Below are 569095 nucleotides of genomic sequence, written 5' to 3' on the forward strand. Positions count from 1 at the left end.
ATTGAGCCTAAATCTTCCTTTCCTTGTCTCCTGCAATAGGTGTTTCTACACCTTCTGGCTTCACACAGCTGATCCTGCTCAACAGCATGTTCCCATGTGTGACACCAGGAAGGTGTCATTACTATCCAATGGCTACAATTCAGAGGCTGTATAAGATGACTTTCCAGACATTTGCATTTTTATTGTCATTTTCTTGGTGTTATTTTGAGTAAAACAATCTCCCATCTTATCTAGGAACCACAGTTATTTTTCTTTCCTGTTTTCATAAATCAGAGCTGGGTGTTCTGTATAGTTCTTTACAGACTAAATAATTAACTTTAATAACCTACCTTAAAACTTAAAGAATAGAGTTGTCCATTTTAGGTTGGTTGTCTTACCCTTTGTTACTGAAGCTTATCACTAATCTACAATTAGTATATGATTTTGAGTGTATAATAATTAAAATGTACATTTGACAATATCCAGCAGAACAGATAATTGATGTAAAAGAATATCATGTCTTCAAATATTACTTTCCTGTTGAGCAGGAAACAAGAATGAAGCAGAAGTTATTAGTTCATTGCTTTGTTGGAGCATAATATTTTCTAACAGTCTCACAGGATAATAAAGTTTACGTAGCTCTCTGATACACAAGCCCTGAGAAATTTTATTACTTCTGGTGTTCAGTTAACTTCACTGTCATATTTCTTTTACCTCATCTTTATGGGTAGGAAAAAATCTGTTCAGAAATATTTTTTTTTTTATTGCAAACTATTTACATTTCTCTTATATGCTGAGCAACTAGGCTTGCACTTCGATTGTTGGCAAAAGTAGCTGTTGATCGTTACTGGAGTGAGAAGAGCACATTGTGGAGGAAGTCAGATTAAGATACTCTAGATTCCAAAGATTCTGGTATCTAGGAAAGAAAAGAAGGAAACCTTAACATTGTTAAAGGAGCAATTGCGTGTTATGCTGGGCAGTTCCACAAGCAAAGTGGAATTGCTCAGCATAACATGCAATCAAACCCAGCAGAACTTCACTTGATGATATTTTTTGTGTGTGATTCTGTGGGATGATGTGTTTTTTAAAGATGGCTCTCTCCCATTTTTGACTGACTGTCAGTAAGCTATGTGCAAGTTCATACCCAGACAACTCATGTGATGTTGAGGACAGACTTGCTCACTATGCTTGACCATAGACCAGAACAATGCAAGTACCAAAGGATGGAGAGGCAGCAAAAAGACCTAAAAGCTGGTGGGCAGCAGGCACCTCTTCATTCCTCTCACCATGGCCATGCTCCTGCCCAGCCTCACAGGAGGACATGCCTTACAGAGTCATGGCTCTGCAATGGTTAGTAGTGTAATGTAAAAATTGACTCTGTTGTCAAAATAGCACTGATCAAAGATAATCTATGTTTTATCTAAACATACTGAAACCACAAGAAACCAGAAAACTGGAGCTGGCCCATGCCTTGACTGGCATGCCCTCAAGTGACAGATACATTTTGGGAGCATTTTTCCTTCTCAGTCTTTTTGAAAATTGTGTCCAATGTTTTGATGGATGTGTAATGCTGAATAACACAAAGTGCAGTTCAGCACTCTGTTATTAATATATAGATAAAAATTATATTCCATTAGCAAATTGGCCGGATATATTCAATTCCTTTTGCTTGCTATGAAATTCATTAGCTTGGCAAAAAAAATGACCTTTTCCATTTCAAAAGGAGTAAGTCAGTTTTAGTGCTTCAGTCATAATAGCGGAAAACTCTCATTTGGAAGAATTAACAAGTGGCTAAGTGCCATTATACATTGAAGGATGCCACTCAAATTTACTTCAAGTGTGCTTAGACTCTTAGAATGATGCACATTAGGACCAGGAGCAACATGAAATGTAGGTCTGTGACCTACAGGACCTGACCATCATTCCTGTTTCGTCCACACAATCTATTTTAGCACCAGTTCTGCTTTTTGTCTACAATATCCCAATTATTTCAAAATTCAATCATATGATAAAGAATTTGTTTCTAATTGCCATTGCAGATCTACTCTATAGTATTGTACACTCATATGTCTTTTAATGAATATATTTTTAATAATTAATATTGTGTATTTCCACTTAATTAGTGCATTTCCATCTTAAATATGTCCTCTCCATAATCTTTGTATATAAAGATAATCTTATCACTCTTAGCTTCCAATACAAAGTGATTTTCTACCACCAGATATTTTGCAATAACATGGTTTTGCACTAAGTACAGCATTGAAATATCAGCACTGTTTTCCTGTGCTTTGAGTGTTTGAGGCAGAAATCTATTACCCACAAGAGTCTGCCTTTCCCAGTTTTTGTCAGATTTCAAATGTTTACACGATCATACAGTTTGAAGTAGGATTTCTTTCACTAAAAATACTAATGTGTGTTTTTCCACATTCATGTTAAATTCTTTAGGCCTGTATAACCTCAGAAAATGGTCTTTTCAAATCTTTTTCCATCTTGAGAGCCATTCTATCGTCATTCCTCTACTCTACATGAGAGGTTTCCACATCTTGCTTGCAGTTCTAGTTCTTCCATCTCATTACCCACATTTCCTGCATTTGTCCACAAACAACTTCATTGTTTCCTTTTGACCTCACAGTGTTTCCTAAGTCAATTGAATATAGCCAACCTGATCAATTCTTTCATTCACAGAAATAGTATTTTTTCCCCGTGCTCTCCACTACTTTGTTTTCTAGCATAGCCTTCTATCTGACTACATCCTCATTTACATTGACTTTACCTTTTATTTATTAACACCAGTTGTTCATATAGACTGTGTCTCTCTCAATCACAGCATGTCCCCTGCAACCTAGATGGATGTTTTTCTTTATCCGTTTTTCTAGTCTTGGCTGCTGAAGGTCAGTGCTCCAGACAGTCAAGTGCAAACTCACCTGTGGGAATTATGCTCTTTCTGGGAATGCTTCCTGAAGGTTAAAATCCCCACAGTCCCTAAGCAGAGTTTCCTAGGCAGGGTTTTGCTGTGTTTTTGGCCAGAGCTGGCCTGAACGTGGCATTTTATCATGTAGGGTGGCAAAACCATTCATTAATGTTTCCACTGCAACAATCAGCACAACAATACTTAAGGCTTTTTCTTCTTTTTTCGAATCTGCAGGATTATGGACTTGCTTTTTTTCTAAGTTGTAAGCTATCCTGTAAGGATATCAGGAGTCTTGTCTTAAAGCACACTTCAGTGTTTCAAAGATGTGGGTGGGAATTAAACTACTAATTGCAAAAGAGACCAGAGCGTTACAGCCTCAGGGAAATGCCTACACTGTTCAACACTCTGAAAATTTCAGACTGTGCTTGTTCCATAAAGGCACACCTCAGTGCCCTGGAAAACAAAGCAGTGTGCCTTATTTTCCCCATCCATGAGTGGCCAGTATTGTTTACGTATTTTTTCAAATCATTTGGGGGATAAATTCTCTGTATATTTGACATGTGGCATTATTTGGCAATGCCATTAACATTTGGAAAGCCACCCATTTTTATCTTTCCTGTGATGATCAAACTCTTAATAGGAGTATAAAAGTACAGATTTAGTTTTCAATCCACTAATTTTTGTATTTCTAAATAATTATATTTATAACATATTCAATGCCCAGGATGACTTCATGTCCCTCTACAAGGGGAAAAGCTATCAGACCCATTCTCCAGTGGGTTCACACAGAAGTGGATCACAGCTGCAGTCCCTAGGTGTGGGAGTTCCTGATTCATAGTGCATTTTGTGCTCCTTATCAAACTCACAGCCCCTGTCCCAGTGTGGCACCCCCAAGTAAAAGTCCTTGGCAAGGGGTCTGCAGGAGAGAATTCCACTGGATGTAGATTATCCTGGAGCTCAGAGGCTCCTCTTCTTCTTTGTGACTGTGAGAACAAGGGGCAGATTACTGAAATGAGAGCTCTATTTCCAACATTGAAGCCAGGCTTTGGGGTAGGGCTGTAGCCATTGTGACCACGCTGATTGCTGGAGTGAGGGCCAGATCCCTTTTTTCCAGGACCACATCATCTCTGTGGGGCTGTGCTTGTGAGACAGAACCTCAGGTGATGCTGAGTGATAATAAAATAAACGTCTTTATTTTTAATACATGGACAAAACAGACCCAAAACCAGACAGTGTTTTCCTGAAATGCATGGACATCATTGAATACAATACAAATGAAGTTAAAACATATATATCTATATTATGCTTCCTATCTGCTTTGTTAAGTATAGTCTTAATATAGCATTTCTGACACAGACAAAAATATACTTTTTTTTAAACTACATCCACAAATACTGCCCTGATTAATAGCAGACTTACAATAACTTACTAACTGCACATGTAACTTGACCAGTACACTTGCAGGGCAGAAGGAAAAATGAATAACAGTTTTTTCCTATGATACTTCTATTCGAAATCCTAAATTCTTGTACTATATGAAAATAAAAGACTAAATCTGACTTTATTTGATTCACTTAATGTTTACATTCAGTTCAGGTTCACAAAAGCATGGTTTGTTTATAATACGTATACCATCCCATTTGGACAAGTAGAGATGAACTTGTTTGACATGTCAGCTATGTTATCAACCTTGATTTTATGAACACATCTCATGCAAAGGAGGGGAAAAAAAAACCTGTCAAATAAATGTTATTCACAAATGTTCAGAATATGAAAGTAAAATGTATGATTGTGTCATGAATATTTTATCTTAAAATTGTAGGCTCAGAAACAATAACCTCAGTGTCTGAAAATGAGCTGTTTGCTTCACTGATTATAAATCCAATTTACTGCACTGTACTACTGTCCACAAATTGCAAAAGGGGAGAAAGACTGATAATTCCTCTGAAAATAAAATCTGCTTAAAGAATCACATCCTGTTGGCATTTTACTTGTGGAAGTAACAGAGTTTTTGTTTGCTTGTTTTGGTTTTTGTTCATTTTTGTTTTTGTTTTTGTTTTTGTTTTTGTTTTGTTTTTTTTTCTCCACAGCTATCAATCACAGATTTGGCCTTTGGTTATATAAACAGCTCTGTACAAATTTAATGGTAGGACAGCTGAGCCAGCTGAGCTAAGGCAATAAAACCTGTGAACAGACTTTGCATGGGGGTGTTTGGTTTGGCTTCTGTAGTCCATCTAAGCAGGAATACTGCATAAAATCACATCAATTAAAAAAAAAATTCTATAGGAGAGAAAGTGCAAAATATTCTGATAATGTTGAAAACATCTGGTTTGAAATTTTTGGACTAACACTAATTTTTTCACCTACCTTTTTTTTAAGCATTTTAAAACCATTTACATTTTTATGGCAACAATGGAATACAAAAGAAAAATATTTTTATTTTTCAATCAAAATATCTTAAATTATTCCAGATCAATCCTCTTCTCTTTTCTTTTTTTTTTTTTCCCATAGCTGGGCATTTTGAAATAAATAGTATCAAAATGTTGCTGTATTCAAAGCATCTGGTCACTATGCAGCATTTCATAGTGAAATTCTAGCAATTCCTGGACAAAACTGAGGTAAGAGAAAAGTTTTTAGGAAGGCCTACAGGTGACTGTAAAATGGAATCCTCTAACTTAATTTGGAACAGCAGCATAAGGCATTGGCTATCTAAGCAGGTAAAACTGTAACTTGATATTTTCCCATAAGAAGGGATTCAGACTAGTGGATTTGGGCTGAAAATGGAAAATAATTCAGCAGTGCCTCTGTTCTTCCCCTCTTTTTTCTATAAAGTCTAATTCCTTATCTCTCTTCTGTGGTTCATGGGGGAATTAAGACTGCTGGGCTCCTGTTTGTTTTGTGATACTCAGCACCCTGAATTTCATTGGTGGCCCATTAACTCATCTCGCAGGAATTTTTAATTTCTTTGCTATACTGGCTGAGTTTTTAGTGCAGATCCTGGTTTTGATTCCCTCCACCCAGAGCACACTCCATATTGGTAAGTACAGTAGTACTGCAGGTCACAGTGCATATTCAGAAATGAGTTGCAATGTTATTTTTAAATGCAGTGTAAGAAGAAAAAAACCCCAACATCTCTGAAATTAATTTTCTCTACATGTTAAACATATATGTTTGCTGTTAAGACTCCACAAAAGGAGCAAAACGTATCTAAGGATTCAACCTTGTGAAAGCTTATGTCAACAATGCATGCACAAGTTGATGGCTTCTTCCTTTAGCAGCAAAACCTATTCTTACATCTCCTATCCTCCAGCATAACTCCTCATGCTGTGTTAAAAAAAGAAATTTCACTGGTGACCAGCAACAGGAGGATATTTGGATTTCAACTGCACATTTTGCGTCATACACAGATTTTAAAAAGAATTATTGGAGCATAACTTTTAATTGTAGAGAAATGTAGCTACTAGAGCTTGCGCTGAGAAAGGCACATACCAATGGGGACAGACACAATCATCTTGGCCGTGGGCAAGTGGAAACAACATTGCGCATTCCTGCTGGCCCGGGCAAAGTCAGCAGAGGTCTCCTCTCCCCACTTTGCTGCTTCTGGCCAGCATTGCCATTTGTGAGCTATGTCTTGTCTGCACCTGGCCTCTGCTGCTGCTCTGCAGGCTCACTGTGACGGTCAAGAGGACAGGGATCAATGGAGGAGTTCAGCACTTAGTGGAAGACACCACTGTGCCTCTCACTATGTTTGTGGGTTCAGCATTCCTTTCAGTTCCTCTCCAAGCTGCTTTCAGAGGCAAACACTTAGAGATGTGGAAAGCTGTACAGCAAGCCTGGCTTTTTGAGAAATTTTTGAGGAAATGTGATTTTCTGTGGAAAATCTGGGTTTTTCAGAGTAATTCCAGCATGACCAAGCCAAAAGACTTTTCAGCATCTTTAAGAATAGCTTTTTTTAGTAAGTGAAAATTGGGAATTTTCTGCAAGGAAAACCCTCTCATCTCTCTTTTCAAGCCTTCTTGATTCTCTTTACTTTTCAATACTTATTCCATTGGTGAAGTTGCTTGGTGTCAGACTGCTTTGCTTGTGTTCATTTTGATGATAAGTCAAGATAGATCTTCACCCAACACCAAAAAATTATATTTAGTTTCAGTTTTTCTATAAAAGCCATTTTTCACAAGCTGAATTTCAATTCCAGTTATTGCTCTAAGAATTTTGGTGACATTCACTAACCACAGAAAGAGAACTCCCATATTAACATATTTTGCTTAAGGTTGCCTTATATCAGCTATAACATAATTTTAAATTGGTGATTTAATTTTAACTTTTAAAAATTAATATATCACCATTAGCACTCCTATAAGGAATTTATTACTATTTGTACATTTTGCTATCTCATATAAATAATAAAGTACTAGATTGTATCAATTAAATTTCTTTATGAGGAAAAAAATTACCAGACCAAAACCCCAGGGAATTTCTCTATCTGTCTTTGCTCAAGCAACTAGCTCTTTAGTAATAAATCACTTATAGCTGTGGCAATATATTTTCACTTAATGCCAATAAAATGCTGAGTGATAATACTTCAGACTTACTGTATTATAATCTCTTCATATGATATCCTAGCTAAGAATTGTTGCACATTTTCTTCTACATATATTTTGAATTTTAAATATTTTTTTAATGGTATAGTATATAGCTCTGGATGGAAGGAATGGGCTTGAGCATATACTTTAGTAAACGCTCTGTGGTCTAATCCAACATATTAGGTAATAGCAGAAAAGAGTTCCTCCCATGGGATGCTCCTGCTCCTAGAAACAACTTAAAGAATGTGCAGCGGCATTTTATTGCCAATTCTTGCTTTTCTTCTGATAAAATGCTTCTTACTATTCTTTGTAGAATATCCTGCTTCTCGTTGTTTTGCCTGTGGCTACAAGATTTTTTAATTATCTTCAGTGTTGGATAGTTCTGGACTTGAATCAACATAGTTGAAGGCTTCCTTGTTTGTGAAAGTTGAGCTCAAAGTTAGACTGTGTCGTGGATTCACAGGTGCAAGTTCATTCAATACAATATTGTCACTTTTTACAAGAGTCGCTTTGTCCATGTGTTCTCTACTGTATCTGGCAACAACAGCATCAAGGAAGTCCAGCTTTGGTGGCAAAGTCCCACTTTCAAATAAATATTTGGCTAAGTAGGAGACTATGACATTAGTAAAGAAGGAGGTGAGCATAGCAAGTGTTTTAAATGGGAATCTCTGGATATAGAGGTTGTTATCATCTTGATACCAGCCAGGGTAGAAGATCAAGGGCTGAAGGTAGAGGTACGGTTCTCCTCCAGTTATTCTGAGGACAAGGCCAAACAGGTATCCTGCAATGGCACCGTAGGTGTTGGTTCCTTTAATAAATAACACACAGAGAAGCTGGGGAAATATGATGATATAAATGAGGTCAGAGCTGAGGTACCAGAGGCCGTACACTGATGAAGCCAGCAGTGCCATTGCTGTTGCTGATGCTCCAAACAGAAGAATAGTGATTCTTATGACCCACACAATTTCCCTGTCTGAAGCCTGCAAAAAAAGGGCAGTGTTAGGTGTTTTTTTATGTCTCTACATGTATGCCTACACTTACATACAGTCAATATAATAGAAATACCGAATTGTAAAAGAAAGCTTTGCATGATTCATTCAATAACAATTACAAACTAATAACTCTATCTAAATCTCAAGCTCAGAGAAAAAAACCCTAGGGGTTATGGTTGCCATTCCCAAAGCCATTACTCTTTGAACACAGCAAAAAGCTTGATGATGAGTCAAAGAGAAAAAAACCTGTCAGCATCAGAATTTCTTCTTCTCTGTTTCCTAAGAAAAACTCCAAGTCATTAGACCATTCTGTTGCCAAATGATTTCACAATAAATGAAAGATTAGAAAAATGTCTCATTTTGTGAAGAATTTAAGTGGAACTTGTAGCAACACTAATTAGCTGTTTGGATAAATTGCAGTTCCATGAGAACTCTTGACAGCTGCCCTCGCCAAGCCAGCTTTTTCAATTTTGTCATCAGTCACAACCATAATTATTTTTATAATTTTCAGTTTGTTCAACATACTGTTAGCAATTAAATTCTTTTTCTAGTTATAGGCAGGAACATGAAAGAGGTGTTTCATTATGAAATTATAGTCTATGTATCACCTAGTGAAGGTCTCAGCTAAAATTTTCTCTAAAAGTAAAAACGAAAACATTGTCTCACATTTTGGCGGAAGGCAAGCTGGTAAATGTTCCGAGCAAACATAGAGCTTGCTGATAAAATTGAGGAGTCAGCTGAGGACATCACAGCAGCAGATACGGCACCGAGGCCAAAGAATGAGATGTAGACTGGGCAAAGGTACTGCAGCACGATAGGTAAAATCATATCTGCTTCTTTTTTGCTCTTGGGGTCAGGGACACCGTATTCAGTCTGGTTCCAAGCTGCAATATGGACACCAGTATGTTATCAGTAACATTAGCAGTCACAGCACCTCTTGACTTCATGTGTAGCAAGTATTCATATTACCACATTTTCATGCACATTCAATGAAAAAACTGTTACTAGGGCCAGACTGATGGCATTTCAGAGCGGCAGTGTCACACTAGTTTCTGTTAGGCAGATTTGGTTCTGTTCAGCATTTTTCCTTGTCTCTAAAATAAACTTTAAAATGCTCATAAATGTAGTTTTATTCAATAAAATAAGTCTGGGATCCAAGTTTTTTTGTGACGTTTACTCTTTTGGATTACAAATGGGGCTAAAAGCAATGTAAACATTTCTAATAGAATATTTTTAGCAGTTTTACTACACAATCACTGTGATGGGGATCACTTTCACTATGACCAAAAAAGCCTTGGCAAGGATATATTGGTCAAGATAAGAAATTTCTGATAAATCCAAGAATCATTTAGGTTGGAAAACACCTTTACAATCTTTGTGTTGAACCATTAGCCCAGCACTGCCAAGCCCATCAATAAACCCAAAAGCCACATCTACACATATTTTAAACAGCTCCAAGGATGGAGAATCCACAACTTCCCTGGGTAGCCTGTTCCAGTTCTTTACAAACCTTTTGGTGAACACATTTTTCCTAATATCCATTCTAAACCTCCCCTGCTGCAGCTTGAGTCCATTTCTTCTTGTCCTGTTGCTTGTTATGTGGGAGATGCACCTTGCTACAGCCTCCTTTCAGGTAGTTGTAGAGAGCAAAATGTCTTCCCTCAGTCTATTTTTCTCCAGGCTAAATAACCACAGCTCCCTCAGCCATTCCCCATTATTATTATTGTAACAACCAAATAAAAGTACCAGAATCTAACACAAACATTGAATAGAAGTGTTGTGTCTGTAAGTACCTAGAATGTACAAAATTATTTCATTTCATCCACTGTGGTAGGAGCAATTTCCTTTGGGAGAAATATTCTGTAACATTATTTTTCTGTGTAGTCTTCTGTTGAAGGAGTCATGAGTTGAAAAATGATGCCACCTGGTTATTTAACCTATATGTCACCTATATCTAACACAAGATTTATTTTCACACACTTGTTCCACTATTCATTTTACATTTATTGTACTACTTATTTTTAATCATGTACCTGTAGATGCTCCAATTGCACCAATTAGTACTGCAGGAATAGCCATCACAAGACAGCCAAAAGCAGCCAGGAATGACAGAACTTGAGCGTATGTGGCAGAAGACGAGGAAAGAACTCTCTGGAAATATGCTTGCCATGGAATTCCTCCTAATGTCTGCAAACACAACAGCATGCTGTGACTGGGGGGTAGCTGAATCATTTTACTATCACCATACAGAGAACATGTACAAGGATCTCTTGAATGCTGAAAGCCATATTGCTGCTTTTTAATTTATTTATTGAATATCATCCAGCCAGTAATAACTGCAACATTCATTCCCATAAGCAATGTTAAATCTGTGTAAGTTGCTTAAATCCCATTCTTTTAGACAGGTTATTTTCTCATAAAATTAGCATTAACACTTTTCACTTTAATAGTCTCTGTAATCCCCAAGTCTTTTGACTTGATAAAACTTTATGGAAAGTAATATTTTCATATTTCATATTTGAAGAATTTGCCCTCCAATACTCCTCTTCTACTAAAATTAGATTAGACTCTGACATGATATCAGAGTAAGATTTTATCTTCCTTTGTGAATGCGTGTAGTCATTTACAGAAGGTGAGACATACTGTATACATTTAACTCAGGAATCTGAAAAATTATTCTCCCACTGCCTTAAGCAAATACAATACCAATAGAAATTGGTAGAAGACACAGGCAAAAAAAGGAAAAGTTTTGATTTATGGTGAAAACCCTTCTCTTTTATTTGGATATGTAACTGAGGATCCTGATTGGACTTAAAATTATTTCTTCAAAATATGACAAAATAGTCATACAGAAGAGTATTACCAAAGGTTGAAAACTCGAGTGCTAACAATTCTGTCTTGAGAGCAGGATTTGAATAGTTTCCACTAAGTAACCAAATGTCTGTTTCTAAACAGCATGGAAAAAAGCCAAGCAAATTTCATAAGCTAGTTCTATAGACTAAATGAGGCATGAGGCATTTGGACCAGAAAGTGTGTATGCAGGTGTTTCATATAGCTTCATGCACACATAGGGACTAAATTAATGTTTCACAGACAAGTCTGGTTTCGACTTGCTATTTATGACTGTTTTTCTTTGCCGCCTTGATAATAATGTTCCTTTATCAAAGCTTTCCAAGAATGTGTAAATTTCTTGAGCTATAATGAAATAGACAAGATGAAAAGAAAGTGTGTCATAATTTGGCAATGTCAGAACTTTCCTTTGGTCAACAGCAGAAGTGAAACCTTTGGGCTTACAGGAGAGAATACAGCCACTTGAGCTAATGTCATAATTTAGGTCTCTGAGAGAATGCTGAATAAAATAACATCTTTTAATAGACCAATTATAAAAAAACCCTGAAGATTTTTGGCTGAGAGGATTTTAAAAAAAGCCAGAAAATGTAATCCCAAAGTAAAACATGATAGTAAAACCAGTGTAAATTTGCATAGGGACACTGAGAATGGAAAACGTTAGCATGTGTTTCTAGATCCTCTAATGGAAAATACTTAATAACCACTGATCCCATGTGTAATATAGGTATTAAATAATGAAAGACCTTGGTTCATTCTGGCATGTGTGCATGTATGAATTTATCCATCCTGCCATCCATCTCTGCGCAGTTTTTCTTCCACTATACCTAAGGCATATTTAATCATTTGTATAATGTCTTTATTGCCTTCTGCAATATATGAATTCCTCTGCCAACAATGACATCAGTTGAGCATTAGCTGCACACTTTTATTTAATTTTAACATGTCAGCTCTTTCAGCCTGATAATATTTAAATTGCATTCCTGGCAAAGCTGGCTGATATGTCACTGAAATCATTCAAATGTGCAGAAATATCAAGCAGGAGTCAAGAGGGTAAAAGTTTTCAGTTTGTTAGAAGCTCTTAACTAGACTCTATCATTTTCAGCTGTCACAGTAACATGGTGTAAGTGCTTAAATGCTTCACTCCTTCATACAAATCACCACTTACCAGTAAAAAGAAATTGTCCAACCATGTGTAAATGTCAAGTGAGTTGATAGTTCCAAGCCAAGGTGCTTGGTACACCTGGTGCACAGCTGTGAGCCCAATGTCTGTTACTGCAGGATGGGACATGGCAAAAGGGACACTGATTCCCTGTAACCAAAGAGAAACAATGTGCTCAGGTCTAAAGAAGATATTCTAAATCTGTGAAACTTAAATATTAACACTTATCTAGTTTTCTTATTCTTGCTTGGTTGAATAAGATTGAATACAAAATTATCAAGATGATTTGCAAAAAATCAGGTTATGTGCAGGTGGAACATCTCTGAAATCCAGAGGGCTTGGTAGTGGATAGATCACATGTATCCTGGAGAGTGTGAGCAAAGAATTAATAAATGCAAACTGCAAAAGCAGAAGCAAAGACACATTTATACAACTTTGTCCTAGTTTACCTAACCTCCTCATATATTGTTTACACTCTTTCCTGGACCACCAGACATTAGAGGAAGGAGCAGCAAAGCTCTGTGACACTGGGAGTAAAAACTGCTCCAGAGTCTGGAGGAGGAGCTGGGATAATTGAATCTGTGCTCTCCTCTGCTGTGACATCTACTGTGAGAGTGTCCCATCTGATCCAAACCTGCCTCCCTAGAACATGACCATTTAGATACTGACTCTTCAGCCTCACTGATGACACTGTTGAGTTCATGAATATGAGTTCTTCAGCCTTTTGCTGTTTATTTCAGATGGGAAATTACATAAAGAGCCCACTCTGAATTAAACAAAACACTATAAAGCTATAGATCTAATAATTTAGAAAACTTCTGTACAACCTTCATTTGCTTCCAAGCCCCCCATCAGGTTCATGCTAATTTTTATGTTATTCCTGTGGGATCAGGCTCTCTAGTGGTTCATGAGTGGATCACTCTGGAAGACAATTTCTGTACTTTGATTTATCTCCAGTTTTGGGAATTTCTGTTATGCATGCCATCTGTAGAAACTTAATGTTTCACAAATATTAACATTTATGTTAGGGAAAGAGACAGTATTTTCCCCACTGTTCAGATGAAGAACAAAGATATGAGGGAAGAAAGTCTGGAATAACTTTTCATTTGAGGTGGCCAGTTGGAACTTGGATTTGCTTTTTCAGGCTATTCAGCACCATTTCCATTAAATCACTTAAAGGCCATAGTCCTCACAGTAAGAAGCCACAGAGTAAGCACACACAGAGAGATGGTTAATGGCCACCTGTGTAAGCACTGGCTTTTCCCTAGAGCTGCACAAGAACTCCGTTGAAAGCAGAGAAAGAGCACCAGGCCCCCAAGATGCCCTTTGATTCCTTCATCTTGAGCCACTCCATTTATTTTAGCATATCACACTTCTCTGCACACCTGTGACAGTCTATTACTGCCATTGGCAAACAAAGCCAGCATCTTCTTTGATTGCGCCCTTGTGATCTGGACCCTGTCACATTGATGTTTTTCAATATGGGGCTTAAAGAACAACAGAAAATAAAAGGCTAGCCACTAGCATATCATTGATAGCTGATGAGGGATATTCACACTTCCACACTGAAACAGCCAAGACATCTGGCGAGACTTCCTGTATTATGGTCTCCAGAGGTGGTGGAGGGAAATGACAGAAAAACCAAGGAGGTTAACTAAGTTAACAGGAGGTTAACTAAGCTGTGTAGGTGACAACCACAGAAAAGAGAAGCAGTAAAGTATCAACTCTGCAGGTCCAATGACAGAATTTATTTACCAGCAGCTTCCTATGTCTGATGCCTCCTTCCAGTGCCTGAGTCACAGTCCTACAGACAGGGAAGGAATCAGCACCAGTCCTATTCTGAGACAGAAGTATACCCAAGAGGAAAATTGTAAGAGTGGTTGGACTGCCAGACTGGCTGGAAAAAAGCCAAAGAATTAGACTTCTTGGACAGCACTATTTCCAAAGTACAGGCTGTACATTGATGCAAATGCAGACTCTTTTAAAGTCAGCACTCTGTGAGTCTGACTGGTTAGCAATGCTGGGCCTGGTACACCCCAGGACATGCTTGGCCCTTCTAGCTGTTCAGGACAAAATCCTTTACAAAATAGGGTGAAAAAAGCCAAACTTACCAGTCCCAGGAAGATGCAGAAGAGCTGAACTACGTCAGTGTAGGCCACAGAATAAACTCCACCCACAAGTGTGTACATAGTGGCAATCAGGGCAGAAATAATGACTGAAATATTCATATTAATGTCAATGATCACACTTATAGTCGCACCTAAGGGGAAAACAAAAGCACTGTGTGTTAGTGTGTATATCACAGCATGTCTGATGAGAACCCCACCTCTGTTAAGTCGCATATATTGGTTTTGGTCTGACACTATAGTGCTGTTACCTCTATATTCTGCACACCCTTTCTGCACCTTTGAAGGGCATGGGAAAAGAATTGCTCCTGTTGGTCTAAGTGTAGCATGTGTCATTTGCAAGGTTCTTAGGAAACGGAGGAGAGAGGTGTCTCAACAGCATTTCCTTATGTTTCTCAAGGTCTGTAAAGACTACACTCTTTTGTTCTGTCTGTGAAAACCAGCTATGCCCATCCCTGACTGCCACAGTCTTCAGAAGCATACTGAGAATGCCCCTGCAATGCTACCAGCCAGCTGCCCCAGCACCTGCAGCATGCAACCCCTGAGGACCCATGAAACTGTGTCTGTCCAGTGTATTTTAAAGTTTCCTCATTTTCTTGTCTTCCAGCTAGTCTTCCTTGCACTAGACATTCCCAGGCTTCTCAGGGTCCTGAGATTCCTAAAAACTGATCTTACCAGCAAAGAATTAAGCAGAAAAGGCACTGAATACCTCAGCTTTTTCCACATCTTTTACCACTAGGTGCCCCATCCCGTTCAACAGCAGTCCACATTTTCCCTTTTGTTAGGATGAACTGTTCTTGAACATGGAGAAGGTGAGCTCTGAATATCAACCAGCCCTTCTGGACACCGGGACTCCAGTCTCCCATGGGATTCTTCCAAGCAGAATGTTGGAAGAGGCCCAGCTCTACTCTTCTAAGTCTATGGTTGCAGTAGTGATACTTTCCTTGCTAGCCCTTCTCAGGACCATGAGCTCCACCATCTCATGCATATTGCAGCCAAATATGCCTTTGACCTTTATAACCTGACTTGTTCTTCCTTGTGTGTAAGTAATGGGTTCAACCTCCCTACAACAGCTCCCTGATCATTTTTGTCAAGAAGTTCTTGCCAGTCCACTCAAGAAACCTCTTGAATAGCTTGTGTCCTCCTGCACTGCCCCTCCAGCAGCCATCAGGATGGTTATACACTTCCCTTGGATGTATTAGCTATTTCAAACGATTGCAATGTTTTAAGAACGTGTTTAAAAAAATGCCTCTCCTTCTAATTAGGATGATTTCAATGAAACATCTTGCAACTACTTTTAGTGCTTGCTAAGATGGATATTCTGGAGCTCATATTTGGAAGAGTTTTCGCCCTACAAGACAATATGATATGTGATATATAAGAGCTTCTGGGAGCTGACAGATGTGGCTTTTGCTGGTGGCTTTTGCTTGCAATGAGGCTTCAAAATTCATATGTTTAAGAATTACAAGCTCAGACCTCTTCCACAGCTTAAAGACCATTGTTTCTCATCTACAACCCTGCCAAGCAAGGAGTATTGATGAAGAGCAAGTAGTGAAGAATACTGAGATTAAACATTCATCAGTGAGAATAGGTGTGAAAAAGGAACTAGATTACTCACAGAATAGTTAAAATCAAAATCTTCAATGACCTTTATAATCATTGATAGTCTTTAACTGTTGGCTGTTCTATAAATCTAGAAGGGTATTCACACCACTTGTGTTGAAATAAAAGAGAATGGCTTGTCCTTAATAAAAATATTGCAAATACTCTGAGTGTTCTTCAAGTTATTCAACTCCTATCACCTCAGCATGAAGTTTTTTCTTAGTCTTTTAAGGATTTTGTGATGAAATTGTGGTAAACAAGTTCCCCATTGCTTTGCAGTTCATCAGAGCACAGTTGGAGAGTACCTTCAAAGTTTATTTTTGTTTAAAATAGCTTATGCTAGAAGGCATTACCACATGCGTGTGCATTATTAGTATGATTAGTTGGTAAAAGTCAATTACTGGTGCTTCAACTCAAGGGCTTTCTCTATTCTTAAAGGGCTTGCTAAATTCAGGCCTGAAATATAATTAAAAACCCTGGAAGCTGTTTTTTTTCAGGACTGGATGAGTAGTTGAGTGATTTTCTATTGAGTCATAGTTTCGCTAATTCTCCAAATCCTTTCTTGAGTATTTTCTTCTTTTTGTCAAGAAGAAAGCCATTTAGAATTGAAGAATTCTTCAATTTATTGATCAGTGTCTGGTTTACTTCTATTGTTTGTGTTATGGAATGGTCTGTATATGTAAATCTCCTAGATGCAAAGGATTATTTTGTTTAGGTGCATTGGAAATGCTGTTACATATCATTAAGGGAAATTTTGACTGGCTTCTCTTATCCCAGAATCTAAAAGAAAAGCTGGTTCAGATTTGACACAAAAGGGGTACTTGCAATCACTTATGTTACCTTCACTATTAACAGAAATTTGTTCCTAAATCCTTTCATACTCTTTGAAGAGGGATAACTTAAATGTATGTGAAAATGAATAGGTAGTTTGCATGTCTTTCCTTTATCAAAATAATAAAGGGTTAGCATTACCAGACTTATTTGCTAGTTAGCATGGGTTTTAGTAATGTCACAGTCCGAAACACTCGGCTTAAACAGCCACCATTTGCAGCTAGAATTTTAATGCATTTATGATATTCTTAATAATTTCTACCTGTAATACATTAATATTCATACTGCTTATTCATTACCTAAGGCAGAGAAGATGGCAGCAGCCCAAAACATTTCTCCCATTAAAGCTGGAATAAACAGTAGTCCTCCCATCCTTTTTCCATAGATCTGCTGAAAGGGGTCCAGCATTGTCACATAGCCTTTGGATCGCATGGGTTTTGCAAAAAAAAGGCCACCTGAAAAGAAAAAGCTGTGTAAGACACCAGCTGCAGTTTAGAAATGCATTACCATTAAGGGATAAAACATTCATTGGCAGTAAAGGGTACAAAAATGTCACCAGTACTGTTTGTTTGTTTGTAAGTAAAATACCCTCTGGAAACTCTTACATATGTCTACAGAATTACTTAAACACACACACTCCATTAGTATCTATAGTCTGATGATTTAAAATAAGGCTTTTTCTTATTTTTTTTCTGGCTCAGTTTATGTAATCTCCCATTATGAATACTGTCAGAGTTATGTCTAATTTTGGATTAGCCTAAGAGAATGGCTTTTCTACCTAATCCTGTTGATTCTTAGACCACAATCCAGCATGAATTTTTACATAGTCCTACTCTAAAAGGAAAACCATCTGACATTCCTGAATCAGAAATAGAATTTCACATGTGGTTTAGTGCACATACAGCAAATCTGATTATTTCAGAACAATTCAGATTTATTATGTATGTTTGAAACAACTTTAGTACACCTGCAGGATAGGTCAGAGGGGGTCCTAGGGGTCATTCTGAGTTCTGCCAGTATCAGATTCCATGAATATTTGTCATATGGTTATTTCACTTATGTATGTTCAGGATTTTTGATATATCACTATTCCGCTCTGCCTGGCTGGTATATGAGCTGGATATGTACATAAATGTGCAAAGGCCTCCCCTCCTCAAATTCTTTCTGTCTTGGGGAAAAAAAAGGACCTATCTGAAAGAGCCCTTGTATGGAAACCTGTGTAGTTGAGATCTGCACATTACTATAACCAAGTCACCACAGTAAAACTGCTGTATAAGGCATAATAACGGACTGAAAACATGGTCAGTTCCCAATAAGATATACTGTATGGCATTTGGCAACCTTTAATTAGGTTGCCCATGACAAGATAGGTCATTTATTCATTGTATTGTGCAGAAGATTTTCCAGACTTCTATGTATTGCCTTTTATAACTCATATTTCTTCATTTCATCAAGTTCCCTGAAATAAAGGTACTGGGTAACACACTGTCATCCCAATTTATAGTGGTTATATGAATGCTGTGTTTAGGCTTAGGCTGGTAGATGCAGAAACCCTTCAGTTTGGGGGTTTTTTTTGGTTTTTTTTTTTTTTTTTTTGTGATTTTTGGTTTGGTACTGGATCCTTTTCCTATTCTACTTGTTATGCCATCATTGCAAAAGACAATTGAAGAAAAAAAAACATAATCTATTAGGATGCTCAAACACCTGTCAAAGGAAATAGGAGGTATTGAAACTTTTACAACTAAATTGCTTGAAAAAATAAGGAAAATAAAATTGTATGGAGAACAAACAGGAAGATTACATCAATCTTAAATACTTCCTGTCTGAAGCAGTAATATTTCTCACAGCCTTGTATTTATAATTTTAATTCTGTGTTTTTTGAGAAGGATAAAAAAATTCCTTCCCTCAAGCCTTCATTTACAGATCACGCCTAGAGAAATTCCTCTCTCCATATATCTCTCCATGATCCACAGAGAGATATATGGTTACATATATGGACTGCTTTTCTCTGCAGTGGTCATCATAATTTTCAGGAAAACAAGTCTGGGTATCTATAAACAGCTGAAAACAAGCAGAGAGGCTAACTCTTCTGGACTATTGTTAATTTGTGTCAATTCTGCAGAGGCTGAGAGCCAGGAGGATGCTTGTGACTCCAATCCTAACAGCCCATTAATGACACCGATGGATCGTGACACCAACTCATCTCCAGGCACACTTCCACAGTCACTGTTTTCCTTACAGCAGATAGAGCTGTTCTCAGGGATGGCAACCACTGTCAGAACTGGACCTGGCCTGCATCTACAGTGTGGGAAGCTTCTGCCTGGGAAGTGAGGATAACTAGGACAAGACATTGGAAAGCATTTTCAAGGAGAAAAAAGAAAGAGGAAGGAAAACATTTTGTATAGGAAGAAATAAAATGTGAAAGAGGATCTGGATAAGCAACCAAAGGAAACAAAGGGACAGATTAGGTAGGAGGACCCTCAGAATAGACTGAGAGGTCAAGTAATATTGGAAAGGTGAGTATATCAGTCCCTTTAAGGAAATATGAAAAACACAGTATCTTTTTTTTTTCTGTTACAACATGCTTTTTAAACAATTGCATCATTATTGCAGCATTAAAGCTTGTAATGCTGTCTGTATTTTACACTCTGACCCTGCATATATCAGGATTCTGCATTTGCATTCTGACATGTGATTTAGAGTTTTGTACAATATTTAAGAGGTTGCATGTTTCAGTTTGAAGGAAATAATTTCCAGTCTGAGGAAATATGTGCTATGTACTTCCTACACAAAATCAGAAGTCACCTAGATTCTTGGTGGAGACCTATAAAGTATAAGCACTTTCCTAACCCAAAAGGATATTTGTCTAATTCTAAGATTTATAGGTGTACTGATACCTGGGCACCTGGGTCATGTTCCAGATCATATAGGTAATTAAAGAGAACTTGAATATATAAAACTTGGTATTGACAATTTAAACACATCGCCCCCCCCCACCTCTGCCCCCCCCCCAAAAAAAAAAAAAGAATATGGTTGTAATAATCAAATAGGTCTTGGCAAGAAATTTAGAAGACCTGAGATATCAAACTATTTATAGAGATTTTTTTTTGTTTTGTTTTGTTTTTCCAATAGCCAAATGTACCAGAAGAAGGGATCCAGTTTACCTCAGCAACATTTTATCAGCCCCTAGTTCTTTCTTTCAAAGAATGAACCTGATATCAGAACTCTTTAAAATGAGGGATTATTAGTTTTAGCATTTGCTTACCTAAAACCAGGCTAAGGGAATATCCAATAGGAGCCTGGGCCCAAGCTAGACCATAGTCTGGGACATACACAGCTTCTGCTGTCCCATTGATGTAACCTCCTCCAACCCATGTGGCTGAAAGGAAGAGATGGAAAAGTCTTTACTATCCACAAAGAAAGAAAAGCTCACACACTGTGTAATAAAATAGTCATTATGCATGATATGGTTATTTTTTATTTTATGAACAGTACAAGTGCCAGGCATGGCATCCTTTTATTAAAGGCAGACCTAATTTGAATTTACAGCCTAAGCATATGAAAAAAGAAGTCAAATGGCCTGAGGTAATCATCAAAGTGTCTAAGTCTCTTTATAGTCAGTGAAGATGTAAAGGTTCAGTCCCCCACTACTTATTTACGATTACTATTTTTTTTGTGTTAGTACAAATGAAGGAGAGGTACAAGGGAGAGTCTGAAGAAGAACAATTAAATCAGGCAAAAGTTTAATGAACACATTAAGCCTTTTAAACCTTGTTAAATTTTAAATTGTTGCTACATGAAGCATACTAATAAACTCTGAGTTCGCAAAATATTTCCATATAGAGTTGTGACGCTTTTGTTGCCATATTAGTTCTAAACTTTAATTCATTTATTTTATGCTTCCTTGAGCCATATTCAATAAAGGATATGTGCTATCTCCAATATTTTTGATTTTATCTCTCTCTCCAAAATTCAGTATTTTTAATATACCAACCTCTGACACTTAATGAGTTGATTCTCTGCCTTTAAGAGAAATTTCTACATTTGAGAATTTGGATCAACAGTATATATGAGAGAAAAACTCCAACAGAGAAATGTGTTGTGATTACATCTGCAAAAATATTTCATAACAAATCAAGTAAAAAAGTTCATCCCTTCCTCTTTCCAGATTCCATGCAAAATTTTTTTTATTATCTCTAATGTATAATGAAAAAGTTTTAGAAATCCAAGTTTGCAGTTTGAACAAGGGTAGACAGATCATTGCAAGTCCTAGATTTTTGTAATGATGTTTTGGTTTGTGTCAGAAGCCTTTACTTTTTTATGTAAGAGTAGTTAGGGTTTCTGTGTAAAAAGTCACAATAGTTCGAAATGTATTTTCCTTAAACATTCCTCAGAATTTTCTCATCATCCACCGTCATACAAGCAAACTCGATTTTGTGTTTAAGACAAACAATTGGAGAGAAAAACAAATTAAGGAAATTTAATAAAATTCCTTAAGAAATTTCATTAAGAGCTGAATAACTACTATTTTCTGCTTGACTGTGATATCTCTCAAGTACTACTAGAGGGTGTTTGGCTGAATTACCTTATGGCTTTAGAATCAAAGATCTCTAGCAACCAGAGAATTGCAATTGTTCCCCTTTCAGCAATTTGAAGCACAGGAATGAACTATTTTGTTGTTGGAAATGGTATGATGGACTTTTATGAGGTGTGCCCATGCAGAGAAAGACTGCAACAAAAGAAGTGACCCAAGGAGACCTGTTACAAATAGACTTTTGGTTATCAAGAGCTATTGTGTACTACAGAGATAAGGGGTGAGTGATTCCTATATGGGGCCACATGGGGAAGATGGATTAAGGCTGATTCTTAATGAGAAGAGAAAGGATACATAATCTACATAAAAACTTGTCAAACATTTGGGATTTTGTGACTCTTTACAGTGTGAATTAAGATAGAGGGGAGTGTGATACTTGTTTACCAGAGTTCTAGAATTATGGAATCCTTTAGACTGAAAGGGACCTTAAAAATCTTTATAACCCCTCTGTGATGGGCAGGGATGCCACCCACTAGACCAGGTTGCTCAAAGCCCTGTCAAACCTGTCTTCAAACACTTCCAGGGATGGGGCAACCACAACATCTCTGGGCAACCTGTTCCAGTGCATCACCATCCTCACAGTAAAGAATTTCTTCCTAATATATAATCTAAACCTACCCTTCAATTCCCTACCTCTACGTCTCATCCTATCACTACCCTGATCCCCATCTTTTCTATAAATCCCCTTTAGGTACCATAAGGCTGCTATCAGGTCTGCACAGATCTTTCTCCTCTCCAGGCTCAACAACCCCAACTCTCTCAGCCTGTACCAGAGATCAGTGTTGGGCCCATTCCTGTTTGATACCTTTACTGTTTATCTGGATGAGGGTAATCATTGGCACATTAGCAAATTTGCAGGTAACACGAAGTTGGGTCAGAGTGTTGATCTGCAGGAGTGTAAGGTATGGATAGGCTGGAGAGATGGGCTGAGGCCAGCTGCATGGGGTTCAATAAGACCAAGTGTTGAGTCTTAGGCTTTGGTCACAACAACCCGAGGCAGTGCTGCAGGCTGGGGTCAGAGTGTCTGGAAAACAGTCCAGCACAAAAGGACCTGGGGGTGCTGGTCAACAGCAGATGAACATGAGCAAATATGTGCCCAGGTGGCCAAGAGGGCCAATGGTAGCCTGGTTTGCATCTGCAATAGTGCAGCCAGCAGTACCAAGAAAGACATCATCCCCTTGTACTCGGCACCTCTAGTACTGTATCCAGTTCTGGGCCCCTCACATTAAAAAGGACACTGATGCTGAAGTGTGTCCAGCAAAGGGTGACAAGGGTCGTGAAAGATCTAGAAAAGATGTCTGATGAGGAACAACTGAGGCAGCTGGGTATGCTTAGTCTTGAGAAGTGTAGGACCTCATCGCTCTCTACAGCCGCCTGATAGGAGGATGTAGTGATGTGGGGTCAGTCTCTTCTACCATGCCTGCAGTAAAAGGACAAGAGGAAATGGTCTTAAGCTGAGACAGGCGAGATTCAGATTATATGTTAGAAAAACAGTTTTGACTGTTAGGGTGGTCAGGCATTGGAATATCTTTCCCAAGGAGGTGGTGGAGTTACCATCCCTGGATGCGATTAGGAGGTGTCTGCGTCTGGCACTGAGTGATGTGGTTTAGGGGTTACAGTGGTAGTGCTGGCTTGACAGTTGAACTCGATGATCTTGAAGGTCCCTTCCATTCCTGATGATTCTACAATTCTGTCATTCTAAGTTTTTCTCAACAGGGCTGCTCTTAATCCACTCATCACCCACCCTGTATCCATGTTTGGGTTTGCCCAGATCCAGGTGGAGGATCTTACACTTGGCCTCTTTCACTGGACCAGGTACCTTTGAATGGGATCCCTTCCCTCTAGAGTATCAACCACAGCACTCATCATGGTGTCATCTGCAACCTCGATTGAGGGTGCCGTCAATCCCATTGTCCACGGCCCTGACAAAGATGTTGAATAATACTGGTACTGACGTGGACCCCTGAGGGACACCACTCTCTAGGGAAAAATCCGTGACTACCCGGGATGTGTGTTGCCTATCGTGCCTCAAGCAGCATAATCTCATGGAATAAGCACCTGTATACAATATCAAAAAGTAAATATTTAGAAAGGGAAGCTTATTTGTCTCTTTTCCCAGAAAATGCATAAGCATGAATTCTACATTAATTATACACTTGGTTACAGGTGGGAAGAATATCCCATAGTCAAGGGCAAATGTCCAACATTGCTGCAGCTGTGGTGAAGGGGGCTTCCAGCTCTAGCACTGATTTGCCAAGGGTTGCTACAGAGGTGTCTGGTGTTTCCCAAGGGGCACTTGGATGCCATGCCTAGCTCCCTTATTTTCTTCTGGGGGAGATCAAGTGAATTCCCTTCTGGGTGATGTTATAGGGGTCATTACCTTCTACTCTCTGCCCTGCAGACAGATATTGCTGTGTAAGGTGGCATGAAGGATTTAGCCCTTACTTTTAATTTTATTTCTTGATTTCTGGATTGGTGTTTGAAAAATTGTTGCAAATCAATTTTTCTGTGTACATGACTGTTCTGGAACACCTGTGAAGGACCACAGAGCTCTAGGAAGGTGTTTTATGTCTTTTTCTGAGGGGGTGAATGGATAGTCAGCACGTACACTGACACAAGTAAATACATTAGAAATGAAATAAAGGGATAAGATAGGATGAGATTTCAACCTTAGATATTAATTTTCTGATCCTCATTTGCTAAGCCACAATTTAAAGTTAGTTTAATACCATTATTTTTGGTGAAATTCTTTTTGTTTTTACCTAAATCAGCCAAAAGGAATACAATATTTAATAATCTATGGAAGCATTAATGTGGTAATCTATTTTAATCTTCTCTTTGCCTGCTGTCTGAAGAACGAAAAACTTCAGCAAATACCAATATCCATTTAAAACATGCACTGTAAAAAATGATCAGACAAATACTGAGGGCAAGGAGTGCAATTTTTCTTCTAGTTCCTGTGAGACACACAGAAGTTGATCTCTGAGTTCTTGATATATAGTGATATATACCAGGAAACCAAATTTTTTGGTACTTCTTCAGGAAGAATTCCTTGTCTGAGCACTCAAATTATTTAATAAACTCATCAAGTTCTGCAAAATGAAAATTCTGATCCAAGGATTAGAATAAAATAGAATTGTGTAATTTTTTTTTTCATGTGGAAGGGTTATGTAGCTCTAGCCAACTAAAATGCAAAAATTACATCAATAGATTATTAATTTTTGGGTCATGTTTGTGAGCATTTAGTTATGTAATCTCAATTATTTCGTTTGAGGTTTAAACTCAATCACTAAAATCAAATTCAATTCAATTTTGTTGCAGATATCACTTAAAAATCATTCACAAATAAAAGGAATGCTAGTATTTAATGCAACGTTTTATCTATAATTATATAAAAATTACACACAGATTGAATGTGTCTACTATGGTACAGTGTTATTTCATTTTAATATAAGCTGCTGTGATCCATCCACAATTCAACCTTTTCACTCTTTCTGTTTTCTTATTTGCAGACACACTCAACCTTCAACAGGCTTTGTGTTCAGCATTTCAGTAGCTGGTTGATACAGCTTTTTCTTCTTCAGGATCATAGCATATATCCAAAAATATCCACAGCTGTTATTCATAGGTAGTTCTTTAAGATTTTTCAATGTTTAGAAAATCAGCTATAATTACTGTGGAATTTTGACTTTCATGCTTATGTTCTGAATTTTATTTCAAATTTATAGGCTAAGTGCTGTCATTCTCTCAACTAAGTAATCCTAGAAACTTCTACCACTTTTATGGGCAATACCCGTGGAACATTGTAGTGTTTGACTCAGGCAAAAAAGAGAGAATTAGGCCTTATTTTATTACCCAAAGTGCTTCATGTACATAAAAACAATATCCTTTCTGAAGATCTTTAAAACAATTCTTGTTTTCCTGTTGCGGGGTAGGCTTTGCTTTCTAATTTATATTTAGACAATTAAACCTGAAAAACATAAAGATGATGTTGGAATAGTCATGTATTGCGAATAGTCATGGTTGTGAGGTGCAAAATCAGCATCGACCATTTTTTAAAAAGCGAGTATGCCCTTGAATAATGTGTCCATTTTGTAACAATTACCAACCTGTAAAAATTATTGTGGATTTTCATCAGCTTACTTTCATAATTGTTTTGTTATGACTTTAGAAATCAAGTGCCCCAAACACCCTCACCAAGACAAAACTCGGACTAACCCCTGGCTCAGCAGATTTGTGCCCAGATCTTGCTTTATGCACCAAGCGTGGTTCACAACAACTGAAAGGTAGGTTAGTTGCCATATCAAGCTTTAATTGCCAGATTTAAGGAAGGCATAGGGGAGAAAGAGTGTCAGCATTGACAGTATAAAATCTGTGACAGTTTTAGCTACACTAAGGCTTTGGGATCAGTCTGATATTCTGCTGCAAAGATGAGATACTGTGCCATCTCTAGAGCTTGCACAATACACGATGAACATGTGCGGGTGTGCATTGTGGTGGCTACAGAACATGCCTGAGATATAGGAAATTGCAGTTCATGTCTCATCTGCGCTTCAGCTGCTACACAAAATATTCCTGAAAAATAGGATTAAGGAGACCAGAATTTGTACCTTCTATATGCAAAGCTGTTATTCATAGCCACTTCTGTGGGAAATGCCTTTTTTATCTCGATTCCCCTGATTTAATGGCTTTTGTTTTGTAGCAACCAACATTTCTGCAAAATATTCTGGTTTCGGTGCCCTTAAAAACATTTCATTCAGCAGAATGCAGTTTAACCAGCTCTCACTATGAGCAGACTCTCATCATATCTTATACACCAGTAGCTGATGGATGTGTGATACAGTAAATTACAGCATAGTGCAAAAAGTAGAACATCTGACTGCATTCAAATTTATTGACTTTTACAAACATTCTTTACTCAATATCTAAACATTCAGTCTTTGAATGAGCAAAATGCCCCTGCAAAAGAATGTGAATTTATCTCAAATAAAGAACGCAGAGTTTTGGCTCAAGTTTTACCTGGCTCTTCCTTATTAGATCATTGTGAAAGCAGAACAGGGCAAAACACCAAAACAGAAATATAGTCAGATAAATTCAATTTGACAATTGAAAGGGCTTTGCCTGAATAGGATTTAGATTAAATTAAGAAAAAAAAAAAAAAAAACCAAAAACCCATGCCTAAACATTAATTTGCCTTAATATAATGGTGGGCAAATTCACTCTTCCTATTTTCGTTCCAATACCATAATAGAACTTTTGAGATTTTGGACAGTATTGTGAATATCTTATTTACCCAGGTAAGACGGCTGGTTTGACTGGCTCTGGGAGTCAGAGAGCACCGTTTACAAAATCAGTGAAGAACTCTTCCTTCACCCAGCCTTTTTCCTACTGATAGTACTATTGAGAGTAAAGCATTATTTTGTCCAACTGTTGAAAAAGAAGCTAAAAGAATCCACAAAATAAGTTTGCTGAAATCTGTACAGTTACAAGTCTGGAGTTATGCCAATTTTCTTTTAGAAAGTTAATTTATTTTGTACACCCTCCCCTTCCCACCAATCTTTTTCCCTACACTCAGATTAAAGAAACCCAAGAATAACACACAAATTTGGATGGGTTTAAAAACTATAATAGTTATTTTAAAACTTTCTAATTAATCTATATTAATTCCATACTTTTGTCCCAAAAATATCTGATCTATAGATGAATATGGAATGAAAATATATGAAAACTAGTTAAAATACATTGTTCTTGTAAGATTTACAAATATATGTTGTTTTTATACAGATGTTACATTTAGCTGTTCATTAAAAAACTGGATAAAAAGTATATATATTTTCCCCACTTTGCATTACTCAACATGCAGATTGCAATACATTCAGATGGAAAACTGACGAGTTATACACTGACTAGGAAACAATAAGGTGCTCTTTTACATACCTGTCATTGTAAATCCACCAACTAGCAAACCAATGTCTCTTCCACCGACTATAATAGCTTCGCTGCGATCTCCGTTGCTGGTGTTCTTGGTTTTCCAAGCAGCCCATATCCCTACTGCCAGGATTGCCAGGTAGAAGACAACTATGGCCACCAGTCCCTCCACATGGAAAGCCATGTTGAAGTCCCAACTGTTTCTTTTATCGCTATTTCATTAAGACCTCTGGAGAGAATGCAATAATAGGTCTGCTTTTAGCATGCCTGCTTTTTAGAATTAGTGTACAAAAGCCCTCAGATGGTTTTTCAAGAGACTATTCCGGTGAATTTATGAAATGAGAGTTTCAGATGTAATTGAGATTAATGTCACATGCCAATTTAAATGCCTGTGGAGCAACAACCAGTGGTTACAGTCTCTGAACACAAAGGGGAATGAATGACGTGAGTGAAAGCTAAAATATCCTTAGAGAAGTCAGTTATTGAACACTGAATTATTTTGGAATAACCAAGAGCTCAATGTCTGGGAACTTTTCAGTCACAGACTAGTTTGGTACAAGAGATAGAAGATCTTGGCCATGTGGACTATTACAAAAATCTCTATTTTGAAGACAAAACTGCCTTAAGTAATACTAGAACTACATATAAGTAATAGCTACAACAACAAAGCACATCTTTAAAGTGTTTGTATGGGAATGCCAAGTCTTGTCCTCCTTGTAGCATATACCATATTTTAAAATCTGCGATTTCTTTTTTGCAACATTTAACTGTCCAGCATGAAACGTGTTCTCTCACAATGGGAAGCATGAAGCATGTTCTCTCACAATATGGGAAGCTAACGGAAAGCTTAAAAGCTGTCGGAAGGCAGAAATATTGAAGTATACGAACTACAGCGGGGAAAAACTCCCGAGCGACGCAGACAGCGGCAGCCCCGTACCCAGCTTCTCCCGGAGCCCCCTCCCCACCCTGGCCCCGCCGCTCCGCGTTCGCTCTCGCACAGCCGCGCCGGGCAGACCCGTCCGCGCTCCCGACGGCTCCGCGGCTCCGCCGGCGGGGCCAGCCGCCCGAGCCAGCCCTACCTCCCGGGGGCTCCGCGCTCCGCCGAGCCGCCTTGCGCGGCCGCGCCCCGCCAGCACCGCCCGCCCGCCCGCCGCGCCGTCGGGCAGGAAGAGGAGCTCGCCGCCCGCCGCCCACCTGCGCTCCGCCGCCGCGCTGCCCCGCAGCCCGCGGGGCACGGCCGCCCATCCCGCGGGGCGGTGTCGGGGCCGAGTCGCCGGGGGCTTTGTCCCCGCCCGGGGGAGGGAAGGAGCGAAGGAAGCGTCGTGTCGCCCGGCGGTGCCGACGGTGCGCCTAGTGCTGAGGCTGCGACGGGGGTCTCGTGGATTAAAAAGAGGAAAATCTCTTTATAAAGGAGGAGGGTTCAGTGGGGTGAGAGGACCGCGTCCGTCAGAGCTGGGGGGAGGAAGGGGGAAAGACGTCAGAGTGATAGGGGACGTTGGGGGGAAGTAAGGATGACTCAAGGGAGACTGATTGTCGTGTCATGGTAGGGAAGCAGGGTTAGGAAGTGAAATTGAGGTGAGAAGACAAAAGGGGATGAGGGGAAACAGGAAGGAACGGGATCAGATTGAACCAACGGGAAACAGGAAGAAAAGAAAGAGCTGATGTAAAAAACCATCTTGCACGATGGAGAAAGGGAAGAGAGCAGGGGTAGGGTTAGGGAAGGTGAGCTCTGTGGTCCCTTTAACCCTCCCTGGCAGCCTTTCCTTGCCACCCCTGGGCCTAGCACTGGGCAAGCACCAAGCCGAGGTATGTCTGTGAGAGGCTGGTCAGGACCATCTTTTGCCACACCTCCCTTCCAAACCTTGTTGAACATGCATTGGCCTTTCTCAGATGTGGGACAGCTAGTTCTTTGAGAGACTCCATTTTCATCGTGCCTCTTATAAACCTCATCTGCAGAGCTACAGTCATACCAGCTTTCCTGTGCTTGCACTTTTGCTCTCTCCAAATGATGCTGGACAGTGAGTTTCTAAGAGCTGAGAATAAGGGTACACATGCAAAGAGAACCCACATATGCCCTTGCCCCAGTTTTAAGAAAGGGAAGATCATGCTGAACTGTGACATTCTCTGTCAGCTCTTGAGAGGCAGTCAACATGGGCCATTGGCTCATGTAAGTTGAAAAGTAGAAATAAAAAGCTCACAGGAGTACAGAACTGCTACTGGCAAAAGAACTAACTTGAAGCAGAAAATCTGAAATCATCCTAGATTCAAGAGGAAAACTGCAATATGGGAAGATGTAAAGTCAGAGAGGAGAAAGGTGGCAATTCATAAAAGCTCAGTCTACTGCAAAAAAAGACCCAAGGGCTGGCACTTTCCTGCATTTTTGCCAACTGCCTGACCAGCTTGGCTAGCAGAGCAGCTTTGTCTGCCTGCTCACGAACTGCTGAGCACATCACACCACGTTAGCCCCAGCCATTTATGTGCCTCATGGGCAATAAATTATGATTGTGCACTCATAAATTGATTGTGTGCATAAGACTGCTTTCAGGTCTGGCCTCACTTGAGAAACCCACATGAAGGTGGCTGAAGAATTAAAGGTTAGAAATGTTTCTATTTTTGTCAGCCAGACTCTTGGGCTATTCAGTGATTCTACTGGTGCAATCCTTGCCTTGGGAGTGCATAGCCTCCTCCCAGTAGTAAGCAGCTGTGACAAATCTCAGACACAGGTGATCATCAAGGCAGCACCTAAACAGAAATACTGCCATGGAGGAAACACAAATAGGTATTTAAAGATATTTTATATATAAATATATATATATATATGTATATACACATATGGTTTATATATAAATAGTAGGTAGAAGTCATACACCTCCTTAGAAATAATGAGGGTGTCTCAGTTAAGAAGAAAAAAAAACAAGTTCTCGCAAGTAAAATATGATAGAAAACATTTGAATGCTAAAACGAATGTTAAACTAAATTCACATAGAGTTTTAATTACATTTTAGTCTGGTTTTTTTCAGCTTAATACAAAAAAAACCAGTCATGACCATACAATGCATGGCTCAAGCCTGTCTTAGGCAAATTTAAAAATTATTAGACAATGAAAAAAAAAATCCTTTCTGAAATTAAATCCCAACTCTGATCTTCAATGAAGACTGTAACAAATTTCTTTTGTACTTAGGGGGTTATATTAAGACTTTTTTATGGAACTGGAATGGGAAAACCACTTCCCATTATAATTATTTCTAGAAAATAATTACTTTAAAATAAATTCTATTTTAATGAAATTCACTAACACCTATTATTTGAAATTTATGTAGGCTCTTGTGACAAGTTTTGTCTATTGGATGCTCTAAAATGATTAGCAAATGTTAACCCCATGAATCAACTCTGTCCAAGTTTTGCCTTACCTTTTACTCCTGTAGTTACTTCACTATAAATAAGTTAAATTACACATCCTCTCGTGAGATTTCCATTTAAGCTTTAGGTTCCTTTAGTTGATATGGCTTTGGGCTTTGAAATTGCCTTCACATGGATGTAGCTGAGAAGGACTGAGACAATTATTTTAGGGAACATTAGTTGATTTACTATGACTTCTTTTCTCATCTACTACTACTGCTATATCAGGTAGATTTCTAGTGCTTTCTTTTGGGAAAGGACTGTGCTACGCTGGATCCCTGTGTGCATTCTGCCAGCTGCACTCAACAGCATCCATCAGCCACACCCCACAGAGCTCAGCTCTCATGATATCTGAGGGTGTGCACAAATGAGTACAGAAAATGTTATGTCCCTTGGGAAAAGATGTGCTTTGGTGATAGAGGTATTTTATGCAACTACAAGACTGATACCATGTGAGACCTGACCATGTTTCCAAAGAGAATAACTTCTGCTGTTGAAACACTTACAACTGAGGTCACCTCTTCCAGGAAAAGAGACAATACATTGGTAGTTTTTTGTCTTCTAAAGCAATTGCACTGCATCTAAACAATTTTCTTTTAAAAAAGAACATAGCTTGAAAATATGCTGTTTGAAAAGAAATTCTGAAGCTTAGTTTTATTTATATTTATGAAAGGACATACTTTCCAGTGAAAGGTGTCCCTGCTCATGGCAGGGGGATTAGAATGATTTTTAAGGTCCATTCCTTAAATGATCTTTAAGGTCCATTCCAACACAAACCATTCTATGATTTTATGAAAGTTGACATGGACTCCTGCTTTTAATCACATTTTTGATACAGCTATTAAGGAATGATTTGTGGAAACAATGGAAGTTAGCTTTCATATACAATACCCGTCTTTTAAGCAAAGATGTTAAAATATTTACAAAGAATTATTGAGTCCACTTATGGTTATTTGGACTCCCTCTTGGTAATAGTACAGATTTTTGCTTTTTTAAATGATGTCCATCACCAAGTCTTTTCTTGGGAAAATGTCACCCTGGATACAACTAACTGAACTGATAAAAATAAAAAATCATCTTTTCAGGGGAAATTAGGCTAAACAGTCACCCAGTTTTGTTTTGTTTTTTAATCCTTCCTTCTAGTTGGTCTCTTAGAGGAGTTTGAACAATAAAAAAGTGAGGGACAGAAACTGAAGTCTACTGCCAGTACACATTTTTGTGGAGGGCTGTAATTCCCAATATTAAAGAAGTCACAGGTTTAAGTCATGATGTAGGACATCTAAACAATAAATATCTATATGGCTATGTGAACTTTTGAGGCAAAATTTTAATTTTTCATAGATTTCTATGTTTAAAATTTTCATGGTGTAATTATGCATTTTATGATTTTGAATTGCAGAGTTACTAAAAAACATTATAATTCTTAAGAAAAAACAACCAACCAACAACAACAACAACAACAACTAACCAACCCCAGGGTTTTGAGGTGCGTTCCCTTAATAAAAAAAACTTTTACTACAGCTTAGTTTAAGGCCTATATTTAGATTTTTCCTGACACTTACAGAAAGGTTTATGTAGAATTATTCTGAAAAAAAGGCCTCCATCTTGTGCTTTTTGGAGTTGTATCCATCTTAGATTCCTTCTGCAGTTTCTTGATTAACCATGGAGTTCCCAAAGAAATTATCCATCCATTTGCTCAACAGCTCACAAAAACCCCACCTGGATGAGAACTCTTTTGGAAGATATATTTGATGGTTATTTGCAGTCTCTGATTGCATTGCTGGGAAGATATAGCTGCAGTTCTGAGCTTTTAGGATTCCAGATAGTGTAGATCACTGATGTGACTCTTTTGATAGTAAACTGGATAAAGTGTCAAAGAAACAGATTTTTTTTGTACTGTGACAAATGCTATGTGATGTATTTTTTAATTCTGTGCTATAGTTCTAGACAGTTTTTAGTATAAAACAAGCGAGGAAAACAAAACAAAGAATTGTAAGAATCTAGAGTTTAGTACTTAAAAATATAAGAGAAGCAGAGTTAGGACTGTGTGTGAAATCTTAATGTCCTCTTGTCCATGTACTTTTTGAGTCTTTAACTGCATAATCACATACTAATTTTTCTTTGAGATGCCTGTCTCTTCCAATAAGAGTTGATCACTTCTATTTCTTTTTATATTTCTCTTTAACCATGTGGCCTTACAAGTACACATCATTCAAACTTTGCAATTAAAATAAAACTGGTGATTTTCTCCAGGTTTCTGAGGTGCAAAGAATTAGTACTTCAGAAATACAGATAATTTTATCTACAGAGCACACTAAGGGAATATGTGACACCTTTGTATAGATTTATATATTTAAGAGATAGGTCCAGTCAGTTTCTGTAGCTGCTTTATGCAAATCTCAGAAGCAACTCATGTTTTGTTTTGCTTTGTTTTTTTTTCTGAAGTTCTGAAGAAAAGAAAATCAATATCCAATCTAAGTCAGACATCTGACATGAAAAATTTCAGCTTGTAGCCTGGTGCCTGGCAAAGTTGTATGCAATTAAAATAAGCCTTTTATTGTGAAAATTTTGGGCAACTAGAACTGAATTAGATTTTGAATACCTGTAGTAAGAAAGCTGTCATTAAAAATTTGAAATTAAGGGATTGAAAGATAAAACAGAGCCTGTTTATTTTTTCTTTCTCTGACACTATCTGTATTGTATTTTTTCTGTTTTACTTTGTAAATAAGAGCAAATCAGATCAAAGATAAACTGGTTAATGGTGAACTCCTGTATCTGAATAATACTGATTGGAATGAGGAAAGTAAGGAAGTTTTGCAGTATTATAATTATTGAATACTGATACTCCCAGTTACTTCCAGAAGCCAGTGACATCAAAGCTCCATTGCAATAAGTGCTAAACAAATGTAGTGTAAAGTGAAGACCACGATGCAGAAACTGCATATTTTCCCTTATTCTTTCCTGCATTGCTGATCACCATCACTGAGCAACATGAGAAATAAGCAAAATAACTGTAACAAAATAAAACTAGAATGCAAACTGTGGTTCTTAGTAGAAGACATAATGCTAAATATCTGCTTGGCAAGCTATTCAAAAGTAAGGCATGTCATTATTTTGATTTTTAACAAAAAATACAGTGAGTTCGGATCAATAAAGGGGAATAGATAAATCAGAGATCCACCTTTCTTTGAATACCATGAACTGAATGAGATCAAGTTGGTTGAAATGCTTATTGGATTTCTGGGAAAATCTGTCCCTGAGCAACAAATCTGTCTGAATGGAGACCCACCATTTATCAAGCTCACAGCAAAGTGCCTTTGGACTGGTGGACAGTTGGCATAGGAACACCCTCAGCTACAGGCTAGCATTTCTACCATTTATAATTCACCTTGTATGACAACTCAGAGTGTGTCAGTGACCAATCACAAACCCAAGAAAGAAGAAACATGCCTACATGAGGATTATGATCTTGAAACCACAGTAATAATTTTCATCCCCACAGGAAACAGAAAACCAAGTAAACCCCAAAGCAGAAAGAGAAGTGTGGTGAGTGGAAGCTGCCCCTGCTTCACCCCAGCAAATAAAGTCACACAGTCATGACCAAACTGATGCACAAGTGGGACACAGGGCTGTTTGCAGATCTTGGAGACAATCAAGTCTCATATCCCAAGAGATCCCAGAGCAAAAGGAGAAACCAAAGGAGGGAGAGAAGTTTCTGAATCACTTTTGGAGCCATTACTGACTATATGAACATTCTGAAACCATGGTGAAAATAGCTGGTAGTGAGTTTGGGTTTGAACTGAAAAGGATGCAAGAAAAAACTAGGATTAATTTAATCCATGCTCAGCTGTTTTTCACATTTTGATACTTGGCCCTGCAGTGCCAGTCACAAGGGCTTGATGTTAACATGTCTGGATTCAGATGGTACATTATTTAGTAGAAAATTTTCTGTTGTGGTATTGGAAAACAAAAATAGAAATTGAGAAAGCATTACAGGAACTTTAGGTTTTCAAACTTAGTTTAGGAAGAATTTTTTTTTTGGTGACAGCATGGAAGAGACCTTTACAACAGCAGTTTGAGAAGAGTTTAGGAAAATGTGCTTCTGTACCTTCACCAGAAAACCTGAACCACCCAGCATTATGCTGCTTTGAACTTTGTTCTGATAGGACTTCTGTCTTTAGAGGAAACCTCTAAAGAATTTTGGTAAAGCCTCTGATGACTGGTTCTTTCTCATGATGAATTTCAGATGAGTAATATAATATTTATAGATCCATGGATACCACCATCTACTAAGAAATTAGAAAGAAAATTGACATGAAACCAAACAAAAAGAAAAACAAATAGTAAAAATCCTAAGCACTAAACTAAACCATACAGAAACTATATTTTGTTAACTATGATCCTAAGATACTATATAATTTTTACTTTAGATGTTACTATTATTAGTAAGTATGGTGCTCATGTTCTTATGACAAACATGATTTTCAGTGCATAATTTTTACCAAGTATGAACGGACAAAAATAATTGAAGAAAATCTCATGGTGATTAAACCATGGCAATTTCCTTGGAAATATCTAGTGAGAACAATGTGAAAAACTGGCAGTCCAGGTATCACTATTAGTAACTGATCCCAAGCATTAAAAATTCATTTTCTCTGTGGTACTGGGTAAATTGCTTTATCAAAAACCGGTACTCTTTGGACTCAGCTTCTCTTCACTCATGTCCATATGTTTTGGCTAAAGAATAAATGATTTCTCGAGGGAAAAATCTTGAAAAATTGATTGGATTTTGTGAGTATTTTAAAATTAGAGAACTCAAACCTTTTAATTTTTTTTTTAACAACCAGGTTTTATGTAGTATAGCTGAAATATCCACACAAGTCACATGACCTCATTTGGGCACTGAATTAGTCTGTTGCTATGTGCATGGTCTGTAATAACAGAAAAGTTAAAACTAGTGTCAGTCAATTGCAAATCTCAAGAAAGAAGAGAAATGTATCAGTTTTAAACATGTTTTTAGCAAAACACTTGTCAGAACAATTCCTAGCTCTCCAGTATAATATTTACAGAAACATAATTACAGTCTACATCTGCTTAGCTTAATGTGAAAGCCACATAAAATGTAATTTAAACTAACTTTTTTTTCCCACAATGAAGTTAAGCATATACAGATGGTCATTCATTGACAGGGAGAAACCCATTAATACATGATATTACCATGCTTGTTCGTGCTTCTGAAGTTTTTATGGTAAACATGATACCTGCCTTCTACAGAGCTTTTAAATTCTGTCTTTAAAATTGGCCAGTGTCTCTTTAACCATTTATCTCAGTTCTCTTACACCACTACTCTATTTCTTCAAGAAAATTCAAGTCAATACCTACATACAGATGTCTTAAATAACACAAACAAACCACACACAGAGGTAAACAGAGGAAAAACAAAAATGGAAATCCTTCCTGTAAAAGTCAGTAATGTTTAAAAAAGTGTCAGCTTTTTAGCAGCCAGTAAGCTGCATACAACCATCAGGGTACATTTCAGAGCTGCTTCTTAGTTCTGTGATCTAATTTATAAGTGATCTACAAGAAATGAAATTTGTTTTTTTCAAATTAAATAATCTGTCTAAATAAAAATAGAAAATGTATTATTTCTCTACTGTTAAGTCAGAGAGCTTGAAATAGCATCTGCAGCCAAATTGAAGGCAAATGGTAAAATTATTCTGATTTTATCACCTTTGAAGTAATTCCTCTCATCAATGTCAGCTGATAGAAGGTGATTTGAGAAGCACATGTACTGCTACCAAGAATTTGAAAACAGTGCCTGTAATTAGTGTGGGAAAATGGTGTCATAGTAGATACATCCTTGGAGGAATGTGAAGGAAGTGTGGGTAAGTTTTCTGGTTTAGTCATAATCTTCGACAGAGTATTCAGGAGTTTATAAAGATAATGTGTAAGTGCAAATTGTGTGGTTGTAAAATCTCATAAAACTGTTATTGAATTTATGTAAAATTGTCAAATTGGAAAACCTACACATTTGATGGTGAGGTTCACAAAGTCAATATTTCTGGGCTGAAATAATGTCCAGTTTCACCAGGACATTAGTGACGCTAGTTGTTTCTAGTCACAAGTTATTATTTTATGAGTGGTTTCAAACTTCATGGGAGAAGTAGATTGTCTTTTTTTTTTTGGTGTGTTTTGTTTTATTTTATTTTACTAATGCACATTCAGAAAAATTATTGAACATAATACTGTAATACTTAGTTGAAGGTGGCTGGAATGCTTTTTCTTGTTTTAAAACAAGTTTGAATCAATGGAATTAAAAACGTACCTCCAATTTCAAGAAAAACTCTTCTTTTGAAGCAGTTTCAAATTATTTGGAACAGAAAGGGAAGACAACTGGATTAGCAGGATAATCTGGACCTTTTAAAAGACATAATATAAACATATTTATCTCAGTGCAAGGGATTCAAGTATTTGGGCATTTTGTAGCCCTTGTACACAGATGTATCTGATGCAATGCATTGTTCTTCTGTGTTTATCACTTTGTCATTTGTTTCAGTTAGTGCTGCTTAGATACAAATATCTTGCTTACAGTATCTGTAATTACATCTATTAAAAACAGAGTTATCTGTTTATATGTCCATTGCTATCACTATTGAGTGATTGCATCACTATGTAGCAGTTTGGCTCTACTTCCAGTAATTCAAGTTCTCCTACAGATAACTAATTGCTCATCATGATAATCCTGTGGATTTCAGTGGTTCCACTAATAGATTTAGAAACTTCTTTAACTCTGAATCTCAGTACCTGCAGATATATTGAAACAGATCAGCCAAAGCTGAAAAATGCTTTCACTGAAAAGTTCTTGACTGTGGACAAAAATCTCCTCTTTCATTTAAGAATGCTTTCATCCAAACTCCACCTTTTTGTTTCTGTGTTTCTCTGATCTGAGTATGTATTTAAAATGCAGTAAGAAAGCTTCTGGCACACAAATATATTTTGATAAAATTACAAATAATATCTTGTATCTTCTGTGTATCAGTAAGTAGATCATCCCAATTCAAAGACCCTGCTTCAGGGCTTGATGGAATTACTGTAACTGACTTCAGTTAAAAAAAAAATGGTGAATCATAGAAACTAAATGGAGTCCCCAAATGCCATAGATTTGTTACAGGACTCTTGGTCTGCAAAACAGAGTGTAAATGACCAAAATATTCCATATTATATACTTGAATACTTGATACAAGAGAATCTGATCACAGAAAGAAAGATTTTGAAAGTAGAGTTTAGGTTTAGAATAGCCAATGTTGACCAGAAAACCTTGTACCTACCACTAATTCTTGGGCTCTTGGTGATGTTGGCAAGGCATTCAAAGTTCTCTGTGTGTCAAAACTCCAGACTTCATCATTGTAATTGTAGCCAGTTGCTAATCTTGATGTGCTCAAGAAATGGAGAACGTGACCTTTAAAGATCTGTGGTTCCTGCAGACCTGGGTCAGATAAGGTCAAGAAAAAAGGAAACTTGCATAGCTAAACCAGTCCGTTAATCTGTAAAAGGCTTAAGTATCTGGTTTAAAATACATGAATGTTACTAAAGCTCTGATGAAACTGACACTTTCAGTACAACATTCTTCAGCAGTTTTGATTAATTCCATTTTTAATAAGAATAATTACTTCTGTTGTTTTATTTATGAAGAAAAAAAGAGAAAGAAATAACAGAGCTCACTAACTGATCCTTAAGGTATTAGTGTTTTGACACATGTGGGAAGCAAATGTAAATAGAATGAAAGCTGGTATTTTTCTATTATTGAACTGAAACTGGGAAAAACTGATATTAAAATTTGGAGGAACTTGTGAAAATTCCATAGATGCATTTCACATGGGGAATTTGCTAAAAAATGTGCCTTAGAGTACAATTTTTGAAAGGGCCCATAAATTAGCTGAGGTGAAAAATTAAAAAATAAAAGGAAAGAAGCTAGGCTCCATTACCCAGTACTCTAGGAGATTTATTGGGAAGTCTCCCTTTCAGCTAGTGTTTTTATAGCTTAAATGAATTACAAGTAAACATCATATTTGTATGTGACTTTTCATGAAAGCAATGTTTCAAAGTGAGTCCTTATTTATTACACACTCTGTGCTATACAGGCCATCCATCCAGCTGTTAAAAGTAATGAGAACAAGAAAAAGACCTTGTGGGCTTTAGCAGGAGTAACTTTCAAACAATATAAAAGGAAGAGATTTACCTACAAAATTGAAACTTATGTCAATGAATGAGAGGCTCTTCTGAAACTCAGCAACCCCTCCTGCTTGCCTCCTGACTCTAACTTAGTGCTTCAATAGAGTGGTTTGTGTTTATGTACTGGCTTAACCAGTATTTATGGTTATGTACTGGTTTAAGTGGTCTCTACCTCTCTTCTTAGAGTAATAAAAACTATCAACACATGGGAGGAAAAAAAAGCCAAATGTACATACTTTTCTTTAAAACTATTTTCCTTTTCCTTTTCATTTTCCTGCTTTGCTTTTTGTAATTTACAGACTGGCTTTGTGCTTTTATCCCAAGAAATATAAACTAGCACGAAGAATTATGTTAGTATTTATAATAACTGAATATTTACTAAATGGTTGGTTATTTTAAATTCTTATGTGCATAAGAATTATTGTAGATCAATTAAATTAATTTAAAATAAAATTCTCTCACTAAAATTTACACCAAAATTTCACTGGCTTTCCAGTGAAACTATTATTTTTACTTTTGTTTTGCTATTCGCCACCACTCGCTCTTGCAGTTTAGGGAAGTCGGACCCAGGCAGGCTCCCGGGGGCATCAGCACCATGGACAGAAGCCGCGGTGACGGGCGGCGCTCAGCCGGCACCCGAGCCCCGAGCACACAGGAATGTCCAAAGCTCCCAGAGATCTGAGTCTGATTGCCTGAAACACCTCTTAGCCTGCAGCAGAGCCTGGCAGAGGTGTCATAGATCAGTTTCAATCACCCAAATAACCCGTGTGTTGGGAGCAAGGAGGGAAAGATTATGTTGTGTGAAGGTCTCATAAGTTCCAAGACCTTAGAAAACACTGCAATGAAAAATGGAATAAATCATGCTTTGCCAGCTAAACAAAGTACTTTGACACTGTTAACTCTTTGATGTAAGGACTGTATTTTTTTTTTTTTTTTGTTTCTTTGTTTTGGGTGTTTTGTGGGTTTTGTTTTTGTTTTTAGTAGTGTCAAGCATATTGCAGATACTCTTAAAACATAAAGGATCCATCTTTGAAAATAATGGTCTAAGCGATATTAATTATGATGCCCCTGCTTGTTAAGTAACAATCATTAAATTATTATGGACTAGATAGCTTCTAGAGAAATATACAGACTATTTTGTTCTCCTCCTCCCTTCCAGTGGAGAAAATGGAGAGTGGGCATTCTCACTGGGCAGTGGGACTTCCACACAACAGATATGTGAAAGCATATGGGGTATATGACACTGCATTAATTAAAAAAAGCCTCCGAAAACCCACCAAAATCCTGTCAAAGATTTTATTTTCTCTCTATTCTGATCTAAATCAAGAATGACTTAGAGAATAATTAAATTATCCATTGAGTTGAAAGCCTGTATCAAACTCAGGTAGTGATGGCAGTAGTTAGTGTCTGTGGTTCAACCATACCAATCTTAACAAAAATATGAAACCTTCTTACCTAATTTCAGAGACATCTTCATGTGACTTAGTCATTCCAAATTCCCTTCATGGTCAGTGAAGTGTGTGCTCACTTGAAATGAAAGATGCAGGTCACCTAAATCTTTGAAGACATTTGCTAAAGACAAGGTGATCCTATTGCTGTGGTCTTATTATTTTCTAGTGGCCAAAGGGGATCACTGAGGCAACTGCTTCAGAAGTAGACTTATCCACTGCAGGTGACTGTTTTTATCCAGACAAAGCCCTCATATGCTGACACTGAGCAGGCAACTGGGCAAGCATCAGGAATGTCTTTTGGAGGATTAAATATTGAGGGGTGGGGAGGCTGCTGGGAACTCCACACCACTCGTCATTTGCCTGGAGGATGTGCCATCAGATGATGGATAGTACCTGACTTGTTCAAATACTTCCAGTCTTACTGAAATACAACCAAATGACAAAAGTCTGCAGATTAAACTTCCTCTGCATGCATTTGTATCTCAAATATAAGCCTCTGCCAAGAGTATTACAAATGAGACCATAACTGATTTAGCTTTGCATTCTCCTGTCTTGTATGCTGGTTATATTTCTTTAGTTTATTCAATTTTTCAGCATCCCTTCCATTAAACATTTCAACCAAAAAAAAAAAAAAAAAGTGAAATTACTCAAAGAGATGCTGAAAGCTGAAATATGTTTTAATTCAAATGCCTTTTTTTCCCCCTAGGTATATAATACTGATAAAGAGTGAATATAATATTGAAATAGAGTGAAAGGTGGAGATAAAGTTTACATTACAGGATCAGGTGATTAAAAGAAAAGTATATAAAACCCCCTCTTTTGTACTTGGGGTCTGCTTTGAAAGAAACCTCTTCTTCCTATCAGTCCAATGAAAATCAGATGAAGAAGAAATTAATGCTGTATTGTCCTCTTGAGTCTGCAGATAGCTGAAGCAACAGTTCTGCTTCAGGAAATAGGAAGGATGCTCTAAACTCATCCAAAGGGGTGGATGACTGATAAAGACTGGTGGTAAAAGCTGAAATTGTGTTACCCAGTTTTAGGCATCTGATAGATCTACTTGAGCCAAAAGCTGAGTTTTCCCTTGACTACACAGCCAAGGAAGAGGGATGTTTTCTTCTGGACATGGATGTGAATATGTACTGAGATTCCTCTGTCTCCCTCGCTCTGCTGGGAAATTTTGTATAATTAAGATCTTTCTATAGGCACTTTCACTTACTGCCAGAGTTATATGGTATGGTCTCCTTTTCAGCCTCTCTCTGCACCTCTCCATCCACATTAGTGAATGAAAAATTATCACAATAGATTACAATGAGACGTTTATCCAAGAATTCAAAGCCATTCTCTGAACACCTTGTATGCCAGAAGAGAAGCCATACAATTGCTACAGCTTTCAGCTTTTCTTCTCATTTATAGTGCCCGAAGGGTAGATAATTTAGTTATATCTATGGTATGCATGAAACTGGAAAACTGTGGAAAATAACAGAGCACAAGAAACATTGATTTTTAACTTTTATTTCCCTCTTTTTTATCAGAATGAAGAAGCCAACTGTTCCAATTATTTATTCACAAATCTCACATTTCATACTAAAAAGTATTGCTTCTTCATCATAAGGAATTCGTTGTGGCATTTCCAGTCTCCCAGAGCACCTCCACAATCCTTGCAACAGAATTTAGACCCACCTGTGGGCATAATGGATCAGGTCCTCTCCTCTCCTCTCCTCTCCTCTCCTCTCCTCTCCTCTCCTCTCCTCTCCTCTCCTCTCCTCTCCTCTCCTCTCCTCTCCTCTCCTCTCCTCTCCTCTCCTCTCCTCTCCAACATTATTTCCTCTCATTTCAGAGTATGACAGAGCTATAATAATAGCAAATAAGAAAAATCAATGGACATATTTTGGTTCTCTGCTTCTATACTGCTTCAGGGGAAATAGTTTGTGACAATCACATTTTGTGTCTAGATTGCACTCTTCAATAGCCAGCCTATGCTGAGGGGACATTCCCACTACTGCCTTGTTCCTCACTCTGTTTATTGCTAGTTCACTTGCACAGGGGGAAGAGTCAAAGATCACAGAAATATTATTTTGTGTGTCATGGCTTGTACCACTAGAAGCTGATTATATGCAGTCAAATGGTATTGTACTGTCCTATACCAGTCTTCTAGATCAGTGACAGATACATTAAGAAAAATAAAATTCAATTGTTTATGGTTTTCCTAACTACTACCCACAGCATAGTGTACTGTTATCCTTTTCAATTTAGTGCCAGAGATAATTTGCAGACTAACATGTTACCACTCAGGCAACTGGATATTTATATTTGCTTAATCCTGTGGGACTCAAATGTTGTGAGCCAGTTTCCTTGTGTCAGGGCAGATGCACATTGCCATGGTGGGGCACAGAGAAAGGAAGGAATCCCTCCTCACACAGGCATGCTTTCACTTTGGTTCTGGCTTTGCTCCCATGTGCTGTTAGGCTAGAGAAAAAGCAGACATAACATGCCTGGATCATTAGTGTCAGATATGTGCCTATCCCTTACCCATTTTCTTGGTCAGTAGTGAGCAGCAACCACTGCCCCCAGCATCCCAACCTGTGATGTATGGAGGTGACACCAAACCATGAGTGCTGCCTGAGCAGGCACGTGGTCTGGGCTCACACCTCAAGAGGATACTCAGTAAAGTCTATTGCAAATAAATTTGGGTTTTCAGGAATAAAGTGGCAATACAATTGTAAATAATATTTTTAAAGTGTCAAAGGAGTGGGAGTTGAATGATTTTTTATACCTTTTATTACTTTCTGTGCATTTAATGGTAACTACAATAAAAGTACGGTTTTGCTTTATCTTTATTTACTTTTTATTTTTTTTATACCAAAGACAAACACAATCTTAGCATTTTCAGATTAAAATAAAGCTAGACTGTGGTACTGAACCACTGAAGTATGACCCCATGGGAAAAGAAAAGAAATGGATCTAACCATGAACACAACAATTTTTGGAAAAGACTTTTGGAAAGCAAAATCACAGTCAGCAAGTAAATTACTTCGTATGGATCAGACACTGACTTCAGTTCTCTGCCCCTCTCCCCACAGTTTTCCCCCTTTTTCATCACAAAGGACTACATGGAAAGCGTGTCTCGTTAAATGATCTGAGAAAGGCAGAAAAGGGGAAAGGACAAGATCATTTCACTTGTATAGATGAGCAGACAGAAAAACAATAACAAGGCAATCAATTGAGCAAACAGAGGCTGTGGCAGTTACACAAATGATTGTCATTCTCAAAATCTGAGGCACAAATAAATTTGTAGGGGAGATATTAATCACAACGTAATTCTTAACAAATAGGTTTGCTTATAGAAGGACTTTAATTCATGCTTATAAATTCCAAAATACTAAACAAAATCAATAATCTTTTTAGTCTGTGTCAGATTTGTAAATCTGATCAGACCTCTTTTTTTCTCATTCAATTACAGTTTAAGACTAGATCTCCCACTGCTCTAAATTTCCATGCTTCCAGGACATTTGTGCTATTTTGTTGATGTGCATTACCTGACGTTTGGGTTCCTTGTAGTGGTGGGGAAGATATGAAAATAAAGTATGGAGTTGAAAATCTATTTCTGTTCAAGCTATGAACACAGCCTGGGAAAGGCAAATTGTCCTGCAGCACGTGAAGATATCAGGATCAAGTACCCAGCACATAAGAAAGCATATAAAAATTATAGTGTATTCTTATTCGTAAAGGGGTATTTACAAGAAGGCACTCCAAGATGTCATTTGGACTGGATTCCATTCTGGTTTAGCCTTTAGCTTCTGAATTGGAAGGAATTTCTCTTAACAACAACAAAAACAACAACAAACCCTTCACATGTACCTCTTAGATTTGTTTTTTTCAGTGTATATTTAATACACAGATCTGGTGAAATTAAAATCAGCTGATCACCTAATTCCTTGACTGCAATCTGGAAACTGTACTGAGTAAGGAATCTTCAAAAGTGCCTTTTGAGATTGAGTTTCTGGCATCCATAGGTTTAAAAATTCATGGAATCATAAAACAGTTTAGGTTGGAAGGGACCATATAGATCCTCTAGTTCCAGCCCTCCTGCCCTGGGCAGGGACACCTTCCACTAGACCAGATTGCTCAGTGCCCCATCCAGCTTCACTTTGAACACTTCCAGGGATGGCCCATCCACAGCTTCTCTGGAAAGTACCTGGTTCCAGTACCTCACCACCCTCTGAGTAAAGAATTTCCTCCTAACATCTAATATACACCTCTCTTCTACTATGATCCATCTCCTTTGGGTAATGACATGTTTAAGAAGAAGGAGCTAATGAGAAATATTGTAGTGTAGATTTTGGAACAGTTTTGACAAGAAAGGACAGCAAGTGCAGTTGAAAGCTTGTTTTACATTTAAAAAATCACATTGAACTCAAGCTTTTTAGCATCTTCTCCTTTCTAAATGCATTTTATTCTGAAAAGCTGAACACACTCCCATTAGCAATATGTTCAGTCAAGAGCATCTGGGGAAATATATTTGTTGTATTAAAAAACCTACATAAATATTCCCACATTTGCTGTGTGGGATAACACATAGCAGCTGTATTGTAAAACCTCATGCTTTGCAGAACACAGTCCATCAGAAGAGATGTGTTTTGGTTCAGCTGAGAGAGAGATGCCTATAAATCACCAGGTGGTAATAGGAATTGTCAAGAAAAGCTCTGCTCAGCAGCACAGGAATGAAGGCACAGAGAAGAGTTTGGTGGGAGGGAATCTTCCCTGCCCACCTGTCACTCCTTCCCTGTGTCCCCATAGCCATATGCTCCCAATTTTAATTTCCTGTCCCAGGCAGGACAACTTCCCTCTATCTTCATGTAATCTGCCTTAAATGCCTTTGCTTCATTTAACCCACCTTTGCCTCAAACAGAAGAGGTCCCCATCTCTTTCCTACCACCCATTTCCCTGAGCAGACTGCCAAGATGCTTTATTTACTGGCACCCCATTTGAGGGCTGCCTGTCTATTAATAGGTGTGATCTCATATCCCCAAAAATCATTGCTGTTTTTATGTCAGGGACATACAGTGCTCATCATGGGTGAAAATTAATGCCTCAGTATTGTAAAATGAATCCCTAATGAAGGTTCAGACCTTGGAGATTGTGAGAAGCACAAGTGAATAATGTGTGACACTGGATCTGATTGTATATCTGTTGTATATTAATGGAGGTGGGAAGCTGCTAGGAGACTTGTGATTATTTCCCAGCTCAGCAAATGCAGGTACCTTCCAAAATCCACTAGGATAATTCAGCTACTTTTACAATTTCCAAAATCACTGGAAAATTAAGTTTTCTTGTAGATATCTGGTGATTTCTTCAGCTTTTATTTGGCATAAAAAGGCAAAGTTTTTTTTTTTTTTTTCCTCCAGGTAGAAGCTTAGAATCACAGAATTATTTGGGTTGGAAGGGACTGTAAAGATTATCTATCTAAAGATTAGCCCTCTGCCATTGGCAGTGATACCTTTTACTAAAACAGGTTGCTCTAAGCTCCATCAAACCTGGCCTTGTTTATCTAATCAGTTCAATGGCATTTTGCCTTGCAGAATGTTTCATTTGCTAGTTTCTTAGAACAGTTTTTGAAAAAAAAAATACTCTGATGTCCAGCCTGTCTGGTATTCTGTCCATGACAAAGACCCAGATTTTGGCCCAAGAATCCTGATGTTGTGTTTTTAGGAGAGAGCATTGAGGTTTGGTGTTCTAAAAGTACCAGTCTCCTGCGGTAACAGTACTAAGATACATTTGATATATGCTTTGAGGTACTGCAGTTTAATTAAAACAGAGAAGCAGTGAAAGGATTGTACTATCATTATTACTGTTATTTCTGTCCATTTTATTTAAGAATATTTTTGTGTTTCAGCCATACTTTTGGAAGTTACACTGTGGTTGTGAAATACTGTATTTCCATGCAATCTCTGAGATTATTCCTTTGGATTTGCCACAAACACTTGCAGGTAAGGCCCTGCATGGTACAGCAATGAGGTGCTAGAGACACTGTAAGTAAATGCAACAGGATATGGTATCATGGATCCTTTCATACTGCTTCTTGCTTGCATTCTGGGCTCAAAGAAGAGTTGTGTGAATCTGATGAGTTGCAGGGGGTTTTGTGTGTTCTATTATTTGAAAGTGTCATCTGTGCATCAACAGTGTTGAGCCTGGGGTCAAGGTGAATCCCTTGCTGAGGAACACAAAGCAAGGCTGAATCCACCTGCATCTCAAACTCCTCTATGAGTAGAAAATGAAAGAAGTTTAAAGGTACTGTGATTCCAGAGCTTTCATGTGAGAAGAGCCACTTGAAACTGGTAAAGATTACAGCCAAGAGTATGATATCTGCTGGAGTGTGGAAAGCCTGGAATTAGAGAAGATAATTACTCAGCAAGCAGCACCCACAGCTAAGGGAAGGTTCCTGCAGTGCCACGCAGTGATGATCCCCAACAGAGCCAGTGGGGGAACAAAACTCTTGCCTCCTCTCCTCAATATCTGGTGGAAACAAGGCTTCCTTTCCCCAAGTGGGTGAAAGGACAAGGGTGGGAAGTTCACTCTTTAGCTCTCTTACCAGACATCAGAGATACATTGACATGGCTTCTACCCCTTGGATCATTCAAGAAAAGCAAAGAGAAGAGAAATATTATTTTCACTTCTTCCTCAGGCCTTTTATTTAGAGGTAGACTGTGATAAATAGAACCAGGTTTTTAAGGTCTTTATCCCATCTGGTCTTGGGATAACAAGATTTTATATGCTGTTTTGTATCTTTCTTGAGGGGAAAAAACAGAGAAAACTCTTGGAAAGATCAAGATTGCCATATATAAAGATTGTATTTTTTTTCTTATAGGCAACTCTTGTTGGACTTTTACTGTAGTCATTTTTAAATAGAAAGTGTGCAAAAATTTGGTTGTCTTCCGTACAGTGTTACAGAGCTTAGAACATGGTTAGCATTCTGGGTAGTGCATGCAACCAAGTTAGTGAAGGGAAGCTAATCTACACTAGATTACAATCATCCTTCTATTAATCTGCATTGAAAATAACAGAAATGTCTGGTGAGTCTGATGACTTCAACAGGTCAATCCCCCAAGGTCATCACCACAATTCTTTTGTTTCCTCAGTGTTAGGCACTGGGCAGGGGTCAGGGCAGCAAGATCCAGTAAGAGCACAACCAGATTGTCCACACTTCAAAGTTTAGAAACTGAAGAGGTTACCACCTCCCTCAGACCCATATTTCCTTTAGTCCTCATTGTATTAAACAAGCTTCCAAGCTTGAAAGCACCGGTATCTTATGGAGCTGCAGCCCAGGTATTCTCAAGAATCCTGTAAGCTGCTGCAGTCTGGGTCTGCTCAGGTGTCCACTTCAGGGAATGGGTGTTCTCTAGAATGGCCACAATAGGAATGAAGTCTTTTTCTGAGGAATTTTTCTCTAGCACATGGAGCAAAATCTTCATTTGGTAATTAATATGTCTGCAAACACAGCACAGAAAATTGATCAGTTTCCTTCCAGGTCTGAGCAGAAATCATCAGCACTGTTAGTTCACAGCAACTGCAGTTGTTGTGGAGACCTCAGATCTCTTGGTTGTTGTGCACAAGTGCCTCTAGATTTACTCATTACAAACCTAGCTTTTCGCTGCCTCCATGAATAATGGTTTTGGATGTCACCAAATATATTCTATATTCACAAGTGGAAAAGGAAAAAGGACAGAACAACACTATTTATTTTGTCCCCTACCTCCAAACTTATCTGAGAAAACAACTATTTACAGCAAAATAAGCTTCTAAAAAAACAAGGGACAATATGGAAAAACAAGTTCTTTTTCTTCCAATTCACAATTCAGTCCTAGTATAGGCAGAAAGTACAAATATATTGTAAGCATTGTGTGGCTGCTATGGATAAGCTGAGGCTCTTAATTTAAATCTTCACTGACCTCAGAGCAAAACTGTATCCAGACTGGCTATTAACGATGGGCACTTGCTTCTGGTTCAGGTGAGACATTCATGCATTCTAATCATCAAGGACTTTGTGTATACCTCAGGAGATCTCTACAGGCATGGACACCACATTCAGGAGGAGTGAATTTGCTATTAGCTCTTCTTCTGCTATTACTCATTGATACATGCTGCTTCATTTGTAGATGACCAACAACTTAATCTCAGTTTCACTTAGGGATAAGCTGCCTCTCAATTATCTTGTGGTAAACACAAAGAGTTACCACAACTCACCTGGCTTTACAAATGAATGTATTACTTTATGCAGTACTATCTTATTCTTGTGCTTCTAACCAAAATTATGTTCCTGCCATGTGTCATGTGTGGCTTCCCTTTTCCCTGACAAGGGACTTCACCTTCAGCAAAGACACCATTATTTAATGACATATTCTAAGGATATATTTTTTTTTTGTAATAATGAGCTTTGCTTTTTGTGTGTTTACATGGTGCATCTCTCTCTGGAGTTTAGATGATTTATATATTGCCATAAAAAGGGGGGACTCTGGATCTGTTCTTTCTGTAGCAGAGCAGCACTGATGCTGCTACTTGTGCTAGGCTTATTAAGTGAACAAATACAGATGTTCCATTCCTGATGTTGCCAGTTAGAGACATTCTAAAAGTTGATAACTCACAGAACTGCCAAAAGAAAAAAGTGGGAATTTATCTGCAGCCATTGGTCAGTCAGAAGACATTAGACATTGGAAGAAAAGACGCCACCCCTTCATTACCAAATGATGAATGAAATTCTTTCAGTTTTCAAAGTAAAAAAAAAATAAAATTGGGAAATAAAAACAAGGAAGATTTTTCAGAGCATTAGGAAATTAGCTGTGCTTCCTATCCTGTTTGTTTCAGGAGAAAATATAAATACCTTATAGTAAGTTATAAACAGTAACCTACTACAATAAAACATGAAAAAAATTGCAGCAACAAAGTAGAAGAAAAAATGTAGTGAACTAATCATTTGAGGGGAAAATGAGAATTTTCATATAAGACTATGTAAAGAATATTTCTGTATGATGTGTGTTTAATGTAGTTGTGGAGCCAGTATCTCTTTTAATATCTGAGAATAAGCTGTTCACAAAGAACAGTGAATAATGAAGCAAAAAATTCCAAAAGAACTTAAAACTTATGTCTCTCATTCTTTGCATTATGTACTCTATTGAGGCAGGCCAGGATATAAGAGGTCTGTCTCAAAGAAGAAACTTAAACATAAAAAGAGGAGTAAGAGCGTTAAACAGTGAAACCCTTAGGAGAGATAGATCTTCACACAAAGGAGACTGGGTAGTAGTTGCAAGTATTTTTGAGGAGTGAGTGATGCTGAACTTGGAAACATGAAGCTGATCCATCTGGAGATAAAATAATACACATTTATGAAATGGGAAGGAAAAATCTCTGGACCAGTAGTGCTAAAAGCAAAGAGGATGGGGATGCATTTGCAATGCAATATCACTTAGAAGGAAAAGGCTGGTAGAGCACGCAGCTGGGCGGAGGGGAGAGGGGGATGTGAGGACCTAGATCAGCTGCTAAGAAGCAGCAGCATTCTTTGCACATGACCCAACTGCTCCAGGCCTTGCTGGTTACACATGATTAGAATGACTCCATAGGTAAGTGGGACTGATTTGTTGTAAATGTTTTAAAATATGAAAAATAATTCACTTTTACTAAAGACAGAACTCAACAGAAGTATCAACTAGCAATTACTTGACAGGTGAAATCAGCAAAGGAAAGAGCTGATTATTATTTTGTATTAACCAATCAAATATTTTTCTAGTGATGAGTAGAATAAATATTCTAGTAATGTGATGTTTTTGAAGAGAGAAAAGTAAGTAAATCCCTGTTTAGGACATGGATAAAGGGAAAACAAAGCAATAAGAAATAAACTATTGCTAAAGCAGTTGTTTAAAGCTCTGCTTAAATAAGAATCTCTGTGTGAAAGGCATTGAATGCTCAGGCTTTAAAAGCTAAAGAACCAGTCTTTAAGGTGCAAAACTTATTTTTGAGTTAAACACATGAATGGGGATATAAGCATCATAAAGTCACACCAGCACATTGTCCTAGAACTCTTTGACCAGATACTGCTTTGAATCTCTTCCTTATAGGTAATTTAAACCTATCCACTTAAGTTTAAAGCCAATACCCCTTTCCCTGTAAAAAGTACCTCTCCAGATTTCTTGTAAACCCCTTTAGGGGGGAAAACTAACACATATTTGTCAGAAAAGCTTAATGGCATATTCTATTTTCGTAGTATTTCAGAGTTGCATTTGTGGTCAGACAATTACCTACAGACCCCAGGAAACGGCTTTATCTCCCCCATTTTGGAAAGGTCGTGTGCACCTCCTGGGGACGGTGGCAGTGGAATCCGAGATGAGAGCCAGCAGGGCTGCTCCACCCGCAAAGCCGAGCCGGCAAAAGGACCGGGGCGGCCTTTCTCTTCATTTCGACTCATGGTCTTAAGAGGAAAAGAAGTAGGAGGGTTCCACCTGCCGGCCAGACGATTAAGCCAATTGCTTCTGGAAAAGGGAATGTTTCCATCTGCGATTCTGTCTGCGTTAGTCCGTGCGAGGCAGAGGGACACCAGCAGCACAGGTCTGACTGTTCTGCTGCCCATACCCGTCAGCAAGCAGAGCTGCATGCAAAGGGGATTTCATTACTGTAATGTTTTCTCTTGCAATGATTTTCTCTACTGTAATGTTTTCTCTTGCAATGATTTTCTCTACTGTAATGTTTTCTCTTGCAATGATTTTCTCTTGAGGTTGAATAGATTAGTATCAGAGGTTCCCAAATTTCCTAATTAGCTACAAACCTAAAAGCAATAAGCTCAGGTCTATTTACATGCAAGCCCCACTGTCCTGTCTATTCTACTGGGGGTTGCTGAAATAAATAATATAGCTCTTAAGAAGTCATCTTCCTTGTGACTAATAGGGGCTGAGAGCTGCAGGTCATGATGTTCATTACCTAATAGGAGGATTTTTCCTTGTGAGTCAGAGCTAACCTGATGCCCTAAAATGGAGAAATGAGACAGTGTTTATTAGTCAAGTGTCACAAACCGTGGAAACTCGTCACTTTTGCTGTGGCCTACAGCTGGCCTGTAGGCCTCAAAGTATAAATAATTACAAATTTATAACAGCATTATCAATTGTGTAATTACCTTACCTAGATAATGCAATTGCTAAGAGCGGGCCCAGGCCGTTGGGGACTCAGGCTCCTATTGGCTGGCTGACCAGGAAGTAACTGGCTCAGCCAATGAGGACTAACCTCACAGGTATATAAGGAGGTAAGCTCCCCCTACGGACAGTGCTGCTGCGTGAGCTCAGTGCGTCCGGTCGCTGGTCTGTCTCTGAACCTGTGGCAACTTTTAGAAGCTGAAATTTGAAACGCAGGTTTCTGTGTTTCAGTTACTGGTTTTCTGTTACCTTTCAAGCACTATCCAAAGAACCAATACAGCAGGTTGAATTTTTTGCAGATCCCCCCTGACTTGATTCATGACCTTGTCAATTGACACATTTTGGAAATCCAAGCAGCAACAATTTGCATCTTTTTTTGATTTTTATTTCAAGTTGTCTTTAGACAGCCTGGAGCAGGTGCTGTTTTGAGTTCCTTGGAGCCTTACTGCAACAGTGGCAAACCACCTGCAGGAATTTGCCACCATGCTGGGCTTCTGAAAGAAAGAGGAGCTGAGGACTTACCTATCAAAAACTTAATATACATTTTAAGTGAACATAATATATGTAACATGTAGGATAGCAGTTAGTAACATTATTTCCACTGATTTTGCACCCCTTTCTTTTTGTCTCCTGTGGGATATTGAATAGGATGTAAGGTAGAATACATCTGAAAACTGTACAGCCTGCTAGAAAGCAATTGATTTCCTTTTTCTCTCTAAAATGTACATTCTGACAGTACACCCTGCAGCAGAGAAAACAAGTAACACAAATTATTGTGCATGTTTTTTAAAAAAATCTAGTGCATTTCAGGAACATATAAAGCAGAGACAGGCAGTAAAAGAAAAAAAGAAAAACTTCACTAATGTAGACAGTTGAGTCTTCTGCTTCTATAATTCCATAACAGTACCAGAAGAAAAAAACAACAGAGATGTGTGGAATGCAAATCTCCCCAAGTCAAGGATGTTTGCAGTTAGAGTGTGTAAACAGTATCTAATTTTGTGGGGGAACTGATTAGAAGCACCACTCGTCCTTGAAAGAACCAGCTAACATATTTAAAAATCAATCTGTAGCTGAATAAATGTACAGTTGAAAACGCTCAACAAATCCCCAGGATTAAATGGATTCTTATTACAGGTTAACCATGATGTAAAGGTAGCATTAGTCTTCTCTCATTACCCTCTTGGGACTCACTTTCTCTCCTGCTATATGTTAATCACATATTTGATGGGAGAGAGAGATACCACCTTGTGGAACTGGTTAAGCATTCCCTCTTGATTTCAAATTATTGTCTTAGAAAAATACTGCCCTTCTGTAGGATGTAAAGATAGAGACAGATTTCCTCTGTGTAGGCCTGTTGAAATGTGACTGACAAGTTTGCTCCTTAGAGTGACCAAATGGCAACTCAGTGTGTGAAGGAAGGAACAGTTCAAAATGGAGATCTGGACCTCGTAGCAACTGGGGAGTTTGCAAGTTGTCTTCTTACTTTCCTACTTCTGCAGGAACAATTCACCAAATGCGAGATGTTTCAGATTCTGCTTTTGTCTTTGCAGTCACAAAAAATATGAACCTCAAGATTATAATGAGTGCAGAATGAAAAACTTCTCATGTGTTTTATTTACTGGTCTGATATGAAGCTTTAAATTAATTTTAAGGTAATCTTGGCTTTAAACCAGTAGGACCACACTAATATGTTTTAGGATGTTGCATGGCCACGTCTGCATGCCAAAGAGAAGGCATATGACACATAAGGTGAATCACTATTTTTGACATGCTGTTGCACTATAAGATCATGACAGGAGGATGTAACTAATTACATTGGCTGCTGGTCTCCATACTGATACTTTCTATAGCACAAAATTAATTGTAGTGCAGCTGACAGATAGACCAGATCCAAACATCCTCCAATATTCTCTTTAAAGTGGAGCATCATTCACTCCTCAAAAATACTTGCAACTACTCCCCAATAATCATATCCCATTTACTAGTCAGATACATAGGAATAACAGTGGCTGCCTGGATGCTGTCATCAAAATGTATTAATTAATTCATCTTGCTTACATATTGTTAGTAGAAATAAACATGCAGTGATTTTTCTTTTTCAAACACCTGGAGTTTTGCAATCATCAGGAAAGGTTTAGTCACCACTCCTGTGAGCTGAAAGAAAAGAATATGAGAAGAGCAGCAAAGCAAAATCTATATATAAAATATTGTGTGCTGTGCAGATCTTGTGCTTGGTTTTAGTTTGGATTTTTTTTTTTTTAGTTTGTTTGTTTTTGGAGGAAGGGTATGGCAGTGTGTGCAATAAGGCTAAAGAAGAAAAGAAAACCAGCTGCGGTTGGTGGATGAATGCCTGAAGATGCAGCTAAATGAGACATGAGGCAGCAGCAGCTGCCCTTCCCAGGTGCTGCTGCTTCGCTAGAGGGAGATAGAGCAGCAGCTTAGAGTTTTGTTTCATCTGTTTTTAGTCTCTGGAAAGTTATTTTCTGTGAGAAGGCTTCTTGTTAATTTGCCTTCTAAATCCTTCCCTTCTCTTTCCTGAGCACTCGTGGCTGATAAAAGAGACCCAGCAGAAGTTCTTGCAGAAATGTTTGAGATTCAAAATATACAAAGTGCAGTGCCACTACATATAGTATATGGATCTTTGTAATATGCTGGCATCAGGCCATATTCTAGGATAATTTCTCCCTTATTCCTGCTAGGGAATAGATGACTGGGCATTTGTACTGTGGTTGTGAAAGGAGAAAGTTTCTCTTCAGGCCAGGCAGGGAGCTGGCATCTGCAGTTTGCCTTTCTTTGTGTTGTTTTGCCAATGCCATCAATCTACACCACCCTTGAAAAGAGTGAAAGGCAATCTGAGAATAGTGGAGTAGCTACCTTAAATCAAAATAAATCCACAATGACAGATCAAGCTTGCAGTACAGACACCACTTGTTCCAGCCCCAGGGTAGCAATAACCTCTTTAGACTGCCCTGTCCAAAGTGGGCCAGGCAAAGAAGGGCACATGGATTTGTGGAGGGGGGTCCTGGTTTCTGAATAAAACCCCTGTTCAGGGCATGAACTCATGGAGGTGTCCAGCACAGATGGCCAAGACAGGCATAGAATTTGCTGACCAAAGAATATACTGAACAGGAAGAAACCCACAAGGATCATCGAATACAACTCCTGGCCCAATCCAAGAGTCTCATCATGCACTAGAAAGCATTGTCCAAATCTTGAACTCTGTCAGGCTTGGTGCTGTGACCACTTCCCTAGGAAGGCTGTTCCAGTGCCCAAACATGCTCTGCATGAAGAACCTTTTCCTAATATCCAACCTCTCCTGACACAATTTCCTGTCAGTCCCTTGGCTCTTGTCATTGGTCACTACAGAGGAGAGATCAGTGCCTGGCCCTCTCTTCCCCTTGTGAGGAAACTGTAACTGCAATGAGGTCTCTCCTCAGTCTCCTCATCTCCAGGCTAAACAAGCCAAGTGACCTCAGGGGCTACACATATGGCTTCCCCTCAAGGGCTTTCATTGTCTTTGTGTGCTTCCTTTGGGTGCTCTCTAATGGCTTTATATCTTTCTTGAATTGTGGCACCTAAAACTGCACACAGGACTCGAGGTGAGACCACCCCAGTGTAGGGCAGAGAGGGACAGTCACTTCCCTCAACCTGCTGGTGAAGCTGTGCCTGATGCACCTTGGCACCTTTAGATGCTGAGATGGAAAATCTATCCCACTGTGCATGGACATGGAGGCAACATCCCTCTGGAGAGTACTGTGGGCAAGTCTGGGCATTTCAAGGGAAGGAGCAATAGTCCTAGGGGTCAGGAGAGGGGGAAATAAGGGAGGAGAAGGGAAAAACAAGAGGGTGCAGAGTTCTCTTTGAGGGAGCAGGGAAATTAGGTGTTAGAACAGACTTACAAGGAAAATAAGCAATCAGGTGGGTTACTGCAACCAGGAACAGCAAGAGATTTCTTTTTTCTTTTTTTTTTTATTCTTTTTAAATTACAGAACAATCAGTACTTCATTTCATTTCAAAATGGAAACCGTTCCTTTTTCATTAAAAATGTACGTTCCATAAAATATAGATCAGCAGCTGGCCCCTCTGGTGAACAGTGAGTTACAGTCCTCCCAATCTGAACTAAATTATTTGTGTTGGTTTTATGATCTGAAATGCAGAGTCCTGTGCTCCAGTGCTTCTTTCCAATGGCTTTAAGAAATTTTTTAATAATATTTGCAGCTTTTTAATGTCTGAACAAAGCAATACATTCAGGAATTATGAGAGGAAAAAGGGAAAAGAAACCAGAAAAGCACTACTTACAATGGAAAATAATAATAAAAAGTTGCAAAGCACTCCTGTGTAGGGGAATGTGGAAAGGGAAGCAGGACTGGGTAATGGAACCTCAACATATAATCTCTTCAAAATTGAAGTACTTCATATTAAATCATTTGACTTGAATCTGGACCTACAGTTATAATTAAAAGTCAGCTCTAGAACATGAAGGGCCTTGCTCCTGCAAAATGCAGAAAATTTTGCCTAAGGATTGCCTTCTCAAACCCAGTTCAGCACAGTCTTGTGTTGAAACTCAAGTAATCATACGTGACATCCATCATTAGTTGCAGCTATGAAGGAACATCAGAAGAACATGAAGAAATGTATGTTTTATCACTAAACAACAGCATCAAGCCCAGCCTTGGCTTAATTTCAGATTTGAAATTAAGACACTTTTCCATATATTTGCTCAAAATCAAAACTAATAAAGCTGTTGGCCTGTCCTGAGTTGAAAAAAATAAAGTTGGAGAGAGACTTTTTACAAGGATGTCTAATGATAGGATAAAGAGAAATGGTTATGAACTGAAAGAGGGCAGGTTTAAATTAGATATTAAGAAGAAATTCTTTACTGTGAGGGTGGTGCGACACTGGAAGAGGTTACCCAGAGAAGCTGTGGATGCTCCATCCCTGGAAGAGCTCAAGCCAGGCTGGATGGAGCTCTGAGCAATGTGGTGTAGCAAAAACTGTCCCTGCCCATGGCAGGGAAGTTTGAGCTAAATTACCTTCAAGGTCCTTTACAACCCAAACCATTCTATGATTCTATGACTCCTTAGAAGTTATGCATCATATTTGCCATATTGAAAGAGTAATTTGTACAGATTTTTCTGCCCCAAAACCTCCCTGAACATCTATTAACTTATTTTATTTGAGATGTCTTGAAAACTACCTCATTCTTCAGGGTACTGCATTGCTACATGCTGTATAGGATCCTTCCACACATATTCATAAATATTGTAGTGCAAATATAAATATATATTATATAGACTTATTCAGATGTAAATGTATTTACTCCAAAGGCCTGAGATGTGTTCTGCTGAACACCCCTCCTTTCACTGAAACTTGTTGAAATTACTTTGAATTTTAGAGCTGGTCACCAGTGCCTGATGCAGCTCCCTCTGAAGTCCGGGTGGGTGACTGTTGATTTCAGGGAGAGATAGTTTTGCTCTTTAAAGTAAATTTTGCTGGCAGATCCCTGAAGATATTAAGCACAGCAAAACTTCTTTGAGGCTCTTCATACTGAATGTCACAGGTATCTAAGAACAAACCGGTTTAATAATTTTGTTGTAAATTGTAATTGTCAAATAATTATTATGTGGCCTCTAACACAGTTAAACTTTTTTTCCAAAATTTGAGCCATTGACTCTGTGAACATTAGAGTTTGTAAACATAATACTCTTATTCCAGTTTTGTAAACAGTAAACTTTCAATAGGCAAAATTGCTAGTCTGCCATCAAGACTAATTATGGTTTAAATTTTGTCCCATTCACAGAGACACATAAATTCTCTCTTTCAATATAACACCTTTTACATAGTATCCCTAATTGTTGCTGTGCAGACTTCTGTTGCTGTCTCTTTGAGATGCCTCTCATTTATACATTTATTCTCTTTTTCAAGGTTTTAACACCTGGCTATGTATACATTCGCAGCCTTGAAAAATTTCACCTCTAAGTCTCAGAGCCTTTTTTCCCAGCAATGTTTCACAGAAGTCTATGTGGTTGTCCTTAATTTGAAGGAGTGTAGAAGAACCAACTTATGGAATCCAGATATTTACCCATATTCCTGAAATCCACAGCAGGCACCTTGGTGATTTCAGCTGGGAGGTATTCCAGGAGAAGACACAGAGACACAAACTCCAAGTGGTTGCTCCGTGTCAGCACATTGCAATTTACTAGGAAAGAACAGGTTTGGTACTTCTGAAGATGGGGAAGGGAAACTTTTACCATTTTTCCTTCCTTCCAACTGTGAAAAAAAAAAAGCTGCTGCACACCAGCAGCATGTGCAGTAATGAGACACAGGACAAAGAGTTTGTAGTCTATGAATTCTCTTCCTGTGATGGCTGAGAAGATACGTTATTGGTACATCACTATGACATATAATCCTCCTTACTCTCCTTAAGCATTTATAAGTGGTAGCAAGCCCAGTAAGAGCAGCTACATGCCTTTTGCTAACTCTGCTGTACCCTGCCAAGCCCCTGCCCTATCCTGCCAGGCTTGTCAGCATCTGGCTGCGAGAGTCTGCTGTGCGAAACAGAGCCTGACACCAGGAGTCCTTGTGCCTGACATGGGGTTTGAGTGTGGAATAACAGCTAAGGACTTAAAAGTCAGGGCACCCGCTGTATATGGAGGGTGCATGGCTATGGACAGCTCCGTGACAGTTACTGGCTGTTGGAGAGGAGCGCCTTGAGGGCTGAGAAGAAATTGCTGTATATCAAAATATGTATATCAAAATATGCTTCTCTGAGAAGAGAAGCAGTGGTAAACCAGGGAAACACCCAGGCTGATCAGCCAGGTGCCATCTCTGCCACAGCCTGGCAAAATAACACCCTATGGAGTCACCCTGTGTTTTGCCTGGAGTGGAGGCCTAACCATCCAGAAATAGAAATGTCTTGCAAGAGCCCCAGATCCTGGATTTAGGGAGAAGAGTGGGATCACCATCTGCTCTTCCTGTACGTCACTGAACTTGGCAGGAACCACATGTTACAGAGCAAGTGGGTGGGGAGGTTTGAGGATCTGCCCAAATTATATATCTATGTATAAATATATCATTATATATATATATAATTATATGTATAAAGGTTTAACATAAAATAATTACAGATCTAGAGGTACGTTCAGGACTTTGTTACTTGCCACCGCTGCTTAAGCACTTATATGAGACTAAGTGGTAGGTGCATAACAATCTATTAAAACAAAATTCCCTATTTATAATACTTATAAAAATTGTCCTGTCAGGATTTTAGTGGTAGAAAATTGAGACTCAAAATATGAGCAAATTTGAAAAAAGTGAAATTAATGACTGAAAAGCAATTGGGTAAAGAAAAAATGAAGAAGAGAACAACTGTGATCAAAAGATCTAAACAGATTTCTAGACAGAAAACTGAGTCCAGTACATGCAATTATTCTATGTATGTTAACTTGTATTCTTAAGTATATATATGTATGCTTCAAATCCCTTCACATTATTAACACTCTCTAGAATGGATGTGAGTATTCTGTGGAAAAATTAAATGTAGGTTGGGAATCTGGGGTATGAAAAAAAGATCCAGGCTAAATAGTCTGAAATCCAGATGTTGAAGGGTCAGGTCCCAACACATGCCTCCCACAGTGTTGGCTCAAGATTTCACACCTTTCATTGTTTGCTTCTTGGGAAGGAAATCAAGCTGGAATGTTATGGGGAGAGGAATCTAGTGATCTACTTAATACCAGAACAGAAATAGCTGTACCCTTTGGTTAAGAGCCTGCTCAGCCTAAATCCTTAGGAAGAGCTATACTCAGCTATATTTATATATTTATACCCTCAGTTTATTTGGGCTCAGTTTTAAGATGCTTGCTGAAGAGATGGAGCCAGGTCCTTACAATGGTTCAGAATTAAGCCACACTCTACACCCATCTCCTGCACATCCTTTATCTGCTTCCTGTTTTTTTGAATAATTTTACCAAAATTTTGGCCTGTCTCAATGCCAACACTTACACAGCACTGACATCCTCCAGTAATTGAACCATGCCCCACTTGGTGATGTTAAGCATCAGGTCTGTTGGGATAAGAAAGATAAAAATAAATTGCCCCTGCTGTGAAACCTGGAAGAGGCATTTGCAATAGCAGATATCCTGACAGTGAAGATGTTTAGAAAATCAAAGGTGCATGAGCCAAGATGCACAGCAGCATCTTTAGGAAATAAGTGTGTGCCAAAGTCAATGGGAGCAGCAGGCGAGCAGCATCTCTAGGAAAAAGAGAAAAAAAAGGAATTTTCCATATGTTTTGAATTGGAGGCCAGTACATAAAAGAGTGGAATGTGAATCTTCCTAGCTTAAAGAATACAGAAAGAAGGGTGCTTACTAATTATCTTTTAAATTGGCTAATATGTCACCTGATGAGTATGCGCCTCTGCTGGGCCATCTGGGAGTTTACTAGCTGCATGAGGCATTAGGTTACATTACAGAACATGCAGGAATTCATTATCTGGGGCAATTCTCTTTCAGCCATCAAGCTATTCTCCCTACTTGAAGCCAATGAGTTTACTTTCCCATGAAATCTACTCTATATTCACTCCCTAAAATAAGTACTAATTAGCTAAAGATAACAGTCAAATAAACCACTTTAATTGGGAAACAGAAATTGGCAGTTAAACATAAAAGTGTGTATGTAAATATGCTGATTGTCTTCAGAGTTTGATAAAACATCTGTTTTCTCTGTAGAGTGCAGGTATTTCTTCCCAAACCATGAGAACACTGCTATTATCTCAATGTCTTAATTATACAAATTAAAAAGAAGTCCCAAACAATAAACCTGACACCATTTTTTTTCTATCTAAGAGATGCTGGACTGCATTTTGCCTTAATACACTCCTTTAAGTACCGGTAGTTAAAAAGTGAAAAACACTGTATCCTTTCATTCCTTCTTCATGTTGAGAATGAGAAATAAAGATTTTCAAAGAGCAAATTAAAAAGGGTGAGAAACATTGACATGACTTTATTGAAAGTCTTCATATTTAGTTTCTTGATTTGAACTTTATATTGTACCTTATGCCTTTCAAATACTGATGCACTAGTTCAAACAGAGATTTGAGATCGCATGAAGTTGCAAATTATTCAAACAAACAAGGTAAATAATTTTGTGTCAAATTCTTCAAGACAATATATATGTCCTTCTGCAATGTCCCAGTTTTGGGATCATTCTCTATTCTCTAATAGAAAAACATTGTATCAGAACATTTTCAGTCACCTTCACTCTCCAATCTTACAAGGTCATTCACTGGAAAGCAGCAAGGTCATGGAGCAATTATCCTCTCTAGGCATCTTGGTTTTATTAGCTTTACTGTAGTTATTACTGAAATGCTCATCTGCATTCTCATTAACATATTACTGTAGATTACATCTACTTGGACTGATCTTACTCTCGTGGAGACTGATTTTTGAGGTTCTTGAGCATGCATTAAATTTTAATTTGCCCAGAATTGTCACAGCTAAACAATTTTGCAGGACTGAAGTAATTCACAAAGCTAGTGGTCTTGAATTTTTACAAAAGCTACATGGAATCAGCACAGAGCTTCTAGGTTTCCTGATGGGGAGGGAAAAAAAGCTTATTGTATTGTTCAAAATATGAATTTTGTTTCATTGGTTGTTTTGAGTGGGGCAATCCAAAGCAAATAGTGAGGCAAATGATGCAAAGTAATCACAGAAGTGTTATCTTAAAATGATGCCAAAAATTTGTTTCAAAAAGTACCATGCGATATGGCCCTGTTGAGAAGAGAGATCCAGGAGAGATGATTGCTTTTCAAGAATCACTTCCTCAATTTCCAAGCATTTTCCATCCTGACAGAAAAGAGGTCAAGTAATGGTGGCAAGAGGTCTGCTAGATGAACAAGGAGACCCTGATAGAACTTGGACATAAACCCAAAATGTACAGAAAGTAGAAGCAGGGGTGAAAAAACCCAGGAGAGATGTAGAACCACTGTCTGAATGTGATGAGGGCTTTCCCTGGTTATATCATCTCTGAGCTGGCCATAAGCCCAAACACTGAGGAAGTAGAATATCCCAAGTGTCCTTGGGTTGAGGTTTGGAAAGCCAAAGCCAATCTGAGGCTGAACATGGCTGTGAAAGGCAACAAAAAGGGCTCCTACAAGCATATAATGCATCAGGTTACAGTCAGAGATTTTTATTTTTGCATATTACTAATACAACGAAATGGTCAGTCATCATTAATGAAAGAAGAAACACTTACCTGACCTTCTTTTTCTCTCCCTTTATTTCTTCTCTTTAGCTTCTTTCTTTTTTATGCTTAACAGCCAAGGCACATACCTAATTTGGGGGATCATACATTTATACCAACTTTCTCCTGGGCAAGGAGGGCAGCAGATTTTAACCCAGTCTTCCTCCATTCTGCAGTGTCACCTGCCAGCAGAGGACATTGCATAGCAGAGCCAGGGGAAAAAGGGCCTTTCCATCAATTCTGTGTGCAAATATGAGCAGGTGGCAAGGCATATTGAACACTTAAAATTGATTGCATGGTTCTTAAAGACTTCTGCATGTAGGTCAGTATAAACTTGAACCTTAGGTCAGAGGGCCAAATATGTGTGCTCTAATTTGTAATTAAAAATCTGGAGATTAACAGCAAAGTTTCTTCTTCCCTAGCAGTGTGCTTACTGCAGTCCTGTGGTGTCCTTATTGAATTCATGTATGAGGTTTTATTTCCAAGTTCCTTTAAATTATCTTTATTTGCCTTACTCTGAAAAATAGCAATTCCCCTGCTAGTTTAAACACAGGACAAGTATGGCAGCAGTGAGACAGCATAGAAACAACAGCTGGTGCAGGAAATTATGCACTTGTTAATAATAACCATAATAGTAAAAGACACTGTGTCTGCACCAGCTTTCACAGGAGCTGTGGTCCTTGGTCTGCTTATTCACACTTGTCCCTTGAAAAATATCCATTAGAAAATGCAAAGCACTGAATATGAAATGCCTTGAGACATTTGTGCTAGAATACCAGTTTTCTAAGAGGTTAAAAATACTTGGAAAGCCTCATGCCCTGCAGTGTGTGTTCTGTATTAAGGAACCACTGCTGGAATGAATGCAGCTGTATTTTCAACTGGGTAAACAGTGTTCCATAGACTTGCACCATTATCTGGGGTCTACACACCTGTTTCCAATTATGGGTCTTTATTTTTCTCATTCCAGTGGTGAGGGAAATGTCTTCCCAATGTCAATGTCACAACAAAAGTTGACTGAAAAGTTCCAAAAGGAAAAAAGGAAAAAAAAGGAATAGATTAAAAATTAATCTCCTGTTTTTGAGTCAGCTGGAGAACTGATGAAAACAATAGTGAGATAATACTTTAACAATCTTTACATCAATGACTAGGCAAGATAAAACAGATATAAATTTTTCACAGCCATTAACAGACTTACTGTTCCTTTTTGGTTTCTGGAGAAGGTATGAAGAAATATTTGATCGCAGCAGCAGGGCTCCTGCAGTCTGTAGCCTTAATCAAGAGAGGCTAGCAATATGTTATTGCTAGAATTAATGTGAGTGCAAAATTCTTACTGGCAGAATTAATCAGACTACCAACAGATTTATCAACTCCATTTGCTACTTATTCCTATTTCAAATCATAGCACCTCTGCACCAAAACATTTCCACCTTTCTGCAGGCAAAGACAAATGCAACAAGAAGAAACTCTCTGTAATGATGTAGGGCTTGATGAGAGCAAAAATGCTCTGAGTATCCTTGCCCAAAGGTCAGCTCACACATCTGAAAGTTCCCCCAGACATAAAAGCCAAGCAGAAGAGTGACTCTGAAATCTAATTGCTATTGCTAGCAAAAGCTCCTCATGCAGCTGTGCCAAAATACATCATCAGCACAATGTGGCAGACGCACATTGTGAAGGGGTGCCTATGATTTTCATCATTTTTGGCAAATGGCAAAAATGCTTACTGAAGACAAGGACTTTAAGTCCTGCCAAACATCAGCCTGCTGATGTTTGAACCCTCCTCCCTCGTGGGCATCCACAGACTTCGGAGCAGGTTGGAAGAGGACAGAGAGAAGCAGCCCTTCTGCCAAGGTTGACCAGCTGGGCAGCAGTGAACGTCCCCCTTTCTTGAGTGGAAAACCTCATGAAGAGCTGTCTTTAATAGGTCTCAGCTTTTTCTTGTGCCCAGGACCCCTTAGCATCAGGCTTCATGTATGGACATAGCATGGGGCCTATTAGTGATCTCCTCAGGGCCATGGGCGCAGCGTGAGCATTCACACTTACATTTTAGAGCAGGCAGCCAGAGGAGATCACCAAGTAAAGAGCTGGCAGGGTAGACCTGTGTGCACCAAGCTGGCAATAAGACAGTTTGATTCTTTTTGTATTGTGGGGTGTTTACATGTGTTGAAAGTTTGCTTTCCCCCCTGCCTTCCTGTTAAATGCATTTTCCTTCATGTCTGAATTGATTTTTGGTCCCAGAAAGGTGAAGGGGTCTATTAAGCAGAAGAGTGCTGGCTGCAGGGCAGTGTGTTCTGGGGAACTGCAGGCACAGCATGGCAATTCATTTCTTTGCTACTCTGTTGTTTTGTCATGAAAGGAAAGCCTAATTGAAGATAGTCTGTCTTTAATGAATAAAGCTCTCTGTAATTTCCAGCTGTGGCCATGTAATCAGCGTTCATCTGCATGAAAAGGACTTTCTGTGCCCATATTTCATTTTGATGTGCATCTGTGCCTGTGTTTTGCCCTTCTGATTGGGTTGACAGTTTTCATCTTTATTAGTTCTGCCTTTCACTTCTGTCCTCCTATTTGTGTTAGGAAACAGAAACAAAATCCCAGAAACCCCCCAACAGATTATATTACCTAGTGGTTTATTAGAGTGTTTCTCTGAACTTGATCATTCAAATTACTTAAATTCTGTTTGGTTTTGCTTACTGTTTTCCAAATAATTTTTGTAGTAGTACTTGAGAATTTTTCTATCATGTTATTTTTGGTCATTCTCTCACTCCACAGCACCGCTGTGCCACTGCAACACACTTTTTAATTAGTTTCACCACAGTCATCAGCTTTGTGATTATCTCTGCATCTTGAACACCTGGTCTGACTTTAGAAATGACTTGCCATCTGGTCAAATACTAGGCAATTATAACAATTTAATGGCAGGATAAAATAGTGTTGGTTAAGAGACTTGATTGTTCCCTCCATTCCTTCCTCTTATGCAGTTTGGTTGCATTACTTCAAATTAAATTAAAATCCCATCATCAAGTTATCGCTCTTGGGTGGGTTTTTTATCCCTCATTCACAATACTCATAAACATCTCCTGGAGTTAGTTTAGTTTTAGACTCTCCAGACATTATGTCTCTAAGAACACTGCAAATTACTGCTTTAGATTCACTGATATGATACTTATTTTATAACTTGCATTGCATATCAATAAATGAAGCAATAAATGAGTCTTGTCTGGAAACTTAATGCTTAGACAACTGCAGGGGAGCCATTTGTCAGGAACACACAAATGGAATCTCACTAATGTTATACAAATGGTGGGGGTTTTTTTTGTAAAAGTAGTTTAATATTACTGTATGCTACTCTTGGCAGCTGATATGCATCACCAGATTATAAATAAGCTGATTGTTGTGAAAAAGTCAGTGGATCAGGTAACGAACTTGATGCAGACTTGTCATTTTATGATTTGCTCATTTTATGACACTTGGGTGAATAAGGGTTTATTTCCCCATTAGATATTGGCTGAGAAATTTACTTGGGAAGCAACTTATCCAGTGTTTTTAGTATACTAATAGAAGCTTGTTTGGAAAAGTAAATAGATGTGGTTCATATAACTTTCACATTATGCAAAGAAAAAAGCACTCTAGGTTTTTTTATGTTTCATTCCTTTCAGAATTTTCAGTTTGCTGAAGTATATTATTATAATTATCCAGATTTCATGATGATAATGATGCTAACAAAAGCAATAATGAAGTATCTTTCTGCTGAAAAATGAATGAGAAGAAGAACCCTTTTATAACATTTTTTCAGGTATTTCTGGCAAGAAAAAAAAAGCCTATTTAATTTTCTAGGGATTCTTTCTTGTATAAGTAACAAAGAATGTTGCATTGATTTTTCAACCAGGTCCCTGGGAAATTAAATACTTTTGTCATATAATACTACCTCCTAGCATACACCAAGTTTAGTCTGTAACAGCACCACATCTATGAAAAAAAGAAAACATTATTGAAGATGGAGAATGGAAGGGGACATGGAAGCAAATCTGGAAAGCCAATGATAATCAACAATATTGTCCATGTATCAAATAAAAATCCCCTTATTATATCCAACACACGTAGGATGTAACAGGGCAGCCTGAAACTTCATCCTTATCTGGTGGAGAGGAGATTATCCTGCCCCCATCTCCCTTTAGGCTACCCACTCTACTCTTTAGCCACACAGCACAAGGACTTCTGATCCCAGGCACATTTGCTCCAGGTCCTGGATGTGCCCTTCTCTTTGTCAAAGATATATTTTTATTCAAATTCTTAAAAACTAATAGCAGTTAGGCCAAAGTACCCACCAGACAGGAGACACCCATATAAGACCTGGTGCATGCATGAGCCGGTGAGAGAACATCAGTCTCTCTATGAGTCTAATGTGCATTTCCCTGCTCATCTGCAGGTGACAAACTAGCACTCTCCAGAGCTTTAGGGATTCTTTTGTGAAAATAAAAGCCCTTGAAAGCATGAAAGAACCAACTGGTAACAAAACCAAAAAACCCAAAACAGCAAAAAAAAAAAAAAAAAAAAAAAGAAAAAAAAAGAAAAAAAAAACCAAAAGAACCAAGTATACATGTACATCATGAATACAACCTTGACTTTTCATGAGAGGGAAATTATTTTTGAGATCAATTGTATAATCAATCAAACTAGAAATCATTCTTTAGTCAGAAAATTCAGGGAAACAGAGGTTTTCGCTGAAGTATTTTCATCAGGACCTCACCACTGCTAACATTTCTCCTAGGTAAATTTAGGTCTTTAGTCTGCAATCAGTTCCCCTTGGGTAAAGGTCTTGCATGGTACCACACTGGTGTGTGATTGCAGAACTGGGGTCATGGCTATGTAGCTACACTGTAGTCCCATGTTCCCCATGGTACAATCCTGAATGACAAATGTCTAAATCTTCACCTGATAATTAACTTACATTATGTAGGAAGTCTGAGGAACAAAACGTCCAGTTTGATACAAACTAATAGTTATTGCCTTGCATGAACTTGTAGCAAGATTTTTTTTTAGTTTTATAATTATACATTTCCTTAATTAGTAAAACACTCTCTGCTGTAAAATAATAAAATATGGGAATTAGTTTGTCTCATTTGTGTGTGTGTCATTTTAGGGAATGAAGCAGCAGGGAGCTCTTCCCACTGCCATTGCATGTTTTCAGGTGGCACGAGGGGTGTGGTGCAAAAAGGAGCAATACTCCCTTCCACACACATTTGTCTTGCTCCACAGTCTTCCAGGTCCATATGAAAATGCTTCTCCTCACTTGTGTCCACAGCTGGTGTGGTTGTGCTGGCTAAAAAGCACATCTGAGCAGACAGCCAGCTCTGGATTAAAATTCACTGGACTCAGAGCAGGTCCTTAGTCTGGTGCTCTGTCCTTGTTCTTGCTGAAGGGTGACAGAGGGTGAGGGCAGAGAGCAGGGAGATGGGAAGGGGCTCCCTTTGGTTGCTGAGCTGGCTGCTATTGGCTGAAGGAGCTCCTGGACATAGCATGGTTGGTCTCAGCACACCCAGGCACCAGGGAGCATTCAGAAGTCACTTGTTTCTCCATCTTGGCTGAGCATGCCTCAGCTCTGTGACTATGCAGGGACCTTTACTGTAGTTTCGCAGAAGTGCCTCTTTCAAGGAAATTGTTTCCCTGCTCACATCAACTCATCAGGACACCTTTGGTATACAAAGGGAATGAAAATTGAGGCTTCTAGAAATAAAAGCAAAAGTCCCACTTACTGCAAGAGGAGCCAGATGTCACTTGGGAATGGAATAAAAATACTAAAGAGAGGGTGATTTGTCTCAAAATGAAATCAATTCAGGGTATGAACCAGGTGAACAGAGGTGGTCTTAATGCTAAAGAAAGTAACTGCTGTGATGAAACTTAGAGAAATACAGGGAAAAACTTCTATTCATAACCCCACTGAAACTCCACTGAAATCTAATTTCAGCTAAAAAAAAGTGATATAGGTTGTGAGTTTCATAGTGTTGATCACATTGTTTCTCTTGAAACATGAGGCATTCCTAGCAGAGGACAGTTTTAGACTATTTGGTTGATCTACAGATACATCAACCAAAAGAACTAAGGAAATTTGCAAAACCACAGGCAGTCCGAAAATAAGTAAAATAATGGCTTAGTAAAATAATGGCTTAGTAAAATAAGCTATATTTAAAACATCAGCTTGTAATTTCAACTTTGTGCCTTGACATCATTAAAGGTGTTTTGCCTGATCTTGACTGAAACTAACAGGAGACACAGAAAACATAAACTCCAGACTTTATTCTGTATTTCCTTCCCCACAGGTGTTGCGACAAATGTCAAAAGAGACGACTAACCTTACAGCATACTCTTTTAATTTCCTGTAATGAAAGGATGATGGAAAAGAGAGAAATAAAAATGTGGGGGAGGGAGCTGAGTCGTGTGGTTTAGGCTCTGGATGTGATACTGAGATAGCAGCAGCCAAAAGGCAAAATACTCATTCTGCCCTTGGCTGCAGCAAGTCAATCCCTAGGGGAACTTGCACATGAAGTGCTGAAGAGGGCACCATGTTCATGCAATCCCTTGCATAAGTTACTTCTCTTAAAGCGTCATCATTTTAGAGAGTGGATCAAATTAATTTTATCCTGTCTCCTTTGCTCCTCTCCTCATATACATTTTTTCTCATGCTGCCAATATGATGGCAGGTTGGTGCAGGCTGCAAACAGGGCACTCAGGACCTCAAGGTGAGAGGATGAGCCAAGTGAACTCAAATAATAAATTAATTACTTCAAAGACAGTAGCAGATTCAAAGTTCCAAAGTTCTATCTAACCACTCCTGGAAGAAAGACAGAGGGACAGTGTCAGTGTGCTTTATTCCACGTGTCACCAGAAAACAAAGAAATAATCAATCAAAGAAATAAAACCTCCCAACTATCATTCTTACAGACTAGTGTTGTATATAGCCCTATCCAAGCTCCAGGGAAATGCTCTTAATCTTGATGTTCTCCTGGTGCAGACTCAATAACTATACAAGTGAATACAAAGGAAGACTTTCTTGGAAATCAAATGTTATCCTCAAACAAAGTGCCTTTTTTTTTCTTTTTTCTTTTTTTTTTTTTTTTTTTTTTTTGTGCAGGTACATGACTGTTATCAGCACAGATTCTATTAGCAATCCATCTAGCCTGATATAATTTCTCAGAAAATGGGGAATATTCCCAAAAAATGGGCAAGAAGTCCTTGTTAGCATTTTGCAATAACCTATTAAGTCCCCCTCACTAGTATTAGTCCTATGCCTCAAAATGGGAGGATTTATAATTTTCTAGTAAAATTTCTAACTGATAGCAGTGCCACCAAATAATATTGTTTCATAGTTTCTTGACACTTTAGTGAAAATTTAATCATTCAGAAAATGCTGCATGATTACAAATTTCATGGTGGAATGAGGACATTTTTTGTCTGTCCTGCTGTCCATGACTGTATAAAATTCTTGAATCTGAACAGCTTCTCAAGGACCAGGATTTGCCAGCTAGATTGAGAGTCCTGTCACTGGAGAGCAGGACGGGAACGAGAATGACTCCAAATCAAAGGCTAGAGAATGGACTCCCATTTATTTCAAATGCACCCCTCTATTTATAGAGAACATCGTGCGGACTAATTTCACTGGTCTTAGAGTAAAAACATCTCACACCATTGGTGTGCAGTGAATGACGCACGGTGGCAGAACCTATCTATAAACAATGTGAACAACAAGATAGATTAGAGAATTATTTACATTCTTTCCCAACTGTCTCCCAGGCTCTCGCCTGTTTAGAAAACCTTCTCTTTTTCTCTCTGACTGAACTGAGAATATCCACAGAGTCCTACAACAAGTTCTTTTTCCTGTGGCTTGTTTTGTGAAATTCATGTATGAATAAAAACAGACCAAGCTGAACTGTGCCTTGTACCCTCTGCCACTGACTTTTCTTCTTGCTAAATCAATGTATTGTCCCCAAATTTTCCATTTTTTGACCAGGTGAAGAACATGTCAGAAGCATCTGAGAAAATAGTGTCTGAATGAGGGTCTGAGTGTGTGAGTATCAGTACTCTTGTAGGGGCACCTAAGCCCAGTTGCTAAAAAATGTGATTCATTGCCTTGAGCCAATAATTAGTGTAATAGCATGCCTACTAAAGTGATGCTGGTGAAGGCTCAGAGCCCACACCAGTCACATACCTTAGCTGGAATCATTGCGAGCCTTCCTTTGCCGCCTGTGAGTGCAAGTGCCTGCCCACACCACACGCTGTGTCTGAGCGAGGTGTGTCTTGCCCTGCTGCTCACACCCATGGCCAGACACGGTCTGTTGTCGCTGTCAGAAGCCACCAGGCGTTGCTGGCTGCACTGCTGAGTGACAGCCTCTTGCTGTTGCAGTCGTCCCACCTACAGCTGGACAGAGCCCCACCAACTCTGCAAGCGTGTTTCCACAGAACAATGCTGTCTTTGTTGGATATTGAGAGCATTGGAACAGCTGCACTTCCATAGGAATATAGCCCACAAATAAAGCTTTGCCTGTATTTAGGCCCAAACAGAATCCCTCCTTCACACCCAATTTCAAGGGCTAAAGACTGAACACAGTATTTACATTTCATATACAGGCAAGATGTCTGGAACCCTTATAAAAACATCATTATTTTTATATTCTGTAGATGCAGAACCAGGGGCTCATTATGCCAAAGCAATGCCAAATCAGAGGCTAACACCTACACCTGATTATGAAGCAATAATATTTTTTTGCTAAAAAATATTTGTGTTATATATGGTATTTCCATCATGTCTACAATAGCACCAGTGATCAATTATAAATCTCGCAAAGCTCACTTGCCTCACTTGTCAAGTGGTTTATTATGAAAAGGTCCCTAAAGGCCATCAAGTGACATAAGTTATTCCACATTAAATGGAAAATTGATCTAGTGGCTAAAGAAGCTAATGCTGAGATGTTTTCTGCACCAGGAATCCTGAATTTCCATCTTGCTACAGTTTGGAAAGAAATCTAGTGCACTTTATAACGTAACTAAAGTAATCTCTAATAAAATATTGCAAAGAGGTAGTTTCTCCAAGCAAACAGAAGCTAAAGTAGTTTCTGGATGGACAACAGCACACAGGGTGTTTTGCTGAAGCAGCAGAGAGCAGCAGAGAGGACAGTCTGTGAGCTTTCCCTGCACCTCAGCAGAAGGGTGTATATGAGACAGCAGAGCTGAGGAAGCAGCCAAGCCTGCAGAGATTCTGAGAAGTGCAGTGTCCTGAATGAGCACCTGGAGCCCAGGTTTGGCTCAGACACTGCACCTCCCAGAGACTGGCTGCCCATAGAGCTTGTAAAAGAGCTCAGAAGAGATGTCATCTGATACCTAACTGCACAAAATAATTTCTGGTGTAGCAATCATCTCAGCCTTCTGTGGTATTTTAGATAAACTTGTTCTCCTGGATGAACAGGGATATTTGAACAAACAATTGATGAACATGTGTGAAAGCTTTGCTGCTTTGGGTGGCTCAGCATTAATCAGGTGGAACCAAAGCAGCAAAGGGTAGTCAGATGGTAGATGGACCTGAACCTGAATGCATCACAACTGGTCTGGTATGTGCTGCTTTTTGACTTCAGTCTTTCACCTAATAAATGCAAATAGGCTTTATTCTTGTCAGCATATTGACAGCACAAGGTGTTAAAGTCTTTGCAGAGAGCAGAGAAGACTCAATAACATCAATTCTGTCATTGGTCATATGGGAAATTTAACACCTTCTCTATCACAGTGTATCAAACTGAAATAAACTTAAGAACATTTGCATGACTAATTGGAAACCCAGGAAACTCCAACTTTTGCCAAAAATCCAACAGTCACCTATGCATATTCAGGAGTCCAGCAGTTAGTCATTCAGCTCTAAAGGATATGACAAAAATGGGTGGGATATTACAGGCAAAGCTTCTCAGATTTTTTTTTATTTATTACTATACACATATGCATGGACTGAAATAGGAATTCAAGAGGAGTAAGGTATGTTCCCATTGTTTTCTTCCTTTAGCAAAAAAATGCTTGTATATCCACATTTGATTGGACAGCATGACATATCAGTGTACAGGTCCCCTTCAAGGAGTGGCAGGGGTGACACAGGGAGGCTCTTGGCACAATTCACAAACATGGACTGTGTCTGGTCTTACTGCATATTTGCTGTTCCTTCCTTTGTGTCCCACACCTGTCAGCTGTGACCTCACATAGCAATCCTGTTGCAGCCAAAGATCTCAGTGTTGTTTTGGAATAAGGGTAGCCCAAGACCTCAGTCCTGGTGGATCACCTCTTGGGATGCCCCTGAACATGTTACTGGTATCTCCCATTTGCTGTTGTCCTGGAAGAAGTCCTATTTTCCTGCTTACTTATCTGAGTAAGGAGTTGGCCATCAGCAGCTTCCAGATGATTGTTTAACATCTCCCTGAACAGCAGTGCTTCTTTCTCATTCAGGGAGGAGCACCGATGTCCCCAATAACTACCATCCAGAGAGTGCAGTGTACATGCAGAAACTCAGAGTGGAAAATGTGCCTGACAGTTAATCAAGTGCCATATAATGCTTATGGGGCTTATTCTTAGTGCTTCAAAGCAAAACTCAGAGAAGCCATCAAGTCCATCCCACATGGCCTTTGAAAGAGTTATGCCCCTTTCAACAGTGAGAAAAATGCAAAACCTCTGAAGTAATGTGAAGTGAACAGGGACAGTCAAACACCTTCACTGAGAGCCTCCTTTTCTGGAGGGGGCAACAGAACAAGGTCCAGCAGGCAAATATAGAAACTCAGGAAAGTCCCAGACAGCTCAGAAATCACCACTGACATGTTGGTATGAAGTATCTCCTGTGCAGTGAATTCTGCATTTGTAAAGGAGATGTAGAAACAGCAAGTAGGGAAAATGAATAGGGAAATTTAATGTAGTAGTATTTCACTCCCACTTATGAGGGTTGCAGATTACTACACTGAGCTTGTGAAAAACAGGGTGAGGAATCAAGGAACATGAGAGTTGGACTTCAGTGTCAAGTGGAGCTGCGTGTTTATTTCTCTCCATATCACTCTGCCTCCTAAGATATTACATGAGAAAGTTAAAGGCTTAGATTGTGAAAAAAAAAGGATTCACATGATGCAAATATGGCACCTTTTTCCTCTAAATGTCATTTTTGCTGATGAGATTGCCAAAGGCTGTAGATGGCCTGGGCAGGTTTCTGCAAAAGAAAAGAATATTCACACTAGGGGATGGGAGGCCACACTCTATCTAAACCCTGCAAACCAGATGCTGTGAAAAAGCAAGTGAGAGGATTTCTCCCTTCTTTTCCATGTTAAGAGGTCCAGTGCAGATTATTTGATATTAGCTATTTTGATATGATAAATGCTTTCTGCCCGAAAAAGTGACACTTCTCCAAAGTGTGTACAGCTGTGCATTGTCATGGTAAGTTACTCTTTCAAGTAATTGCTCTTTTTATAAGAGGTCATTCTATGTGTTTTTAATAGATTAACTTGAAACTATATTAAAAAAGCAACTGTGTTAATTTTAAATAAAGCAACTTTCTGTGGTTTATGAAGTTTTATTACTTTCTTTGTTATGCAGATTTGTATTAGCTGAGCATGAAATAAAAGACCATGGTGGCTGTGCATGAGAGATAAGTAGGAGCATTCACATATTCATACTTCAGCTCTCTTTTTTGGGGTAGTTTTTGTATTTACATTACTATGGACACTGTCTGAGGGGTGAGATTGTCACCTGCATTTTTAGGCATGGCAAGAGAAGAATGTTAAAGGATTACTTTACTTCTGCTAATTTCTCTCTTAGCTTTGCTTTTTAGGAAAACAGGCTAGGAAGAACCTCTTTTCAAAGTGGATAGTTTTAAGAGAGAAAAAGCGAGGCTTTGCAGGACACTGCCTTACTTACAACAGTTTTATCTTTCAATTTTGGAAATACCTATACCTGGGTTCTTGTTACCTCCTCAGCTCAGTCCATTTCTTGAAAGTATTTCACACAAGATGCCATAGTAATATTTTATTTAATAAACATCAAATAAACATACATATATATGTTAATAGGGCCTGAGCATAAAACATCCTTTGTTCCTTGCAACTACCCCAAATTAATTTACATTTTGTGTACCTAATCAGAATACACAATGGCAGCAGTGACATTTTACACCCGCTTGATTTAAGAGTAACTAAACATGCAATACTCAGGACAATGAAGAGTGAAAGCCCTAATTTTAACTTCATTCAACTAGTGCTTTAGATCCAAGCAATCAATTTCCCAGCCTATGCAATTAACTTTGCTCTCATACATTAGCAGAACAGAGTAGCATAGGAATGCGTAAGTAAAAAAAAATCTATTTTTCCTTGAATTTTAAATAAAGACACCTCAAGTCTTGAACTTCAAAACTCATAGCTTATAATTACTGAGAAGAACTTAAAATTGAAGAGGCTGATTCTTAAATGTTCTTACATCCAAGAGTCATGCTATCAAATGCCCTCTTCCTCTTCCAATTTTTCCTTGAGAAAAATCCCAGAAAAATGAGAAACTTAAATGAAGCATTTGAAAATTTTACTGACCCAATATAGGAACTTATTCTAATAACCACATTAGCATTCTCCCAAATGACATTGGATCTAAGTGGGAACTGTAAACCTTATGCATTCCATTCAGCTGTTCTCTCTTTTTCTTCCATTAAACTGCATTTATAGAGGGATCAAGAAATACCATAGAAAACCTTTTAAGTAAGTTCCAACATAATATGCTCATGAAAGCAGGCATGGCCCTAATTTTTAGAAATGCCCCAGAAATATATCTTATAGCAACAACATATTTTTGTAACCTATATATTGAAGGAACCCAAACTATATCCAGTTACTGCTCTAAACACAAAGTCTTATTTCATGTCCTGGAGAAGAGAGGCAGCCTATAAAAAAGAGTATCTAAATGACAACTGAAACAACCCAAATTAATGTTGCTCTTGGGCTTACAGCTCTCCATAGCAGAAGCAGGCAAAGCTCCAGCTTTCTCTAAACTCCCTCCCCATGTCTACCTAATGACTTCCCATGACAAAACACTGATTGGGCCATAAGATCTTCATTTGGTCATGTAGTTCTGTGACAGCTGCACTGACACTGAATGACAATTTCCCATCTGCAGAAGATGTCAGAGACCTAGAAGAAACGCTTTTGGGAAAGTCTTATTCCAGTAAAACCTCTAATGTAAGAGCTTAGTTCTCTTCAGAACTATAATTTTTAGCTATTATTTTTTTATGCTTTACCATAGCTTTAAAGTAAACAAAAGGATATTTTAAACAACATAAAAACCCCCAAAATCAAACCAGCAAACACACACAACCACTCTGCAGCTTTTATAACCAAAAAATGAGCAAGCTAAGCTGCAAGTTTGCTGCCATTTCTTAGCTACAACTCAGCTACAATTGTAACTTGTGTAAATACTGAGGCAGACTTACACACCATGAAAGTGCAGCTCTTTTTTCATGAAATCATCTGACACCATGACTGAACCCCAGTGAATCCAAATGTGCTTTCCAAATTGTTTGGGAACAGGGACTAAGAAATTTGGCTACTCACACAAAAAGCCTTTATGGAAAGAAAGATGTGAAGCAATGTGAGGCAGACTTGCTATGAGGAGGAGGAAAGTTCATTAAATGTTTGAGGGCTGATAAAAGAGACAGCCAAAAGGATGTGTAAATATCCTCCTCTAAAGAATAAGAATTTGGGAGAGGAGAAAGCTGGAGCATCAGATATCTTTTAAAAATATAATTTCAAGACCTTTAAAAAAAGCCCTAAGTCTTTTTTTTTTGTCACTAAACTCTGAGGAGCAGATTAGATGTGTCATATCTGAACACTTATTCCAGATAGCAGAAACAGTAAAATTTAATGAAAATGTCTTATTAAAAATGTTTCACATGGAAAACTATAAAATTAAGAATGTATTATATTTATCTTATGCATAGCATACTTAGATTAAGCTATTTAACAGCAGCTTCTTGTGAGATAAGCATATTTTAGGAGCCTGAAGTTTTTTTGTAATTACTTGCATGCACACTTGTTCCTCTCTAATGAAAACAGGAAATACAATGAGTATGGATGAATACATTACTACCAGTATGGGAATAAAAAGCCAATTTACTTTTGTTGGAATGCACGCCTAATAGGTTAAAATAATTACTGTGTTATTTTTCCAGTGTTGCATGTGCTTCTTTAAGTATTCCCCCCTGCTTGATTCACCATTTATGTGGAGTGCTGACAGTATCCTTCCATCTCATGTCTGTGAAACAAATCTTCCTTGCCCAGGCTGACTTCTTGTTACTCTTATCCTGAAGCTTTAGCTGACAGCTCACTGCTATTCAATATCTGAATATTCTGAAAGACTAATATTCTGCCAGTTCCAGAAATGCAATGGCATCAACATCATCTCAAATGCCTGATGTTTCATGTGCTGCTTCACTAAAGCCACGGCCGCAGAAATGTCTATCTGTGTGTGGCTATGAACAGCCAGTGGCTCATTACATTGATTAAGAAAATGATCACCTTATTTCTTGTGGGGAAGTTGCATTTGGCCAAATCCTTGTCTTGGGCACAGCTTTGTTCCCTGAGGAAAAGGTTACATAACCTTGGTGTGCCTATTGCCATGTTCCCTTCTCAGTGATTCTGGATAACTCAGGGAGTCAAGTACAGTGTATTTGGCCCACATGCATCTCAAAACACCAAAAACCAGAACCATATCAAATCACATGGCAAAATATGTGCTAGAAATGCCCAAGACTAGAAAAGCAGTGAGGCTTGTATTTTGAAATTCAAGTTCAGTACCAGACATACTAAACTGAAGTAACACAATATTATTAAATTCATCACAAATTTGTATGCATATGAAAAGGCAAGAGCTTTTTGTCATGTTGCTGTGAGAGAGTATGATAGAATTATTTGAAACAAATACTTGAGGTCCCAGTAAAGAAGCTTTGTAGTGACCTCGGTAATAGCTTATGTCACTATAGATTGTTAAGTATAATAATTATAAATATTATAAAGGGGCAAATTCACTGCATACTCTCTCACTGTAACTTGTGGGAATAATGACTCTCCTCATTACAATAATACAAAATACCATTGCCTTTGTGCTTCACATAGGGACATATTAGTCAGGAAAAATAGGATGGATCTGTTCATTGCCAGAGTTTGCTCTGTTAATTGGTAGAGAGTGACACGACTGTATATTGTTACTCTGGGGCAAATGCAAAGAAGGTGTTCCAAAGCAGGCAGAAGGCAGGGAGGAGGGAGGGCAGGCAGGGAGCAGGAGAGGATAACCCCTTTAGAGATCAAAAAGTTCCACCAGATTCCATGCTGGCTTCTCCTGAAGGTTGAAATTCACAGCAGAGCACTGGATTTTGCTGTAGTGCTGGGCCCCAGGTCCTGCTGCAACTGACCTCACTGGAGGCAGCAGAGGAGCATTGCTTGCTTTCAAAAATAAATATGTTTCAGGTGTCATTCCAGCTGAAGGAAAGAGTAATAGATTATAAGAAAGCCATTCCAATCCTTTTCAAGGCACAAGTGTGCATCGCCCACTTCATCCTGCAACATCTTCAAGCAGCCATCGGGAAGAAAATAAAGCTTGGAACTTGCTAAGACTGGTCAGTTGTTTTTAGCTAAACTTTGACATGATTGGAGCCTATGGAGGGCTTTTCAGTGAATTACTGCTAATGGCATTTATTACCAGCATTGATAGTAATTTAATCACTGTTAATCAGAGCACCCAGTTAAGAACTTCTCAATCATTCTGAGTTCTCACTTTGCCAGTTGACTAAAATATTTTATGATACCATTAGTCACAAAGACTCAGCAAACAGCTTGTAAATTTAGACAGAGCCTGGGATCTTGAGAAGTTACACCCTGCTTGTGTCTAATTTATTGTCACTGTTTATATTTGTGCCAAGACTTGGGCTTTCCAACTGATCAAGATTTAAAATATATAGTCATAAAATGTTCTCCTGGAATGGGCCATCAGATTACTAGCAGAAAATCACATTCTGCTTAGTGGAGATATTAGTGGTACTTTCATTATAGGAAAAAGTAGATCTTCCTATCTGCAAGGCTGGAAGGTTTTGCTTGGGTCATTTAACTTACTGCCTGTAGGGCTTACTGAAATTCTCACCCATATCTGTGTTCACTGAAGTGCAGGACATATTTGCAGGTATGGTGGTGTAGGAGCCTTGTTCAGGACACATAAATAGGCTGTCATGAAGAGAGGGGTCTGGTTCTCCACCACCCCTGTGGAAGATCCAATTGTCTCACTTGAACAGAAACAGTAAAAACATCCTTCTGTGTGTCAAGCTATAATATCAGTGATAAATTGTCTTCCCTAAAAAACAGGAAAGAAGGGAGGGTAACATTGAAAAGCAAAATAATCTCAAATTAAAACCTCTTTGTGTTTAAAAGGCAGAACAGACAGTCTAGCTAGTGATGCATTTGTATTAGGGATGCCCAAAGGGAGGGACAAAGAGGGTGGGGGTGCCTTTGTTAACATACCAACCAGTTCTTTATTAATTCATGCCAGAAGCAGAATCTGTGCTCCCTCCACAAGGTTCTTGTAACAAAAAGCATTTTAGAAGCTAAATGTTTTCTGGAAATCAATTTAAGATGGCCACTCTGCTTAATCAGCATGAAGTTCAGCTCTGCATCAGATTACTAAAGCATACCATTACCCCCAAGGGCTTAAAATTCCTGTAGTTTCATATCAGTCATTTTGCCATGAGCACTGCAATTCCCATAACATGATCCAGGTCTTGGAAATAAGGATAGGAACACTTAAAGTATCAACATTAACTTGTCTGACACAGGCTACACTGATAAAATATATATTTCCAGATGTTTGGCTTCAGAGCATTATTCAAACTGACATATTGCAAAGATTTATCTTTATCCAGTCTATACGATACAACCTGGTCAGACAAAACAAAAAATGAAATATTTTCTCTTTAAATAAAATTGAAGATTGTTGAAACCTACAAGTGTCTGTCCAATTTTGATAGTGATTTATCCACCCCCTGGTTTGTTAGCCAGAAGTGTGTCAGAGGGAAGGGGAGACATGGAGCAGCCCTAGATGCCAGTGCCCATGGAGACTGGACAGGGAGCAGCCCTAGATGCCAGTGCCCATGGCCTTGGAAGGACTCAGAGGAGGCCAGCCAAGTGAGCTGCTGTTTCCAAAGCTACATGGGATACAGTACTTTCCTCTCCCAGATTTTTTTTTTTAATCTTTAAAATGTAAAAATTTTTGTTTGAATTTGAATAAAACCAAAACATGCATTTCTTCCTAAAAATGAAGTTATTCTCGGCTCAAGTGTAAACATATAAATTCCTGCTCTGTCTGTCTGTAGGCAGGTAAGAATTACTGTGTTTGAACAGCTGAAATGTTCTCAGGATATGTGTAAGTGCAGGGCTATAGGGAGAAGTAATAACTTTGATTAGATCAGTGAACTATGCTGGGCAATACAAATACATTTTGGGCACAATCTTTTCCACAGATATGAAACACAAGTGTGTCTAAGACTCTGCCTAATAAACTACTTATATATTTTTTGTCTAAAAAAAAGCTACTTCCTTATAGTGCCTTGTCCTTCCATGAAATATTTGTGGGTGCCTTTGGTAAGAAGAAATGGTAAAATGGCCCTTGTGTATATCTGGGATCAGATCCTGGATAATTTCCCAAAAAGAAACAGATAGAGAGTGCTCTGTTCTGAATTTGCATGCTGTGGCATTGAAGTATTGCCTTTCAAGAGTTTAAATGTGAATTTAAGGAACTGCCAGTGACACTGGATGTTCTGCTGCAGGGTTGCAGTGGCTTACACTGGCCTGACTTTGTTTTGACATATTCTTTAATATGTTGATACATGCTGGAAAGGCCTTTTGGCCTGCCCCTGTTAGTGTCTCTCCTGACCCCATGAGAGCAGGTCATGTACTGATGTACAGTCTAGAGGGTTCTTGACCCACTGGGAAGGCTGAGAAATGGGCTGGGGATGCAGAGGTTGAGGTACCTAGTTAAGGAGTTCCACTACTCTGGTTTGTAAATTCCTGCAAATCCTTAGGGAAGGAATGCCTTGCTGTCAGCCAGAATTGCTCCTGATTTAAACCAAATTAAGGTAGAATGGTGGGGGAGAGTGTGGAAAGGGTGGATTTATTTAAGCAAAATTGACAACATGGCTGCCAATGTTTATAAAAGACATAGGTCAAAAAATAAAGAAAAGAACTTGCTTACTCTATTTAATTTAAACCAAGGGTTTTTTCTCACCTCTTTGCTCCTTGATTTGCTGTAGACATTCTACCTACTTAGAGATTTTGTCTCTGCATTTTTTCTGTCTCAGATTGCATGCACCACAGAGAAAAGTACTTCCTGATAGGACAATTTTGCTTTCCTAGCTAATCCAACTTTCAGATTCCACCAAATAAATCTTTTTCTTCAGAATACATCTCCCTTATTTTGAAAAAGATATAGTCTTGCTGCTCCCTTTTTAATTAAAATAAACAATGCTGTTTTATAGTCAGTCTGCTAAGCCAGCTGTTATCTTCTTTTCTTGATTTTAATTAACCCTTGTGTGACAGTGTTATCAATGCTATTAATGACTAAAGCAGAAGTTTCAGATGAAAGTCTGAGGGATCTATCAGTAGCTGGGATAGTGACAAACGGCAGTAAGTGGCAGTAGAAGGGAACTCATGTTGAAAGGAAATGGTAACACTTTTCATCCAGATTGTTTTTTTAATTTGCTGTCTAAATAGAGAGGAAAAAGTATGTTTTGAGAGATGAGGAAAACATTGGCCCCACGAGGAGAGGCAATATAAAAACAGATAATTAGAAGGTACTGCATGTATCAGGGCTTGAAAACAGTCTGTGAGTCAGTGCTGTCTCCACATTTTATATCTTATGTAGTTTTGGTCATTCCTGTCACTAAAAGGTAAAACTATAATCCAGATGGAGTAATGAAGTGATTACTGACACAAAAGGTTTCTATGTGATATTAGGAAGAAAGCTAAAACCCGATATTTCCAATACTTTTGTTCAAAAAAGGGAATATTTTAACAGATACTGCTTATGAATTTTTTTCTGGCTAGCTACTGTTATGACTAGTCTAGAGAGGAAATGTATAAGGTGATATTAAACTGTCATCTAAAATGAATGGAAAGATATGTGTTAGATGCTGGAGATAAAATTTAAAAAAAGTCAATTGGGAAAGGAAACATTTAAAAATTAACATTTAAAACAAGACCACATAATTCAGTTCTGTAACCCCAAGACAAATATCACTCAAGAGAAACACTTTGCAGAAGATTAAAAAGGATTACACACAGGTGATCAAGATAAATATCATTCAGTTACACTTGTCAAAATCAAATTTATAGGAAAAAAAGCCATTTGTAGGCAAACAGCTCCCTAAAGTGAAAAAGGAACTTCCCTTTAGCTGTATCACAATGCAATAGCTCATTACAGGTGGTTTTTAACTTTGCTTAAAGCCCTTGCCCTTAGCTGCTGGCAGGCACAGGATATTGATCAGTAATGACTGGTAGCTGAGGGCAGGATGGAGGTGATCTGTTCACAGAGATTTCTTGCCCTTTTTCCTTGCATGCACTTTTTTCACCTTTTACTCCTCACACAATTTTCGTGTCCCCACTTTTTCTACTTTCTATTTCTTCTACACTTCTGCCTTTTGTCCAGTTTGTCGCAGTCTCACTCCAGTAGTTGGACCTCTCTCTGCAGTTCTTGTCCCTACGACCTTCTCATGCTGTGTGTTTGTCCTAGTCACAGAATCATAAAACGGTTGTGTTGAAAGGTACCATCTAGTTCCAACCTCCCTGCTACAGGCAGGGACATCTGCCACTAGACCAAATTGCTCAAAGCCCCATCCAACCTGGTCTTGAACACTTCCAAGGAGTTAAACTGCATTACCTTGTAGGTGGATGTGGCCTTCAAACAGGGGCTGGGACTGACTTCTGATCAAAGCAGCCATGACATCTCCTCCAGGATTGTGGTCTCTGTGCTAAGATGTTCTGGTTTTGAGACACTGGACCCATCTGAAGATCACTCAGTCTATTCTAGACTGGTTCTCATGTGCATTGGTTTTGTATAGCCTGGTTTTTGGTAGTAGGGGGGCCACAAAGATGTTTCCTGAGGAGCTGCTGGAAGCTTCCACCATGTCCAGCAGAGCCAGTCTCTGATGGCTTTGAAGATGGATGTGCTGCTGGCCAAAACTGGGCCAATGAGAGAGGTTGGTAATGCCTCTGTGATGACATATTTAAGAAGAAAATCAAAACAAAGGACATGCGATCTTGCTTCTAGTCAGAGGAGAGGAGGAGGAAGTGAGGACATGTGAGGGAAAACAACATGGTGGCACCAAGGTCAGTGGAGAAGGGGGGGAGGAGGTGCTACAGGTGCTGGAGCTGAGATTCCTGAGACCATGGTGAAACCACAGTGAAGCAGCTGTGCCCCTGCAGCCCATGGGGATCCATGGAAGATGCAGAGATCCACCCACAGCCCATGGGGGAGGTGCCCACATAGGTGCAGGTGGGCAGGAGGATCCAGTGGGAGACCTAGTGGAAATAAGGGACCTTTGCTTCCAGGCTGGAGCAGCCTGTCCTTGAAGGACCGCACCCCATGGAAGAGAGACCCGTGCTGCAGCAGTTTTGGGAGGACTGTTTGCCTGTGGGGTGAGTTCACGCTGAAGCAGGTGTGGTTTGGCTGCTTGTGAGAGTGGACCCACACTCTCACGCTGGGGCAGTTCATGGAGAACTGTCTCCTGTAGGAGGGACCCGATGGTGTCACAGAGAAAGGAGTCCTATACCGGAGCAGCAAAGGAAAATCTCGGTGATGAACTGACCAAACCCTCATGCCCTGTCTCTGTGTGCTGTCAGTAGGAGGGAGGGAGGGGCTGAGGGGAAAAAGGTGTTTTTAAGGGCTTATTTTACATCTCATTATCCTCCTCTGATTCTGTTAGTAATAAATTCACTGTGAAACTAAAGTGGAGCCTGTTTTGCCCTTGAAATGTTTTCTCCTGGTCCTTATCTCAACATGTGAACCCTTCACTGATTTTTTTCTCTCCTCTGCCCAGGTGTGGCAGGAGAGTTTGAGTGAGCAACTCTCGTGGGTGCCTGGCATTGAGCCAGTGTCAAACCACCACACCATGCATCCAAGTCAGGGAGCCCATTCTGCATGGTGAAAGCCTCCTTCCTAATGATTTGGTAACACTGAGCAAGCTTGACTCAGAGCACTGAATAAAAGATAGTAAGATTGTTGCTGTAGTTGGATAAATAGATCAATAGATTGATTTTAGAAAAGTCCACCAATTTTTGACATAATTATTTTGCCATTTTGAGACATTGGTATGTGCATCCTGTGAATGCTGAAAAGAAAATTAATCCAGTCAACACAGAGAAGTTTATTTTTCCTTTTTTTTTTTTTTTTTTTGTCCATCTTCCATATACATACAGGCACAACTAAGTAAAAATGTCTAAAATGTCTAAGCAGCTAGATGTCAGGAACACATGGTCAGGATGACTTTCTCTCACTGTTCAACTGTACGAAGCAAAGCAACACAGAGTCCCTAGGCAGGTGCAAAGGAGAGTCCCTTAATTGCAAAACTCAGGCCTTTTAAAGCAGTTAGCCCATTATCAGCTACATTCCATCTAAGTATAACGAATATAATTCACCCAGCCACCATAAACCATGATGTGAACATGTAATGGTTATATAACTTGTATTTCTACCTCCAATTCAGATAAGTTCTTTCCCACAGTCCTTTTTTGCTTAGTCAAAGTAGCAGGCCTGAGCCATGATTTTGTAAGGTTGGCAAGGCCCTTATTTTATAAGGCTTTATCTACATGCAACATTCAACTTCTGCTCTTAAAGAAAATTAGGGCATTATGACTCTTCTGTTTTCAATTCATGTGGATCAAATGGATCCTCATCCAGCATCATCCCTACAGAAAGCATGCAAAAACTACTTAGATGATCACTACATTCTCTGCTTCCTGGTGTTTAAAAGGTGACTCAGCTGATGATGACAAATTCTGTTGTCTTTTCATGAACTGCCACTTAGTGGCCCAATAAAATTTCACAAATATGTAGTCTTTTTCAAACAGCAGCTCCCTTTATATTAATTTAATTTCCTTGACATTCATCTTGAAAGCAAAATAATAATTTTATTGTCATTTCCTCCCCAAAGGCAAAGCCTATGAAGATCCAGTAGAAGAGAGAGACTTGAGACAGTAGCCTCCTCTTTTACTGATGTCTTAGCTCATGCCATGGCTGCAGTAAGTTGCAGTGCATAGGAAACAGTGTTGGAGATGACAAACCTCTTACGGATGTGTTATCAACTCTCTTTCACAGTGTGAATGAATACAGTGGCCATGGATCTGTGAGAAGGACAGACTCCAGCCAGAATACTAAGAGAGCTGTATGACTCCACCTCTGAAGATGTGTTTATCTTGTGCTTCAGTGTTATGGAGAGATCTGTGGCTGCAGCTGAGCTGTGCTGGAAGCAGTGAGCACTGGCTCTGCTGCCACCCTGCTGCTCTTGTGAGTGTGATGGTTCAGAATGCACCACTGCTTGAATGCTGTCACCAATTTATTTCCCCGGTGGGCTCTGACACAAGTGACAAGTATGAATGTGGCTGGAATAATGAGAAGATTTTAAAAGACCACCAGAAATGGAGAGTGCACTACTAAGCAGAAACCTTGTTACAAATATTAACCGATTTCATCCTTTTGATGTCATTAGTAGTGGGTTTGCCTACAGGCTATTTTTTCTTGAGGGCTTGGTTGTGTTTTTTTTTTTTTTTTTTTTTTCTAATTGAAAGCAAGCAGAAGGAAAGGAGAGATGTCGGCAAAATTAATTCCTTCTGCCTTCAAAGCAGAAATGTTTCTTCTTTTAAAATCTGTGCAATTACAAGATAGTGTTAAAGTAAAGTAATGTGGAGATGCATAGACAGTGTCACATACAGCACATTCCATGCTGTAAATACTCCTAAACAATAATCATATACAGGCATGCAACCACTTTTCTCTTTGGTCCCAATGAGCCAATTTACAAGATGATTTCTTCATCCAAAAGGTGCAAGACCTCAAATTATTGGCATAAATTTACTTTGTCCAGACTTGACTGGTTTTAAAGATTAAATTAAATCCAGGCAGTTTCCAGACAGGTAAGAAGGTAGATTCCTCACCCACAGGAGTTACAATCAAAGGGTGGACAGATGGACAAAAAGCTAGGGAGGGAGAGCCAGGAGACATGAAGTTCAGCACAAATTCAAAAGGTGAATTAAGGAATTGCTTTTAACCCAATCCTTTCCCAAACATATCAGAGTGATGTTCATTGTCTTGACAGCTTTTTTTGCCTGCCTTCCTTCTCTTTTCCTTGATTTTTGTTGGCATCTGTTCCCTTTTCTTTGTCTGGTGCGTAGCTTATCCTGTATGTATGCAAGTGTAGGTGTTTAAGACAATTGCTCAACCTTTAAAAGAATTCCTCTCTGCAATCATTGACTGTCTAAGAAGGATTTTGCTCCTGCCCAATAATTATCATTCACCTGTGACCTCTTTTTGGTAAACTCTTGGTTGTCTCATTATTACTTTAAGAAAATGGTGCTTGAAATAAAAATGTGTTCCATTAAGCAGGCAAGTCTAAGCAAGTGTCTTAACACCAGTGCCTATGAAGTTCATCAGAGGAATGCAGATTGATTTTCTTTAAATAGACCAGACAAAGGGCAGAGCATTAGGCTTGTCTAAACAATATGCAAGTCAGCATGGGGCTATGTGTTTTCAAGAAGAGCAAAAATTGATTCATTCCAACAGCAGAGTATTGCACCGAGAATAGCCTAAGTATAGGAATTTAGTCTGAAACTTTTAAAGGCATATTTTCCATTGGATTTAAGAGGAAATATTCCCATCCTTCATGAGCAGATACTTCTACTTTTAAAATTATGGCATTAGCACCTGAATGCAGTTTATTTTTATCAGTGTACCTGAGAGTTTTATAATAGTTGCCAAATGATTGTTCAAAAAGGGGTGTAAAGGGGGCCTGAATTGAAGAAAAATAATTTTGGTCCCTAGAACTACAGTATTAATATGTTTTAGAACTCCAAGACTTGTTCATGGAAACATAGAATCACAAAATCGTAGAATATGCTGAGTTGGAAAGGACCCATCAGGATCACTGAGTCCAAATCCTGTCACTGCACAGGAGACTCCAACAATCACACCCTGTGCCTGAGAGTATTGTCCAAATGCTTCTTGAACTCAGACGGGCTTGATGCTGTGATCACTTCTCTAGGGATCCTGTTTCCATTCAATAAACACCCTCTGGGGGAAAAATCTTTTCCTGATATCCCACCTAAACCTTTACTCACTCAGTTTCATGCTGCTTCCTTGAGTCTTGTGACTGGTCATGAGAGTGAAGAGATCAGTGCCTGCCCCTCTGCCTCCCCTTGTGAGGATGCTGAAGACAACAGTGAGGTGTCCCCTCAATCTCCTCTTCTCCAGGCTGAAGGAACCAAATGTTAAAAACCTAGTACAATTTTTAGGAAGCTGAAATTTGTCTAAGACAGGAGACTTTGGGTTCTTACCTGCTAAAGGAAACCAAAGACCAGAATCCCTGTGATCCAGAACATCCTGCCCCCCTGCCCCAAACAATTTTACATCAGAGCAGCATCCCGTAAAATGGAATTTCATATTCCATAGGAAAAGATTTGTAATTTGTTTCCATATATAAAAGTGCTATGCTCTATCAAAAAATCCTAACGATAATTGACAAGATTCCCTCATCTGCCTAGGTTTTACAGCTGTCTGGCTTCAGAGCTACTAAGAAGTTCAGCATCTGGCAGCCTTTACCTATCTTGATTTTATTCCCAGGCTTTCAGGTTGCCAGGCTTCCTGCTGCAAAGCTGGGCTTCAACTATCAGGATGAGCTGGCAGAGGATCAGTCAGGAAATATTCAGAAGAAGTCCCTGTCCACTGTCAAGTGAATTAAGATTTTCTTTTCCTTATTTGATCTGCATCAGCAGGGCAGGATAATTTGGATGATCAGTCCTGGGCAAAGAGCAACAACTACTCTGACCAACAACATGTGTTTGCTCAAGGATATCTGCTGGAGACAGGAGCTGTAATTTTAACAATAACGTTGGTTCTTGCATTTGAGTTATGGCTCAGGACAGGTAGTGCCAGTACATCTTGAAGAGATGTTTCCATTGGCAGGAAAGTAAGGGCCTGAAACTCTGTTCCCCTCTCCTTCACCAGCATCCAAACACTGCTAAATAGCTGCCACTCTGGACAATAGAGAAAATCAAATCCAAGGCTGCACAGATAAATTTCCTTCCCCTCCCCTGCCCCCCCTTCCTCCACTAAATAATAAAGAGTTCCAGATCTCATTTAATTGTAATGGAGAAGCACATCTGGATTATTCTGAAGCTTTTGGGGACAAATTTGCCTATGTATATTTTCAATTTCAAGTTATTCAACTTCTTTGCTGTTGGCATAACTCACAGAACTAATATTTCATGAATGCTTGTAATTGCATCAGTTGTAAATATAGGGTCAGAGCCTATGCTGGTACAGATTGTCTCAGCTTTCTTGAGCTGCCTGGAGGCAAGTCAGTGTCTGCACTTGAGCAAGCACTCCACTGTGAGTACTCAGCAGCACAAAGAAGGGGGAGTCCGCTTCCCCTTCCATCCCCTTCACAGGGGTAGGAAGGAGCAAAGGGCATCTCCAGCCTAATAGCAGCCTTAGCACCTTTATTTACTGTGCAGCCTGACAGCAGGAAAGCAAGGATAGGGGAGCCTTAATTGAGGGTTTTCCAGGTAATCTGCAGCCCCTTGCAGGACAGGACTGGTACGCATGGAACAACAGCAACATAAGTGCCACTTTTGGGAAGCCTTTGCTCTCTGACTGTGAGGTGTCTGTGGATTCCTGCTGGCACTGCACCGCCCTTCGCAGTGCTGCTGCCCATGTGTGCTGTGACTCTGTGCCTAGAGACAGTTTTGAAGTGCACTAATGAGAATTTCTCCAGGCAGGTCTTTAACCCAGAGATGTGTTGTTTTTCTCTGTATTATTCAAGTCAGTCACATGCTTCCTTCTTGGCACAGACTAAACAGCCCATGGAAGTCAAAGGAGTAGAAGCGGTGGGCTCAGTGTGCACTGCAGACTTTCAAATGCTTGCTGATTCATTTCAAATAAACCACCTCCTGTGCTATGTCAGGAGCTAATTCAGAGTCTGTATCCGTAGGTTACATGCACTATCATTTTGGTGTAGAGACAAGATGTAGATCAGAAACTGGTGCTAAATGCAGGATGGAAGTTTAAATAAAGCCTGCTTTTCAGAATGAAGCTCATCCCTGGCTCTTCAGCTGGTTTTCAGAATACTTATGATTTTGGAAAGTGTGTTCTGGTTGCACAGAATCCAGTCAGGACTGCCATGGCTATCTAGCTAGTACAGCCCATGCAAATGAATTGCCCTTGACACTGAGTATATTTTCAGCTGTTTAATCAGCTCATGATTTCAGGGGCTGTTTTGAGAAGACAAAGCAGCATTTTTCAAATATATATCCCTTCAATTCTCTATAAGCCTCAAAGACTGAGTTGTAGAGAGAAGGAAAAGAGATGTTTGTTAAAAGGAGCTTTACAAATAATTTATAACAAATCCAAAACAACATGGCGGAGATTTTGTCCTCAACCAGGACACAGACACCAGCTGCAAGAGCAATCCCAAAGCTAGTTTGTTTGGTTACCATCATTGCAGAGAGTGGCATTTCACCATCCCTGCACAGGATTGGAGGTGCCATGCCACCTGGAAATCTGATGGAAGGATGCTTCCAGTACTGCTTGACCCCAGTAGGAGCTCACAAGCAAGATTTTTTCAGTGACTTCTACTTTGGAGTAGCTTGCCAACTCCCAGGGTGATCTGCTGCATTTAGGAAAGCCTATTGATATTCCTATTGCATGGTGTGTGAGTCCTAAAGCTGGTCATTTTCTCAGTGTTTGTTGTTCCAAAAAGTATAAAATAAAAACTACACAGCTGGAGGATCCTTTTCCATCTTTTACACTTGACAAATTCACTATTCTATATTTCCCTTATCACAGCCAGCAGCATTAAAATTGAAAATAATATATAGTGGTCTGAAGGTGCAGAAAAAGACACATTTAGATACCCACAGAAGGGGGTAGATGTTATTGTAAAGAATGTGCTTTCCCTACCTTTGAATTTTGTCTATTCTGAAATCTAATGTTACAAGGACAGAACTCAGTCTAGAATATCATACAATTTGGGAAAATCCTTTCCTTTCCTTTCCTTTCCTTTCCTTTCCTTTCCTTTCCTTTCCTTTCCTTTCCTTTCCTTTCCTTTCCTTTCCTTTCCTTTCCTTTCCTTTCCTTTCCTTTCCTTTCCTTTCCTTTCCTTTCCTTTCCTTTCCTTTCCTTTCCTTTCCTTTCCTTTCCTTTCCTTTCCCCTTTCCCCTTTCCCCTTTCCCCTTTCCCCTTTCCCCTTTCCCCTTTCCCCTTTCCCCTTTCCCCTTTCCCCTTTCCCCTTTCCCCTTTCCCCTTTCCCCTTTCCCCTTTCCCCTTTCCCCTTTCCCCTTTCCCCTTTCCCCTTTCCCCTTTCCCCTTTCCCCTTTCCCCTTTCCCCTTTCCCCTTTCCCTCTTTTTAAGTATTTTTCCACTGGATTTCATCTTTGTGTCTGTGTTTGCATGAACAGGTTTGTTGTCTGTCACCACTAGCTCAAGGAAAAAAGTACGTATTCCTTGATTCAGGACTTGCCAAGTACATAGGGGAGAAATGTGCGTTTAAGGCTCTTTTGTCTTTTCACATTATTTATTTTCAGTTCTAAAGACTGTCAGTCAGATCAACAGTTTTAGTGGTATCACGATTATTACTGCCCCCAAATCCTGCTCTACAGATTTGTGTTGTGTTTTGGGATAAGACTGCAATCTTGCTTTGTAAGTTTTGGAATTGTTTCCCAGTCTTTTTTTTCCCCCTTCTTTCTTTTTTGTCCTGAGAGTAGATATTTTTACTTTCATGGGCAAGGAGTGAATTCATGTTGAATAACTACATCTGCCCAAAAATCCTCATAAATTTTCTATGGTTTAAAAATTATGCCATTTTGTATTGAGGAATCATAGCAAGACAAGTAATGAAGCAGAAGACCCTGGCAAATTTCTAAGATCAATGAGGACACTATGGGAGAAGCTGATAGATTATTCAAAATGTGTAGAAAAAGCATGTAAGAATATCACCAATCTCTTTACATTAAGTCATTCCTAGAAACTCAGTCATGTCTTAGTTAACATAATAGTCATATAAGATCACCTATTTGAGATACTTGTTTCTGAACCTCTATCTTCTTTCACAGCATTCACAGGTTTCATCAAAAAGTCTAAGAGTTTATCAAAATATTTTTCACTTATCTGTCAGAGGATCTTTGGACTGGGATATTTAAAAATTGAGACTCTGTTCTAAAAAGAATTTTAAAGCAAACTATCCCCCGAAGCCCCTGAAGTTTTCAGATGCAAGTCTGTTTTAATTTCTCAGATTTCTTCAGTTCCTCTGGCAAACCTTCCCTAGCACTGAAAAGTTCAGGACAGCAACTGTGTGAAAAACTCACAACTACAGAAAGAATCTTGGAGATTCACTGAAGAGAGCAAGTTTCTGCCTACAGTCACGATACCTGCAAGTGTTCAAGGGAACAATGACTCCCACTACCTCTGGAGTACCTATGAGATTTTCTATGAATTGATCGCTGTAAAGCATGTTATGGATCTCTGTTTCTTAAGCAGGATTTTTCCAAAGTCTCTGTTTGAAAAGAATTTGAGACTTTTCAGGGAAACATCAACATTTCACATTTTTTTATATGGCATCTCCTCTTAAGCCTATTCATGGTCCTAGAGCATTTCAAGGATTCTGTATTTAGCCCGGATTTTCCCAAAATCTGGTATCTGTTATAAGCTGAATGCCTGTCACCTGTCTACTCAACATGTGCATTTCAGATATGACCAAGCGTAGAATCCAGATATTCCATAAGTACTGTGTTGTGCAGACACAAATTCTTTTGGGAAACACAAACACTTTTGGGAAACTCCCATACTATGCAGTTGTTTTCCTCAAAGAAAGAATGTTTAGACAGATTAGGAGAGAATTAATGGACTTGCTGCATATGGGCTGTGTGCATGCTGCCCCTGACAAATTTTGATAGCATCCACATGGAGCTGGAGGAGGAGCTCACAAGGGGTCAGGTAATTCCCCAAAGGACTGGATTGGCATCATCTGTATGTGCACAAGTCTCTTCCAAAGCAAATGCTAGTTATTCTTTTAGAAGACCAAGTTTCTGGGCCTTCCTCTCCTGCACAAGGTGCTTGCAAACTCTCTGAAGTGCCATGGTGGAATCAGATGTGTGACTTTAATAGGCAGCAGGAGTGTGGCACTAATGCAATGTGGCTGGCCTGCCTTGAAAGGGGGCCAGTCTTAGCAAAGTCCTCATAGGAAAATTCAGGGTATTGTCACAGGGGTTATGAACAGATATAAACTCAGTATAATAAAGAATCAAATGATGGCTAGCACTATATGTTATGTGGAAGAATACTTTTTTTGGCAAATGCCCTGTCAAAACTGGCTGCTCCTGCCCAAGTAGATGATCTGGCAGAAGTATCTTCTGCCGGAAGATGTACACTCTCTAATGGATATGTACACAAAATGTACAAATATGTACACTCTCTAATGGATATGGTCACAAAATTTTAATCCAAACCTATAAATACTGAAATGACTCAAAATAAACCTGACTTAGAAAGTAATATTTCTTTTTAAATACATGAAAAATGTGCAGCATCCATGATAGCTCAAAAAAATGTCTGTATTTAAGATGTGTTTACCACTGTAATTCAGATATACAATACCTCAGTCTTATTGTTGTTTGAGATATCAGGGCAACAACTGCGCTCAATGACCACAGTCCCAGTGCCATATCCAGCTACACGGGAAACCAGAAAAACACAAATTTTTGGAAAACTAATGTGTGAGGTAGCAAACATAAAGACATTTGAAAACAATTTTACCAAATGTGCTACTATTCAGTGAACTGAAATTGTGTAAATGTGGTTTTTTGTTGGGCCGCAGCATACATACGAACCTAAATTTGTCATTCTAGGGAAAAAAAGCCTATTGTCCATGCAGTGTGGGGTTTTTTGGCTTTTTTTTTTTTTTTTTTTTTTTGTGCTGTTTGACATTCTGCTACTGTTTGATCTAGATCTGTACAAATTTATCTGATCTGTGTGGGTTTCATGGGTATTGTTAACCATCTGCTGTTGTAATCAATTTTATGAAATAGGCACCAAGTTGGACCATCACAAATAAAAAGAAGAAAATCTCAAGGAATAAATGATGTAGTGCTGCCATTCATTGTGCTGGATTCTCTTTGAAACATCTTCTTTGGGAAATGAAATCTAAATTGTTCTACCCTAAAGCAGAGTATAAGGATTTTTATTTGCATTGGGGAAGCTGAAGGTACATGAACCAGCAATAGAAGAAGAAAAGTGCCAGACAGAGTAAACTGTCAAAAGTAAAGACTTTTGATCAGTTTAAAAAAAAGGCAGAAGGAGCACAAGAGACTTAGGTCAACTCCTCAGTATTGCATTTAAGCTTACTTCCTGGTGGATTAGATGAAATTCAAGCTGCTCAGGTTATGTTATGTTTTTCTTCTTACAGGAAGCATGCACGGTTTTCCTTCCTCCAGAGGACAAGTGAGCTGTCAATTAACAGAGGGTATGACCTCTGCTCACACAACAATATTTTAGCAGAGGTTAGGGCCACTGGAATCTGGAAAGCAGCAAAGGATCTGGAGACAATTTTTATGCTACAATAATCTCCATGGTTTTCATTATGAAGTTTACATATTTTTACCCTCAATGTGATACTTTTAGGGAATGTAATGAGAGAATCTGCATTTTTTTTAATATATATATATTGGTCTCAATTGCCAGTTAGGCCAGATCAGCAGATTTAGCTGGGGAGAAAATATGCTGCACTTTCATCGGCTTCAGTAACACTGCAAAGAGCCAGACAAAATACAGAAATACACAAATCATTCAGTCAAGACTTACTGCATTTGCTTTGTGCTTTGCTGCACATTGATTACCATATAGGTGTTTCCTGTAGATCTAGTAGGTCCTTGCTAAGAAAGGATAAACAAAGATGAAGAAAGTTTATGAACATTGAATGAGCATGCTTCTGGGAGAGGCTTCCAATTAGAGGAGAATTAGAGGGGTCAAAATCTGAAATGGCTGATAGTAGTTCTATTATAAGGTGAGAGTAATCCCAGAGCCTGTAATTCAAGCATGTGAATAAAGATTCCAATGCTTCCTTTACTGATAGAAGTTGAAGGGATTGATAGGCTTGAAGAGATTTGTTCCTGTATTTTTATTCCATATATTGCTAGTGCCTTAAACTGAAACTATTTTCTAGGGGCTGTGACCAGATGCAGGGCACAAGATGAAATTTATGGTTTTGGTTTGATTCTTTTCACTCCAGATATACAACTTGGCTTTGATGAAGAGTGGGGAGGACTTTGTGTTTTTCCTCCCTTTGGAAGACTGAAAACTAGCCACAGCTAGCAAAAGAACTTTTCATTGGCATCTCTAGTGCTAGTAAATTGTCTTTTGGTCAGTGGTATGTATCTTGCTTATGCATTCAGGACTAAAAAATGTATTATGGGACATGGGGAGGATTTTTTCCCCCCATTATACCATAAGGGACTGCTGACTTGTGTTTTTTTCCCTCTTGTATTGTGGTCCGCTTCCTAGGATCATATGGTCATTTTTGCCCCAAAATTGTCATAATATTTCTCAATTGGAAGTCCTCTCATCCTGCAGGCAGAAATTTTGTAAAATTCTAGTCATTGTTCTAAAGGGATGAAGACTTACATGGGATCAGGGATGGTTTCATGAAATTTGGTTTGGGGACATCTGGATCACATTGATCCAGGTGGTGTCTTACTGGATGCTGTTCACCTTAAAGAACATGGCTTCAGAAGCTATATTTAACCAGATACGCATCTTTGTTTAAAATACAGACTACCAGGGTAAGCTATGATTGTATGTCTTGATTTATCACCTACACTCCTTATTTCAATGGTCTGAATTAGAAAAGCAATTGATCTACCATTTTCTCAGTAGGGTTACTGCAGCAATGCTTAACATTCTGGACTGGTCTGCTTATTTTTGAAAGGATCATCATATATTTGTTTAGACTAAGAGTATAAGGTCAGTGAGATTGCTCATGTGTTAAAACTACACACATTGCTGAATCCAGTCTTCCAGCAATTTGAGATTTGCTTATCTGACAGCCAGCCAACTTTGCTTTATGGAGATATTTAGGCTGTTGTTCTCCTGGCTTAAAAAGAGGGAGTTGGTTTCAGGACAGGGCTTATGAAAATCCTGGCTTAGAACTCACTTTCAGCTTTAGTAAAAAAACCCAGTTTTTCATACTTTAAAACCCTGTTAAAAAGCAGATCTTTATTTTTACTCAGAAGAACCTAAAAAAATCTCAAAATGTTAATGGGAGATACTTGCATCAATATGACTTGAAGTTTGTAACTGAGTCTGGCTGGATCGATCTTTCTTTGTTTCTATTAATTGTGCATTTTACATACTTTATAAATAGACATGACAGAACTATAAAATATAAATAGATGTATAAATATACATACATGAGCATGCAAATATGATTTGCCTATTTAATATAACAGGCTTTATCAAAATTATAAATAGACCTTAAGAAACAATTAGGGAAAACATGGTTAAAAATTGCCTGACATGTCAAACTGATGAGTCAAGCATTGTGTTTATCTCTTTATTAACCGAAAATACTAGGCATAAGGCAGAATAATGTGAACCAATCAGGCTGCACATGAAAATAATGCCTTGTGAATCACCAAGACTGCTGAAAATAAGGGTCATCACCAATGAACCCACCTAATAAATATATGCACATCATTTTCCTGACTGGTTTTAAATTATGAACAATAGTTCTCCACCTGACCTTCCTACCAAAGAACTGATTCAATTTCTCGGTTTTAAAAAGCACTCCTACACATAAAACCCCCTAGAGCTGGAATGAGGAGACTTAAGTACCTTCTGATGAAAATATACAACACCTGGCTCCTCAGTGCTTTTTGTAGGCAACCCTGTATGTGTTCAAACAGAGCTCTGTGTAGAGGATCTCTGCAGGACATGGCCCTGAGAACATGTGGAATGTATATGGATGATTACTCAGATTCCTCTTGTAAGAGCAAAGATGAGTACTTGCAGAAAGATCAGAAAAAGGTAGGGAGCAGGTTAGTTTATAGTGGCTTTAACCAGCATGTGCTGGATTGAGAAAGCCAGAGGTACAAAGAGGGCAGATACATCAGTTATGCAACTTTTCCATGGTCACAGTCTCTGTCTGGGGTGTAAAGGACATTAAATCAGCCCTCTGGTGATTCTGCACCTGCTGGGAATGTGTCTCTACAGGTGGAGTCCCAGGAGTCTTATTAAGGCAGCTTTTAATTTGCTTCACTGTTTTAGGAGAGATTCAGAACCTGTGCTTCTCACCTCTGGCTTCAACTCAGCAGGGGTTTGGCTGATGTTTATTTTCTGGATTAATAATTTTTAGTATTCACCTCCTAAAGCAAATGTTTTACATCCTTGAGTGAGGTAAAAAAATATGCACACCAAGAAAAATTCAGTGTTTTTCTTTTCAGTGACCCCTTTCTGTGCAGCAAAAGGCAGCTGTATGAGAACTACAGCTCTAATGTATGCTCATAAAATCTTTCATTTATTATTTATATAATTATTTGCAGAGAGCTGTTGCCATGACAACTTTTATACATGGTGAGATAAATCCTTACATAGACAGAAGTCACGACTCCAAACACTGTCACATGAAGATAAGTCTACATGGACATTTCAGGCTTTGCCAGAATTTTCTAAAGTAATTATTGATACAAGAATAACTTTCTTCTGCTAAATTAGAAAAAATAGCCTTGTTTTAGCCTGACTTACTGAAAAAGAAAGTTTAATGAATAATTTTTCTATCCATCTGCTTATCCTCTCCTAATATCCTCCAAATCTGTTGACATCATTTCAATTACCTTTCACTATGATGTCTCAAAGATACTCAAATCTGACACGCTTCAGGGAAAGTGGTTCTATGAAGGTGCAAGAGTACAAAATAATGTGTCACAGAAATAAATATTCCACCATTACTATGAATGTGGTGAGCTCCTTTTGTACACTTTTCCAGACAGCATCAAATTGGCTAAAACTGCTATTTTTATTGTAACTAAAGGGGAAATCACATAGAAAAGGTGGAGCTGTGGGAAGGTGGAGACATGAAGGGTTCTGATGGAGACTGGAGATGTGGCAGGCAGGACAAGAGGAATGCTCTTGTGGTGATGGAGCTGTGGGCTTGTAGGATACAAATTAAAATGAAATGAAAGCCTCATTGAATTCTGTCACTCAAGGACAACAGCTTCCAAACTAAGCTAGAGCTTAGCAATATCTGAGACAGTCTAGGCTGCTTGGCTCCTCCAGCCTCACCCTTTGGGGTAGAGACTTCCAAGCATAATGAAATACATACACTACACGTGCAGGGGGTTAGGAATTTCTCCTCAGACAATCCAGGCAGTCAGCTGACACCACAGCCCGGTGCTCTGGTAGGGATAATGCAAGGCAGATTTTATCCTGGGACAATCTGAAATGGATTTTCATCCTTGGACTGAAAGAAATGGAGCTCCTCTAAGTTTCACAGCTTCTTGTCACTCAACAGTGGCACCAAAAGCCACCAAAAACTCTCCAGGCTCCTCAGCATTTATTTGATTATGGGGATATGGTTTCATATTTGGAAATACAATACGGCTTTGTTTGGAAACACAATATTTGTTTGGAAATGCAATGATAGATATATGGATGTTAGTTTTTGTTGAGCAATTCTATATTTATGTGTGCACTCCCTCATGTTAGTTGCTCTGAAGTGTGAGGTTTGAAGTAAAGAGACACATTCTTTTAATGCTTAAATCTGAACAATTCCAATAGCAGCATTCCAAAGCAAATGAGGCATAAGGTCAGTCTTTTGTACCATAATACCTAAAAAAGTATTCTGTATGTATTTACTTAACTGACTTCTTTACTGCAGATATTGGTCTCCCTGTTATCAGTGATGTAAGTTCAGAATCTTTAAGTCATTCCAGCTTTAGGTGTCTGTACATGAGAATTTGATGCCTGTGATCAACCATTTTGTTTTAATTTGATTACCATTCACTACAGAACATGTCAAAAGCCTTAAAGTGTATCAGAAGGTTGGAAAATGCAGCGGATTGACCGTGGCTGGATGCCAAATGCCCACAAAAGCCACTTTATCACTCCCCTTCTGAGCAGGGCACGACTGGGTGGCACAACATTGCATCAGATGATAAAGAAGGGGAGGTTTCTTTTATCATCTTAATCTATCTACTGTACTCCTTAAATTCTGCCTTGAAACACATCATATTTAACACTTTTAACACTCTTTCTCTTCCACTCTTAAGGAAGCTTGGCAGTCAAAGATGAGTGATTCATGCACTGCATGATTTTTCAATACAGTCCTGAAATTCTCTAAATTCAAAAGGAATAAAAGAAAACATTTTCTATGAGCACAAAGTAAACCTAATAGCCAAATAGCAGTGTGACAAATTTTCAGGCAATGCAGAAATAGCCAATAAAACAAGCCAGTCAAGGCTGCCAAGAAGCCAGATGCTGTGATAGGAAGAGCATTTTTCACAGCTTTCAGTCAGTATCATGTGATTTCCAGCTGAGGAAAGAAAGAAGACACTCTAATGGTATTCATTTGTTAAGATTGGTGACACCTTAAGTGTTTAATTTCCTAATCTTTTTTAAAGTTTGACAGGAATTTGAGAATAATTAAAAGCCCTTCTGATATCTGGGTCTGATTTTGGTGGCCTCATACTTATCCTCATTCATTTTTATTACCAGATCACCATAAATGTCATCATAATTCATTAACTAGGCACTATTTGAACAAGAGTGGGCTGAGACTGAAGTAGAAAGGGTTTTGGAAATCAGGCTATTAGGTACTTAAGCAAGCTTTCCCCTGTGGCTTCCACAACTTCCTGGCACTATGCCTGGCTTGAGCTAGCACTGATAATATTTCGTTTTCTTAAGCACCACCTTCATTTACAATTCTGTCCAAAATGAAATAATGCACTCAATCTGTAAGTGGAGCATATTTTATCTGTTCATATTTTCACTCCTCTATATGTAGTTCATGGGCTTTCAGAAATAGGCAAGTAGAATTAATATTTTGACATAAAAATTGTGAAAAATGTTTGAAACAATATACGAGATCATTTTAATAGTTTGGTTTTAACATGTTTTTTGAAAAGCTTGTAACTATGATATCTTTGGCTTTATGTATCTGTATTGATTGTGCCACTGAAAAAGTGACAAAACAGAAAAAAAGGGAAAGAAGTTTGGTCTGCTTACCTATTCTCACAAACATGACACCTCATTAAATCTGGTTGCCACATAAGGGGCTTGCATACTTTGAAATATTTCTGAGGGTATTCCTGGGGATTCTAGGACAGAGAATACCAGCTTGATAGAAAGTCAGTCTACTGAAAAGCAGCACTGCTTCAGGACAGGAAAACAGCCTCCTAGATAAGCAGATTTTCTGAGAGTGTCAACAAATAAAGCAACAAAGGTTGGCATACTTCCTGGACACTTTCAGCTAAGGCATCAATTTCCTTTTTGTCTTTGCAAACAACTTTTCATTATAAACTTTGGAAAGATTCCAAGAGGATTTGGAGTTAGACCTATCTTTCCCAAACGGAAATAGATTTTCCTACCTGCAACACTCATGTTAGTGTAATGAGGGCCACTTTTGCTGCTACTAGTCTTTTAGTAATTAGTCATTGAACAAACCACCTGTAACTCTCAATTACTTTCATCCCTTCTGTATTCTGAAAGAGAAAAATCTTTTCATCGACATAGAGAATGCTGGAGGAAGAATGGAGCATGCCTACTGAGCCAGAGAAAGTGAAGTAAAATAATAAAGACATGTATTTCCCCTAATATTAGCTGAGAGGGCATGCATCACCACAATTAAACACACAATGTTACTGTTAACTCAAGGAAAGGCAGGTATATAAAAAATTTAGAAAACTATGCTGCAAAAAGAACAACATAAACTTCATACATACATCTTCTGAAGAAGAAAAGAATATTCCTCCCTACCAGTTCAAGGGCATTTCTCAGGAGCCTTTCAGCTGAAAGAATGACAGTCTTGCTCCACTACTTGACTTTCTTACCTCAAACTGCAGCAAAGAAGTGCATCTTCTTTCACAGGAAAGTATATTCCTTCAAAGATCATGAATGTGAAGGTAAGAACTAGTCAAGGGCCTATTCCAAGTGCAAGAAGTGCAGAAATTGGTGGAAATAATTTAATTTATATTAGCTAGTTAAATATAGCTTCTGAAGCCATGTCCTTTGAGGTGAACAGCATCCAAGAGTGAACCCTCTTAAGTTCATCACCTCCTAATTTCTTGTGCATGATTCTCAAAATGCTCCACTGATGGTGGGTCTAATTCTGTTTGCTAAGTTTGCTTTGGTGTGTCATATAACAGTAAGACACCACCTGGATCAATGTGATCCAGATGTCCCCAAACCAAATTTCATGAAACCATCCCTGATCCCATGTAAGTCTTCATCCCTTTAGAACAATGACTAGAATTTCACAAAATTTCTGCCTGCAGGATGAGAGGACTTCCAATTGAGAAATATTATGACAATTTTGGCAGAGGCCTCAGCCTGATCACACTGGCATGCCAATGCTCATGGCAATTTCAATTGCTATGTTGTATCAGTTAAATCAACACACCAGTTGATCTGCTGGGTAAAAAATTCGAAAAGCTCTTCTCCCTGAAGAGAGTAAAGTCTCAGTGTTGTTTTCTGTTCTTTAATGTACTCTTGTAACTCTGCATCCTTCCCTTGGGAACGGCAGGAGAAACCAAGCTACTCAAACTGTGCTTGAACTGCAGACACCTCTGTGGAGATAAGAGGCTATGTTGAGCTCTCTTTTGCTGATTCTCAGCTTATTCCTGAGAGTACATATTGTCACAGCTACACACCATCTTTCATAAGAATGACATAATCTCTCCATTGAAAAGACTTTTTAAAATAAGACTGCACTCCCATTCACCTCCTAAAACAATCTCTCAATGACTCCCAGAAACTGAATGAGGACCAGCATGTGTGGCAGAGTTTGTGTCCTTGCACTGTAGGAGGCTCTGGTTGTTAACCACCTTTCTGCTAGAACAAACACCTCTCTAAGCATTCATTGACACCATTGTGAAATACTGGCAAATTAGAATGTAAATGGTTTAACCTCGGACACTGCAACAGAAAAAAAAAGCACCTTAGGCTGAAAAAATAAATTTTCAAAGTGATATATGACATAGACTAAACTGCATGAGACCTCACCATCCAAGTGTGTTGTTTGGTTTTGAATGGAGACAGTAATTTCATTGAATTATTCCACTTAAGAATACGTCTCTTTGCTGCCCACCCCTATCCATCCCTCAGTGGGAAGGATCACTGATACTGGCAGACGTTCATCTCCTACGTCCTTAAAGAACTTCAAGCTTGCCCAAACAGGACAGTTCATTTTTAACCTGTTCCTAGGAAGGACATATGTTCCTATGACATTACATGAGGATTTTTGATGTTTAGTCCATTACTTCTTGTATGCCTAGTATGGTCATGGAGAATTGGTTCTTCACCCTTTCAGTAACATTTTCCATCCTTGAAAATTGTTGTCACATCCTCTCTCAGGCTCCTTTTTGCAAACGAAACTACCTGAAGTTCAGATTTTTACTGGAAGTCATGACTCATTTCTAGGTGGCTTAACCAAGCTGAAAGAGAGCATTTGATGCAGCAACTCAGACACATTTAACTTGAAAGAAATGATCATTTTAGTATTTTCAAAGTGAAGTTTTGTTTTGTTTCTTTTTCTTAACTTCATAAGTATATTATGACTTCATGTCCCAATATGGGATGAAAATAAGTGTAGGAATATCTGTTTTTAACATGGAAATTAAATTTTAGCATCCAGGTGACACTTGTGGATGGTTTGCCTCCCTGCAGCTTCAAGTCAGAGGATGATGTACAAGAACATGAAGGTTGTTAGGTTAAAACTGAAAAATTGAACAAATCACCAAACTGAAAAAGTATCTGTTCTGTTGATTTATACTGTAGTAGGCAGGTTATTGTAGATTAGGAGCAAAATCTCTTTTTATTAGTTATTTCTAATGGGTGAATCTTGTACAGCCTTAACTTCACTGTGCATAAATTGACAGCACAATCTGAAAACCTTGTCTTGCAGCTCACTGGGATGCAAACTTCTTCTCTGTCTGGGCCAGGGCCTTGACCTGGTTTAACTGTTAGTTTCAATGGGTACAGTTCTACACTTGATCTCTGGCATTTCTCACCCTAATGTTGGGTTTCTTTTTTTTATGGTTGGGGTCTAAATCTGTGTTCCTGCTGACAGGGTTGCTCTCATCACTGTGGATCTGAATTTTGAACTTATGTAAGCCTCACCTTGTCACCTTCTTAGCATTTAACACTAAGAGAAGGTGGAGAAATGTTGCAAACATTTCAATTTCTTCCAAGCCAATTGGAAGACTATTTGAAGCTTAATAGACTAACTAGACCATTAGTCTAATTTGAAGTCCACCAGAATGCTGAGTTGGCTGAAAATCAATTGCTAGCTGCTGTTTTTGGATTAGGCTTTAGTCCTGCAGCATATAACTCATGCTTATATAGGTGAAGTGCTGGGAATTTGTGACTTTAAATAGGATAGTGTAGAAACATATTTTTGAGTGGAAGCTGAGAGTTTAGCTTAGATTGTTGTGTGACCCTTATTTATTTAACTATTAACTTTACATTTTTTCCAGTTGCACTGTTGTTTCTGGTCATGTCTATTTCTTTAGATAGCAATTCACACATGTTAATCCAGCAGAAAACCACCTAAAAAGTCCACTTAGCTTGCTGAAATGTCTCAGGGGGATGTTGGGCAGCAGTGGCACAAGAGTCAACTCTCCTTCTGTGTACCTTCATCTGTGGATTGAAGATGAAGTAAAACCTGGCACTTCAATACGCTTGGTGACCTTAGGGCTAGCAACATCAAGATGAGGTCTCTTGTATGCAGTATGCTCCTGTTCCTGTAAGGATGCTCACTTTTAAATATGCTTATCTTCTGTGTTGTTGTGTTGTTGTATGCTTCTTTTGTTCAAAATTATCTTAAATCACCAGCTTTCCATTTATAAAAATATTTCCCCTTCATTTGTCACATCCTCCTGGACATTTGCTTCTCAGATTCTTCAGTACTCATCTGCTACCTCACATGATGCTAAATGACTCTCTATAATACTAGAAAGAACCCTCTGTGGAGTTGCCCTAAATTAAATAGTAGCAGGTAGCTGAAAATTAACAGTAACAAACTTAACCAGGGATGTGCAAAAGAGAATGTGACTTTCCATTTCACTTATTGCTAAAAAAGAGTTGCTAAAGTTATAGTACAGCTATTTTTTGTATAATTTATTTTTAGATGCAACATATCTATAGAATAGTTTTGGGATTCGTTTGATCAAGTGTAGGTCTTCTACATCAGAGCTAGTCACTATAGACTTCCTTCATAGCTAGTGGAGAGAATTACTCTTACTTGATGGCAGTTCACAACATCCTTGTGTAAACTAGGTCATCTGGATCGTATCCTAAATTCTATTGCCCATAAAGGGAAGCCACAGCTATTGGTTTAGATACAGTAGTATTTTACTAGGGTGGTACAAAGCCAGAGAAAGACAGGGTAAGTTTTTTTTTTTTAATATGATGCAATGTCTGTCATTAGGCCAGCTAAGTATTTTTGGGAAAATGACACTAGACTTTGAGTGAGACATTTTTTCCAGTATAAAAGAAAAGATGTAGATTTTAGAGGAAAACACAGAGAACAATTTCTCAGCATTTATTTAGAAAGAGATGCAAAATTAACAGTCTCTCACCTAGGCCCTTGGTCTGCCAATGCCGTGTGTAAGGGTGGTAAAGATAAAAGATGGTCTTACAGGATAGAGAGAAGATGCAGACTGGAGACAGGCTTGTCAAGCTTGTCAAGAGAAGCCAAAGCTAGAGAAGGAGAGCTCACAGGCCAGTGATCATTGCCTTCATCCACATGAATGACAATGTCAGCTCAAGTAATGACCAAGAAATTATTTGAATATCTGTTCTTCCTCTGTCTGGTTCTGGCTCTCAGGGTTGTTTTGTCCTGTGTATTAGGCAGGACATTCAATAAACCTAACAATAACTCTGAAAAGCAGAGACGTTTGCCCTCTGACAGTGGTGTCCCTTCTTCAGTAGACTACAAAGCTCCTGTAAATACTTTCCAGTGATTCTTCTGTCTACTTCCTCTTCCGTCCTATCTCAGACCAGCATGAGGATGTGAATTGGTGCCTCATCCTGGGGTCTACAGTCAATCCCCCTGAGAGGTGACCATTTGGGGACAGGAGAATTCCCAAGGAACAAATTAACTTCAGAAGAAATAGAATCACAGAATGGTTTGGGTTGGAACGGACCTTATCAATATCTATTTCCAACTCCTATCTGGCATGGAAAGGGTTACTTTCCACTAAACAGGATAATCCAATAGGATCAATCTCTGGGCCAGTGACAGCTCTACATGGTGCTGAGTGACAGGGCTCAGCCTGGAAAGCAAAAGACCCTGCCTAGATCCATGGGAACCCATGGAGTTGCTTTTTTAAATTACTGACATGAAATCACAGGGCTCTGTGGTTGTATGCCCACAGGGAGCAGAATCACCCACTGGGGTGGCTCTTTGGAGATGCAGCTGGCCAGTCAGAAGCTGCTCCAGGTGATTTGGGCAGATGAAGCTCCTCACTGAAATGCCTCTGCACTCTCTGGGTGCTTGTTAGGCAGCAAACCTGACCAACCATCAAAATTAAACTACTTCTTCAAAATCCATAATCCAATTTACAATATAATTTGAATTTAGTAAATGTTTGTTAATTGTTAATGAGATAACAGTTGGTAAATATGAGTTATTAAAGCCTGACAAATATGATTTGATGGCTACTTGGCCAAATTTTCAAGGGAATGATTTCAGTAATAGTGGATAAGAGCAAGCTGCATGCTTTTGTCTGTAGAAACTGGCTAATCAGAGGGCTAACTAAACATTCTGTGTTGCAAATTTGACCACACATGTTTTTGGCTATGCATGGATCCATAAGCACATTTAAAGTCTGCATGTGAAAGCAAATCACCTTGTGATTTAACAAATGTATCTTAGTCTCTATAACAAAATAATTCAATTTGTGCAATTTTTCACTCTAGCAGATTATATTCTGTTTTAGTTTTTTCTGCTTTATTGTTATGGAAGAAATATGTTCGCATTTATAAAAAAATTATTATATATTAATTAAATATCTTAATACATCTAAATTAAATGTACCTAAGACATTTAAGTACTTCTAAAACTAACAAACAAATAAAATCTCCATGGAAGGGTATAATCCCAAATAAAGTTTATTTTGAATGCAGTTTTGTTTAGATTTTCATCACCATTTTTGCATACTAATATTTTAGTATATAAGTGGGCTTCAACAGCATGTATCCAAGAGCTGAGGATCTCATATAATGAATCTTTTACATCTTCTAGCTCTGTGATTCCACTGCTTGCTATTGAATAATGCATTAAAATTTTCCTTCTGTTTGCCATATGAGATCTGCAACAGTTTCTTCATGTTCATTTATTCTCCACATCTGAGTGAGACCACATTAACACATTAACAGCCATGATGCTGCTGTTGTTTAACAACAGAAAAAAAAAAAAACAAAACAGGTCAGAGAACCTGCCTAGATTTATCTTTCCACTGAAAACAAAGAAAAAGGATCTAGCACCTTCCAATTGTCAGTGTCCATGTAATGTATGCCTACATGGACATGAAAACACCAGCTACCAAATATGAAGAGCTATGGTCTTATCTTCCTCTAGGACATGTTAGTTAATTTCATGGGAAGCAGAGTTGTCAGCAGTGGCACTTGGTGATCTGTGCTCATTTCCATTGTCATAATTTTCAGGTAAGCTTGCACCTTATCCTGTGTTTTGATCATGTAAGTATTGTAATGGAAATCAATTACCAGTGGAAAACTTCCTTTTCTATTAATACTGTGTTTTTCATTATGATTGAGAGTGCTAAGGAAGAGACCTGGATATTCCATTACTCCAGTGGAACAACAGAGATGGTTGATGAGCTACATGTAAAGCTATTGGGAATTAGAAGCTAGGTGAGGTATGGCAGAGCAGCCATTTCATCACTCAGTATATTCACTTGAAAAACACAGGAATAAAGGGCTCCCAGAAGTTAAGTTTTGCAAAGAGTGTGGCTGACACGCTTGTGAGGAGGGGAATTTGGTATGATTTTTACCTAAGAGGTTGGGAAATGATATGCTAAAGGATGTAGAGGAGAAATCATCTAGGGTTGAAAATTGTCGAAATAGCCAGGTAGAGTGAGGACATGGAAAGTGGGACAGATCAAGCATGTTAGAGCAGACCTGTGAGTCCTGAGAACATAAATATCTTAATAAAATATCAAGATAAATATATTAATCCTCCACCCAAACCAGACCATATTTATAAGAGGAAAAAGGACCTTTCTCTAGCCAGTTAATAATGACTATGATAAAGTGCAAAGGAATTAGAACCTTTCTCCAGTCACTTAATAATGTTTATGACAATGTGTAAAGGAATTAATCTATTGTGTAAACCCAACTAGAAGGTTTAGTATAATCCCTGTAACACAAAAATAATTTGCATTGTGAAATCAAGAAAGCAGAAATGTACCCATCCACACATTATGTTCATATATATCATGAACACGTTGAATGCTAAAGCAGAATCAAGGAGGACAGCTTGTATTCACTTTTGAAAGCCTGTTGTCATCAGGGTTTAATTTCTGAAGTTTTATATCCATTCAGGATCCAGCATTGTGAAAGAACAATGTTTTTCAAGCTCAGATCTGAGCAAAGTGCACACTGGTATATGTAGCTATTACACTGCACTACATTAGCACAGCTAATCAGGACTGATCATCCCCCTTCAAGGCGACAGAAAGACCACAGTATACTAGGCTAAAATGTGCTCTTGGGCCTGAAGAAGTTTTACAGCTGCAGAAACATTCATCACTGGTAACTCAAGGCTAATAGCTGTGAAATTTCTAAAGGGAATATTTTACTTCAACATTCAAATGACCTGAGGTTTAATAATGTTTCATTGCAGCTGAATTAAATGTTTTTGTATCTGGAGAAATGATGTAAAAACCTTTCCTTAACTCATTCTGTGCCCTTTCTCTACATGTGTGTCAATTCTGTTTAATGAGAGAGACCTGTGGATCTGTAGATTTGCACAATAAAGGGAAAAAAAAACCCTTGAAACAATCTGTCCATAGTCCCATGCTTTTGTTGTGTTTTTTGTGTTTGGGGTTTTTTCTGTGGTTTTTTTTTTCCCTTTCGGTCTGTTGGTGTGGTTTTTTTTTAACTTCCTTTTATTTGTTTGTTTTTGTGGTTTTGTTTTTTTTTTTTAATGAAAAATATCCCTAAGCTTAAAAAAAATTTACATCTGAGGAAGCAGTCAGATATAGGTCATGGCATAGTCCTGGGAACACTTTTTTCTAATTTTGCCATTAAAGTTATATGGAGCCATTTGGCTTATGTGTAGGTTCTGGGGATGATTAAAATCTTTGGAGTGATTCTTCAGTTAGTTAAATTAAAAAGGATTTCATCCAGGAAGATTAAATGAAGCTAAATGTTTGTCATTTGCCACAATAGCTAAACTAACTTAAGGTACTGTTACCAGAAGGATAACTAAGAGCAATTATTAATGATCAACATTTTGGGGGAAATTCATGCACAAGACCCACTGGAAACAGGTTCATGTTTATCATTGCCTGTCCTTTCTATGCTTAATTTAATTAGCATAAATACTTTAACGAGAGATGAAATATGACACCAAAATGAAACAAGTTGCAGCACCATCAAAGTTCTGTTGAATTTTCCAGCAGGCAAAAGACAAAGAGGCAGAATGAAAACCATATACCATCTCTCATACAAGTGTCACAAATGAATTCTCTGTTTGTTTGTGATTTTCATCAGAGCTTGCTGATAAACCCTATTTCTCTTCTGCCAGTTACCTTGCACTCCTGAAATTTTTCCTACAAAATCTGCAAGACTGAATAGAGACTATGATGCAAGCCTATCCATATGAACATGACAAAATATCACCTTAAGAAAGATCCATCCTGGCCCTTCTGCCTTTTGTACCTAAGAAGTACCAGCCCAGTATACCTTTTTCATAGTATTTGCGATCTTTCTTGGAGACACCAAAGTAGAGCGAAAATTCGGATTCTTGGAAGGACAAGGCATTTTTATCTGTAGTGATTTTTGTAGCTATTGCATTCACTTTTCTCATTGCCCATAAATTTATAATATCAAATATTGCATTTCATGTTTCTTAATGAGGGCTTTGCATTAAGGCTGAAGTGCTTTGAACTCTGTATGCTTCTTTTCAGGACAGCATGGATGCTTGGCAGAAAGTCTACTGATCACAAGGAAGACTGAGAAGAAAGAACATTAGGGTAAATTAGGGCATTCTTGTGGCAGCTAAATTTTGTCTTCTATCACCAGTGAAGACTATATTTTATTTGCTGAGTACATCAAGCTGTGCTGCTAAAGTAATGTGATTGTGGATCTGCCTGTGGTTCCTTTTTCTACAAACTCCATCTCATTCACAGGAGCTGCATGGAGTAACATAGTCCAGGAAACGAAGGGCTCTAAGCAGCATGCTTTAAAGTGGGAGTAGAGGAGAAAGTCAAGTCATTTGCCAAAGCTCAGAGCAAAGTAGTGCCAAATGACTTGCTAGAGTTCAGGGATATTTTGCTGCAACTTTTGTTTGCCTAGTAACCACTCATCTTTTAAAAGGGCTTTGGTGGCTTCAGTCCTTCAAGCAGATAAGGTTTATTAAAGGAGAACTCATCATGTAATAAAAGATATGACCAAAATCAAACCAAAACAGTAATAGTAAAGACGCTAGTTTGCAAACAAGAAGAAGAAAACATGAGTGCAAATCAACCGTGCTTGAATATTACAGGGAGTTTTTCTTGAAATAATTCCAGTCAAATTCATATGAGATGCTGTCCTGAGAAGTTTTTCCACCCTCACTTCTCCACAGCACTATGCTAAATGGTGACCATGTTAACCCACTTCCATTATCTTGCAGTTTCTCAAGGAACTGAACTGAGGGCACTCTTAAGGCCTAGGGATACAATTATCCTAATTACCTTACTTAAGTAGTTATTTTACATCTAGAGCACAGGAAAGGAAACAGTATATTTGCATCTATATTTAATCAGAAAATTTTGCTAATTTGAAAATTCGGCAGTGATACACTGCTGGCACAATAAAAGTCACTGCCACTGGTCAGTCCTCAGAGATATCTTATGACTCCCATGAATCACAGAGAGGGAGTTCAGATGGCTATCCCAGATGTAAAAAACCCCAGTGAACACACAACCATTTTAATAAACCAGATAGGAGCAATTTCTTTTCCTGTAATCTACAGAAACATATGCCTCTGCAGGATGGAGTCAAACAGGATAGTGAATGACATCTTTCTATGGACAATGTGACTGGTATTCTAAACTTCTTTCCTTTTAGGGTGGTTATCTACAGCTGTCTAATATTAAACTACATGCAGGGAACCTTGCCCAGCCATTTCCAATGGAGCCCCTAAGCAGGAATGGAAGGATTTTATTTGGCTCCCCAATGGGGAGCTTTATGCCCAGAATGAGCTGAAAAACAATAAAAGTTTTTATTGTCACTGATGGAAAAAATTATAAAACAGACCAACTCTTGTTACCCTCATAGAACAAGAATGAGAGAATGTGTTGTATTTTTACTGTATTGGCAATATTTTCAGTTTCTGAGAACTTTTGGTGACCAGAAAACTGGGCTAGAGGGAATTCTAGGTCAGGTTAGAGTATTTAACCATGTGGACAGGGCATACAAATCCAACTTGCAGCTTCAGGTTACCATGAGGTAGATTTATACTTCAGGTCGTCTTTTATAGTCAGATGCATTTTAGCAAGAATAATTTTGTTTCACCTTTTTGACTCCTGATGTAACATTTTTTCACTCTTTCAGTGTCTCAGGAGATCAGATTTTTCTTGAAATTCTTAGACTAAATATTACTGAAACTAATGGTCTGTCAGAAAGTTTGAAGTAGAAATAGAAATTAAGGTGGCTGCAAAATCACACCTGCAGTAGACATTAATAGTTTTAAATTAACTCCTCTTTTAACTGGTGTTGGAGCTTTACAGAAGGTATCACTATCATTTACCATTAGTAGAGATCTTGCTGTATTATCAAGGGAAAAGGGTAAACCACAACTCATTATGCTCTGAGATAAAGAACTGAAAGATACTGAACAGAAGATTTTGAGACCAACCCAAAACAGATGTTGGAAGTGTAGGAATAAAGTAAGAGGAGCCTTAACCCCCAAAATGTGCTGAACAATATACTAAAGGAAGGATAAAAAAAATCAAACCAAAACCCCAAATATGAAACTGTAGTGGGTTGATGCTGGCTGGGTGGTGAGCATCCACCAAAGCTGCTCTATCACTGCACTTTGCAGCTGGACAGGGGAGAGAAAATATAATGAAGGGTTCATGGGTTGAGATAAGGACTGGGAGAGATCACTCGCCAAATATTGTCATGGGCAAAACAGGGTAGAAGTAGAGATATTAACTGAATTTATTGCTACCAAAATCAGAACAGAATAATGAGAAGTAAAATAAGACATTAAAAAAACCCCTTTCCTCCACCCCCAGGGAATGAGGATTATGGTCAGTTCATCACCTGTGGTTTGCCCCACTGCTCAGGGAGAGGAGTCATTCACCTGCTGCACCATAGGTCCATCCCATGGGAGACAGTTTTCCATGAACTTCTCAGATGTGAGTTCATCTCACAGGTAACAGTTCTCCACCAACTGCTGCAGTGTGAGTCCATCCCACAGGCAAGAGTCCTCCCCAAACTGCTGCAACTGAGTCACTCTTCCATGAGGTGCAGTCCTTAAAGGGCAGGCTGCTCTAGCGGGGGCTCCTCTTTCCACGGGCCTCCCATGGCATCACAGCCTCCTCTCAGGCATACACCCGCCCTAGCATGGGTCTCCTCCAAGTGCTGCAGACGGATCTCTGCATCCCCCTGGACCTCCATGGGCTGCAGGGGACAGCTGCTTCACCATGGTCTGCACCATGGGCTGCAGGGGAATCTCAGCTCCTCCTCCTTCTTCACTGACCTTGGTGGCTGCAAAGTTGTTCTTCTCACATGTTCTCACCCTCCTCTTCTCTAGATGTAATTACAACTGTGCTATAACTTATTTTCTTTCTTCTTAAATAGGTTACCACAGAGGTCTTACCACCATTTCTAATTGGCCCACCCTTGATCAGCAGAACATCCCCCTTTGGAGCTACCAAGGATTGGTTCTGACAGGCATAGAGCTGCTTCTGGCAGCTTCTCACTGAAGCCACTCTTGTAGCCCCCCCTTTCTACCAAAGCTTGGCCATGCAAACCTACTACAGAAACATATAAATGCCATTTAGGAAGACCTGGAAAACATCCTGAAATGGGAGAAACTCTTAAGTGACCTAATCTTGGCTCTAATTTAAGATTTTTTAAATCCTGGTTTCAGGATTCAGCCTGTCAAATTCTTGCAATGTATGCTAAAATGAATAGGGTGGAGTAAATGAAAAGTCTAATTTTTTTAAATTGTATCAGCAGCATGTTGCAAATTATTGCAGTATGGAAGGAAATCAGAATTTGAAATAGTTAACTTTTGTTTCATTCAAGTAGAAATTACTGTTAAAGCTGTAAGACAATTTAAAAAACACTCACATCCAAAGCCATAGCTTTTCTGCTGCCTACCAGAAGACACAGAGATTTTAAAATACCATTTAATTTAGAATTTCTACTTATTTATCCATCTATTTTAAAGAGAAGACAGAGAAAGAAAATCGAATGACTGCCCAAAGCATTCTGAAGGGGCAGCTTTCTCAGCTTTATGCATGTCCTTTTTATGTGTAAGAGTGCCACATGGGAGTGACAGGTGCTCAGAAGAGTACAGTTTTTCTGTTGACATAAAGGACGTGGAGAGTTCAATGTGTTTGGCTATCAAAAAAACCCCTGAGAGCTGATTTGATTACAGTATATGAGTACCTCATGGGGAGAAAATATCAAAGGAGTCTTTTGTATAGCTGAGAAGTGTCTTAGCAAGAATCAGTGATGGGAATAAAAGGCTGATAATTCACATTGTTATTGACTTTATTTAGTGAAAGCAAAGGTATGTGAGAACTGAAACAAAGTCCTAACCAAACACTGGAATTTATTCTTCAAGTATGAGAGTAGCTTTCTATACAATGTATTATTTACTTTTTGGACAGAATATAAGGGAAACAGGGTGCAATATAATGGCCACAGTGCACAGGAAATTACTTCAAGCTTTAGAGGTGGTGTGTTCAGCTAGGCTAAATCCCACTTAAAATGTAAAACTTTACTGTTCTGTGTCTCTAAGCCTGAGCAAATTGTCAGGGATCTCCCCTTGGAGAGATGGCTCTTACAGGCCACTGAAGAGTCTCATATCAGTCTGTACCTACGTGTTAGAACAGTTGCTACCTTGGCTTGTCCTGATGTTCATACTGTGGTCAGCTTTAAACATGTTCTCCAAAAATATTTTACTTGTGGATGATGCAGTTTTATCAGGGTTAGTTTAGCTGCCACCTTTTGCTCAGTGGTGTATAGCACATGCCTAGGACATGGAACATCCCCCATTCCAAGTCTAAGAAGATAGGTACTATCTTCTGAATGTCTCAGTCATCACAAAACTGGCATTGAACCTCAGAAAGGGCCTGATGGTCTAAGGAAAATACAGAGTGGTGGGGGGAATCTCAATTCCTCTTCTCAGTGTGCTTCTGGCTTTTACACCACTAAAATTCACAGAGGAACACAGAATGACAGAATGGGTATGTTTGGAAGGGACCACAAGGTCACCTGAATAGTAAGGACGTTCTTCTCCATGATCAAGTGGATCTTCCTGTGCATCAGTTTCTGGCTATTGCCACTTGTTCTGTTGCTTGGCACTACTAAACAGAGCCTGACTCCCTCCAACCTCTTGACACCTTCCTTCAGATCCTTATAGACATTCATAAGGTTCCTTCTCAACACAGAAATGTGAAAATGCTTTCTGGTAACAGTGGCTTGGGATACCCCTCTATTCCCAGCATACTCATACAAATATCTACATGAGGCATGAAAAATCCATGTAGGACCCATGTGAGGTTACACATTTGTTGAAAGTTATGCATGAGTTATTTCAGTTATGCAAAGCTTTCATTGCAGCAGTGGAGTATGAGTCATATATTGCACATCGCCCTTCACAGTAGTTCACAGTGCCTAACAGGGAAGAAATAACTCTTTCCCACCTGCTTTAGTTATTATATGAGAGGACTTTTTCTTGTGAAATTTAGAGGGACAGAAGGTAATTGGTGTCATTATATCTAAGATTGTTACTGTTTTCTGCAACTGAAGGTAACAGATTGTGAGACACCGGGCATATGTGTGCTTCATGTTCTTTTCTTCTGAACTAATCAATAAAAATAATTTTGAGAACAATTTCCATGTCAAAGAGAGAATGTGTTGCCTTTTCAAACTGAAATGCATTGGGGGTGGGGGATGGTGGCAGCAGAAAGCAGTAACTTTAAGAAGTGGAAAGACAGAAATGGATGCCTTCATTCTTGGGTAAACTGACAAGAAAAAAAGGAGGAAATAAGAATGAATAAAAACTGAGTCAGCTACCTTAAGTGTTTTTTAAATGAGGTGTGCCTCATCCTGTGCTGATAAGAATGTTGACCAAGCCTCCAAATCCCACTATATCTACTGAAACATGTGTGGCACTTAGTACCCTAAAATCATGTACACTTTCAGGGATAGCCTGGCTAAAGGAAATAATATTTCTTAGGTTAATCAGACTCACAATGGTCAGACTGGCGCATAATTTCTCTCTATCTCAGTCATGGCCAAAAATCTAGGTGAAAAGACAGGCATCAGACGAGGAAACAGCATATTTATAAATGAGATGGATAAAAGATGTCTTTGTAAGAGATCAAAGATATGGCTGGGGGTTATTTACAATAGTGTGGTGGTTCAGAGCCTGGCTGAAAGGGACAACATGAGGAAAAGTGCAGCAAAGGATAACTGAGAGGAGAACAGTTTGAGGATACTGAGGTTGCCAGTAGGAAAGACAAGCAAGGCCTTTTTATTTTTTATTTATAAATTTGACAGAGGTAATGAGAAAGCAAGGATATAATCCTTTCAGTTGCATGAGTATGCCTGGGGATTTCTCTGAGTTGTGGTATATAGGTATCTTGGTTTAACTCAGCCCACAACTAAATACCATTCAGCAACTTTCTCAAACAGTCCCCCATGGTGGCATAGGAGGAAGAATCAGATAAGAGTAAAAAACCACGCCAAAATTCACGGCTTGTGATAGAACAGTTAAATAATTTAAACAATATAAAATTATACAAACAACAATTGAGGAATGAAGAGAGACAGCAGGAGAAATAAAACCCAAGAGAAAACCCAAGCAATTCACGATACAAGTGTCCAACACCCACTAAGCAATGCTCACCCCATTTCCAGCAATCCTCTGGTGATTGTTCCCTCCAGATCAACTTCCTCCAGTTTGTGTACTGAGCTTCACATTCTATGGTATGGAGTATCCCTTTGGCCAGTTTGGGACAGCTGTTACAGATGTCCTCAAGGCAACATATGCAGCTCCTCACTGATAGAGCATGGGAAAATGAAAATTCCTTGACCCAGGTTAAGCACTATTTGACAACAACCAAAACATCAGTGTGCTGTCAACTTTATTCTATACTGAATCCAAACCATAGAACTGAAACATCTACTAAGAAGAAAATGAACTCTATATCAGCTGGAACCAGGACAACAGGATCCAAGTTCAAGAGAAGGGCATGCTTCAGGTGTAATGAGCCAAGAATAATGTCAAGTCTCAGAAAATAGGCGGAAATTTTCCACCAACAAATGTGTATGTCAGAAACTGATTACAAAAAGCAAACACACAGAAGTCAGTCTACTTCATTTGGAACAGGTTCACTATGTAAGGGCTTGTTGAAAAGTAAAAAGCAGGTTTATATCATTTTTTTTTACATTTTCCAGGGCAGACATGCTGTCCACAACAAGACCTCTTCCAGAAATTTATCAGAGTCCTAATCCTTTGGCATTCATCACTCTTCTCCATGGATGCCTACAATAAATGCATTAAAGTCTGAGACATGCCTATATTTTGTGCCTTCTCAGCAGAGAGGAATAAATGCTTACAGGACACAAGCCATCTTCTCCTAAATGGATTGCTGGAAAAGATCAGATGAATCATAAGCCAAAAGTGCCTATTTCTCTTTATTAACTGTAAAGGGAGTTGATGGTAGTACAGGCTCATCCATATGCTGCTATGTGTGTCATTTTCTGTGAAAAGCTCAAACAATTTATTAGTCACTCTCAAACTGTCAGTACTAGAATTAAGCAGAAAAAGGCTTTGGAGTACTCAGGTGTTCAGATATTTGCTTTCATTCTAACTTGGAAAGGAAGGACAAAATGTCTGCAATAACCTGTATGAGAAAATGAAGACTCCTCACAGAGTCCTAAGGATCTGTATATCTGAGGATATGTATACAAAGGAGACTTCCAGACAGGAAGGATGCTGAATGGTTAAGGAGATAAAGAGCAAAGAAATAGTCCAATGGGAAAGAAATCACATTAGAAATCTTCCCTTTTTGATGTTTTGCCATGTTTCCCAGTGCTGTCCTCCTTTCAGAGGTAAAAAAACCACGAAAACCCAACCCTTTCTAGTTTCATGATGCACCTGAATTGATCCTTTTACACCAAAATTGTAACCTTCCCTCTCTGGAGGATTGAAAGACAGAGGGACTGGCAGATGTTATAAATATGTAATTTGAGAAGCAAACTATTATTTACTAATGATGGGCTGATGATTCTTTGATCTACTTCAGCCTATTCTCTCTTGACAAGTGGTTTTGGGGTCCTACCATACCCAATACTAAGACCACACTGTCTTGTTGTAGGTTGGGTTGGTTTAGTCAGGAGTTTAATTAATGTTAGTTAGGTACGTTCCCCGTACACCCCTATTTTTCCCTCACAGTGGTTTGCTCCAAGTTGTTTACCCCAAGATTTCCCACCACTCAGATCCACAGTTACCTGTCAATCTTCTCACTCCTCCTGGGTTTCTCCTTATTTGGTTCTGTCAGTCAAGGGTTGTTCACTCCCTGCCAGCTGTCAATCATGTAACCACTCCCAGCTTCTTCCTGAAAACTCTGTATCAATCACCCCATCTTGGCCTTTCTATTTGTACCGGAACGCTGTGCCCACCTCTGTGATGTCACCATTGGTTGTGAAACCCTATCTCATTTGTCCCCATTGAGTGAGGCAGGTTTCCACCCCTGTCCGCCCACCCCCTGTTTAATCTGCTGTAACCCTTTGTTCTCTGGCATTTTTGCATTGCATTGCGCTGGGGGCAGTTGTTCCAACCACGCATGGGGGAATAAAACTTCTTCGGGCATGCAAGCAAAGTGTCCTTCTCTTGTCCCTTCACCTCCTTTCAGTGTTAAAAGCCACCAAAGCTGCGTTACTCACGCCGCAGCATTTCCAGGGAGTCAGATGCTGAACCCCTGGAGTGCCCGCACACGTGGTGGCCACCCGGCCTCATACGGGCATTGCTAGCCAGTGCTTCTTGACTGCTTGAGGTCATAGCAGGCAGCCACCGCACTGTCTTCCATATTGAAGACAACTGTGAACTTTAATTAAGCTCTGAGCCTTATTTCACCATGATTTCACTACTATAACTGTGGAGGAAATGGAAGGCAAAATGGATAGCAGTAGAAATAATTAAGAACGAAAAGTGGAAAGCATGGCAAGACAGCACTAAATGCCAGCAAGAAGTGGCTTTAGCAGATATGTATATGATGTAATTTCAAGTCCCTTGAAATTCCAAAAGACTTGTAGAAGTCCAAGTTCCCCCAGCAAAAGAGTTTTCCTCACAAGTGGCTCTGCTGACAGAAGCAGGATGCCCTTTGGTTAAGCTTCTCATCTGTGTAACCAAATACTACCTCAGGCAACCACCATGGTTCAGTCAATCCTGTTGTTAATGCAGCTTGTGAAACACTGGGGTAAGAAGAACCTGGGTGAAAGGAAAAGGCATAACCTGACAAAGAAAGAAATCTTATCATGCCTCGGTATTTCTCAGGACCATCTGGCTGCCACAGAGAGCTGGGAGGGGTAAAAACTCATTTTTTGGGAAGGGTATGTACTCAATTTCAGTAGTGTGATACAGCAGTCATCTCTCCACAGGAGTCAAAGAAAGATATCCAGCTTGACATGCCTCTGGGCCAAACATCAAATGATGGGCAACAACAGAAACAGGAAAATATTTCATCCTAAAGTACATCCAACACGGCAAAGACTTTAGGGACATTATCTCCCCACTCTGCCTTTTTTTTTTTTAATTGAATTACTGAGCTAATGAAATTGTCTGTCTTTTTCCTGTAAGTGAAGCAGTTAATGTAAAATTGCTTAACTACTATCAAGAATTTTTTGTCTGTTTGAATTAAAAGAAAAAAGTGCAATCACACCATTATTAAATGAAATTACATTAAAAAAATTGAATCCAGTCAGGGTTCTTTTTCTAGAATCTCAGCTAAAGCAGATTTCACCCCAGAAGACAGCAAAGGTTTGAGCACTCAGTGAGTGAACAGAGGCAATATACATAAAACCTCAGTATCCTAAAAGACTCTAAAAACTTTTCGTAGTTGGACTTTTTATTTCTGTTGTTAGCCTTGATCAATTTTCATTTGAAAAGGTACTTGTAAGGCCCCCTTGAGACTCAAACCTCACTGTAATTATACTACAATACTCTTCAAGACATATATTCAAATGAATGGAAACTCAAAGAGTGATAATGCAGTTAAGTCCTGGTTTGATTTTGCTTTTTTCTAAACACATTGATTCCCCATAATTGCAATCTACAGGGGAAGGAAATGGAAATAAAAGTTTTCATTCTCCCACAAAAAGCAAAACCAACAAAAAAAACCATGAACCAACCAAACCCAAATCCAAACAACCAAAAACCCCAAACAAAAAATCAAACCCAGACAAAAATAACAACAACAACAACAACAACAACAAAAACCCACAAAAAACAAACAAGCAAACAAACAAACAAACAAAAAAAAACAAAACAAAAAAAACCCAACACCCTGGGGACAATGAAAAAGAAGTTCTCAGTACACAAAGCAGACTGCAGGCATAGCATGCAATCTTGTTCTTTTGTGCCTTGGTACCAATGGGCTTGTACTGACAGGAAGCATCAAGATAGAAGATCAGCTCCAAACCATTTAGCACTGCTTGACTGCTCAAACCAATGGGATACAGGCTGCATGGCAAAAAACATGGGTGGAAGAAATTACTGGATGTTTTCTGAAACCATAAGCTGAAGACTAGGCCTACAGGGGAGTCTGGCTGCGGTCTTGAGCTCCCATAAGTGGGTTTTGGAAAACAATAACACCTGTTCCCATTCCTGTCATTTCTGAACCTTCTAGATCCTTCCTGATATCTGTAAAAATGTCAGAGTTGATGACCCTCCCTGCTGGTGAAGAAAAATTATATAGGACAGACACATATATCATTGGATCAAGAGAAAGTTAGAAGTATCCAAATTATGTGCATCTGTGAGAGAGAAACTCCATAGTATATTCAGAGGGAGTTTAAAAGAAATTTTAAAGTCTTTCCACTGCTTCTGGATAGCCAGCATGAATACCAAGATTCCTTGAAACCCTTCAACATCTGCAATGTGTCACAGAGGTTGATGGTCATCACCAACGCATGTAAAAGAATGTGACTGAGAACCTATAACCCTTATAAAAATGAATAGTTTTGCAGGAACAACCATTTCAGGTATGAGAGAAGTAGCTTTGCCCTGTTCATGTAGACCTGCCCTTAGAGGCTTTTTTTGAAGACTGGTAATTGAACACTCCTAAAATATAAAAACTTATTCCTGTGATGAACATGAAGTTGGATGCAATGATCCTTAGGGGTCAACTTGAGATATTGTATCATTCCATGAAAAAAAATCAACACCATTGCTTACTTTTGCATAGAAAACAGGTAATGAAAAGTTTCATCAGAGCTTAGCAGACCACACTCATAACTCTCCTGACCCCAGGGAAGAACCTAGATTTGTACTACTAATCATAACTATTGTTTATGTTTTGATAAAAAGACACCTTGTGGGAGCTGAGACACTGAAAATAGGCTCTTACTTCTCCTGAAAATATTATCAGTTTTTCAGTGGATTGCTTCTAAATTTTGCAGGTTTGCAGTGAAAACTAATATCTGGGAGCAAAGCAGCAAAATGAGTCAATATGTGCCAGAGATATGAAAGCAGTATAACAGCTTTTGGAAGCTTACCAGAGGGAGGAAACCAAGTCTACTCATAAATAGGGAAGACATGAAATTAAGAATGTTTCAGAAGTGACTGAGATAACTTACAGTGGTATCAACCCTGTCATCATTAAAAATATACATCAAAAAAGGTTGAAATATTAGGTACAGAAAAAACTTACTCAAATACATTTGGAAATCTGAATGTATACAATCCAGCTGGTCTTGATCATATCTTAGGGCAGTCACCTCCCAGACTTATATAGGGTGAAGGCTTCGCCTACTCTTGAAAGTTACAGCAATAAAATTGATGATGTGGCCCCATAATTGAGCATGATTGAATTACTGCAGGTAGGCAAGTTACTTCATGCCAGCTGAGCTGTGGTGACTGACTCTATGTGATCCCCTCTAAGTAATGTCTATTACTTTCACTAACAACATAAAACCAATTTACAGAAACTAAAGCTAAAAGGCAAGGACCTCTTTTCCAGTTAAAGAATGGTGTATTTCACTTTGGCTTAGGTAGATTCATAATTTTGTCTGACGTAAACTATAAGCTGAGAGGTATAAGTAGCTGGGGTAAAACTAAGATAAAAATAAATTACCTGAGAAGTTAATAAAAAAAAATACTACTGTGGCCTTCAGACTAGGAAGGAATAACCTTTGGAAATGCTCTTTGGAAAAAAAAAAAAAACAAACAAAAAAACACAAAACCCAAAAAAAACACCCCAAAACTAAGAAAAAAGGACAGGGAAAATAAAAATCATGTAAAAAAAACCCAGCTCACAGGCCTGGATTTTTCCACTATTATATAATGAGTGGATCCTCCTTTTTTAATAACTTTTCTTGCTTTTCTTTCAGCAAATTGTGGAATAAAATATTTTGAGAAGCCAGTGAATAATCAAAATAAGGCTCCAGTTTTCCCCGTGCTAGACAATGCACAAATTTCTGAAGAACAAACACTGGCCAGAAGATTTACTATTCTAGAAATGCTAAAATTGAGCAAGTCAAAAGATATTTGTAGATTTACTTAAGCACTAACCATCCCATTTCACAAGGTCTAATCTGGGAAAAATGCTAAGATTACCCTGGACAGAAAATACCTTCTGTATCAACAGCCTGCAAAAGAGTTTTGAATGCCAGAATAAGTTTCAGGAGCGCTTTATTTGTACATTACTGAGATTGGAGATTTTTCTCTTAACCTGAGCACCTCATTAATGAGAAAGCAAACAGCACAGTATTGAAAGCCTGCAGGTCATATTGCACATAAATTTGTATTAGAGTAACCCAATCAAGCACCAGCTTAGTACCATAAATAGAGAGAGAGAGAGAATAAAAAGGATTTAGAGAGATTTAAAAGCCAGATTCAATTGAAGACTACCCTTACTAATCTAACATATGTTCAGGATGAAAAGAAGAAAAAAATGAGAGGCAACAATGCTGAAAGGTACAGAAAGATGACAAAACAGCCTGCATGAATTTGAAATGTGTGATGGCAGCTGAAAGTACTTGTGCAAATTGATGCTGTGTATGCAAGTGCTTGGTACACTGCACATGATATGTTTGGCTCCATATTCTCAAGCAGTGTGTTTAAGCATTTTAAGAGGAGAAGGATGCCAGCAAGTTTTAGGAAGCAGAAACACAGGTTATGAGACTGAAGGATATAGGAACATTTGAGGCATCTCATTTAATGAAGCAATGAAAAACCAGTGAAGAGAAGGAAAGAAAGGTAATATGTGGCAACTGCGTGAAAGAAGTAGAAGCCTAAAAAAGGTAAACGGGGCTAAGAAATGGAAGAAATAGATTAGACATTAGGAATGTAAAATGGTAAATGAGCTTCTTTTATTTTTTTACCTTCTGAAATAATCTGAAGATAATCAAAGTTCTTTGTCTTGTTATTTTCCTGGAGGCCAAAGTCATCATCATCAAATCTTTAGTATGAACCAAATATTGGCAGTGAGCAGGTTATGGGAAATAACAAATCTTCATTTTTCCATTAATTTTTCCTGCAGTTTTTCTCATTCTGTACCAAAGCTTCCTCAGAGGTCCAGTTATGAGATATATAAAATTAAAAAGCTGCTTTTATTTTTTCTGGGTAACCACAATTCTCTGAATATACATTGCCTGATCCATAAGCTCTTCCTTTACTGGGGAGTGTTGTTTCCAACCAGTTGCATATAAAGCAGGTCCTTTCCTTTCTTTTTCTTTCCATCAGGTTTAGAATGAGTAAATGTTCCAAATCCCACATTTTGTTAGCTTCTCCTTCAGCAGTTTTTTCAGCATCTCAAATCACCATTTCTTGTGCTTGTTGCAGATACAGGAGTTCCTCCATAGTAATGTTGATGAAACTAAGATCAATTTTCTCCTCTTCTAGTTTTCTCCAAACTCAAGCAATCTATCCAAAATTTCACACATACATTTTTCTAGCAAACCATAGCCCCAAAAACATTATAGAGAAAATCAGCCAGCTTATTTATTAGAAACTGTAGCTTAAAAAAAAGCCAAAAAATCAGGACTGCAGCCATTGAAATAAATGTTTTGAAAGATGAGTGTCTCCAAAATTACAGTGTATGAGCCCAGAGTCTGCTAGATTCGGCAAAATCTAAGCAAGATCTGATGCCTCTGGCTGAGTTAAAATAGTCGAGAAGTCTTTTTTCAGACTTGAATAGTTCAGATTTTTATGAAGGTGTCTCCAGTGAAAACAGGTTAAGAATGACATCACTGTGTTGTGGCTTTCAGAGGGGGTACGCAGTTGTGAAGGTAAAGGGCAGGTGCTCCAGAGCAGACCAGCCTGAAATCCACAGACTTTTCAGTTGCTGAGCTGAATGCGTGTTTTTGCACTTCTCATTTTAAAAATGAAACCATTTTCAAGGTTTCTCACACAGTAAAAAAAAAACATTTTTAATTGTTCTGGTTTCCCTTAATTCAAGGTCTTTTTTTCCACTGTTTCTACATTATCCAAATTGCTGAATTTTAACTTTTTTTTATTACTGTTGAGGAGATCTGTAATTAACATCCTTTGGGTTTGTTTTTTTTTTTTCCTAGATCTAAACATCTTATCTGGTCAGTAGTGAGTAGATTGACATAGATCTGTTTTTCATTTCACCAGCTGTAGGGATGGGCATCAGCACCACATTGGAATACCTACATGCATGTCAGCAGTGCCAGTGTGCACCCTGCAGGACTGCAGACACTCCTTTCTGGGGTGTCTGGTGCCATCTGAAGGCCCTGGGGTGCCTGAACCATCTGCACAGATCAGGCAGTGAGGACACAATGCCCAGGGGCGAGTTGGACTGTTGTGAAGTAGCCATGTCTGTAGCTGGGAGGCCCCAGTGGACTTGATGATCCTGGAGGTCTTTTCCAGCCTTACTGATTCTATGACACTATGATCCCAAGTGACAATAACTGTTAAATTCAGACAGTAGGATTGCTCTCCAGGTTCTGCTGCCAGCATTGAAGCCTTTGGAATCTTGGACATTTGGTGCACATGCAGAAACTAAAATTGATGTGTCTTGATCTGGAAATAAATGCCACCTAAAGGGCAAGATCTTGATGCTTAGATTTAGGCACCTTGTGCCAAGCAGATATAACAAAAGACACACAGGTAGCTCAGGCCACAGTGGAAAGACAGCTGAAAGTCAAGTGGGATCCCTAAAATGTCCCACATGGCAGTAGACATCTAAATTTAGTCAGTTGAATCTACTCTGGATATCTATGATAATGGAATAATTTTTTTAGAATCTTATTTTCTATTTAAAAAAAGAAAAAAAAAAAAAAAAAGAGTATCAGACACCTTCGATTCACTTTGTAGCCCAACACTATCTGAGATGATCAGGTTGTCCCACCTACCCTGCCATTCCAGGTGGGAGCAGATCTCCCTAAGGATGTCTTAGATACCCTTGTATCTCTCAGATGACAAAGAATGCCTGTATCATTTACTAAATGAGGCCCTGATGGAATGCTTTTCTTCTTGTCCTAAGCTCGAGGTCTAAAACTTAGTAGACAAATGAGGCGTCCTGGACCTAGGTCCTGCGGGGAAACCCGTCGGTGGCTGGTCTACAGGAGCCCCGGATGACTAGGAGTATGAATCCACCAATAGACGGGTCGGCACACAGAGCGCTGCAGTTCTCAAGGGTTTATTGTAGGTGCACCAAAGGCAGGAGAAGGCAGGAAAAGGCAAGGGAAGCAAAGGGAGACAACCTCTTGAGAGGGGAGCTACCCTGAGCGCCTGAGCTCTGAGATCTGGGTCCCAAGAGCTTTCTCTTCAAGGAGGGGACAGGGGTTATAACCGAGGGAGAGGAGGAGGGGTTAGGGTACATGCGGACCAATGGGGTAAGGTCCCGTGGGAGGGATAAGGATAATACAAACCAATGGGAGACAGGGGAAAGAGTGGTTAAAGGGAAGGAACCAATAACAGAACATGGAACAAAGTATCCTCCAGAACCTGGGATGGCATAACTGTTTAACAGACATTAACTGGGGAGGGCACATCTGATGATGGACATGGGAGAAGACGGGAACTCTGCCACCATGCCCCTACACCACAGCAGTTTCCCATGGCATTCCCAGCAGATCCCTTCCGAGACCTCCTCTCACAGACAAAATACACTTCAACAGTGATCTAACTTGACTATGAGGGGATTTTTCGTATAACTTAGCCATATAACACCTGAAATGAATCCCATGTAGGGTGTCCAACTATTCTTAAATAACTGTTGCTACCAAAGATTAAAGCAATGTTTTGGCAGCTTTTTTTAGCTGAAATGTTCTCCAGGTCAGATTTTGAAATGTGAACTGTAAAATGCATGAAAAATGTAAAATCAAGAACACCAGAAAATTATATAAAAATGTACAAGTCAAAATATCTCAATGTGATAACATTAACATTTGGAATTTTGAAATCTGTAAACTTTCCAAAATAAAAATGTCAAGACATTTTCTTTTTTAATTTCTTGACAGTAACTTTTGCAAAATTATTATCAGGAAATGTTTTGAAAATGGATTTTTGACAGCTCCAGATTTTGAGGAAAATAAGACTAAGATAATAAATGCAGAAGAACTACCAAAATGGTATTCCCATCAGCTCCCCAGTATCATGCTGCATAGCTCTTTCTGCAGGCTACAGAGTAACTGAGACTCAGTCACCATGACTGGTAGGTGGGAGGCTATTACAGATTTCACCAGTTCTCAGTTTCCTGTTAATGAACATGAACATTAGTTTTGATATCTTATGACATATCTCCTGCTTATGGGTACATCAGGGAAATCAGAAATTAGTGTAATTATCAGTAGAAATTTTGGAGGAGGTGATCATGATGGCGAAACGCAATTATCAGAATAGTAAATAAGAAAGTACCAGCGACATTTTCAGAGGTGTTGAATTATTGCCCTAATAATGGTCTTGCTGGAGGAACTGGTAAATATCCTACTTGTTTAAAGAGCCTAGAACGTTACACATTTTGTAAAAAACCTTAACCTATTGGGAAGAGATGGAAAGAAGAGGAGAGGGCCCAAGTATGAGCTCATTTGACTTCTAAGACTGAGGGAATGGGTTTATTTCTGAAGGCTGTTCTGACTTCCTTTCACAGGAAACACATAAGTGAAACAAGATGGAAATTTCTTTCAAGACTTCCCTATGTGGGAAACACATATGTAAAAGAAGACAGAAATTTCCTCTTCACACTGAAATTTCCATTTGAATTATGGTGGGTTAGACCTGAAGAGTCACTTCAGCTTGGAACCAATGGTAGAATTAAGGTGCACTCTTCTGAAATGCCTTGCAGTGCAGTAAAGGAGCACTTACTGTGCAGGCAATGGACCACAGAAGGTGTGTGTTCCCACAGATATATTGGTGAGCTAGGAATTCACTGAAGAGGACCTGCAAAGCAGTGCTCCACCTTCATCATTGGCTCCATCTCTGTCCCTCATCCCAGCAACATATCTCCGCAGAGGACTGGCATTCTTCTCACATGGACCTCCTTCAAGGCTGTTATGACAGGAGCTAGATCAGTATCATTACAATGGGCTTTTTATTTCAGCTTCCTTTGAGAAGGTCCAAAGGTCAGAGAAGGTCCAAAGACGGCTGATGTGTAGATGGTACTTCATGTTTTTCATTTTCTTTCTCTGCAAAGAAAGCTTATGCATTCTTACCTCTTACTGAGACACATTTGTACTCTCAATTGCCTACACTGATGTTTTTCCTGTGCAAGGAGTGACATCCAGCTTCTCACTCCTTAACCTCTTTCCACTGAGACTACCAATAGAGCCATCCATATTTATCCATTCATTTCTCCCCTCATACTCAAGATAACAATTATTTGTACTGGAGCAAACTGTGTCTTTGGAATGTATTTTAACATAGCAGATGAAATAAGGACTGAAGACTTCTTATTTTGAGATCAATTGCAAAATTCACCAAGCAGAAGCAGAATAAGACCCTGAAGCCCAAAGGTAATAGGACAAGAACAAGCTAAAGAGTGGAGAGCCCATTAATTATAAAGCCTTCATTTCCTCTTTCACCACAATAGTATTAAAAACTAGTATAGACATGTAAATTGAAAATAAATGCTCTGTAGTTCAAGGCATTCATTTAATACTTAATACTGAGCAATCTCTTTAGGGATACAGGCTGGGATTTTTTAAAATTACAGGCTGCTAATTTAGTGGATGCTCAATATAAATTAGAACCATCTTTCTGCATTAAAAACACACTGATTATGTTCCCAGGACACCATTTTCTCATCTTCAGCAAGAGAGGTGACATCTCTGCCACCTTTAGGATGTTTGCTCATCCAGAGCGGAGCTTGGCACTGAACCCTGTCCCTCTAACCATATGACAGAGAATAGGACTGCTGTGCTAGATCTTCTTGTTTCTGTGCATCCCTGTCTTTAATATGCATGAGGATGGAGATGGAAAAAACCATATATTCTTACATCAGTAAGAATCCCTGTCCAAATAATGTGTACACATCCTTATCAAAATACCACTTTTGCTCCAGTCAGAGGCAGTTGACAGTGGAAAAAAAATCAGTCCAACTGCTAGCTCAGAAAGAAAAACAAAAATTAAAAGTAGAATTTTCAGGTGAAGCCAGAAATATTTAATTCCTGTGTAGGCTGTGAGGTTTAAAAAGGGCACATGAATGTATTTAGCTCAGTAAGAATTCATACCCTTCTGCCTGCGCCCTTAGTTTCTCACTGTTAGTGATTGAGACAAACCCTACTCTCCATTTATCACCAAGAGACTGAGACAATGCCCATATTAAGCACTATTTGAGAAAATTCATAAGAAGTCATGACTGAGGTGGGAATTAAACTATATCTTAAGCTGTGTGTGAGTGCTCAGTCCTTCAAACTACAAGCCTGCACAGATTTTGTTAGACAACTCTCCCACAGTGAAGCATGCGTTCCTCATCTGCGTTGTAAGACCATCCTCTACAGATGACTGCTCTGGAGATATGCTGGGATGGTCTATCAAAGTAAATTAACCCAGTAAATATAGCATTCCACTGCCCGGAACAAAGTGCAGGCTTCTTGTTAACTAACGACAATGGTCCTATCACTTCTCGTGCTTTGTCTGGACTTTGGCTTTCCTGGAAACTTATTTCAGCTAACACCAAAAATTCTTAAGACAATGTACCTTGATTTGGCTTTTGCTTAGCTTTGGTATAACACTTTATGCTATATGTATACTTACAATATCATCTATTAATAGTAATAACAAATAGCTCTTTCATGCAGAATGGCTTTTAAGCCCAGAAAGAAATACAGCTTAGAGGATTATAGGCTTGGGAAAATAGAAGACAACCTTGAAAACCTAGGCAAAGAATGTGTTCCTAGGGCTATAAGTAGCTCACCAATACTCACTAGTACTTACTAGTCACCAGAGGAGTGCAACCCTGAGAATTGGGTGAAATTGTTTTTCAAGTGACTTCTATCTGACATTGTAAATTGTGGTATCGAGAGATTTACTCATAACATGGAGTTGCAGATCAATGAAGAAAGAGAAGGGATTGAAGTTTCTTGGCAAACATGCAAAAATTACCCCAAATTTTCCAAGGATGAGAAGAAGTGATCAGGGTTGCGTTCCAACTGGAGAAGGACTTGTTCAGAAATTCCCAGCAGCAAGCAATCTCAGGACCCTTGGGGCAGTGATGGGCACCAAAGAAATTTTGCTATTTAAAAGTTTTTATATATATCATTTAATGCTATGCACTTTGAAGTATTTGTCTCAGTATCATCATAACGGTACTGATAATTTTTAACTGGACTATTAAAACTAATTAGAATAACAATGAACTATTGTCTTTGTCTGTATAATGTGTTCATTTTGCCCATAAAAAGACTTTAAGCATGACAGATCAGTGAGAATTCAAGCAAGCTATTCTGTAACTTGGATGCAACAAGCTGTTAACAATGTGTATCCCAGAAGCACCTGTTCACCTTTCAAACACTTAAGGAGAGCAGCCTCCAGTTGCCTTTCTGCTCATTTCACCATGGCAGGATGATACAATTTGTTTGACATACATTTGGCAAGAGAGAAACAGAATGTCTCAGAACCATAAGCAAGAAGAAGGAGCAAAAGACTGGATGGCTAACTACCTCATCCCACTTGCCACAGCCCTTAAATTAATATCTTTTGCAGGATAGTGGAAATGTCACAGGGTTATGGATGATTGGGGAAGTCCTGCTGAGTCACCTAGCAACTCCATCCTGAGCCGTGCTGTTCTCCTGTGAGGCTGTGAAGGAATAAGGCCACTGCAGTGAGTTAACATTGACTGTGGAGTAGCCAGGGTCCTTACCTGGTCCAGTACTGTGCAAATAAGATTCTCAAGAGGCTGGCTAGGCCACTGTGCCTACTGGTTTAGCTCTGTTGACTCCACTGTGTTGCAGGGCCTATGAAGTGCCCAACATCACGTGCTGTGCCTCACTGAATGTGTTCCACAACACACTGGATACCATTTAGGAAGAGCACCCTGCTCTGGTCTGTTAGGTTGTTTGTAGGAGAGATAGTCTGACTCTGCTTTCAGGGACAAGGACAAGGAGTAGAAGGCCACAATTGTTGCAGTAGTGAAGGGTCAAAGCCTTGCTAAAAGTTGTGGCAAATTTATTCTAGAAATCTGGAATCTTCATCTTATTACAACATATCACCTTATTCTTGAACATAAGATTGATGTGGGGTGTGTGATAACACTAAACTCAGAGGCAAAATTGTGTGCAGTAACAGATGGTATCTGATTGAGGGATCCTCGCCAGGAGTTCATCAGCTCTGTGTTTGGGTAGCTTAAGTCACTGTCTGTGAGATCAGCTTGCTGGCAGAGTGAAGAGCAGCATCATCACCATGGCCTGCTGCACATTTCACATGCTGCTAGTGAGTCATGTGGCTGAAGGTAGGCCAGGTGCTCCACTGGATCCCACCTAGCCTTAGGCAAACTTGGGAGATTGAATAAGTAACAGGACCCTCTGGGGAAGGAAAGAACAGTTAAGTGCAATGCAATACGTGTTCTGCAAACAACATGGAGTTTCTGCCTTGTCCACAATCTCTCCATACTTTCCTTAGTTTGTCTTGCCTCCCTTAGCCTTGCAGAGAACAAATTCCTCTCTTTATCATCCTGAGACCACAGCAAAATACCCAATCCAATGTGTTTACTATAGTAGCCCCTAATCTTTTCCCTCAGCATAAAGTAACTTCTTTTGTAAGAAACATTATCCTAGTGAAGAAAGCAAACTCTTATTCCATGCTAAGAACCATCCATCTTTGTCCTTCCCAAACAGTAAACTCACCAGAGGGCTGTGGAAAGAGAGACTTGATGCCATCCAGACCTCACGGGAGCTCAACCCTGACCTGTCATGGGGTCATCCTCAGACAGTCAGAACTCCTGAAAACAGGTGAATTTTGTTGTTTGCTTCAGTTTTAAGGGCAACAGGAATAGTATTCTCATCAAGGAACTGGACTAAAAGTGGAATATAATCTACTCAATTTTGGTCCAGTGCAAGCATGGTGATAATATGAAGTATGAGAAAGCTATTATTCTTTCAAATGGAAGCAAATTTGCAGAAGGGTACATCAATCAGTCAGGCCACAAGTAACAGCTGGGACACACTAGCTGTCCTACTGGAAGAAGAAAAAAGCTCAGAAAAAGATTTGATTTGGCTTGGCCTTTCTTTTTAAATAGATGCCTACCCTTTTTTAATAGGAGATTTCTGAGATTATTTCTTTATTTTGCTCAAGCTTTGAATAAAGTTCATTCTTGTGAGGACTGGCTTGGCATCTGTGTTCACACACATAACTGATTGCCAGACAAGCTATCCTTGATTAATTAGGCGAGCTTATATTAGTCATAGCCATCATCAGAGTCAGCTGAGGCTGCTGCAGCATCATCTAGAATTCACCTAGAACATTCACTTAGAATAGCAGCACTCCTGCACACCAGCACTGGCATTTTACAAGGGAAGCAAAGACAAAGCCTTTGTATCTCTGGTCCATACCGGAACTAGCAGTGGCACAAAAGACCTTTGTCTCCCAGACAAGTGTGCACATGCAACCAAGTGCTATACATTCCTGAACACAATATCTGATATGTTTATTCACTAAACAGTTGCTGGAAATGTTGAGATAATGTTATGTTAGATGTGGTTTTCAAGAGTTGTGAAAATGTCATAGAGAGTCATGGAGGATAGTCTTGGATTAAGTGACAATGTTTTTTCTAAAGAGAGCAAACTTCAGTAAACTGGGAATACTGATTAGGAAATTCAAATTACCTCAGAAACCAGGGACTAGAATGCTGAAGTTATTTGGGGTTTATTTGGATCAAAGTTACAGCAACCAGTCAGCAATGTGCATGACAAGCAAGTTGCAGACTTCCTTGCTTTAGTAATCTCTCCCTCCTTCCCAAGAGAGGCATTCTAAAGAAGCTGAGAGCTTGGAAAGAGTGAAAAGGGCTAGATCAGCTCAGGCTATGACTGCCTTACTTGACTGGGAGCACTTCCAAGTTCCTTTGTCTGTGTACATGCTTCTGATGTGTCCCAAATCCCATCCCTTCTTCTTCCTCCAAACGCACTCTGATTACTATGACAAGGCAAGTTTTAGGAAATACTGGATCTGAGTCACTGCAGGACCAGCATCCCTGAACAAACTTCAGGTAAGTCTGTACATGGCCAAAGAAAGCTGAAACCAGGTAATATATTGATACAGTAACAATTTGCCATGGTGGAGACAAGCTAGGTTTAACTTTTAAAGCAAGAAACATGAGATTATTCAGGTGTCATATAGGGAAACTGAGAAAAGAAATGGACAATAATGCAATGCACATACATGGAAAAAAGTTAGGACTGTTCTTGGTTTACCCTAGATAGCACATGCCACAGTGGCAAGCAGAGCTGCAAGGCCAATGAATTTGGGAGACAGGGCAGCCAGAATGAGGACAGGAAAATGGAAATCATCACGAAACAATGCCTAGACTACACTGACAACAGTAGCACAAATATTTTTGAACAGATGTATCAGCTTGGCTTATAAGTAGTCTAACCCTGCTTTTAGGACAGCAAAGTCATCTTCTGTAGAGGGAAGTATATAGCAGGATGTTCCCTGCTACAGGAGGGCTTATCTGTTCCGCCTATCAGCTGGTGTGATAGCTCAGGACATTGTCCCCCATCCCATGAATCTGCTCATTGGTGAGATAACCCAAACTGGACATAAGTCCAGTAGGGAGTTGCCTCTGGTGACATGGAGGTGGCATACCCACCTGACAATAAACATCTTGCCTTGAGAACAGATTGAAGGGAGATAAACCTTGAATTTCTGACTGACAGACACTTTGCTTGACAAACTCTAAAAGATACACAAAACTTTTACAAAGTAGAAGTCTTCTGCACATTCCCTGGAAATGTGTGAGGGGATCTCTTCTTAAGCTTTGGGATGCTGGCTTTGAGTTTCTTTCCCAGGGGCTGAGTGAAAGGAATCTGTGTACCCCATCATCAATTTGGTGGTGAGATACATTGACTGCTAATCTGTACTATGTCTTTGCTAGCTAGAATGTAGGTACCTTTATGTTGTGCACGGTTTTGTGTAAATCTACTAGTAGTTCTTTGTTTTAACCTGTGTAGTAAGTAACTCTGTTTAAGGCCTTTTGTTTGTTAATCTTCTGTCTATCCAATAAATAACTCATTTTATATTAGACCTGATTTGCCATTTTTTAGAACTTGTGACCTAGGGTGATTTAGGTGTGGGTCACCTGAATTTAAGCTGCTGAAAAAATACGAACTTAAGGCAGGGTTGTCTAACGCTTTCACTCAATCCATAACAAAGTAGGGGTGCTGGGAAGAGGTGCAGTGAAAGCACCACCTCTTTTGAACCCCAGCTGACTGCGTGCACTGTCTTAAAATGCCCTCACATGGCAGTTCCAAGACAAAGGTTGAAGGAGGTTACTCCCACTTTGCTGCAGAAGTACTTATCCTGAGGGGAGACAGTATGTTAGGAAGTTGACTAAAGTCAGCAGAGATTGTGGTAGTAGATATTGTTGAAACTAGGAAGAAAGTACTACAAACTGAAGCACAGCACCTGAACATTTGACATTGAAAGACTCAGGAATAGATATTAATTGACCACAAATAGGCAGAGGCTGGAGATTAAAAGACTTCTAGACATCACGGCAGAAAATTTCCAAAGGAGCCTTCCAAAGAGATATAAGGCTAAGAAATATAAATGGTCTAGATAATTTGCAGATGAGTCTTGGCTGGATTGTGAATGAGTCCATAAGGAAATCAACTAGGGAGAGAAAGAAAGGTCATGCAGAATTTGCTGTAAGCTTTATTTCTTTATGCACAGTTTCTTGTAGGCTCATCTTGGATGATATTCCTCCAAAGGAAACAGTTCAATTTACAATTAGTCCTACTTTGACCTGGCCTGTGCTGCACAACAGCAAGGATAGTGCCAAGAATAGTTCCAGCTCAGGATTGGGAAGTGCTCAATGATGATACAAGAGTCAACTGACATCCCAAGGTGTTTCCACAGATTTCCATTCCATTTGGCTATATACTTTTAAGATTATTAGAGTTAGAATAGTGCTTCCTTTCTCATGAGGTGTGAAAATGGTGATATTCTTTGAAAAAGCCCCTTTTGGGAGGTTGTTATATGCTTCAAATTAAATTTGCCTTGCTGTGGCAAGTTAATTCTTTGATGTTACTTGCATTGGTCTTCACAAGTTTGCTTCCTAGACAGAGCCAGCCAAAGAGTCAGAAGGCAGGAGAATTTTCAGGCTTCTCTCACAGTCCCCACTACTCTATGGCTTCCTGGACCAGATCCATGGGCATGGTGAATTGAAGAAAGCCTAGGAAAAGAGAAGAAGAGTAGTAGTCTAAATCAGATGTTTGTCATGGAGAGTGGGATTGAAGTAGCCCACTTCCATAAACATTTGATAAGTACACTTGTGTATTTAAAATAATTCCTTTTATCTACTGCTGTAGCCTATGCTGCAGGAGCTAATGGGTTAGCTAAAGAGATGTCAGTAGCAATAAAGATCTGAATAATATTGTCATAAGTGATGGCTCTTCACTGGATGATCCTTTATTGCACAAGACAGCAATAGTGACCATGTTCCTTCATACATGTGACTTTAGTTGCTTTCAAATGAATTATGCATGAGCTAGATATCCCAAAGTCTCTCCTGCAGACAGGCTAGAAAAATTTGCTTTCATACTAGAGCCTTGTAATGAACTCTCAGCTCACACCATCACCAAGATATTAATAGTGGCATTTACTTTCTCCTATTACAGAAGGTACTCACCTATATGAAATATATATATGTAGTGTAAATCTGTTTATTTCAGTCATCTCCCGTGTATTTTAAGCTGAATTAAACATATGAACATCCCTTGTTATTGTCAACACAGGTTTCTGTTTTAGCAAGTCACAAAAAAAAAAAAAAAAAAAAAAAGGTTCCATTTTTACCCTGCTGAAGAGTATGAAACAAAGTATTGCACATGTTGGAAGCTAACCTGTGAAATGAGGATTGCATTTTTAGGGGTAAGGTCGTAGCATAACTGAATACATTCACAGTGTTATTGTGTAGCACTTCTGTGGGATAGGCAGTAATGTATCTTGCTTCTGCACAAGTCTTTTGTAGCCAACAGACAACAAACCTGAGGCTATTACTTGCTCTGAGCTACAATAGCTTTTGCAAACGGCCAAATGACATCTCTGGGAATCCATCTCTACTTTCTTGTTGGTGTTGATGCATAGCATACGTATATTTGCTCAATCAATAGGCTTAGTACTCCTGACGCCCTCCCAAAAGTTTAGCACAGGTATGAGTCTTCCAACAATAAAATTTTCTCGTAAGTGCAATCCATTCTACTCATTGTCTAGAGTCCTAAGACATTTATTAGAGTCATGCTTTTTAAAGATTTCACCCATCCTTTGGAATACATAACCATATTCTTGCTGTGATTGTGTAAGAAACCTGAAAGGAACCCTATATTATTAATTCATTTTCATATATTTGAAAGCAATTCCTTTATCTCTCTTTACAGTTTTATCTTAGGAAAATGCTTCTAAACATCCAAAAAGACTCAAAATATTGAGGCTTTCCATGGTGGAAAATGCTACAATTTCTATATGGCTATTCCACAGATTCTTTCAATTCTTTGGTGTAAATTTATTTAATTATAAGGTCTATCAAGACCAGTTTATTTTGTCTCCCACTAGAGTGGGGGAGGGTAGCAGCTTGTGGTTTCCCACGCTCTAGTGGGAGTGCTAAACTGGAGAATACCATTCCTAAACCACAACAGCCACCACACTTTAGCTTTACCTATACCATTGGTAGTGAGAATTTCAGGAAAGCATGTAGTGACTAGCTACTTTGTGTTTTAAATAGGAAATCAGAAGTTGTCCAAGGACAGCAGAAGGTAGTTCTCAACAGTCAGAAATGTCCTTCTGGTGGTATTTGACTTTCAGACCTGCTTATGTGAAATCACAGCCAAAACAAGTAATATTCCTGAAAGAAAAAGCTGGGTTTTTTGGTACTCCGATAAAACTCAGGCTTTATCATTATGAAGAAAGGGAGTAATGTCTTTGTTTTTTGACAATTTGATATAGTTAGACAAAAGACAGAGAAGTTTTCAGATATACCAATACTTTTCAAATTTGAAACATAAATCCAAGTGCCTTTGCTTTCCTCATGCTATAGTGGCATTAAGTATTCTGTGTGTAATAGCAGATAGACTTGGAAAGGTCCACAAAAGATTGGATCATTAAAGTCCCTTCCCAAAGGGAAGTCCTACCATACTGCTAAGAAGTCTTTAAACAGTCTCAATGTAGCAGCTTCAGCTACCCAGAGCAAGTCCTATGTTAGAAGTGATTGAGAAGAGTAGAAAGCTTTATTTTATTGAAAAACAAAAAAAACCAAAAAAAAAACCAAAAAAAAAAAAAAAGAAGAAAAAAAAGCCCTTGTAGAGTCAGTTATGGATGATATTAAATGAAGGAACACAACACTAAAGGAATTTCACTGGGATTTGAGAAAAAACATAAATGCAAGCTGAAATGCAGCAGTTGGTATAACCTACACACCAAGGTAAAACAACTTATTCCCACTTCTACTTTCTGCTAAAAAGCAAAGTTTTTCAAACCATAAAGAGTTGATGTGCTGGATAATTATGAAGCATAGGTGTATTTTCAGTGTCCATTGGAAGGAGGAACACAGGAAAAGAAATGCCACTTTTCTACTATGACAAGGAGTTATGCATTTATTAAAAATGGATGTTAGTATTGGCTCTGTTATATCACATTACCAGGATTTTATTGAGTGAGATTCTCAAAGTCAGTCAGAGCAAATAGGCAGCAGTCAGTGGAAGGTGGGCTGCCAGTTTGGTTTGGCAGAAAATCAGTGCCTTCTGTACTGGTCAAGTTGAGTTTTTTAATGCATAGCTGGAACTATGAGACCAGAGCCTCTAGAGAGATGTAAGTTTACTGCTTGTTTGTATTTCATGCCTCTGAATATTTTCTACAGATGAAATAACATTATACCTGTAAATCATGCCCTCTTTCATATTTTGGAGAATTAAGGCATATATTCTGATGGTGAGTTGGCCTTGAAACTCTTCAGAGGTCCTTTTGACCCACCTGATTTTCTTTTATAGTTTATCATCCCACCACCTATCCCCAGCAGTCAGGTTGGAATACCCTAAGATGGAATAGAGAAAAAAAATATGTCCTTGGGATTTTGCATTTATTTTACTGAATCTTAGGCCTGAAATAATTCATACAATATGCTTTGCAAAACCTTTTTACTACAAGTATTTAATTTTATGACTTGAACAGATCTATGCATATACAAAGACACACTTTGAAAAGAGACATTCAGAGAACCCTGAGAGATGCAGTATTCAGTAAATTCATTCCTTTGGTACAAAACAGCTAGCAAAATTTGACAAAATCACATTTTAAAACTCATCGTTTATGGAAAGACTGAAAAAAATTATAGCTTACTCTAAGGAGATTTTACAGGCAAGACTTAACAAAAGTAACAGATTTTAATATCAATTTTCTCCTCCTTCCCTGAAACATTTAAAGAAATCTGTTGCAGGTAGATATTTTAGCATCTCAGTCCATCAAACAAATTATCAAGGTAACCATGACACTGGAGGCTGGAACTTGGAATGGAAAGAACAAATAAGCACCATATATCAGTGTCCCAAGTCTAAACCCCATTCAGTGCTTCACACTGCATACAGAAAAACTGTCTCTTCAGTCAGTTGACTGTATTCTTTTCCATCCTCTGATTTTTTCAAAAATATTTGCTGCCACTCCACAGATACTAGCCATTCCTTGAATGCTGTTTATCCATAAACTCAACATAAATACAAACTTTGTCACTTAATTTGTCATCGAGATTTTAATTAAAATAGGCCCTTTCCTGATAAAATATCTTTATCTTTCAATCTGCCATTGCTATCAGTGGAAAGGGGTCATTGAGTTGAATGCATTCACTCCACTTGCATGAGGAAATAGATGCATTTAAAATGTAGTCACTGGACCATTTTGATCAGTTGTTTCCTTTGAGTGACAGCTACAATATTTTATAGACAGATTTAAATAAAATCTTAAGATATACAGGACTTTTCTTGAAACCAGGAATTCTTCTTGTGCAGTACTTTAACCCATGGAAGGCATTTGTCCACCTGAAACCAAGAGGGCAATTTGCCTTTCAAAACATTCTCTTTCATGGATCTCATAGTGGCTTTAATGATGTGCTGACATGTTACATGCACTCATGCATTTTAACAAACAAAAATTTAAGAACCCCCATATATTTTAACTTCAAAAACTTCACTTTAAGGGAGTTGTACTGTTCAAAGCAATCTATTTCATTTTATTCAGTAAAGTTCAGTTTCTGAAATATACAAGTTATATGGTGCAAACAGTGAGATATGAGTTTTCTGTTATTTCTTTTTAACACTACTGGTTCACCATAGTAGGTAAGACACAATTCTTTCTGTATTTGCTACTATTGATAGGATAGAGATATTTAGTATTCTCTGCTGCTATGAAACAAACAAAAGAGAAATCAAAGTATTTCTTTATGTGTGGATTGCACTCTTGTATAAAATGCTTTCATATATTTGGTCATTCAAAGAAGCAGCAAACACCCACTTAAAATCAGCTGGTAACTGCTTTCTGCTGAGTGACTCATCCTGCAAATCAGTGGGTCCTATTGTTGAGACTTCAGCGTCTAATTTTTTTTCTCAAGTTGCACTGAGTGTTCAGAGGTGAGCCCAAAAAGTCTGGCTATATTTATCACATATTGTTTGATGCTGTCTGTTTTTATGAGACAATGGATGACATTACAGGTGTCATCCACATTGCTGTTGATGGCAGCAAACAACTATTTTCTCCTATTCATCTCTTCTCACTACCTTTTATATCAGCCTCTCCAATGAGCAGTAATCCAGTTACCTTCAGCAACAGGAAAGGTGCCAGTTTAAATATTTCTGTCTCAGGATGCAAGTGTGTATATACATATATATATATATATATATATATATATATATAAGCATGCACAAGTGTATGGATATATATTATATTGGTGTGTATGTATGTTTAAAACACACTGCACCCCCACTCTGGTCAGGAGGATGCACACATGGCAGCAGTGACTGGGACCACCCCCAGGCTCCTGACTGATCATTCAGAGATTTTCTCTCAGGTACCAAAGGTGAAAGGGGTTTACTGCTCTGTCTCCCATGACAGATGGAGTCCCTTTCAGCATGGACACTGGCCCTCTTCAAGCTGCCTGTCAGCCAACATTCCAATCCCATCATGGAAGCATCTTTTTGAGTCAAGGTCAAAGACCCTTTCTACCTCTTCTCACCTGCAGCAGGCTGAGCTTTTCCTCTTTGACTCACCCTCTTGTAAGGACAGTGCAGCAGAATCCTCTTTCTTTAGCTGCTGGAAACATTTGCACCATCACAATTAGAGTTTAAACCCATTAAATTATTTCAGAGTGACAAGATGTGCTGTCCTTTTGCATTGAAAAGGTTTTGGTGGTGGGTGGCCTGCAGAGGTGGTTTCAGTGAAATGACACCAGGAACTGCTCCATGTCACACAGTGCCACTTCCAGACAGCTCTGAGACAGACTTGTCACTGCCCAAAGCAGAGCTCATCAGCGACTGTGCAGGACCTCATGGCAGAGCAGGTGGAGATGCCTTGAATAAAGCTGAAGCCTGCAGAGAGGCCATGCTGGAGCTGTAGCCCATGGAAAGAACTCTTTGTAGGGGCAGGTTTTCAGGCAGGACCTGTGACACATGGGGACCCAGGACCAGTTCCTGAAGGACTCCACCCTGTTGAAAAGGACCCATGCTGGAGCAGTTCTTTGAGAAAAGACTCAGCAGTGAATTTGAGGCTGGGAAGAATTGGAGGTGTGAGAAAAGTGTTTCTAGTTTTGGTTTTGTTTTATATCTCTCTGTCCTACCCTGTTAGCAATAAATTAAAATAATGTCCCCAAAGCAAGTCTGTTTGCTCATGATGGCAATTGGTGAATGATATCCTTGTCCTTACCTCAATCCATGTTTTTTTTTTTTTGCTTTTTTATTGTATTTTCTACCTCTGTCTTGTGAGAAGTGCGAGTGGGAAAATAGCTAGAGAGGCAACTGTAATTCAGATAACTTTAACCTACCACAGTTCTTTGAAGTGTAGAAAGCAATCATTAATGCTTACAATTTTTAGATGTGGTTCTTGGGTAGCGATGGTCTTCTGAAAATACCTGAATTCTCCTATGCTAGCACTCTTTGCTCATCATACCAGCCATCTCCTGCACATTCCCATATTCGTCAAACTGCCCACAAATATAGGACAGCCAAAATAAATCTGTTCCTTCTTACAAAATATTCATTCCACCTATTCTTCTTTTTACTAAAACCTCTTACCTAGAGGGCCTCAAATAATCTTTCCTATGGAATTGCTCAGTAGGTCTTGAGAACAAATAAAGCTCTGCTAGAGCTGGTGTGACCTTGCTTTAGTCCATGCCTCAACACCACTCTCTCAACTCCCATACTTACTTGCAAAGTGGACCAGTGCAAACTCTTGCTCTGCTCTGAACCTTAATTATGCATGTAAGGCGGTGTAAGGAAGAAAGCTACCTTAAGAGCACTGTTCAGACATTAGCTCAAGGATTCAGGGTTCCCCTTCCATCTCTGTAGTGTATTCCAGTGCTTCAAGTGCCAGGAGAAAGCAAAGTGGTTTCTCTAAGGAAACCAAGAAGAAAGGCTATACTCCCAATTACTGCAACTTTGCCTTCTACAGTATTGTGATAACTTTGTTCCCATCTCATTATTTCCAAGTGACTTGATCCCTGCATTCCACTCAACCTGGCTAGAAATAGCCAGGTTCCAAGGAGCATGAGGAAAAACCTTGAATGACAGGGCTCCTTATCAACCAAATCAGATGTGCCTTTGTTTCCCTGATATATATGCAATAGGAAAATCAGGTGGGGAAGACCTGTCCTAGGAACTAGTATGTGGCTGAAAGTGAAGCAGACAGCAGTGAATGTCACCCAGATATCTACAAACATGAACAAAGCATGGGAGAGCAATGAGTCATTCTGGAGCAGGGTAAATTAGCTTTACATCCCCCGTCCTGAATCTAACAGATTGGAGCCTTATTTTCAAAAACAGTTTTGTATCTGGTTAGCCAAAATCAAAACTATGGGTTTGAACACTGTGATGAAAAACCCCGTCTCAACAGCTTCCCCTTCCAATCCTGACTGCTTTTGGTGCAGAACAGATATGCACTGAGGCAGTTTGCTCTCTCATTTTGCAGAATGAAAGTTTTGCCTTGTCCTAGCATTATAAATAGCTCTCCTTGTGCAAATTTACTTGTGATAGGCAGGCCTTGAAGATCAAGACATGCAATTGCTGGACTTCATTCCAATCATCCTGAGAACTGGCAGGGTCCACCAAGCTGGACAGTTCTGTGTCAAAGAAAGGGACTTTCTTGATTATATGTCATTACTGTTTTACAGCAACTTTTGCTGCAGCCAAAGATGTGACGTCAGCATAACCTAAGCATATTAATGTCTAGCTCATAACAGAAAAGTTGGCAGTGCAGTGAGGACTTCTGCAATTTGTGGATTAGTGTAGGCTGTAAGTCAACTTGGGACTGAAGGAAAGTATTTGGAAAGCTAATATCAATATTTGAATGCATTTGGTAAAGCCAGCTTGGGTGTTTACAAAACCATCCATCATGTATTTCACTGCAACATAGACACATTTTTGCATCCCTGATGAGGAAAGCGCTCAAGGAGTCTCCACACAGTAAATGTAAAGTACATTTGAATAATTCTGTTCTGCTGCTGAGCAAATACTTCTGGCAGAAGCAGTTCCAGCATATATCCCTTCATGCTATGAGAACATGTACTTCCAGATCTCAGCCATTAAGGTACAAAGGTTTGAGGGGATTTTTGGCCAGAATATGCACCAGGCTAGATTAAAGTTGAATAGTGTTTTTGATCCTTTCTCAAGAAGCACTTTGCATATCTGTGTTCCACTCCCAATCTATCAGACGGTTTTCCAGTGTTAAAACCTTCTTGGAATGAAAGCCATCCATAAACTGCATCTCTCTGTAGAACACAGTTTTCAATTGGTTAATATTTCATTCAACTCTTCTTAAGGTAATAGTTGCCACTTGTATACAAAAGGAGAATTCAGTATAAGGTGCCAAGGAGAAATTCCACCCCAAATAGCATTAAAATGCTTAACAAATATTCTGTTTCTTCTACTGCTCCAGAATGACTCATTGCTCGCCCATGCTTTGTTCATGTTTGTAGATATCTGGGTGACATTCACTGCTGTCTGCTTCACTTTCAGCCACATACTAGTTCCTAGGACAGGTCTTCCCCACCTGATTTTCCTATTGCATATATATCAGGGAAACAAAGGCACATCTGATTTGGTTGATAAGGAGCCCTGTCATTCAAGGTTTATGAATATCAGTGTCAGAATTAATGAAGCCTGCTCTTCAGTGAGTGTATGTCTCATGCTTGCTTGACTTTTTAATTAAATAATATTAAGGTTGCAACATGAACTCAACTCTTTAAAGATCCTAGTGAAACTAAAGAGGGTACACTGCCTGACTGGAGTCCTCATGGCGAGCAAGGTAAGAATTAAGACAAAAGAATTCTCAACAATTTTCCTGCATAACTGACCACTATGTTAATGAATAATCACCTTGCTCCAGTTCCTTAGGAAAACAAGCTTAAAAATTATAATTGAAATAGGACAATACTTTTCTGATAAAACTCTCCCTACTACAGACATCCCTTGGTGTTATGTCTCCGTCACCCTTTGTCATTTTTACTTTACACTGTACATTCTGCAGGAGAAGCACTATGTCTTCTGCTGGTCTGAAACATACCAAGAATATTTTGGGTCCTAATTCAGTTAAAACAATGCTAATAATGAAACAGGATAGCTTCTAGACCAGAACTTGTAGGTTGAGATCCTAGAACTGGTGGATGTCAGGTATAGATATTGACCAGAACTGTATTCAATTTGCACCCCTATACATCCACAAGAAATCCATTACTATTTGCAGAAGTGCTTCAGACAGCTTTAAATTTTCACCTGAATTGCTGAAGTCAGAATCTGACCCAGGCTGATAGATATTATTGGATCAGGAATAAGTGCACTCAGAAGAGTGCAATAAGTCATAAACCAGAGAGAGAGGGGAGTTTGGTCTCTCACCAGTGAATTTAATAAAGGGTACTCTAAATTAAGAGTCTGTATTATTCACTTTCCATTTGATTATTTTCCTTTTATATGTCCTCCCAATACCATGCTAGCATGTAATTTTTGCCCACTTTTATCTGCTACATTTAGAGAGGGGAATGGATCTTTCTCAGAGCTATGCATAAGCCACATACATTTAAATCAGGAATCTGACAATATTCTCCTGACACAATGAACTGCATTTTACAGCTTATTGCATCTGTGTATAGAAGTGGAATAAACAGGTGAGTCACTTCAGATGCTAGCTCCTGGAGAAGTTTAATTGTGCAGTGCATTCTCACTCTGATTTCCCTTCTTTAAACTACACAGGTACCATTCAGACTTGCTTAAGATGAAGGTTTAATTTATTGTCCACCTTACCTCTCTTCCCTGACACTGTGGAACATTTGAAATAAGTGTGAATTAAATAAACAAACATATAAAGTCAGATGGGAAGGAAGAATCTCTTTGTGAAATCCTCCCAGTTGCAGTAACCACCTTCCTCCTTTTGCAGAGTCAGGGGACTGGAGGACAGGCAGATGGGAACTTTCTCTTTTATTGATGTGTTTACATCTCATTGACATTTTTGGAGGCCATTTTTGATAGTCTTGAGTACTGATCATTGGCCACATTAAGGTGCCTTTTTTATATTCCTTGCTCGTACTCATGTATGTGCTCTCACTTTAAGATGAAAAGACAGCAGTCTGGAGAAAAACTCATTCAAAGAGAACATAAGTTGGAAACAAGGGAGTGATGCTGACTTGGTGGCCACCATATTTATTCACCCTGTTCAATATAGTTTACAAAACATGCATCAGACAAAAAGAAAGAAACAGAATAACAAGAGGTAACTGGCAGTTTGATTTCTATTCAATACTAAAAATAAAGGGAGAGAAAAAATATCCACATTTGCATTTAATTCCTTTAACTAATTTAGCTGACTAAAAGTTCATACATCTGCTTGCTCTCCCTTGCTTCTTCAGTTTTGCAACAGAGATCCTTCACTTCACCTTGAACTTCCCGGCAGTGTAATCAAGAATTACTAATAATTATTCTAGAAAGTGCCTTATGGATCTCCATTGCCTCCTTCATGTTTTCCTGCTACTCATCTTTCATGGGGAGCTGTCTTGTATATTCTGGAGACAGACTTATTTGTTTCACCACACACACCTTCTGCAAGAATGAAAAAATCTCCTTGTGAAAGATGATAAAGATCTGATTATACAGACATATCCAAGCATCATGGCAACTTTCCCCACTGTCAAAGGGGATAATTAAAATGATTAATGATTATTAATGATTATTAAAATATGGTGGTTTATAGGAATCTCATAGAAAATACTTAAACTATTTTGGGGATTGATTGAATCTAAACAAATTAACTAAGATGTCTTGCACAAGATTCTCAAGTCCAGCTTATTAGTTCAGTGGAAGGTAACCTGGGCAATAAAATAGGTCAGAAGGTTGAAAATAAAGCACTTCCCAAAGCATTTTGGTATCTTTCATTCATGGTCTAGACAGCAGAAAACATTCAGAAATACAGTCCTCTCTCCCTCTCTTTTAATTTTAAATGCATGGAATTTTAGAGTTTGTGAATCCAGATTCTGCTTCCCATATGTAAACTAAAATACCTTTGAAAATTAATTTCTGTGATCAGACAAGCCTGTCCAGCACAGCAATGTACAAAGGGGATTGCTAATATGCCGAAATCAGGGATATATGTATGTGACAGAGTCTGCCCAGTACAATATCATTGTAAGTTCACTGGAAGAGTAATTTAACTTCAACAATGCAATATATCATTGCCACAAACATGGCTCTAATACCCAATCCTGAGTAGTGCCAAATGCCACCTAGAAAGTGCTGGTAGGCTGTTGACAAATATGTTCAGCCCAGAAGATTGAGGCCTGAGGGCAAACTGTATCTTTACAAAGGCATTTCAATTGCTGAACCGTCTGAGCCGGCATTACACATTGCTTTCTGAAACGGTATTTTTCAACCTCTAACTACCTTTAATTATCTTTTGTTTCCCACAATGAGGCTCAGAAGAAAAATTTTTAGCAAGGCTGTGTGTATTTATGCCTGCCAAAATCTCCCTGCATCTATTTCCAAACTGAATTTTTCTATAGAAGACTTTAGACTCATACCTGCAATGAGCATGCAAGAAAAAAAAAGAAAAACCAATAGGAAGAGTTGACTGAGTGACTGAACTATAAAATTGTTCCCACTGTGCTGGGGTTTGACCTTACAGCTCTACCCCCCTTACTGAATCCTCTAACTCTACATCCTAGCTGCAGCTGGGCTTGAGACCATGGATCTGGACACTGGAACTGGGCAGATCTGTAAGGTCTTACGTGCTGTGCTCCCAGGAGGGTGTGAACACCGGCACTGATGACCACCCTGCAGCTTTGTGTAAGGCAATGCATTGCATCAAACGGAATGTGTGGGTTTATAAAAATAAAAATAAGAATAAAAATAATTACTTGGACCAAAACCACACCCTGGCCCACCAGAATTTTCCACAGTCCCCACTAGACTTGTCTGTGTCTTCTTGGCAGCTAAAGCAAGGGCTGGCAAATCTGGACCCACTCACAAGGACTTGGTCTGTCTGATGGGCCCCAGACCACTGGAATGCCCTCAATTTCCCTTGAGAACCCTTCCAGGGTTTGGTCATGCCAAAGGGTCCAAGAGAACCTTTTAAGAGCAGGGGAAGAAAATTTTGAAGGGGGAATTAGGATCCCTCACCTCATACAAGGGTTGTGAGTTCAGGAGCTAATGTCCTTCCCTAGGGTACAGCAGGAGACAAGGTGACACTGTAGATATAGAATTGTTTCCCAGTGAGGATCAGAAATAGTGGCTGTTGCCCAGGACAGACAGCAGACAAGATCACTGGGACACTTACATTGTGAGATATCCCAGATAAACAGAGAATTTTTTTGAAGAGATGTGGCAAACATGAGTGAACAAGAACTGGGAAAGGAGCAGCGTGATAGGGATAGGCTGTACTGCAGTTTGGGCTATTTAATGGCTTCTGCAACATTTTTCAAGCATGGGTTACTCTTAAACATGTTCGTTGAATCACCACAGAGGACATTTCAAGGCTGAAATGTTCATCCTAATGTGTGAACGGGAATATCCCTGAAGGTCCTCCACAGGAAATGTAGGCGGTCAACAGGGACTCTAAAACTCAAAACAAACCAGTATTAAAATAATGCTATTGGAGCTTTCTAAAGCAATACATGGAAATCTTCACAAATGCAAGACTTTGTATATTAAAACCATGTTCATTATGTGAATAGTTATATACTTGAAGGGCAAAACCTTTTGACTGATTGCTCTTTGCTGAGAAGAAAATTTTTGATGGATTTTTTTCCTCCCTGGACAGGTAGAATGAACCAGTGGGGAACAAACACACATACAAAATCTTTCAAAAGCTAGCTTTCTTCAAAAGATTTTTTTAAACTTACTTTGGGGAAAAATTAACTCCATAAAACCTATTTGTTTTGTTGCCATGGGATAATTTTTTGAGGAATTATAGAACCATCAGAGAAACACAATCAGTTGGCAGTAAAATGAAGTGCTGAGGCAATGTAGCATATTTAAAAAGCTCTGACAGCATAAAACTAGAGTCAGCATGAAATGCACAGACTTGCTTATTATGAATTTATAATGAACAAAAATGAATTCTGTTTTAGATATCTATTTAATGGATATTCTCAATACAGAGCTGTTCACTGGGCCTTTGAGAAGATATGTTTATCTTTCCATTTATAGCAATACACAGGAGCTCTTCAGCTCTGTGTATGTCAGGCAGAATATTCCTTGCCATACAGAATAAGGGTGAATTGAATTTTTCTTTAAACAAAGAAATAAAAGCTTCCTGATTCATTAAGGGGGTCCATTACTTTCTTAGCCTTAGATCTCTTACTGTACTTAACACTCATCTTTGTCTTTCCAATTCTTCCTGCAAAAGAATTCTGCCTTACCAAAAATAAACCCCAAATTTACTGTGATGGCTCCAGAAAAAATGACCTCAGGAGAATAGTTAGACAGATGACCAGCCTATGCTTCTAAAATTTTTTTACTTGTTATTTTACCTTTGATATTAAACCATTCCCTGATTAGATCATCTTTTATTGTTTCTCTATCCATCTTTGCCTTGTTTCTCATGTATCAAGTGGGTCCATGTGAACCTCATGATGTCCAGCAAGGCCAACTGCAAGGTCCTCTGTGCCTGGGTAGGGGCACCCTTTGTGTCAATCCAGGCTGGGGAATGAAGAGATCAAGAGCAGCCCTGCCAAGCAGGACTTGGGGGTACTGGTGAATGAGAGTCTGGACATGAGCCAACATTGTGCACTTGCAGCCCAGAAAGGCAAAGGTATCCTGGGCTTCATCCAAAGCAATGTGGGCAGCAGGGCAAGGGAAGTGATTCTCCTCCTCTACCCGTCCTCAGGAGACCCCACCTGTGGTGCTGCATCCATCTCTGGGGTCCTCAACACAAGAATGACACAGACCTGTTGGAGTGGGTCCAGGGAAGTGGGTCCAATGATCAGAGGGAACTTTTCCTATGAGAAAAGGCTGAGAGAGATGGGATTGTTCAGCCTGGAGAACCTACTAAAAAGTTCTCTCTGTGGCCTTCTTAAAGGGGTCTTATAAGAAAGATGTGGGCATTTTAGCATGTCTGTTGTGATAGGACAAGGGGTACTTGTTTTAAACTGAAGAATGATCTATTCACACTACATAAAGGAAAAAAAACTTCTTACAAACAGGTAACAAGTTGCCCAGAGAGATGACAGATGTCCCAACCCTGAAAACATTCAAGGTCAGATTGGATGAGGCTCTGACCTGATTAAATTGAAGATGTCCATGGCAGGATAGTTGGACTAGATGACCTTTAAATGTCCCTTCCAAAGGCTATTCTATGATAGCAAGACTGCTTTCCATAGAATAGAATTGAAGAAATTTCCTGTGAACTTATGATTCATTTGGGTTAAACAGGAAGATCAGGCTTTTTTAGCCTCGAAGACCGGGCAGACTGTGTCTTTCATGTCGTTTGTGTGAGAGCTTGCTAGAGTCGATTGTGAGTTGCAAAGATGATGCATATTACTCACGCTAATTGCTGTGACTGCCCCAAGCTTGACATAAACAGCTGGTGTAATAGAAAGATCCATAGCCCATGTCTGATTTCACATCAGCCAAGAGACACAGAGTAATAGGGCCGTTTAATATTTTCCTAAAATGTATTTCTAACCCATAACTGATGTCAGAATATGCACTGATATGCTGTGTCCTCACATAAAGTATGATAATGTGTCTGGATATTTTGTGTCAGTCCTTTGTTGTAGTGGCTGCTAACAGTGGAAGAGTGCATGCAGAAATCTGTAAGGTTTGGCAGCAGATATCTGAAAAGATAAAAATTCCTTTACAATCGAATTTGGATCATATGTGCTGCAATATATACTGTTAAACCCTTGCTCTTCAAGCAAACAAAAACCTACACAAATTTTTTATCAACAGCAGAATGATATAGAGAATCTCATACAAAGTGGTACCTCTTCTCTGGGAAACATAATGAATAAAAAATACAAAAAACATCCTGTCATAAGCAGAGAACATTGCCTGAGATTCAGAAAACTAGCAAGAAAACAACAGCATCTCCCCTGTATACTTCATTGTATCCGCAAGTATCTAATCCAGGCTTTACAAAGTGTTTATGGTCTTTCTTCTGCATAAAAGCACAAAGGTAGTTTAGAGTGGTTTTTGATTGATAAATTGCCCTTTCAAAATCACATTTTCATTTAAAAGTACACACTTTCTTAGGAAAACACATCTTTACTATGTGCTTTCATTTTTGATAGATGATTCTGTAATGGCTTACCTTTTTCTTTCCAGGTCTTGAAGGGTATGAAGGCATAGGGCCTTCTTTATTGTTTGGAATCCACAAAACTCTGTACAAGAAATTTGAGGAAAAAAATCCACTCTCTAATAAATCGATTTGTTTTCTATTTCTATTTCAAAAAATAGAAATAGAAATAGCACTACTGGTGCTATTTAGCACTACTAGTAAATGTTTTTCTGTTATGGGAAAAGAAATTGACATATGTTAGAAACTAGATAATAGCAAAGTTGTTCAGTCAGATCTGCACCATATTGCAACTGTAGTTATCCCAAGTCTGGATTGTGGGATCTTATTCTACTTTGCCCCTCCTGCTCTTGGATCCCTCTCTCAACACTGTTATGCTAATTTCACCTCTGCACTGCGGGTCCTTCTGTTAAAACTGATTGTGCTAACCTCCTCTGACAACCAAGATCTGGTACAGAGCAATGCTAGCTATGTTTTTCTTATTAATGTGCTTAGTCCGAGAAATTAATAATTTTATGAGGTGATTTCATTTCTTTTACTTCTTTTACTTCTTTTACTACTTTTGCTTTACTTATTTTAAAGTTATAACACTCTATATTGGGTGGATTTCACCCAACTGGAAAATTGATCAAACTGTAAGGTAAACATAATTTTTTGAGAAATGAGTCTGGCCTCATCCAGGGCATGACTCCAAATGCTACGCACTGGAGGCTGCTTGTGGAGATGAAAGGGTAGGTAAGGCTCACTCAGCTCTCAGCAGCTTCTGTTAGACTGTACAGGATAGGGTGACTTAGTGAAGCACAAGACCCTTCTAAGCTCATCATAAAAGATGTGCTAAGTAGATGCTGCTGAGAGAATAACCAGCATGGCTCCCGTCCATCCTTTCACCGCCACCCCTTGGCACACAGCTCATTCTTTGTGCAGATCTAGCCAGCTGATGGCTTGCCAGCAAAGGGGATTTTGCATCTGTGTTGTGCTGCTGAAGTCTCCAGCAGTGCCCCTGGCTGACCTTCTGCCTCAAGGTCCTTCTGGTAATCTAAGCTACCAGATGCCAGCCTGGAGACTGAAAAAAAGAAGCAGAATTATGACAGAGAAATTAATTTTGCCTAGAAAAAAGGAAAGAGGTTTTTTCTGCCCAGTTTCTGTGAGTGAGTGGTACATGCAGAACACACACTGGCTGTAAAATCTTGACTTGCCAGATCCATGGGGTCTTTCATTATTTTCTTCTAATAAACCATCAGTGAGAATAGACTGATGAGTCAGACCATGCTGCCAAGATCATCTTCTGAAGTGGCTGAGGAACCAGGGGAGGCCTTGATGATTTCAGACAATTTTTGATCAGTATTTAAGCCTCTGTGAATAAAGCTTTTTAATATGCCTCCAAACTAATGGTTGATGCACTGGGGATATGAAAGAGATTTAACATCCCAACAAGCATGGGGTGAAGTACACGAGGCTTACCAAGCCATCCACTACATGTTTCCAGCCCACTGGAATACTTTGATGAATATAAAGCATGTTGATGATGGTCTTAACCGAATGAGATGGAAAGTGCTGTCTCCATAGAATAAGAGAAGTCTCAGAGATGACATTGTCACATTTAAATTTTTCTCAACAAATGAAATAACTTGGAAGATCCTAGTTGTTTGGGGTTTTTAAATGAATCTGCAAGGACACAAAAAAAAAGTAGTTATAAACCTAGCTTGATATATTTGTAGTTCCCACTGATCTTCACTTTGAGATATCACAATATAATCTTTTCCTCTGGGGTAGGATTTTCAGAAGTGCTTCATGTTCTGTAAACCTTCTGTTTGGGAAGTGGATGACAAACATGAGATGCAGATTCGCTTTGAGGGAAGATGGGAAATGGTTAGTAAGTGGGGATTTAACCCCATGACAGTACACAAATTCTGGGTGATGTGTTTTATGTCACCTGGAAAGAGCCACTTCATCCTCACTGGATATGCATCTCTGTATATACCTGTGTGAGCTGAGGTGGGCCCAATAATGAACCTATTCAGAAAACCCCAAGTACATTCATACCGCAGCTGGATAAATACCTGTGCAGGGACATAGTGCAAAATAATCAGAGATTAAAATGAAACTAATTAATACAGTTATGACTGTACAAAATTGTCACAGCTTTATTGTCTCCTTTCTTTTGCAAGTTCACATGTGAAATGCCTTAAGCTTCCCTTAAGATTTAGTTTCTTCTTTTGAAGATATTGCATAAATTGTTAGATGTAAAGGTTTAAAAGTCTCTTGCCTCCCTTCAAAATGTATCTTTTGTCTAAATGGCTATATCTAAGATCTTATAAAAGGGACCTCACTGGTGATCCTTTAGTGTGAAAAATGAAGGTAGCTCATGTTTTTTGCAGTACAGGCACTTTTCTCTTATTAATGCTGTGCAGTGAGAAAGACTATTTGCAGTGCTGCAGTGGTGAGATGGATGTTCAGGATAATAACAGAGGATGCCTACCATGAGCCTTAGGAGATTTTGTCCTTTAAAATAATATGTAAGGCTATATCTAGGAACATGCTGGAACTATGAATATTTATTTATAATGTGGCTTTATCTCATCAGTGAATTTCCCTTAAGAGAGAAATACTTTCTTCAAGGACATCTGTTGTTTGAACAACCCTATGGTATACACATTTCTACCTTGTCCCTGTAGTCAGTACACAATGCAAGATTATACTGAAAAAATCACATAGTATTTTTTAGCTTGCATATCAAAATTTTAAAATAAATAGGTGAAAAAGACCAAAAAGGAAAATAAACTACAGAAAAATAATACAAATAACTTTTAAAAACAGGTTATCTCTTCCAGGTTTTTTTAAAGTTACCTTTCATGTTTGTATTGTCAGCACCAGCTTCTTAAGAGAAAAAATTGTTGGGCCTCCTACTGTATTGCACTGATGTCAGTAATATGGATTTAAACAGTCTTGTTTTGAATTTTGCCTTGAGCTACATTTCTCCAAGGAGGTACAAATGGTTATACCCAAAGCCAGACAGATGTGACTGTCTCTGAGGGCAGTGTGGAAAAAAGCTCACAAAGAGAAGGCTTATAAGACCACATTCCCCTCACCTCTGGTCACTGTTGTTGCACTGGACAAGACTAAATAGGATCAACCAGGCAACCTCAAAATAAAATCAAGCTGTTGAGGTGGTACAGGAGCCAACTGTCTGCCAGTGCACAAAAGGGCTACTTCTGTCTATAAAGTGTCATACTGATGAGTCATCTTGTCATCATTATATAGAAAATGAGTAAGTTTCTTAAATATGCCAGCTAATCTAATGAAGTTTGATTCAATGGCAATCAGTATAATCTATTACACTTCACATTAATCCATTAATGAAGCAACATCTTCAAGTCAACTGGCTCTGCTTTTATCTGCATTCAAATGGCGCATTTAAAAAGAGTGCCCAATAAAATGTGACTATTTATCAAGCCATAAGTGTTCTGCTTAGCATTTAAGGCATTGTTCATTAATAGTCTTCCATTGTGTACTTTAATTGGGCTCTGAGCAGACGAGTGGCATGCCTGTGCAGAGTGATTAATTAATAGTTTTTCAGATACAATTTTAACCACATAGCTTAAATGATTGAAAATTTTCTTTTGTAATGGGTACAGGCACCTGTATAATGTGTGCTGAAGCTGTCTCTCCAGCTGCAGAGCTCATAGTTACATGCAAACAAGCCTTAGCCATTTCAGTCAGGCAAAAGAGCATCATCAAAATGACTGGGCTGTCTCAAGTCATTAAGCTGAGGAGATACAATGTGTGACTGAAATGGATAACTACAGAACTACTCCTTTGCACACATCTCTGACATACTTTACACTGAATGACTAAGGAGATGTGTTGAAAAGTTGAGATTCACCTTGCCAAACATAGAACCATTTCACTAAACTGAGTTTCCTTGAGAAGCAAGAGGAAGAACAGGCACTTTCAAAGTATGATTCACCATACTACAGGTGACTAGAATAGCTCACATAAGTTGTATGCTATTAGTACTGGTTTTGCTCTTTTGGCTGCAAGCATGTCATCTGACTAGCTTAGGTGTAAACACCTCTGCTGTAATAATTTAAAATGAATGATGAGTGTATGCATGGACTGCAGGACGGTGTTGGAGTAGTGAGTTTGTTACTAGTGTCCATCTTGGGCATCTGGACAGTGTCACAACTGCAGTGTCACAACTGCACTGACTACAGAGATATGTAGTGTGATAGATGAGTAATGTGATGGTTGACTCTCACAATTAAAAGGCAAATATTATATATATGTTAAGAGAAGTTTTAGAGATTTATAGTTATGTTTTACCCCCTCTTGCATTGTTTTCATGGGATGGCCTGGGTAATCGGGGCATTTGGGAGGGTCAGCTTGTTACTAAGGCAACACCAGACCTCCAATCAAGATGTAAGAAAGTGATCTCCACCACTGAACAGTGAAGAAGGAATCGATTGACAAGACTTTGGGAGGGGCTAAAGGGTTAAAAGGCAGAACATCCATTGAGTGGATGAGCACATGGTGGGAAAAAATTCTTTGCTCCTGGCACTGTGTTATTTTCTCTATTCAGTCTTCTGTTGTATTTTTTGATAAAGTTTTAATGAATTTTTTAAATTTTTGGAAGTGAGTAGCATTTCTCACATGTGGCAAGTTGCTTTCCCTTCCACACTGACATTGAGATGGCTGGGCTCCATGGCTCTGGCAGCTGTTGCCTTGGTCACAAGAGTCGTTTCATCTTGCAGGCAGACAAACTCTTCTTTTTATCATTTCCCCTGACACCTGTTCTCTTCCTGACATTGCTCTTCAGCTTGTGGGGGCAGTTCGCTTCAGAACGTGGCATCTGCCTCTGCCCCTGCCTTTCACCAAGGCTCCCAATTATGACAATGCCAGGCTGAAAGCCTTGCTCAGGAAGACATGGGAGGGAGTTGTTCCCTTTCTCCTACTGGTCAGCAAATACAGTTTCCACAGCAAAAAGTTCAGACCAAGAGTAGCAGTTCTTCCTTATCCCAAGTATGACCATCAGTTCCCTTATCCCCATTTGTTCTTCAGCAATCTTTTTTAGATTTTCAGTTGCATTTTCACTAACAGTACCAAAATGCATTCACAAGTCTTCATCTCTCCTTTTCCAATCTTCTTTCTCCACTTTCTCCTCCTAGCCACAGCTGAGCTGCTTTTAAAAGTTTTCTTGTAAGGCAATCATACAACTCCAGCAAGACTACTAAGATAACAAGAACATATATATGCACATTCAGTTTGCAGCTTACTGAGGAAGGTTTGTGGGGATATTGTGGTTTTAAGCCCAGCTGGAGATCAAACATCACACAGCTGCTCATCCAATAATCCCTTTCTTCCCCCCCGACGCTGGTGGAACTGGGAGGAGAATCAAAGTTCAATCTGTATGTTGAGATAAGGACTGTTTAATAACTTAAAATAAAGGGAAATATAATAATAACGGTAAATAATAATAATGATGATGATAATAAAAGGAAGAAATTGAGTGCTGCACAATACAACTGCACACTACCTTCTGACAAATGCCAGACCCCACTTCCTGAGTACAGATTAGCCTCTTCCAGGTAACTCCCCCTAGTTCATATACTAGGGATGATGATCTAAGGTGTGGAACATCCCTTTGGTCAGGGTCACTTGTCCCAGCTATGCTCTCTCCCTGTTTGTTTTGCATCTGTCCTCACTGGCAGACCACAAGACAAGGAAAAAAAATGTCCTTGACTTTGGATACATAGTATTGATGATTTAATATTAGGAAAAACTACAGGGTTTTACTTTGTTCCATACACAATACTTTAGGAAACAATCAATGATGGCCTTTCCCACCTCCCAAGGAGTGTATAGTCAAAGATAATTTACGTTTCACAGAAAGAATCTCTTTTTGTTCCTTGCCTTGTTTCCTTTCTCTCTAATCTGCTATGATCTATTAGCACAAGAAAGAATTAATGGTGCAATTTAGGCTTTAAGCCTTCCTTTCATAAATTCTTAATTGAACGTGAATTTCAGGAATGCAAGAAATGCAGAATGAGTATTCTCATCTGTAAGCTTCAGGTAGAAATTTCCCAGGCTGATCTGCAAATAGTGCAAGTTAGTACAGTTACGAAGTGAAGACTGTGTGGAGTTATGCAAATTTACACAAGATACAGAGGTTTGTTTGGTTTCTTGTTTTGTTTGGTTTGGGGTTTTTTGTTTTGTTTTGATGGGGTTTTTTTGGGGTTTTTTTTTTTTTTTTTGGTTTTTTGTTTTTTTGTCTGCTTTCCTATTTGTAGTGTAATCTGTATATTCTACAGTTTTCAAAAATGACTTAGCTGTGAAATTTTGTGGACAAGGACAAACACTCATTTATACGAATGATCCAGGGGGATCACTCATTTGCCAGCCAAGGATATGGTTTTATTCTGATACTACAAGAATCCATTAAGTGGGTCTTTGATGTTATTTTGGGCCCAGTTTGATGCCGTGTCCTAGCAATGCTGTGACTTTTGCTTTTTCATGGTGTGGAAAGCAGGAACACAGTCAACATTAGGAACAGGAAGGTAATCAGAACCTATACATAAAAATAACACAGGAATTTTTCTGATTGATGAAAAAGAGGGGAAATCAGATGGATTATCTGTCACTTTTACATCTTCTCCTTATTCTATTCTTCATGAGTGTTCCATTTCCTTTACCTACTTCTTCTCTTTTGTCTCCCAATGCTTTTGATTTATGTTCTCTCTTCCTATGTAACTTCAAATATGGAAAGGTAATGCAGACTCATGTGCTACCTGCAACCACGGTTCATTGCTCTGCCCTTGTTCCACACTGGGATTACTTGCCTGTTTCAAATCCTGTCTGTTCCACATGTCCTTTGAGGACTCACTCATGGATATCCTACTTTCATGAACATTAACTGTGTTAACAAAAATCCACATTTATAAATGAGTAAACAAAGATTAGAGGGTCTTATCTTCACTAATTCAGATGATGATGACCTCCTGTAGCTTTGGAATGATCCCAGCTCACTGGTTTTGGTGTCTGCCCTAGCCAAGGTTCAGCTTCACATTGGGATGAGTTCCAGGGGCATACAAACTTTTCTATTCAATGCTACTCAGCACCCAGTGGAAAACAATTGTGCAGGCTAGAAATGAGCCATGATGTTCTCTAAAGCCTCTCAGTGTATTCCAATGGAGTATAAGAACCAGTTTGTAAGGTGTCCCACAGTGTGTTCTCATCCTTCAGAATTGTCATTGTCCCTGTGGAATAATGACAATGCCTTTCCTCTGACAGCTCTATCTGTGCCTATCTACTGTCAGAGACTCTGAACAGCCACAGTGTGGGTGTGTGCTGAAATGGGAAATGGACAGCTCTGTTCCCAGTCACTCCTAGTGATCCTGAGCTGAGTACAACCACAGAGAAACCCAGAGTTTTTTCTGGCTCTTCATAGTTTGATGTAAATTGTTTTAGTTTTTTCAAAAGTCTGCAAATGGCAAAGACATGGAGAAAACACTGTTCTATTTAATACCAGGACACCTGTTCTAACACCAGTGTCTTTCTTTGCTTTCCCAAGTCTTTTACTTTGCTTTCTGCACACTTCCTAATACAATGCCCAATTACAAATGAATTCCTTGATATGTGTGTTGAATAAAGTAGGTGCCTTTGGAAACATCAGCTGTTACAAAACAATTACAATAGTAGCATAGATACAGAAAGTGTAGAAGCAGCAAGAAAACTATGTTTGGCATTTGCTGATTTTCATATTTTTGATTTGGCAATTTATGCTGAGGTGTTCTTTCGCTATGAGTTTGAATTCAGCATCATTTCCTCCACTGTATTAGTAGGAGGAAATAGGAAGCCTAGCAACACATCAGGGCACATCAACGTCTGAACTTGAACATTCCAAATAAGCTGCTGCCACCTGATGCAAAGAACTAACCCAAGGAAGAGCTATCACCCTGCACCATGCTGGGCTGCTGAGCCACCTGCTCCCTGAGAGTGTCTGGTGCCCTGCTCTGCTGCCTTACCTGAGCTGAGCTTGGTTTGGTGGCTCTCTGGACCCTCAGTGAGACTGGGACCTTTATGTCTTTCTACTCTTCGGCATGAGCTGTACTCACAATGCAAATACAAGAACTGGATTTTTCTTTTAAAATTATGTACCAGCTAAACCTGTAAAGAATTTTACAGGGTGTTTCCTGAGCCCAGATGATTCAGAAAGATCTGACTAATGTCAACAGCAGGAGTTTCTCCAGAAAATGCCCCCAAAATACTTTTTAACAGAAAATGTTAGGTAATTTATTTTTATGAGCTTTAACCATCATTTTCAATAAGAAATTTACTGTAAATAAATGGAGTTTTCCTGGTGTAAGACTGAGCACAGTGGCAAGTAAGATGCATCTGTGCAGCAGTTCATAACTGATGTGTTATATTTTCTCTTTCATAAGAAATATACTTGCAATTGAAACTAAAACAAACCAGTAAATATTCCTGTCTAAGTTTGAAACTTGGAGCTATTTTCCCTCCAGGATCTGTAAGTCAAACTCTGTTGTACATATGAAGACTAACTTTTATGCCTTTAATTTTCACATTTTAGCTATTCAATTTTTAAGATATTTGCACCTAAACTTATGACAACAGGCTTAACTGAATTGGTTGCACCTGGTAGCACATGACACAGTTAAAAAGATGAAGAGTATAGCATTGGACTGACAAAAGTTCCTATCAAACATCAAACATTTCCATGAATGCCAAACTCATCCTTTCTAGTGCTGTAACTCACCCAGTCGTCTTGCCTCAAGCAAAGGCAGAAAGATAAACATTTGGTTGCATCCTGAAGGACAGTATTTATCATTGTCAATATCAAGCTAAAACAGATTTTTCATCTCTTTTCTTTCTGTTTCACAAAAATTAGGTGGTATCTTTTGACTGTGGAGGTGGTATTGGAGACCATGTCCTACCTCCTAGTCATTAAAGACCAATACATTAAAATATTTGGATTTCTGCACTTGTAATCACTATATAAAAAGCACAAGCTTCTACAGACTCTGTCTGGATAACAGTCTTTTTACAGAAAGTCACCTCTCGCTGCTCCCTGACAACAGGATAGTCAAGTTGTGATATATAAAAAGTGGTAAATAAAGACAAAATTTTACATAACAAGACTGGATGTTTTTCTTCATGGAAGAAGTATTTGAAATTAGGGACTTGAAAGTACATTTTCAATCACAGTTACAGTGTCACTATCGTGAAGTTGTAATCACCATAAGAGCAATTGTTGCATATATCCTTTTATAGAGGAGAATGCCTGAACCAATTGATAGAAGAGAACTGTTAAGTTGAAGAATCAGAGCTTCTGCTATGAAGATCAAACCAATAAAATGTTCTGAGTTTCTCTGTGTACTTACAGCTTGCATGGAAGTTTGAAGACAATACAAACCTGATAGATCATGTGAAACATCCAGATAATAAAGCTACTTGGTCATTACCAAAGCAGGTCAGGCTTCAGCCAGCAACCTCATCCATTCTCTCCAGCCATCCATCCCCCAAAATTCTTTTTTGATTAATTTTACCAGTTTTTTGCTTCAAGCTAAAGATGAGTTTCTGCACTGCCAGGTTCTCACCATGCTATGAGCATTGCCAAGTCAGCCATGGAGCTCACCACAAGCAATCTCTGCTGATGTTTTGTGTGAGAGATCTAATTGGTTTTGCTTATTTTATACTGTGAGAATTACAGAAAAAGAACAACAGCCCACTGCTTAGTGTTTGCTGCCTCTTCCCAAGAGGCACCTAGATTAAATTCTTTTAGAAGCTCAAAGTACAGTCTTAATAACATCTTTCAGCTAAAGAAACTCCTCAGTTAGCTGCAGAGCAGTGGCTCTTTATCAGTCCCACTCCTTCTTGCTGCTTTAGCTTTTGGCAAGATCACTATCTTCCTGAAGTGATGAAAGACAATATTAAGTACATACATCAAAATGAAAGACATGGTAAGTCATTTTTTATCTTAGTGTTTATTAAGACTGTTCATCCATGATTTATTAAGAGTGGTGCTTTTAATTGATAGTAGTGAAAATTAAATCTCTGTCATAATAGATCATATCAATATCTCCTTGTATCCAAGACTAAAACCCAAAACCCTATTATTTACTTCTTATAAGGAATAGTGTGCTGCATGTTTTCATATGGGTAGCCAGTCTTTTAGGTTTTACTTCCAGACTAGAGTGGCAGCTCAGAAATATGGGGTGATAATTCAGATATACTGATACAATGAGAAACCAAATTAAAAATTTACGAATTAGGCAGGCTGGTGAGAGAATGCTAGGAGAGAGAAAGAGTGAGACAATTTTTAGGCATATATGCAGAGAAGCAGGTAGAAGTCAGTAGTCTGGACCTTCACAATATTACAAGAGCAGTTTCAGCTCTTTCTGGTAACACCTCTCCTGTTTTCCACTCAGATGTTAAGTCTAGAATCTGTCAGTAAGAATAGTGCAGTGACAATATGGCTTGTGGGGAAAAAGTGCCTTGAAAAACATCCAAGACCCAAGGTACTCAGCAGTGCATAGATTTGTTTTGGCATCCAAACTGCCCTCAAATAAACTTCAGAGCAGTGGACCTGTGTTTCATACTTGCAAACTTCTCACTTTTACTGAAGTGCATAAAATAACCTGGTTATTTCCTGTGCCCAAAACCCATGTTTGCTTAACTTTGTCAGCGTCCCGCCTTTGATAACAGCTGGCTACCTTAATCTTTGTGATAAGACTAAGGCAATTCACATGGATCTACTGAACTTTTGGGGAAAATGCTGAAAGTACCACCTGTTCCCTGGAAGCTCAGGGCACATTCATACCTCCCACTACCCTGGCCCATACCCCATACTACCATGCCACGGATGTCAGTCAGCTTCTGACATGCTGCTGGCTGCTCCCTTGGAGGCTGGCACTTGCTTTTATATTCACACAGAGAAAGATTTCTCTGCAGGCATTAATATGGGAGTTTGTTTGGTACATGAAAGCACAGGAATGCAGCAAGAGATCACTCCAAAAAAAGTGATCCAACTTCAAGAAGAAGCAATCTGCAGTACCCTGGATGACTTTTCTTTGCCCCAGTAGATACTTAAGAAAGATCCACATTTATCTTGAAGCAGATTTCTGTCCTACTACTCAGTTCTTTCTGAGTTATAATTTCACCCTAAGAGGAATGAATATATAGTTGCCCGTGAATGTAACCTGTTCTCAGGCATAGAACAAGCCGGATTAGAAGAGACAGCTATCAAGACCTGATTATTAAGGTTCTTAGAAATGCCTTTTCCTGAATTAAGGTGCAAATGAGACTATATGCCAATGATAATGGTATGGGTTTTAGTGGATAGTAAATATGGGAGAGAGAGAGAAAGAAAGAAATAGAAAATAGGTGGGGGGGACAGAAAGAGAGTAACAGGGACAGAATAAGGAAAATATCACCACTCCGTGGATCCCAGCAATGTTCCATTGATCCTCTCCTGCTGGTCTTCTTGGTGGTGAAGGTGCCCCCAAAAAACACTCAGGCCAGGTAGGAAAATCCAGGCCCCTCCCTGCAGGGGGATTTGCTGTTGTCTCTTACAACAGACTCTGGGTTTACTGCATCACGTGCAGTCCTGTGGTGCAAGTCTTCAGGAATGACTCTGGGGGGCACTTCAGGGAGGCCTTTGATGGATTAAGGCACCCCCTCATCTGCCCCCACGTGAATATCCTGTGGATGTGACCTTCCCAGGGTTGGGGGTTCCATAGCCAGTTTGTGTACGGGAGGATGGGCTCACTGCCCATGGGCACAGGTTATAACACACCAAAACGTCCACCCTCCACTTCAGCTGGGGGGGAAATCTGTGCAAACATGCTCCTAGCAAATGGGTCTATGGGCTACGGCCTCCCCCACCCTGAAGCAAGCCAAGGATGATTCTTAGCATGATTGCTGGGTTTTGATCACATTTTTTTCCTTGTTTACTTGTTTGTTTCAGGTTTTAGAATGGGTTTTCCCTTTATCTAATCTCAGCAGTTTGATTTTCAGTCCAAAGTCCCCATCAGGTATCTTCAGGGAGGCTTCTTTGGTTGTAGCTTCTTTATACAGCTTTTGTTATAATGAGCAAAACTTTATATCGATGTTTGAGGCATGAACTATTTCAGTCTCTGACACCATCCTGTGTTGGGGAAGATGAAATAGGAAAACCTTATAAATATGATTGCCTGGCAAAAGATTTGGAAAATACAAACATTGAGATGAGAACTAGATTTGAAATAGCAAACCTTGACTACTGAATAACTAGGAAACAATAGTATAGCCAGGCTGAAAGCAATCCCCCTTTCTGATTAAGCAATGCCCTTTACCTGCAGATAGGTCCAAAGGTCAAATGGAACGCTCTGTCTCACCCCCCAGTGTATGGTTCATCCCACACCTGTGACCCTCCCCTGAAGTATCAGGTATCTGTGACCCCATTGGCCCAAGTCCTGTTCCAGCCCACCTTGAAGCCCCCTGATAAGGTGTGCCCGAGGGACCGGACGCTCTCTTGGATCTTCCCCTGGGACCCTCACCTGGAACCATCCCTCTCTCTCCTTCTCCCTATCTCCCTGGGCCTGCCACGGGTTGCGCCTGGCAACTCCAAGCAGGGCCTTTCCCCCTTTTAATAAACCACATTTTCTAAGACCTGACTTCAGAGATCTCTCATCCATCCAAACCGTCCTGGAGACCCGCGCTCGCTACAATCCTGGGTCACCAAGTCTGCTACCTTGCTGCCACAGAAAACTGTGTCATTTAAAGACAGGAGTTCAGCGTAGCAAAGGGGGCATAGTCCTGCTGAAGGCTTTATCTATGTCACTGTCTTAGAAAGACTGACTGGTTTCGAATGCAGTTCTGTCATCAATAAAATGAATTAAAATATTTGGCAATGGAGCTACTGCTGCAGTATCTTTTTCCAGAAGCAAAGGTTGTCCCTTAAACCTTTTGGTTATCCAGTAGGTGCAAAGGCAGCCAGCCAAACTCCTGAGTGCTTTCCTCCAAGTGACTTATTCCTTTCTGACACTCTAAGACCCAGCCTTGTGCTGGTCTTAGGCCCTTGTTCCTAAGCATTAACCTCCAAGTTTGGTTACCCTGCAGATGAAACTCAGCTTGGCCAGTGACATCAGGCACCCTCTGTAAGAGTTTTTCACCCTGTAGGTGCATACTTGGTTACAACACTAAGTATCAGCACAAGTTCTCTGGTCCTGCTGCTGCTACTGGCAAAACTGCCTTGCCTCTTCAATATTGCTTAGTTTAATCTTTTTGACACAATAACCCAATAATTGTCTTTAATTAACACAAGCTTCTGATCACTAGTTTTGGCATTAAAAAAAATACAATCAAGCATTTAAACAGAAAGTTTTTCTTTCCCAGGCTCAACTTCAGCAAACACTCTTCTCTCATCCTCAGATCAAAATCCCTTATTTTTGCTGTGGTTATGCTCAGACTTTACCAATGCCACCTGTGAAGAGATAGGGAGTATAGGTTGTTTGGATTGTGTGCATGTTGGTTTTTCCTGCTAACTTCTGCTTCTTACTACCTTTCTTCTACCCTGTTTTGGGTCACCAATGACTGCAGTTCCTTGGGGATGTCCTTGTCCTGGCATCTCTCACACTGGTGTCGGAGCAGGCTGGATCCATTATGTGCATCCCAGGCAGTTCCTATCCTCCCCTTCCACACAGGATGCCTGCAGACCCTGCTGCCCAAACCTGTTATACCCAGAGGAGGTTATTCCAGAACAACACAACCCTAAGGGGAACATTTTCTCTTTTCCTTCAGTCCTAGCTCTGTTGGTGTCTAATTCATTTCTCTAAAAGCATAGCCCTTTAGCCTTAGTTGTTATCCAACCTTCCAGGTGTTCAGCTGGGACTTGAACCAAATGAAAGAGGAGGAAATTTACAGCAAATCCCAAAATTGTGTTTTGGCCAGGTCCCAGTGCTACAGGTAACTTTTTAAAGTGTTCACACACAGTAGTATCTTAGTCATTAGCCATTTTCCATGTCTGATATTTAAAGCAGGTACTTATGGTAACTTTATGGTGACTGCTTTTTAAGATTGGTCCTTAATAAACTGGTAGGGAGGACCCAGTGGGGAACACTGCAATGACTAAATGCTTTAAGAATAAGTGCTTATGACAGGGATTTCCAATAAGAATTGATTGTTCACAGAATCCTTGTGGCTTTAACTAAATTGATTGAAGCATCTGTCACAGCCAAGCTTGGAAAATAAAATTCCCCAAAAAGCAGATTACATAAAACATATATTTATGAAAATTTTATGCTAACAGAAACAGCCCATGGATTTCCATGCTATTTCCCCTTTCAAATTTTCAGCTTTTAAAAGATATGTATTTACATATTCTGCATTTCACCAGTGATTTCTTTTACAGATTGACAATAAGACACAACTCACATATCCCTTTCTGCCTTTCCTTTGCTTTTGCATTTCATTTTGCCATTGTGTTTGAAGTGGAATATTATACACTAGCATAGATTGTGTTTTCTGTTACTTTTGATTACTCACCAAATCATTCTGGAGAGTTCATTGGGCTTTTTTCCTAATTATTTGGTTTGATCTCTGCTTGGGGAATAAGGCATTCTTTGCTGTGCTGTCCTGAAAATAATTGCATTTGCAGTAATTGTTTTCTAATAACAGTTCTGTGGAATAAGTGCTTTGAGGCTATATCCGACTTTATTTATGAGAACAAAAGAATTCTGCCCAAATAATAATTGAGTAAGGACTTTGTGTGTTGGTTCACTATTTGTAAAATATTTATATATACATCCCATAACAGCTCCTATATATCTTCACTTCTCCAGTACAATAAAGAACAACTGTCATGTCAAACCAACTGTTATAACATTGTCATCTAATCTGGGCAGCAGAGTGCCTTGATATGGACATGAGGCTTTCCAGATATTCGTGAGAGCTGATGGCCCAGACAGGGCAGCAATAGCTGCATATATTATTCTGTAAGATAACATTTTATTGTTTTTTTTTTTTTTTTAATTGTAGTAACAGTCAAAGCTGATTGTGACACTTTTGGCGACACTGAAAAACTATTTGCTTTCCCCAAAGTATTCTCATTTATTTTATATTGGGAATACTCAGGCTCATAGAAAGGTAATGAGAAAGAATGACAGTGTTTTAACTGGGTTCTCAGCATGTATTTGGGTTTAGAATAATACTTAGTGATTATGTGGCATTCATTCAAAATGTTCCACAGGTTTGTGCCTAGGTATCCTGCAGTGCCACTCTTCCTGACATTTATTTTTAGCAGAGTTCATAACAGCTCAGACAAAGGCTTTCCACTAATATTAGTGGTGGATCTGAGCAAATAATTCCTGCACAGAACAAAGAGACTATCATCCTCCAGCTCCTCTTTATTCTTGTGCTACAATTAACATTCAAAGTAATATTTTCCATGGTGCAATTTTCATTTGTAATTTACACTTTGTGGAATATTGAATATTTCAATACATGCTTTTTCCAAGTTTTCTCAGATGCATAAATCTAACACAGAAGCTCTATCCTTAATTATTTATACTATTCCAATGCACCAGTGTGATTATTTTAATATGTCATGTGAGTTTAATTTTTTCTTTTTATATTCTATAACCTGTAAGAGTACAGTTCAAGAACTTTTAAAAGTTGCTTCAATAAATAGTTTTTACTTTTCTTAAGAAGTCAAGAATCAAGTATAATACTATTATATCTGGAGAATTATCACTCTGAAGAATCATTGTGACAAGCTGTAAAATAAATGAAAAAAATAAGTAAACATCAGTTATCCTTGAAGACAGAAAATAAACCAAATAGAAACAGATCTTACAGAACTCTGTTCTTCAGGTGTCAATTGCAATTATTTATTATTATTATTAGTCAAACAAAAACTCATTGTCAGTGCAATATATTGATCATTATTTTGACATCTACTAACTGACCTGCCTGCACATGCACATTTCAGAGAAGTTATATCGATTAATGTGTCATCAGCACTGTTTAGTAAGGTGCAGTGGCTTGTTCAGATAATCAGAAATCCAGAATAAATTATAAATTTGGATATCATTAAGGTTAAATAGCCATAGTTTAGGTATTTTTTTCTCCTCTCTTAACAAATCTGGCCATTCTTTTTATTTTGTTATACTGACTTTTACATATTCTTCTCTCCTTGCTCCCTTCATAAACCAATTTTTCCATCAGCCAGTAGGGAATAATAGTCTCTAATGAGAAAGTTGCTGCTTTTGATCCTTTTATAAGGTAACACTGATTAATGTTCATGGGTGTTATACAAAAAGGAAGAGGACAAAATTTATCTCCGATTTTAAGATCAACTATTAAATGCTTAGGTATACCTTACTCAAGTAAACCTTCCAGTGACATAATTAGCTAAAAAATAGATCAACCAAACAAAGTAGAAGACTGTGAGGATTGAATTTATTGCTATATATTTTTCCTGACATCACTTATTACTGCAGTGGTCAGAGCCTTGCTGGTAATTACGTATTGATATTCATGAGCATCCTGGGTTTGGGCCTCAAACCATGAAAAATGTGATTGTAAATTCCCTTAATTTCAGCCAAAATCTTCTTTGGCTCATCTGGCACTTTTCCTTTAGTTGTCAGTCCTACATGGACCTAAGATCATAAACTCAGCCTTTTTTAGCTCCCAACTCCAGTCATAACCCGTGAAGAATCCACAGGATTAAAAGCAATCTTTTTTTACTGCTTCCTCATCTGTTTTATAGGCTATCCTATCAAGAGATGTTTAAACCATGTATGATAGAGAATTTGCAATGATTTTGTATGGGTTTGTTCTTTAACTGAGATGAAGTAAAAGATGTAAAGGTCGATTAAAATATCAAACTTTTATGTGCCTTTACTTTAGTTTCCTTGCTATTTTGGTGGATTCCCTGGGTTACTGTGACAGTGATTTGCAGTTTCAGGCTTCCCCCAAAAAGAAGTGAGGGATATTTTCTTTATCTGAAGATGTTATGTATTTTTTATATGCGTCACCAAACTTAAAAAAAATCCTCAGTACATTAATATTAATATTTTTGTAGCAGGGTGTACAAGGGTATGAGCTCCTTCTTTACCTAAGAAGGCTCTGGTTTGAACAGTGTGATATTGAAGTGTAACAATGCTCTGTTGTCAGGAATGGCTAAGTGTAAATATATCTCCCCAAACATCTTTTTGCATACTGCAAAAAATTATGAAAGAGTTCAGCTCTACACTCAAAATGGTCTCAGGAAAGAAAATAGGGCTTGAAATTTGAAGAAATATTGAGGAAAAACATTAATCCAGAAGATGATTGATACTGAAATGTGCTGAAAAAGCAGACATGCTCTTGTATGTACCTTACCTTTTCTGTTGTTGAATATTGTAATATATTCAGCAAATATTTCTAATAGGATTTGATCATCTCTATCTGATCAATGACTCTTCTCTGAATAATTTATTCAAATATTAATGACAAACCAGATCAAATAAGTTATGGGTTCAGTATTTTTTCAGTGTAGTCACTGGTCCTAAAACCTATTACAGGCTTTAATTTATAATGCATACTGTTCTCTATATAACAATTTAACAAGCACTATGAATTTTAGAAATGCAATTTTATCAAAGGTGACATTGTAAACCTCAAAAATTAGCATCCAGCAGTTCAGAGAGACACAAATATTACAAAATAGAGTGATAGCCCCACAATTCAAAGCACACTTACATTTTAATTAATACTAAGATTCGGTGTAACAGTAAATCTTTTTTTTTCACTACATACCCTTATTTGTCCTCTTTCTACTTCAGTCCCTTTCTGCATAATCACTTCTGTTCCTCCCAGTCCTGGTGCTTCTCCCCAGTTCCCACTACACCCTCTCTGTAGACATCAGTGTGCATCAGGGCAGAGCTAAGATCCATCAAAGAAAAATGCTAAAATTCTTGCTTATAAGACAAGGGAGTTGTCCTGCTGAAGCCAATGGGACAATGACACATCTTGACCAGTGCTCAAGGGACTTGAAGACTGCCTAAGGAGGTGAATGCCAGAGCGGTCCTATTGCCCTGCCTCTTTCTATGTCTCTTTCACACACTGTGCACACACAAGATTTCCAGTGTTACTTAATCATATGCTGGTTTTAACAGAAAAGGGAGAGAAACTGTTCTCTCCTACCCTTCACACTGGCAATTGTTTTTTAGTAAGTCTGTCTAATTTTATATTTGACTAATGGATATATGATTTGAAAAATAGCAGGTAGCTGGCTTTGCTGCTGTTCAAAAGATATCATTTTTTTCCCTTTCTAAATAATTGTACTTTTCTGAATACCTGTCATTTTATTCCTTACTGTCCAGGAAACATTGCCAGCCTCAGGTTTTGAGTGTTTACATTGTCATTGTTCTCACAGAATTGTGAACAAAGATTGGAAAGAAAATCATGTGCCCTGAAGCATACTAACTTAAAAAGAGAACCCAGTTCCACTACATAAAATACACCTGTCTTAAACACATCAAGAAAAGCACTTTAACATTACTGACTTGTGAAAAAATGCATTAAACCCCCTCCTCCCTGTGTAGCTTTTTTGGTTTCAAAAATTTGGTTTAAAACTATTTTTCTGGATGGAAATATTGAAGCACAAAAATAAGGGGGAATATTCCCAGTTGTGTTTGGTACTTTTTAATTTTTCTCCTCCTTCCCTTTTTCCTACCCTTTAAGCTCCATGGTTGCTTCAGCCTCTCTTTTTCTGCAGACTGAGGCCAAACATGTTGAGGAATCTGCTTGTGGTCCCTTGACCACAGTTACAGAGTCCCAGGTGCAGGAGAAATTTCTTCCTATACTTAAAGAGTCGCTTCAATTTTTCTTCAAAAAAAGAAGAAACTTTTTAGAGGTCAGAACTGCCAGAACAGTTTAATTTTGTTTCGAAAATATTTTCTTTGCACACTGAGTTTAACCACTAGCTGGAGTACTGCAGATACTGTGATGATGCCTCTCTTGTTTTTTTTTTTTTGCCCAGATCATTTTATAAAAGACTGTATGTAGTTAGTGCTGTAATTTTGAGAGTGTGTCAAGTTGGCAAAAATGACATCTCAGGTTTCTCTCCTCTGTAGCTTTCTAGTTAGCAGAATTCCTCTTCTACCAGCAAATTTTAACAGAACTCAAGCTCCTCTGAGAGTCACAGACTCTTAATATGATTCAGCTTCCAGATTAATAAAATTATTCTCTCTAATGAAGGTTATCTTCTCTTTCATTCTTCAGTATTCTGATTTTGCTTGCAAAACACACTTTGGAAAGTGTCACACATTTTCTTGCCTATTCTAAAGAAATGATATATTTTCTTTTAAAAAATCTGAGCTCTGCCAAAGCACTGGACATTGTGGGTAAAAAGTCTCCTTTGGCTCATCTGGCACTTTTCCTTTAGTTACTAACTGTAGATAAAACAGTTTTAGGTGGTGCTGTCTGAAGGTGATGTTCTGATCTAAGTTGGAGCTACCATGAATGGTTGGAAACAGGTGACCTCTCAAGGTCTTTTACAAACTGAGCTGCTCCATTCTTCTATGATACTCTTCCCTACTAAGAAAACTGCTTCCTCTCAATGATGCTAGTAATTTTGAGACTGTTCTTGGGACTGCATGAACTTTGCTTTTTTTTTATTCTGGATGAAGCTTACAGCTACAGCATCACTCTGTATTTGAAATACATAAAAAGAAGATACTACTTTGTTTAAAGCTTATGAAAACAGTTCTTTGTGCCACAAGTACAAGAGAATATGAATAAGATTTCTTGCATTTGTGATATAAAAGATTAAATGAACAGTGCCTCATTTTCTGAAGAACAAGATCCAGTAAATTGAACAGGAGCAATGCCAGCTTAAAGGACAAGAAGGTGTATATGTCTGTTTCAGGGCTCTGGAAGTGTTTTATCAATTCCTCTAGCCTGCCTTTTCTCTGTCACAGCAGGAAAGACTTCAAAGAGGAATACCAGAGCAAACAGATATACAAACCCTTAATGACAGCAGTGGGTCTTATTACTACAATACACTCCAGAAATGTTATTCCCACCTTTAGCAATTTGTGGTGGTTGACATTTTAAAAAATAGTCAAAAGGAAGGGTGTTGTGCTTTGTGATATAAAAGTTCATCAGCACCAGGCACTGTGAGAGTAGATTCCAGCTGCAAGTGTGTGAACTTTAATTCATCTGAAGCTGTTTTATCTTCTAAAAGAGCTTTTTTTTTCCCTTCATGTGCCTTTTCTCAACTTTTTTAAAAGCCCCTTTTGTGTCATCTGAAATGCAATTTCACAAACGGACTACCAGGACACATTGAATCCTAAGGCTCTTCCACCCAGAAAAGCAAAAATAGAGAAGAATATTCACCCTCAAAGCACCCACCTATCCTGCCATAAAAAGTTTATTGTGGCAGCTTTCTTTTATCTTACTGTACTTTAAAATAGAATGCTGAGTTATTTTCTTAAAAGTCTGAGAAAGCTCTCAGGCATTTTAACCTTCTTGACAAGGTAATGTCTGTTGCCATTTCCATATATTTTGAGTGATAGCTTATGTACCATCCAGTCGTGGCTAAGGCACTTGAGAGAAAACCAGGACTACAGGATTGTCTGTCCCTGTAAACCTTCACCTCAGCTTCTGGCAAGGCAATCCTACCTGGCTTGCCTAAACACTGAGAACTACAGCGCAGAGGTTGAATTGTAATGTATCTCTTGACAAAAATGAGGCGGCTCCAGTTTTTATGAGAGCCATGAGACATTGCAATGTTATCATCAAATCAAATATTAACATTGTCAGAAAAAGGGCTCACCTCACTGCCAAAAACCTGGACTCATTTAAGTCCAAACATATACCCCCACCCTACCCTTCTGTTGAAATATTTAAGCCTTAGCAACATTTCAGTTGTCAAAAAGTTCAGGAATGGAAACAACTACTTTTTTTCCAAAAAACTATGCTGTTGCAAATAAATAAAGACTCACTGTTAAATTGAGACTATTGAGACCAGTGTATGGTTAAATTCCTCAGAGCCCCTTCTCAAGTAGAGACTTACCAGCCGTTTGTGTTTATGAAGTCTGTGTTAAAAGCCTCTGTCCAAGACCCTGAAAGCCCTGAAGGGACAGAGAGGAAGTTTCTTTCAACTTAGAAAGTTTCTTAAAATCTTGTGTTCACAAGGACAAAATCCAGTTTAGGCAAGTATAAATGTGTTGCCTGCCACAATCAGCAAATTTCTTAAACTGGGCTGTTCTTAAAAGCAATGCAAACACTTTCAGGGTGGGTGTAGGTTAAAACCTGCCTGGCCTTGGGGTCCTCAAGCTCACAGTTCTTCTTTTAAGTGCAGTCACAATTTAGGGATAGAAATCCTTGAAGGCAATGACTTCAGAGCCAGAATGAGAAAGAAGATACTGGACTTTTATTCTGCAGACACAAAAGAAATTACTGTAAAGGATTATTGTTTAGAAGTTCATTGTCATAGGCTATAACATGGTCCAACAGCATTAGGCTGTGGTCACAGATGATTCCTCAGATCAGTCTAATGGGAGCAGACAGCAGTAAAGCTATATGGCCATGATGCCCTCTAAGCCTGGATCCAAGTACAGAGCAAAGAAGAGGAGCAGAAGTGTGACATTTATATAAACACTAAATTAGAAGAAATGTTAAATATTAAGCTGAATCCATACCAAAAAAAGTAAAAAAAGTAATTTAGGAGATTTGCAGTTCAGCTAGGAACTCTTCAAATTAATCTATTAATGTTAAATTGGGGTGAAAATAGGTCTAATACATAGTAATGAAGCTGAAATTTAGCCCGCAGAGTTAAATGGGCAAGCCCGTCATTCCGTGTTAGCATGAGCAGAAATCAGGAGGGACAAAGGGTGGATAGACAAAATGATAGCATTGGCAGACAAAAGCTGTGGCAAGCTCTTCACCAGATATTCATTCTCTGCTGAGCAAACTCATCACTGGCTTGCTCTGAAAAGCTGACAAATTCCCTGCCTTTCACCTTTTGGACAGAATGAAAGACATGCTGGCCAGCTGCCAACTGCTAATTCAAGTGCTTTATTGAGGAGTACAACAGTAATTCATCCAGGGAGAGATGAGGAGTTTGTGTGGATCCAGAAGAGAGTCTTTATATATTTCCTGGAGATTTCTCAGTTGACCCTGACTAATCTCCTCTTACTGGATTTGCACCCCTAGAAACCTTTCTTTGAAGAAAGTTTGCTCACCAGAGGAAACTGTCCAGACCATCACAGGTTGGAGAGACAGTCACTGAAGGGAACAAATCAGTCTTTGCTGACCAATAGAAATTCATGAAAGCTTCTCTGAAGACTTGTAACAACATGTCTTTTAGCACAGCAATGTACACAGTATATAGGGCCAAACCTGGCATCTTCATCCAGGACTCCATGGAGAACACGGAGGATTTTTCTGAACATTTGGCTAGGGTTTTTCTTATTCTTCCTCAGCCCCTTGGACTGCTCAATGCCAGCATTTCATTGAGATAAGAAGAGATAATTTTTCCCATAGGGAATCATCCCCAAAGTCGAATCCAAACAAAGTAGTTCCCAAGTGACAGACTGGAGCCATGGCAGTGCTGTGTGGCAGAAGGAGGTGCCACTGATTAGCTGCGTGGACAAGCAAGGAAAGCAGAGGGGACAAAAGGATGTGAATACTGCCTTTTCCTTGAGCCTGAGAACAGAGCTGGGGAGAGAGCTTCAGACCCTCTGAAGAGGCTATAAGGGGCTATGAAGAGGCTTAAGTGTCTGCTGTTTGAAAGTACGCAATTTTGTTCCACGTTTTTAATACTGAGGGTGCTGGTGGGAGATGTGCTCCTTGACTTCTCTTTCTGCTTTGAACATGATGCAAAATTCACATCCCTTGGTATAAAACTCTGCCTTCACTCTTCCTCCACTTTCCTGTCCTCAATTACTTGCAGTCCAAGGTCTGATCAAATTATAGAACACATAAAAATAAATCTTCTGTCCAAATGGCAAATCAGCCAGACTTACGTTTTGATTTAATATAGACTATGTCTTATGTTAAGAAATTATTTTGCGTATTCGTTTTATGTTGCCATCCTGATTTGGGTATCTGAACAGGTTATATAAGTTATTAAAATGTTATTTTCCTTCCAAAGTTTATGCCTCATTCCTACACTTGTATCAATGTACTGTATTTTGCTGTGTATTTAGAAGTGAAAAAATATGAACATTAAATTTATATGACCTTTACCATCCACAAACATATTAAGCTCATGTGTTGCATTTGAAATTAGTTACTTGGTCTGCACTGATGAATGTATAGGGGAGACTTAAGTCAACAGTGCAGTATTGATGGAAAAATAAGCTTAATAATATTAAAAACCATTTCAGATAGAAAGAGCAGATAGCGACTCAGTCTTGTTTAGATCATGGCTTATGTTTTTGTGCTCCCTGAAGTGGTGTTTGGGAGCTGCAATCTCCTGTCTTTGTTTTCCAATCCAAGAAGGATGAATAATAAGAGAAAATAAGAGGTCAGAAACCAGGAAGAACCTCTCCAGGAACCTCTAAATACCTGTAAGTACATGCATCAACACCAGCACAGTTTTAGATTTGTTTTAAATACTCAAATGCCAAAGGGTGGGAGAGTCTGTGTATGTGTGAAATGTGCTAGGTAAAAAATACCACAATGATAATGCACATTAAAAAAATATCTTCTGCTCATATGATCATTAAGATGATACTTTTAGCAGAACTGTCGGTTGCCACATCTCTTGAATTGCGTGAATAGTTCTCATGTCAAAGGTGAGTTTCTGAGAGAGGCACTCTTTTTAGTCTGAATTCCTAAGGAAAAAGGTGCATATTTCTCAAGTACATGTTACAACAGGCTTTTTTTCAAATCCATCATCCCCTTTCACAGAGGCAGATAGATGTCTCAGACATGATAATTACTGGCAAAGCTGCTCAAGGTGAGGGGCTGCTTAGAAGAGAGACACCTCCTGCTGCTTTCACTGAGGGCAGGATGGAGCTCTCACCACTCCTCCAGGCTACCCAGCTCAGCAGCCCGACCCTGCATACTGCATTGTCTGGGGGCCCATGGCACATACATATTCCCAGCTGGTGGGCAGCAGAATTACTCAGGGGATGGGGAGAATGTCTGAGGATAGCCAAGGGTAATGTGTAGAAGATGTAGAGTGTTCCCAAGGTAGTTAGAAGGGGTGTGGGGGGCCTAGGAGAGTGGGAGGGAAGATCTCTGCTCCAGTGGTCAGCTCACACTATTTGCCTTCTTATCAAACATTTCCTCCATTATTCTCACTACCCTACTACTCCATTATAGTTTTTTTTTACAGCTACCTGAGCAGTTCCTTATCTAAGATAAGTGGTTTATCTTTATTCTGACAGAACCCAGCCATTTTTCCTCACCTGATTTTCTAAGGAGAGGATATGAATGAGCACATTTGTGTTTGCCTTCATATCCTCTGTAACTGTAAAACTTCATGGCTGACCTCAGTTAAAGGATGGAGGAAGAAAGGAAACCTCAAAAAAGCTAAATTCTTATATCTTAAATGAAATTTAGCTGCAGGTGAGAAGAGGGATGTCTTTAATATTCTGACCAAGGAAAGGGACTACATGTCACATCCTCAGACAGGGGAAATCTGTAAGTTAATGAATGAGATTTTATCACTGTCTTTCCTGCAGAAAAGTTACACTAGAAATTTCAGTCCAGCCTGAGATACCAACCTGGACTGAACCCTGTATTCTGACAGAGGGTTTCTTCTCAAAGGGTGAAACCAGGGAGACAGAATTTATTACAGAGAATAGTGTTTTTTCTTTCTTAGAACACTTTCCTTACTTTCTTATTTTTTTCTCCCTTAATTTGAAATGAATCATTCAATCTGTGTCAGTCTTCCACATTAGATTGTACCAGTTTGATTTTGTTTGATGCAGGGGAGAGGGGAAGCAGTGATGGGATGTGACATGCACTTTATCTTGAATATTGTTTGTCTCTAAGAGCCCGTGGTGAGATAAAACCTCAGAAAGGCCCATCATAAAGGATAGTCATTACTTTGTAAGTGCTTACGCAAATGTGTTGGAAGATTACATTTGGAAAAAAGCTTTCCAGGCTGTCACAGGCTCCACACACATTTTCTCTTTGAGAGCTGAGTTAATCAGATCACACTGACAGATGGGTGGGGATGATGCAAATTTACAAGTCAGAGGCTTGGTGACTGACAGACACAACACATAATACATGAGAAGGAACAATATGTGAGAACACTTTCCCCAGATTTACACTATTTTGCTGGAGATAAGAGTATAATTCCAGCTTTATTATTAAGTAATCTTGTAGAGTATATTATTTCAGTGTTACTTATTTTATTGAACAAGTCAGTAAGTATTCCTCACTTTAAGAGAGTAATGAGTTTATAGGTTTGGGGAGAGAGGAGCAAAGGCACTGCCCTTTTCTTAGAAAGTGTCAAAATCCGAGGTAGACCACAGGAATCAATATCAGCATTCTGCAAAGACTGAGAAATTGTCTTGGAGAAACTAGAGAAGAAAGTTAAATGGGTGCATATGTATGAAAGCATAAAATCTGACATTTCCTATTTAACCACAAATCTGCAACAGACCTAAGCATGGTAGAAGGAGGGGAATCTGTAGGAGTAGCATAAGTGAATCTGCACTCTAACAGTTCATGAAAGCCACTTGTAGTGATATTTATGGTGTGTTACACCATTTGCAGCATTTTCTCTGAAAATTCATTGTTTTTCTTAAGAACTGTGAAAGTGCTTCCTTCTGACTTTAACTCAAAATAACTATTAAGATTTGATATGAAGTGCTGCATATAATAGCCTTGATATTTAATGTTGAATAATTTCTAAAAAGTCCTGAAATTCTGGAAGGTTGCACAGTGTTTCACCAATGTGATATACTGAGGCAGATATAAAATGGTAAAACACAGCAGTAAGTTGTTATTCTTATTTCATGTTATACCTACATTTTGTATTTCAGGCCTTTAATTTCCTAGTGAGTCTCCATAGCATATTCACTTTTCTCCCTGGGAAGATTTCAGCACTCTAGTATTTTTCTTTTTTTGTATGTCTCCACTTTGCAAAGGACATCTATTTAATCAAACAGTAAAATTTCTCATATACCATATGAGAGAGCTGACATCCAACCAGAGAACTCTAAATAACAAACACTTGAAGTACTCATGATAGGCTCAGATGTGTTTGGAAAAAGCTCTTCATCAGCCAAATAATAAAAGCCATGATAAATTCACAGATAATTCTCCAAGAGATAAAGGGTCAAATCTGATGAATGAATTGTTCATGAGGGCCGTTTTGATGAGTTATAATTATGTGAGCAAAATCCCATCATCTTTTGTCTCCTGATTGCATGATAACTACATAAAAGGAAGAGAATAGAAAGGAGATTAAGTTCTCACAGTCAGTAAGAGATGTTGCATTGATTCTAAGTTGTTGCTAGGTAAATAATTATACCATGATTTCACTGTTGATTTTATTTGTCTGCTGTGTGTAAAGGTTATTCAGATGCATCAGTGAAAAATTAATTAATATATTTCTGCCGCTGCTCAAATAATGGAAACCCATGATAATAAAATTACTGTAGTGGTTTGAAACCACTCATTAATGATCCACCTCAGCTTCAGAAAATGTCTGAGTAGTCTAAGGGTCCTGACAGTTCCAACCACCTTTCTTCTTTTTTTTTTTTTTTTTAATATCTTCACCACCATAAATAGAAATCTGTGAATGGATGATGTAGCTTAACCAACCACGTTTGATGTGTTGAGGTTTACCAAGGCTGTATACTCACCTTGTATATTCTTGGTGTTCCACCTTGCCTGTGTAGATCCAAAGCATCAGCTGTGCTCATACACTGCACCAAGGGAAGGGCAGCACTGAGCAGACTAAGGATGTCATGCAGTGGTTATCAGTGAAAGCTTTCCTTTCTCACAATAAAACTTAGCTGCAATGTGACATGTACCTACAATCTGCAGGAAAAGACAAAAGGCACTGAAGGTCTGAATGATGAAGCCTCTGAGTAATTAGCATGGTAAAACCTGAGGCACATTTGTTCGCACCACATCCATGCTAATTGCCCATTTACCAGGCTAATTTAACATCAGCTATTTCTGGGTTCATTCCATCATCAGTATATTTCTCTTGTAACTAGGCTACTATAATTTCAACATCAACTGTGTTTTGACTTACATTCACTTGTAACCCTTAAATATCCACAGGGGAGCTCAATTTGCTGTGAGTTTTACTGTTTAAATATCTTATATATAAATGCTGGGGAATTTGCATTTCAGATACCAACATGCCTATTCAAGGACACATGATATAACTCCTGATCACCATGTGGTCAGCCAATGCAGTTTTCACAGCTCTGTTTTCTGCAGATTTCATATTATTTCATTTCCCCCAAAATTCAATCATTCAAAAAGGTGTCCCAGTTATTAAAGTGATTAGTGTATTTTGTGCATTTGAATGATTGTGGTAAATAAGAATTAAAAAGGACAAATGATATTGTGTAATGTGAAATAGAACTTGATTTGCAAGGACATTAACTAATTGATCTGGTGTGTCCTTTCCAATTTTAATGTGTTGGCTTCTGTGATAGCTATATACATTCATATTTTTCTTTATCTACCAATATAACTAAAAAGATTATTGTTGTTTCTCTTCCTGTAAAGATTTTGTAGGCTACTAAGCTTCATTTTTATTTTTGGGGAAAGATGAATGTTACTCTTCACATTTATGAAACCAAATGAGACATTTGTAGTGGTTTTGACACTGAAACATTATGCTTTTATTTTAAGCTATGAATGGAAACCTTAGCTGTCCTGAAAACCTAAAACCAAGAAGACACTGGTGGATTTCCTGGTAGTTGTCTGAGAGAAAAATTACTTACCAAATGGTGCCCAAACTGTTGGAACTCACTTGGCATCACAAGTGCTCTGGGATTTTGGGGCATAAGCAAATGTACAGGGCTCCAAAGTAGTATAAACCTGATAGGCTGTTTTATTGATAGTTTTCAGTATTGGATCCATGCATGATTGCAAAACTTTTTACAGTAATCAGTGATCAGTGAGAAATACCACATGTACATACTTAATACTATCTACTAAGAATGAGGATGTGTATTTCTTACTTGTATGCTTAAAACTGATGAAGTGAAAGACACAGAACGGATCAAAAAATGGGTCCTGATAGTTTACTTACAAATCAGGCCTAACATATCATCCCCGAAACACAAAACTTAGAAATACCCTGCGCAGCTGCCCTCTGTCTCTGGAGACACCAGAAATCCATGGTGTTTGATATTCTGCTTGCAGAGAGCTATGAAATCTTAAGCACTCACCAATAAGGGGACACTGAGTTGTCTGCCTGAAGACCATGGGGGAAAAAAGTGTCTGGTTCATCCTAAGGTAGCTTTTCTATCCACGAGGACAATGGTTGGAGGAGTTTGTTGCATCTCCTCTGAAACATTGATAGGAGGTAGTTTTTGTCACTGTTTTCCACAAGCCTTGTCTAAGACTTGTCATACCTGGTGGAATTCAAAAATTACTTATCCCTTCAATTTCCATTTTTAACCATAGTGGGTTTAGGGGTTATACCTATCAGACAGGGTCTTAAAACACAGGTGAGACTGGGATTACAGCCTGGAACCTCTTCAGAGGAGACCCCAGACTACTGTGAATGTATTATAACAAATGGAGTTTTAACAGAAAAAAATGGAAGGTATATGCAAAAATGTCTTTTGCTTGGCAGTGGAGCACTGTCTTGGCATCTGGAAATCATGGCTTGTCAGCTGAACTTTCTGAAGTCATAGGTGTGTAACCAGTCCCTGGTACATGCAAGAGGAAAGTTCTTAACTCTTCACAAAAGAGTACAAGAAGGAAATGTCACGGTTACAATGCCCAGCTGCATTTTATAAAAAATAAATGGGTTTTGTTTCTAACTCCAGCTTCAAGAGGTGAATCTTGAAGACAAGAAGATGGGGTTTGTTCTGTATATCTATGTTTATTTGCAACTTCCTGGTGGTGGCTCCTCATTCATTAACATGCTAAATGTGTTCCCTTGAAGTAAGATATCTATCAGATATTAGGAGGGTGGACAACCCAGCAGAGAGCAAAGTACTTTGCTGGGAGTCATTTTATTTAATGGATGGAGGACACTAGCCCAAAATTTCTATGCTTTATGGAAAATAGTGTACATACATTTCTTTCAAAAAGAGTCAAAACCTGGATAGCTCCCTCCTGTCATTTCCTCAGAAGTTTGAAGTAGAAGAATAGCAAATGGAAGTAATTAAAGCCACAGATAGATATTTTTGAATCATATGTTCAAAATTGAACCTGCTTTTTTAAATCCCTGGCCCAAATTTTCCAGAAAATGAGATGTTCAACTATAAAATTAAAAACTGAATATAGAACAATCTTCAGAAAAACAAACGTGAGAGGACCAGTTGGTAATTCCTCCGTAAAAAGAGCCTTAAAAGTAGAAACCAAAAAGTTACAACCTTTTTCCGTGTTAACATTATCATCAATACACCACAAAAATGAGAAATGCAAAGCAATTACTGCAGCAGGAAAAAGATACAAAGAGATGTATCAAAATGCCTTGAATCTATCTCTGCATTTGCATACCACTGCCAGAAGTGTCTTGAAACTTGCTGTGAGCATATGGAGGACTTGATCAAAACCAGAACATACATTTTACACCAGGGGCTTTATACAGATGTGCTAAATTTACAAAGGCAACTGAAGGACGTTTCAGACAGACTTGACAGATTACAGGCTGCTGCTGTTACTGTCACAATCTCTGTGTAAATCTGCTTTAACAACAAAGAACTGACACCACACAAGGACAAAATTTGAAAAACAATTCAGAGGTGCTATAGAACTTTTCCCATTGCAAATACCAAGGTAGCCAAATACAAAGGTCCTTAAATATAGGGCTCACAGACTGAAACCAAAATGAAGAAAAGGATATATCATGTGAAAAGTCTTATTTTGCATTATGTTTTTCATGCATCGAAATGATTGATATAGGTAAATATACAGTAGCTAAGATTATGTACCTCTGTTTAAAGGACTTGTCATCTCAGAATCATTTGAGTGATTTCAGCTATTTTGACTGAAATTTTATAGTGGTTGAGAAGATGACAGATAAAGTTACATGGCAAAACTATAACCAATTTCAAAGAAGTGCCAAGAATGTGAGGCTAAATTGAGTAGGGACCTAAATATCCCCTTCTTCTCATTGTCTTGGTTTAAAGTAAAAAAGCACATTTAGAAGAGATTACAGCTCTAGTTACTGAGGGATTCTGTCAGATTGCATGAAGGCATGAAAGGAGGTGTCTGCAAAAGTCAGATTTTATAAGAACTTTAAAAACAAAAAGCCCAGTGCTTCTCCTCAGCTAGTGACCTGCATCCACTCACTTTTGCTTTGACAAAGTAGCAGTCCTACGAAGTAGCATTATGCTTCCTGCAGTTGCTTTCCTTCTAGGTTGTGGCCATGGCTCCTGAAGTCTGTAATTGATCTCTTCTGCCTCCAAGTATCTCTTCTTTCCCTTAGATCACAGTGTCTTCCTTGAGTGCTCATATTTCCAAGGCACAGCTTCCTGAACTGTGCTTTGCACCCACAGACAGCCACAGCCTATCATAGTCCTAAGGTGAGGTACCGCTGTGTCCACCCAACGTCCGCTTGGGTCAGCCCAGCCAGCGATGACACGGCTGGCGGCAGGGGACACTCTCCTATGTTCCAACAGAATTGGGAGAGCAGCTCAGGGCCAAGCGCCCACGCAGTTGGCCCTGGTGGGAGGAGAGGCTGGCGAAGTCCACGGAAGGAAACAGGCTGACTCTCTTCTGGGGCAAAGTCCAAGGCTTATTGTGAACCTTAGGGGAGCAACCAGGCAGGAGCGCTGAGGGGCAGGGTGCAATGTTTATAAACTGGGGAGGAGACAAGGGAGGGAATCACCCCACGACCAATGAGGGATTTTAGGGGAGTGGAAACCAGGGAGATAGATGGATGCAATCCCCAATGAGGAAGGCAGGGAGGAGGGATCCCTGGCCCTCGCCCAATCACTCAATGCCCTTAGTGGAAGGTTCTAGACAGGTGGGATGGGGAGTCAAGTGATGGACAAGGCACCAGGGAGGGGACAGGGGAATGATCCAGCAGTTTTCTGCTGATTTACTCTAGGGGAGGAGGAGGGCATAAGCATATAAGGAAAGAGGCAGTTAAGGGTAAGACCACTGGGGAAAATAGAGGTGCAGGAGCAAACCATTACAGAAGTGACATAAGGTACCAAGACAGAATACAACAGTTAGGGAAATATCTCTGCCCGCTTGACAAAAAGCCTGATTACAAGTTAGACAACAGTGGTGCTGACCAAAAGATTTGAGATGCAGTGCAACTGGAGAACCTCACACGTGTATTGAAGGAACCAGAGAAGTAAGCTTGCCTGTGTGGGTCAGTGTAAGGAGTTGAGGCAGCAGCAGAGGAAATGGTGGTGGTAGCAGGGAAGGAGCTGATGGCTGAATTGTGGCTGAGAATCTGTTTCAGAATGACAGATGTAAGAAATTCCTGAAAACCTTTAATAATACTGTGGTAACAGCAAATTGGTACCAGGTGCCATGCAAATGCCAGCAGCTCCTCATAGAGCTCATTTCCCAGGTGAGTTTTCTGTTTGCCATAATTGCACATGGATTACTGTGAACTCTTAGGATGAATTGACCCTGTTCCCTGCTGTTCCAGGGAATGCCATCAGCACACCTGCACTGCCTTCAGGAGAAGCAGTAACTTTTGTGGAGCTAGCCCTGTTTATAACTTCTAAAGAGTGGCCAGTAAGGCCAGTAATGTATAAAAACACTATATTTATGGTCTAAGGAAACTCAAAGGTGTTTGTTTTCCCCTCTTTCCCTCATCTCTGCTTCTTCAGAGTGCTTTAGTTGTATTCAGACACATATTGTGAGTGCAGAGCAAGTAAAGGATTTTCTGTTTATTTATTTAAGGCATTTATTTTGTATCCATTATTGAAAAAACAGATCTGAAGTTAATCTAAACACTTTCTGCTAGGAGTTATATTCTTCACAGGTCATTTGCACAACAAAAGGCCCCATTCCTTACAGTCTCAATTCTCGATGCAGGCACTTCTTAAGGTTATGATATTTTTCACATTCAATATAAGTAAACCAGTTAAAATGAAATTACAGTTATTAAAAAATATTAACACATTTCTAGACACAGTAGCAATAAAAATGTGTCAAAAAAAATTTTTTAGGCACCATTGTCTGTTGGTTCTGCAGGATGAAAAGCATACCAAAAATGTCAAAGTCTTCTTAGAGGCATTTCATTAATTTTGCATCATGCTGTTGTTACTGTGAATGACTCACCAGCACAAAGTACAAGAAGCCATTTAGATCCTAGTGAACTTTGGCAAGTATTTGTTACAAGTTTTTAATTTTCCAAATTACTTTCCTGAGTGAAAAAATGGGAAAGTGTTCTAAACTGAAGTTATGTATCCTCTTCTGCCAGTTTACAGCTCTATGATATTATGCAGGTTTCAGTTTTCCATGGATCTGTCTGACACTAATCCTGACATATTTTGGGCCTGTTCCAAGATTGTTCCTGTGACAAACACTATGCAAGTAAAAAAAATGTACCTTTTTTTAAGTAGTGTCTACTTCCCTAAATTTAGGACAATTTCAGTCTAACATAAAGGCTTAAATTTCATATTTCACTGTTTTCTTAGCCAAGAAATCACACTAACAACTGATGAGATATAGGATAATTGTAACACTGGGCTTCACTGACACTAAAAATGATAGAAACAAGGATCATATCAACTTGTCTGTAGTTCCACTGAGGTAGGTCAAGAAAATTCTTTCAACACAAAGCAAGCAAATCATCAGAAGTCAGTCAACACTTTTCCCTCTAGCACAACTGCTCATTGGAATAGATTTTTTTTTTATTATTCCCATATTGCTGCAAATTAACACTGAAGCAGCATCACTTTGGTTCCTTCACTTTGATCATAAAAAGTTCTTTATGAATTTGAGAGTGAAAATTGAGTCTCTACCATGAAGTGCTCAGCCACTCTACGCCTTATGAAACAGACACACAACATCTCCCTGTGAACCCCTCTTAGATTATTTCTCTGTTGCTTTAATCTCACTCAGCCTGTTGAAAAAGAGATTTTACAGCGAGAAACTTTTCCATGCTCTTACATGGTGCAGTGGAATGTCTCAGCAGATCTGAGGAACAGAATTGTTCTGTTGTTTCCATTGATGCGTCTCTACCATGTTCAGTTTCAGCTGTAGCTCAGAAGGGTTCCACACTCCCTTCTGTGAAGGGACAACACTTATTTTTATTTTTATCTCATAAGTAGCAAGCACTAAAAACATCAGCATCCATGAAGTTCCTTATGCCATCTTGGACATGTAAGTCCAGAGAAAGAGGGAAGAACATGGAAGGGAAGGAGGCTAAAGACAGCTATCTTTTTCCTGAGAAGCTCACGTGGAATATAGGATAAAGATTGTACTTCTGAGCAGTCACATTTCCAGAACAATCCTTTCTCCCTAGTTAACTCTGTAACATTCACTTCTAGACAAATATCTCTAAAGCATGCCTGTACTGGAAAGCTGGAAGACTGTGCTGTAAGATTTTACGTGGTGGAAATCGCAGCAGCTTGGGAACATGCAGTGATGAACTGACTGGCAGGATTTATCAGGCTGGGAACCATGGTCCTGTGCTGCTGCCTAGACCACTGTCAGAACCAAGTGTTTTTCTGGTGCTGCTGCCTAGACCACTGTCAGGTATCCACCTGAGATGTCTCTCAGCAGGGCATCCTTTATACAGGACAGATATTCTCAATCCACACTGAGAATTCAGTCACTTCCTTTATCTTCCCCCACTGTCCTGTATTATTGCATCCACCAAGAGATTTCACAACCACACACTTCTTCCCCAGTTCATAGTCCACATCCTACTTTTTAGCATCCCTGCTAGCTCTATTTTTAAGAGCTTTTTAGTGATAGTAATTCTTTGGTCCAGTTGAGAGTGAGAAAAGATGCCTGACTGGAAGGTAGGTGGAGCAATAACCTGTTGATATTCTTCATATGATGGAAAGTGACTGAGTAATTCACATGTGTAGAAATTTTTTTTAAAATACATAGAGACATTTCTAGTGTTATTAAGCTTTAAAGACTAGGCTTTCAGCTGGGCTGAATTTGAGGTTTAAATCAATTGAGTTATTAGGGATTTCTGGAGTGTGTGAGTAGCTTCTAAGCAGTGATAGAAGATCTCTACAGCTTCCCTTCTTCTTACCTATGAAGAGTGTATATTTTTGGCAACTCTGGTTAATGATTAATGAGACCAATTTCTCAAACATAGCTAATGTAATTGTCTTTGCAATGGTTCAATTTGCATGCCAATTACCAAATTCCAAAGTGAAGATGCACTTGAAAGGTTCTCAGGTTTTTTTTTTATTCCCATGACCTCACTGGTCCAGTAAAATCTATTACCTCTCTGTAAACCTAGCTTGGCTTATATGCTTAGACTGTCGCTATTATAATAACATTATTACTATATATGTTATTTATATCATGTGCTTACTTCAACATGAATAATTTTCTTTTACCAAAAATTTCCTCACAAACTTCCATTTTGTTTTAGTACACAAATGGGGACTCTCTGTGTTCCTGAGATAAATTCTGAAGTGGGTTCACCAGATTTAGCACGGCTATCTGGTGACTACAGGTAACTGAAGGTAACTGAATGATCAGATCTGAGGCCATGTGGCAAACCTCTTGTTGCTGGTAGCACTTTGCTCCTTCAGTGTCTGCAAGTCTCAAAGCATGCAATGGAGAAATTAAAGGGGGGAGGGTGATCAGCTGATTGACTCAGATGCTGAGAGCTGAGAGCAGATGCTTAACCTTGTGCCTGCCACCAGAGCATGAGGACAAGGACTCACACTGCCTCAGAATGCCTCCTCACACCTCAGCCAGTGCAGTGCAGGACTCAATTTCCATTTTAATTACACAATCATTTATCAGTACTTGCCCATAATAAACAGATAAAGTCCTTCATCTCTGTTTAGCAGTGGATAATTCACACACATCTGCTAGCACTGATACTGTCTTTTCCAGGGGCCATACCTAAAGGTTTTTATTCAAGTTCCAACTTAGTTCCCACATTGACATATTTCCTGTGAAAACAAAAAAGGAAAGTAGTGAGTCTAAGGCAATCAGAGGCTGCTAGTATTGGCCCAAGTCACCATTAAATAAATATTTTTTCCTCCTAAAGTAGTTTCTTTTTCATCTTTGTTTTAATATCTGCTCTTAAGGCTATGGTCTTCCACTGCTACATCTTTCATAGCCACCTTTTAGTCGGTTTATTATTTTGAAGGCAGATTGTCTGCTTGGGTATTTTCAACATGTGCTATTTTTATGCAGTCCTGGTTTTGCCAGATCACTGTACTGATTTCCACCCATGGAGCTGGAATGTCTGAATATCATCGCACTCACGTAAGATTGAATTAATCCCACTTACCTAATCTTTTAGTCTAGGACATATAAACACTATCATTTGAGAACTACTGGTATCATTTCAAATTTTGAATGTATCTGAGTTAGTTTAAATTTAATTAGTTAGCACATTAATATATTCTTAGGTTTTAATATCACTAACATTGCAGCTGAAGCAGTTTTTCACAGGGACTGTGCATATTCTCTCAGGACTGCAGACAGACACAAGCACTAAAGTCCATGTTCTGCAATTTCTTATGCTTGAAAAATGACATTGGATAGATCATGTTCACTTCTTTGTGATGAGTTTTTTGCCTAACTTCTCCTTTTCAAAATTCTCTTTTATTTTCAGCTATCCTAAAAATGCTGACTATTCCACAAAGGTTATTTTGTTTTATTTATTAGAAAAAACCCAAACCATCTTAGGTTTAAGAGTAGAGGGATTTTTGTCAAAATTTGATAGCAAATTCCCTATATCATGGACTAGAATTAAAAAAACCAAAAAAATTAGAATCCTGCAAAGTCACCTGTGTTGCCACCCTAACTATTCCTGGATCACTGTGTTAAGAAGAACATTTAAAGCTCTAATCTTCTTAACAGAGAAAAGATCTTCCTATATTACTCTAAAACAATCTTATGAAGATTGTAAAATGATGCATATTTATCTTCTTATTATTATTTAATAAAAGATAATTTCTATGTTATTTGACTGTTATTCCTCCCAATTTTTTTCCTCAAGATATTACTAAAAAACATAATGCATTTGATGGTATTGAGGACCAAGACAAATATTCCTCCTTTTTTTTCCACAATCTGTTTAAAGCCTGAAAGGTATTAACACTATAATGAAAGTTATACAGATGGATTTTCAAAGACTTCAACAAAAAAAGCCTAAGTCACCCATGACTGATCAAAGGGATAAGTGGATTTTCCCTATTAAATCTTGAATGACAAAAGCTTGATATTCAGTATCTAACTGAAGCATCGATTTTAAGGGAACAATTTTCCTACTGTTAGGCTGGTGAAATACTCTAGATCTGATGACTAGACTGATGAAAACTCTAAATCAATATGACGCAACTATTTTTTATATTTGGCATTAGTCTCTCCGTAATATGTAGCTATTATCAGAGTGAAATAAAAGCAATATCTTTTCATTAAATGGATGCCCTCTTCAGCTCACACCAAGATTTCTTATTCATCACCTGCTCTTGCAGAACTTTCACAGGTCATCATCCTTGTGTAAGGAAGTACATACTTAAGTATTTTAAGATGTTTCATGTGTAGGAAATATTCTAATCTTGGATAATTTTCTTCTGATCTTTAAAAAAAAATCCTGCAATAAAGTAATGACATTTTCAGAACCAAACACAATACTGTACTAACACAACCAGAGGATAAAAACATTTGCCTTTGTTCCATAAGGTAAAACTTCTGAGTTGAGTTCAGATTATATTCAATTTTTTGATACTGTGCCATATTGCAAGAATGGCTAATCTGCTCTGTACTTTCTTTTCAGCCTGGAATATTGTTTTGCTGATTCTAAAAAATCATGGCTAGTTGCCACAAATTGTGTCAGCTAAGGCAGAGCATCTAATCTTGTTGTTGGGGAAGATTTTATTTAGTAGCACTTTAATTTGCCATTTGATTTAAAAGGAGTATATCTTTTTTAGAACATTTTGGTTATGATCATGGAAGAGTGAATGATTTTTTATTTTTTATCTTTTTTTGAGCTTGCAGAAACTGAGGGAAAGCTCATCCTAGTTCAGGCAATTTAAGGGCAGGATTGACTCAATACAAAGCTTTTAAAAACCTGCATGCTGAGTAATCTGTTGACTGGGCAACAATCATGAGTTTGCTTATGAGTTAGGAGAATCAGAGAGAGAGAGGAAACATGGGATTTGGGTTTTCTACTGTATTAGGAAATGTTAAGGTGGATGGAGAAGGCTGCTATAGCACTGGTAAGAAAAATAGCAAATATGGCATAGGCCACAAAGGTGGCTGGATGTTGGATCTGTAAGATAAGCATAATTTTAGAGATGGTTCTTTATAAAAGAGATTTCCTGACAGAGCTTCTGGAGAGGTTTCAGGCCCTAGACATATAAGTGAAGGCAACAACAGGTCTTAAATAATTTTTTGGGATGTGATAGAAAGCTGAGATGATTTGCACATACTTGGCACCCAAAAAGAAATTCTGTTTAAAAGAAAGGGGAACACTGGCATCATGCATCTTTCAAGAAAACACCTGGCTTTGTGCAAGAGAAGTCAACCACTGGAGCAGTCTCATTTTGTTAAGGAAAAAAATACAACAGCCTGATAAAATGTGATAGCAAGAATCATAGGATCATGGAACATCCTGAGTTGAAAGAAACCCACAAGGATCATTAAGTCAAATTCCTGGCCCTGCACAGCAGCATCCCCAAGAATCACACCCTGTACCTGAGAGCATTGTTCAAATGCTTCTCGAGCTCTGTCAGACTTGATGCTGAGACCACTTCTCTGGGCAGCCTGTTCCAGTGCCCAGCCATCCTCTGGGTGAAGAAACTTTTCCTGATATCCAATCTAAATCTTTCCTAATTCAGCTTCATGATGTTCCCTTGGGTCCTGTCACTGGTCACCAGAGAGAGAAGATCAGTGCCTGCCCCTGCACTGCCCCTCATGAGGAGCCTGTAGACTGTGATAAAGTCTTCCCTCAGTCTCCTCCAGGCTGAGCAAAACAAGTGTCCTCATCTGCTCCATGCATAGCTTCTCCTCAAGGCCCTCCACCATTCTTGCAGGCCATGCTGTGCCTGACGCCCCCAGGACAGGGTTGGCCCTCCTGGCTGCCAGGGCACTGCTGGCTCATGTTCAACTTGCCATCGACCCCCAGGGATCTTTCCATGGCACTGCTCTCCAGCCTCTCATTTCCCAGTCTCTCCATACATCCAGGGTTGTCCCATCTCAGATGCAGAATCTGGTACTTGCCCATATTAAACTTTACACAGCTAGTGACTTCCTATATCTCTAATTTGTCTGGATACCTCTGCAGGGTCTATGCTTTCAACAGAGGTGAGGCAAAGAACTAGTCTACAGTGAACAGACAATGAGATTATAAAATCCTTCAGAGACAGTGTCCAGGAAAAATAGGAGTGCGCTCCAGAGAGCAGAGATAGCCAAAGGCAGGATGTCAGAAGAAAAATGAGCAAAAAAATAATACCAAAGTGAAACAGGCGTGTCTGTTTCTAGTGCCAGAGCATCAGCAGAGCCTCATTACTGAAAGGAGTGAGAAGGCATGTTATGAAAGGGAACCAAACAGTGCTTGAAGAGCAAACTGATTTAAGGAGAAAAAGACTACTGGTTGCTCTTCACATCAGAGCAGGCAGCCAGGTTCTTGCCATGGAAAGCAAACTGTTTAATGTGATGAGGAAACCTAGTCCAAGAGTCAAAAATAGGGATTATTCCTGTCCCCAAAAAAGAGATTAAAAAGATTAAAGAATTTAAAAAGTAATAACATACTTCTTGATCATAGTATATTCAAACATACACCAGTACACTACCTATTCATGAAGTTTGACATTACTTTTCCAAAAGGGTATTGTCAGAGTCAGGTAATTGTCAGAGAAAGTTGAGAGTCTCAGATAACCTCTACTCCCTGCAATACACCACAACCACTCGAAACTGTCTATATGCTGTGCTCATATGGCTTTATATCAAAGCTTCAGCTGCAAATTAAGGAATACGCATAAACATGAATATTCTATCTGAGAACTCAGTTTGTACTTGGTGGAAACAACTGAAATGTTTGTTTTATGCTTGCGAGGAGACTGAAATTCTTGGAAAGGTTATGAAACCAGACATTTCAGAAAAAGTGAGAAAATGTAGGAAAGGCAGGGTTAACTGGAGTGAAAGCATTCTTACGTTCAGAAAAGAGAAAGGAGCAAGTTGGTTGTGCTGCGTACCCATTAAGTAGCTGATGGAATGAATTGTACTGTGGCAGCAAGAATAAAATGAAATCTTTTCTTATAAAGATTACCCCTTAGAAGGATGATAAAAGCAGTATTACAGACTTTTCAGAGCTGGATATAGATCTAGCTAATAATGAGAGAAATATATACAAGAACTGGTGGGGATGGGGGTGGGAGAGAGAGAGAGAGGGAGAGAGAGAGAGAGAGAGAGAGAGGAAACATCAGCTTCTCAAATACATGCTGGAGGGTTAAAAAAACCCACCAAAAAACCCCAAACCACACAAAATACCAAACATGGTCAGACCCAGACATCTGAGATATTATATTTAGCAAAAATTTTGACAAATAGTCAGTGAAACAGTGATGCTATTTTAGATTTGGATTACATGAGCAGCAAAAAACAGAGTAAATACTCATAGAAAATAATCCTGGATTGGGTAGATGTGACAGATTTTGAATTTTTTTAACTGTGAGATTGAAATATTAGGAGAAAACACTGTATGACTTTCTAAGTGTAAATGTAAAGAAACAGAGAAAGCTTGTTTGCAAAGTTAGTAGGAATTAAACTCAGAGTTCTCATTAGGTATGGGTAGAACTGCTTTGTGACCACAGTGCAATAGTCTGGGTTTTTACCAAGAAGGATGAAATAGTAAAGAAGAAATACAGTTCCCCTGGAAAAATATAGAAGAGAAATGGATTAGCGAGGAAATTGTATTTTTGTAGTTAAAATGTACAGAAAAGGAAATGTAAATGAAACTGAGGTGGGACTTGAAAAGAAAATTAAAATAAATTGCCATAAGTAAGAGAATATGGAACAAACTTCAGGCATTCACTTTTGCATTAAGTATCTTCTGTAAAGCAATTTTGGAGGCCAAGACTCTGAGCCAGATGGTCCCTTCAAACTCTCCCTCTCCTTTCCACTCAATTTCTACACTTTCTGTCTAGCAACATGAGGAGGAAAATAGTGGAAAATTAATTCTAACAACAGCTAGTTTTTTTCTCTGTCTGGCCCCATTAAGTCAGCCTGCAGACATGAATGTACCAACCTAGAATAATGTTTCTAGCAGCATTGACAGGAAATACTCTCCCATTTAGGACCACAGGGTTCATTCTGATGCTAATGAATCCACTCAGTATTCAGCAGAATTGTCTGCATGATACCAACAGCTCAGGTGTACAGCCAAGCAGATGCATGACTGTTACCATCCCTCTCCTTATGACAGATTGAAAAAGCCCACCCATGATGGTCAAAAGGCACATTTGAGGTACTTCTGAGTACACAAAAGTTTCACAAAGCTTAGTTCTATATCTTTTCTTCTTCAGGATGCACAGTATCTCTGTCAATAAAATGCACAATCCCTGCTTGTGTGTCCACCAAGTAGTGTCCATCCTCATGGTATCAATTGACTGAGGGTCTTGCTCACCTGTTGCCGTTCAAAAAAGGAATAGCTTCTTACCAATGCACAGTTCAGCCCAGTATATACCAAGATTTTCTCTCTAACAATTAACAGAGAGACTTTCAGAAGTTAGCAGTTTTGAGGGCTCTCACAGAATATTGAAACCAGGCATAATTCTCTTTGATTTGTGATTTAGAATTAGCAAGTGGCCAGAAACACCCCGATTTCACTTTTGATTGACAAAAGGACTGTGCATGTTCCCCTTACTGAAATAAGCACATTTTATCTACTCATCAACTGGGAAACCACTCCCTGCAGCTACTGTAAATTTATGCATGTATATATTACTTTTTCTTACAGTTACTGTGATCAGGAGCATAACATCGATTTTCTGGAATTAATACATACAATCTGGATGTACCATATGGTCATAATCCTTTTCATTAGTAGACAAGACCATAGCTGCTAGAATGGATTTATTTCAAGCACCCTTCTGTATTTCACCAAAGATATGATGCTCAGTAAGGTGGGTACTTTTCAGAGAGCTATCAGTGAAATTAGTTGTAGGTGAGATAGGATTTTTTGAGTGGACACAGGCCTCATATAGTCAGCCTCATATAGTCCCATATAGTCCTCCCCCTGCTTCTATTTTTGTAGACTCAGCAAGTTTCCTGACTGTACTGGTGAATCCATTATTTTAATTATTATGCCTATTTAAACATATGCTAGATAAAAACCTTTTGTAAAACTGTAGTTCAAAAGCTGCTGTTCTGTTGTGTGATTTATCCTCAACACAAAGTCTAAAACCGCAAACTGCATTTTGAGCTGTAATGTAACCAGACAGCACAGATCAGCAAGATCATCTTCATTAGTGACTGTATCCTAGATTAGTCTCATCTGTGGAAGAATTGGTCATGACTGACATTTACAAGTGAATAAAAGCATTAACTGGATAACAGAGCAAATAGAAACATTCTGCTATCCTTGTGCCTAGATAGACAGCAAACAAATTTGGGATAAAAAGTCACTAACATTTTAAAAAATTGATTGACTTGCTTTAGGGAATAGTTGCAGTGACAATTGCTCCAGACAAAGAATATCACCTCAGCTGAAATCTGCCACCTCCATACATATTGGATAAGAAATGAGACTATATATGGCAGTAAACACTCCCAATAAGTGGAAGTGTTTAAACTGCCCTTTGACCTTTATATTTGTCTTGGAGAAACTGAACTGAACTGAACAACTTTGAGTAAGTGCACTCACTGCAAACTATTTTCCCCTCTTTTACATAGCTTTGCCAGTTTATTTTAATGCATTATCATTATAATAACTTTCATTTCTGGACTGTCTCAGAGGCAATGGATAATGATGTACTATGATGCCAAAAGTCATGCCTTAATGTTGACAGCTGATGTTTCCAGTATCTTGCTTCCCAGAATACTTATCCAGTTATTCAAATCTCCTGGGTCAAGGTTTGCTCTGTTAGCATATGTGTCTCACTCATTCTCAGATTCCTTCCTCCTCTAGGAAATTGAATTTTATTAATAATATTTTACAGGATTTCTGTGAGCTTCTATTTTAACTCACGGTTGAAAATGCTTAGAGTAGAAATGCTTGGGAAAAAAATACCCCACCCTTAATAATTCCCCTTCATGTTTTGTCAACAGTTGAATGCAACTGAAATCTTTCCATGTTTGAAAATTTGGGATTAATTCTAATAATAATCTCTGGTGTAGTACTGTAGCAATCCTTTTGGTTTTTATTCTTTACAAGATATGAAGAAAAGTTTTCAGGTGAAAAATTTAGCATATTTCATATGTACCCACACATGTACATGTCTCACAATCTCAGGAAGAAAATGCTTTCTCTTCTCTCATACTATTGAGCAGTGTGACTTTTCTGATTTATTTTTCTCATACCATTGAATAGTGCTTATTGAAACCGAAAAGTGTTGGTGTTTGGAAACACGGAATTTTGAATGTATGAATTCTGTACATGTTAATTGTTTGCCATCGAATACAGGCTTGCTGACAAAAGGTTTGGTATTATTCATGTCTGGGATTCTGCACTAGAATAGTTATTTCATATTAAGTATAAATTTTTGAATGGCTCTTTCCTGCAAGCCTCTTGCTGCTGTATTGCTAGTGCTCACTAGAAGCCAGCTGAATTAATCTCGAGCACAGCAGAACTTTCTGTAATGCCATATCAAGAATTTGCCACAGTGACATTCCCGATTCTTTCCGACAGTTGAATGACACACAGCATTGCTAATTCACAAAGTAATGCTGGGCACTTTTATGCAATGTGACTTTTCATCTTCCTCACAACTGCTTGCTCACATATTTTTTCCATATTAAATTACTCATATGCATAACTGATATAATCTCTTTTCTGCATTCACATGTGTCTACAAGAATTAGTTATTATCCTGTCTGGAATTAAATCTGGACTCCTCTCTTACAATTAAACAATTATTCTTGTAGGGAGATATTTTATATCTCCCTACATTAGGTGCAAAGGAACACATTATCAAAATTGCTCTAGCCTAAGTTAAGGGAGCTTTCCTAATTTCCATTCCACTACCCTTATATTCTGGATGAAAGATGGATGTCTTGGTCTGCATCCAAGTGAAACAGTGGTGGCAATTACTGGCAGGTGCATATATATGACAGAATCAATATACTTTATTAAAGTTTTCCCTTAACTTGATTTTCTGAAGGTAGAGTTTTAGCCATTTTTAGCACATGATGCAATATCCATTTTTGTCCTTCTTTACTAAGCATAGGATCTGGGACCTCCCTGGTGACTAATCTTTAAATACTCACTCACTCACTCACAGCCCTTGTGGTGCAGCTTATTGGACAGCAGAGCAGGTGCATGATCCGAGTAATACTCTGGAGAATGCTGAACCTTGGAGAGAAGGTTTGCGGCCACATCTAAGTGGAAATTTGTGACACTTGAGACTTCACACTTCCCTTGAAGATTTGCTTAGCTTTAAGGCAGGTCCATTTCCATTGTATTTGTAGGATGAGTTTGTATGCCTCCTAGATATCACAGTGATTAAGATTAATGACAAAAGTTAGGCCAGAACCATCATGTTCTAAGTGAATCTTGTAGACTAATGAAGGAAAAAGGGCTATGTATTAGAAAGTTCTGGTGCAGGCAAAGTGCTTCAAAGAGCCCTGTTTGACCAGTCAAGGGTCAGAAGATATCAAGCCATCAGTAGACACCTAAATATGAAATAAAAAGGGGGTGGATTTAGAGCATTCCCTATGAACTTCTTGTAAATCAGACACAGCATGCTCACGCAGATTGCCTTGCTGCTTTTCAATGACAGTGTACTGAGAAAAATCATAGTGTGTGCTTTCAGCAGCCTCCAGCCTGCAGGGGAAGTATCTTCCAGGTACCTCCACAGCAGCCATTTGTGACAAATGATGTGTCCATTTTAAATCCCTTGCTCTTTGGGAGAGTCAGGCATATGGAAAATTGTAGTGTCCCTGATTGCAGTGCAGCAGTCATGGTGCTGTGGGAGAGGGTCTTGTGTATGGACTGGAGGGTCTCTGTGGTAGTGGAATATAGGCTTGACTATAGCTATCAACATACTCTGGGACTAAGGAGCATTTTCCATCTCTCTTTCCACTTCTACCATGAAGAAAAGAGTCGTGGTGACCTGTCAGGACAAAATCTTCATGTGTGCTATTCCTCTACCTCCAACCTTTCTCCATATACCTACCACTCCTTCAGAGGGGAATATTTTAAAATGGATGTTTCCATCAGCTTCTTAGTCAATTCTGGCCCCACAGTGAGTGAAACAACACATAAATTTTGTATAATCAAGGTTTAAATTGAGGTTTTTCAATGTACATTACTGTAATGTCTCCCTAATGCATTCATATTGATGGTTTCTTTTAACTAATAATTCTAATCCATCCACCCGTTTGGAGGAAAAAAGCCAACAGAATCAAATCCAAGACCTAAAATATCTGGTCACAGTGGAGAAACAAAGGACTCTGACACCACCTGATAATTATTTAATAATTGGGCATTAGGAGTCCCAGCAAAGCATACTCCAGCTGCACCATATTACTCTCTGGTGCAAACCCCAGAGTTGCTGCCTTGTCTGTGTTGGCTGCCTAAGCATTAGTACTTGACAGGGATTTCTGACTGACTGAAAATCAGCTATTGCAAAACACATGGGTCCCACAGATGGGTTAGTAAAACCAAAGTATTTTCTTTTAGAGTTTCCATCAATCCCACCAAGGCTGTGTGTGACATCTGCAGTTGCAGATGAGATACTTTTTCGTGGTTACTATATTTTCACTGTCGGCACCAGTCCCTACTGTGCTGCCACATGTAACTTTTCAGCGGCTCCCTTTGTACAGTGTGGGGTTTATCAAAGGCAAAGCCATGTTGTCATGAATGAATGATGTCTTCATGGCACATGGTACTCGGTAATTTATTTTGGTTCTCTATGAGTAACTCCTGTAAAGGGATTTTTGTAATGTTCTGTATTTGTATAATAGGTTTCTCATGGCAGTTTTGAGCACATGTAGCCAATTTAATTGATTATGCCTCTATTAAAAATAGTCATACAGCAGTGACAGTCTTGACAGCTCATCTGTAAACAACAGAAGCTATTTAAACCCAGCACTATAATGTTAATTAGTAAAACACTGTTTGTGGCTGCATATGAATCTCTTGAGTGAAATCCTCATACTTTCACTACAGGATGTACTGAGGGAATGGGCATGAAGTTCTCCTTTAGAAATCCTCTAGGCATAAGAAGCACATTTGCAAGGCAGGAGCCTGTGGCAGAAGAGCTTTGTTGATTTTGTTTTGTTGGCTGGTAGCCTTATGGTTATGGAAGCACAGGCTGGTGATTTCTGCAGCATGTGCCCCATCCAAGCATTGGCCTCTCCCTTTGGCCATTTCCTTCCCCAAATACCATTAGAAAGCTGAAGGACAGGAATACTGGCACTTCCATTTCTGTTGAAATGCCACATTTTCCCTTTACATTATGGTGATATTTCTGGGCCAAATAAACTGATTTTATATGGGAGATTTGACTGGGATGTAGCACAAAGCAGTATGTTGTAACAGTAAAATGCAAGCATTATCCCTGCAGCTCTCTCAAGTGCAGTATCATTCTTTTGAAGTAGAAAAGATGCTATAAAAAGAAAGGGTAGGACTGTGAACAGCTTTAATTTGACAGCTCCCTTGTCACCACTGGAACAACAATGATTTATGCTGGTTGAGAGTGTAGGCCACTGAATTCTTTCTAACTAACAAAAGATTTCCCTCTTAATCTAATTGCTTCTTCCCTCTTAACTCTCCCTTTGCTCTAGAGCTTCTGCACTGAGTGGGTTTTAAGGCTTATTGCAGATAAAATGCAAGTGCACAGACAAGCAAAGCTGATGTCAAGTGCAGAGCAAGCACTCCTGGAAAGCTACTGCTTTGTTTCCTGAACATAAGCTAAGGGACCAACCACATTTTTGGGCCCAAGCCTCAGAGGTGCTAATTATCTGTAAAATCCACTGAAACATGATAGTCAACAGTAACTTTCAGGATCTAGCCTTTATATCCAAAATAGCTGTTTGAGGGGATGCCTTCTTTTTTCCCCAAGATACTTTTCAGTGTTTAAGAAAACCATAGTTCAGTGACATTCTCTAAATTACCAATTTTATATTTAATTTTGGTGCCTTGAAAATACTTTTGACATAATTCCTGTGCATGATTTATCTGAACTAAATGACAGGTGACATACCTCATAGCTAAAGGAAATTTCCCTCAATCTCTGCAGTGATGTACTGATTGATACCATAATATGGATCAATACTTCTATTACCAGTACAGTATGAAGTGAAAAGCGATTTCCTCATTATTTTTAACATTTATCTTCCTTTTGAATACTAGGTAGCTGTCACATTACTATTAAAGTCACCAGTTATGATATATATTTTTGTAGATGTATTCTTGGGTTTTTTGGTCACATACACAAGCCAGGATAATTCAGCAAAATTAAATTAAAATTAAAATTAAAATTAATTTTTTTAATAGAAATTGGAGCTTATCTTACTTCTTTTGACTTACTAATTTAAAAGCATCAGAAAATTTATCACAGATCACCACTATGACATACCATTACACTTAAATCCACTTTAGCAATCACAGGGATTATTTGTCCATTAATGGCTGACAGCAATGAGTGTGCATCCAGCATTTATAATTTCTGCTTGCTTCTCACTTTCAGCAATGACTTCATTCTGAACATTTTGACAGTGTGGAATTATTCAGTGTAAAAATCTCTTTCCAACACTTGTCCAGCAGTTGCTGCAGTCTATCATCACAGCATATGTGAACTATTGCATTTTAAAATGTTTGTAGACAAAAGTGGTCTAAATTTATGCTTCCCAAGAGGTGCCTAAACAACAGTGAAACTTTGTGTTCTAAAATCCTTGTGGTCACAACAAATATCCAACATGCGGTGTACGTTTGCTATTATACCTATACCTATTGGTTTAACCATTTTGCTGAGACATGCCAAGAACTCTAATGGTTCTTCTTATTTCTTTTACTTCTTAGAAGCAAAACTATTCTCTGTAACATTAGACTTTTACCACATTTAACTGAATAACTGACAGAATATTTTTTGGTTGATTTGTTGTTTTTTGTTTTGTCAATGGGTTCTCGCTGCTATAATGCATGAGGTACACACTGACAGGACAAAGAGTATTTTTTCTTCATCCATCTAGATGCTTTACTCAACACAACATTCATTTAAACTTATATGTTACCCACATTTTGCCATTTACATTTCTATTTATTTTTGGGCACTTTGACCCCACCCTTCCACATTTGGCCGCTGTAATTTTTAATTACCCAGCTCATCTGTCAAAGGGCTGCAGTTTCTACCTTTTTAGTCAAAAGCTTGCCAACAACTTTTCCTGAGAGCACGTGCATTGCAAACTAAGCCAGTATTTTATACAAACAGCTGTGGCAGAGGTGTTCCTTGAAGGTTGCTGCCCAAGCAGTGGAGCAGCTGATCAGGCCATTGGCCAGGGCTGGCTGCACTGAGGTGAAGGTTTTCAAAAGTGCCCTAGAGCTGGACACTCATATCCCAATTAAAAGTAATGTTTGGGGCATATATTTACTCTTTTTTCTCTTTTGAAATTCTAGTTTACCTGATGTATTTAGCTGAAGTTAATTTTGAAGGCTTCTGTACACATAAATAATATCAGCATATTTAAATGGGTGTTCTTAAATGAATTTGTAAGGATGATAACAATATTTTTGTACATTCAGCCCCATCAGTGGAGGGTGCTATTTTCTCCCTGCTCCATACTACTCCTGCACGTCACTCAGGAAAGCTGTGTCTGTCCTAGCTGGTATTTCATGCTCCTATGTCAGAAGGATCTCTCCTCTCCTCTCCTCTCCTCTCCTCTCCTCTCCTCTCCTCTCCTCTCCTCTCCTCTCCTCTCCTCTCCTCTCCTCTCCTCTCCTCTCCTCTCCTCTCCTCTCCTCTCCTCTCCTCTCCTCTCCTCTCCTCTCCTCTCCTCTCCTCTCCTCTCCTCTCCTCTCCTCTCCTCTCCTCTCCTCTCCTCTCCTCTCCTCTCCTCTCCTCTCCTCTCCTCTCCTCTCCTCTCCTCTCCCTCTGCTTAGATCTCACATCTGCTCCCAAAAACATGTGAAGTGCCACCAGGTTTGTGTGATGCTGGGAAGACTTTCAATGCAGTGGGTAGTTTTTTACAATATCAAAAAGACTATTGTGGGCTCCAACAGACAATGGGCCACCAGGACAGCTGAGGCTGGGATGACAATTAGGGTCATCTCCCTGCAGCTGCCTGCGCTCTATTGAGGCATAAAAGTCAGAGTTACTAGTCAGTCTCTCTGTGCTCTAAGCTTGAAGTTTTCAAAAGCTGACTGACAAGCAGAGAAAATGGGACAGGTAACTAGGTGTTGGTAATCTCAACAACTGAGAAACCTGGATACAATTGAAGGGCTGGAGCCCAAAGCAAACCAGCAGCAGTTAAACAGGGCAAACAAGCCCATAACTGTCTTGCCTCTCTATTTAGTTGAGTCAAAGGGATCTCCTGCAGGCTGCAGTCACCTCTACCAACAGCCCATTTCCACAGCACACAGGAAGATCTCCTTGGGTTTCCGTGTGCTCCATGGCAGGTGGGCAGGTGGTGAGAGAGGCTTTGCTGAATTGCCCTGAGAAAGGGGAAGAGAACAGGAAGAGATAGGGAAACCCTGAATAATTTCATACATAGCTGCCCATGCCCAGGGGCACAGCTTTGTGGGCTGTTGCCCATATGCACAGGTTTTGCAATGCTAAGATGCTTGTTTGGTGTGTCAGGATTAGCAAAAAGCTGATTTGGATCCCAGAATCACTGTGTAGATATCTTGGCTGAGGAGAAGCTGGGAAGGGAAAAACTGGAAGGGATGATTTAGTCCAGATTAAGCTTCAGGCAGTGTGAGCAATGTATTTCTCCCTTTCACATTCAAAATCTTATTTCTTTGACTAGCAAGTCTTTACTTCTCTGTCTCCTGAATGGAGTAAAACTTCATTTATTACTATTTCTGAAAAAGTGAGGTCTGTATGGGAAACTGATTCATGCAGGACATCATTCCTGTGAGGACAGCTAATCCATGCAGCAGGCAGGGTGGTCTGGGAGGGGTCTGTCATCCTGCCTGGATTGCACATTTGATGCTTACACTCTGCATTTACCATTGCATCATGGTATTATTAATACAAGGCAGTAATCCTCCTTAGAGTATAATTATGCACAGTCTGCTGAGCTCCCAAAACATAATTATCTCTCTATGGGGCTGGGTTATGTTCACAGGCTAAGCCAGGGCATGACTCTGCCTTACAGGGCCTGGGTGCTACATGCTCTCCCAAGAATGTTTTTTTCTATTCTTTCTTGACAGGTAAATGGGAGGAGTGAAAAATAAGCATTTTCTTGGCACAGGCATCAGCTGTAACAAGATGACTGTGGTGTGGAGCTGGATAATGTGATCTTCTGCTCCTTACAGGCTCAAAAAACCGCAAAAAATGTGTCATGGTTTAAAATGCAGAAAAAAAGTTGCCTACATAGATTTCACTGGCCTCACCAAGTTGAGAAATTTGGCTTGGGCTTTTCCAGAGACCTCAGAAAACCTTCACTTTCCAGGATATGGTGTGTAAAGCATTGTCTGCAGGGCCTAAGAAAAGCCTTTTGGTAAAATCGTATGGAGACAATCTAAAAGGTATCTAAAAAATAACAGGGATTCTCATAATTTGTTTTGTGGTAAGTTTTTCTCTCTTGCTGCTTATCTGTATCCTTGAACTTTGCCCATTATATTTAGCTAATATAATGGGGATATCTATCAAGTTTCCAAAAGGACACAGATAATTGTGAAGGGTTTTTGCCAATATCTTCTAATAATTTGTCCCTCTGTGCATACACCATTCTTGGATATGGGCCAGGAAAACCCAGTGTTTCCAGGGAGATTTGAGCTCTGCTGAGTGCCATATATTATAGTAGGCTCAAAAAGAGTAAATTTCTATGGAACAGTTCAGATACAGGAACAGGCAAATTGCCACACTAACACATTCTATGTCTCTGAAGGGAGGCAAGGGAAATAATCATACAGCCTTTCATGAGCTTCCTATTCTGCATCGTTGTATAAAGCTTTCAGTCAAGAAAATCTTCATGGTATTGGAACTTAGCTGCTCACCTCTTTTGTTCCTCAGCAGGGAAGAGCAGGCTCTGCTGGATGCATCAAGGGCTGTTTTAAGGCCATTTTCTCACAACAGATTAGCCAAATGTCTTATCAGTTGCTTGACGCTTGGGGGATGCAGATTTGTGATACCATTATCCCTAGGGATGAGGGAACACCCTAGGCAGGGCTGAGCTGAGGAAGGCAGCTACCTCTTGTTACTCAGATTGATTGCTTCCGATGATGCAGAGGGCCTCACTTACATTAGGGGGAGATGACTTCTTTGGCAATAATTAGAGCATGAATTTTTGTCCCTCCACAAGACTACTATAGATCAACATCTCGTTTACACAAAGTTGGACTTTTACATTTCACCTGTGCTGAGAGAAAAAGGATAACTGTAGAAGAAAATCCCCACCTTTTTGCTCTATATGATTTTGTTTCTTTTTTTCACCCCATATTACAATCTGTGCGTGAAAGATCTGTTTTGGTAGTCAAAGTGTGACTTACACAGCTGGACTCTGATTTTGGCAGTTTTCACTGCTATTTTCAAGGGTAACAGTTAAAAGAATGGTTAATTCCACATAAAAAATGACCCAAAGCAGAATTTGATCCTCAGTGTATTTTACTCACCTTTACTCACCTTGGAACCACACAATGCTTTAATATAAAATTAATCAACTCCTCCCTGCTATTTTAACATAGCCAACAGAGGTTTGATGCACCATTACACGCTTCAGCCACAGTGTAAACTCTTGTCATGGCACGTTTTATGTCTGACTCCTCCTTTAATTGGATTGATGAGGAACTTTTTCTGCTCCCACCAGTCCAGATCAATTAAATCCAGTAATAGGTCTCTGTGCTGCTCCATGTGTTCCTATGCCTTCACTTGGGTGCCAGGCAGATGTCCTGCTACCATTGGAGATACTCAAGATGACTTGGAGGGATGCTCCTAGTTCCAGTACTTGAGAGGTAGTAGGATTCAGCTTTGCAAGTTCCAAACAATAAATATTGGGATTTTTATTGGGAAAGGGAAGTTATATAAAATTCTTTTAGTATTTTCCCATGTGCCTAGGTGTATGAGAAACTCATAGCCTTCATAATTTTTGCTCTGAAGGAAGATTCTCCAGAAGGTTTTAAGCTCCACAGGAAATGAGCACTTCACAGATAATGCAGTGGCTGCTGGCTCTCCTGGTGAAGCACTTCTGTGTTATACACCTGCATGTTCCCCAGTGCACAGCAGACATGACTGGTCTTCAAGGCCCCCTCCCAAAAGTCAGCATGAACATGGTCTCCCAGCCTTGCACATTTCTCCTCCTTCAACAACCATTCCTACAACTTCTCTTGATGCCTTAAGTTTTAGCTTTCATGTTTTCCAGATTCTGTACTGTATTAATATATATCTCTGTACTTCATATAAACTGTTAGCAAGTTCTCACAATTTAGTTAGACAAAACAATCCTTTTCCAGCCTGAGAACCAGGGACACATTGCAGCTTCAGGCCCAATAAGTATAAACAACAGCAAATTGAGGAGAGCAGTCTGGGAGGATGGGACTTCATAACCTGAAGCTGTAATTGGACAATTAACCCCAGTATGTAAATGGACCAAAACTTATAAAAGTGTGAAAACTCGTGACCCATCATCTATCTTGGGTGTAGCCTCGGCCAGGCTCTTGTACTGCCCAAGGTGTATCCTTTGAAGGCCTTTTTAATAAATACCTACTTTATTCCTTACACTGTCTAACCTCTTTTCTAGGTAGCCTCTCAAGGCATTGCTCTTCCTCCAGGCAGCTGAGGCCATACTGAGGACAGGGCAATTTTCTGCTGCTACGTTCTAAGTCTGTGTATTAAAATTGTGGTTAGAATGAAATAATACTTGAAATGGAAAATTTTCAGGTCCTGTGTTTTAAAAGTTTACAAATCTCCAACTTTGAAGCTCAACCAAAACGGGTTTTTTTAGTGGTTTTTTTTTCTTTTAGTTTTTGCTCCAGAAACATCTTTTGAGCAGTCCTGACAGCTTTCAGAAACAAAAGAGCCTTCCAAGAGAATTTTAAAGATTTTTTCAAAAACACTTTTGCCTTTGTATTTGAGAGAGGCTTTGGCAGCACTGTAAAACATCATTGCTTCTCTTCACTCCCTCTTCTCTTTGTCAATCATCTGAATTTACACTGCATTTAGAATTTGTCACATAAAATACTGCAGACCTTAAAATCGTTCCTTCTAAACTGGTAATTTTTGTATGGAAAATCTTGCAGCAAGGCTATGTAAAATGGACTCAAACAAATGAATAACTTGAAGAATTATGAAATTCCAAATGTAAATATATTAAAGAGCAAGCACTTTCCCTATTGTAGTTTCTACAACAGACCTTTTGTTCTTTTGCTAGGAGGAATACAATTGGTAGGCATTCTGAAAGAAACTGCTGCTGGGCAACTCCACATGCTTTTTTCAAAAATGTATTTTGCTGTAAAGAATCTGATTGAAACATCCATGTGAAAGCAAGAGCAGAATTCCCAAATGATTTTTGCTTGGAGACAATATCAACAATAGTAACTGCACAAACTAATTTGGAATGCACAAGGGTCAACATTATGTATGTATGAGAAGGCCAAAAGAAGCAATGCAATCATAATGTGAGTAGTGTATTGCTAATTTGCAATATATTGGTTAGAAAGCCTATCTTACAGCCTGGTAAGGAAAACACACCTCTTCCAGCAACAAGTCAGTCCTTCCTTATTTGTTTCCTTCCTGTGAGTATGGAACATTTCTGTACCATATTTATTCATCTATACAGTCTTTATCAGGTATACATTTAGCAGAACTTTAAAGTCCTTTACAACATCAAATGATTAATGGAGAACTTACAGTTAACTAGGTCTGTGAAACGGACATTCAAGTTATGGCATGGAAAATGTAATAACTGTGAATACACACCCTCAAACCAGCAATATGTTAATATTTCTATTTTAGTGTTTACAGATATTCCCACAGCTTTGAACAGTTTTGTGTTACTGTATTTGTTTGTTGAATGCACACTGTATTAATTATATGACCATATAATTATTGAATACAATTACATATGCAGAATTAATAAAACCCTTGGAAAATTTTCCACATTCTTTTAGTGATTAGTAAGATAAAATAAGAACATTGCACCAAAAGATATGCGTTTGCCAAATAAAAAAAATATAAACTAATTTGACCAGAATTTCCTTTACTGCATGCTCACAGTAAGAAAACAGGAAATATATTGAGACAAGCGCTCTGGGGTTGGATTCATTGGATTCATCTGGTTGCATGCGGATGCTAGGAATTTATATTCTTTTGATTGTAAGTGTGAAGAAATTGAAAAAAAAATTCTGGGATAAGATTAATCCTTTTTGAAGATAGTCCTCTAAATATAGACATCTAAAATAGATCATATTGATTTCACCCTAGAAATGCTTACTTTAAAGAGTAGATGGAATTTGTCTCAAACATAAATATTGGTTATGTGAGAAGATTCTCACCCTTTTAAAGCTTGTATATTGCTGAAGAATATAAAGGATGAAGTCATGCCTTCCTTGAAGTCAAAGGCAAAAATCCTTTCATTTTATGAAAGCAAGTATTTCATCCAAAATTAATAAAACTCCATCAATAAACCCTTACTCACTACTATTTTTATTCCCTACTATTCTTCATACTTTCTTTAAAAGTGCTTTAGGATCAATACTTCTATTTTCATTCTTTCTCTCAGGAATCTGCATCTTGTTTTTTTTTTCAGAACTTGATTCTTGAAGCCTGATGACTTTTCGCTACCATGTTTAAAGTCTCACTATAACGGGCCGGCATGTTTACATTATCTGTCTTCTGAAAGGGTAGAAGGGGTAGGCAGGAATAAGATTTGTAAAACCAATAAATTAATTCTGGCATCGTCACTGAAGCCCATACTCTTGCACTGGTTACTGTTGATTTATTAGATATCTGAAGAAAGTATTGCAATGCAGGACTAAATGCAGATTTTCTGGGACATTTCTTTTGAACCCCAGATTGAGATATACAGGAAGGCCTGGGTCCTCACTTCTCTAGAGCTGGCTGGCCTCAGTCAACCACCTCACTACAAAACATTCAACCCTGTGTCTCCTTCACAACCATTATTTGCCATCAAAAAATAAAAATATTACTCTGTTAGCTGATAATGTGAGGAATGCATTGCAAACCAACAGACAAGTAGGTTTTGGCATGAACCTGCTTTGCATACTCAGACATGACTGAGACAGTGAAACACAGTTGATCAGCACTGTCCCACACCTGTATTTGGTGTGCACATGGTGAATTTTTCAAGCAGCCTTTAATGTTGTCTGGGGCAGCTTTGCTGTGTTGGAAAATACTACAGTGATTACTGGTGGGAACTAGATTATCACAGAACAGAGGGAAGCTCAGAGCAGCTGTCCTGTGTTTCTGCAGTTTGTTCTTTCCCTTACAGACCCCAGCTAAGCAAAAAGTGATGAAGGATTTGCAGGGGGGAGGGTTTGCAGGGTTTTAATAAACCTTTTATTAAATGGTTTCATGTATGTGTCTCAGTTTTGTCTGTTTTTAAGTCACAGCATTAAAGGCTGTAAATGACAAATTTCAGCATCATCTTTATTTCAGGAGATGCAATTTTTTCTTATGAAAATAATCTATTTTCCCAACAAACCTTACCATTTCAGACCACCACTAATCAGCAAGAGATAAAAGCAAGTGTAATTTAGCAAGAATGCTTTTTCAAACAACCTCAGAATCGTTATTACAGTGTTAAGTGACAAATCAAAAATATTATTTGTAAGGAACCCTTGAGTACTGGGAACAGGCAGGAGTGAGCTGGTTACTGATCCTTCTGTTTCTGCTGCAGAGAGAGAAATCAGTTCTTAGAGAAGCAAACTGAGTGACTTGCCAGGAGAGTGACACACAAAAGGCATCATCAAGACCAAGTAATTAGAGAGTGTTCCAATATGCAGAATTACTGCCACCATTAATCAGCACCCATTGCTTTTAATTATCACTGGGCTTAAACAGTATCCCCAAACAATGTCCCATTAAATGATTTTCCTGATTAAGCACATCCCAGTTAAGTAGAGTGCACTGTTTGGCACTTGAAAAACGGCACCATTTATGTACAAATCGAACACAGATAGAGTGCTTATCAGATCCCCATTAAGGAATCATTTGCTGACACTAGAATATTCTCCTAGTGGCACTCTGCAGTCATATATGTATAAAAAATGAGAATGATCTGACTGAGATATTAAAGATGAGACAAAGCAGGCTGTGTTTTTATTTCTCTTGTCACCTGCTATGGAACAGGATAATTTGCAAGGAGCTGGTATTCAGGGAGCCCTTTATGGCTCTTTCAGTTGATGAAACAGAGATTGAAAACACTAGATAATCACTCAGAGAGATGAGCTTGTGCAGAGCACTAGAACTTTTGATTGTTTAGTTTTAGGTATTTAGTAACACATTATCAGAAACTTGCAAGTAAGTTGAAGGTGCTTCCTAAAATGTTTGTGATAGCTTCTTCTGCCTTTCTAACATGTACTTTAAAAAATGGCTGTAACAGCTGACCTGTTATTATTTTCATATTACATTAATAATGGCTATAATAGGAGATAACAAGCTTTTCTCCTACAAGGAGTGCATTGATGCATAGTATCAGACTGCATGCAAAGACTGTTCAAGTTCTACATTATTTCCTAAAAAGAGTCTTGGTGCCATGATTCAAATTTTGCACAAAACTGTTTGCAAGAGGCTACAAGCTTCACAAAGTGAGTGTGAAATTTACTTATCTATGTGAAGGTAATTAAAGTGCAACTGGTACTATACGACCTGAATTCTTTATTTCTTTACCAAAGAAAGTCCCAAGTGTATGTATATATATGTGTGTGTATATATATATATATATATATATGTCTGTGGCTAATTATATCACTGAAGAAATAATCAAAATTATTTCTACATATATCTTATTCCAATCACCATTCAAAGTACTACTTCATTCTTTGAGCTTTTGGATTGCTGAACAAACTATAAGGTTAATGTTTTGTTATGTTGTGGGGTTTTTTTGTGGGAAATTCTCTAACAGATGTGTTTTCAGTTAATTTTGGCTGTGGTCAAACGATTTGGAAAGACAGTAATGCCACATTTCTGTGCAGATGTATCGGGGGAGCCTTTGGCACAGAGTGCATTTGGCATTTTCTAAGGGGAGAATATTTGCACATATGCAAAATCTGGAGTTTTAGCAAATCCTCTGCAAGCTGCTTGTGTGTGTGTTTTCAAAAGTAGGAAACTGAGGGCATGACTAAATTTGGGCTTTCAAAGTGATATTTATAGGTTAAACAGAGTCCTCACTTTTTTTAGCTGCCCCATCACAGTGCAAACCACTGCTGTCTAATCACTCAGTGCTTTAGAGGAGAAAAGCCTTGCACTGCCTAGAAAGGAGTCCACAAGAAACATTTAAAATGTGAAGTCTGAATAATAATTGAACATCACTTCTTGTAATTTCCAAATGCAGATCAAGTCTGTGTCTTTAAATCACTCCTTCCATACACCTTTGCCATTCCAGTGATTTTGGGAATATATTTAATGGCTGAGGAAATGTGAGCAGAACATATAAGAAGAGGAAGAAATTAGGCAAATTTTACAAATCACATTGTACCCTGAAAACTTTCCAATCTGGTTTCCTAGACTTGAAAGATTAAGATGGTTTAAGAAACAATTGGGATTTTAATCTAAATTTCCTAGTCTATCAAAACTTCTGAGCCATCATACCTTGAAAACACCATAATTGGAACTTATCACAGGGCCTGACTCTGCTCTTGCAGCATGAAATACTCAGTGCAGACATGGAATCTGTCACTGTGTAAAACTAGAGAAATTTAGGATATTGACAGAGTACTAGCATAATGCAGTCAAAGTAATTTTCAAAATATCTGCTTTTGGATTTACAGTTGCTATGGTAATGTACAGTATATTCTTGGCCAAAGTCAAGTGGCATGGCATGCAATGCAGTGTGGTGATGTACCAGAATCTTGGAAATATTTTTAAATCTAGTAACAATATGAAGAAATATCGAGCCATGGTAATATCTATTGCAGAATCACAGAATTAACCAGATTGGAAAAGACCTCTGAGATCACCGAGTCCAACCTATGACCTAACACCACTTTGTCAACTGACCATGACACTGAGTGCCACATCAACTCTTTTCTCTCTTTTCTTAAACACCTCCAGGTGTGACTCCACCACCTCTCTGGGCAGCTCAATCACCCTTTCTGTGAAGAATTTCTTCCTGATGTCCAGCAAAATCCTCTCCTGGCACAGCTCAAGACTACGTCCTCTTGTTCTGTCACTTGTTACCTGGGAGGAAAAGCCGACCCCCTCTTGGCTACAGCCTACTTTCAGGTGGTTGTAGAGAGTGAGAAGGTCCCCTCTGAGCCTCCATCTCTCCAGGCTGAACCCCAGCTCCTTCAGCCACTCCCTATAGGACTTTTGCTCCCTTCACCAGCCTTGTTGCCCTTGTCTGGACACATTTGAGCATGTGCAGAACCTTCTTGAACTGTCCATAACACCTCAGTACTCACAAAAATTGCTGCCAATTAATTTGTCTACACGAAAACATTTTACTGCTGTTGGGTTTTAATACCACAGTTCTTATATTAAGAACTTAAAATGCATTCACAACTTTTTGCCCATTCTTTGACCTTTAACAGCCTATCAAAGATTCTAGATTTTCAATAGGAACTGTAAAAGCTCAGATTTCTCTCAAATCCGTGTTCCACCTCTGCAAGACCCACTCAATATTAGTTATTACAATGTTTGAATCGTGTGAAACAGAGCTAATAGCCATTATCCAGGTTTGATTTAAATATCTCTGAAATTTGCTATGAATTCTAAAAAGAACAATTTAATACCAGCTAAAATACCCTAGGAGAGCTGCAAAAGAGAAGAAAACCATTCTGACAAAGCAATTATATCAGCCTTACTCTAACACACTATGATTTAAAAACTATCAATGAACCAAATCTAATTTTTTCCCCAAGAAGCTATCATTATTTATCAAACATGTTTTGTGAACCATTTCAAAGATCAGACCAATAAACAATAAACTACTTTTCATTCTTGGGTAGCAGAGAGTAGAACAACAGATATCCTACAATTCAGCTTTTCAGCAGAAAAAAATTCCAGCAAACCAATATTTCTTCTAAGACTAAGTTTTGATTAACTATTTATTCAAGAAAGTTTTTTTTTCTGCAGCTGAAAATCCACTGAAAAAGAAAGAGGAGGGGAAATTGTAAAACTCTAATACTGATATATTGCCAAAAATATATGTTCTGTTAATTATTTTACAAAATCAACCTATTATGTATGATATACATCTCTCTCACCCTTGTTTCTCCTCTAAGAAATAAAATCCTCTCTCTTTTATCTAAGTGATAAATGCATTGTTTGTCTTAGAGAATGCTATTTATTGGTATATACTGGTGTCACAGAAAAATATGGAGAATATCAATAAAGGCAAATGCATGCTGTTCAATATAAGAGGTGTGAAGTGCCCCTTAGTTATTAAAAATAAAAACAGATCTCACAGAAAGTGGGGGGGTTCATTAACACTACATTTATAACAAAACACATCTCAGACTTCCTGTCAAGGCTCCAAACCACCTATGATCTTGTTTAATTCCCACTCACATCAGCAAAAAGAAATCCTGGTACTTTGTAGGTTAGTGTCTGGTGGTATAGCTTCATATGTATCTGCTTTGATATGACAATCACAGGATCTCTGGGGCTGGAAGGCACTTCTGGAGATCTTCTAATCCAATCCCCTGATGAAAGAGTCAACTAGAGCCAGTTACCCAGGGTTATATACTGGCAGGATTTGAACTTTTCCAGGGATGGTTGCTCCACTGGGCAGCTCCACTCTGGGAAATACGCTCCAGTGTTTGATCACTCTTCACAGTAAACCAGATTTTTGTTATATTTAAATCCAGTTTCATCTATTTAGTTTCTAACTAAAGGCCATACAAAACTCCTGCTAGTAATTATTGTTAGGTATAGACATAGGACAGCAAAACATGATGTAAAAATACATAATAGAAGAGATTCACTGCTTGACAAAAGGCTATTTTACAGCTAATATAAAGATTTAAAAAGTAATCTCTTAAATAGTGAACTTAAAGTGTGCTGCATGCTTTCTTTTTCTCTTTCTGTAAAGTGGACTGCCTGTCTTTTTCATTTCTATTCACAACTCATGAAGAATTGAAAATACCAATAAATGCCATGGAAACAGCTGTGTGATCTCCATGGTGTTATTGGCTGTATCTGCACTGACTATTCTGTAGCCTTCAGTCTGTGTGCTGAGGCTGCACATCTTGGTCCCAGCCTGCACTGACAATGAGGGAATTTGGGTTTGAAGAGCTATGATGTGCTGTGTTAACAAGACAAGAGGAAATGGTCTCAAGGTGCACCAGGGGATATTTGGATTGGCTATTAGGAAAAATTTCTTCACTTAAAGTGTAATCAAGCATTGGAACAGGCTGCCCAGGGAAGTGGTAGAATCATCACATCTGAAAGTGTTCAAAAGGCATGTAAATGTGATCTAAGGATTTGGTTTAAAGGTGAATATGGTGGTGCTGCATTAATGGTTGTGAACTAATGATCCTAGAGGTCTTTTCCAACCTCAGCTATTCAGTGAATCTATGATTAAGTCTTTATGAGAGACTGACTGTGACGTTGGGACAGATCTCATTATGCCCAGACAACTTTTTGCCACACAGTTTAACCACAGCCATAGAAACCTATATTGCAAGACAAAACTAAGTAATAAGCTTCTTGCCCAAAGTCTCTCAGTAACCATGATAACAAGCAAGTCAAGAGCCAACTTCATGCTGGAAAAAGGGGACTGAATGATGATTTCCCTTTCTCTGTATTCACATCAGAACAAGAAGTGTCTTTATTACTCAGACCCTCTTTGCAGAGCTGATGGCACCTGAAGTGTCTGTAATGAGTAATGTGCCTATGCAACATGGGCTGAAAGGCATTTAATAAGCCGTTCAACAAGTAGTAAACCATATCAATGGATCATCAAGAAAGTCATAAGACACTCTGAAATTTCCTTCCTCTTTCCCTCTTTGCAACATGAGCTACAAGCACACAATAAAGGACCCGTTATATTTTAAAAATTAATGCAGCCACATGCCCTCGAATTTTCAAGGGGCAATTAGTAGAAGGCTTAGCCAGAAATACTTGACAAGTCAGTCAGGAAAGTTGTAAAGGGAGACAGCTATTACAAATGAGAGAACTCAGATGTTACTTCTCCCATTGTCTGTTTTTCAGATTTCTTTTAGGTCAATAATAAAGCTCTAATAACTTTTAATATAGATTTTTTTTTCCAATTCTACATCCTCAGACAAAGAGGGATTACATCAAAAGCAGCAATAATTCCCTGCCACAAAATCACGTTTGTTAAGAGAAAATGCAGCCCACCTCCTGTCTTATTTTAACCTGAGAGTTTTAGACTTAGCATTAGCGCTTTTGTACGGAATGTTCTGACCTAAAAGTACTAAATGAGAAATGTCCTTGTGTGTAGAGACAGCTCTCATCTTTGGGCACTGCTTCTAAGAGCATGGGACTGGAAGGACCCTCCTTAATATCAACACTGAGTCAGCCCTGGTCATGCAGTAGATGATGCCTTCATAGAGTAGTTATCTTGCTTTGTCCCATGAATTACTTGTCTCATTTACTGCTTTAGCTCTAGCTGGAAACTTGTTCTAGAACAGCACTGACCTAGTGGTAGGAGATGTACTATTTCTGGTCTAAACTTATTCAGAGACAGATATTGTGCTTAAAGAGCTTTTTCTTCTTCCCAAGGGGAAACTTATTCAGTGATCTGTGTTCCTTTATTTACTCAAATATTATTCACAGAGGAAATGATCTCTCCTCCAAGCTTTCCCTGGCTGGCTTTAATGACCAAGATCTTTCTGTTACCTCTTCTTTGCCTTCTTCTATCAATCTCACTAGAAATTACTGAAACTACAGTTCATAAATGCCAACAATCACCATTTCATAGCTTCTTTAAAGCAAAATTGGGACATGTCTGGCAGTGGTTAGGATCTATTGAATGAGAGACCAGAGTCCTTGTGATTTCCTCTAATGGATGAAGAGAACTCATGTATATTTTTTAAATGAAAAATTTGAATTCTGCCTGATCCAGATGCTTCTTTGTAGGTGACCGCATTATGGTTTCAGGGATAAGAACAAGAAAAACTCTGAGAAGATGAAACTACATCCTATATCAGGTAGAAGTTACAAAGCTGTAGGGAGGAGTCTCAAAAATACATCTGCCAGCTTTCATTTAAAGGCTGGATCTCTGTGTCCCTGCCTACGGTAAGGGGCCCACCATGAAGTAATATCAAGGGGGAAAACCTGGAAGAAGGTAGGTGTGCAACCATGGGAGTTAAGAGGAAACCTTTACATTAAAAAAAAATTACAGATTCCCACTCCACAGACCACCAGTGAATGCCCCAGTTGCTGTTGTCTCTATATCACAGACATGAAATTAAACTTTTGCATTTACTTTAGTGAGGAAGAAAAGAGAAAATTTTTCCTTGGGAATATAGTTTAAAGTGCATTAAAGCACTGCTCAGTTTGTTGGTGTCCAGTTGAAAAAAACGGGATCACTTCTAGAGATTGTTGCATAGCTCTGCACCCACATGATTTCCATGGGAATTGTGATCACCAGCAGGAGCACACAGAAAGGCATTATGCACTTTTCCCTGCTCATGAGTTTCTGGGCTGTTTTAATTTGTTCTGTTCTGCTTTTATATTCTTTTAATAAACCTGAAGGCCTTTCATCACTAATGCAGCACTAGACAAAACAAGTGGGAAGGATTATATGAAATTTGATCAGCAGCAACAAAAAGCCAATTTAACTGGGGGTTATTACTCTGCTTGTGATGTTTTAACTTTTGTGAGAGGCAGAGGCTTAGTTTACACTGGAATTTCCTGCATGATTTACAAAGCGGGAGTGAAACCCCTCACATCCATTCTGATAAATCTCTCCCTTCATCCATCAGTGCTGACAGTGCTAATCTGTAAAGAATTAGTGAGCTAGAAGTTCAAGTCAGCTCTTCCCTTCATCTGGCTATAACACTATTCAGGGAAACTGCATATAAAAGGTACCAATAAATGTCAGTGTGCAATGGAAACAGAAATGATTGATTGTACATTTTTGCATGAGAAAGTGTTTTATAACAAAAAGACTGATTATCAAATCATTGACATAAAAATGGTAATGGAGACAATGGAGTCTTCTGTGAAGAACTTGATTTTTGCTAGATAAATTGTTTCTGTTCTCTTTTCAAAAGGCATAATTTGATCAGAATTAAGTGGCAGCACTGACATTGCACCATAGTGTCTATCTACAAGTCAACTTCTAGTTTCATGTGAGACACCTGATATCTCAGTGGACTAAAAGCACAGATAGTGTGGAGCTGGGCAGGATCATCTATGTCTAATTCATAAATGAAATGGTTCAGTGGCACAGCACAGACGAAGTCACACTGACTTTAAAGACCAAAATGTCTGTGATTGGCTCCTGTCTGATTGAACCTGGGAATATCTGCTGCCTCCAGCTGACCATTTTCAATGGCTTCTAACTGATGTAGCTATTGAAGCCATGCACTGGAATTGATGTACATAGTTCAGAGTCAAGACACATAAATCTTTGGTCTTTCCATGAAGAGCAGCAGCATATTTTCTCAGCAGGAAAACAGATGAGGTACGGTTACTGTACTGCTACAGAAGAGATCAGAAACACAGGCTTTCCTTCTTCTCCCCTTCATGGTTGCAAAATATGCAGACTGAAATAAAGAAACTTTTCCAGGAACAAGAAAGCCAAGAGTTCTTCACAATTTTTGTCCTTCTGCAGTCTCATGAAAAAACAGTAACAGAGTCATAACAAAATAACGAGGGTGCTGACTAGACCTCACAGTCACCCAACATTTTTTCCAATAAATTAGTTGACTAATACAACTGAAAGTTGAGAGGTAAAATAATTGAAGGTAGCAGTAATTATAGAATCCAGTATGGCAGTTCTCCTTTTCTCATTCTTAAGGTACCTTTTTAGGCTTCTAAGGACCTTTATTACCATTTGCACTCCAGAGAAAATCTCATGCCTATCTAAGGCAAGTCAGGCTAATCCTAGTCAGGGGCAAATAGTTCACTTCTCTGGGGTACTGTATTTTACAGGCGATTTCCTGAAATCTCTTGGTTGCATTTCAGCCTACGTCTCCTTCTCTACAGGCTTCTTTTCTGTGAAAAGTGGTACCAGGCAGAATGGGTTTGACTTTTATAGGAGGTCAGTGCAGGCCTCTCCAAAAGACACCTCTTCAAAACCCTGTCTGGATTAGAGATAGGAGAAATTGCTCCTGAATGCAACTTAAATGTCAGTTTATACAGTTCAGAGCTTGACGAGGAGAAATACTTCACCGAACCATAGTGCTCCTGCAATGCTGGACAGGTGGTCATGACAATTTCTTGGGGGTGGTTAAAGAAAAGTACTTAAGCATGTTTCATGCTCAGGTGTGCTTGGGCTTGCAGGGTCTGGCAACCTCTTGTAATAGCACCAAATTTCACACATATCCCTTGGAGGAAGTGAATTGACGCTGGTGGAAAGAGTCACTTGGGACTGCTGCTGTGAACAGCTGCTTTCTTGTTCCCTCCAGTAGTACCTTGAATTATGTCTTGAATTACCATAAGATTTTGGCTATCTGGAAGATCGTAACACTTGAGTACTCGTTTTCACAGCCTCCTGCAAATGATAAAGCATTATTTCATGATGGAATAGAAAGATTGCAGAAAAACAAGTGTCAAAAGAGTGCTGAACGTGAGCTTGAGAACAACAGATGCATTTTACATGAAGAAAGGCTGTGTGGGTTGGAGGTCCTTGAAAGACAGGAGAGAGGTTTTAAATGATATTCAATAGGTTTTTCATATTTCCCTTTTGATGCAAGATACATCACAAGCCCCAGAAAGATGTGTTTTAAAGGCAATGGGACAAACCTTTCCTTTCCCTACAAATCCAAACTTGGACCAAGGCAGAAGATGGAAAATCATTATCTACTGAGAGAAAATGATGTGACCAGCATATCCCAAGGCAATGCTCACATATCAAAAGAAGAGAAGTCTTTAATGTGTTCACATATTGACCACCACTGTAAGGAGAAGCTCAAAGCAGATGGTGTCAGAGAGTAGCACTTTTGTGCAATGTGCCTTGAGTGTGTGTCTAGATAGTTTAGGTTGCAGGGGAAAAAGGATTACTGCTGCCTGGGACAATGAAAGGTAAAAAAAGGCCTCTTCTTTCCTAAAACTGTATGTACAGTTTGATTTAGACTTTATTCCTGCAATGGCTTCAAAAACTATTTTTAAATATATGGTGGGAATTGGCATTAGATAGCAGAAAGAAATGCAATGGAATATATTTGTAATGCTTAACTTAAAGTTAGTCCCACAAGAATTACTGTGCTTTTGCAGCTCAGCCTGGAAAGATTATTTGTAAACATGAAGATTCCAAATTTAGCAATTAGTAGAGTTGTGTATATACAAATGCATAGACATACATTGCACTACCCAACATATTGTTCATATTTCACAGGGCAACAGTTTGGGATCTGCAGCAATGATTTTATTTATCATAATTTTGAAATCAGGGCCTGAAAAATGAAATTTGCATTCTCTTAATTGGATCTCATGGGAACAACAAATATTCAATCATTCTTTTAAGCATTTGTCTTGAAAGTTCTAAGCAGTAAGTAGGGGTTAGTTTTATTGGGTTGTAAGGCAACTTCAAAAAGTTGGATAGAAAGGTTATATAGAAAGCATAAAGACAAATCACGACAGGGAAGGTAGTCTGTCATATTTCCTTCAGACTTAAGAGCTATGAGAAAATGGGATGAAAAGACATTTTTTGTTGCAATCAAAACCTTTGGGGAAAAGGGTATTGAAAAACATTACTGTCTTGGAGAAATATATAAACTACAGTTATGCCTTAAAAAACAAGTAATGTCAATTCTCTCATCTCTCTGCAACTTAAGTCAAAGTTCCCAAGGGACCAAACTGTATTGACTGATAAGATGGGCATATTCTTGTCACCTAAGGGTAATGCGCAGAATGTCCACACAAGATTTTCTGCTGCAATTTATTTGATTTGGTAGTAATACACAGAATTTTCCTGCATCTACAGAGCATGATCATAATTTTTAGGTGTCTGTGTCACCAACAGTGTCTCTGGCTTGTTTCTAATCAATACCAAAATGAGAATTTATCTAAGATTAATATTATGCACAGAAAAGATCATGTTTTTACTAATGACAATAAAGCTACTTGAATAGTAAATGAAGGTGGTACACACCCATAACTGCTGTTCAAAGGGGCTGTCCAGTCCTTAACTGAACATATGTGAGTGAAGATTTATGGTGAGAAACATATCTTATCTAATGTTCTATATTATTGCTCGAAACAAAAGACTGACACATTTCAGCTGTACTTCCTTATGGGAGGGCATTCCTAAAATTTTTGTACAACATCTAATTTTTTTCTTTCATGCAAATTCTCAAAGGTGACATTGAAAATCTCAAGGAACATTTTTTACATCACCATAGTTTCAGATCATGATATTATTGGCAATTTTTTATTTCATGTACAACAATGAAGCTGCCACAATGAAATATATGTTTTTAAACTTTATCTACTGCCCAGTACCACTTTCTAATCAGGTTGTTTCCTTTTTTTTTGAATATTTTTTCATTGAAACATTGACACAGGTAGCCCCTAAAGAAAACAAGAGAAAGCACTTCTGCTTACATAGCAAATATTCAACTGTTGTATTTGCTGTTTTAACTTCTAGTCATTGGAATCCCATTTCTCTCTCTCAATGTACAACAGGCATACACACATGCAATACATATAAACATTAACAGAATTTTCTTTGAATTGTCATTCTCTTTATATATATATGGGTATAGGCATGCATATGTATGAAGTCATAATTTCATATAAATGTTCAAGATCAGAAGTAGATTTAATTTTTTTGACAGATTCCTTATCTGTGATCTAAGCTTAAATGCATTAATTTCTAAAAAGAGATTCCATAGGAGTCACAATGAAATTATACAGGCCTGTAGTAGGAAATACAGCCTGAGATGTATATCTATAATTTACCCTTCCATCTTAAATGGAAATTTTGAGGGAGAAAATTACCATTTCAAGCAAAGAAGCAAACTGTTGGTGTTATTTCTTATGAAGGAAGATATATTTATCGAGTAGCTATACTTAAATGATGACAAGGAACAAGAGCTGGCACAATCTGTCAAGAGAACTTTAAAAATCTGAGTCAATTTAATTAGAATGAGCTATGGTACAGTGCAATAATTTTCTGGTCTTTTAGTGTGTCAGCAGATAAGTTTTGCATTGAAGTTCTCTGGTATTTTTACAGCAAGAAAATCATCCTGGAATATAGTGTTTATGTCTACACAAGCTTAAGTAAAATTCCCTGGAGAACTATTGAACACTTGCAACTGTGTCATTCATACCAGGACTTGCTTGTTTTCTTTTATTATACAATAAATTAAGAGCCACTGGAGAGTGGGTTCTCTAGCTTGCTCAGTTTGGAGGTTTTCATGACCCCTTGATTAGATGAGTTCCTTTACATCCCAAGTCAACAGAGGTATCTTATACTACACCCTGGAGCAGTCAACTACTTTGGACACAAATAAGGAGCAATGTGATGCGTTTGCAGACTGTCCTATAACAGTTTTTCCAAGAGTCATATTGGAACATTTTGAAATACAGATGAAGCAAGAACTCTTGTTTGGGACTATATTGTTCTTTCTCCAGGGTACTTGTGTGCTTAATTTGGAATGGGAATCCAGAATACAGTGGTCAGTAGACAGTGATTGGCAGAAGATGTGTTGACAGTGAGGAACCTTGATGCTATTTATGTTTACAGAATTAAAATAAAGTAATGGAGGTTTATAGACAAAACAGATGCTATTTACATGAATAACGTAAACATGAATGCTTTGGTTGCTGTAAATTTTAAGGTCTTCTGCAACAATGGTAGACTACAAGGGAAAAATTAGGCCTACAAAAATTTCCTCGATGAAAATAGAACAGACCTTTCCATATTTTTGTTTCATTCATTCATTTACAATTTCAGCTAAGACTTGACTCTACAGAGGTTTGTGGGACCTTTAATTTTGATTTAACTGGGCTCTTCCCTGGACAAGAACCACTGAGAGTCATTGCTCTGAAGAAGAGGTACAGCTTAGAAAGAATATGTTTTTTCAGAAAGTTTAGTCCTTCCTCTGTGTTAAGTTTACAAAGCTAGGGAGAAAGTTACTATTTATTATTAAGAAATATGCCCAGAAGGTGTAACTTATGTGTCATTCAAACCAAAGTAGTGAGAAAGTCTAGACATCAGTTTTCTTGACAGCTGAAATATTGTACTATTAGCAACATCTAAATAAATAATACATGCTGTGGAAATTATATTGGCAAGGGACTATTAAAAGCATTTCAAACTGAGGTAGTTGGGGAAGAAATGAAAACATTACAGAAATTATAAAGGAAAAGGAATAACTCAAGGGGAAGTACTGAAAGTAAATATAGAGTCTTTACATATCCAAGGCATGTGTGTATATCTATCCTATATATATGTATATATATGGGCATATCCTTTATGTGCTCAAAGCATCCTCATTTATGGAAAGGACCACATATTTCTTGATTTTACCAGATGGGCAATTGGGGCAAGGATAAGATTTTTATGAACTTCCATTTCAGATGGAATATACATAAATGTGTATACATAAATTCTGTGTCAATGTCAAAATTTAACAATTTGAAATTCATTTTCTGACAAGTCTATTATCCACAATTAATTGTACTGGTTAATGGTCAATTCAACATGCTCCTGATAAATTTCACTGTCACTCCATAACTACTCCTCTCATTGTAAAGGACATGATATTTCACTGTGCAATTGTGAATTTTAGGGAGGCTTGTCTTCCCATTTTCTTGATCTTTTATTTTCATCCTTAATTGTGCCCTAGGTGAATAATGCAGACAGTTGTTCCTTCAGTCCAGCCTGTAGACAAAAGCAAAACAACAATCCCCCTGCAGACAGTGCTTAGAGTAATCTCATGATATGAATGAGGATCTCAGTTGGCAAAGAAACCAAATTACAGCTCATCCTGGGAACTAAGGTGGAGGCTGCCAGTGGGGTAAAGTGATTACTGTGACATAATTACAATAGTGGAGGATAAATTGTTCTATTTCATTTCAAGTGATGGGAAGACCTCACTTTTTGTATCTACAAACAAATATACACAAAATTCAGTAAGAGGCAGGAGTGGAAAAAGAGAATATATTGTTAGAAGGCAATTGCATTGATATTTCACAGATAGAGTGTAATTAAGTGACTCAGGGAAATTTTTGTCACAGCTTTGCAAATTTGACCAGGAAATGTCGTACTTTGGATATAAGTCTGTATTCAGCCGTAACAATGCATTTGCTGTGAAATAAATTGCATTAAAAAACCCCAAACCTCTCTGTTTAAGTAGGATGGGATAAATGTCATAAGAGACCATACTCTCTAAAGCAGTGTTTGGTTATCAATGGAAAAAATTACTCTCACTGAAGTATCTTAAGTCAGTCTTGAAAAAGGGGGAAAAGCACACTAATTATGCCTTCACTAATATTTTTGCATTGGTTTGCTTGTTCAAATCAATGCTATCTTAAAACCTAATGAAGTAATTTGACATGTTTAGAAAAAATCAATCAGAAAAGACCTTAATGTGGCATATTTTTCTTTAATGCTAATGACAGGAGGACAATCTTCAAGTTTAAATAGCCACATTTTTGGCTTATTACACCAGTCATCACCATGACCCAGTGAAGTGGGCACTATGAGAAGCAGGGTGGCAAAAGAAAATGTATCCTTCAAAACATCCTTCACTCTAGAACTAAAAGTGACTGTCATTCATAATTATATCCACTGGAAGAACTAGTGTCCATTCCCAGAGAGTACTTTTCTGTATCACTAAATATTGATGTGCTGCACTGGTGGGATGTGTCTCTGTTTCTCTGCTGTTCCCAGCAGACAAAAGCATGGTGACCCTGGAGAATCCATGCTTGAGTGTGTGAGAGTCTGAAGAGCAATAGCTCAAGCATCAGTTTGCCCTCATACTGTGACAGTTGTAGCCAGACAAAGGCTGGGAAAAGAGAATTTAAGGGGGAAAGGAAACTGGGAAAAGCAGGAGGGAGTGAGAGATATCTAGGAAAGAAAACAGAGTTTAGGGTTTGGGAACTTGGACAAGGACTGTGCAAAAACAAAGTGGAAGAGTACATCAAAACATGGGAGAGGAAAAAAATGAACTCATAGATGTAAAAAAAATAGTAAGAAAAGAGTGTGAGAGGTATAATGTGAAACAACAAAAATTTTGCTGAATTTATCTTGAAAAATTATTAGGTATTAGTTTACCTGCCAACTATGAAATCCAGACAAAAGGGTGAAAGTCAGAGGGACCACAAGGAAATGAACACCACCTCACATTACTGTAACTGATGGGAGGAAGAAAAAGAAAAAAATCTCCAGAACTGGTATCTTGTTTTGGAAATAGGCAGGAGAGATTCTTACAGGCAGGAAAGGCTCCTTTTAGCTTTAGATCCACATTGACCACATACCATAATTCACTACTCCTCATAAATCAAGCTAAGACGAATTTGTCTTTAGTACCTGAAGACAGCATTGCCTTCAGGGCTCAACACTGTTTAGTTGCCCATCTGCTGATAAAACAAGCCTTGACACCTTATACATAGAGTCCTTTCAATGTCAGTTGCATCTCCAATGCCTGTCAGCATTTTTAAAGGGCTGACTAAGGCATAAATCTGCCTACACACAGTTATACCTCACGTTAAGAGCAGTTTCCCTGTTGGTAACTCTGAAAATGAAAAGTAGGGTCTATCATACACATATGTATAACCAGAACTAGAACTCTTACCCTCACTGTTTTGTTTTTTTTTCCTTGCCATTCTAGAAAACCCATTTTTGCTGTTACTAGTATCTGTCCTTGTTTCCTTCAATCTGTAATCATTCCATTACCATTTTGGGTATTTGACACCTGGTGAATGTGTCAGCATAATACACTGGTCCATTAATTTTAAATTGACCTTGAGACACATGCAGAAGAAAACAATTTACCTGTATTTGAAATAACCAATTCTGTTAGTATCACAATCATTGTAATATAGCATTAGTATTGCTCTTTGCCTCCACAACTCACCAACCATAGAACCAAACCTAGGTAATCCTCAAACCTCAGAAAAATTTTGGGTTATAAATGGTATTTCCACTACAATGGGGCATCAAATCTTTTAAAAAGGTGAGAAGACCCTTCACAACTCACAGAAGTGGATCCAGAACCACATCTGAATGCTGGTCAAAATAGGCTATTTAACAATTTATTTGCAAGTTTTTCAGCTTCTTTAGGTACTGCATTCCAGGTTTATTATACCAAGTCTTATCCCTACTGTTTAGATTCTACATCTGTGAAAACATCTATTTGCTTGATGAGGTTGTATTAAGGGAAAGTCTTGCTCCAAAGACAAGATATTGTAGAAAGAGCCAAACAGGTCATCAATAGTTGCGTGTGTAGTGGTGGACATGTAGGCATATGGATTAATATAAATATCTGTTGGGACACACAAGTGTTAAAATAATTTGGGAACCATGTATTTAGGCGGCTAAATGTTTTATAGATTTAGGTCTAAAAATTCTGTCAATATTAGCAACAGCCTGGAAGACTTCTTATTTTGCATAGCCTGTATCTGTGAGAAGCTGAGGGCTTCTTATCTTTACTTTAGTAAGGGCTATGTATTCTGAGCATGTCCCAGGACCAGACCTGCAATAATTTGACTCTAACTGCACAATAGATTCTGTACTCACAGCTGTCTGATCCTTCTAATGTCCATTCTATTCTCTGTTCCCAGGGAAAGTCTGCAAGAAAATTAGAGATACAGATAATGGTAAAGCAATTTAAGTGAAAAGAGCAGAAGTGTAAGGACCTTTTCCCCAGACAAACAGGGCTCAAGTTAGACAGCTACTGTTTTTCATTGGTGTGTTTGTACACTCAGCCTTCCCATTCTTTACCTCATTCATATGAGCATATCTCAAAGCACAGCCAGTATGCCATGGCATTTTAAAAATAGCCTATTTGCCCAAAATTTCAGTGCCTGAATGGAATCCTGTGTCCATTCTTAAAGACCCAGCAGACACAGGGGCACCTGCCAGCATGAGGCAACTTAAAGAATTGGCTTTTTAACATTATGTCTTGCAAGAGTTTGCTAAATGCCATCACTCATTGGAATGAGCTCTCTCACCAGAACAATGAGTTAAGTCTGCATGTCTTTTAGAAAAACCCAACAGCCCTGAACTTTGAATACTCTTTTAATCATGTTTTACTGGAAAAGAGTAAAAACTTTCAGAATAACCAGAAATATCTCTACTCTCTCCCCATTCCCATTTTATCTCATTTTTCTTTATAAAGGCAGAGTGTTTCCTTGAAATTGTTCTCTTTAGAACTGTAGTACATTTCTTGGGAAATAAAAAAAATAAGGTTAGCTAAAGGAATAGCAATTTGTCTGTGGCATTTCAGCAAATGCGGCAGTTTTCTCCTGTGCCACTGGTTTATTTCAGTTATGGGAATACAACCAACCAGTATGTTTCTAAAGCATGAGTGAAAAAAAAAGCCCACAAAAAAAATCCATCTGTAAGCACAGAATCAATCAGTGTTGCTGTAGTCAAAAAGAAAGATTTTTCTTATAGTTAAAAAAAGTGTGTCACATTATTACAGACACAGAAGTCAAATGTGCTAAAGGCAAAATCCAATATCAATGGAATTATTTCTATGGGAATTTAACACATACTGTGAAAAAAGCTTTGAATTAAAAGGATTAACACCAGATGAAACTGTGTTACATACATGACACTCTCACATTAATGAATGAGATAGATCCTTTCCTTTCAGCTGGAGTTGTGCTGGAGGGTGATGATAGCTGAGTGAGCTATCACCTCTTGTGAACAAGAGCAAATCATGTGGTGGTTTCATAGGTCATCTAGACCCATCCTATCTCTGAACAGAGACATACCACCTCATGTGCTTAGATGGTATAAGGCTGAGGATGGGTAGCCACTAAATATCTCTGCCATTGACCTGGGAAGTGATTTCATTGCAAAAAGGTATTTTCCTTACTTAAGGTGCTTTTTTTGAGTCTAAAATACTGAAGGTGTGAGATCCAGCTCCCTAAACACAAGTTTCTTCCACCATGTGAGGCACTCTGCTGTGTGCTCTGTGATCTGTGTGACTGACCTATCTTTCTCCTCCCATTTCATCCTTCTTACATGCAGTGTCCTCTACAGGAGTGGCACCAAGCCCTCTTTCAAAAAACACAGTACAGGAGACACCTAAGTGAAATTAATAAATTAAAAAAAAAATTGCTGTAGCCACACTAAACATGGTTTAGCTACTGGGTTTTTTTTTTTGTCCTCTCTTCCATCTCTAAATTGTCTAATTAATCTGCAATCTGTCACTACTGTAAACATGATTATGATGATAATTACTATCTATTGCGTGCTGACTCTTAATTGAGACATAATGTCTCAGTAACCTGAATTAGTTTAAATTTCTCAAAAATAAAGGTATTTTTATTGTTTAACTTCAGTAGAGCTATTGAGGGTGGAAGCAACTTCCCTTGGTTTTCCTGACCTTACTGTAACCTCCTTCTGAGGCCCTTGGGAATAAACAAAAAAAGACAAACTATTGACTTCATTGGGAAATGTCACCATTAACATTCAACTACAATTTTTGTAAGTAAGAGCTACGCTTTTCTCATGTCCTGCACTGAAATGATGATTTTCAAGACTGACCATCTGGATTAAGGCATCAAGAGGATGGAGCCAGGCTGTTCTTGGTGATGCCAAACAATAAAGCAAGCAGCAGTGGGCAGAAACTGATGCACAGGAAGTTTCATCTGAACATGAGGAAAAACTTCTTTACCATTCAAGTGATTGAGACCTGGGAGAGGTTGCCCAGAGAGGCTGTGAAGTCTCCCTCACTGGAGATATTCAAGAACAGTCTGGACACAATTCCTGTGCAATGTGGTCTAGGATGTGCTTGAGCAGGGAAGCTGGGCCAGATGACAACTGTAGTCCGTTCAGAACTTGGCCATCCTGTTGTTCTATGACCAAACATTTGGAGTGTGCTGTGGGTGGGCCAGCCTTTGTATCTGGACAATAAAGAACAGAATGTCATGAGCCCTACCTCTATTTCATCACAGGTTCTGAACAGGTCTGGATGTCTCTCATAGCAAGCTAATTATCCCACTGTTCAGGAAACCAGATTTTTCCTCTGAAAGAACTCATCTCTCGCTGTTTTAATAAAATATTTCCAACTAATACCTTGATGTTCCACAAAAGGTTAAAAGAATGGAGATCCCTAAAAGTGAAGCTGCCTATTAATACACCATGACGTAACAGCCAGAGCCATATCCTTGATCAGCTTTCTCACTTGGAAATTGGCGTTGTGGTCAAGCTGGGTGCAAATTGCTAAACAGAGTGTTGATGCTTATATTGAGTGCAAGGTAGCAAAGAATCTAGTCCAGTCTGCTTTAGGTAAAAGACACATAATAATAAAACTGAAAATGGCTCTACACATCTTGAAATCAAACAATATTTGTTATATAATTGGCAGTGCACTGAAGACAGCATTGCAATCAATTATGGTAGCTGATATTCCTAAAGTTTTGTTCAGTTGGATAATTCTCAAACGTTTCTACTCTTCTGTTAAAACTGATGGGATTGTTTAGCTGAGCAAAAGCTAGCAGGAACAGATCTCTGGTTTTCTTTTGGATTTCCTTCTGGGATGAAAATACAAGCAAAAAAACAACAACAACAACAGCAAAAACTCATAAAAAAACCCATTAATTCTTTTGGGTTTACACTTAGTACAGTTTGATGCTTCCATAACAACTCTATAATAACTTAACAAGTAAGTGCATCTACAACTGATGTGTTACATACATAAAGACGAAATAATTAATAGCTGTTAGGTCTTGCTTTTTTTGCTCTTCCTTTCTTCCAAATATCTTTATCTACTTTCTTTTGAAGCACATTCAATTACTCCATTGGGCAATAAACCCTGGAGAAATACAGTCAAGATGCATTCTGTGTGGAGAAAATGACTTTTGTAAATACAGAATGTAGTAAAGACTTACTAAATTCAGGATAAAATAATTTTATAACACTGGATTTTGATCTCTTTAAACAGGTGATTAGAGACTAACACGTTGTACCATCTGATAAATAATACTTGATCTCATGACCAAGTTAATGTTTTGACCCACCAAGATCTGTTGCAAAGTGGTTACAGCAGTTGTGCCAACAACTTCTCTCTGACTCCAAAGTATAAAGATTTATCATAGGAAAACTTATGGTCATTGTTAATAACAGACTACTCTTTTCCTTGCAGGGAATACATGGAAAGTTTGGTCAGTGATGGCAGAACCACACATCTCAGTTTAGAGATGTCTTGACACAGCTGTCCTCTGAGGGCTGCCTCCCCTTTTGCTGAGTCACCCAATTCTACACTCTTCTGCAAGACCTCCACACGTTAGCCACTGTTGACATTGGAGCAGCATGCATGTTGTTTGGCCTGGGTGCCATTCAAAATTCTCCGTCATCATCAAGACCCATTTTGGCTGGTTCCTATAGGGAAAATGTGGAAATGCCACAGGCTCAAGAGGCCAACTTCCTACGTGGACACTTTCCATACTGGTGCACTGAATTCTAATTTGCTAAGCTTCTAGTTTCTTAGCTTACTAAAAACTTGTTCACTGCTTTTTCATTTCCTATGGCATTTTTTCCCCTCCCACCCTCACATTCCTGGGCACAGACTGGCTTTTCGTTACTTCTCCAGCTAAATGGAATTCTGCAGCATGTGAGTTCCTTGCCCTAGGCCAGCATAGCCCTTTCTCATTGCCATCTTCAAGTTCAATGTTACCTTCAACTCCTGGGCAAGCTCAGTCCTTTGGGTACATCTTTAGGGGCACTTAAAATCTGGAGTTAATAACACACATGCACACATACAGGCAGTAGCATAGAAAAATTAATTTACTGGTAATGCTGTTTAAAGCCAGGTAGTCTTCCCAGGTTTCAGACAGCCTGATGGCTTGTCTGGCTCAAATTATGAAGGTTACCTCTTTTTTCTTGCTGATCACACATCCAGCAGAGGAGTCCAACCCCCGCTGCAGTAACCTTCTCAAAGCAAGCACTTCTACATGTCAGCTAGAATTCAAAAATTGCATGTAGCTGGATTACTGCAATCATCATTTTTCATGCCCCTTTAGACTGATATTCTGAAGGAAGATACACATGGATACCAACCTTCTATGTCACATCTGCTGCAGCAGATTCTGTGCTCCACCACAGGTCTTGGCCAGAGCACCCTTGTGCAGTACAAAAAGCAGTATAGACATATCCAGACCACATAAGCTGCTGCAGGCAGGCATTTTCCCCTTTCCTGTGTGGTTTCTTATCCTGAAGTAAAATCCTGCCTGTATTTCCTCAGTGGGCTCACAGTGAAAAATGCTAAGCAGAAGATTTAGACTCTGGAATTTGAATTTGGCTTTCTGAAATCCTTATTTTTGTTGCACCTCTGGAGGTGCTGAGCACTGACTAGATCCAGCCATTTTATTTCTTATGCCCACCTAGTAGCACAGGGTATTATTATTTCTTCAGTACTGTGGGCTTATAGGAGGAAAGTCTCAAGAATAAATTATATTTAAAAATTACAACATATTCAATTATGTTTCTGAGGATTTATCACTGTTTTCTAAATGCTCTTATAATCAGATATTTCTATGCCTTTTGTTCCTCTGTGGACTTGTGTCTGGCAAAAAAACCAACCCTACACATGAATTCTTTGAGCTAAAATATAAACTCATAGTTAAGTGCATAGCAACATGGTGAATTTAAACCAAATCTTTGCAAAAATGCCTAGAGCATGCACAGGCAGTGTTGGGGGAATTAACTGAAAATAAAAAGAGCAAACTGATTCAGCGGTATGTTGTTCCTCTATACACTTGTCTCAAGTTCATAGATGTTCTACTGGTGTAAACTGCACTAATTCTATTTTACTATTTTTAGCTAAAGATCTACTCCAAATATTATGGCTGCAGTGTACGGTCTTTTCATATAAGGAGCAACTTTGCACTATTTTACCTAGGACAGAGTAAGAAATAAAAGAGTACATTTCCTACAAGGCCCTATTCGTGTAGCTAGGATAATCTCAAGTCTTCTCAGGCTTTCAAGGTTTTCAGACACCAAGTAGAATGTATTTAGATTTGTACATATTCAGAAATCAAAACCCCCTCAAGTACTAATGGCTTAATTTATATTTCATAGAATAAGAAATGCTAGAGTAGGATTTTCTGAGCTGAGTAAACCTTTATCAGCTGTTCTTATGCTTTTGGCATTCTTTGTTCTCATCTTTCTCCCTCAGGGATACAATAAAAATAGCTAATGTTCATTTTCTTCCCCAGTTTTTGCATCCACTGCTTCTGTTCGGCTTTTATCTGACAATCCAGCTTCCATGGTAGCCAGTGTAGGATTTTGATTCCTGCTACCTTTTTTTCTGGAGGTTGCTATCATACTTTCTCCCTTGCTGTAGATGTCATTAGATGACCTTGTGCCACCAGTGGTTGTGTCCTCACTAACATTACAAGGCTTGGTTCAAAGGCAAAGCCTTCTCTTCCATTGGGGCAACTATTTACCAAGGCATGGCAAAGTGCAACTACCACTCCAGTGGTACTGAGACAGAGCCTGAGTCCCTCAGCTATCCCTCACCTCCTCCTCATATTCCCTCCTCCAGGCTCCTTGCAGTGTGTCAGGGGGAAGAGGCAATGCAGACAAGCAGTTATGGCCCAGAAAAGTTATTTATACCTGAGGAGGAAGTGAGGAGTCACAAAAAATTAGCAGACAGCAGTCTGGACTTATGTCCTGCAAGAAAGTCAGCCTGGGATGTCAGATTAATTATAGGAAATTTATTTGTACTTTCCCTAAAAAGAATAGTGGTTGTTTGATGTGACCCTGATCTTGTCTGTGTTGTCTCATGTTTTCAACCATCATTTCCTCAGCTAGATTACATTCATGTTGGATCTACATCCTTCTGTGTCTGGGACCATGACTGTTTCTGGGCATAGGGACAAATCCAGGCAACATCAGGGCAGGACTTCTCTTCCTCCATGCTCTACTTTCTGCCCAAAGGTGGGGATCTGGACAGAAGCTGCAGGATGGCTTAAGTGGTTGATTACCTCTGCCTCCAAGCACAACCACAGCATGAACACACCAATTACCCTTCCAACTCCCACATTACACATGCTCTGCTCTCCTAGGTTTAATCACCTCCACCTGGATGGTATGATGGGCAATGGTCAGTGCATAACCCAGGTCTTTGTGTTGTTTTCATGTGAGTTTAGGCTCAGACTGAAGTGAGGACTTCTGTCCATTTTCCCTTTCCATGTTATCTTTTCCTCTTCTTCATGCTGTTAACCCCATTATCTTTGAGAAGACCTGGGTTAATCAGTAACCCTTTAAATTAAAGGGTCGACAGTAAAATCCTGTTTTTCCTTTCTCTACCAAAAAAAGAAAAACAATTAGAAGGTTGTCAATTTTTTCTTTTCTCTCTGGTAATCTAAAGGAATATCCCTGGGATGTTTCAAATCTGGTTTCTTGTAGAGGTGCTTAATTTTCTAGTGGTGCAGTACATTGTTCCTTGCTGATTAAACCTGCATAGCACAATGTTTAATGTAAAACCAATCTTAAAGGAATCTGTGTCTGTGGAGACTTGCAATGCAGTACACTACCTCAGAGGTATGCTCCTGTATGATTTTATGATAGGCTGTGCTCCCTATTGCTGAAAAGGAAATCTGACACCCTCTGCTCCTCCCTTACCTGGTCCTGTGCTGCCACTTTGTTTTACTTGGAGTAAACCTGTTCTGATCGCTACCACAGAGATCCATCACCTGCTTTTTTATGCTGGGTGAATTTTCTGTCTTTTAAATGTGTTGAACTTCTTGTTGTGCACTCAGATGAGAGCCAGCTTTGGCTCAAAATATGCCACAAAAATCACAGCTGGGATGAGGAGCTGGGAGTGGATAATAAGACTGTCCCTTTTGACAGAGGCAAGCTGATAATTAAGCTCATATTGTATCATAAAACCATGCACTATTAGAAACATTCTAGACATTTTAGTGATTGTCTCACAGTTATGGCACTCAGGTCTAGAAGACATCAGCACAATGACACATTTCAGCTCTTTCAAAGCAAATGGTACAATCCCTGTTTTGCAGCTTTCTTTTCCTGTCACGCTATATGATTCTTCTTCATCAAGCACAGCAGCAGCACACACATGCTTGTTAGCCACCGCCACAGCCATCCGAAGTCAGGAGAAGGAAACGAGCTCCTTTAGATCACTTAGGGGTTACTGGAAGAGCACCTTTATGGGAATGGAGAGGCAGCCTAAACATTTCTGCAGCCAGATCAGTTTAATTGAGTGCCGGTAGAAATGCTCTGATGGCCGGGACTGAAATTTTCCGATATGTTCAAAATGCAAAGAGTGACAAAGAGAGCCATGCTCTGTGATGACTTCCTGCTACATCAAAACATAGGCAGTTAAAAACTTGCTGGAAAAGCACTGGACTCAGCAGCAACAGCTTTTACACCCACCTCATTTGTTTGTGCTGCTGTTTCTGCATGTTTCACAGAGATGTTCTGCTAGCTGTCACCTTCCCAGGGTAAGTCTGCTCCTGGTATTAGTTTCCTAAAGTTCTTCTTTTCTACTTCTCGAGTGTTTTAATATGCCACACAATGGCAATTACTATGCAAACTGTTTTTTGTTTCCTCAGATTCAATAAGTGGTGATGGTCATTAAAACTCCTCAAATGTAAACAAAAGCATGGAAATACTGTTTAAGGTTATTTTAAGTTACTGGTAAGCTATCAGTTGGGTTGCCCTAACTCAGCTTTGTGTCTTTGTAGCAGACACCAGCAGCTTTGCATATGCTGAGGGCTTATCCAGTGTTATTACTTCATCTCTTTCAATCTGCAAGGGTAGAACATGTAGGGAGAGAAGCCCACCACTACGGGACAGTGAGTGAGACAGCTTCTGCATGGATCTGCCTAGAAACATCCTTGAACACCCCAAAAAAAACCTCAATAGAACATAATTATAACTCAACATCTCAGGTTTTATTGAAGTACATAAAAATTAATTTATTTGTTTTCTTTTAAAAAGAGAAAAACAATCACAGATATTTTATAAAGAGTTTCCTCCCCAACTCATCCTGGATTACAAAACATTATGTAATCCTAATTAGTTAATAAACATTACTGTGAATTACCTTTCTCTTCAGCTGACACAAGCAATGCATTACTGCTGATACACAATTTCAAAGAATTGTCACTCACTGTCAACTTCTTCTATTTAAGGAGGAGCAGCCTCCTCAGAATAATGAATTCAGAATTTCAGTGGTGTAGAAACCCTGAGGGTTTTACAGCATGACCTTGACGTTTGAGTTCTATAATGACATTGCAGAAGTTCCTGCTGATTCTGTGTAACTTCATAAAAGACACACATCAATATTCACAGGTGCTAAATATCTATTTCAGAGAGAATCTCTATCTGAGATAGAATTTGAGGGTTTTTTACATACTATACTAGATTTAACAACACTACCTTGATTAATATTGTGTTGCAGATCACAGTTAGTATTGATGCAAAACATTGAAATTAGGTTTACTTGGATGTAAATGAGAATAGAATATAAGCTTTATCACAGAAATTTCACTCCTCCTATTCATGAATTTTCCATGGATCAAGAAATTGATTCCTTCAATCAATGAAGTAAAACCTTGCATCTGTGACATTAAGAGTACATGCTTAATTCTGGCAATCTAGCACACATAAAAATCACTGTCTGAAAGACAGGCTGTGTCTGTATCTTTGCACTGTAAAATGATTACAGTTTTGTGAGAAAGGAATGAAAGGGGATAGTTATGTCTTCAGAAATCAGTTTTATCTAAGCTAGTGTGGTGTCACTCATGAGGCAGCAGTTTCATGCATGCATGATTTATGTGCTTCTATATATCAGATAATCCAGATTTCTTTTCATTGTAAAGCTGATATTGATTCTCCTGTATTAGTAATACTCACACTGGGATAATTCTGACATCGTTATAAAGTAAGCACTAATACCTCCTTTCTCAACGAAACCATTCTGCTCAATAAATAATGGAAAGAGTAAGAAGAAGAGACAGAGGAAAAAACGTTATTAGAACTTGCTGGAATCAGTCAGTGTCCAGTCTACACTGACTGCCAAAGGATACCATATGCTGTATTAGGTAAGTCTATTATTTTCAGACAGTAAACAAGATACCAGTGTGTAAAACTTGCAGTTGATACTGATGGAGAGCAGAATCCATGCAAGAAATAAAACAAACCCTGGTATCACCCTCATCCTCCAGTATATTAAATGCACGTTTTAGTCCATAGGTGTATTTCAAGCAAAATGTTGCATATCTCAGAGAAAATTAGAGGTATTTCTTTAAGAACCTGCTTCTACTGGAGGTCAATGGCTTTAGTATTGCTCATTAAAAATTAAAGATATTTATTGACAAGCAAACCACAGAACTTGGTTTATGGCCAATAGATACATGTATCAGGGAAAGAGCCCTGGAGGAAACATTCTTTGCACAATAAAATTAGACTCACAGGTCACAGATGATTTGTTAGTTCTTTCCAAGTTGTAGAGCCATAATTTGTGGAACGGTTCTCCCAGATTCTTTACTTGCACTACAAAAAAGAATCTTTTTTTACTAAAGTGTAAGTTGCATGCACTCACTAGCGACAACCCACAGATCTGATTGAATTAATATAATTCCGTAAGAACGGAGTCCTCCTATCATGAAGGTAAGAGGTGTTCTTTGAACTCTGTTTCCATGCTTCTCTGTGAAACTTCTTTTTAGCAAGCCCAGATGGATGAATAGCTAAAGGGCTGGATAGTTTGGTTTTGATACAGAAAGATCTCACATGTCAGCTATTTGGGCTGCCCTCTCGATGTAAACATGTTGCCACTGCCTACTTGTAGTTTCTAGAGACAGACTTTTCAAAACCTGCAGCTAGCACAGCTCACAAGGTGGGGAAGCTCTGCCTACAGCATATACCTGCTTTTGCCCAAGCCATGCTTTATCCTGCTGCTGGAGCATGGACGTGCCAGTTATGGGAGTGTAGTGAGGGTGCCTCAGACCCTCCAGGTCCAGCAGTAAGGGTATTCGTGATGGGAGAGAGGGTACTGACAGGAATCCCCAATAGTACTGGCAAAACTACTCCGACCTCTGCCATTTTGAATATCATAGCTTGCCAGTCTCCTGACTAACCTCTCCAGAAGATGAATAGAGGATAAAGAATGTGTTTTGTGAGGCTGAACTTTCACAGCAAATGAGCAACCAGTGGGGTGATGCAATGTATGGGCTATGGGCCACCCATAGTCTCTGCTTTTTATAGCAAGAAAAACAAGGTCTTGAAAGTCATGGCTGTCTCTGTCTATGCCACCAACGACTTCATATGCCTTTGTGGCCATCTGCATTGGGGCTCCTTTAGGACCAAGAGGTGGCAGAGAGGGTTAGTCTGCAACTTAAACACAAGGTTGTATTTACCATCTGCTGCCTAATCCACTCTGAGCAGGAGGGAGGCAGGAGCAACAAAGGACAGAAATTTCCATCTTTTCACCTTTTTCTACTGAGACAAATCAAAGCCTTGGAAGAAGCTTCTCTCTGTACACTTCATGTTTTATGATTTCCTAATAAATTTACCGGGCCCTACAATTATTTGTCTTTGATTAAAATTAAATATTCAGTACATGTTTTGGAGATTACCAACCAGGCAGCTGTGTTTGAAAACATCCCCTGCAAAATGTTAGCAGGCTGAACAAGACTTTCATGGAATGTTGCAGACCACTAACATGTTTTAGATAGAACTATCAATAAGGCAACTCTCAGTTGTGACTGATTTTTTTTTTTAGTAGGCTTCTGTCAATTATTTTCACTTCTTTTCTTCCCATTTCCATCCTTGTTACAAGGTCCCCCCATGCATCTGAATGGTGATACCAACTAATAGTCCTTAAAGTCATTGTCACACTGGGGTTCTGCCAAGCTGGCTCCCTGGTGCTCCCTGTGGTATTCATGGGGACAAAGTCAGATTCATTTATATTTTTTCACCCTTTTCTTCATCAAAGTCAGATTCATTTATATTTTTTCACCCTTTTCTTCATCTGCTTCACAGATGACTCTGTAGTTATTTGAATTGTATCAAGGTCTGGACAAAACCGCTGCTTTCTGAGGAATGAGGCTGGTAGATTGAAGGAAATGTATGATTTCAGCCTCCATTTGTTACATTTGCTATTGTGTTGTGCATGTGTGTAGGTGAGTGTATGGGTGATCATGTGGGAGAAAGAGAGATGGATTGATGGTGGGAAATATTGCAGAACACTTTCCTCTTTTACTTAGGAAAAGGATATTTTTTTATCTCATTTTTATCAAAGGTGACATTAGAAGTAATGAAAGGATAAATAATTTTAAGGCTTCAAAGAACAAGGATTCTAAAGAATAGGATTCTGAAGAACTTTAAAGAAAGGATCTGTCTTGGAGATTAAGCTTTTTTAAATCCTTCAGATCCCTTTGCCAAATGCAATAATATTCCATTATAAATCTTTCTATGATTTTACACGTAGTATTGCATTTTTCCTTTGATGGTGCATGCAGGTACAAAAAGGCAATGATGTGTATTTACTAAACTGTTACCTTTTCAGTTAGTGAATTGCTTAGCCTGGATGCTTTCTTTCATAAATACAGTCATTAAATGCATGAAATTATTGATCTAAACTGCTTTCCTGGGAGATTGTTCCTTATAAAAAGCAAAGTCAGGTCTCTTTTTGACTGCAAGCTAGGCTAGATCTCATAATAAAACTTTCATCATAAAAAAAAAGAAAAAAAATAAAACTCTGATCAACAATAACCTCTCTATGATACATCAATGACTAAATCTCTGAGAGAGCTGGCTTTAATTTTTCTTACAGTGAAAGAGGCTAGGATGCAATTTTTTGCAAGGAACTCCTTTTTAAAGAGATCATGCTGAAAAGGCTGCTGACGGATCTCTTGCTGCTACAATTTGTAGAAAGGAGCTCTCATAATTATAGTCAGAGTTTATTGTGCCTCTCCCTGTCTCCCCCCCTTCCCACTCCCCCCACCCCCGCCCCCCCGCCCCTTGTGTGTGTACGCAGAGAGCTAGAGAAAGCTGTAGAGCTAGAGAAAGCTGGCAGCACTACCTGAATAGCTACTGAAAGAGTGAGACTTCTCAGTTCCTGCTTCATTACGGGGTAGCAGCTATTCCAGTGTGTGCGAGCTCCTAACTGCTTCCTCCCATCGAAAAGCCCTTGGTAAGTCCCCTTAGCCGGCAGAGCTGCAGATTAACTCAGCAAAAGGCAGGAGCTGGGGGGTGGCAGGGAGCTCTGGGGACACTCAGAACCTGTGTGCAGCTTAAGATCCATTCGATTTCAAGGATTTTGTGTAATAAATGTGTAAAATCTTCTGTGGATTTCTGGGATGTAAAGGCAATCACGAGGAATGTTTTGTGTGCTCAAGAGCAATGCCAAGTACATTCAGGAATGCCTGAAACAGAGCAGAATTTTTCTACAGAAGATAAGATTAGTAAATGAGTCTCAGAACTGCAAGAAAAGTGGTTGTGTGTTGCTTTGCTTTGTTTACCCCTACCATTTTTTTCTTGTTGTCCTTTCCCTGCATCTCATCTTTATTGTGTTGAATGTGTTAATAGGCTTAGAAAGAAGAAACTGTATCTTCTTGAAGACTGATAGCATTTGAAATGTAGAACTTTAATCAGAAGAGGGATGAGAGCTGAAGCTAAAGCGGAGATAACGTGCTTTTTACTTGCATTTATATTCTTGTGCATGTTTCTGGTGTTGATTGTACAGACTTTCTATACTCACAAAAAGTTCAAAAAGCTGGGAGATGCACATTTACTGCTCAAGATGCTGATGTTTGCACTTGAATCACATGTTTTATTAGTCATCCACATGAAAAGTAGCACTCTTCATGTAGGTCCTTTTAGTACATGTAGCAAAAAGCATTCCCAGACACTCTTCTTCTTTGCCTTGATCCTATGAGTCAAGCTCATTGAACTCCACAGAAAATTACAGAGGCCACTGTAGAGGTCAGGTCACAACTCTTCTTGCCCCAGTTGAGCAGTGGCATTTGAAACAAGAGCTGAAATAATGCTGTTATCTGAGGGTCCCAGTACCTTGGACCTGGCTGTGCTTTGATTTGAAAAGTAGGAATGAGCTAACCAGGGACAGGCCGAGGTTTTTGTCTGGCAGTACAGAGCATTAACAGAATGACTACCTCTGAACTGAACCCGCAGCTACTCAATGCCCTGATGGATAAATTCAATCTACAAGAGATGACAGCCTGACTAGCTGGGCATGGGGCCACTGGCTCATTTGTTATTGTCTGTCCAGTCCACACCTCTGTTGGCTACAGCTGTCCATCAGATCATACATAGGTGACACAGCTGTATTTATAACTATGGGGGTTAGCTGCTCCTTATGTTTAGAAAACATATACCCATGATGTGAAACTGCCACTCAGTGTCCCTAGACATAATTTCCTTTGCTACCGAGCAAACATGATATCTCAAAGGATTAGATTTTAGGTCTGCGGTGGTGTCTTTCCAGTTTGTATGAGTAAATTTACATCTTTTCTACAGGTCAAAAGAGCAATACTGACATATTTTTCCCTTTCCAAAAGATTTCAATGTTTATTAAGGGACAACTTTCAAGCAAATATTAAATCAGAGATTAGCCAAGCACAGAATAGATAGTTCTTCCTGAAACTCAGTCATTTTATGTTATGGTGACAGGGGAATCATGGTAAAGGGTGCAGAGGACGAGGGGGTTGATAAGTGAGTTTATGTAACATGTAGCAGTGGAAATTGCAAGTAGGAGTGTGCCTCATATTCCAGGTTGTCAGACTCAACATTAGTTAATCAATAAATTAAAATGTTGTCAAAATCGTATCATTACCTGGGCTGCTTAGTATATTAAGTATAATACATCATATAAGTTCAATATAGAGAATAATAATTTCCAGAGAGGAAGAAAGTGATAAGCAAAGAAGATGTTTGGGGGCTGTTGTTGAGATTCATTTGTATTTTCGTCCATTAACTACATAAGTCTTTGCTGGAATACTCTTGAGTACAACTGAGTGTTGTCTTTTCTAAGTTTGTTTTGCTTTCAACATCTTCTTGGATGTATGAAAGAAGAGAAACAGCTCAACGAGAAGAATTCCAGTCTGAAGAGGAGCAGGAACAGATAGCTCTCCAGCTCAATGCCACATCCGTGTATCAAGTACAGCCCTGATCACACTCATTTTAGTAAGTGAACTCTGCTTTCATCTTTGTTATCAGCATGGCAGGATGTTCTCAAAATATCTTAATATCAAGTCAGGATGGTAAAGAAATGCCAGGGATTTTTCACCAGGGACCAGATGTCATGGCCTTTCTGCCTGTTGGAAGTTTGCTCTGTGAGGATGGTGCAACTCATTGCAAGAAAAAAATACGAGGAAAGCATCTTTGCTGATAGGTAAAATCTGTGTTTATCATGGGCAGTGTATGCTCTACAGAGCCTCATCCATGTCACAACAAATCTGCCTGCCCTCCCTTCTCACAGAAATGTGGGAATGCAGGAACTATTTGTGTCTTCCTGTAGAAGGGACTACCTGTCTGACAGACAAGGCCACCCTACTTGTGGCTGTGTACCCATACATCCATACAGGAGCAGATACTTTGGTCAGTGGTGGGCAGGAGACGTTGCCTGTGCTTGGGCTGATCTGACTGTGTCAGCCTGCAGTCAGCATGTGTCACCTGGCAGTGGCTTACTCCATCCTCCCTAGCAACCCTAGGGGAGTTGTTTCTAGAGGATTACCAGGTATGGTCCTAAGATCTTGCTGATAAAAAAAATCTTCAGACCCTGAAAATTTGAGCCAGGGAGATCTAAACTTACCTTCAAGCCAACCCGGCTTTTCATCATAAATTCTCTCTGTAACTTCTCTGAGTGGAAATGAACTCTCCTCCCTGCCCCCCATCAAAGATTACAACTCATGAAGCAGAAAATGCCAGACACTCAAGCACTGGCAGAGTTCTTTTAATTTATATTTCTAATTTATCATCCTTTTATATGTCAAAGTTTTCTATTTCCCCTATCTATTTTTATATATAGCAAAACTTATCAATATCCATCACTAAAGCATAAAGATCTATATATCATTGTCGACTGAACATACAGGGATTTTCAAAGAGTATTCCCTGTGCCAGCAGTGGCTTTTGTTTGCATTACTTGACTACAATTCTGTTTATAAGAATTGCAAAACTAAACCAAGGAAGTAGAAACTGGTGTCTCTGCTTTTAGGTTTATCACCCTAAAAGCCATCACTGTCGTACTCAGACATCTTCCATCTTTCCCCTTTTCCTGGGAAATCTCCATGGCTGTGACTTAGACCAAAGCTCTTTGAAATAGATATCACATCTCCACTCATTGCACACCTTTATGTCTATCAGGCCACATGGAAATATGAAATATTAAGCACAGCTAGAGTATTTAGCATGTGTAAAAGCCCAGTGCAATCTTCTGATCATAACTGTTCATTTTTTTGTAACTCCTTGCACTTTGGCAGGGTCAAAAGGAGAGAAAACTATTCAAAAGTTCTGTCATTGCCCTTTAGTTTCTTGCCTCAGAGAAACAACTCAAAATCCAAACAACTGCTACCTCCTTTTACTGTAGGGCAGTGGGAAGGGTGAAAGGACCTTGAAAAGACATAATCTTGCAGTTATGAGGGGAATTATGTGTAACATTCTCATGATTAGAATGAATTACAAATTGGTTTTGTCATTTCTAGGAAAAGAGTGGAAGTGATATTTAGTAGTATATGAATTCCTCAGTAATTGGTACCCTGTAATATATTAGATTAGATTTGAGGCAGTTTACCAAGTCCCAGTACAGCAAGTTTGCCTTTCACTATTCTCTCAAAGGAAGATAATCTATTATGCATATTTTAGAAGACAACTGGCTGGACCTAGCAAAGGAATGCTACCATCTTAAAGGAAAAAAAAAAATTACTTGAATAGGACTTTGCAGTCAAAATTCCTTGCTGGTTTAAAGAAGACTGTCTGTATCCAGAAATAATACTGAGCTTGAGTGTTTCCTTTACTGCATTTCTGTGTTAACTCTGCTAAATAATTAAAGAAATGAAGAAGAGCAGAACAGATAACTAGGTAATAGCAGGCATAATCACATCCGATTCCTTTAAATGTGGATCTGAGTTCTTTGACTTTCAATAGGTGGGTTTTTTACACTGAGAATCTGTGGCAGAATACGTTCCTAGCACTATAACAAATGCTATTAAAGCAGCTTCTTTTCATTATGAAAACAAATCTGAAGCACTATAACATATGTTGTGTTGATTCATGTCTCAGAAAATATAATTCCATGGAGATATATTTTATAAATGCAATAAGAAAGCAGCTGATTCCTTGGAAAAATGCGTTTGACTGCAGCATTAGCCACTTGCATTTGGTACTTGACAAGTACTGAAAGGCACTGTGTTTTAATACATTGCCACAACACCTAAGAATTTTCATTCAAATGCAACACTACTCCTTTCTCTTCACGAATGTCTTAAACGATGCTACTGGAAAATGGAAAACATTGGTAAATTCCTTTTTGAGGAATCTGTCCCTGATGTTCAGTTGGTGGTGTTCAGACCTTCAGATTGGATGTCTCCTCATGGGCAAGAAAGAGAAAATATTTCTGCCTCTCCTTCCACCTATGCACCCTTCATCTGTCTTTTGTGCTTATGAAGCATACTGGGGAGAGAGGCTGTGCCTTATATGCACAGTACCTACACAGGCAGCACCTACACAGTTCATGCCTGCAGCCTTTAAGTGCTCCTGTGAAAGAATTCTCCCCACATACTGTTAGCTGATATTCTTAGCATCAGCCTCAGCCAGCTGGATGGTGCCAGTGATACTGGGGAGCATTTTCCTCAGAGTTTAGAGCATAGAAGCACCTGCAGGCTCCAGACACTTTCCAGGACTGGTGCAGCAGTCTCAGAAAACTTCCGTTCCCCCACACAGTTGATCCTCTCAATTAATACTATAATCTCCTTATTCAAGTGTTTGAAGAAAAGACTCAGCATACCATTTCTGGAATCAGTGTCTGGGAATGTATGTGGCAGTTATTTCAAGAATACTGAGAGATACCAATTTCTTTGGCAGTTCTATCAGCTGCACACAACTGACTGCAATAAGTGTTTGTTTCTGACAGTTGACTCCAAAAGGTGAATCTGTGGTGAGCTGACAAGTGTCCTAACAAAGTATATTCTTGCAGATTTTTTTTTCTGTCCAGAAACCCACTCACATCTCTGTCAGCTGGCACCTGCAGTATAAAATGATCAAAACAACAGTCCACAACACTGCTGTGTTTGGGTCCCAAACCAAAGTTTCATTTGTCTGGAATAGGCTGTGTGAAACAGGAGCAGATTTTGGTCTACTGCATGCTCTCATCTTCCTATTTAGTATATTTTACATTAAAATATATTTCAACAAAACTTAAAGGGTGTACTCTGTCCCCTTTAAGGAGCCAGAAACCATCTCTCAGCTGAAGTAAAAAATTCAGTGAACTGATCTATGATTGATTTCATCCACCCCAGGGGCATTAAACCTGGTTGTAGGGACTGAACAGAGTAAACAAGGGCTGTTTCAGGGCACAGGGAGCCTGTACAGAACAGGCTGGTCTACATCCTTGCTTCTCTCATTCTCTACTGGCAGCACTGAGGGGAGAATGCAAGTTACAATAGTCCCAACACAGGACAGGGAGCAGAGTAAAAATATTGGTCTGAAAAAAATAACACAGAAACTTTACTGAAAATTATTTTTTTTTATGCTGAGAAAGAATAAAACTGGCCACCTTTCTAGCTCAACTAGAAGTCTAATTTATGATGACAGTCTTAAAAAGAAAACTCAAATAGTTAGATGCAAAAAGGTCTCCTTCAGCTAGTTCTAACAAAATTGTTGTAAAATGCCTCAAGATAAATCCAGATCCCTCCATCTCATATCTCTTGTTGTCTTTTAGATGCATTCAATCAGAGCTCAATAAGGTGACTCAAGCCAAGGCTCAGCACAGAACAAAACTCTCAAGAGGTTTTTTCCAAGCTGCTGTCTTCTTGCTAGAGATTCAAACAGATCCCTAGAGCTTACAATTAGAGCAAGCACCCAGATTCTTGCATGTTACAAAACACTCATGTCTTTTCCCTCTGTACAGGAAATCTGGCAGTCCCATTTGCTGAAATTGCTGCTTCAGTCCTCTTTTGAAGGCATGTCTGGTGTCAAGTTGCTTCCTGTTACAAAGTCCAAATGTCCCTGTTGAGTGCTTCTGAGATCAGATCCCAGGAGGCAGCAGCTCTTACCTCTAAGGTGATCCATAAACCCACTGATGATGTTCCAGGGAAATAATTATAACCCATCATTCTCCTTTTCCTATGCTTTGAGACAGCAAATTTCCTTTTCTCTTGAGTGACACAGCACAGTTGGCCACTTTCACAGCATTATACAAAGTCATTTGATGCTGAAAATGCTTTGCAACAGAAGAGAGCTTATTTACTGATTACACTCCCAACAGACGTTACCTGATGTTGCTGAAGCTTATAGGATCAATCTTTTTCTGCTAGCAAACTGAAGAACATAGTTCTAGAAATTGTAAGTAGATGCAACTTTATATTTAAAAATTACAACTTTATTTCTTTATGAGAATGGTGTGCAAAGCAGGCAAACATTTGTTCTGCAATGCTCATTGGGAAGCACCACTGAAATATGCTTTCCAAGGCACTATAGATGCAATACAGACACAATGTACTGCCTTACTTTCACCAAAGATCCCCTTTGAGTTTCCTGAGCATATTTTTTCTGGCTCAGTATCCCTCAATATCAATATGGACAAGATCAATTAGCCAGGTGTGTTTGAGGAAAAAATTAAGGACCATCATATTTCCAGATAATGTAACTTAAGAGCTGATCTCATAATGAAAAGGTCAGATGAAATCAAAATACTGTTTACAGCAGTGTTCTTTCTTTTCAGTTCTGAAGTTATTAAAGGCATTTAGACTGAATTAAAAAAAAAAAGGAAACTCTTCTTGACTAGCTTAAGGAGTACCATGTGGCATGGTAATTTGGATTGCTGAGTGATTTAGACAAGTAAGCTGCATTACTCATCCATTTCATTTAAGATATGTAGATTTTGTAATCTTCCATCTGGATTTTCAGACAAACTTTGAGTTGCTTCTTGGTGGTTTGAAGAAGGCTGGAGAAGATGGCTCATCTTAGAATGAACAAAGAAGGGTGAAAACTGTCCAACTGGAAAAAGAGCATATGACAGAAAGCAAAGCTGGTTATAGCAATACATTTTCAATGTATTTTGAATATATTTTCAGATTATTTTCAGTGATAGAAAGATTCTTTTACTTTGTTTTCCACAGCAAACAATCCCCCTGTATTTAGTGCAGGACCCATTTAGAACCAGAGTGGCACATTGGTATCCAGCACTCACAAGCTTTGTCTACTCCTGCTCTTCCAGCTACAGCATCATCATATGAGCACATCTGAGATCATGGACAAGATCCATTAGCAAGCAAATCCAAACCTTCTACTCTTGGGGTGGGGGAAAGGAGGGAAGAGGGAAAGTGTTTTTAAGGGAATTTAAGAACAAAAACAATACTACCTTTAACTCATCATCCTGCAGTGTCAGCACCATTCATTTAAATATGGAATACAGATAATGCCCTGTTGCTTGCAAAACTAATGGTACTAGTAGTTCAAATTCCTGTGTTTCCACTCATTAACTAGTGCATGGAGGTTATTTCCAGGCACTCACTATTCATTACACAATGGAGGCCAATCTCTCTAACCAACCAATCAACAAGAAAATCTTAGATCTGCCTATCTCAGTAAAGATGAGAAAAAACCTCCTATGATAAGGCTGCAGCTAACAAGGTTTGAACAATTATGAAATTAAATTAAATTAAATTAAATTAAATGAGGAACTGAAAAAAAAACCAAACCAAACCTAAACAAAACCAAAGAAAACTAAGTTCTTTAAAAAGATATTTGCAAATTCCAGGAGAAAATACATCTAAGGCATTTGAGCCATGCTGGTGTGACATTTATTAGAGGGAAAGGACCCAAATCTAATTGTTTATTTTGGTTTTGGAAAACAACTGCAAGAATTCCTTAGCCAAAACAATCTCAGGAAATAGATGCTCCATAGAGATAAAGAGAAGTGCCACAAACACCATTTCTCTCCCCGTGCCTCAAATGAAAGAACAGTAAATAGGAGTGGCAGCTTCTTGACGCTCATTTTTTCCCTTGACAATTTTTTTCTTGCAGCAGAAGCCCAGAAAGGTTCATTGAAGCATCCTGATAGACCTCATAGGAAGGCTAGGAATACCTACTACTTGAAGATGGAACTTTGTGTAGGATAATTTAGACAGATTATCATAAGGGTGCCTAGAAGGAGATCATTAAAGGCTCCATGGTAGGTACAGTTCAATAAAGCTCTACAATTGCTTTATAATTCAAAGGATCAAGGGGACAGGCTTGAGCATTAAAACTAAATTTTAAAAATTAGGTATTTTGGCTCTAATTGCCCGTTTGGCAGACTGGTTCACAGTGAGGTAAGATGAGCTTTGTTTAGTTGGACCATCAGCCAGTCTACCAAGTCCTGGGTACTGTTTTAAACATATCAGGCACCTGGAGGCTGCTGAAGCCAGAGAGTCTGTGAAGGCTGGGTGTATGGGACTGCACGCCCACACCAAGAGCCAGGGGCACCCCAGGGGCAGTGCCTCACTGAGAGTCCAGTGTCTTCACAGGGGAAGAGGACTGACCCAGACAGCAATGGTGCTAACACATGCTGCTCTGGGACAAAAGACCTCGGTTCTGTGGCACAGTGAGATGCTATCTGAGCCACGGGAAAGCTGAAGGCAACATTAAATTACACCTCTCTGCCTTGGTTTTAGTTTTTCCATTTTTCTTATTGCCTTAAGGACAGTCTGAAGTGCTGTGTGTTTCCCATGGGTGGGGTCCCAGTCATATTAAGACTCCCTTTCGCAGCAGCAGCAGAATCTGGGAGTTCTATGGACCCAAGAGCAGCCTGTAGTGCAAAGCAAGTGGCAATGGTTCTCTGTGTCTCCCATCTTCCCCAGTGGGGCTTGGCAGTGTGGGTGAAACAAGGCACTGCTTTCCATAGGCTGGGGTTTGCTTTAAGTGTAAGGTGAGAACTGTGGCATTAGCTAACGTGACGGACATGCCTCCAGAGATGCAGAAACCAAGATGTTTGATACCAGTGAGTGTACCAGTCCGGCTGAAACACACAGAAGTTTGCAGGGGTGGGTGTGAGATGAAGATGATGGAGGTGATTTTGTTTGCCATTCCTGCTCCAAGCCCTCAGGCTGCAATAGAAATCAAGACATGCAGTGTTTTGGGCCAGGCAGCTAGGGGTAACTCTGAACTAAAGGAAATAGAATTTTTGTAGAAAGCATGAAAACTGTATACATGAAAAAGTGGTATGGTGAAGTTAGCACTACTGCTGTTTGACAAAGAGCTGCCAAGCAGAAAACATTTTTCTTGTGGTATCCCTGGTGACATTTTGGTGTGCAGTGCCTGGAGTCCAGGCAGCAGTAAGGCAAGGCCAGAAGCAAGAAGAGGAACTTTACTCATAGCACAGATTCTCAAGCCAAGTGGTTCAGAAATTGGTGGCCCTGTACATGCAATAAAAACTAATATATCAGAACAAATTCAAAGCTCTTGTCTGGATCTCACAGATCCAGAGCAAACAAACAAAAAAATAAGGAGTTACCAGTGTGAACACAGGGTAATTTGTGTTTGACTTGGCCCCAAAATCATGCTGTGAGATTCTTAATCTGACAGCATCAGCTGTGATTTTTTATTGAGAAGAGTTATGAAAGTGAAGATCTGTCAATTAACAGGAACAAGATCGTCGACTGTGCTGCATTGTTTAGACATTGTAGAAAATTATGTACACAACATGTGAAAAAAAAATTAAGCTGCTAGTGGCAAGAGGGCACTCAGAAGATGTCACCATTAAGGTTGTTTCCATGAAATTTTCAGTTTTGGGGCTGACGTTTACATTCCTAGGAAGGTACAAGCTTTGAATAATCACAGAAGAATGAGATGCAGCAAGCAGAAGTGTGAAGCAGCTCCATGCATAAGAATTTAGACAACATTTCACTTTAATTTATTGCAGTTGCCTCGTGTTTTTGTAGAGTACGCCCCCCCTTTTTTAGAGGATGTAATCTGTTTGAAAACACTGAGTTGCATGATGCCATGCATATTTACAGGAGTAAGTCTATTTTAGCATATTTAGATAGGATAGTTTGACTAGTATTCCATTTTTGGTGCAAAACCTTGAAGGCAAGGTTTTCAAAAACAGGAATCCAAACACAGGCTTCTGAGACACATCTATATTGGGTCTATATAAGTACTAAATTCTAAATACGGCTTTCTAGGTTTAGCAATAAGGTGCAATATTGAGTTGCTGAAAGAAACATAGCTGCATTAAGAGGGTATGTTCACCTCGATGGAGACTTTCTGAACAGCACCATGCTGCTTCAGGGGTCCACAGTAGCCTGGATAACTTCACAAAGCCCTGTGTTATGCCACACAAATGCATCCAAAAAGAACTCTGCTTGAAAATGTGACATCCAAGTTAACAGATCATGGTCAGGTTTACCATGTGTGTTTCAAAACATTTCTTTTTGTCCTGAATTTGGCTGGGATAGAGTTACTTTAATCTGTAGTAGCTGGTACAGTGCTGTGTTTTGGATTCAGTATGAGGATAATGCTGATAACACACTGATGTCTTGACAGTTGTTATGTAGTGCTTATCCTTAATCAAGGATTTTTCAGCGTCTCATACTCTGTCAATGAGGAGCTTCACAAAAAGCCAGGAGAGAGCATAGTTTGTACTCTTGACCCAAACTGGCCAAAGGAATATTTAATATCAAGGAACATCATGTCCAGAGTCTAAACTGGGGGAATTACCCAGAAAGAGCCAATCTCTGCTCAAGTATGGGATGGGTATTAGCCAGCAGATGGTGAGCAATCATATTGTACATTGCTTTTATCTCTTGGGTCCTGTAATTATTTCTTCCTCTCTTCATAATTACAATTATTAATATTATTAGCATGTTTAAAACTGTAATTATATTTTGTTTCAACTATTAAGTTATTTTTATCCCACCCTATGTGGTTTACCTTTCCGTTCCAGTTCTCCTCCCCTCTGGGGGCAGGGAGGAGGCTGTGTAAAAGGCAGTAATGGGGTGCTTTGCTGCTGGCTGGGATTAAACCACAACGCTTATCATCGCTACAGTGGAAATTTAGGACACACAAGTGTTTTGTTTTTCAAGGCATGGCTCATAAGACTACTTTTTGACAAGCTGTGACTCTGTTAATGCTTATGGAAGTGCGTACACTATGAGTAACAGCTAGTAGGAATAGTATGGATAATAGCTAACTGCAGAAGCAGCACTCTCTTGATTTAGTCCCTTGTCTGGGCTATTTTCAAACAAATGCTGTTTCTTGTCTTTACTGTGTTCAAAAACTGACTTTTTTTGTTCTCTTTCCAAAAAAGAGAGTAAATCAGGTCTGACATTCGAAGCAGCGTATTTACAGCAGCACAGAGCATGTGTCTCTGGAGCGTGGCTGTAACAAAAAACAGAACAGCAAAAGCTCTGGTTATGTTTGTCACCCAGGGGAACAGGAGAGCAGGATGGCTTCCTCATCATCCTATTTTTCCTGCTTTCTTTTCATAAAAACATTTTGAAATGGAATATTAAAACAGGTTGCTCTTCTTTCAGATTTAGGCCTAAGGAATTTCACATGGAGGTATTAGTAACTGAATATTGCATCCACATTGGATGTGTTTTGCTCCTGTCTCCCCAGGAAGGGAGGATGCCCCAGTTGCCACTGCTTCATTAATTGTTCAATTTCTCCCAGTGGTAAAGGGACAAAATTTTAAATTCCAACTGACAGGGTTTGCAGGGGTGTATAATTTATGAGCTGTGAGAAACTGGAAAGATAACTATAATCAGTATGAGCATAAGAAAAACATCCAGCTTGCAATCTTTGCCACAAAGCATAGCTGCTCATGCTTAGTTATCACACTGCACATATTTTTTACTTTCCCAAAACCTAATTCTCAAGGTTGTGTTGTTTTGTTCGTGTTTTGGATTTTTAAAGGACCTCTTTTTTTTTTTTTTTAAGGCTGGAAGGCTTCTCAAGGGAAAGAGGGACAGTCTGGAGAAAACAAGATTGAAAATGTATAAAACAAAAATTATATCTTGCCAAAACCATATCAACACTATTGAATATTGTGGACAGTGAAGGATATGTAAAAGCAGAGGTAGGATTTTCACACTAGACAGTCCCTTACTGGAAATGGAAAAAATCTGAAGAAAGGCAAGGCAGGCAGCATTTCACGAACAAGAGAGAAGAAAGGAAAGCAGAAATGTAGGTATTGTGGGTACACAGAACTACCGTTATTTGTTTTTAACTTTCCTAACCAAGCTCTCTGCATTACTGGCAATATGACCAGAACACAAGCCAGGTGTCTGCAGATTTGCATAGATCTACATATTTTTAGTGATATATGAACCATTGTGCAAGAGCAGACAGGATAATATACAAAGGGCAAATAGAAATACATAAGTACTTCAGGATTTGAAATAATTTCTTATCCATATGTAGGCTTCTTCCTTCTGCCGGTCAGTTCTGCTTCCTCCCTCCCAGCAGGAGACTTTCACTCTAGTGTCACACCACCCTGAAAAGGTTTCACTTGATGAACAACCTCACAGCCACATCTCCTCTCCTAACTCTAGTCCTCCAACTTCACTTACTATCTCCTTCCGAAAATCAGGAATTTCAGCCCACTCCTAAAGCAAACCAGCCTTGAGTACTGTACAGCTTGGCCAGATATGAACACAGATACAATCAGTTTCTTAGTTATGTTATGTTTCCAATAACTTTCTTAAATAAGAAGCATCTGGCTTAAACAGTGCAAAGCACTGGTGCCAGCATTGCTAGGAGGGCTTTGGCAGAAACCGTGGTCTCTGTTCTTGGAGGTGTCGTGGGCTGCAGACGAGAATTTATGTTGTCATGTAAAGAACTCTAGCCTGGCACACAGACTGCAATTCTCTGTTACATACTTTTATTCATGCAGAACCTTTTTCTGGGGTTGAAGAACTGAGCAAAAGATGAAGCAGACTTCAGCTCAGCACCTCCAGTAGGTGCAGACAACTGAGAGGAGATACCTTAACCTATGCAGCCACATGTCCTCTGAGCTAACTTCACCTGAGATAATCCCCTTCCCAAATGAATGGGGGCTGGTTGGGAGAAAATGCTGTTGAAGGGGCCACAGGGGCAGAGTTTAGGGTAGACCTCACTTGCCGTCATCAGAGTTGAAGCACTCTCACAGACAATGAAGATTTGTTTTCATATCCACCACTTCTTGTGGAATAAAATGAAAATTCATTTAGCTTGACTTAATACATTTTTTATGTGTGTCTGAATTTCACCCTTAAGTAAGAATAATGTTCATGAGTCTTTCCCTTTAAAACTATATACATATCTCCAGAACATAAAATATGCACTCAGAAGCAAGTCTGATGCTGGATTTGTTAGTCTATCAGTCCTGCTGGAACTATTTCTAATTGCTGTGGCAGGCTTAGGTTTCTAGCTTGTAGTACATGCATTATTCCTCTGTATTGTGCTGGAGTAGCAGGCAGGGTGGTAGCACACAGAATACTTATCAGGATGAATATAATGAAGTCTTGAAGTGAAAATGCACAAGAAAGGAAAATAAATATCCAGTGGAACAATATGGACTAGTTATTTACTGAAAACATATGAGAATTTACATAATGAAAAAGCATGAAAGAAAAAATTATCTTTTCCCAGCGCAAGTGAGTTTTAGCTGATCTGCTGTCAGAAAATGTTTCCTAAACTAGTTTTATTTAAAGCACCTCTGAAATGGTAAGCTGTCTAGCAATCAAGGAATCACATTAGTTAATTTACCTTGATTAGCATGGTACTTTTCAAGAAGTACTAATAAATTTTAACTTCTAGTAAACTGGAAACACCACATAAATTTCTAGTACAGTCTTAAACTGGTGATCAGTTCTGAAAATCTAAATCAGTGTGCATTTTATACTATTCTCTTTCAGTCATTTTCTGGAATGTCTTTCTTGACCTTGAACTGTGAGAGAATTTCCATATAAAATAGGGAAAAACGACTATTTTAAAACACTTCATGACTTCAATTTTTAGTTATAATATGAACATGTAAGAGATATGAACAGCAAAAATACTTTTAGTAAGTAAGGTGCTCATAAGTGGCTTTTTTTCCATCCTTAGGGCATTCTTACATGTTAAGATACAATGTTCTTCCAGCATACAGTGCTGGGTATATTACAGTAATAGGTTTACTGAAAAGTTGCAGCCAAAAAAATTCTGCAATCCTCATGTATTGTAAGCTTAGAAATACCCAAAGAACACCATTAAATAATTGATAACAACCACATATAAGTTTTATACGCACCTCTTTCATTTTCCATGTTGTCACAAATAAGCCGATCATAGGTCTTTAGGAGTATAACTCTGCCTGAAAATGATAAATTTGCAAATATTAAAGGATAAACACTTTTTAGCAACCAAATCTAGTCATCAGCCATCTAGAGCTTCTTCCACTTAGACATATCCTAGAAGAATAGAGAGACCTGCTGTCTTCTGTAAAGAAGAAAAGTCCCACTCCTAAATTAATTGATACATTCTGTTGTACTATTATTGTAAAATGAAGGCAAACCCAATGGGAAGAAATTATGATGTCTGACTCAGTTCAGAAGGCTGAATGATTTCTTTATTATAACTATGATATAATACATTAATATACTATATAAAGGAAGATACTAAAACTACATACCTACTTTCCAACTACCATATCTAACGACTAACAACTCGTGACCCTGTTTGCGAGTCCAGACACAGGTGGACCTGATTGGCCATCAGGCCCAAACAATTCACCATGATCCAACCAAGCAATCACTCCAGGTAAACAATTCTCCAAACACATTCCACATGAGAAAAACAAGGAGCAGAAATAGAAATTGTTTTCTCTTACATTTCTCTCTGTGCACCTCTATGAAAAATCCTGAGAGAGAAATGTGCTACCACATACTATACCTACACATACCTTTTTTCTCTGTTTCAAAAAGAAACCTATAAAACAAGCTAGCAGAAGGCAGACCACAGATACTGATTTGGTAAAAAAAAAATATCCTTTATACTGGAAAGAAATGTCACAAGATAGATCAAGTTCTGTGAAAAAATGGCAAACAGCTGGTGCAATGTGCAACAAGCAGCAGAGCAGTACTGGCTTCCCCCAAAAGACACTGGTGCATGACAATATCTTCTGATTTATGAAGCAGCAAGTTAAGTAGAGCAGCCAGTGGCTGGACAGTTGTGCCCAATCTTCCCCAAATGGCACCCAGTAAGGCATAGACTGTGTTAAAACTGCTGGTAGCTATATAGATGCCTACATTAGTATATAAGTTTTCCTGTTCTTCCTAGACAGCCCGTGGAAAAATTCAGAATATCCTTTTTATGCTATATCCCTTTTTTTTTTTTTCAGGAGTAACCCTCATTTGACTGCTTGTAGAGTGCAGAAAGTCACCTCATATAGGAGCTTTTACTTATGTAACATGCAGACTTTTCCCCTGAATGGTTCCATGTTGTTTGAGCATCATTTGGATCCTTCATGAGATCTGTCTTGGCTTGTGGCCCTGTATGCCAGTGCTACACATTTGGGGCCTGTGTAATGGGGAGCATTTCCCAGACATTCCCATTGCTCCCATCTGTGGTGTCCCAGTAAAGCATGTTCATTTCCTCAGACACTGGTTCATGTGTAACCTACTTGACATGAATTAATCCAGGGCCTATGGCTGCCTTTCTCTTGCTTCTGCTGTCCTATATGCACACGTGATTTTCCCAATATCCTCACTCAACACAGACGTTCCTATTAATTTCTGTTTGGCTGGCCAGGGAGAGCCTGAACTGTCTGCCACTGTGCCAGTTCTACTTACTGGAGACATACACAGCCTAAGAAAATGCAAACTGAAAAGCTTTCTTTTCCTTCCAGCCATGTGTTATTTTCCTTACACAATCTGGATCCTTAGGTTGAGCTCCATTGTAGCTTGGACAGCAGAAGGCATAAGAAGTTGTGGGTCCTTCACATTCATCAAAACACAAAAGAAATTGTGTCCTTCATTTGTTAAAACTAAAGTGATTTTCAACTTCCCAGACATTATAAAGGATGGGAAAATATAGTTTAGAAGACAATGTGTTTGTGTCCCAGAATAATAATCATTAGGAGAACTCAGTTTTTGTCAGTAACTGATATAGTAGATGTGCAAAAAATGTTAGCAATCTAAAATATCAGAATGCTGTTAGTAAACATTTGATGCCCAGAAAGTTAAAGTAAACATGCTAATAAGTTTTCCTGCAAAGGATGATAAACTCCTATTAGACAAATTTCAGGATGCCCTGAAAGCTGATAAACATGGGTTCTGGCAGGAAATGGATGTGTGCAGAACTGTATGCCTGGGACAAGCATTGATTCCTGAAATGCTCTGCTGTGCTAATGGACAGCGACTATGAGACTCAGTGCATTCACTTCTCTCAACAGTGAGAGAAAATTACATCCAATGAAGTAAAATTAAATATAAGTTAATCATCATTAGGCTATTCGTCATAGCAGCAAAAATATAAGCATTGTGTGTATTTGAAAGATGGAATAGAGGAAAAAGAAAATAGAAGTGAGAAATTAAACTGAACTGAGAAAGGTTGAAAACGGAGACAATTTAGAGAAGACTGAATGGGAGGAGACAGGAATTCAAGGAAATGGACAGTAAAGTAGCAAGAAGGCACAACCAATATAAAAATTGTCATACCTGATCTGTGCCACTGCCTTGGACACCTAGCATCCTGTTCCTGCTAGAACCTAAGATTAGGTGTGTCAGAGGATGGTGCATGAAATCTGTCTATTGAAAACCTGCAATGTAGTCAACCTCTCAAGGAACTCTCCTCTTAAAAGAGATTATTTGAAGTCTTGAAGTATGAATGATGGGTGAGAACTGAGGTGCAAATAAAAATATAAGGTGGAGATAATTGAGGGAGTTAGAAAAAGAACAAACTGGGATATAAAAGGAACCCAAAAGGTCATAATTTACTTCCCCTGGTGCTGTGCTCTAGAGATGGTCCAGCTCAAAGTCTTCATGCTCGACTCCTGTACAATATGCAGAAGAGCACATTACCTTTTATGAGAATGTTTTATATAGTTTTATGTGGTGCTTGTCAATGTTGTAGGATTTCCAAGTTCCAAATTGTAATTCGATTTTTTTAAACAAATCTAGGTATTTCTGAACCTAAATTACTCTATGATTCACTCCTTAATCCTCAAAAGATTTTTTAAAAAATGTCCCTGTCCCTTCCTTATATCTTCTCTGACTATTAAAACTAATCTGAAACACATTGGCTTGACTATACTGAAGTTTCTCATTGCCCTTTAAAGCTCCTATTTCAAATCTGTAATTTGCACAATTTATATTACATACTTACTCTAGTATCTGCTGTCAGAGCAGGGAACTTTCTTGACTGATATGCACTCTGTATAGACAGCTATCAAGCAATCCCACCATAAGCAGCACATGCCCCAAGGCAGTTCCAGGAGGAATCTTAGCTCAGGTAACTCCAAGCTTCCCTAAGGCTTTTTCATACAGAGGGAGCCTGTTCAGGCTACACCTCTCCAGAGAGCAAAGCAGATGCTGCACTTCGTGCTTACTTAGCCAGCACTGCTCATGGTACCTGAAATAAGATACACAGAGCTCAGAGAGACCACAGGAACAGTGTTATCCAAGTATTTTTACCTTAGCAATTCAAAACAATGCAAAACACAGCAGCCCCTGAAGAGTAATTTCTTCCAGATGAGTTCTTCTCATGATGGCCCTAGCACCAGGATATAAGAAGTGACAACCAGACCAGGACTTATGCACCTCTGCATGCCAGATATTTCTTGAGGAGGAGGGGGACTGGGGAAGAGAAGCTGCTGCCTAACAGCATCCAGCGTGTGCAGAGAGAAGGGAACATATTTGAATGGTTTAGTGCAAATACATCAGCTCCTGGCAGGATATTGAAACTGATCAGTGGGCCCTGTGATCAGCATATCAGAGCTGACTGATGTGCTAATAGTGTCAGCCTGTTGTCAGGGATAATTTTTTTTTTTTTGTTTATGGTTGTCACTTCAACTGGAGGTTAGATATCAGACCTACTAAATTTGCAGCATTGTTATCTTGCAGTGGACATAAGCTTTGAAACATGCCTTGGACAAAAAATACTATTACACTGGAGGAAATAGTTCCTATATACATCCTATATGGCTCAGATTTCTTCAGTTTCTACACTGTAATTTGCTTATCCTTTAGTACAAACTTCACTTTCAAGGATGTAACTGGAATATCATCATATCAAGGAATCCTATTCAAGAAAGCATGCAATTTCCTTGTATTCAGAGAAACAAAACCCTTTAAAGACAAAGTGAAAAAGCTAGATAGAAAAGTTTCCCATGTTACCATAGTAGACTGCCCCTTCATATTGTTGATTTAAATGACATTCCTCTTTTCATATTGTGTTAGTGTTTCACTTTCCACTTCTCCTGGAGTTTAGCTTCTGGGATTTTGCCATTTATAATCCTGTGTTCTGCATCTCTGTTCCTAGTCTTGTGTTGCTTACTTTGCCCAAGCCTGTAAAACCAGATGTCCATCTTGCCATGACAGATTTGCTCAGGGTCAGCAGGATAAGAAGTCTGAGAGAGAAATCATAAAGAAAAACAAATACACAAAGATATAAACATAGTTTCTCCTCAAGCACAGATAAGTCAGGTCTAGGATCAGTCTGTGTTTCAGGCATAGCTACCACTCTTTGTGTTTTGGGGAGAGAAGTGAAGTAGTACTGGAGGAATTTGAATATGCTGTACAGAAAACACACTTGCTTCTCACGCACCTGATAGATCACCTCATCACATGGATGCCTGAAAGTAACAGATTGCCTTTTTTCTGAAATTCAGATTAGAAATTTTTGGCAAATGAAATAAAGGAATGACTGTTTTCTAAAAATAGTAAATTTGGTTTTTTTCTATGATAAGCAAAGTTATGTGGACCCAAATTAAACACAATATGTCTTATATTTTCAGTTCTTACTGCTATGTGTATCTCATCAATTGATACTTTTATTCATAGGACACAAAAAATTAAAGTGCAAGAGTAGCATTTTTCAGAGGATGAAAAAAAGAGGATGGTGTTTCTAGAAAATAAGTTAGTTCTTTGTACAAAAAAGTGGAGGAGCTGAGGGACAGAATGAAAGATGCTGTGAACCAACTCTCTTCCTCCTAAAGTGAGTTGTGAACATTTGTGTCTGGTTTAAGTCAAACACTAGCCTCTCATGAACTGAAGAAGAAAGGTGCTTTTGTGGAACAGGTGATAAGCTGGGACAAAATCCCTTCCCAGTCAGTCCTTGACAGGTTTCCCATGTGATACTGAATGTGTCGCATTGAGACTCATCCCAGCTGCCTTCAGCCTCACAAAGTCTCCCTTAAACTACTTAAAGGAAGAGATATGGACATGTCCAGTAAGTAATTAATTCCACTGATCTGAGAAACCTCCTCAAGCCAGGATGATCTGCCCAGCAGACAATTTGGCAGCTGCAGCCTGGCATCTTGCCACCCCCCTGCGCTCTGTCTGCTCCAGCAGGCAGCTGTCCAGCACTCCATCCTGCCCGGACAGCAAGATCTGCTCAGGCTGGCAGCTCCTCAGGACAGGCCGAGTGTCGGGTGTGACAGTGCCCTGGATGTGCTGTGAGACTGCTTAGCAATTAACTGCAGAGTAGTAAGTGAATAATAGCAGCAGAGTGCTGCTGCAGGCTTTGTAAAATTCAAGTTTTATAGCAGGAGGCATCTCAATGCAGAGAACTACAGAGTGTGAAAAGCCATTTTGATATCCTCTGTTGTTTTGTGTCTCAGCTTCTGACATTGACATATCCAGTGATAATAAAACTGGGCCCATCAAATGAAATATGCATTGCTCTCTGTCTTTTTTACATTTAATGGTTGGAAGTTCAGTGTAATGAATCTGACAAGGTAAAGCTTTCCAGATCACTGTTATGCTGGTTTCTCTGGTAATCCTGATAGCATCCATGAAAGTACACCAGGAGTACCATGTGACTGAACACATCCACAGGGCTTTCATGGTTTGTTCAATCACACTGAAAAGTCCCACAGGACTGGTTTAATTAACCAGAAATGTATCTTTTCATTTAGTCACTTCTGCTCCCTATGTGCACTTTATCCCTACTGCTGAACCTCGTGGGTATTCAAGCCAGGAAAAGTTGCTTTGAGACAAGAGGTGTGCTGCTAGGAGTGTGGCTAACCCACAGCACTTCATCTGAGGGACAATGGTCAGTGGAGGTTGCTACATGTCATCTGTACTTTCATACTTGTAACCACACACATTCTCAGCTTGTCACAGGAGCACAGAAAAACCTGCTTGCAGTGAACACCATGGTGGTGGCTTCAGCCAATGTCACTCAGCAGCTGGGGTGAGAGAGGAGAACTGGCATGGCGTGGGTAGTAAAGGCTCAGCTGGCAAGTGGGGTGGACAGACCACTCCTGCTTGAGAGAACATCTCCAAGGATGTGATGCTCAGAACACAGCCTTAGTCTCTGCCCGGTCTTCCTGTGTGTCCTTAGATAAAGTTCACCCCATATCCCCACCTGCAAATTAGGAGGATGTCATTTCCTTTCTTCCTTTCCTGCCTCTGTTCTCTGTTTTCATCGGTGGCCTTTTGTGTTGATTCAGTTGATCCTTCAGAGAAGCTTTATTAATAATATAAAAAGGGGGAGTTATAGAGACCCTGGGGGGCATTTCCCTGGTTTAGGGAGACACAAGAAGCTTCCCCCAAAGCTGTTAAAACCCATTGGCTCCTTCCCCTGTTTCTATGTCTGTTCCTACGTCCCTGAGCCACTCCCTCCCTATTCCCTTATTAGCCCTTATCTTTGTACAGCCCCGAGACCAGGTTCACTCCCCAACCCCTCTGGACAGGGCAGTGAGAGCTGAGACGGGTGTGCGCTGGGGGAGCTCTGAACATCTCAGTGCGCAGCTGAATTAAACATCTGTGGATACCGTGCAAAGGCCCTTTCTGCTGCTTTACCCTGGTCTTTACTTGTAGCAGTCCAGGCTGTTACAGTGGCCCATCCTCCTGCCATGGTGCAGTGCAGCATTGGCGGGGTCACTGCTGAAATGGAGAGAATTATGGTTTGTTACAGCCCTTGTGATTTAACCTGACCGGTTCCCTACTTCCAGGGGTCAGAATCACCAAAAGCCTATTCCCATCTCTGCCACAGGCTGATGTGGAGCAAGTGCAGCTCTCTTTCTGATCTGAAACAGGTTACAAACCAGGTGGCTCTGGCAGGCTCAGCCTAATCCCTCATGGGATTTCCTCTCAGGAAAGTCACAACAGCACACAGTTTGGCTCTACCTGTACTAATAGTACTTGACATTTAGAATACCCAAGGCATCAGAGCAGCAGTAGGTTTTCAGATCAGGCTACTCCAGTGGCATACTGAGGGGAAATTCTCTCTGTTTCTCTATGCCTAATTTTTGTTAGCACTGTCCCTTTTCACAGGCAAAACTGAGGCACACAAATTGGGCTGAGAAGTAGTGTTTGCCGCTATCACAGAGGAAGATTTCTGATCCAAATCATTGTTCTTGAGCTGGCCTTGAAATTTTGAAACCCTTCTCATGTAAGTTGACATTCACTCCATTTATTTCCTGCCTCAACTCTTAAAGAAATTAAATTTTACAGAAATAAAAGAAGCACATTGAGAATGGATGCACGTTTCATTTACTCTAATTATGCACAGTGAAAAGTTTCCATTTCAGCAAACCTCATTGATATTCTGCTGTGAACTTGACTGAAGGAAAAAAAAAAAAAGCACTAAAGGAGATTTTACCAGTCAATTAACTTTAACTAAAAAAAAAAAAAACAACCCTTTTGTGGATTTAAGAATATTTCATTTTTCACTTTAATGTCCTTCCACTCTTGCTATGACTACCGTAATGATAAAACATCTCCCTGGATCACCCTGAGATTCTGCAAGGGTTGTAGTACCTAATACTCTGATACAGGAGCTGGTGTTATTTTATGGATTAATTCCAAATAGTAGGATATCATGTGTCAATATTGCACTAGGCTCTGTGTTATATGTGAACAGGCCTTCTCTTAGGCCTTTGGGAGAAATACTTATTTCTCTCACATATGTGGTTAAACCTTTCAATATTTTATGACCTCTGTCACTAATGCACTTAGACTCTACATGATCTTTACAAACAGTGCTCACAAAACTTACATATATGGGGATTTAATAGATTTGAGAGCAAGCTCAAGAATCATAATGTGAAATAATGAATCATTTATTAGAAAATGTAGAAAACCTCAACGAGAAAATGAGACGAGTATTTTTTATTCACAAACTGTATGAACATTGTTCTCTTAGAGGTAGAAACTTATCACTATCAGTAATACATAAATTGAAAATAATGAAAGTATATTTTTGCAAGGGTTAGTATCCTCGCTTCCTTCTCAAACAAGGAAGAAAACAGTCTGAACTAAGCCTACTTTAGTAATTGTCAGTGCCATGACAAGTATAGTGTTGTCATCGCTTTCTGCTTTCCCAAATATGAAAAATTCTTCATTTGAAGTTTTTAATTTGTATCAGTGGCCTAAAGAGCATAAACATTAATAGCATTTTACTGCTTAAGAGCCTAAACATTAGAAATACAAAACTAACATGACACCAGAAAACATGGTAATCACTGTAAAATAGAGAGAATAATGCAATGATTTGAACTGGGCCCCTGTATATAAAATCATCATCCTCGGAATTTTTTTATCTGCAGTCCTGATTAAGAAACTGGACAGAACTTCCCTCAAAATATATGACAAAGACATATCCCTGAATTGTGCAAGTACAAATCTGAGATGAGTTGGGGAAACTTGTCTATAATATGAGTAGATATTCATCTTGGTTCTTTTGAGCTACAGTATGCTGTAAGACTCCTCTTTCTGTTCAGCACAGGCTCAAGGCACCCTCCCCAGTGTGCTCTGAGCCAGCAATGAGTTCACACCATCCTCACCTGTCCTGCAGCAAGCAGAACTCCATGGTGTGCTCCATGCTGAATTTGAATATTTTCCTCTGCATTCCGATATGTCTGTGTTGTCACAATGTTAATTTTTTTACAAGTTGCATCAACTAAGAACAGCTTTAGACCTGGGCTGCTTTATGTCTATTCCTTTCTTGCAGGAATACAAGTTGCCCAAAGTCCCCACAACACCAGCTCCTCTTTCACCAGGCCACTGACTCCAAGGAGGCATCTAGACAGATTTTGCTGCAGATTTAGAGGTCAATATTGCAATATTAAAAACACGGGCCTTGCAAACTCAGAAAAGACATGTTTACATGCTTTACATGCTTTCCAAAGGGGACACCTCTATCTAGTCTTGCTGTGAATCCAGAATCGTTTTTCAGCCATCCCCTTTTTCTGATACTATTAGCAAAACAGAGCAAATAAATTTAAATAGATTTACTAACTTGAAGTTATTGGAAGGGTTTAAGGGAAATTTTGAAATTGTATTGTATTCGTATAGCTTTTGTTTTGGTGGGGTTTTTTGTTTTGTTTTTGGGTTGTTTTTTTTTGTGCTGGAATGCAATAGCATAGTACTGTAAATTGCCACTAATAGTTACTGATGAATCTACTAAAATATTCCACACTGAATTCCATATGAACTTGTCATTACATTTCCCCTCACATCTAACAAAGGATGGAGATAGTCCTTGGCCCCCCTTTTATTGCTGATGTGTTTGTTGATGAATGAGAAAGACTGTTAAGAAACAGGTGTGGCAGAGTTTAAAAAAGCAACAAAATAAGTACTATAAGATCAACTGATGGAAAGCCTTAAGTGAAATAGGGAAAGCCATTATAGCCAAGGGTAGGAAAGGAAACATCTTTTCAGAATCTCTGCATTATTTCTTTGTGCCAAACAAAGAACCACCCTGCTATTCTGGGTGTTGCATATAAAAGTGTGGCATTTAAAACAAGAGGAGAAGTTTCATATGGTAAAACTGTGTGACATTTGTCAATTAAAGTTTTTTGAGGGCCAGAAATGCAGATTTGTTTTTTCTGAAAGTTTTAATAAATTAATTTCCTTTTCATTGAAATGTTCTTTTCCACTGAAAGAAAATAAAAGGAAAAAAAATATATTATCTGCTGTGATATTTTCCAAGTGAAATTATTCAGTTTTTCAATCAATATTTTCAATTTGAATTTCCCTTTCTCTTCACTCTTTTTGGGAGGAGGAAGGAAAGTGCATATATTTCAAAATTATTGCAACTGAAAAAAGATGTTTCAAGTTTAATATATTAATAATTGAAAAGTAAATGAGAAACTGTTATTCAACTCCACACAAATTTGGTTTTGATTTTTTCTGAGTTTATTTTTTATTTCTCTCTGGAACCGCCAACAACACTGTCAAGAAGACTGTATATTATTAATGTACTACAAAGTGCTCTTGGAACAGAACTCCAGAGATTGTGTGAACTTTCTGCATATGGTAAGCAAGAGTGAACAAAAACATTTACAATGAGAATGCCCCAAATTATTTTGACTCCACAGTTACTGTAACCTAATAACATATTTAGGATTAAAGAAAACATCCAGTTTTGCTGCACCTCATGAATAGCAGCACAAACCACTTGCTGCCATGGAACTAAGTATTTTTCCTTGTGTTTCATTCCTGCAAAAGGAACAAATGAGGCACTGGACTCCATGAGATTTTTTTCTGTCTTAGATAAGAAATATAATGTTATGATTGTGACCATGTTGTGTTCAAAGTGGAAAGCTTGCCAGCCTTGTTACATGAGAGCAGTTGTCCAAGCAGTATCTCAATTCCTGAATATGAGCAAAGAATAATTATAGCAACATGTTGTGCACTGCTACAGTAAGGATGAGTCAATGTTTCAGTGTAAAATCTGTGGACCAAATCCTTGTGACATCACTGATGAGCTCAATGCTTTTTGTCCTCAATGAAATGCCGTCTCTGAATTTTCTACCCTTGACTTCCTTGACCAGCAATTAAGGAATGATTGTCAGATACAGACTTTAGTGCTTATTACTTATCCTGAATTTCAGTTAAGAGATTTGTTTAGAAGTATTTTTAAAAGCAGAGTATATTGGTCTCTAGCCACACATCACTCTCGCTGAAGAAAAAATTATTTTGGATTCACACAGGTTTCCTTGGCCTTATTAGATGGGCACTTCCAGGAAAGAAGTGCCAGCAGGACTTATTCTGTAATTTAAAACACTTATTTATTAGTAGCACATGTTGGTAGCTCTAAGGTAAATGTAAGAATTAAAAACTAAAACAAACAACACCACTTGTCAAAAAAAGAAAGAAACAAGCAAAAAATGTGTAGACATGATTGAAGTGAAAAGAGAAGAGAGAGGACTTGAGGGGAGGGAAATGGAAATAATTAGCAACAAACTAACAAAAATAACTGTAAAATATTTTTGAAATACAGAAGATGAAGTTAATTGCACCTCAGTGTCCTGTCCCTGAGTATGTCCGGAGCCCAACACACAAAAAGTAGAGGAGCAGGGCAAGCAAATGCAATGATTTGCATGAACACTCCCTTGACTCCCAGACACCTGAGGCTGTAGGACTTTGGAGTGAGTCACACTTTCTGTTTGACCATATCCCTCAATGAATTTCTGCTCCCAGTATATTTTCCCCTTGAAACCACACAAACTTTTGGAATTTGAAAAAAAATCTTTCAAGACAAGTCACAGATTAACCACCCCTATTTAAAGAACTTTTTGCTTCTTTTGAACTCTTTTCCCATGGATTTCATTGAATGTCCCTAATACAAGAGTGTAAAGAGTTGGACATAATAGGTGGCAATCTCTCTTTACTTCTGTCATGTTATTTCATGCCATCAGAAACTGAAATTCAGAGTTTAGTTTTCAAGTTTGTAGGTTTTTTATTTTGAATTTAGTACTTTTCAATACACTGATGGTTTGCAAAGCTGGTGAGGCCTTGCAGCACCTATGGACTTCTTTGGAGCATGGGTACTCTGCATGTTGGAAAAATTTGGCTTGTGGTAGCATGTGAAGCCTGATCCATAATGCCAACAATTTTTTACAAGATCATTGCAGGGATAGATTTTGGATTAATTGGATAGATTTGCATGAATTCTACAGAACAAAGTGCAAATCATGGTGTGTCTAAATTGGTTGTTGTAAAATCAATAGATCCTGATGTTAACCATAATCCTATATAATAACAATGGGTTTTGTAAGATTGTAAGTACAACACAAAACCTAAAGGAGGGAGATCTGAAAGATCAAGAAAATAACACAGCCCAAGGAATTAAAATAATAAAGGGTTTGATTTCTATCCACATAAACTGGGAAAAATCAGAGTTAAACCTGCATTTCCTTTCTTAAGTCATCCTTTTTCTCTTCAGAATTTCAGAAGTTTTTCAAAGTTCATAACTTAACTTTAATTACTGCCTTACACTTCATTCGGCCAGGTAAGGTAATACAGCACCATACAGAGGTTTACTTTTGTGTAGGGATCAAGTCTGACCTTTGGCTGCACTCTAACACAAGTTTCCAGGGGGTTTTGACATGCAAGTAATTAGCTTGCATCTGCAGACAGATGACAGTAGAGCCATGTAAAGCGGCATTTCCTAGAGAATGGCAGGGTCAAAGTGAAGAGTTATCTTTTGACTTGATACAATTGCTCTCAATATTGAGATCATTTAACTGAAAGTTTAAGCCCTATCAAACCCTTATTTCCAAAGGCTAGTTTCAACTTGAACATGGCCTTAGTAGCCTTAACTAGCACCACTAGATTGCTAATAAGGCATTGGCAAATTAATTCTACTGTGCGCAAATGCTTCAGTTTTTAACAGACAACTTTCCTGCATTCTCTACTGGGTTCTGACCTACTTTGGTAAAAAAAGTACTCTTAAATTGCAGGGAAAATACTGGATGAGGGGCCTATCAGGGACTGTACCTCTGCTAAGTGCATTCATGCCCAAGACAAGATTAGCTGAATCTTATGAGGTGGAGATTTGAATATTTTACAAATCATTGTCTCTGCTGCTCTTTGTTTGTTTGGGGTTTTTTGTTGTTTTTTGGTTTGGGGTTTTTTGGGGGGCTTTTTGGGATTTTTTTTGGTTGTTGTTATTTGGTTTTTTGGTGGGGTTTTTTTGGGTGTTTTTTTTTTTTTTTTTTTTTTTTTTTTTTTTTTTGTTTGTTTGTTTGTTTGTTTGGTTTGGGTTTTTTTTTGTTTTTTTCCTCTCCCATACCCAGAGAGGAGGGACTGCCAATTATTGTCTAAAGTCAAGTGTTTCAACTGAAAGCTATTGACCTCTCCTTAGAATCTCACCCAAGGTCCTACTGCAGGTTTTAACTTATGGAAAGCTCTTGTCTGATAGGATTTTTGCTGGCCAGAATTTAAGGAGGACATTCAGCCAGGACATAATTATATTAAAAGAATTTTCACTGAGAAATGTTCCTGGCAAACATACTGACCCAAAAGGACTGTGTTGTGTTTTCAGACCTTTAAAAGGATGACTAAATGAGTTCAGTAGAATAAATCATATTTCCATATGATTTATGGAAATATGATTTATTTATATATGATGGAAGACCATCCTTGAGATGCTTCTGTGACTGCTCTTGGAGAGAAACAACGTGTTGGTTTTGGTTGCTTTGGTTATAAGCAAATTCTATACTCCCAGAGCCCAGTAAAATTAGAGGAGATCAGTACTTCTAGAAAAGGATGTAAAAGGGAAAATACATTATAATAACAATATGAAAAAGGGGGATAAAAAGAGTTCAGAGAAGAAAATATATTTGGTGATAGGGGGAAGAGAAAGAGCTATGGAGCTACATGAGGTACGAGCAGGAAAGAAGGAGGGTAGATGAAACTAGAAATGGTGGATCAGAGAGAAAAAAGTCATGGAGAAGAGAACAGGAAATGATTCAAAATAGCATGTGGGAAAGTAAAAGTAACAAGAGAAGATCTTATATAAAGCAAGGTTACTTTAGAAGAGCTCATAAACAATAGAAATCTTGTGAGACTGGAGACATGCAATTACCAAGACCTTCCAAAGTTACTTTGCATCTTTGTATAAATAAAAAATGCTTTGATGTTGAAATTATGTTGAAACCTCTGATAGAAATTATGTTGAAACCTTTTTGTTTCACTCCTTTTTTTTAAATTTCATTTTGAAAGTACAAGATATTATCCATTAAACCATGTATTTTCTTAACTGTCAGAACAAAATACAAGCACAAGACTACACAGACCAAGAAATGCAGTACAGAGCAATTCAGTGTTCCACAGTAGTTTTTGTGGGTAATTTCTTTTATTTACCTAGGTGAGATTAGCTGCCTGTGAAAATGTTTATCTTCATTAAAATGCAGATATATTCACCACTACAGTTAGTATAGAAGTAGCCCATAAACATATATTCATGCAGCCATGAATAGTGAATAAGAACTTAGAACAAGGTGAGAACTTTAGAAATTCACTGGAAAATACTTGCTGGAGCTGTTGTATTACTGTTCAAACCTGTTACCTTGCCATTTCCATAACTAAGTTTTGGAACACTCAGGTATGTCCCTGCTTGATGACAATGGATTAATTAGCTCCTCAGAGAGTCAAAGCAAACAAACAAACAAACAAACAAAAAGCAAGAAAGCAGGGAAAAAAGAGGAAGGGAGGAAGGGAGGAAGGGAGGAAGGGAGGGAGGGAGGGAGGGAGGAAGGAAGGGAGGGAGGGAGGGAGGGAGGGAGGGAGGAAGGGAGGGAGGGAGGGAGGGAGGGAGGAAGGGAGGGAGGGAGGGAGGAAGGAAGGGAGGGAGGAAGGAAGGAAGGAAGGAAGGAAGGAAGGAAGGAAGGAAGGAAGGAAGGAAGGAAGGAAGGAAGGAAGGAAGGAAGGAAGGAAGGAAGGAAGGAAGGAAGGAAGGAAGGAAGGAAGGAAGGAAGGAAGAAAGAAAGAAAGAAAGAAAGACAAGTATTTGATTAAGCGTGCTAGCAACAACTAAGCAATTAAAGGAAGACAATGAATTTACATTAATAAACTTAACTGTATTCTATGTGGTGAATCTATGAGGCAGAAGACATTACAGGGAATACCTGAATAAATATTGTACCCTCCTGATGTGAGGACACACTTAAATTTTTATTTTCTCCTAATTTAGCATACTTTTTCATCTCCATATTAGGTGTGACAGTTTTAATTACTATAAGTCTTAGAAAGACATAGTAGACTATACTTAGTTATCACTAGAATAAACCAATAATGGGTTTTGTTTACCTACAGAAATAAGGATACTCTTGAACTGGATTTATAATTTGATATATGGAATCCTTAACAACCACTCTCCTTGTCCCAAAGACAATGATGACAAGATGCATCTTTTAAGTTTTTTTTTATCTGTAGCAGCAATCAGTTAGAGTCTGAGGTGGGGATTTAATTTTTTTTTTTTTTTTTTTTTTTTTTTTTTGGTGTTGGTGTTGTTATTAAAACAGCAGGATTACTTACAAAATGCTAAAGTAGATTAAACTATTGCTATGGAGCACTATTTTAGGAGACTGAGAAATTAGGACGTGACTTTTAAAAAAGCATTTCTCAATGTCACTCTTAGTCAGATGTCGGAATTAAAAAGGAGCTTGCCATTATTTCCTTGATACGTGACTAGTGACCAGAGTTGCTGAAGCTGGTTCTTGTTTACAAACGTGTATTTGCACATAGAAGCTTTGCTAAAAACATTTTGTGATTTGGAATTATGATGGCAGTTGAAGTACAAAGGTAGAATCCAGGTCTCCTTCAAAGACAAAACATTTACTTGGAGGTTTTCACGAAGATATAGAGAGCTGATTCTTTGAAGTACTGTTCTAAATCTTCATGGTCTTGCCATCGCTATCTACATCATCCCTACTGAGATGAAATTTCCCTGTAGAACTGCAAGGGCTTTTGTCTCTTCTCCCTTTGACTTGTCTTTACTTCTACTGTCAGTGTAAGAGTCTGCAGTTATTTTTTATCTTGAGATGCTTCTAGATCTCCATTTCATGCCAACACTTAGAATGCTAACCAGTGCTGATATTATAAAGATCAACATCTTATTCTAGTGATAACTCCACACTTAGAGAAGTGGGAGTTGGAGAATTATTTCAGATGCTTTATATGTGACTTGAAGCATAATTTTAGCTTCCTTTTGGAAGAGTGGCTTTTCCATTTCTTAGATATATTTATGGATGGGTAAATGAATGGACTCAACTTCTAAATGAAGATAAATACTGACCACTTATATTCCTTGAGTGGCACAGGTACCTATCAGTGTGATCTTAGTAGAAACTTGAGACACTGCAGATGTTTTTGTTTTTTTTTTTTAATTTCCTCCAAAGAATGGGTAAAATTACAATGCAGAATATCTTGAATGGAATTAATTTTAACAACATATTTTACCCAAGGTGAGATCAGAAATTAAGAAAAGTATTACTCCCTGGGAAGGGCAACTGCTTTCCTGGGAGAGTGTACTCATTTGTCAAGCATATTCCCAGAACCCAAGGACCAACCTGAGGACAGATAATAAGCCTGCACACTCATATCTGTTCAGGTGGAATTGAGAACAAGGCCTTCTTTGTACTAACATGCAAATACCAAGATATCATTTGGGATTTTGAACAAAAAAATGCAGTACATGCTGCACAAATTTTATGCACAAATCAGCTATTAAGATCTGAAATTTTGTCTCCAAGTATCCCTTGACACTACAATAAAGAATGATCCCTATGAAGACAGCTTGATGAACAATATGATTCTGCAAAACATGATAACAAGAAGTTAAAAGAAATTATCCTTATTGGCACTAAATTAAACAAATTAATCTTCTTGTAGGTCTTAATACTACCAATAATGGAAATTATAAGCCTTGATCTCTATTGTGATATAAGTCAGATTGGTTTTGTTGTCATCTTAAAATCTATTATCACATAATTTCAAATAAATAAACACAAGAAATAAATTACTGTCTTAACTGCTGATCTAAGCATGAGTCTGATTTTTCTTCCACTTCAAAGCACAGAGATCAGACATAGCTCTGCATGCTCATTACCAGGAGAAAGCTTGAGGACTGATAAGACTGATGCAGTGAAAAGGAAGGATTGATGGGACCTAGAGGAACAGCAATATGCAGTCTATGTGGATTTTCTGTAACATGGCTAGAGAAGGAAAAACATTCAGATTTATATATTTAGAGATTCATTAAGTTTCAGAACAAGCAATCCCTTCAGTTTACTTAGAGAGGCAATGTCACCTTTCCATTCTTGATTAATATTCTTCTGTTTACACGTGGAAGAACAGCATTAATCCTTTCAGCTCTCTTCTTTCTGTGTCTAACGTGTTTTACATGAGCTACTTTCTTAGCAGGGTGTTCAGGGTCATCAAACTACCAAAAAATCATATTCCTCTGATTAGATTTAGATAATCTAAAAGTTTTTATAGCACCTCTGCTTCCCGGAACCGACCAGCTGTTTTTCTTTATCCATCTTATATATATATATATTTATATACATGGACCTATATACACATATATATACATACATACACACACACACACACACACACACACACACACACACATATATATAAATATATATAACTACTTGGAAATACATCAAGGTATTTACTAACAATTTAACCAATCATTTTCATTTTTCAATTCCTCCTAGCTTCTTGTTGGACAGAAAATTTCTCCAGCAATGATTCTGTGTTTGTTTCTAGCTTTGTTGGTATGAGTCATACTGGAATCAACCTACACTTGGCTACTTCAGAGCCATTCTCATCTGTCATTGCACTCAGATGTTAATGAACTCATCTGTTTTAAGCCTTTTACCAGGGCCCACATCAAGTTTGCATTTGAGGGGCTGCCTTCAATCCACTCTTCAGCCAGATTATCTATATATGCCTTTACTTGTGCCAAGGCTTTTTCCCACTGCCAGACTAATGTGTGGCTGGGAAGATGTTTGAAGCCAAAGGCTGGTCATGGTATGTGAAAGAAACAAAAAGACTGAATGAGCTCAGGCCCACAGTGAGAGTCAGTATCCTGGAGAGAGAAGCTGAGAAGCCTGGCTGATGCTGAGCAGCCAAAATAGGGGTCTGGGCCTCAGCAGTAACCTGGTGGTGAGAAGAAAGGCTCCAATAAGTGCTGGGAAAGGATGAAAGGTTATGGGAAGACACCAGTGCATAAAGCATCATGGTATGAGTAAGAGACATCAGACCGTGATTAAATGGAGGGCTACAAGAGGAAGATTTTTTTGAATATGTTAGAGAAATAAAAGAATATTTTGATCATTTTCAGGGGTTGACTTGGTTGGCCCAGGTGCTCACTAAAGGTGCTTTGTCCCTCCCCTCCTCAGCTGGACAAGGGGAAGAAAACACAACAAAAGGCTTTTGGGTCAGGACAAAGACAAGGAGAGATCACTCAACAGTTACCATAATGGAAAACAAACTTGATTTGTGGAATCTAGCTTAATTAATTACCAATCATATCAGAGTAGCATAATGAGAAATAAAGTCAGATCTTAAAAACACCCCTCACTCCTCACCCCTCACCCCTTCTTTCTTTCCAGGCTTAATTTTTTTCCAAATTCTCTACCTCCTCCTGCCAACAGGTACAGGGGGACAGGGAATGGGGGCTGCAGTCATTTTATCATCTCATCTCTGCCACTCCTTCCTCCTCAGAAAGAGGACTCTTCACACTCTTCTGCTCCAGTGTGGGGTCCCTGCCATGGGAGACAGTCCTCCAACATGAGCCCTTCCCAGCAGCTGCAGTTCTTCACAAACTGCTCCAGTGTGGGTCCCTTTCCGAGGGGGGAAGCCTTTCAGGAGCAGCTTGCTCCAGTGTGAGTGCCCCACAGAGATTGCAGCGTGGCCTCCTCTCTCCAGGGGTCCCCAGGTCCTGCCAGAAGCCTGCTCCCATGTGAGCTTCCCACAGGGTCACAGCCTCCTTCAGGCAACCACCTGCTCCAGCACAGGACCTTCCATGGGCTGCAGGGGAATCTCTGCTCTGGTGCCTGGAGCACCACCTTCCCTTCCTTCCTTCCTCACTGACATTGGTGTCTGCAGGGCTGCTACTTTCACAGATTCTCACTCCTCTCTTTGGCTGCTGTTGCTGCTGCACAGCAACTTTCTCACTTGTTAAATTTGTTGTCCCAGAGGTGCCAACACTATCATTGATGAACTTGGCCTTGGCCAGTGGTGGATCCATGGGTAAGCCAGCTGGCATTTGCTCTGTCGGACATGAAAGAAGTTTCTGGCAGCTTCTCACAGAAGCCACCCTTACAGTCCCCCCTGTTGCCAAAACATGGCCCAGTAAAATCATGCAATCTGAGTTAAGTAGTGAGAAAAGTGAGCAGATATCAGCTGTTATGGTTGAATCTTTTTGTTTTAGCAATTTAATATATTGACAACACAAACTTCTGATCATTTATTCAGGTACTGAAACAAGGGAAAAGAAAAGAGAACACAGACACTTAGAGCACTTCTCATTCCACCTCCTCAAATTTCCCATATTTTCACCACAAACTGTACTCACTTTGTCCCAGCTCTGCCTGTGAGGCACAGGAGGTTTGTGGTTATGGGCATGATGATTTCTGTTGCTCCATGTGCTTTGGGGGTCTTTTGTCTGCTGCTCTCTGCTTCTTGCTGATTTTCCTCTGCTGCTCTTAGTTTCGGGGTATCCCAGCTGCAGCTTGGTCACCCGTGGCTGTAGTGTCTTTGCTGGTGTCCCTGCTCTGGCATTGTCAGTCCGGGGGCTTCTCCCACAGTGGCACACCTCCAGCCCCCACTGTGCCCAGCTCAGATTCAAGGGTCACCCTGAGCCAGTCCTTGGGCACAGCCTGGAGTGATACAGTCTGCAGATCCTGGCTGTCTCCCAGCAAGCTCGCTCGGGGGCCTTTCACTGTACCAGTGTTACCTCGAGCTGCTCTGCTGCCTCCTTGTCTCTGCACCACTCTCCTCTGCGCCATGCAAGCATGCCCAGGCTTGTAAAAGCCTGTCAGAATAACCTTCTTAATCCTCAGAGGAAGGATTTAATTAAGTTATTCCACTCTGGCATACATGCTGAATGTTGGACTGCGTGTTGGATGACCTCATCGATGGCTTATGAGTGTCAGTGTTTCACTGAAGCATATTAACATTTCATTGAGAAAACCACATTAAACATAGCAGCAGCAAATACAAAATCAGTTGGCTGAACAGTAAAAAGGTTTCTCAATGTAATTATAAATAGTTCCTCCTACTGTTGCCAGCTCTGTAGAACTGTTTAGATTAAGAACAACCATAAACCATATCTGGAGATGAGCTTGTGATGAAGTGTTGAGGTGACATCTATTACTGAATAACAAGGTAAACTGACACACCACTGTTCTTAAAAAAAAAAAAAGTAAAAAAAGAAAAAAAAGAAAAAAGAAAGCAAAGAAGAAAGAAAATATTTTTCTATGCAGCTGATATCTGCTGGTCACAGAATGATCAGACATAACAATATCCCCTGTAGATCCTTTAAAATCCTTGCATATAAAGATTTTTTTTAAATGCAGCCAAATGTGTTGACAGGATTTATTTACAGTTTCATATTGTTTCCCTGGCACAGATCTGTATAAAAATAAAAGGGCTAAAGGCCATTGAGTCATTAACTGGAACACTGAGGTCATAAAAAATGTGATGGCTTTTCCCTAAACCTCAATTAAAACACTTGAAAAATATAATTATACCATGTTAATTAATCCATGTTCTGGTAACCTACATGGTGCAATGGTATTTTTTTTCACACAAGAAAGAAAATAATTTAAAAGTGTTTTTTCATTCCTGCATCCTGATAATGTACAGGCTGTGGTCCATTTGGTAATGTGGCAATGGCTGGACCCCTCCATGCTTCAACACTGAGACAGAGCAGGGACTCTGCTTTTTGCTTTTTGCTTGGTCCATGTCATGTGACAACAAGCAGAGTTCTGTAGGTTTTGAAACGCCTTTGTAAGCATGTTTTGGAGGGTAAAACAAACAACCTCCCAATAACACCACTCCTAAATCTTTAATTTTTGCAATCTTTTGTGTGGATGTCAGCCCTAAGCCTACAAAACATGAATAAATGACTCATTTGCAGAAAAGAAAAGCAATGCCTGCATTTTATCAGCCCAGGTGAAAGTAGCAGAGCCTACAGACATATGCTAAATTCCATTACCTGTAAAGAGAGCATTGATTTAAAATTTTCGTGTTTTCAAAACCATGACATGAGAAATGATAGGTTTCCATTTTATTTTTATTAATTGTATACACACAAGGAAGCTGATATGGTAAGATTGACTTTAACTGAGCCATAAATTTAACATTGAGAAATGCCATCCATTTAGCTGGACAGTTCTGTGATGAAATACATTTCTAAAGCAAGGATTGCTGGCAGAGTGACTGAGATAAAAAATGATAAATGCTTTTCTACCTATAGCTAAAAGGAGACAGTCCTCAATAAAAAGTGGGTAACTTCTCAAAGGGCTACCATAAGTTATTTTCCCTTGATTTTGTACCACAAGATTTTTTTTAATTAAAATGCTGTTGAAAACATTACTCCTTTTTGAAAAAAAACTTGTAGAAGATACATCCTGAAGTCCAAAATACTGGGTATTCTATCATTGCTTGATGTGTCACTAACCTTCTGCTGCACAGGAAAATCCTTTTACATTATTCTGATTAAATAAAACTTTTCATATCTGTACACACATGAAAAGGTAAGCTCATGGATACTCACATACATGTCTCCAGCTATTGTAGGCTGCTGTACTGCTATCAAAGTCAATAGAGCTTGAACCATTTACACCAGACAAGAATCTGCTTCAAAGTGTGTATAAACCTACCTGGAAACAAATCTCAACACGAGTTATAACACGTCTTGAAGGTGACTGTGAAAAGCATAATTATTCCTCATGTATTTCTGTTATTTTTCCGTATACTGATTTTCATGAGGAAAACATCCTGCCATTTTGATTCCAAGATCTCTTTGACCAGCTATAAGACTATGATTTCTATATCAGAAAGATAAAAGTTGTCCCATGTGGATTTTTAATTTTCAGCCATATAATCAAAATCATGTTCCTGAATTAATCCCTTTTTTCTAACTACTTAAATCAACCTCATCAGTCAGATGCCTGAGTATCTTTTCAAGTCAGATAATTCTGTTTACCTTTGGAAAGGAGATTATTTGGCTTTGGGATGGAGAAACTGTAAATGCTCTTGTGAGAATAAATGTCAAAAAGTAAAATTGTTATAATTAAATGTGAAAACAGTGTAATGGCTGGCCTGACTTCAGCTGTCATGGATCTATGAATGCCTTTGCCTTATAGAGACATAATTATTTTTCTTATTGATCACTGTTACATTTTTGTTCATACATTAAGATCTTAGAGGTGATGATAGCAAGCAAACATTGTAGCTTACCAGAGAGAGAGCTCCTAATCAGTGTTTTCTCATGTAGAATGATGCAGATAACATAAGCATTTTAATGCATCTCCACAAAACATTACAGAGCTATTTAAAGTTCTGTCTTCCTACTTCCTTTGAAGGCATTCACTTGCCATATGGGTCAGCAAAGAGAAACAGCAGTGCTGAAATACAATCACCTGGATCTTCCCTCCAGTTCCCATCCATTGTTACAGCCTAAGTAATGGAGACATACAGGGCTGCTATTTCTAATAATTCCTGATATTCCAACTAGCAGAAGAACAACAGATTCTTTTACATACATATATATACATATATGAGCAACTTGTAAGAGAACATAAGCAATAATTTATTTGCAGCGTAACCATTCATTACATGTTTGAAAGAAAAAGAATACAGTGTTTTGAGCAGGAGTCAAGTATATGGTTCAATCAGTATTTTAGATCTTAATGTCTAAATGCCTACTTTGAGTCCTTAACAATAATTTACTTTCTTTCAGCAACCCTTTATTTGAAGCCAAAAAAAAAAAAAAAAAAAAAAGTTGTCTGAAACAACAAAACAGCTTTATCCTTATGAAAACAAAACAAAAAAAAAATGATGATCTGGTTTAGGTGACAGAGGGCCAGAATAGAACAAAAGAGTTTCACTGCTAAAGTGATACCACCTCATGTGATAATAAGTGATCTTCATTCCAGATAAACTGTCCAAAAACTGACCACTGATGCTTTTTTTTTCTTTAGGAAAAATAACTCTTAGGGGCATTAGAAACTTTTGTCATTATTATGACAACTTTCTTGGAGGATACTTAGGTTTACATTTAGAAAGAAACCAGAAACAGAGCTCCCAAAATAAAATGTGTAGTGTGTTGGAGATTCTGATGGAAACAAAGCAAATAATTTATTTTTATTCTTTAAAAAATGTAACAGAAAAATATTAAGTACATATCCACATATCCACTAAATCTCTGGATTTAAGCTCTTTCTCACTGGAATTAAATCCCAAAAAACCAACAAATCCCCCCAACAAATAAGCAAAAAAAAAAAAAAAGCAAACAAAAAAACCTAAAAAAACTATGAAAACCTATGAAAAAGCCCCCAACTAACCAAAGAAAAAACTGCAAGAAAAAAACCAAACCAACCAAACCCATAGAATCTCTGTGTCTTTGATTCAACTCAAATTCAAATAACATTGGAGAATTTCTCTTATTCTTTATCCAGCAACATGGTTTAGGAACTGGATTTGTGCAGATGCAAGGAGGTGCTCACCAGCACAAACATTCTGCTCACATAAGATGCATACAGACCCAGCATTGTGGTTTACTCCTGACACCTAGAATAATAGCTCACATCTTCTGCCAGAGATGAATGACTGCAAATGAGTGTTTAAGACACTCAACTTCATCATTGATTACACAGGCTTTTTTTGCCACTCAGTCTCCTCCGCCAGACTCAAACTGCTCTCAAATTTCTGCCCCTTTTCATTTTGTTTTGCAACAGAAATACATCATCCAGTGTATGCTTTTGAATTTATAAAATACACAATAGATAGTGGGGTTTTCAGCACTAGCATAATTCTGGGGTGTTCTGAAACACCAATATTTCTTCAGTAGTACGTCATGCTGTGGATTTGGAAATGTTACCATTTTATTTTTCTTTTGTAATCATAATTTCAGTCAAAATCAGCAACACATTAATGCAGGCAATTATGAGAGTGATTAAATAGAGGAATCTAGGAGATGGACAGCAAGATGTGACCTCCTGGTAACAAGAAGCACATTCTGCTTTGTCATTTGGCATTTGTCCATAACTATTATGCCTTGGACTACAACAGTATTTTGATTTTCCAAAACTTTCCCCCTTCACCTCTGCAGCATGTCCTTCTGTTTTTTTTTTTTTCACCAGCTGCATTGGGAGCACATTTAGGGATGTGTGTGTTTGCTTTCCAGATGACAAAATGATGTGTGTTACATCTCTCATCACACAAGTAGTATCAGCAATCTAAGGAAAAGAGATCTCCTGTCCTCCTCTGCTTCCTTTAGTGTCTCTCTTTCTCTGTAGCACGGACAGGCAGGTGCGAATGTGACACATGTCTCTGGTGCAGGCGGGATAGCTTTGACTTTGGCAAGTGGCCAGTAACTTTTCTTCTTCATGTCTTTATGGAATAGCTTGGCTTTCTTGTCTAATTTATTTCATCTGTTTCTGCCTCTGAGTTGGTGGCACTGTGAAGTGCAGGAGTTTTGTTATATTCTTTTCCTGCTTACTACATGGTTTTTCTGCTTGTGGAACCAACTTAGAAACCAGTGGACTTGTAAATCACATTTCACATTTCCACACCCTTTTACTTATTGCAAGCTCGGTCATTGCTTCACAGACCACACAAATAAGTCTAAAAGCTAATTTACAGTACTAAGGTAGGGACACCTCTGTTTTAAAGTGTCTTATCTGAAGAATCCCCTATGAACATATAAGGTTTATGAAGGTGAGTATGGAAAGGGTAACTGTGATGATCATAGATGTGTAAGCCCTTTTCTTACTCCTCAATTCAGTATTCTACCTGGCCATGTTTCTCTTCAGCAACTATTCCTTCTTTACTCTTTCTATTTTTGTTTCGTAGTTCATAAGTTCATCCTTTTCTTCTTGGGCCTCAGAGCGTTCTGTTTCATCCCCTTGTTCTCGTGTGCTGCAAAAAAGAGCTCAGTATGAATGAGAATCAGATAGCTCTCACTCAGAAAATGCAGGCAGAAAAGAGTTGGATCTAGAAAAATTAATATAAATAGTCTTAGAAATTGTTATTACCAACTATTTTAATAGTCTGTCCTGTTGCTGCCTGCTAAGTAGAATGAAAACAGTAGAAGTTCAGTTCACAGGTATTTTGACAGAACAGGACACTGAGGTTTAAGAATACACATACTTCTGAAAACTTGCAAAGCATGACATGTTGAATTCTTTCCAAATTTTGTCAATACTTCCCTGACTGCACCAAAGCCAGGCTTCTACCCTAAATATCAGCATTCTGCTTTGAAATTATGTGCACTGGACCATCCCTTATCAATCTCTATAAATTCTGGGCACAGAGTTCTTAGAGATACCACTTGTAATGAATAGGGTGTGCACTCGTTTTCACTCAAGGTGCAATCCTCGAAAGAATGGTTTTTGATATTATTATATTCTTTTTCTAGTTTTAAATGAGTGCAAATTTTTACATTAATGTGTACAGCCTGTTTAACAGAACATTTACAGGATGCATTTCTGGAGGTAGAATTTCAGGTTGTTGGACTTGAGTTTGATCTAACTTATGGGAGGATTTTTTCTGATTGCTGCATATAGAAGATTTGAAACTTGGCATTCAAAGCCTGTCATTTTCTTTATGAATATTAATTCATAATTAGTTCCCAGTCTCTGCTATTTGTAAAAGACAGTTTTGGTTTATTTTACTCCTTAAGCCTTTTTCTTCTCCACCTGGAAAAAAACCAAACTGGCTGGATAACTAATCTTCAGCAAGATTTTATTTTCCTTTTTATTATAAGAAGAAGATACATGGTCATCTATGTTTCTTGGATGTTCTCTGGTCTTTCACAAGCTTTCAATCTACAGATTCTAGAAAAGGCCTGCAATGGAATGAATGATTAAAGGAAATTCCAGATGCTGTCTGTACACATGACAAATATACTTAAATGTCTTTATTTCAGCTATCATCCCAAACAGCACAAGGGATAGCAAATCTCTGCACTAATGGGCAACTTTCAAAGCCTCTCACAACAGGATTGTGTTGGCAGGGGAAAGGTCATGGTAATGGGTTTTGACAAAACCTACTCCTGAGAGTCTCTCTTTTCTTCCAAAAGTCTGTGTTTTCCTTTCATCTTGTATCACTGTTCAAATACACTAACTATCATTGCTGTTCTGAAAAAGATCCTGAATAGGAGATGTGTCCAAATGGAGTAGTTATCATTTATTCAAGTTCATGACACAGCAAATTCTGCAAACCAGAGGAGCTGATGAATTCATTGTGCACAGCTAGCCAGGAACTGAAAATGCTGTTTCCTTGAAAATGATGACAATTCCATGAGGAAAATGAGATTCATAATAAAAAAGGCACTAAAAACATGACTTCTGCTCTAAAATGAAAGCAGTCTGAAAGCATACTTATGGAATCTAAACATTTTAATTTGGTAGAGTTCAGAAGTTTTTATTTGAATTAAATACTTCTAGATATTTCAGTTTTTTATTTCAGGAAAATTTTAAATAAAAACAAAAACATGAACACATGAATGGTATTGAAATGAAAAACTAAACACATAATATGCAACACATACAAAGTGTATAGACACATAAATACATAGTTATATACACTGTGCCAATTATTGTGCTTTCTGAAATGCTGTCTTAAAACTGCCACCCATGCCACTGTATTTTGAATATTACCATAGAAATGTAGAATAACAGAAGGGTTTCATTTGGAAGGGACTTTAAAGATCACCTAGTTCCAGCTCTGTTACATAGGCAGACGTGTCCCTCTAAACCAGGTTGCTCATAGACTCATCCAACCCGTCCTTTAAAAATGACAGGGATGGGGAAGCCACAACTTCCCTGAGCAACCTGTTCCAGTGCCTCCCCACCCTCACAATACAGAATTTGTTCCTTATATTTAATCTAAATCTACCCTCTTTCAATTAAAATTGTTGTCCTTGTAAAAATGTCCCTTCCCTTTTTTCCTGTAGGTCCCCTTTATATACTAGAAAGTACTCTAAGGTCTCCCCAGAACCTTCTTTTCTCCTGGCAAAACAACCCCAACTTATTCAGCCTGTCTTCATAGGACAGGTGCTCTATCTCTCTAATAATTTTCATCTTCATGGCCCTCGTCTGGACAGGTCCATGTCTTTTCTGTGCTGAGGGCCCCAGAGCTGGACACGGTGTTCCAGGCAGGGAGAGAGAATCACAGAATCACAGAATGGGTAAGATTGGAAGGGACCATGGTGCATCATGGAGCCTCCCTGCTCCAGCAGTGTCACTTAGAGCACATTGCACAGAATTGCATCCAGATGGTTCTTGAGTATCTCCAGTGAGGGAGACTCTCCAGTCTCTCTGGGTAGTCTCTCTCTTCCAGTGCTGTTACCTGCACACCAAAGCTCTTCATGATCAGGTGGAACTTCCTGTGCATCAGTTTCTAATTCTTGCCTCTTGTCCTGTTCCTTGTCGCCACTGAGAAGAGCCTGGTTCCACCCTCTTGACACCTTTCCTTCAGATATTTGTAGACATTGATGAAGTTCCCTCTCAGTGTCTGTTCTTGAGTCTGGACAGTCTTGGCAGTCTTGGTTCCCTCAACCTTTCCTCCTAAGAGAGATGCTCCGAGATGCTCCCTTCCCCTCATCATTTTTGTTACTCTCTATTGGACCTGCTCCAGGATCTCCATCTCTCTCTTGCACTGAGTCCAGAACTGGGCACAGCACTCCAGATATGACCTCAAAGGGCTGAGCCAAGAGGCTGGATCACCTCCCTCGACTTGTTGGCAATGCTCTTCCTAATACTCCCCAGGACACCATTGACCTTCTTGGCCCCCAGGGCAAACTGCTGGCTCATGGACAGTTTTTTGTTCACCAGGACCCCATGTCCTTCTTCTCAGAGCTGCTTCCCAGCAGGTCAGTCCCCAGCCTGCACATGAGGTTAATCCTCACCAGGGGCAAGACCCACCACTTGCCTTTGTTGAACTCCAGGCAGTTCTCTTTCCATCTCACCAACCTGTCAAGGTCCTTCTGAAGTGCGACAGAACACTCTGGTGGACCAGCCACTCCTCCCAGCTTTGTGTGGTCAAATCAATTCCCTTGACCTTCTGACCATGCTTCATTTGATGTAGCCTGGGATACAGTTGACTTTTTGGGCTGTAAGAGTGCATTGCTGGGTCATATTCAGTTTTTTATCCACCAGTATACTTAAAGCCTTCTCTCCAGTGGCATGCCACTGGGTATGAATAAATGAGCTGGAAACTGTGATGAAAGGATTTCAGACTATGAGACTAAATGGTGTAGGAAGGCCAGTGAAGCCTCAAGGCCTGATCTGAGTTTATCCACATGACTCAGGAAAAATAATTATGAAATTCTTTGGATTGATTTGACATTAAAGAAATGTGAGATAGCCACAGACAGCACCCAGACAGGGATACAGAATTAGATTCCCAGCCAAAACACCAGAAGGGAAAAAATAGCCTTCAGACTACCTGCATATTCATCAATCTTATAGATGTTAAGTCAACTTCTTCAGCAATGTTTAATCATGGAGCAGTCTTATTCTTTTCAGACTATAAGGGTATGTATTAAAGCTACGTGATTGGGCTTTTAGCTACATTGTAATAATACATACATCAATTTTTAACATACCCATTATCACAGGTATACAACACTCAACCAATGGTGATATATGCCTCCCACTGTTGTTGTCAATCAGTTATGGCAAGTGTCCTTGCTTTACTCTTCAGATTTATAGCATAGCAACCTTACTGAAAATTCCTGTTAATGATGGTAGGGAAGAATGCAGCAGCTGTATCTGATGGAAACTCTTATAGCAATGCTGCCCTGACATTATCAAAACCTCTGTAATTTTTCACAGCAGCAGCCTTTTTTATTTCTTAAACTGGAGCAAAATTGATTAAAGCATAGACACTGCTGACACATAGTCCCAAATGTATGTAGAGATGTTAGCAGTGTAGATTTTCTTTTAAAAAGTCCTACAGGAGCTTAAATGAATGTGCTTTTAGGGTTGGTTTATACAGTAGTGCTCATAAGGTATTCAGTGACAGATCAGATTTACCCTTACAATAGTTTGTATGGAAATCAACATATCATTAATGATCATTAAGTGCAAACCTTCTGTTAATACAGCATTATGACTGAAAAAGCATGGGTAGAAATATCACTTTTCATTTCCACATCACCTTTTCTTTCACTTACATTCACAGGTGGGTTTCCTCCTCACTTGCAGCAGCATGTCTGAGTTTGGCCCAGTGATGAGACTGTCCAAAATGGTTATACAACATTGATAGATATTTTTGTCACATTTTTCCCAGGTAGTTAATTGCTGACATCTGAATATTTGTTCATATGCAGAAACTGTCGCAGAAAGCGAAGCTTGCCCAGATGACAAAGAGGGCAGATTAGAGTGGGGGATTTTGACAGAATATAAAAATATTGCTGGTGCATGTTTATCTGATGAAAGATATTTCTTACATGGCGCAGAAGGCAGATATGGATCAAGTAGCTGGCATGAATAAAAGGATAGAATTAAAAGAAAAAGGAGAAAAGAGAAAATTAAGAGAACATAAATTAGGCTAAGAAATGGGTCTGGGATCATATTTTGTATCCTCTTTCATGAGTGTTATTATGAAATACTAACATTCAAATTATTTTCTTCTCCTTTCCTCATTTAAGACCTTTATGATCTAAAGTTGAGAGCATGGTTACTTTCAATTTTGTGTACAGCCATAGGTACTTTAGCCTAGTACCATTCGACAAGATGATCTTTCCTCACTCTCACAACTATATGGATTAGTTAGTGCTTAAAGTTACAGGTGGGAGGAATCTGAGCAATGTGTTTAAAACAGATTCCTGTGTATCACTCCAAGGCTGCAAAACATATGCTGTGCAGCATTTTGTTTTTTTATTTTGAAGCAGAGGACATTCAGCACCTTAGGGAAGGAGCTACTTTGAAAACACAGCAGTGGGTCACATATACTTCATATCCATCCACACCAATGTTGTTTAGAGTTCTTCCTTGCCTTAAGGATTCCCCTGTGTGAGTTTAGTAAGGTATAACTATACTTCTGATAATTATGCTTCTTTGATATTTATTATCCTTTCAAAAATAGTTTTAAACGGAGGTTAATAGAGTAGTTTGATTTTTGTGTCAATTATTATTGCAATGTGAGTGCTGACATAGAAAGCTGCTCCAGTGGAGTCAGAGAATTGAAGGTGACCTACTGGAAACGCAATGCTTCCTTGGCTTTAGAGAGGATCCAGGCTGGTGGTGCATGCATAACACCACACAAGTGTCTGCACAGAACTAATGCACCAGACACAGGGAATTTCTAGCACAGAGCAGTAGTAAAGACATTATGAAATGTGGAGAAATGGAGAACATAGCTAAGAGAGAAAGAGACCTTCCCAGTGATGTACTACTAGCAATCAGAGACATGGTGAGAACTCTACAGAAGAAACATACCTGCCACAGGTTCAGTTTATAAACAACAGCTTAGGCAGAAATGTTGATGGGGTAGAAGAGAGTATTTGCCGGACATCAGGCTTGATCTTGAAGAAAGAATTGTTCAAAGAGTTTCTCTGAATCTTCTTCTGGTTTAGCCTGAACCTATATTCCTGGGAGTGGGGAGGGTAGGGAGAAAAGAAAAAATCTGTCTTGATTTTAGGAACTTGGGTCTTTGTCAATGATTGCTCAGTTGTCTCAAAGACTTTTCATCATCACAATATGAAATGTGCACTCTGCTTGTGTTCTGAGTTTGTTGAACTTCAGCTTTCAGCCTTTGGCTCTTGTTACTTCACCTTCTGCTAGGTTGCAATCAAGCCTTCTTAAAGCTTCTTTTTCGAGAAATTAAATAGATATTTTCCTGTTATGTTGCACTCCACAGGACAATTTCCAATTATTTGATCATGCTGGCTGTCTTCTCTAACATCTACTGTTTTTGCCTTTGAACTCAAATTCTTGCAACCACCTGCAATGTGCTACAAGCCATTTCCCCACTACAGTTCAAAACAGCAGTAATAAAGCCTCTCTGCTTCCACTTCACATCCCTCAGTTTACAGTCTTCAGTCTAAATCACCTCTCCTTCCTGTGTTGTTCTAAGATCTCGACCTGACTGCCAAGCAAATCTCTCTAGAGTCCCTATTCTCAGAAGTGAATCCTGTATTCACTCTTTGAAAGGTATTTAATTTAATGTTTTGTCTTAGATGTACCAGTTCCACTTATGCTGTGATCAGAGAGATCCTGGTACATTTTCTCATCATAGCTGGAGACATTTGTTCTACTTCAATAAGCAGCAGTTCTTATGAGCCATGGCAAATTAATTTTCTGGGCTCTCTAGGATATTTTGGGGAAAAGAGAAGGTCATGGATGCAGCCAGGCCTCCCACAAAAGTAGAGCACTTTAATCACACAATGATTTCAACTTTTCAAGTATATATGCTAAAGAGGAGCATTCTTCTGAAAATATTTGGGAAAGTGGCTGCAAATTTCTTATCTCCTTCCTCATCTCCCTCCTCCCCCACCACCCAGATTCTCTTTACAGTCACCAGACTCAGAGCTCTGGTCTGTTCCACTGATGTTGAGACTGCTTAAGCTGTATTCCATAGTCTATCAGTAGCAAAGGACTTCCAAATTTCCTTAAAGAAAAAAATAAAACAGAAAGCTGATTGCACTTTGAATATTAATTTCCTCCCCCATTCTGTATGCTTCTTTCAAAGAAATCTGTGAGTGTATGTGTGTGTGTGATGTAATGATTGCTTATTAAATACCATTATCTGGCAGATCAACCCCATCTCTTGTACAGTCAACTGGTGTGTTAGCAGCAGCTGATGAGCAACAGGGTCACAGGCCACAATCACTCCTTCAGCTCTCCAGGGGTTCTGTAAACCCCCTCTCTCTGGAAGCAGATCTTGGGCCTATTGTATTCCTTGACAGAGTATAGAAGACAGAACAAAATTTGAAAGGGTATATTTAAGTCATGCTGAGAAACACTGACCGAAACATTTAAAGTGTGCTATTTTCACCTCCACCCAGGGGTTCTTTTCTCCTACTCCAGGAAGTCACATGTTCCTTACTGAAGCAGCCACAGGGCTATATCTCAGTAAGAGAGCACCAAAATTGCATTAACAGCAGCTAACTACCTTGATTTAGCCCATCTGTAGATTTCATCCATTATGACATGTGTGAATATTTCTATTTCACTGAGAGTGGGTGTATGTATTTGAGCATGTGGGCATCCATTAGGGTGTAAAGATGTGTACAGGTGTGTGTGTCCGTAACAGCATCCCAAAAGTAAGTAGGGTAAAATATGTTACAGTCATAAGTAGATAACTGAACTAGCTAAGTAGATTTCCTTCAAGCTTATGTCCCCAAATTATATATGACCAAAAACCACAAGTACTAAAACTGTCAGCACAAAGGTAATTTAGACAAGAAAAAGTTATAAGCTACTGCAAATTACATCATTGAAGGAGAATAGCTCTTCTGTGAGAGAAGTTCAATTTCACCAGGGAGAAATTATCCTTAGAACTGACTTCAAATATTAAGAAAAGAAAATGAAGAAGTGCACAAATGCTGACAATAATTGAAATGAGAAAGAATATCAATAATTTAGATTCTAATAATTTTAAATGTAGAATCTGTCAAGGAAACACCTGGGAAGAATGTTAACTAGAAGCCACATTTACAAGGATGGCTTTTAATCATGAATCAATTAGTGTTATATTTAACTACATATTTGTAAATCCAGAGGCAATTTTGGTTTATGGATTGCACTCCATGAATTAGATGCCTTCATCTTTATTTTATATTTTTGAAATACAGCAGAGCCATCACTTGTTTCAAGTCTGGTGCTTTTTCTTAATGTACCAGCTTCTGAATACAATTATTTTCAAAAAAACCCTGCACTGAATATTAATACTATGTTTAATTATAATCCATGAATTGTAAGCAGTACTGATGCTTCTTCATAAAAAATTGCTATAAAGGAAAATTATTTTGTTTGATCATTTTCTGCTTCTCTTATTTATGTTTTGTCACGCCTACTATTGCCAAAACACAGTTTTGTTATTTTTATTTTGACAATGAATGTGTGTTAATAATCCATGATAATAATGCAGCAGACAAGATGGGAAATACTTTGTTGTTTTAGCATTGCTTTTAAAGAGTGGAATAGCATGTTAAACTGCAGTGCTGGGACACTGTAAAATTGAGGATAGAGCAAATTACATGTGTATACTTCTTTGATCCAAGGTTTATAGAAATCTGTGCAAACTTTTATACTGACTTCCACTGAATTTTGATTCATGGTTACATTGCTAGCAAAGGTCTAACCTCAGATCTTTCAGAACTCATGGGGAATGTGATTTATAGAACACATAAAGAGCAGCCACAATTTAGGGCTTCCTGCCCTGTCATCTGACCTTCTACAGCTAATAATAGAAAAAGACAGAAGCAAAGCAGAGCTCTAAACAGTGAGCCCTGGGCATGCAGTTCTTCTCTGTGATCTCTGTTTGCATGGCTTCCTCTCCATGTGTGAGTCTTATTTATTCACATACAGCTTTCTTAAAACATGTCCCCTTGAATACCAGAAAGAAAACCCCTTTGCATCAGGTTCCAGAAATTCTCTCAACATAATTGTCTCCATGATCTACCCACACCTCCAAGATGGATGTTATAGATAACATTATTCAAGTGCACATCGCTGATCTTTATCAGCAAAGACCATAATTTACAGCCAAGTCTCTTTTGTGTTTATAGGGCTGGTACACAACCAATCACTCAGTCCTGGAACTTCTACTTTTCCCCTTGCCTTTCCATTTTCCTATTGCCTTTCCATTTTAAAGTTTTAATTAAAGAACAGTCCAGGCATGGTGACAAACATAATGAAATCTGGGGATACTGGAGCAGGCAGAGTGAATAGCAACTGTTAGACACCACTCTTGGAGTTTGACTGTTATCAGTGGCTGTATCAGTGAGGTTTTATGAATATCAAGTTAGAGAAAACATCAACAAATACCATACAGGAAAACTAGCTGAGGTTTTGTGCATGCTTGAGTTAAGCAGAAATGAAATATCTGAGCCCACAGGGCCACTAATGATTAGAAGAGCTAGGAAGACATTATAAAAATTCAAATGCCAAGTACATATTTTCTTATAATACATAAACATTCTGATTTCCCAATGGTTTAGAAAGATGCATTTTGCAGGTCATTTGCCTTTATATTAACATCCTTCAGATTTGCTATAGTCATTGTTTGTTTTAAGATTTCCCTGAATGCTTTTAGGCATATTGATATCTCAGTTTGAAATGTTAGTCAGTACCTAATACTAAGCAGAATATAGTATTTCTTACATAAACCCCATTAAAAATAGCTTTAATAAAGCATTGGAGTTAATGGGCTCTTCTGATTAATTTTAAATTACAAGAACAATTAATGAGGGCTTCTCTACAAAGCAAAACCATGGAATGCCAAATTCATAGCATCTGCCCAAGACTCCCTCAAATTATACTGGCTTTTCAACTTTCTGTGCCTTTTCTGTTCCCAGTTTCAGACTGGACTCCTTAGCATGTGCTTCTTCATAAATCCCTTTTGAGAGTAGTACGACAAAATAAAGCTGGAAAAATCACCCAAAGGAGCCAGGTTTTCTAGGGAAAAATATCTGGTATCTTGGCTTTCCCTCTTCCTGTTTCATCCTGCCAAGGACTCCTAAAAAGGTCAAAAGGACACAGTGAGCATTTCTGCAAGGTCCATGAGTACCCCTTTCTGTGACTAGTTTCTGTCTTGTACTCAGGCAATTGAGAGAACAGATACCTGCTTATTTCCTCCTTTTTTTTTTTCCCTTTGGGTATATCTGTGTGACCACAGCTCTGTATGTTCTGTAATCTTCCAAAATCAAGAGAAGAGCAGGTTTCATGAAGCAGCTACCTCATGAGGTCCAGAGATAAATTTGTGTTCCAGTGCAGTAAGAAGAGAACATTGTGTTTCAGGGATAATGATAAAAATTTCTCTGTTTCTTCTGTTGAGGATGGCAAGACAAATGTAAAGTTGAAATAAAACTGGAACTACCATGTCCCAGTTGAAATGCATTCATTTATGCCATTTTATTTCTGCTTTATTTGTTCAACCAGTAAATTATGTAGAAGTGAATTGTCTTCTCAAAAGTTGACATGGGCCAGAAGGCTTCCTTCTGTCTGCATGGCATGCTGTTTTCACACCCATGGTGTCTACCTTTAACTGCTCTTTGCAGCTGGCCTGGTGTACGAGGGAAATGAAAATGGAGAAAGCAAGGCTTCAGAAGTTTTATACACCAGATGCAACCTGGAATAGATTCTCTGACATCATTGAAAGATTGTTTTTCAATCAGTAGAGACCAGAGTTTCCTTTGATGCCCTATGTCTGTGCTTATCAATTTATAAATGCACTAGAAATACTTCTCTGTGTCTCATGTATGCCTGTATGGGAGGAAGATTAGGGGAAGGAAGAATGAGGCTGTATTTGCAAACATCTGTGTGAAACAAAATAGCTTTTTTTGTAGCCTTGATTTTACACTTTTACGTTCTATATTTATATTTCTATATTTTATTATTTTACTTTCTATGAGGCAGTGCTCTGTACTTGGGGTAGAAAAGATATCATGCTTTAGAAGGCAAATAGCACTGTTTAGGCTTATTTGTTTAAATGAGTCAATTCCTGTCTGAGACAAGCCCTTTTTCCTGTGCTTGAACTTGTTAGCATTTAGCAGGGAAGGGGAAAATGTCAGCTAGACATTAATAGCCTTCATTAGCAATTAATTATAAGTAATAGTTATGAATCTAAATCAGCATCAGAAACTAATGAATTCATCCGTGTCACAAATGAAAATGATAATGAATATGGTCTGTACATAGCTAAACAATGCAAAGTATGTACAACTTATCAAGCAAAAGAATGGATACTGTGAGATCCTAGGTCTGACTCTGCTCCCACTGAAGTTAATCAAGAGGCTCCTAATTCCCTTCAGGAAGATGAAGTGTAGCAGTGTCTTTTGTCACTGAAGAAAGAGACATTATTTTTATAGATTTGAGACAATTTTTTTTTGTGGCAGATAAAAGACAAAGAGAGGGGTATTTATTGAGGGAATGTTGCCAGAGTGCTGAGGTTAGACTATCAGAAATGTCTAAGAGGTTTAGATGCTGGACTCTAGACTAGGTTTAGATGCTGGACTTCATTTTTGATACCATTAAAGGAGCATTACACAAAGAGTGAAGCATCCACCTAATCAATAAGCTGTCAATGCTTAGGGTACCAATTAAGGAATACCTGTAAAAGAATAATGCCCACTAGCTGGGAAAACAAGAACTAGTTTTTTACATGGGTCTTTCTATAGCTGTATTCATTTCAATTTACTGTTTCCAACTGACAAATTTTTAAAGAGATAGTATAATAATAGCACAGTCAGTTACTGATGTTTTGGTACTGTGGCACATCTTAGAATATAGAATCACAAAGAACAAATTTTCTCCTTCTAACATTGTAGCAATTAGCAAATTAAGTAGTCTTAGTCCTGAAGGGATTTTGAGGGAAGAGATGTGGCCTAGGAATTAATATTCTCTTTCTACTTCCAAGGGGGTGAAAATGTCTTTTCTTTCATGTGTCTTTCATTTGCCATTTTATGCTGTGCACGTGCAGTTTGTAGGCATGCAAAGACTAGTGGCAAATCCCAGCAGTGACTTAGCATCATATGCCTGGTCTGTTGTTATGAAGATACCATATGAAAGATCAGGCCTTCTAGGGAACAAATGTACAGCTATCCTCAGTGCTGTCTAACTGCTATGTTTTCACAGGATCAATCTTAGAGACTACCTTGAAGTTTTATCATGGAGCTGGAAGATAACACAATGGGAGAAGTGACATTTGGTGCCATTTTTAAAGTAGGACTGTTCATCTGCCCTCCTCTCGTCCAATTGCAAAAATGCTACCAGAACTCTGCTGTACCTTGCCCCAGGGCCAGCAGGAGCAAACCAGAATAAGTCAGCTTACATTCACTGATCAATAGTGATTTGCAGTGGCCCCAGAATAGGGCCTAAAAAGCTCATGTTTTTAGCTGAAAACACACAGGAAGCACAGCACTAACTACAGGTTGAAATAGAAGTAGGGATGGCAGGTGCTGAGGCAGTTTGGTACTTATTCAATCCTTATGCTCTGAGATAAATAGCGCTTTTTTTTTTGACGTAATCACTTTTGACTGACATTACATTTTCAATTCTATTTGAACTTCAGAAGCACTCACTCTGAGTTGGTGGAATTCTAGTCAGGTTCAGCTTCATTTCCACTTTTCTTTTTCTGTGACAGGAACCTCAGCCTCAGAAGTTTTATCTTCTGTAGAGGCAAAAGGGGTCTTCCAGGCATGCAGACTTCAGGCTAATGCCTTTCCCAGTTCTGCTCCTGGATTTTTGGGGTGCTCTCCCTAGTCTTGATTTTCATGGGAAATAAAATGGCCCTGAGATGTCCCTATATCAAGGTAGTCAAAGATAAAGGGAAATCAAAAGAATGTGGATTTGGTTTTAAGTAAAAACCCACTGCTGCAAAGAGGCTATAAATGTGGAATGGTGGAAGCTTTGCAGACAAACTCAGAAAGTTTGTACTGCTGACAAGAATGACATGAAAGAAAACATGGCAGTGATAATGCACCCTCTGCTTTAACTGTACAAACACGATATACTTGGACTATGAATAGTGTGAAACTCCTCAGTCTCTTGTAACACAGAAACTCATAAACTCATAAAGTTTCAGTCTGGCCCACCTCCAGAAATGGCTGATCTCCTGTTATGCACCATGATCGAGCATCTCTTGGCTTGTCCAGTCAACCTTTCCACCAGCTTCCCTTTCTTTCCTGGCATCCTTGTATAAAGGGAAAAGCTGCTCTTGAATATCATTGCAGTGTTACTACAGAGCTTCCACAGGGCAAGTCTCTGACTCATTGTCTTATCCTCCACAATTCTGACAGTCAATGCTTCCCAGAAGGTTTTCTGCCCTCTTGTTCTCACTCCTGATTTTTAGGAGACCTGATCCACACTGGTCTATTAAAAAAAAAAAATCCTTCCAAATTTCTTCTGAAGTAGTTATATTATTTTCTCTTTTTTTGCTCTGCACCATATTTTGAGTTTATGCTTTAAGGATTTAAGGGGAATCTATTAACCACAGCTGTTTTGTTTTGGTTGGTTAGTTTTTTTTCCAAAATACTTTAATTTCAATTATTTGTTTACTTGGCATTTTAATAGCCAGCAATTAGTTCTGAGGGAGTCCTAATGCTGAATTTATTGTAAAATGCGTGGTAGTAACATTGAGACACTTTAGGATTGCAAACATACATAATTTTCTATACATTTTACATAAAGTAACTTCTGCAATTTTCCTTGGGAAAAAAAAAAAAAAAAGCAGTATTTTCTGCATCAAGGACACTAACTCAGAATTTTGAAGCAGAAACACATTTATGAAGGACACAAGACTTTTAAGTAGCCAACCCCTTTCCAAGGCATATCAGCCTAACGAAAGCCTAATGCTTACTTTATATCTCAAGATAATCCACTGATCACAGTGTATTTTTAATTCCATTCTGTGTTAGAGATTGTGCATAAATTTCACTCAAATACAGATAAAAAAGACCTGACATTGAAAATAAGGTCCGCTCTTAAACCTCTATGGGAAGCACAGAAGGATCAGGTTCCTTTAAAGACACTATAAACTCATATGAGGTTTAACAAACTCAAGTGGCAGATCCTTTATGTGGGTCACAACCACCCCATGCAGTGTTACAGGCTGGGGCAGTGCAGCGTTGTGTTCTTTCTCCCAGTCCCACACAGCTCCAGAGAGCCCAGCTAAAGGCGCTGTTTCTTGGCAGGACCCGGGGCGCTGCGCAGTCCGGGCGCTGTGGCATTCTGTGCACCGGAGTGGGCTGGTCACATTCTGCTGCCATGCACGAGGGACGAGACAAAGAGGGAAGGAATGGTTCACTCTGTCCACGTGGTTGGCTGGAGAACTTTATTGCTGCGTGGAGCTGCAACAGAGAAGCGCGACTCGCTCCCCAATGCCGCGTGGGCAAAATGGCGCCAAACAAAGGAGGGAGTGGGTTTTTATAGGGGGCGGGCTGAGGGAGGCAGAAGCCCCCCTCATCCAATGGGGGCAGGCTACGAGGGAGTGACGTGGACCAGGGTGACCAACAGGGACGCAACAGGGGCGGACACGGGCCTCCGGGTCGAATGGGGTTGCGGGGATGGGGTAACAGACAGGGAAGTCTCAAAAAGGAATGGGGGGGTGGTTACTGGAGTTGATCCAGAGTGGACCACCGCAGGGGGAACAGGGGTGTACAAAGGGGTACACAGAACCGGCTAACTAACATACATCAGAATCCCTAATCTGAACCCAACCCCAGGCTGCAACAGGGCAGAGTACCTGGGAAGCTGCCTGGTGGGAAAGGACCGGGGGATGCTGGTCCACAGCTGCTAAACATGAGCCACTGTGTGCCTAGGTGGCCAAGAAGGCCAGTAGCATCCTGGCCTGTGTCAGCACAGATGAGGTCACACCTCAAATCCTGTGTTCACTTTGGGTCCCTCACTTCAAGAAGGACATTGTGGGACTGAAGCCTCTCCAGAGAAGGGCAACAGAGCTGGGGAAGGGTCAGGAGCACAAATCTTATGAGGAGTGGCTGAGGGAGCTAGGATTGTTCAGCCTGGAGAAAAGGGGGCTCAGAGGGGACATTATTGCTCTCTACAACTACCTGAAAGGACATTTGTAGCCAAGTGGGGGTCGGTCTCTTCTAACAAATGTTAAGCATTGAGACAAGAGGAAATGGCTTCAAGTTACATCAGAGGAGCTTTTGATTGGATATTAGGAAACATTTATTCACTGAGAGGATTGTCAGTCACTGGAACAGGCTGCCCAGGGAAGTGGTGCATTCACCACCCCAGGAGGTATTTAAAAGATGTGGATGTGATACTTGGGGACATGGTGTAATTCTGGACTTGGAAGTGCTGGCTTAATGGTTGGATTTGATGATCTTGAAGGTCTTTTCCAACCTAAACAATTCTATGATTCTACTGTACTCTTGAAAGATTAAGTTCCTTTTTCCTGGGCATTCCAGTCACAGGGATTCTTTTACATTTCTCTGGGATCAGTAATATTTTTAAATCTTTAATGTGGCTTTTAGCATGCTAGAGGCATATTAATAACTCATAATATTTTCCTACCCATCTGTAAGTTTTGAATTGAAGAGGCAGACTTAATTTCCTAAATGTACCAAGAATAGAAAGTTTGGATGGTTTCTTTTTGCCTTCACAAGCTCAACACCTTTTTGTTTCATACAAAATATTAGGAACTAATTTCACAGAATTAACTTGAAAATCCTTTTCTGAATAATTCATTCTGGAACATCTGGCTGACTCATAGAGACTTTGCTGCTGCAAGAAACTTCCAAGCCTAAATTGCTCTGAACATGTCTGCATTTCCCTTGATTATTAATATGATGGACAGGTTTCACACTGGTTTGTGCAAACATATAGTAGCTGTGCAAATGAAATTTACTCAGAATGTGCCTAATGTTGTGTGAACTACAAGTCTTCCACTGAAAGCTTGATTTTTGCTGTCATTGAACTCAGGGAGAAAGGAATAATTTTGTTCTTATGATTAAGGCTGCTAGCTTGACTATCCATTATCCATATTAAGCCATTTGCAAACCTCTTTTTAATATTTACTTGATTTTAAATGTTTATTTCTAATCTGATACAGCACAAGCATTTTGCAATTCTTGTGCAGAAGCAAAATAAATTTATGGTTCAACTTAATTACGCAGAGAAAAGTAAGATATGTTAAAAATACTGTTGGATGCAATTTTATAAGCAAATCAATTTACCATGTGAAGAGGTATCTCGTCAGATCCGTGCTCTGGAGTTGTGTTATGTAATTTGTAAAGATGCCTACAGAGAAGCTCCCAAATCAGCTTTACTACTGACTTTTGAAATCTCACTCGTTTCTTGGTGTCATCTCCCAGTTGCAAATCAGTGTGTTCTGCAACCAGTGTTTGCTGCTCTCTGACTGACCACTCTGCCCCAAATCATGCACAACATCCAGCTGTTCGTGGCACTGCAGGAGTTACAGTTCCAGACAATTAAAGCCCTATCATGTGACATTAGTAAAGTATGAAGGTGAGACAATATATATTAACATCAGATTTTTATTTCCCTCATGGATTGTTACTGGCTGCAGTATGAGCTCCTGAGCATGTAACATGTTTGTTACAGATACCATAGAATGTGCACCATAGAATGTGCAGAATGTGGTGCACATAGAGAGAAGGTTTGTAACCTGGTTAAAGGGTGCACTGGTAAAAGAGCTTTTGTGTCCAGGCAGCTGGGCAGCCAATGGACGGACTCAAGTGTGCCCTGTGCAGTATGGGCTGGGCTGCACAAAGCTGTTGGGAACATGAGGAATGCCCAGTAGGAGCTCCTCATTTTCTCCTACCTTAAGCAATCCACAGGCCAGGCAGCATGCAGGATCTTACACCAAACCTGGCTGGGTCCCACATACTCCTCCCTCTTGACCTCCAAGGGCACTGGTAAGCAGAGTGCCCACTCTGCCTGCTCACCAACCTGTGCAAGGGCAGAGACTGAGCCTGGATATCTCTGCTTTTCACAACAATCCTCATTACTAAGCTGGTGTAATTAACAGCTATGTTAGGTCTTGACTATTCAGTGAGGTCTAATCTCTGCAGATACCTTTCCTGGAGTAAGCTCTACCTGTCACCCAGACTGAACAAAAGGGAATCTCATCAACAGGCCAGATGACAGGACTAAACTGAGTGCCTGTGGCTGGGGGGGAATGAATTAAATTGATTTCAAGAATGATTATGGAGGCTTGAAAATAAAGACTTTCATTAGAGCTATGACTGTTTCCTTTTTTGCAATTACAAAGTGCAGCAGCTCAATACTGAGTCAAACTAAGCAAGACACTCCCACCTTGAAAAAGTGAAGTTTTTAAAAGGCCAGACTCTGCCACAGGGATGCTGGGCAAGTTAGGGAGTGGGAGAAGTCTTTAGCAACTGGCCAGGAAGTTAAACAACACATTGGAGGCAGTAGCAGCTGCCTCTTCCCCCATATTGAGTAAAAAAAAATCGAATCCAGCCTCTAGCAAACACATCCTGCCCTTCTGAATGGCTGTGTATTCTTTTGAAACACTAGCTCTAACACAAAAATTAAATTCTCAGCCTGGAAAATAGACATCAGCAAATGTTTTTGTTTGTGAGAAGTTGCATAGATATGTTTATAAAGAGAAATAGGTCAGAGGAGATGCAGCCTATAAAACTTCAGAAGCCCTATTACTGAAGTCATTGTGCAAAGAAGCACTACCTAGACTTCAGAAAATGATCATAAAATTGCAAAAATACTCATTAAATTGAAATACTGTCCCAGTAAAGAGCTTTTTCTATCAGACATGCTTTTAAGAGTGCTGATAAACACTGAAAGGAAGAAGCTGCAAGAAGAAGGGTTTGAAGTAAATGTGATTCAAGTGCTACCCATTAACATTATAAAATTTGACAAGTTTGAGCAAGAAATGTAAAATGACCCAACTTCACAGCAGCTTGAAAGAATTATCTTAGACTGAGGCTAACAAGAAATAGCCTGAGCACCATCGATGATACAAAAGACATAGGGATTATGGAGATGAAATAGTTCTGTGTGACAGGATTTTTTACTAGAAAAAGATTGTCACAATAGGGTATCATAAAAGGTCAGCAATGAGGCACAAAATCCACACGGGATGTTGAATAGAGCAGAGCTCACATTGTGTGCTGCTGGTCACAGAAAGGAGACTGAACAGAAGCCTGTCCAGGTACAAGCAGTAATGCTGGAGACAATGTACTGAAGGGTGAAATCTATAGTACACTCAGGGAAAACATGTCAGAGAGCTGGCAGCTCCATATTTAATTCCTGATTGCCCCAATGCCATGGTGGCACTGTCTGAATTAAAAAGACTTTGCATCTTGAATACTTGAATCCATGGTAAGGAAATATAACAACACGCTTTACATATTTTTTTCCCTGAGCTAATCAGTTTCAGAAGTGAGCAGGAAAAGAAAAAAAAAAAAAAACCTTTAGTTCTTGAGCTAAATAAATTAAAGGTAAGCAGACCTGAAATCATGGCAGAGGAGCCCTATGCCAGGCAGAGGGAATAAAGGATATAAATGATGAACACTCATGTGATAGAGGTAGAAGAGTCTTGAATAATAAGACTCTTTTTTTATTTTTGTAAAAACACTATTGCACTGGCATTAAGGCTAGTGTTTACCAGTTTCTTTTCCTTTTTCTGATTTTTTGACATAGAAATATTTGCTCTGGTGTAAGGCAACTTCTGCATCATTGTACCTATGCCTGTTCTAGAAAAAAAACCCTGTTTCTGTTAATGCTGGTGCACACACACTGTCTGTTACCAAGCAAGTCCCTGATCACCACTGCAGAGATTCATATTCTTTTTAATTCATTCTGAGGACTCGAAAACCTATTTTTATCCTCCTTTTTAGTTATATTAGGCATTTAGGTTGGACAAACTCAAAGAGCATCCCTAATAAACTCCTGTGTGAGGCACCACAGCATTTGTGAATTCTGTTTTGTAGCAAGAGTGGAAGTACAAGAATCCCTAATCACATTAATAAGGTGCTAGAGACAGAGAAAATATTTCTAAAAACAACAAAGTCCCTCCCCCAAAGATATTCATGTAAATGTCAGAAGTTTCAAGCAAGCAGTCACAATGATGGATAACCCTGGTCAAGTAACTGGAAGTGCTTTCAGCACTACCTAAATAACCATTTTCCAGCACTGATAGGTGTTGGATTGGTAAAAGTTAAGCAGCTATGTAGGACAGATCTTACAAAGATCTAGAATGTAGAGCAGCCTGAATATGCAATCCTCATTATGTTTGATTCTAAGATTTTGGTATGTGATATATTTTACCTACTGTTTCAATACTGTAGCTCAAAATGTCTCCTCTGCTTCCCCCCAGTCCTACAAAAAATAAAATTTCAAATAAATAAATAATTAGCAGCTCTACTGTTATTACCACAAATATGAGTGTTTATTAGGAAATTACCCAAGTTTGTTGAAAATAACTTTGGGCATATCACTGCAAGTGCTCTTGTGGGGCAAGGTACACTCCAAGTGTAAATCAAATTTGGAGAAAGCTGCCATGGAGCAGAGAACAAGTCAGGTCATTCAGTGTCACTTTATACATTTTATATTATTATAGAAATTTATATACATACATATATATACAGATATTTGTTATATATTATATATAATTTTTGTCACTTTATTATATGTATTTAATATGTATTTTATAGTAATATTTGATAGTACTCAGACCATTACATTATTTTGACAGGTGTTTTGGAAAAAAATCCACTTCATTTAAAATTAATTTAATCAGTCACCTTTTCTCTTTTAGTTTTGAAAATATATGGTATCTGAACTATTTTAAAGTGCTATAGAACTTCATTACATTTTTTCTGATTACTACCATCTCCTTTACTATTGGGCTGCCAGGATCCCATTGAGCATATTGGCACCATTGTAACTTTAGTGGATTTCATTACGGAGTAAATTCCAAGTTTGTGTTACTGCTATGAAAAATACTTGAAACAAATAAAGAAATATGAGGAATGCATAGATTTAGAAATCTCAATAAGTTTACAAGTCAGATGATTTTATTAATTCTTATTCACTAGATCTGATTCATATTATTCACTCAAATGAAATAAACTTCCCTACATTCTTGGCTTCATTATCCCATTTATTGACATCCTGCAAGTTGGCATTCCTTTTTGATAGGATAAACCTTCTGAGATTTACTAGATTTGCCATATTGATGTCCATGTCTCTTACTCATGTAATTATACCAAGTATATAACCCAGCAGCCAGTCCCAGTGGCTCAGGTGTCAAGCGGTCACCTTCAGTGTCCCTTACCTGACATTTGAGAACAGCAGCATGCCATTTGTCGTTCCCTTATCTCCCCCTTTCCCAAGGCCCTTCTAAAATTCTTCAAATCTGCTTCTAGTCTTGACTAATTAAAATACTTTGTGTTCTCTGCAAATGTCATCACCTCAGGGTCCTGGCCCTTGGAGAAGAATCAGCTTATATGTCTATGTTCTTTCCAAGCATCCAGTCCTGGCCACCATTGAAACACCAGGCTAAAAATACTTCTGTCCAACAAGTGCAGTTATTCTTACTGCCACCCACTATCCTCGGTCATCAGTTGTTTCACCACATAATGTAGGTGAGACCCTGAGAGTGTGTGTATGCAAAAGGCTGCTTGGTAATGCAAATTGGGAAGCTGTGATTCAGCAGAAGCTGCTTGTGTGAGCAAATGCATAGAAAACGCAGGCCATCTCACCAAAACTCATAATGAGCTTAGGGCATGCTCAGGAAATCAAATTTACTGAATTCAAGCTCCAAAGCAAAACTAAGAATATGCAAAGGAATATTTGAAAATAGGCAGAATACACCCACCATGAAATAAATGTCAGTCTCACAGAGTTCTAGTATAGGTAATATTTTGGTTATGATATTACCAAGCAGACTGACAGTTGGAGAAATATATTCTTTACAGAGTTGTTCAGGTTGTATCTGGAAACAAATTAAGGGGCAAGAAATATTTTGATGATTTGATTTTGAGTGGAGAAACTACATCTGAACTATATGCTATCCATACAGTCTTGTCTCTGCATTTCTGTCTGTGCTATCTGCAGATGATCTTCAGAAAATTGAGGAATTGCTATATTCTACTAGTTAAGAGGTATTCTGAGTTTTTTTTCATTAATCTGTTCCTCACTCAGATGTAACTAACGTTAGTTATGTATGAAACCTTTACCCTTCATCAATCTGTCATGTTAATAACTATGAAAATTATTAACATTCCACAAAGAGCTCCTATCCAGTTATTACTCTATTTATTTGTAAAACCTTATGCAATTCTTTGCTTACGAATGTAATTGTTCTGTTGAGGTTCCAGACCTGAATTATCTGCAGTTTTTACAATAAGGTGATGGAAATACAATATTCCACGCACTTGCCTTCCAGGAAGAGCTGAAAACACTTAATGCTAACAATAATCTTGGCTCACATTAATCATGATAGAAATCAGAAAGAGCACTGTGGTAATGGAAAATGAAGAAACACACTGGATAATTCTCTGCTTAGAGGGTTATTGCTCTAAACTAAGAGTGAGCTTTTGGATGATTTATTAAAAACATGTCTTTGAGTCTTGAAAAATGGATAATCAGATTGTTTTGGTGCTAGGCATGAAATAGTAATTAATCCTTTTGCTAAAGCTGATGCATTTGTTTTTTAAAACACTTTGTGGTGTTCATTGTTTTATTGCTGTTGTGATAAATGACAAAGTTATATGAATGGCAGCTTTACCTTGCAAACCAAATCTATTTTCTGCAACAGTCACATTTAAATAAGTCATGCCCTTTATTTTTTTTAAAGCTGCACTACATATTTATAACTGTCATTATTCACCTAAATTAGCAGTTCTTTCTGACCTCCTGTAAAAATGTATGTTTGTGTTTTCCCAGATTTTTTGTCAGATAGGTGCTTACTTCTACATACAATGTCATATTTATGTAGAAGTTCTCCATAGCAACAAATGAGCTCTTGAGGGTAAGAAAGCAGTGATGTTCAACTTTGATTTACAAAAACCAATCAGACATTTCCACTTTTTTGATAGTAACTTTGGTAAGATATATAGTTCAGCTGCATTGTCATTTGCTTCTCCTACAATTGTCATAGAAAATTTAACCTTATCCTTCAGAGAAATACTGCTGTCTGGAACTATGTGTACCCCAGATAGACCAGCCTTCGTGCTGGATTTCTTCTTCTTACCCTCTGCCTGGGACAAATTTTGAACATTCAGTGATCTGCCGCTGAGGAGTGGCACCTATCAACTGAGCTGTATTTGGGAGGTCTTTTTGTGGCAGCACTAGAGCTATTTCTCCTTTTCTAAAGGGCACCACTTAACTTGCCTTCCATGCTGCTCCATTTGGATGGTGGAAGTTTTCTGGTCAGGTGCTCGTCACCTTGTTCCTCTGAATTCAGAACCTGTCAGAACATAATTCCTGTCAGTGTGGAGGAGGAAAGACACAGGAACTTTGCCTCAGAAGGTCCCTTTCTGATAGCCACTAGGACAACCCCAAATGATGTGCTATTTCTCATTTAAAACTTGTCATTTTTAAATATCTTTGCTGCTGCATTTCAGGATCAATTTAAGTACTTTCTTCATAAGGAAACATAGAGAAGGCATAAATACTTTTTAATATAGTAACTGAAGTTCCTAAATTTCACTGCTGTCCATTTTATTCTGCTGACTGGTGCTCCTTTAGGTATGATCATCTTTGTTTTAATTCCTTCAGGCATGTCTCTGTGAAATAGCCATATGCCACACTTTCATGCTATTTCCATGATCCTGTTTTTTTCCTTCCTCTTTCAGCCTGAATGTAGACCAATTCACTTTCTCTATTTCATCATCATCCCAAGACTTTCCTGGAAGCAAGATGGATTGTCCTAAAAGACCAACCCAACTAGTGCAAGTGGAAATTACAAGCTTCCAACCTTCTTCTCAGTGTTTTGCTCACTAACCGGTGATCCATTTTGGATTTCATTTTGAGACTGAGCCATCTTTTTGCTTCAAGTTAAGAAAATAATTTTCACACTCCAGAAACACTGTGAGCAAAAGAACTTGCTTGCACTGAGTGGTTATCTCTTTCATCCATACTCTCCCTGACAGGTGTACATTCCTAGTGTCTATTAGTGGTGGGATAACTCACTGGGAGTTCAAAACTGGCAATAGTAGGAACTTAATATGTTTGATAATTCTACCTTTCTGCCCATTGAGTTGAAATTAGTCAACACATTCTAAAGTTATATGCCCGGCTCACAGACAAAAAAGAGCACAGGCAGCATAGCAGGATAAGTCTAGTTTCCTTTAAAAAACAGGGTATAGTTATCCATTCCTCTTTCTCTCGTACAAGTTAAATTTCATTCTCTTATTCCCCCTTGCTATAATATAGAGCAAATAACTTCTTGCTACAGGTCTTTGGATATTCAACAGTTGCATATGCATCAGAAAACCGCAGTGAAATGCTCACTACTTTTAGTGACAGACTTGTTCAGATGTTACAGAAAAAAGGCTAGATTAAGCTAGACAGGCTGTTCTTTTGGGTTTTTTTGAGATGCTTATAGGATAAAAAGTGTTTTCAAATTACTATCCATACCTTCCTCTCTAAATCCTAAACTCTCTCAGCTGTATATAGTTATGACCCTTCATGTGACCTCTCCGAGTTTAAAACTTATTATTTTCTTTATGCAATTTTTTATCCTAGCACATTATTGTTTATAAACATTATTCATTATACCTCTGTTTTCAAGCATATCACTCAAAATCCCTCATAATATTTTTTCTATATCACAATTCATGAATAACAGTATTTTCCCCTTTTGAAACACCAGCACCTGTAAACAATGAAAATCATTTTCCAGTATGTGAAAATATTGTAGTATTTTGTATTTCATTAAAATTATAGGTAGACAAGTAGTATTTTTTATATTTTTTGCATGATTTTACATAGCAGTTAAACTCAATTTTTTACCATTTTCCCTCAGGTCAGGTTCCAGTTACCTTTCAAATGGTACAGGGCATCTTGACTTCCCAGGACGCAGAAGAGCAGGGTAAGTGGGTGGCTGTGTAACCCTGCTATTTTCTTATTAAGACTACAGTGTAGGGAATAGGAAATACAGTGGGATTTTTTTAGTGTGAAAAACCTGCTGGTGAAAGTGTTCTGCCAGACTACAGCAGCAGCACACACAGGACTGAGTCTGTTAGAGGGTGAACTTGGCTTTGTTGTCTCCTCCAGACTTGAAAAAAATCACTGGAATGAATGGAGTCTCCCAGGATACTGGCAGCAAAACCAAGGAGTGGGTGCTGGCCTCTGGGTCAGTTTTATCGGGATTTTCAAACCTTCCTGTATTTTCCACAAAGTCCCCTAAATATGGACATTGTTCTTGCCAGTCTTGTTGGCTTTGGCAATGTCTGGCTGTTATGCTTGTTGAAGCATTCCAGAGAGGAACACTAAAACAAGCAAAAGTATGTCATTTCCTGGTATTAAACCATAGCTTTTTTGAATCTTTTAGCATTAACACTGTCATAACCAACTATCTTCTTTTTTCTTCCTTTTGCAAGAGTAACATTCAGCCATTTCATTGTCAGAAAGTTTATGGTAAGATAGGAAAAGGCATTGCTAATGAATTGCTTACAACAAATATAATACTACTGAAACCATTAGCAACAAAAATACTTTGTGATTTGAGGCACTTCTGCAAAATTACTATTAGATTCTCTTTACTGAAGGCCAAGTAAGAAAATGCCAGACTTCTCATTTCAAGTATCTGATGTAGTTACATACATTTTCTTCCTCCTGAAGGCTCATCCTTGGGTGAATATTTATACTTACCATCCTTCAGATTGGCTAACACAGAGTTTCTAGTTTTGCAGCTTTACATAAAAGTACAGTTTGGATTTAAGATATGCCATATTTTCCAAAATCTAGTAGTATTTTCCCATAAATACATGAAATCAAACACTTCCTGAGATGGATGTCTAGTATATGTGTGCCATCATCCTATTTATATTACTGTGCTCCTGATAACGACTACATAAGCATATGTTTTGTTTCAGATAAGAATCAAGTTTAAAAATATTTATCTGACTTTCCTTCATGCTTAGGCTGAAAGTCACTCCAGTAAAGAAAAGCAAAGCAAAGTTAAATTTTCTGCATATGGTGCCACCCTTTGCCTATTCAGCCCCTCCCCTGTTCAGGGCAAGGACTGGAGAAGAAATTATGACAATGCTTTGGAGCTCTGGTCTCTGACTGATATTACGATAGCAAAAATAGAGACCTAGATATCAATTCTGCCAAATATAGACATGTAGCTGGTGACCTCATCTGCTGGCCACAACAGCAGCAATGTCTGGCCATAGACTACAAAGATGGGAAGAATAAAATGAAGAAAGCACATGAGAAATCAAGTGGAAAATCCTAGACATCACAGAGTGGGGGAATGGTGAGAAAACCAATAAATGTTTCAAGCACACCAGGAGCAAGAGGTCAGTAAGAGATATAGAAATGTTCTTTGAGAAGGAACAAGTAATTTACTGGCACAAAAAATATTTTCTAGGCAGCACACTATCTCCAAAAATTGGTCCTTTTATCTATGAAGTGGGATCGGGAGAAGTCAGAAACAGTCAACTATATTCTTGCAAGGATGTAAAGGGAGGAAAGTAAAAATTCAAGCTCTGCAAAAGAAGGGATTAAATATACATCTATTCCAAGAAAATCTAGTGTACAATAAAATATTAAGTATGATAGGAAATTAGTCACATCAGTTGGATGTGAAAGGATTTTTTTAGTATGCAAACCATGCATTTGGAGTCTGAAGACCAAGAGCATGAAAAGAAGTACCACCTTTTAGTTTCATCATCCAGTGTATTCAGTGTTCTATGACTGTAAGCAAACTGTTCCTTGCTGGCATGCTATGATTTAGGTCAAGGAAGATCCTATAGCCTCCATTCTACATAGTCAACAGCCTGCTTTTTATGAAATCTGATGTTACTGTTCAAAGGAAGGATGTTGAGTGATTGACAGATCCTGAATGATTTTCTTCCACATTTTATGTCATCTTTAATGCCATCAGATCTGTGTGTATTTGCATGTTGCCTTCTTACGTGGGTGCGCATGTCTTGGCATTACCATAAAGAACTGGAAAATTTCTGTTCGGAGGCAGGAGATGCTCAGCAGTAACCTGATAGTCTAAACCATCAGCGAGTATGTAGGATCCCTCTTCTGCCTGATTTAGACCACAGATTTGGATATAGCCTTCCTATCTCCCACATGAGTATCCTGGGCTATTAGTTCTGCTGTTGTAGACCTTTTTTGTTCCCCACTGATGGAGGTTGTTTTCAACATTTATTATATCTGAATAAAAGAGAAAAATATCTCCAAACTTGTCACTGTCAGCATGCACCAATAATGTGCCAAAGGGTCCAGGTTCATTCCAGTGTGTTTTAGTAAGCGTGCACAGTGGCTTGTGTTCAATATGCTCAGAGCCATAAACAAACATACAATAGACCACTGTTTCTAGCAGAGATGTGAAAGGCTGGAGCATCCCAGGGAAGCAGCTCATACCTGTATCTCTCAGCTCCCACAGCCATGTTGTCACACCAGATCAATCTGAAATACCTCTTGCTTTGCATGGAACCCCTGCTGGCAACCTGAAAGATCTTCTCTAGCAGCAATTTAGTGAAGAAGCTGCATTTTCCAGCCTCTGAACTCAACAGGATCCATAGCACTTTGTTATTCAAAGTCATATGTAACCAAGGGTTTCTTTGCAATATGTGCCTACACTCTACAGTTTTTGGCATTTCTGGGACATTTTCACAGAAAGGTAGGCATCAGATGTTACATCTGCTTCCTCTGCACCTGTCTGTGCATCCTTTGATATCTATAACTGTCTGAAAATGAAGATTTTCTCTCCTCTCCTGACAGTGCAACAAATCCTGGTGCAACAGTTACTCCTCTGTGTGTCATGAGAGGTGCTCATTCAAGCTCAGTGATAAGTTACCCTTGGTGTTCAGTGAAAAGTTACTTGTGGTACTCAGTGCAAGGAACTTGGCAGACAAAGAAGAAAGAGGGTACTGAAAGCACTCTCAGGGGGAGGCAGCTTTGTCAGATCAGGGCAAGGTGGGTGCAAAAAATATTGGAATGGGCAGAACACACACACAGATGGGAAAATGCAGGTACCTCTAGATCAAATAAAGGTATATGTTATAAATTTGACACATCAAATCCTCAACTAGCATAGTGTGCTTGATAGTGGAAAGGAAATATACAGTTAATTGTGAATCACAGCAGTCATGTCCCACTTTTGCTTCAACTATTAAAGATGGACAAGTTAATTACCACCTAGGTATCCAGCAGAAAGATTCACAATATAAAATACTCTCATGGAAAACAAAGTCAACATGGTTTCTCCTCCTGTTCTTAATGCAAGAGAATCAGAGAATTGTAAGCTAGACCTTGTGATCAATAATTGCCAAAGTGGAATAAAAATACAGCCAGAAAACATGACTATCTGCTTTGAAAGTTTCCATGAAAACATCTCACACAAAACTGCAAAGAAAAAAAAATCAGAGGTTTTTTGAATGGGAGACAATTTTCCAAAAATACTGCAATTTTACAGTAATTTTGCTCATGAAATAACAGAAATTCGGCAAAAAATGTTTTTCACAAATTTCATTCCTTACTTCTTCTCCATTGATTGCATAAATATGGTCTTTCAAGTGTAACATCGGCATGCAGCACCATTACCTAGTGGCCAAATGCTGTCACAGGGGCCACCACAACTCAGGGGTCACCAAGCAGTTGAAGGCAGGCACAGACTCAGCATCCCTGAGCCAGTTTTGAGTTCAGGCCTGATTTTGATACCTGCATTACAGTGTCACTCTTGCTGTTTCCCAGCCCTCAGACACTATGTACCAAATATCTGGGTAATATATTAATATTTTCACCTCTATGATTGCTGTCATGAGGGAGCTTAAGATTGGTGCAGATTTGATTGGATGAGGCACCCTAGACCCACCTTGGTGAGGAATGAATTTGCTAGCTCAACTCCTGTGCTGGGATAAATGGTTGCATCTCCAGTGATGTCAGGGAGATTCAGCCACTCACACCAGCTAAACAGTTGGCTTGCTGAGAGCACACCAGTGTGCTCTAACGAGCAGCTTTGTAACAGCAGCTGCAAAGAGATCCAGAAAACAGCCATCCATGGCCTGGGCAGAGGACTTTGAGCTGAGTTCATCTCAGTGGGAAGTTTTCCTTTGCATATCTTCTGGTACACATGAAAGAGCATAGCTACCCGTTGTTCTGTAGGCTGAGCAGGAAGAGAACTTTATATTGCCAACAGAAGGTGTGAGCATCATTCCCTTTGAAGTTTAAGACAGAACTCTAGACTGTAGGAGCAGAAGTATTAGGAGCATCATTAGTAACTTTCCTGTTTCTTCAGCACACAGTTGAAAGGCTGCTGTCATGGCAAATTTAAAACATCTCCTTTGAAATTATTTTAGATACCTTCTTTGCACTTAACCTTACAGTTTTTCATCTGCCTTTTTTTCAGCTCAAACTGTGAGCTGAAAAGTTAAAACTGTGAGCTATAAGTTCCTTATATCCTAATATTTAATTTTGTAACACTGATCTGGGTTTGGTTTTACAAAGTAAAATCCAAATGTGTGAGAACTATGAGAGTGAGATGACTGGATAGGTAGGCAGTCAGACACTGAGATTTTCTATCCTTATAACTTAGCAAATCAAAACCTGGTTAACTTGTCTTACTTATTTTATACTGCTTGTACCTCCGGGTCAAGGGAGTAACCTTTTTTCCTATTTGCTTTGAAGGTGACAGAGCAGTCTGAGCATCAGAAATAGAACTGTACCCTAGCAGGTGCCAGCTGAGTAAAATCTTAGGCTATTTTGCACAAAGTAAAAATGTTGATAGTTTTAAAACACAGTGAAACTGATCAAAATGTAGGATTCTGAATGCAGATAAAGTATTTATGTATTAGTAGGAAATGAAGCAATCTGATTCTGTTCATTACAAGGAAAAAATTCTGGTTTCAGATATTCTCATGATATGAAAAGACATGCTTTTGAAACCACCACGTTGTCATCTCAAGTATGCGGGAGGATGCGTGGGGAACAGGAGATATTTTTTGTAACCAGTGGTGCTGAATATAATATGAATTATATTCATATTGTACATTCCAAATAGCTTCAATTACTTGTATGTCAGCAGTAATAAAATATTTCATTAGCACTTAATACAAGAAGTTCTTTGTATTTTTTAATCAGAACTAATTTCTGGAAAATACTTCATGGATAGGTAAAGGTACAAAATCATGCATCTCCCTGTGAATTATTTTAGTCCAAGGGTGAGTAGGAACAGAAATTTGCAGGAAAGTCCGTTCTTCCATTTCTGCTTCTCAATGGCTCTGCTTTTTTCCTGGCTACTCTGCAGTCTGTGAGCAGTGGGTGGTGCTGAATGAGACAGGAGAGAGGTCAAAACTTGTTCCACTTTGCTAATGCTGTGGCAGAGCCCATTTCAACCAAGGAAAAATCTGGGCTGACCTGCTGCTGCTCTCACTTGCACCTGCACAGAGGAGGGAGCTGGCCTCAGTCTCTCTCATACACACACATAAAATTTCCTGGAATGAAGATGGGGAGCTCCTTGCTCTCATTACAAATCCCCATCCTAACCTATTTTTCAATGACCAGCAAAATCCTCCTTCTTCTTCTAAGAAAGAAGTTTGCTTTCCTGCAGGATCAGCTTCCATCACAAGAGAATATTTGATTACTTCCACCCTGGGCCTAACAAGAAAATAAAGAAGCAATGACAGAAAGACTAAAAAATACAAGGTCATGCAGCAAGGACATCTGTTGACCACAGAAATTAGGACTGAATGGCAAACATTTACCACTTCAGTAGAACTCTGCCAAAAAAATAAACCAAATAACCAGTATTTCATAACAACAACAGTAATAAAAGTCACAGCAGGTAATTCTACTTCCAGCTGTGCAGAGGCAGACTTAAGCTTCCCAACACCATGGCAATGCCTCCCCCAACAGAGCTGGCTTTGAGTCTGCTCTAGAAGAAGCAGGAGATAAAACAGAGCAGAGGTTGTCTCTGAAGATCAGGAAAGGGCATGGAGTGCAAGGGCAGGATTGCAATACTTCTGCCTAGGGGAACCTCTACCATGTGTACCAGGACAGGAAAACCAGCATGGAAAAATTAGGCACAGTAGTGGACATTAGGAGTCCATCACAGACTGACTCCTCTATCACAGCTTCAGTCTAAGAAGCTGCTTCCCCATGGCTGTGTGGCCCCATGCAGGAGTCCCCCTCATCCTAGGCTCAGAATGGACTGTGAATGCAGGGGTCCAATGTAGTTTTTAATGAGAAGTATAAAAGGTGTGTTTTTTTTAATTTACTATAGCATTTTGTTTATCTAGATTCATAGTCCTGTAGGTTTCATGTTAGAAGAGATGAGGAAAAATACCTAAATGAGTAATGCAGCTTTTAATACAAGCATCTGGTCCTGCAGACATGCTGAGTGGGAGGAGGAGGATTTTTCCATTTTAAATAAAGCAATGATTATAAAAACGTGACAGAAGTGTGTCTTCATATGGGAAAGCCTGTCACCTTTATTATTTCTGCTGGCAGCAGTAACTAGATGTACCTTCTGAAACATAAGCCTTTCACTCACAGACACAACATAGAAGTATTTCTCCCATAAAATGCAAGTAGAAAGCCAGAGGTAGATGCAGATTGTATTGGGAGAAGCTTTTAAAATAATCACTCATTTCCACCTTTATTGCTTGTCACAGCAAACACACCTTGGGCCCGGCCCTTCTTTTACAGAGGAAGGATGTGATCTTTCAGAGCAAAGAAAATTACTTATTTTTATGAATAAGTACTTTACTAAAGCCTTCAATAGGCTAAATTTTGTGCCTTTAAAAGTAATCCTTTTATTTAATGTTTTTTGCATCCAGAGTTCCTTGCTGATATTTCATTACTGTGTGTGAGGAAAACTCTTCACTTTTTCACTCTATTTCCCTTTCAATAAGAATGGCCAAAACTCCTCACTCTGGTCTACTGGAAAAAAAGAAAGCTTTTCAAGTGAGGATAAACAACAAAACCCAAAAAAAAACCAAAACAAAACAACCAAACATACAAAACTAGGAAAAACCACATCAATTTGTCCCAGAAATGATTGCTGAGTAACTGCAGGGATGGTGAAGGAGGCAGAAAAATTATAATACTCCCAAAAAGAAAACAGCTGGGGAAGGAAGAGAGGCATGATTCCACCCATGCCATAGTCCTACAAGATATCCAGGGTGCAGAGAACACAGTAATACTACCATCAAATCTGGAAGCTGGTTGGCTCAATTTGACCAATTAAATTATGATAACTTCACCCAACAGCAAGAATTAGCTTCTGGTAGTTCAGATCATCAGGTATCAGTGCAAAAGAAGGTCAGACTGGCATTCTGCAGCTCCCTTCTTTTTGCCTATAGAGGTTTTGGACACCTCAAAAGAGGCATTTCTATGTGCAGGTCTGGGACAGCCCACCCTGCAAAGCAGGTGCTGAGCCACAGGACATCCTGTGTTGTGCCAGGGATGAGGAGGCTGCCAAGCTGCTCAGGGATGTAGGATGGCACCCACTTACATAGCACCAAGCACACAGGGTGCCAGGCATAGAAAAGGCACAGCCTCTGCAATGCAAAACACAGAAGATATTTTCTGAGCAGGACCTGGGAGTGGTTTGCCCTTCTCACTGACAGCAGATCTAACTACAGAATGGCAAAAATAGTCTTCAAATAGGGATGGTGTCAGGTAGAAAAGATAACTGGCCTGATTCTGTCACTTCTGGGCAAGCATTCTGACCCAGTGGGATATTCCACAAGATGTAAGAGGTGGAGGCTTCTAATTTTCCTGTTATGTTTAGGGGGAAAGCAGCAGCCATAACCACAGCTTTCACAGAAACTGGTTGAACAGTGAATGTGAAAACAAGAGGAGACCCTCGTGTTTGATACATCCCAGGAGGTACAGGCTTGGGCAGTGACGGTGAAGATCAGCAGAGGTTCAGGGTCGATGTTTTGGGGCAGCTGCCTTAATTCCACCTACACTTCTTAGGTGCCCATCTCTTTTTTCACATTTGCTCCTGCCTAGCTCTGCCTGCATTCCCACACCTGTGGAGCAGAGGAAAGAGAATACCAAGGGCAATTCTGATGGTTGGCACTAGCAGGGAGAGGGATAGGACTTACTGAGCCATTAAAAAAAAAAAAAAAAAAGATATTTAGGTGTAAATATTCTAAGAAATTACTGAAATGAGTAATCAATTCCAAGACCAATCTTAGAAAACAAATGCCAACTCACAAGCATGGAGATGGACTGCGAGGCAGAGAGAGCCTGTGCACTTCCAATGCAAAAAACTAACTCCCAACCTTCAGAGAAGGGTCTAGCAGCCAGTTACAACAGTAGCTGAGTTTTGTGGTGCTCTGAATCTCACTAGGGTATGACATCTGGTTTGTGCTGGTTACTGCCCAGCAGGTTTGATGGGAGACACAGTATGTCTCAGAATTATGAGGATGCATGCAAGAGGCAAGCAGAAAAAAGCTCCTTTGGTGTGGTAGGAAGAAGGATTGAAAAGAAAGTTTAAGATTAAAATTTAAAGCAAAATAGATGCTGGAGGTCATTAAGGGTAATCCATAGGCTTTTCTTGAGGAAACGTGTTTCAAGAAGAATTTAAAAGAAATTTATTATGATCTTGCATGTATCTCAGTGGGAGAAATCCCTAAGCAAAACTGCTTGGGTGCAGGCGAAGCTGCAAACTATGTTCATTCAGACCCATGTTTGCAGAAACAAAAGAATTTTGGGTGCTATTCTTTATCCTACTCTTTTTCTGCTGGTATCAGGCATACATTGAACATTCACTCTCCAAAAGAAAAAAAAAACCACCAACTGTCCAACTGTCTCTTGGTGGATACTAAAACTAACTGATCACTTATAGAAACACGGGTATAGTGTGGCTGTGAGGGAATGCAGTGAGAAAAAAACTCAGTTTTTACTTCTTTAGGGTTTTTTCTGCACCCATTAGGAATCATCTGGAATTACCAAAACTCACTCATGTCACAGAGAAGACATCATAAAATCACATTTTCTGTGTGTCATCATACTTTACTTTTAAGTTAGCCCGGTTTTGGTCACATTACAATTGGATGAAGTATAGTTATTTTAGTGATAATAGATAATATGCCTAATTCAGTAACACAATGTTCCTGTGCAGGGTTTTCTTTTGCCTTCATAATTTGTTTTGTTACCATCACTTCCATTACCCCTACTACGAATCATACACCTTTCTAAGAATCTGTATAACAGCAAGAGGTCAGTGGATATTACCATGAGACAGACAAAAGCAAATATGGGAAGACACTGTAATGTCTCAGTATGAGAAATGCTACCTACAATTCCATATTCTTGCAAGTCTCTGGTACTCAGAATCATAGAATTGATCACAGAGCCCAACCATTAACCCTTGCCAAGCCTATCACTAAACCATATCCCTAAATGCCTTTTAAATACGGGGATGATGACTCCACCACCCCCCTGGGCAGCCTGTTCTAATACCAAACAATCCTTTCAATGAAGAATGCTATCACAATTTCCAATCTAAACCTTTCCTGGCCCATCCTAGGGCCATTTCCCCTTATCACTTGTTACTTGGGAGAAAAGTCTGAGCCCCACCTGTCAATCACTTCCTTTCAGGCAGCTATAGAAAGAAATCAGGTCCCCCTTGAGCCTCCTTTTCTCCAGGCTAAACAACCCCAGGTCTTTCAGCTGCTCCTCACAGGACTTGTGCTCCAGACCTTTCCCCAGCTCTACTGCCCTTCTCTGGGCTTGCTCCAGCCCCTCAATGTCTTTCTTGTAGTGACAGGCCCAGAACTGATGCATTGGATAGGGGAAAAAAAATAAAAGCTATATGTTTATCTTTATCTTAACTTAATTGATAAACAAAAGGTGCAATTTTTTTAAATCCATCTGCATGCAGGAGTGAACAAACTCCTGTACAAAGTGCTTTCCTTTAAACAAAGCACACAGAAGTGGCAGCATCCAGAAGGCCTTACCTCAAATCCAGGTTGTACAGCTGTCAGCATTGGTGCTTGGCACCAATCAACAGTAGATGGGAACTGACTATCCCTGTCAGTTTATCATCCTACTGTAAAACTTTCATACCTTCTCTGTTTGCATTTTCATAGGCAGCTCCTCACAACACTGACTCCTTTTCTCTTCCTTCCACACAGCCAGCTGACTTCTTCCTGCCCCTAGCAGCACAGCCTAACCCTTACTGTCCCTTGCTCAACCACCTGACCCCTACTCCTCACAGCCCAGCCAACTGACTCCAACTCTCTTCCCGACCAGCTAACCCACTCTTTTATAGCACCCATCCTTATTGGACACAGCTGTGACCTATTAAGGGCAAGGCTGTTCCTACTCTTTGGTAATTAGCACAGCCGCAACTCCGCAGGGGCGAAATTGCCTTCAGCACTATCTCTATTCTCTTACAATCCATCCTCCCACATACAGCCATGCAAGCTTAGTTTCTGGAATTAATAAGGAATTAGTGACAGTCTCGAGTGGAATAGGGTTTTTCAGTGTATTCACTTCCCTGAGCATTCCTGCACTTTACCCACTAAAGATGTCCTTACACTTTCAGACCAAAGTGTGACCCACAGCCTTCTGTTAACAGTTTTCTAATATAACTGTTCACACATTATTTTCAGCTGCAGAAATGGGTACTTCTTCATGCTGAACTGTCAAGGAATAAATGCAAAGTTAACGTAAAATATAGGGATGACTTGGAAAGGTTGTCTCCTCTTGCAATATCTTCTTGTTAAATTAAAAACAAATAGGATTGTTAATGCACAGAAATTTCATGGCATTGTCTTCCCAGTGAACACTTTATTCCAAAATAAATCACAATATTTTGAAATGTTCAGCCCATTCTAAAATACTTCCTGGAAAAAGAAAAAATCCTAGAATAATCCTGCATCCTCTGGGATGCAGGATGAGTAATTTGGGGTTAATCCTGACCATATTAATGTGGTTGCATCAGAAGCATCATTTTGGAAGGGCGAAAGAGTCTTCTCTCAGAAATTATGTCAACAGGTTGCTACTCTATACATATGAGGTAGTTCTGAGCTGGAACATCCTCAGATAAACTAGGAAGCTGGGCAAATATTATTTTGAACTCATTCAGCCTAATCTACTTCTTGTGGGCTCCCACATCACAATCAGTAAGGCAAGAAGGGCACCACTCCCAGATTTGCTCAGACTTAAGGGACCAGTTTCAGAAGACTGAAATTTAATGTAATAGAGATAAAGACCTCAGAGGATTACAAGAGCTGACTACCTGGAAACAAAAAAACCCAAAACAATGTGGTCTTAAGGTTTTTTTAAATGGACTTTGACGACTCTTCCTTTCAAACCAATAAGCCTGAAGCAGCAGTTGCTAATTAGCGTGTCAGTGTCTTAGCTGATTGTCTTGCCCTGGGACCACTGTGCAAGAAACCCTGTGACTTTTCTTGTGCCAGGAGAACGAGTTTATAAAGTCTAATTAGGGCACTAAACAGAGATTATGATGAAGAGCCCAACATAGCCCATTTGTTTTATAAATATCATGGGTGGGTTTCTAAAATTCTCCCTATTAGTGCTTTTCTTCTGGAAAGTAGTTCTACCGAAAGGAGACAAACACAGAAAGAAGTGGGAAGTGTTAATATCCAGCAGTATATGGTTTGGGAACGGGCCTCTTCTCTATCTGTTATTTAATGAATTAATCAATTTGCTTTCCTCTTCAGAGAAAAAAATTAAAAAAGGAATTCATCCCACCTAATCAATATTGGTCAATAGTAGTCTTCCTTGGTGAAGCTAGAAGGCAGTTAACATTCACACACCTCCCACTATAATTTTATCTTCATACAGATAAAATAAATTATCTCTAATGATCAGCTTTCCTCCCCCATTTGAACACCATGGTCTACCTTTGGCAGAAATGAGCTAGTTCAGGCAACTAAATTGCTATCAGCAAAATAAAATTATGATCTCAACAGCTGAGGACAATGTCTATGTGCTTGCAGGATGACCTGTCTGGTACATGCCCTCTGAGATTAGAAGGGTCACATATTTTTATGGAGTTTGCTTGGTCAGGTTTTGGTACTGGGAGTGGTGGCATCTGTGAGGTAGTTTGACACTTCCCCCATGTCCAGTGGAGTCAAGAGTCCAGTAGGTCCAAGACAGACCCACAGCTAGCCAAGGCTGAGCCCAGTATCTACAGTGATTTCGCCTTGGGGCCAACAAATTTAAGAGGGAAAGTTACAGCTCAACAGCAACTGCAGACAGAGAGAGGAGTGAGAACACGTGAGAGCACCAGCCCTGCAGACACCAAGATCAGTGAGGAAGAAGGGGAGGAGGTGCTCCAGGTGCCGGACCAGTGCTGTAGCCCATGGTGCAGATGCTGATGAAACAGCTGTGCCCCTGCTGCCATTGAAAGTCCATGGTGGAGCAGGGATCCATTTGCAGTGCATGGAGGGCCCCCTAACAGAGGAGATGGATGCCTGAAGGAAGCTGTGACCCCATGGGAAACCCACACTGAAGCAGGCTTCTGGCAGGACCTATGCAGAGAGGACACCACACTGGAGCAGGTTTTGCTGGCAGGACGTGTCACTCCATGGGGGACCTGCACTGGAGCAGGTTTTGCTGGCAGGACGTGTCACTCCATGGGGGACCTGCACTGGAGCAGTTTGTTCCTGGAGGACTGCACCCTCTGGAAGGGACTCATGCTGGAAAAAGAAATGCAGCCTATGGGAAACACCTACATTGGAGAAGTCTGTGGAGCACCCTCTCCCATGGGAGGGAAAGCAGCTAGAGAAATATGGGAGTGAAATTAGTCCAGGAAGAAGGCAGGGGTGAAAGGGAAGTATTTTAAAAATTGGTTTTACTTCTCATTATCCTACACCGATTTCATTGGTAGCAAGTTTAATTAATTTCCCCAAGTTGAGACTGTTTTGCCTGTGACAGTAACTGGTGAGTGATATCTCCCTGTTCTTGTCTGATTCCATGAGATTTTCATTGTATTTTCTCTCCCTTCTGCAGCTGAAGAGGGTAGTGATAAAGCAGCTTTGGTGGGCACCTGTTTTCCATGAGGGTCAATCTACCAATAAAGTTATTTCCTTAAATAATAATTGTATTTTAACAAATACCATTTTTTCTGTAATATCAGCAGAGCTCTTCACAATTGTGGACCCTAATCTATCTACTTTGTGCAAAGCACCAAAAAGAGCATGACAGAAGAGACTATAAGACATAATAATTCAGATTCTTTGGTTGTCACACCTGTACTGCAGACCAGAAAGAGATGTTTGGATATTTCTTTGGCGTGGATAAAGACTGCCTAATCTCCTTTCACAGTGTGCAACTGTTTATACACCTTTTGCTGACATTTCAGTGGTACTCTTTTTACTCTGAAGTCCCAAATGTCCAGATCTGTGAAAAGCACATTATCTCACTCTGAAGTGAAGTTTAACTTTGAGAAAAAAGGCACTCTAGAATATAAACCAATAAATACATAGAAGAAGCACAAGAAAATCCAACTATTGAGTTTTCTTTTTGTATCCTATCAATGCATTTTTCTCTGGTAAGAGTATATTTCTGCTACTCATTTTACCAGTTTCTCTGCTCAGCTTTCAGGTAGATATAAAAAATTATGACTCCTTTGTCTTCTACAAAATATTTTATTGATCTGATATTAAACATGACATCATAATTTAGAGCAGAGCTCAAGTTTACTTACATCCTCAGTGATCACTATACTTCCTATCACCACTATCACCACATCCTCCTCACTGTCCTGCTTTCCTGTCCCTTCCCTCTCCAATCATAGATACAGCTTAAGAGCTAGGGATGGATGTCACCCTCTGTTGGCATTTACAGAGTAAAGTACTCAGGAATATAATGTTTTTTACCATGCCTTTGTCTCATCCTTATGGATCCAATCCGTGTGGCTTGCTACAATCCAGCTAAGCCTTTGTGCTTATCCCCCTTACAAGTATTAGCAGAATCCAACATAATGAGATCATTTCACTAAGTGAGGTTTGGGGTCTTCACAGAAAAGCCAGTGATGAAGCACATGGGGAATCTCTGTACAGATGAGATCTTTCTTTGATGGGCACTGCCTCTGATCCCAGAGAAACACTGTGGGCCTCCTGATCATTCTTCTTCCCAATCATATCTATATCCAACGGGGCAAGCTCAATTCTTACCATTACATTATAAGTTCTCTGCTATAATTATATTTTTTTTTTGTTGCACTCCTGCCTGAATGATTTCCTTTCTAACTAGATATTTCAAAAAGAGGAAGAAAAATGATCCTTGAATTGCAGCTACATTGCTGGCTTTATGAAGATACATGGTACAGCCAAGAAAACAATTTCTCCCAACTTGAACAGCCTTCTCTGAAACCACAGATATCAAGCAGACACAGTTCAAAATAAAATAAATTTTAAGCAAGGGGGAAAAAACCCACCTCTTTTAAGTCATAAAAATTAATTATTTAGTGCTCAGCTACATCCTTTCATCCTATTCCTGTTTGCTCCTAGGAAAGCAGGAGAAACAATTTACAAAAAGGCTACTGAAGTTCCTGTCAAGGGTAAAATAACTTTGTTGTCCTGTCCCGAGGGCTTTTCATGATGATATTGCACACTGCATGTCTGTGACACTGCAATTGTTGAGATTCCAGTAAGGCTTGACATTCTCTAAATGCCCTGGAAAATGCTCCAAAACTGTTCTAATCTTACATCTGCCCAACCTGCAGAATAACTTTGGAAGTACTTCACATACATTTAAATTAATTAAGGGGCTTGGGAAAGGAATTTCAAGTGAAATTAAACAGTGAAATCAACAAATATTTGGTGGAGCTACAGACCCAGGACCAGACCAGTCTTGGCTATTTTGGCTCACAAAGTTTTTCAGAGCCAGACAAAGAAGATCTCCCCCACCTAGCATGGAATACACTGCTTGTGCCTTAATCCAACACATTCACAAATTCAAACCTTTTGCCTCTTTTTTAACACTGTCTCCTTCCTAGGGATCTGTATGTAGAGTTTCATTCTGTGGTTCTTGACTTGCTCTTCACCTTTTTGTTTTCCTCTTATCCCTTGCTCAGGAAAGATTATGATGAGCAATGACATCTTAAGCCCAGATTATTCACCAATGTTGCATGACTTTATTTCAGGGACAGAAATGCTCATGCAGGCCTGGCTGGAGCAGCTACAACCTTCAGCTCTTGTTACTGCTACTGTTCCTACAGTGGATATTTTTCTGATGATTCACAGGCTGTTTTGTTGCAAAATCAATCAGTGGGTGATCCTCTGGGTTTGGGATCCTTTGGTTTTAGTGGGGGCCAGGAAATCACCATCAGCTGGCAGCCCTTTGAGTTCCATTGTCATTGAACAATTGTGAACAAGTAGACCAGATATATTGCTTGCATTTTTTACATAGGTGACTCATATGATTTAACTTTGTCTACCCACACCTACCTGACTCACAAGCAAAAAAAAATTATTCCTGACTCACAACCAAAAAAAATTACAACCAAAAAATGAGATTATTCTATGCTCACAGTGAAAGGCCCTTTGAACTTGTTCAGAGCTTCATCCTTTGCCTCTCGCTTCTGAGTGTATCTGCACCATTTGTCAGCATTAAACCTGAAACATGGGACAAAACTGCCACTTGTGTTTCAACTACAAGTGCTGGAATATCTAATCCTTTACAAATACAGCTGCCTGTTCCTTTGAGAAAAGCAGTGCTGTCTATGTCCTGCTTTCGTGCCAAAATGGAATAGTTGAGAGAAATGTTACGTTAAACGTTTGTCAAACCAGGGTATCTTAGAGAAGGACTTCCAGCTTGTGTGGGCTCTTTTATTCTGCAATTTCTTCAGGATGGCAATCTTACAGTCCCAAGCAGATGTGGTTACTACACCTGTGCTAGATCAGATAGATAAATCTACTGTATTTATGTGGTTTTGGCTGCTATTTTTTTCTTTTTTGCCTACAAAAGAAGTTAAGTTCATTCTTGCCCTTCAGAGACAAGTTTCTTCCTGTTGCTTTCACAGTGTTAAAATCAATATTTTTAGAGTATTTTCTCCCCTTATAAAATTATAGGTGTACAGCTAGGAAAACATGGTATTCCAATTTTCTTTTGTCCAGCTTCTTGGCTACTAGGTGAAAGTGAAAAAATCTGTGTTTAACACTAACCAGAGCAAGAGGGTTCATTTTCATCTCTCAAGACAATGTTTTTTTATTTTTATTTCTTTCTTCATCTTACTATCTTTCATAGATTGTGGGAGAGAATGAGAAGAAAATTTAATGTGTTAGGCTTGTCAGCTGAAGTAATTCATTATAACTCTATAAAGCCCAAAGGACTTACTCCAGTTTGCACCAACAGTGCAGCCAGTTTGCTAGAACAGTTTTCTGATTGTTATCCTGTTTTTCCAGCATAACTGTTACATCTTTTTTTTTTTCTAATAGTTTGCTATTTTCTTCTGGTAACATCCATTGTTCATTTCACACTCTTGAATACAAGCAGAGGAATGGGTTTTTTTGTCAAAAAAAACCTACTAAGCAGGTGCCAGTATATATAATTCAGAAACTCTGTAATCATTTTTAAATAAAAAGTTATCACTAACTAGTGTATACAAAACTATGATTTCCAAATAACTTAAATTGTATGTTATAAGGAAGATGAGGAATTAACATGTTGAGACTTTATTCTAGTCAGCACTCAGGGCTTTGGAAACAGCTGGTTTAAGTTGTGTAAAGCAAAACTAATGCAATCTCTATAGTAGCAATAAAAAAAAAAAAGTGGGGTTGTTATTGACTGGCACTTACAATGTTTTTTGTTTTAATTATTGATTGTAACCCCAAACTTCAGACCTGTGCAGAAATGACTATTGATATGCAAAGGCATTTGCTGTCAGGAGAAAAGCATTATACCCAAACATGCAATAAGTCTTCCTCACCTGTAGACTTTGGGTAAGTTTTACCCTAAAATTCATATAGACTGACACCACTGATGGAGGCCTAATCCTGTACTGGCCTCAGTGCAGGTATTTATCTGACCTTTTTTCTCTATCACAACAGAACTTGTCTTAAACTGGAGATGTGAAGTGGTCTTGGGTATTGCAAGACAGAGAAAAGATCTGCTCAGTTAATTTCCTCCTGTTTGAAATCTGCAGTTTTTTCATCTGTAAGAGACAGCAAGCAGATTTTCAAATGGATCATTAGGAGGACACAAAAAATTAATTTTAATTTTAACTTTAATTTCTAAATTTTATTTTTATTTGGTTTTAGTTTATAGTATGATTGCTTTCTCTCTGGAACTCATAAAATATTTCAATTAATATTGTCCAATGCCCACACTGCAAGCTTTACGACTTGCTGTGATTGATCTGACCCAAGAAGACACTATTCAAGGTGAGGAGAAAAGTACAGTTTCAAATAATACCAATCCAGAACAAACCCCTGCCCAGTGCAGAGCACACCTCGTGCTGGGCTGCAGTGTGCAGGGGGTGGCCCTCCCAGTCTCTGCACTGGCTCTAGAGATGGGTGCCCTCCCCTCCACCTGCACAGCTGCAGCTCCTCTCAGCACAGCAAGGGGAAAGGGATGGGTCCATGTCCAGGCTGCACAGTCCCATTCCATGGATCCAGCTGCTAAAGTTCATCTCCCAGGAAATTCCACTCCCTGTCACAGGAGCTATGCCCTGCCTCCAAGATTCTGCTGGTGTTAATTTGGCAGCACAAGCCCAGGAAGAAATGGGAGAAACAGACTCCAAGGAACAATATTTTAAGAACATGGCCTCTGTCACCGAGGGTACAAAAGGACCTGAGTCTGAACACACTTGAGCAAAATGCAAAGGGTGGCTCTGAGGCTGAGGCTGACAAAGAACAACAGGAGAGGAACAAAGGAATTGGCCAAGGAGAATCAGTCCCACAGAAATGAATGCATCAGAGTAGGGCCTTTCTCTGAGGTCCTCAAAGACTCTTACATCTCTCCACTGACAATGCAGCTAACTGAAACACTTTCATCAGAGGGCTTTTTCACCAGAAGCTTATAGATAAGTAATTTGCATGAATTAAGAGGATGAATCCTATGCAGTGACACTAAGGGAAATGACCTGCATCATTCTAATACTGTTACAAAAAAATAGACTATTATGGCAACATATCTGAAACTGTGAAATTTTAAGAACTTGACTTCTTTTTGATCTTCTCAGACTTCCTCAGAAAACCTCCCTCTGGAGCAGCAAAGCAGAACAAGGTTAAGCAGAGCTCTGCCTTGCCCCTCCATTCCCTACTTTTTCCTCCCTGCAGTTTTGGTAACCATGATGGGAAAAGGAATCAGATGAGAAGATAGTCTAGCATCTCCTTTCTATTCCTTTCTTTCAAGGGCCAGGGAAAACGCTTTTACAGTGTCTGGACAGGGTCATGCACTCATTGCAATATTTCAGCACTGAATCACAGTGGAGAGAATTTTACTCTGCTTGGAAGCATAGAAGAACATACAGTTAATTTCTCGCTGAGATAACAGAATTTGAAACTAAAGTTTTAGATTTGTAAAGATAACAAATTCTTTTAGAAAGGAAAGGCAGGTCAGGTCAGATCAGGTTGCTCCAAATCAGTGCTCAGAAGACTGGGTCAGTCAAGAAAATTGGTAATGATATAACAAAAATTGGTAACTTCAGAGAAACTTGGGTCTGAAAGCACTAGCTTTGTACTGCTAAGTGTCAGAAGAAAAGCAGCCAGCTAATTTCCATGACCCAGAATGAATAAAAGCATTGCTTTACTGAATTGATGTGCTGATGAATATTATCTGCCTCTTTTGAACTTTATCTGATGCTTTGCCAGTAAATTTGCAAAATTTTCTGCACAAACTGAAGACTCTGTCACTGAATGCAGATCAGTGTAACAGCACAGCGTGAGGAAACATGGTGGCTGTAGGGCAAAAACACTACAGTGAAAGTGTGTGAGAACTTGCACAATCAGTGTGCTCTCCAGGACTGTAATATTTCCTAAAGAAACCACTTCCAGTGCTGAGTTTGGATCACAGCAGTGTGTACTTTTTTTTTAGCAGCAGCTGAAACTCAGCTTCAGCCTGGCCTGAAGGGAAGGACAGTGCTGCCTTTTGACCCCATGGCCACATTTCCTGCCTTGAAACAATTGGCATTAACAGAGGAGAAATAACCCCATTAAACTTCCACCTCCTTTTGTGCCATCCCACCCCCTGCCACTGGCAAGTTACATAAGTAAATTCACACCTGAGTTTCACATATGAAGATTACTAAGCAAATAACACACATGGCCAGACATATTGAAAAAATCTTATAGAAATGGAAACACATATTCATTAATAAGACTCTGAACATCAGACAATTAAAATATAGTCAGCCCAACGATTTCTGAAATCCACCCCTGGAACTGCTGCTGTTTACACAGCTCCCAGACCTGCACTGAAGGGATCACTCAGAGAGTACTTGTTATTTAGGGATCTGAGGTGTACTTCTGTAGGAGCAATCTGAGTAGTAAATCTGAGTGAAACTCAAATGAGAGTTGAGATGAATATTATTTGCATTGCATTGACATTCCACAGTGGTGGTGTTAGTGCAGTGCGACATTCTCCCAGTATAAATGTATGTTGTTCTAGGTGTTGTTTGATGACTTCTCAGACTGATGAGCAGGTTTTTGTTTTTGTGATAAGCTCAGAAACACAGCCTGAAAGCAACAAAGCAGTGGATGGCACCAGAGATGTAATTATTATGAACATGAAAATTGGTAGTTATCACAGGCCAGGTATTGTCAGGCAATAAAGAGTAAAGATGTGCCACAAGTGACTGATAGATATGGAGGAAAAGGGAGGATTGCTGACAAGGAAAATGTGGTAAAAGCACATTGACTGCCTGTCATAGAAGTATTTACATGCATATAGGTGGAGCAAAACGTCCCCGAAGAAAAGCAGCACCCTATGATACTATTCATTTCTTCCTCAGATGCAAGTTACTTTTACATCTGAAAAAAGAAAGTTTTACTCCCATGAGAGTTGGGAAAATAGTTAATTCAATTACAGAAAGCAGGAATAGGTTCCAAACACAGCTGATGCAATTTCTTTTTCTGTTTTAGTTAACATAGTTTTATTGATCTGAATATATCATTAACAGAAGTAATTGAGGGGGCAAGGAAATAGAACTGTCTACTATAGTTTAAATTTCTGTCAAAATCTATATACCTGCTGTATTCTTGGTTTCAAAATTTTGGTGTATTGCCACTGGCACACTACTCATTGAGAAGATTCTGCCTTATGGAGAGCACAATGTTCGTGACTTGTCCTCCCACAGTTGTGGAGACAAAAATACAGGACTGATTTAAACAGGATGGCTGGCTGCACTTTCAGGAGTGATACCAGGACAGACTAAAGACAGTGCAAGAGCAAATTAAACCAAAAGTGCTTTCTGTAGGCATGATCCTACAACCATTCACCTATGAGTAACCTTTAAAGGTAATTTGCCTGTATGAATGAGGATTTGACACATTGTGAAAACTGTAGGATTAGATTCTCTGCTCCCTGTGCTGAAAAATGTGGTAAAATGGCCCCTTTTCTACAATTGGAATGAGTCTGTCTGTTACTATATAAAATGATTGAGGCAGGACAATCACAAATTAAGTATCACAAAAATTAGAAATCACTTAATAAGTAATGTAGTAATGTAAGTACCAATGTATCTCGGTTGTCTTTATTATGCATATTAAAGCATCAAATCCAGTTTCCCCGAAAGCTCCAAGGTGCTTCACAGCCTCAGCATAAACCCTGGGTCTTGCTCAGACTAGTGTGCCTATCTTAGCCCAGATCTCCAGTCCTGCAGCAGGCTCATGTACTTACCCTATCAGAAAGCAGGACTGCTCAGTGAAAATGAGCGAAGGAGGGGAACAGGGCTAGCATCTGTATTTTTCAGCGGAGGAGCTGGCATCTGCATTTGCAACTTCAGAGCAGAAGCCATCCTGGCAGGGCCAGCTGCCAGGTGGATACAGCTCTCAGAGCAAACTTTGCGTTGATCAGAAGCCCTTGGCAGTGAGACTTCGAGAGCAAGTCCAACAACCAAACCACTGCTAACAGAGACAAGTCCTGTTTTGGCACGGGCCAGTTTGAAGTTGGTGATGTGCTGTGGTCTGGAAGCCTTTGCTAGAGGAAATAGCTCATTTTTTATGCCCGAGAGGCTTTTGTGCCCTATGGAGATCCAGGCCTTATTTCCTTCAACTTGCCAGTTGTTATTACAACCAACATCTTGCTCTTGTTTTCTATGAACCAGAGGGAATGTGTCTTATCTAGCCCAAGACCCTGGGGAAGGGTGGGATGGCAGGGATGGGGGGCAGTTATGCACTGAGATTGGTGCACAGTTTGCAATAGAGCTATGGCTGTAGTGAGTAGTTTTCCTGTTTTCAGGACTTAGCCTGTGCTGGTTCACACAGGTCACTTCATGCTTGCCTGGGTCGCTTCCTAAAAAAAAAAAAAAAAATGTGTGGGGGAGTCTGGGGTGTGGTGGATATCCTCTTAACCTTGCCAGTGAATCAGGCTTGCTGACCACAGAGGGACTTCTCTTGGCTACAGGATTTGGTTTGCAGTGATCTTTTCCCCAGAAGAAAGGACTTTTTTGTTGATTTTTTTTTTTTTTTTTTTTTTTTTTTGCTAAATCAGAAAACTATTGTGGACTCCCAGAAGTATGAGAAGTCCTGGGTGCTATAGTTCATGGCAGTTCCTGCGTGCTCAAAGAACATTTCAGAAAAGCAAGAAAAGTGTTAAAACCTCTGCATCATTTTACAATGCTTAGATGCTTATGGATATACGCTTTAGTGGCTAAGTTACTGCTTGCTTCTCTTGTTTTCCTGCTGCATTGTAAGACCTTTACTGGCTGACTCGAAGTGGTGTAGGAAGAGTAGCACATCTACAATGCAATAAAATGTAAATTGCCCTTATGTGTGTCTATTGTGATAGACACAAGACATGCTGAAGAGACCTAACTGCTCTCGGTGGCACTGAACCCTGCGTGACTGCTGCTTCAGCAGAATTACCTGTGGACTACAACAGGGCACACAAAATCAGCTTCACTTCTGTGTCACATCTTCTTTCTTTTCCTTAACACTCAGAGGCAGTTTCCAGCTTTTACGATTTATTCCTTGCTGAAAGGCAAACGAGTGCATGAGTTCTCTTCTCTGCCTTTTAATATCACTTCAATCTTTATGGGTGCAGGACAGATTTTCCCCTCCAATAAGGGATGGGAGGGGATTAAGAAACTCAGAATTGGCAGAGTAATGGAAAGAGATTAGAGAATTCAAGTAATTGGTATAGGGGTGACAGCTCAGTTCTTGTAGCGCATGAAAGCACTTAGGAAGGAATTTGGGAGGTCAAAACATAAAATTACTTTCTACCATATTGCTGGTTTTTCCTGGCTGCTGTAAAAAAAAGCACACCAGAGGACCATTTCCCCCTTCTACTTCAAAAATTACTGGTTTTTTTCATTACAAAACCACCACATAAAATTTTGTGGTATACCATATCTGATTCTACTCTCTCTAGCATTTCTAAGAGATCGCTAACTACAAGTGCAATATCTTTTTGAAGTTGCACTGCCATGAAAGGCCTTGAGCAGGGAGAAAGGCACAGTCCAGGTGTTGAAAACTATTTTGGAATAGGAAATGTTCAACTTACTTCATTTCACCAGGCATTCCGAAACAAGTATTCTTCTTTTTTAACACAATAATGCTGCAAAGAACAATTTTAAATTGATTTGACATTGTTATATTGCTAGTAGTCTTCCAAAATCCATGCTGAATTAAATGCTTTCAGTGTATATCTTCTCATGGTCCCTTGTATCTCAGTTTTCTATGGTTCTCCAACCACAGTAATTTCCCCATGTTTCTCTAGAGAGATTTCTTTCTATATTTCCATAGCATAGCCTACAATTACTTCAAAGTGCAGTAAAGTCAAATAAGCATGGAAGCCTGCGCAAAGATCAAAGAAGGCCTTATTAACAGTTGTTTTATATGCGGTTAAATCTTGCAAGAATACAATTCCAGAAAGCCAGTGTTATAAAAAAATGTGTCTCCACTGCAAGCCACTATTCCCAAAGCTGGGTGCTTGGTCTGTGTGAAGGTTAAGGGTGTGCTGGAGTTCAGAAGCAGTCACATGCAGGAGACAGACACAGGGCTAAATGTGAGTCTTTTGCACTTCCACCCCTGCAGCGAGTGAGATGGGGTTACACTGACAGGCACCAATATAGCAGCACAGGAACTGAGCCCCTTCTTATTACAAGCTGGTGTGAAGACCTGCACAGAGGAAACTATTTGCAGTACACAGTAACATGTTTTTATTGGCCCAAATAAAGCACAGGAAACATAGTAAATATTTTCAAGTGCCACCTCCTGGCATTTCATTTATTATTTACATAAATACAACTATTTTCCATTTCATAGAGCAGATGAAGGGCTCTAGAAATTGCATAAATCTCATCAGCTGTCTGGCCAACAGTTGAGCAGAATTCAAAGCTAGATGTTACCACATTTTGTGCACAGCACAGATATTGCACCTTTCTCCTGAACAGTTCAGAGACCTGCAAACATGAATGAAGTCTCTGTAAATCCATGTGAAGTAAATGCAATAAGTGGAAGAGAATTCCCATTGCATGCAGGACCCACCAAGGACAGTAGTTACCAATTCTTGGTTCTACTGCAGACCTCATGATAAATATCTTGTGAACACTCCAGCTCCTGGAGCCAAGAGACTGCGGGACAATATAAGTTCTATTCAGGAATAAATTTGGCTATATGTGCAGTTCTGGAAGGCAGTGGTGAGAATCTGAAAAAGAGGACTCCCACCAGCCTAGAAAGCAAAGAAACAAGAGGTACTCTCAGAAACATTTTTTTATCTCAGTGGCTGGTGAAGTGAAGAGTTGGTTAATTAATTTGCATAGTGGGGCTTGGCAGCATTGCAAGAGCTGAATGATGAGGCCAGCATCTGACAGGAACGCTGTGATGCGGCTGGCAGGAAATCCCAGGCTTTCTCACTCCTAACTCCTGCCTGCAAATTGCTTCACTGATCAGTACATCTGATTTTTACTGGTGATACATACCAAATATGGGACTGGAGCCTATGATTTGTTTTGGTTAATTATTCCTGTTTTGGTTTTAATGTTACTGTCATTTAACATGAAATCCCTCTATATGGCTCTTTTCCATACAGGGTTGAAATGTCTAGAATGTTGTGAGAAAGAATTTTATAGACTTTGAGAAAAAACAAAATTAATTTAATGATGTGAGAAAATGATTCAATATAACCTTGAGTTTTTAGGACAAATTATTAGCCTTCTGTAAAAACTCCATCCAAGATTTATATTGCCTACAAAACTCACTAATGATATTGAGGCAATAGTCTTATGAACCAGGCTAAAATAAATTATAAATCTAAATAAGCACATTTGAGCATGAGCCTGCCATTTTCCCCAGACAGAAACAAGATTTATTGTGAGAGTTATGAAACTTTGGACCCTATTATACATTAAAGAATCTATTTATGACCATGCAGTTAGGTCTGAATTATTATGCTTATTTTAAACATTTATTTTGCAAGATTTATGTCTTGGTCATTTTACAACTTTCAGGGATGAAACTTGCTATTCATGACCACAGCACAGAAAAAAAATTCTTCAAATATTGGTTTTAAATACAATCGGTCACACTTTAAAACTAGAGAAGTGAAAAAATGTTATTCTTATTTTAGGATATCCTCATACTTATTAAAAGATGTTGTGACCATGCTTATCTTTAAAAAATACTTAATTTTAGAAGCTATGATTTTATATACTCAGTCCCTGAGGTATTCAAGCTCATTATTTACAATACTGTTTTTCAGATATAAATGGCTAAGAATTATTTCATGCAAAAGGCAGTTGTTGGAAGCCTAAGTAACATTCATGAAATTATTTTCTTGCTGGTGGAAAAAGTATTTCATTTGAATAAAAATAATTTCTATTTTTGCCAGAATTCTCTGTTAGAATTGGGAACAGTGTTGCTTAAGATCAAGAAAAAAAGGGAATGATTCCCATGTTCTATTGTCCAGGTCTGCCAGACATCTAATCTTTAAAGAATTAACTGGGAGAAGTGTTCTTGATATCTTGGTCACATATCTCCTGGAAAAATCATAATTACTTGTCTCTCCAGATGGACTAGATAGCCAGCATGTGGCACTGGATTATAGCTGGATCAATCTAAGTTTGGTTTAGAATTTTGTTTTTTAAATAAAAAGAGTAACCAGCACTTATATGTAGAGGCTTTAGCTCATCACAGCTCCTGCGGCTTGCAGACTCCCACCTACTTAGTGCCTGAAAATATAGAATGGAGTTCTCAGTGTTTCCAGGTGATCAAAGGCAGGGCAGAAACAAGAACAAAATTTCCAGCCACTGTTTAAACTATAGCAAAGTCCCATAGCTGAATTCCAGGTGAGATATATGGACAAACGACTCTTAAACTTTGTCATGCAGGAGGGTCCAGTGGCAGCTCTGTGGTGTTGAAAACATTTTGCTGTCTTGGCAGGACAATGCATGAAAGCAAACAGCTGAATGTTCCCTACCTGCCACTTGTATACTGCCCAGTGTGTAGAGTCACTGATGGTAACCCTGCCAGACTGACAAGGAGAACCTCAGTACTCCAGCAGGGAGAATTCATTTATTTAAGTAGGTCAAACTTTTTTTTTTTTTTTTTTTTAATACAGAATACTGTCACCATAATTCTTAACATAGTCATAATTGTGTTTGGACAAAAATACTTTAAAAATTGTGTGAGATGTGACTGTCTTCAATATCAGGGAGCTAGAACAAGTTTTTTGGGAGTGTGGTTCCTACCTCTCATCAGATATTTCATGTGTCGGTATGTCTGCACCAGTAATTAAAAATAACCAAACTTAAAAGTCTGCACAGCTCCCCATTCACTGTTCCAAAGTCATAACCAGCTTTCTTTTGGAAAGAAACTACAGCCAAATGAAAGTGATGTTGGTCTCAAATCATGTTAACTTGTAGAGCCTTGTGCACAAAAGGACCACTCACACAGTTGTTCCTATGAGGCATAACACAGAGTTTGGCCCTTTTTAGGAAACTCATTACTTAACAATACATTGTTGTGTTTGATTGAATTGGCTCAGATAAGCTTGGCAAGGCTGCAAGAAAAATCTGTGTTGTCATGCCAATGTTTTTCAACCTGTGTGTTTCTGTGCTGAGGTCTGATAAGGTTATCCGTGGTGCATATGCTTGTCATCAAAAGGTTACATTCTTGTACTGTCCATACAGGCTTCAGGGTGGTGGCATTTAAAGCTGAAAAAACCTACATGAAAAGGAAATTCTGCCCTAGTACATGGCTAGATCAGGCACCGCTTGCCCTATTCAGCTTAAGTGCCTGTGAGTGGTTACACTGTCTCTCCAAAAGAAGAATGGGACAGCACCCCTTTCAAATTCATCTTCTGTCTATTTTGTGTAGCACTTATGGAGACAGACATATGGGTTTGCACATTTTGGGGATTGACGGGATGATGGAAGCAACTTTCTCTTACCTCATATGAAAGCTTTAGTCACTGTACCAGAAAAGAGGGCCTTGCCTTTATCAAAGGTGTTTTGAAATGAGCCTGGAACCTGCTGCTGTTCCTGCACATTAGGTACATGCTGAAAATGTTGCATTCCTGGAAGTGTAGGAGGCCAGTTTGGATGGGGCTTTGAGCACCTTGGTCTAGTGGAAGGTGTCCCTGCCCATAGGAACTAGATTGTATTTAAGGACCCTTCCAACACAAATCATCCTATGATTCTATAATATGACTGCTGGCCATATCTTAAAGATAAGGCTCTGCCTTTGGGGTAGGGACAATATATCCAGCTCACCAGTCTTTTGTTCAATCATGCACTGACATTCATATTTAAGCATCTGCTAGATTTTGCTGGCTTTTTGCAAGCTCATCCCAGGCTGGGGACTTCTGGGCTGTGGATGATTTTCAGTGCTACCATATGAGGTCTTAGTTTAGGTGCCGTTGAAGATTCTTTGATTTTCATGTCAAAGTAGGGAACACTGGAAAGTTTTCCCTACCCAAAGTATGGTTACACTTAAAAATTAGGGATATTGAGCTCTCTGTCAGTCCTGATTAAACCTAATTTGAACACAGGTTTTCCATTGGCTTAAATTAGTTCAATTACTTATTTTCTTTTTTTATATAGTACTACTGGTATAATTCTTACTGTGTACACAATTATGTCAAGCTAAAATTTCTTAATATTTGTAAATGTACGAAGGAAGGGTACTGGCAATTTTCTTCATACTGAGCTACTGTACCTCTTTATATTAGACTTATCTAAACATTTAATTCCTAACATCTTTTATAGACTTCTGAGTTGCCACTGCTCAGGTTTTGTGTCTGGCTCTCTGATGTGCAGGTGTAGTGGGTTGTTAACCAGCATAGCAGGCTGTTGCATTTGTTAAGGACAAGTGCACATTTCTGCTGCTAGAATGGGGCTCTGAAGTCACACATGCTTGCAAAAGTCAAGTTTGCTAACCTGGTGTTCATTGGCATCTGTTTTACACTGGTTTCTTCCTTTGGTCTAAAAATGTTCCATTTTTTAGGCAGCTTCATTTCATATGCTGTTGTCTCCATGAATCTTCTTTCTGCCATTTTGTCTTTACTATATACAGATGTAAAAGTGCAAGAAGTGCCCCAGACCATCCTGATTCTTCTTTTTCCCATTTTCTATTTCTTTCTTCCTGTTCCCATTCCCTAGATAGCTATTAATTTGATACCTGGCAGATTTCCATGCTTTGAGATGTCTTCTCCAACTAATTTCTTAACACTCAACTTCTTATTGCCTCTCTCTTGGCAAAATGCCTCTCTGATGTCAAGAGGAAAATAAAATCTCTTAATCTATAGTATCAGTTCTTACCTGGAAGGTTTTGTTTGCCAGCCTGAGGACTCAAATTGTTTTTTCCTGGTTTTATATCCTGCAGAAAAAAAAAATGTTAAGAGGCAGCTGGTTGTTTAGGAACAGATGCTCTTAGTGTGTAGCAACAAGAGCTTTCCTCCATTGGTTGGGCAAGTTCTTTTTCTTCTGAAGGACTGAAAAAGTACTGATTCAAGAAGTCCATTTCTGTAAAAAGTTTCAGATCAAGGTCTTTTTTGAGATACTATCTCCAAAAGCAGGTGATGAAGAGGAAGCCATCTCTGAGTCGTGTGCTGGGCAAACACATGACCTGGTTCATGGTGCCATCTCTGCTCAATCTGAGTAACCAGATATGGTTCGGAAGTACCTTTCTTGGCTTACCTTCAGTTTTTTGGCTGAACACATGTCTATTTGCCCTTCCTGTTTAGACAACTGCAACCTGCTTGCCCAGGAAGAAAATTGCTTTGGTAGCCTTATCAGTGTTTGTGGCAAAAAGCTGTGAAGATCAATGTGTCTGCTCTGCTGTAACATCCTATAACATCCCTATATGCACTTCTGCTGTAATTCTGCACAAGTGAAAAAATGGGGTGGAGACCAAGTCACACTCTTCATCATTGGTGGCATTCAGATGTAGAGAAAAGCTTCATGTTCCCCCTGAGTGAGAGCTGAGCTACCAGTTTGTGTCAGTCATGTTCTCCATGTTTATATATGAGAGCAGCAGCAGTTGCTACTCTTTGAGCTCCCACATATTTGGTAAAAATGCCTTCAGGAGTAGCTCCCTCTGCATCTTCCCCCCACTGCTGGATGTTGCTTAGAGCCACAATCCAGCCCTTAGACTGCAAATGGCTTAGAGCAGGGATTATGTTTTTCTTTTATGTTAAACAAGAGCAACCCACACTGAGTGTGCTCATTAAAAAATCATGTTGTTCAACACTGTTCCCTTGGGCTATGGTTAGAGCTTTGCAATTTAACATGCAAGAGACAGGTTGGATTCTCAGGCCGGGCTCAGAAAGGGATGAGTGGATGGCAAAACAGCATGTTGGAAGAATAAACCCCATACCCACGGTGGGGCAACAAGCCTTTAATAGGAGATGTTCACAACAATGTGATTGCTTAAATTAATTTAGAAAAAACTCCGAACAGGTGTTAAAGAATGGCTGTTTCTTTCAACCAGAAAGATAAGTTCTTGGCCATGATGCCTTGAAAATCACGTTAAAAACCAAATTAAATAGTACCTTGTACCATTACTAGAAGATGCATTTCTCATCCTTCCCTATCAAGGAAGCTTACCTTTCTCTAAAGACCACATGCATAGGTGGATAAATAACATAGGAAAGAGGAAAAATTACTAAGAAGTTAATCCTGTTATACACTGTATTAACTTCATAAGTGACCCTAATAATTTTGCTGTGAGTGAAGGGTATGAGGGAACTAGGAGAGATAAAAGATGTTGTATCTATAACAGTTCAAGGATTCCATAAAATAGATGCACCACCTGAGCTGAACACAGAATAATGTTCTGAGAAAAACATTGAAACTTCAGGTTTTTTCCATCCTAAATATCAGGAACTTTAAGTGAAGAGAACTGGATTGCACACACAGTTTCTGCTTCAGATGTTTTGACCAGTTTCAGCCTCTCTGGGCAAACTCTTCCATGCAAGATCATCCTATTGTAGCCTCTTGTTTTGGCTACCCCCACAATGCTCCAATAAAGTTGCATTGGGCTGTGTGCAGGAAAGATATCTTCAAAGAGGATTAAGGCACAAAGGAGGAAGAAGTGAAACCTCCTCCATTCTAATGGAGGCTGTAAAGCCAATTGCATTAATATTCCCTCTATCCCTTAGTGCATGATTTGAAGATGAAATTTGTTAAGCAACTATCTTGGCATCATCATCATGACGAGGCAGTTCAATAGTTAGAACCTCAACACTACCAGCCTGAACCTAGGGAGGCAGAATAAAAACTTCACTATTAAAATTGGAATTGTGCTATTCAGTGCTGGGATAAAAAAACATTAGAACTTCTAAGAAGTTGGCAGAGACATAGATATCACAGAAAAGTGGTGTCTCTGTTAGGTTCAGGGTACAAGATTAAAAGAATATAAGTAACAGAAGAGCTGAGCATCATTTCTCTGCCTTGGTGTGCATAATACCAACGATCTATGAGATATTCAGAGAGGATCCTCAACAAGATTCTACCTAGTTAATTTTCAAAAATAAAGTCATTTCCCTACATTCTTCCCACTCATACAGGTAAGTATGCCAGAGAATTTGGGGAAGGAAGCCAAAGGTATTGAAAGAACACTTAAAGTAAACCCTATTGGAATTCACGCAGAGTGAATCCTACCGAAATCATCCTTTGAGGACATCAGAACAAAATGGGCTAAGAAACTCCAAGCCCCACAAACACTTTGTCATCTAACTTGATTGACTTGTGAGATTTTTTCCTCCTTGTTGCTTTTTGCATTGATATAGCTGTACATTAAAATCCAGATCACACATTAATGGGCTGATCAACTGTGTTTACAGCAAGATATTGCCTTTTAAAGTACTTTCTTTTTTCCTTCTCCTCTGCAAGGTGGACACAAACCCTGCTGCTTCCTGTGGGCTTGATCTGCAGGGAAGGAATTAGAAACTGTTTTGTCGGAAGGCAGGGAAACAAAAAGGTGAACAAAGGTCTCATTATTATCCTTTTGAACATCAACAGCTGCACTAAGGACACAGTGGGCTGTCCTGGGTTCAGTATTGACAGAACCTACAAGCTTTAGTGTGTCCATCAGGGAACCATTTGCCTGCAGAATTTTGCTGCTGGAAAGAATAATGGACTAAGTTAAACCCCTCTACTTTGTGCTGGAAAGCAGGCATGTCACCAGCACACTGTCCTCATGCCTGGACAATTGTGACAGCTGGGGCATGCAAAACATATTGTCCTAAAGAAACATCCCATGCTGCTGAAGCACTCTGTGTCACAAACACCAGTGGCGACCTGACTTTGGGAACAGCACAGGACAGCTCCTTCCTGAATCCAAACAGTGGATCCCACCTCTTCCCTCCTGGGAAACCTCAGACACATTTTGAAACAATTTCTTGCTTGTGATTGGGAAGATAAGCATTTGGATTTGAAGTCACCATCAGCTTGGCCTGCCATGATACCACCTGGAGATCATTTTTAATCACAATATTTAGTGGGTTAGTGTACATCCCTTCCAATCGTTGGAGAAGAACTGATGCTAACTACCCAGAAAAGAGTGTCTTGATTTATAGCAATACTAAGGAAAGTGTTTAATTGTTTACAAAGCTGTTAAACTGTTTTTCTTAATGTAGATGAGTTCAGCAATAAAATTGGAGATAATTATCAGGAATCTGTTTTAGAGATACACTACTTTATTCATCTGGAAGCACAAAAGTTGCCTAGTAGTGCATGCGAGGAGAGTAGGGCATTGTCCTTTCCATGGAGTTTCCTTTCCCATGTGTTATTTTATGCCTCAAATGCTAAAAGAGGTTTTTTTGCTGCTCCATGGAAGAAAGGTAGCCTGTAGAGCAGAGTATGCAGAGAGAAGTGGACCAGTATTTTCCAGCTGGAACTAGGTTGTTGCTATAGTAACACTCAAATGATAGACAGATTTTCTGAATGTGCAGTGGTCTACTGTGATAAGAGAGCTTCCAGGATTCTTACCAAATGGCTCCAAACTTGCTGGAGTGCAATATATGAAATGACACATTTTTGAAATAGCACAAGCAAACAAAAACCAGCACAATAACCAAATAATTTTTTCTCCCTCGCTTTCAAATAAAAATTGCACATGGCATTTGTATTTCTAGACAATATCTTCCTGACAATCTCTTTTTAGTGCACTGGCATTCCAAATGACAGACCACACTCTAAATTTAACACCACCTACAGATAGATTTAATATGCAGCATGCAAAATCTTGTGTGCACACGTCACTAACTCCTTTAGAGTTTTATTTTAGGGTGAGTGCAGCCTGTGCACTGGTGAGAATCCCATTGAGTCAGTGGAGCCTTGCAAGAGCACACCACTCTGTTCATGGCTATCTTTTTCAGCACAGAGACCTTCGAGATAAGCACATGGCAGAACAAATATTACATACATAAACCATCCAAAGAGAAGTTTCCCAGGGGCCACTTCCATAAAGTATAAAACATACCGCCCTTGGTCATGTCCCCCTCGCACACACTGTGCATGTGGTTTTCATTCAAAGCTGTTTCCTCCTCTGCTCTTCCTTCTTGCTCTGCTCCAAGGGAGGAGGGTTCAGGATTTTGGATTTGCAGGAAGAAATCTTTCTCTGGGCACAGCTGGGGCTCGTGAGCATTGCAGAGACATTTTGGTTGTGTCTCTTCATCATCCATTAGCTCTCAGTGGGAGTGCTACTGCACAGTCTGCAGTCTGCAGCTGACAAAGTGTGTTTAATATGCCTTTGTCCCTAGTACCCAATCTCCCCAGTATTTCCTCTCCCTAGAAAGCTGCTGCCAATTATAATGGTGAAATCTTCCACTGAACTTAGCCTGATTTTTGTAAAGGCAATTTTATCTCCATTGAAATGTCCAAGACAGAGGTTTCAACCTGTTTGTGTGTATGAAATATAGTGTGTACATAGATTACCCTCACTACCCTTAGACTTGTAATCTAGCTATTACTAGTGCCTTTATCCTAACAAGAGATGTGGGACATAGAAAAGTTTTAATAGCAGCTTTGATGTAAAGGTAGCTGTTAACTTGGAGACCTCTGCACAAAATGTTAAATGAGAAGCTTTAAGCTGGAAACAAAATTTTCCTCATTTCAGGGCTTAGATCCTATGCACACAGTCCTTCCCCTATCAAACATTTCTAGATAATAAAGAGGAAAGCTTTCCAACATCTGTATGACAAAATCTCATTGATTGTAAGAAGAATTACATGTGCTGAAGGGTGTCAGAAGCAGTAAATCACGTGTATGCCTAGATATGATAACAGATATATAATTTAGGAATGAATTAATACACGAAAGAATAGCTTGGAATTTGATTAAATAGTTAAATGCATTTGCTTGTTGTTTTGGGGGGGAGTTCAGTTGTCTTACTTCTTAAGATTGCTTTGGAACTCTTTTTCTTGCTTACTTGGTTTATACAACTTTTATAATGTCCCACAACAGGGCTTAACTAAACAAAAAGATGAATTGCCTTTATGATTCACAAGACACTCTGGATAATTAATTACTCAGCATTTATGGTTTGGCATGTGGTCATCAGTCGTTCAAAAAATTCATGTTTGTAAACATATCCTTTGCAGCTGGTCTTCTTATGTCAGACTTCAAAATTACTAGTGGAGATATGACAGAGCTATAAATGTCTTCCTTTAAAATTTACTGGTTGTGCTCCAATTTATTTCTTGCGGGAAAAATTAAGCAACAGATGTGGCAGCACAGGAGCTCTAAGGAAGGATGGTAAAGCATCTTGAATGGTTCTTAAATGTATTTTCTTTTTCTCTTTTTGTTATTAGATGTTGGAATCTTTAACTTCTCTTTTTTATGGCTTCTGTCTGTGAGCATTAGCTCTGACTGTAAAGTGAGTTGATTTGAAAGACTTGAAGAAGTCTGAAATGAGATCTGTGGCAGAACAAGAAGAAAAGTTAACCAACAGTTAGTATCTACTCAGCTCTGCCCAGCAGGGGAAGGCAGTATAAGAACCACAAATCCTGAAATAATAGGCTTTATTTTTTTATCAGAAAGATCAGCAGCTCCATGGCTTACAAAAGGAATTCTTAATACTCTCCATTGTAAGACTTAAGACTATCTGGTCATTAGATAGCAGAAATCACAACCATCTGAGCTAGAATTTTTCATTGGGGTTGAAGTTCTTGTGAGATGTGTCCCACAGCCAACTGATTCTCTCGCCACACAGTCCTGATCATCACCACCCAGGGCTGCTCAATGCCCTGAAAGGGGCAGATATTCTGTGAGCCTTCTTATAAAGTTAAGAATCATATAATCTTTGAGACAGATTTATCTTCAGATTGCTTGAGTTACATTATTTCTTCATTTCCTAAGTTGCAAACACTTCCATTTCAAACTGTGCACTTTTTACCAAGTGATTGACAGCCACTATATGTATGCATATATGTATGCAAATACTGAAAGCACATACAGCACCTATTTTTAGAAGCGATACAGGAAAAGGCAACTGAACACCATTTCTATTTAAATTATAGTGTCAGTTGGTTTCACTTCATTGCTTTTTTGAAGAGTAACTTGTGCTTTTAAAATCAGATGGCAGATACTATGCCATACAGTGAAACTTTGATCTGCTTTAAGTGTAGGCTTCAGCTATAGTATAGACCTGTTGAGGGACATATATTTAGAATTAGAAGGACCTTCCTGGTTTCCATGAAACATCTCTACAGGCTGTGCTAAAAGGGCTAACTTCTGGGAGGCCAGGACGAGAGCTTTTGAACAAGAGTAGGTACAACTTTAGTGACTGCAGACACTCCGCATGCAAATCAATGTAAATCTTATGTTTGTTTACTTTGACCTATTGTGTCAGAGAGATTTCTGTACTGCAGTTGTCATACCCTCAGGTATCTCTTTCCCAGGGTTTGTGGCCCTATCTCCATGTCTTTCCTCTTAATATTCTACCCTGTCATTAGGGTAAGCCATGACCCCCCCAGACCTGGTATGTGCTTTCCAAGCATGTTTTGGGGGTGGAAAAAAAGGAGTATTTAGTATAAAATCGTTTTTTAGCTCAATAATATATTAAAAGGTAAGCAAACTTGCTTGTCTGCTGCCTATAAGACTTGGACATACTCAGAGGTGACAGTGTTAGCATCCTGTCTTGCATCATCTGAACTCCCAGTCTCTCACTGTCGTATGTAAAATCTACACCACTTTGGGGGGCAGAAGGAATCAAGAGGGGTTTAAGGCTTAGAGTGAAACCAATTCTAGATCCTGAAGAGTGATGTGCAGCATGCAAACAAGACAGGCCACACTCCCTAAGGCTGGGTTCATGGAGTCCTAAGCTAGAACAGCCAAGACTATGCATAGTAGAAGCAGGGAAATTATCTATATTTGTCTTTGCTTGCCTCAGATCCTGGTGTGCCATGTTATTACTGGTTCATTTTTGCTGCAACTTAGGGAAGAGGAAGGCAGCTGGAAGATTGCCCTGCACATGGGCAGCTCTGACAGCTCCAAAATCTGGTTGGTAGTGTCAGTTCTTCCCTGGTGAACAGGTTTACCAAACAGCAGGCTCTGAGGAGCCTTGGGAAGCCCCATGCAAGGAAACATTTGAACTCATAAGAACAATAAAAAACCCTTGAGTGCCACTGTAGGGCATTTTTTATGTATGAGGAATGAAGAAGTGGATAGCTTGTGCTGCACAAGACTCAAAGGCCTGGATGCTTGGCAGCAGTACTGAGGTACACAGAAAGAATCCAAGGGGAATAAATCAATAGCACTGCATATGTGTTATGAAAAATCTACAGAGAGGTTTAACACAGCTATCTCAATGAATGAGGTGAGCATAAATTACCCAGTCAATTCCTTCTCTTGCTGATGCACATAATAAGGATGGAGATTTTGCATGGCTAAATACAGAAGAAATGTGGGGCAGAGATATTTCGTACACCTTGACTAGATCTTGCAGTTAACACAAGTCTCTCTCTCTCTGTGTAAGAGAGAGTACCACTCAGAATACCATGGTTTTGCCTGCCATTTAGGGCTGGCCAGTGTTAGAGAGGCTTTATCCTTCTATTTTCACTAGCACACGATGATACAGGCCCTTTTTTTGCATGTTTTACATCTGTTTCTGGAAGCTGCAGTTTATGTAGTTTGAGAGTACCATTTGTACTAGAGAAACTCATTTTGCAGCTGGAAGCAGAATAAGCTCTGCCCCTAGAAGCACCTTTAACTGATATGATTACATGGGGTCTCAGGAAAGTAAGAATGGCTTCTTTACTGGTGCAGCTAAAGCTGCAAGACTTTCTAGCCTAAACAAGTCTTTAGATTCACTTTTCCCACTCTGGCTGTTTTCATCCATAACACTCCCAGAGCTCTCAGGTCCTTCACTGCAACATGGAATGCAGTGAGGGAGATGGAATTGAAAACCACACCTGCTTTCTTTCTGAGTACCAAACTAGGGGAGTGGGCATGGTATGCAACAATGGTTTATTTTCAACCAGCTTGATTACAGTGACCAACCCTGATTAATCTGCATGTGTGAATAAGGTCTTTGGGTTCTGCCTGGAAATAAGCTCATTCTACAAGTATGGCCTCAGCTTGCCAGCCCTCCTTCAGCACACAGCTCCCTCCACAATCCCCCGGATCACTGTACACACTTTCTTGCTACCTTATAAACACTGGAAAATTGTCTGCACACGTTCTGAAGGACACTGTTTCAGCTCGAACCTTGCCAAGTCCACAGTGCCTCTGCATAAAGAGAACAGACAGGAGAGAATTTACTTTAAATGGAGCAAACCTAATTACAAAAGAAGAACTTTTCTTGGGTAGAATGATGGCTTTCTCATGGCTTTTTCTGCTTCCAGGATTCATTTTGTTTAAGTTATTTTTACATTTTTTTGAAAATATGGGTGTGGTGCCTGAGGGCTTGGCTTGGGACAGGTGAGTGCTGCATGCATGTGGCCAGCCTAAGCCACATTCTGACCCATCCTTCACTTTCTCAGAGCTTGAGTTTGAGGATTTGTGTTCTGGAAGTCTCCCTACTCAGTGGGGAGCTAGTCAATATAGTGATAGAAGATGAGAAGATATTTATCTTATCCTGAAATAAATGCTTAGTAGCTGGTTAGCTGAATCCTTTCCAGATTCCAGTGAGTATACAGAGACAGAGAAGGAGGTAAGTACATGGTCAAATCAAACTGAATACAACAGCTATAGACATTTTTATTGACTCTCATCAGGGACAGCATTAATTAGCTAGGATTATCATAATTTTCTGGATGCCAGAGATTCAAAATTGCTGCAAAAGTCAAGAAACTGACATCTGATGTGTGCATGTATTTAAGATACCTGAGAAAAGATAAGAAGCTCCAGGACTGAGAAGTTCAGTTATATAGGCATGAACATTGTTTCTAAAGATTTTCAAGCATATGATCTCACAGATTTTTTTTTCCCAAAAGTGTCAGAGACCTGTTCCTAGCAGTAAAATCATAGAATCATAATATCATAGAAGAGTTTGAGCTGGAAAGAACCTTTAGAGATTATCTAATCCCATCCCCTGGCAATGAGCAGGGACATCTTCAACTCAATCAGGTTGCTCAGATCCCCATCCAAACTGATCTTCAATGTTTCCAGGGATGCGGCATCTACCATATCTCTGGGAAATCTGCTTCAGTGATTTACCACCCTCACTGTAAAAAACTTCTTCCTTATTTCTAATCGAAATAATCTTATCTAAATCATAGCTAAATAATCAATGATTGACTGATCTGTAAGTCCTCCAGTGCTTATATGAATAGTAAAGTTTTGAGAATTTGGGGGAAGGGGAGAAGGAGCTGTGCCTGGAATATTTGGAGATCAAGTCCAAATCTGAAGTACTCTGCATGATGCCCTGGAAGTCTCAAGGATAGACTCTCCAGAGTGAAAGGAGGTGATTTGTCTTGCTTTTCTTAATTTCATTCGTTACTACAAGTTTTGTTCCATTATAGTGAATACTCAGCTCCTGTATGAAAATATATTTGTACATACATACTCATTTTCTGGTCCAGCTCTTTTGAATACATTAGGAATTGTATCCAGAGATATTATTATATGGAGGGGGATTATATCTCTGAGGATTCTGAAAGCAATCAGAAACAGTAGATGAGGTGAGTAGAGAGAACCCACTCCCAAATGACTGCACACAACACTCCCTGAAATCCTATTACATATGGAATATGTATGTGTTCCCCATGGAACATATGTGATGCCACTTAATTTCCTGCAAGTACAGACTAGTTCCATAGAAATACCTACTATCTGATATTTAATCTTGCACATTCAGTAGTTAGTGCTTTAAAAGCAGGGGAAAAAATCCATTTGCTTCTTTGACCTGACCCTTAAGCACTGAAACCTGTACATGGCCAACATCCAGGCTTAACCCCTTCAGATATTTCACTATTTTTAAAAGCAAGCTAGTTTCTATTGTGAAAAATACAACATATACACAGACTGTCTCTTTGTTGCTCCATTGGGCAGAGACAGGTGTTGTAGATGCCAGTGAACCCAATGGGAAGAATGATGATGTCTAACTCCAGTTCAGAAGGCTGAATGATTTCTTTGTTATAATTGTGGTATAATACATTAATATACTATATAAAAGAGGATACTAAAAACTACATGCTACTTTCTCTAACTACCATATCTAACTAACACACAGCTCGTGACCCTGTTCTCCAGAGTCCAGACACAGGTGGACCTGATTGGCCATCAGGCCCAAACAATCCACCGTGATCCAACCAAGCAATCACTCCAGGTAAACAATTCTCCAAACACATTCCACAAGAGAAAAACAAGGAGCAGAAATAGAAATTTTTTTCTCTTTCATTTCTCTCTGTGCACCTTTATGAAAAATCCTGAGAGAGAGAGAAATGTGCTTGCCACAGACAGGAAAAAACCCCACCAGCTGTTCAAGGGGGTAGGGTAAGATGTTTGCAAGGGATTAAATTATCTTGTATAAGGACACTGCTGATTTTCTGCCGAGATATTACTTGCCTGTTTACTGTGTGCTGCTTGTTTATTACAAAGGAATAGTAATGCTCAAATACCCTGAAGTAGGACAGAAACGAAGGTCATGGAACAGATACAGTTAACTCCTACTCTTTGATCCAGCTTTGAATAAAGATCCATCTAGAGGACTGCTGCATTGTGGCTGCATTCCTTGTCCACCAACAGGGATGGAAAAATCATGTGAGTTTTCAGAGAGGTCAGAATGGGCATCCTTTCTTCAGATTAATGTGTTCATCTTGTTTTGGGGACAAATGCAAATAAAGCACCTGAAATGATTACACTGCAAGTGCAATTCATAGCTCTGTCTCTAAAATCATGTGACCATGTATGAAATAGTATGGTTCTGACTTCAAAACATATTTTCTCTTATGAAGATCAAACCTTCATATTTTTACTTTGTGTATATACTACCATAAATTGGTCAACGTGTTTTATAGACCAAAAAAAATATTTTTGACTCTTGTTATTGGAGAAAATAACATGGGCGGGTCTTAAATGTCTTCTGTTACCACAGCTGCTCTGTTTCAATACAACCCAAGTGGAAAATGCTTTGCAAAAGTACCTGCATCACCTCCATCTTTTACATCGCTGTGGTACTGCCAGGGATGTGGCAAGTCGCAGCTGCTGCCATAGACTTGCCAATTCCTTATGTGATACCCAACAGCTGTTGGAAGCTGTGTGTTAAAACTCATGCTGGGATTTGAATTTCTATATACTCTTCCTCAGGAAATGAAATCTGCAAAACAATCTTTATGTCCCCTAACTCCCAGCCTGTGCTCCTATATTAAGAGGGATTCCCCTTTGGCTGAGAATATGCACTACACCATGTTGTTATCCTTAATTTCTTAATTTTTAATTTTTTTTCACAAAACTACATTTTGGCATGCAATCACTGCCTCCATCTGCCTACTACACATGCATGTGCTTTCAGTTACAAAGCACTCTGATTTATATCTTATGTAAAAATGCAAAGCTTTGGGAACACATCTCAGGAGGGCTGCAGCTTTCTCAGGACTGGCAGCATCTGTATTCCTCTGCCTTTGCCAAACACTGTACAGAGGGCTCATTTCCAACACCATTAGTGCTGCTGAAGCTGATTCTGGCTACTGCTACGTTTTTCAAGGGCTGCGGAGGGCTATACCACCAATTCCCCAGCTGGAGAGTTGAGAACCCAGAGACAAGGTGCGGAGAGGAGCTTACTCACTTCCAGGTAGAATATTGCTCCCCAGTCTAAGTAAGTCTCTGACAGACTGGCTCCAAAAAACTGCAGGAAATTCAGAAAAGGGAAACAAAAATGTTTAAAGGACTTGAGGGATTCTTATCCAGAGAAGAGTAAAGAAATAAAAGTTTAGCTCAGTATCACTAACTGACTAAGGAGGAATAAGATAACTCCATAAAAGCCTCTGCAGGTGCAAAGAAATAAAGAAACCTTGTTTAAAGTTATTTAAGGAATAGCTAGTAACAAAAGTATGGCATTGATTAAAGGAAATGTTGACAAAACTCCTGGAACCTTTTTGTAACATTGTTTTAACCAAGAGATGGATCGCTGAATTCTAGAATCCAATGAAAGTTCTGTTGTTTGGATAATTTGAAAGAGAGACTGGACAAAGTCACCAGTACTAATTGGGAATGAACAAGATAAATAACATCATATGGAAAAATATGTACTTTTTTTTTAAGAGGTAGGAACACACCACTTAGAGGAAAGTGCCTCTGTGCAACAGAGGTGCAAAGGAGACTTTGATGGCTCTCTCAGTGTATGGCACCAGGAGCTGAGCAGTTTGACTCCCTCTGGTTGATCTCATACGTGGCCATGAGACAAAACCTTTCAGACTTGATGGCCATAACCAATAAGCTCCTTTACCCAAGCAGATTTCTTGTGCTGGACTTAATGCCAGTCCCAGGAAGTACGTAGGAGGATGAATCACATCCTGTCTACCACCCACTCGGACCCTTTCTTTGTTTTCCTCATGTGGTGTTGAAGTAACCCTGATGAGCAGAACTGTACTGAACAGATCTGGTGCAGAAAGATGCAAAAATGAAAGTGCCCTTTGTAGTGGTGAAGAAGTCCAATCTGCAATAAATAGAACTTGAGTCATCATTCGAGAATACAGGCTGGGGAGGTTCAGCTCTGCTGAAAAGGAGATGGGAGGTCTAGTGAGAAGCAGACCAAACATAAGCCAGGACTCTGTCCCTACAACAAGCCTTACTCTTACTCTTACAAGCAAGAGTACCACCAGCAGATCAAGGAAAGTGATTACCTCATAGTACTTGGTACTTTTTAGGCCACACATAGTACACTGTGCCCCAGTTTGAGAGAAGCACTGAAAAACAGGAGAGGACCTAGAGAAGGGTCATGAAGATGATGGGAGGATTGTAGAATATGGCATGAAGAAATCTTGAAGAAATTGAGTTTGCATGTTCTAGAGAATGAAAGGCTCCAGGGCGATCTAGTCACAGTCTTTCAATACCTGAAATGCAGCTACAGAGTTGATGGATGTCCTTACAATGATGCATAGAGTTTCATCATGAGAAAGTCTACCTGGATATAAGAAATAATTTTTTGTTGGGAAGCAATTAAAACACTGGCTGAGGGTGTCCTTAAATGGTAGAATCTCCCTCATGACAAACATTCAACACAGAGGTCCCTTCCAGATGAGACTTGCCTAGCTCACTCGGGTTACATGACAAACATAGAAGACTTCTGTCATATAGAGATGATTCTTACTCACTTCCATAAAGCATATCCCTGCATTTCTTTCATGCAGTTCTTTAATTAGCTTTCTTTTTAAGGTTGCCTGAGAAAATACCTCAGTTCACTTGTTCCTTTCTATAGGACAGGTAAATTTTCCTTTCTAAGATCCAAAGGAATACCTCTCCAGCATGATATCAAGCCACATTCCTTTGCATTCACTATCGCCAGTTTATTTGTTCAGACATGGAGACACAACTCCATATGCATTTTGCCCTAAAAGAGATTTTAATATAAAGAACACATTTCTATCCCAAATCAATTACTTCAAAAATGCTACTTCAACCATTTTTTAAACAATAGTTCAAGAAAATTATCCAAAAAGCTTTCAGCTAATAGTTATTTGTAATGTTTGGTTTCAGTTTTCACATTTTGCCTTTATTAAAGCTTTTTCAAGCATGTCTTCACCTTTCTTCATAAGATACGAAAACTTTATTTTGAAGCAACGAATTTCTATATGTGATTTCAGCTACTTTGGTGTGAATCAGAAGATCCGGCAAAGATGACCCTCTTCTGTGAACCTTTCAAGCATCAGACAATACTATTTTTCAAAGTTGGACCAAGCTGCTCTTCTGGCATATTTCCAAGGCACTGAACTTTGGATACTGAGCAGAGTAATCCACAGAAGTTCAGTATATGTTAGCAAAATGTAAGAGTTATTTCTTTAAATGCTCCTGTGGAGCCCTTGCTGGCCAGGAGCACTGCGTCCAAGATAAAGGAAGGCTGTGCCCTTTGAAAGAATGGAAGTGTGAGCGGTGAAAAAGGCAATATACCCACTCTAAGCTGAACACCAATGAAGTTACCTAGCCTCAGAGGAAGAGAGTGGATGTTCCATCTTCCTCTGTCAAACCAACATTTCTATGGGCTTTTAAATTCCATACTTAATGATGATATGCATCTTCATAAATGTGATATTTTTCCTCCTGAGCCAAGGATATTTATCAATCCCATGAGCTGCATTTTAAGTAGTAAGAGATTAGAATGTTTTAAAACAAACCAATGTGTTTTAGTGAGTTACTGAATAAATGGGATCCAGAATGGGCCTTACTTATAAAGAAGTAGCTATATTAACTATGAAACCTTATTAATTAAATTGGACTTGCATATATATAAATAAGGTGAAATTTGGTCCAGCATTTTTAATTCTGATCTTGTCATGGTCATAAAGGTTCAGGGGAGGGAGAGGAGGGGAGGGGAGGGGAAGGGGAGGGGAAAGGAAACGAAAAGAAATGATAAAAGAAAAGAAAAAGAAAAAGAAAAAGAAAAGAAAAGAAAAGAAAAGAAAAGAAAAGAAAAGAAAAGAAAAGAAAAGAAAAGAAAAGAAAAGAAAAGAAAAGAAAAGAAAAGAAAGAAAAGAAAAAAGAGAAAAGAAGGTCTAATGAAAAACTGGAGAAATAACCTACTAATCTAGGAAAAAAAAAAGAATCAAACACAATTTCCATAGGCTTATAAGCAGACATGTATCATGGGGGTTAGTGAAAAACTTCATTGTCAATGTACTGCCTTTGAGAACTCTGCCAGATCTCATATTTTTGACGGTTCTTCTGGCTGGTGTCCCTGCCTGAGTTTCTAATGTAGCTAATTCCTTAACTAAATCAAAAGAAGAAAGCTTGATTTTAATGCCCTAGAGTTTTTGCAAGAGACTTTCACACTGGAACAAACTTGAAACTATTTTAATATGGAAGAAAAGCAATTAACTTTGTCAGTAATTTTTCCACTTGCATGTTTGATATTATTTCAGCTGTGATTTTAAATTAGTTCTCTGCACCTCACTTTGCTTCTTACTTGATTTTCCAATGAAATCTGATCTCAGTGTTAGTCATATCACAGTCTTGCATGCAACTAAGCTGAAGACAGGCTTTACTCCTAGCTGAACCTAAATAATTTTGATGGAATGTGATACTCAGCCACTTCATTACCTATATGGTCAATAAATTACAGTCTCTTCTGAGGCTGCAGATAAACTGAATGATTCTGTGAAAAACTAGTTGGTTTTAACATAGTATTTGTGTTTTACAGCAAATCTGTATGCTTTGGGATTCAACAGTTTGTGATACTTTAATCAGGTAGGCTCCATCCAGCAATGAACAGCGATGCCATTTCACTGTTTGTGTGGTGTGTACTCCTGTGCTCCCAGACAGCAGTCTGGGAACTCTTGTGTGCTCCTGCAGGACTGGCAAGTCTGTGCTGTGTGCACACCAAAGCTCCCTGAGTGCTAATGAGGAGGAAATACAATTCCTCACACATCCCAGACTTCAGAGCGTGTCTTCATCTCTGCTGCTGGCAGCTGGTGAGGAACATGGTTCTGCATCATGCCTTGGGAAAGCAGGCTGTCAGGACACAGCTAGGAGGCTCAAGTCATTACAGTCAAAGATAATGAGACACTTCAAACTAGAGCCTCTGGCACAGCAGAAGGGTACTTATGGTAGCATCTACTTTAGACATGAAAAAATCATAGAATGTTTTGGCTTGGGTTGGGAGGTACCTTAAAGATCATCTATTTTCAGTCCCCCTGCCATGGGGAGGGATACCTTGCACTAGACCAGGTTGTGTAGGGCCCCATCCAAGATGGCCTTGAATGCTTTCAGGGATGGGGCATCCACAAATGCTCTGGGCAACCTGTTACAGTGCCTCACCATCCTCAGAGCCAAGCATTTCTTCCCAGTATCTAATCTAAACCTTTCAATTTAAAGTCATTTCCCCTTGTCCTGTCACTACGTGTCCTTGCAAATAATCTCTCTCCATCTTTCTTTTAGGCTCCCTTCAGATACTGGAAGGCTGCAGTTATGTCACCCCAAAGCCTTCTCCTTTCCAGAGGGAGCAATCACAGTTTTCTTAACCTTTCCTCATAACCTGGAGAGAGGTGCTCCCACCCCCTAATCATCTTCATGGTCCTCCTCTGGACTTGCTCCGACAGGTTGATGTCTTTCCTATGTTTGGATCCCAGAGCTGTGGGGTCTCACCAGAGCAGAGCAGAGCAGAGGGGCAGAATCACCTCCCTCACCCTGCTGGTCACGCTGCTTTGGATGCAGCCCAGGATGTAATTGCTTTTCTGAGCTGTGAGCATGCACTGTCAGCTCATGTTCAATCTCTTATCCACTATCCAAAATGTCATGCTCAGAGAAAATCATGACTGTGTTAAAAGTACATTTTCCCCCAAGTTTTGCTTTTTCCATTTGCCTTCAGTTTTCAGGGTCTTGAAGGCACAGCAGCCTTCCTCTTTTCAAGAGGTTCTGCCTAGATGCAGAGGCTAAGTCTTCTTTTTGTGAAGCAGGAAGTGAGGGGTGCTTGGAGAAAAGTGAAACTCCCTTGATACAGCCACATGTCATGCCTCCTAAGTGCAGCCCATGCCTCATGTTCCAGCAGCCCAATGCCACCAGCTATTTCCTGGCTGGCACATCTCTCCTGCCAAAGCTCAATGCTGACAGTCAGTGGCAGTCCTGAGACACTTCATTATCCCTGTGTCCTGCCACCTACAGCAACCCACTTTCCCCTCTGATTTGCAAATTTCAGTTGTCCATGCCCACACCACAGCGACTTGTTGCATCTTCTCCACTGCTCATTCTCACTTGGCTGGCAGACAGAGTCTGATTCTTCACCCTTGTGCCTTTTTGGTTTGTGATCTCCTTCCATTTCCTGAAATCTCTAGGCTGTCTCTCATATAACTGCTGAATTGAATCGTTACCTTTCCTAGAAAGATCTTGCCCACATGTCCTTCCTCAGATTTTTTACTCAGGAAAGAATGGCTGCTTGGGAGAAAGCTGATAGACTGAGTGCTGCAGATCCTGTTTCTCATAACACTCACAGCCCAGGGCAGGAGACACACAATGAACCCTTTACCACCCTGTAGCTTTTGGGCTGCACTCATGCCAAGTCTCAGTCCTGAGTTAGTAATGGTACACATGCATTATTTCTCTTAGTTGTTTCTTAAGTTTGGCTGTCAGTCATGAACATGCGAAGACAATGAAGTTCTCAACTCAAAAAAGAGGTTGTGCATTGAAGTCTGTACTCCATCGTACTTCTATAGGCAGCATTTCCCTCATAATGGATGAACAGCTTGTTTATAATTAAACTGAGCCCAGGGACATCCTTAGCTTGGTTTTCTATATGCCTTCCTCCTATTCAAGCAGCAGCAAGGCAAGGACAGGCAATGGTTGTGTGGAAAATGTGCTTAAGAGTATCTGCATCAAGTTCAAGCAGTATAAACACAGCTCGGGTGAGAAAGGGGATATTTTAATTGAACAGAGTCCCTAAGAATCAGAGACATCCCTAGATGGAGATCCTTTTGGTGAGGGACATTCACTGGACCATGGCCCCATTTAAACATTGGAGGTCACCTCAAAGAGTTGTGGAAGAATCCCAGCAGCTGCAGGAGTTGGAGAGGATGTCCTGCAGATGGATTAGACTATAAAGTTTCCTTTTCTTTCTGTGCATCTTTCTAGAAATGCAGCAACTTCACCACTGTTTTTTGAACCATGGAAGTCAAATCTGTCTTTCCTTTTCCTTCATTTTCTCTGGTGATCAGGGTGATTTTAAGACAATTGGCAAACTACTGATGCTCCATTTCCCAAAACAATAAGCCATAAAACAACTTTACTAGACCATTCTTGCAATTCTCAGCATGTTCCTCAAGACTTGGGCAGTAACTGAGTGCTTCCATACTAAACAGTAGGGACCACTTTGAACACTGGTCATGTAAGGCATCAGCTGAGAGGGATGTTCTCTAGGGATCATTGTTAGCCAGTGTTTCTGGAGAGGGTTCTCTAGGGATCAGTGTTAGCCAATGTTCCTGGAATGTGCTGCACAGCAATGGGAGGATATTCAGGCCTCCTGCAAGTTTGAAACAAGAGCCAAGAGGGAATATGATTTTCCAAGGCTGGGAGAGAACCATTTCAAAGTAAAGGCTAAATAACCGATGCTCCCATCTAGTGGTGAAACTGTACCCAATGGCTTAGATGTCAGACATCAACCTGAGCCTCCCAGACATGGAATTGGAAGGGCCATGCCTCAGGACAGTGCCACTCCTGGGAACTTCTGTAGGGCTTTGCAATTTGTGGGAGACTCTCAGAACCATTTAAAAGCTCATGAGAAACCAATTAATAAACTAATTTAAAATGACAAGATTAGTAATAACAAATAAAATGATAACATCAGGATCAAGGGTGCTTTGGAGGCAAGGGAAGCATTCTCAGCAGCATTCTCAAAATTTCTTAAGTAACCTTTGGTGAGATGCAGGCATCCACATTATCTTGGCATTGGCTCCTAAAGCCTGAAGGCCGCTATCGAAATGTTATCCAAAGATAGTAACTAGCAACACATTATAGTTGGGTTGTTGCTGCAAGATTACCATGTAATTAATATGCTAATTCAGTGTTCTGCTGAACGCTGCTGAACTTATAATTATTGTCCAGAAGAATACCATACTTTTGTTTGTTTCATTAGTTTTAGTTTACACCTGAAAGCTTACAGTCAGATGTGAACAATTACCATACGCTCAATTTATTGGAAATCACCCTGTGACACTATTGTAAATCATTCCATGAGGTCTGCTCAGTTCTTTCTAATATGCTTATTTCCATTTGATATTATTGGAAGCTGATCAGATCAGCAGGAAAGGGTGCTGTTCTTCTCACTGGATTTTTTTAAAGGCACAGCTGATGCCTACAGGATATCCCCAGAAGCAAAATTCATTAATGATGCTGAGACTGTACTTTGTCACAAAAATGGTAAAGAAGATTTTAGTATTTTCTCTTGTTATACTGTAATTGCTACTGCTCTCTTTTTACTTCATTGCCCTTCTTCATTATACCTACATATGGTAAAGCAAATAGGAAAACAACTCTAACATTGGTCTTATACACATACACTTTCCAACATATTTTGGAGCACTTCGCACTGCCATAATTCCCATTGTACAAGAGTCCTAATTTCCAAATCTCAGTAGAGTGCAACATATGATAGGGCTTCACACAAAGCAAAGGACCGGACACTCCTTGAGAGGACAGAATATTCTGGAGTCCACTCTTAATGTAGCTGAAGGACAGAAAGGCAAGAACAAGCAGTAGGACTCCAAGTAACAGACAAAGATTGGCTTGCATTTCACTGCGGGTCACAACAAAGAAGGAACTACACATTTTCTGTTTAACCTGAGTAGGAAGAAGAGACAGCAACAGGGATAGAGCTTGGCTGGATTTTAGCTGAATATCTAAACTGTTCTCTCCAAAAAGCTAATCCAGTATTGGCAAGCCATGAATTTAATGACTTGGAACAAGATCCAAAGTGAAGCCACAGAGTGGTTTATGACATGTTTGCTAATGAAGGATTCTGTGTTTATTTATAGGGATGAAATTGATCCAATACTAAGTAATATATGAGAAAAATTCACTAAGAATTAATTTAGGTTTACTAAAACTAAGAAAAAGTACTGCTAAAACTATTGGGATGATGAAAGTGCTGATAAAATCCATTTCCAATCAAAACATAGCTGTCAGTGTTTTCATCCTCTGTGGAGGTTTTACACCTGCAAATGAAGGAAAAGTCTGTGGCAAATGAGTGAGAAGCCACAAACACAGTGGGTGGCTGTCACAAGAAATTATGCTGCCAGAGTAAAAGAAAAATTACTTTTCAAAATGAGAGCAATACATGGGTAGCAAATTGACCGAAGATGCTGCCTTAATGAAGAAAAAAGTTAAGGAAAGTAAAGATCACATCAGAACTAATGTCACCTTGCCAATAAGAGACTGGGTGTCATTGACAGAGATTATTCCTAAGATGAATGCCACTGCAAAGCCCAAGCAGAATTCCAGTACACCAGTCAAAATAATGTTTGTAAAAGTCCATAAGCAATCACAGCTCTCAAACCTTGCAAAATTGTCTAGCAGAGATATTTTATAAAGGACAGAACTGCTAATCATCGTGTCAAGTGTGTTCACAAGCACACTGCATACTCAAGCACAGGCTCTGACATTCAGGTTGTGTAAAACTGCTATTCCTGTACTCATATCCTGAGAACTTCGGTCTGGGATACAACATGACACAAATCTGCATCGTGTTCCAGACACCTAAGAAAGGAACAAGTGTATCATCAGAGTAAAATATTTTCATCCTGTTCTTTCTGCTTAGGATAATCCTAAAAAATTGGTAGAAAGATGCACTACTGTTGTTGTGTATTTGACTTAAAAAGATATTAGATGTTTCAAGTTATCTTGCCAAGATTTTAATTTATTTTTCAGAAGTCTTAGTAACACTCAGGTCTGTTAATGATTGCATTTCAATGGGATGCTGGCAGGAATCCATCTTCATCAAATGATGTAAATAATAGAAATTCAGATGGAGGCATCCAAGAGATGACTTGTGGCTCTGTTACTGCAGGTGGGGCAGTGAATTGTTTATGTATGCAGCTCTTCCACCTCTACAGTAATAACGTATGCACAGATTGAAAAAAGAGATGCATGCAATTGTGTTTGGCTGAGAGAGTTTCCATCAACACGTGTGGGGGAGAAATGTGATTGTGGAATCTCATCATACATTACCCATGCTGGCTCTATTGCAAACCCATCTGAAAAACACAATCTATAAATATTTTTATTCCTATTTGAATAATGTGGTTTGTCATTAAATACCAGGGCTCTAAAATACATACTCTAAACAATTTTATGTTTATATTAATCAAGCTTAACTTATTGCTATTTTATAACTGTTAGGAATGGAGATAAAGTTAGGGATCTAGAAGGTGATGCAATAAACATATTTTGATTCATTTTAGCACAACATTGGTATCGCAGGTGACAGAGAATCATCAGTAAATAAAGTGACCTTGAAACCAATAATTTGTGAGGCATTAACAATAGGAAAGACATGACAAAAATGATAGAGCATTTTCACTCCTCCTGCATTCCCCTGTCGAAGATGAAATACAGAAAACCATAGCATCTGTTCTAAGGAAACATCTATGAGCATTAATTAATTATAATGCTAATCCTTTGTGTGCTGGATGCAGTGTCACTCTCTCATAAACACTTGTTCCACTATCATCAACTCAATTATTTGAGATGCTTCTTGGCAGGTGTATATGACATGTTCTTTCCAAAGCTCCTTTGTGATGAAATATTCTCAATGTCTTAATGTATATTCCCATATGCCACAGACTGTTAAAAGCCCAGTCACATCCTTAGTTCAAACCTCCTCAGCAACATTCAAGCTGATAATATAGCAAGAGCCAGTCACAATGACAATGAAATTTGTGACTTATCTATTGAGGCCAAACAAACCACTCAAAAGCATACCACAGCCTGAGTGGGTTGAAGTCTATCCTTGCTTCATCCTCTGGCACGAAGAAGTGTGAGGAATAAGAGAGTGGGAGCACTTGGAAAAGAGCAGAGCAGCGTGACTTGGAGCCTCCTCTCTAGCCAGTCTGGATGTGGGAGAGAGCCTACACTTGGCACAGACTGGCAGGCTCTGAGACAGCACCACCAGCTTGAAGCAGCCTCCTGAATAACAGCAACTACTCAGATCAACAGGAGAACATCACACCATGCTTGGGGTCCTATTTTCTCTTGTGTGTCAGAAGGACATCTCTATGCTTTGAGGGTCTCCCGTGGTTCAGGTAAGATCTTTAGCTCTTGATGCGATTTCTCTGTGATTGTCCTGTTGCAGCCAAACACAAGACTTAAAACAAGGGGCTCAGCAGGCACCTAAATCAAACCATGACTGACCATATGTATGTCAATCCACAGCTACTGGTGTAGCAACTCTGTCCATGGGACCTCATTTTGTGCTTTTTATTTTCTAAAATAGAAATACTCCTCATACCTAGTGTAAAAAAAAATAAAAAATAGATATCATCATAAGTGTTGGCCCATTGGGTGTATGTTATGTTTTCAAGCACCAGGTTTTACAGCTGACTTCCACTATGGTGGGTCATACTGAGTACTGAGAGATGGAGACCCTTCATTTGCTTCATGCTCATTCCACATTAAAATCCTTCACTTCCCCACCCACTGCTAGAGACCAATCTGCTCTCATTGTACAAAACTATGAGAAAACTGTAAATGAGAAGTCTGGCTACAGATATTCGGGGAATTCCCTGCCAAAAGTTGTGTTTTTTATCCACAGTGTACTGTATATGTTTTACAGATGTGGAATATAATTAATAGATTACCTGTCTCCACTTTTAAAGTTGTTGTTTCAAGATGATGTCACATACAGACAATACTCCCTGGCTAAATTAAACTCCCATGGCAGTAGGTAGGGAAGAAATTTAGGGCTATTTGCTACACAAGCCCAGATCTCATTGCTTCATTTTGCAATAGAAATGACGTACAAGTAGGCTAGCTTATCTTATTTGCAGTTATTTTGTACTCTGATTTTCCTATATTAGGGGGCAGTCAGACCAAAAACATGTTGTTGTTAGAGCCGTGTACAATCTGTTCTTTCTGCTTTGAGAATGCTTTGTTTATAAGGCTATTTGTCGGAGAGACAGAGGACAAATAGGAGAGACCCGTTCCATATTGCTAAAACTAAATTCAGATATGATAGAGACACAGAAGTGGTGCCACAGTCCTTCCAGTTTCATCATGCCTCTGCTTTTATTCCTACCAGTGTGGACAGCAAATCCCCATTGATCCCAAGGTTAGAGAGCAGGGCTTGACTTCAAAACATCTGCTGAACAGCTCTCTGGTGAGTGCTGACATTTTTGACTCTCAAACCCTTCATTAGGGTTTGCTGGCTTGTTTCATACTTAATAAACTTACTGTGCAATTATGATGTTCCTGCTGCTATGGGAGACAGCCAATGGATGATATATACCCATGAATTCCCATCAGGAGATGTAGATGTTCCATTATAATGCAGGTATATTTACAACTACTTCCATCCTGTTTGACATTCACTAGACTTCTTTGTTTGTAATCCAACTTGATTTACATGCTTCTACATTGCTGAAATCTCATTGTGTTCCTGCATCATCTCTGGCACCAGGCACATTTTCTTGGTCTTCTTCACAGATACCAGGATTTCTCAGAACACAGAGTTACCTTTTCTCAAACTCCACCTGCTGTAGTTTTACTTTGGGTTTATGATTTTATTCTTCTGGGACCAGGTGATAATTGGAGCAATAGGTCTTCCTGGAGTTAAGAAAAACAGCAGCTCTTTGCCTTAGCAAATACAAGAAGGATATAGATCTTATAGGACTACAAGCTCAAACTCATGCTCACCATACTATTTCTTTACCATGCTGAAGCTTTCTTTATCATAAGATCAAAGCCTTGCCAAACCTTGCCTTGCCTTGCCTTCCATCTTTCAGCTCTCATTTATGTTTTTTTTCCTTTTTCTCCAAATTGCTGGTGAATGATTGCAACCTTAGCTAGACTTCCCACGACTTGACCGTTTCAGACTTTTGTAACAGGTTTAAGTAATTGTCCAGTTACTTAAGATATAGCCACTTATTAGTCCAAGAGGGTTTACATGTAACGGGAAACACAGATGTTCTGCAGTTTCCTCTTAATAGGTGAATGTCCCTGCTTCTTTAGTTTTCCTCTGGTGGGCAGATGGGCCAAATGTTCCAAGAGCTGCAATCTGATACAGATATGCATTCATGGTCCCTGATGAGAAACAGAAAAACTTTGTATGGAGGCCTCAAATTGATACCATTGTTTGTTGCAAATTTCCCAGATGTTATGATTCAAATGTTTTCATGATGCAGGGGAAAACAGCATTTTCCCTGCAGTCAGAGGAACTCAAGGCTTTCCAATTATGGTGACACACTCAGACTTATTAGCACAAAATTTAGTTCGAGTTAATCAGACTGAGGTGGGTAGAGCGCGAAATTAACTTGACTTCCATTTTGCATCACACAGCAAACCAACTTGGTGAAATCACTGTAGAAATCTGAGCTGCAAATGATGGATGAGCTGAAAAAAATCCCAGAGAACAAACAGAGTTGTGCAATCATCATTGCACTAAAAGGGACACACTATTCAATTCACTTGTTCAGAGAAATGTTTTACTTCCCTGGCAAATCAAAGGATGTGTGCCCTCAGCTGCACCCATGTTTTGCCTCTGAAGCCAAGAACAGGGTTTGGACCTAAAATAATTGTCTTTAGCATCCCCTCTGTTCTGAGAGTTGTATGTGCTCTGTCAGTCAATCTTGCCAGAATTTTCCAAACTGTTATTTTTGCTAGGAAATGACAATTTAATGAAAATAGAAACACATCAGTTTCAATGAAATTTCCATTTGCAGTTCAAGACACTTGTTCAAAATCCAGAGGGAAAGAGAAGCATTACTTACAGCAAACCAGATGCCATAAGTTGTCCAAATGGAAGGGATATGGGTTTCAAGTGTCTTCTCCTTGTGAGGAACAGTAAGAATATACACCTGAAATCTTCCACAGCTCAGAAAAGTACAGTGATGACTGGCTCTTCTGGAAGCATGTGTTCCCTTGAACCTATTCAAAAAGCTTCTATTTCACTTTGATTAAGAACAAAATCTTGACATTTTCATTTGATTTTTTTTTATTTTTTTAAACAAAATTCTATTTTTCAGCAAAAGGTAACATTATTTTTTCTCTCTCAACTCTCTGCCACTTTTTATGTGTGTCTAAAATAAATGTTTGGGAGATGGAAGAGGGCCCATACACTGGAACCATAAGTGCCTCTATCTGAGCCTTATAAACAACTGGAAAAATAAAACAATGCTTCTCAAGCATTGATCTCCAACTTTTTCAGTAAGATTTTAGCAAGTTGACCCACCTCTTGCTATAAACTGTCTTGGTTTTGGAACAGAACTATTTCTGTCTTGGAGTAAACTGCAAATTTGAGAAGGGTATCAGCCCAGCAAGAAAGCTGCAGATAATTTTAGAATATAAGAGGAGTAGATTTGGAGGGGAGAATTGAGAGAGAGAGCTAGGCTTCCATTTCCTTCAACAAGAGCATAGAAAACAGAAATATTAAAATTCAGTTCTGTGCAGAAAGACCTGGATGAGACAGGGACTGAAGCAATGTCAGATGGGCAAGAGAATCTGGAAAAGGGACATGATCTTACAGCCACGGTGACAGATGTCTGGATGCCACCTAGCTTCTGACAACAGGACAATCCTCCTCCTGTTTATACCCAGTGCTATCTACAGGAGGAGAAGGTTTCCTGCACTAAATGGCCATAATATATTTTTTTTCAGGAAAAGACTAAATTTTATCACCAAATGGGAAACAGTGCTTACTGTTTACTATCTTTAAACTGTGAAATATGCTAGAAAATAAAGACTTTAATTAAAGTTGTCTTTTCAATGCCTAGTCCTTGTAGAAAAGTGACACCATTTCAAAACACAGCTTTTCTCATATGCCTCTATTAGCTTTCTCATTTTCCATACAATAGCTTCTATTTAACCAATTTCAGCAAGATATTTAACATTGTTGCAATAGTAACTGCAATGCAAGTTAAGAGCCAGTAAAGTCAAGAGCCCAGTAAAGTAGGATAAAATTCTGTGGTATATTCGGTGTATCCAAAAATGTGGGGAACACAAGATCAATTAGCCTAAGGGCCGTTTTCCCATACTGACGTCAGAACTCCTGCCTTTGTTATTTAAACAAACCAGATAATGTTTGCACTGTAAAGTTCTGAACTGAAAATACCAAAGCAAGGTAGGAACAGGTTTTGCCAACTCTTCCTATTAACAGTGGTGGTTAAAAGTTGCTGACTCACTTTGTGACACTAATTGGCTGAACCTCCCCGTACTTTAATTGTGGTTTCAACTGCCTTAAAAATGTATCTGCATATTTAAAGTATGATACATAGCCTGTATGTATGCAAACCACCATTAAACCACAGCACTCTTCATATTTCTTTACTTGTCTTAAAGCATTAGGAAAGTATGCACAATGAGGGCAGCTTTGCCACACTGATCTATCCACATCCCTTGCAGCAGACGATGCCAGGGGTTTTTTTAGGCTGTGTACAGCAAAAACCAAGGCAGCATTCCCAGGCCAGATGCAAAGTTACATGAAACAGAGTAATAACTAACCAGCTCTGGAGCAATGAACAACCAGCATCCAAGTTACTCCTGGGAAAGTGCCCTTGCATTTTAAATCAAGAAGAAAATGATGACCCATTTTTAAAGCATAAAGTCATTCCTGTAAGAAAACGTAACTTTCTTCAGCAGTTCCTAACCAGGCAAAACTAGTGTATGAGTGTATGGCACTTCTGCAAAGCTGCAATCCCACTTGAGTCTAAGAATCCCATCTGCAGGAACATTGCACATTGCCCTGGAACTTCAAATGCTCTTGGCCAGACAGCACGAGGAAGGACATTTGCTGTAGGAGCAGGCACTAAGGATGAATTCATGAGCAATTTCTGATCAAGTGGTATCAGGGTACTCTTTTCTGACTTTTTGGTTATGTCTGATAAACCCTTAATTTAAGGAGATGAAGGCTGGTTGTGGTGATCAGGACAGACGGAAGGATCTTCTAGATCTTGTCAGGTACAAATGCCTGAAATCAGACTTCCACAGTGGTCAGCAGGAGGTCAGAGAAGGAGAAGAGATGGCAGAACAGGAGAGGCCTTCTCCTCCATGCAGGTGCAGACTTTGCTGTGCTGCCCTGTGCTGCCTAGACTGCAGGGATTACTCTTGGCCTTGCATGCTGCCCTGCCTCGCTCTGCACCGGCTGGGCTGCCTCTGAGCCAGTGTCTGCTGCACTGGGCAGGCTGGGCAGAACAGCCTCTCTGCCTGCAAAAGTTTTGGGAAGTAAATATGTATCTGCCTCCCTGCTGATAACACCATCCAGGCAAATATGTATTTCTTCTTTGGAAGGAAGTATTGCACTGTACATTGAGAAAACTCTGATTCCAAACACATTTTTTTTTCTCCATTGTCCCACCTTGATTATTCAGCAGATAAGGCACATTATTTTTTTCTTCAAAAACCTGCTACATAAACCCATGTTTATTTCAGTTAACCTTTTCACCCAAAGAGTCAGCTCACTGCAGCTTGTCAGTAATGCCTCCATATATCACAACCACTCAGAGTGCAGGCAGAGATTAATTCAATGTAATTTTGTTTATAAAATTTGCTCCAAAACTCATCTGTCTCCAGATATTTATTTACCTATACAGAATATCCAGGGTTTGAATCCCAGCACTGGCTAATTTTTAATAAAAATTCCCCAAACACTACAAATTATTTTAGCATCTTCAACTTCCCGTAGAAGTTGACAAGGAGTCAAGGCACATAGTAATCAATGAGTGCTGCCAGTAGTAATAAATAACAGTGGGAAAAATGAACAGAAAATTCCTGTACTTCAGCAGAAAATTGGACGAGAACATTGTTCAAGTTCATCAAAGCAGTCAGGTTTTAGGAACATTTTACTACCCATGTCTTTAGGATGCTGCTAGTCTTTTGCTTGTGTAGGATTTGTGATCTTGTTAGCATTACAAACTGAGATTTATGACATTTGTGATTTTAACTGTGTGACTATGCCTATAATGCTTGTTCAGTGCCATGAAAACACTGGCTGGAGGATGACTGCTGAGGTCAGTGGGACAGAGCACCAGGGGCAGCAGCAGCGACCTCCTGGCCCTGCTGACTTTGAAGTCCCAACCTTGTTACTCACTTGTTTTACGAATGCAGCTAAGTACACCCTTTTTCACAGCTTGGGGATGACTTCTGCAATAATGTGACAGCTAGCAAAAAAAAAAAAAAAACACCCAAGGTGAAGGTACCTCTGGTCATTGCATTTCATAACCTTTGTCTTTGCATTTCAGCTCCTTACTGTTTCTTATGAAAATGACTTGATGAGGACAGGTCAGAGAGTGACTTGCATGTATAACGGAATAAATGAACAGGTGACCCTAGTGTTGTTAAAAGTTCATGGAAGTCCATGTTTCCTTCCTAAGGCAAAGAGGAGGGAGAGGAAAGCAAAGAATAGGCTCTGACTCTGCTTATTGGCTTCCACATCTGAGCCAGTACTGAAGGATAAGAATTAGTTATTAATACAGGTCAGGTCAGGAGTAAGTTAGCATTTGCCTTCAAGACCAGGGAAAACTAGAAAGAAATTGTGTTCATTATAACTTTGAGTCCCAGGGCTGCTTCAGAGATGGTGTAGCTCACACTTGGTGGCCAGACTCTGGATTTGTAATCCATTTCCTACTGCACCTTGCCCAGACACAAAGAACATTAGCCAGCAACTGGGCTGGCTCTTCAGACACACATGCAACAGGATACACACAGAATTCTTCCTGACATCATCTGTGCCATGCTGGCAAATACTCTTCACTTCTTTTTTCCCCTGCCAACTGCATGAAAGCAAAAAGAGTCCTTAGAAAAACTTTGTGCACACACAGAGCAAGGATGTAACTTAGTGCAGACATCCATCAGCAAGGATGTAACAAGCCAAATGTGCATACACCTCTGAAACGAAACCACCTCGCCACTGAGTCAGGGAGAATTTTGTCACGATGTTTCTGAAGGGCAGAGAAACAGCTTGCTTGTGAGAGGAGGCAATTCTGCCAATCATCTGCCATGAGATGATATGAGAAAAAGAAACCAGGCCACTCTCTCTCCTAAGGGAAAGCTGTTAATTGAGGTCTGTAGGTTCCAATCCTAAATCCACATCGGCAACTGAACAACTGCAACGCTGAAATGCATCTGATGTGCGCAGAAGCCAACAACAGTATCCTCAGCTTTTTAAAAATCTACTTGATGACTAGAAACAAAATGAAGGTCTGCACTAACAAAAATCATGGTGTGTGATAACTGCAGGTGCCTCCTGGTGCAGCAGGATATAAATGCCAGGCCAAAAGAGCCTTACCCAGAGGCAGCACTGCTGGAGATTCACCACCTCATTGCTAAGGGACCAGTCTGAAGCATGTTTCTTCTTTCCCACCCCAAGGAGGGAAAGCACACTTCCCCAGGATGTTTGAGGGTTTGCAGAAAGGCAGTGGGAACCCACCTAACAAGTCTCCTTTGGGAGTGATAACCAAAAAATACCTCAGGGAACCATGAGAAGTGGGAGGTGCACAATCTGTGGACACCCAGAGCTTACTCATTGATGTAACCTTAACAGCAGTTATTTGTTCAAAACAAAAAAAGTTCTGAAAAAAAATTGCAATTACTTGGGTGAAACTTAGTTTTGGTAGAGTCAAGAGAAAAAATCCCTTTTCCATCACTGGAGTCATTTTAGCTAAGAATATATTCTGAAAAGGTTAAATAAGTTTGTGCCTGGGCTTTAAGGATCTTTGTGTACTGTACCTGCCAGTTTAAATGATGACTACAAAGATCTGTTATAAAACTTTTTCCAGGAGAGGCAAAATCTTTCTCTGTGCCATTGTTTTTAATATATTGTGACTCTTGCTTATCGTAAATTAGGTTATTTATCCCCTGTATTTATATGCACTGCTCTAACACAGTAACAAACCAAAGTAATAGATACATTTGTGCCAGTCATCAAACTCAATAACAAAGCAACTGTGTGTAACTTTACCCTATTGGTATCAATTAATATAAAAGACAAATTCTTCAAGCTGCAAACAGATGAAAGTAAATTCTTTACTGTTCTGGACTTCCAGCTATTACTATGTCCTCTGATCTAAAATCCTTCCCCAGGCAGCTCCCACATCATGGAGACCTGATGTTGATCTCACAGACTTTATCCTAATTCACCTTCTGGCTTCCAGAGAAGCTGTTCTTTATTACTCTGCTGAAATTGAAGGCAGAATCAAACCAATGATCAGAAATACACAGGATGCAGAGTTCTTCCATTTTGGAGTTCAGAGTCTTAGCCAAAAGCAGAATGTCAAAGGCTGAAGCAAACCTTATTGGATTGCAGAATAACTCTTTCTGCCTTCTGCAGATAAATTTTACATTTAGATGCATAGGGGAGACTCCCACTGCAGTCAATAAAAATTATGCTCATTCAGTGTTATTTGTCACCAATCCAACTGCCCATTCTATAAGTGCTTTGCTGAAAAAAGGGGAGTCTTCAGGCAACAAGCATTCCTGATACTGTGTTTAAACTATCTCAGATTCCCATGTAGACTCTCTTAGCTTTACCAGCTTTCCTGAAATACTCACCTAATTTATGCTATTCATTTACATTCTATTCCAAATTGAAGTTCTATTTCACTGGAATATTAAAATAAACATACTAAAGAATGGTGCATTTTAAAATAGTAACAGATGGATATGTCTGTAGAGTTGTACAGATTTAGATTCCTACTTTAATTATATAATTTTTAAAAATTGAGTAAAGCAGTATCCACCTTTCACTTTGTTGCTTGAAACATGTGCTTATAGTTTATTCCATGAGCCAGCATGCAATATAATAGCATTTTGTAGACAGATGCAGCAAGTCTGGGCAAAAAAATAAAATTATGGGAGAAATATCCGTCCCTTAACTGTTAACTATCTTTATAAATTTAGATTTTTGAATTAATGCTATACAGGACTATTCCTCAAGCAGCACTGCTCCCCCAAAAAAACAGTTTGTGGATATATCTACATCACAGTGTCCCTGAATAGAATTTTTGCTGTCTTTGTGTATGTAAGACAACCTCTCCTATCACATTGATAAACAAGGATTTTTATATTTTTGAAGAAATTAGCCCTAGGTTTGAAATTTGTTTTCAAAATGTCCTAGACTGGGGGAAAATATGATCCTTTTATTCATTAATTGCTTTGCTATTAATGGAATTCCTCAAAATGGAAGTAAGTGCATGAATTTACCTAGAATTTAGAAACATTATTTAAACATTATTTGCTTTTTGCTTTAAGTGCTATCATTTCAAATAATCATAGTTTTTAACCTGTTAACCTGTTCTTGTTCTTTGCCTTTCACATCCTTGTGATGCTACCTCTTAATTTAGGAAATGGCACCTTTTTTCCTTTAGTTCTAATGGCTTTTATTTCGACACTTGTTTCACAGCTTAGAAGGCGTGCCTTTTGCAGGCACGGTGCTCCGATCAGCTTACACCTTACAAATATGGGCACAAAGAAGCTTCAGTCTCAGATGCATTTACACAGATGCTTATCTTGGAGCACAGACTCGGCACAGAAAAAAAGGTTATCTGTCACTATCTTAATTATTTGTGACGACTTAGACTCTTTGCAAAGTAAACTACTATTAAATTTGAACGAAAAGTAAAATATGCTGTAAGGTATTTCTAGCCTTTCAGCAAGCTGAGAAAGCACACCAACGACTGCACGGAAAACATTTCCCTTTTCCTGTGCCGCTGGACAGACACTGAAGTCCCAGCGGAGCGATCGGTGCCGTGTGGGTCCGGCGGCGGGAGGGCGCATTTACCGCACTCCGCTAGCATCTCTCTGATCTCTCCTTTCCTTTGTGATCGCTGATCCAACAGCCGTGTTTCGCATTGTTTTTCTGCCCGCTTTATTAGCGAGTTAATGTGTTTCTTCTCAGGAGACCTTTAAGCTTAAAATATTTCTTTAATTAACGGAGCCTAATCTTAAAGAGCCAAAGCCGGCTGCGGCGCTTCCACACCGCTTAAGTGCGGGAATCCCACCAGCTCGGCTCACGGGGGAGGCTGAGGAAAGGACTATGCCTTCAACTTGCCGGACCGGTCACGGAGAGACCCCGCGTCCCCTGCCGGCCCGCGGAGTCCCGGTGCCGGAACGCTCCGGGGCTCTCCGCGCTTGGCAGGCGGGGGTCTCCGAGACAAGGAGAGAAAGCTGCCGGCCCCTCGCCCGCGCCCCTCCCACCCCTCCCTGCCGCTTTGAACTTCTCCAGCAGACCCCTGAAGGTGCAGCGCGGCCCCAGCACGCCACACCACACCAGGGGAAGGCGCGGCGCCGGCGCCCCATCCCCGAGCATCCCCCCGTCCCCGCCGGCGAGGAGGAAGATGCCCCGCTGCCGCCGGCCCCACGCACATCCCACCGCGGGGAAGATGCAACGCTGTCCTCAGCCCCTGCCCGTGCGGAGGAAAGCGCGGCAGTACCCCCGCCACCGGGGTGACCCCCTCCCGCCGCGTCTCCCGCCCCTCCCGCCGCTGCCCTTCCCGAACAATGAGCCGGGACAGCGCGGCACGGCCCCGGGGCAACCCCGGCATATCCGCCCGGCCCCCTCCGCCCGCCAGCGAGCGCAGCCGCCCGCCTCTCCGCCGTAGCGCCCGGCTCCGCCCGCGAGGTACCGGGGGCGGGGGCACCCCCATCCCGGGAGGGGCCGGGCGGCAGCGCGGGGGGCGCTCGGCCGTGTGCGGGGGGCGGCTCCCGGGGGCGGTGCCGTGCCGTGCCGTGCCGTGCCGAGCCGAGCCGCCCGTGCCGCCGCGATCCGGCCGAGCCGCGGTGCCGCCCGCCCCCGGCCGCTGCCCGCGCCCTGCGCTTTGTGCGTGCGGCGGCCACCACCATGCGGGGGGAGCGGCTCCGCGTGGGACGCGGCGAGGCGGAGCGCCCGCGCCGCCCCGGCTGCTGCACCTCGGGGGGCAGGGCCCCCAGAGAGCCCTGAGCGCCCGGCGGTACGTAGGGGCGACCCCGGGCGGAGAGCGCTTCTCTCTTTTATTATTATTCTTCGGGGTTTGCTTTGTGGTGGGATTTTTTGGTTTTGCCTTTTTTTTTTTTTTTTTTTTTTTTTTTTGTTTCTGGGAGATGGGTGGTGATGGTGAAGGGGAGGATTTCTACTGTGCAGCGTTTGCTGGAAGGAAAACCCTGTAGGTGAAGCCATATGGGTTCTCAGTGGCATGGCTTAGTGGCTTCTTGGCTTAACAGTTTTCGGGCGGGGAGTGTGCAGGGTGTGTTTTAGGAGGGCTCGACTGCTCAAGAGAGCTTGAATAGATACGTTTAGAGAAGCAGCGCTTTCCAGGAATTTAAATGAGACCCTTTTTTGTGGTTGCTTTTCCAGGCTGTTCTGTTAGTTCTATATTTGTTTTTGCAGATTGCTCTTATCAATAGTTAGGCAGCTGTGGTGGCATATAAAAATCGATGTTCTCAAAGGAAAAAAGAAAGTCTCGGTGAATTCACCTCTGCTAAGCAGTGTGGATCACTTCTGGGGTCTGGTTTTATAATTTATCGGGAATGTTGTTGTCTCAATGCTCAACTACCATTTCTAGTATATTTTAATATGCCAATGCTTTTCTTTTGGTACTAGAAAAAAATTGGTTGGGTTACTCATTCAAGTAATTTAGTTGGTAAGTTGGAGGAACATTTAGTCATCTCATTTCAGATGTGGAGGGAAATGCTAAGAGAAAGGCAGGAGGCAGTGGCAAACCTCAAGGTTTAGGTTTATGCACGTTTTTAAATTTGATTTTCCTTTTTCAGTCTTGCAAACTTTCTGAACTTTAACCCTTTTGCAATGAAACTTTCCAGGCGTGGCGTCTGCATCCAGGTAATTTTAATACATATATATGTATATATCTTTTTCTTGTTTGGAAAACTCAGGTGAAAATAATTCAACTGGTTTGCATAGTGTGGGGCTGTAGGAGATGGGGAAAGAATTACCACACTTTTCCATTTAAAGATGGAGCTCCTGCAGTTGTTTGTTTGGTTGGTTGGTTAGTTTTTTTTGGTGGATTTTTTGGGGGGGTTTGTTTGGGTTTTTTGTTGTTGTTGTTTTTGTTTGTTGGGTTTTTTTTCAGGGAGTTTTATTATTTATGTAAATCTGTAGTATGGTTTAGGAGTATTATTCTTTCATGGGCAGTTTCTGATTAAAATACTATTTGATGGAAATCCTGCCATGGATACCTACTAATTTTGTGTGTATTTTGCTAAGACCAACTGCTGCACTATTGGAAAAATATGTGCTATATTTGCTGAATGAGAAGCTGTGATAAAGGGTCTGGAGGTGAGGTCCCATCTGTGTTCTGTATACTCAAACCCAAGGACTCAACACTGATTTCTGCAGCTGACAACTTTGTGGACACCTCTGCTGTAGGAGACAGGCTCCTCTTGCATTTGCTGTGGAAGTGCTGGATTTGAGATCTAGTAAGTGAAGACTTCAAAGTATTTGTAGGCAGAAGTCTTTTCTGATTGAGTTTAGGATGTCAAAAACTCCCGGTGTGGTAGTCAGAGAATTCTTTTCTGTTCTACACTTCATCTGGGCAGATTACAGGATTTCCCAGCATTGTCCACACTGCACATTCAGAGTTGGAGGATGTATACAAAATGTTAGAGGTTTCTTGCAAGGTTACAGAGTTCTATATCTATGGTTTGTTAAGTGTTTTCTACCAAGGACATGAAAAGAAAGGCCAAACAATAGGGAAAATGTTAGAAAAAATTTTTATAGGGAGCTTAAAGAGATGCTAGAGTTGCATATGTAAATGTCATATTGGAAAGACATCATGGGTGAAGTTGTATGTTCACCTGATCTCTTGTTCTTTGGAATCGGCAAAATGATTGTTATATGCCCTCTTAGGTTAAATGTAGACTTGTGCATAAGTAAAATCAGGCAATTTTGTTTCCTAATTTAAAATCAAGAAAGCAAAATTGAAAAATAACTGTAAAACTACAGAATTTTATTGGGGTTTTTTTTATTGCAGATTAGTTAAATAAGGTAGAACAGCATCTTAACAATTGCATTGTGAATTGATGCTGTGTGTGCTGCTTACTGCATAAACTATTGGGGCATGCTGACTTTTACATGAGTTGTTGGAATGCTACTGGCCCATCAGAAATAGTATGCAAATCTCTCTGCAGTAATTTTCAGACTGTGATTTGGAAACTTCTCTGTACTTGCTAGGGAATTGGCTAGCAGTCTGCAGAGAAGCATTTGGGCATATGGTATAGGCTCATTTTCCATGTATTTAGCTACTAATGCCATTAAAATAAGCCAAAATACATTAAATACCTCCCTAATATTAATTATCTCGTTAAGAATTTGCTGAAAATACTATTAAAATCACAGATGTGATCAGTGTGAAGGCAAATCCAGGGAATAGGGCTAGTGGGAAATCTGTTGATCTGCAAAGGTTTGCTAAGATTCTGTTGTTGCTGCAAAAAAAAAAATTGGTTGCTCCTGTGGCATTGTAACTTTGGAACAAAGACAGGGGCTTCAAGGAATGGAAAATCTGACTTTACTGATACTTTTGTAGTGAAGGGATCATTTTTTGTTGAGTAAGGCTGTTGGCTTCCTCAGCCTAAAGGTTTACAACCCTTAAATAGCTCTTCCTGACACTAAGCAGTATCCCTTTGATGTGTTTCAAGTGTGTTAGAAAGGCTGGCTGGCAACATTGGTACTGATGAATGAAAAAGAGAGAAATTTACATCAGATAGTTTCTTTAAATTGTTTCCCTTGTTGTTAGTTATTACCAAGCATTAGACTGCTACACTTGAATATAATTAATGTAGTAAATGGCTTATTAGGTGCCATCTGAACTTTTGCCTTGTTTAATTATAGAAGCTTAGTGCAGTGGTCTGTGTACAATATTCACCCCAAATAATTGCTTTCAGACTTTTATCTGACTATGGTTATTTTTAGAGCAGCTGCATACATGGCTTTTCCTTGAACTTTGCACTTCTTAGGCTCTCTGCAGTCCTGACACTACATTTTCATTTGCATAATTAAAAGCAGTTGTGTTTTGATTTTGCTGGTGGTAATTCAGAGCAATTTTTCTGCATGCCATTCATATGTTAATGTGTTTTGAGCTTCCTTAAAATTCTCTAATTCATATTTAGGTATCAATCAATCTATGACACAAATGGGAAAGTTGTAGTTTTGTTGTTTTTTTTTTTTGAAAGTTTTTAAATGGTTACTGAAGTTAAAAGTATTTCTTCCAGTGACATTGTATGTATTGAAAATGATGTTAAAAGTGTGAAAAGAGTCGCATGGGATGAAATCAGCACCACAAAGGATTTACAATAAAGGGTTCAGATTCAGCAAGCTCTTATTCGTGTCCTTAATTATGTATATTAATTTCACAATAAATGCTGTCTTCCTGTAGTAGAATTCATGGTGACATATTTAGAAGGCAAGATCATGTGAAAAGCTGAGTACAGCTACCATATTATACCTGTAAAAACCTCTGATACTTATTACTGGGTTTGTGAACATTTTGTATTTTAGATCCAGTTTATTTTAAGGTGCACCCATAGAAAACTGATTTTCTTGATCTGTAACACTTCTAAAAATAATCTCATAAAGAAATTCAGATTTCTTTTTATCTGGTCTGAAAATTTTACATAGACTAGAATGAGTGCTTCAATACTTGGCCTCAAGGGCAAAGCATGCCAAAATCATTCTGTTTGTTGTATGCATCTTTCAGAGATTGTCTCTTTCCAGAAGGATAAACTCTTGAAGAGTTAAATATCAGGGAGTTGTTCCCAATGTTCTTGATGACGGTCCTTGACCTTGGAGCTCACACCAGACAGATGCTCTGGCAGACCTTATTGGTCTACAGACCTTCAAAGCCCTCTTTGACACGAGAGGCCAGTTCTTCCATGCTGCTGAAGATGGCCAGAGGCTTGGAGGAGCTAGGATGGTGGAACAGAGCTTATCTGTGAGATGTGGTGGCCTGGATTGCTGTTACATTTCACTGGAGATGCAGCTATAACATACCGCTGGTTGTGTGTGTTAGCACACTGTGCTTTCTGGAAGGTGTGCTTAAGAAATCCAAATGTAAATTAAAAGTAAATGTTATTCATTGCATAGCTCTGCGGTTGTCATCAGAGCGGGATTCACTGTGGGTTTGGTGCAGTCCCCTGTCTATTGTATTAAATTGTACCAATGCCATCCCAGAAGAGGGTGTTACATAGCTGGGGTTGTGAAATGACCGTGAGTGCTCTGAGGTATGAACACAAAATCTTTGTAATAACTAAATGGCTGTTAACTTTGGAAAGGAAAGTTTCTTCTTCACCTGTGATATGTATTTGTCTAGCTGGAAGATATGTGGCCAGCCAGATACAGAGGGCTTAGCAAGATGGGGAGATTTGTTCTGTCACTTTCTGAATCCCTTATGTCATTGATGGAGCCAGAGGTCTGGAGGGTGTAAAATTTGATGAGGTCTCTTTATAGGATCCTCAGTTTAAAGTAACTGTGCTAAGTTCTGTATGTAATTTCTGTAGCGGAGTTGTCTTTCTGTCCATCACTGGAAGGACTACTTTCGGTCTAGTCACTGTCATATGGGCATATAGGTGTCTCAGCAAAGGCTCTGATCCTGTCTCTGTGAAATAGCAAGTTACATCTGCCCATGATGTTCTGAGTAAATACATTCTGTGTATAAAAATGTAGTGATGTACTCTACAATCATAGTCATAAATGCCCTCAAACGTTGCATAGTTGAGTAGTGAAGAATTTGCCATTCTCTTATGACGTTGATGCCTAGATGAGAAAATGCTAGTTAAGAGTGCTGTTTCAAAACAAGCTGGAAAATGCAGATATTTTATAATTCCCTGTACAAAGCAAGAGGTGTTTGGCTCTGGACTGACAATGGAATATCGGGCCATTCACCCTTACACGGCATCAGGGAGGGGAGGTCAGTAACAAATGAAAGCTGTTACCACCTGATGGCTGTTCAGTCACCTGTGAAATGTGGTTTCTAATAGACAGGTTTCCACATCATAGGAGCAGCAACCGCAATTAGATGAGCAGAGCCAGCCCCCTTGTCAGAAGCCTCGTACATCATGCCTCATCTTTGCCTCAAACCGATCCCGCCAGTTCAGTGTTTCCAAACACAGCCCGCGGACCCGTGATTGCTCTGTGTGCTGGTGGAGAAAGAGTGTGTTTATTGTCGAAGCCTTTCTCTCCTAGAAAGGCTTAATCTGTGAAAGCAGAAAAAAGTAGAGCCTACAGCAGCATCCATGAGGTCCTGGCTCCATGTGAATAAGTTGCTTGCAAAATGTTCAAAGGCTTTACTGGGTTTAGGATTTCACCCTGTGGAAGCATTATAGAGGGCACGCTGTATCTCCCAGTAAAGCTAACTAATCATGTCCAGACGTGGTAGTAGTTAACTGACAAATTGGCTGAGAAGTCAGTGATTAATTTTAACAAAGGAGTTTTCTTTGAATGCAAACTCATGCATGACAATTATAACAGTATGCCTATGTTATATATAAAATTAGAGATTTTTATTCTTTAAGCTTCAAATCTGCTTATGTATGATTATTTTTTCCAGTGTCTTAAAACATCTGCCTTTTGTGGGGAATACTGGGGGAAGGGGACAAACACACATAGAAAAAAGTGCTCTTTCTTTCCCAAAATGTCCTAAATACCAATGAAATGTTCAAAGCGATTGCAAAATTCCTTTTTAGTCCTAAGGAGTATTTAATATATCGTATACATTCTGTAAGGCCTCTGGTGTCTTCAGTGAACTACAGTTCTAATATCCAGTCCCATAAAACTAGTGAAAGGTTTTGTATTGCCTTTAAGTGGGCTCAGGGTCTAGACCCCAGTGAATCCTAGTTTGTGTTCTAGCTGCAGGCTCCTTTTAACAGGAGAATCTGAGTGTGGGTGGTAGGAAAAAAGCTCCTAGCAAACATACCTGAGTTAGGTCATATTTTGATGTATTGAGGGAGCTGCTTTTAAAATCAAGCATGCTTGGGCTAAATATATTGTGAGATGTTAGGGGGAAAAGCATTAAGAATAAGAGGAGTGTAGGATTTATTTTTATTAAAGCAGTGCTTTTAATAAAGCAGTGCCTATGTGGCTTTTTTCCCCCCCTAAATATTGTGGCGCTAGCACAGAAATTGCATTATAGCTGGATAGACAAGAAGCCTTCTTTCTTAAGAACACAAATGTGTCCCGTAGGAAAATCAAGCCATGACTTGTTTTTAGGCATTTAATTTGGATAAAGTCTTGCAGATGGATGAAGTTTGTGATCAAACCACCTTGACTCCACGCTCCGATCTTTATTAGCACAGCTGAAGGGCACAGAGTATCAAGGGTGGCTTTGCACTAATGAGTTTGTGTGACTGTAGCAGTGTGGTGTTGACATTTTCTTTATAATATGCCACCTAATTTTCAGAATCTCATCGTTCACCAATAAACCACATAGGTTTATGCATAAAAAGCATAAATATAAAGCATAGTTAAAAGGTCAATTTAGTGGAAGGAGAAGTTTTACTAAGTATAAAAATGATTGGTTTGACAAAATAGAGAAGAATGTGGCATTAGCAAAGAGAACCCATTTTTCTTTCTTTTGTTTTTTTAAATATGCATAACTCTCAAACACCCTTGGATTTAAAAGACATTTAGAGAAAGACATTTAGAAAAATGGAAGTCTCTTTAAACATTGTTTCTTTCATTGTCTTGACAAACCTTGAAAAGTAGTTTCTGTGCTTGCACATTTCAGAAACAGTTCTTAGGGGTTTTATTATGTGCTGAAACATATGTTTATAAAAAAGACTATAACCTGGTGGAAAAAGTGTCTTATAATAATAAACCTGTCGATGGGCCATATGCTGCCATCAGTTTGTTTGAAAAATATAAATTCTTCTACAAGTGTTAAGTAAGTTTACAGCCTGAGTGTTAAGTTAGGGTCAGACTGTGACTCACCCTTTGTGGATTGAGATGGGGAGGAACGTGCCAGCGGATCCTCCTCATGCTCTTTTCATTAGCTCACAGGGCGGCAGGCGGGCTGGAGCTGGGAAGCACCCTTCCCAAAGGGCAGCGGAGGCTGGAGCTCTCAGAGAGACTGCGAGATGTTGTCCTCCTGCAGCTTTTCCTTGGTGCTCTGCAGGTTTGTGCTGGCCCAGCACAGGCCTATGTATTTTGTAAAATTTGATTGAGCACTGTGTGGTCTCTGCTGAGAAGAGCACACCTCTGAGTTAGATTATCTGCATTTTAAAGGTGAAAGAACAGATATTTGAAGTTGGGACAAATAAAAGGGCTCTGATAAATCTCCAATTGGATAAGAAATGTGGAAAAAAACTTCTGTTCTTACTGTCTATTAGGTAGATAATTCTTATTTTATGGTTGTTTTTGGTGATTATAGTACCAGTTTTGGTTTTTAATGTAGGAGTCGTGGTCATTGCAAAGTCTTTTGGTTTTGAAGAGCAAAAGTAAGATGCAGAAGGTCAAAGGATATGCCATTCTTAAAAGGCGCTTTCTGTGTGGGATCAATGTTTGGTAAATGTAGACACTTTCAAGCCTATTTTACTTTGGATTCACTCGCATAGCTCCTGTGAATGGGAGTCATGCATGTGTGCATCTCAAAAAGAATAGGTCTCTTTGTAACACTGTTTCCATGTAGAAACATACTTCACTGGGAAGTGTTTTAATAGCCTAATGTTTCCTGCCACTACTCAGCTGTGCATTGCTTGTTTTCCTGGCAAGGTAGCAGGTGATAGTCATTGTCAAAGGAAATATCAAAGATTAAGGAGAATTGTTTAAAGTAGTTGACCATGCTGAAAGCTGTGTCAAGTGATACATGTGGTTGCCATAGTGTCTGTTATCAGAATCAAGATTGTGAACAGAAGAGTCCCCATCGGGAGTGAATTCCTTACCCATGGTCTCTCCAGGGTTCATCAGACAAAAGTTTGCTCCTGGGAGCGAACTTGCTTTTTGAGGGCTGAAATCTTCCCCCTGGGTGTTCCTGTCCAGAAGTCTAATGGCCTATGTTGTGTCTATGTGTATGAGGCTCCTAGTCTAGAAGAGGGTCTTGGAGACCAAGAAAGTGGAGCAGAGAGGGGGAATCTGCTGCAATAGAAGCACCCAGAGCCCAGCATAGATTCTGCAATCAGCATGGAAATGGAAAATAGATTGGATCAGTAATCCATAGAGGAAAGCATTGGGAACTATGTGGATGTTCACTGAGAAAATTTTTTGAGTTCATCAGACAGTAAGGCTAAGTCTGGATTGAAGGAGCAGGAAGAGGACAATACTAAGGGAAGGAAACCATCTGTGTCTGGTGTTTGCTCACCTTTCCAAGAGAGGCACTTTGGTACTGGCAAGGATGGAAAGCACCCCAGGATCGTTTCTCTCCAGCTTGACAGAATGTCTCCCCATGGAATCTGTAAAGTCCAGCCAAGTTCTTACACCCAGCTGGACCTGAGGGAGGGGTCCTGGGCTTCCGGGCTGCCTCCTGAGCACAGCTGATGAGGTGATGGAGGAGCCTGCAGTGGGCCAGGCTGGCTTGCCTGCAGCATGCACAAGCCAACATGTTGTGTTAACAACTGCAGTGCTCAGAATTTGCATAAACCCACATTTAGTAATAAAATAGCCTGCAATTAGTCAAAGGCACCAGCAGTAGCCAAGCAAATTTGGAATGTGTAAGCCAACCATTTTTAAGTTGTGGTGGGCCAAAAAATATTAGGGAACAGTCCAAGAAATGGAGAACACCTCACTTTTCAGGAACTCTCATATCTTCAAGATGCCTTGGCTGATCTACCTCAAACTTTCCAGAGGAGCTTTCCTTGGCATGAGACCATGACTGAAATTTCATGTGACTGGTTTTACTTTGTTAAAGTTATGAAGGTTAAAACCAGAGTTTGTTATAGAAAGCTAATCTCTCCATTAGAAATATTTGTGCATATTTAATATTCATTCCATTGTCATTGTTCACTGCTTGTTCAGACTGATTCTATTTTTGCTGTTTATTTCAGGGTTGTGGTTTTTTGTTGTTTTTTTTTTCAAGGGTAAATTCAGAGCAGCGTAGATTGGAGCCAAAGTGTGCATGGCTGGCTATAGGCACATGTGGTAAGGCAGAAGCATTAGCCCTGTAACTGCTGGAGAAGGATTTACACTTGGAGTTCTACTGCCTCCACGCTTTCACTGAGAGCCTTTTGGAGTGTCTGATTTGAGAGATCACTATTTAGTACAGCTTTTCCCCTCTCTGCTTGGTAGAAGAGAGTATCTCTGTTGACTTAGTAATACTCTGACCTCGAGGCAAAAAATGTTTCTGATTGATGGCCAGCTTGGCATTTAGGGTTTCCCTCATGGCAGCTCCTGCTGTGGAAAGCTGTGAGGGTGGCAATGGCCTAAGATGGGGATGAGTATTCTCCATGTGTACTTTTGAGCTGCTTTTCCTTGTGTCTAAAAATCTGTAGGCTGAAATGTCTAGCTTTCAAAATTGCACGATTTCAGACAGGCATTAGAAAACAGAGAGAAAATGTTTGTGGGCCTGGAAGTACCTTTTATTTTTCAAGTCAGAGGCACCTTAGCAGTGACTTCTGTACCGGAGTGGGACCTGGCTGTGCACCAGCCCTTTCCTCTGCTCTGACCACTGTTTTCTGAATGATGAGGAGACCACAGCATGCTATTGCAGATACTTGCTGTTGCTAGATGGAGCCAAATGAGCAAAGGTCTCTAAATATGCTGTATTTTGAGACATTGAATTAGTTTGATTGAGCCACTGTATAGACAGAGCAAGCAGGGGTGGAGCAGATGTCAGGCTGGAATGAGCCCTCACCCTGAGGCAGGGGCTGAGAGTGTTTGAAGTCATTGCTTGTCTGTATTTTTCTTTCTGGGGCTTAAGTTATAAAGCTCCAGGAGAGACTTGGCAGAAGTCAGAAGGTGCTGCTCCTGACGAGACAGGGCGCTGTGCATCACTGTTTGGTAGGGCTGTCTTTTAGGCTGGATCACTCAGCACCTGCCCAGTTCTGCAGTCAATGGTGCCAGGAGGTGTTCTGTGTGTCTGTGCAAGGCCAGTCTTTGTCCTGTTTGCCATCTGTACTGCTACTGGCTAGCAGCTGTAGCAGAGGGGCATTCCTGCTTCTTGCCTAACACACCCCACACCAAAAATACAATTGTTACATTAGTTTACTCTGGGATAATTCCTGTAAAAGGGTATCTGCATAAAATAGTGATTGGTAGGTTTTCTATTTGCTCAGGCCTTTTATTATTGGGAGCACTGAAAAGACCAAGAGAGTCAGCTAAAAATCAATGTGCCTCTCTATAGGCAGCCACTGAGAAGGGTGCAGGTAATGTGATCACAGCAACTTAAACCAGTGATACCACTACAGTCTGCAAAATCTTCAAGCACAAGCAAAACCCTATGGAAAACTCCTGGACCACGGAACTAAAATAATTAAGTCATACAGTCTCTGAAATATATATTGCTCTTGTAAGGTCATCATGGGATGAATAGGGACACTAGCACTAGGTAGAGCACACTGTATAAGTGAAACTCTTCTGTCCTGTGTGACACTAGGCTCTTTATTTTTGTAAAACAATAAATAGTTGCAGTTGAAAGTGCCCTGAGAATTCTTCAGGTGATGATAACACCAAAACCAGAGCCGTCAAAGTGGAAATACAAAGCAAAATATGTAGATATGAGGGTGCATCTTTTGGTTCCTAAGTTAGCTGAGATATCTATCACTGCATAGCATTGGAGTGCCTGCATAGTGACTCTCTGCATGATTTCCTCAGTAATCAGGACCTCGAAGGAGGAGGTCACCCCAAAGAATTTTTATCTTCTTGGTGTTTCTAGAAATGGTATATCTGCATTCTTCAGGCTGCAGAGCTGCAAAGCTTTGAGTTACTACTGGTGCTGCTCCATCCTGTGCTCCCAGATGAAAGCTTCCAAGGAGTGTCATAAACCCGTTGCACAAGCTGAGAGAAGGAATAGAAAACTGCAAAGCCTGTAATACTGTGATATTGCAGTATTGTCTACTGCTGCAATAACCCTGCTGCGTTTGGAAGGTCTCAGGCATACCAGCACCATGGTTAATCAGTCAAGCAGCCAATAGTAATTCATAGCCTTGACTGCTGAGAAATTCAGCATGGCTAAGATAGACATCTGATCCAGCTCAAGAAAGTAAAGGCATCTTCCCACAGCAGTTTGCTTTTTGACTGAGTTGCTGTAACTCTGTTTCTGCATTTTCTTATTCTTTAAATAATATTTTTCATATTTTTTCATTTAGAGTTCCTAAACAAAATGTTCTTTGAAATGTAATATCTTTTAAAGCAAAAGATTCCCCTCATTTTTTTTCTACCCATCTGAAGTGAAGTTACAAAAGAAGACTGCTGCAAGTCCCATGTATGCAAAGTATGTAGGGAAAATGTCAAGTGACTTGGAAACACCCATGCTAAATAGAAGTGTCATCAAGAGAAAGAGAAATTGGGTCAAGACTTCTAGCAATGTGACTGGTTCATAGGTCTTGGAGTTCAGAATAGAGGTAATTCTCCTGAATTTTGGAAATCAAGGGGTGATTATAGTGATGTGGTGATGCCAGAGGAGACACACTGCTGTAATCTGGAGTTATCAGTCACTGGCTGAAATGCTGGAGAAATAGTAGCAGTAGAGAAAGTACATAGAGTACATAAAGTATTTATTATATTAACAATATTTTTTTCCAAGAAAGGCAATGCTTTTAGAGAGCTAATGTCGTATACTAAAAGTCTATTTTTTTCCCTGATTCTCTAATGCCCAAGCCAAGTGAATTGATTTTAAACTGAAGTGTGCCTGTCTTGTACAATTGTGCTTGGCAGAAAAGTGATGTATTAGAATTCACATAAACTTGGATTCTTCAGCTCCTGGAAAGGAGACTGTATATGTTACCCACTGATAGAAACATGGGCTCCTCTACAGTGTACCCTTGGGCATGTTCTGTTTAAGTGTCTTGAAAATACGTGGTTATTCCTCATGTGCTTATCCACGCTCAGTTTGTTTATGGAGACTGTGACATTTACAGTATCTGCAGTCTGGAATACTGCTTTTGCCATAGCTTTTAGTGGTTATCTCCTTTTACTAAAAAAACCCTAAGAGATCTAGGCAAGGCAATTGCATAGAAGACTTAGCAAACACCAATTGTTAACTGCGTGTGATGATAAAGTTAGAAAAGATTTTAAAGAAATCAAACTTGCCATTAGCATGAACCATACAAATTCTTCTCCTTTAATTTCCCTTCCCTCATGGTATAAAAGTCTGCTCATTATTTCATCAGAAATGATCCAGACCTGAGGGACACTTGTAATTTGGAAGTAATTAGTAAATAAGTCAGATAAATATTATCCATTGAGATTTGTGAAAGCACATTGGATAGGATTCTTAAAGAGCTGTATCAAATCTGAACAATTAAAGTTTAAAAAAATTATCTCTAGTTAGTATGATAAGTCCATTTCATCATAAATTAATTCACTGTTAATAGTTTCTGCTGCTTTTGGAGCAATCTGAAGGGATTTGGGAATCTGAAAAAGTAGTTAAAATAGAAGAAAATCTGTAACAGCACAATACATTTAGACAAAATTTTGACAGTATCCAGATTCTGACTTGCAGTGAGATCTTGCTTGTATGCAAATGTTGTCAGTGGGGTTCTGGATCCAGAGCTGAACCTCAGATCTGTGGGTGTGAGTACTCACTCCTCACTCCCCATCTAACTTCAAACAATATTTCTCTTGGTTCTTGTAGGGCATAACATATTGTCTGCCTTCTTCTTTAAGAAAAGCTCAGTGGCACTCATTTTCTCATGCTGAAGTCAAAAAACCCAGATTATGTGGCTGTTAATGTTCACAGCTTTGGGCTCTTTAACTGGAAAAGCAGAATTTGAGGTACAAGAAATGTTTGAATAAATGTGGTTTGTAAGTAGACTGGCCAACAGCTGCTCCTAAATTAATCTTAAAATCTTTGTACACCTCTACCTAAAAGTCCCTTCAGAATTGTGAGGTGCTACAGAATTCTCCTCTAGCTTTGCATCAATGCACTGGTGGGGTAATGGGAACACACAGATTTCTGCCATTACTTCCTGGGAATAACCTGCTGTCTCTCTTGACTCTCTAGAGTCTGTTAGATCTAATATCAGGTTTCACATTTGGAGGGTTTGTATAATAAAAGTCACTACAGTTACTGGAAGTACTATGAAATTATACAATGCATGAAAATGGATTAAAACATATATACTGTTCCCATATAGATTTCCTTCTGCTTTATTGGAATGGTAAATTTGGTTTAATCAGTTCACCAAACCCAGTTTGGTGATGGATAGGTTTACTACTAGTGGCAGGTGACCTACCTGATTACCAGCACCTTGCTGTACTGCTGCATGTCCAAATATTGATTTGTAAGAATTTTACTCTTTTCCTAGAGCAGAGCAAGCACAACAGACTGTTTTGCATAGATACTGAAAATTTAGAAAGAGTTTGGAGCAGATTGGACACAGCTGAACATCAGAACAAGAGTCTTGTCACTGCTTGACATCATTTATGATTGCTACTAATATATCTATTTGCATTTTTATACTTGTCTTTAGTATGAACTTCAATGCATTTTTCTCCAACATTAAAAAAAAAAACCCTAACAACCCAGTGTGATGAAAGTAGGTAAATTTTGCTTTGCTTGCAGTCATCCTGTGTAGTATAATCTATATCTGCTGTACTAGTTGTAATTGTTAGTAAAACATCTCTACTAACACACTGACTAGAAGTATAGATGTAAATCAGGAAATAAAAGCAAAAATCCTGTAAATTTTAGAAAAGTTAAGCATTAGTTTTTAGATCAGACTAACATTTTCCCCCATTTATTTACTGTCTGAATGGGATTGAAGGAAGACTAAACCCCATCAGCAGAATATGTTTGACAGGATTGGGTGTTGCTGAGGAGTCAACCTATGTTAAAACAAGGATTTCTTTTTCGGAACAGTCTCTTTTCATGTTGATAGAGAAAACCTTCTTCTGATTGATTTAGGACAGTGAATTGGCTTTACTTTATTACTTACCTTGTGCCTTTAGTACCTAAAAGCTGCAGGCAAGGGTTAGGGTTGTATTATCCTAGGCAAGGGTCAAAATCACACAAATATTTCATCTCTACCCTTGCAAACCTTTTTTTCTAATTCTCCCTGTGGTTGGTTTGAGTGTTGCAGTAGGTTTCCTGAATGGCAAATGCTACCATGGTGAGGGAAAATTCCTATTTCCTGGGAAGGGCATGAACCAGAAGAGAAGCAAGCAGTGTCTCAGAAGAGAAATCAAGCAGGTGGGTTTGCTAGGGCAGTGTGGACACACCCCACGTGCTCCTCGCTGCAGGTGTGAGGGCATCTGTTCCCATAGATGCTGAGTCGTCAGTGTGCAGCAAGGGAGGAGGGGAGAGGGAGAGTTTCAGATGTTTCTGACATCTTGATGAGAGGATGGCTATGCTCTGTGCTGGGCAAGAGTATGTGTTTCATCAACACCTTCTCAGCAAATGCATCTACATCTTCTAAAGAAAGCGTGCAAAAGGCAGGCAGGGGTTTGCGTGTCTTGGCTGCTTAAAGGCAGTCTTAGAAGGAGGGTTTTTAATGAAATTGGTGGTATTTCAAAGGCATTCCTGTTGGCTGAAAACCAAGAAACGCATAGCCAGCATTTGAAATACTAAGAAATATTTAAATGAAAATTTTGATTGTGCCACCTGTTGAATAATTGAAGGAAGAGCATATATTGCATATATACTGGTTAGCTTCAGGTGTTAAAGTCAGCATTTAAATTGAGACTTTACTCTAGAGATAAAGGCACCAAAAAAAAAAAAAACTCTACCAAGTATCTTGGAAAGTAAGTATTTACTCTTTCATAGATTTGTCTGTAGTAACCTGTAGGTCTCAAAATACAAGGTTTTAGGTTTTGTTGTCTCTTATGATGGTGAAAATTACCATCAAATGGTAATTCCACAGTTCTATCCAGTGAGGATAGTCTTGATCATATCCCATCCTTCTAAATTTTTTAACAAAAACAACTAATGTAAATAGTCTTGGGAGATAGCCAGCTCTGTCTTGCTTCTCACTTACCTCCGTGTCTCATTGTTTTAATGGTGTCAGAGCTTTCAGAGAACCTAATCCTTTATGTGCTACCTTCCATCTTGTAAAAGTCAGTTGTATTTGTAGGCAGTGAATGGCAAGTTCTGGGGGAAAAGACATCTTGTGAGCTGCACATGGGCATCAATGATTGACAAAGGGGATGAAGCACCCAGCCAACAACCTTGGTTTGTCACTGTTGCTTGTGCTAGTTTCATGCTGGTACTTGTTAGAGATCCTGTTTCTCTGTAAAATTTCTAGACAGATAGGATTCATGTTCCAGTGGTTCATGTCAGGTTAGAAACAGCTGTATCCCCCACAGAAGAGATTTCTGTTGAGCTAGTCATAGTTTAAACTAATTTTGCCCACAGACATACATAAAACAGTGCCAGAATGGAGAGAGAAAGAAAGGGGGGCGGGGAGGGGATACTAATACCACTTAATTTTGTTTTAGGAAGCCAACCAAAATATCCCAGCTAGTGTAGTTTGGCTTATTTTCAGCATGATCATGTTAAGTATTAAAATACACAAAAAAGAGGGGAAAATTGTTTCAATCCAGGAAATTTCATTTTTAGAATGTAATGTAACAAAGGGCTGAACTGACTTCATCCTTCAGTTTGGCAAGCCTTCTTCCAGAGTGAAATTTTTCATTTAGGCTTTTAGGCTAAGGCAAATAAGCACATAGAAGGCATGTTGTTTGTATGTATATTTATGAATATACAGAATTGAGATGTTAACAATGATAATTTTCTAAATATCCTCCTACAATTATTTTGCTAACAAAAGCAAATGGGAACTGGCACTGAGATGGAGCTGAGAAATAGGGATCAATTTGTTTAACATTCTCCTATATTAGTGTTTTTAAACAAGGGCTGAGTTGCTTTCTTTCTGGAACAAATGTAAAAAGACAAACTACAGTCCAATAAAGAAGTTAGTAATTAAAAGGAAAGTGAAACAGTGCCTACAGTGTTAGGAACATACAGTAAGAACATACTTGGCAGATGTAAAATACACTGCTACACAGCGATGTGGATAATCAGTATATCTCAGAAATGTTGCTTTAGAGTGGAAAATCAAAATTCTCCAATTACTTCTGCCTGGAAGAGTTAGTGAATTTGGTCAAGTTTTTGTGATGGGATTGAAACAGGTCTTTTGTAACTGTACTCTCTGTTCATGAGTGTGTTAGTATAAATGTTTCCTTCTTTAAGGAAGCAATTCAGATTGCCCTTTTTCAGGGCAATTACTGCTGTGTTAAGTTCAAGTAATATAGCATCTAAAAACATTTATGGAGCAAAGAAAAGAAGCCTTTTATTCTAACCTTGCCAAGAGCAGAAATAAAATGAGCTGTTGTGCTGGAAGTGTAGAACTGCATGAGGATTTGTAACGTCCTATTTCTCGTGGTTTAGTCTTGTGTGCAGCCTGAGATTTGTGTGATTTAATGAGACTGTGATTCGTTTATCCTGTCAAGCTTTAAATAAAAACCCTCAAAGCACTTCCTTCCTTTTTTGAATTATGTGTTTTTGCAAGTACGGTATCAAAAGCTGTCCCTTAAAAGGAGGGAGGGGAACCCAATACAGTTATGTATGTTGGCTGGATTTTTTTTCTTCTGTTTTATTAGACACTGAGTAGTATTATCCATTTCTCTGTGCCTCTCTGTCTTGTTTTGGTGCATTAACAGGTACCTGCCATCCTGTTCAGTTAAACATGAAAACAGAACATAAGCACACGCTGCTCCTGAACTCTGCTTTTGCAGGGGGGATTGGGATTAAAACTTTATTCTGTGGGTGGGGATTAAGTCCCACAGAAAGCCAGGCTGTGCTGAAGATGGGCATAAACTCCTGCTTGTGTCGTGTGTCCTCAGGCACCATCTGTGCCTGTATGTTGGAGCATCCCTGCATAGGGTGTGAAGTAACCTTCACAGGGGAAGACATGTGCAACTCTTTTGGGTGCTGATCCATTGCAAAGCTCAGTCTGAAAGTGCCCTGGTGCAAGGGTCGTGCTCCACCTGCAAGGACCAGGGTCTCCAGGGTCCCCTGTCCCAAACACAGGGGTGGCAGAAAGCAGCACATTGACCTGGGAGTGACCGTCCAGAATAAGGGGGAAAGATACAGCATGGGTCGTGCCACTCACCCAGGCTTCCTCTCTGCGGAAGGAACATGGCAGCCTCTTTCCCATCTTGGGAGGAATAGGGTAGGATGCTCAAGTCCAGAGACATCCCTCAGCAGTAGCAAGGCTCTCATGCTGCTTCTCCAAAGGGAAGGATGTGATCATTCTGGTGGGAGGAAGTTTTCACTTCCAGTTCTCATCCCTGTGGTGCTGAGGTGTCGCTGCCTCTCTGGCAGGTGTTGTTTTGCTCCTCCACTAGCACTATGGGCATAGTTTATTTTCAGTCTCTCTGCCTTCCTGCCCTCTCTGCTGCCCTCCAGCCAGGCTTCCTTCTCTCCTGGCCCAGTGCCACAGCCTCCCCCAGCCCCTGCTTCTTCCTCCCTGCGTTGGTGTACAGCTCGCTTCCTCCTCATTGACCTCACTGCAGCAATAAAACTAAATGCCTTAATAAAGTGGTTACGTGTGAATGGAGGATACACAAGTAAGTGATGGCCATCAGTCTGGTCACCTTGTTTCCACACCTGGCTTCTATCTCCGGCCAGCTTGATGTTTCAGTCTGCACAGCACTCATCTTCCTAAGACCTTCATGGTGATCAGATCCCCTGGGAACAACTGCAGTTCCTCTGCAACCTGCATTTTGTGAGAGGGAGAAGAGCTGCACAAAGGTAGCACAAAAAAAACCACATGCAGCTCTGTGGTTTGATCTGCAGAGGAAATACTGAGGTGGAAGAGTGGACCCTGCTGGTATGGTGTTTGTGCAAACCTAGATCCCTCCATGACTATACAGTGGCATGCTGAATTTCACTTTGGAAAAGAGTCTTGCACTGTCTTTGGATATTTGCAGTGGTTTTATGTTGATGTGGGTACAAGTGGATTTTTTCCCCTGATGTCTGGATCAAGAGACAGTGCTGTGGCAGCTGAAATATGACCAATACCCATCCAAAACACTCAGCTGGTAGATCTGCAAGGGCAGTAAAAATACTTCATGTACTTCTTTACTGTGTGTGAGGGCATGCTAGGAACTGTGGCCAAAGTGGTGGTTTCTGCACCCATGTCCTGTGGGAGAACCAAGCTCCGTTGGCATTTGCAGCAGCTTAAGCAGCCTTGAACCTTTGCATCTTGCTATGAACAGCGCCAGGACCTAGCAAAGGTGTGGCAAGAGCAAACGGCAAAAAACAGGGTCAGAAGTAAGATAAGGCTGAGTACAGGGAGCATGGCTCTGTGAGGCACTCCTTGAGAGGCTGTGGGAGATGATTTATGTTGTGAAAACTGCTTGTCTTCGCACAACTGTGTGACACTTCTGCCCCTTTGTAGTTTTGATTAAAGAACCTGGAAGTGATTTACACTAAAGTTGTACTGAATTTCACATGAAATGGTATGTAGTACATTTCTATAGAAACACTCAGAATAACAAGGCTGTGCTCAGCTCATAACCAGTCAGGAAAAGCCAGAGAGGTTCAGTTATCTCCCCTGACCTGAAATTTGTGAGGAAATCCTGGCTGGAGTGGTGAATCTCGGGGCATGTCAGAATGAGAGCTGCTCTCATGGCTCCTGAGAAAAGCTGCTGCAGGTTGGGTGGGTGGAGGTTGACCTGCAAGGTGCAGGCAGTCACTGGGAAACCAGGTTCTCCCTGGCCATTGTTGCTGTATTAAACATTTTCACTGGTGGTGGGAAAGTCTGCATGTGAAGAGTCAGAGCTGATACAGCTTTTCTTTTCTATTTTTACTTCCCTCCTGTCAGCCCGCACTCGGACAACCTGTATGTGGTTTGTGGGCTGTGGGAAAGTGATAGCTGGCTTCAATGCCAGGAAGCTTGAACTTGATGATGGAGCATGGAGACTAAATATCAGATGCATAGAAGATAACTTTGACTTTCCACTAAGCCCCAGAGACTGGTGCATCCAAGCCTCCATGCTCCTACATAATAATCTAGGACGCGTTCCTTGGCAGAAACCCCACTGAGCATTTCTCCAGCTGCTGGGTTGCCAGCTTGAGTGAGTTTTACTGCAAGTTTCACTATATTTGGCAATTTTCTTACAGCCGAAGCTCCTGGAAATGGGTCATTAGTAGAAATAAATAAAAAAGTTGCTTCACTCCCAGCCCCTTTTACTTGAAAGCCTAGGTTTTATCAGAGGACCTAAGAACAGGCATACTGCCTGCCTGCATCCTCAGAAGCAACAACCTGAGACTGGTCTTTCCAAATGTTCTGATTTGGGACACTGGACTCACATTTAGTAGGTGATTCAGGTTAACAATACCATTATTTGAATACCTCCCAAGGAATTTTCTCTAAGTAGATAATTAATTATAGGTTTAAAAGGCAATATCGGAAAAAAAAAATCCTACTTCAGAATTCTTTGGGTGTTTTTTCTTTATTTCAGAAGACAGTCTCTTAAGTTGCCACAAAAAATTCAGGATGCAGCTTGATTCCTCTGAAGGAAAGAGCCAGATTTATTTGGACTAGCAAGGAAGTTGTCCAAAAGAGATTCATTAATTAGGAGGCCTAATCAGAGCCAATAAGACAAATGCACAGGCCATCCACAGACTAATATACATCTTTTGGCAGTCACCACTCCCCACAGGCTTGCCTGTCTGCTGCTGCCTACTGTATGGCTTCCACCGCAGGAATGATGTGATAACACTAAAACCAATTTGGCACTTTCCACATGAGAGGGCGAGTGTATTCCCCACCCTGGAAATGCAGCCTCCAGCTGTCTTGCCCTATGCCAGAGGTTTCTTAATACTCTGGAATTAGCTGACTAAGAGATGAAGCAAACTAACGGAGCATTTGCTATCTGTTCAGGCTGCCTAAGCTTTCCATCAAATAAACTTTTGTTTGTTTCTCAGCCCTTTGGGAATGGTTGCCCACAGCTAACATTTGCTACCCCAAATAACCCCGTGGTGACCTTTGCTGCAAAGCTGCAGCCAAGAAAAACCCTGTTTAACATAACAGTGCACATCTTAGCACATCAACTTGAACCATTCTGACCTCTGAGCTGCCAGGGTCTGTACAAATTAATTTTCACAATAGACAGTGTTGAAAGGAAGGAATGTTTCAAAGGAATTAAAAAAATCTCCCTTATCCATCTCTTCTCATTTAAGAAATAGTCAGGAGGCCTACTTTAGAAAAATGAAAAGTGCTCCTTGTTGCAAAACAATGGGCTTTATAAAGGGAGGGGGAACTCTTTGGTTTCTTGCATTTTAGCGTGGCAAGATGAAATTTCCCACAAGTGGGTGCTTCTTCTGGAAAATCAGCCTTTAATTTCCACTGGGGAATTGCCTTTATTTCCTGGGATGCCTCAAAGATACCATTGGGGTTTGCCTTTCTTTTTCATAGCTGCTGCTAATACTTCTATTAAGCAAATAAGTAAGTCTTCCCTTTCTGCCCACTTGACTGGTTTGTACCTTGCTTCATGTTTTCCAGGGCTTTTGTGTGAATGACCAGACTGGGAAAGGAGAAAAGCCATTCTTCATGTGGTAGCTGGAACTTAAATCAGTTAATGATTGAAGGAGCCCATCAGAAGGGAGATACATAGGAAAATGAGGTCTTCATCCTCTGGGGCAAAACAGGCTTATCACTTCTGCTGAAGAGGAAGCTGGGTTGGGTTAAGTCTTGAGTGTTTCCCCCAGGGATAGACTTATTCCTCTGCTCCTCCTCTGCAGCAGCTGACTCCAGCAATCTGTAAGTAGGGAGGATTACTACAGCAGGGGGGGTGAAGTTGGAAACAATAAGAAATGCTAATGATAATTTAAAATCTTGTGTAGAATTGCTTTAACAGTTTAAAAGCTGTATGTTGAGCATAGATAAAAGAGATGGAAGCTTATTCCTGAAGCATCCAGTGGACTTCAGTAATTGCATGCATGAAACCACCCGTTTTTATTTATTTAACCAGTGTAATTAATTGCAATCATAATTTCTGGTTTCCTACGCAAATGCTTCACTCTTTGCAATTGAGATGTACTGCTGAAGGCAGCACAGGGCAGGAATCCAAGGGCATCCCCAGATGGTGCTGAGGAAGACACCCCCTTGAGCGGCTGAGGGGTCTGCTGTCAGCAGGAGGATGGTGGGGAGCATGTGGAAGGGCTGCCCTCTCCTCCCAAACATTTTCAAAGCCAGGGACTGTGAGGTGTGAGAAGCTGCAAGGGCTGAGGGGGAGAGGACTGGATGTTTAGTGTAGAGGGAGATAAGATAAACTGATATTTCTCTGAATTTAGTGCAGCTTTCGACACACAGCCTTCAAGATCCTGTGAGGTTGTAGAGGTCCTCTTGCAACTAATACAGTAATGACCTTGAATTTGCTTCCAGCTCAGCTGTACTGCTGGAGGACAGGGAATTTCTTGTGAGCAAAAAACATTAAAGCAGCACAGAGATTTGCCTGCAGAGCTCAGGTCTTCAAGAGATTTGGGTATCCTTTCTGAGGCCCCACTTGCAGTGAGGAATTGCAGATAAGCTTCTGCAGTTGTTAATGTGCAAAGTTTATGGATTTATTCTCACTGATTCCTCTCTTTTTGCTTGTAGTGTTGACAAATTTACTGTTGGATGCTGTTTTTTTGTTTTACGTGGGTATTTTTTTGCTGCACGAAGAAGCTAATCATATGCATGCTAATACGTGTGTGCTGACAAAAATGAGTGTGCTTCCATGACATAAGTGTTGTGGAGGGCATGGGGGGGCAGATTTTTGTTTGTTTTCATTTAAAAATAGTTAATAATGCATCTCAGTCCTTTTTCAGATTTTAGCCTGAATACTGAGTCTTGACTTCTTATGCTGTGGCAGTCTGCTGTGCCAAACACATATGATCACAGACAATTAGAAATTTGTAGTCTCACACCTGGATTAAGGCTAAACCTTTCTATTTCTTAGCAACTTTTGGTTATAAGATACAACAAAACTTGGCAGGGGGTGAATGAGCAAATTGTAAGATTTATAGATTAAATTGTGTCTGGACTTGCTACGTGACTCAGTGGAAAATTAGTGACCTCTTCCTTTATGACTTTGACTTCCTGCAAGCTTATCTGTTAAAAAGATCATGTGAGATGCTTCCATTGCAGATCCTGTAAGAAATGTATATTCAGCAGGAGAAACATCTGACTGAGCAAAGACTAACTTACTAAGTGGTTTGGAAGCCACATGTTGAAAAGTGCTGGGGAAACACATCAGGGAAAATGATAAAAAGAGATGAAAGCAGTTCTGATGGGTGAAGAACGCTGATTTTAAAATGGGAACCATCTGAACACTGATGAGTGGGCAGGTTGCAATAACTTCAGGGCAGACCTAACTGGCACAACAGCCATATACTGTAAAGCAACTCCCACAGGACATCACCTGCAGTGATTTAAAATTGGAAGGTGTGGGAGTGTTGAGGTACTGCAGAGAGCAATCTTGCAGCAGCAGAGTGCAAGTAGGAAATGGGTCAGTTGGAGTAATAGCTTTCTTCTGTGTGGTTTGTGTGAGCTGAGCCAAGCAAATGTATGTGGAGCACTGGGTTATCAGTCATGATTTTTTTTTCCATGTATTAGAAATTGCAATGAAATTTGGTCATCCAAGCGTAACTTTATGAATCCTCCCTCTGTTTGGACACTGCCTTAAGCCCCAAAGTCAGCTGTCTTTGTCTAATGTTCTAGGCTTTGTTGAGATCATTAAAATAGACTGTGTTTGGAAACGTAATAGTGCGGTCTCACATTCTCAGGAGGTCAGCAGAAACACAGCCTGAAGTATCTCTGCTAATACCACCTGCGGTTTGTTCTCGCCTTTGCATTGTGGTAGGCGATTTCCCCATTTGTGCTGAAACAATTGCATGTGTGACCACGCTGAAGTGGATAAAGGGGCTGACCCAGTTTAAAAAAACAAAACAAAAAACACCCCAAGAAATCCCTCTAACATGTATTTCCCTACTGTATCAGTTCCATGCACAGGGGTGTTGGCAGCAGCAGAGGCACAGTGTAGGAATGAAGGACAGAAAGAGAACGTCTTGCACTGGGTTACTGCTGGGTTCTTTTTCATGTGAAAACACAGTCTTAGTTACAGCTTCGGTTTAAACTTTGCACTCAGCTTTGATGTACTTCAGCAGCTTGCAGAAAGGTGATAGCGTGTGGTGACTGTGGTTTTGGTCCCTCCTGATGGCCAGTGTGAGCAGGCAGTGTGTTATCACAGGTGTGTAAGCTGTTTGGATGTGGTGTTATAAGGTGGTGGCTCCTGAGGCACAGGCTGGTAATGAAATCCAAGCTTGCTCCTGTTCCCATTCCCCTTTGCTGATCTCAGCTGGCTGGTACAAGCAGCTCTTAAGTCCCACCGTTAAGTCGCCATCGAAACAAATGGGTTAGAAAGAAAACCCCAGAAGAAGGGGCTTGGCTTATTTTTAATTCAAATCAGGTGAGTGATCTGTCACTCATTAGTATGCTGAGTTGCACTGTGGTGTAAGCAACTGAGGACGATGACTGTGGTGCAGGGAGGTGAATGGTAAGACTTATGGTGGGGATTTGCTTCAGTCAGGCTTGTAACTGATAGTCACACCACTTGATTAAGCAAGTGAGTTCATGTAAGGGCATAGTGTGCTCGATGGTCTAGCAATGTGGTATGTATTTTCCTTGGAACACAGCCCCCTCAGTCAAACTTTATTTCATTTGGACCACGCATCCCTCCACTAATGCACAAGCTGTACAAAACCCCCAGGTATTAGTAGGGCACATATTTCCCGGACTAGGTCTGACATGCTCTACCTACTCTCTTTGTGTAAATCTCTATCTTATCCAAAAGGAATGCATTTAAGTAGTTGTGCCACCCATTCTCCTTTTTCAAAAATCCAAACCCCCCGCACCTTGATGTGCACAAGTACTTCATGCCACTTCAGTGTGCATGCAACATCCATAGCAGAAGTACAGGAGTTGTTCTTACTCGAGTCTGATACTAAGCAAGAAATTATGTAGACACTGGGGCTGTGGCAGTTCATACCAGCTGAGGAAGAGGTTCCCCTCTGACCCATTTGTGTGATGCTCTACCCTTCACCCTGTAATGATATGCATAGAACACCATCCTTTCCAGGCTGTGGGCAGAGGAGGGCTGCAGCTTAGAGCTTGTGCTCCCTGCCTGGTCCCTTTGGAAATAGGCTTGCTCACAGTTCCCCTGCGTAAGGACTTTCAGTGGCAAAGAGAAGACAGCTTTTGTTGTACCCACTGTGCATTCAGCTAGGCATTTGCTTTTTCTCTCTTAATTCTACGCTTGGTATAGCAGAAGCAGGCAGGCACATGATCTCGCCAAAGGCAGGATCCAGTGTTACTGTAGAAACTGGCCACCAGCTTCTTTGGTAGCTAGCAGCTGTTACAGTGAGGTTACAGCCTAAGCGTGTCACTCCTACAGTGTCTGTGGGCTCTGGAGTTCTGTTTCTGCTACTGAATCCTTTGTGCTACTGCTTGGAGATTAATTCTGCACCATCTATCAATATGTGTTAAGATATTTCTGAGTTGTATTTATTTTTTGAATGATTTTTAATAGCATTTGATGTTCTCTACAGGTTTTATTTTCCGTCGCCAATACTTCAAGGCACAGAGGAGCTGGTAAAGGCATTGCCATGAAACCTAACTTGAAGCAATGGAAACAACTCATGCTCTTTGGTATTTTTGCATGGGGCCTGCTTTTCTTGGTGATATTCATCTATTTTACAGATAGCAACACTGCTGAACCAGTTCCAAGTTCCTTTTCTTACATTGAAACTAAGAGACTCCTACCCCTTCAGGGCAAGCAGAGAGTCATCATGGGAGCCATTCATGACCCATCATTCTCTGAAACCATTGATGGGAATGAGGTACTTCTTAATGAAGATCTCCTAGGTACTTTTAAATCGGGGACTGTAAATTCTAAGAAATGGACTGGATTGGAAGAGGCCTTTAGAAATGAGGATGAGTTTTTCCCACCCCAGTTAGGAAGAAAATCAAAAAGTGCTTTCTACCAAGTGAATGATGATTATTTATTTGCTGCTGGTCAGCCTCAGTCACACAACCACCTTCAAGAGATAGAAAAATTCGTTTCGGCTGATGTGAATAATCCAAAAGGAAATATTTTACAGAACAACTGGAGCCATCAGAGAAGAATGAGGAGAAGGAGCACAAAGCATAGGAGAGGCCAGATGCTTGATGAATCTGATGACTGGGATGGGCTGTATTCCACAATGTCGAAATCCTTTCTTTACAAGCTTTGGAAAGGGGATGTCTCTTCCAAGATGCTAAACCCTCGACTGCAGAAGGCGATGAAAGATTATTTGAGTACCAATAAGCATGGGGTGCGGTTCAAGGGGAAACGAAACTCCAAGTTGACAGGAGACCAGCTATTCTGTGAGCTAAAAGAAAGAGTGAATGTGAAAACAATAGATGGCAAGGAGGCTCCCTTCTCCTCTCTTGGATGGGAAAAGCACGTTCCCCAAATTCCACTGGTCAAATTATATACACATGGCTTTGGGAGCTGTGCAGTAGTTATGTCTGCTGGTGCAATACTGAACTCCTCTCTAGGGGACGAAATAGGTGGGTGTAATGCACCTATTTGTGTGTGCATATATATACATGTTTGTTCATGTGTGTGTACGTGTGTTTGTTCATGTTTAAATTTCAAAAGGTTCATACTTCTCAAGCACAGATCTGTAAAGTCTGTTTTTTCTCTCTCACTAGAGTTGCATGAATGTAAACTAATGGACTTCAGTGAGGCTGTTCCATTTCAGAACAATATAACTGAAAGGAAAATCAGGCCTGAAGTCATAATCTAATTAAAAGAAAACAATGATGCCTTCTTATCATATTACAGTTTGTAGGAGGGAGGCGGAACTTGTTTCATCAGATCTGCCATAGTCAACATTTGTGTGCAACATGTGTTTATTTCTTCAGCAGATTAGAGCTATGTTCAGGTTTTATTCTGCAAAGCTGTGTTATACTGGTCTTTATTTTGCAGTAGCTCATGAGAAATTACTGTTGTATGGCTGTCTCAGACTTTTGTCTCCATGTCAAGAAGCAGTAGAGTGTCCTCTTCATCTCTTACTTCTTCAGAGCTCACAGACATAAAGAATTCAGACCCTTGAGTAGCTTCATGCACTTAGATCAAGTCCTCTGGCCTCTTTTCTGAGACTGAATTTAAATGAGTTCAAGTGTGTTCACCCATTGTTTTCCCATTGCTTCTTCAAGTCGGTGAGGTTACAGGTGTGCTAAGATATCAGTGTCACTCCGAATCCCCCACCTCAAGGTGGGACTTTGTAGTAGCTATTCAGAAAAGGATGGTGGGACCATAAAACTAATCCAGGTCACTTTTATTTTTTCTTTTCAAAAATTGCTACTCCTTGTGTTAATGTCTCAGTAGTTTTTCATTTTATAGTACATGTGTAGTATGCTAAGAGTGTTGAAAGAAGGATGAAAGGTTTCAGAACTTGTTTCTGAAACAAGAAGAGTTATTTCCTTCAGCACTCTATAGAAAACCTTTTGATGTTCACTCATTAATCCTCCCCATCTTCCAGGGAGGATTCACATCCCAATACTTGCTTCATCACTCTGTATCATCTCTTTGACACAGATAGGTTTTCTTTAAATCTCTAGGATATGTTGGAGCTTCTAGGATTATCAAACTACTGCAATAGGCTTCCAGCACAGCAGAGGTGCCCAGCCAGCCTGCAGCTAAAATCACACCAGGGTAACTCCTAATTCCATAGGAAGCCTCACTGATGTAGAAATCTTTGGGGTGAAAAAGCTCAGCAGTTTCTACCTTCTCCAGCATGTTATCTTTGACTGAAACAGAATCTTCTGTCAGTGTTCCCCAGTACACCCAGTTTATACCAGTATGGATTAGTGCTGTACTGTAGAATCCACAGTACATTGTGATGTATTTACATAATTGCATATTACAGCATGCTTCAAGTCATATTTGCACACTCAGGTGCAGCCCAGGTATGGACTTGGGTGCTTGACATGGTACCTGGGGCCTTCTTGCTCCTGTGTGTACCCATTTTCTTAGGAAGCTTCTGGGTACAGAAGCGTATGTCGTCTACTACAGAAGAACTTCGGATTTAAATGGGAAATTGTCATCTGATGCCGCCTAAAGGGTGGAAGATTGGTTTTGAAAAAGCCCACATAGAATTTTCAGATCTCATACATGTTGTGCAAGGAGATATTGAGGAACCAGGAATCACAGAAGATTTTAAATAAGACTCTCTCAGGGCAGATAGATACCTGTGACTGAGGAGAGGATTTGGCCCAGATGGTGGGGGGCCAAGTGACTGCTTACAGCAGTGGTAGACAAGGGAGAGCGATTTTAAGCTAAAAGAGAGGAGACTTAGATTAGATGTCAGGAAGAAGTTCTTTACAGTGAGAATTGTGAGGCACTGGAACTGATTGTCCAGAGAAATTGTGGATGCCCCATTCCTGGAAATGTTCAAGGCCAGGTTGGATGGAGCTCTGAGCAACCTGGTCTAGTGGGAGTGTCCCTGCCTATGGCAGGGTGGTTGGAACTAGATGGCCTTAAGGGTCTCTCCCCACCCAAACCATTCTGTGATTCTATGGTTTATTCTCCCAAGAGAGAGAAAAAAAATGCCTATGAAAGAAGTGGCAAAGGCCATTTCCCTTTATAGGCCTTTAGCTCCCTCTTCTGTGTTCCTATTAGAAACACAAACAAAAATATTAATTTGTGTTCTGCCTTTGGTCCTCCTCTCCCCCACCCCTCTGACATTTTAAAATGAAAGTAGTCATGGAAATACTGTGCAAGTATAGCAATCACTCCCATTGTGATCATGCTACTAATTGAGAGAACCAATTATTTTGGCATCACAGGAAGTAACAGGGATCTGTGATCAAACCCCAAACTTTTTTTGATCTTTAAAATGCTTATCTACAAACACATACTAAGATTAAAATCAGTTTATTTAAAACCAGCTATTTTTGGCAAAGGAGAAGTTTTTCATCTGTATATGAAGAACCAGCATGAATGTTGTTGGAAATGCATCACACTGTCTCTCAATTAAGCTGCAAATCATAGAATTCTGATTTCATAATCCAGTTCTCAGTCAACAGATTGTCTAAAAGTTGTCAATCACAGATCCAAATTTATGTTCTTAAATTCATTACAACAAACTTGTATTTTTCTTTTCCTTCTCCAAATATGTGAAGTATCTGCAGCTTCTATTCATTTCCTTTAGTTCCTGCACAATCAAGGTGCTTGGCACATAAGGTCTAGGTATTGAGGCTAAGGTTGTCCCTGCATGGGGACACAGAAAAAACTTCCACTCCTTATGTTCTGAAGAGTTGGGTTTGGTGGGTATCTGGCAAAATCCCTCTTTTCAGACATGACATATTAATGATAACATGTATATCTGAGATCAGACTGCTGTCTGCGTACCACACCGTGTTTCCCTGTGTGGAGTACAAGAAGTGCAGAGTAAAGGAGGGAAATGATGGAAGATCCCAGTTTGATAGGATCAAGCCAAGACTCCATTGGGGGATGTTGGTTATCTTAGGAGACTTTTGCCTCTTCCAATTTTTGAGCTACAGACAATACATTTTAAATTACTAAAGAGGAACAACTGTACGGCCTACCTGTGGGTTTAAGGCATTTCATATTCTCAGCTTCCATGGACATAAAGGATAAGAACAGACCACATACCAGCTGCCAACAGGGGCCATTGTTTCTAGACAGTGGATAAAATGTCTTGCTCTCCTTCACACCTTTTGGGCTTTGAGATCCCCTTAAAAAAAGCACTGGTAGGTTGATTATCTCTAATCCAATGGAGGCTTACATGTGGTGTCTACCCTCAACCCATACTTCGACCTAGAGCTGCTTTCTCCTCTCCATGACTCCAAGGTCAACTGCTTGTGGAGTAACTTTGACAGTTCAACTCTGTTAGATCTTTGCTACCAAGGGATCCTGAGGGTTTTTTTTTTTTTTTATGAGCAGATGTGTACTGAGCTTCTTAAGATTTGTACTGAGCTTGAGAGTAAGTACACAGTATGATTAATAGATTTGGGGTAGTCCGAGATTTTCAGATATTATAACATACTGTGGAATACAAGCTTATAGTTAAGCAATGTTATTCATTCAAATGTGCAATTAGATATCCCTGTAGTTTACATGCTTTTGCATGGAGTAATTCTCTGTAAATTTTGTGATAGTAGTAGTGAGCAATTGTGTGTACTGGGTGTACTAATAGTCTTCCCACAGTAAGTCTATCCAATTAAGAGAAGTATTTAAGTATTGCATGCTAAATTAATAGATGATTCTGAACTTTTTTTCCCAGTGAGCTTTTATGTTAATAACATATGGCAGATGCAAGAGGATTTCTGTTTGTGCAGATCATTCATCATCCTTAGAATATCCAGTTTAGGACAGTTGTGTAAGTTTTGTATTAATTTAGATAACTGGTTTTATCTTAGTGTTCTGTATACTAAGAAAAAAAAAGTTACCCCCTCATTTGTGTTCCTAGATTCTCATGATGCCGTTTTAAGATTTAATTCTGCTCCAACACGTGGCTATGAAAAAGATGTTGGCAATAAAACAACCATGCGGATCATTAATTCTCAGGTAAGATCTTCCTTTTCAGAGTTCAAGTCAATGTCTCTTTTGTACAATATGACAGCAAGTTAATAACCTCTGAAAAAGTGTTGGTTAATATGGGAAGCAGTTAGTGGTTCAACAGTCGTGATGCAGAGAAGGTGAAAGTTTTCCCTTATGGGGATGTTTGTCAGTAGAGTGGCTGGATAGCCTCATTTCAGAGAACCAGTTTGTAAAGTTTCTCATGTGAACTAATCTGTAAAGGCTCTGCAGGATGCCAGAGAGCTGTCAGTACAGAAGACCTTGACCTCCTGGAGAAGCCATTGCCTCCAGGATTTTCATGAAGCTCAGGCTGTGGTGATTCCAAAGCTGTTTTCTCATATTTTCAAGTTCCCCAATTATTTCCTTGCTGGAAGGCAAAAGAAATGGGAACTGAGTTGTGTAACACTAGGCAAGTCATCATTGTTTAAAAATTTGGAAAGAACTAGTAAAAAACTATAGTGTGTACTGGGTATTACACATCAGGTGAGTTTGTTCATCTGAATGGAAATAAGAGAAAATGGGATTTTCTTTGTATGGGTGTAAATAAATAATTGTGACTTAAGCTACAGTGACACCTTATGGTTGAGATTAGTTTTTCAAGTTCAAAAATGCTATTGCCTGAATTCCTGTCTTAGGCAAACCAAACCTCTTTGCTCTTTATGAAATGCAGACAAAAAAATCAGCAACAGAATTTCTGTGAAATTTTATGACATACTGAAATGAGTTTACTTAGTCAACACCAGGAGGATGGTTGGCCATGTAGCATGCTCTGCACATATTGATTCTTGTTGAAGGAGAGCAAAATTTTCAATTACTGTAATTTTTTTGAGTTCGTAATTCCTGCTGCTTTGAGTGACTGCCCATGCTAAGTCTGTTCTTGGTGGGCGTGTTTTTTATGTGTATAAGCTCATGTTCTTTGCCATCAAAAAGAGGACTGTTCGCTGTCATTCTCTTCACACTCATTTTGTAGGTCTTTGTGAGGCTGCAGAACAGACTAGATCTTTGAAGTGCTTTGGTTTAAATATGCCCCCTTTCTTTTGTTTGCAAGAAGAAAGCAGAAATATCTTATTCTGCCTTAAGTGCCGTAATCAGTGTATCAAGGAACATGAATTTCCATGTATTATATTTTACTTTTTTTGGTTTTGTTGGGTTTTTTCCCTTTTCTTTGATGAGTCTCCATTTTACTGTTAGCCAAAATGTCCTGACATTGACCATGCCTGAACTCCTGAACTGGGCAAGGATAAAGGTTTAGAAACTCTTCATAGTTTAGTAGATTCAGTAAGCTCCCTGTAGAAGAGAGAAATGTTCTCAGGGAGTGATCTGAGCTTTTTAGCTCCCCAGCAAATTCAGAGAGATTGTGGTTAAATTAGCTGCTCTTCATGCAGAGCAGAGTGGGGTCTTCTGGCTCCCAGAGCTGCTGCAGTACATTCCCACTGGGATGGTAGTGGGAGGTCCCATGGTCTTCTCTTCTGCACTGTGTGAGTGCTGCTCCCCATAAGACCTCTCAAGAAAACAGAGAGCAAAGTTCTGGCCAGATCAGCTCACGTGGCTTCCTCACAAGAGTTTGTATTCCCACCAGCTTTGTGCTCCTTCAAAGCCATCCATGATGGTCTGTCCACCTACTGAGAAATTAGCCTTGCCCTCTCCGTGAGTGAAATCTGCACTGCCACTTGATGGAAGTTGCTTTCCCTGCCTATACTGTAGCTGCATTACCTGTACAGGTTTACTGACCCTCCTCCCGTCCTCACTGTTGGAAACTCCTGCATTCAGTTAATTAAAAGGCTGCTGTGGCCCCTTCTTCCTTCATATTCTCCACTGTAAAAGCCCAAAGGACATGAAGGAGGCCGGTGCAGTGGCAACAGATACTGTTACTGCAGAAAAAAACTCATAGGTATGAATGCAGACTCACTGAAAGTGAAATTTGTGTGGACTGCACCTCCAGAGGACTCTTGCTTACTGAAAGGCAAATAAGAGCTCCTTTGTGCGGCAAGTGTTGGAACCAAGCTTTTAAAATCTTGGCCTTTTGGTCAATTTGCTCTGTATACTCAAAAAAGGTATTTACATTGTGAGGTGAAAATTGTTCTGAGAAATTAAGTTGGGGATACTGATAGCAGCATGACTAATTCTGTTCTTACTGTAGAAGGCTGATGGAAATCATTAAACTCAAAGTTTATAGTAGGAAGAATATTGCTATGGCAACAATATTATTTTTCTGAAGAAAAATATGCCTAATTAAATATGGCTCATTAGATCCTAAAGGGAAATGAAAATTATTATGAATTTATTTGTCTGGAATTTTGATTATTTTAACAGCTGGAAGAAAATTAATGCTGTTTTGACCAATGTTGAGCTGCCTGGCATTGGATGCACCAGGAATCAAAGCGATCTAGTTAGACATGGAGGGTTCTGGAAATGGGGAGCCAGTCGGAGTGAAGAGTAGACTTCCAGTGTGGTGGGATGATCAGGCAAAGTACTGGGACATGCAGGAAGGAGTTATATGAGAGCAGTAGATTAGAGCAAAATGACAGTTCCTTCAAAAATAGCCCTGTAACATACCTGTTGTTGGAATTGTTTCTCTAGGTATTCCAATTTGTACAGTCATTGTCTAATTTGCATTTTTTTTTGATTGAAATGACACTGACTTGCTGTTAAAATGAGAAAACCATGAAAAAGGTGGCTGGGGATGGGGGCAGAGAATTACTCTTGGGGGCTGTAGCCGTTCAAAGAAAGCTGCTTTGTGTCCAAGAGGATCCTGGAGGCAATCTGAAATAGTTTCCTTTTCAAGTTCCAGAATACAAGGTAATGTTGATACACAATAACACAGCATCTCAAGTGGTACCATCACATCCCTCGCAGATGGAAAGTAATTCAGCAATTCTACTTCAGACTGTAATGAGTGCTGTTTATGGCTAAGCTTTTTTGGTATATTTTTTTAACAAAACAAGATGCTTAAAATCAACCAGAACTGAAGCATAACAAACAGCAGCGTAGGTAGGACTGCTCACTTGAGAGAAGGATTTTGCCATTTTTGTGGATCCCACTTGCTTTTAATGCTGTGGAATTCTTTGTATTTTTGTTTCCAGATTCTCACCAATCCAAACCATCACTTTGTCGACAGTTCCTTGTATAAAGATGTTATCTTAGTAGCCTGGGATCCTGCTCCCTACTCTGCAAATCTGAATGTGGTAAGATATCCACTTGGACCTTTCTTCCCAATTATTTGAAAGTGCTGAAAAAAATTAATTTACTACTTTAGTCTCCTGGTTCTCCCTTGTCATCATGACCCCCAAGTTCTATCTCTATCTGAGTGGAGAATGCTATGTCAATAGGAATTGGTTTATTGGTCAGAAACTTTTTAGTAGCCAGCAATTATACTGGAAGGGACTGTTCTGTGATGCTAGGATAGATGAATGGTGGCATTTGTTTGATAAACTATTACTATTTCCACATAACAGTGAGTTTTCTATATGTTTGCCAAGGAGGGAACATTGCTCAATTTCAGAAGTAGGCTTTATCAGGAAAGGTGAAAAACTGCATCCGTTTTTCCCCATATTCCCCTCTGCCTTCCCAAACAAAATACAACATCCTAGTGAAAATCTCTCTGGGTGCCTTCCCCATTTCTCAGGCGTCCTCCCCACCAGTCTTCCCTTTATGTCCACTGTCCCACAGCCATCTGTGCCCTGCTGTCCACCCCCTGACTAAGAGCAGCAAATGTCCATCTGGTTGTCACTGGGGGAGTCTCTACTTTGGCTGTTGCTGCAGCTCCGGCAGAGAAGTTGATCTGATGGCTTTTGGCAGAGGGAGCTCAGAGCTGAGCAGGCTGCAAAGTAGAAAGTAAGCCTTCATCTGCCGAACTCCCTTAGCAACAGATGCCAGAGGCTGCTTGCTTCCCACACAGGCTGCCATCAGCCCGCGTCATGCGCTGCTGCTGCCTCCATCAGGGACAGGGACACATTCAGAGGAAGATTCACCCCCAGGCCCAGATATCATGTCAAAGCTCTTTGAACCTCTTCTTTAATGTGGATCTCTGAGGGGAAAATGGTCTTGGCTCATCCCACAGCAGTCAATTACTTATTGGGAGTCTCTGTATGAAGAGAAGAAACAGAATAGCCCAGAGTGAGGAATGCCTTTCTAGTAGAAGCATCCACCATTGCAAGCTACTTTGCTACATTTGCTTCTGTTCTGCAGAACCCAAATGAAGTCAGTTTATGCTATTGTACATGTAGTGTTCAAAACATGTTTCTTACTATTAAAAAACATGTAACTTTTTTCCTCCCAGTGGTATAAGAAGCCAGACTACAATCTGTTCACTCCCTACGTACAGCATCGCAGGAAGAATCCAACCCAGCCATTCTACATCCTCCATCCAAAGTTCATATGGCAGCTCTGGGACATCATTCAGGAGAACACTAAAGAGAAGATACAGCCCAACCCTCCTTCTTCAGGGTTCATTGGTAGGTGTACCAAAGATGGTTTCTGTAGACATTTAAGATTTAAAAAAAATTTCAAATGTATACATTGCATGAGGATCGAGTCCACAAATGTGTACTGTGTGCTTTATACAGAACCAATGACTACTAGAAACACACAGTATGAGAACTAGAAAATAGTTGAGTGAATTTGATGTTCTGCTTTTCTTGCCCTTCACATCCATAGTATATCTACCATATCTATAAAACATGCATATATCTATGAGAAATTTTGTATTATTCCATATTAATTTATCTTTTCAGGACCTAGTCCTGATGTTCCTCATTGGAATCACAGAGCAGAGAATCCTCAGACAACAAATGAAAGCAGATGGTATATCACGTAGACAGGGTGAAATCAATGGCAGGCTGAGCTGTATTCCCTACATAGGCCAGGAGCTTCCAGTGCTCAGTCTGAGCACTCCTCTTCTTCACTGGAAGCAATAGTGATTCACTGCATTTTTTGATCCCCTTAGAATTTCTGGGGGGATAATTTGGCACTCTGCCCACAATTCATACAGCAGAACAACTTATCTGATGTACAGCAGGTCCTGACTGTGGACAGGTCTAAAGGATGCAAGTAGGCGGAGTGGCAAGGCTGAGTCAGGGTCATCCTGGCTTATGCTTCTAGACTCAGAGGGCAGTAGAGCTTCAAATACCATCTTCCACTTTGGAAACTCCATCCTTTCTTCACTGACACTATGATATTGATCTAAGTATTTGCTGCAGTCAGAAAATGGTTTGGTTTTTTCCTTTGCATTTGAATCTGAAAGCAAAGACACCTGAGATTGCATCTGATATGGGAAAACCAGTTTTGAGCATTTATCTTGGATTCTATATGCAGTAGTGGCATCCTAGGATACCTTTGAGCACACCAAAGGCCCTAGGGAGGGTGCAGAAGCTCCCAGAGGGAGAATATAAAGGTTTCTGGGAGACCTTTATGCCTCGAGTGGATTGTGCATACCTGGAACATGAGTGGAAACTAGAGGAGCCCAGGTGTGTTGTCAGAGGGGGCCTTGGCAGTTGGTTACTTCTTGAAGTGAGGTTTTTTTGGAACCTGCTTGTAAAAATTCACAGGGAGAAGACAGCTCGTGTGGAATGATTTCACCAGCTGAATTTTGCAAAAGTGTTTCTTGTAGCAATGAAGTTGTTGATAAAAATAGGTTAACAGCTGCTGATTGTAAGAATATTGAAGAGGATCATTGTGCTGTCAATCTGTACTTCCACCATACATAAAAAACACTTCAAAACCTTTCTTTGAAGAAATAGAATTAATTTCACTATGAGAATAGAACAGCAATCTTCAATCCCAAATCTAAAAGTTAGTGACAAAAATATCCTTCAAGCTGAGAAAGCTTTGAAAATATAAACCATTAAACAAGCCAAATTTTAACAACAAAAACTGTAAAGATAAATATATTTTGTGTACAGGTGCAAATTTGCCTTCTTCTCTAGTGGGAATTTTATTTATATTGTCCTTTTACAAGGAGCAATGCTTTTTGGTAGGCTGTTACTAACTTTAAGATGAGCTTAGATGAGCTTATTGGATGTCATATCCACCCCATTTCACAACCAGCAAGTGTTCTGATAGATGTATTTTAAATATTATATTAGGGTGAGTCTTTCTGGTTTGATAACCTTATTGAATTAATGTCTATGCATTGTACATGTACCATAATGTAAATACAGAGGTAGCACAGAAACAGCAAATGCATATTGTCAGGAACATAAAGGGCAAGATAAAGCATAAAAATATAATGCAGCTTGGCAGAAAGATGAAAAGTCATGTTGGTCTTCAGTTCAGGTATCTCTCAATCACTCATGCAGCAAATAATCCTGTTGGAACTGAATCTGGCAGACACAACTAGTGTACCTGTAAGAAAGAGGTATGCTGAATATCGAGCTTCTACCTGATCTTATAAAATCTATAAAATTATTTCTTATAGAATTAGTAGAAAGATTGAGTAAGTGATGGCCATCATAAAATGTGAGTGTCTTAATTTCAAGAAGAGAAAATTTATTAAATTACTACACTACTAAATGCCACTGTGCTTAAAAGAGCCATATGAAGGAAAATAGGTTGTTGTTAAAAAGGGGACATGAATTTTTACAGAGATCTACATTCCTGAATCTGAGCAATTTCTAGCATGGACGATGATGATTCTAATCATATATAAAAGGTTACAAAAATGGTTCTGAATCAAGCGAGGCACTTTCGTTTCAAGCTTTTTAGCTTCCATTAGGCCCAGTTTACAAAACTGGACAAATGTATGAATTTAAACATGGAAACATCAGAATGTTTATTTTCACAAATGTCAAGAATGTTTTAGCATGGTCTTACAATGTTTCTTCAGTAGTTATATTTTTCTCCTGACAATTTTATCTATTCCTGCCACTTAGCACTATTTATAAGAAACTGAATCTTGCCAAAGGGAGGATATTGGTGGAATGTGTCCTCAAGGTGTTCTTCTACAGCAATGAGTCAGCATCCTTCCACAGTGACTTATGCCAGGGGACTCTTTTAGCATAGTTAATAACTGTATTGCAGTACTTAAGTCACAATATTATTAAATCTCTCAGAAAGGGAGCCAGTGGGGAAGAGGTAGCCTCTCACATGCTTTGATTTTAGAGAAATGAGAGAGAGAGAAGAGGTAGAACTTCTCCTCTGTTTTTTTCACTGCATGGGAGCTAGGGAAAATAATGATTTTTGCACTTACTTTGGGGTATAGGCTGCCCCATATCTGCATAAATTCTGGCTGGACCCCCTGCCTCCTTCAAACCCTGCTGTGTCAGCTCTGCAGCAGCTCAGTGCTGCTGAGGAGAGGCAGTAGCATTTGACAGCTGGTGGCTGGGTGAGGGAAGCACAGGGCATGTCCCAGCTGTGGAGGGGAAACAAGAGGATGGGAAGAGCAGGATTAATTGAGGGGTGGGGGGGCAGTTTGTGGGTCAAGGTCCAACAGGGTAAAGCAACCTTTTGATTTTAATCTGGGAGTCTCTTTTGTTTTTTTTCCTGAGACACCAGCATGGATTTCAGCTGGCTTGTGACTTTGCCTTATGTGGCATGTCATAGCTTAGCTAATGTCACTCCTCATAATAAACCATTTACTCTTTGTCTTCCTAGTCTAATCCTTATAAGAGCTTTGAGAAGCCATTCCTTCATATTTTTGCATTGCTTTTGCAGCTGCTGCCTTCATGCTTCTAAACAAATTTCTGCACAGTATTCTCATCATCTTGCATTAGCATTCGGCAATTGCCATGGTGGCTTTTCACATTTAAAGTTGTTGGTTCACATTTGGATGAAAATAAGTTTGCTAAATGAGTATTGATATGTTTACATATCATCTTCGACTTGGATCTGCACCATTTTTCTTGGAAGACATATAAGCATCCAACCACCAAACCTCAGTCTTGAATTTCACTGGCAAATCCTAAATTAGCACTGTTACTAGGGAAGGATTTGCCCTACCTTTTGGCAACAGAAGTCATCTCTCACTTCCTGTTCCTCCTGTCTTTCTGTACATATCAAAGCTCAGTTTTTAATTGAATCTGATAATATAAAAAGTGTCAGTCTCTACTGTTGCTATTCTGCTGTAAGAATTGACTGTTCCTGTACCCTCTTTGGTAGCCAATGTAAATAGCCTATTCTGACCTTTAATGTTTGTCATCTGAAGAGCAGGAGTAAAGCTGCAGTTTCCCAAGAGCAGCATTCTGTGCTCATTGGATGGGATGGTACATTAGCATAGGAAATTCTGAGAGCTTTTTAATAATGTCAAGATCATATAAAGGCTTTTCTGTGGAGATTTTCCTCCTGTCCACTGTTTACTTAGTGGATTTTCTATCAATTCCTACTTACCATAGTCCATCAGTACACTTTGCTGATTTACGTCTTCAGAGGTGACTTGAAATTGAATTGAAATTCACATTTGTGTATTGTTAGAGAGCAGTGACTTTTATCTTTCTAAAAGCTAGCTGAAAGCTGTGACTGCAGTATTTTGGTTTGTTTTCAATCAAAACATGACCTGTGTAGATTCTTACATTTTAGGTTGTCTGTGTAGTGGTAGTTTTGATATGTGCTAGAAATTTTAACATAACATACAGTCCACTGAACACAAAATAACTAAGCCCAGATTATTTTATTGTTGGGAGAAGGGAAATGTTGTTTGAGACTTTACAGTTGACATTCCAGTTTTAACAGTTATGCAGTAATAGTTGATAACATTATTTTAATATTCATTTGCATGCATCAAGACAATAGTACAAGCAAGGCTATCATTACACTGCAACATTAGCAAGTCATTGTATGACTAAGAACTTAAATTTAAAACAGCTTTGGAGATCATGTTGCATAGCAGTATACAGCTGATCTCCAGCTCTGTTTAGAAAAAATGCACTTTCATGAACTGAAAGAAACAATTGGACATATTAAGAGTTGCTTTTCTTGCTGTTATTCAGTCATTTTAACAGCAGTTGGTGCAGGAACAGAATAGTGCTCACTCTTGCCAGCTCAGTGTTTTTCAAGTATTAGCACACAAATAAATAATACCTCCAATACATAAACTTCAAATTATTCTTACTCTAAGAAAAAGCGCACTGAAATGTGAGTATCTCCCACTTCCCAAAATGGAGACATAAAAGATCAAACTCTCCTCTTAAATCACATTTTAAAAATTTATTATTTTAGTGTATCACCCAAAATTAAATAGTACATTTAGAATTACATTATATTACTGGTCAGTATTTTCCAGTCTATGCTCATATTACAGAACGTATTATTGTGATTAATGTAGAGCTTTTTGCATTCACCAAGTTATAAATATGGAATTTTCAAGGTCTACTATGTAATACTAGTATCTATACATCAAAGATGACAAGTATTGCACAAATTATTAAGCTTAGGCACAGGGCCATTTGGTGACAATTCTTTCATAAATAATTTGATTATCTTGTGGTTAATATTTTTACATAGTTCATGAACTAAACAGAGGTAAAAGAACCCTTTTTAAGAAACAAAGTGCTTTAAAAAGCCAGAGCTACTTTTACTGCATGTACCAAAGAATAACTGAGACACATTTGGCCCTTGGTTTCAAGGAGTTTCCTGTGGTATATGCAATCCGTTCAAGAGAGACTATAGTAGTAGGCTATCATATAGAAGACTATACCTTCTAAATGCTTTCTGCTTATTTGTAATGCTTTTGAATACACAAACTTACCAGTATATTTAGCTAAATTATTTTCTGTAACTGAATTTACGACATGTGTGAAATGATACATTATGAGAATAAATCAGATTATGTGTATTTAAATGTTTTCAGCATCTCTTGCATTATGTTATAATGATTCTGTGTTCTTGATGAATGTTTGAGTTACACTTATAATTCTAGATGCTTTCATACAGCATCTGTTGATTCAGATATATTAAACCATATTTTATTTATTTGTAAACTAGAAAACATTATTTTTTAAATTAGAATGCAAATTGCCAAGAACAAATAGAAAAAACATTTTCTCCTTATGATTAGAATCCATAGAACATATTCATTTGTAAAAACCACCCATGCAAAGAATTTAATCTTCATATAATTCTGGTTTAAATGTTCTCAGTGCAGATTGTAAAAGCTAGGTTTTTTTGTGCCATTTGGATTGAGTTTAAACTATACCAAACACTTCCTAACACCAAAGGTATCTGCCAAATAGGAAAAAATAAAAGTACTACACTACTCTTGATCTTACCCAAAATGCCAGGAAGAGATAACACACTTTTCTAAGGATTTTGAAATACTAATATATAATATTCAAAATACACAATAGTGTTTTAGCATCTACTATTTCACTGTTATAACAAAGTTGCATTTGACTGTTTCTCTGAAAACCACATCATTTCTTTGTAACCATATATTTTATAGTATTTTTAAAAGAGTATTCTATGCTCACAATTCTTTTTTTTTTCCTTTCTTTTTTTTTTTTTCAAATGTTCAGTTGGATGTTCAGGAACATTGCCATTCAACTATAAAATGTCCACAAGGCACACCTTTGAATGTTCTATCACAATGCAGGCGGAATTATTTTGCATTTTTCCATTTTTGCAATTGTAATCCAAATGGGACTTTCAAAAATCCAACAAGGGTATTAGAATTAGATTAGAGTGGCCTATGCAGAATTATCTTCAGTTGTGATTTTGAATGTATGGTAGCACTGGTTATGTTTGTCAAAAATCAGGCTGGATACCCTGACCTTTCCCTTAATGTGAAATATGGATTGGGTATTTAAGATCTTAAAACTTTTTGATATTTAGATGCTACATACAGCCTAGAGGCTTTCCTTTTCAGGTTTTATGTTTTCTCAAGTTGTGCATGTCTACTGGCCTTCCTTAAATACTTTGTAATTCTCTGCTTTTACTCCCATTCCCATACCTTAGTATTTATGAATGCTGGAAAAAACCCCACATTTCCCTTCAGCTTAATCCTTGCACATAAATTTGCCATATCTGTATAGTCCATGTCTGGGTCAGTCAGAGAGTAGTATTTGTGTCTCTTGATTTCAGCTGTTTCCAGGGCAGGTCTGTATTTGTGTTAGTCACCCTCAGAATTATTAGAGCAAAAAATAGGTGCCTCTAAAATATTACTGTGAGCCCCATGTTGCCCTCAACATGTGAAATTTTCATCCCATTCTGGGACTGCAGCTATCCATGCTGCCACTCAGGCTTCCCCTACAGCCAACAGAAAAAACAGGAACTTGTGGGGAATGGCTTGTATGATCCATTAGATGTGCACTGCTTCCTAAAAGTGCCCACTTCTGCTGACAGCAAAGGAGCCTGTGATACCTATCTCAGGTGTGGATAACTGCTCCAGGGCCACATTTGATCATGCCTTGTTTTCTCATTGTGCTTCTGGAAAAGCCAATTATATTATTTTTCATGAAGCTCCAAAAGCTACTTACATAGGAGAGTAGAGGAGAAAGTTCTTGATAGCAAATGCCAGACTCTTACTTTTGGTTTCTAGTCAGTGGAGAGAAACAACACTGAAACAAAAGTTCTCTGCAAGTGAACAATTCAACATATCTTTAAGCAGACATCTAAAATAAGTCAGATGACTTTTGCTCTAGAAATACCTGTCTCCTGCATTGTCTGTAAAGAATGCTTTAAACCAGCAAACTCAGAGATGGGCATGAACATCTCTGTAAAAATAATTCTGTCCAGGCTCTATATTTTGTTGGGACAATGACTGTCTCATCCTGTTTATTAATAGCTCCTTAGGTTCCATGTAAGACAGTCTGTGCTGTTTTATTTATATAATAATTGGGCATTGACTGAAAATTGTTGTAAGGACTGTTAGCAAAGACAAATACTGAAGTGTGTAATATGGAAATTCTTCACCTTACAGGATATCAAACAATAAAGTGTTTATTCATACTGATAATTCTGGAGGAGTGTTGAGATAGGGAACCAAGCTGATGCAGATGATGTTAAATTGGGTGATGATGTGAAAAGTACACAGACAAAAGAAATAACTGTAAAGACATACTCAGAGGGCAGGACAGGGTTAGGAGATAAACAAAGCACACTTTGGCACTACAGGTGTGGGAGAAAATGCCAAGAAATTCAGCCACAAAAGAGAAACTTAGAAATCAGTAACACAGAAAGAAATGCATAAAGATAACAACTAGGGAGCAACGTGGGACTTCTCAGAACAGACAGGCAAGCAAAATGAGTTAATAGAACCAAGATGAAGTCTGAAAGCAGTCAAGCACATTCCTCTTCTTTAGCTTTGAGATTGCATCCAAAACATTAAAGTTCAAACATAATGTAAAAATATTTTGGGGATCATGTAAGTGGCAAAAACCAATTGATGATTAAAAAAATTTATAGTATCACTGAAGCTAAATGGAGGAGAGAAGGGAAGGTGGGAAGGTAAATGAAAATATAGACAGCTTGGCACACTTACATCTGCTGGATACAGATGTCAGTAGCTCCCTGCAATGTTAAAACCAAGCAAAGAGAGGAACTGAGTTAAAGAGTGGTATGAAAAAATGTGGGATAGAATGTGAGACATGTAGTCCATGGAGCTCTGTTGGCAGTGCATTTTTAGGGACTTAGGAAAAACAACCTAGACACACGGTGTTAGGAAAAAAATAGAATAAAACCTGAATATATGGACTACATGAATATATTTACATCAGTACATGGACTGGTGTAAATGTCCTAGTGGACTAAATTGCTGCTATTCTTTTGAAGATGTTCAATTAACATTTTTTTGTAAATTGAGTTTGCAGTAATGGCTCTACAACAGTAGGGCTGTCCCCTGTGGAGGGGGTTTCACATACTCCAAGGCATGAGACAGAAATGAAACCATTTCTTCTCTATTTTAGAGAGGACTGTATTTGTACAAAAAAGATGGTTTCTTTTCCAAAAAGAACTTTTTTTTTAATTCTTCCTTCTCCATCCTCTTCTTTTCTTGTTTTATTTTTTTTAATGCAGTGCAGAACAGCAAGAGCAGATCATTTCAAGGGAGAATCTGGGGCCTCGGCTAGCTATGTAGAGGGTCCTACCTCCTCAGGTTCATGTGTTAGCCTGCATCTCACCCACAGATGGTTTGGATGGAAGTCCTGGTTGTACCACACTGTTGGTCCCATGGGCTGGAGGTCTGGAGTGTTAGAGTTGCTAAAGGAAGAACAGCCTGGCACTGACCACCATTTCTGCCCAGACTAGGGTTTGAGCATTTGACATGTATACAAGGCCTGGTGGAAGTATCAGGACTGCTCCTGATTTCACCAAAGCAGATCAGCCTTTAGCACAGGAACAGTTCTGTATGTGGTAAGCTCTACTTGTTGTAGCTCATCTTTCAGATTTCAACACAATAATGTGCCATAACTTAGTGGTTACTACTCCAAAATAGTCTGCCAAGTCAATGTCTTTCCTCCTGCCAAACATCATCGTCCAGCATGAGCAAAAATGTAAGTAGAAGTTACGGTTGTTTATGAGCAACCTAGACTGAAATCCCAAGACACGGGTCTGGACGGAACCAGACAGAAAAAGTAAGGAGCTAAACTAGATAGCCCAGTGTGCCTTTTAAGTTGATTCTGGAGGACACTGAACCACTGATGACTAGAAGGTAAAATTTTACCACTTCTAAGTCCTCCATGAACTAATTTTAATTTACAGGGAAGTCACTGGCACTGCTTAAAATTTTGCCATGGTTGAACCATACCTGAAGTGGCTATTTTTCTATTATTAAGGAGTCATCATTTTTGTTCTTGACAATTTTCAATCCCACAAATTACCACTTCCTTTATTACTTGTAGAGTTAACTTGGTAATGTGGCAGTGAAATAATAAAATACACTTTGGTTAAGGCTTGTACTTTCCATCAGAGCCAGTTTTCCTAAGATGTTGGTGGTGTAGCTTTTGAAATTGTCTCTGGACACGGGAGAGAAGTCATTTTACTGTCTGTTTCTGGATGTGGTTCATTATTGCACACATTGCCACCATCCACCCTCTGACCCAGCTGGATAACGGTTACCTTGGAATGGCAGGTGGGCTCTCCATCAGTGGAGGAAGGAGGTTGGCAGTGGAAAAGCTGACGAAAGCATTTGTAAAACTAAAACAACAAAAAACCAAACAATTCTAGATACAGCTGCTTGGCAGGTTATGATTCAGAGCATCTCTGTAACATCTTCAATGCAAGGAAACTTGCTTTATTAAGATTGTACTTTTTTTTCAAATAGGGATTAAATATTTTTTCACAGTGAATATGTGTTTCTTGCTGCTTAAGACTAAGGTTCACTCAAATTTGAGAACTTCAGAATTGATATGTTTAGCTTTTCTAACACTACAGATCCTGTAGTGTGTAAAGCTGTAGAACAATTATAAAATATTTTCAGAACCTTTAATTTATGATAAAAGATTTAATCACAGAAGTAATTGGTTTTCAGTTACTTCACACATCAGGCAGGGAAAAGTCATTTTGATAATCTAATGATACACAGCAGGGAGAACATAGGGTTCTTTTCATTAGCAAGCCATTGAAATCCCTGCATCCCAAACTGTAAAGTAAACTTCAGAAAATGGCTTTGCTTAATTAAGAAACCAAAATAATTTTATGTTAATTCATTTCACTTCTGAGATCTACCCAAAACACCTTTAATGATGCCAAAGCTGTTGTGCAGAAAAAAAACCCCCAACAACAGTTACATCAGTTCTCATCTGTAAGTGCCAAGTGAGCAGAGTTATACAGCCACCTCCCCTGAGAGCTGACAGTCTTATTCCACAGATAAGGATACCAGTAGTGCTACAAGTGCCTCAATACATTTTCTACACAAATTTATTTTTTACGGGAAATCTTAAAAAAAATAAATGGTGTCCAAAACTTACTTCATGTCACTTTCCTTTTGCATTGTTTTGTGAAACAGAAAAGGCTTCCAGGAGCTGTGATTGATGTGAAAGTATTGTAGTTTAGGCAATGTTGATCATTATCTGGTATTAGTCCATCTGAAAATGTGCAGCTGCAACAGCAATATTTCTCTTGTTTCAAGGCCATGAAGACCTTGATGGTGCTGATGATAGTGTACAATTGGCACGTGGCAGAAAAGAATGGGTTGGTATTTTGTAGATTTCTGCTTGCTGAGCAAGTAGGTGGTGAGGTGTTTTTCCTCATGACAGCACTGCTTTAAGTAGGAATTCATCTTTGGTGTCTCTCCATGAGACTTCACAGAATTGTCTGAAGCTGTGGGCTTCTGTGCCACCACTACATGGGTGATGTTTCTTTATATGCCCTTCTGCATGTGTTTGGCTAAGTCTTGCTGCTTAGAGAGAAGCAAGTGGATGGGAAAAGTGGAATTGGTTAAATTTCAGACTAAGAGAGACCAACATTGCAATAAGGTGGAGATATTTCACAGATTCTTGTGGGGAACATTTTGTGGACAGTCGATAGAGTAAATGGGGGGAGGTGTTAAAGAGCAGTCTTCCCACTCAGGAGGCTGATGGTGATATGCAGGCTTTTCACTCTTTCTTTATGACTGTTATCCTACCCTGTTGACTCTACAAGGATCACAGTCTTTATGTGTCAGGGACAAATGAAAGCTGCTCAAATAAAAGGAACGATTGCTTTACTTAATGATTTTACAGCATACTTAAGATGTGTGACAGCAAAGAAAAGAAGGAAAGAAAAAAGTAGATTGAATAACTGCAGGGAAATTTCTGCGAGAAAAGTGAAAGCTGGTGTTGACTTTTGTTTTCACTTCTTGTTGCAGGTATCCTCATCATGATGTCCATGTGTAATGAAGTGCACGTATACGAGTACATCCCTTCAGTGCGACAGACCGACCTGTGTCACTACCATGAACTCTACTACGATGCAGCTTGCACCTTAGGGGCCTACCATCCACTGCTCTACGAGAAGCTCCTGGTGCAGAGGATGAACAAAGGTTTGCAGGATGATCTGTATCGGAAGGGGAAAGTCATTTTGCCAGGGTTCAAAGCTGTCAAGTGCCCCAAACGAAATAATTTCCCTCACTTGTAAAAGTAAGTCTTTCAGAAACAATGTGCAATAAGGTACTACTGTCGTACTATAAACAAGAAAAGAATACTTGAAAAAATATATCTTAGACCAATCTAATCTTGAGTCTATAAATTGTAATTAAGTAGCAGGCATGAGAAATATTTCTTTTCTGAGCCTGAGTATTTATTATTGCTTGGCAAATAGTTACAGAAAAAAAGCAAAGGCTTAGCTCATGAAGGTACAAAGGTCATACTTAGGCAGAAATATAATGTATCGTTGTTGGTGTGACTGTCAGAATTTGTCAGTGGTCTCATGCCACATATGCTAGACTGTAAGTTTTTTTAAATGAATTTATTTAATTGTCAAACCTGGCATTGTGAAACAGCCTCTATTGTTCATGTATGTACAGGGCGGCCGTTGAACAATGCAGCATTTCCCATGGCTCCATGGGATTTTCATAGTCTCCCAGAATGAAATAATTGCTACTCCACGCTGTGCAGTCATTCACTAGAGCAGACTTTAATGCCTGTTCCTACACAGGCTCAGTTCCAGGCCTCCAGCTGAACAGGGGCTTAGGGTAACCCTGAAGTGTGTGCAATTGGAGATGGCTATACACAGCTAAACCAGTTAAACTACTGGATGTGTTTTTGGCTGCCAGTCTCCCATGCTCACACTGACTGAATAAGGAAGAGAGAAACCATTTCTTTAGAGAAAAAAAGAATATATTTGTAACCCAATTAGGAAGAAAAACTCTCCCTGAAAGGACTATCAGGAAGGTGTGAGATGGAAATGGTGCCTTCCCCCAGTCTGCACAGATACAAAAGATCCAGAGAAAGCCAAGGGAGGCTGTGCAGCATTCACCCATTACACTGAAAAGCAAGCATAGAGGGGCTTACCACTTGTCAACAAAGATAGCATTCAGAAGTACAGACATTTTTTTAGCTGCTTCATTGGTATCTGAATCAAAGTCACTTGTTCACAAGTTCTTGCTGTTCAGAAAGAAGTTTTCTGACAAAAGAAGATGATATCAGCATTTTTTGCTTAATGCTTGAAAGACTATAACCCAGAAAAGCTGTAATGCCTGCAAAAAAAAAACCTGACAGCAGATTGCATATGGAGATGGTTTGATATTTTCATTCATAACACACAAGGACAATATTCTTTAAGGCAATTCTAAAAGTTAATGGTCTGGAGTGTTTTTCTCAGTTTTTTGGTTTGGTTTGTTTTTTTCCCACCTGACTGTAGATTTGCTTTTAGAGTAAGTTCAGCAGGAATATGTGTGCACAAAAGCACAGCTATATCCTACTCATGTCCCTCCAGTAAAAAAAGCAGACAGCTCAAATGGGCAATGAAAAGAATAGCTGACTGGTTGTGATGGAAAGTGGTTTTTGTGTTTTGACTTAAGTAAAAGGCTTTTTGCCAGAAAGACAAAGAAAAGTAAACAACATTAATGACTATTTCACCTTCAATTCTAAGTAAGGATAATCACAAAATCCTTTTTCTCTTGCTCAGCTCTTTGAGAAGCAGTATTGGAAGGATCTTTTCGAAGGATTATTTTCCTTCCTCAAATGAAGAATAAATGTCTAACATAGGACTTAGCCTTCTTTTTGGGCTTTATGATGATCTTAAGATTCTTCTTGTTGACATAAATCATGTGTTGATGATCTAATAACTGTACTTCTGTGTTGTATGGATAGTTATGTCCATAAGGCATTTTGGTACATATCAAAATTAATAAGTTTTACTCATACTAGGCTTGGACTCTGGATATAGTACATACCAATTTCTTTTTAATGTTATGTGTGGTGGCAACTTTTATTCTTGAAGTTAATAACATTCTTATTTAAATGCATGGAAGATAAATAGCCTACACAGAACTAATATATTTTTCCATATGTTTGGTACCCTGTTTGGAAAACATAAACAGTCTGAACAGTGCAATCAAATATGTCCCTCTCTGCTGTACCCTGGGTTAGCTATGACATAACTGTAAAGGAAGGGAGTTTAGCTTTCTAAGACTAGTGAATATGCTACTTTTCAATAAGCAGGAACTTCTAGAGTTCCAAAAAGAAAAAAAAAATCACTTTGACTGGCAACCACTAACTTTTAACTTCAGTTTTCACGAAGAAGAAAAATAACTGCATTGCTCAACCACCCACAGCAGGATTATGTAGTATTATTTATTCTCTCAATATTTTTTTCAGAATAATCAACACAGGTGTTGCTTATACAGAACAAGGCAAATTATAACGTTTCATGTAACAAGTGCTAAGCATGCCTACTTAGTACATCATTTATATACCAATGCAGAACCAGGTTTGAGTATTTATTACTGCTTTGCAAATAGTTACAGAATATATTTTTAATTTACTGGACTGCACACTCAAGCCCTTGCCAAATTTTTTTTTCTTTGCCATATCCTTCTTTATATGGTAGTCAGACCTCCTTCCATAAGTGCAAATGCGGTTGTTGTAGCACCATCACCTCAGAAGATGCTGCAGAGCTGTGCTGCAAACATTTGCTCACAGAGGAGGAGACCAACCTGTGATGCCACCTTTAAAAATGAGCCTGGAGTGGCTTTCTAACTGGTTTCCACTGTGATTTTTACTGGTCTGCCTGCTCAAACACATTGTGGTTGTTTAAAGAGCATTTTCTCTCCTACCTTGTCTTGTCCTCCTCCAGTTTCTGGCACATGTGCAAGTATGCTTGATCTGCTAATTGAGGGCTCCCCTCCACTTGCTGCAAGGGGGGAAGGGGCAGAAATAAAGGAGAAACATAGAGGACCTGCAGAGCTGCTCCTCTCACCACTTCTTACTCTCTGTGGCATTGGCATTCTAGCTTTTATAAGAGCCCTCCAAGTGTTTTTGAATTACTGGGCATTTCCCCATCCCTTGTGAGGGCAGAGAAATGTTTGCAAAGAACCACATTCAGTAAATTTAAAACAGTCAATGTGTAATAACACTGAACCACAGCTCTTCTAAAAATAATGGGTGAGAGTGCTGGTTTTAGATGCATGTTAAATGCAGCAATGTGAAAGGAAGTGTATTTTTTCACCAAGATCATGGGACTTTTTGGGGAAAAGATACAGGCATGGCTTCATAGCTCTCCCATGTGACTGTCACACACTAATAGAGTGGGACATCACCTAGACAAGAGAGGTTTGCACAAACCTGGTGCATATCAAGGTGCATCATCAGCCAAGCAATTGCCTCTGCTATTGGGCCCCTGAGCTCCCTTTACACTTGTAGGCTTTAAATTTATGGACTTTTACTGACAAGTAGGAACAAGTTGCCTTCAAACACTATCAAGCCTCATTTCTGTGCCCTGGTGCTGTGGACAACAGTTAACTTTAACTGGAACAAACCAGAAACACAGCAGCAGTTTAAGGAAATGCACTGAGTTTATGCTGAATTCAATTATGCTCTTCTTTCCCCACTGTGAATTCTGTAACTTTTCTGACTTGTGGTGCTCTATTATTTTATGCATTCAGTTTTGGATGGTTAAATCAAGGTATTCTTTTGTTTAATAAAGAAAAAATTACAATATATTTTGCCTCATTTTGAGCCAAAATCTTTTTACTTAGGAAAAAAACATTGTTTTGTTCCATTTCTCTATAGTTCTAAAGGTTACCTCAGCATAAACTCATAGCTCAGTCCTTCATTGGATTGAACTATTACATGTTTTTTACCTTGTTGTGCAGTTTTATGCTGTAGAAACTCTGGTAAATTCAGTGCAAGTAACATGATGTACCTTTGGAGAGAGAGAGGGGTGACATAAACATTCTTAATATACACTCTCTCTGTACAAATTTAATTTAAGCATTGCTTATCTTTGGTAAAGACATTTTCTTTGGTGAAGACTTCTGAATTCTGAACTTGTTGCTGTAGATCTCTTGCCAAAGTCAGAAAAGCCAAAAGAGTTGTTTTTCTTTTTGTTTTTTTTTTTTTTTAATGAAGACAAGTGTCTACACTCACTTGTTGCACAGACTGAGCGCAGTCATTTTAGAGACTGATTGAATTAAACAGGAGTTCAAAAAACATGTGGAGCAATCCCTAGTGGGGTCTTTAATTTCTTTTTTCTTCAGAAGTTTTTAAGTATGGAAAATGCCATTTGGACAGTGACACAGATGTACTATGAAAGAAGTATTAAATGCATTGACTGCAACAATAAATGGTTACTATTTTTCCCTTCATGCTTTCTAAAGTTTATGCATATTTAAATGAAATCCTGCTTTGAAGTAGGTAATTCAGAAAAGCCTGCTGTTAAAAGTATTTTAATTTTTCCCAGCATCTGTCCTCTCACATAGAAAGAGGATACCTGATTTAACTGTTTGAAATTAATGTAACCCATGCCAGGGGTACATGAATCACTTAATGAATTTTGACAGTGCAGATGTCTTCTCTCTGGCTTAACAATCAGATTCAGAATTTTGTTCTTGAAATAAGAGTTGTGTGTAAAAGCCTTACTTTTTTCATATCATCTCATCACTCTTAAAATATGTAATCATTGAACTATTCAAATATAGACTGTGTACTTTTTTAATAGCTTTGAGAATTATTTTGTATGATGATTTTTTTAAATGAATGTGTACTCTAATAACAAACCTTAAGATTTTACAGGAGTCACATTTTTAAGCAGTGTTTGTATACATTTTAACACTTTTTATATTTTCTATTATGATTTTGTATATTTTTATGTATACACAGTGTACAGATTTTTTCCTGTAAATAAAACATTTGTTTTCATGTTTAGGAGTGCTGGTCTTTTCATATTGCTTTAAATGCATGACACTGAAATACAGGTGCAACAAAAGAGGGAAGGTGCGTGTCAGTTCTGCCCACAATTTCAATGAAATCTCAAATGGAAATGGACAGTTAATCTGACAAGGAGGTATCACAGTAAACTACAGAAAAGAGGCAAATATTGTAAAGCCAGTTTTATTCTAAAGTGAACATGTGTACCCGAGCAGATGTGCTAGGATTCCCTGGGAGAATGTATTCACCATACTGCTCAGTCAGTTTCTGAGCAGTAAATTTCTGGTGATTGTCAAGCAAGGAGGTCGTCGATTGTCAGGTATGGAGGTCATACTCTGATGACTTGGTGATGTACTTGAAATGCTGATAGACTTCACCTAAATGTGCTACCCAGTCAAGGAATCCATTGTTGTGTTTAAGGGAGAAAAACAGTGTTATGTCTAAGGGAGAAGCTTTTTTAATAAATTATTAATTAAAATGAAAAACAGCTTACCAAAGGGAAAATGTAACTTGCCCTTCAATCTGTGAAAAGTACTGTATAATTCAACCACAACAAGCCTGCTTACATCCACTAAATGTGGGGCATACTGCTGCTTTTTGGTAGTACTTGAACTACACAGGTGCCTGAGTTGTGCCAGTGGAGGTGCTAATCAGTATTTTCATCCCAGGGACTCATCTTGAGTCCATGCCAACAAGACAGTTGGTTACACATTAGTGGAATGATAAAAGTTGGATTGCCATCGTGTACACTCCTGGCAGATAAGTAATCATGCAGCTCATCCTGTGTATTACAGAACATCCTGACAGCCAGTGCTGAGGGGCTAGTTACTGTCATGATATGCAAGTAACACCTCCCAGAAAACTCACATCAGTGAGATACTCTAGAGAATAAGCTGAATGCTGGTACCTACACATGAAGAAACTAATTGATGCCTTTTAAATCCAGCAACTTTGCTTTTTTTATTTAAAAGACTAACAAGAAAATATGATTGTGTTCCTGTCTATTAAATGCTCAGTCATCTTCACTCTCTGTGACATCAGAGAGGACATTCTTGTCTCACTGCATTCAAACTGTGCCTCAGTACAAGGTATAAATCCATGAATTGTATTATGTGGGGTACAGAGGATATCTTGCTTACACACTATTCTTCAGCAGGGAGGTGTGATAGTATCTGATAGTATCTCAGGGAGCCTTGGAGGCAACTCATTTTCAGGTCTATTCCCAAAATTGCACTGTCCTTTTTTGAACAACATGCCTTTGTCAGAGGTACCTTTTATTGTTTTACTCATAGAAGCCAACTGTGTTTCACTTGAGTAGTTCTTAGGGGCATAGTTCTATCGAGAGATGACACTTCATACAGGCATTTTGGTCTGTATCTGCTGTTGTGATCTGGCTGAAAGACATATCTCAGGATTTTTAATTCAGCTTGCTATCTTAACTGCAGCATGACCTTGTTGAAGTGATTTTCCCCCTTTCCTCTGCTCTGGTGAGACCCCAGCTAGAGTACTGCATCCAGACCTGGGACCTCCAGCATAAGAAGGACATGGACTTGTTGGAGAGGAGGCCCACAAAGATGTCAGAGGTCTTGAGCACCTCTTTTATGAGGAAAGGCTGAGACAGTTAGGGTTGTTCAGCCTGGAGAAGGCTCTGGGGAGACCTTATTGTGGCCATTCAGTATTTAAAGTAGACTTACAAGAGACAAGGGACAGGCTTTTTAGTAGGGCCTGTAGCAGCAGGTCAAGGAGTAATTGTTTTAATCTAAAATAGTGTAGATTTTTGAGTAGATATAGGAAAGAAATTTTTTATGATGAGCACAGTGGAACACTGGAACATGCTGTCCAGAGAGGTGGTAGTTGCCCCATCCCTGGAAATATTCAAGGTCAGATTGGATGGGACTTTGAACAACCAGTCTGAGTTGAAGAAGGTCCTGATCATTGCAGGGGGATAGGACTAGATGAGCTTTAAAAGTGACCTTCCAACCCAAACTATTCTGTGGTACTGTGATAAGAACAGCTAGACAAGCAATGGAGGAGTCAGTCTTTTATTATAATCACATCCACCATCTTCTGCAGATAACTGCACCTGCAGCAGTGCTTAAACAGAATCTTACTGTGGGATTGAATCAACTAATGTGAACAGAGCACTAACATTTGTGGTTTGTTTGGACTTCTGTTCTAGCTTTCCTGATATCTTGATCTTTCCAGGGTGACAAATTTGATTGCTTCATCAGAATAGCATGGATTTATCTGCTGCACCCCAAAACTTTACAATGTATACTCCATATAGGTATCCTTCCTTGTTTTTTAGATTGTACTTTCTTACACAGTAAGTTACTCCAGAGAATGCACTTCAAAGAAATGGCAGAACTCTTATGGAAGTATAGTCTGACCCCAAAGCTTCATGCCTTGATAACCAAGGCAAGTAAGAAGTGCATGCCCTGTTATTTCTTTTTCCTAAAAATAAGCTATGTAAATGCTTATTTAGTTTGTTGAAAATATTAACTGATTATATTAAGTTGACTGAAAAGTAACTATAATGCAGAAATATAGGGGTGTTTTTTAAACTGGAAGCAGAATAGCCACCAGAGGACTGACAGCACAAGAAGGTTGTGACAGATCACAGGGGGAATTATTGCTGGTGTGATTGCTGGATTCTTCAAAATTATTAAAGTAAAGAACAAGGTCCAGTAAAAGGAAGGGGGAGAGACAAGGAATTATAAAAGACATCAAGAAAACAGAAAAAAACAGCTAGAAGATGTACCATAACAGATGGGCAGGACTGTTGCTTTTTCCTAATAGTCACTTACTTGGGTTTGGAATTTTGTTTTCTTATATTTTTTTCTGTACATCTGAAAGAAATCCAGCTCTTCTGTAGGTGCTCATATTGCTGCTGTCAGGTTTAGTGTGCTGGGATGTGATCTTAAAATGAAGAACTATAGAACTGTAGAGCTAACAACACACTTCTGCTGGAGTTCAGCTTCTTTGCAAACAGATGAATCCCACAAATTTAAATGAGAAAAGACTAATGGGGTTACACTGCTACACTCTGAACCACCTTCCCCCTGTGCTTATAGTCATCTGTATGATAACTGAAATAAGACAATTAATTTCCTCTGGTGACCTGTTTCTGCACATAGATAAATCAAATTTCCCCTTGGTTCCAAGATGCTGACAGGTAGGGGATAATTACTGCAGCAACAATTCCTTATAAGCTTGTGAGAGGACTCCAGAACCCCGAGGGTTATGGAAGGCAGGCAATAGGCATCACAGGTACCTTGATTTTATGGAAGCAGCCAGAGGGGAAAACTACTGCCAGTGCTGACTCCAGGCTATGTCAGCTGCTGTTAATTACCTTGCTCCCAGACAGTTGTCTCAGTTGCAACTGAGCTGCCTGATTAAAATATTTTACTGCCCCACCTTCTAAACAGTAATTGTTTTCCACTCTCATTTCTGGAGCACTGATGGAGAGGTTGTACTGGCTGCATCCTGCACTGCTGCTACCACATGCAGCAAATATGTCTCCTGTGGAAGTGAGGCCCTCGGGGTGGTGGGGTGGGAGTGTTGCTAATGAAAGAGGTTTGGGCAATTCTGCATAAATCTAGAAGCCTTTGTTTTACCTTAAAGTATTGTTTAGTGATAGCAGTTGTAGGAAGCACAATGTGAACGTGCCTCAAGAAGTTAGAGTTCATGACTTGTGAGTTGGCTGATGTTCTGTAAACTAGGCAGTATTCTCAATCTAAAGTGTTTACACTTTGGACTAAGACAAGCAAAATGTCAATTTTTCATTTGCCAAATGAAAAATTTTTGGCAAATTAAGGCAAGAAACATGAACATGTGTCTTGGGCGAGCTAAAAGTGCCACAGGTCTACCCCTAGACCCAGCCCTACTGCCATGAGGCGCATGAGCCAGGAGGTTTCTATAAAGTGCTGTATCCTGAGCATGAAGAAGACAGATGACCAGAAAGGGAAAGTGGGGAAGGTTTGGTTCTGGACCTGTTTCTGAGCCTGCGTTTTCAGTAAAAGGGATAGTAGGGAGTCTTAGCTGATGCTTCCAAATGGATCAAGCACCATTACTTTTCTCCCCTAGCAATATTCTTCTTTGGAAGTGTTGGGTTGTTTTTCGGTTATTTCCAGTGCTTACTTTTGTCTATAGAAATGAAATTATAAGCTATCTGATGGATCTAATTTGGACTTTACAAATGCATGGGGCTGAATGTAGCTGTCAGGACATTCGGCATTTTAATGAGTAGTTGTAGCATCCCAAGAAGTAGAGATAAGAAGAAAATGTGTAAGCTGTTACCAAACTAATATTAACAAAGTTGTTCCATGGTAGAAGAGTAAGAAAGGCAGAAACAACAGAGCACATACCATGTCTGAGAAATATTACCTTATTTTCATGGTTATAACATGCTATTCAGATAATTATTTTTAAATATTCCTTTCAGGTAAGTCCCCATGAAACATGTCCTCTCATATAAAGTTAACAAAGTGAGAGATCAAAGCTGAAGGGATCATAAAGTGGGGATAGTTCTTTTGTCAGAGGAAACAGGGAGAAACTTTTCTTTGCCCATACTTAAGTGTAATCAGCATGGCTGCTGAACTTCAAAGGGATTGATTATGCACATGAAAGCAAATATTAACAATACTACTGTGTCTTCAATGCACACTGTTTTAAGACAGCACATGGTTGTTTTCAGTGGGTTTATCACTGCAGGAAAAACAGACCAGTTGTCATATTTTTCTCATAAATGCTCTTCCCTGACCTTAAACAGAGTAACTAAACCCCATACAGTATACAATACAAGTATCATGTGAATTCCTCCTACCTAAAAGAAACTTAAGAAGAGTTTCCTAAAGCAAGATGAGGAACTTCAGTGAATAGCAAAAAAATGGATCCTCCCTCTGTTTCCTATTCCCATTTCATAAGTTAGAATTGTTTAGGGTTTTGCAGCATGATTGATGGAACCTGACTAACAGAAGCAGCAGCAAATTTACCAGTCCCTACAGTAACATTCTACTTTGTAAGGAGAAATGAAGGGTCTATTACTACCATAATATGGGATGAATGATTCCCAGATCATTTTAAAATAACTCACATTTTTCTGAAAGTTCAAAGCATAACAATGGGAAGTATTTTGACACTTGAAAAATCTATGTGCTTGTTTAGTTAGCATCAATATGCTGTTCTGCTGACCCAGTTTTTTCCTGTATTTTCAATTCTTCAGCCATGGACTCTAGATCAGCCCAAAGGGATTAAAATGAAGACTGCAGCTGACTGTGATGGGTTTATGCTGGTATATTCCTGCCCCAATCTTGCTATGAATATAGTACATTATTAAATATTTGTAGAAATGTGATGTTATTGTGTTGGGGGAGTTGTTTGTGATCAGGTGGTTTTCTTTTTGGGGGAGTAGGTTATGAACGACCTGTCTTTGTCTATGTAACACGTTTAGGGAAAGTAAATCTTCCAGATGTTCCTTACAGAGTTTCATTAAGGCTGAGACCCAGAACACTGCACAAGGAAATTCAAAGTGTGAAGAGAAACTTCAGCAGCTCTTGGGCATTTTACCTACTGATTCTTCTTCCTTGGCACTAATTAATTCTACCTCTGGCTAAAACATAGGTTTTTATAAGCCTCCTTCTCCCCCAGATTTCCTGACTACCTGCCCTGTTGCTTCTGTTGCCCAAAATTATATTTCCATTAATTGCTATGAATGAGATACAGGAAGGTCTCTGATATGGAAATGCTAGAAGAACCTTTTAATTGCCAGATGAGCATTCTACTGCTGGACAAGGGCACTTAATACTTTATCAAGAAATGAGAACCACAGTACAGAAAGTGGTGGGTATAAAGGATGAGGACCAAGTCTTCCCTGGGTTTTACTTTTATCTTGGTTTGCAGGCAATTAGGTATTGGTTTTACCTAAGGCAGAATTAGAAATTACCGAGTTGGTTTGTGACTGTGTTTTAGTAGCAGTCATTTGGTTTTATATGTGACTAATGCAATAACAGAACCCACTGGGCTGAGAAATCAGAATTTCTGTTCTGACAGAATTTTTAATTCTTCTATAATTTCTTTCTCATATTGAACAAAACCAAAACAAATTATCAAAAAATTCCAGGCAAAACCCCGGACTGTCAAAATATCCAGTAGATGTCTTTATGGATCTATAGCTCAACTTCATTCTGACTGTTCCCCTATAAATTAGATCACTGGGCTGGGCTACATTTCACTGCATTTCCTCCCCCTCACTGAGCCACTGCTGCTCCTGCACATGGGGGATGCAGTCTGGTAAGAGAACTTGATCTGCTGGGTGAAGGATAGTGTTTTTCATTGAAGATACTTTTGACAAGAACCAAGGTATAGAAGCTTAAGCATGGAGATCTGGGCTGAAATGTCCTTTTTTTTTCCTGCTGAAAATAAAATTGGCCAAATGAACAGCTACTCTAATACTGAAGAAGCTGCATTTCACACTGAGAAAATGTTTTACTAGGAAATTGACTAACAAGTGACAAACATGCCTAGGTTTTGTTTTTGAATTCACATAGAAATTCCTCAGTTTTGAAGCTGGTGCTTGCTGTGAGAGAGGTGAAGAGTGGTGAAGGTGAAAAGGAAGACAAATGATATAAGTTTTTGGTTGACCTTTGAATCCTGCTTTTAATGAATTTCTGTTGGCCTAAAGCCAGCAAACACAGAAGTCCTGTAAAACCTTGGGTGAGTTGTAAGGCCTTGAGTGTTTTCCCTGCAGGGTTTGAACATTACATCTGAAGCAAGGTCATCCATAAAGTACTCAGCATGCAATAGTTGTTCCTTACGTAGCAGACCTCTTGTGTATATTTCTGTACAGCCATTTCTGAAAATCTGATTCTAATTTAGATAAAGGGATTTAAGAGGTCACTGTAGAGCCAATGTTCTTGTTTTCAGTTCAGATTCTGAAGATAATAAAAATCAAGAGAGTTAGACAGACAGAGACTGCAAACAAGACAGAAACAAGAAATAACTCCTACTACATCGAGGTGTTGGTTCTCTATCAAAATCCAGTGAATGCCTAAAATGTTTCCCAAATGAAATACCCAATTCCAAGCATGAATACCAAAATTATAATCTGAATATTTGTTTTGAACATGAAATTATTAAAATAACTAAACTAGGTCACACTAGCAATATGGGGGTAGAAAGTGATCTGTTTATGGTGACCCAGATTGAGGAAAAGACAACTACCAAAAAAGAAGGGCTTTTTGAGGAATACAGGTTTATAAACTAGACACAAATACATTTAGTTTGAGAGCAGTAATTATACCAAACATCAGGGGAACAAAGCTCTGTAATAGCTTCTACTTCAAAAGACAATGAACCTCAAATTTATTTTCATTTGGACACAGTCGGATTTCTGAATTGCATTAAAAGATGCAGTTTATAATGAAAAGGGGGTTATTCTAATGAATTACAGGCCCAGTAGAGTTTTATATTTGTATTTATGTTTGTATATTTGTATTTTCCACACTGTGGCAATGATTATTTCTTTGAGTACAGCAGATTTTTTGCCCTGGAGGAAGAAGGATATTATGATTAAATCATAAAATAAATTTCTACAGATTTTAATTAGAATTTTCAAGCAAGTTCGTGAGGGTCTGAGCACTGATCTAACCTTTAATTCTCAAATTTCTCCTGCTGTAAGACTAGGATGATGATAATCATATGCTTCACAAGGATACCAAGGATTAACTCAATTAAAAATATTTATTTAGTGGAGGTTACATAAATGCTGAAAAATATTCTCTGTCTAGGAAAACTCATTTTGGTTTTTCTCCATCCATCTAATCTGAAACAATTGTTGCTTCAATTTGTAGTAAGATACGTGATTGTAAAGATATGCCTGGTACACACAGTAAAACTCTGAGAAGTAATCTCAACTGGCACAATATGGAGAGAAAATGTGCTGCAATTTTAGTATTGTGCCACTTCCATATGACAACAGATTACTCAGTTATTGAACAGGAGAGGTAAATTAGAGGCTCTGTCACTGCCAGGGTTACACTTACTTTTTCAATACTTTTTAATCTGTTGAATTTGATTGTCCTCATAAAGCAACTAAATTCTTTGTTTATCTAATATGCTGTATTACACTGCATTACAGAATGTTGCATTCTGTTTTCTTTGCCTGACCTGTGCTTGTATTAAGCTTTGAAATGGTAAGTAGTACCAAATGCTTAACTGGAGTCCTACTTATAAAACACAACATTGGACATATTATAGAAAAACAGGAATATTAGAATTGAAATGGGGAACTCTGAGGCTAAATAAATGCTTGACCTTAATCAAACCAAGCTGTGGGCTAAAACTGAGTCTGATCCCTGACCGGCCATTGCAGTTTAGACTGCAATGACCTTAATCAAACCAAGCTGTGGGCTAAAACTGAGTCTGATCCCTGACCGGCCATTGCAGTTTAGACCACTGCAACAGAAGATCCCGTGACATCCATTCAGTGTAGCTTGGCAATGCCATTTTGAAAAGTAGCTCAAGTTTAGACTACCTGTGGATCACATATGCCTTTGTAGGACTTTAACTGTCCACACCAAACTTGGAAATCAGTTCAGAATGAAAAACTTAACTGCCAAGGGCTTTCACACAACTTCTAGATCACACTGAAGTAAAGGAAAGTGTGAAGCACAATGGCTACTACTATTTCATCCTTTTCCTCTCTGTATTTCTCTCAGGACTGGCTGAGCTCTTGACCATCCAGACTCTCCCTTGAGGACAGATGTACCTGTGAAGTCAGCAAAGAAACACCACTTTGGCTGAGCTTACTATGAAGTCTTATTGCAAGAGCAATGAGGCTACCAAGGGACCTTGTTTACAAAATACTAACACCCTTTTTTTTTTTTAGCTGTGAACATACCACATTTCTTGCTCTACAGTAAGCTCTGAATACTGGACATTTCCTTTTATCTATCAATCTATCCTGCAGGTTTAATGTTATAGGTGCTAAAGTATGAAAAGCAGCTGATTGTAAATGAAGTTCTCAAGCTGCCAGCACAACTGTAGGCTGATCATGATAGGCAAGGGCAAACTATTTTACTGAAGCTGTTTTCCCTGTACTGGAGAAAATTTGAGATGCGTAACCCTAAAATTTATCTGAATCATTAAACAGTTTGCTGTTTTATTGCCTTTTGAGTAGTGACAATGATTCTAGAGGTCAAGTCTTTGCCTACACCTCTTTCCTTGCTAGCCCTCAAACAGGCAGCAATGTAAATCTCCTGTCATTCAATCGCTGCAGTTTATGCTTATTTATTTCCCTGTATCCACTAGGGTTAGTGTGACTCTGACCCCTTCTATTGACCAGCATGGCCTACCAGGTTGTCAGGAAGCAGTTGAGGCAATGTTCCCTCTTCTCTAAGCTAGTCACAATGAAGATACACTAGAGTGGACATGTCCTCTTAAACAGAGAAACAGCTATAATTTTGTTTTGAAATTTGCCTGGTCAAAATATAACAAAATGCATACCTGCATCATGCCTAGGGGGCTTATTCTAAATTACACTGACCGCTTAAACCTTCGAAGAAATAGGTTAGTCCATCCAGGTTTAAAGAATATGTGGAAGAGACAAGAAAAGACCTATTACATACCTTATATGAAAAGATTACTTCTTGTATCATAGAATGTTATCATGGGTTGGGTTGGAAGGGACCTTTAAAGATCATCTAGTTCCAGCCACCCTGCCATGGGCAGGGACATCTTTCACAGGATTGTGTTTCTCAAAGACTTGTCCAGCCTAGCCTTGAACAATTCAGGGTATCCACACTTATCTGGACAACCTCTCTTATTATCCTCATTGTAAAAAAAAAAAAAAAAAAAAAATATATATATACCCAGTATAAATCTACCTTCTTTCAGTTTAAAAGCATTACCCCTTTTTCTGTCACTACAGACCCAGATGAAAAGTCTCCATCTGTCTGACTTACAGTCACTTCAAATTCAACACCTAAGCTTCACCTTCTTTGGAGTCTCCTCTCTTCTCCTTTCAGAAATGCCTTTTGCAGGGTGGATATGGACTACAAAAGGATCCCATCGCCTTTGCTACAAACCCTGCTCACTGCATTTGCCCCTTGATTTCTGACCCATTTATTTCCCTTGTCTAATGTGGAGGTCTCTTCCCACTTCTGTGAAGCCTCATGTTTCTCTGTTGCTATGAAAGGAGCAATACAGGAAGAGACATTAACATATTAGAGCCTGTTTAAAATAAGATTTAAAGAGATATTGCAGTCCTTCACTTTCTGTGTCTTCCAGAATAAGGATCTTTTAACTGGATTTTATTTCCATTAATGCATTCCCTAGCCACAAATTGAAAATCATTATATAGTTTAAAACATGTGCTTATCCTCTTTGTATTTCTCTTCATCATTCATCTGCATTAGTTTTCAACTTTATTCAGTATTTTGCTTGCATAAGACATGGTCTTGCTTCCTGGTCCCTAGTTTTGCCCTGGGTCTAAAGGAAGAAAGTTCTAAACCCTTCTGTAATACTGAAGCCAGTTCAGGACAGGCAGAACATGTCAACATAGACAAGATGTATCAAAGGATATAGCCTGGGGCAGCATGAAGTCTGGCTGGGGTTGCTTGGAGCTCTAGTTAAATGCCCATGTTATTTACCTGAACTGCTCTTTTTGTCATGAGCTGCAAGAGAAATTAATAAAGTAATTTAAAACTTACTGTGTGAAATGCAATTATACCTTATGACAGCAGCAAAGGTGCCCTCAAGACCTTTCTTCTCTTTGCCCCTCTGCTTTAAAAAGTCATAACACTACATGTTGGCAGAGAAATAAAGTCAAAACATTTCTGAGCTGTACTATAGTAGAATATTCTGCAGTAAGAGATCATTTCGACTTGACCTATTTTCAACTGAAGGGCTCAGGTGTGCCATTCTATTTGGACTACTGATTACTCTAAGAAAGCTTAGCTACCAGTAAAGAGGGAAAAAAAACAGATCATGAGTATTGAAATCTATGTGAATTTTAATGAAAAATTATAACAAGATAATAAATTCTATGGTAACTCCACAAACCTCTCAAAGGTTTGAAGTAAGCAAACAAAGACTTCTTTCAGGACTTAATAGAAGTGTCCCAATTTATGTATAAAATGAGATCTGGCACAATTGTCCCTGAATTGCACACTGTCTTTCTGGATCTGCAGTTCTGTGTTCTCACATATCTAAAATATCTTTCCAAATGTGAAAATGAGCAACTTCTAAAATACACTGTTAACTTGCACACACATTCCTCCAGCTTTAATAATTAGCCATTACTTTTTGTTAGAAACACTGAAAACTGCAAAATACCCCATGAAAAATGACTGAAAATATAGCTGTTATAACAGTCAGTGGAGGATGTATCTCCCTTTCCCAAAGCTCATATGCATTTCTCCCTGTTCAGTGCAAAAGGTAACATCAAGAAGGTCTGAAAAGGGGTGCTAGAAAACTGCATATACAGAGAAAAATAGATTATTATTATGGACAGAAAAACTCTTTGTTATTCATCTGGCAGCTGGGAAGTTCCACAAAGGCCCTGGAAGAGGGGGCTGGCCTAAGCAACAAGCCACTCATTAAGAGAAGGTGGCATAGCTTCCGGGGAGCTGTCAGAGCCACAACAGAGGCACCTGGGAGGTGTCTGATATCACACATCAGATGTTGGGCTCAGGTCCCATTGAGGAACATTCCCTAAGTACATCATTATCATTATTATTCAAATCTCTTCAGAAAAAAAAAAAAGGTCTTAGTTTTATCATTCTTTCTCCTTAATTTCTCCCTTACCCATCATGCTCCATTACATGATAAATTTAGAAAGGTCAGAGTAGTAATGACTTTCAAGTAAGTATGTATATTCTTTTGAGCATCACTTCTCAAGATCCTTGGGGAAAATGATAGGGTCACCTATTTTTTTAAAAGTGCAATGATTTTTAATACAAGAAAACAGACACTAGAAATCAAATCACTAATCAGGGACTTATATTCACATTTAATACATCCCTTTCCTCACACTCTGCCTCCTTATTTTGCTCAGAGGCACTCTCTGACACCAAAAATAGCACATTACTGATCACATGGTGTGAGTGGACCTTTTATCCAATTGTAATATGCAATAGAGTGATGTGCTTGCCTGAGTTTCAGTAGTCCAGGGAGACTTAGGTACACTATCTGAGCAACAAAAAATGTGAAAGAAATTAGTGTAAAACTCATGAGCTGCAGGGGAGCAAGGCTATTCTGCTTCAGCAAAGATTGTGACTTGTAATCTCATCTGTATTTTTCAAACAGAAAAATCTCTCAGGTTCCCGAGATCTATAAGTGATACGGGTTTAAACTTGACTTAAATTTGGCTGTCAGTAGCAATGCAGCAAATTTCTATTTTCTCTGAGTGCCGTCTTCAAATTTTGTGAAGTAAGTAGAGATTCACTCAATCTCACTGGGATCTCATCCATAACCACACCTTCTTGAACACTCATTATTAGTACCTTGACTTCTGTATCAGTAAAAAATTAATTTCTGGTATGTAAAACAAGGTTAACCTCTTGTGAGAGATGGTCCAAAGTTTCCTTCATTTGCCTCACGACCGTCACAAGGACCCTGAAGACCCCTGACAGGAGTTCTGGCCCGGCCGAGGTGGACATGGACACTTGCCAAGTGACTGTTAGCAGGTGCACTTGCTGTGCTTCTACAGAATGCTGCGTTCGAACAGGTTGTGACAAGCGGTAGCTTGTCCCTGCATGCCAGCACCTGCTTCACAGATCAACGGGCTCCTCACAATGGCCCATCAGTCTTCCCCACCTTCTGGCCAGATGCCACTTGCTTTGGCTAAAGACTATATAAACTGTAACTTTTTGGGAAGACTTTGGTGCACCCCCACAGACGACGGCGAATCTATGCGGCTGGACCATTGAGGATCTCGTCTCAATGGTGGTAGCTATATTCCCCTTCCCCTCTTTTCTCTCTGTTCTTTATTTCCCTTTTCTATTGCATTTGCTGTTGGTACCTAAATAAAGGTGTATTTGCATTGATTAAACTGATGGTCCCCTGCCATTTGCCTTTTTGCACTTTTGGGATCGGTTAATGAACCATCATGACACCCCGACACCCCGCATGAGCGGATCATGACACCACTGAAGCTGCCACACCATTAGGCTATCCAGCTAATAATGCCTGTTTCTTAGTGCAGTATGTCCTCATGCACAGTTATACCAGCCAGAAAGCACTTCCATGTTGGGTTCCAATGCTGTTCTGTGGAACACACAACAGCAGGATTCTCCTAGTGATCACCTCAGCAGCAAACCCATGGCTACAGAGAAACTCTCTATCTCCTGAGTGAATGCTAAATACTTACTTACATGTAACATGTGAAAGAGTAGGTTTCTGTCAGCACCACCATGGTGAAAGGAAGGTAGTCAGAGGTGTCATTAATAATCTCTTTGGGGTGGCTGCATGGATGGAAGTTTGAGCAATGGGAACTTGACAGAAATGTGTGATGGGAATAAGACACTGAGAGAGGTAGGACAAGATGAAACAAAATCTGCACAACTACATTAACTAATAATTATAAAGGACTGATGCACTGAAAGTGTAAGCACACTGACCTTGCCCAGTGACTTGATTGTGTGCTGCCTTTTTGGGACCTGACCCTTAGGGAAGCTGCCCCAGGCACAAACAGACATTGGCAAGAGCCAAAAGAGCCTTCCATAAAGAGAGAACAGGGAAAATGGGATCTCCTCTACTGTCTCCTCCAGCTTCACCCCAGCATCATTTGGTCTCAGACAGTTTAGCGCTTTAATTTTGTCCGTGAATCTTGATGTCTGCCTGGCATGTTATGAGCCCAGTAACACTCCAGCTTAAAGAGTGCATCTCTCTCTTCCTGGAGGACAGCACAGGAAGGAGGACAGCAGCATACCTCATGCCATCCCATCTGAGGGAATTCCTGCATCTGGAAAAAATTCACTATTTTCCTCAGCGATTTACCACCTCAGGACAGTGCAGTAGGCAATGCCAAAGACAAAACTCTTTCTCTAGATTTCCAGGACCATGAAAGTGACTCAGGGACTGCTTGAGAGTTAATTTAAAGATGTGCTCTGTAGGATGAGTTTTAAAGCTGACTAAGAGGCTGATGGTTTCACAATACTCTGCACAGATTTATGACAGCTGGAAGCTAAAACCACAACTGCAGTCAACCAACACCATTTTCCAATCTTCTGGGTATTTCCCAGAGCAAAAAGACTAATACATAGCGAGCTAAAAATTATGCTGTATGTTCTGTTTATTTTTAATGTGCAGGAGAAAATACCCTACTGTGGTATCTCACATCTGCAAACAGGTAACTGTGAAAAATGCAGGCCAGATAATTTCTGTCTTAGGAGGCACCAGCCTTCTGTGACAATTCTCAGCTAAGCATGAAGAGAGGAAAGCTGAGCGCCAGGAAGATTAGCAACTTCTTTTCCTGAGGTGTTAAATTTACAAGAAAGTGTGAGAACAACTACAGAGGTGCCAAGAACACCAATGACGCATTGTATGGGGATGTTACTATTGTTCCTGTTCTGAAAGGAGGAGGAACAGACAAAGGGATGGGTTTCACCATCTTGAGGGAAGCACATTCCTCAATGTGAGTGAAAACTGCTAATACACAGTGGCATATCAGAGGAGAGCTGCAGGTTAATGCTGCACATTAACTATCATTTTGGTTTGATTAGTAAAAAGTATCTATCCCAAATCTGACCAAGTGCCTCCCCTTCAGGGTTGCTCATCACATCTTCATGTGTAAAGACAATGCAAAAATGTACCTGCTATCAATATTATATAACCTGCTCCAGTGATCACAGCACAATCAGATTATCTCTCAGTCAAGGACCTCAGTCAAAGTGTTCAGAGAATAAAGAAGCAAGACAGATGCTGCTGTTGAGAAGTTTTCATAAGAATCATAAAAGGTAAGGGGGAAAAGTTACTGGTTTTCTTCAGCATTAACACTTTTCAAATGGAATGTTCTATTTGCTTCAGTGTCAGCTCAAACTAGACTTTGGAAATGAAGCCCTGGTGTTGGGGAAGGCAATAGAACTTTCTCCTTCTGATTTCAAGGAGGTTTCACAGCTTGCTTGAGATTTTCCCCTCAAATTCCAAGAGTAGATTCTTTTGTTGTTTACGAAATACTTGAATATATTTGTCTGTTACATTTAACTCTTCCCTTGTTTCAGTTCCATAATAATATATTGCTGCTGTTGATAAATACTAAGGGTGGGCTCCAGCATACACTGAGCAAGAAAAGATAAAGGGTGTTTCCTTGCTTTGTAATAATATAATGGACATAATGTAGAAAGAAATCTGAGAACAACCTCTAACATGTAATCTAATAAAAAACCATTTTCCTAAACTATGCATATTTTTGCAGATTTCGTACTGCAAAACACTTTCAAAACTTCCAGATCTGCTGTTATCAAACCTTACAGTCAGAATTGTCAACACAGGAATATTAGGAGGCTCACTTTGGAGTACTGACAATGGCATTTACAGGAATGAGGGACCTGAACTGGATGTAGGTGATTTAGAATATGCCTTGGTGCTCATGAGACAAAATTCATTATGTATTTTGGCATGTTGCTGAAATGTGAATTTAACAGTAAGGATGTAGATGTCCACAAAAACAGTAACTGCAATGATATTTGGTTTCAAAGGGATCTATCATGATAATGATATTTACAAATGGTCTCCTTTATTTTGTTTTCTAGGTCATGAAATCCCTTTGTCTCCTTGTCCATTCCCCCCTCCCCCCCCACTCCTAAACCTCACCAAATGTTTGAGTATTCTTCTTGTAAATACTTTTTGGCAACTAACTCTGAAGGACAAAAATTAATACCCCAGAATACCTCAGAAGAATACAAGCAATTTCAGTAAGCAAACATTTTAACATTTTTCTTTTCTTCCTATCTAGCAATATGCTGTTGTTTGCAAACACTTCCACCCCAAGATTCCAGTAATATTGTTTGGACAAGCTTTCAATGTCCTTAAAGATACATCTATAAGACTGGTAGTCACAATGGTCAAGAATGTCTGATAGACCCTGAAGAAAACACAAGTTAAAAGTAATGCATGTCTTACCTGCTTATTCATAAGTATGTAGATAATGGGATTGCAAACAGTGCTGCTTTTTGCTAGGATGGAAGGTATGATGCTTGTAACTGGAGTCACAGCACCCGGTTTGCCAAATGTTGCAAGTAATGCTATAACCCCATATGGAATCCAGCACACCAGATAACAGATAACTGTAGTCATCACCATGAACAGGACGTGGTATTCTCTTTTGCGGGCAGCATTCTTGTGGATTTTTCCAACCTAGAGAAAGGTTTAAAAAGAGATAAAATTTAACAAGCAGAGCTGTTGGATTGACTGCATGAGCAACCTGGGACTATTGGTCTTGGATCAGCAATAACAATCAACACTGCAGTTCCAGAAGCAAAACAAACACAAACCCAAAAGTGATTGAATGCAGTGAAAAGACTTGCATCATCTCCATCAGGCACTAGGGAAGCTTTGCAGAGACCACACTGCATGCCAGCATAAACCAGAGTCCCAGTGGAGGTTGGAGCAAATGTGGAAAGGTGTCAAAGCATCTAGTCCTTAACAGATGTTAAGTCATCTGCAGTTGCTTTTAAGGTATGGAATTTTGTGTAAATGCACCATGTTTTCATTCAAATTATGCCGGTACACAGAACTTGCTTGAGATGAAGAAGATTTACATAGCACATCTGAACCACTCGAATTATTTTCTGTTAAGGGTGTGGAAATAGCAGAGCAACATTGGGACTGTGCTTAGTATCTCTGTCCTTGGATCTTTTCAACACCAGAAAAAGCCTCAGCTGGCCTGGCATAGTGCTAGCCATGGTCATACTTGGAGTGGGAGACCAGAGAAGCCTTGCTGAATCACTTGATGAAATTTTAAGTGGTAGGATTAATTCCTTCTAGACTATTTCTTCCAGATACTTAACCATTTTGGTAAAAGAGATTCACTCTTGATAATGATCAGAAATAGGTTTTTGTGCTCTTTAAAAAAGTGTGTTGAATGCTGATTCATTGTGGTTCATTGGTTTTTTCAGGGAAGTAGGGTAGAATTGGCTAAACAGGAAAAGCAGATGTAAATGAGCAGTTTCAAAGTGATGGTATAAGAGTCTATTATGTAACTATGAATTTGCTAGTAGTTACAGTGTGTAGGCAAATCTGCTGTGGAAGTATTTATAATATGGGCTTCAAAATTTATTCTCCTTTAACTTGTTCTGGATTGAAACATCATGCCCTTTGGAAGTCTGGAGCTCTAAGATAAAGCTTTAACATTAAAATAACAGCCAAGTTTTACTCTTAAGCCTTGGTGTGAATACATTTTTCTGTAGACAACTAGAGAATGCTCTTGCAGTGTTTGGGCACCTGAGTGCATTGGTGGCAACAGCGAGGAACACTCATTCCCTAAAAATCAAAAGCAAACTCTGCAAGGAGCTTAATTTTGGAGACTCTCTCTCCACTGACTCTGGATGGAAACTCAGCTCACTGGTCTCCTGAGGTTATAGTTGATTCCTCAGCTTTACCCCAGCATGTGTTTAGCAAACCCAGATGTGCCAGCAGGAATTCAGGGACCATTCAAAGGTTTAAACTATATTGATTAAGCCTTGTACTCAGCCAAATCTAATTTATGTCCACTTTAAGGTCTTTTTGCCTCTTGAATGCAGCACTTGAGAGTAAATTGCACCCTGGGGAATTAAGCCCATGTAAAACTACAAACACAAATAAACAAAAAAGCTGCTTTGTGTAATGGAACACATCCAAACTTTACTTAATCAAATAATAATAATAAAAAAAAAGTTTTAAATCAATAGGTTTAAACTGATGCAGGTAAATGAACAGAGCACAGTTTAAGGTGGAAGTCACAAACCATCCCAGTCAGATGTCATTTGCTGTTACCTGACACATACCTTGTGCATGCCAAGGAAATAGAGCTTTTTTTACCTCTTTGTAGTGTGGGTCTTTTTGCATAATATATGTGTTTATGTATCAGATTGTGAGTTAAACACATATATAGTGACCCTATAAGGCAAAGTAATACGGTTACAGTTTCTTTTTAGCTCATTATGGCTCTAGGCTTGTAGAGTGTTTGGTTCTATCTGGAGTTTCAGTGGAAATGTTCCTGTAAATAAAACACACAGTAACTTTGCCTGCCCAAAACTACTGCTAAGTATTTTTCCTGACTGTTTTTTAATGATATTCTGCAAAAAGGCAATAACAAAGTCTATCCTTTCTGAGAACAATTGGGACTACTTTTTTTGTAAGACTGCAACCTGGTTTTTTATAATTACTTTAGTTTGAAAAAAAAAGGACTAATAATAGAGAATGGTCCAATCCTATATTGCTTATTTGAACTAATTTTTTCATGGCTAATGGGAAATTTCGCTGACTGATGAATCCAGGATCCCATGTAAGCTGCAGCTATGCTACAAATTAAATATTAACCAAGGAATGCAAAGCTCTAGTTAGTCATGGCATTCACAGCTGAAGATCTTCAATAAACACAGAAGGATCAGGCAACACATTTTTGCTCTGAATTTAAACATGTGTCTAGAAGTGTTTTCAAGAATTTACCATCTGCACAGACAAAATAGAGACCACTTTCACATCTTTAGGTCATTTTCATAGGAAGAGAAGTTTTGAAATTGTGTATCGTATTTGTCCTCACACTCTTGGTTTCATTGTCTTTGTAGTTTTGCAGCCTACCTTTAGAAGGTGTTACCTTAAAAATTTGTCTGTTTATAGGTACTGGAAGGCATCCAGCAAAATATAACTCAGGTTCAGGTAACCTACAGAAAGATTACACTTCTGCAGGTGAAATAGCAGTAGAAATTTTAACATTAAAATAATTCTATTTGTTATTTTAAAACTAATGGACAATTTAACACAATTGCTACACTGTATTTTCAGTAGTCAAATGGAAATGCCTCCCTGGATATCCAGCTGGTAGAAGAGCATCAGGTAGTGATGACAAAAAATAGATTCAAATAATATTCTAGAATAGCTGAGCTTGTAAATCTCTGTCTAAATGTGAACATACAGGGTATATATAATATGAATTTAAAATACTTAGAAGATCTAAACCACATTATAAGGTGGCACAAGAAATACTGGTCCATTGGGATCAGATATTACTTATGTAGGATTTGCTGTAAATTCAGCTGTTTTCTCTGGGACAAAGACCATCTCCTGCCAAATTTAGCAATATAAAGATTGGGAAACCACTATATTTAATGAAAAGAAGATTGAGGGATTGGTTGTTGAGGGGTTTTTAATGAGGAAATTGTGTTTCTCCCCTACTTTCATCCTGGGAAGTAGCAGAAATGTTTTGGTTTTTCAGAACTCAGCTGGAGGCAGTGACAGGCAAGCTTGTCTAATCTCAGGCACTGAGTGTAACAGTGGCACAATTAGCTCTGGTCTGGATTTGCCCTGCAGCCATGCTGCATCTCACATATACCCAACCTTTTTTTCAAGTCAATCTGACACAAAAAATACCACCACTTAGCTCACTAGGGCAGCATGCTGAGCACATACATTAGATGTGACAGGCCACAGAGTGTGGGAGAAGCCAGGGTGGCCTTCAGTGAGGAGGCTGGCATGGTAGAAGTGTCCTCAGAAGGAGGCCAAGTGACACATTGATTGGTTGACCTCAAAAGCTGCATCCACAGCTGACAAGATGTAGCAGATACATTACTCACTAAGTGATGGGCTGCATTACTATTCCATGTTTTGGAAAAGAGCATAGAAAATTTCAACAGCACTAGTGAAAGTCTGGAGAGGTCATAAACCAAAGACAAGGGGACCTTACAATGTGGATATGGAGGGGGTTAGTAAAAAGAGATGCAATGAGCTTTTGCTGTAACTGTGGAAATTGTTGGGTTGGAGATGAAAGAAAAGGATTCAAAATATCTGTTGTGACAGGTACTCTGCAAGGAGAGAGAAAAGCCTTTAAAACTGGATGGAGGGAAATGTGTGGGCCTGTCACAACAAGGACCCACAGAAAAGGTATGACCTAGAGGAAGGCTTGACTTTCTCTAAGGAGAACAAGTCTATCTTTTCCTTAAAGAGAAAAGAGAATGGGTCTGTCCTTGCAGAAAATAAGTAAACCTTCCAAACACATAAACACTGTTGTACAGTTGTACAGTGTATGGGAGATAATAAAAGGACTGTAGGTCATAGGAAATTATTTTAAGGTAACAGGTTCTGGTTACCCAATTTAGGTATCGTGGCTGTCAGTCCAGACCTTGTCACTGTCCAAGTCAACGGGTTCAGTCAGCCTGTTCCTGGAGGCAGCAGCCATTTGGCAACCACAGCTGAGTCCATGGGTTTTTGTCAGGCCAAACACTGGAGCTTTCCAGCCCAGACAAAAGAAGACAGCAGCTACCTGCCTCTGGGCAGGGATTTACTGCTTTAAATATATATTTTTAGGCATCAAACATCTTCATATGGAGAAGAGCCCTGAGCAGTGCCTTACCCAAGGGGACAACCTGCCCTTCCTGTGCTCCAGAGCCAAAAGTTTCACCTACTGCAACGCCTTGCTCATCTCTCTCTGGATTTATCTGGGTATGACTTATAGGAATACTGGTGGCACTTCCTCCACTCAGAAGAAGGCACAGGTGCCAGGAAAGATCTGAATGGTTGTGCATTGAGATTGTGAGGCAACTGCAAGGTCCACAGTGCCAGAGGCACATATCCAGTCAGTCCATCATATTCCCATCACCCATGGGCAAGCTGGGTTTGTTTCTATATGTAAGGCAAGGGAGCTGGGCCAAATTTAGCTGTTAAGAAGGGGAAGCTTCAATGATGAAGATCTAACCTGACTGTTTTGAATTCCCCTGTGTTTTCTTTTTCACATTTACCCTAGTCTCTCCTCCTTACTTAATGCATCTATATGCTTTTTCTCATTAAGCATTTCCTTCATATTTTAACTGCACCCATTTTCATTTGTGAACATCTTGAAAGGTTATGAAGAATATATGGCATCCCATCCATCTAACCACTAGATGGAGAAAATATGCACCATCCAGAGCCACTTCAAGCAGGGGATATGTACATCATAGCATCTTAGAAATCAGAGATCCTGTTTGTATGTTTTGTCCTTCAAGTCACTTTATCCAGCTATTTATTAAGACAGAAAACAGTATCAGTTACTATACTCTGTGTACCTAAATAGTGGATGCTGTAAACATCCTTTATGTAGCTCATTCTAAACAAGCAACACGGAAACAGGGCATAAAGTGTTTTTTTCATCACGGCTGATACATTATTCCTGGATCTGTATTTGTGCATCTTACACTCATATAAACATGTTTACTTCAGAACTGCACAGTGAAGAAAAGGCTATTTATGAGCAGCAGTGTTTGTTGCCACTAGCACCTTTCAGTATCAGCTATAAGTACTTGTTTTGACATGATCAAGTATTCGACAGTACTACCAAAACCAGACATAAGTAAAATATTCATAACCATCTGAGGGAAGTCTGCCAATCTTTGAACATTTAGTCTGCTATGGGTTCTTGGAATGAACAGAAGGCATCTAGACTTTTTATGCAAAAGCTGTAGTACAGGAAAAAGCTGGAAAAAGATAATTCTTCTTCCACCATGAACCAGTCAAGTAAGACTACAAAAAGTAAAGAAAAACAGATATGGCCTCCATTTATTGGTATGAATAAACCTCTACTAAACCTTGTAGTCAAACCAAGCAGTGACTGAAATGTCAGTTGTGATGAGCTTTCTCCTCCCCCATCTCTGTGGATTCTGTCCTTGGGCAAAACAAGGAAAAAAGGAGGAAAAAACCAACCACACCTCCAAAGCATGTAAAGCTCTAAATAGTTGTAGGAAACATCTATATACCATGTAATCTATTTCTTAGTGTGAGGTACCCCGGATCCAGTACTGTACAGATTAATAACATGAGGGATTAAATACTTTGTTGTTTGAAATAGGCATTCCTCGATAAAGAGAGTTCACTGGCTTACAAAGTAAATGCTTCCTTTGTTAGTAGTTAGGTGGCTCAGTTCAAAATGAGTGAGCACTGAAGATATGTATTGTCCTGTGGAAATGGAGAGTGCACAGAAACATCTGTTTTGGGCCATCTTAGAATTCAATGGGCCTTGACTCTACAAATTATATACACTTATATATCCAGTGAGAAAACTGAGATTTAAACATGCACATGAGCATTTTGCTCAGCTGGGGCCACATAATGAGGTAATAGCAGCAAATACAGAAGGCAGAAGCCATAAAACCACACAAGGGGCCATATAGCTAATTACTTTATGTCACTGTTAAATGTAGGAATTTAAGTCCACAGGAAGGATATTTTATCAGCTGAAGACTGTTTTTATTGTAAATTTTTGTTATTGAAATGGGAATTAGCTGCCTCAATGCCTCAAGGTGAAGTGATACTTTAAATACAAAATTGTACATTGCCCTCAAAGCATAACTGCTATTGATGCTAAAATCAGCCAAGTTCTGTTGTGGACTTAAGGAACACTATAATCCTCTTATATGCAGGATTTTTTCCTTATTACTGCTAAGGGGCTTTTAGCAGCAATTTGACTAACACAGTGAACACATTCCCATATATTAAACAAGGAGCTCATGGTGTTGCTCTCGTCATTGATAATTCATGTTTTATCCTACCTTCTTTATTCATTGTGCATTTTTTAGCATTAGTGTGCATGACAAGATTAAAGGTGAATATACTCAATATCATTTGGGTTGCATTAACAGTTTGGTTTTACAAAGAGAAGTCCATTAGATACTCTTACAAGGATCATCAAAGTCCAACTCCTGCCCTTGCACAGGGCAGCTCAAATATGACTGACAGATTTGTCCAAACTAAGTTTTGAAAATTCAACAAGTCCAAGTGCCAGGTGCTACACATGGGTTGGGGAAATTCCAAAAATTACTACAGATTGGGAAAAGTCCTTGAGACCATTCCTGTGGGAAAGGAATTCAGGATTCTCATGGATGAAAATCTGGACGTAAGCTGGCAATAAACATTCTCAGCCCAGAAGGTCCAAATACATCCTGGGCTGCATCAAATGAGGACTGTACAGCAGGTTGGGGGAGGTGACTTTCCTCCTCTACTCTGCCCTCATGAGAGCCCACCTGGAGTGCTGCATCCAGCCCTGGAGTCCCCAACACAAGGAAGATGTGAACCTGTATTATAACATTCCTACATGTGTTCCTTCTCTGCAACACAGCTTGCTATTATAAATGTGGAAGGTGCTGAGATTGCTTTCAGAAAATCAAGGCAGTAATTTAGTTTAACATTCCCCTCCTTGAAAAGCTTGCCAACAAATTATATTTTAACCAATAATTTAATAACCATCTTCTGGTTTGGGTTAGGGTTTTTGTTGTTGTTGTTTTAAAAACGTTTGTGGTGGCTTTGACTGACTGAACAGCCCAACTGACAATAAAGGAAAGGAAAAATGAAAAGAAAATTAAAGCTGACTTTGATGCATTTTGCATTGAAGAATTTCTGAAGCAGGAAGGGAAAATGTCAGACCTTAATTCCTTCTTGGTTTCTGTGTTCTTTTTTCCAGAGACAGCAAAATTTAGAATGTGTATATGCAACATCACTAATAAAGTTTAACTCTTCAACAGCAGATGAACTGACAAGTGTAAAATTTATTACCAGGTTTCTTTCTAGGCTACTTTATGCTAAAAAACAATATGCTATGATCTACATAGAAAATGGACTGCACTCTTTCCTGCACCTAAAGGAAAAATGTTTTCAATCAATGACAAAAAATAACATTTTGAAGTATGTATATACATGTATTTGTATTTGTGCAAAAAACATATACACACCCCAAACTATATATCTTACAAATATATATACACACATTATATACACACACACCCACATACATATTTCCATAATTATGTGAATTTTTTCACACCAGAATCATTCAAGTTTGGAGAAGAAAGTTAGGAAAAAGCAAGCTGTGATGCAAGTATTACTCACTACTCTCTTTACCTCATGAATTAAATTAACCACAACCTTTTCTACTCTAAATATCAATACTTTCTTTGAATCTGGGGCGTGAATTAAAAAAAAAAAAGTTTCAGGGTAACGTTTTCCCTGAAAATGGAGCTTGGCTATTCCCCTAGGTCCATTTTTGCGGGTATGTAAGCTCCCACTCACATTTTAATGCTACTTTTCACCAGGCTAGCATATATGGGAGAGAACTTGAGCTTTGCTTTCCTTTGGATTGGCAGCTGCACTCCTTACAGTGAAATAAGATGATAAAATCTCTCAGGCGTCATCAGTGTTTCAGTACCTAACCACAATTACCCTTTCTCCTGGGAAGAGGGTGGACTTTACTGAGAGATCCCCTCCCAATTTCCCGAAAATTTCTGCTGACATAAAGCAAGGAATTATTAAGGACATGTGGGTATGCTTTTGACATGTAGCTATTTATATTTAAATAAGCCTAATAGATGTGCTTTGATCTGCTTGTCAAATCCTATAGACTCTACAAAGAATATCAATACAAAGTGTTTTCAAAGCTCTCATCTAACTGGCATCTTTAAAAATACAGCAATCATGCCAAAATACCCTGAAAATGTTCTCCCAGATGCTTTCCTCAGATTCTTATACATTTGCCATGGCACAGGTGTATTCATATAAAACAAAACAAAACCAACATGACCTGAAAAGTCCATAAGTCTTCAATTCTTCTTCTCTCACCAGGGCCCTTGATACCATCCTGATTTTAAATCCCAGTCTACAACACATCATCCTTTTTTCAACATAGAATGATAAATTGGACATAGAAATTAATGTAAACAGCTAAGTTAGACAAATTAAATTTAATCAGTAAGACTCAAGGTCAGGTGTACACACTTTTTTCCCTTGGGAGAGGTGTACTCAGGACTATGTTGCACCTGAAGAAGTTAAGTGTCTCTAGTCCTCACTCTGATAGGCGAGAGGGTAAGCAAGGCTTAGTGAGTTGCACCGAGCCTGGTGTTCATAAACATTTATTTATCTTCACACAGAAAAGGAAGATAAATTCTTTTCTGTAGCTTGTGGATTACAGACAGTCCTTTATAAATTATGTAAAATCAGTGGTTACTGGAAATAACCAGAGCATGAAATATTTTGGCTGATTTTTACATCTCCCTAGAATTAGTTCAGTTAATAAAAACCAAACCAAAAACTACCTAACAACAAAATTCCTTTTCCTTGTTAAAAGTTTCATTCCTGCCCCCAAAAAGCAGATTTTCAAAAAAGTTCTATTGGAGTTGGGATATTCATGGCTTTAGACTAAAATTTGACATTACAAGGTGAAGACAGCATAGAAGAGTCTAAGGAAAAGACCGGGAAATAGGTAAGGAAAGAACAAATAATTAGACATGGAATAAGCAACATGCTTTCTCTAGCATATATGTGGCCTTTTCTAGTGATTTGTCCACAGAGGTTTTTCTAGTCTGGTGCTACAGGCTCTGCCTTTTGTGAGGCTGCCTTTCCCACTGACACTTTGCAGCCTTTTGGGAGAATCATCATACTTCAGTCAGGGAACATCTACTCAGTGTACCCCTCTAACCACCTTGAGGATCACTTCAAAGCAGCATCTTTCAACCTCTCGATGGGAATGAACATACCCTGTCAGAAATGTTCTCTAAAGAGGGGGGTATTATGTTCACTGTGGGCAGCCAGACATTGCTTCACTGGAAACAAGATGTAGGAAACTGCGTGGGAGCAACTCCTCCAAGCCTGCAGCACTCAGAATCATCATGCCTTCAGAAATGTGATATGGATCTATTTGCAGAGACCCATAAACTCCATTTTTAGGAACCTTTTAAAGGAATTTAAGACATGCCATACCCAAAAGTGACAGAAAAATCCAATGTAAATAATGGGAAAGACTTGGAAGGTGTCAGATATAGCGTAAGGCAGCTGGTAGGCAGCAATATAACATGGAAAAAAATGGACTAAAGAAATAAGTCCTAGACTTCCCAGTCTAAAAGAATTGACCAGAGTTTATCCATGCCCAGTACTCTGAGACATGCAAGATCCAGCATTTATATGTTCTGAGCACAGCTTTGTGATATGCAGCATTACGTGTAAAAACACACTGTGACTCCTAAATAATACAGAAAAGATGGGCAGATAGATACTATTCCTTGTTAGAATTTTGAACAAAACTAACAAAAATAAGATGCTTTCTTGTATAGCTCAAAACATTCTAATTTTCCAAATACTTACAGATGCTCAAATGGATTAGCTTGCTGAGAAACTTCCAATTTCTAGCCCCTGTATGCTCTCTGATGGAAGACTGTGGATCTGTGGAAGCAATGATGCTTGAAACTTATAAGTTCTAGATACATATGGCTGAGGGAGGGATATAAATGCCATTTTTTTCTTTATTTCATCTTTACACCAAATTATGGCCTAAAGTGGAGCCATCCATGTCTTCCCTGCAGAGTCAGCATCATCATTGGAAAATAGAGCAAAAGAATATAAAAAAAAACAGATATATGTATGGGGCTTTTTTAGTAAAATGTCTCTGAAATATACTTTTACCAGCATTCATGATTGTTCAACTCTAGATTAAACCAATTTTTTTCCTTTGTCTATCTTCTGAAGTTGGACATAATATTTGAAAAGAAAAGATGCAAGAGAAACACTGAAATATGCATCCTAAAGTATAATAAACATGCCATAAAATATTCTCTAAGTGGAAACAAATGCCAAATGTGACAGTCAACAAAGTTTTGGGTTATAGCTGTTGTTACATATTCACAAATCTGGCATTCTGAAAGTTTATATTACTTTGTCAGATGCACCTTAAAATAAATAGCAGCTGGTGGAGACAAAGGACTGAATTTCTCTGCTTTCCTACCATCTCATTTTCATGTTGTCATAAACTAGTCCAGTACAGTACATTTCCTGTTACCGTGATAAAGTGGTTTTACTATCTTTGCAAATAAATATTAGGAATTCCATGAATTTTAATGCATTTAAAATCTTACAGCCTGAGGGCTGGATGGATTCTCAAGAGATTTAGTGTTGTCCATCATTCCCCCTTCCCCCATATGCATTAAATGCAAGACAAATACTCCTCAATCAGCCTGAGATTTACTGTCTAAGAGAAAAATATTTCATATCCCTGAACAACTTTATCCATGATTTCAGCATTTATATCCTTACAAACCTTTGAGTAACATCTGATCTAGACTTTAATTTCTAGAAAGTGTTTATTTGTGTCTTTCCATTAATGTAAGGGTACACAAGCACGAGTCACAACTGCTTCTCTTCAGTAGCAGTGTTTTTACATTTGAAAACCGTTCACATATCTGTTCTCAAAATGTGCATATCTTGGTTTAACAAAACCAAGCAGACAGAACAGAGCACAACCAGGGTCAGGTGTTCCACACCTCTGCTCACCTGTCCTACAATAAGATCTATTCTGTTTGCAAAGGTATAGTGTTCCCAAACCCACACATTATGTAGGACTCAGTATTCAAATTAGATCCTTTAGACTGTACTGATTCCCAGCTTGTGTTTTTTCATCTTGCATGATTTCTTGTGCAAAACCCTGAACTTGCATTGACCAATCCTGATGTTCACTGAGTTTTAATTATAGGCCAATATCATTAATGAAAGTGCTGAAAGCACTTGATAGATCTCTATGAAATGGGCACCTTAAACAGAGTCCTCTAGGACAGTATTTACCTGGTTGCTAAGGGCATGTCATGTGCAAAGCACTTGAATTGCATCACAACTAGTTTCCCTTTTACCCTCTAGACCATGTTACCTGTAAAAACGTGAGTACCCTTGATTCTGGCCTACTTTTGAGCAACTCATGTTGGCAGTTCTGATTCAGAATATTCAACTACAAAGACTTCAAAGCCTATTTTATAGTAGTGAGAGGAAGAAAAACTTTAAAAAACACATTCTACCTCCTGTTTGGTGTTGCCAAACTATGACTTAATGGGGTGTCCACAGAAAGGAGGTAATTGGAAATGTCCAGGTAGTGGATCATTGGGAAACAAAACTCCTTGGCTGATATTTCTGCAGTAAATGGCCAGACTGATGGAGAGAAAATAAGGTTTTTCTCTTATGAATCCTACTAAGGATTAGTAGGCCACTACTAAGCCTGCTAATGCTGAGTAAGTGTTAAAATTGCCATAGCACTGAGAAGTGGGAATCTACTGAGTATTTCCTGCTGACTTTGCAACAGGCTATCAATGGTCTTCACTGAAATGAAGTTCACCAAGCTTGCTTAAAGGCAGGTCAGTTATTTTTATAGTCACCATCATCACTTAGGCAATAAGTGGCAGTTTTATAGCACTAATAGCCCAGCTGGCATCCTACTGGCATTTCTAGGAGAAAACCAGGCATTTGTAAAAGTGATGAGCTGGGTTAACTTCACCAGATTTAGACAAATCCCTGTCATTTCTCTGCAGGAAGAGCACAATACAGATAGTGCTGACACAAAACTGCAAAGTATACTGATGCTGAATTGTACTGTTGATAGGGAAGAGAAATAGATTACATATTAAAAATAAAATGTTCAACTTTGCAAAACTTGGTTAGTTGGCAAGCCCCATTTCATTTTTATATGTGAACTGTAACCATGTATAAAATAAAACACATCTTCCTGATAGGCATACTTACTTTGGAAGAAAGTAGTGAAAAACACCAGTAGCCTGTCAGGTTATATTGGCTTTGATACTACAAATTCTTTTGAATCCTGACAGGTCTGAGCCTGTAAAAGAGTATTATTCTAGCAAAGAAATTATTTCAATAAGAAAAAACCAAAATAACCTCTTAGAAGATGACTGGGATACAAGATACCTTGGGTTTGGAACTTTACTTCTAAATAATATTGTTTTTCCCTGAAATTTGTTTCTCATTTGTAGAAGGGGAGCAGTATAGCAAACACAACTATATTGTTGTTACTCTGCTGCTGTACAAAAAGTAGCATTTTTATACATTATATCTTCAGGTAGCACAGATTTCTGGGTTATAGGGGAACACGATGAATTACACAGTACTGTTGACAACTGAAAACAATCAATACCAAATTGATTCCAAATTTTGTATCCAAGTAGAATAATCACTATAACTCTGTAATGGTTCATTTGAGCTACTTGCCATGTATTCTCACATACTCCAAGGGGACAGACAAAGGTGCAGTAGAAGAATGTTATGAATTATGAATTATGGTGGCTATTCTTTAGTATGTTTTGTTTTTATTTTTGGTGGTGATTAGAATCCTGAAAGAGTAAAGTGGCAGTTGAACAGATGGCAAACTGGTCTTCTGCCAGTGAGACCACTGACTGTGTCCAAGAAGGCAACAGTTCATACAGCTGCAGGTTTTTTTCAGGTGCAATCTAAGAGTAATCAAATATAGGGGTTCCATTAGAATGGTTCAGTCAGCAAACATGATCAGGTAGCTACACCTTAATGTGTGCTTTAATTTAGATGAAAACAATTGTTATCAACAAGCTTCTTGCTGAGACTAACAGGAATGAGAAGGAGATAAAAGCACAGGAAAGGATGGAAGAAGAGGGAAAAATGGTGGAGCGGGGAGGGAAAGGAGGAGCAAAGGAAAGGAAAATGGTAAAGGAAGGAGAAGGAAGGAATTGGTGTAATACTGTCAGCACTTGCTCGCTTATGGAATTGTACTTGGAAATTCAGAGCTCATGTTCTGCTTCTGAAACACTACCTATATACAGAGTTTTCTCAGTGGTACTCTATATGGGCCAGAATGCTTTCCAGCTTGGATCATATTATATTAATCATATTATATTAATCTTGGAATCTGGGATTTCACCTTGAGTGTCTGAAATGTAGTACCATACTTGAAAGATGGTAATATTTGAATGTTGGTTTCTGAAGATACATCTCTCACTTTTAATCTCTCCTTGAACACTACTTCTGTCGCTCTGATTGCACTTGTTTGTACCTTTTCTGTTTTTCTTATATTCTTTTCAAATTAATGACCCGTACTCCTTGCAATATTCAAGTTTATACAAATGGTATAACAACATTAGGGATGTTTCTTTCAATCCTATTCCTAGAAATTTCTAACATCTTATTTATTTTGATTTTCCTGAATAGAGGAACTCTGCCATGTCTTTGAAGGGTGGTAACCAAGAGCCTTTTATCATATGTGTATGTATATATATGATGTATGATAGAGTTACTTTGCAGAAATAACTGTACCTCAGGTGCTGTTATCACCTGGTATTGCCCACCTCAACCCTGATCTATGACATTGCTGACAAAGCTACTCACATGCCTTGTTCTCAGCTTTCCTGCTTCAGGCAATTGTTGTTGGCCATTGTCCCTTGCTTTCCTAATCAACTTCACTCACTTCCCAGTTGATGATCTCCATGGGTATTTACTGTAAGTTTGCTAAAGTAACTAAAGTCTGCTCAGTAACTACTGAGGATGTCACACACTAAGGATGGACATTCTGCACATGCAAGCAGTCAGATCTGTGTTTCACTCTCTCAATCTGCAAACTAATACTACTTCCAATTCTGTAATATATCCTTTATTTTTCAAGGAAGAGATTGGCACTAGAACAATTTTTTTTTCACAATTACAGGCAGGAAAAATCTACACAGATATTTTTAATAATTCCCTAGGATTCCTTCTAATTCTAATTTCAATAGGGTCAATGCATCTGGGACAATTAGCGCCCATACTATTCTAGCAATGGTTCCTCTCAAGTCAGTATTTATTAAATAAAGATATTGCAAGTTCAGCTCACTTGTGAGCAACACTTTCATTTCTGAGTTTTGGGACAGAAGAATTTTTCACAGTGCAATGAGTAAGTAGGGATAGACATAGTTAGAGCCAGTATAAAACCTGTCCAGTGTGAATTTAATGACCTCAGAGATCATGTAGTCATATAAAATTCCACCACTCTTCTGGAAAGGCTGAAAATAATCGAGCAATACCTGTACCTCCCTGAGGAAAGGTCAAAGTAAAAAGAAGAATGAGTTAACAAGATGATTCAGCAGGCTGGAATTGTATTACTTTTAACTTGACATTTAGACTGAATTAACATCCTGAACTTACTCGGCAAGCAAAGGAGACCAAAGCAAATCCATTTAATTATATATTGAGAAAATCCAAAATGTTCCAGGCTGACATGACTAAGCACCTACTGAGCCTTGACCATCCTGGAGCACAGAAGCATAAGCAGGGCAGAAGAGCATTTACACTGCTGAATAATGAAAGAAAACATACAAAAAGAAAATTCTCCCAGCAGTAGCATGCAATTAACAAAAGGCCAAAGCCAGACTACCAACCACAGTTACAAATTTTCTTCAGAAAGATTAAAGACTGATGCAGAAAGGCCAGGTTGCAGCAATGCGAAAGTAAATTGTTTCAACTTGACATTTTAACTGAACTAATATCCTGAAGTTGCTCAGGAAGTGAGAGAGAAAAGCATCAGGTAAGGCCTTCAAGGATTTTATTGAGCTTTTGCAAACCATAACAATAGAGAAAGTAGAAAAAAATATTCAAGGTCTATTTGTTAAACGAACTTTCCCAGAGATAGGTGTTTTTAAATGCCCAGCTCCATGTTGAGGGCATCAGAGCAGAGCAGAGTGCTACTTATATTTAACCAGGGATAGATGCAACCAGGAACTAGTGGCAATATTCATTCTATTTTCTGTGCAAGGCAATAGCATGCATGCAGTGTTTTACAGACATATGACCAAATTTTTAAGTATGTTTAATGGGAATGAAAAAATGTGTATACTTCAATGTGCTCCAGGTACAGAAAGTTCCAATCTGTATGGGAGTGTTTGCTCGATTTTTGTTTGTCTGGTTATTTTTAATTTAGTTTCAGAATGTTTATTAATTTCTTCCTTTTTAATTTCTGTGCAGGTCAGTTTTATTCAAACTTTGTTTATATTTAATCTTTAATAGGACAGATATAAGTAAAAAGATTTCAGGTAAATGGAAATCTATCTTGCCATGTTTGAGGCAGTTTCAAGTGAAGTGTTATATTACCAGATAAAATTAATATTACAGCCTTCTGAAACTGCAATGTTGTGTTTCTTCTGCCATGGAAGTGACCAGAAATAAAACAAATATTACTGAGATTCCACTTAGAAAATATCTTACATGCTTTTTGTTACCTTGGAAGCTTTTTAGTAGACAGGTCTCCAATTTAAATTCAGGTTACCACTCCCAAGTAGAGGAGAAGGTCTGGAATATACCCTAAGGCAACCGTAGCACCTACCCATCTGTGATTAATTTAGCTGCTTAGCAGATGTCAGCTGTACTACTAAAAGTCAAATAATCACCCATTCATTGTAAACCCAGGTGACTCCACCTCAAACCAGAGACCATTCTTTGTTGTTTTAAGATGCATATGGTGTAAACATTTCAAAAGAAGAACCATGGAAAAAAAAAGGATGCTTAATTAACAGGGAAGTGAAGTCTCAGGACCCTAAACATTAAAAATTAAGAGTGAATGTTCATTCTCCTTAGTTTTATACCTTGAAATAACAAGGGAAGAATGAATAAAGACCTCAAAGGGGACAGTGGTTAACTGCAATGAAAACCGTATATAATTGAAAAGTTGGAGAGCCAAGAGATCAAAAATAACTTGAAAACCGTATATAATTGAAAAGTTGGAGAGCCAAGAGATCAAAAATAACTTGAGAAGTAGAGCAAAACACCTTATGCATATTTCTCTGAAGGAAACATTGGCTAATTAAGACCTTAACTTTTTCTTTCCTATCCTTTACCTGTGCACAGGGATATTGATTTACAGCATAAGGATTCCTGAGCTTTTTAATATGAAGATCTTTATAATTATTCAGCTGAAGAGTTCATCTAACAACTGCATTACCAATAAAGTAAAATTCAAATTAAACATCTACCTAATAAGGAGAAATGTAAACCCCACCAAACAAAAAAACCTCATGCTTTTTCTTATCAGGAAAGAGCTTTACTATATCATACCCTGAACTGAGTTGTTAGGAGTGCTTGGTATTGATATACAACATTTACTGTAAACTGAAAGACTTATGAAACCACAGGCTATCTTCTGTGGACATAATGCATCCAGAGTCTTAAATTTCTATTAGATTGTTATTAAAGATTATGACAGACTTATTTTCTCCCTGGTTTATCTAAAGTATGAAAAGTGGCAAACATAATGAATTCCTATTTTCTGACCAGCCATTAATTTGATTTACAATGAATTTGTACAGTGCCTGATTTACACTAAAATTTTATCACTACTTCTCTGCAAAACACAGACAATTAACTAAGGATTTATACTTCTGCAAGCACAGGGGAAAGAAGATAATAATCTTTTCTTATGTCTGTTTCCCTTCCAGCATGATCAGACCTCAAAGGCAAATCTGATGACATGCTATAACATTCGGTCAACACTTTTTAATCAGAAATACTGAGAACAACCCTGAGTGAGTATACCTGTCACTCGTGAGCTAGAGGTGTCTGTGCAAGCACAGCTGTTGATGTCCTTAAAGACTTTGAAAGGTATTTTATGTAAGATTGATTCACTGTATCTTAACTCTCCTAAAAGCTGAGATGGTGGACTTATAAGTCTTGCAGCTATACATGAAGAAAATAAAATGTAAGCTTTCTCCTTTATTTTTCAGGATTTGACATTTTTCTCCACTCTTACAGAAAACACTGAACTTTATTTCCTTGAGACAGAATCCTTTAATAAAAACTGGTATAAATGTAGTGGACAAAACTGAAATATTTTTTACAGTTGAAAGCAGAAAATCCCAAAAATCAATACTATATTTACAATGTTTTCATGATAGCTACCTAATAATCACTTCAGCTCCTGCAAAAACCCTGATAGTTATGAAAGAGTACAAGACTAAGTAACAGTTTTAAAAAATTAAGCATGCTAGTAAATCTTCTTCCTAGCTAATGAAATCAACATTTTATTCAAACAGGTATTCTGTTACAATGAAATGAAAAAAAATCAGTTAACAGGAATAATCAGTACTTGCTTCACTGAAATATTCTTGAACAAAAATGTAAGGATATAACTGTCTGAAACATGAAATACTGACATCTGAAAATTGCTGTTTATAAAAGTATGAATGTCAGAAGTTAGTATAAGAATGCTACAGATTTTGCTTGAAAAGTTATGCTATGTTTGTACTTTATGTTATGACCTGGCATTAAATAACAATGACATAATGGCATAATAATTTAACTATTATAGCATTTTTGGAAATTAATTGAAAACAGGTACCATTAAAATCCAATAATTATTGATACACCATATCCTCTTTTCAAGGTCCAACTATTTCCTTGTTTTGTTATAATTTGCTTCTTTTAATGCTACTCATCTTATGTACCAGCAGCTGAAAAAAAGTTGCTGGTTTTGAGAATAATCTCCTTGACATTATTTTCTTTCTCTACTGAGTACAGAAAGAACACAGAACAACAACAAAAAAAATAGGTTATATAGAATCTTAAAATGCCTTGAATTCTCACAGGTAATTTCTCAAAATTTCTTCTCAGTACAATAGGAATAGTAGTATCAGCTTTGCAAAGCCTTGGAAAATCAGTGTATATTCATGGCATCTTCAAACCATCAAAGGAAAAAATGTATGGAAATTACTAAAGGAAGGAAGGAAGGAGGAGATCATTCTGTGTAAAGAATGGTGTGAGGGTAAAGGAGAAAAGAAGCAATGGAACTTATGGGTAGTGAAAATGAGAGTGCTTACAGAAATTATAAAAAAATTTTAAACAGAGTTTATATGCAAGGATTTCTTATGTATGTAATACAGATTGCAATCTGAGTCTAAATAAATTACATATTCAACAGAATTTAATAACTTACTAAGTAATCGTGAGACACAGCTTTTTTTTCCCAAGTATTCAATGACTTTTTTATTCCAGATATCAGCTCACCTTCAGAATTCTAATAATTTTCATTATGTTTAGAAGCCAAGAAGTCTTGAAAATAATCAGAACTTCAAAGAACTGATCACTGATCACAAATACATACTATATGCAGTCTAATGTCTTTCAGTGCTCCTCTACTTTGAAACAACAAAAAGCAATCAGCTTTTCTACTGGAGATATGATCTAGAAATTCTGAAAACAATACAGTGTTACACAGGAATGTAAATTGCTCTCTTAAAGCCCATTCTTGTGGCAAATACCATAGAATCAAACAATAAAAAACCAGTGTCTGTTATCACAAAATATTCCTGTTATCACAGAATCCAAAAAATGGTCTGTTGCCAGCTTTGAGTTCTGGCTGTCAAGTGGCTTGCACATTTGGCAAAGGTCAAACAACTGCCTGGTAAGCAGATGTTGAAAAATTACTGCTGAGTGCTTGCTGAATGCTGTACAGAAAATTTGGAAATATTTATTTTTATTATTTTTTTTATGATAGACTATATTACAGCAGTTGATAGTCCAGCCAATGCCTTCCATTACATTTTGTAGGTTTATTAAAATTCTCACAAACTGAGACTTCTATTTTAATAAGTTCCCTTTTCTTCATGACAATGTGAGAGAAAACATAGATTAATTCATTTGCAAACTAAATCTCTTTTTAGTTGAATGCGATGTAATTATATTTATGGCAAGGCTTAAAAATTAAAGGCAAAACTATTTATCATTTTTTCTTCTATGCCACCAGAAGCTTGGAGGGAAAGGGTATATGAAGATCCAAAGGAAAGAAATAAAATTTATGAATATATGGTAAAAAATAACAAGATATGGCTGTCTAATGAGTTTAGCTGTCTGTTTAGGCTTAGATGCAGCAAGGGTCAAACATACTTGAAATTAAGTAAAATCCCAAATGTACTTATCACATTTGAAAGGGATGATCTACGGGAACCATACAACCAGGTCTACATTATCTTCACCTGAATTACTTTTCTTGGGACTTTTTTTTAAATTAAACAACTAGAAAAATTTTGAATTTTGCTTCTATGGCTACAAACCTGGTTTTATTTAGGGTTCAAAGATGTTAAGATTTAAATGAGCCTACTTGCTTTATCAGTTTTCTCAACATAAACATAACTTCAGTGCCATCAAATAATGAACCTTCAGAAAATCAAGTTTCTCTATAAATAGGCATATGGAGCACATTAAGGAATTATGGAACAATAATTATGTTCCCATCCTATTCTTTGTATTATGTGAAAATTTTTTTCAGGTTAAATCACTAAGCATTATTCCCCAATGTGCTCTCTTCCTCCAAATGATCATTTCCAAAAGAGATGGAAAACTGGAAATGTTCACAGGCGTGGTCCTCCCACTTTTTTGTCCTTTCCTGACTACTTTAATGAATAATGATACAATAAATACTTTTACAGATATTGTTCAACTGTTCCAAATAGTACAGATATTAAACAAGATTAAGGAATCAGAAATTATAAAAATTTATCTCTCTTCATTCCTTTTTCTCTTAGACTTCCTGTGTGGGCACAGGAAATTTCAAAACCACCACTGTTGTTTACACCCAGATCTTTAAAAAATAACCTGGAGTCAAAAATCTCACCATACAGATTCAAAAATTAGTTTCCTTGGGTTTATAACCAAGTGATAATTTCACTCTGGGGCATTACTTCTTACGTAAGAGATGGGAGCACTTTTCTTCCACTAAATTTTGTACTTGAAATCTGGAAGAGGAGTAAGAAAGAGAAACAGACAGCTCTCTACTGTGTAACTGTGACTTTCCCAGTTCCCCACCAAGATGACAAGACTCATAAATGTCAGGAGATGGACAATAAAAGGTTATCTGGTTCTCCTATGATATCTGGAAGTCAGAAATCATGAGGCTTTTTTCAAAATAAACAAAAAAAATGCTATAAATGGAAATAGTTGGGTAATTCCACTACCTGGACTCACATTTTGGTCACTAGTTAAAAATAGAATTTTTTGAGGAATTAAGCAAGAACAGGTGCATCACAGGATGGAGGACCAGACATACTGGTAAGGCCAACTTCTGCCTCATATAGTCTTTAAATTTTCCCTAAATATTTTTTTCTATTTTCTTTCTTTTTTGTTTTTCAAAGACCAACTCAAAGTACAACTTGAATAATGACAGGAAAAATAAACAGAACAAAAACCTTCACACTATTGGACTATCAGGTCACGTTTTAAGTCCATCTACTCCAGAACCCCATAAAACATTGGCCCTTTGCCCACTTCAACACACAGTCTGTTGCAGAGTAAGAATTGCATGTTTAAATATTTGTGCTCCACTTACAGTCCTTTTTATTGTTTTCTATGTCCTAGCTACTTTTCATGAAAAGTTGCTAAGCTTTGCTCAGGCACAACTTTCAGTGAAAGAAAATTGACAATGAAATGAGAGTCTTTTATAAAACCAAACTGAAAACTTTTCTTGAAACATCATTCTGGGACTCTTCTTATCCTTAGGCAGGGTTTTTGCATGTAAGTAGGAGATAATGCAGGCTGAAGAGATCTTTTTTAAAAAGTTTTCATTAGGCTGGTTCACATGAATTCTCTGGGCCCCTCAGTGGAGGATTTTAATCACATCGTGTCTTTGTGCTACAGTGATCACAATGCTAATCTCTGTAATTCCACATTTGGGAGCCTGCTTTTCAAAGTGTAAACAACTGACACTGACTTCAGAAAGAACATTTTTCCAGAGGGAATGAAAAAGTAGAGTCACAGAGAAGCATCATAAGCCAAAAACTGAAAAAAAATTCCCATGATTGTACAAGGAAAAATAAACCATCCTCAATTTCCTTCCCTTGTGCTGTAGAATGTGCATGAATAAAATGTGAATAAATTTTGTGAGGGAGAAAACTCTGCCCCTTTGATCAGATTCAACCATCCAGATAAAGCCAGTCTGGAAAATAAAACCCATAACTTTAAAGAAAAATGTAATTCCTAAGGATCTTCAAGCATGATAAATGGCAAGAGCTCTGAGATAGTGGTAGAGTTGTGTTTTAATGCTGTTTAATGGCATTTGTTATTAACATCATTTATACAAGGATGTTATTGACTTCTAATTCCTTGAAAAGATGATATTTCATAAAACCTGTATTAATGAAATCCTTTATACTGTTACACAGCTTGCAGCTGAATTCATGTGATCTATTAATGCTTCAAGTGACAAAATGCTACAGCATCTGACTAAATTTAGAAAGAAAAAGAGAAAGGCAGCCCTATAATCATTGTCCACACAAATGAAAAATGAAGGCACCATGCCAATTCTTGCATTAGCTATCCCAAATATCTTAAGATATTTCTTCCACCTAAAAAAATTTACACTGCACTATTAATAATGACATAACTCCTGCACTCTTGATTTCTGGGTGCAATACCATTATTGCTTCAATGCTCTAACATAGAAAACGTCTGTAGAGGTGACAAAATTATGAAATGCAGACAGAAAATGTAGCAAGAAGCTGAATTTAGGATAATGCACTTACAATGTTTGCCATGCTCCCATATTTCTTCAAATAGATCCACAGTCATCTGTGGTATTAACAGAAGCACTTTAATGTACAAGGCCAGAAAATGGCAAGATAATTAATTTTTTTTTTTGTCCACACCAGAAAGTTACAGAATTACAATGAATGTAACTCTCTTAACCTTTTTTAAGTTATTCTACCTATTCTTTGTACTTTTATACAAGGACTACTATACGTTCATTTGCATATTGCTCATCTCTTCCTCTAGTTTGAAACATGACATACTTCAGCATTCCATGAACTATCCCATTTATTACAGAACAGTTAAAGGACCTCAGACCAAAAGGAAAGAAGCCTGTACTTCAGTGACCATGTCATGGTATGTTCATTAGAATTTATATGTCACAAAAAAAAAATATGAAATGCAAGGTTTTAGGATTATGGTGGTGAAAATAGCTCCTGGTACATCACAGAAAGCTAAGGACTGGTAAGTTTTCTGATTTAGATTTTTTTGGTGAATTTAACTTATCAAGAAAATCTTTTATAAGCACTAGGAAAGCATTAGACATTTTTTGTAAAAGTTTAGGGTTTAGCTATTCAAGACTTCACAAATACTCAGGCAGCTCTTAGGAGCCCTAGTCATAACAACGTTAAAGATATGATCTAATGTTGCATCCTGGATTTTGGGTTCAGATTAGGGGTTTTGATATGTATTACTCAGCCAGTTTTGTGTATCCCTTTGTACATCCCTGTTTCCCCCGCAGTGTCCAGCTCCAGATCAATTCCAGCAACCACCCCCTGCTCCTTCCTGAGGCTTCCCTGTTGGTTACCCCGTCCCCGCAACCCCATTCGCCCCGGAGCCTGTGTCCACCCCTGTCGCGTCCCCGTTGGCCACCCCAGTCCATGTCACACCCTCATAGCCTGCCCCCATTGGGTGAGAGGGCCTTGCGCCTCCCTCAGCCCGCCCCCTATAAAACCCCACTCCGTTCTATGCTCGCCACCATTTTGTCCACGCGGCGTTGGAGAGCAGCAGCGCTTCTCCATCGCAGCTCCACGTGCCAATAAAAACTCTCCAGCCAACCACGCGGACAGAGTGGACGGTTCTTTCCTTCTTCGCCTCGTCCCTCACGCCCAGCAGCAGAACACAGCCAGCCCATCCCCGGTGCGCAAAACGCAGAAGCGTCCGGAAGCAAGCGACGTCCCTGAGTCCTGCCAAGAAGCAGCACCATTCCAAGCTCTCTGGAGCTCTCTTTTCTTGCAGGGAAAAGAACGCATTGTCGCAATCTAATCCTCACTGAAGTGCCTTTGCATTTAACAAGTTTTAGTTCCCTAAGGCCTGTCCCTCCAACAGGTTATGCAAGATCAGGTTCAATTTTCTTTCACTTCCTCCATTTAAAAAATTTCTCAGAATTCTCTTACCTCAGCACCCCACAGGCTTGCAGATCACTCTGGAAGGCATGAGGAGAATGGTGGAGAGAGAACTGTGGAAAAATGCTCTTCCTTCCCTCTTTTTTTTTCCTCTGGACAGTTGATTCATCAATTAACCTATTCTTCCACCCAGTATACCCAGTCTTCATGACCAAATACGAAATGGCTATAGAGTGCACATATAATTTCTATAATACTTTGTTCACTCAGTATGTTTGTCATAATTTGTTGAGACCAATCAGGCAGATCAGTGAGATTATGAATGCCTTTGATATAACTGAATTTATATTAAAAAAAAGTCAATAGAAAAACACAAGTCAACATGTAGCATGAGGCTAAAGTATGTGCTACAGAAGCTTCATCCATACAAGTATCTGTATATTGTGGATGAAGACTCTTGTCAGCAAGGGCAGTGAGGGCTGAAGGAAAGAGAAGCCAAAATTTTAAGAAACATCTATCTTCTGCATGTTTTAGTACCACATATTCCAAGATCCTGCTTGTTACTTTGAGGTGATGGGAAAAGAAACTGTTGTCCAGAGGTCAGATATGGACTGATACTTCACTTGAATGGTTTACAATCACAGGAATTTTTTTCCATATACAATATTGCACAACTTTTAAGAAGAGTACTAATGTGTGATTCATAAAAGGGATTTTACTGGCCCACTCAGTACTCAAAGAGGGAAAGATTTCCCATTTCGGCTTTAACTCTTCTCAAAGTTTTGACAAATTGTGTAAAACAATCAAACTTAATTCCTTATGACTAATCAAAGCAAACTACATTCACTTTAATTCTGTAAGAGAGCCTCAACTGAGGGATTTACTGCTTTTTTTTTCCTTTTAACACCCTTAGTTAATTCATCTGAACATTTTAGAGAATTGCTTTATAGAGAACACATATACATTAATTCCTCTCTCATCATTCATCATCAAACCATTTCATTACTGTCCCAGGAGTATGCAAACTTCACAGTACCACACCCTTTTCAGGGTCTTTTGTTTCATTTTGGAATATCTGCAGTGCACCTTAAAACACTGAGAGAAGTATCATTGTAGTAGGAGGAGCAGTAGTAATAGTAGTAGTGGTAATGGTGGTTGTAGTTAGAAGGAAAATTTAAATGTGGCCTAGAATTACAAGGAGAAGCTGATCCTTGGGATAACTCAAAAAATCACAGTAAATTACATTACTGTAGAGTTAAGATTCCAGAGATTAAGGAGCAGAAATTATTAAATATTATACTCCAAAACCAGGAAGAAGTATTTACATGGATGTCTAATTTATAAACAGGTAAACATGTATTTTTACTTCATTACAAATGCAAACTTCACTCTGATATGCTGGTTTTCCCATATACTGTTTTCCACTGTATTACCAACCACAAAATCGATATCTGTATGATGTTATCTCTTTGTTTTGACTGGGAGCTTCAGGAGAATTAAGATTGTTGAAAACCTCATGCTCCTTCCTTGAGGATTTCTGCGAACTTTCCAATTTCATTTTGGCTTGCTGATTTTCTCTCTACCATCAAAACTTCCAAATTTGATAAAATAGAAATGAATAACATGCCTGAGAGCAGTCTGCACTATGAGAGAAGGCAGCTGCTTACCTGTTTGACAGCATACAGGAGGCGCCCATAGCAGTACATCATGACCATCACGGGGACAACCAAGCAGAAGATGAAGAGACAGACGATGTAGGACGTGGACTCAGCTGACTCTGAGGACCAGCGTACTGAACAGCTTGTGCCTGCACCTTCTACCCCGTAACTGCTCCAACCAAGCAGAGGTGGCACAGTCCAGACCAAGGAATAAATCCAAGAAACACCAACTGCCAGCAGAGCCTTGCGGAAATCATTGCTGCGCTTGTGGCACAGGGTGAGAGTGCTGTAGCGCTCGTAGGACAGCACAGCCAGTGAAATCAGGGACACGACGCCTGCAATGAACAAAGCAATAAAAATGTTTTCTTCCATTATTTTGCATGTATTCCAAATCCCAAGTAGGCAGATGATTTCTTGGTTGTCAAATATTTGAAGCAACAGTGAAAATAATTTCCATTATTCTCTATGCATTAATCCTCACTGCTCCTGGTTGCTCTGTCCATCTTGTCAAATTTTGTTTAACTCAGATTTCTCTTATATTGGAAGATTTTTATACTTGACAGATATTCATCTTCTAGTCAGGTTTTCAGCTCTGTTTTAGTATTACTCGTGTTCTATCTGAGCTAATAAAATGGTGAAAGATTCCCTTGGTAAGAAGCATTCAATTTTTTAAATCCATGAGCATTTTCAAATAGTGTAATAACTTTTACAGGACCAAAAAAAAAAAAAAAAAAAAAAAAAAAAAACCAAAAAAAAAAAAAAAGAGAGAGAGAGAGGGGGAGAGGAAAGAAGCACCATATATTCCATATATTCAAGACTGGGAGCCCCAAAGTGAAAGAAGATTTTGCTTCTTTTGCTCTCCCCGTCAGTTAGATGAACCTTCAGTTCTGACCACTCATATATGGAAAAAACATACAATCACATCATGACTGGGATATGGTAAATTACAACTTTATTTACATGTATATTACACAATCAGGTTTAAAAGTGATTTTGGTTAATATTAAGCCCTAGGCCATATACCTATGTGTCATAGACCCATTATATCTTGCAGAAGAAAGCTTTAAAATTTGGGTCGTAGGTTATATCCATTCTCTTTTTCAAGGTTTGGGACCCAACCCCCTCTTCAAAACTTTATGGTTTTCCATGGTAGGTTCTTAGTCACAACTCAGTTGAGAGGGTTTTGTTATTTCCTATGGCTTTGTTCTCCTTGCAGCTTCCTTGAAATTCTTGGTGACACAACACTGGATACCACTTCCGGGATTTATGACAGAAGGAACTTGTTTGAAGAGCTTCAAAACCGTATTTTCCAATGCTTTCCAGTCCCCTTCCTTTTGCTCCTGTAAGGAAAACCTGAATAGATCAATGTCAGTCCAGGTCTTTCCGCGAGTTTTTTCTTAATCTTTGCTATTAGCAACAGCCAACTACACAGTAGCACTGAGATACATAGCCTGCTAAAATTCTCTGCTTTTGAGTGGTACCTACTCCCAGCAAGTGGGTTAAAAGAAAAGGTGTTCTTCAGGGGAATCTATAGCTGTAATCAATTTTCCACATTTAACTGTCAGCTTCTCCTATAGCTCTTTCCCAGGCATGGAATAGAGGTGAGTCAGAGACTTCCCTTGGGAATAGCACTACTCTATCCTTTACCTGGGAAAAAAACCCACACACAGACCCACACAGGGCACAGTGGGATATTCTCCCCAGGCACAGCATTTTGCTCCACTTTTCCTTACAATTCAGTGACTCATTTCTGAGTTAACTAGATGCAGGCCCAGCTATTTCTGTCATCCTGACAACAATTTGCAATTACTTAGCGCAGAGCTGGGTAGGCAAAGGACCCACGGGAAATGCAAGCACTGCTTGCTGAAATAGGATCCCTTTTTTCTCAGGGGGAAAGAAAGCAAAAGGGTGTGAGGAAAAGGCAACTTTTGAAGAAGAAAATGTCTTTCTTGTTACAAGAGTCTACTAAATTATTTTCCGTACATTACTCGGAAGTCAGGCTTAAAGAGTAGATACATTTACAGCTGTAATAGCTCCACTAAATTCAGCTGACTTATAAACTTGCTTTAAGGCTCGGCTACTTTAGAGACAGGGGAGACTTTCTCATCATCCCTCACCTAATCTGATTTCCTACATAACACTGCTCTTGAAAGCTCTTGGACATGAAAGAAAAGAATCTACTACTCTCTTCATACTCCCAGCCCACACTTAATTATCTTCACTTTCTTAGTCTTGCCACTTTCCGTGTTTTTATCTGCTTGACTAAAGAGCTCCTCTCTATCAAAAACATTTAGCTCATGTGGGCACCTAAGGCAAAAATCCAGACTTTATATTTGAAACTTAGCCTCTGTCAGGTGTTACAGATCTATTTCTGTACTTTAGATTACAAAATCATGGACCAACAGAAAACTGTCTCAGGAACAAGAACTCTCTCCCTTCCCAACTGAGTGCTCTACAGCAAGGATCTATTGCTCTTGCTGTACCTCTCATGGCAATTGAAACTGCATTTTCGCTACTTTGATGAGATAGCAAATGAGCTGTACTTTTGTTGAGCATATCCTACATTCCTGCCTAGAAAACCCAGACAGGATGTTCAGATTTCCCTAGCTCAGGGCCCTGCTTCCTGGATTTCTGCTTTCACCAATGGGCTCTCAGGCCCAGCCTGGCTGCCAGCTCTGCCCGATCATCCCTGTGCCTGTGCTACTGCCCAGCAGCTTCTTCTGCTGTGTATTGTCATGATTTATGGCATCATTTACACTTCCTCTTATCTTCACCTCTTGCCAAAGGAAGATGCTTAGCTTTTCTCACACTGGTATTTATGATGGATGGCTCTATGGCGTGGCTCTGAAGACAACTGACCATGAATGCAGGATTACTTGTTTTCAGATGCAGAAATGTTCTGTCTTACACTGGCACAGAATTAATGTTCAGATATTAAGTTAGGATCATGGTGATGTCAGTCAAGTATAAATCAAATATTAGCAATCAGACAAAAAGTTGCCTTAAATTATAGAAAATAATTTTCTTCTCTATACAGAAGAAAATTTGTGACATTTAATTGCACATCATGGCAGGAGCCAATTCATCTTCGCTCACCTTGAGTCCCACTGACATGACACAAACTACACTTTTCTCTGGAGGACAACAATTGTAATTTATGGAATCCCAGACCACAAAAGTTCAGGAAAAAATTCCATTATTTTTGAGTTTGGCACAGTAAGACTTCAAGGTTTGAACATTTTAATACAACTACACACTGAATTCTATTACTTTCAAGACAAGGGAAAATGAGGAGTACACTGAAGAGGCAGTTCATAAGAGATAAAAGAACTCAACATTCTTTATGTGGTTCAAACTTAGTAAGTCCAGCTAACTTTTCAGAAAAATTATAATTACTTTGAAAGGACTGGTGCTTTCAAAGATAAAAAATATAAATTCAAATCCAAAATAAAATAAAAAATTAACAAGTGCAAGTAGCTTTTTCCAACAGTGAGATACATTTGGTTGAATTGACTGCAAGTAATTAAAACACCTATTACGCAGGTGAGGAAGAAACAGGAACAACAGAGGCCACTGTAACCCTGTTTACTTTGTGTGACATTGGGCAGTGAACACAAAGTCACAAGATGTGCCCCAACACTGCAGCTCCATCCAACCTTGCTGATGGAGGGCATTCATCTTAACACAGAAGCCAAGACTGATCAAAACCAAACCACATCAAGAGTAACCTTGTTGCAACGTTGGGACAGAGCAGCTCCAGTGTCCCTGGTTGCTACGAATATCCTCAGCATTTTAATTAACAAAAAACCCCAACCAAACAGGTTTTTTTAATCTCACTCTTTTATTATTTCAATAACTGAATCCTAGAAATACACCACTATCCTTTCATCAATTATAATGGATACTCATGTGTTGGACTGAAACAACATTATGTCATAATAAAAGGCAAAACCAGGTTTTCTGTTCAGTACTTAATTTAACAATGGTTGGAAATAAAACAGGAGGATTAGGTGTACATGACCTGTCAGCTTGCAATGAATGAGCTGCAAAAAACTGCTGATTGCCTTGTCTTTACATGCTCTTCCTTAGCACCCAGTGTCATCCTCTCCATGATCTTTCCAGGTACTGATTTTAGACTAACAGTCTTGTAGTTTCCACAGCCTTTCCTCGTGTCCTTCTTGTAATCTGTTTTGGCTAAAGTGGAACAAAGCCTCCCAGTTTTCATTATGCCTCCTAGCTTTGCATACAGAGTTTTCTTAATGCCTGGTGCATTTAACTGTTGTGACCTTCGTTAGAAATCCTGCAGTTATTTGGTATTCTATTTCATGCACTATCTGTTGCAGTCGGAGGAACTAGTGAGAATCTCAGCTTAAAAACAAAAAGCAATTAAATACTTTAGAACTGTCTCTGCAGAAAAGACTTGAGTGCATTCTCCACAGCCTTAATAACCAAAAAACAAATTTAAAAAAATTAATGTAAGCTATAAAAGGAAGAAAATAATTATAATTCTTTATGCCAATGTTTCATTCTTATTGAGTGGTAACATTTATGACTGTGTAGACTGTGTATATTAATTTCAAATGAGTAATATTTTTCTAGAACTGCAACAAAATTAGGTTCACAAATTGCAAATCTAAATGGAATTTGCTTCCAACAAATATTTAGAGCCTCAAGCTGGTACCTAGACAAATAAATCCACAGGACTCAATCCCAGTGAGAAATGTAATTTGCTCCCCCAACATTCCATGCATATATAGGAACAAAAATGAGATTCTCACTGAACAGTACTGAAAAATGTCATAAATTCCTGTATGCAGATTGCATTACAGGAATAGATAATTATTCAAAAGTTAACCATGGAAATAAGTGACTTTGAGAGTAGCTGGGTGTGGAGCATAAACCTTGCTACACAGCAATTAGGTGCAGTGAGTAGAGTGCAAGAAATTAAATTTCAAGTCATAAACCAGGACAGACATCTATTTATAGGACTATCATCTGAGACATTATCTATTATTTACTTTTATTTAAGGATCTGTACATTTCTCCCTGGCAGCACAGCAGAGAGTATGCTGTGAAAGGCACAGCAAATCATTACACTTTGTTCCCATGGGTTCTAGCTAAAAGCGTTACATTTTCTTATTCATTTTTGATGGTTTATGCTGCTCACTGATGTAGTAATTGGAAAGGGGATGCAGCTCACCCATGGTCTGGAGGCTATGAAGAATTGAGAATCCCAGGAATTCAGCCTACACTGGATCAACATTTTGACTACTAACTTAGATATATTTACCCTCTTAAATAGCCTGTAGGTCATTAGACTACATCATGGTTAGAGTCCCGGGGCTTCCTGGAGCAGTCCTGATTGTATGTTGAAAGGGATATCCTGCACTATGTTCCAGTTATCAAGGATCAGGCACAATGAAAAGAAAACATGGGTAACCTCAGGGAGGGTTACAATAGCACCTTCTTCAACAAGAAATTAATGGAGAAAAAACTAAATCCAAGTGCTTGCAAAAACCCACGATAGATTTTCCACACCCAACCCCCATGAAGGTTGATTTTTCCCACTCACAGGCATTGTCTTATAGTTTTCATTCACTCACACTCTTACACCCACAGGGTCTGTGCTTAAGAGGTCTTGTCTAGAATTTCTTTTGTGCAACAGCGAGAACACGAGACTCCAGCTATCAGTTCATAAAACCCCTTGCTTATATGTACCTCCCTGGCATCAAATTGAGTTTTGGATAGAGCTTGTATACACTTCAGGAGTCCACTGTCATGAAACCCTTCATTGCTTACAAATCCTGCCCCTACAAATCTTGTATGTCTGAGGCAAGACTGCTGCTCCCTGTTGGCATTTCCTTGAGGTCATGCTCCTCTTGGTGGGTGCGGGATCCTCCATCCACAAGTAATAATACTCTGTTATTAGCAGTACACAGTCCTTTAGGCTTGGCAGAGTCAATACCTTTTACTGCTGGAAACAGAATTCTCTGTTACCTGCACAAGCTCTTTTCACTCTTCTGCTGTGCTGTCTTCAGGCCTTTACAGCACCTTTCCCTCCCCGAATCCTCTGTAATGATCTCAGTAACTGTTGTTGTTTAATGAAGTCTGGTTCTCAGTTGGGGGACAAAGTCCACAGGTTGCGGGGATGGTTCCCTGTGGGGACGTGGCAGAGCTGATCAGCTGGCTAGTTTTGAAGATTGACACCTGGTTAAATCACTTTTTTGAGTTGAACACACCTCTGAGGAAAAGCACATTTAAAAGCAAACAAAGCCTGGGAAAAAGCTCTCTGACTTCCAGCCTTTGAACAGGTAACTGGGCACAGGCCTGGCAGGGCCTGGCCGGGCTCTGCTGCGGCGCTGGCCAGGCCGGCCCCGCCTGGCCAGGTCGGTGCGTGGCTCAGCTGAGATTTCTGCTGCCACCATGCCAGGCCATGCCATGCCATGCCACTGGGAGTAGCCCAACGCTGTGAGCAGCCATGCAGCCAGGACCAGCACTGGGAGTGGTCCCATGGCTGGTGCTGAGGGTGGCCCCGAGACTGGGAGCAGCCATGCAGCCGGCATTGCTCGGCTGAAATCCACATGGCCGGGGCAGCGGCGTGTGGCCGCAGCTATCTCAGCATGGTTTGCAAATGCACTTTGTTTATTCCGGTACCAGCGCTGGGAGAGGCCCTGCGGCCAGCACTGCAGGCAGCTCCAAGGCCAGGAGCAGCTGGGGTCAGGAGTGGCCACCGCCGGCCTGGTCCAGCAGTGGCCACATTGCCGGCATTGCGTGGCTGAAATCGCCACAAGTGCAGCAGCACTGCGCAGCTGCAGCTCTCTCGCAATAGACTTTGCTTGCTTAGTCGCTTTTAGCCAGCTATGCTGCGGACAGAAGGACAAAAGCAGTGGCAGCAGGTTTTTTTTCTTTTTTTCCAGCACCCCACATGAAAGGAAAGCGTAGGGTGGCACCAGCAGCCAGCGTGGCTTGCACAGTGAAGCGGGGACCACAGGATTGGCAGCAAAAGACACAGTGATTCCTTGATTGCAGAGCCTGGATGAGATCAGCCTTTCAGCGCTGCACAACTCTATAAGAACTGTTTCAATTGATAAAGCTTGAGGACAAACAAACCTACGAACACCAATTCCCTCCTGAATCAGGAAAAGGAAAGGAGGAAGACATGTAGAGGAAACATGGGACACTGAGGTCAGTGAAGAAGGAGTCAAATGCTAGATAGGATTCAGGAGATGCCTTAGTCTTGGGCTGAAATTCTTTTGTAAGGCTATGGTGAAGATATATTTGATATATCAGACTTTATTTTTCCCAGTAATTCATGGAATGCATTGAGGGGATGTAGTGTTCTAACTACAGCTGTGAGCAGAAGAACCAGTGTTGAAATAAGCAGATGTTGCAGTAGCTGTGATTTCAATGAGAAGTTGAACAGAGAGAGATGAGGGAGATGAGAAACAGTGCCCCAGGACAGAAGAAGAAATCCTGTGTTCCTAGAGATAAAAGAAGACAACTTTCGTTTTTATGCTAGAACAGCTTATCCTTAAAAGAGCACCCCAATAAGTTGACATGGCCCATGAAAGCAGCCGTGGGAAAGCTGCAAGGCATAGGAGGGGCTTTAACACTGCGAACAGATTTTTCCTTTCTTGGGCGGCTGATTTGCTGTGACATTGAAGCCATGAGAGAACTGTTTCTTGTGGTGAAGTCTACGTGGTATGGCAAGAGAGACTCCTCTCCCTAAGTGAACTGCAGAAAGACTATCCTAGAGGTGGTAAACTGACTGAAAGTTCTAGGTTTTGTCTATTTATTTTGTCAGTGCGAAAGAAAAGAGTGTGTGTGGGGGAGGAGAAGTGTTCTGAAGGTTTATTCTGATTTCTTTTTTTTTTTTTTTTTTAGTTCTGTTAATAAAATTTTCTTTACACCATTTAAAGTTTTGAATTTGTTTTGCCCTCCTCCTAATCCATATCTCACAGCAGAAAATGAATAAATAATTCTAGTGAATCCTAGTGGGTCTGCTGGCATTTGGCCAGCACTAAAACCACTACACTAATTGGTGCATTGTCTGGAAAACTCAGATTGGTGAACCAAAAACCACTACAGTAACCCCACAGCAAGTCCATACATGCCCCAGTACCATTGCAGCCCACATTCAGCCCAAACTTAGCTCCTGAGACAGGGACAAGGCAAAACGCAGCTGAGAGCCTGGTACAAGGCATGGAATCAGGGTGTACACCTGGCTGTTCTGCTGCTCAGCCCTATTGCAGGATGGTGCAAGCTGAGTACCCCTGGGGTGCATCTGACCATCTGCCAGCCATGTACAAAATGCAGAGGGGGAATTAAGGGGATAGTAAGTGATACTAAGTTCCCACATGGCATCTACATGATCCTCTAATTACTCCAGAGGGGCCTGCCAGTGGCAGAGGTTAACAAACAGCAACTCCTACCATTTCTGCTTAAATGTGTTGCTGAATGAAGAGAAAACAATGATGCTTAATGTATTCACCAGGCTCCATTTACATATATGTGTGCATGTAATACTCACTCCTGGGGGGCAGCTTTCACCTAATATCCTGGTGTGGTGATTTAACACCAGCCAGAAATTCATCTCTAAATAAGCCACTCCTCTTCCCCCTCCCTGCTCTGGCAAGAGAGGGACAAAGGCAGGGACTATAATTTATTGAAAGCAAACAGCAATGGAATAAGAAAAGCACAGTAATAGCAGCAATGTTAATAACATAAGTATACAAAAAGAGAAGGTCCTTTGCACACAAGGAGTTGTTCGCTCTGCTCCTTTCAGCTCAGTTTGGCTGGGACCAGGCTCCCCTCCACCCCTCTGTTTCCCATAGATGCTTCTTGCACCGGTGCTGCTTTTCAGCCCAATGTCTTAGAGCCAAGGCGGCCACTTTTTCAGAACCATATCTCCAAGCCTTGTCTTGGAGGAACTGGGAAGGGGACGGGCAGTGGTGACAGAAGACAGGGTCCACACTGATCCCAGCAATCCCCCCAGTGAAAAGTGAGACAAAATGACACACTTCCAGGGGTGTCATTTTTCTCTTTCATTTTTCTCACTCACCTTTTCTTTCCCCCGAAACCATGCCTGCAGCAATGATGTATGTGTTACGGAATAGCAACCTGGCCACATCCAAACAGTGCTGAGCTGCGCCCCCTCTCCACAACCAGGACACCTGGGAAGGACATCATGCAGCTGGAAGTGCAAGAGGAGTGTGAACCAGCAGCTGGCAGGCTGGGACCCACCAAAAGTTGCACCTTTCCTTTTGAAGTCAGGCCACCATGCAGTGGTGAACAGTGAGCTTGGAGAGGCAGCAAGCATGGAAGAGTACCGTGCTGGAAGGACATTAGTAGAGGTAGAAGAGGCATGCTCTGGTCTCCACTTACAAATTCTGTGCTAGCAAATATCTAACAGGAGCAACAGGTAGGTCTCTCAGAAATGTTATGCATCCTAACATAACTATGTTCCCTTCTTTCTAGTCCCTCCTTTTTCAGCTGCTAAATCTGCTGTTCCATTAGCTGGAGAATATACTAAAAAACTCTGTGGCACAGTAAGATGGAGGAGGTAAGATGGAGATACACCCCAAGTTGGGAATATTGGGGAATCTGGTGCTGAGGTATTCTTCTGCTGTTTCTTCTGGATGACACCTTTCATCGTGCTTGCCCAAGGACTTAAACACAAAAGAACAGCAGTAAGAAACAGCTCTCTTCAAATGAAGCCTCTTAATACCTCAAATTTCAAGTTTTGAGATTAATTACAAGTTGTGCTACTGAATGGTATTACATAAATATGTTATTGAGTTATACAAAACTAATTTGATCACTGACTCAGTACTGTTTTCAAGGGAAATAACCTTCCTGAATGTAAATGAAAGCATTTCTGATAGTTCTCTACAGAAATAAAACACTCCACACATGAAAACAAAACATAAAAAATTTAAGCAACTTAAAAATCATGGCATTTCCAACATATTTGTACTTCTGTATCTCCTTAGAAGTTTTCTGAAAACATATCTTAGTATCATCTGCCAGGAGCTACACATGAAATACGATTTGTAGGTCTAATATTCACAAGAGAGGTTTAGAAGCAGCAAGATGTAAAAAAAAAAACAAACCAGTCTTTTTCTAATGGTTGCTTATTCTTCAGGATCAATTTTGTTGCTCTGGGGGGAAGTATCTTACCTAACGACTGCCACAGCATCAGAGACTTTGAAAGAGCAATCCATCCTATCATCACCTTTGTTTCCATTTTTTATATACCAATTAATGGCTCTGTGTCCATTAAAATCAATACATTTCTTCCACAAAAATACAGTGGTACTCACTCCATAGCTGCTGCCATCAGAGATTTCTTTGCAAGTGAGGAGGTAAGAATATTATAATGTCTGTTTAGCCCAGTAATAAGTTCTGCACCTCTAAAACTAGATCTGAGCGCAAAGGCAGGGAGAAGGAAAAGCAGTGGAATATTTTTTTGTGGCTGTATTCAAAACATAGAGATGAGCAGCGCTCTCGGAGTTCTCTGCTCTGCAGACAGATGGGGAGTTTTCCCTTGCTGTTTTCACTGTTTTTTCTCTCATTAGCTGAGGCCAGAAGGTTTTTTTTGGAACTGTTCAGCCATTGTTCATGCTGGGAACACCAGGACTATCTTCCAGGGCCCCCCCAAGATGCACTGCGGCCAGGACACTGGACCTGAGCCCAGAGAGACTGAGAGAAAGCCGAGGACAAACCCACAACAAAGACTCTGAACCAAAAAAGTACTCTCTTTGAATTTGCCATCTCTTCAGAACAACGAGAGGTTCCATTATTTAATATTACTAATTTTCTCATGTTTTTGAATACTTTGCTTGTTAAATCAACAGTTTTTCCCACTTTTCTTGAAGGAGACTTATGTCTCCCGAACCAGTGTGGGGAGGGGCCGCTTGAATTTGCTTTCTAGAGGGACCCCTTGGGAGGTTTCCTCCCGAATTTGCCCTAAACCAGGACACATATGCACATTAGTGAAATATGAAAAACTCCTAAGTCACAGCATCACAGAGGAAAAAAGAACAAAACTTTTTAATTGTTTAAATAAAAATTAAAATTCCATTTTGCCTTCTAGCTCTGAGTCTCATTTCATTGCTCAGGAAAAATCTCTGTCAAAAATGGTCTCCAGTAAGGTTCTGCAGGTTACATTTTTTTTCCATTATGCTAGAATTGCCAAAAAGTGGCAGCGAGAATGCTAATTGGTCTGCAAAATCTGGGATAGGCAGTCGGGAACGAAACAAATTCAGTTAAATTGATAGAACATAGTTAAGTTAGACAGCAACTTTCGTTACCAATAGGGCTAGTGGGAAGGTACCATAAAATGAGCAAATTTGAGAGACAAACATGAGAGATTGTGAATATGGGATTTCACAAAATATTATTATCACAGGTTTTAGTTTTTGTTGGGGGGGATTGGTGTTTGGGGTTTTTTTTTAATTTTTTGAGATAAGAAATACAAATTAATATTCAGAAAGGGTTCAAACAGGTTTGGAGAGTGGCAGACATATATGGCTACTGCTCCTTCTTCACTAAACCTCCAGAATATTGTTCACTTCTTCCTTTTCTGCCAAAACAAAAAACAAAAACCAAAAAAACCAGAAGACCCCAAACTTTTCCAGAGCTAAAAAGAAAGCCCACTGAACCTAGAAGATATTTCACAGTTAAGATGAATGTACTCAAACTGAGGTCTGATCTTGGTGGACAACCAACCAGTACTAGCCTGACTTGCCTGAAGTTCATTGAATAAAGAAATCACAGCAGAACTTTTCATGATATAGCAAAACCACGACGTGAATATAATAACTGATAAGTTAAGGGTTAATATAAAGGATATAAACTGCAGAGGAGTGGATGGATGCCTCAAAAACTGACAGAAGCAGCTGAGAATGGGGTATGCTTCCAAAACACTATTGGCTTTATTTGGATATGCCTATTAAATATTTATATGATAAACATAGACTAAATGGTAAAAAAATAAAATATTCTTTAATTTGGTGACTCTTATTCTAGTTGCTGCCACATATTAGTGATCAAAGCACAATTTTCTTTTGATTTTTTAATGTATTAAAAGCATTTCTACATATTTGAAATAGAGAAAATATTTCCCACAATCATTTGTTGAACGTTAGCAGTTACAACCATTTTCCAAATACAGGCTACCTCAGATATCAACCATTCACTTTGAATAGAAATAAATCCATCAATTGCCATTTATCTAATGCCTGCAATTATCTGTTCTCTTTTGCTAAGATGACTTGGAATCATGAGTCCATTAGAACAGGCAATCATTCCCTTCTCCAAAGAATTATCTTCCTGTTTAACTCTAATGGGAGTCACAGTTTAACATTGCACTTTTAAGAAATCGCAGAGAAATCTCTGTTGGATCCAATGCTGCTGGGAGAAATATGAAAACAAGCATTACTGGTCCTGTTCAATAAATCTTTCTTGCTTTATTCTCAATGGTCATTTCTGTGTTTCATCCTTTGTACAACATACCCTTTCCTTTGTGTTTGGTAGTATCTTCAATACAGACAGTATGTATTACTATTAACAGGAAAACAATATCTCAGGTTTTTCCTCTTTCTTTCCCCCTCCTTTGCTGCATTTTTAAATGTTTTTATTTTGTGCTTTAAAGGTGGTCTTAATTTCTAGCTGTATCTGGTGACTTAATGTGCATCACTGAGTACTACTATATTTTTCTGCAATGTTATTAATATGACTCTCCATCCAAACAACAAACTCCCAGTGGCATAAACAGTGCAAACAATTCCCTTTTGCATCTCAATGGTACAAAAACATTACTGAATATTCACTTCTGTCTCACTTTCCATATGTTTTGCAGGACCCTTTGCATTCTAGAAAGCAGGCTGGCCGTGCCAAATTCAGCTTCCTGACTTGGCTGCCTCCCTATCAGTATATTTATTCTGCTGCCTTAGTGAATCAGAATAAGAAATGTCAGCACTAGATGGAGCTCCTGTACAGCAACATCTCGGGAAAAATCTTTGGGGCTTGTGCGCATGAGAAAAGCAGGGATGGATGTGCAGCCCTGGTGTAGCAGGAGGACGTTCACAGGGCAGTCAGGTTCACTGCTGCATCCCCATGCCCATGCCATCCTGCAGGGCCCCCATCTCCTGCCAGGACTGCTCCTTTTGAAATGTGGGGGCATCCCCAGGACCCTCCTTCATGGTGAGGATGTGCACAGCTGTAATACATAACATACAGTCTCGGGGGGTTTCTGTATGTGGGACATGGCACCAAATCAGCTAAGAGGTGAAATGACAGTGTTAGCATCTGCTAGCCAGTGAGCCAAGCATCCACCACAGCACACAGCCAATGGCCTTCTAACTAACTCCTCCTTTTTCACTGAACCCAACTGCTTATTTTTAATAATAAGAGTATATTTCTAAAGATTTTCTATAATCTGGGGGGTTTATTTGGCAGTTACCATTCCTAGGGGTGGAAGACAATACAAATACTAAGTCTTCTGAGTAAAGTTTTTCATAATGTCTAGTTGTCAAACTGGTTTTTATTCTAATTAGATATTAACTGGTCAAAAATAGGCATATCTGATACTATGAATGCAGTCTCAAAATATGATGATCAGGCTTTACACTGCCTCTGAACCAGGCAATGCAAAGCCTGTCTCTTGTGCAGTTTTACAACCCCACAATCTCACATGATGTGGGAAGCGAGCTGAAACATCAGAGAAGGCTGCTCCTGTCTCTATCCAAGATCACTGTGATGGCTGAAGGATGTGCAAACAGGAAAAGCAGTATTCCCCTTTCCTTAACCCATTCCTTAACCCCTCCAAAGGAACTCAAAGAGGAAGATCTTTTGCTACATCAATTAAAAAAGTAACTATAACCAATGCAGACAGAAATCCTTTGCAGTACATTTTCACCCAACAATAAGTCTACTCTTCAACACTGGACAGATCAGTGGAAATTGCCCTAGAAAGTGTAGTAGTGGAGGTGTGACATATTGGGGCAAACGTGGCTATCAAGGAGAGAAGCCATACCTTTCTTCTTTCGTCACAGGGCCTTGACAGCGCCATGCAGACAGGGCTGATGCCTGCTTGGATGAAACCTACTTGGATTTTCAAACAACGTTGACTAGCCCAAAGGCTTTTAAGGATAGTAAGCTGCCATGCAATAACAGAAATCTTCATGTGAATAAATAATTAAATAGAGGTAGGAAATAAAAAACAGGAGAAAAAAATTAGTTTTCTTAGTGGAAACTGTGGACAGCAAAGTTCCCCATGGATCTGTCCTAGGCCCTGGGCTATTCATCACATTAATAAATGATCTGGAAAAGATGGGGAAAAGTGACAAGTTTTCAGATCACACTGCACAGAATTACTCAAAATCAACAAAAATTGACTGTGAAGTACTGCAGCACAACCACATGAAACAACCATCGAGCAGATGAGATGCAATACTGATGTAAACTACCATATGTGGAAGAAAATAGACCTGGCTTTGAATACACAGCAATTGTTTCTGACTTACTGCTCTATAAAGGGAGTTATGATTGAGAACTTTACAAAAACCACTTCTACTAAGCAGCAATGCTCAGCAGCATTTAGAAAAGCAAACATCAGAACTTCTTAGAAAAAGAAAATAGAGAAAAGAAAGAGAAAAGGTGGACAGGGAAAGACTGCTTATTGTTTCCTACAATAAATAAGTTTTCAAATTAAATCATCAGGTTGCAGACTCAGAATAAACAAACTGGAGAAGGTACTTCTCTTTGCATAGTACATAGTTAACAAGTGGAATTCCTTTATATATTATATTGTGCATACAAAAATTTTGCAGGTTTCCTGAGAGCAAGTGGAATGGGAGATAAACACAGGAAAATCTATTAGATTCAAAAGTACTGCTTCAGGGAAGATAGGTGTCCCTACACCACAAATCACATGCTGTGGTACTATGTATTGGAAAAATATCACTAGATGTTGAAAATTTTCCCAGGTTTAAGTTTAGTATTCTAGAAGAATAGCTAGGCAAAATACTGTGAATGGCATAATCTTGATATCTATACAGAAAACATTTTGCAAGGCATAACTTAGTTATTGAAATGATAAGAAAAAACAATTACAGCACAGTAAGAGGCGAATACCTGCTTGTATCTGATATCAGTATTTCTTTTCCAAAGGTCTGACTGCCCACAATCCTAGAAAAGATATTAACTTGTAAAACTCTTACTCATTCTCAAATTCCTTGTTAAACACCACTTGGTGCACTGACCTATAGAGAAAAACTGTTCCATGAAGCAAACCAGATGCTGATATGCTACTATCTACTGCTCTTATCTCAATGTATATTAAGCTAAGGCTTTATCTTGCCTCATAAACTGCTTTCTACCCATTAGAAAAAGTCTATTTAAATTCTGACTGGCATATTTATCTGGCAGCCTTTCATTCTACTCCTGTGACGTGGTCTTTGCCTCTCAAGGATATTAAACAAATACATTTTCAATTTTGAGAAGTACACATAGTAAAGCAATCCTCAGCAAAATCATGCAGCCACTGCTGGACCTTGGCCCTTTTGCACTGCCACACATTATTGTCTCTGAAAATTGAGCAGTTTAAAAACAGTGCAAAATTTAAAAGTTTGGATAAATTAAAACTGCTGTAGCATTTTTAAACTGCTGTGATTTGTTACAAAGAATTGCATGGAGAAGAGTTACTTGGTGCACCATAGTCAGTGTACAGAACATACTGAAAATATACACACAAATGCCATGTACATACGCCACTCTTTCACTGAGAGGCAGAATTTGTAACTTGTCATCACTACCATATTAACTCCTACCCTAGAACTGTTTCTAGTTAACTCCTGCTGAACTCACACTGAGGCAGACAGGGATGGCCATCAGCCTCCCATGCAGTGCTTGCTCTGCTGCCAGCAGTGGAGGGGAGAGCAGTGCCTGCCTCCCCTGCCATGGGCTGCCTGCTGCCAGTGCCCAAATAGCTTGCATAATTTCATTAGGGTGATTAAACAGTCAGTCTAAAGAGGTCCCCTGGTAAATCCACAAACAGCCTGAATGCAGAAAACAACCCCCAAACTGTAAATCTGGGAAACAATAATGCTTCAGTGTGCACATGCACAGAAGGATTAAGTCTAACCATTATGTGTCCTAAAATTCTTATAAGGTCAAGTTAAACGGGATTTTCTATGGTTTTGTAAAATTCATACCATTTCTTAGCTGAAAGCAAATTTTGTCAGATGTTACTGTGCTATTCCAGTACTCAGAGGTCTGTACTAGACTCAGACAACCCTTAGATATTAAGCAATAAAATGCCATATGCTTGAATTAACAAATGGTTTTGAATTTTAGGAATTATCAAAGTCCTAATCTAAGCAAAATTTTACAGCATCATTGATTTGTAAAGATGATCTCTTCCTTATGAATTTTTTTACAATCAAGTCTTCTTTTTGATACCTTGTTTTCTGATAGTCACTTGGTCCTGAACAAGTTTCTACTGTTATAAAATCTCTACAAAAATAATTCAACGTAAAGAAGTTTCCTTCTTTTGATTCATCTGAAGCCTGTTGACTTTGATTCCTTCTTGCCATAGTTATCTACTATTTCTGCCCTTAACTGCATTAGTGAAACCAATAGAAACAATCAAAAATAGGAGCGAGGGACAGAAACAACAGAAGATACAATAGAAGAAAAACAACACTAAAAAATCAGCAGGTAGTGAATGTCTGCCTCTAATAAAACACATAAAATATGTGAAATAGATGTAAAGATTGCCAGTTTAGCCCAGTGAGTTCCTAGTCTTCTGCTTTGTGGCTGCTATACTTTCTTAAGGAATAGCACAAGTTTGTATCTGGCCACAGGATGAGACTGTACTTCCATCATATTGGAACCTTCTGTGAAATAAACTTAAGAAACTACAAATAGGAGAAGTAACATAATTCACTAACATGCTGGGAAGACTTGTTGGCTGAAATAGCCCAGAGCAATTGAGCCTGATGCTGATAGCTGGCATGAGAAACCCTCAGCTGAAGCAAGTGAAGTCTGGCACAATGGTAGAAAAAGTGGTACCCAGGTGACCTGGATTAGAGGCATTACTATCCAGACCACAGAGAGGTGCCGGGGGAGTCAAGCAGCCCCAGGAACCTGGGGTTTCACCCTTGCATGGGGTGATCCCCTGACTGCATCCCGTGATCCTCACTGAGCCAGCACAGCATGGAGGAGAGAGAGGGGAACCAGGTCCCACACTGCTCAGGAGGGAAAGCATAGGAGGAAAATCTCACAGAAATGGGACTGGGGGCATGTCATGGGGGTGAAATGCCTACTCAGAGTGGTACTCCTTGCATTTGCTGTCTGCAGATTCCAAATGTTCCTCCTGCCTGTATCAATTATGGGAAAGTCTATTGCAGACAGAGGTAATTTGGAGTTAATTTAAAAAAACCCAAACAACCCATAACAAAACCAAATCCACAAATCTCCCAGTATTGGGAGGCATTTGGATTATTTAAGAAGTGAATTATGTTAGCTGAGAAATCCACAGAAGCAATTAAGTGGTCTGCAATTCAGTAGAGGCTGTAGTTTATTTATATTACTGAATTTTCAGTTTCAGAAGCAGTTTCTCAGCTAGTGTTGATATGTAGAAAATCACAAATGCAAACAGAATAGTTTCAGCTTTCAAATAGACTTATTTTTCTTTTTTAGTGTCAGCACACTAATTTAACAAAATTATTTTCTCCCTTAATACACTTTTAACATTAGAAACATAGCAGAAACACCAACATAAAAAAGCCCCAAACAAAAGGAAAAAGAATACGAACCCTAATAATTACTTTCAAGTATGAAGAAATTGCCACAGATGAGAGGAAAACAAGAACTTTATAGTTATCACCTATTATTGTGTCATTATTTGGAACTACGCCAATGGTTCTGTAGCCTTTTTATCACTGAAAAGACTAAGTTTGATGTGCTTACTGGACTGGAAGACTCTGCTTAAATGCTTCCTAAAAAGAAAGAGATACAGAAAATTAATGTCTTGAGTTAAGAAATGGTCATTAGATATATAACTTGAATATGAACAGACAAAGATAATACTCTCTCTCTGGCATACTTCAGGGGCTACAAATAAAGCTTAAAAGTTTTCCAAAATATACTGAATTCTGTTCAGATCTGTCCGAATGTGGATGGTCTTAACAGTTCCTAAAGATTATTAAACACATAGTTAAAAAATAGGATTTAATAGCCCTCCACATGCAAAGTCCATTGCTCTCTAATGTGGGGGTCTTTCCCTGACTATTGTTTCTTTACTGGCCTCTATTTTATTTTGTTATACCCACTGAGGGACCAAAAAGCCAGCTACATTATAATGACTTTTTTTTTCACATGTATGTGACCTGACTACCAAAAGAACTGGTTTCTGCCTTTTCTGAAATGAAAAGAAAGCCAGTATCAGGTATAGCCTTGTCTGGGTTAATGTCATGACCCAGGATTAGGGAAAAGGGCCTGGAAATATCAACGATTAAACTTGAACTCTGACAGAAATGCTGTTTCATCATCTGTATCAAGGCTTAGAGCCATGACCTTTTAGACTAAATTCATCATCAGGATAATTCTGCAAGAAATCCAACATGGTCTTTGCCTTTAAACTCCTGTTTGAGGTGTCCACGTGAACTGATGTTGTTTGTATATTTCTTTGCATAAAGTCTCCAGCATTCTGCAATGTGTGGCTATAACACAGAACCAAAAGTATGTGACTGTGCCGCAGGCATCACTGCCCAATTGGAAAGGATCAAACACTGGCAGAAATCTGTAGTCACTTGCACATGCACAGAAACAGACCTTGGGCCCGAGCAGAACACTTTTTTGCATTGACAGCTGACATCTGTACACAAAAAATGCTGAAGGGATGATCCATTTCCTTACAGAAGTCTTTTGTTTTTCTGTCTCTCTTTTCAGGGACACACACACACAAACTGTTGTCCATCCTTCACTGTTATTATTGCTGGATGTTTTTTGCTGTTTTCTTTTGAACAGGCATTAGGAAAACAGGCTCTAGATTCTTGATCATACAACAGAACATATCAGAAAACATTAAGGATAGCAGCTAAGGGAAAAAATGTTTCCATCTACATGTGGCTGCTGGTACAAACTGAGGATACCTGAGGATGTTTGGAGAGCACTCTCCAGCTCCTGTTTGAGCCATTGCTTGAATTTCTGCAGTGATGAAAGGTAAGAGGTGGGAGGAGGAGGGAAGTGTGGGGGTTCTGGTACACTTCACAGTCCTGCTGCACTCTGGAGTGGAGATGGGATCCAGCTGGAGCTACCCAGACCAGGGAAAGGAGAAGAAACCATGGCTGCTAATGCAGACACTGACTGCATACCACAGGATCTTAACACTGTTAGCATCAACAACTATAGTCTGTAACACCTTGTAAATGGGTAAATTGAGGACACTGTCCTGCTTTTCAGCTAGGTTAGAGTTAATTTCTTCTCAGTAGCTCTCATAATACTATGTTTTCTGTTCAGAATGAGAATGGTGTTCATAACACTGATAATTTGGGGATTTTTGCTAAATCATGTTTATCCTAGGTCAAAGATTTCTTTTTTCCTTGTCTCGTGGTCTGCCACTGAGGAGGTACACAAATGAAACTGTGAGGGAGCTGGAACAGGTGACCTAACCAAAGGGATATTCCAGACCATAGAACGACATGCCCAATATATAAATTGAGAGGAATTGCCCAGAAAGGCAGCTGGTAAGGGTCTGCCATTGATCAGCAGGAGGTGAGAAACCGCATCGTGCAGCAATTTTTTCCCCTCTTATATTGTCATCATTGTTATTGTTTACCATTATTATTGAATTTTACTTTATCTTCAATTATTAAACTGTTCTTATCTCCACAAAATATTTTACTTGGATTCTCCCCCTCATTCCACAGGGAGAAGAGAGGAGGGCTTGAGCAAGGGGTTGCACAGTGCTTCATCTCCAGCCCAGCACACATCTTGGGTGATACTCTGCTGTAACCAAGGCAAAACCTTCTCTTATCTCAAGACGGTGTTAAAATGCCTACCAGAGCGAAGTCTCTGATTTCTGGAATAACATTCAAAGCAGGACATTAGGTCTTCCATTTTCACTTTCTTTTTCAAGGCATGATTCCTTCTTTATCATGTTTTCCAAAATTTTTGCCCAAGTTGTCTCCTCGCTTTAAGCATGTAAATTGAATGCAGAAGTCCAGTACTCATGCTCTACAAATTACCTGTAGAAAGAGCTAATAGCATTTTCCTTACATGATGAATTTGGAATTGTCAAATTGGTAAGAGGACTAGGACACCTCTTCATGAAAACACAACAGACATCTTAATAATGCTCACTCTTGCACAACTGTTCTAGGTAATTTCAGCTTTGTACATGTTTAATGCCTATAGGAAATAGAAATTCCTGGAAACATCCTGGAAGAGGATACTGAAGTGGGGAGGGAACTATAAGCAAAAGTAAGAAAATTAGAGAAAGAAAAAAGAAGTAATAAAAAGCTCATTTGTGAGGGTCATCTCATGACTTCAGAGAGGTACAGAGCAGGTATCTACCCCTGAGCTTGGGCTCCTTTCATAGTCCATGGAGATAAAGGGGTGCATGGAGGACACATATCACCCTGAAGAGAACGTCTCAGATGTGTTGAACAGTTTGCATGCTGCAGTACAGATTTGGTTTTCTATTGATTATAGAAGAGCCTTGGGGATTGGAAAATGTCTGGTTTTAGTCAGAAGATTGCCATCTGTGTCTAAGGGGTTGAGTCTTTAATTTTTTTCATGTAAGTATGGCCCTGAGAAGTGTATTTAATAATATACAATTACCTCATTGATTAGTTATTAAAATAAAAAGTATAGCAGGCTAACTTCCATTTTTCTAAAGAGGAGATGCCCAAAGAGGAATTTGGATTACATATCTTCTTAATAACTACTTTTGTATTTTTGTTTATTATAAGATCTAATACATATCAGATGCTGGAAATTACATAGAAAAAATCAGGATAAACTGTCAATTGTTACACTGTATTAAAAGACTTTGGACTTATGCCCATGAGTCAGGCACTGGTTTTCCCCCTCTCTGTTTGAACCAGTGGATTATTTCTGATACTGACCAACTGCTGAGGAAAGCTTGCATGGGTCACAGTGACTGCAGGCATAACAGAGTCTATGTACTTCAAACAGAAAATGTTTTCAGGGTCTGTTGCAGAACTGTGTTTTCCTAAGCAATACTGATTAGTTGTGTTTGCTACCAGCTTTATTTATAGAAGTATCACCTTTAATACCATCCCAAGCCCACTGGAAAAGGAGCAATCAATAAGTGGGCAGGTAAGAAGCTGCTAATAGTGGTTTTGCACTGAGAGATGAGTACTTGCTGCATCAAAGCTCAGAAAACATCAGATAAGCTCTTGCAGGATCAAGCCAAGTGAGATGATGTGAAAAATGCATATTATATGGCTCTACACAGATATTTACTATATGTATTATGCTAGCTTGGAAAGTTAACATTTTAATAATATAGTAAATGTAGTTTTGTAATTGAAATTAAGCTTTAGTAGTTAAAATAGAAAATATGTGTGTGTGGTATTCTTTTTGCTCAAGAGAAGGAGAAGATAATCAAGAAATTCTTCACACAGAGATAACAATTACAAAAACGCCTAAATCTTCCAGAGGAAAGGAATTTATGGCTTTCTTTATCAACAAAAAACCGAACTTCTCCAAACTCGACTTAGACTTCAAGGCGCCTGGGATTAACAGGAATTCCTCAACAAGTACAGGACGAACTTCTTGTTTTAAATAAATATATGCATATTCATGAAGTGATTTGTGTATGCAACAGGTTACCCCTCTTAAAGAGGGAATTCTTTTTTATCGGGGTCCTTCTCCTGGCTCACTTTTGTCCAGAGAGAGGTACCCAGCCCAGGCTGTAACTTTTTGCTGTTATTGTCTCTTTAATTGTTCTAACTCTAATTGTTTAATCTTTATTACTATACTTGTATTAATTTTTTTTTCATTTTATTTTTAGTAAACTTTTATAAATTTTTAAAACAAGTGATTGGCGTTTATAACAGATGATGTTTTTTTTTGTGGAAAAAACTGTATCATTTCACAGAAGAGTCATTTATTACATCTGAGATCTCAACTGCATGCCATAAACAGAGAGTTTCCAATATGCTGGAAGTTTATATTCTAAATATAAGTCCCTTAATTTAATGCAGTGAGTCTAAGACACAGCATATAAAATCAAGGTAAAATACTAAGAAGAAAATTATTTGTTTAAGATCACGAGACAGCTGAACTTTAAAGCAAAATCATGAGCTGCTCCATTTCTCATTCATTGTGTTCTCTGGCAGTTTACAAGGGAATAAATCGATAACTGCTTTCATATGACTGAAAAGATTATCTACCCACCGAGTTGAGTACAGGGTTTCTAAAAAGATTAAAGTCCTCATTTAGATATGACCTTGAGTTATCAATGGAATTAGGACACATCTGCATGCTTTACTTCGGTTCAAATAGGACTGTAGCCCCCTGCTGCACCCAGGACTGATAGGATGCTGTGTAGGAAGACACAGACATCAAGTCACACACCTTTTGCATGACATAGGCATCTCTGGCTCCTCTGGAATAGTGATGTTCTTTTACACAATACTAATCAGAATTCATTTTTTACAATGAAATATTGGAAACAATTTCTCGGGCAAGCTGCCAGATACTTTATCCACCATAGAGGTTAAGAAGGAGAAAAACAATCAGCTGAAAAAAAGAGCTAAGAGTTCAACAGGCACAAAAATTTCCCTGCTAGTAATGTGCCTTGGAACTTTTCCAGCATTAGAATCTAGTGCTGGATTTCTGCAGCCAGAGACAGCTTTGTCTTTCTCATATGCATCAATCTATTTAATATTTAATCCTGATATGACATGGCATAGAGTAGTGGTTCTAAGAATGAACTCCAGAAGTCATCTGAGCTCAAATTCTGCCTGCCCTACATGTTTGGGAAGTTTACATTAGTGCAAGTATCTTGAGAAAAGACAAATTTTTTCTGAAAGTTTGCATCTGTCCAGAGATTTGAAATGTTTCATAAGGCACTGTGCAGAGATTACATGTGAGATGGTCAAAACTGCAAGACAAACCTAATCTTAGGATGGCATATCAGTTCCTGTGTATGTGGTCTCTATGGGAGTGCCTTAAAAATAATACATTTTTCCTAAATTAAAATCTAATGCTTAGTCATTTCATGATATATTTAACCATCCTTTTTTCACCTTGCCTGCAAAGTTAACTGAGAGTTCAGCTGTGAAAATAGATACTGTCCCTGTGTCACTTTTCATGTTTGCTTAAATGTATAACCACAAGCCAGTTGAACTGCAATGAAGTGGTGTGTAATGGCAGCAAATTTAAAAAATCCATCCATTTCCCCAGCTCAGTGATGTGCAATTTCCACTGCAGTGACCTACTTAATAGAGCTCCAATCAAGGAGGAGCACCAGGGTAAAATCATTTACTCTGGGAACAGAGCATGATGTTTCTCCTCCAGCTCCATTCCTGGTGCTTCCCCTAATCAAGACCCAACAGCTCATACTTCCATAGCAGATCTCACAGTACTTAATTTTCTCCTTAAAATCCCCATTACATGCTGATTGATCAGCATCTGCACTTCCCATTAGCTTCCAAACCTTGTGCTTTCCACATGATTGATTTGAAATCACAAAGCAGATATAGAGACAGCAGCAAATAATTAAACCAAAAAACTACACTTTGTCCATCATTTTTGTCCACTGTGCCCATGGCAACCCGCTGGTGCTCATTCTTGTAGGGTTTTTCAGTGCCTGGGGTAGGCAATGGATTGCCTGGTAAACAGCTTACTCGATTTCCTACCAAGTGACATCAATGTACATCACACTGTCAATACTGCTGGGAGGGGCATCAGATCTGCTTTCCAGATCACCTCCCAGGCATGTGATTTTAAAAAAAGGTAAGACAGTTAAGAGGGGGAAAAAAAAAGTGATCTCTCACCTTGTGCTCACATTTAAAACAAATCTCAGCTTCCTACTTACATTCCCTCAGGTTTCATCCAAGCCACAGACCTGAAGGATAACACCTTCACTCTCCATTTGGTTTAAAACACAAAGGAGGCTTTCACTGTATCATAAAACAAGTGGGAGAAGGGGAAATGACCTTTAAAATACTGTCCTTTTCAGAATATTTGCAAGAATGAACTGCATTTATAAATATTTTAACAGTTTTAATTTGGCTTAGGTGTGTCTTATACATCATGAAATAATCACCAAGTCATGAAGATTAGTTGCCCACTTAAAGTTTCTTCATGATTTAGAAAAATACTGCAGTTAGAAAAAAAAAAAAAAGGCACGTACCTTCATTTAGTACAAAAAAGTGCAATTCTAGTGGGGCCAGTGAACTTAATGCACCACAGAATCATCAAGATTGGAAGAGATCTTCAAGATTATCTAGTCTAACCAGCAATCCAGCACCACCATAATTGCCCCAAAACCCTATCCTTATATACTTAACATCATTAACACTTCACATAATTAACTGTACGTTCCTATACTGCTGTTTATCCTAGTAGGATCATCTACCCCATGACAAAAATAACCCCAAACAGATAAGAATATTGAAGTATTTATTCTTACCAACCTTGATGTTGAACTTCAGTTCATCTTAATTACCTTTCCTATTACACACCTCTATTCTGGATCTTGAGTATTAGGGCCCTTTCTCTTATCTTTGATGGGCCAAAATCAGACACGAGGAACCAAGGAGGGAAAGCTAATTTTTTAGCTAATAAATGCATGAGAATTTTTTAGGAATAGCTAAAGAATGAATAATGATATTTATCAGCAGATAAAATTTGCTTATAACGACACCTAAATATTAGGCAACCTTCTATTGTTATTTGCTTTTACCCATGCTATATCCTAATCAACATTTTTTAATTAAAACTCTGCAAGCAAAATTCTTCATTATACCCTTTATACACACTAATGAGAGAACACGTCAGTGCTGCAAGACCTTCACTTGAACTATGCACAGTTTAATAACTACCTGCATTTAGGCTGCCTCAGCTTCCCAGGATACCCCACTGACAGCACCGACATCACTCAGAGGAGCTGAGGTCACCTCTGGCATTTTGGGCTTTGCTGTTTTGTTTGCTTGTGTGCTCCTTGATGATCTCATCAATTTTAAGAACTATAGCAGAAACTATCACATGAAAACAGGTATCACAATAGCACAGAAATCTACACTCCTGTCATGCATCCAATTCATATAGATCTGACTTTGAAGAATTATTCCACAAACAGAACACTCTGGGAGAAACTTACGCATTTGCAGGTTTAATTCCACAGTCAGCACGATGGTAACTCACACGTATTCAGACAGAAGCTAGCAGGCTCAAAAAGGCACCTTTAACATACTTTTTTTCTAAGCCCTTGAATACTCACCTCTTTTTCCCCCTCTCTTCAAATGTTTCCCCCTCCCACTGGTAAATAATAAAAAGAAAGCTGAAAGTATGGACAAAAAAAAAACAGTCCTGACATCTTTCTGCCTGAGAAAACTACTTACAGAAATACTGGAATATATAAAACACACAAAAATGGAAACGAAACCTTGAAGACATGTCATTCTGCTCAGCACAGACCAAACTGAAAACAACCTACCAAAACAAGCCAAGGTACCATTGACCATAAAGTGTAATTTTGGATGGCCAAAGTAAGTGCTCTTATGTTACACAGCAATACTAACTCCTGAGACTTCACTTTGGGCAAAGCAGCAGTTTCCCAGGGGAAGCTGCCAGGATGAGTTAATGGTCAAGAGTGGAGCACACATTTGAGCAAGGGACAGGTACTAGAGACCACACCACAGGAAGTAGCAGAGAGTTTATGATTCAGGTAGAGAACATGTGTTTGAATTCACCACCTGATTTTATATCAAGAGCTGTGGGAGCAATTCTTGGGCCAAAGGGCCAACACAAGATGTACTGCAATCCAGGGCTGGAGAAGAGCCAGGAATGCATTTGTCCTGTCCTCTTGGCCTGGAGGCACCAAAGCAAGGATTTAGAGAAAGAGGGAGCTGTGCCAAATCCCCTGGTCTGGGTTAGATAAGGGTCACATCTAGACATGCACCACCCACCAATTCACGCTTCAGTGGATCTTTTTATGAATGTAGGAATAAACAAAGAAAGGGTCACTGCTTGGTGATGCAACAGGCATCTTCAAGAAACAGGCCTCATCTTTGGAGGGATGAAGACTGCCCTCTGACTGTTCACCATCCTTTATCTTCTTTTAATAATTAAAAATTCCAGTTACAACACTTAAAGAATGGTTGCGAATAAAATTTGTCTGGACAGGAGAACAACACTGAATATTTTTTCCATCACTTCTGACAAATCTATTCCTGCAACTTATTTTTCTACTGAAGCTGCGAGCCTGCAAGTCTAAAATGAATATTTTGCTTTGCAGAACAGAAATCATCTAATGATGAGAACTCACTATCTGAGACATGAGGAATTCATATTATAGATAAGGAGATAATTAAAAATGGTAAATATAGTACTTTCAGGAGGCTTTGTTCATGACAGAAAGCACACTAAGGGACCTGCAGTTCAGCAATGGCACAGATTTTCCTGAAAAAGAGAGAATTATATATGTTCATACACTTAATCAAACTCTCTCCAGTGGCTTGCCCTTTTTTAGATTCCAGTTTTAGCTCTTAAGAAATAAGTAATTTTGAAGAATGAGATATGTTAGGAATTAATTATTAAATCTATGCCACTATTTCATAAAGTCTTTTTTTTAAATGCTTTAAATGATGCAAGTCACTTGTGCTTAACCATAACAAGTTAATAAAAGTATCCTTCTGCTCAACACAGAAGAGCATTTAGCTCCCTAAACACGTTGCTTCATACACCAGCGTTAAAAAGAAGAATAGTAAAGAATCATCATTGAACTCTTACCAAAGCAGGAATTGACAAAGCCATACCACCTACAAGCATGGTCCCCTCCGATCCATTTGCCACGGATGTTGGATGCAAAACTGAGGGTAGTGCCCGAGACGCACACTAACATGTCACTGACGCTGATGTTCAGGAGAAGCATGTTGACTGGGTTACGCAGGATTTTAAACTTGCAGAAGAGGATGAGGACAATCAAGTTATTCAAGAAACCAAAAAACAAGATTAATCCGAGAAAAACAGCCACCACCATGTGCCCACTACGTGAGAGTCCAGCCCTTGGCTCAACAGGATGTGCAGGTGCACCAAAGCTCAGGTTATACACCCAAGTGTGGTTCATTTCGGACTTTGTCATGGATCAGTGAGGACAGAAAAGCAGGGTGCCCTTTGCAAAAGGGCAGTTTCCCAGAAGTCATTCCATCACAGATTAAATCCTCTCGGGAGCCTTGTGATCTTTGCTCAGATGAGATATCTCTTAGATGGTTATGCAGGTGTGAAACACTGTATTGCAGCACAGAACTACTTTCCTTCACTGTGTCTTTGCAGGATTCTGCTCTGCAGTAACTCCAGGGCAAAGGAACCAAAATTCATCTTTCTTGTTTAAACATAGGAAAATATTAGATGATCTTTTTTGATGTTCAGAATGGAAGGTATCTTAAAAAGATGCTTCAGCATGATGTCCTCCTTCAGAGCAGATGGACAGCCCTATCAATGGCAGCTACCCTCCTTTCCTCTGACAATGGGTGTCTTTCTGAAAATACAGAAAAAACAAATGGTTAAAATAATTTGTTACAGCTCTTTCCACACAAAAAAACCCAAAAAATAGGTATATAATTTACCAACAGTTCCTCCAATTTTAAACTGTAGTAAATATCTCTAATTCAGGTTTTGCTCTGATTTTTAACAGAAACATCTGTTTGTTTACATTTCCTTTGATGTTTTAAGCAATTTTTCCCTAGCTCACAGTTTAGCATGGAGAAGGTTGTTTGTACCTTCCTAGTAAAGTTCCTCACGTGAAAAAATGCATGGCAAAACATATCTTTTGCATCAGCTTCCCAGAGGAAGAACTCTGTCTTCCTCCACATTAAGTCAATCTACCCCAAGTGAAGTTCCATTCTTGGGTTGACCTTAATTAAAATGATGACAAATTTAGGAGGAGAAGGTATTTCTTTACCCAGAAAGAAAAATATCAAATGTGGTCCCTCAAGCTCTCATGTGCACACAAAGGTTTGCAGATCTGTGATAACAATCTCTCTCCTCCCACGTTTACCAGTGGACAGATGTCCTCCTTTATTATTTACAAAGCAGCCAGACACCCAAAGCCTCACATCTCTCATATCACAGGTGTAAATTTTATCCACATGCAGTGAATACATTGCTTGTGTGTTTTGTGAAACAATAGTGTTTAATGTGGATTCATAACTATGTAGCCTACCTTCTCTGTGGTTGCCGACAAATTCTGCACAGAATTTTCCATAAAAATGGAGATGTGTGTATATATGTACATATATAGGAATTTCCACTCTTCAGTGCAAAATGCATGATTACCCATAGCTTGCTGGACTAAAAAAATTTGAAAGATTCTCTGTCATGTGTCACGTACTCCTAGAATGATTGCACACATTAAAATGGAGCATCTCCTATATTACTCCTAACTTTTGTTTTCTGGAAATTGTATTGTAGAAAAATATGTATTTAGCAACTGGAAAATTGACAGTTCAGTATACTGAAGATTCAGAGGTTGCTTGTTTTTTTCTTTTATATATTTGTGTCATGGTAAGAATTTAGAATAAATATTTTGTCTTTCGATTCCTCTACTTTCACAAACTCACTGTGTTAAATGTTGCAGTGATTTTAAAGTTTAACATGTACAGACTGTATTAAGGTTTTTTTCTGGTGAGTAAATTATGTACACTTCACAGACCTTCTACTGTTTAGTCACTGAGAATCTGAAACACTGATGCTTTCTGATTTTTTCCTCCCCCTTTACGAGGTACATGGTAATTTATGTTGGAAAGGCTCCCATGTAGCATATGTAAGAGAAAGAATTTTTTAAGTCCTCTTCCTACAATTTTGGAAAAAAAAAATCTCCTATCCAATTCTGGTTACAGGTTATAGAAGGAAACTAACTGGGTCTCACCATCAATATACTCTTAATTGTACATAGTGTTTAAAAGAACAGAGTGAAAATTTAGTGGAACAAAAACCAAATCTTACAAACACTCTTCTGAGCATTTCTCCTATGTGAACAGGCTGAGAGAGTTGGGGTTATTTAGCCTAGAGAAGAGAAAGCTCCAGAGAGACCTTGTTGCAGCCTTTCAGTACTTAAAGGGGACTTTAGAAAAATGGAGAGAAACTTCTTAGCAGAGCCTGTAGCAAAGGGGTAAGGGTTTAAAACTAAAGGATGGTCAATTTAGGGTCAATAATAAAGAAGATTTTTACAACAAGGGGGTGTGAAACACTGGAACAGGTTGCCCAGAGAGGTGTTATATGTTCATCCCTGGTAGTGTTCAAGGTGAGGTTGGACAAGACTCTGAAAAGAGTCTTCAACTCTGATTGAGCTAAAGATGTCCTTGCCTATTGCAGGGGGGTTGGACTAGATGACCAACACAAATTATCCCATGGTTAAAAATTTAGTCCAAAACATAAATAATAAATTTTAGGTCTATTATACAGTTATGCATTCTTAAAAACATATCAAGAGTTCATATTTATAGTACTTATAAAAGGACATTTACTCCCTGGATGGGACTTAGCTGACTAAAATTTAGCAGTGTGACACCAAGTGTGCAGGCCCAGCCCGGTGTCCAGATCATTGCTCCACTGACCACTACTCACACTTTACACTCCCACTACTACACAGCTTTAGCTGGGCAAGTTCTGCCCTGGTGTGTTGGGAAATGATGTCTTAATGCACAGGAAAGACATGCAGGTCCTGAAAGTTCAGTGTAAGACACATTTTAAAATTATATTACTTGATATGAAAAGATGACAAACATGATGCACAAAGATAAGCTTCAAAAAGTTTTGGGTGAATTTAAGAGACAGAGGTCTGCAGAGGAAGACATGTGAAGATCAGGGCTATGTGGGAGTAAGTTTTTATTTAGGAGCTCATGTATAAAGTTCTAAGTTTTTAGAGTTGTGGATGAGGTAAAAACTACATTCAGATTTCAAAAAAGCTTCTAAACTCCCATACTAATCCCTTGAAGAATGGGTCTAAATTTACCAAATGTTAGCATTTAACTAAATAATACACATTATTGTTGAAAAACACTTGCAGATGAGCTTTTGTGCTCAAAGGTTCACTTGATTTTCTTTTTTTTTTTTCCTCCAGAGAGATAGCTTGGTTTAATAGAGATTACTCTGGAACTCTATAAACCTGTCTTACTCTGCACTCCCCAGGGCTCCAGGACCTAGAAGGACAGCCTGAACCCTCCCAGCTCTTAGCAACTCAGGAGCTTAAAGGATTGCCAATTCTGCTTCTCAAAAAATATTTAAAAACTCCAAAACAATACAACTTGCTATTCCACCCAAGGCAAATAAATAAGCATTCAGTTTGTCCCCTTGAATTTGTCAGAGTTGACAGGGAATGGAAAACATTCCCAAAGTGATACAAGACATATGGCCTGGTGAAATGGGCCAAAAGTTTGTTTAACGTCACCAGCTATGAAATGCTGCATCTGTAAACTAGTTCTGACAGTAAAAGTCTAAAGGTACAGCAACACAGACACCCATCACTGCTTGTATTTTCTCTGAAGTAGTCAGTTGGAAAAAAAAATAAGGTTTCAGAAGATGTTAGATCAGCTTCTGGGAGCACAGGCTTTAATACTGAGAGTGAGAGGCTTCTTTTCACACTTGACACCACACATTAGTTTGAGCAGTGCAGTTGGATTGTTTCCTTCCTCACTTTGCTACCAAATAACTTATTGAACACATTAACTTCACGGGTTTCCAGCTGGGAGATTCTTTGCCATCTTCTTATGCAACATTGTGCAAAGATTCCAAAGATGATCCTTAATTCACTTTAAATATTTAAAATCTGAAGAAAATTTATAAAATGAATAAAATCAAACTTCATATTACTAAAAAAAAAAAAACTTATCTTTTCCCATCATATCTATATTGCTCTCTTGGGATGTAAAGGAGCTATAAAAAATCCTCTTATATTTACATATCCATACAACCTAAATCAACTCATTGTTCACTTCATATAAAAATCAGTTATAAAATAGTTATTTTCCTTCATTTAACAACTTGAATTTCTAATGAAAAGTTAAATTAAGAAACAAACAAACCAAAAACATCCAAAACAACCCCCTTACATAACATTTCAAAGACAATCCCAGAGGAAATTTTATGAACAAAGAATCACTTTTTTGACCTGTTAACAGAATTATGGCAGCAATAGTGTATTTTTAAGTTGGCATACATTTAACCTCATCTTCCAGATGAGAAACTCAATTGTTTTTAACAGATAACATCCAAAACCAGAGGTATCACCTGAAACAATTCTTTTAAAACGCAGCCAAAAGATGGGGGTCTTCTTGGGACTTCACAACACGTGAAGTCAGAAATCCCATCTGTTCTGGACTATTTTTCCATGCTCCAAGCCACACTGCAAGATTTCAGAGATCCAGAGAGAGGTCTTTAGAACTAAGCTAGAAGACTAATGGGAGGTTTTATGGTTCAGAAGTTTGGGTATCTCCCAGCTCCCAAAACCTCCTGTCTGTGGAAGAATCTCTTGTATGCAGATCAGCAGACTTATTTTCAGCAGTTCACGTTCATGACAAAGACAGACATAGAAATGAGAACATAAATACAAAACACATGTGATGAAGTTCACACGTTTGAATGGCGTACTATTTACACAAGGGGAAAATCTAAGTGTGGCAAACCCAAGCTTTTGAAAAAGAAGCTACTTTCATTTAGTATATTGAAAATTAAGGCAACCCCTCTTACGTACAAAGAGGAAGTTTATGCACAGAAATGTCTGTGCTGCGAGTAGATGAGACACATCCACTCCTGAGCTGGGCTGAAGCCAACAGAAGCGTCCCAGAGCTCAGCCGGGACGACGGCGGCAGCGGGGACTGAAAGCACCTCCTGAACGCCCGGGCTCACCCCAGGCTTCTAAACCGCACCAAGCAAAAGCCTCTCCAGCCAACCTCCGCTTAAGATTCTTCCTTCACAAACTTTTTCACACTTTTCTGGGAGGGGAGGGTGGAAGAAAAACCCACCTGTATCTTTCATCCACAACAACCCAAAGGGAAAACAGCCACCCAAGTCTGCGGCAAACACGTCCCGAGCGGCGGCACCAGGAGCCCCGGTACCCGGGTTGCCCTCCCGGGCGGTGGTCGCCGGCTGCCGGGAGCGGACCTCCCTCTCCCCGCGCCCGCGGAGCCGCAGGGCGCTCACGCTGCGCGGGATGGAGGCGGCGGGCTCGCCCTGCCCGCTCACATCCTTCTCCTTCTCCCCTCCTCAGTGGGCTGCGAGGACATCCAGCTTCGAGAGAGCAGGGGAGAGTGAACAGATGGTTTTGCTAAGTTAAAGAATACGAGCAAGGCGCATCTCGTCCCGCTCCCGCCCGCGGCTGGAGGCACAGCCCCCGCAAGCTCCGCCCGCGCCGGGGCGGTGCCGCAGCCGGGGCGCCCGGTACGGCGGGCGCCCAGCGCCGTGATCCGCGCCCAGCGCCCCGAGATTCGCACCCACCGCGCCGTGATCCGCACCCAGCGCCCCGAGATCCGCACCCAGCGCCCCGAGATCCGCACCCACCGCGCCATGATCCGCACCCAGCGCCCCGAGATCCGCGCCCAGCGCCCCGAGATCCGCACCTAGCGCCCCGAGATCCGCACCCAGCGCCCCATGATCCGCACCCAGCCCGGCCGCCCCTCCCGCGCCAGGGTGCTCCCCCAGGGCATCCCTGGTGGTGCTAGCACGGCTGCACAGCGAGCTTGGGCTGGGCGCTCTTTTCACGCTCACTGCTGGGAAGCATTTTTTCTGGTTTTGTTAAGCAAGAAGGTATAGACACCTGCTCGGCAGGGATCAGGAATGCAGTTTAAACACTTGTCAAAATCTGGCGATTTTGACTTGACAAAACCAAAACCAGAATAGCTTGTGTGTAATTTCTCAGTCATCTGCTTTGTCTGTGTTTTCCAGAAATCTTTACATTTTAAGCATTTACAAACTGAACAAGCACTGTGGTTGCTGTGTGCTGAAACCAATGTTTTCAGAAATATGTCTGTGTATCTCAGAAACAGCATATGGCTTGAAAAGCTATGCAGTACTGTCACTACTACTGCCTACTACTAATGCTGCTCTTGGAGACATACTGCTCTGGTCTTCCTACAGAGTTTAAAAAAAGTGCCCATGGGGAATGAATTGCTGGATAAAACCACTGAGAGAAAAACTAGAGTATACTTTGCTTTGTTGAACATATCTTAGCTCGGATTCTTGCTGATTTTCTAATGAGTCTTTTAAATTTGTAGATCACAGTTAAAGCCTGTAAAGTAATCATCATGGTCATATTATAAGAGGTTAAATCCATCTAAATTTAACCTCTTATCTGACCACACTTGCAGCTTTTTCACCATCTCTGGCTTCAAGACAGATCTGCCAATGTACCTGTTGTTATAGAAAAACATTCCATCAAAAAAGGTGTTGTGAAGTTTACTCATAAATTCTTTTCCCAGTGGAAGCCTAAGCAGACTTCATCAGTTATATTAATAGCAATATTTTGTTCCACAATTTAGCCTAAGTAAAACTATTTCATTAAATAAAATAAGAATTTTCTGAAGAAATAAATCAGGAAAATACTTAATACCATCGTTTTCAGAAAACACTGTATCACAATTTTGCTGATTAGAATTCTACTGTAAACTAAGAGCTGCTTCTCCCAGAATAAAATAAAATAATAAAAAAAAAAAAGCCCAAAATATTGTGCAGCTGTCACATTCAGAGAGAGAGCAGGAGTGTACCTCTTTTAGAGATGCCTAACTAAAATTAAAATTAAGAGTGTTCATTTTTTAAAATGTCACTTGTAAAATGTCCACCTCTTAAATTCTTCACTATGGCATCTAGTTACAAAAACAACCACAGTCACTAGTTGCACATATTTACAATAATTTTTCAACTGCATGAAAATATGTGGTGTTAAATTGAACTTCATTACCTGGTGCAACACTGCTTACTAAAAATACTAAAAAAAGTAATTGAAATTAACTTACCTGCTATGGACATGGAAGAGTTCAAAAAGTGGATTGTAGCAGCAAAAAAAAAAAAAAAAAAAAAACCAAAAAAAACCCCAAAAAAAACACAAAAAAAAAAAACCCACCCTTGTCAATACCAAAACATCGTCAGGCAGTTTACATTCATTGAATCTGTTTTTGTGTCACAGATTCAGAGCAGCTTGGCAGCATTACTAATCACCAGGGTGTGTCACTGAAGAGTTGCCATGCTCTGGGTGGTGTCCATTTGGGTTGTAATTCTGATATCCTGGTAGTGCTTCAGAAATTAGACATGAGCATTTGGTTTTAATTCCTGGTTTGGTTTAATTGAAAAAAAAAAAAATTAGCTAATTCCAGCATCTCCCATGAATTTCCTGCTTACCTCTTGGGTTCAAACGAATCTTGTGAGTTTTAGTGAAGTCTCAAATATCATACAGAAGAAGGGACAGCAAATTAATGAAGTGAGGAGCAGTACTGAGAACATCTGCTGTAGCATTCACCTACATCTGTACAGCATGTGGGAAGTTGAGATTGTGTTCAGTTATTTGAAAGCATATGAGAGTTAAATTACTTTCTTATGCTCCTATGGGAACTGCTTTTAGTATCCTCATTTATAATCTCTCCAACTTCGCTCTTGGAGAAAGTCCCTGTTAGTCCAGCTTAGCACAAGGGGTAACCTCTGTTATGCTAGCAGTTATGGTTTGATTGGCTCAATATATGATGTAGGGCAGTTCCTGGGCTCAGTGACATGCTGTGCATACTCAAGACACTAAAGAGTGGGGTGCATTCCATGGTTTTGCCAAGTAGCTACCGTGATAACACTGGAATAATTTTGTTTTGCATGACAGTAACAAAATAAGGCAAAAACATAGGGAAAGGGAAGGAAACTCTTCTTTTCTGCTTGTCCGCAGCTGTAAGCACGAATAATTCTTAAAATCCTTACTGTGATGGAATTTAACAATGAAGCAAAACCAAGGTATTGTCAGATTTATCACAGTTTCCCACAACCTATGCCTAGGAAATCAACTCATTGATTGCTTGTAAAGAATGGCAGTAGATGACAAATGCATTGGCCTGGATTACATATTTAGGTGTTTTGGAAGGCACAGATTCCACAGTTTGTGAATTTGGAGAGAGAACACTAGATGTGAGTCCAAGACTGAAATTGCTTATAATCTCCTTATTCTGCAGAAATCATATGAAGGCAAGACTGAAAGCAGCTACTAAAATTTAGGATTATATATTAAAAATACAATCATTCCTGTTTTGGAATTAAGATAAGAACATGTTACATCATATTAAAACCACTATTAAAAGATTTTTAAATGCCTTCAGAACTGTGTGGAAGAAGATAATTTTAATTTCATATAAACTGAGGGAGAATTTGTGAGTCAAAGCCAAGTTTCTTCACATAAAAACAATTTTTAGGTTCAGTTACCCACACAGAGGTATCTAATGTGTTTGCGACATCCTTGAAAATCCCATCCAATTCTTTTCTAAGAGGAGATAAGCCAGAGAAGTGTGGGTTTCCAAAAAGCAGTCTAATAGAAGATATTATTTATAATAGATGCTAGAAGCTTATGCACGAGCCTTATCTATTTTTCCAGGTATATTATCTGGCCTAATAAAAGATGATAGAAATTCTGTCTAGAAACTTTGCCTTAACAGCCTCTACTACATCTGTTTATTTATAGTCATACTATAACCAAACAGTTCATCAACCATGTTTACTTCCCAAGGTCTTGTCAGTCCCTCTTTCACCTTGAGGAATTTTGCATCCATCTCATTAAAGCCCAAGGAACTGCAGAAGCCTAAGACACCAATCCAGATCTCTTCACCCCTGAACCATTTTCTGACTTGATTTTTCTTTGAGGAAAAGTTTTCTCCTGGGCAATAGAAAGGGAACAAAACTTGTGAGTTTCCTGATTCTTATTCAGAAACCACTGCTCAAGATGAGGAAGGCAAAGCACAACTTTCCTCTAGCTTTGTTCTGTCTGACCATCCTACCCTCCACCAGTGGTTGAGGCAACTGGGTACCAGTCAGAGATTGTCAGTAATTTGGTACACAGCTGAGGCAGTTTGCTTTCTAGCATTATCTCCAGCTCAGCTGAAATCTGTTATCTCCCTACTTATAACAAGCCAGCAGGAATGTTAATGGAAAATACTGAGCAATTTGTCAGTTCAAGCTAGCAATGCATACAAATGTCAGATCTGCCACAGGGAGAAGGTAGGGCTCTGAGCTGTTTTGTATTTCTGAATATGCTCTTACCACAGTGCTACATCTTAGTTTTCTTAGCAACTGCTTAGCTGCTCCTTTGAATAAAAGATGATTTTTTTTACAGTAGATACATTTCATACAGGATGCGAGACTTGTTTCCTTCAACTGGCAGACTGTTTCCAGCAAAAGGAAGGAAGCAGGTGTAGAGCCCACAAAGATCAGATGAACTGAAGATTAGACTAGGGTGCAGAAAAGGAGGTCATCACAGAGGAGGATGAAATTACATTTATTGAAAGATTGGCAAGAATCTTCAATTTGTTTCACAATATGGAGGTTGTCTGGTAGCTGGAAAGTAATGTTTTTATTAGAGTGGGGAACTCAGTTGTACCCTGTGGATACTTCTTCTTGTTCCTGGGCATTCTTGGTAGCAGCTTTTTGTGAGACACTGATTTGGGCACCAACCATCTGGGCCATGCAAGTTCTATAAAACCCTGAAATATATGATGCCATGTTTTCACTGCTGAAGGAACATGTGCCATGCACTTAAAGCCAGTTCTGTTATTTCTCAACACTGATAAGGTACATTTTAGAGCAGGCAGCTGCCCTCTTCAATTTCAGTAGGTTTTCTCACATGTATAGGACGCTCTGGCTTTGTCTAAGCTAGAGACCCACAGACACCTTCCATGCTGTCAGGTCCAAGAGTATAAACCTTTCTTAATATCCACACAAGATCTCAGCTCACAATTCCTGTCTTCTCCTATATCTTGGTTTGGAAGGAGAACTAAGCATAAAAATCAGCTTCTTGTCCTGACTTACCCTGTCCATATCCCTGGGCTGGATGTCCAGAAGCCACAAAGTAAGCAGTGATTGGCTGAGATACAGACTGAGGCATGTCAATACCATGACTCAGTAGGAATAGAGCTAGTGGGATAAAGGGCACAAACGTTTTGGGATCTGCCCCTTAGAATTTATCAGCAGCTGTTATTGCTTATGCTCTGGGTGATGTAAAGGGTCATGTCCATGTTCAGGACTAAAATTGGTGTAGAAGTAGAACTTTTGCCCTTTTGTTCCTTGTGTTCTGGATGATGAGTACGGTAGTCTTTTATCATTATTTCCTTAGTAAGAGGAGATGCTTATCATTGGGCTTCTTTCTTCTTTTCTTATTTTATTACCTAAATCTCTAGTGTCCAGCTTAATTTGGTCCTGTGACAATCAAATTTTTCATTTAAAAAAGCTTTTACTTATTTAAAGATGCTTCAAGCATGACACCAGTTATATTGACGTGAAAAGTTCAGAAAAAGAGCTTCAAAATTACTTATTGTGTATACTATGCTTTATTTTTTTAAGGTAAATAAAGGAAAAGTCAAATAATGTAAATCTGGAAGCCTCAGAAGTTAAATGCATTTGAAGTAACTATAGGTTTTAAAATGGAACAATGTTCAACAAGCCCAACAGTGGATATACTAATTTGATTTATACACACATAAAAAGATACATTTTGTGTCATTCTGAGAATTTCATTAATATTTAAATTTTGGCTAAAGACTCAAAATTACCAGCTAGTAAATTTTCCTATATAAGTCAGGAGCAGAATCAATTTTTCTGAAGCGCTGTCCCATTCTTGTCTCTTTCATAGCAATTGGTCCTGAAGGGGTTTTTCCATCAACACATTCTGCTTTCTGGAGGATGAAAATTATTTCCATCCATTTTAAAGCAAAGCACAGTCTGTGAAAGCATAGTAACAAGATTTCCAGTGCAACACAAACTGAACTTCTTACAAGCTGGTATCTCAGAGATTTTAAAAAGAATATTTTCAGCTCCATAATTGTCATTATTCTGATCACTTCCAATGATTTCATTCTTGTCAAAATTATAAGTAGAATTTGAAAATGCATCTCTCATGTGTCTTTTGGTTGCTTTACCACTGCCTTTTTTTTCCCCTATGGTCTCTGCCAAACTTTCTTTTCCTTACTCTTCCTGTGTTACCCTTCTTCAGGTAAAACCTCAAATCTTATAAGCCTGTTGTGAATTGGGACTAAATCTTGACTTTCAATATTTGGGATAAAATTTCAGTTTAGCTTAATAAAATGATTTTTTTTTTCCTCTGAAAGTTTAGTGGTAAAAATATAAAGCTGGTGCAAATGGAGGACAAAGATGGTTTCATTCTCAGAATGTTTCTCTCAGAAAAAATGTATCAGATGATGTCCTACAAAAGTATCCATTCCATGACATTTTCTACCACTCAGGAAAAGTAATGTTTGTCATATTTCTGAATCACTTTTTTGTGAAGCTGTAGTAGGTGATAGCTCTGCAACTCGTCTGTGAAGACATGATGAATAGTGAAACAGATGGTCTCTTAATTTTTATTAAATTAAAAGTTTTAATTGGTCAATGCTGAGCATGCATTTTGTTCTATGAGAAACTGAGACAGCTGCTATTTCTTTGATTCCAAAATTAGAAATCTAGTCTCCTACCATTTCATTAAATACCTATAAAACTAACACTATCTTTCATTCTTCATGAAAAATATATCTATGCATCAAGTTAATCTTTTGACATAAGTTGTCTGTCAGCATTTGCCCACACAGTTCACATCTATCTCTCAGATATAGCCAAGGAATAATTTGTGCTTAATTTACAGAAAAAAAAAAAAATAACCACATTACAGGTATTTCAGAGTGTTACATGTTCAGAAGCATGCTTTAAGCAGGCATCATTTGCAAAATATTTGTTTTCTATTTCCCTTTAGATCTAGCTGTAGAACAAGGTTTTGCAGCAGATGTAACACACGCTGCCAACAGGAGCAACCATGTTCCATAAGACCAAGGTTTGTTACAAAATCAGTAGATTTTTTAGCAAGATGACAGCTGTTTTTCCTTGGCATTAGTGATTACAAATCCCTAAGAGAATACTTTGGAGGCTTTATGGCAATCCTGGCCAAAAACATAATTGAATGAGATCGACATTCACATTCTGCAAAAACCAATTTGCTGAATACTTGTCATGTTCCATAGTTAGCATTGCCGCTTTCTGAAAATGAGAACAGACATCTCTGTCAAATGTCTGCCAAGCCTGTCATAACTTTAACAATAACCAGTGAATCCACAGTAGAAATGGCTGCTTGAGGAAACCAGCCATGTGATCACCTGTGTGGCAAACACCATGTGAAATGCTCAGTGTTTCCCTCCTTGTCTCCTCAGTGACCCAGTGGAAGGCCATGACCCATATCCCTTGCACTGGGATCTGCTACAGGGTGTGATGGCAGGCTTGCTCTGATGTCTCAGGATGTGTCCTCAGATAAAAATTCCTCTCTTAATCCAGAGTAATGACCCATATTGCAAATATTAATGGGTACTCAAGCACCTGGACGGGGACTCTGTGGTTTCTGAAATTCAGCTCTGTTTATATTGCTTTCTTGATTTATGCCAGTGATGGAACTCAACTACTGTCACCTGATGAGCTGTTGAGACTTGAGAGAACAGGACTGTGCCAGAGGTAGGTATTGCTACTGTGCTAACCACCACAGCTTCTGCCATTCATTTCATTTCCATGACCTGAGTGCAGCAGACCGCTAAAATGTTGGTGTCTTTGGACTTTGAGCATCAAAAAGAATGGATTTCTTTGGGTTTTGATTTAGATTCATTCTCCCAGAACTGAGTTTATCTCCTCTTTGTGGTTATCCTAGAAACTGAGCTGTGCTAGGGGAAGAAGTAGGATTGAGCTCTGGGGCTTGAAGGAAGAACATCTTCTCTCAGCCAGGTTTCTGCCAGGAATATGGAAGCACAGCACAGTATCTATTTCCTCCTGGAACAGAGTGTTCCTTGGATATAGCTACTCAAATGGGTTGAGAGGGAACATCTCTTGTTGACTTATAGATTCAGTGGTAGGAAAGGTAGACTTTAGCCTTTATGACCAAGATTAGGCTATGTTTAGTAAAAATATGAACAAGACCAATATATACCTGTGGAATAATACCTGTATAAATCTGAGCTAGGTATAATTAAAATGAATACAGTTTCTAGAAAAATGTTATTCTGAGTCTGTCTCAAAATATATCACCTTACAGGATCCCTAAATGCTTGCAGGAGGCACATCAGTGATAATTTGCCAAACCCTGATGCATTCAACCCAACCACTAGCAAACTAAATTCTACAAAACCCTCAAATACCGGTATATGCATGTGGAATAATCCTTAACCTAATGAGCAATGATCTTTGCAAAGCATAGGCTTTAGTTTTTCTGACAGAGTGAGTCCCTTGACAGTATTAGAATGTAAAAGGAGGGTTGAGAAATATTTATATGCTGGGCAGGTTTTAACTGCTGCTGAGTTTACAAATGACAATTATATTTTAACAAAATGTGGACAATTCAATTTTTTTTCTATCCACTCCTTTGCAAAAGGATAACAAATATTTGAATGGTGGTGCTGAAATATCCCCTGGATTTATGGATTATTGTGCTCTGAAAACATATTTTTGCTGTAGTATGCTGCAGATCTCTGAGAGAGAGAAGTGATATAGTGTGAAGTAGAAAAACCTTACTTAACATAAAAGAAATAAATGTTGAATTCCAGAATGTAAGGAGAGGAAACACAGCCTTGCATTTTTCCTTATATCCTAGGGTTTTCTGCCTTTAGATTAATTCTCCCATTAATCCATCCTGCTGCTCTCATTATTTGGTTTTGTTGATGGGTGTTTTCTTTTGGGTCGTTTCTTTGGTTTTTTTTCATTATCTGGAGAAAGGGACACTTTTTGTTTAGCACCTATGGAGTTATAGACCATGACAGATGACAAAGATAATGGGCTATGGCCAATAATAATACCCTTGCAGAAGTAGCAATTATTTCTTCTCTTTGTGAAGGTAAAATCTTGCAGCAATTTTTCTACCTGTTCCTGTTGAGTGCAGCCAAAAGATGGCAGCATTTTATTCAGCAATGAGGTGTAGCCTTGGGATTAATCACAGGCTGCAACTCAACACCCTATATGAGAGGAAGCAAAAAAAGTGCAACTTCTAATGGAGTAGACAGAATTTCATTTTAATCCTTGCTGAATATTAACCATAGTATTAACCAAAATGTGCTTATACTGTAAGTAAAAATAATTGCTATTGTATTTTTTCAGTAGTTTAACTTAAAACTGTTGAAGTATTATTTGGAGATATTAGAATCAGATTTATTTTCCACATGCTTTTGTGTTTCCCATCAACTCACAGCTGTAGTCAGTCCTGAAATTCAGTCTGATAATTTTGGACATGTGACAGGAGAGATGTGGAAAGTTTTGATAACTCCATAGGAGTATTCTCTGCAGTGAAACCTATATAGATTTTTTTGTTTGTTTGTTTAATAATCCCTTGAAGCAAACTTCCATTCCCATGAGATGCAGATCAGGATTATTTCAATCACAGAAATGTAGAAAGTGAGGCCAATAGAGTTATCCAGCTTCTTAACTGGTGCCTTCTTGGCATCCTTTACTTGGATATCTGCATAAATTTTTCCAAATTCCACAAAGCACTCCTGCAGGTGTGAAACACATTTGAAACCTCAGCCTGAAGTGACTCATGATGTACTAGAACTTTCTGTACATAATTGCCTTTGATTTTGGACCACATTATAAAGGGAGCTCAAACCCTTGCAACTAGCTTTACAAAACAGGTAGCTTAGCTGACACTGTAAAACACATCAGGTTGTTTATATCTTAAATAGTAAAAAAAAAAAAAAAAAAAAAGAAGTATTTTCTTTTTCCTCCAGTTTATCAACACTAATGGTTTTGCTAAAGTCTTTGCAGTTACTTTCCAGATGACATCTTGCAACCTCATGTAGGTAAACCAGCTAATCAATGCCTGCAATAATACATGTACTTCATTAGTGTACTTAGATTTAAGGGTATTAGTGTGCAACAGCTTGTCTAGATCTGTCTTAAAGCTTTTCAGAGTCACTTGGCTAATTCAGATGAAAAAAAACATTCTTCTCAGGTCTGCTGTCTCTTTGCCTTCATGCTCAAAAATCCTCCTGGATACTGATTTTGAGGCATTTTGAGGCCTATCAAAGTAATTAAGAGGGCTGAAATTTCAATTTGTAAATGCAGTCCTGGTGTTGTGTGCTGAATATTTCATCTGTGATGCTGGGAGATGTCTGCTCTGGTTGATGTTGGATCAGTGCACCAGTCCCGGCTCTCAGCCTGTGTGAGCACACGCCTGCACTTGCAGCAATGGCACTCAGATGAAAACTGTTCAAGCAGCCTGGAATCTATGAGTTCCATCCATTACCATCACTACAGAGTCCCCATAGGGACTGTTGGCAACAGGTTGTCACCAGCACCATGCAGTAAATCTTTTTGTTTACTGGTTTTCATAGTCTTTTAACACTAGGGAAAAAATACTTTCAGCTTAAAACAAATGGCAGGCTGTTTTGCACTGGGGAAAAAAATTATTGCATGGGAATGTAAAGATCTTCAGCTGATCCAGACAGGGTGTGAGAGACCAGCCAAAGTTGCTTGTACTGACAAGCGATGGGTTTCAAGCTTTTCAGGAAATCATTTTATAAGATGCTACAAAAATAGGTCACTCTACCGAAAAGGTTCTTCATACTTTATTGATGGCAGAACTTTATTAAATATGATCACTGTGTGTAAGAGGCTCCTCAACCCCTGTTATCTGTAGAACTTGCTCAAGTTTACATGATCATTACATCTTGGCTATAGAGAAACTGAAAAGAGGAACCAATGGTGTGAACAATCATTGTCCTGAGGAGCAGAAGAAATTAAGGGGTCCTGTAAGTCCTCATCCCTTACCTGTGACCTAACCAAGATGACATAATCATCTGCTTTTTACTTCTTGAGGGGTCTGACTGCAGCCCCATTTTTCTCTGAGACAAAGGAGAATTATATCACTCATGCACAGAGTTTTGGCCCTGTGAGGTTAAGCAGTTAAACTCTGGGCTGCTAAGGAGATGCCAGGGAAAACAAGCAAGGTTATGAGTTCCAAAAGGGTTAATAAATCAAACTAAAGCCAAGAGATGTTAGAAAATTTTCTACATCATCCATTTCTTTTAATATGGTTATTTTTAACTGTCAAAGTAAATTTGAGAGTAGCTGTGACTGTTAGTGACACTGAAATAACAGTCTCAATGGAAATAAAGTCTTGGCACATGGAATGAGTTAATCCACTTGAACATAATTCTCAACACAGAAAATATTGTCTAGAGATTTATTTATGGGCAATGAGCATAAAGAGTCTGTCCATTTGGCCAGCCAGAGCTTCCAGTGGGAATGGAAGTGAAGCTGAATATTAGGGTCATCAGATCTCCAGCCACAAATGAAGGCTTTCTTTCCAGAAAGAAAGTAAACCTCTGGACCCCCCTCTTTCTGCAAAGTGAAAGAAACACATTATTCTTTCTGCAGACTGGAGAACTGTTCTTCTTCAGTGTGGTTTTTCTTCTATTTGTAAGCTAATTCCACCCTTTCCCGAATATGAATCATACCAGAGTTGATGGAGAACACATAAAAACTTGATGCGATTTGACACAAGGTTTCTAAACACATAATTACTGGGAGTCTTCCCCTAGGATCCACTGGCATGGCAGCAACCTGAGAAGGTAAAAAACAGAAAATAAAATTATTCTGAAACATTTTTCTATGTCACAGGCTTGTGCTTCTATGTGTGTATATATATATCTACTGAGTTGTAGCATTTTGATTTGGACAAAAAGTCCTAAAAAATGCCACTTATGAAAAAATCCTTGGTATGTTTAGTTGCAATTTCAAGCCTGACACCAAAGCAACTGAACAGAAAAATGAAGGAACTAACTTTTTTCCAAGTTTTCATGTCACTCAGGTGTTGATTTAAGAACCTGATTTTCTTCCATCTGGAAAAATAAACTACATTTATTTTTTCATTCCCAAAGTTTTTATAGTGTATGTTTCAATGGGTTATTTTGTGACAAGCACTTCAATTTTACAAATTTCTCATAGCTACTGGAGAAAACTGACAGACAGCTCTGAACATTCATGAAACTCAGTAGATTTAATCCAAGATTTTCAATGCTTGCATAGTCTGTTCCTCTTTAGCAGCCTATTGCACCTAGAGTGTTTTCCCCACTGGAACAGAAAGTAAGCCACCTTTTATTTGTGTGAAATCTGAGTACAGGGTGCCATAGGCATTACAAAATTTCACTGTTGGTTCTTGTTTCTCCATTACTTCACCCCTAATTATATTAGGCTACCAAAGAAAGAGGTGTTACAATTCCACCTCAAAGTTCTACTGACTTCATTCGCAGCCTGAATATCCATCAAGGACAAGATTTCCAAGATTTCCATTTATCATGAAGAATAATAGCTGCTTTCTCTTGGTCTTCTCAAGAGGACTGTCAGAAGAACGTCTGCAGTTTCTAATAAAAAGTGAAAGACTACTGCTCCAGTTAAGTTGAGAAATAAAAGCTAGTGAAAACCTACTATAGATTGTTAAATTCCATCTGATTAGCAAGAGATTACATTTTCTTTTGCTGTCTCTCTGCATTTAGCTTTCCTCACAGTATTTGCATTAGCAGTACAGCTAAAATAGGCACTTAACCAAATTACATGGTTTCAGTCATACATTTCTATTAAGATGAACTTTCTATAAATTAGTCAGATTTACTCTTGATGATTTTGTGTGACTGCAACTCCTAATTAAAAGTGGTGGTGGCCAGCAGAGTAGGGTGAGATCACATCTCCTGTAACGATTGATATTCTCCTCCAGAAGCACTTTGTCCCTCCAAGCCTGTGCTGAAGTCATTGCTACTGCTTCCATTGAACTGGATAGGGCCAATCGAGTATGTTTTAAGAAAACAAAGTTTACTTCCAAAGAAAGGCTTGGCAGGACTTAGGCTGCAACAGCCAAATGCGTGAATCTGGGACCCTCACTCCATATCCACTGAAACCAGAAGGCTTCCAAACTTTTGTTTGATGGGCAGTTTCTCAAGCCCTCTCTGGCTCTGTTTCTGCATGTATCCAGAGCAGTGCTTGTCAAGCAGGGAGTGGCTCACACTGGCCAGTGTCTTAGAAGTTTGCTGTCCCTGCACAGAGTGCAGAGATACTAGGCAGAGATACTGAGCTGCTGATGGAACCAGCTGCACTATCACAGCCTGGTTAGCATCACTGAGCCAGTCAGCCCTCATCACTCCTCCCTGCAAAGGAGACGTTCACATGGAAATCCCTTTTTCCTCAGTACAAGTTAGTTGTTCTCACCTGAACAAATTCAGCAGGAGGAGCCTTCATCCAAGCTGGAACTGTCCTTGGATTCCTGGATTTATCCTTGAGGCCTTCTTTTCCATTCACATTGAAGGGAGCACTGTTTAAAACAAAACCAGAATCTCAAACCACTTCTCCATGAAATGTGCAGTCTTCAAGCACTTTCTCTTCACACGTCATGCTCCTTGTATCTGCACTGAGGCAGGGTTCCAGTGGGAAGGTGGAGGTGCATGGTATGGTAGTTGTTGCCACCTTCCTTGGCAGTAGAGGGCTCAACTTCAGTGCTAAACTAGAGCTTTTCACAACTTCCCTGTGATTCCTTTTTTGATAAATAAATACCATCAAATAAGGTCATACCAGAAGAAGGTGAAAAATGTTCCTAGATCTGTATTTCCTTTTTTTCTTGCATGAGCTGTAGCTGCTGAGTCTGCCAGAGGCACACACTGGCCTGCTTTCATGTCATTTCATGCCCTGCTGGCAATGTCACCTATTTGGCAGCATCGTGCCACTATGAAAAAGCAGGTCATGCCAGGTGCTCTCCTGTAGCCTTGATGCTGATTCCAAGGCACAGCACAGAAACATGTGCTGCTGCTCGCAAACCTTCACACCTCTGGCAACACATGGGCATTCATAATATGGATAACTCATTGTCACGGTTTGACACTGGCGCAATGCCAGCGCCCCCATGAAAATGCACCTTCCAGACTAATTGCTGTGAGATGTGATCAGGAACAGAGCAGAGCAGGCCCAAGCTTGATAACAAAGGGGAAAAAAAACTTTATTAAACTACTACTACTATAAAACACAGATACTAAATCCAGGATGAAGACCTCCCAAAACACTCCTCCTCCTCCCACCTAATTTCCAAAACAACCCACAGTGAGACACCACCCAGGATCTTGATCAAGTTGCCATCCTTCAGATAATCAATACTCAGTCTATCAAGGGAGACAGGAGTCTCTCCTGTGCCACAGACCCCCCAGGGAACACAACTGCCACCCTTGTGTCTCCATGTCACACATGGCAACCGCCCGGAGAAAATCTGCCATAGTGACACTCTCCTTTCCATGTCACAGTGCTCTCACCACCGTGCATGGACAGACTGCTCATAGGGCTCCTGTAAGGATGCTTTGCCAAGGACCAAGAAAAACAACAGTTCAGTTTCTCATCTCGGGACTACAGTCCCCCCCCATTTCCCCCTGGGGCCGAGGGTCCAAGAACAGGGATCTTCTTCTTCTCTTCTTCTTCTCTGAAGACAGAGGGCCTCTCCACACTCTCTTCAACTTTCCTCTGTTCTCTCCATTCCTCTGTTGGTAATCACTGAAACAGGTCTCTTGGCCCACCAATGCATCCCCCTAAGTGCAGCCTCTGTCAGGAGAATTTGGTTCAGTCTATGGCTAACAAGAAAGTCCAGCCACAAGCCACTCCATCATCTACTCCCAACTCAAAAATTTCTTCTTCCATCATCTCGGATCCCAGACTGTCTCTCTTCTACTTCAAATCAAGGAGGAGTAATATTTTACAAAGCCTTCATTTCTCAGGAAAGGGTTAAAAGTTCAGACTCCCTGGACGGCTGAAATCTCTGCCCAGCAGCCGATTCCCAAGGCCAAGGCTGGGCGCCTTCCCCCCGCGCCCCCTTCCTTCTCCTCCGCGCTGGCAAAGTTACAGGTGCCATCCGGACTCTCTGACTCTTCCCTCTGGGGGGGATGACAAAGGCATCTCCATTTCTCTCCACCCTTCTGTCCACAGGAGCTGGCTCAGTTCCAGTCCTTCAGCCCCCTCGGCTCACCTCGACCAGGCCTCATGGCTTCCCCTCCCCCACCCAGCCCGTGGCTGGGCAGGGGAGGTCTGCACAGCACCCTGACCGGAACCAAAGAGAGCGAGCTCTTGGGAGTTCCTGATTTTAACCCCCTGTGTTCTCAGAGGCGTGTCCATACCTTCAGTGGTCACTTTAGGTGCCAATATCCAAACTTGATCACTGATTGGTTTGACCCAACTTCCTGAAAAAATTCACTTCCATGTCAAACCACGACACTCATGGAACATGGGACAAAGAGAAAAGGAATACCAACACTTTCTCTTTTCTGAATTTGGCAAGAAAACAAATGACAGTTCCTACAAATGACAGAAATGCATGCAATAAGTCTGTGTTTGTGTTCCATTTCACATCAGGGGTGTGCTTTTGGAGGAATTATCCCAATTTTCACAACTTATCTGTGCTTCAGTTTACATGTTAGTGGGATCTCTCTGGCAGAAGACAGGAAACCAAAAGACACATAGGCAGAGCATATCTAGCATGCCTAGTCATCAACAGCCCCCCAAAATGCAAGTGGTGTGTAAATGAGATACTCAGATCCAGCTGTTTCATTCTACAGGAATCTTTTCATTGCCCTCACTAACAAAAACGAAAACTGACTGCTCCCAGCTGAAGTGTCTTCAGCCGCACCAGAGCTCAACCTTTCCCACCATGTAGCTCTGTCCCTTTCTGTGGGTGAAAAAGGTACTGGACAGTGACTTCACACCTAGATTCTGCTGGAGCTGACCCTGCATTAAGGAGCATTTATAGCCTTTAAAAAATAAAATAAAAATAAATGTCACAAATGTCTTCATGCTGAAAAATTGGAAAATTCTCAAGTCAAGCAGATGCTCTGTATGGAAAGCAATCTTTGTAGGAACTGGTCTTCTGATGCACACTGCACTTTAGCAGCCAACATTTTGCCCATAAACTAAGTTTGGGGATTTTTCAAGATGAAACAGAGAAGGCAAACTTTAGGAACCCTGTTTGGTCCAGTTTATCTTAATCTAAACAGCAAATCTCATAGCTACTTGTTGAAATAATATATGCTAAAATTATATTTTTCCTGAAAACCAGTAAAAAAAACTGTATATTTGAAAATCTGATAGACTGTAGGCGTTTTTTTCTCTTCTTTGTTGGAGCCAAAAGAATGTGTTGTTTCAGGGTTTTTTTAGCCAGTGCAATACAATACTATTGTTAATTTCTTCTGTCTAAAACAAGCCACCCTTAATTGAGTCATAAAATTTTTCCACTAAACTGTGGGAAGCCATTTAGAACATAGGATGATAAATAATGCTGTAGAGACAAAGAAAATCAATTACCAGTGCCAGAACCATCTGAAAATATTGTTCTGGAATGACTCAACAATCTAATAGGTTCCATTTCTGCTTTCCTTAGAAAACCTATTATTTCAGCTTCTCTCATAATGTGGTATAACTCAATCTTCAAATTGTTTGTTTTGACCCTTTCAAAAGGCTGAGTAGACTTTAGGACTAAGCATCTGTGCATTTGGTCTTATGCCAGCTTTCCTCTTTTGCATAAATGTTTCATCTTCCCATAATATCTACCCCACAGAAGCCATTTAACAGAGGAATTGTATCCTTCCTCAGCCTTTTCTTACTAGACTATATAAACTGTGGATATCTATCCCTTCAGTGGAGTTTATTCTGAATTGTGGAACCTAAGAGCAGTATGGATGCATTCATGGGTTGCTGTGCCTGACCTAATATGTCTCTCAGCTGGCACTATCACCCTTGTTAGATTAATTTCTGCTCTGTTCTTTTGACATAACACCTTCCCAAGAGTTTTGAAGTTTTCATCATAAGCAGCTTGCAGTATCGACACCATAGCTTTGATATCTCACTTCTGTTCACCTTCCTAGCACCACCTGGAGATGGAATATGGATGCAGACATGGATGGGAATTAGAATGGAATGACATGAAACTGATATCTGAAATGAGACCAGAAGAGCATACAGAGCTTCTGAAGTTCTGTGAACTCTCATCTCCTGTGAGAAACATGTGAACACACATATTCTGTTCAAAAGGGATGAAGAGATGGCTTTTTTACCATGTATCTCCGTCAATATGAACTTAATTCTTCAAACGTGCAATAAAAATGTGTCTGCACTGCAAAACAGAAAAAAAATACCAGGATCATGTAAATAAGAGCAGTGATAACAGATGCATAAATAAACATGATATCATGGCATTCAATTTTCATTTGGCAGCTATTTCAAAAGCTGTTCCTGTGGGAAAGTGATCACACATAACAAGTCTTTACTAACCCATATGAATAAATTTGTCTGGTTCCTAATTGCCTTGTTACTGATGTAAGTTGGAAAACTGCCATCTCAGAGAGCAGGCTTGGGCTCTCAGCACTGTTTTACAAAGTTTCTGGCTTTGCACTGAGGTGTGTGGTGGCTCTTGAAGTCAGAGTCCATCCATACAAAGAAGGGGTTTGATGCCTAAAATTCACAGCAAGTCCCCTTCTGATTGTCAGATGTTTTCACCAAAAAACCCAGCTTTCTGTACCATGTCTTGAATGATGGTGAATTCTCTCAGATGAATACATACACATGAAATTGAGTGTATTTTTTTCAGTTAGCTGTATCTGTTTTGAGTATTAGGTAGTTTTCTTCAAGACAATTCATGCAAAAAAGTGTTTTGCAAATGCAATACCAAAAGATTCAGCTGCAATAAACATGCCAGCAGTATCAAACAGTCATATCAACAATGTGAGAACAGTGTAGAAAAGTGAGAAAACGCAATAAATATGGAAAAACTGTCATGACTTCTTTGTGCTTGTACCATTTGTGGTCAGAGTTTTCAGTTTTTGTATTTTTCCCAACACTAAGCATTGTAGAAGTGAAGTGAGAAACTGAAATGTTCAGGCTTTTGTTTCCTTGGGAAAGGAGGGAAAGGAACAGAGTAACATCTGTGTTTCCTTGGTAAGAAGGCATAAGGGATGCATAAAACTGCAGCTTATGGGCTCTGATGGGACCAAATACACTTGAGCATATAGGAAATGGTGACTGGAGAAGAGATTGCTTGAAATTAAGAGAATTATGAGAGCCTGGAACCAGCAAAGAGAGAGGAGGCTGTAGTCCATCTCTTGTTATCTAACAATATCTGCATATTGATCTGGCTTTGAAAAACAAAGCCAGGACCTCAGATGAGAAAGATTGCAGAGTCTGACACAAATATGCATCAGTCATTATTCAGGATCTTGCATTAAGGACACAACCCCAGATCAGAGAGAGCTGTGTGAGGCTGGAACTTTGGGTAGCCTTATTGTAGAAATAAATTCAGGAAGCCACTTGGAGCTCTGTCTCTTGAGATTACCTTTGCAGAACCTTATACAAACATGCAGGAAACGACAAAATGTGAAGTGGCAAAAAAGAGAAAACAGACACTTCCATGAAATAGCAATTCATAACAAGATCAGGAATAATTTAAAATACTTTACCCATTTTAATAATTTCTTGTCTTCTTTCCTCTTCACTAATTTTTTTCACTATTTTGCTCTTGTTTTCTCTCCAGTTCACAGAATGGGCTGGTTGGAAAGGTTCATTAAGGCAGTAAAAGCTAGTGGATACTTGTATCTTTTCATCTGTTAGAGCAAAGTCAGTATATGAAATCTTATGAAAGATAAGATCAGCCATTGCTCTCACCTGTTACAAAGAACTTCCTGCAATGTTTTCCTTTCTAAATTTAGAGGAGTGCATAGAAGAAAGAGTGCAAGTCAAAAAATACAGAGACAATTCCAGAAATATAAAACAGAAGGTAAAAGCTTATCAAACATTCTTAAATTCACAGGATACTCTTTGAAAAGCATCAAAATGTCATATTTTATAATTCATCTGGATGCTTATGCCCTAAGGATCTATGTTCGGCTGAAATAAAGAAAAACAGATGCAAACTCAAAAATAAACACTGGCATGAAGAACTCATGTTCTAAAACCTTATTCTATCCTTTGCTTCTCCTTTGGGTAGTGTAGATGGGACCACACCACAGGGGCTCAGATTAAACATAAGTATATTGGCTATTTATGCTCAGCTTGTCCTGTGGTGTCCCCTTCTCCGGCTACATTGTTTGCAGCACTCAAAAACCATCCCTTTGACTTGGAACTTTAGGGTTAGCTTGATAATCTAAATGAGAGCACCCAGATAAGGTGACACACCTCATCTGAGGAAAACTTTTATGGGGAAGTCTAAGAAAATGTCTTACAGGTAATCATGCCAAGCTCAGCAAAGTATCCTGAGAAACTGGTTGGTGCAAAGCTGGCCCAACTGCATGTGCCCAACTGGCTGAGGAGAACTGCATCATGGCAGTGGAGCTGGCTGAAGTTTAGTTGCTGCCCAATTACGCTTTGTAATGTGTAGTGCTGTGAGTCAGACACACAGAGGATAGATGCTGCATCCAAAGTTGTGGCAGCTGCTAGAAACAAAGCCTGGGATGAATTTCTTTAGGTCTGTCTCCCACTGTGATAAATTCAGGCAGCTGAGCCTGCACACATTCACTTGCAAATGGCAGCTAACATTTCCTAACAGTATTACATGGAGAAACCATGACAGATGGACACTCTTGTCAGGAGCAGCATTTGTTCATCTGCTTTCTGTGCTACTGTGCTGAAATTCGAGATAATCTGAAAAAAATAACTGTATTAAAAATGTGCAAGTTGCAAATCTGAACACTTCAGAAGTTTCTAAAGTGTCCTTATGGCCCCTTCCACGTATGAACCACTATAAATCTTTAATAACAGGTTCACACAGTTTTGCACTGAACCTCGTGTTGGGCAGTAGCTGGATATTCAGTGTTTCTCTTTCTGTCATTCAGAGGGACCTAGTTAAACACATTTCACCCAAACTGAACACAGAAAATTGTACTTGATGAACCTGTGATGTTCCCACCATTGTCACTGAAAGTGACAGAGAATGACATAAGTCTTAACCTTGTTTCAATGATCCTTTTCCTTATTTAAGTATTCCTTATTTAAAGTGGGGGAAACGAGCTACAGGCAGAGAGTAGTCAAAGCTGGCAAGTGTCCATCCAACTGCAAGAGTCCAACTTGAGATGGATCTTTTTGTATAATATTTTATTATCAAGCACAATCCACCCTTTCACCCCTTGCTGGTGAAAGGTATTGCTGGTACAGTTAATGTGTCCTATCTCCTGTACTGTGGTTCCCAGGACACTTCAATTATGCTTTGTGGGACTGGCTTAATGTATTATCTTGTACCAATTAATGTCAATAGCTTGTCAATAGCAGTTGGAAGTTGCCACTTCTGTAATTCATTTAAGAGTCTTCCTAGTAGTGCTTTGTATAAGCACTGCTAGGAAGTGTACAAGTGCTTTGTACTGCATCACCTTCCTCCTCAGAAGCTAATGCCCTAATGGAATCTTCTATGAAGGGCTAAGAAATAAATGTGGACTGACTTTTCATGGCTGTCACCCTCCAGAATGGCAGCAAGGAAAAGCTAACATGATATAATACTGCATTGCCACTGCCTGTGCCAGATCTGCTACAGACGTGCAAGCCCACAATGTCAGAGTCTTGTTTTGACAGTACAAAATGTTTTCAAAGGGTGCTTTGCCACATGCTCACAATTAGTCTTAATTGAAATTTAGAATTTCTGTTTTGGAAATTCTCACAATGAAAATTAAATATAATCTGAAAGTTAGCCAACATTTTAAACTTAAATGGCCAAAATTTTTCTTTTACCCACATATGGTAGGACACTCTCATGAAAGAAAACATTGTGAGCATTGTGAAGCACAGCTTCTTCTGTAGATGGAATTCTTCATTTTGCATTCCTACAAAGCATGCTGCCTGAACTACCAACGCTTTCTGTGCTGTACCATCAGAGAGGAGAGAGCACCACATGAAATCCAGAACTGAGCCTGCCCAGAAGCCAGCCTTCTGAGCACAGCTTCTCAAAGGATCTATGGTTTCTGTTTTACTCAAACACCTGGAGGTGGAGTTCACTAATTCAAACATAGTATTATATGTCAACGTTCCTGCTAGAAGCTTGAAGCTTGAAGCATTCCACAAAGAAACTTTAGCCCTACTATAATCTTTTCAACTCAGCATTTTCTACCAATTCATTTCAAAGGAAATTACTCTCCCATTATTAATATTTATTATCTTTCATTTGCTTATTTCTCTCATTTTTTTCTTGTAAGAAAACTCAGTATTGTATCCTTTCTCAATTCCCCAAGAAACTCCAGTACCTTCTGAGTACACCTGTTTTTCCCATTCCTTTCCTTCCCTATTTTTGCCTACTAAAGTCTGTGAGACTTTGAATGAGTTAAATGGCATATGTGAAGGTTTTGTTCTCCCCTTGTGGTTTCTGGTATAAAGAGTACCTTCATTCAATGTATACCTCCATTTAAAAGAACTCATACTCTTTGTTTCCAGATGGTTTTTTGAGTACTCAACTGCTGCTTGAGGAGGAAAGTCAGACAAGAAATCAGGGGCAACTTGGTATTGTCTGACAGTGGTTGAACATGAGCCACTGTGTGCCCAGGTGGCCACGAAGGCCAATGGCAACCTGACCTGTACCAGCAATAGTGTGGCCATCAGGAGCAGGGCAGGGGCACTGATGCCCCTTGAGTCGGCATTGGTGAGACCTCACCTCAAACCCTGTGCTTAGTTCTGGGTCCCTCATGACAAGAAAGACACTGAGGTGCTGGAGTGTGTTCAGAAAAGAGCAGTGGAGCTGGTGAAGAGTATGGAGCACAAGTCTTATGTAGAGCAGCTGAGAGATCCATAGCGTTTTCTGCAGGTTTTAAAGCAATGTTGATCTTTCAGTCCTTAAAACTTCTTTGGAGTTGTAGAGTACGAGAGTTAATAATTGTGCTGAGCTCATCTTAAATTCATTCCCATGTACTTGCAAAATACTGATACAATCTTTAATTCATATTTCTCCTTCATCCTTTGTGATTGGCACAAATTTCAGACCTTGGTTTGCAAAGTGCTGCAAACTGGGAACCCTGCTGTGGTTTTTATTGAATTAGTATCCTGGTTTGAACTATTAAATTCATACTCCACACTTCAGTGTCTCATTCAGAGAGATTTTCACAGTATTTAATCTGTCATGTACTTGAAGATTTGCTACTCTTAAAAGAGAAAGCCCTAACTTGTAGTTTGGGTTGGTTTAGTTAGGGATTTCAATAAATGTTACTTCGGTTGGTTCTCTGCACCCCTATTTCCCCCTTACAATGGTCTGCTCCAAGCTGTCTACCACGGTACCTCTTACATGTCAATCTTGTAACCACTACCCGCTTCCTCACAGCAAGTTCTGTATCAGTCACCCCACCTTTGCAATGCTATTTGTCCCAGAACGCTGTACCCACCTCTGTTATGTTCCCATAGGTTGTTATGTTCTGTGTCACTCCCCTGTTGTCTGTCCCCATTGGGCGAGGGGGCTTTCCACCCCCGTCCACCCACCCCCTATTTAACCCAGTGCTTTCTCTGTCCCGGTGCCATTTTGCCCTGCATCGGCGCTGAGAACGCCACTCCAACCACCGCTGTGGCCACGCGAGAATTAAAAGTTCTCAGCCTTGCCAGCAAAGTGTGCCTCTCTCGTCCCTTTGTTTCCTCTCTGCGAGAAGGTACCGAAGCTGCGAACTCATGCTGGAGCGTTCAGCACTAGCAGGGAGGTGAACGCCATAGCCCTGGAGTGCTCGTCCACGTGGCAGCCACGGTCTCTGCAAGGGCAGCTCTAGCCGGGCATTCCTGCTGCCAGTGGCCGTGGGGGAGAAAAGCCACACTAACTTTCATAAATAATTGTCAAAACCCCTACCTTTTCCTGTCCAGAAAGCAGCACTCTGGAGCTGTCTTTGCAGGTATTTTTACAACTTCTAACAAAGGACTGCATGGATACAACCATATAGAAGTGTTCCCTAAAACCACAGCTTAGAACAGACAATGCTTAAATTAACTAAATTGAAGATGGCTTCAACATTTAAAAAGCTTAAGGACCCTAGGATGGTCAGTGGCATAATAGTGTCCATTTTGCCCTGACTGTATTCACAAAATGGGATTTATTACCATGTGAACAATGATCACTTTATTTTCTTTTTTATTGTCTCAGCATCATGGAACAGTATTAGCAGTTCTGCTCCTTTTTTTTTTTTTTTTTCCCTTTGAGTGAAAATAAGAGATTTAGATTAATTACTGGAGTATGCGGGGCATGGCTTCAACCTAGTGTGCTAGAAGAAAAGCCAAGAAACAGCTAGAAAGTGGCCATTTTATTTTTCATTGTGTAGTATTGATTGGGGGAAAAACCTTTTCAAATTATGCCAGTAAACATAAAGGGAAAAGGCAAAAACATTACCAAGAATCTTCAGTATTAGAAAGAAAATAATCATCTATCCATTTGCTAAGGAAATAAAGCCTCAATAGGACTTATCAGGATCACTGTCCATGAAGGCAGAAGGCGTATCATGGAGTAATGGAATGGAGGTGCAAAAGGGATATTGACAAGCTGACAAGAAGGTGATAATCTGGTTATCATACCAGTCCCAGTGAGAGAACTGGGCACCTGCAGCGATTAAATGGAGAGCAGGAAAAGCTGGGAGTGCAAAAGAGGGAGAAGAGGTGAGGAACAATGGTGGAGAGGGGCTGAAGAGAAGACATCAGGATGAACTGGGACTGACTGAGACAACAGTGTAGACAAGGAAACAAAAGAAGCTGAGATAGCTTCTGAAGGTGTTGATGAAAGGAAGAAAGAATAAAATAAGAAAATGTATATGTGAGACAGAGGGGGCAGGCAGAAAGGTCCTGAGAAGTGATAGGGCACCTGAAAAAGAACTGGCTACAAGAGGACACAAGTGCCGGGAGGAGGAGAGGAGAGGAGCTAGAGGAAGTAAGACTGGAGCTGGACAGATAAAAAGAGCAGAATGGCCAGGGGAAGAGAAGGGCATGGTGGAAAGGAATCAACAAAGGAATACCTGGATGACAGTGTACCATCAGGTAAAATCTAGAGCTGGGCTGTGACTAGAGCATGTCCTGTCTCCTGTCTGGTGAGTGCATGTGGATTGCCTTCAATGAAAGCCAAGATGTGATAGACAAATCAGGGCAAAGACACATCCAACAGGAGGCTACATCTTAGCGGGGTGTACTTCTGGATCCAGGCAATTGGAAGTATTCCAACATCCACAATTTAAATGCAGCCTCTCTATGTTCAAATGGCCAAAGTCCCTGTTGTCAATCTGAAGGCTCAAAACTGGGCTGCTGCCATGGGTGAGTAGAAAAACTCAGTAGAAAGAGGCAAAATATATTGATTGTTTTCTGAGGACATGATTGTTATGGCAGTCAAATATCTTCATGCAACCTTATGACAAAATGAACGTCTCTCATGTAAACTCATTTTCAGTTTCTTGTCTTGTGAACAAAATCTTAAAAAATTATTATGGTAAATGTTCATATCATAATTACGGAAAGTGTTTAATGCATTCATAGCAATGAAGTGTTACAGTGCTCAGTTCAGCCTGATCTAAAGGGCTGACATTTTTGAATGCAATTTTCATTTAGTTTGCTTTTAAACACAGAATTCAGCTACAACTCAGTACATCAGCTTGGAAGAACAAAGTCATGTGTTGCCCTGTTCTTTTGAAAGTTTTAAAGTTCTTCTAAAAATTTTCTATACCTTCTGATGTTTACATATTTTTACTGGAGTTTCTCACACACTGTCATGTAAATAATAATTGTTTTGCATTCTTCTTTGTGGTAAGAGAGAATCAATAGACTGTTAGTTTTACCAGTGTGGTTAGAGAAGTAGCAATTTCATTCTCCAATCCACTATCATGTTTAGAATTCTATATATTATGAGGTCAGAAATAAACTTCCTCTCTTTTCCCTCTTTTGCATCTAGCATAAATGTGTAAGTTGTGAGTTATTTCGTGTTGTAGTGCAACAGGCATGAGTTCACAGCACCCAAACTGTATTGTTACACTGTTGGTCTCTGCTGTCTAGCTACCTTTGTTTAAAGCTGAAAATGGAACGTGATTTTAAAGGATCAGTAGGTTCAGTGAATAAATTGAAACTCAGTGTGATAAGAAGCTGTAAAAGGAACCCATTATTCCAGCTACTTGGATCACAGTTGACAACACTCTTGAGTGCTCCTCAGAGGAACTCATAATCATAGAGCACACAAAACCACTCAGGTGCACCTATTTTATTTACCTCCTGGCTTCTCAGGAGCGCAATTTTTTAACATTTGAAAGATTTTAACTGAGACAAGAGGTCAGTGCCTATTGTCTCAATTTAGACATTAAGTGGTAACTTAGGTGCTGAATGAGGCATAAGCAGGCTATGGCCACAGCTCCTGTCAGTATCTAAAGTGCATCCTGGAGTGATAAAGGCACACAAGACAAGAAATGAGCTCAGCAACAGCAATACCTGCAAGCAAATGCCAGGTTTGAACTCTGGCACAGTGGTTCTCCAAGAAAAGGTAAAAACTGAGCCTGAATCACTTTTCAGAAATTGACTCATCACTTCGTTAAAAACTTTGAATTCAGTGGATAACTGAAGCACCAACTCATAAGCAGCCACTGTTCCCTTTTTCTGCCCAGCCTTTTCTCAGCAGCAGATCAATCAGCCTAGGCTAACTGAAATGATTATTTTTAACATATGGGCAGAAATTATTATTTTTAACAGAATCCAGCTGGACAGGCTGTGCAACCACTTGCTGACAGTGAATTTAGTTGCAAAAGTAAGCAGAGACAGTTCCTGTCATGCCCTGCCTGTGCTAACACAGAAAAATCTTACACTGCTTTGCAGACCAGGGTGACACAATCATTGCATACAAATGTGTCCATAACTTTCCACATGTTTCTTCTGAAGTCTGGCTACCACAGGGACTCCAACCCAAGACTTCTTCCTTTTAGGAAGATGTTTTTCAAGATTTACGGAAGAAAATCTTACCTCTGCTAGTATAAATAATCTGAGGGATGAACACATTCTTCCATGCCTCGTACTTCTCTGGAAATGAAAATAGAAATAAAGTACTTTAAATGTATTTCTATACACTCCTGCATGATCTCCTCAAATATGGCTATCATTATTTTCCTGTTCCCTTGTACTGAGATTATTAAGAATAATTGTAAGATAATTTGAATTGACTATTCAAAATGTGCTCTTAAAAGTGAGGAGTTTTTTCACCAAAATGTCTGTTATCTTTGTTTTGTAAAACCTTCTGGGCAAAAGAAGGCATTAACAGCAATTTTAACCTAGATAAGAGTTCCCTCTAATGAGATAACAACCAAACCTACTGGTAAAAGTCAGAACTGGATTTCTGCCTGATTCTTTTCCAGTACTCATGTAGAAAAAAAGGAAAGACCCTGAACATCTTAAATAGTAGTAAGGGGCCTTAGAATGGGCCTTGTATGTAGGAGAAGAATAATTTACTCACTGATTAACCAGAAGTGTGCAGTGGTTACCAAGTATAAACTTGTATATCTGTCAGATACTTGCATGGACTGATTTCTGTTCTTGACATACTTCTACTTGTTCCACTGCTTTCATACATCGTAAGAACTCCCAGTAAGGATTATGCTTTCTTACAGGGATAGGCAGCTGTATAGAAATGAGTATAAAGTTGTTCTGAAAAAAAATATTATTTAAAACAAGTGCATTGTGAGTTTTCTCATGGAAACAAAGAATCTTGTTAAAATATACACATCAAATATCATCACGCTTTGTGTGACAGTTGGAAAGTATTTAAATTCAGAAGAATATCAGCAATACAGCTTTTTGTGAGAGAAGTGGGGGAAAGATTACTTTCAGGCAGAAGGAGGAACAGATATGAATTAAAATCTGCAGTAGAGAGTTAACAGGCTATTAAACTATCCTATATGCAGATACACCCCAAAGACAAGGCCTACAGGTTAGAACTTGGAGTTCTTTAAAGTCCTTGTTTTGCTGACACTGTAAACAGACTAATCAATATGTCAGGAAGCAGCAGAAAAGTCATTGGATGTCAAAAAAAAAAAAAAAGAAAAAGAAAAAAACTGAATTTTGTTCCCTAGGAGGACAGCTTCAGACATCTGAAGATATTTACGCATTTCTGTGGAGTCTGAGGATTATACCCGAGAGGGAGAATTAGCAGTTACTATTTCAGAACAGACTCTGGGGACACAAAATATCAAGTCACATATGTAAAATGGAAAATATTGCCATTGCATTTATTAACTTTTTAAGCTCTGTCAAGCATAGGTGCAGGTTAGTGGTGTAATATGGGGTTGGCATCCCCAGAGAGAAGACCTTGGATCCTGCCACCAGGCAGGTGAAAATCATCACTCTGAGACCAAAATGCTCCAGAAAAGTTATAAATAACCTCATTTTTATCCTATAAAAGAGACTGGTGACTCCAGTTGTTCTGCTAGATGATTTATGATCAGCTCTAGCTAGAAGACAGAAAGATTCTTTAAATGTATGCAACAGATTCTTAAGGCAGGAGCTGAGCTCCTTTTTCAATATCTTTTCCCATTGTTAGACAAGATATAGGCTGTGCATTTAATTTCTGCTGAATTAATACCACGATGTGGATTACATCAGACTTCTCTTTAAGAGCTATTTGGTGTCGGAACATTAATTAATTTTAAATATACAGGAAATTATGCAGACAAGACAGGTTTTTTCTCTGCTAGAAAAATAAAGCAAGGTTCATGAGAGGAACTGAACCAAGGTAATGTCATTATTACAGGAGGATTAATGAGACATGCAGCACAAACCACAGACATAAAGATAAAAGACTAACAGACAGGATAGAGAATTGTCAGTCACAGATGTAACCTGGCTAGCAGTTGAAGAAAATTATGAAAAGCTGAGTGCATTTTCCTTTAAAAAACAGATCCAATATTAATATATTTTCAGCCCCTGTCACACACTGTCCAGGCTTTATTTTGTCATGGGCAGAGACAGTGTGATGCAACCTGACAATGTGCACAATGCCTGATAAAACACAGCATGGCAATGGCAAGGCATCCCATCAAAGACTAGAGACAAATATCTGCAAGGGGTTGTTTGTGCTGTGACAGTGCTTGCTACTTTTAGGAATGTGCTGCAAGGGATACACTCATTATAGTTCTGCCTTAAAAGATGTAGAATTAATTGGAGGAAAAGGAGAGGTTGAAGACTTTTAATACCTAGAGATGGCATCAGGAGGCCTGTCCCTAAAATGTTGTCAAACAGCATGAACTACAGATGGGAGGATTATGTGAGAAATGCACAATTGGAAACCAAAGCTGCCACTTTGGCCACCTTTGCACTGCCAGATTCTACAGTGTTTAATGCTTCTGTGGGCTGCCTGAAATGTCATTGGATGAACAGTTTCCATTCTTGAAAGCCTATTTTTCGTTTGGGTCAGCTCTTGGTAGAACATCAATACAGCAGAATGACAAATCATTCTTAAAAATGCACTGATTTTCTCAGACAGGAAATGCAGCAACCTGAAGCAAACTGTGTAAAGCACAGTAGTACTGGAAATCGAGGCACTAACTGAGCCTCCAAACTCCTGTTGGAAACCTGGCATTTTGGTGCTGCAGTCACAGAAAAAGCTTGGTTGGGTCTAAGCAGCAGCATATGAGCTGGTACTTGCAAAAAAAAAAAAAAAAAAAAAAAAAAAAACCAAACCAAACCAAAACAACTTTCTGGCATACTCTCATTGCCAAATCTCCATAATAAATACTAATCCTGGAGTTGCAGAGCTCATAAGAAGTATTCTCTAGCTGTGCACGGAGGTGAGTATGTCTCAGAGCCATGACTCTGATGTGACACAAGGAAATAGATTTGACCATGGATTAGGAAACCTGGGATGATGTATAACTGCAACAGAAAGCTGATTCTCAGAAGGATGCACAATATAATGAATCTGCTGGCTCTGGGCTCCTTAGAGCACCCATCTCCATTGTGCTCCTGGTTACACACACCCACTCTTCCCTTAACAATCATCACAATTAAAATAACATAATGCAGCCTTACATCTTTTCTAAAGGAACTGAGATTCCTTTCCTCCAAAGACAGATTTTCCCTCTTCCCTTGTACTGAGCTGTTCAAATATGGTTTGGCTTACAGGAGTAGAGCACAGCCCAGAGGCAGGTCATGTAAAAGTTGGGTTTACAGGAGGTGGGAAAAAAGGTACCTGCTCAGCAGAGTTAGCAGCAATATCTGGGGGCAGAATGGTTGTTTTGTTGCCCACTCCCCTGTTGTGATAGCTGTCTGCTTGTATGAGTTTAGCTATATGCACACAATTCTCTGAGGTGTAAAAAATTTAATCTGTTGTTACTGCTCATGTGCTCTTATGGCACATTTGGAGGGAATTCTGCTTAAAACCGCTTAGATAAAGCCAGATGCATTTGATGGATATTGCAGGGAAAAAATCCTCTTTAACACTTTCAAAATAAGGCTACGCTTTTTATTGCCCATGCTTGGTTACTTATAACATTTCTTATAATGTAATGGAATTAGAAAAAGAAAAGTTTATGCCTTCTAATTTCAATTCTCAGACCCTTTGAATGGAATTAAAGCTAAAAGCATATCCAGGAGGATCTTGTCAGGGATGGGGACTGCGATGAAGAGAAAATAGATGTGCTGTGGTTATACATCATCCCAGGTTTCCTAATGATATACAGTTGTATCAGAAAACTACTCAGAGATCATAAATGCTTATTTCATCAGTATGCAACACTGAAGGCACGGATACATTATAATGAGCCACTAGGGAGTGCTGGAGGAAAACTCAATATCTAAGAATATAATAGAGTTTTCCCTATCACAACAGTACCATATTTTGCCCTTTAGTTTTAGGTTGGTTTTTTTTCCCTTTTCCCAGAGCCTGGATTAATTAGCTAGACACTAATTACCTGAGCCATTTCCTGCACAGCTGTAAATGGCTAATATATTACTCCCTCAGAACAGCACTACTGTAACACATCTGTCATCTGCAATGACTACAATTGCAAAAAACATTGCAGATATTATTGTTATGATTCCCAAGTTTATAATCAATGGTTAGTCTCATTTTCTACATTTGAAAGCCTATCAGGTAGAGGATATCTGTATAGAAAAGAGATTTGTTTACATAAGTACTAATTGTTTTGATGCAAATATCAGTAGCAGACCAACAGTGTGGCATTATCTTCTGCTTCATTTATTTCAGAGGTCATTCGTCAGCCATACATCTTCAAATGCATATCTTTCAACTGCCTGGCTTTCAGTCTTAAAACTAATTGTGTGTTTTAACTGGGTACTCAGACTTAACAAGCAATATTTCAAGATTTTATTGCCTCTCCTTATCTTTTAAGCTTTCCAGAGCACTGGTAGTTTTTCAGGACAAAGAGAAAGCAGTTTTCATCAAGTTGAGCACAATGAATAAAACTGAGCACATTGGTTCCTAGACTGAATATCCACTGCCATCAGCTGAGGGAGAGCTTCTGTCCCCTCAGGTACTGACATCCAAGGCTCATGCCAACCCCAGCTCACCCTCTGAATTCACACAAAGTGTCTTCCATGCTGTTCATCCTTATGAAGCCTGTATGCTGCCCTGAAAGATCAACTTCATCTCTATGACCCCCACAGGCTCCTCTACTGTAGCTATTTGTAGGGACCAGAAGCACTCTCAGCAAAAAAAATCCTCTTTTCTTTAAAGGTTCTACTGCATTGCTCCAGTTATCAAGTGGGGGAAAAACAGAAGCAGTGCAGGGCCATCAACTCTTGACACGCAATTTTTCCTGACAGAAGAGAGGCTTAGAAATCTTTAGTGATATTTTCATTCGCAAAATGTTCTCTAATTTTTTAGTTTTTATCTAAACTATTCATATCAACTTCCACTACCCAAGCATGAGAACACTTGTTTTGAGTTATTAGCACAGTGTGAGAAGAGCCCTTTTGAATTCCATGAAGATTGACCTGTTTTAAACTGAAATGTCATTTCATTTCATTTAGAAATTAACTTTCTCAAATGAATGTATTTATTGACATATTAATTAAGTTCTGGTGGGAAGTCCTGTACTTTTCCATGTAACAAAATGAGAATTTTGCAGTGGCATTCAGTGAGACCACAATTTTACAACTGGTATCAAGGAGATAAAGGTATAAAGAACAGCATGGCAGAGAACTTAGATGGTTTAATTATAGCCTCCAAATCAAGCAAAATACATTGTAATAACTCTATGCCATTGACAGTCACAGGTATACTGTTTTTTAATTCTTGAGTCTACATCATAAGCCTAGGAGAACTCATGAACTAAAAAAATTAAATGTTTAAAGTATCATTTAATATTTTTACATGGAAATGTCCTGCCTTGTGGGGGATTAACAATAGATAACAAGCATCTGTCAGCAAATTGTCACTGGCCTCCACTCAATAAGGCTATGATTTTTTTAGTGCTTGCAGTTTAAGTGTTCAGAGTTTTTATGCATGGTGTTCCTGGAAGAGATGTGTGCAGGCAAAGAACTGTGCCCTCACACACTTCACATAAAACACATTTCTCTATGTTTCACTGCCATGAGAGTGTTCCATGTTTGTTACAGATGCTAAGGATGCTCCAGTTACTTCATGGAACTTTTTTCCAGGCAGTGGCTGCTGGCACTCACGACTAAGTCTTCTCCTTAGATGAATTAAAACACTTGGGCAGAGCAGCTTGAGTACTGCCTAGCCTCCCCATCTAGTCTTTCTCTCCATCCCCATGAAGCCTAGGAAAAAAACTCTCATGGTGGTGGCTGTGCTGTGGAAGTCAACATTTGGGCTCACATAAAAGGAGCAGAAGAAGCAAAAAGAAAGCACAAGACAGCCTATGAATGTGAAGAAGGCAAAATCTGCAGCATACAGCTTGTGTCTCCCTGTGATAGAAGGTGGAGTAGCTACGACAGTGCAGCAGTTTCTTATGCATGGCTGGGAACAGTGAGCTTCTATAACTCAGATCCTGCCATCCCTGAAATGTGCTTCACCTTATTTGCACATTTTTTCCAGCCACTCCTGCTGTCAGGTGTGTGACCAGTTGTCCTTCCCAGTCTGGCTCTCCACCAGCTTGTCCTGCAACCTCTGACTTGTGCTGCCTGTGCCCCCAAACTGTGACCTCACACTTGTGTTTATGGAAACAGGTGGGAAGCTGGGGTTCCTGAGAGAGCGTCCAGTCCTGGATATGCAAATGCCCACAAGCCCATAACATATGCATCACTTCAATACAGGTATTGATTGAAGGGTAAGAATAAATCAAGGTTTAAACCTAACCCAGGGCTATACAAGCGATGCCTGTGGCACACAAGGGGATTGCTTTGGTTGGTTTTGATAGGTTCTATGGTTGTTACGTGCCACAGCTGCCAACCTAAAAGAGAACTGGTTTCCTGTATGTCCCATGTCAAGTCCTAAGGCATCTTAGATTACTCCAGGTTCCTACACATGGCCAACTAAGACCCTAACACAGAGAGTCAATGAAGAAGACATCAGATGAGTAAACATGAGGTGCCTACTTCAGAATGAATTGAGCTGTGCTCCGGGCTACACTGGCTGGATTGTCCAGATCTCTCCATAAGGAGAGAGCCAAACCAATGAGCTTGCAGCTGCCCTGCACAGAGGTTGTTACAGAAAAATGTGTTAATCTCAAACCAATCCCACCAAAGGGATCTCTGCAAATTTGTGCTACCTGCAGTTATGCTTTGAGCTGGGGCATCACAGTCCCATAGCTGAACAAGTCACATGCATCCTATGGAGTGCTGTGCTCCCCTGGCTGTCCCAGCAGTGGCACTAGGCAGAGATGTGATGCAGTCCTTTGGAAGTGAAGCTAGTACAGAAGTTATGTCACTTAGCTATTTTCAACTTTTATCATAGCTTTAAGCTTCTTACATTTGAAAGTATACAGTTGTGAGGCACAAGATAATTCACTTGACTTTGCTAGTTCTGTTGATAATAGAAATGCAATCAGCTCTACAAACAGCTGGGATCAGGATGAGATGTGAATTTCTAGGCTCTGGAAGTAAATGTTTAGCATGTCCATTCTTGTAGAACTTTCCATTTCATCTGCTGTATGTGACACAAGTATTAACCAGGAAATGAGGTAACACATAATGGTTCAGAAGTGGAACATGAATGCTATTCTATACAATACAGAGCAACAGGATGGTTTTAAACATAATCATAATGGCATTTCGTGGAAAAAAGCATTAAATTGTAGATTAGCTTTCAAGTGCTTCAGGATGACAAGTTGCCACCATCAACACCTGTCATTATAGCATTTTATAAAAATATTAAAAGACAATTTTTGTAAATGGTGAATAATTAATTAAATTAATAGAAAGCCAGAATGACACAGAGTTTCCTATTCTACACAGTATTTCCATACAATCAGGACCACAAACCAAGGTCCTCCACAAAACAAATGAGAAACATGAACAACTTTGATGATGGTTTCCTTTGACCTATCAGTACAAGTGCTGTCATGCATATTTCAATTGCAAATCACAAGTCTGTAAAGTAAAGAAAAAAATCTATTACATGTGACAACAAAACAGTGCTGTACACTTTAACAGCCAAAGGATTTATTTCCTCTATAAGAGCACTCCAAAAAACATTATCTATAATCCTCCTGCTTTGGGGACCTACATTTGGTGGGATAATCCCATAATGCATTTGACCAGCCATGTGATGTCAATACTCTAAGGCTTAATTTATGTAAGACTTTTTTTATCCAGATCCTATGCATATGTGTGAACAAAAACATTATGGGTAAATATATGTATATATAAAATACATTTCAATCATGCTTGAAGTATGCTGAGTTTAGGACTGCTGACCTCAGGAGAATGCTTTCTATTTCTGACTTCTCATGTTAGACTAGGAAAGCACTGGTGTCTCCATAAGAAAAGAATTTTGACCTTAGTATCCAAATGCAATATTACTGTATATCACTTTTCATAAAATTATCAAACCCTTTAGACTTGGTTTTCCATGGGAACATCAATATCAGTATTTTAAGGCCAACAGGGATTACAGCATGCAAGCATGCATGTTGGGAATTTACTGAGAAACAAAACAAGCCCCCATTGTAGATAATGTTTACATTCAGTGCCCCATTCTGGGTCATCTCAAGAGCTTAAAAAGCTCTGGGCTTACCTCCTGTGTAGGCACCTGTGCAAACAACAATCTCCTGGAGATCTGCTGCAGCCCCTAAGGATGAGGGATCCTTCACACATGCACCATCAGTCCTGCCCTGAGCACACAGGCAGCTGTTTGTGTGTATAGGGCATTATCAGTGGCGCACAAGGGAGAGCAAAGCCCTGCAGCAGTGAGATTAGTGAGCTAGATTCAGTGGGACAGCAGAGATCAATTAAGATCAATAATAAGTACAGTGTTCCATGCAAGAAGCAAGGATGCATGAGACAGCAATCCAAAGTACAGAATTTGGTGGGGGGATTCCCTTGTGCTGACATGCTGTTTTCTCTGGGTGCCTGATTACCCATTGATTTTCATTCTGATTCTTGGTCTGTGTGTACATAGCACCAAACAATGAGGTGCTTATCTTCACTGGAGTACCTGAGTGGTATGGAAACACAGCTCAGTCTAAATTCAAAAATCTGCAAATTTCTAGCTATTGACAGAAGAGCTGTGGTCCTCATTTGTAATAGTATTCAAACGATACAAAACATATTATCTTACTGAGAAAAGATTATTTTGCCTAACCATAGAATCCTCTAGCTTAGTGAACCTTCAGGCTTTGCTATAGGAATAGCAACTCTTATACAGTCCCTACTCTAATTGCTTTGATTCTTTCATTTGCTCTGAAGTAAAGAGCCATCTTCCAAAAGCAAAACCAAACCTCCTCGATGCTCTTCCAGGTTAATGTACTTGTCCAAGACATTGCCAGTCTTAATTAGTTGAAATATAGTCTCTGCCATGAAATTCATGTCAAAGAACTCAGTCTGGGTTTTGTCTCTTCATGATTCAAGTATACAGTGATAGTTTACTGTGGTTTGTTGGTAGATGAATTCTTAGAAATATTTTCTGTATGTGAAAAAAAATGGAAAATAAACATGATTATACATTTAATAAGAACACAATAACCATTTCAACATAAATAAGCTATTCTTTACATATCAAAGAGAAAACATGAACAATAGTAACACAGTCCAACAGAAACCATGTTATTTTGTTCAAGCTATTATCATTACCTGAGGTATAATACCTCTTTTAATGAGGTACACAGCAGTGTAAGAGGTACCCACTGCACTGGCCCAGAACTAATAATATTGGGGAGGGCAGGGGCATGTAATATCTGAAATTTCCTTTCAAAAAAGATTGTTTTCCAGAAGAATTTACCATTTTGTGTTTACTCTCCTCCACTGAGCAAACTTCACTTGACAAAGTCTGGGGAAGCTGCTGGGTTTTCTTTTTTTCAAGTAACATTCTTCCAGTCTCCATGTGCACAGTCTCAGAGACTGATGGCACAAAGTGATGGCTAGAAAGGAGGAATTGCTGAATCCATTAGCTATTGTTCACATTGATATTGTTACAAGAACTATATTAATGATTTTCAGAGGAGGCAGGAGGATGGCTTTTATCCCAGGGAATATAAGACAACATAATTTCATCCACGTTGCCTCTCTGCTGCAGATGGAAAATTAAACAACTTCATCTTGCGCAGCTTGCACTTCCAAACTATAAGTGGAAACTAGTGCAGCTCTAAAACAAGGCCTATGAACATCAGCAGATGTGCCAGACATTGCCCTCTTCATCCTAATGCATTGGAGAGTTGGATGTCTTTTGATCTGATACTTTAACACACTGAGGTTGGGTGGGATTTGTGGTTACTGGAAAAGACATAAAACCACAGAGCATGAAAGAATTGATTCAGAAGGCGGCTGAGTTTCAATATCCTGCCAACACTTCTGTATCTGGACAGTTTTACAGTTAAGGGAAGGCTTTTGTCACAGTTGTCTTTAACCATCTGACTTATTTGCTCAGCTCCATTCAGTAATCCAGCTACCCTCATAGTAGTTGGAAAGACATTTCCAGGTTCAGCTACTTGCCTTAGGATGGGATGAATTACTCTACAAAGTAACCTCATTCTGGATGACTATCTTATAAGAGCAGCCTGTTTTTCAAGTGAGTGACATGAATCCCACCTAGAATGTCAACATCTAAGTCAGTTGTAGCCAGCAAGAAATCTTCTGTGGATTCCAGTGAGGACTGCTCCACCATCCAAATATCTGAAAAACTTCTCTCTGTATCTGGCTTAAAAATACTGATGCAGTATTAAAAGTTGATACTAATTTAAAAGTTGATACTAAAGCCATCACTTGGCAGGAAATGCCTCTAATGGCAAGCAGAAGAACCGGAAACAAGAAGAATGAGATATGAAGTTAAAATATCCTTTTTTAGGTTCAAGTCTGTGTCTTCTGCTAAAATGAACGCCTGCTTCCAGAAGTGGTAAAATTTTGCTCCTGAAGGGGCCATTTATTCACTGAAGAAGATAAAACCTCCACTGAGTCTGTTTGTTCCTTCACTAAAAATCCTTGGAGTTCTATCTCCACTGCAGGTATCCACTGCAGTCCTTGGGGTGAGTGGTGGCATTCCTATAAATCATTTCAACACCCAGAGAAGGCAGCTCTGCTCTCTGCAAGTACAGCACTGAGATATCTCTGAGAAGAAGGAAAGAGACAGGCAACATAAAGAGACAACCTTACAGATTGCATGTATTTTTTCCTTCCTCTGACTACAAAGGAACAAAATTGTGCTTGGCCAACTCAGCTGGGAACTGCATTCACCTCTCCCAGCACATCTTCATCCCACCTTCTGAGGTCTTGCAGGGCACCAGTTGTCTAAGGATGCAGGAGAACACAGCAACTGTGACCCATGCCTGGGACAGAAGGGATGTGTAACATGCCCTTCAGCAAGCAGCTCCCATTCCTACATTCTCCCTCTTTCACATGCCTCAGCCTCCTACCATGAGCAATGTTCACACCTGGAATAAGCCTCTTCTTAACTTCAGGATTGTCTTTCCAGCCTGATAACCTGGTAGAGGTCATGCAGGAACAACTCTGCTGCCTGTAGCCTGTGCATTATCCCATTTCTGAGCTTGAACCTGAGCCAGGACAAGTGCACAGGGCAGATTCTTTGTCCTGGCTGGCAATAGGAAAGTAGAAAGAATTCCCTGATGAACTGATGCTCTCAGAGGAGAATAGTTTCTTATAAAATTAATCTGAGTGTTTTTTCCCTCTGCTTTCTTGCATTTCTGTCTCCTTCTCATCTTTCCTATCTCTCTTTAATTTGACTATGATTTTAATTTATCCAACTGTGCTTTTAAGTTCTGAAAATACATTTATAATATGTGTACCATTTAAAATCTACTGCTTGAATTATTTATGTACACATTATTTAACAAGGCATAATGTGACTTGGTTTTTTTCCCTTGCAAGTACAAACACAAATAATTAGGTCTTCAGTTTTCTTTTCATGATACAAAGCACATCCTTATGCTTTACCTAAGCTACAAGGATGCTATAAGATATTCCTGACTGTAAAATTTTCAGTCCCCAGTTTCAAAAGAGATGTCATGAGCTTTTCAAACTGGTCAGATATACACACTTGAAAAATATAAATCTTGAATATCCTTGGCTTTTAAAATCCATTTGAAGGTCATATCTTTTACGGCTCTTAATTTGAGGGTAGGTAAGTAAGCTGACAGTTAAACACTCTAGGGGCCTGCAGGACGCATTTTAATTAGTCATGAACTGTCATGCTTCTACACAGAAATTATTTTAGATATGAAAAGACATTTGAAGATTCTAGGAACTAAAATAACTTCAGTCTGCACACTGATTTCTGTTCTCATGCTTGCCTTCAGCTCTATATTATCCCTGATAATATAGAGACTTTTAATGTCTTGGACATAAACACAGTAAGAACAATGGTAATTCAGCAGCTGTTCCTGAAGTAAGGAGGAAATCCTAAGCAAGAAGTGAGAATAATATTGCTGTTACTCACACACATACACAAACACATTAAAAGTAATACAAATACAGAATTATAGAAGAGAAAGGCAAAATTCCTCTGCCAACTTCAGAAAATCATGGCAAAAGAACATATTTTTTCAAGAATGACTGCATTTTTGGTGCTCCATAATGAAATATATAGTAGAAGTCTGATGATCAAGAAATGAACAGTGAAGCTTTCTTTTGAATGAGCTGCATCTTATGCTGAAGTGTGCAACAGAGTATCTAAAAGTCATCTCAAGTATCTGGCCAATTTTTTTTTTATTAAGTAAAAATTGTTTGGGAGATTATTTTGGTCTCAGATACAGAATCAACATATTAAGGAATCTTATTAATTCTCTTCAGTAATATTCTTTACCCTCTCTTCTGTGCACACTTTTGTATGACATGTAATCCTATATATAAATTTATCTCATAATAAAATATGTAGCTCTACTAACATTTTTATTTAATAGCTTCTGGCAGTAGGAAAAGGAAAAAGGAACATGGTGAGGGGCTACAGTCAAATTCATATTTTCATTAATATTAAAAAATAATCATTACATATCAGTTGGGTCAATTGTATTATATGCTTTATCTGTACTGTATCTAGCCAAATAAATTTATTCATAGCACTGTGATTCTTCGCATTGTGTACAGTAGATACAAACAGAGAACATTTTCAATTGACAATACATAATTTTCAAATTTTTGGAAAACTAAAGTTTTCTGAGCTGTCTCTCTGAAATCCCCTTTACTGTGAGCAGAAGTCCTGTACTCTTCTTCAGGAGCAATATGACCAGAATTCAGAAGGACTCTCTATAACTGAGTTAGAAGGAAAATAATCTGGATCTGATTTTATTACAATGAGTTTCTCCAGAGGAATGTGTTTTAGCCTGAGATGTATTCCGGTAAAAGTCAAAGCTAAGTATTCATGTATTTGATTTATTTTTATAATTATCTTCCAGTTATGTTTTTACTTTTTTTTTTAACAGTATTTCCCATTTATCTTGGCTAATAAAAAGATCACTGTTTAAGTTTATAAACTACTGCATTTACTCTGTGTGAAGATGAAATATGACAAAATAATTTGGGTAGATCCAAAAAAGATGTCTACTGGATTAGAGACATAGAGAGGAGTTGGCTTAATTTTATGGAAAGATCATAATAAGAAACGTTGGATAAAAATAATATTATAGCCAAAAAAAGGGGCAAGCTAAAATGTTCCTTTTCTTTTTTGAATATTTTCAATGACTTTTTACTAGCTCTGCACAGTATACAAGTCCAAATATGCTTTCCAAATACCAGCCCTGCAAACTCAGGACAGGATTAGAAAGTCAAGTTATGGTATTTATTAGCTTTATACTGTCAGGAATAAAATATTTTTTAACAGATTTATATTTTGCATTCTTGCACAGATCAGCATCTCTAAAATTCCAATATGATTTTTTACTCTGTGATGGCACTAACTTGGTAATAGTCAAAGGAATGAAATACTATTATTGATGCTGCACTTTAAGCTCCCTGCAAAGCACTTAGAATTTCTACATACCCATTCTCATGCAATTTTTAAAAAATATTTTTGTTATTAACATGTACATTATACCATCTATCATCACTGATATAAAAAAAACTCCACTGTAGTGAAAAGAGTAAACCCTGTGGAGGTAGAGACAAATATATATTCTGTACCGTGTTTTGCTCTCTCTTACTATTTCAAAATTGCAGAAATGTACAGATTGTTGGGACTTCTAATCTCTATGTCCAGGCACATGCTTTAACTATTAAAGAGTTACAATATCTGTTATTGTGCCTGGAAATTCATATGACTAAGAAAACTAATTTTTTGAAATGGATAATATATGAGGAGGCTAGTGGGCTGTTGTTTCAATAAAAACAGTATTCAATAAAAACAGTATTTCAATAAAAACTGTACTCACTTCCTTGAAAATTCTTGATTTTTATTATTTCTCTCAGAAGCTGCAAAAAATCTTTCACCAGTACATGTAGCCTTCTGTGCAATTAGAATGGGGTTACATTACTGTTGGTTTAGCTATGATCAAAACTGAATTTTTGCCTGGCAAAAACCAAGCTAGTTGATATGATTGTTTAGAATCACTTTACACCACTGAACCACCACTGTGACTACAGTCTGTCTTTTGTGATTATGCTCCTTCTGTCACTGCACCACCTCTGTTCTTTTATTGCTGAATGTCCTCTACTGAGATATTTAACCTAAAGCAATTAACTTTAAACATGGTCTTAAAAATCTTACCTTCCAATTCATGCCTTGAACATTTATGCAAGTCATAAACTTTGAATGGGTTTGACAGAGCTAGTTCCCAGGGGTATAAAATATGCAATAAAGATATCCTGTATTCAGAAACCCCTTTTCCATCTCTTAAACCAAAATTGCATAGGCTTTTATGTTGGCACCTACCCAAGTTTCCCAGATGCTGTTATATTATTCATAATTAGAACTACATACCCTTTTGCAGTGATTTTGTTATAGTACTGCAATTCAGGCACACAGAAACAAAAACATGAAGATAAATGAATTCCAAAAAACATCTCATCTATCAATATACATTTGTAAATGGATTTTGCATCCACATTTACAATTGTGATCTGACAGATACAGACAAAGCTGCAGGTTTCTTGATTTTCTTTTTTTTCCGATCAGAAAAGTGTAATAACAATGAATTCCACTCAGTAGCACAAAGGTTGCATGCGTGCCACACAGTTGTCTGATTCTTGACCATATTGTTTACCAATACTGTATCATGCTCAACATAATGGCTGAATATGTTTGCTAGCTATTTCTCCTCTCTAAAGAGTAATTAAGAGATTACCAGTGCATAAGACTAGGGGCCTAATTTATGAAAGCATTATAAATTATAAGTTTATAATGGAGGGCAGAAGAAGAGGGGGAAGGGAAAGAGAGTCAGACATGACCACTGCTCACACAGATATGATAATGCAGGTTTTTTTGCAATTTGAGCTTGGTGGGTACAGAAAACTTTCTGACACTCTAAAACAGTGAAAACCTGTTAATAAGCCAGAGCATATGATAATAACCCAGAAAAACATGGAAGTGCTGTAGCATATTTCTATGGCACTTTTAAAGATAGACATTTTAAAGATTTTGCTGTTTTTACATTCAGAAAACTGTCTGTCTAGTGTATTATTCATTAAGAACAAATTCAATTTTCTGCTTAAAATATCAACAAAAAAACAAGGCTGGGGAGACAAAACCCCAGAAGAATGTGACCACCAAGCGACTCACTTTTTAAATATATTTAAGATAATAACGTAGCAATGTAGAATACAAAGGAAATTTCTAGGCCACAGGTGAGCTGACAGCTGGCCAGAAATTGGGGAATAGAAAAGCATTTTTCTCCTGCCTGTCTGCTTCTGCCACCAAGCTGTGAACAGCCTGAAATAAGGACATGGGGCTCTTATGTACCCAAATATTCAAAGGATCACACAAATGTGAGTCACTATAACCATCATTCCTTTGTTTGCACAAAACGGTTTTGGGAACAGAGGAGTGAGAGGTGTTCACAGTCCTGCCCTATCTATAGTCTACCCTCATTCAAAACGTGCTTTCAATGCTTTGCTACTGCTGAACTGTAAGTTTTGCACTCCACCTCTCTGTTCCCCTGGCTCTCTCATCTGAAGTATCTGATTTTTAGAGTGAAAAATAATCCCTGATTCATAGAGAAGCTGGAGCAGGGACTTTTTAGATGGATTTACCCTGACGAATTTATCACTTAATTTTTTTTCATGTCACTGAAAACCGGTCCGGCTGACCAACTGCTGTGGAAAGCCTCCTCAGGGCCCCTCTTTCTTCTCTCTTTTTAATTTAGTTAGAGCAAATATCTTCCAGATAATTCCGTATTCCTAACATAGTTCTTTCTCTCTCCTTTATGTGTGTGTGTGTATAGTTGTTTTTTTATATGTTTGTTTGGTTTGTTATTGTTTGGTTTTTTCCCTTGGCTTCTTCCACACACGTATTATTTTACTAACAGAATTCTCACTAAGTCAGTTGTATTCTCTCAGAATAATTTCAATGTAACACATCTGATTTCCCTTTGGCATCCTCTTGCTGTCTCTACTTTTTGAAGACTATTTATTATGTCTTCCTTTTTAAAATTCATAATACACTGAGAAGAAAGGAAAGCCTTATGGCTGTGGTGATGGATGAAAAAGGCATAAACACACTTCTTTTTTCAGATTTTTGTATCTTACATGTTCTTATTGACCTGAACAATCATTGCTTCACTTTAATTAGATACAGTTATTTAGAATACGATCACCTGAATATGGCTATTTAACTTCTGTGTTTCTGATCTAAATGTCACTAGACAAGGGGCTTTATGGTTATCTGTAGTTAGCATACCATTATACACACCATATCATAGATATATTGCCTATATAAAACTATATATAAATTGTTTACTGTGAGCTGCAGACATCAAAGATTATGCTTTGTTTTATTTGAAAAATGCTTTGATAAGCACTTTTCTTTGCTTTGGGTTCCACCACAAACAGTGAAATAATGAACTCTTGGTTTTCCCTCCAGCTACTTAGTCTAATGTATTTTCTCCTCTTTATATACTATTAAGCCATACTAAACTTACCAAAATAATTGTGTTTTGATTTTTACATATTTGCAATTGGAAAATCTGAATTTCTGAGTGATAAACAGATGTTTTTCAACAGAAAATCAGATTGAAAAAATGGAAACAAATGAAAAAAGAAAACACGATGGAAAAAAGAAAACTTCTTCAGAATCATTTGTATTCCAGGCCATGAGACAACTACGCATGGACGCTGTTTTCAAAAGACTTCCAAGTATCTGAGTTTATGACATCCCATAATTTTTACCAAATTATACCAAGGACTGAGATTCCTCGCTGATGACTTTAACCACTTTAAAATTACACATGTGAATTGAGCTACCTTCCTAGACTCACTAGGAACAGATAACTACGTCTGAGGACTGGTCACCTCACATTTAGGTGTCTGAGCCGTAAAGGTTCAGTCACCCTCTTGATATTCTGTCAACACTGCATGAAACCCTAAAAGGTTCAAAGAGTTGAAACAATATGATATGCTAAATTGATGAATAAAGAAGTTTTGTCTCACACAAAACATTAATTTATTCTGATTTATAAAAGATTTACACAAGTAATGAACTGTCTTGGAAACAGAAAATATTGTTCCCAGGAAACCGCATTTATGTCACTACCAAGTGGAAAAATTGCAAAATTGTTTTACATTATTGAATTAACCAGGGTGAATAAAGATCCCCACCAACCTACCATTGCTGTTTACTCCTACTGTAAGAAACCACCCCCTCAGTCTCTGTGCAGAGAAAAAGATGCTCATGGGTGGGCAGAAGGAGTAGGAATCAAGGTGGTGGCACTCATAACAAAGCCACCACGCAATTTAACCATGACCTGAAAGCTTCCTTAGAGCTGCAGTGCCTGGTGTTTGATAAACTGTGAGATAAAATCTAACACTAGACTCAAAGCTGGGGAGCAAAATTAATTAATTAAGTTGACTAACCCAATTAATCATTTTAATTCTCAGTACAAGAGACTTCATGACACTACAAGCTGCAGGGCTGGACACTGCTTGTATATGATTTTATGCTCTGCAGCAAAATGTCAAGTGTCTTAAATATTTCCATAAATTGAATCTGGTGCCAGTAGTGTCAGATGTATGTTAAGAATATATAAATATATTCACTGTCCTAGAACACTGGTGCTAATTTTGTTTATGCAGATAAAACTCTGTAGCGATACCATTTTTGATACTTAGAAGATTTTTCAGCTTTAGGGTGTTTTATTTCTCTGCTGCTAGTCTGTGATTTATCATTTATCTAATTTACCAGTAGTGACATATAACTTGTTCCCACCTGCTGTTTTTTTCTTCATCAGATGCACTTAATGTTTCCTTTCTGGCAGAGCATGTATATCAGTAAAAGCTCATAATTCAGACCTGAGTGGAAGGGTGATTTAATTTTCATTTGTTTGCTTTTTTTCCTGGAACATAACAAACCTTTTCAAAATTAAGAGAGATCTTTCTTGGTAATTATCAATTGTTCATTTCTCTCAGGACAATGATAACTGATACTTTTAGCTTTCTTTAAAACATGCTGTTAATACCTATAAACAAGCACAAAACTTCATGCTGCTGTAATGTCCTGATTTTTCCTGGTGGCTTGTAAAATATGGAGTAGAATGAGCAGCACTAGAAGGAGTACTTTGTATTCTGAAATTGAATATCTCTGCCATGTTTTCATAATCCTGTTTTTCTGAACAAAATTTAAATAATTATAAAAATGTGTATTGGTATGCAAAAAATGTCTTGTGTTTCACTGAATTACTGTCATGGTGACATAGAAATAATTCTACTCTGCTGTATACTGTAAAATTAGTCAAGATGCTTGATTGTGGCCCTACATTATGAAGAGCGGATTCGTATATATTTCCATTATATTCTTTAGGCTATAACCTTGGACATGCACATTACTTTCAGTAGGCAATACAGGCTCAATTCTTTTCCCATTGGCAGCCAATAAATCTTCCCAAGAGATGCTGTTACTGTGGAAGGCTTGCAGAGTGTTTGTCTGCCAGATGTTTAGAAGGCTGGATTATATAGCTGACTATTTTTACCACAGCCAGATAAAAAATAATCAATTTTTGAACTTTGTAATAAGCATTGTCAGTCTGGGTCAGCATTTTTGACAGCTGAGAAGCTCTATTCAACCGAGGTGTTGAGATGATTATTCTTCTCTGAATAGGAAAAGGAAAGTAAAGGGCAAAGAGAAAAAACAAAACAAAACAAAACAAAACAAAACAACAGAGGTTTGATGAGCTCCTCTTGCAAAATGTGACATAAGCAACAAAGACAGTACTGTGCCTAGTAGGATTAACATCATTGTGCCAAAATACATTTCCCCAGGCAACTTCATCCACTTTTAAAAAGAATTTGCCTAGAAGCACTATCTTCTCAGCGTCTTTGGGATAGTGATGTTTACAGACACATAAAGCATTCCCTCAAGTGGTGGTTAAACACTAACAATCCGTTAAGAACATGCACTGACAAAACCTTTACAGATCATTACCATCACCCGCTTAGCCTCTAAAAGACCTTTGAGTCGTACTCACAGTTCACCATCTCCAAAGGAAATATTACAAAGGAAGAAAACAGGAAAACTCACTCAAATTTACCAGGGCATAGGAAGCTTTTAGCCTCTTCTCTCACAGCTCTTCGGTGAGAATTTGGTTCATAGGAACAAAGCCACAAAAACTTTCCAGGGGACTGTGTGATCTCAGAAGTCCTGGGTCTCAGAGACACAGGGACACCAGCTATCTGAGGCTGTCTGTCCATACCTAACTTTATATCAGCTTCTCTAGAGGCCTTACTGGAAGGTGAAAAGGGTGCAGAGGAGTGGGGGCAGATCTTTCTGGTGCAATGCAGTAGATGCAGGGGGTCCAAGAGGCAGCTCAAGAACCAGATTCTGAAGACCTTGTTTATGAACAAAGGTGTGGTACTAGCTGGTGTACGACTATAAACTCATGGTGCTGCACAGTGGTGAACAGGACCACATTACCACTTTGAGCTCACCTCCAGAAGCAGTGACAAAACTTCTTTCAGAGTACTTAAAGAACCCAGCCACTCTAATTCCAATTTACTCTTCTTGCAAAAGTCCTTTTAAGGGCCCTGCCTTATGAGCAGAGGTGAAGAGATGACATAATTTGTCCTTTTTCTCTTTGTGTTGCTCAGCATCTCTGAGGTGTTGCCACATGAAGCCCTTCTGCAACAGGGACATCTCCATCTGAATCTGAGTAAAGGCACACCTTGTCACCCATCATGCACTGTATACTCTTTCTGGGTGAACAGACAATTTTTTCAACAAGGATATCTTGCATCTTATGATGGAATTAGAACACATCTCACATATTAACATCATTATTTGTAGTATAATTTTGTGCCATGAAAAGGCCATCATTTGTCATAGAAAAAGAATCATTTGCAGCTGAAAATGTTTTAATTATTTCTTCTTGAAATTACTTGGTCATTCAGCATCTCACACTATGTTGCCTATTTGACAGCAGGAAATAAATAACATCAGTAAGATCTTAGGAAGCTAGATAATGAGCTCTCTTGGTATCAGTTCTTTAGTTACACTTATCTTACAATTTCTGATCTAATGTTTAAAGCTCACCAGTTGGTCTCACTTCAACATCTCAGTGTTTGTAATAGATAATACATGGAACTTTGGAGTCTTAAAATGAGAGCTGCTGAGTGCACCTCTATTTTTGTCTTAATAGCTCTCAGGCTTTTTGCATGGAAATAATTGAAGGTAATGAAAACTTTCACAAAAATGAACAAACTAATTTTAACACCTGGTTTAAAACTCTTGGTCCAATATGGTAATGTTTTACTGATTTGGAATTTATTTGAAGTAGAGCTATATGGAGATAAAGTAAGGCGGAAGTCTTAACTTCATTTAGTGAGCCCGTTCTATCAGTTACAGACACGTCGTTCTACTTAGTACTGTCATTATAGAAATAATTGAACATATCTATTCGCACCCTCTTCTGTTATTTCCTTTAAGGTCTGCAGAGTCATCCTCTCATTTCTTGTCTTTTTTTTCAAAACTACCTACAAGACTCTGACTCTTTGACAATTCTGATATTTCTTCTGGCACTTTTTGAAGTTAATCAGTTCAGTTCACTACAAAAACAAAAATATGAACAAGGGCAATCAAGTAATCCAAATGACACTTTAAAGTATCTTCACAGTCATAGACTGAAATCTTTTTTCTCCTTTCCCTTTTCCATTGTAAGATATTTTCATGCTGTTCATTTGAAACTTAATTGGCTTCAGAAAACCAGCAACCTGCAGAAATGTAGTGACAGAGCAAAGGCCATTCTTAGTGCCACCAAGCCACCTGTAGCTCAAACCTACATGTGAGTCCAGATTCCCTGACTACAGCTGGAGAATGAAGCCATGGAGAATGGAGCTCTCATGGCATGGCAGGATAATGCCCCTGGCAGCAAACCTGGCCTTTTTCTGCAGTATTCCTATCATCACAGCCTGAACTGTTTCTTCTGAAAATTTAACTCCAAACTTCAGCACTTCAGCACAAACTTCAGTCAAATGTCTTGTTCTCATGTATTTCATGACGCAATACATAAAGGGAGGTGAGAGCAGCACTTTGTGTCCTCTGGAGACTGTGCATTTCTGGTCAGCCTGCAGGTAACACCCAGAGGTGTCAATGCCTTTGTAAGAGAGACAGCTGTGAATCTCTACAACAGCTAACAGTGACAGGAAAAATATTTTTAGCCGCTGTTTCCATCTATCCAACCAGGATTCTGGCTGTCTTGGAAAAAAACCTGTCCCTCTGGTATTTGTGTGTAAAGTGTCTTGTGCAAGGGAACCCTGGTGCCTCAGTAGAATCCTTAGTTTTCTGCAGTGGAAATACCCATACTGTGCACAAGTAGGCTAAAAGTTTCACACTACAGCCTCCTAATGTATTTTTTCAAATGCTATAAGAGCCTTTTATTATTTAACTGCTCTTTCCTTTGTTATTTTTTTTCTTTGAAGTAAAGTTTGCCAAGGAGACAATTCTAACATGTATATCAGATATGAAAGTATTAATGTTTTATTTAAAATCTAGACTATAATTGGCTTTTCCTAGTGGGATTTCAACAGCCAACTACTTAATTTTTTCCTTTCCTAGTGGAAGTTTTGTATTAATTTGTAACAGAGATTTGTGAGTCGAGTTTAGCAGTGGGAAAGCAGCAACAGCCTGCAAACACGGCCAAGTGCATGATGAGCATATGTATCTGAACTACTACAACACTTAACAGTAATAATATTACTATTTAAAAAAATCTAAGCTTCCAAAAAAAAAAAAAAAAACAAACCTCTGCTACAGATAAGACAGGCTCTTTCCCAGAAAATATTATACATATTAATATAATATCCCAGAAAATATGCAATACGGTTATCTCTGAGAGGCATTTCCATATGCCTCTTAGCCAGAAGTGACATTCAGTGTATCAAGTGTCTGGGGCAGAGTGGTGATGAGAAGCTGCGGTAGCTGTGTGACCCCTGCTGGCAGGAAATAATTGAGACTAAAACGTGAGAGGAAATGAGACTTCTGATTGTAATGAATGACACGCTGTGACTGAATCAGTAACCTACATAAAGATTTGCAGTACCAATAGAAGAAATAAATAAAAGCTCCTGTCGTTGTGAAACAGAAGACAAATGAGTAAAAATTCTTCATTTAAAATGTCAGTATAGCATTTTACCAAGAGACGATGAAAACTTCTGCCAGCCCACCTTTGCACTAGACTTGTCCTGATGCATTGTGCCTCATATTCATCCCCAAGAGCCAAACCCACCTGTGATATACGTTGTGCTGACACACTGCCCCTCCTGGAACTACTTCCCTTCTGTTCCGGTGACCGCAGTTAAGCCGGGCCAGCATCCAGGCTGCTGCAGGAATGTCTGAAACAAGAGAAGATAATGTGTAAGTGCCAATCTTGGGCACGGTTACTGGAGTTTTCTAATGATTTTGGCCACTACTACTGGCCACAACAAATCCAGGACTCAGTGGCACAGAGTTGAGCATGGTCTAGAAGTGACACCTACTCCACAGATGGATCACACTGAAGTCAATAGTATGCTATAGCATATTTCATGCTGCACTTTTTCTTGAAACCAAATAAAACCTAGGAGATACAGAAAGGAAAATGGTCCAACAGACTGTCCGTGATCTTGTTAGTATATAACATTCCTGTTAGTATATAACAAATACCTTAATTTGGATTACACATTATTCCCCTTTCAAAACACAGTAGATTTCTAACACACTTAGACTAGTTCCATAAACTAGTCATGCATTGGTAAACCGTCATGCATTTTATTGGTAATTTGCATTACTAAAGCTGAGACTGACTCATGACCCATCAGTCCAGTGCTCCAGACTCTCCCTCTTGACTGGGCACAGCTACTGAAACACAATCCCAAGCTGAGGGCCTTTCCCATAGCTTGGTCAGTTGAGGTCTCTGCTGTAACTCACAAAGTTATTTTCTTCTCTGAAATACCTACAAGGTAATGAGGTTAAAAAAAAAAAAAAAAAAAAAAAAAAAAAAAAAAAAAAAAAAAAAAAAAGATGGATGTAGCTGAAATAAAATAGAAAAGAACAAATACAAGGAGTTTAGTGTAGCTAAGTTGCATCTGCCATTTACATGGAAGGAAGAGCCCCAGGCAGCATTACATGATGGGGGCCACCCAGAGATGAAAAGCCGATATGCAGGAAAGGACCTGGATGTTCTGGTGGTCACTAAGTTCAAGCCAGACATGTACCCTTGCCATTAAAAGCCCTTGCCACAAACCCCACAAAAGCTGGCTTGTGGTAAATCACCAAAATTGAAAGCTCATAGTGTATAGCAAATACTTACAATTCTACTTACAATTCTTGGAAAACAATTTTGGTATTGCTCATGCAGCTAATTAAAATTACTGCATATTTGCCAGACTAATGTACATAAACAGTCCCACATCCCCACCCCACCCCTTCCCTCAAGTCTGCCAATTTACAGAGGGTCAGTTTTTCCCAGTTTTAGATTCACTGATCATTCCAAAACTCCATTTCACATACCATCTCCATGTTACAGAGACCAATATACAAACAGTTTTACACATCTTGCAATCCAAACTCACAAGGTGTTTCCCCAGCAGGTACATGTTCCCTCCTCCCATAGAGAGAGGTGACATGGAATAAATAAGAAGATGTCCAAACAACACGCTGAAATCAGCTATGTGAGAGTTAACAAGCAAGACTTCACAGGAGAGGACAGAAGAAATTACAGGTTTTCCATGCAGGTAGGACCTCCTACAGGGCTTTGGCTTCCAGACTGGATAGGAAAAAACCTCTTTAACTCATTAACCCAAGGGCTGAATATGGATAAAGAGTAATGAACTTGGGTGAGCTTTTGGGTCTAGCAATTTTACATTAAGTTTTCTTAAGTTTAGGGAAATTCAATATGACAGAGAACTGAAGTGCTGCCTGCTAGAAACTCGTGACTTAAAGCACTACAAGGCAAACACATACTGCAAGAAAGATGGGTGAAGGGTCTCATTAAAGACATCACTCCTCAGGTGAGTCCCAAGAGCTGAAGTTGAAATTTGGATGCAGTAATGGCATTCAAAATAGAGCTAGCCCTTCACTCAGTGAGTTGGAAAGGTCTTTTTCATTTATTTCTCATGTGTGTTCCTGCTTCTGCATCTGCACTCTAGAGCTACAGACACTGAATATGTGCTTTCTATAAGAAAACAGTGGATTTTTCAGGAAAATGGCAGTGAAGAATGACTTTTTTAATTGTTGCTAATATACGCATGGTCTTAAGCAAGCTAAGCGGGGTTTGGAAACATTACAGCATTTCTGTTTGGTTGTGTGTATAACAAGCTGTTGAATGCCATTCTGACAGTATTTGCAGAGTAAATGTTTCTTTGTCTTAAACTCAGAGGCAAATATTCTGCAGATTTGTGGGCTTGCAGGTTATGATTATTAACGACTATCCTCAGCATAACTTCTGGCACTGAATTTCTTAAGTATATTACTCTAGAAAATTAAGCAAGCAGAATTTGCTTGTTTTTGGACAAAACTAATATGAAACTTGAATTTAGCTAGCGTTCACTGGTCATATGTGGCTTGGCCACCCCTACCAGTAGAGTAGATCCATAGAGCAAGTTTATAAAGGAAAAATTAAGGCCCTTATTTTAACAAAATTTTAATAAAGATATTATTGTTCTCAATATAGATTATTCCAGAGGAACTAAAAACAAAAGGCAGGTGTAGTGGTGAGCAGAGACAAACTAATAGCTGAGGTCACCTGGACAGAAGCCTTCCCATCAGAAGGAATGTTTGAGTTCACACACATTATCTTGTGTTGGGGTCACAACCAGCAGACAACACAGACACTGATGACCATAAAAGCATCATGACAGGAATTAGCCAGACATGGTTTCTTTTGTCTCTTTTCACACTTTGCACATTCTGCTTTTACAAATGCCTCTCTACCCTTTTAGCTGTTTTCACTGGTTTTAGCACTTCTCCTATCACAACACTTCATGTTGCCATTCCTAATCAGTTCCACTCGTCTATGCAGGATTTTCTCCTTTCTGACCTTTTCTTTTCAGAACGAATGAAGATAAACACAAACAGGCATATGACTGCAGCAGTATGTCCCCATGTACAGCTAATCAGCAATAGTTGCAGTACATTCAATTCACACTTGAATAAAAAAGGTAATTTGGATTGATTTTCCAGGAAAGCTGTGCTTGGAAAACAATAGACTTCAATTTTCAAAGAGATAAGAGAGAGTAAGAACTCATTACCACAGCTCTTATATTATCCTTCTTCCCCCAAAAAATAAAAAATAATCAGTGCATTGAAACAACCATCAGAGGGTGCATATACATCATGAGTTTGGCTTGATCCTTATTTTAGTGTTAGGTCCTGGTACACTAGCTGCTCATACACGTAAAACATGTCCATTTCAACTCTTGGACCTGAAGATCCAATTGCTCCCCTGATGTGTCTAAAGGATGTGTGCCAGATCTCATTAATCAGTCTGAAGGAGCTCATAAAAATTGTATGAATGTACTTGAAGCATTCTTTTCCTAAAAGAGGAGGACTGACCCTTAAAATTTATAGACTGATCTGAGTGAAGGATATTTCTATCTCTGACAATAGATACTTTGAGATACGAATGGAATTGGAAGGTGTAAAGAAATTTTTCACTTCCTACTAAATAGTCCATGGAAAACAAATCAGAGAAGAAGGATTTAAAATATAAATAGGGTAGTTACAAATAAGTTACATTCAGATTTGGCTGTGCAATAGTCCAGATACCTCCCAGTCATATGTTTCCAACTGTAAATATCAAACACTACGATACTGAAATTGAGCAGAAACTTTAAACTATGACAGGAAGTAATCAGTCTGGAGAAAACCAAGAACTAATGTAAAAATTACAATCATAGGATTTTGTGGCTGTGGTAGTTCCCATGATTACTGATCTAGCCATGATGGTATTTCTATGGCTATTAAAGAAAGAAACTCAAGCTGGTCTTTTTTTTTTTTTACACTCATGCAGAATGTCCAGAAATAAGGCAAAAGTTCTCCTATTATATAAAATGACACAGGAATTTTCTCTTGGAGAAACTCACTGGCATGTATGAGGCTATATTTCACAATCCTGTTTCCCATGGTTCAGAATTTTACTTAAGTCAACAGGGAGGTGAAGCATCAAGTTTCATCTTCAAAATTGGACTGTACTTCATTTATGGTTGGCAAAAGAAAGAAAAAGCAATATTGTTATTTCAGATGGAGACGTTAATTTTTCCACTCCCCTCTTAATTAAAAAAAAAAAATAATTAAGAGTTAGTCATGGTTTTTTAAAGTAATCTATTGTCAGAGTGAAACCAAGGCAGAACGCCACAAACTGAGAAGTAGCAATCTAATAATCTGTTTGAGCTTTCATTCCTAATGCCAGTGGAAGTTCCACACTCTCACTCTGAATTATGTTCACTGAAGAGAGTTCAACACATCATTTTGGACAACAGTTGAAGATAGATCTGCTCTGAAATGGTCTGATGAAAAGAAGTTATGACATGGCTTTAACCTATGCTAATAATTCAACTGCTTTATCTTGTTTTAGCACACATTGGTGTGCTATACATCCATACATGCAGCAACGTTTAGAGTATAGGCCCATCACAGCAAATGCCTCTTTTATGAAAAATATGAACTATAGAACCTAATAAAAATGGGTTAAGGTAAAGACTCCGAATGCCAAATCACAGAATTGCTAAGGCTGGAAGGCAATGCCAGAGACCTTCTAGTCCAATCCTCCTTTCAAATTAGGGTCTATTAAAGCAACACTGAACATTGACCAGGAAGGGCTTGGATCTCTCCAAGGATGGAGACTCCAGAACCTCTCAGAGCAGCAGAGTGCCAGTGTTTGATAACATCCACTGGAAAAAATACAAACCTTGTATTTAATTGTCATTTCCAGAATCAAGCTTTTATCCCCTGCCTCTTGTCCTGCCACTGACCATCACTTAGCAGAATCAGGTTTTAACTGCTTTATTTTCTCCAGCAAATATTCATACACTTGAATAGTGTATGACATCCCTGAGTCATCTCTTCTTCAGGCTGAACAATCCCAAGTTGCTCAGCCTCTCCTTGTACTAGATATGCCCCAGTACCTTAATCATCTTAGTGACCCTAGCTGGACACATTCTAGTCCATGTCTTTCTTTTACTAGGGAGCCTAGAACTGAACATGGAATTCCAGATGTGTTTCACTAGAGTCGGTTAGAGAGGAAGATTCACCTCCCAAAATCTACTGACAGTGCGCTTCCCCAGTCAGCCCAGGATGCTGAAACTATTGTGCAACTTTCTAATATTTACAGCATTAACATCCTACAGAATCTATTCATAAAACTGGTATCTTCACATGAATTTGATTTTTTACATGGAAAACCCCAACTGTTTACATACATGACAGTTACATAAGAGAATATATCACTCAAGAATGTACAGCTTACAAAAAAAAAAAAATCCAGTCTGTTTAATAATGAAGAAATACTTTGTCTTGGAGCAACTGGGAAAAAACAGAAGCTTTTTAGATAACAGTAGCTTATAAAACAAAAAACATGAAAGTAAAAAGCTATTTATAGTGCCTGAGATTATACAACTTCAGGAAAAAAAATCATTAAGAAAACACTGCTCAGTTTCCACAATCTATTTCTGAAGTTGTTTGATCCAGATCAGCAAATAAATTTAATCACTTGAAATAAAATAATTAAACTATAAACATGAAATATCTTTCTTTCACCAAGGTTCAGATAGGGTGCAACATGTACAAATTAAAAGGGAATAATCACTTCCTGTGCTATATGGAAAAGCTTTCTGTGTGCTTTCTTGGGTATTTCTACTGCAATTGCCAATGGATGAATATCCTGAAGTGTAGCAGGGGCTGTAAAATCTCTGTTCTTAGTAGTTTCAAGACCTGACAATGCAGTCCTAACAAATCTGGTCTTACCAGGTAGCTGAGTCTTCTTTGAGAAAGTTGCTGGTCTAAAACCCTCCAAGTTTTCTTGCACCCCGAATAATTCCATTATTTGATGGTCCGATGATTAGATTTCTTCTCTGATATATATAGTGTTTGGAGACCTCAAAGGCTATGCAGTCTTATATGGAAAATAAGTGTTTTGCAAATTTGTTGTCCATTTCTTACTTTATTTGTTCTGTTCTGCCTACGAAGCAGGAAGAAATATTCTAATTTGAAAGTGGAAATGCGCTCAGAAAATTCATTTATGTTACTTAAACTATAAGTAATTTCTTCTTTTCCTCGAGACTGTCAGCAAAAGAAGAATAAACTCTAGTAAGGCTATCTGAGGAGATTTGCAATCTGACAAAATAGAGGATGGGAAAATATGTCAGAGACTTATCCTATTTCATCCTATCCCAAGATCTAAATGTCCTTTATGTGTTACAGAATTAGTCCCACTTCTCCTGATTTTCTGCAGACTCTGGTACTCAAAGAATTAGGTTCATCTTCCCCTACACCCCCAAAATAAGCAAGATATGCAACAGCTCCAGAATGAGAGGTAGCTCTTTATGTTAAAACACATGTATTTCCTTGAATATGCTTGTTTTTTAGAAAATTTCACAAAGATTGAATGCAGAATTTCACATTATATAAAAGATTTTACGAAGCAAACACAACTGAAAAGCTTTTGTCAATTGAAAGGAATAGAAAGCTATTCTCTGTGGAAGAGAAGCTTTTATAGGATAAGAAAAGCTTTTACAACACAATCCAAAGCCAAACAATATCCATTTCACTCTGAGTCTGTCCTCCAAAGTGCTTTGAATAGCTTTACAAACCTAAAAATAAGTTTAGTTTAGTACAGAGTAACCTTGGCATAAAAGCTCCAGAACCTGAGTTTAGAATCAAAATATCACCACTGCTTTAATCACCTTTTAAACAAAATCTGTCAAAAGTGAAATTTGCACAGAATTTTCCTCTGGAATTCTCCATTAAAAAAAAAAAAAACCAAAAAAAAAAAAAAAAAACCAAAAAAAACCAAAAAAAAAACCTGTTTTCTAATTTAAATTATCTAGTTCAAGAATAAAAAAATTCAAGAATTCCAGCCAACTGAAACTGGTAAACTTCATAAAGCTTTGTCTGTGAAGGTGTATTGACCTGGTTTCCCTAGAGCATCATAGTGTTTTCTTTAAGATTTGCTAAGCAGTTCATCTCCAAAATACTCAAAATAGTGAATGACACCAATATAGTTTAAGGAGTGAATTTAGACATAGCAGGACTAATTCAAAAGGAATTATAATACTCAGTTTGATAACTACTAAAATTTCAAACAAATGGGTAAAGTTGAAGGGGTTTTTTCCCTTTGCTCTGCCTTCACACACACACTTAGTACTGACCTTCTACTGTAACCTCCAGCTTCACAACTCTTTTCTTTCTCCACTCCCACTCCATCCCCCTGCAGACAAGACCCAAATTGTTCTACCCTGTGGGACCCCCAGTTTGTTTGGTGACTGTGTGACTGCCGGTGCCACAGGCAGTGCCTGTACGTGCATGCCAAAGCTGGGGCAGGCTGAGAAAGATATCTGTCCTGAGAAGGCACCCAAGAGGACAAATGTATTTACAGAACAAAATCTTCCTCCTTAATCTGTGTTTGCACAATGGGCTGTGCAGGGAGGATTATCTATACCAGCCTTTCAATGAACACAGCCCTTCTTCCAAATAAGATTACGAGGCAGAGCCACCACCCTTGCATCCTGCCCTGGGCACCACAATGCCACCTTGGCAGTCCAAGCACATGCCAATCCATGTACATGCCAGTCAGTGTACGTACCAGGGTGTATCATTAAAGGCCTTTTCTGCATAGAAGCTGGAGAAAATGGCTCAGGACTACACCCCTTGGCTCTCTTGGGCCAGAGACCAGGAAGGTAAAGAGCTCCACATACTTAACAAACAGGAGCAGAGGTCCCACAGGGGAAATGCATAGAAACAGTTTTTAAAAATGGTTTGCAAAGTCTTTTTCTACTTATTTATTTATATCCTGAATGGCACAGGCTGAAGATGGAAAGACAGAAGTGTCATTAGGGAATGACTAGAGACAAATAAATATTCTGCATTAGAAAGCAAACAAACTGAAACAAGGTGCTTTTTGCTCTGTGAATATTCCCTCTAGGTCTCATTAACTGTCAGAAATTAGGCAAAGTTCTGAACATTTTCTACTGTGGCTCTTGCTGCTGGGAACATTCATAATGATGCCACCATTTCAGAAGTGATTCAGAGCAACCTGAAGGCAGAAGTCAGACAAACTTTCTACTGACAGTAATATCGCTGGCTGTCATTCTACATTAAAATTTTGTTCCCTGTTCTGCAGCAGTGCTGTTTGTGTGACCTTCCTGGTACCCAAATGTCAGAAAAAAAAGCCCAGGCATAGCTTTTATGTTTGTTTTTGTGAGTTTTCATTGTGACCTTGCTTGCTCTGGGAAGAAAGGGACCAAAAGTTGCCCTTTGTTGTTACAGCTCTTTAAACTCTGTCTTTGCTAACAGCTTTGGGAACCCCTAGGTAGACAGTTTTTAGGACTGTGCCATGCTCTTTTTCAGCGCAGCTCTTCTGGTACTGGGATAAGAAGGGAGTTATTCCAGAACACCTCTTTTACTTCCTATTCTGTGCCTCTGAGGCACAGATACTCAAAAGCACATCAGCGGCTAATGCAGCCCCAATAGACAGCCTGGTTGTCCCAGGAGGTGCTCAAACATCTTTTTAAAATACAAAAGAGTTATAGAGAGGAAACACACATGGGTCAAGCTGAACATAGCTATGACTGCAGGAATCTATCCTCTGAATTCACTCACCCTGTGCTTACAAAATGAATATGCTTAATAAAATTAAGGGTCTACTAGCCCAGCTAGGAAACAGCTCAAAAACTGTGTTCTTTACGGCTGGCATTCAGCTCTTCTGCTTCTCACTGTACCTGAAATTACTACTCCATATGAAAGCTGATCACAAATAGTTTTCATTAGTTCAAACAGAATAGCAGGGTGAGGGACAAGAATGTAGGGCAGAGTCACTGCAGAGATGAAAGCAATTAGGTCAGTTGATGATTTGCCATTTCTCTTGCAAAAAGTATGAGTATTGATGATCTACAGATTTTTAAAAGGAAATAAAATGTATATACTGAACTACCTGAATTAATATACCATTTCTGCTAAATCATCTGTTATATGCAATAGAAAAATTTTATGTCTCTGATAAGTATATTGAAGTCTATAAATGAATTTTCACCACATTGCTCAAATAACCTATTAAACAGGGAAAAAGCTAAATCTATAAAGGTCTGCTCTACTCTTGATGTGGGCATCATGGTCTCACCAGTCCATTACAGAACACTGTCCTGCTGTTAGCTTGTCTTCATTTAGGAGTTACTGTCACACATCATATTGTCAAGATCAGTAATGCTTCTGGGAAAGAACAGTTTAATAAAATTTGGGTAATCAGCTTTTACCTTGAGGGAGGGTATTTGAGTACAGCTGCAATGAGTAGTTTAGAGCAAATGCCAAATGAAACTCACAACATCACCCACAATCTCCATTAGCTGCCAAGGCATTGATCTTGGGTTTGTCTGTTTGCAGCAATGAACAACAGAACAAGAATTATCTGCAGTCTAATTTTCTTTTCAAAATCTGAGCCAGAGATTTATAAAGCCTAATTCCTGCATGCCTTTATAAATAGTAGAGCTTTAGAAGTCCTGCAAATTGCATTCTAAAGAAGCTTGGAGTGATTTCTTTCAGAATGAAGCATAATTAGATGTGTCAGATGTTCTATCAGCATTTTCTTCAGCACAATGTAAACAGGTATGAAAAAAATCCTTGGGTTAGCAGCTCAAAGCACAATGAATTACTGAAAATTAAAACATAAAGTTTAACTTAGTCACTCTTCTGCATCAGCTACTAAATAGAAGAAGACCTTTGGGTGAAGTCAAAAATTCCATGTTGTGGCTGAAAGAAATCCATAGAAGTTTACCTACATATAAGTTATGCAAAATGGAATTTAATTAATTCTTATCAACCAGCCTTAAATATACCAAACAGATGGCATTTAAGATACCATTACCTGTGTGGGAGGCACATGTTGATCACCTCATCCATTATGGCAACACTGGTCCTTCATTCTCACTACATGTAGATTCATGAGAAAGATTGTTCATATATTCTTTCTAATCCATTGGCTAATAATGAGAGAATATATAACTTAAAATATAACTGTAAACATATAAATTAAAATAGCAAAGATGCAAGGCTTTGTGGTTTTCTTTGGAGTGGTGCTGGAAATGGTTATAATGAAATCTAGAGGTAGAAAAATGGAAATGCATGTTGTATTGCTTCCCCTCAGTGACAGAGTGTTGGAAGAAAAAGTCAATCCTGCCATATGCAATGTATTATTTATACACTGTTAGACGAGTATGAAGTTTTAGCAGTGAAAAAGTAACCTGGGTAGAAATAGAAATCAGTAGTATACAGGCACATGAATATGAAGGTGGCCATAAACAACTCTAATTTAGGAGTATTACAGCAAAATTGTAATTTTTTAACATATCTGCAGGGCTGCAACCTACATCATCAAGCAATGCAGAACAGGAGGCATTGCAGAGTATGTGACAGCAGTTGTGCCTGACTCCTTGTATAGGATGTCCCCCAAGGGGTGTTCTCCATCACACATTAAACCAGAGTACAGCAAAATGTGTAACCATAAGGTGTGAGCTCTTGTTTCCATCTAGAAATGCCCAGTATAGTACATTGGGCTGGAATGGTCCTCAGAATTTCCTACCCTTTTTCCTTCTTTCTTTAGGGTTCTCTTATCACACAGCTCTTTTTGTCATCTATCTTGCACACACCAGTAGGACAGTGTATCATTGCATATGCTGCCTCCAGAGAAAGAAGACAGTAGAAATAATTACTTCAGCAGGATCAAATTTTCATTATTTGGATAACCAATATCAAAGCAAGATGGCAGATGTGAAAGCAGACATAGCAGAAGGAACGACCCAGTATGTAAGACTGGTCTCTTATTCAGTAGCTAGTCACACAGTCTTCTCAATGCATTCATCCCCATCTTTGTGCTGGGAGTTGGAAAAAAGAAAGGAAGCTGCTCTTAAAACACTTGTGCAGGTAGATGCATGATCAGTTGCACAGTCAAGTACTCAATACGTAATATTTATTTATTGATCACAGATGGAATGACTTTACTAGAAGACCAGCATGACCCAGAGAGATAAGATCTCAGGTTACCAAACGCTAAATAGTGGTGAGCCTTGTTTTGAGCTTCTCTCTGCATTAAGTGGAGAGAGGGGAGATCAAAAAAGTTGTTTTCAGAAGACAATATGCATGGTTTCAAATGGGAAGACAGGAGGAATCACTAGAGTCATTTAGATCTCCCCAAACTCTGTACAGTGCACATAAGAAGTAAGATACTCTTCAGTCCTAGGTTAAATTAAACTATACATGATAAATCTCACCCTAACTCTTGTTAATGTCTGCAAGATCCCTTTCACATTGTCTAGCTAAGCAACAAATAGCCAAAGATCTCATTCATCCTCTTGTAGATTGGATGGAAAACCATCCTTCAGGAAAATCCCCAGGAAAACCTGGACAGGATAAAGAAATGGGTTGACTGGAATCTTATGAAGTTCCATAGAACCAAATGCAAGGTCTTGCATGTGAGGCAGAACAACTCCCTGCACTTTTGCAGGCTGGGGGTCAGCTGTCTGGGGAGCAGCTCTGCACAGAAGATGACAAGGGGATTAGACTTGATGACCTCCAGAGGTCCCTTATAAACCAAAATATTTGGTGATTCTGTGTTTCTATGAAAAAATCCTGTACACGGGAATACTAGAGAAGTATAGGGAAAACTTCCAGCTACTAAGCAAGGCAAATGATGGAAACACAATTCTGTCAGGTCTGAAAAGTTTTGGAGAGGGAATACAAAAATGCAAATGTTCTACATACCAGAGAAACACAAGATTTGGAGTAAAACATTGGAGACAATACAGACAAATGAAAAAGAAAAATTGCCTTTAACTTAAGAAAATGCACAATATTTTGTCAAAACTTTCTTCAGTTACTGTCCTAGAACTGGACACCAATTTTCCCATATTTTAAAAATGAAATAAAATAAAATTGAAAATAAATTGCTTTCATGAAAAAACAATGAGTAGAAATACTTCAAATATTAACATATAAAATGGAAATAAGCTAAAATTTTGAATGAAAAGAGGAACAGAAATTTAAGATATGAGAAATAAACCCCAAAATATTTCCAGCCATAAATAAAAAAAAATCAGATCTTAACAAAAATTGGTTAATGTGCCCCTTTTGATATACATGTCTTCTTTTAAAGAAAACCTGTTTATAAAGGACCTGGAATTAATGACATTGTATTGTTTTGTACAACAGCAGAACTGACTTCTGCAGCTTTCGGCTAGCCATACATTTTTGGCAATGCAAACCTATAAAAAATTAGTTTAATAACATATAGCTGTCATTTCTCTCAAAGACATCTTTTCAGTAAACAAAAAGGCAGACAGACATACTAATATTTATTAAGTGGCACCAGCATGAATTTGACAGCCCTTTATAATACTGCTGTGACAAAATCTATTCTGTCATCTTGCTTTAAATACATTATATTGAAAGACAGCATTCCATTTCCTTTCAGATGAAAGATGAAATGGTTCTGTTAATGTCTTTTTGTACTCTAATGTGAAGCAGGTCATGATTCGCCTGCACACTTCTGAACCAAGATAAATACCTAAATATATGTAGTCAATATTTTAAAGTACAGTATCTAATAGAACAGATGTGACTCCTGCAGTATCTGCTCCTTACCACTAAGTGGTGGTGAGAGTGGCCTGCAGCTGTTACAGAAGCTAAATGCCAAATTTATACATTATTCCAGAATATTCAGCAATATTCCAGAATGTTCATCCCTTAGGAGCACTTGAAACCCCTGTCTCTCTCTTTAGAAGTTCAGTCTTTTGCAAAAAATCAAACTAAAGACAGGGTTTGAGACAGCTACCATAAAAGTGGCCTGGTACTTAGTGACCCTTTAATAATTGCACATTGGCCAGAGATGCCAGAAGTGGAGAAGAAGCAATAAAAATAATTTCAAACAAAAATGATGCAAATCAAAACAGTAGAAAGCTGAAACACTGGAAGAGTTTACCAAAGCAATAATAAAAATAACCCAAATTATCTATTGTTAATAGTCCCCATTCTGTCATCATTATAAACCACTCTGGTTTATATACATGTTTTTCTATTTTCCAGTCATGACAGACTGGTGGAATAGGAAGTTAATCTAGAAAACCCAGAAAAGATGCCTGCCCAGAAATGTACCATTGTAGTTTGGATCAATACTGTTTCCATTCAGCGTCTGAATGGTAATTAAAGTGCTGTGTTTTGAGGAAACTCTGATGCATTAAATTCTCTTATTTGGAAGTGTTTTGTTAGTGGGATTACATTAAAAGCTTTCCATTTGGTTCTGCAGAAGCAAGTTTCTGCATCTTTCAGCAACTCTTGCTTATCTAAATATCTCTTTGTTCTATGATTTGTTTGAGTAGAAGTATTCAAACTTTTAATAGTTCTTCCTCTCTGAAATGTCTGGGTACAGCCTGAGGATTTTGGTACAGCTGGCAAAATGGAAAACCTGAAAATATTCAATGCTTTAGCCATTCTGAAGAATATAAGTTGCAACAGATAAAACTGGCTGAAACAGCAAGAAAATCACAATCTAATTCAAACATCATCAATTTCCTTAGCCCCACAACAGCCCTATGTTTTTGTCTGCAATGCCAGGATTTTCTCTTGTGAGGTTGCTGCTGTTTTTAAAATACCTTTTTGACTGGGTCGCCAGAATGTTGTTATGGTTACTGACATTTTGCATTTGGAGAGCCTCATCATGAAAAGCAGCTTTTTCTGCCACATGTGGAAGGACCATGCAGACATGGGGAAAATTATTAAATTGCAGTGGATTGTAAATATAAGTGCAACACTCTAGTACCTAAGGGCAATGACAACAAGGGAAACAAGTGGAATTAATCTGATATAGAATAGGTGCTGTTGCATTTCCAGAGTTACTCTGGGCATTTGAGGAACTATAAATGAGCAGACACAATCATTAGAAATGCTAAGACAGTTTTTCCCTAACTCTAAAATAGACTTAGAAAACCATCAAGAAATTCATCCAGTATCCTAGTAAGCCAATGAAAAGGAAAAAAAAAAAAAAAAAACTACCTCTGAAAATGTTTGATTCACTTGCTAATAAGACTGTCATACTTTTCAGAAAAACTTAAGTACTACTTTAGTGACATTTATCGGGATGAGATATATGCTGAGCTGAGATCAGTGGGGTACAGCTCCACTGACTAGACCAGAACCATTTATGCTCAAAGACTTGAACCACTTTCTTTTTGATAGTTATGGAAATATCAAACATTGGGACTCCTACTGTAGCAAGCCTTTCTATAACTAGGATGCATGCCAGCTGAGGAGCATTGCATAGCAGCCTATGCTACCTTAATTATGCAAAATGCAGTGCTCGGTACTGTGAGCTGAAAGTAAGAAAATACTGATTACATAGGTCTTCATAAGGGCTGATGATGCTATATCTTGTGAAACAAGCTTTCTATAAATCTTGCTCCTCACAAAGTGTGCTGTTTAGACCATGAAAGCTTAACTGTTCTCATTATTTGCACTAGACAGTTCATTGCTCTGTGTTATTACCCTAACAGCCATTCAAGGCAGAAATTACCCAGGTGCTTTACTCTCTATTATTGTAATATTACTATTTCAGATGGCAAAATCAATCATACACGTGTATTCTGGGTGACTTCAATGGAATTCTGAAAATGCATTCAAAAGCTAAGTTGAAAATAGATTTTGATGATATGTTGCTGATCACTTTTCCCAGTTCTGAGGATGCTGAGCAAATTCCTTTATTATAAAACATAAGCAACCTTAAATACTCAAATAAATTTTAAGTTTTGCCCTACAGATATTAAACTGATTCATTTTAAAAAGTCAATTACAAATTTTCATTAGAAGAAAACCAAAACTTTAGCCAGAATTCACTCTGGTACTTTTTATGCAACAGATTTTCATGAGATATATTTGAAGAACTTCAGTGCAGTGTGAATTATTACATATACCAGGCAGGTTTTGGTGGCTAATGCTGAAGGCTGAACAGTATCTTGGGAATAGAATCATGGAATCATAGATTGACTTATAGAATCACAAAACAGTTTGGGTTGGAAAGGACCTTACTGATCACCTAGTTCCAGCCCTCCCATCCATCTTCATGGCCCTTCTCTGGATTTTCTCCAACAGGCCCACATCCTTCTTATATTGGAGGTCCCAGATCTGGACGTAGCACATCAGGTGGGATCTCATAGAAAGGAGCAGAGATGTAGAATTCTCTCCCTTGACCTGCTGGCCATGTTGCTTTTGACACCACCCAGGACAAGTTGGGCTTTCTGGGCTGTGAGCCCAGAATAGCTGGTACAGGGCTTTCAGACCCCATCCTCACTGTCACCCTCTGGCTGAAGAGCATGTGCTGCTTTTCACCCACTTTGCATTTTTATACATAATATGCAAAATCTGGTCCAAGTCTGACACAACATTTCTGCCTCCTGTCCAGCCACTCGCATCTGCATTCTCTCTTTTGGCAAAAAGGGACAGGATAGGAAATGGACTGTACCATGCTAATCCTTGGGATTCCCTGAAAAAGAAGGGTTTTGACTTATGTTTGTGAATGAAATAATACAGATTTCTTTCCATTGCTCATAAAACAATTTTAGTTAGGATACCAGCATGAACAGTGAATTTGTGAGAATGAAGGAGTGCAAAAGTCTCATCTAATAAAATACAACAATGTACAGCAGAATACCAGAGCTAATACTAATACTGGAGATGCTTAGTGAAGTGAAAGAATAAATCTCATAACCACAGTCACAAACATTCTGTTTCTGGTCTCATAGAAAATGATCTCTTTTCTTCTCTTCTCCCTTTGGATCCATGTCTAGCAGTAGATACTATGCAAAGTCTTCAAAACATTATATTATACTGAAATAATGCAAAAATTACAGCTCCAGTGAAACACAGGAATTTAAACAATACTAAACTATGTGAAATGAATCAAATGGAAGACAAATTAAAATTAATTCTTTCAGAACACTGATGCATTCATGCATTTCCTTCCTGACTGATGCTGAGAAATGTTAAATTTTCAATGCAAATTTTATTTGTTTTCACATTTAGATCTGTTTGTGGCTTCACCATACACATAAATTTTCCGAGGGAGAGAAAAATACCACAAATGCATCTTTGAAGAGTTTAAATTTTATATTGCAAGCATATATAAAACCAGAACAGATTGCTGTGAGGTGGCTTGCCTTATTGCATTAGAGGGTCAGAATTTTGTAACTTAGGCCATGGGGGCAGAGCTCTGTTCCTTGTAGGCTCCCTGTGGGCACTGGGTTTGGTACCCAGTGATCAAGTCTCAGCAAGAACAGAAGCAAGTAAAAAACAAAACCACAATCAAATATACAATGAGATAAACTGCAAGATCTTTAGGCAGGTAAACTCCCACCTGAAGGCCCCTTCAGAGACCAGTGCAATGCTAGACTTGCACTGCTGTACATCAACAAAGATTAATGTTCCTGCAGTGTTTTTTCTTCCCCTACTGCTGCCCTGGGTAATAGCTTGCAATCAACTGTTTAAACTATGAAAGGGACAGTTTGTACTGTGGTTGCACAAGGAAAAAACATTGTGGAGTCATGTTGTGTACTTGGTGCTCCTGTTAAGGGGTGATTTTACTCTCCATTAAATGCCAGAAATTCCTCTAGTAGGAGTGAGGAAGCAGGGAATAATAGATAAAGAGAAAGGGACACAGGAAGTTGAGCTACCTCAGTTCTTTTGTGCACAGAATTCATTGCTTTTCATGTATTCATTGACAGATGGTCTTAGCAGACACAGTTTTCATCCTCAATGAGATGACTGTGACACCTATGCCTTTGAAGAACTAATTAGAACTACCATAACGGAAAAATACCTTTTCCTGTGTCCCTTCAGAAGCTGAATGACAAAGGCTGCCTTTAGACCATGTCCCTTGCTTTCTTCACCTCCAAACCATCCTGAAGCTGCTATATTATCCAGAAATTACAAGCTAGAGTGAAGGAAAAGCCACCACAGCACAAATCAAAGCAAGACTATCTACTCCTCTTAACTGATTTCTGACACCTCAGGGAAACAAAGTTATGTGCAATTTGGGAGGTGAGTGGCTACGTTTCTGTCAGGCTGTGTTGCCAAAATCTGTCTAGAATGGTTGATTTCCTGTGAAAGCTTGAACCTCTGGTATGAAAATTATTCCAACTTCATGTCATATTTGCGTTCTTATCTTTTTACACAGTTTGTTTATTCAGTCACTAGTTTTATGCAGAGCACAGTTTGTTGAAGTACACTCACTCTAATCCTCTTTTATCCTCTATCATGGCTTAGACCCTCTGGGATTTCCTCAAAATACTATTTGACAACTGTGTTCTGTGCCATCTCACAAACAATAGTTCTCTTTCCTTGTGCAGTAAAAGTGTTCTTAGCACAGTCCTTAGAAGTAATATATTTTTTAAATGCTTATCACTGGTGCACCACGACCCTTTATTGACTGCACCTTTGTTGCTGCTCATCACTGGCAGAAAGACTACACCTCAGGAGCAAATAGATATTTGACTTTGAGGCAGCAGGGAGAGATTTATTTCTTGCTTGATGGTATGACAGTTCTCACTGCCTAACACACCATCACTGGCCATCTGAGAGGCACTTGTATTCTTGCTTTTTCAATTCCTCTGCTTTACAAAATCTCTGCCTCCCTTGGCAATAGAGAGTTATTAATGAAACAAACTCATTCCAGTCTGCTTATAAACACAGCTGAACAGCCTTCCCAGCAATGCCAGGAACACTTGCCCCTTCCATTCGCATAGCAGGTCTCACAAACCCCAGTGAATCCCTACTCAAAACCATGGGAATTACTTATTTTCCCTTTCATGTATCATTCCTAGGCAGCAATTCCTTATCTGCAAGTACCAAATCTGTACAGAAGACACAGAAAGGCAATTGGGACAGCATCAATATGGGAAATGTCATACACTACCTAAAAAGAAATAAGAAATTACATTCTCATCTTTATGGCAATTGATTTGTTCTCCTGCTTATTGAAATGAAATTACATCACCCCTCTGCCTTGTTTTCCCTCTCACTTGTCTGCCCTTTTGACTTAGGTGCCATTACCTTTGGTAGGGGAAAGCACTCAAATAAAGCCACTCCACCTCCTCTCCCCTTTCTTCTCCCCCACCCCACCATGACAGAAAGGCTATCCCAACCAGGGCCTGAGAGAGAGAAGGAATTAAATTGATTGGACTTCTCCATTAATTTGCTGATTCTCCTAGCTCTATTAAATGAAATCTGCGTGCTGATACTTGCTACCAAACACACATTCCAAAATTATTTTTGCTACAGTTAATTTATAGCTACCAGATAAAGCATTCATTTGATTATGGTGTAGCTTACGGGGAAAAGGGGTGGAGGGGGAAGTGTATATATAGGTATTTTTGTGGGGTTTATACGTTTATAAATACATAAAATATGTAAATTAACCATATTGTTCAATTTAGTCATTGAATTGAATTTTTCCCATTAAAAAGAAATAAAAAAGAGAATTGATAAGATTAGAACACAGGAAACAATTGAGAGTGGTAACAATTCGGAATAATAGCTAAGCCTTCTGCATATCTTGAAAATACTGAAAATAGAGAGAGCATTCCATTGCTTTCAGTTAAAACTAGCTCAAAGCTCAGCAATCACTTGCACTACAAGAGTGGCAGTAATATTTATTTTAAAATCTTCCTTTGAACAAAAAATAGATTAAGACATAGATTTAGAGTCATTCAAGGAGCAAAGGTATATAAATAGCAAAAGCCAGAGGACACATGATGAAAATAAAATACAAAATGTGTAAAAATTCTGCTTTTCATAACATAATATAAAAATGCTGTGCTAGCCAACTAATTATTATTTCATTTTTTCCTGAAATCTTTTCCCACTCCGATTGCCCATTTGTTCTTTTTAAGCTACTACTTCAAACACATTAAATTATATGATTGCATTTGTAGCACATATAGTAATGCAATTGGCATTAAAGGGAAAATCATGTCCAGAGCAAAAGCTTTAATTAGATCTAAATATAGAATTATAGTGCCACTAGTCATTTTGAAAGGCTTTTGAATCATCAAAGGTTAATTGTCAAGATAACACTGGCGTGATTAAAGGGAATAAATATGTCACATCAATTTGGCTCAGCATTAATGCACTAAGTAAATCCTAAATTACTGCCCTCCCTCTAAATCAGACTACTGAATCTAGATTCTTAAAAAAAGATGAAATTATCTTCTTCCATCCCAGTGATAATTGTTCTAGATAATTGGAATGTTATATATCTGAATGAGCTGTCAATATATGACGGTATTGCACTGATTTAGCAAAGCAACTGCTAGACTGGGAAATCCCTTGGGATTTGAGCACCTTCTGAGGCATTTTGCTTATATTAATTTTTTAAAAATTAAAAAATAGGAAAACAAAGAGGCATATAAGAGATGAAAGTGAAATGAGACTAAAATATTTCATAGGAAGTGAAGAATCAGAGGTAACATCAACTTTAGCAAGTACTTGGGTGTGAAGTGGGTCAGCAGGGAAGCAGTCGGTGTTTGTCTTTTATAGCTGTACAAGATGGTACAGAACTTTTACCTTTATCAACCCCTCTGGAAGCAGACTGAATTTGTCCAAAGGACCATGATTGATTTAGACCTTTAGGTCTCTTGGGGTTGGGGTGCACTTGATCCACAGTAGGAGCACTAAAAAGATTCTTGTTTAATATTTATCAAAAGAATATTATGTTTGTAAACATCCAACTGCTCTACAAGTCAAAGTAGCCAACATGCAGCTACAGATAAGTAGAGGAATTCACTGTGTGGCTTTAGCTGTGTATCAAAGGAAAGTATAATGCAGCTGCAGCTACAGATCCCCATAATCTGCTTCAGCAAATGGCAAGACATTTCTCCTACCACCTGCTTGTATTTACATCAGGAGAATTAGTATGGAACCATTAGAACAATAGAGATTGAAGCATAACTTTTAGACATGCACATTAGTTCTTTTTCATATTTGGTAAGCATGTGAAATATTAATGAAAATATGAATCTTTAGGAGAGAGAAGGGGATTGTGGAAATGAATCCCGCTATTTCAATTAAAAATCACAATAAAACTAATACAACTTCATGATTTCCTACTTTTTTTTGGACAGACAGGAAGTCATATAAATCTTACTAGATAAAAGCTCAACTAATCAGGACATTTTTTAAAAAGCAGAATAGAGAGACTGAGAAACTGCACAATTCTTCAGGCATTGTTCTTCATGTTGAAAAGCTTTAGAGGTTACTCATTGTGCCTATCAGCAGTTTTGTCTGTCACATTAAAAAATAAATAAATCACTTTTCTGCCACATGAGAACTCTTTCTAGGCTGAACTCCTTGTCTCCACCATGTGTCCTCAGCTTAGAAATGAAATCCAAACTGTGGTCCAGTCTTTCTGTTACTAATTCTACAAAGTAGGTTCTTGTTTAACTTCTCCTGGGACACTTCTAGAGATATGCAGTGCATTATTAAGATAACAAATGAATAAAATAAAAATTCTCAAATTCCAAGTAGAGCTTCCAGAATTTCAGTTTCTTTGGTGGAGACAGCCTGTCAAAGTCCACATTCGTGTGCTTCTTGTTCTTTTGGTATGAGTTTGGGATCAGTGTATTGTTGCCCTTTGTTTTCAATATATGCCTTTTGGCCTTCTTATGTTATATAGCAAATCCATTAATTTTGGTTTTAACAGTACTGGATTTAAATGCATACATACCTGATTTTATAACTTCTGCTTCAATTTGAGTAATCAGTCATGCCTAACTAGAGTTTAAAATAAGTATTTAAACTTTCTTCATCATTATTTGCAAAACCTCAGAATAAAATTGCTTAATAAGCAGTGAATTTAACACTGCCTGGAAAAATGAACAGAATGGGAAAGATGCATCAGGAAGTGGAATTAATTGTTTTCTGTTCCTTTTCTGATTCAGCATGGCCAAATATGCTGAGCAACTGATGAAAAATAGAATAAGGTCATGGGGGAAAGATAGAAAATGGAAAATAATGACTAAGCAGCAAGTCTATGCTTCAATATATTTTTTTTCTTATCACCTACCATGTGAAAAATTAGGTGTTATGATTTTTTTCAATCTTATTCTTGGTCAACATGTTCTCCAACTATTTATTTACAAATGCAAGACAACCTTCCAGTTTAGCTAATGGGCTACACAATGAGTCAGCATTGCTTACCATTACACTCATATTAAGAGCATAGAAGCAGGAAAGACAATATTCTATGAAGCATTAAAAAACAGTGCTCTATTCATCATACATGCTTTCTGCTGACTAAGACAACTCTTTAAATTCTGAGAAAAAACAGTTTTTAAAATTTTCAATTCAAAGTTTTCAAAATCATAAACATCAGTGAATCACACTTTTCTCCCTGAAAAAAGTCCTTAAAGTAAAAAGTAATTTCTTTTTTGAGAAATCACATATTTCAGTAATCAGAAGGAACTTGTTTAAGAACTATCATAAAGCCTCATGAGAATTCATTGTCTCAAGTGTCCTTGTTTTCCTTAGGTCAAAATCCCAAGCATGATTCAATTTCCCAGAATGAACTTCGTATGGGTACTCTTGGTGCAACCTCAGATAGTTTATCGAGAAGGACAACCAGAAAACACAGCTGGGGCTTTATCTGAATCAAGGAACCTCATCTATACAGAAAAGCATGCCATGAGAAACCTAACAACAGTTCCTGTGAGTACCTCTGAAACAGAGATTTTTAAAATGTATTTTTCAATTTCTGAATTTTTGTCTAATTGTTCCATAAGTAAAAAAGCCCAAAAATATTGGCATGAAATGATAGAAAACAAAGTTAAATGTTCTCAAGGACTCATTGAGTTCACAGTGTCAAGTAGACACAAATGAATTTCAGAGAAGTCTACTATGGTTTCAGCTTTTAGTGGTGCAGTTTCACAACAGAATTTAAAAGTCACAAACCAGCAAATGAACAATGTGTATGTTCTGCAGCATAAGAACCATTTTCCTTGACAAATATTCCCTTCTCTGTTGTTGTGAAGGCAATATCTTAAATTCTGGTAAATTACAGAGCCTGCTGCAAGACATGTTGACACATCTACTACATTTTCTGCCAGTAATGGCTGGAAAAGAGAAGACATCTGCTGAGGGAAATGCCTCAGGGTAGAGAAGAGATGATGGGCAATCTGTAAAAGGATGGTGCTACTGAATGCTTTAATGTTACCTTCTCCATAATTTTTCACTGACCTTGTCCACTTCATTGATGCTATAGTTCAAAAAGTTTTGAGAAATACAGAGCTGCAACCTGTGAATGAGATATAAGCTTCCCTGTGATGGCCAACTTTGTTAAAAAATAACCTTTGTTCACTTTTTAAAGAAACAGCTAACACCTCTTGTAGAGAACTTGTAATATCAAAATAATTGCTGTGTGACAACCAATTCTGAAAAATACCTACTCAGGTCCCACCCAACAATGAGTTGTTCTCCGGTCTGTAATGACTAGACCAAGACAGTAAATAAGAAATAATTGCCAAACTGCAATATATACAACAGCTGTCTATGTTTTAGATGTCTGTGAAAGACGGCTTAGGAGAGGGCAGAGGACAGAGAAGAGTCATGGTGAACTAAGTAATTTTTTTCCATGGTCCTGGTGACCTCTGTGTTTAACTTGCTGGGCATCTCAGCAACTTCTTAGCAAGTGAATATTCCTAATTTGCCCATAAAACAGAGTATGGAGAGAGGACCCAGTTTTCAATTCTTTCTCTGCAGCAAAAATCAAATATGTTTAAAAGAGAACAATTCCTTGTCTCTGAAATTCTTGCCACTATAGACTTGTAGGGTTTCTTATTTTTGCTTCTTCTTTCCAAAACTGCAATACCACAAGATTCTGTGAGTTCAGCTGTGCTGTCCTAGTGCAACTGATCTTCTGCTGATGGAATCACTGCCATTCCTGAAGTTTCTGAATCAACCCTTCCTCCCCAAAAAGCAATCTTTATGGAAAGCAGTTGGTTTAAGGGAAATATTGTCTTTCCTGATGTAAATTGGTGAAGAAATAAAAAGTGTTTTGAAGAATCAAGCATACTGGAGACATAGTTTTCCCCTTCTATTGAAGGAATGGAACTACTGCAGCAATTCCATATAGAGCTCAGAGTTCCCATTATGTGCTCAGCAAATAATTCCCAGAAATGTAAGGTAGGGCAAGTGCCTAGGTGAAACCCAAAGGTTCCTTCCAACCCACATTGTCACACTACTCTGACAGCAATCCAGCATTCTCCATAGCAGAGCAAACCTGAGATTTTCATAGCCTTTAGCTGACTGTTCTTTCCTGTTTCATTGTCACCAGGACTGTCAGTACTGCCATGAACATTACTTCAGAAATAGCTGCTATTCTGAAATTCTCATCTGCTCTTATGTCAGAACTCTAAAAGGCTTCAGAAACTCTCAGCAGAGATGGCATTATCAAACCAGCAGCATCACAGTCGCAACAGGAACCAACATGCGCAATTAGTCTCAATGTACTGTATTTCTGTTCCTAATTTAATAGCCTTGCAACCTTTTCTGCAGCATCTGTTAGCTGCAGCAAGGTCATCAACTCTTTCATTAGAGCTGAATGGCAGAAAGAACTCACAACATGCCATTTCCTCAGAACCCAGTTTTCCTGAGTGTCACTAATGTTATTAATACAGATAGCACTTCTTTCCTACAGAATCACTCTGCCCTTCAGTGGAGTTGAAACTGGGTTAGTAACTGATAATTCTTCAAACTACACTAATTACAAAGATAGGAAATTCAGCAAAGGAAGAGCTACAGCCAAAAAGTGTTTTAAAAGGGTGGGGAGTTTAATAATATGAACTGTCATACTGTGACACGAAATAACTCATGCACTCATGTCACGATCTGAAAGAAGGAAAAGAGTAAAAGGAAGCAATTTTATTTCTGACTTTGCAATATATAGAATTCTAAAAGTGACAGTGGATTGGAGGATGAAATTGCCACCTCTCCAACCACACTGGTCAAACCACCAGTCCATCAATTCTCTTCTCCCACAAAGAAGAATGCAAAACAATCATTATTTACATGAACAGTGCATGAGAACTCCAGTAGAATATGTAAACATCAGAAGGAAAAACACAAAGTTTTTAAAGGAACTTTAAAACTTTTAAAAGAACAGGGCGACAATGAACCTTACCTTTTCAGCAACAGGGGGAACAAAAGTCAGAGAAATGTGTAAAAGTGTCAAAGGTACTGGTAGTAGCCACTTCTAATTAACACTGTTAGAATTCAGTTACCCATAAGGAATTCATGAAAGAAGCACAAAAACAAACCACTTAGTTCAATTAAAGCAGTAGGATAGACAGGAAAATCCAGAAGAAAATAGGTATGTTCTCAGAACTAATTAGTCATTCATCATCTAAACTGTAATAAATTACCATTTATTAATCTAACTGTTCAATATGTAAACATAAAAACATATAGAGAACATAAATCATGGAAACTAGAAGTTCAAAATTCTGATGCATCCATAGGTTTTAAAGAAAATGCAGAGAAATGGCAGGGCTGTGACATGACATATCAAGGATATCAGGCTCACCAGGTAAAGCAAATGAGATCATTATTCAGACTGAAACACCTCAATTGTGAAATTTGTTGGGGTTTTATTAGAAATTGTTTACATTAATTTAGTTAAACTATTCACAAGAATACTATCTGCATAAATCAATCAACACTTCTGCTCTTTTAACTAAATTCTCAATAAATCTTTCAGCAAATGTATAAGGGTCAAGATTTCTGCTCCTGATATTTCTAACATTAGACAGTAAACCCAGAAAAAATTCTCTATAAAGTACTGCTCATTGTCCAAACATGACGCTTTTCTTCTTCTTTTATTTTTTAAAGAGAACTGATAAACTTTGCAGATCCCCTACAGTGAAATAGTAGATACATTCTCACTTTTTGATCAAAAGTCAGACAAATTTGGACCAAAACCAGAGCACTAAATTATATTTGTCTCTGTACAGCCACATAGGATGGTATATGGCATGCCAAGACTCAGGGCTACATGCCAATTTTGCAGATTAACCTTTCCAAAGCAACTAATACATCAATTTGTTCCAGCCATTTGATAAAAATGTTTTACTTTGTCTAGGTCAAGATAGAGCCATGGGGTTTTAAAAATTTGTTTATTCCCTTAATCTTAAACACATTTCATTTCTGTGACACTGAATAAGCATGAATAAAGCAAATATAAACAGTTTTCATCAGGAATCATTCTTATCAGCTATTCCTTGCCAAAGGTTAATACCCTGCAAAGCACCTACACAAATAAGGGCTCGTGTTTGCAAATACATTCAATGAATATGCAGAGAAACTAAATGTTGATACCACTAGTCCTCCTGTTCCAACCCCTGTATTACCAGGCTTGTGCTGCTTTGCTGTATATCTCCTGTGTTGTGCATTTTTCGTTTTTTTTCTGTTACATCTCAGAGACAATGACAGAGAATACAGATTGCCAGGAGTTGACAGCAATCTTCTGTGTAAGCTGTGGTATGGTACCAGTAAAACACATCAAGGGGGAAAATATACTTACAGTGACATTTTTGTGATTAGCAGCCAAAAAAAGAGGAAAAGAGGCAGGGAAATCAGCTCACTGCACTACAAAGCACGTGCTGGTTGGTAGACTGAATTCCTTAATGACATTCTTATTAAGTTCTTGCTGCCAAATGCTGTTTGCTTTTGCTGTCAGAACTGTCTGCATTTATAATGAATAACTGCTTGGAAGCTACTTACATAAAGCACTGTTTTCATGTCACTGCCATAGATGGCATCTCTAGGTAGATGAGAGAGCACCTTCTGAATGAGTTAATTGAACAGTACTTTTTAACACATTTGTGTGGGACGGTGTTTCTATGGACACAGTCATATTGGTCTGGACTACAGCATCCAGAGAATGAAGATCTCCAGACCTAACATACTCTTAATCTGAGTGATCTGATACCATATATTCACTCTTTTTGCAATTGGGTTAACTCTACTGTGAAGGAGGCTATCAGAGTAGTTATGAGAGTAGTGAGGTGCAGTCGTTGTGGGAAACCCTCCAGACAAATGTAAATACACAATATGCCAATGTCCTAGTGTAATACAGTCCCAGAGGCAGAAGTCTCTTGGCAGATGGGGAAGGGTTGCAATACATAAATGAGCTTGCTGGGTAGTCTTGTAAAATCTTGCCAAAATTACACTGCTTACACAACAAATAAAGCCGAGGAAGACGTCTCTTTCTTTCTACACTCTGCAGTTCTAACCTTTATGCTTTTACCTCAAATGTTTAATTTCCCCCTGGTCAACACCAGCTCTATATGTAGAACATATAAAAAATACATAATTTAGAGTGAATGTCTCATGGCGAAATTTCCACTATGGAGCTGGTTTGCTTGCAGTACTTTGTTATCATGATGATGTGACCAGTGTGAATTTGGGATATTGCTGGGAAGTTGCCACAGCAAAACTCTTTCTTTGTGAATAATTTTGTGTATAATCTATCCAATAACTGTTGTGTATAAATGTAATCTAGTAACTGCTGATGGATCACTAATATGTCTTTTCCAAATAAAGTCTGACACAGATTGAGCCCTGGGCAATGAAGCTGTTTTTGAAAACATCTAGACTTTGAAAAGTAAGCTGTACATAGCATGCACTAGAGTCCTTCTCAGCTTTAAGAAGGTATTACTAGAAACAAGTTTTTTAATCTGGAACAAAACATGTAGTGGTAGAAAGAATTTAAAGAAGAGAAAACTATAGGAGAAGCCTGAAACCTTCAAAAGGCATGAAGGTCAATCTTAAAATGCAGTAGCCAAGGTCAGTGGTGCAAATAGGTAGAAAACAGCCTTGCAGGCTGATGTTATCCCACACGTATTATCATCGGCTATGTAATCCACATCTGCCCCCCATCACATTGGCTCCAGTGTGGTTTTACCCCTTACATGTTAGGTTGTTGTATTCATGTAGTGTAAAGTGTGACTGCAAACTGCTCAGAGAGACAAAAAGAAAAAGTTGTGTATGTATCTCTAAGCATCATTGCATAGCATTATAGGACAAACTTTCTCATGTGACTGGTTTTGACTTTACTGTTAAGGAGCACAGAATCATTGTTTGGATAACTCAAATACCAGCCAAACCACATCAAAAGTAAAAATTGGAGTTTAATGCATATGTAAAATTTTGCCTTTTTGAAGTATGGTGGTGAGAGTGTGTATGATTTTTTTTTTTTGCCATGTTAGAAAATTCTAGGTGCCATGTATTTCATGCAGTCCAGAATACATCCCTCAGCCTTTCATAGTAAGTCAAATAGCAACATTACTACCCCGCTGAGAGTATATCTCAGTGGGTGGGTGATGGGGGAAGACAGAGCTTTATTTCTAGCACAATTACAAAGGGAAGAATTGTCAAGTATAGACAAGGTCTTAGCATGACTATTCCTTACCCTGCACTAGAGCCCTCTTCACCTCTCAAATGCCTTTTCTTTCTTCAGGCAGGCATTGCACAGTATGATACCCAGGCTACTGCTAAAAAACATGCCTGCTGCCATAAATCTCCCTGTCAGGAAGCAGCAAGGTCCAGCTGTGCCACAAGGAAAAGGCAGTGGGAAACCAAGAATGATGAAGCAGCTAGCAGACAGAGGGGCCATGACAGCGAGGATCAAGTCCCACAGTACATGACTGAGGTAACCAGAGAAGGTGTGGTGACAGTACTCAGCTAGGCCAAGAGTTCAGATCATGAGACAAGATCATAGGGACAAAGCAGAATGATCAAGTCATAGAGTCAAACCAAGGTGTAAAATCAGAGTCCGGATCAACATTGCCCACATCTGGGGATGGGCATGACTATGGTTACAAGGTAGCTCAGGTGAGGACAGGGGCAAGAAACTCAGCTTAAAAGCAAGTCTGAAGGAAAGGAATGGGGACCCGTAAGCATCTTCAATCTTTTTCACAAGAGATCTTCTCAATGAGCCAGCCTGAACACAGACATCTACACTCTTGACACCAAGCCCAGGCAGTCAAACTTCCAGGAGGGGAGGGGAAAGTGCTGATACCCTCTGGACTTCCAACATAAGCACTCAGTGTGGGTTCTCCTTCTAAGTGGTGATGATCTCTTGAAAGAAAGAGCTCTTGAGAACAGCGCTTAAGTGGAATTATGTATTTTTAGAATGACTGTAATATACTTTTAGAGTAAATCTCACTGTTTGCTCTGTGGTCAAAAAAGACATGTGGCTGTAAGAAAACTTGTCAACCGTACTATCTGAGGATACTGAATCTCAGAAAAATGGAAAAATAAACTGCCATCTGGTTGTATTTAAAAATGGATAGAGACTGTTGTATTTTAGGTGACATGCATCCTATTTCTCAGTGACAGATGGAAAAAGAACATATACTCACACAATTTAACTCAGACAAGTCTTTATTCTTAGTATTGAATTCAGACTCCTTGTCAATGAAAAACATTGAATCAGAATGTGAGATTATAATTAGATAATTAGTTAGCTGAGTACAGCTGAACTACCAATCAATTTAGATGGAAAAATCAGTGAGAGACTCAGATAAGAGCCTTGTTATGAAGTCCTTTACAAAACCCCAATGAATTGATAAAGTAGGTATTCCTCCAAGCTTACAGAGACCACCTTTGTTATTTAAATTATGTAATACTGATTTTGATGGCTCTTGTGCAACCACACCAACCTGCAACCCCATGATATTATAGGTTGCTCCAGTTTTCCTTTTTCACTATAAATAAGGGGGAAGATATTTTTGACCTAGCCCCGTCTGATAACTGACGCAAGAAAGGGCCAGTAAGAATGAAAGATGTTCAAATGAGAACTAGTTCTTGCAGGAACCTGGTAGACATTTTGAGCTAGAGCTGATAATGGATTTAATCTCCTGAAACTTGAATCCCAGAGTTGACTAATGCTTAGACATCTGACCCCAGAATTGAAGCTATAACCCCGTGCCTTGAATTATCTGCATAAATTATGAGGAGAATTGGCTAGCTCAGAGTCAAGTCCATCCAAACAATGAATTATAAATTGACTCATGTGGTCCTAGTGTCAAGTAAGTTGCGTTTCCAGTAGATTCAGAACCTGCAAGGAGTTCACCTATACCATATGAAACATTTTGCTCTAGTGCTGTGGGATGGGTGAAGATTCCACTCATATTTTTCAACTTAGTAGCTTCTGCAACACTGTTACAGCTGAAGTGGGGTCTCAAAGAATATGTAATTTGAATTTGTGTTACAATTACACAATTGTAACACATGCTTAAATGTGAATTGCAGATACAGCCTTTAAGAAACAAAAGAATTATCATTCTGCAAATGCATTTTTTTCAGTGCAAAGTACAGAAGAGTAGGGGTTTCTGGAATTCGTTTGTTAGCAGGTTTACTGTCTCGATATTTATTTTGGAAAAGGTCTGCACAGAAGTGATGCAGTTTTTTCTTAGAACAGCCAGACAAGATTCTGCTTCAACCTTCATGGATCCTTTGTTACCAATCTCCCAATACAGAGTTTAGTTTGGGACTTACACTGCATCCAAAGAAGAGCAACAAAGCTGACAAAGAATCTAGAATACAAGTCCTGTGATAAACAGCTGAGGGAACTGCAGTCTCTGACCTCGAGTAAAAAGCAATAGGAAAAGATGAAAGGACCTTTAGTAGGGCCAAGGGAGGTTTAGATTGGATGTTAGGAAAAATTTCTTGACAAAAGGGCCATCAAGCATTGGAACCGTCTGCCCAGAGAAGTGGTGGAACCACCATCCCTGGAAGTGTTAAAAACATATGTGAATATCGCACTTAGGGACATGATTTAGTGGTAGGCTTGGCAGTTTTAACTTTATAATTGGACTTGATATGTTAAGAGTTTTACCAACCTAAATCATTCTATGATATGGTCATTAAACAAGTGTTTTAACTCTGTGTCTACAACAAATCACTTAATTATTCACCTTTTTGAAATATGCTTTCTTTACTTCCTTACTTTTAACTCATACCTCAAGAAATTCATCTGGTTTAATTTTTGAGGGTCTTTACAGACTTTTCAATGACACACATTCATAAAAGGCACATTTTGTACAGTCCCCATTAAATTCACAGGGAGTAGAGTGACTGTAAAAAGTGTATTCTGGAAGAATGGCAACATATTAACATAAATTGAATATTGAAGCCTCTGAGTAGCAGGCCCTTCGCTGTTGTCTTCCCTCTCCTTGAGTTAGCTTGCTCCTAGAGGATTAGAGTGAGACAGTGATATATAAATAAAAATTACTCTCTTTTGCAAACCAATCGGTGAGTAGGTAGATCATAAATAGACATTTCTTAATTTTATCAGATTGAAGTAGAAATATATAAACTATAGGATTGCTTCTGCTGATGGAAGAGATTTTAAATAACATTTCTCCAGGCTTTATTTGGGAACTGGGTGGTCAGATGATAATTACCCTATTTGCATTTCTAAATTACTGCCAGCAGAGCCTTAGCTACTGCAATCTAGCAGAGACCAACACTTCATTGGGCTCAAGAGGCAATTAAACTACCAAAATCTAAAAAAAAGGGAAGCATGAACAGTTTTTCAGTGTTTTGCATTAATTGTTCGAAAGGCTTTACTTACCTTCTTGAGATTGTCTGATCTGTAAACTGGGACGATCCTTTGCATTATGGTAATGAAAACACTATACACATCAGAACAATGAAAAAAATCCTATAACTGCCTCACTTTTAGTGATTGATTTCCAATAATAAACCTGAATAGGTTCAAGGCAAAGGATCTCACTGGGTAAATTGAAAATATGAACTGTAGACTGAGTGCTTGCTCTGGCTTTATTGCAGGGATGCAAAAATTCTACATAGCTTACTTCACTATTTTCAGGGTTCTGACTTTCCAAACTGTTCAGGTATATAAAAAAAGAAAGATATTTGAGGAAGGTAGTGCCTGTATATTTGGGGGGTAATTAACAAATGAAAAGCTGAATAGTAAAGAAAGAAACGAAAAATCATCTCAAGCAGAAGCAATACCCAGGAACAGGCTCAGTGCTGAAAGAATTGTTTTGCAGACAAAGCCAATGAAAGTAAAAATCTGAAGTACAGAAAGCTATTGAACTAAAACTCTTCCTAGTATCCCCTCCCTCTCCTTTCAGCCTGCATTTTTCCTATTTGATTAATGAATACTAATGATCTTCTGAGTTTACTGGCCAAGTGAACCAACAGCCAGATGCTGCTGCCATGTCCATGTACAAACCCTAGCTGGAAAGCCCCACTCAAGACCACAGAGCGTGCTTTTGCAGCCCCATTTTCTCTGTGGTCTACTCACATCTACAGACAGCATGGAATGTAATAGGCCATGATGCCTATGCTACAAACCCAGTCAACATCCCACACCTTTCCTGGGCCCTTCTTCACACACTCGTTTGCACATGTGTACTGGTTTGGGCTGGCACAGGGTTAATTTTCTTCCTAGCACTCATATGGTGTTGTGTTTTGGACTGGTGACCAAAAGAGTGTTGGTAATTCAGGGGTAGTTTTGCTATTGCTGACATGGCTTGCACAGTGTCAGGGCTTCTTCTGTTTCTCACCCCACCCTGTCAGTGAGGGGGATGGGAGTGCATGAGGAATTGGGACACAGCTGGAACAGCTGACCCCAGCTGACCAAAGCTGATCCCACACCATATGAAGTTTTGGTCAGATATAAAGGATGAGGGAAAAAGAGGGAAGAAGGAATATTTGGAGTTATGTCATTCATCTTTGCTAGTAGCCCTTAGCGTGATGGAGCCTGGCTTTCCTGGAGATGGCTGAACACCTGCCTGACCAGAAGTCTTGAATTAATTCCTTATTTTGCTTTGCTTATATGCAGCTTTTGTTTTACCTGTTAGAATGTTTTAATCTCAATCTACAAGTTTTCCCATTTAATATTTCTGATTCTACCTCCTTCCCACAGCAGGGGGTGTGGATTATGGGAGGGCAGTGAGTCAACAGCTGCATGGGGTTGAATTATCTCCAGTGGTTAATCCACAACACAACACCACACCAGCTCTGCACCCCTCTTCATAAAGAGTCTTCATTTTTACTCACTTTGTCCAGTATCTTAGCTTATGTTTATGTAGGGAAGATGAAAATTTTTGTCAGGTTTTCATGTCTCTGGACTATTGCCATTCCCTCCTGCTTGACTGTGGTGTCCCCAGGACCAGCACTTTGTCACTCTTCAGATGGAGCTGTGAGTATATGAACCCAAAGAAATCATCAAGACTAGGAGTGGGACATACTAGATGACAGATGAAAGCTGGGGAACACAAAGAATTTTGTGCTGTTGTAACAGCTGTTGCACTCTAATGATGCTTTGATGCGTGGTCTGAGAGGAAAACAGTGAGCAACAACAGGAATATGGTACTAGGTACTTCAGCTCCCAGTGAGGACAATAGTCTACAGACAGCATCTTACCTAACTGCAGGGTGCAATATAGACAGCAACTACAGCTAAAAAAAGAGGTTTCTTTGCCCTTGGTGATAAACTGTAACTATTTCCCAAAGTGCATGACTAGGTTGAAGGGCATCAGAGGTACTTAACAGCTGAGGTTTCAATAAATTTTTGGTTCAGGCATAGCTATTTCATTCAGCAACCACAGAGAGTGCCTCAGCCCATTAATGTATGAGCAAAGCCTTTACTAAAGCTAGAGAAATGTGAAAGGTGGCACCTCTAACAGTATTCCAGAGTTTGCAGTCTTACAAGATTAATTTAGATGCTGTAAACCGTAAGTCTACCCAGCTATAAGCATTGAAATAAATTATAAAGGTAGTCAGGAATATAATGTTGGAATTTCTGGAGAAGAGCACACAGATTTCTAGACAAAGTTTCTTGATGTGATACTTCAGTATGATAATTTTCTTTAAAATATGAAAATGGAAAACAAGGCCTTCAAATGCATTTTCTTTCACACTGTCTGTTGACATGTGAAAACCATACAGAAGACAAGTGAATGGCCTAACAGATGGAATACAAAACTGGTTTTACTTGCACTTGCTCTCCAGTTGGCTGGATTTAGCAAATGGAGGCTGCATGAGATGAATGAGTAATTGGAATCTCTACAGCCAAGTTCACTTAGGGTGAAAGTGGTGGGCTGAGCCAAGGCACACAAGTGCCGTTCATGTGGATGTCACCCTTCATTCTATTCGCCTCACACAAACAAATTCTTCTTTTTGTAAAGCCATGGAGTGCTGGGTGTGCGGAGAAAAAAGTGATCAGCAACCTACTTTAGATTGTTATCTGGCATTGTTCTCAACACTATTGAGAGAACATGGGTAATTAAAGCTTTTATTTCAAGATATTTGGGCACAGCTTCAACAGACTACTTTCTTTTCCTGTCCCTCTTTCCATAGTACTTTCCATCTTCTGTAGATTTCTCTTCTTCTGAAGGCTTATTCCTTTCTCCCAGGAAGCTGTCACTATGGACTTCACTCTTAAGTTTTGCTACAAGGATTAGTAACTCCAAGAAGAAGAAAGCTCATTAACCCTCATCTCCAAAGTATTTGTGTTTTGTGGTTGGACTGTTTCATATCTAACAAATTGTGAGATCTGATCGGAACTCTCATGGTCAAAGTGTTCATATGTGTCTTTCTCCTGCATAGAATTTTTGCTGCTTAACAAGACTTAATAACATATATGGGAATAACATTCCCATCTTCCTACCACAAATAAATGTATGGAGAAATGAATATCTCTAAGAACTATGCTATTTCAGATTAAACAAGCTGGTGATTAAAAAATTACTGAGGGACCAGAGAGACAGGAGAGCACAGAGAGATGTAGGAAGGTATACATACATTTATACGGGCATGTACCTAGGCTAAAGAAATCACAGCCATCACCAGCACAGACATTAGGGCAAAATCTACATTAACAGCTCATCTTACCAATACTGCCTTTTTCTTTTCAGGGTAGCAGTTTAAGTTATCTTGGCAAGGAAGTAATTTTCCAATATAATCTATGCAGGCACGTTTGTACTATCTGGAAATGCACCTATCCAGTAGTATCCACTACAACTAGGAATACACAAAATGCTTTTGTATATACGGTAGACAAGTTCCTGAGCCACCTATTTGCTGGAATTACCAATGATTTGATTCAACATAATGATTTTCCTTTCAACATGCACTCGAGTTTGAGATGCTGTTTGTACCTAGTCAGCCTATCATGTGTGCATAGAAGAAGGTTTCCAAACCTTTCTGATCTACAGCCTCCCCCAGACCTCAGATGTAAACCTGACAATAGATTTTTTTTTTTTTTGGCAGAACCTTTTGCAGAATGCTTCAACATAGTCCACACACTGAAAGTTCAGGACCTAGGACTATTTCCCAAATGTAGTTCAGGCATATGTTCCAGCTTTGTCTTGATTGCATTCCTTCCTCAATTCACAATTCACCTCATAGTATGGTTTGCATAGCTAAAAGCAGAAGGCTGAATAAATCAGTAAGGTCATATGCTCAATCCAGGCCTGGCCTAATCAACTTAGTTTAAGTGCCCAGTGTGGAGCCTAAGATAAATGTAAACTTTTTTATTTATAAAACCTTCCCATGGAAGCCTTGGCATAACATGGAAATATATATTTCTGATAATTATTTTTGATCTAATAATGCAAATGCTGTATACATCAGAACTTTGTGGTCTTTTGCTGGTTGTTTTTAGTAAGCACTGCAGTAATAAATCTTCAGTGCCAATGAGAGGCATAAGGTGTGCACATAAGAATTGTCCTTTTTTCTATGAATAAGTTGCATACTCAAAAGTTCACATTGCTTGTAGATGATTTGGAAATCTATGGAATATTGCTTTCACTCGCAGTGAATTTATTCTCTGTACAACAAGAAAATTCAAAGATTCTTTAGCTAGGTTTGGTTGGTTGTTGGGCTGCAAAACAATTTCCAAATTCATTTAACTGGTATTCACCAGGGGAATTTACTGTTTATGTAAGACCATAATTTAACTTTGGAAGGCAGCAGTGAAAATTTATTTGGTTAAATCTCATTAGCTATTGGAAAACTTATCTGGAAATTCCTAATCCTCCTCATTTTAAAACAGAAATTTGTTACTGTAAATTACCTTGACTATAGGCTGTAATTCTAAAGCCTGTAATTGCAGAGTAAGAGTAAGTAAGTTCACACACAAGGCTGTTCATTACTGTCCTTCCTTACAGGAATATTACTACTTAGATAACTAAAGCTAGTTTATTCAAAAGTAGCATTGTCTGGTTTTGTATCTATTCAGCTGTATCCTGGAAAAGAACAAAAGCACACATCTAAGTAAAATATGTGGATCTGTGCTTTTGTTTGCTTTGTAAACACCAAATCACAAAATGTTTGAGGTTGGCAAGCACTTGTGGATGTCATTTAGTCCAATCCTCCTGCTCAAGCAAGGCTACCCACAGCCAGTTTCCTTGGTTCCTGCTCAAATGGCTTTGGAGTATCTCTAGGAATGGATATTTCACAGCATCCTTGGGTAACCTGTGCCAGTGTTCAGTCACCCTCGCAGTACAAAAGTGTTTATTGATTTCACAGGGAACCAAAGTGTTTCACTTTGTGCCTGCTGTCTCTCGTCACTGGGCACCACTGAAAAGAGCCTGGCTCCATCCTCCTCAGACTCTCCCTTCAGTTATTTTTATGCATGAATCCCTCCTGAGTCTTCTCTTCTCCAGACTGAGAAGTCCCAGATCTTTGAGCTTTTCTTAATATGAGAGATGCTGCAGACCATTCATCACCTTAGGAGCCATTTACTGTGCTCTGTCCAGTATATCCATGTAAATCTTGTACTGGGAAGCCCACAGCTGGACACAACACTCCAGGCCTCACCAGTGCTGAGTAGAGAGAAAAGCTCACTTCCCTTCATCTGCTGGCAACACACCTTCGAATGCAGCCCAAGATACCATTAGCCTTCTTCCCATTTGGGCACATGGCTAGCTCATGTTCAACTTGGTGTCTACCAGGACCTCCAGCTGTTTGTCCCTGAGCCTGAACTGCTGCCTGGGGCTGTTCGTCCCAAGGTGCAGTGCTTTGTGCTTTTCCTTGCTGAATTTTGAGAGGTTCCTGTAAGCCCATTTCTTCAGCCTGACAAGGTTTATCTGGATGTCAGCACAGCCCTCTGGCATATCAGCTTCTTCTCCCAGTTTGGTGTCATCTGCAAATATGCTGAGGGCACACTTTGCCCCATCACTCAGATGATACATGATACATGATGCTCTTCTCTTTGCAGCTGTCCTAGATCCCTCTTCATAAGGTCATGGACTGTCATAGCTAAGGGCTACATAAACTTAATAATGCTTCTGTGCCACATTTCCAGAAATGTATGTGTGTAGATGTCCTCTCTGTCATCCATCTAACTTCTCTGACACTGCAGCTAGAGAAATTTGTGAAAGAGTAATGATATTAAACAGCAGTTTTGGAATGCTTGCACTCCAAATGCAGTTCAACTGCACTGTGATACAGACGCTTCCCAGTAATGTCTTTCTAAAAATTCAACTGTGTAAGTTCTTGAACACCTTTAATGGCCTTATTTACTTTCTGCTTCATTGGCAGCCTGAGAGAAGTTGAACAGCACTAAGACTTTCCTTGTCTCAGAGGAGAAAACACCAATATCTAGACTGCAGAGTAGATATACTCTCCAGCAGGTTGCAGTCCTGCTCCTTCAGTTACTTACCATCAGCTCCTTATTCTCAATTAAGATGATAATCCCCACATTGCTGTAACACAGAAACACTACCACTAAAGTGGCTTGTAAGTCATCTGCCTGAGATTTGCATGAGGAAAGGAAAGGCAGACCTTTTACGAAGCACACCACTAACATGGGTAAAGTCCCATCCAGCTAGTATTACTGCAAGTAAAGATGCAGAAGGAAAAGTGTTTCCCTCTTCCTAGTGCTATACGACCAGAACAGACTTCCAGCATAAACCCCAAGTGGCTTTTCTTAACAAGGAGCAGTCCTCAGCCACCATGCCACATGCACAGTACATGCATATACATCCCCAGCCCACCCAGGGTATATTTATTTTTGTTCACTTTCTGGGCCGGTGATATAAAAGTAAACAGGAGCTTACAGATTTGACTGTTGTATACCATCAGAAGAAGGCATGGGCTTCTTCAGTACTAATTCCATCTTGATCTGGATTGAATACAGCCCAAAATGGATGCATTCATAGTTATTACTTCCAAGGTGCTCTAGGGTAGAGCAATAAAAATTAAAAGTTTCAAAGGGCTTGGGAAATTATGAAATGTAAAACAGAAGTGAATGAGTAACTTGCTGACCCAGCCTAATAAACTAACTTCTATGATGGATGATAAAAGAACTTTGAGGAACAGTGGTTTTAACTGCTCACAAGTTTTTATTATCACTAATTTAGCACTATCTTTGCTACTTCATTCTGACTCAATTACCAAAGGATCTTGCATGCGGCCTTCTGCACTTTCAGAATAGATAAAGCACCTTAAAATCTTTTTCAAACTTTGAAAATGTACACAGCTGCTTTTAGTATACTCAGGGGAAAAATGTATCATGAAGAACAAGTACTTTATGTACTTGCTACATTACTAGCTTAAGTAATGATACCAGTCAACTTAGGATTGTTGTTCAATTTTTTTTTAATTGAGTCAGTATATCAATTTGAAGCCTGGAGCCTGGCACAACTTTTTTGAGTAGTGTTGTGTCTTGGGTTTCTAAAAAAAAGAACCTCAACTTTTACAGAATGAAATACTGGGACTACTCCCACATGAACAAAACTGCTCAACAAAATAGATAGACCTCACTGTAGTCTGAAATACAATTATTTCCTTTGATGTTATAATTTATTTTTTTGCAAGTAACTGTCTAAATCATTAAATGATTCACCTAATTTCTGCAAATCCATATTTAAGTAGTCATTTTCATTTTATGTCTTGACACTTACTTGTTTGCTTGCATTCACTGGATGATCTGTCTCTTAATTTGTATGTTTTCAATGGCTGGGATTGTCTCAATTCTGCTAAGAACTGTTATGATCCAATTGTATTTGAAACAGTTTATTACCATCCAAATAATAAATAATAACTGTCTGAAGCACTTAGCAGTTTTCTTTTCCTTCAGAGAAGTTAATATAAAAGAATAGACTCTCTTCCCAGAGCTGCATGTTCTCTTTTCATTAGTCTTTATAAAAACCACAAAACCTCAAAATTCTAACTTTTCCTGAAGAGAAACACTGCAAGTTTCAACTCATTTTTGTCTGAGTTCCTTTCCCCACTATGATCTGTTGTTAAAAGTAGAATAAACCAAAACAAATAATCACATTCCAATCTTTTTTTTTTCTTTTAAATCACGTTTTACAATAAGTGCATGCATGAATACCATTAGTTTTTCAAGATTATATTAGGTTTTATACATCTGGGTCAGTGTGCCTGTGAAATACAACAGTGTAACTCCATGGAATCATCTATTTTTAGAGGAGGATAACGATACCAGAACAATTCCTCCCAGGTAAGCATCACTAGCTCTGGGATGCAGCTGAATGGTGAGGAAGCATACGAGTAGCTGAGCAACTCTGTGCTACTTCCTTGGCTACACTGAGCATTCTAACTTAAGAGACCAAAGTTACAAGAAATGAAAGTAGCGTGCTGGTAATGGCTTGATTTTATTCTTGGATTTTCTTCAGAGCTTTGTAACTCATTTTGTTATCTTGTATATAGCAATTCTCTCTGCTCAGGTCTCAGTGCCCAGGGTCCACTTATGTCTCCCACATCATACAGTGGAACATCATCTCTTGCAGAAACATGAGTGGGACAGAAGCCAACATTTTCCTGGTACTTCCACATGGCAGAAGAGCCTCCCACATGCATCATCACGTGAAAATTCTACAAATTGTAGCAGTCGGTTTGATGGGGGCTTTTTTCCCAATTCTGGAACAATAGCTGGGCAACTGCATAGTTTTGATCTGGTATCAAGGAAAAGTACATTGCAGGGATGCTATGAATTCTAAACTCATACTGGCTGTTCAGGTAGATATATCTGCACATTCACATTTTTAATCATTATCAAAAGTTATTTAAAAATCCCATCATTCAAAATCCCCCATTGTGTTACAGGCCGTGATTTAGTGAACAAAAAAATCAAAATGCTCTCATAAAGCACTTTGAGAACTAAAGTTGAAAAGTGCAGTGTGGGAGACAGGGTATACTGCCTGCAAAGCATCTCAGTGAAGATTGCCATTAGCTGACATCATGCGATCAGCCTGACCAAAATAATGACCCAAAGGCAGATGGATGCCTACTACCTGATTTATAGCACATTAAGACTCACCACTCAAAACTCTATCATCCCTGTCTTGGCATATTTAGCAGCCACTACATACCAGAACCTCTGCTATTGGTGCAGAGTCCTTGGCACAAGGTTGTGAATGTGACCAGCTGTATCCTGAAATGTGTTCCTGCTGTTGGCCATCATGGGTCTGGAGAAATTTATAGTACTTACAAGGTACATGTGGATAGTTATAGTTGAGATGGGACAGACTTACAGTCACCTCCCTGCAGTTAAGTCAGACACGTTCTGTCTCATTTGCAGAGTGACATAGACACAGCTGGCCCTGGTGTCATGCATGACAAACAGCTGGCCCTGCAGAGAGCATGGCCAGCCTACCTCCTGCAGAGTTCAGGTCTCCTCCACCATGAAGTTCCATAATGCATCCTGCTCCTTTGCTCTCCTTTTCCCATCCTCACAGACTGCAGCCTGTCTGAACATGTTTCTGCAGCAAAACTGGCGTGAAGACTGAGCCAGGTGCCAAGCAAGGTGCTTTACAGAGTCAGAGTGATTGAGTCACAGACTGAGCTGCCCAGCTTAGAGCAGGCCAACTGTTAAAAGTGCCATGGGCACCCCTAAAAGCTTGTGGATTTTGTATTGTGCATATGAATATATCCTATAATATTCTCTAGCTTTTATGCAGCACTGTTCAGTTGTAGCTTTTTGATGGCCAAATTTACTGCTGGTATAAAACTCTGCTACTTTTTGAGAGATTACTACAGAAGATGAATTTGGAGCTAGATCATGTTTTAAATGATGATGTGTTGTTCCCTTTACTCCATGTAACTAGAAGCAGTGGAATGAACTTGCAAGTTAGGTATAGGAAACACAAATCAAAGGAAACAAAAATCAAAGGAAACAAAAGTCAAGAGGAAAGGAGTGGCCTTATAATCAGAGCCCAGGGTTAAGAAATCTCAATTCTCAAGGCTTCCTGAAAAAGTCTCTTTTCTTCTGTGGGTCTCAGAGAAGGGGATATTCTTTATCACTTTGCACAGCACCTTACTGCACTTACCCTTCTGACACTCACACATTTGTTTCACTGACTTTACTCCTTGTAATAAGGAGTAACAATACTCTTGTTAACTGTGTGAGCCTGTTTGGCTGAGGTCATAGTTGCTTGGTGTAAACAAGCTGCATTTCTATACTGAAAAGAAGAATTAAATTCAAGAGCACTTGCTCTTGCAGTCTTCTCCCATGAGAGGCAAGTGTGAGAAAGAATATCCCTGTGTGGAGGCCACACTACTCAAGGGAAAGGTCAGGTTGTGGAGAAGGATTTCTCTTTAGATTAAGTGTATTTGCTGGCAGGAGAACATGTTTTGACACATGAGGAAGGCACCTACCCTTCCAGGCAAATACCAATCTGCAGTTTGCAACAGGCCACAAGGACTTGAGATAGAAGCTGCAGTAAAAATGTAATCCATTTTAAACCAACTGCAATCTTGTTATCCTGTACAGAGGCAAAGTCAAAAACTACTACTTGGCAAAGGTGTGGGGGAGAAGGGGAAAATCCTTGCATTTTTCATTTACAGAATTACAGAAAGGGCAAGATTAGAAGGCACCAGAGCAGGTCATCTGATTCAACCTCCGTGCTCAAACAGGGTCATCCTACTGCACCTTGAGGGGAGACCTCATCACAGTCTACTTCTCACATGGCGGAGGGGCACACACCGACATCCTTTCTCTGGCAGCCAATGACAGGACCTGAGGGAATGGTCTGAACTTATGTCAGAGGAGGTTCAGGTGGGGTATCTCAAAAAGGTTTTTCACCCAGAGGGTGGTCAGGCACTGGGACAGGCTCCCCAGGGAAGTGGTCATAGCACCTAGCCTGACACAAGCATTTGGACAATGCTCTCAGGCACACGATGTAATTCTTGGGGTTGTCCTCTGCAGGGTCAAGAGTTGGACTTCATTATCTTTGTGGATCCTTTTCAACTTAAGACTATTCTGTGATTCTGCAAAATTGCATCCAAGTGGTACTCCTGACTATGCAGACATGGAAAGCACATTGGGGACGAGGCAAACGGTGCTT

General features: G+C 39.1%; 3 protein-coding genes and 4 long non-coding RNA genes across 12 annotated transcripts; 4 read left to right on the forward strand and 3 right to left on the reverse strand.

The window, feature by feature from the left end:
• Nucleotides 1-4061: 4061 nt before the first annotated feature.
• SLC5A7 (solute carrier family 5 member 7) lies at nucleotides 4062-28872 on the reverse strand. The gene is made up of 9 exons (XM_068180278.1): nucleotides 28750-28872; nucleotides 27565-27784; nucleotides 20299-20412; nucleotides 17333-17488; nucleotides 14586-14734; nucleotides 12481-12624; nucleotides 10499-10652; nucleotides 9132-9349; nucleotides 4062-8453 (listed from the first exon to the last, which is right to left on the reverse strand). The coding sequence occupies exons 2-9, from the start codon at nucleotides 27737-27739 to the stop codon at nucleotides 7830-7832; spliced, it is 1734 nt and encodes a 577-aa protein (XP_068036379.1). The 5' UTR covers nucleotides 27740-27784; nucleotides 28750-28872; the 3' UTR covers nucleotides 4062-7829.
• On the forward strand, nucleotides 5394-9160 carry LOC137468487 (uncharacterized). The gene is made up of 3 exons (XR_010995966.1): nucleotides 5394-5508; nucleotides 7787-7936; nucleotides 9023-9160. It is a non-coding gene; the product is annotated as an uncharacterized lncRNA (long non-coding RNA).
• Nucleotides 28873-230984: 202112 nt separating the features above from the next.
• On the forward strand, nucleotides 230985-403001 carry ST6GAL2 (ST6 beta-galactoside alpha-2,6-sialyltransferase 2). Of its 6 annotated transcripts, XM_068180283.1 has the most exons (8): nucleotides 230985-231087; nucleotides 243051-243106; nucleotides 293942-294007; nucleotides 379645-380647; nucleotides 384577-384674; nucleotides 387770-387871; nucleotides 388966-389140; nucleotides 400399-403001. In XM_068180283.1, the coding sequence occupies exons 4-8, from the start codon at nucleotides 379702-379704 to the stop codon at nucleotides 400665-400667; spliced, it is 1590 nt and encodes a 529-aa protein (XP_068036384.1). In that variant the 5' UTR covers nucleotides 230985-231087; nucleotides 243051-243106; nucleotides 293942-294007; nucleotides 379645-379701; the 3' UTR covers nucleotides 400668-403001. The 6 variants fall into 6 exon arrangements, with proteins under 6 accessions (XP_068036384.1, XP_068036380.1, XP_068036386.1 ...); XM_068180279.1 differs by lacking the exons at nucleotides 230985-231087; nucleotides 243051-243106; nucleotides 293942-294007 and adding exons at nucleotides 354679-354924; nucleotides 355724-355790; XM_068180280.1 differs by lacking the exons at nucleotides 230985-231087; nucleotides 243051-243106; nucleotides 293942-294007 and adding exons at nucleotides 355069-355116; nucleotides 355724-355790.
• LOC137468489 (pinopsin-like) lies at nucleotides 398417-474461 on the reverse strand. The gene is made up of 4 exons (XM_068180286.1): nucleotides 473889-474461; nucleotides 446901-447226; nucleotides 421523-421756; nucleotides 398417-398747 (listed from the first exon to the last, which is right to left on the reverse strand). The coding sequence occupies exons 1-4, from the start codon at nucleotides 474238-474240 to the stop codon at nucleotides 398532-398534; spliced, it is 1128 nt and encodes a 375-aa protein (XP_068036387.1). The 5' UTR covers nucleotides 474241-474461; the 3' UTR covers nucleotides 398417-398531.
• Nucleotides 406461-410756, forward strand: LOC137468490 (uncharacterized). Its single transcript, XR_010995967.1, has 2 exons — nucleotides 406461-406568; nucleotides 410625-410756. It is a non-coding gene; the product is annotated as an uncharacterized lncRNA (long non-coding RNA).
• Nucleotides 420052-444245, forward strand: LOC137468491 (uncharacterized). Its single transcript, XR_010995968.1, has 4 exons — nucleotides 420052-420357; nucleotides 438811-438897; nucleotides 440363-440771; nucleotides 444185-444245. It is a non-coding gene; the product is annotated as an uncharacterized lncRNA (long non-coding RNA).
• Nucleotides 474462-495017: 20556 nt separating the features above from the next.
• On the reverse strand, nucleotides 495018-511922 carry LOC137465858 (uncharacterized). Its single transcript, XR_010994861.1, has 3 exons — nucleotides 511824-511922; nucleotides 505278-505334; nucleotides 495018-496473 (listed from the first exon to the last, which is right to left on the reverse strand). It is a non-coding gene; the product is annotated as an uncharacterized lncRNA (long non-coding RNA).
• Between the last annotated feature and the right edge of the window lie 57173 nt (nucleotides 511923-569095).

The sequence above is a fragment of the Anomalospiza imberbis genome, chromosome 2 (genome assembly GCF_031753505.1).
Source record: "Anomalospiza imberbis isolate Cuckoo-Finch-1a 21T00152 chromosome 2, ASM3175350v1, whole genome shotgun sequence".
NCBI lineage: Eukaryota > Metazoa > Chordata > Aves > Passeriformes > Viduidae > Anomalospiza > Anomalospiza imberbis.

Excerpts from the sequence above, each read along its gene's own strand:
- LOC137468489 (XM_068180286.1), bottom strand. The coding sequence starts at position 474,240 with ATGACAAAGTCCGAAATGAACCACACTTGGGTGTATAACCTGAGCTTT. Across the intron at positions 421,757-446,900 it reads TCCTGTATGCTGTCAAACAG|GTTGGAAAAATCCACAAGAA; the intron begins GTAAGCAGCTGC and ends ACCTTTCTCTAG. Across the intron at positions 398,748-421,522 it reads ACATACTTATGAATAAGCAG|TTTTACAAATGCTTTCGTCA; the intron begins GTAAGACATGCA and ends TTGTTGTTTTAG.
- SLC5A7 (XM_068180278.1), bottom strand. The coding sequence starts at position 27,739 with ATGGCTTTCCATGTGGAGGGACTGGTGGCCATAGTTGTCTTCTACCTG. Across the intron at positions 10,653-12,480 it reads TGGACAATTTCTTTTTACTG|ACATTAGGAGGAATTCCATG; the intron begins GTAAGTGGTGAT and ends TTGTGTTTGCAG. Across the intron at positions 8,454-9,131 it reads AGCTTGCCTTCCGCCAAAAT|GCTTCAGACAGGGAAATTGT; the intron begins GTGAGACAATGT and ends CTTTTTTTGCAG.
- ST6GAL2 (XM_068180279.1), top strand. The coding sequence starts at position 355,758 with ATGAAACTTTCCAGGCGTGGCGTCTGCATCCAG. Across the intron at positions 380,648-384,576 it reads CTCTCTAGGGGACGAAATAG|ATTCTCATGATGCCGTTTTA; the intron begins GTGGGTGTAATG and ends TTGTGTTCCTAG. Across the intron at positions 384,675-387,769 it reads TGCGGATCATTAATTCTCAG|ATTCTCACCAATCCAAACCA; the intron begins GTAAGATCTTCC and ends TTTTGTTTCCAG.